The sequence below is a fragment of the Pan troglodytes genome, chromosome 16, assembly GCF_028858775.2.
Source record: "Pan troglodytes isolate AG18354 chromosome 16, NHGRI_mPanTro3-v2.0_pri, whole genome shotgun sequence".
NCBI lineage: Eukaryota > Metazoa > Chordata > Mammalia > Primates > Hominidae > Pan > Pan troglodytes.
The window spans coordinates 57,825,390-58,279,584 of NC_072414.2; the positions used below are offsets into that span (position 1 = coordinate 57,825,390).

At 47.7% G+C, this 454,195-nt stretch overlaps 2 protein-coding genes, 2 long non-coding RNA genes and 2 other non-coding genes across 28 annotated transcripts; 4 read left to right on the plus strand and 2 right to left on the minus strand.

Moving 5' to 3' along the window:
• The first annotated feature begins 245 nt into the window (after positions 1-245).
• On the plus strand, positions 246-24,207 carry LOC134808547 (uncharacterized). Its single transcript, XR_010151755.1, has 3 exons — positions 246-324; positions 15,471-15,564; positions 24,128-24,207. It is a non-coding gene; the product is annotated as an uncharacterized LOC134808547 (long non-coding RNA).
• Positions 8,413-8,517, plus strand: LOC112205642 (U6 spliceosomal RNA). Its single transcript, XR_002939744.1, has one exon. It is a non-coding gene; the product is annotated as a U6 spliceosomal RNA (small nuclear RNA).
• A 9,810-nt stretch (positions 24,208-34,017) lies between the features above and the next one.
• TRNAQ-CUG (transfer RNA glutamine (anticodon CUG)) lies at positions 34,018-34,089 on the minus strand. Its single transcript has one exon. It is a non-coding gene; the product is annotated as a tRNA-Gln (tRNA).
• Positions 34,090-34,187: 98 nt separating this feature from the next.
• RAB11A (RAB11A, member RAS oncogene family) lies at positions 34,188-54,429 on the plus strand. The gene is made up of 5 exons (XM_510490.6): positions 34,188-34,581; positions 42,261-42,456; positions 42,691-42,884; positions 44,590-44,670; positions 52,678-54,429. Exons 1-5 carry the CDS (start codon positions 34,542-34,544, stop codon positions 52,815-52,817), a joined length of 651 nt encoding a protein of 216 aa, XP_510490.2. The 5' UTR covers positions 34,188-34,541; the 3' UTR covers positions 52,818-54,429.
• A 5,858-nt stretch (positions 54,430-60,287) lies between these two features.
• MEGF11 (multiple EGF like domains 11) lies at positions 60,288-430,932 on the minus strand. 23 transcript variants are annotated; one of them, XM_063795186.1, is made up of 27 exons: positions 430,696-430,932; positions 305,223-305,328; positions 300,812-300,913; positions 296,008-296,108; positions 259,167-259,259; positions 147,279-147,525; positions 145,800-145,920; positions 135,518-135,654; positions 129,865-130,077; positions 122,517-122,691; positions 95,821-95,941; positions 94,722-94,885; positions 93,427-93,529; positions 87,797-87,943; positions 87,311-87,445; positions 82,929-83,057; positions 81,793-81,921; positions 81,115-81,243; positions 80,437-80,565; positions 78,704-78,940; positions 77,051-77,169; positions 74,887-75,036; positions 74,711-74,777; positions 74,005-74,106; positions 71,058-71,114; positions 63,717-63,923; positions 60,288-63,086 (listed from the first exon to the last, which is right to left on the minus strand). In XM_063795186.1, the coding sequence occupies exons 2-27, from the start codon at positions 305,318-305,320 to the stop codon at positions 62,926-62,928; spliced, it is 3,573 nt and encodes a 1,190-aa protein (XP_063651256.1). In that variant the 5' UTR covers positions 305,321-305,328; positions 430,696-430,932; the 3' UTR covers positions 60,288-62,925. The 23 variants fall into 23 exon arrangements, 18 of the variants coding, with proteins under 18 accessions (XP_063651256.1, XP_054523675.1, XP_054523676.1 ...); XM_054667700.2 differs by lacking the exon at positions 74,887-75,036 and having other exon boundaries at positions 430,696-430,841; XM_063795187.1 differs by lacking the exons at positions 60,288-63,086; positions 74,887-75,036 and adding an exon at positions 71,597-71,642 and having other exon boundaries at positions 63,716-63,923; positions 430,696-430,778.
• LOC107968642 (uncharacterized) lies at positions 285,595-286,736 on the plus strand. Its single transcript, XR_001710016.3, has 2 exons — positions 285,595-285,702; positions 286,478-286,736. It is a non-coding gene; the product is annotated as an uncharacterized LOC107968642 (long non-coding RNA).
• Positions 430,933-454,195: the final 23,263 nt, after the last annotated feature.

Below are 454,195 nucleotides of genomic sequence, written 5' to 3' on the forward strand. Positions count from 1 at the left end.
CCCGCCTTGGCCTCCCAAAGTGCTGGGATTATAGGTGTGAGCACCCTCACCCGGCCAAGACACTGGTATTTTAAAAGATAACAGAGAAACATAGGAGACCAGAGATTAGTGTTGGAGTTCTGGGGTCAGATCCCAGCTCTTCTATATATATTTGTTATTAGCTTGTAAAGAAGACACTTAAGCCCTCTGTACTACTTTTCATGCAACTGTAACTGGGGCTTAATAATGTTTACCTTATGGTATTGTTATGATAGGTATGGTGGATGGAAGCTTGGATGGGAGGAAGGAGTCATTGACAAGTGTACTCTATCAACAAAACTGGCCGTAAGTATCTGGAAGAGGCAGAGGCCCAGGAGATGTGTACCTTTTCACAAACCAGGCAACCCTGGATTACCAATTGTGTTGCCAAATTGTTGCAGTTGCATTAAGATGTCACATTCATAGCTCTTTTTACTTTTTCAATGTTTTCATTGGAATCTTTCACTTTTATTCTGAGAAACAGATGTTAAAAGAAAAACTGTAGCCAAATTAAATTTAAAAGAGTTTAATTGAGCAAAGAACAATTTGTGAATCGGGCAGCCTCCTGAGCCAGAGTATGCTCAGAGACTCCAGCGCAGCCACATGGTGGAAGATTTATGGACAGAAAAAGGAAAATGACAAACAGAAAAAAGAAGTGAGGAGCAGAAACAGCTGGATGGGTTACAGTTCGGTGTTTGCCTTATTTGAACACGTTTGAAAAGTTGGCCATCCTTGACTGGCCAAAACTCAATGATTGACACAAAAGTAGACTACAGCCTGTATACAGCTCCATTTAGGTTATAGTTCATGATGTACAGAGAAACCTTTAGGCTGAACTTAAGATATGTAAGGAGGCAGCTTTATGCTAAACTTGATTTAACACTGGTAAGGCAAAGGCTATCAGTTGGATTTTCCAGATGAGAACACAGGCCAGGCACAGTGGTTTACGCCTGTAATCCCAGCACTTTGGGAAGCCAAGGTGGGAGAATCACTTCAGGCCAGGAGTTTGAGACTAGCCTGGGGAGCATGGTAAAACCCTGTCTCTACTAAAAATACAAAAATTAGCCAGGCATGGTGGCACACACCTGTAATCTCAGCTACTCGGGAGGCTCAGGCAGGAGAATAACTTGAACTCGGGAGATGGAGGTTGCAGTGAGCCAAGGTCATGCCGCTGCACTCCAGCCTGGGCGACAGAGTAAGACTCCATCTCAGAAAAAAAAAAAAATTGCATAACAAAACCTTCTTTCTGGAAGACAGCAACTGCAGTCTTTACCACCAGAGAATCTCATGTATGGCTTCCACATGGCTGTGAATAAATGATTTTGTCCTGCAATCTCCTCCTTTGTCTGGCTGAGTTTATAAAGTGCTTGCTACTCAGGCATCAAGAGTATTTCAGCAGACCTCTGCACATCCATTTGCTTATACTTTCATCCTATAATTATTTAATTACCTTCTTTTAGTGCCTATAAATAAGAGCTCTGTCATCTGAGAAAAGCCCAGGAAAAATAGAAGGACCATAGAATTTATTTTATTTTATTTTATTTATTTATTTTTTTGAGACTGAGTTTTGCTCTTGTCGCCCAGGCTGGAGTGCAACGGCACGATCTCGATTCACTGCAAACTCTGCCACTGGGGTTCCAGCAATTCTCCTGCCTCAGCCTCCAGAGTAGCTGGGACTATAGGCATGCACCACTACATCTGGTTAATTTTGTATTTTGAGTTAACTTCAGGTGATTTCGCCTGCCTCGGCCTCCCAAAGTACTGGGATTACAGGTGTGAGCCACTGCACCTGGCCAGAAGGGCCGTAGAATTGAAATTCAGGTGGGAAAACCACTTTCCCATCTTGGCATGCACAACAATGCCCCCTGTTGACTGAGGCATGCCAGCTTAAAAACAACAACAAAAACAAAGAGTAAGAAAAAAACCAAAATAAAACAGTCCTCCCCACAATAACAACCAGCTTTATTGAGGTATAATTGTTGTACAATAAATTGTCCTACTTAAAGGGTACAATTTGATGAGTTTTAAGATGAGCATATGCTGGTGAAACCACCGCAGTCAAGATAATGAACGTTTCTATCCCAGACAGCTTTTCCATTTCAGGGCAAACAGGGTGAGCACCTAGTTCAATACTATGTGGTAAAAGCTATACCCTCCTTTTAAAAATAATAGCACCGGCCCCTGCAGGGCCTTATTTATTTATTTATTTATTTATTTTGTAGAGATAAGGTCTCCCTACGTTGCCCAGGCTGGTCTCAAAACTCCTAGGCTCAAGTGATCTTCCCGCCTTGGCCTCCCAAAGTGCTGGGATTACTGGTGTGAGCCACCACACCCGGCTAAGGGCCCTCTTTATTTCAGTGTCTGTTCTCATTGGAAAGAGAGCCCTCCATTTGATCTGTATGTGGCCTTTCCTCCTCTCGTCCAGTTACAAGGCTTGTCATTCTGTTGAAGGCTAACTTCTGTGGTGCTTTGGTTCTTATCCTCTTCCACCTTTCTAGAGATTCCTTGTTAGGGAGCAGTCTCTCTCTCTGCTGAATCATTCACTTATCTACTAGCTCCTTTTCAATAGTAAAAACAAACACAAACAAAACAAACAAACAAAATTAGTACCTCTTTCTGCCTCCCCCTTCCTCCCTTTAGGCACCCCTTGCTGTACCTCATGCCTTCTTTTCTCGGCCAGACTTCCAGAAATTGTCCAAACTCACTCTCTCTCTCTCCACTTCCTCACTTCCCTCACTCTCTTAAAGCCACCCCCACCACCACCACCACACAGATACTATTCTTGACTAGGTCACTCACTACTTCCCTGTTGCTCAGTCCACTGGACCCAACTCAGTCCTTATCATACTCAGACACTGTTGACCACTCTGTCCTTTAAAAAATAGCCTTGTTTTTACAAAAGCAATTGATGCTTTACAAAAAAAAAAAAAAAAAAAGGCAAACAATAAATGAAAGAATTAGGAGGCTCCTCCATGGTTCACTTGGTCTCACTGCTGCAAACAGGGCCAGTACTGCAAGAACTCTCAGCAGCCAGACAGCCACCCAGTGCAGCTGCCCAATTCACAGAGCAGCCCCAGAAAGTCCCAGAAATTAGTCACTGTAGCCTTCTAATTTGGGGAAATTTTCTTTTTTTTCCTCTTTTTTTTTTTTTTTTTGAGACTAAGTCTCACTCTGTTGCCCAAGCTGGAGTGCAGTGGTGCGATCTCAGCTCACTGCAACCTCCACCTCCCGGGTTTAAGCGATTCTCCTGCCTCAGCCTCCCAAGTAGCTGGGACTACAGGTACATGCCACCATGCCCAGCTAATTTTTTTGTATTTTTAGTAGAGACGGGGTTTCACTATGTTGGCCAGGCTGGTCTTGAACTCCTGACCTTGTGATCAGCCTGCCTCAGTCTCCCAAAGTGTTGGGATTACAGGCGTGAGCCACCGCACCCAGCTGGGAAATTTTCATACTTGCTCTTTCATAGACATTATGGAAGCTTTGCAAATTTTTTTTGTTGTTGTTGTTTTTTTTTGAGATGGAGTCTCGCTCTGTGGCCTAGGCTGGAGTGCAGTGCCACGATCTCGGCTCACTGCAACCTCCGCCTCCTGGGTTCAAGCGATTCTCCTGTCTCAGCCTCCTGAGTAGCTGGGATTACAGGCACGCACCACCAAGCCTGGGTAATTTTTGTTTTTGTTTTTTGTTTTTGAGACAGAGTTTTGCTCTTGTTGCCCAGGCTGGAGTGCAGTGGTGCAACTTCGGCTCACTGCAATCTCCGCCTCCCAGTTTCAAGCGATTCTCCTGCCTTAGCCTCCCAAGTAGCTGGGATTACAGGCATGCGCCACCAAGCCTAGCTAATTTTGTATTTTTAGTAGAGACAGGGTTACTCCACGTTGGTCAGGGTGGTCTCGAACTCCCAACCTCAGGTGATCCTCCCGCCTCAGCCTCCCAAAGTGCTAGGATTACAGAGGTGAGCCACATGCTTGGCCTTGTATTTTTAGTAGAGATGGGGTTTCACCATGTTGGTCAGGCTGGTCTCGAACTCCTGACCTCATGATCTGCCCGCCTCAGGCTCCCAAAGTGCTGGGATTACAGGCATGAGCCACCGCACCCAGCTGGACAAATTTTATATAAATAAGTACATACATACATGATCGGATGCAGTGGCTCACACCTGTAATCCCAGCACTTTGGGAGGCCAACGCAGGTGGATCACCTGAGGTTGGGAGTTCGAGACTAGTCTGACCAATATGGTGAAACCCCATCTCCACTAAAAATACAAAAATTAGCCGGATGTGGTGGCGCGTGCCTGTAATCCCAACTACTTGGGAGGCTGAGACAGGAGAACTGCTTGAACCTGGGAGGCAGAGGTTGCAGTGAGCTGAGATTGCGCCACTGCACTCCAGCCTGGACCACAGAGCAAGATTTCATCTCAAAAAAAAAAAAAAAAAGGAAGGAATGCCATCATCCCAAACCAGGTGTTCTGGGAATGGGGTTGGCAGATTAACAAACAAACAAACAAACAAACGTACATACATACATAAACAGAGAAGGGCCTATATTCAGTAACTCTTCAATTCTGGTCCTAAAAGTGGCTTTCAATCCTGCCCTAGAGATGACACAATCCTGGATCTACGTAACTAGCCCATGTTGGTCACTTTGAGCAGGAAGCCAGTCAGGGCATGGCTTTCCTGATAGCTACCAGTCATGTTCCCCTCCTTAAAGCTTATCTTTAAGAGAATGACAGGAACGAAGCACACAGACATATGGGATCTTGGGAGGCTGACCAAGTCATTTTAAAGGCTTATGCATTTTTAGACACATACAGAAAAATGGGTTTCTCATGACCAGTGATTTTACCCAACATAAGAAGGAAATAAAAGTCACCGCCAAAATCCCACCGCCCATAGCATCCATACCAATTTTGGTGAATATCCTTTAGACATCTTTATGCAGTATATATACCTAGAGGTATATGAATATAGTTTCACATATGTGAGATGATAATTTATATATTATTCTGTAATTGCTACATTTACTGAGAATATGCAATGGGTAGATTTCCAAGTCAATAACCATAGACTAACACCACGATTGTTAATGATCAACAGCTATTTGTAATATTTACAAACCATGATTTATGCAACCTTTCTCCTGTTGTTGGCCATTTCGGTTGTTTGCATTGTTTAATATTGTAAACTACACGTGAAAAACATCCTGTGTTCTGCTTTTGTGCAATTTTCTCCTCCGGGTAATTTCTAGAAGTGGACAAGTTCAATACAATGGTGTGTCCATTTTATGATACAGTTACCTGACTGTCTTCTGGAAATTTTACTCCTACCAACACTGGATTTAAGGACATGTTTGCCCCACTGTCAACAACATTGAGTTTTATCGATTTCTGATTTTAGATATGGGTCTTGTAGTCTGATTCTGTTTTTGGACTAATTTAAATATATTTCTTTCAATAACAGTTTATTTCATTCACATAATTTTAATTATTAGATGTGACTTTCATTCTGTCTTTCTGTTTTGTTTTCTATTGTTATGCTTGCTTGGCATATATTGTTTTCCGTCTTTCAGTAAAGTATATGTTCTTCAGATTTTTTTTTCTTCCGGTAATTTTGAGAGGATTTTACCTGCTTTAAAAAAGTTCTAGGCCGGGCGTGGTGGCTCTCGCCTATAATCTCAGCACTTCGGGAGGCCAAGCTGGGTAGATCACTTTGAGGTCAGGAGTTCGAGACCAGCCTGGCCAACATGGTGAAACCCCGTCTCTACTAAAAATACAAAAAATTAGCCGGGCATGGTGGCATGTGGCTGTAATCCCAGCTACTTGAGAGGCTGAGGCATAAGAATTGCTTGAACCCTGGGAGGCGGAGGTTGCAGTGAGCCAAGATCATGCCACTGTACTCCAGCCTGGGTGACAGAGTGAGACTGTGTCTCAAAACATAAAAAAAAAGATTTTTTAAAGTTCTGTAAGTGGACATTTGTGCCTTTCATATATACTTAGTTTTGTTTTTCTCAAACAATGCAATATTTGCTCCATTCTAATAATAATAATAGCTAACATTAACTGTATGTTTACTGTGTCCTCGTAATAACCCTATGAGGTGGATGAAAATATGTTTTCCTTCCTTCCTACAACTTGCTCATATCTCTAGGCTTGGGTCATCTAATCTGAGTGCTTCGTGTACTTCTCAACTTCCTTTGGCTGAGCGCAAGAAGATGAGGTGGGAGGATCCCGGAGCCCAGGAGTTTGAGTCCAGCCTGGGCATCAGAGTGAGACCTTGTCTCTAAAAAAAATAAAGAAAAATTCCTTTCTGCAGGGCATGATGGCTCATGCTTGTAATCCCAGCAGTCTGGGAGGCAGCACTCAGGAGGCAGCCATGAGAATCGCTTGAATCTGGGAAGCAGACGTTGCAGTGAGCCGAGATTGTGCCACTGCAGTCCAGCCTGGGCGACAGACCGAGACTCCTTCTCAAAAAAAAAAAACTGCAAAAAATTAGCTGGCACGTTGATGTGTGCCTGTGGTTCCAGCTACCTGAGAGGCTGAGGTGGGCGGATCACTGGAGCCCAGGAAGTTGAGGCTACATTGAGCCGAGATTGCGCCACTGTACTCCAGCCTGGGTGATAAAGTAAAACCCTGCCTCAAAAAAAGGCAAAAAGAAAAAGAAAGGAAAATCCCTTTGGAAAGAAAAATCATACCCTGCTGGGGTCTGAGCTCAAGTAGCTCTCCCTTGCACTACTGAGCAGCCATGATTATTTCTGTTTAGAATTATTCAATGTCCCTCCCTCACTTCCACCCCCATAATCAGTGACATCCCAAATACACTGTTTTTTAAATCAATCCAGGCTACTGTGCTATAGACTGCACTTTCACATGGATAATTCCATTCAGTCCTCATGGCAATCCTGTTAAAATGTCTCTAATCCCCCACATTAGTGACAAGAAAACTGAGTAAAAGAGCTTGTGTGATTTGTCTTTGTGCTCAATACTTGGTGGGTGTTCTTAGCTACTGTCCTTTGACTGATTGCCACATTTTATTTACTTGTTTGTTTGTTTGTCTGTTTGTTTGTTTGTTTGTTTTTGAGACGGAGTCTTGCTCTGTCACCCTGGCTGGAGTGCAGTGTCATGATCTCGGCTGACTGCAACCTCTGCCTCCTGGGTTCAAGCGATTCTCCTGCCTCAGCCTCCCAAGTAGCTGGGACTACAGGTGCATGCCACCACACCCGACTAATTTTTGTATTTTTTAGTAGAGGTGGGGTTTCACCATGTTGACCAGGCTGGTCTTGACTCCTGACCTCAGGTGATCCACCTGGCTTGGCCTCCCAGAGTGCTGAGATTACAGGCGTGAGCCACCGCACTCAGCCTACTTGTTTATTTAGTTATTTATTTGAGACAGGGTCTCACTCTGTTGCCCAGGCTGGAGTGCAATGGTACAGTCACAGTTCATTGCAGCCTCAACCTCCCAGGCACAAGTGATCCTCCCACATCACCCTCTTAAATAGCTGGGACTGCAGGGATGCACTACCACACCTGGCTAATTTTTTAATTTTCTGTAGAGCTCAGGTCTCCCTATGTTTCCCAGGCTGATCTCAAACTCCTGGCCTCAAAGGATCCTCTTGCCTCATCCTCCCAAAGTGCTGGGATTACAGGCATGACCAACTGCATCTGGCCCACATTAAAAAAAGTAGGATAAAGCAATAAAGACCAGGACAATCTAAAACATCAAATAACATTCTTCAGGCTTTTGCCAAAGAATATACTTTTTTTTCTTTTTTTTTTTTTTTGAGGTGGAGTCTTGCTCTGTTGCCCAAGCTGGAGTGCAGTGGCACGATCTTGGCTCACTGCAACCTCTGCCTCCCTGGTTCAAGTGATTCTTCTGCCTCAGCCTCCGGAGCAGCTGGGATTACAGGTTCGTATCACCACACCCAGCTAATTTTTGTATTTTTAGTAGGGACGGGGTTTCACCATGTTGGCCGGGCTAGTCTCGAACTCCTGACCTCAGGTGATCTGCCCACCTCAGCCTCCCAAAGTGCTGGAATTACAGGCATAAGCCACCACGCCTGGCCCAGAATACACTTTTAATTGGATGCTATTTAGCACTTGTCTCCTTGTTGAAAGAATTTATATTTATGAAATATTGCTTAAAGTAACTTTTTGCATCATAGGATGATTTTACAACTGTGTGCATCTGTCAGGATATTTTCTTCTCTTTTTTTTATTTTAATTCCTAAGATATCATCAGCTAGTGATACTTTCTTTAAGCTATTAGCAGATTTGCCAATATGTTTACTAGCTCCTTTGCTCACAGTTGCACTCGGCTCCCACTTTTTTCTTCAGAGTTCAATTTCTTTCTTTCTGAACATATCCTTGAATAGCTCTTTCAGCAAGAATCTGTAAAAAGCAAACTCGGGCTAACTTTGGCAGCACGTATACTAAAATTAGAACAATACAAAAGATTAGCGTGGTCCCTGTGCAAGGATGACACACAAATTCATGATGCAAAAAATTCCCTTTTAAAAAATAAAATAAACTCAATTTTTTTTTTTTTTTTTTTTTTTTCAGATAGGGTCTCACTTTGTCACACAGGGCACAGACTGGAGTGCAGTGTTGTGAGCACAGCTCACTGCAGCCTCCACCTTTTGGGCTTAAGCCATCCTCCTGCCTCAGCTCCCAAATAGGTGAGATTACAAAAGCATGCTACCATGCCTGGCTGATTTTTTGTATTTTTTTGTAGAGACAGGGTTTTGCCACATTGCCCAGGCTGGTCTCAAACTCCTGAGCTCAAATGACCCACCCACCTTGGCCTCCCAAAGTGCTTAATCTTTGTTATGTCTGGAAATGTCTTGAGTGAGAGTGTAAAAGTGTTTGATTCTGTTACTGTTCCTCAGCACTTGGGAGGTGATAGTCCATAGTCTGGCATCTACTGTTGCTCATGAGAAGTCTGCTATAAGTCTAATAATAGTCATGCCTTTGTAAGATAAGCTTTATCATCTCTGGTAATTTTAAGATTTTTCTCTTTGACTTTGATGTTCTATAATTCTACTTCAATGTGTTTAGGTGAGATGTACTGTTATTTTCGTTGGCTAGGAGACTTCAGTTTGAAAAATCAAATATTTAACATTTCCCTCATTATTTCTCCAAATATTTCCTCTTCTTTATTTTCTTTATTTGTAACTTCTATTGGATATATGTGGGGTCTTCTCATTTTATTCTCTACATCTCTGTTTTTTTAAAAGTTTCCTTATCTTGTTACCTGTTTTGCTGCATTTTGGATGATTTTTTAAAATCCAGTTTCCAATTCATTAATTTCGCTTTAGCAATGTCTAATATACTATGTAATTTGTCTGTTAAGTGCTTTTCACAATGATGATAATGATGATGATGATGATGATGATGATGATTTTTGAGACGGAATCGTGCTCTGTTGCCCAGGCTGGAGTGCCGTGGCACAATCTCAGCTCACTGTGACCTCCGCCTCCCAGTTTTAAGTGATTCTCGTGCCTCAGCCTCCCAAGTAGCTAGGATTACAGGTGCCTGCCACCACACCTGGCTAATTTTTGTATTTTTAGTAGAGACAGAGTTTTGCCATGTTGGCCAGGCTGGTCTGGAACTCCTGACCTCAAGTGATCCGCCCACCTTGGCCTCCCAAAGGGCTGGCATTACAAGTGTAAGCCACTGCGCCTGGCCCACAATTATTATATTTTTTTACTTCTGAAATTGCTAATTGGTTCTTTGACCACATTGGTACTTTTAAATATAGTGCCCTGTTTATGCCCTAAGGTATCCATTCCTTAAACACTTTAGAGAAACTTCTTTAAAAATCTCTGTAGATTGTTCTATTATTTTGAGTTTTCAGGGTATATATTTTCTTGTCTGTTGTTTCTGCCTCTCCCTCTTATAGTCTCTCTCAGTGACATCTCCTTTTGTGATTTGTAATTTTTCACTTTGAGCATCTATGCAGCAGGATTGTTTCCGAAGGAGTTATGTGTGCCATTTGAAGATGTTTCTAATAGGTCAGTTTCACAATTTGCTATTTCCAAGGCCCTGCAGATGTCACTAACTATGGAAGAATTTTGTTTTGTTTTGTTCTTAGTGTTGTTGTTGTTGTTTTTGAGATAGATCGAGGGGCATGATCTCAGCTCACTGCAACCTCCTTCTCCCAGGGTCAAGTGATTCTCCTGCCTCAACCCCCTAACCCCGGTGGCTGGGATTACAGGTGTGTGCCACCACGCCCGGCTATATGGAAGAGTTTTGGGGTTTTTTTTGTTTTTTTCTTAAGAGGAAGTTTCGCTCTTGTTGCCCAAGCTGGAGTGCAGTGGCGCGATCTCTGCTTACCGCAACCTCTACCTCCCGGGTTCAAGTGATTCTCCTGCCTCAGCATCCTGAGTAGCTGGGATTACAGGCATGCACCACCATGCCTGGCTGATTTTGTATTTTTAGTAGAGACGGGGTTTCTCCATGTTGATCAGGCTGGTCTCAAACTGCCGACCTCGGTGATCCGCCTGCCTTGGCCTCCCAAAGTGCTGGGATTACAGGCATAAGCCACCACGCCTGGCTGGAAGAATTTTTATGTGAAATTTTGAGCTCAAGATTTCTGCATCAGATGCAGAAAATTTTCGGGTGTGTGTGTGTGCATGCATGTGCATGTGTGAGTGTGCAGTGCCTGCCTAAGGACATGAATAAATTAGTTCTTTATTTCCTTTGGCATTACGTAGGCACAGAATTAGTAGAATGGTGTTCATGGTTTTAAAATCTGTCTCATTTTTCTCAAAGCTCTTTCAGCTCAGTTTTTCAATTTTGTTTCAAAGTAGTAAAAATTGAGCTCCTGCTTTCATTCCTTTATGTCGTAAAAAGCAGGATTTGTTGTTTTAAATGAAATCAACAGTTCAATACTTGAGTACTTTTTCATGCTTTCTCTGTTAGCTGTTTCTGTTTTCTCCTCTGGGATGAAAGGCAGTGAGGCTTGAAGAATAGACTTGTTGTCTATAATTTAGACTTGATTGGAATGCACTGTGAATTATCCTTATGAAAACATAATGATTCACTGCTTGTTGGGAAATTGGAAACTATTGATCTATGTTCTGCCTCAGGAGATACTGCTTCTCTTTGCAAAGGGTGCATTATAGGGTTTAGTTTGGGTTTGCATTCTCTGTCAACAGGCAGACTATTGCCTACTTTTAAATCTAGGATGCAAAGAAGTCTTCGTTAGCTCTGGCAGGTGAAGTTTTGATATAGAACTATATATATTCCCACATCTTTCCCTCAAATGTTAGCCCATTAGACCAAACTTTCCAGAAAATGACAGATTTATTTGTTCAAGACATGCACTGTCCAATAAGGACGTCACTAACCACATTTCACCTTGTTCACATGTCACCCTTGTGGTCACTTGGAATTGAGATGCACTGTAAGTGCAAAATACACACTGAATATAAAAAAGATGTAAAATATATCCTTAATAATTGTTATATGGATTACATGTTGATTTTATATATATATATATATATATATATTTTTTTTTTGAGATGGAGTCTTGCTCTGTCACCAAGGCTGGAGTATAGCGGTGCAATCTCAGCTCACCGCAACCTCCGCCTCCCGGGTTCCAGGAATTCTGCCTCAGCCTCCCGAGTAGCTGGGATTACAGGCATGCGCCACCATGCCCAGCAAATTTTTTTGTATTTTTAGTAGAGACAGGGTTTCACCATATTGGCCCGGCTGGTCTCAAACTCCTGACCTTGTGATCCACCTGCCTTAACCTTCCAAAGTGCTGGGATTACAGGTATGAGCCACTGCACCTGGCCTGATAATATTTTTGATATATGGCCAGGCACGGTGGCTTTTGGAGGCTGAGGCAGGTGGATCACCTGATGTCAGGAGTTCAAGACCAGCCTGAGCAACATGGTGAAACCCCATCTCTACTTCAAATACAAGAAAATTAGCCGGGCTTGATGGCACATTCCTGTAATCCCAGCTACTTGGGAGGCTGAGGCAGGAGAATCGTTTGAACCTGGGAGGCGGAGGTTGCAGTGAACCGAGATCGCGCCATTGCACTCCAGCCTGGGCAACAAGAGTGAAACTCTGTCTCAAAAAAAAAAAAAATTAGATATATATTAAGTTGAATTAACTATATTGTTTGTCTCACCTGTTTTTTTTCTTTTTTTGAGACAGAGTTTTGCTCTATCGCCCAGGCTGGAATGCAGTGGTGCGATCTCAGCTCACTGCAACCTCTGCCTCCAGGTTTAAGCGATTTGCTTGCCTCGGCTACCTGAGTAGCTGGGATTACAGGGATGCACTACCACGCCCAGCTAATTTTTGTATTTTTAGTAGAGACGGGGTTTCGCCATGTTGGCCTCTGCATGCTGGTCTTGAAATCCTGGCCTCAAGTGATCTGCCTGCTTCAGCCTCCCAAAGTGCTGGGATTACAGGTGTGAGGCACTGCACCTGGCCAATTTCACCTGTTTCTTTTTCCTTTAAAAAATAATGTGGCTTTAACTGGCAGCTCTGGTGTAATTAAAACAACAACAACAACAACAACAAAAACAGCAGCTACAAGAAAATTTAAAATTACTTATGTGGCCTATATTATGTTTCTGTTGGACAGTGCTGCTATAGAGTGTCCTACAAACAAGGAAACCCATAAATTCTCTAATAAGAACTTCTTTCTGTCTGTCATTCTTTTCCTGTACTCCCACTCACCATTTTTTTTTTTTTACAATGTCATGATTTTTGGTATAAGTTAATGCTCTATTACTGCAATCCAGGCAAATGTACAGGGGATAGCATCTCACCTGAGTGAAGTCCAAAGGTCAGCATATAGATGAACATTGAATATAATAAAAATTGCCTTTGGAAATCTTTTAGGAAGGCCTCAAGCTGTCCCAATCTTTTAACTCTCACCCAGTTTTTCCCCTAGCATTAGGACAGATCACTGTTTTTTCAGGTACTATTAATAGTTGGAGAAGTACTTGTTTGTGTTTGGTACAGTATTATAGCAAAATACAAATCTTAAATTCAGAATCCCCCTCAGCCTGGAGAGATGCCCGACTATGAGAAGCGGAAGGTTCCTGTGGGTGCCTGAGGTTTACACTTCTTGTTCACTTGGGGTGTACATTCACTGAGTGCCAGAGAGGAGGGCCTTGCCTGCTCTGTTTATTTCTCTCTCTTACCTCCAATCAATTTTTCTCTATTTCCCTAATTTTGTGTTTGGTAAGTTCCAGTAGTTGTATTTACATACCTTAGTATGTAAAGATCTCTCTCTTCCCCAGATTCTGTAGATATATGATTTGAAAGGTATAATTAAAGGCCAAAAGTGAAATTGCAAAGCTAATGTGAATGTACTTAATGCCACTGAACTGTACACTTAAACATGGTTAAAATGGTAAAGTTATGTTATATACATACTGCTGGGCACGGTGGTTCATGCCTATAATCCCAGCACTTTGGGAGGCTAAGTCAGGTGGATGGCTTGAGCCCAGGAGTTTGAGACCAACCTGGGCAACATGGCAAAACCTCATCTTTACAAAAAAAATATATATAAAAAAATTAGCTGGGTGTAGTGGTGTGCACCTGTAGTCCCAGCTGCTCAGGAGGCTGAGATGGTAGGATGGCTTGAGCCTGAGAGATCAAGGCTGCAGTGAGCCGTGATTGTGCCCCTGCACTCCAGCCCACACAACAGAGTGAGATCCTGTCTCAAAACAAACAACCAAACCCAAAAGTTATGTTGTATATTTTTTACCACAAATTTTAAAAGCCATAATGAAGCATAATTACATCTTGTGGGGAGAGAATGTGGGACTTTGACATGAGACAGAATTGGTGACTGGAAATGTCACAGATTGAGTTCACTCTTTCCAGACTGTGGATGGGGTCATCCCTGCAGCCCTTCTTCTAGCATGTCTCCTTCAGCTTCCTATTCATTCTGAGGGCTGTTCAATATCCCTCTGACTAAGGCCCCCTTTTTGGGCTGAACTTAGCCAGTTCTTTTTGTTTGCAACCAAAATAGCCCTAACTGATGCACTAGGGTTCAGATCCTGGCTCTACCACATTTAAGCATTTGCTTTTGTGTACATCTTTCTGAATCTTGGTTTTCTCATCTGCAAATTTGCCATCATAATATCTTCCTTACAGGGTAGAGCCAGGGTAAAAGATAGTATACGTGCCTAGAATTGTAACTCATAGTCCAATGGGGTTAGAAAACCAACAAGGGCAGTCTCTGGTCCCCTAGTTTACACTGGTGAGTTATTCCACCAGAATGTCAAATGCCTTATGTGGGAAATATGGGAATAACGAGGATTTCGTGTTTGTCAAATTTCTATTTGCTGCTGCACTTCAACACTGTCTCCTCTATACCGATCTTCCCTCAGGGGTTGAGGGGTAACACCATTCATGACACTACAGCATGAAATAATGAGATGAGGGAAGGAGACAAGAATCTATCTCTCTGAAAATGTCTGATCAATGAATAATCAGATGGAAAATGTAAAAAATAAAATTTGTCCAAGGGGGTTTATAGTGAAGTCTTTTAAAATAGCTGACGTTGGCCAGGCGTGGTGGCTCACGCCTGTCATCCCAGCACTTTGGGGGGCCGAGATGGGTGGATCATGAAGTCAAGGGTTCGAGACTAACCTGGCCTACATGATGAAACCCTGTCTCTACTAAAAATACAAAAATTAGCTGGGCGTAGAGGCACACTCCTGTAATCCTAGCTACTCAGGAAGCTGAGGCAGGAGGATTGGTTGCAGTGAGCTGAGATCATGCCACTGTAACTCCAGCCTGGGGGGACAGAGCGAGACTCCATCTCAGAAAAAAAAAAAAAATTAATTAATTAATTAAATTAAATTAAATAGCTGACACTGGAGAGAATGGCTAATAACTGCTTTAGGATTTAGTTCTATTAAATAATTTTTGGTTTTTTTTTTGAGACAGAGACTTACTCTGCTGCCCAGGCCCAGGCTGGAGTGCAATGGCATGATCTCAGCTCACTGCAACCTCCGTCTCCCGGGTTCAAGCGATTCTTTGTGCCTCAGCCTCCCAAGTAGCTGGGATTACAGGCATGTGCCACCACATTTGGCTAATTCTTGTATTTTTGGTAGAGACAGGGTTTCACCATGTTGGCCAAGCTGGTCTCGAACCCCTGACCTCAAGTGATCTGTCCACCTCAGCCTCCCAAAGTGCTGGGATTACAGGCGTGAGCCACCGCGCCTGGCCTTAAATTTGTTTTGATGATTACTTCAGTCCATGTTACATTGTTGTGTATATGATAACGCATGGAATTGTAATGGGATTCTACTGCACTTTACCACACAAAGCAGGATGGGGATAAAAATGAAAAGACTCAGTAACAAAGCTCTCCAGATGTTGTAGCTTTTATACACTCTTCCTTTGCCCCCCAAATCAACCCTTACTGCCAATATCAGAATACTTAAAAGTGTTTTCGTTGAATTATTTATGTCTTTGTCTTCCTTAGGCTACAAGTGCAAAAAGCTGAATGAAAAATGGAAAGGTTACTGCTGAAATATTTACAGATGGAAGGATATGATGTCTAGAATTTGTTTCAAACAGTGAGTATGTGGGTGGGGCAAGTAGCTGGTGATGTAGATGGAATAAGACTGGTCACAGGTTAATGTTTTAAGGTGCTAGGTACTAGTAGATGGGGTTCATTATTTTATTCTGTCTATTTTGCATATGTTTAAAATTTGTCACAATACTTTTTAAAATTGGATAATTACACTACTTAAAATATGCATGTGTGAAGCAAAGACTGAAAGAGAACAAGAAAAATAAAGTTATGTTGGGTTTAGAGTAGCTGAATTATAGGTGAATTACTTTTTAAAACTTTAATATTATTCTAATTTTATCTTTCAATAAATAAAAATCCGAAGGAAAAACACACACAAAAACTCTTTGAATGTAAGGACCAGTGGCATGCTGGAGGTGGCTTGTTATCAGCTTGAGAGAACTGATTGTTAAATTTTCAGGAATTTTGCATCCTGGCTAATGTTATGTGGGCAGCTTGAAATTGACCATGGTAGGAGTATTTATACCTGAAAATTAGCAAACACTACAAATCAGTATTCCCAAAAGCCAGTTGTTAAACATTTGCCATTTGTGGGCTGTATTGTAAAGACTGCATTGTATACTTTTCTACCCCAAATTATCTAAAGGTCCTGAAGTCAATGGGCAGGTACTTACTAATTTATTTTACACATATTTAATGAGGTTCTACCATGGGCAAGAAATCGTGCTAGGCACTTTGGGGAATACAAAGAATTATCTAAGAAAGGAGGATATCCTAAACTTCGTGTGAGAACATGCATGTAAAAAATTATAATACAGGCTGGGCACGGTGGCTCACGCCTGTAATCCCAGCACTTTGGGAGGTTGAAGTAGGTGGATCACCTGAGGTCAGGAGTTTGAGACCAGCCTGGCCAACATGGCGAAACCCCAACTCTACCAAAAATACAAAAATTAGCCAGGAGTGGTGGTGGACGCCTGTAATCCCAGCTACTCGGGAGGCTGAGGTAGGAGAATTGCTTGAACCCGGGAGGTGGAGGTTGCAGTGAGCCAAGATCATGCCACTGCACTCTAGCCTGGGCAACAGAGCAAGACTCTGTCTAAAAAAAAAAAAAAATACAATACAAATATGGCAATATAGGGGTGCTGAGGCAGGAGGACTGCTTGAGGCCAGGAGTTCCAGACCAGCCTGGGAACATAGTGAGACTCCCTGACTCTATTTTTTTTTCTTTGAGACAGGGTCTTCCTGAGTCACCCAGGCTGGAGTGCAGTGGCGCAATCTTGGGTCACTGCAGCCTTGACCTCCCGGGCTCAAGCAATCCTCCCACATCATCCTCCCAAGTAGCTGGGACTACAAGTGTGCCATCACGCCTGGCTCATTTTTGTATGCTTTGTAGAGATGGGGTTTCACCATGTTGCCCAGGCTGGAATCGAACTCTTAGATTCGAACCATCTGCCCACCTCAGCCTCCCAAAATGTTGGCATTACAGGTGTGAGCCACCTCACCCAGCCTGCCCTGACTCTATTAAGAAAAAAGAAAACTTGCCATTCAGCTACAAGGAATGTAGCTGGTTGACAGCCTCCAGCTGCTAGTGACTTTAGGATCCACCTCAGCTTTCTAAAAAACACTGAATTGTCATGCCAGGTGTGTTGGTATATGCCTGTAATCCCAGCTACTCAGGAGGCTAAGGTGGGAGGATTTTTTAGTAAGTGAATTGTATCTCAATAAAACTGTTATTAACAAAAGGAAGGAGGTTGGGCATGGTGGCTCACGCCTGTAATCCCAGCACTTTGGGAGGCTGAGGCGGGCAGATCAGTTGAGGCCAGGAGTTCGAGACCAGCTTAGGCAACATAGGGAGACCCCATCTCTACAAAACATTTAAAAATTAGCCAGGTGTGGTGGTACACACCTGTAGTCCCAGCTGCTTGGGAGACTGAGGCAGGAGGATTGTTTGAGCCCAAGATGTGGAGGTTGCAGTGAGCGGAAATCGTGCCATTGCACTCCAGCCTGGCTGACAGAGGGAGACACTGTCTCAAGAAAAAAAAAAAAAAAAAGAAGAAGGAAACAGGACAAAGATGAAAGATGTCAAGATGTCAGCCACTAGTTCTATTTTTAAATTTTAAAAAATGTTTTTCTGGAAGGCCTAGCTAATGCAATAAGACAATAAAAATAACTTTTGAAAGAGAGTTAAAAACATCATTATTTGGAGGCTATTTGATCTACTGAGAAAATATCAAGAAAGAAAATAATATTAGTTCAGTAGAGTGGCTAAGTGGGTATATACTATACATATGTGTGTGTATGTCTTAGTCTTTTTGTGCTGCTATAACAAAATATTGCGAACTGGGTGATTTATAAATAATAGAAATTTCTGTCTCACAGTTCTGAAGGCTGGGAAGTTCAAGATCAAGGGGCAGGTTTGATGTCTGGTGAGGGCTGCTTTCTCTCCTTTTAAGATGGCGCCTTGTTGCTGTGTCCTCCAGAGGGGACAAATGCTTTATCCTCACATGGTGGAAGATGAGAGGGCAGAAAAGCAGCAAACTCTCTCTGAGTGAAGCCTCTTTTATAAAGACATTAATCCATTCATGAGGAGCCCTTATGACTTAATCACCTCCACAAAAGCTTCACCTTTCCGTTCCACCACAATGGGGATTAAGTTTCCACATGAATTTTGGAAACACATGTTCAAACCACAGCAATATGTTTATAAACAGACACACACACACACACCCCACCCCTCCACATGCCAGTTAGAAAAATACTTGATTCACAGTAATAGCAACAGCTGTGAAATACCTCCAATAAAACTTAATCTAAAATGTGTAAGACCTTTACAGAAAAAACAAAAATTCTGCTAAAATAAATAAAATAAAACTTGAATAATAGACATATATATTTATGGAAGGGAAAACTCGATATATAAATCAACTCAAAAATAAATCACTTCTTCACATATTAATCTAAGATTGCAATGGAATTCAAAACAAAATCCCAATAGATATTTTAAAATTTGTCAAATTGTTTCTAAAGTTCATCTGAAAACACAGATGTGAGAGAAGCCTAGAAAAATTTGAAAGAAAGAAAAGAATTATGAGAAGCACTGGCATGCGGGTAGAAAAAAATTAATGGAACAAAATGGAAAGTCCAAAAGCTAATCCATGTACTATGGAGTCTTAGAGTGGGAAATGAAGATATAAAAATGGCATTTCAAAACAATGGGATGGGCCAGGCATGGTGGCTCATGCCTGTAATCCCAGCACTTTGAGAGGCCAAGGCGGGCAGATCACCTGAGGTCAGGAATTCAAGACCATCTTGGCCAACATGGTGAAACCCTGTCTCTACTAAAATTACAAAAATCAGCTGAATGTGGGAGTGCACACCTGTAATCCCAGCTACTCGGGAGGTTGAGGCAGGAGAATAGCTTGAACCCGGGCAGCAGAGGCTGTCCAGCCTGGGTGATGGAGGGAGACTCAGTCTCAAAAACAAAACAAAACAAAAAACAATGGGATGGATTATTAAATAAATGATGTTGGGGCAATTGGATATTCATATAAGAAAAACGAATGCTAAAATAAATAAAACTTATATATGGAAAAGATTCCATTTAAAAAGTTAAAATACAGCCAGTCACTGTAGCTCACACCTGCAATCCCAGCATTTTGGGAGGCCAAGGCAGGTGAATCACCTCAGGTCAGGAGTCTGAGGCCAGCCTAACCAACATGGAGAAACCCAGTCTCTACTAAAAATACAAAATTAGCCAGGCATGGTGGCGCATGCCTGTAATCCCAGCTACTCAGGAAGCTGAGGCAGGAGAATTGCTTGAACCTGGGAGGCTGAGGTTGTGGTGAGCCGAGATCGCGCCATTGAACTCCAGCCTGGGCAACAAAAGTGAAACTCCGTCTCTAAAAAAAAAAAAAAAAAAAAGTTAAAATACAAAGAATGAACTGAAGAAAATATTTGCAACATGTATGATTGACTAGGATTTAATATCCTTAATTCTATAAAGAGCTTTTATGACTCAATAGGCAAACAATAAATATCCTGATAGACAAACAAAGGATTGAACAGGCAATTCACACACACACAAAGGAAATGGCCATTAAACATTTAAAACTTCTCAACTTCACTTGCAAAAGAATACTGCTAATTATAATAAAAGATGTAATTTTTATACATTAGCAAAGGTGAAATTGATGGACAGGATAATATTCCATATTTTAAAGAATATAGAGAATCAGTGGCCAGGTGCCATGGCTCACACCTATAATCCCAGCACTTTGGGAGGCTGAGGCAGGTGGCTCACTGGAGGTTAGGAGTTAGAGACCAGCCTGGCCAACATGGTGAAACCTTGTCTCTGCTAACAATACAAAAATTAGCTGGGCGTGATGACATGTACCTGTAATCCCAGTTACTCAGGAGGCTGAGACAGGAGGTTGCAGTGAGCCAAGATCGAGCCACTGCATTCCACTCCCCCCCACCCCCAAAAAAAAGATAATCAGGAACTCTCAAGCATTACTAGGAATAAAAATTGGTACCACCATCAGGAAGGCATTTCTTCTAGAAATATATTCAAAGGAAATGTTTAGAAGGATGCTCACTACAACATCTTTATAGTATCAAAACATTGAGAAGATCCTAAATGTTTATCAATAATAGGTTGGCTAAATAAACTTTCGTTCATCCATATAACAGAGGTATATAAGAGTTTAAACTAGATCTGTATTTCTTACTATTGAAAGATTCAGAGAAAAAATGAGATTGCTCAACAGTGTATATTTCACTTATGTAAGAATTAAATACACATCTTCATATATTGTATATTAAAGATTCTGCAGGTTGAAGAGTCTGAAAGACTATATGCCAAAATGTTAATGCTACTTGAGGAAAGAAGGGGAAGGTATCACTTGTATTTTCAGTTGCAAGCAATAGAAAATTAGAGTCAAATGGACTAAAATAATAAGGGGAATATATTGGCCAAGTAGTCAAATGCCTAAAGGCAGAGTGGGCTTTGGTGATGGGTTGACATAGGTGTTCAACGTGTGGTTCAGCTTTTTTTCCATCTTGCCCTTTGCCTTCAAGGTAAAAGCCTCTTTTTTTTTTTTTTAGACGGAGTTTCCCTCTTGTTGCCCAGGCTGGTGTGCAATGGTGCGACCTTGGCTCACCGCAACCTCCGCCTCCTGAGTTCAAACAATTCTGCCTCAGCCTCCTGAGTAGCTGGGATTACAGGCATGTGCCACCACGCTCAGCTAATTTTGTATTTTTAGTAGAGATGGGGTTTCTCCATGTTGGTCAGGCTGGTCTCGAACTCCTGCGTCAGGTGATCCATCCACCTCGGCCTCCCAAAGTTGCTGGGATTACAGGAGTGAGCCACCATGCCTGGCGGTAAAAGCCTCTTAAAGACATTATATTGAGTGAAATAAGTTAGACATAAAAGTGTAAATACCCTATGATTCCCCTTAGATGAGATACCTAGGGTAATCAAACTCATAGAGACAGAAAGTAGAATGGTGGCTGCCAGGGCATTGCATAATGGGTATAGAGTTTCAGTTTTGCAAGATGAAGAGAGTTCTGGGGCCGAGCGAGGTGGCTTATGCCTGTAATCACAGCACTTTGGGAGGCCGAGGCAGGAGGATCACTTGAGGTCAGTAGTTCGAGACCAGTCTAGGCAACATGGTGAAACCCCATCTCTACTAAAAATACAAAAATTAGCTGGGGGTGGTGGCGGGTGCCTGTAGTCCCAGCTACTCGGGGGGCTGAGGCAGGAGAATCGCTGGAACCGGGGAGGTGAAGGTTGCAGTGAGCCAAGATCGTGCCACTGCACTCCAGCCTGGGCAAGAAAGCAAGACTCAGTCTCAAACAAAAAAAAAAAAAAAGAAAGAAAATAGTTCTGGGTATATTTGTTGCATAACAATGTGAATGTACGCTGTACAACGTAAAAATGGTTGAGATGGTACGTTTTATGTGTGTTTTATCACATTTTTAAAGAAAATTACATTGCCTAAAAAGGTATAATAAAAGCCTCATCCTAAGGCTAGCTCCCCCTGGTGGTGGGAGAGTTGCAGCACATTGAGGCGAGGCTACAGGTGTCACTAAGGTGCTGGGTGTCTCCCTTCACCCATCATGCAGCCGACCCAGGCTTCTCTCTGGTTGGACCACAATAGTATGTTTCTGGATCATGCACTCTGCTGGCATCACATTCTAGGGCTCTCTTTGGAAATTTGGGAAGAAACTTTTTTTTTTTTTTTTTTGAGACAGAGTTTCACTCTTGTCACCCATGCTGGAGTGCAGTGGCGCCATCTTGGCTCAATGCAACCTCTGCCTCGTCCCCCGAGTAGCTGGGATGACAGGCACGCACCACCATGCCTAGCTAGTTTTTGTATTTTTAGTAGAGACGGGGTTTCACCATGTTGGCCAGGCTAGTCTCGAACTCCTGACCTCCAGTGATCCGCCCGCCTCGGCCTCCCAAAGTGCTGGAATTGTAGGCGTGAGCACTGCACCTAGCCTTGGGGAGAAATTTTGGCTGTCACAATAATTGGTCATTTAGAGAATGTGGGCCAGGGGCATTAGATTTCTGATAATGTATGGGTAAATACATTACAGAATTTTCCCACATTCCACACAACTTTTAATGCCCTGCTCGACATTAATGTAGATTTTTAAAAAGTTGTGTGTAATAATTTGAGCCTAGCCTCTCATTCCATTTTATATATAAATATAAACTATTTTTGCATGGTTTTAATATAAACAGAATATCCAGATATGAGGCTAATGAGTAAATTGACAGAAAATAGTACTTAGCTACATTTGGAACTTTACCAAAAGTTGTTCACTGTTTCAGAAAATCATGTCTTCAACAACCAACACTTGTGGTATTTGAGTCACTGATTTAGCCCTGCATATTGCAATTCACACTGCATAATGCAATTCACACTGCATATTTTAACATCTCTGAAATCAGGATGTATCCTACAATCAATGACGTCTACAAAATACACTAGTGAATATTAGTCTGCATTTGAAGCTGTTGCATTGATTTCTTGCTTGGATTCTTATAACAACCTCCCAACTGGTCTCCCTGCTTCCATCCTTCTCCTCCTACAATGTTTTCAACAGAGCAGCCAGATTTTTTCTTTTAAAATGTAGGTCAGATCATGTCACTCCTCTGCTCAAAACCTTCTCATGTTTCACCAGTTTACTCAGAGTACAAGCCTTACAGTGGCCCATGAGGCCCTTCAAGATCTGGCTTCTTTACTTCTCTGACCCATCTCCTACTTCTGCTTTTATTTATAGTACCTGCTCTAATCCACCTCCCTGGTCCGTTTACAGACCACGCACTTGCTAGACAAGCTTCTGCCTTAGGGTCTTCACATTAGCTATTCCACCTGCCTGCGTATTTTTCCCCTAGATAATTGGTGTGATTCATTCCCTCACCTCCTTTAAATCTTTGCTCAAATGTACCTTCTAGTGAGGCTGCCTTGACTACTCTATTTTGAACTGCAAGTCACTACCCACCTCTCTACTGCTCTGAACTCTTATTTCCTTTTACCCTGTTCTACTTTAAAAAAGTCATAACAGGGCCGGGCCTGGTGGCTCAGGCCTGTAATCCCAGCACTTTGGGAGGCTGAGGTTGGCGGATCACCTGAGGTCAGGAGTTCAAGACCAGCCTGGCCAACAAGGTGAAACCCCATCTCTACAAAAACACAAAAATTAGCCGGGCATGGTGGCACGCACCTGTAATCCCAGCTACACGGGAGGCTGAGGAGGGAGAATCACTTGAACTGGGGAGGTGGAGGTTCCAGTGAGCCGAGATAGCACCATTGCACACTGTACTCCAGCCTGGGTGACAGAGCAAGACTCCACCTCAAAAAAAAAAAAAAAAAAAAAAGATCATAACAGTTGTCATCTTCTAATGTAATACATAACTTACTTATGTATTATGTTGATTGTGGTCTATAACCACACCACCCTGCTAGAATGTTTCCTCCATGAGGCAAGGATTTCTTTTTCTTTCTTTTCTTCCTTCCTTAATTTCCTTCCTTCCTTCCTTCTTTCTTTTCTCTCTCTTCTCTCCCTCTTTCTCTCTCTTCTCTCCCTTTTTCTCTTTCTTTCTCTCTCTAACCCTCCCCCTGCTTTCTTTTTTTGTTTTTTTTTTGACATGGTCTCACTCTGTGGCGCAGCTGGAGTGCAGTGGTGTGAACTTGCTCATTGCAACCTTTGCCCCCCAGGCTCAAGCGATCCTCCTACCTCAGCCACCCGAGTAGCTGGGGCCACAGGGATGCACCACGATGCCCGGCTATTTTTTTGTATTTTTAGTAGGGCCAGAGTCTCGCCATGTTGCCCAGGCTGGTCTCGAACTCCTGAGCTCAAGCGATCCACCCACCTTGGCCTCTCAAAGTGCTGAGATTACAGGCATGAGCCACTGTGCCCAGTCTAAGGCAAGGATTTCTGTCTGTATCCCTAGTAAACAGTGCCCAGCACATAGTAGGTACTCAATAAACATTGTTACATAAATGGTGATTCTGTTAGGTGCAAGTATCTAATTACTTCATTTTGTCTTCTATTACACTTGTGCTCAAGCATTTACTTTTTTTTTTTTTTTTTTTTTGTAGAGACGAGGTCTTACTACCATAGCCCAGGCTGGGCTCAACTGATCCTCCTGCCTCAGCCTCCCAAAGTGCTGGGATTACAGGTGTGAGCCACCACGCCCGCCATCAAGCATTTACTTATTGAAACACATATCATTTTATAATGCATTATTTTCTTATTTATCCTTTATACTTATAGCATTATATTGATTTTTAAAGTGTGTGCACTCACCTGTGCAGCACTCAAAAGGTTCTCTAAAATGATGGTTGACATCTTTCTTCAACTCTGGTGTTTTCCTATGTAACTTTTTCTAAGTGTAATATGTACTCAACAACTAAAATAGGATGTATGATATGTACATGCCTGCACGGGCATACAAAGACACACATACACATATATAAAATAAAACACTAAAATATCAGCAAGCTTGACTCCCAACTTAAAATTATGTGTGCAGGAAGGTATATCATAAGATCTATTGGTGTCAGGATGGTAAAGACAGTGTTATGAAACGTTTGTTACAATATCAGGGTTTGGATGTTAGGATTGAGAACCTCAGGGTTAGATAATTCCAGAAGCCACTCCTGGAGCTGTGGGTAGGGATAATCCCACCCAAACTGCCTGGCTGTTTTCTGGATGGAAGGGGTGGGGTGGTGCTGGGGAGGAAACCACAATGTTGGCAGCCAGGAGGAAACAAAGTTCACTTTCCAAGTTTACTGTACTTCTATATTGTTTGTGTTATTTGACTATTTTACAATGACTGTTCATTCCTTTTGTAACAAGCAAGACCAGTAAAGCTTTTTTTATTTTAAAATCTCCTATAAAATATAGAAAACAGATAAACAAAATAATAAAAATCACCTGTAATCCTATTCTGCAGAAATAACCACTGCTAACATTTTATTTTTATAACCTTTTGTTTTCAGGCATGTGTGGACTTACATAGATATTTCAATGATGGCTCTGAATAATAGGAATCATGCAGTTGGAGGTGTCATTTGTTAAGATTATTCTGGCAGCCACCAGCATGTTGGATTGAAGTGGGAGAAAACTGAGGATAGGGTTAGGTTGTAACCAAACAGTGGAGAAGGAAATCACACCAGAGTGGTGGCTATGGGAATGGAAAGAAACATACCAAGAGATATTGTAAAGAAAGGAACCATGGGCTGGGCACAGTGGCTCATGCCTGTAATCCCAGCACTTTGGGAGGCCAAGGCAGGTGGATCACAAGGTCAGGAGATCGAGACCATCCTGGCTAACACAGTGAAACCCCCGTCTTTACTAAAAATACAAAAAATTAGCTGGGCGGTGTGGCACGCGCCTGTAATCCCAGCAACTCGGGAGGCTGAGGCAGGAGAATTACTTGAACCCGGGTGGCGGAGGTTGCTGTGAGCCGAGATCGTGCCACTGCACTCCAGCCTGGGTGACAGAACAAGACTCCATCTCAAAAAAAAAAAAAAAAAAAAAAAAGGGAAAGGAACCATGTAGGTGACTTAGTGGTTAGTGTGTGTGAGAGTAGTGATAATGATTTTTGGCATCTGAGTATTCCAATCTTGCATTCAAGAATATCAAAGATGAGGGAGGACTTTCTGTTTTTGTGCTCTCCTTTTTCTTTCTTGATCTTGCTCTCTCTTTCCAGAAAACAATACAGATCACCTGTTTAAAATGTGAAATTTGATGAGTTTTGAGACATGTATACACCTGTGAAACCATTAGCACAATAAAGATAATGAACATATCCATTATCCCTGCAAGTGTCAGCTGGGCTCAGTGGCTCACACCTGTAATCCCAGCACTTTGGGAGGCTGAGGCGGGCAGATCGCTTGAGCCCAGGAGTTTGAGACAAGCCTGAGCAATAGAGGGAGACCCCTGTCTCTACAAACATTACAAAAAAATTATCTGGGTGGGGTGGTATGTGCCTGCAGTCCCAGATACTTAGGAGGCTGGTGTGGGGAGGATCACTTGAGACTGGGAGGTCAAGGCTGCATTGAACTGTGATCTTGCCGCTGACTCCAGCCTGGGCAACAAACCCAGACCCTGTCTCCAAAAAGTCTTCATACCTTGTAATCCTTCCTGTCTTTCTCTACTCTGTCCCCAGACAACTACCAATCTGCTTTCTGCTTTCTGTCACCATAAGTCAGTTTGCATTCTGTAGACTTTATATAAATGAAATAATACAATATGTACTCTTTTTTCCCCCTCTGGCTTCTTTCACTCAGCATGATTATTTTCAGATTCATTCACATTGTTATGTTTATCAGTAGTTGATTCTTTTTTGTTGATGAATAATAGTCTATTGTGTGGATTTACCAAAATTTGCTTCCCCATTCACCTGTTTATGGACATTTGGGCTTTCAGTTTTTTCTATTGCAAATAAGACTGCTATCCGAGAATCGCTTGAACACAGGAGGCAGAGGCTTCGGTGAGCTGAGATTGTACCACTGCACTCCAGCCTGGGTGACCGAATGATACTCTGTCTCAAAAAAAAATTTTTTTTAAAAGTCTGCTATGAACATTTGCATACAGCTTTTTGTGTGGGTATATACTTTCATTTCTTTTGGGTAAATACCTAGGGGTGGATCGATGAAGTTGCACAGTAATTATTCCCCTGTTCTAAGCCTTGGCTCCACATCTAGAAGTGTCATCTTTGTATCTTTATCTTTTTTATTTCTTTTTTTTTTTTGAGAAGGAGTCTCACTCTGTTGCCCAGGCTGGAGTGCCCTGGCGCAATCTTGGCTCACTGCAACCTCCGCTGCTCGGGTTCAAGTGATTCTCCTGCCTCAGCCTCCCGAGTACCTAGGATTACAGGTGCCCACCACCATGCCTGCTAATTGTTGTATTTTTAGTAGAGACGGGGTTTACCCATGTTGACCAGGCTGGTCTTGAACTCCTGACCTCAGGTGATCCTCCCACCTTGGCCTCCCAAATTGTTGGGATTACAGGTGTGAGCCACCACACCTAGCCTAAGAAGTATCAGCTTTATCTTCTTTTTGCTCACCTGACAATTTAGTATTGTGGTATTTTTGTTTTTACATTACCAAAAGGTCTAGTATTTTCTAAATAAATGATTGAGAAACAAAAATGAGACTCTACTAGTTTTTTTCTCCTCCTTTGAGTGAGCGTAGTTCTTATCCACATGGGAGAATGCAGGAACTTGATGGAGTCCCACAGAGCCAAGGCCAGTTCACTCCTCTAGGAGGCAGTAGTAAACACACAGCCGTATACAGAGGCACATGGTGGGGGTGTGGGGAAAGGGGAGGAGTTGGCAATCAGTAGCTAAAGAAATGACTCTGTGGTGGGATTTCAGAGGCCAATGGAGGTGTCTTTTCTGGGCTGGGTGTGGTCAAGGGTGAACAAGCTGATTTTGGTCTTGAAAGCCAGCCAGTCCACAGGAATTCTGGGAGACTGTCAGGAAAGAGGCAAACAGCCCCCAGAGAGACAGGGATCTTGTGAAGACTAAGGACCTCACAGGAGCCTGTCCCAGTCTTGCACCACTATCAGCCCCTTCATCCTAACCTTCTGTTTTTTGTCTTTATTATGATAAAATCTGAGATTTAAGTTCCTTTTAGTTTTCTTTGTGGTAAAATACACATAACAAAATTTACCATTTTAGCCATTTAAGTGTATAATTCAGTGACATTAGGTACATTTGCAATGCTGTGCAACCATCACCACTACCTCTTTTCTTTTCTTTTGAGATGATCTCGCTCTGTCACCCAGGCTAGAGTGCAGTGGTGCGATCTTGGCTGACTGCAACCTCTGCCTCCTGTGTTCAAGCAATTCTTGTGCCTCAGCCACCTGAGTAGCTGGGATCACAGGCATGCGCCATCACATCAGCTAATTTTTGTATTTTTAGTAGCGATGGGGTTTTGCCATGTTGGCCAGGGGTCTCGAACTCCAGACCTCAAGCAATCCTCCTGCTTTGGCCTCCCAATGTGCTGGGATCTCAGGCTTAAGCCACCACACCTGGCCTAGTACATTTCTTTATTTGTAAATATGTATATTTTATCACTTTTTTCTTTAAGACTAGCTGATACTTTAGTTACTACAAACAAATAATCAGGCCAGGCGTGGTGGCTCATGCCTGTAATCCCAGCACTTTGGGAGGGTGAGACAGGTGGATCACCAGAGGTCAAGAGGTCGAGACCAGCCTGGTCAACATGACGAAACCCTGTCTCTACTAAAAATACAAAAATTAGCTGGGCGTGGTAGCATGTGCCTGTAATTCCAGCTACTCGGGAGGCTGAGGCAGGAGAATCGCTTGAACCTGAGAGGCAGAGGTTGCAGTGAGCCAAGATCGCACCACTGCACTCCAGCCTGGGTGACAGAGCAAGACTGTCTCAAACAAACAAACAAAAACCCAGCTAATCAAAGCTGAGAATTTTCCTGATCATGTGTACAATTTGTCACCTCATAATATACTATATATAATATGGTATTATATAGATTCTGATATATATAATATGGTGTTATATAGATTCTGATATATATAATATGGTGTTATATAGATTCTGATATATATAATATGGTGTTATATAGATTCTGATATATATAATATGGTGTTATATAGATTCTGATATATATAATATGGTGTTATATAGATTCTGATATATATAATATGGTGTTATATAGATTCTGATATATATAATATGGTGTTATATAGATTCTGATATATATAATATGGTGTTATATAGATTCTGATATATATAATATGGTGTTATATAGATTCTGATATATATAATATGGTGTTATATAGATTCTGATATATATAATATGGTGTTATATAGATTCTGATATATATAATATGGTGTTATATAGATTCTGATATATATAATATGGTGTTATATAGATTCTGATATATATAATATGGTGTTATATAGATTCTGATATATATAATATGGTGTTACATAGATTCTGATATATATAATATGGTGTTACATAGATTCTGATATATATAATATGGTGTTATATAGATTCTGATATATATAATATGGTGTTATATAGATTCTGATATATATAATATGGTGTTATATAGATTCTGATATATATAATATGGTGTTATATAGATTCTGATATATATAATATGGTGTTATATAGATTCTGATATATATAATATGGTGTTATATAGATTCTTATATATATAATATGGTGTTATATAGATTCTTATATATATAATATGGTGTTATATAGATTCTAATATATATAATATGGTATCTATAGATTCTAATATATATAATATGGTATATATAGATTCTAATATATAATATGGTATTATATAGATTCTAATATATATAATATGGTATTATATAGATTCTAATATATATAATATGGTATTATATAGATTCTAATATATATAATATGGTATTATATAGATTCTAATATATATAATATGGTATATCGATTCTAATATATAATATGGTATTATATAGATTCTAATATATATAATATGGTATTATAGATTCTAATATATATTCCATATAATAGAAAAGATAAAAAAGACAAAAGACAAATTTCACCTCTTTTTAAATTTTTTACTTATTTTTATTTTATTGGAGGCAGGGTCTCGCTCTGTTGCCCAGGCTGGAGTGCAGTCATGCAATCACAGCTCACTGCAGCCTTGACTTCCCTGGGCTCAGGCTATTCTCCTACCTCAGCCTCCCAAGCAGCTGAGACTACAGGTGAACGCCACCATACTTGGCTATTTTTTCTTATTTTTAGTAGAGATGGGATTTTGCCATGTTGCCCAGGCAGGTCTCAAACTCCTGAGCTTAGGCAATCTGCCTGCCTTGGCCTCCCAAATTGCTGGGATTACAGACAGGAGCCACCATGCTGGGCCAAATTTCACTTCATAAGGTTTGTCAACTTTTCTCTCTCAAAAACATTTTTGTTTTTTTTTTGGAGACAGGGTCTTGCTCTGTTGCCCAGGTTGGAGTGTGATGGTATGATGATGGCTCATTGTAACCTTGAACTCCTCGGCTCAAGTGATCCTCCCACCTCAGCCTCCTGAGTAGCTGGGACTATAGGTACATAGGTGCCATCATGTCTGGCTAATTTCTCCATTTTTTGTAGAGATGGGGGGGTCTCGCTAGGTTGCCTAGGCTGGTCTTGAACTCCTGGCATCAAGTGATACTCCTACCTTGGCCTCCCAGGCACAAGCCACCATGCCCCATCTAAAAATTGTATTGTGAAATAAACCCAATACTATTACAAAAGTGCATAAAACTGGTATGTAGAGTTTAACACACAGTTATAAAGGGAACAACCCTGTAAAAATCCTTTGAGTTAAGAAATAGAACACTGAGGCCGGGCGCGGTGGCTCACGCCTGTAATCTCAGCACTTTGGGAGGCTGAGGTGGGTGGATCACTTGAGGTCAGGAGTTTGAGATCAGCCTGGCCAACATGGTGAAACCCTGTCTCTACAAAAATACAAAAATTAGCCAGGTGTGGTGGTGCATGTCTGTAATGCCAGCTACTCAGAAGGCTGAGGCAGGATAATCACTTGAACCTGGCAGGCAGAGGTTGCAGTGAGCCGAGTTAGTACCACTGCACTCCAGCCTGGGCGATAAAGAGAGACTCCATCTTGAAAAAAATAAGAAAAAAGAAAGAAATAGAACAGTGATAGGTTTATTTAACAAATGGAAGCCACTATGGAAGCTTTTTGTGTCAGGCCGGTGGCCCCCAGGCTCTGCTTTATGGGATACTGACGGGAGGAACGTCTGTCCCTGGGCATTCTTCCTGAGACCTAGGGAGTGAGTTCGCTTTCTTCAAATGAGCTAGGACAGGGAGGTGAGGATCATGGCACCCTGCCCCTTTCCCATCATAGGCTCTGGCCTCGCATCTGGCTAATTCTTACAATAATAACTCATGGTTCTCAACTTTGGTAACTATTAACATTTTGGGCCAGATAATTCTTTTTGATGGGAGTGCTATCCTGTGTGTTGTAGAACGTTTAGCAGTATCCCTGGTCTCTACTAGATACCAGTAGCACCCCCAAGTAGTGACACTAAAAATGTCTCCAGATATTATCAAATGTCTCTGGGGACCAAATTGACCCGTTGAAAATCATTGCATTTGGCCAGGTGCAGTGGCTTATTCCTGTAATCTCAGCACTTTTGGAGGCTGAGGTGGGAGGATCGCTTGAGCTCAGGAGTTCAAGACCAGCCTGGGCAAAGATGGCAAAACCCCATCTCTACAAATAATACAAAAATTAGCCAGGTGCGATGGCGCACACCTGTAGTCCCAGCTGCTTGGGAGGTGGAGGTGGAGGTGGGAGAATTGCTTGAGCCCAGCATATGGAGGTTGCCGTGAGCTGACATCGCACTACTGCACTCCAGCCTGGGTGACGCAGCAAGACCCTGACTCAAAAAAAAAAAAAAAAAAAAAAAAAAGAGAGAAAAGAAAATCAATGCATTCATAAATATTTATTATGTGCCATGCATGATATTAACAGCTATACATTGTTACTTAATTCCTTCTTCCTGTTTGTCCCCATTTTGCAGGTAAGAAACTGGGATTCAGCAGGATTAAATTATTGAAATTGACACAGCTTTAGTGAATGGCTGAGCTGAAGTATAAACACAGACTTATCAGTCCTCACTTTGTTTTTAACAAACATGTAAAGTCACCTCCCCAGATGTGGAGGGTGAGATATATTTCAGGTCTTGCTTCTCCCCCATAGTCTAAGGCTAGGCATTTCTAAATTTATAATTCCAGGCTTTTTACTAGAGAGTTCCTTTTGATTTTCTTACCAACTGTACTAGTCAGGGTTCTCTAGAGGAACAGAACTAATAGGATAGACACATATATAAAGGGCAATTTATTAAGTAGTATTAAGTCGCACGATCACAAGGTCCTACAATAGGCCTTCTGCAAGCTGAGAGGCAAGGAAGCCAGTGCGAGTCTCAAAGCTGAAGAACTTGCAGTCCAATGTTCGAGGGCAGGAAACACCCAGCACGGGAGAAAGATGTAGGCTGGGAGGCTAAGCCAGTTTAGCCTTTTCATATTTTTCTGCCTGCTTTATATTCACTGGCAGCTGATTAGATGGTGCCCACCCGGATTAAGGGTGGGTCTGCCTTTCCCAGCCCATTGACTCAACTGTTTCTCCTTTGGGAACACCCTCACAGACACAACAAGGATCAATACTTTGGATCCTTCAATTCAATCAAGCTGACACTCAGTATTAACCAACACACCATTTTTATTAGTCATGCTTGAGACTAAATTAAACATTATTGTTCTTTTTTTTTTTTTGAGAAGGAGTCTTACTCTGTCACCAGGCTGGAGTGCAGTGGCGCAATCTCGGCTCTCTGCAACCTCCATCTCCTTGGTTCAAGCAATTCTCCTGCCTCAGCCTCCTGAGTAGCTGGGATTACAGGACCTTAGATAAACTTACTATCACTTTATAGCAGTAGAGAAAGCACTGAAATTGGCACTGTATTTGTTTTCTATTGCTTCTATAACAAATTACCACAAACTTGGTGAAATAAAACAACACAAATTTATTGCTTAAAGTTCTGTAGGTCACAGGTCTGACAAGTGTCTCATTGGGCTAAAATCAAGTTGTCAGCAGGGCTGTGTTCCTTCTGGGGGCCTTATGGAAGAATCTGTTTCCATGCCTTTCCCAGCTTCTAGAAGCCTCCAGATTCCTAGGCTCCTGGGCCCCTTCCTCCATCTTCAAAGCCAGCAAGGGCAGATTGAGGTCTTTTCAAGTCACATCACTCTGACCTCTTCTGCCTCCATTTTCCACTTTTTTTTTTTTTTGAGAACGAGTCTCTCTCTGTTGCCCAGGCTGGAGTGCAGTGGCGTGGTATCAGCTCATTGCAACCTCCGCTTCCCGGGTTCCAGCGATTCTCATGCCTAAGCCTCCAGAGTAGCTGGGACTACAGGCACCCACCACCACGCCAGACTAATTTTTTGTATTTTAGTAGCGACAGGGTTTCACCTTGTTGGCCAGGCTGGTCTTGAACTCTTGACCTCAGGTGATCCACCCACCTTGGCCTCCCAAAGTGCTGGAATTAAGGCCTGAGCCACCGTGCCCAGCCCATTTTCCACTTCTAAGGACCTTATGACAACACTGGGCCCACCCAACTAATCCAGGATAATATCCCTAATTTAATGTCAGCTGATAAGCAACCTTAATTTCATCTGTAACCTCAATTCCCCTTTGCCATGTAACCTAACCTATTCAGTCTCCAGGAATTGGGAAGTGGACATCATTGGCAGGGGGCATTATTCTGCCTGTTATAGGCATACTTGCCCACAAGTCTAAATCGAGAGTTTGCATATAGGAGGTAGGAGGTGTGACAATAATTGGATAAAGGCTTTTCTGGAATAACAACATTCTCTTCAAATACAGGGAGGCCCTGTGACATGATATCTGGCAAATCACTTGAGTCTTAGTATCCAAATTTCCGCTAAAATGGAAATTACCATCCTTTGCTTGGCATGTTAAATGAAATACTTATGTAAACGGACTTAGATTAGAGGCCTACAAATAGGACTCAAGTTCTTGATGAATCTTGATGAGGAGGGTGGGCGAAGTACTCTAAATGAAAATGAGATAGATTGCGAGATTTCCGGAGAGGAGTGAGTGACAAGCGCCTACCCGTGCATGAAGCTGGAGGTAGAAAATTCCAGCAAAAGGAATTTTAAAGTTTCACTGAAGCTTTTGAATCAAGGTTTGAGAGCCCAGGGTGAAAAAAAGGCAGTGAAGAAGCTCATTAAGACAACCCCCCGCCAGGTAGCAGATAGCACCTGAAATGCAGTGGGAAATTTGTGAGGTCTTCATAGGCAAGGATTAAATTTTACATCTCATCTTAAGATGTGTCATAGTTGTTCAATTACTTAGTGACCAAAAAAGTGAATTAAAGATGTCAAGATAAAAACAAAAAAACAAACAAAAAAAAACCAATACAGGTTCCACCGAGATTTGAACTCGGATCGCTGGATTCAGAGTCCAGAGTGCTAACCATTACACCATGGAACCGCCACGCGTGTGTAGCTGCCTTCGGCTCTCTAATCCTCAGAGAACCCCGCCCCCATCCACAAACCCACCACTCACAGGCGGTCCCGCCCGGTTCCAGCGAGCCGCTTCCGGCACGGTAGCTCGAGAAATGAGCAAGCGGCCACTAAGACTGTGGTAGCTAGGAGTTCCAGGACTCAGTTTCCCCTTTGAGCCTCCTTTAGCGACTAAAGCTTGAAGCCCCACGCATCTCGACTCTCGCGCACACCGCCCTTGTTGGGCTCAGGGGCGGGGCGCCGCCCCCGGAAGTACTTCCCCTTAAAGGCTGGGGCCTGCCGGAAGTGGCGCAGCGGCAGGGAGGGGCTCTTCACCCAGTCCGGCAGTTGAAGCTCGGCGCTCGGGTTACCCCTGCAGCGACGCCCCCTGGTCCCACAGATACCACTGCTGCTCCCGCCCTTTCGCTCCTCGGCCGCGCAATGGGCACCCGCGACGACGAGTACGACTACCTCTTTAAAGGTGAGGCCATGGGCTCTCGCACTCTACACAGTCCTCGTTCGGGGACCCGGGCCACTCCCGGTGGACCCTCGTGCCGGCCACCCCTGCACTGATATAGGCCTCCCTCGGCCCTTCCTTTTTGTGCGGTTCCGTCTCCTACCCAGCTCAGCCCCTTCTCCCCCGCTCAGACAGGGGTGCCCATCACATGCCGCTCTCTGAGCGACCTCTCCATAGGCCTTCGCTGGCCTCAGAGCCCCTCCCTGCGTGTCCTTCCCCTGGCGGACTGCCTTCTCCCACATCGTCGAATTCCTTTCCCCGGGTTCTACGGCCCCGCCGCTCCTCCCACCATCTCTCTTTTCGGGTGTAGCGCCCCCTCCCCCTCGGCGTACACCCTTCCCAGCTCGCGTCCTCTCCCGAAGCCCCTCTGACGGGTTCTTCGCTTCCCTCTTGGCCTTGCCTTCGGTGCAGACTCCCATCACAGGTCTTTTTCTTATCTGCCCTCTTTCCCCCCTCGAGCGAGCGTCTCTTCTGTATCTCCCCTCCACTTGGACGGCCGCCCCTCTAAGCTTCTCCCATCCCGGGTCCAGGACCCCGTAAAATCTGAGCGGGCCAAGGGCCCCCGCCCCCACCCTCCGCCCCGCGGTTCTCGCGGTCCTTAACCTTCTCTGACCGCTCCCTCTCCCACTCCCCATTTGGCAACTCTCTCTACCTTCCCTCCCCAAATCGTGTTTAGAGCTCCCTTGTCTCCGTTGCGACCCGGGTGGTGGGAGGGAGGGTAAGAGGGATCGCCCATCACCCACTCGCGCACTTGTCGCAGTGACCCGGCAGGCTGACATTACTTCCCACCTAGCCTTTTCTTTTCTTGCCCTCCCTACTCAGTGGCACCCAACCCGGGATAACTCTTTACTCGGTTCGCGAGATGAGGTTGCGGATGGGTGGTGGCTGTTATCCTTGCCAGACCTGAAGGCCTGGTTCCTGAGCAGGAAAGGTTGTGCGCTGCACAAATACTAGCTTGCTTTATCTCTATGGACTGGTTGCTTCCTGCTGCAACGCTGGGAGGATCCAACAGGAAGGGAAGAGCCCTAGTTAGCCACATACCTTTCCCAAAAGGTTGGGGGTGGGAGGAAGTTGTGTGCTCTTTTGGTTACATTAAATATTTATTATAAGATACGGAAACATGTAGTGCCCTTGGACAGAACATATTGGAGGGTCAGGGTTGGTTAGAAAGAATTGCTTATTGGTTGAGTCCGGAAGGAATCCAGTTTTTTTTTTAATCAACGAAGATAAAGGGTACGTTTTTCAATGAGAAGAGAGTACAGTAGATGCTTTTTTTGTTCAGCGAATGCACTCTCACTCTGATGCTCTTTCTCTGCTCCTGAATTGGGAAGGTAGCCATCAGTAGTGTGCCGAACAAAGATCATTACCACTGAGGAAGAAGCCATTGCTATTAAAGCTTTACTGTGGAGGGTGGAGTTTCAAGAGTGTTAAGCATGGTGACTGTTTCTGTCTTTGCCATTGGGTGCTAAGAATGATTGACTAAACCAAGCAGGAAAGATTTCTTTGCTTTCCCAATACTTTGCAAATCTTGTTATACTAAGTAGTCTGCTGTTATACTCTTATCATCTCTTACTCCTCTGACTCAGAATATTCTACTGTATAGGGTGAATACTTTTGGTATCCACCCTCCCCCTCCATACTGGAAAGTACTTTCAGGGTACTTAGTTCATTTTACAAATACAAAACTGAGGCCTGGATTACAAAAAGTATATGACAGCATACCTTTTGCCGAAGGTATCTGAGATGATGTGAAACTATTTGAATCTCTTGAGACTTTGGGGTTAAAGGTTAGGTTTGTGTTTTGAAATATGGTATAATGGTAGTGTGCTTTTATAAAGGTTGTCTTTGAAGTAATTAATTCAGAACAAGATAGACCGTCAGGGTATTTCTCCTGTTTGGTTTGAACTTGAATGTTGGTTATACAAGGTCCTTTTATTTTTTAACAAAGAATATTAAATATTCTGAATTGGCCTAAAGTATTTTAACTTTTTGATTAGACCATCCTTCTAGCAACAATTGAGAGCACTGAGCTTTGGAATCACGTAGACCTCGGTTTAGATCCTGACTCAGGTCTTATATTTACTTTATGACCTTGGAAAAGTTAACTTTTCTGAGTCTCAGTTCTCTACTTTATAAAAAGGAAAATACCCACCTCTTAAGATTGTGAGAATTAAATGAGACTGTTCGTAAAATTTTAACCATGAGGACTCAATAAATGGTAATAATGTGAAAGAAGTTACTGTGGTTTTGTCAGGTTTTTTTTTTTTTTTTTTTGGAGACAGGGTCTCGCTCTGTCCCCCAGGCTGGAGTGCAGTGGCACAATCAAGGCTCACGGCAGTCTCGGCCTCCTCAGGCTCAGGCCTCAGCCTCCCTAGCTACTCTCTAGCTCCTAGGAGTAGCTGAGACTACAGGAGCGCGCCACCACGCCCGGCTAGTTTTTTGTTTTTTTGTTTTTTTTTTGTAAAGACAGGGTTTTGCCATGTTGCCCAGGCTGGTCTCGCACTCCTGGACTTAAGCAATTCACCTTCCTTAGCCTCCCCAAGTGCTGGGATTATAGGTGTGAGCCACTGTGCCTGGCCTTTGTCAGTTTTTTGAACCTTAAATGTAGGTTCAACTACAAGAGCATTTAAATATTATTAAAGAAACATAAAACTAGGAACTTCGAATGCATTTTATGTTTCCATGGGTTATGGTTTCATTTTGTTGTGCATTTTGCTGTTTAAGATAGGGTGTTAAAAATTCTGCTAAGGAGGATTTCTACTTTTTTTTTTTTTTTTTTGAGATGGTATTTCGCTCTTGTTGCCCAGGCTGGAGTGCAATGACGCGATCTCGGCTCATTGCAACCTCTGCCTCCTGGGTTCAAGCGATTCTCCTGCCTCAGTCTCCCGAGTAGCTGGGATTACAGGCATGGACCACCACACCCGGCTAATTTTGTATTTCTAGTAGAGACGGGGTTTCTCCATGTTGGTCAGGCTGGTCTCGAACTCCTGACCTCAGGTGATCCGCCCGCCTGGGCCTCCCAAAGTGCTGGGATTACTGGTGTGAGCCACCGTGCCTGGCCAGATTTCTACTTTTTTAAAGCTCTTACAGGATATGAGTCACTTTTTCTTTTTCTTTTTTAACTTCAATGCTGATTATTTAGCCAATTTCTTATTTATACAAGTATCCTACTTTAAAGTGAAGCAAGAATGATTTTATTTCAAAATGGCTTTATTGTACAGAGATTTATTCACTGAGATGGACTGCAGCTGTTTCTACTTAGAAGGTTTACCTAGCAAATGCAATAGTTGAGGGAATTGAAGTTAGTTTGTAACTAACCAGTTCAAAATAAAGGGATATTTTGATTAATAGGGGATGGAGTGGTCTAAATAGGAATGTAATGTGGGGCGAGCAGGACAATTATTCTAAATTATGTGTTTGTTCTTGAACAGTAACCTTTATTTAAGCCCAATAGTGAGACTTTTGGTGGGAGGGAATTAGTTTTATTTAAAGTTGACTTTTTATTTTTAAAACTTTAATTCCATAAGTATTTACAAACAATGTGGTTAAGGCCCTGTGGGACATAAGTAAGCATCAATCATGATTTCTATTTACAAATATTGTGTGGTAGACACCAATCCACAGTTAGATTTTCTGAAAATATCTAGATACATAGTCTATTGCTTAAGACATTTTGTTTTCAATCACATTGGAGGTCAGTAGTAATTAACCATCAGCTGATTGTCAGTAGAAATTATCATAGGAACTTTGCTGTCTTGCATCTTGGTAGTAGTTTTTCTTTCACAAGTTTTGGTTGAGCAACTCAGATTCTGCTGAATCTGGAAAAACTTGTCTAGACTTGAGCCTTATTGTATGCATTATATCTATATCTATATCTATATATATTTTGAGGCAGGGTCTCCCTCTGTTGCCCAGGCTGGAGTGCCATGGCACAGTCATAGCCCACTGCAGCCTCAAATTCCTGTGCTCAAGAAATCCTCCTGCCTCAGCCTCCCAAGTAGCTGCAACTACAAATGTGCTCCACCATGCCTGGCTATTTTTTTTTTTAAGACTATCCCACTTACAGAAATAAAATTTTCTTTTTTGTAGAGATAGGGTCTCCCTACGTTGCCCAGGCTGGTCTCAAACTCCTGGGCTGAAGGGATCCTCCCACCTTGGCCTCTCAGAGTGCTGAGATTACAGGTATGAGCCACTGTGTCCTGCCTTGAACGCATTGTATATTAAAAACTTCTGAGGAGGTTGGACTATGAATATAGTTGAAAGAATAGAAATGTCTCCAAATTTATGAAAACTAGAATGAAAATTACCAGTTATTCTCTCACGTGGTAACTTTTAGGGTTGAGGTACTGTCTTTGATGAATTATATTTTAGTCCAGTAAATTAGTTTGCAAGAGAAAGTATAAAACTAAATGTGGTTGAAGAGGCAGAAATTTTCAATGGATAATTAATATGTATATTCTGCTTTTATGCATTTAGCAGCTTGATATTCAGTATTAGGTATTTGCGATGATAGTCAAATACAGCAGATGTCTAGTTGATAACTTTTTTTTTTTTTTTTTTTTTTTTGAGATGGAGTTTCACTCTTGTTGCCCAGGCTGGAGTGCAATGGCGCGATTTCAGCTTACTGCAACCTCCGCCTCCCGCTTCAAGCAATTCTCCTGCTTCGGCCTCCTGAGTAGCTGGGACTACGGGCATGCGCCACCACACCTGGCTAATTTTGTGTTTTTAGTAGAGATGAGGTTTCTCCATGTTGGTCAGGCTGGTCTCAAACTCCCGACCTCAGGTGATCCACCCTCCTTGGCCTTCCAAAGTGCTGGGATTACAGGTGTGAGCCACCACGCCCGGCCTAGTTGAGATAACTTTTTAAAACATTCATGAATTTTGAGTTATTTTCAGATTAGAGTGCTTTTTTTTATAGTGTTAACATTAATTGGTTACCTTAAGAGAAAAGTTCCCTTGCTATCTTTATGATGGTATAAGGAGTTGAGATTGGTGAGATAATGAACATAATCATTAATTAAAAGTGGAGGTCAAAAGGGAGGAAACCAAAACTTGAAAGTGCTGGAGTTGGCCGGGCATGGTGGCTCATACCTGTAATCCCAGTACTTTGGGAGGCCAAAGCGAGTGGATCTTTTGAGCCCCGGAGTTTGAGACCCAGCCTGGGCAACATGGCAAAACCCCATCTCTACAGAAAATACAAAAAATTAGCTGAGCGTGTTGGCATGTGCCTGTAGTTCCAGCTACTAGGGAGGCTGAGGTGGGAGGATCCTCTGAGCCTGGGAGGTCTAGGCTGCAGTGGGCTCTGCTTGTGCCGTGGCACTCCAGCGTGGGCGACAGTGAGACCCTGTCTCAAAAAAAGAAAGAAAGAAAGAAAGTGCTGGAAGTTTTTTTTTTGAGACAAGTTCTGGCTCTACTCCCCCGGCTAGAGTACAGTGGTGCACAGTCCAGGCTCACCACAACCTCTGCCTCCCAGGCTCAAGCCATTTGCCCACCTCAGCCTCCTGAGTAGTTGGGACTACAGGCATGCACCACCGTGCCTGTCTAATTTTTTTGTTTGTATTTATTCATGTATTTTTTGCGTATTTTTTTGTATTTAAAATTTTTTTTTTTTGTATAAGTGATTCAAAGGCCATTTCCTTAGCAAACATCCAGCCTTTTGTACTAAGAGGCAACAGTGAATGTATCCTATTAATAATAGACTATTAACTGAAACTGAGATTTGACTTCATATCCAGAATGGTGGACCTTGGAAACTAGTATATCAACTAACCATCCTATAAAATTGAAAGTGCATTGCTTTTGTACATCACTTTAATAACTTTGACATTTTCTTCTGATATCAAATAAAAGCATGTAAGTGTTTGCCACAGCATCTTTGACACCCTCTAGTTTGACTCTCTAGTTAGAAATAACCATTCTTTGTGCTGCATTGGATTCACTGCCTCCTGAATGATTTCTTGCTGAATCAGCTGACTGAGAAAGCCAGAAAGATATGCATTTGATAATGTACTCTGTCCAAGACTGTCCAGAGGCCAGCTTATATCCACTCCTGTGGCAAGGAGGGAATGTATAATGGACTCTCTTTGCCCTCTGACCAGAATGCAGTGAGCTCTCAGTTTTTACCGTTCTTTCCACTCGTACCACCAAATCCCAGTCTCTTTAGTAAGGAATGGTCTTACTCCTTGGCCTTATTTTTGTATGTTTGATTTTCTAGTCCTGATGTCTAAATCAATTAGCTAGTTTAGATAAGAAGAAGTCTTAGTAGTCAAAAGTAGGAACGAATGTAATGTTTCCTGAAATGCTGATACCAATTTTTACAAAGGAAAAAATATCTAGCTCAGATTCTATAAACGTGTGAACTCATTTTGAACTTTAAATTCAGATAGAAAATGTCTTAAAACAACTTAACTGCCTGTTTCTCCATTGTTTTTGAAATTCTTAAGCGTAATACCACTTTGAGTGAAAAAGAATCTCCATGTATCTAGTTAGTAAATAAACTGCTGCCTATAGAAATCACAGGAAGCAAATTCATCTAATCAAGACCTATTTTCAAAAAAATCATGGAGTCATAAGTGAAAGTATATGCCCTCCTTGCTTTGTTGTATTTTATTTTATTTATTTTTTTTAAGACAGAGTCTCAGTGTGTCGCCCAGGCTGGAGTGCAGTGACACAATCTCGGCCCACTGCAACCTCTGCTTCCCGGGTTCAAGCTATTCTCATGCCTTAGGCCCACAAGTAGTTGGGATTACATGCGCCCACCACCACACCTGGCTAATTTTTGTATTTTTATAGAGATGGGGTTTTCACCATGTTGGCCAGGCTAGTCTCGAACTCTTGGCGTCAAGCAATCTGCCCACCTTGGCCTTCCAAAATGCTGGGATTACAGGTGTGAGCCACCACACCCGGCACTTGCTTTGGTTTTGACTCGCAGTATGTCAGAATTATTAGTTTCCTAGTACCCCCTGTTTATCTTTAGTGGCTTGGGTTTTTTTGGCAGAGGGGTCTCTAACTTTGAACCAATCTGATAAATGCAACTATTAAAGGTTATTTTAGTTTCTGTGATCTGTATGGTGATGTTTATAAACCCTATGCCTCATATGTTAAATGTTTTTCATTTTGCCTAGGTCTCAGTCCTGAGGTCACACCCAGTCTTCGATGAAACGAAGTATATTCATTTTGTCCTTCCCTACCCACTAACAGCCTTTGTTGTTTTCATTTCTGATACATTACATTTTAATATCATAAATTATTCATTTAGTTTAGGATTTATCTTTGAAGTTGTTATCTTCTAAAGTAGTAAGATTGGCATAGCATTGATGGTAATTAATGCCTGTCATCAATGCCAAGGGCATCTGTGATTAAAACTGCATGTTTAAGACAGGGTACCGTATCTGTGCTAAGCAGATGATAGGTGGAAGTCATGCAGGTAGAAACAGGTTGAAAAGAATAAATCGGTTTTATTGATTGGTAACTGGTCAAGAACATGCTGTTCAACCCCCTACCCCCATTCCTTTTAAAAAGTCATATACCTTATTTTTCTTGCTTTATTTACTCTGAAGCCAAACTTCATTCTGTTGAAAGCATAGTGGTGTTCTGAATATGTTTGCCTCATTCATCTGACATTAAATTCTTTGTCTTTCCAGTTGTCCTTATTGGAGATTCTGGTGTTGGAAAGAGTAATCTCCTGTCTCGATTTACTCGAAATGAGTTTAATCTGGAAAGCAAGAGCACCATTGGAGTAGAGTTTGCAACAAGAAGCATCCAGGTTGATGGAAAAACAATAAAGGCACAGATATGGGACACAGCAGGGCAAGAGCGATACCGAGCTATAACATCAGCGTAAGTCTCATGGTTTTTAAGTTCTGTGAAATGGGTTGCCATCGAGTGAATTAGCTGACTTTTGGTATTGGAAAAAGAACTGTTGTTTTTTTCTTTTAAGAATTCTAGTATTAGGAATCCTTAGAAATTTATTTATAAGTATGTTTTTAAAACTCATGATCCATATTTTGAGTTCTTCCTGGTGTTTGCTTCCATCTTGTGGTTTTCTGATACTAAATATGTTTCTGTTTTCAGATATTATCGTGGAGCTGTAGGTGCCTTATTGGTTTATGACATTGCTAAACATCTCACATATGAAAATGTAGAGCGATGGCTGAAAGAACTGAGAGATCATGCTGATAGTAACATTGTTATCATGCTTGTGGGCAATAAGAGTGATCTACGTCATCTCAGGGCAGTTCCTACAGATGAAGCAAGAGCTTTTGCAGGTTAGTGATAGGAATTCCATGGTATTTCTTACCATTATGTCTTGTGGTTTTGATACCTTCCAATGAGAGTAATAGGTTATAATAGTTTCAGAAAGGTAAACATGAATGCTTAGCAAGAATTGTTTTGAAAGTTTGTGATGACTGTATAGCTTTTTTGCTTTGAGTCATTAAAACACGAATATTTTGCTGCCAAAAAATGAATATAAACATTGTATATTCTGTCTCTTTTTCTATTATGTTTCTGTGTTTACAAAGGCTGCTGTACGTGAGCTCTATGTGAGTGAAAGGCAGAGGCTCAGGGAGTGTCAGGGACCAACAGGGATGCAGCTGCTTAGGAGCTATAACTTTTTGGCTTCATAAAGAATTCACATGTCTCTTGCCCCTGTTCTGGTAGGGACAGCATGCCAGAAGACAACATTGTGCATTGTGGCTAGTGAAAGTCTTGCGGCCGGGCGTGGTGGCTCATGCCTGTAATCCCAGCACTTTGGGAGGCTGAGGCGAGTGGATCATGAGGTCAGGAGATTGAGACCATCTTGGCTAACATGGTGAAACCCCGTCTCTACTAAAAATACAAAAAAGCCGGGCGCGGTGGCGGGCGCCTGTAGTCCCAGCTACTCGGGAGGCTGAGGCAGGAGAATGGCGTGAACCCGGGAGCAGAGCTTGCAGTGAGCCGAGATAGCGCCACTGCAGTCCGGCCTGGGCGAAAGAGTGAGACTCCACAAAACAAACAAAAAAAGAGAGAAAGTCTTGCCTTTGCACTAATGCTTATGCTATGAATAACTTTCTGTAACAGTTTTTTAAATTTCCCATGCAAGAATAGCTTTATTGTAAATAATATGGCTACAACATACTGAATACTATAGCCAATGCAGTTGATGGAGAGGATAGCAAGAGATGGAAATAACTGGGCACTTGATACATTTTTACCACATTTTAAGTGGTGTCATTCATTACTAGTGAGTAGTACTTAGATGTAACAAGTATTTATTTTAATTAAGGAGCCAATTGACAATTTCTCACTTTTTTTTTTTTTTTTTTTTTTTTGGGAGCCAGGATCTCACTCTGTCACCCATTCTGGAGTGGAGTGGCACAGTCAAGGCTCACTGCATCCTCGACCTCCTGGGCTCAAGTGATCTTCCACCTCAGCCTCCTAAGTAGCTGGGACTGCTGGTGTGTGCCACCACGCTCAGCTAATTTTTTGTATTTTTTATATAGAGAGAGCAAAACCTCTCTCCAGTGTTTTGCCATGTTGCCCAGGCTGGTCTTGAACTCCTGGGCTCAAGCAATCTGCCTGCCTTGGCCTGCCAAAGTCCTGGGATTACAGGAGTGAGCCACCATGCCCAGCTCTCTTGCTATTATTTTTAATCTATTAAAGTGTAAATATTAAAGTGTAAGTAGGGTCGGGCATGGTGGCTCATGCCTGTAATCTCAGCATTTTGGGAGATGGAGGCAGGAGAAACTCTTGAGGCCAGGAGTTCAAGACCAGGCTGGGCAACATAGTGAGACCTGCATCTCTACTTATATAAAGAAGTAAATAAAGTAAGTAAATAAATAAAGTGTAAACAGAATGGTGCCCTTACTGTCCCAGAAGTTGAGGAGGTCTTAAGTTTTAAAAAGTTCTGTTATTTTTCCTTTTGAGGGCTTGAGTATATCCTATTCCTTGTTTTAAAACTTAACAAGACTGAACTTTTGTGTCTCCCCTCAGAAAAGAATGGTTTGTCATTCATTGAGACTTCGGCCCTAGACTCTACAAATGTAGAAGCTGCTTTTCAGACAATTTTAACAGGTAAGACTTGTATTTTCAGATTACACCAGTAGGACTAGAAGTTTTTGGAAGGTAATTTAAACAAACTAATCAGTAACTAAACTATATATCAGCCGAGAGTGACTATCATTTGAGAGCTACTCTAGCAAAAGCTGTTTAGAGTGCAAAATTAACTACAACCCTTGCTCACTGAGCTTCAGTTGTCCTAATTCATCTGATTTATAGTGGGAAAAATACTTTGAAAATAATTCATTCACTTCCATTATTACTTCAGTCCAGGTATTCCATTCTTCATGGTCACAAAGTAATGTTTAAATGTACTTTTATAAGGTAAATATTGAGATCCCAGCTATAGAAAGATATAAATGCCCTTTTTAAAATTTAGTAAAGGCAAAGCTAGGGAAAAAACATTTTTAAAAATTATAGCGACAAAATAAAATTCTCCCATGATACAGAAGAAGGGTATCACTTGCGTATTCTATATTGTATCATGGGAGATAATTGGTAGATAAAATCAGCCAATGATTGCATATAGAAAAGTTTTAAAAAGTAGTTGGAAAGAGATGGAGTTCATGCTGTTTTGGAATGTGAATGACCAGGTCAGCCTCTGAGATAAGAAGTGTTCATTCATATTTATCCTGAAACTATTAGAATAACCAGATTTATTAGTAAGATTAGTCTTAATCTTCTAATGAGTACTTTGATGGGTTGTTTTTAAATACTTTTAAATTGTATGTTACTTTTAAGAACTCATGATTTAAAATGGGGTCTTAATATATAATATAGTTTTACGTGGCATTGTTCTAAAAAGCCTATACAGAGATATGATTGAGTTTCCAATTATAATGTAACAAGTTTTGATTTATTGTTTGTATGCAGCCCCTGTATTAGAGATTAACAGATTTTAACTTTAACATGTTATCTTCTTTTACTGTAAAAATGTAAGCGTAAAGTCAAGGAGTTAAGATTTGGAAGCCTGACTTGGGTTCTAGTCCTGGCTCCTCCACTTACTATTAGTTGTACAATCTTAGGCAAGTTACCTAACCCTTTTAGGCCTTAATTTCTCCATCTATAAAATTCATATATATTTTGAGGAGTTTTGTTATTTCTTTTTTGAGAGAAGGCTTATATTTATAAAATCTTGTGATAGGATTTGACTTGACTTTTGTGTCCTAAAGGTTTTTTGTCTCAGTAACCCTTAGCAAAGAATGGTCTGTCACTGCCCTAGACTTCAAAAATGAGTACCTGTAAAGTACCCATTTTGAATACTGTAAATTACTTATCTATCCCTGGTATATAGAGAACAGTTGGCAAATTAGTAACTGAACGGCAATTAAGGCATGAGAAAATTGGAGATTTATGTACCTATTTTATTATAATTGTTTTCTGTTATCAGAAGAATAGTGCTGGGGTTGGATAAGCAGTCTTTGGAACACAGTAGCTTTCCTTTAGAATGTTCTCTGTCAAAGTTTCACTGCAGATTGTTTTAAGCAAGCAAGATTTGATTAAATATGTAGTATGTCTGCAAGTCCTTGTTTACTTTATAGCCATTTGTGTACATTTTATTAAGTCAACATGTAGAGTACTAGATTGAGACCCAGGAGTTCTAGGGCATTACATTTTTATCACTTTGCTTCTACTCCCCGTTTAACTAAAGTCACTGAACCTCCCTGCTCCTCAGAGTCATAGTCTTAAAACATGTGAATTAAATTACCTTAAAGATGTGTGAGCATTTTAAGGCCTCAGAAAGTCTCATCTGAAAAAACTTTTTAGACAGTCCTCATTGTTGGAATATTTTTTATGTTCCATCAAATCTCCTCTGCTGTAATTCTGGCCCATTTATTCTGATATTAAGTGAAGATGAGCCCAAGTCTTCCATCTGCAGTTAACTATTTTATGCATCATTTTGTAACATTGAGCTTCTGATCCACTCAAACATGAACTAGTCGGTACTTAAAATTGAGCCCTTTTGTCTTTAAAGATGAGAGCTGGGCATGTTGATGCACGCCTGTAATCCCAGCATTTTGGGAGGCTGAGGCAGGCGGATCGCTTGAGCTCAAACATCCTAACACCTGTAGAACAACACAGATGTCTGCTGCCACATGCAGTGATCTCAAAAGTTCAAGACCAGCCTGGGCAACATGGTAAAACCCTGTCTCTCAAAAAAAAAAAAAAAAAAAAAAAAAAACCACAAAAAAATTAGCCAGGCATGGTAGTGTGTGCGCCTGTAGTCCCAGCTGAGGTGGGAGGATTGCTTGAGCCTGGGAGGTTTAGGCTGCAATGAGCTGAGATCATGCCACTGCACTCCAGCCTTGGGGGCAGAGTGAGATCCTGTCTCAAAAAGAAAAAAAAAGATGAACATATAGTTGCTTTTCTTAAAATTCACTCTAGATTGAACTTTTGTTACAGCTTAATTGTTGCTTGAAAGCAAAGAAGACTTTAGTTTCACTTGCTACCACTTTTCCTTTCTATATTCACTGTTTCCTCAGCTTCCTGCATAAATCTCACTGTTGGTCTGTAGGATCAGAGATCACTGCATGTGGCAGCAGACATCTGTGTTGTTCTGCAGGTGTTAGGATGTTTGTTCTAAACTTTCTTCCTCCTGTATGCCAGTGGAAGTGTGAATGCATAGAGAAAACAGTAAAGAGGACAGACTCTTTATTGCACTTGATTTCTACCTTAAATGTTAACAGTCTTAAGGGAGTATTTACGTTGTGTTTTGATATTGCTGAAAGAAAAAATAGCTTTAAAATTTCTAAAAATTGAGATGGAGCCCAGTCTGGTCTTGAATTCCTGAGCTCAAGCCATCTGCTTGCCTTGGCCTCCCAAAGTGCTGGGATTATAGGCATGAGCCACCATGCCTGGCCAAAAGTTTTAAGTTGTAAAATTATATATCAGAAAATTTACATTGTTACTTCAGAGTTAATTGTGTTGTTGGTTTCAGAATAGACCCATGGCATTCTTGACACCCATGAATTTGAAAGTGACTCCATGAATTTGAAAGTGACTCCATGAGATGATTTTGCTGATGGTATTTTTTTTAGAGGTAGTTTACTAGTATGAGAGTGAGACTGGTAGATTGCTCTGCCTCTGAATTTCAGTGCAGCTTTGTCTTTTCTCAGGTTCACTAAAGGATGTTTTTAATACATACCTTTTACTTTTTTATTTTAACTTTGCATTTTGACAATTTCAAATTTAAAGAGGTTGAAATAATAGTAAAAAGAATTTGCAAATATCCTTCACCCATATTCCTCAGATGTTAATATTTTACCACATCTGCTTTGTCCTTTTCTTTCTCTTCGCTCTAAATATATACATATTTTTTCAGCACCATGTGAGATTAAGTGGCAGACATGATGACCCTCATCCTTGAGTACTTTTCAGTGTATATTTTGTAAAAACAAGGATATTCTCTTTTATAGCCACAGTATAATTATCAAAATCAGAGAGTTAGATAATAGTGCCACATCAGTGTTTAATTACAGACCTTATTCAGATTTTGCCAGTTGTTCCAATAATACCCTTATTAGCCAAAGAAAGTCCAAGATCAGGTCATGCGTTTCATTCAGCAGTCATATCTCTTTAGTCTCCTCTAATCTCGAACAGTTCCTCAATCTTTTGTTTATTGACCTTGACATTTTTGAAGGGTACAGTCCAGTTATTTTGTTGTGTACCTCATTTTGGGCTTTTCTGATTTCTTTCCTCATGATTAAACTCAAGTTATACACTTTTGGCAGGAACACCACCGAAGTGTTCTCAGTGCATCATATCAGCAGGTTTGTGATAATTGGATGTCCTATTAATTACTAGTGATGTTAACTTTGACCACTTGGTTAAGGTGATGTCTGCTAGGTTTCTCCATGTAATTAATATGTCCAGGATATCTTTTTAGCATGAAGACTAAATTCTTTTTTTTTTCCCCTGAGTCTTGCTCTGTCAGGCAAGACTCTGCCTCCTAGGTTCAAGCAATTCTCGTGTCTCAGCCTCCCGGGTAGCTGGGATCATAGGCCTGAGCCACCATGCTCTCTAATTTTGTATTTTAAGTAGAGATGGGTTTTACCATGTTGGCCAGGCTGGTCTCTAACTCCTGGCCTCACGTGATTCGCCTGGCCTCCTAAAGTGCTGAGATGACAGGTGTGAGCCACCGCCCCTGGCCTTATTCTGCTTTTGGTATGTCAGAAAATTTCCATAAAAAAAAAAGTTAGAGATGTATTAACTGAATTACTACATTTTCCAAAATTAAGAACTAATTTCTCAGAAGTTGAAAAACAGTAAGCTGTAGTCAACTGAATATGTAAACTAACAAAAACAGACAGCAAGTGTATCTTTTCTTAGATTCTTTTGTGGGGGAAGGGGAGTGGCTAAAATTTATGTCTGAGAAGGTTGACAGTGGTTCAAATGTGAAGAGGCATTAAGGAAAGACAACTAGGATTCAATAAAGACAGGCTACTAAAATTAAAATTAAAAAAAAAAGGATATGGAATCTTTATTTAGATTTTGTTTCAATGAAAAAGGATGGGATGAGAGGGTGCCAAGGCTAAAGAAAAGGATTTACCCTTCAGCCATTCAATCAGATGAGTGGCTAAGGAATAAAGATAATTAACTTGCATCTTTAAGCTTTCCCTCTAGTCTCAAACTGGGAGGCTCTTCTTTTTCAAGTGTAAATTATGTGTGTAAATTAAGATGAAATATGTAACCCACTGTAAGTTTTAACTTCTTTATAAATTGTTTTGAAGATTAAATTAGGGGAACCAAAACAAAGAAAAGTTCTTACATAAAAAACAAATATATGTAAAACTGGAAGAGAGGGAAAGGCAGACTTCTCAAAGAACATAGAGAAGTAAATAATTAAAGAGATCTCATTACAAAGCAAGAAATTTGAGCAGTGTTGGTGTGTACAAGTACAGCATACTGTTTTTTAGAAATAGATTACTGCTGCACTTACTCCAGTTACCAAAAAGGATGTCTGCTAATAAAAATGCCACCAAAGCAATAAAGAGTGATTGGCTTTAAGAGGTTCCACAAGTAATTTACATACTTAAGTCTCTTGTGGCTGGGTGTGTCATTAAAAAAAAAAAAAACCAAACCAAAAACCTGATAAGAAAGTAGGAAGCAGGTAACTTCTAGCTGTCTGATTAGAGAAGGTTATTTCATTGGGAGTTTTGTGGGGGTGGGGGGGTAGGAACTTGCTAAACTAGATCTATTTCCTTCTTTCAAAGGCATGTTCTCCTTTAGAACCAAATGAATATACCAATTCCTATGCAGTTGCCCCCACCGTTTTTTTTTTTTTTTTTTTTTTTTGGAGACAGGGTCTCACACTGTCCCCAGGCTGGAGTGCAGTGGTGCAGTCTCAACCTCACTGCTCACTGAGTGAGACTCTGTCTCAAAAAAAATAGGCATTCTCCTACATAATCACAATATCATATGTCGTATCCAAGAAATTTAACATTTATACAGTTTTTTTTTTTTTTTTTTGAGACAGTGTGCTCTGTTGCCCAGGCTGGAGTGCAGTGGTGCTATCTCACTGCAACCTCCCCTCCCGGGACAAGCGATTCTCCTGCCTCAGCTTCCCAAGTAGCTGAGACTACAGGCGGGTGCCACCCCACCTGGCTAATTTTTTTTTGTATTTTTAGTAGAGATGGGGTTTCACCATGTTTGCCAAGATGGTCTTGATCTCCTGACCTCGTGATCCGCCCGCCTTGGACTCCTAAAGTGCTGGGGTTACAGGCGTGAGCCACCTCGCTTGGCCCATTTATACAGTTTTTAATGTGCAATCCATATTCATATTTCTTCAGTATACTAATAATGTCCTTTGTAGATTTGTTTTTTAATTAAAAAATTCAAGATCCATTTAAAGATCACATGTATAGGAGCCAAGGGAAGTGTCCCTATTGCCCTCTGAAGGTTTGCTGAAAGCTATCTGATATAGCTTTGGACCTTTCACGAGGTCCAAACGATAGGTAGAGGTTAGGAAGAAAAAGAATCCTGCTTTATCATTTTTATATCATTTAGATTTCTCTTGTAGGAGATCTAAATAGAAACCTCTGAAAGTTTGCTGGAAAATCAACTCACAAAAGGCATTTTAATTGGAGAAAAGGCATACGAAATTTATTAACATGTACACTGTACACTGGTTTTCTCTGGGGAGAACCAGAGAGATGACCCACCTCCCAGTGGCATTCAGAGGCTTATGCCATTCTGGCAAAACAGGTTATGGGAAGGAGGAGAAAAGGAATTCTGTTGAGGGGATTACTGGGGAGGATGAATGGATCAGTGGACAGAAATTAATTGGTACATTATCTCGTGAAAGAGTCTGTTTAAGTGTGGTTACATTCTTGGTCTTACAGGGAGGGGAAGAAAAAACAGTTGTCCCTTTTGGTGGGTCTGGATCTCAGGCAGATGAAGGAACTTCAGCTTCATCCTGTGCCAGGGAGAGAGGATGAGGGGGAGAAGGTCAGAGAGACCTTGAGGCTTCTTTAGTTCAGCATATCAAAACGCCATTTTGGAGTATGGGTTTCTGAGCCTTAACAGATGGAATTGTTTTGTATCTGGGATGTTGAATAGAGTAGCCACAGGTTACTATTGAGCACTTGAAATGTGGCTAGTTAGATGAGGAATTGGATTTTAAATTTTATTTAATTAAAATAGATGGCTACTCTCTTGGATAGCACAAATTTAGAACATTTATCCCCATCTCAGTCTGGATTTATCTCATTATTTCCTCATGATTAAATTAGTTTTAAATATTTTTGTCAGGAATACATGGTGTCCTTTATAGGAATACATTGTGTCTTTCCTAGTACATCGTATTAGGAGGCTAATTGTGTTAATTTGACACATTTTTAGAATTATCTTGCTTTTTGAGAGTAGTGTTTTTGGAGGGACAACTGGGAGAGTAAACAAAAATAAGGTACATTCTCTGTTCTTAAGGACTTTATAATCTAGTCAGAGGGAACAACTTTTAGGCAGTGCAGTATAAGACCAAACGTGTTACATACGGATACTTATTGTGGAGGAATTTAGTGACATTCATGCGGTTATTTATTTATCACAACACATGTTATATGTTGCAGTACAGCAGTAAGACAGACACAGTTTTGATCCTTACAGAGTTTAACACTTAGTAAAAGAGGCAGACACTAAATTATTTTTGATAAGTGTCATGAAATAAAAATAGAGTTTACATATAACATCTTAAGTTGCCTATTTTGTATCATTCTTTAATTACAATTTAAGTTTTGTTCAGGAGGTCACTGATAAACACATTATCTTTTTTTCCCTTCCAAGAATCGTTTGGGATTTTAGCATGTTTGTTAAGATGTACTCTGCCGAATGCGTCTGATAGTGCAAATTTATTTATTTTTTGTGTGGTACAATGTCATTGTGTGTAGGCAATTTTTGTTTGTTTGTTTGTTTTTTGGGGTAAAGGTAGACTGAAAATACTCTTATGGTTTACTTTGAATCTAAGTCCATAAACAATGTAATGCTATTGGCTTACCTCTTTTTTTTTTTTTTTTTTGAGACCGAGTCTTGCTCTGTTGTCTAGGCTGGAGTGCAGTGGCACGATCTCATCTCATGACAACCTCCGCCTCCCAGGTTCAAGTGATTCTCCTGCCTCAGCCTCCCGAGTAGCTGGGATTACAGGCACCCACCATCATGCCTGGCTAATTTTTGTATTTTTGTAGAGACAGGGTTTCACCATGTTGGTCAGGCTGGTCTTGAACTCCTGACCTCAGGTGATCTGCCTGGCCTGGTTTACCTCTTTAAACAAAGATTTATTTGACTGGTGAACCTTTCCCTCTGACATGGAAAAACCTTTGTTTCTTTTCTTACCCAAAGGGCAATTGTTAAAATAAAGGGTTGAATCTAATCAGTGGCTGTTTGAAAATAAAACTTTAAATTTATGTATTCTCTGTTCAGTTTCCTTAGGGACTTTGATGCAAATATATCTCCTACCTTTATGTATCTTTTATCCTAACTATGATAGGTTTATTCACACTAAGTATTGTGGTTTCTTTTTTCCTTCAGAGATTTACCGCATTGTTTCTCAGAAGCAAATGTCAGACAGACGCGAAAATGACATGTCTCCAAGCAACAATGTGGTTCCTATTCATGTTCCACCAACCACTGAAAACAAGCCAAAGGTGCAGTGCTGTCAGAACATCTAAGGCATTTCTCTTCTCCCCTAGAAGCCTGTGTATAGTCCATTTCCCAGGTCTGAGATTTAAATATATTTGTAATTCTTGTGTCACTTTTGTGTTTTATTACTTCATACTTATGAATTTTTCCATGTCCTAAGTCTTTTGATTTTAGCTTTATAAAATCATCCACTTGTCCTGAATGACTGCAGCTTTTTTTCATGCTATGGCTTCACTAGCCTTAGTTTAATAAACTGAATGTTTGGATTCCTCAATTATTGTTTACTTTTCATCATGGAAGCCTGTCACTGTATGTAGGACATAATAGAACTTGATCACTTGAAGCTCAGACCTATTGGTCTTGATCAAATCAAACTAAGAAGACCTTAGAAATAAGCTACCATTTTGCCACAGAGCAGCTTATAGGTAATACACTCTTCTCTCAGTACAGTGTACATTTCCACAAATCTAAGAATTGCCCTATAAACATAGCAGGATTTTGAGAGCTTGAAAATTTTCCATTATTCTGGACATGAATTTCTAAAATGCCTTAATAGGTTTATGTAGTTGAGTAAATTTTGTTTTTTAATTTTTGTAAGCATCAAAGTTGATTAGAGAGGGGGGCACTTTTTCTGGAGAATTCTCTTAGTAAACACAAAAGATTGTTACGGTTTCATTAGTAGTATGGTTGTGGGGCCATAAGTTAAACAGTGCTGCCTGGTAGGCTGGGAACTGAAGAGACTTGTGGTATTCCATCTCGGGTGCCTCTGTTGCAATGATCAGGCAGCCCAAAAGATTTAAATGATCTATAATAATTTCCAAGCGGTAGATTATGTGTCATTTTATTGCTCAGGCAATAATTGGTTTAATGCTGGTAGTGTCAAATTTTGAAGTGTTAATTTTGTCTTAGAACCTTCCAGTAAGTGAAATACAACCTAGTTTTATCACCATATCCACCAGCAGGCATGGATAATTATTTTAACAATGCTAATATTTGAGTTTTGCAGTATATTATGGAATATAGTCCAGTTAAATCTTTGGTTTCAGTATGTCTGAAGAGTACAGTGAGAGGTTAATTTCTGCTCAAGTGGTACCACTTAAAGGCATGTATTCTTTTAGTATGTAAAATGAAATAGTACCTTGAGTTTAAATAGAATGCATTTAGCATTGTAGAGATCTGAAATAGTTTTCTTCCACTACATTGTTGAAATCAATGAAGCAATTAGTTTCTCATTCAGAAATGTGCACACTAATATTTAGTTTTGCTTTCTCGTGGATAATATTAAGCACTTACTCTGCAGTTTCCTGGAAGTTGTGTCAACTGCAGTGATACTATTCAGGATGGTGGGAAATCCCCAAAAATATGTATGTGTGGGCTTGCTTAGATTACTATATTTCATAGTTAATCTTTTGTCTCTTGCGGTGCTCATGATGTGTGGGGCACACGGAAGGCATTGCTGTAGTCAGTCATTTTGGTTTTCTTCTATAGCCATTTTATTATTTTAGTGTATTGGTTATGAAGATAATATTATCTATTTGTAAATTGCTACTTTGTATTTTATGCATGCTCTGTAATTTGATTTTTTTTTAGTTATTGATTTGGATTATATTCACATTCTAATAAACAGTTATAGGGGGATTATTTCTTATGCTGTCAGATTACATTTTTCCTTTGAGTGCTTTGGGTGCAGCCGTGGAATCCTGATGTAAAAGCATAGGTTCTTGCATTACTGAGTAAACATTGAATTGGGAGCATCAGTGTGTGAATTCAGCTTTGATTTTAGACCTGCAGTTCAATTATGCTTTCCTTGGAAAAAGTATGTCCAAAAACATTAGGAAAGTAGTGTGTATTTTCATATATAACAGTGTCACCAGACCCAGGAAAAGAAACCATCTCTATTTTATTGAAAGTTGGTGGTAGATTTTTTACAAAGTAAGGAGAAAAGAGAAAAACTAAATAGTGAATTGAAAATGAATAAAGTAAACTTAGAATTTTTACCCAAGTGTAGACTTAAATGTTGCTTTGAGTATGGCTGGATCTTGGGAGAATTCCAGGAAATATTAGGTATTAGAAAATGACTTTGATTGCATTTCAGCAGGTGTCTTTATTCTGAGTAGTATCTTAGGAGACAAACTGTCTCAAGCAAGAAACAGTAAATTTTTAAATATTATGACAGTTCAGGGCTTAAGGCAGTTTAGAAGTATTTTGCTACTTGACCTTGATTTTCAGTTATTTTAACTTTGAATTTTTTTTTTTTTTTTTTTTGAGACGGAGTCTTGGTCTGTTGCCCAGGCTGGAGTACAATGGCACCATCTCAGCTCACTGCAAGCTCCACCTCCAGGGTTCATGCCATTCTCCTGCCTCAGCCTCCCGAGTAGCTGGGATTACAGGCGCCAGCCACCACGACTGGCTAATTTTTTGTATTTTTAGTAGAGATGGGGTTTCACCATGTTAGCCAGGGTGGTCTCGATCTCCTGACCTGGTGATACACCCGCCTCGGCCTCCCAAAGTGCTGGGATTAAAGGCGTGAGCCACCGTGCCTGGCCTTGAATTTTTTTTTAACCTGTTATGTCGTCTCCTGAATAGTTAGCCATGGTGCCTTGATTTAATCTTATGTCATTGTTCTCAAATGCCATGATTTCTCTTTAATAGTAGTTGTCATTATGTAAGGGTAAGTTATTGCCCATTGCATTGAATATGTTAAATTGTAATTATAAGAAGAGGTGCCAGCTAGTGACCTTACATCAGTGATCTTTTAAGTTCTGAAGGGTTCTGCAGAAAAGTTAGACTTCTTGAGTTTGGGTTGCCCATCAGAGCTGGTCACATTTCTTTGATCATTGAGAAAATGAATATCTTAATTTTTGTCTTTGCTGACTTGTATTTATAAAATACAAATGCTTTTAGTGGGTTGAGCTGTTGTGATAATCTCTTCCATCTACCTTAGAGAAGAAGCTGTACTATTTAGACAGTTTTGGCCAACACTAGAAGCAAAAGAATTCAAAGGCTGGGTGGATATTTAAGAACTTATTCTAACCTGTCAGGTTTCAATTTGTGGGGCTTGGTTTAACAGAGGAAAAAAAAAATAAATTGATTTTCTGATGTCTCACAAATATCACATACCTGGAAAAAAATTAAAACAAAAAATGAATTTTGTAAAAGATTATGTATGACTTCCATTTGCTCTGTAAAAAAATGAACAAAGATTGTGAAAGGATCCTCTTCCACCACATCATTTAATGGGTTAGCGGAACAGATAGGGAGCTATGACACTAGCACCAAAGAGAGATTTTTCTTCTGGTTGGGTGGTGCTGGTGCCACGCCCCTTTCTGGGATTTGACAGGTCTTTCCCACTCACCTATACAATATGCCAAATAAACTGGAGTTGTCATTCTAATGTTTTAAAGAATGATTGGGTTCCCCCAAACTGTAGGAGGTCGATGGTAACAATAAAGTGATACAAAATGCTAATGTCATTATAATTTATGTAAGGGAGACCATTAGGCTGAGAATCAATATGATTGAGGTTATCTATTCTCCTGAAAAGTGAATTGGAGAATAAAGAAAGAATATTTGAAAGGATGTTGTGTACTAGGCAATATACTAGCATGTATTAGAAAATACGGTAAACTGTGGGTTAGAAGAGTGAAAGTAGCTGGTATGATAGAGCACTGGACTGAGTAACGAAGAGATTCTAGTCATGGCTCTTGCGGTCGTTTCATTTTTGAGCCTCACATTCTTCCAATTAATGAGGGTACCAGATTAAATAAATTCTGGGGATTCATCCCAATTCGAACTCTGTAATTCTCTGAATGAACTCTCTCTTCAATTAAAGCCAAATTATTAACATTTTAACTCAAGTTTAAATTTAATAGAGAAGTCAAAATGAGGTATACACTTTGTGGAATGTTTTTGGTCTTATCACAATAACCTGATTAAAATGGTGCCTTTATTTCCATGTTTACTCCTTTAAATAAGATGAAAGCTTTCAGAACATTTATTTGCAAAATGACTGTCAATATCAACAATATGCATCAAAGTACCATATATGCTAAGGGAGAGGAGCACTTGATGGGCTGCTATGTTAACTGTAAATTGAGAACTGCTTGTTTTATGGCTTTTGCTGTTAAAAAAAAACTGCTGGCTTTTAATATGTACTTTAAAATATACTCATGTCTGGGAGAGAACTTTTAAAAACATTTTGTGTTTAATTTTTAAAAAATTATTTCTTTAATAGGAATCTACAAGAAGGTAGATCAGTCCACAGGCTAGCTATCCAGTAGAACCAGTGATTAAATCCAAGTGTACAGGTTTATGTGTGCATGTACATGATATACATGGTATTTGGGGGTTGTTGATCTAGTGATCTAATTATTAATAGTGAAAACATTATTTAAATTCAATTCTTTGACATTTATTAATTATAGGATAGTTCCTGACACGGGTGTGAGCACAAAATGTTATGTATATTGGCTAACTATGTTACCAGTACCAGTGGTGGTAGTGAGAATTAGCAGCCAACAGGATTCCTTTACTATGTTTGAGTCAGTGGAACTTAACCTTGCTCCAAACCACAAAATCTCAGACCTTTTTAACTCTCATCCCAATGAATAATGTACTGTTTTTAGCACCTGTCCCCCTGTTGACAACCTCTAATCTCTCAGCATACCATTTTCTCAGGTATTTCTAGGGAAGTGGTACCGTTCCTTGTCATATCTTTTAAGAAGTTGCTGACCATTGTACTAGCCTCTGTGCCAGTCTTTCATCATATGGGCCGAAGAATACTGTAGAAGAAGATCATGCCTGAGACGGGACAGTCTGGGAAGCCCCAAGAAGCAACACTTTCCATAGGCTATCTTTGATGTGAAACCAATTCTGGAGGAGGCAGTTGGGGTCCTCAGTTACTAGTTTTGGTTTACATTAGAGTGGATGCCTAAATAACAGGACTGTACTTTGTACAGTCCCCATGCTTTCTCTTACCCAAGGATCTGGAGGGCCATCTGCTAGGCTGGACAGTGGCTTGGGAAGCAGAAGGTGGAATGAGGAGGGAATCTGACAACTGAAGCTAAAGACCAGAGCTTCCACTTTCTGTGGGTTTGGATTAGAGCATTGTTTAGTCTTTCTAGCTTTGCAAGCCCAGGGAAGAAAATACATAATCAGCACCCCACTAATCACCAGGGCTCTCCATTTATCTCTCCCCTTTGGTAATCACTACATTGTAAGATCCACAAGGGCAGGGAACATGCTTTTTTCATACAGGTTGAGCATCCCTAATCCAAAAATTCAAAAATGCTCTAAAATTGGAAACGTGAGCACTAACATGATGTCACAAATGGAAAATTTCACACCTGACCTCAGGTGACAAGTCACAGTCAAAACGCAGGCACGCCACACAGTTTATTCAGTGTTCCCGCAGAGGTGTACAGTAACTTTTCAATCAAAACAGCATCGTAGGTGGAGACTGAAAGCCAGCTGTTGGTGGTGGTTAACTGCTGGTACAGATACTCTGGTGATGCTACTGTGCTGCTTAGTTACCCTGAACACATTCTTTTTCACTGTATTAATGATACATCATATTTTTTAAATACTAGTGTGAATGTGTGAATAAGTGTAAGAAAATGAATTGCTTATTGGTAGCATAGAAATTCACAGTCACGAATGATGGTGTTGCAAACCACCACAGATTGTCCACATGGGTGGCTGAGACAGTGACACCTTTGCTTTCTGATGGTTCCATACACACAAACTTTATTTCATGCACAAAATTATTAAAAATATTGTATAAAATTACCTTTAGGCTATGTGTACAAGGTATATATGAAATGTAAAATGAATTGCATGTTTAAACTTGGGTCCCATCCCAAAGATAGCTCATTATGTATATGCAGATATTCCAAAATTTGAAAAAATCCTGAATTTGAAACACTTCTGGTCCCAAGCATTTTGGATACTCAATCTGTATTTACATTCATAGTATCTATCTCCCCCTCCCCTTGACAATTGCATGTCAGGACAATTAGGGAGGGCCATCTAAAAAGAGTGAGAGGGCTAGTCTTAGGGTTCATTCTGGTGTAGCCTGGGGAGCTATGAGAATTACTATTTAAATTTTAAAGTTTTTTATTAAAAATTATACAGAATTATATATTACAATTATATAAATATATACTTATATATAATTATTATACAAAAGTATAAAAGTACAGTGAACCCCCCTATGTATCCATCTCTTCATAGAAAGAGTTTCCATCTCCTGTTGCTGCATATTGATTAAATGGGCCTCTTCCTTCTTCCCTCTGGTTAAATGAATGGCTAATGTGTCATTCTTGAGTGCACAACTTGCAGCAATTGGCCATTAGTTATCATTCATAGTATTGATTAATATTCTGAGACTTGTAATGCATAATCTTACACTACTGTCAGTAAATATCTTTTTTAGTCTTAAAAGTCTTTGATTATGTTTTGTCTTTAACTGAGATGTCAACTCATAGCTCTTGAGAACTACCTATTAGTAATTTCTTCTGAATGGGTCTTCAGAATGTGAGGGTTATGTACATATGAGGATTATATACAAACCTTTGGAACTATGAAGGAGGAATTTTAAACTTATTTGAATGAACTCAGTAAGCCATATTTTAGCATCTGTATTTTATTACAAAATTAATCCTGTTGCTTCTTTACCAGTTTGATCACAAGTTTATGTCTTTAAAGTTTATAAAATAGATATACCCATAGTAACTATACTAGATGATAACTTCTACTAGTGGAAAGCTATTCATTGCGTTATAGAAATGAAGTGGCCCTTACACTGGCCCTTATTCATTCCATTTAAATACCTTTGTGCCTGTGGAGCTGAGCACAAACTGTAATAGTTGTCTTTGAGTCCAAATGTTTGTGAAAGCTGAGAAACCCTCTAATTTTAGTATACTGAATGTATATGAGATTTTTTTTTTTTTTTTTTTTTGAGACGGAGTCTCGCTCTGTCACCCAGGCTGGAGTGCAGTGGTGCGATCTCGGCTCACTGCAAGCTCCACCTCCCAGGTTCACGCCATTCTCCTGCCTCAGCCTCCTGAGTAGCTGGGACTACAGGTGCCCGCCACCAGGCCCGGCTAATTTTTTGTTTGTTTTTTTAGTAGAGACGGGGTTTCACTATGTTAGCCAGGATGGTCTCGATCTCCTGACCTCGTGATCTGCCCGCCTCGGCCTCCCAAAGTGCTGGGTTTACAGGTGTGAGCCACCGCGCCCGGCCCCGAGATTTTTAAATAAGTTTTGAACATGAATAAAAATATGGTGCTCACATTTATTACTTTAAAGAAAGAGACTCCTCTATCAAAAATTTGATACAAGTTTTTCACTTATTTTCAAACATCTACTAGAATAATTTTCATTCTTCCAGGTGTTTAAAGTGCCCAAGCAGGATGTAGGTTAGTTCTACCCTTAAACTTAAGGTGTAGATTATAAGCACGTTTTCCATTTGCAACACAACAGTAGGCATTCTTGTTAAATTAGTTTGAGAAATTTGTTTTATTTTGTACAAGGTACAATCCCTCTGCACAGTGAACATATATTACAAATCTGTGATTTAAAAAAGTATTGCCATTTCATAGTCTCATTAATACCTCTCTGTACAATAATGGTTTTTCTTTCATTCATTTTAATTGTACACATATTAATTTTTTGAAAATTTAGTTTCTGAAAAATAATTGAACAGATCTTTCAAAGTCACCCATAAAATGCACAGTATACATGTTTAGGCTGACCATGAACCTATTCGTGATGGTGTTAGACAGAAGTTTCTAACAGTTGCTTTGTAAGATTGAAATGTCTTTTACTGATAACTGTTCGATAGGGGAAGGCAGCTATTGTCACCATAATCACACCCTCTGCCTTTCCCTTCTCCTCTGTATTGCCTGGTTTGACTTGTATTACATTTCCTTAAAAAGTCATGGAATGCTAGAGCTGAAGGGTTAGTAGAGCTGTCTTCCCACTCTCTGCTTCTCCCCTTTTTATGCATAGAAAAAAAGGGAGCCCAGAGAGGGCAACTAACTTGACCAGAGTAACACTGAAATCTCTTGATTCAGTGCCTAGCCATTCCACCTCTTGCTGAATACCTTTGCCCAGAGGATAGTTGACAAAAGGGGCGAAACTTCAAACTTGAGTGATGCTGCTTGTTTGCAGTTTGCCAGGCAGCAGTTATTGTACATGCAGGATATGGGAAGAAGAGAAAACCTGGGATTGAGTTGAAGTTTCTCCTTGCTGATCTGACATCTTCATGCTGCTCATCCTTGCTTCACAAACACTTGCTGCCCTGAAATACTGAGGTAAGCTGCTTACCTATATTTCTTTCTACATATGTATGAGAAATATTTACTTGGGTCTCCAAAGTAATTTTCTAATATTTATATTTTAATAAGGCTTTTTTGGAAAGTAAATTTACTATTGCTAATCAGTTGCTCCCATGCACACATGCAACATTCATGTAAGTATTACATATTTTCCTCTAACAGTAAAATCTGCTTATGCCTTGAGTGATGTGGGAAGGGGAGATGTACTCATTTATTTATTTTTTTGCTTTTTCTGATTATTGCCCAAAGTATTGTGTTCCAATGGCAGGCTTCCAATTTCTATCAAGGGTTTCAGAACTCTCATACTTCCTGTAGCAGTATTCCAGCTTCGCAGTCATTTAGTTCCTCTTCTGTGTATCTTTTTGGAAGTGTTTTTTACTGGCTGGACTGTACCAGTGAATAGAGTGGTACAGGAGTAGCCGTTAGCTTCCTAGGTTTGCCCTTTTTGTTTTTAATTCTTGTGAGAAGGTTCTCTTTAGGGCTTGGGAGTTGATTTCCTTTCATTTGGACTTATCTGAGCCTCAGTTTATCTGTGTTCATAGTGGAAGGTATAGACACATCTGAATACTGGGATCTGGAGCATTAGCTCATTGTAATGCATATTGGGCTAGCTCAGTAAGTAGTAGTTTTAAGACAGAAGGTGGAAGGACTTCATATCCTCATGCTGTTTACAGTAACATTTTTACATCACATTACAGCAACTGGTTACAGTCCATTCTTTTTTGGATCATTTAGTTCCATCAAAAAGCATAATGTACTTTAAGCAGTGTAAACTTGCTGTATCCACATTTGTCCAATTTCCTGTATACTTTTAGGTTTCATACTACGTCAATCTCAAGATTTATGAAGAACTTGAAAGCAAGTACTCTTTTGAGTCAAGGGATGCTGACCAAATAAAATGAGGAGGCCAACTAGCCGTCTTTTACTTAATCCTGACCAGTCTATGACTGCTTGCTTAAAGGATCATCTTAGAGCTCTGTTTTACATGGAATGATTCAGGTGTTGGATGGACTAAGTAGATATGACAAAGCCAGGACTAACTTGTAATGTCCTTGAACTTTGAATTGGCAAAATTTGATAAAGCTGCCCTAGGAATCTTATTGTAGACTGAAAGAGACACTGCTGCACTTTGGAAACGTGTGTGTGCGTCTCTGTGTGTTTAAACCTATCACTTAGGGGGCAGAAGAAAGTAAAGTCTTGTTTTTTAAAATAGAAGTTGTCAGCATTAGACTATATAGATTCTGTAATCTTGGCTGTTGTAATTTGATGGACCAGACAGATATGTACAGACATTTTAAGACTGTTCTGTTTAAGAACAGTTCATGTCTGTGTACTAATTGTCTTCGGTAATAAAACAGATGTTGATGGTAACAGCAACCAAGAGTACATATACGTTTCAGGTGCTTTAAAGTAATCCTCTTCCCTCCCCAGTCTCCTTTTTGTCCTAGGAAGGTTTGTTAAACCTACATGTTTTTAAAATATCACGTTTCAGATAAATATATATATATATCAGCTATATTTAGCTGATGTTGATGAGTAGCTGTATCTTAAAATGTTTTAAAAATCATATAATCCCGGGCATTTGGGGCTGAGTGGGTGATAGGATTTGCCTTTGAGAACACAATTCCTTGAACAATTATCCCAGTCCCACCTGGACGCTCTTCTTTAGTTCCAGGTGAACGTAATAACTAACATGCAGCTGGAGCCAGTCTGTACCATTACTTCAAGTCAAGGGACTGTCTTCTTTCAGAGTCAGAATATTCAGTAGAGCACACTGCAAGAGAGAAGCTTATCCCTCTTAAGATTGCTTGTCCTGGGATGGCCCATTGGCAGGGCTCTGTCTTACTGGGAGGAGGTCATAATGACCAGGAATATGGCTGTTCCTAGGTAGGTCGTATGCATTCTGGATATAGCTGGAGTTATGACCGCAACCTTCTTGGACCACACTGACTGTGGGCTCTAAGAAATATAGTGAAAAATGAGTTCAGAGAACAGATTAGCTTTGGTTGCCTTGTTGGAGAGGAAGAGAGTTCTACTTAACTTGGGGAAAGGAGCCAGGGATTTATAAATTTATGACAAATACATGAGGGTTAGGACTGAGGCTTGCTCAGGAGATGGAAAACTAAGTGAATGTGCTGTCAACATCCAAGCCTCTCGTCAACACCAAAGGATTTAAAATATCCTAGAGGTAGGACTCTTACCAGTGAGCCCAGGGACATAAACTGGGAGAAGGTAGAAGGTGATTTAGAGACTTGTTGATGTCTCTGATTGCTTTCTTTTTTAAAATGAGATTTGTATCAACAATCAGTTGTGTGTGTGTGCGTGCACGTGCATGTGCCCATTTCCCACCCCCAGTATTTGTTTCATATTAGTCCTGGTGTTTTTTAAAGCAGAGTTGGTACAATAATTTGACTTCCTGCATTAGCTAGGAGGGTAGTCCTAGAAAAGACAGTTCACCTTAGAGATGCCTTTAAAAGCAACAAAAGAAGGATGTGTGGTCAAGGTGGGGTGAGTGGAGAGGGCTTGCTTTTACTTCAAATGCTGCACTATTGCCCTGATTTCACTAAGTTACTTATTTGAGACACCTACCAACTTCATATATATTTTTATTAGATGTCGACAAGGATGGCACATCTGTGTACGGAGACCCCATGTGCACAGGCGACTTCATTTCTACATAGCTGCTTTCTGGAAGCTTGCAGGTGAGGATGGGTGGGTCCTTAATTGTGGCGTAAGGGTTTTCACTGCTATTCAAGGAACAAGTACTAGAACTGCACACGGATTCTTTCATGTAATCTGCAAGGCAAGAGACATTTCTTAGGACAAGCAAGAATACAAGTCTTCATGTTAATATCAGAAGCAGACTGCAGTTGAGTTTATGTGCCTTCAGGATCCTAGGGCTGGAAAAGCCAGGATAATCCAAGATTTATTTACTTATTAAATGTGCTGAGAAGTGCTCTCCCAGGTAGGCAGAGTTCTTTTTCCAAAGAAACTTATGTTTTTGGAGGATAGGAACATTTTTGTTTTTAGTAGTTGGGTATTAATTCAAGATATGCATAATATGCTTTGACATGTATTTAATTTTTGTAAATTCCTGCAAGGGTTGCTGATAGTTGCATTTTATGAGATGAAGGCTCAGAGATATGAAGTGACTTAGCTAAAGTCACACAGCTAGTGAATGGCAGTGCCAAGACTTGAATCCATGCCTTCGGACTCCTTGGCCTGTGCATTTTCTGTGATGATATTCTTGTGAATTCTTCTTTTTTGAGATGTTGCCTAGGCTGGTCTCAAACTCCTGGGCTTAAGTGATTCTCCCGCCTCAGCCTCCTGAGTAGCTGGTATTATCGGTACGTGCCACCACACCTGACTTGAATTGTTTTCAATGACTGAGAAGCTTAGGTTCAGAAGAAGTAGGCATGCATGTTTTAGCACAGATGTCAGCAATTTGACAGCCTATAAGTGGCAGACTCTTAGCAGTATCCCTGCCCTCCAGGAGCTCATCAGAATAGGGTAGACTGAAGTGTAATTGAGGTGTAAAAAGCACGTCAGTCTTAAGCTAGCCTTTGGAAAGTTCCTGTTTTCTAGCAAGCCTGTATCGTGTTCTTGGGTTGCTTACCCCCCTGTTCTTGTCAATGCTAACTGAAACCTATTTCAGCAGTATCTTTCTGATACTAGAGCTCATGCTTCCTTTCCTGCCACCTCTCAGTTGTATAGTTGTACCATCCCCAAGACTTCAGAGTACAAAAGGATGCAGGCTGGTTTCCAAATATGAAATGAGGTACTGTAGCTTCACTGGAGGAAGATGGGTTCTTTAGTGACTGGGAGTTACGGAAGGAAAGGGGATTCCCTCTTTCAGCCTCTGTACCATTCTCCGTTTGGGGAAGATCACTGCCTCCTGCAGATAGTCCCAGGCAAGGCAGGATTTGCCTGGAAAGAGCAGTAAACTCTAATCTAGCAGCTCTGACCTTCTTCTGTGAGGCTCTGCTAGACAAGGGATCTAGACACAAGCACTGAGCTGCTTGAGTTGATAGAAGTGATCTAAAAGGCGTCTCAGCACTAAATTTCTGTGAAAGGTAGCAGATGGTGAAATTCTTGGATGATCTGTCACTAGAACTACCACAGTTTACATTTTGGGCTGCTATTTATGCTGTCTCCAATTTGTGAGAGTAATGAAAATGGTAAAAAGTGAAAGTGATAATGTAACTCAATGGATGACTTAGATGTACCTTGGGACCCTGAAAGCAGAACACTCCATATGGCTGAAGTAGCTAGATGTGTGCCACCACAAGTAGTCTTATCTCCCATAAAAGGCAACTGGTTGGAAGAGGATTTACTTTTCTGTTAAAGTAGATGTCCATTCTGTTGATGTTTGTTTTAGCAGATAGTATTTCCTCAATCTTGTACAAAAATATGTTCACCCATTAGTTCCTTCAAGTGTTCACACTACACTCTGTGGTATAGGTAGAGCAATAATTATCTCTCTCCTTCTCTCATTGCTTATTGAGGAAGTCATTGCTTATGAGATTTAGAGTGGAAATTGACTTCCTCAGGATCACACTGCTTATCAGTAGCAGAGCAAACTCTGTAGAACCAGGCTCAGCATTTTCCATCACAATTTAGCCCAGAAGTAGAGAGGGATGTTGGCTTTAGTCACGTCTTAAGATTGTGGCCTCTTTAGCATATGACTCTAGAGAGAAGGAGAAAACATGCTTGCAAGACACTGAACGATCTCAGCTAGCACCAGCAAGGCCTAAAGGGAGGCCAGATAGGCCCGGATGCTGGTTGACTTTTATTTCAAATGCTGCACTACTGCCCTGATTTCACTAAGTTACTTATTTGAGACACCTACCAACTTCATATATATTTTTATTAGATGTCGACAAGGATGGCACGTCTGTGTATGGAGACCCCATGTGCACAGGCGACTTCATTTCTACATAGCTGCTTGAACCCTTGACTGTGACCTGCCCAAGCCACATAAATTTGCCCCTTAGAGGGTACTTAGTTTTTTAGTACAAGGAAGTGGTGGTAAGTCCAAGAACCCCAGCATGGCCCATCTGTCCCACTTTGGGTTCTCTGAACTCACCAGCCAAGGAGTAAGGCAATAAGGCACGGAGCTTCTGGTTTGGAAGCTGAGGACTAGTAGTATTTAAAAAAAAGGCTATTGCAGCTGCCTCAAGTGCATATTTTCTAACGTGATGAATAACCACTTTATGTAGCAATTATAGTCTTCATTCCAATTAGGTCATTTGAAACTTGTTACATAATGAATAGGGCTGGGCAGAAAGGACTATTACTACTTCAGAATGAGGAATCTGAAGCTCAGAAAATTTGCTAGTATAATTCCTAATGTTAGTAAGTAGTTGAACCCCTATCGTCTCTTAGTTGATACCAATCAAGATGTTTTCCCTCACTACATGTCTTGTTATCCAGTGCTCCTGTCCTTATCTCTAAAGGCAAACTGTATCTGCAGCAGCTCCACCTTACTCTGAACTCACCAGTCAAGGAGTAAGGCAGTAAGGCACAGAGCTTCTGGTTTGGAAGCTGAGGACTAGTAGTATTTAAAGAAAAGCTATTGCAGCTGCCTCAACTGCATATGTTCTAACATGTGAGGAATAACCACTTTATGTAGCACGTATAGTCTTCATTCCAATTAGGTCATTTGAAACTTGTTACATCGTGAATAGGGCTGGGCAGAAAGGACTGTTTTTTCTACTTTAGAATGAGGAATCTGAAGCTCAGAAAATTTGCTAATATAATTCCTAATGTTAGTAAATAGGTTATTCAGGACTCAACCCCTGTCTTCTCTTGATACCAATCAAGATGTTTTCCCTCACTACATGTCTTGTTATCCAGGGCTCCTGTCCATATCTCTAAAGGCAAACTGTATCTGCAGCAGCTCCACCTTACCCTTAACAAGGAATGTCTTTCATCTATGGGGCTAAGCCCAGCTGAGAGAAAAAGGCTAAGCTCTTAAGTTTTTTGTGGATATCCCATGACTGAGTTAGGGCAGTAGGAGAGCCTTGAAGTTCAATGCCTAAAAGAACCTCGGCCAGTTGATAGTGCCTCTTCTCATTTTCACCAGAAAAGTCGGGGCTACTTTAAAGTTTTGAGGAATCAATTGTTGGCTCTGGAGCAGGGGATGATCCTAAATGGATAAAAGAGAAGTTGATGTTTGTGGGGAGGGGCTAAGCTCAGGGGGAAGTATCTTCCATACAGGGGCAGAGGATGGAGCAGTGCATGTGTGTGTTGGCTGGGTGGTGAGAAAAGGGTGTTGAATTATGGACTCATCCGTACCCCATCTCTACTGGGACTGGAGAATGGGGAAGGGCTGGGCAAGCTGGAAACTCCACCTCAGGAAGCCACGTTGTTCTCCAGCTGAGTCATCCACCTGCCTGCAAGAGGGGAGGGCAGGGTTGAGTGGAAGAATAACCAGCTGCTCTTAGATACTTCCTCATCCTTTCATAGCCCCACCCCTGTCCCAGTCCCAGCCCTTCAGGGCATTTTGCAAAGAAAGAGGAAGCATCAACCCAGGCTACCCAAGCTCTGGGAGTCACTCCTCCAAGGCTTGTCATTTGCATCAGGATTGGCGGCTTGGTCCTGTAATGCCCTGGCATTTGGTCTCATCTGGTTCCTGCCTCCCCACATAGTCATACACTATCAGAGACAGAGGGGGCTTCTGAGATGAACTAAACATTTTCATTTTATAAAGGGAGCATCAAATCTAGAGAGAGGCAGTGATTTTCCAGGGCCACCTTGTGTGTGGGATCTGAGCCCACCTTGGCTTCTAGGTGCATGCTAACCTCCACTAAGGCCCAATTTAACTGTCAGGGAAAAACCCAGGCACCGAATATCCATCTCTTGCTTCTTGGCTTGCTACTATTAATAGAAGGCCACACTGCCTCTTCTCTTCCTGGGCCATAAATTAGCATCCTTCTCTTGATTGAGAGATAGGAGGAGGAGGTCTTGGGGTCAGAACACTGGCTTTAAAAAGTAATCTTCAGGATGTCATTGGGCTCCTAACTACCTAAGAGCCCAAGTTTATGCAAAGACAGACTTGGAAGTTAGATGGGAACGAGCACACAGGCGGGGAAAGTGGCAGCAACAGTGGGCTCAAGGATTCCAGCATCATAAAGGCGATGGAGAATAGCAATTTGAAATGGCTGACAAGGAATTGAACACGAGGCAGTTTGTTGCGGAATCACTGTGCTGGGGGGAGAAGGGGAAATAGAAGGGTGTTGAGCAGTGTAAGTGGTCTCCCTTAACCTCTGGGATGACAGTGAGTGGAGTTCTTCAGTAAGTAACAGGGGAAAGGGCAGGCATTGACTAAGGCTTTTGGAATGTCAGAGCTTGAAGGGGCCTTAGAGATGCTGCTAGTACAGCCCCATCGTTTTATAGTGGAAGAAACCAAGACCCAGAAAACAGTGCTGTGACCTGGTCAGCACCATACAGCAAGAACTAGGACTACAACCTACATTCCTTAACTCCTAGGCTAGGACTTTTTCCCACTGAGTTCAGAGAACACTGAGACTCTTAATTCTTAGTAGTTCTGATTTGGTTTGGCCCAGTAGTTTTAGGAACTAGTTTCATTTGTGCTACAGACTAGCTTATTAAGTGTTTATTTCGGGGGGGCGTTAGCCAATTAGTGGGATTTATTCCATGTTTTGGTAAGTATTGTTATAAAGTTCTGAACTGTGACATTATATTTTCCTCTTTTTCAGTTCTCTTATTCTGATGTATTGGTCCCCAACACCTGCTGGTACATTTGCTTACATAGCTCTCTTTTCTTTTTAAAGGATGATTGTAGCCAGAGTGGTAAAATAAGATCTGGCTGGCTGCCTGCTGAGCCCTCTCCTGCACTCAGAGGTCAGATGTATGATTCTACACAATAGTAATGAAATGTATGCTGAGGCAGAGAGACTGCTTTCCTGAGCTTTGTTTTACATGTATGATTGCGAATCTGAAAGTAACCACCCTAATCAATGTACAGGACAACACAGTGCATAGGAAAGTTGTGTGTTCAGTTATTGGGGTTTCTGGTCCTGAGTTTATTCATGCTTGAGTCATGCGTGGTCTTCAGCTAGAAAGGCCCTTAGAGATCTTTCTGCCCAATCCTTATACCTTTTTGAGCAAGAAACTGAGGTGCCAGGTCATAGTCACGAAATAGAACTGTTCTTTGTTTTCAGCCTTACCTACTGTTCCTCATTTGGATGGTTTAAGTCAAAACGCACAGAAAATTGCCAAGGGAGTAATGTCTGTTGGCTGGCTGTGGATGACCTTTTGTCCTCAGACAGTTCTCTTGGGCTGTGTATATCCTAACAAAGGCCGATAGTGACTCAGCCTTATCGCTGTCTTGTTCAGAATGCAGTACTTACCACCACCCCCTACCCTGAGCTCACCCCACATCTAATCATCTCCCCAAAAGGACTGTAGACGACTAGCTGTTCTTGGTTAGGGAATGGTTGTGTCCTGGTGTATGTAAAACTAGGTCTGAAAGACTAGAACAGTAATCAGGGACATCTGGGTCAGTCTAGACCAGTGTTTGGGGAATAAGCTGCATAAGGATACCCTGAGGGTGCTCTTCACACATGCAGATTCCAGGGCCCCACTCTAGATCTGCATCAGAGTTTTGAGGAGATGGGGTGTGAACATCTGTATTTTTAATAAGCTTTCCAGGTGATTCTGGTACACCGTTAGATTTAGGATATGCATTGGGACCTTTGCTGTCATATCTGTTTGGCTTAAGCGCTTTTTTTTGAGACAGAGTCTTGTTCTGTTGGCCAGGCTGGAGTGCAGTGGCACGATCTGGGTTCACTGCAACCTTTGCCTCCCGGCTTCAAGCAATTCTTGTGCCTCAGCCTCCCAAGTAGCTGGGATTACAGGTGTGTGCCACCATGTCCGGCTAATTTTTGTATGTTTAGTAGAGATAGGGTTTTGCCATGTTGGCCAGGCTGGTCTTGAACTCCTGACCTTAAGTGATCCACCTGCCTCGGCCTCTCAAAGTGCTGAGATCACAGGTATGAGCCACTGTGCCTGGCCTTAAGCTGTTTTAAATAGACCTCCTAGACAAAAGAATAGCCCCATTACATTAGTACCACCTTTACAGTATGCAAAAACACTTCCCGTCGGTGATTTTATTGGTTACTCATGATAACCTTGTTTGTTAGACAGTAGGACAGGCATTAGACAATAGGACAGGCAAAATTATCCCAACCTTGCAGATGAGGAAACTGAGCCTTGGAAAGCTCACAGTCCAGTCTAAGGTCACAGTTAATGAGCAACAGAGTGGCAAGTGACAGAGTTCCAAAGCCCCCTATTTCACACATTCCGGCATTTAAACCTAGGGCAGGACCTGACCTTTCATCTTTGGCTTCACCTGTAGACTTCCTAGAGGGATGGTCCAACTTGCAGTTCCCATGTGTTAGGGATTTGTCTTGGCTTCTCTGCTCTTGGAGGCAGAGATCTCTTGAGGTTGGAGTGCCATACAATATTAACACTGCGTATCATTTTCATTCCTTGTGCCCCCAGAAAGCCAGCAGGTGCAGGGTGGCATTCCTTGCTAGTGCAACGACAGGAGGCCTCTGGGGCAGGTAGATCAACTTTATTTCAGATTTTATAATCAATTTAACTCGTACTAATTGGTTGGATAATGACGCTTTACATTTCCGAAGACATTTAGTTGGCATCTATAAAAAACCCACAAGCATTTGCTAAGCAGGTGCAACTGAAATCGAAAGATGAATTCATTATTATTATGATTGCTCCTCCTGGGCACAGCTACCCAACAGCCCCAGGCCCTGTGGTCTTTTAACCTTCTGTGGGGGGCAGGCACACACAGTTTCTCTCAAGTGGAATTCCTGGCCATTTCAGATCTGCACTCTTTATCTTGCTAAGCCCTCTGTAATAAGACAGCAGGATTGGATACTCTACCTTTGAAGCCTTTGTCCATAATGTATGTGTTCTGACGTCTATCCATTCCACAAGCACCTGTGTAAAAATAACATGTAAGGAAAGAAAATATGGGGGTGAGGTTTACTTAGACTGCTTGTGTTCTTCTTTTTTTTCTTGCTTTTCCCCCCCTTCTCCCCTACCCAGAAAATAAATAGTTGTCTATTGCTAGAAAATGATTCTGGGGGTTTAATCTACCTGAAATTGTTTTGATAAATGATTCTGGGTTTAATCCATCTGAAATTGTTTTGATTATAGGAATTCTTAAAAGGCTCATAAGCTACAGCGACCCCCGGCATATTCAGCACTCCTTCCCTTTAACCTTCACCCTAGGGGAGTGTCTTTCAGGAAGTAATAAAAGGCTGTTCTGATGCCATTCCCTGCAGGTGAAACTCCAGGCTCCAAGGGTATAGGATAAGGAATGAAGCAGAACCAGTTCTTGGCTTGAGGGAAAGTTGTATGACATTACAAATCACAGTTCTGTTGGAATTTGGCATGGGTTTGAAGACAGTATTTATCACCTCTCAGCTCTGGTCCTGTCTGTCCTCTCCTGGATCCAAGGCTTATCTGAGGGTAGCCAGAGAGAAAGAGAGGGAGACAGGTGGCTGAGGTTCTTGATTAGTCATCTTTGTAGGATGTACAGACATTCCCTCCCATAGCCAGTTCTCTTAGTTACTCATTTTTTGGGGTGTGCCATTTGCACATAATGTAGAATTGTTTTTGAAAAGTATTACCAGTGTTTTCAGCCCCAAGGATTTCTTTCTACCTTTCGGCTGTCAGTTTTTTCCTAGGCTCCAACAATGCATGATGGCCCTGAGCCTCAGCCAGAGGCTTCAGGGACTAAGCTTGGGTTCTTTGCTGCTGGTGATCCCAGAAAAGAAATTGTTTGGCATTTCTAGGTTGGGACAGTAATGACTCTGGCTCAAAGTCAGAGCAATTTTTTCTTCTAGCTTTTAACTGAGGACACAGCACCAAGCAAGGCCTGCAGCAAGTACTTACTAAAATACAGTTTGACTCTACTTGACTCTTCCCAGTTTCTGACACTGAAGACCATCCTGTTGCTATCGCTCCTCTACGTAGAGTTCCCATGTTGAATTTGAAAGCGTCTACTCCTATCTGCCTACGTTCCACATATTACTGAGAGATATGGCAGAACCAGGCCCAAGTTTTTCTTTCAAGTTTGCTATTTTTCTTTTTTTCTTTTTTTTGAGATGGAGTCTCGCTGTGTCACCCAGGCTGGAGTGCAGTGGCGCAATCTCTGTTCACTACAACCTCCACCTTCCAGGTTCAATCGATTCTCCTGTCTCAACCTCCTGAGTAGCTGGGACTACAGGCATGCACCACCACTCCCAGCTAATTTTTTTGTATTTTTAACAGATGGGGTTTTACCATGTTGGCCACGCTGGTCTTGAACTCCTGACCTCACGTGATCCGCCTGCCTCAGCCTCCCAAAGTGCTGGGATTACAGACGTGAGCCACCATACCCGGCCTCAAATTTGCTGTTTTTTCTGAGAGGCTTATAGGTACCTGTGTCCTTCAGAATCATGCCTGCAACTGCTTATATGCTGGCATTAGTTCAGCACTTTATGCCAGACAAGGGCTTCCTTTGCCCTTCCTGAGGGAAGCTGGCTAGGGTATTAACTTTTCCTTTTTACAGAACAGGGAACAGGCCCAAAGAGCAACAGTGGCTTGTCCAAAACCACACTAGCAAGTGAGAAGCTGAGTTACAGTTAGAGCCCAGATCTCTCCAAGTATTCTCTCTCACTGGACACCAGCCTGCCCGGGTGTAAGACAAATGCCAGCGCATGGTGCTCTGGCTACGCTAGTTGAAGAGCGAGATCTGTAAAGCAGGGAGAAATCTGGCCTAGTTCAGAGGATACTCCCTTGTAGAAAGAGATACAGGGTGGTGGTGGTGGGGCTGTGTGTGTGTGTATATGCTGGAATGGGAGAGATTGTAGTTGGTGGGGTTATTAAATGCCCTAGATACTGTCCAGGGGACCCACAGCTAATAACACAGCCTCCTGAGTATAGGCCCAGGGTCCATGCAGCCCATGCCTGCTCAGTGGGCAGATGAATTCAGAACATTCACCCTTCCTGGTATTACTGGACCCAGGGACCTGCAGGGATTGGTAGAGCAGCTCAGTTTCCTTAGAGTTCTAGAAGCCACCTAGAGCCTGAGGTCAGGCCTAGAGTTGTCTGGTATACCAAGGCCCTGCCCCAGGGTGCCCCAGAGGAGCCACATTGTAGGGAGGGCACATTCTCTGTTCATTCATTGCACTTATTCCCATGATACCTTCTGTAACTCCTACCCACATGTTCCCATAATCAGGGCTAACTTTCCAAGTCTCTCGTGTGTGTGTCTCCCAAGCCACCAGGTTTCAGCCCAGGCTGTACTCAGTACATGAGTACAGGTGATGTTGGTTGATACATCCTGCCCCAGCCTCTCCAGATCCCTGTTTGACAACCCTACCCTATGATTTGAGAAAGCTTGGCTTGGGCCACTGGGGTTTCTGGAGTCTCTGGGAGACATTGGACTTTATTGGCCAGAGAGCTAACTCCCTGTTATCCACTCCAGCAGGGCCCAGAGAACCCCAAAGATGTCGCCATCCCCAAGTCATTTTTGAAAGGTGTAGGATTGTATTTTGTGGCCTGTAGGGAGGGCAGTTTTGTTGTATCTTCTCCACCCTAAATAGCCCGTTTGTTCACATCCACCGTTCACTATGGGAACAGAATGGGTGATGGGGAAGATCCAGACAGGTTTCCATCTTTAGATAGGGGATTGAGCTGGTAGACATGTTGGGAGGGAAGAGGGCTTAAAAGGGAGAGTTCTGGGACCACAGGGTGGGGGTCAAGGTGCAGGGATGGGGATTAGGGCAGGTGCTGGGTCTGGTCTGGCATGAGGGGGTGGAGGGTAGGGCTGGGGTCTGACCTGGTGAGTGTGGCTCAGCGGGGCGGCTGAGGTGTCTAAGTTCAATGTAGAAGTCCTCGGGCGGGTACCTGGCCTCCAGGGCACTGATCTGGAAATGGGAGTCTAGTGAGAGGAATGACAGGGAGGAGCCATTATTCCCAGGGCCCTGGTATGGCAGGGGAAGGGGGTAGGAAGTACACAAGTGGGCCAGGGTCAGGGTGAGGCAGGCTGGGAGGACTTGGGGGCCTCTGTGTATAGCATCCAGAGGGGCCAGGGCCAGCGGGGCCAGGGGCTCTGTTAGAGCCAAGGTCATCTGCCTTGTTTCCCCTCTCCTTCCCTCCCTCCCTCCCTCTGCAGGAATTAGTGCTTCTCCACCAGGGAGGAGGCAGGGGGAAGAAGCCCTTGAAAGGAGCACCTTGGTAGGGCCTGGGTCAAGCAGAGGTTCCTATCCAGATGGTGAGTGTGTCTTTTGCTTCCATCTGGAATCCCTACACCCTGGCCCTGGTTTTCTCCCTTATGGTCCCTGGGTCATAGCAGGGACTTAGCCCTAATATAGTAATGGAAAGGGATTCTTGGGCTTCATCTGCTTGTGAGAGCCAAAATTTCTCCCTGGGGGAAACCATGTTCAGAACTCATAACCCTGTCCCTTCAAGCTGGGTGCCTCTCAATATGGAAGAAGAATAGGGTGGGACATGATGGTGGGGACCAGACTCAAACCACTACTGACCTAACACGTTCACATAGCTGTAGGGGGTCCAGCCTGCCGTGTCTCTGTCAAGGGACTTGTTACTGAGCTGTTTGGAGAGTAGGAGAGCCAGTTAATATCTAGTGCCCCAGGTACCCCTCCCCAGTCTTCACTTTGCGTAGCTTCAGTGCACGCACCCTGTAATAATCCTGACCCACCTGGGTCCTAGGCCGTTGAGAGAAAGGGCGAGCTAGGTGTTCCATGACAGGCCACCATGGTGTGGTTGATGCCAGTGGGAATAGAACATACCCCACCCCAGCTGTTGTAGGGTTCCCAGGCCTCCTGGGGTAGCTTGAGCCAAGCTGGCCCTGACAGAGGAAGCAGATTAGCTGGGGGGTGGGGCTGAGCTTTAGGAGAGGGGCCTCTGGTGATGTCTCAGCTGCAACATGAGGCCATCTCCAGCACAGAGGGAAGTCTTGAGGCTGCCTGCAATATCACTGTCACCTCTGCCACCTGATCCTGATTGGGGCTGAATGTGAGATTTTCCTTTTCCTGCGACCAAAGGAAAGCTTCAGAACAGAGTGTTTTGAGGCTTATATTGTAGTCCTTCCATTCTCTGCATTTTCACAGCTGCCCTTCATATGAGGCAAGGATGGTTATCCTCATCTCACAGATGGCGACCTGAGTCCTGACTTGTGTGCCTTGCTCATGTACGCACACGAGTCAGTGACAAAGCTGTGTCTGGAACTCAGGTCTCAGTTCCCAGTGCCATGTCCTTTCCATGTCATCACAGCTGCCTGCCTCTGCTGCAGATGCCCTATCTGTTAGACTGGTTAACCACAGAGAGCCACTCTGGGCCCCTGGGCTGAGGTGACCCAGAGGGTCACCAAGTTGGCTACTCTGCAGTAATTCCAGCCCCTTACCAAAAGAGGGTGGAGGCTGAGAGTGGCCTTGGGGTGTTGGCTTGATAGTGGTTGCCCTTGAGGCTGTATAGTATCTATATTACTATTGCTGGACCAGGTCTGTAGGCTGATGGTCATTCTCCATGGGACAGACAGGGAAGAAAGGACTCCTAGATCTCTAGGGCATAGCCGTGGACTGTGAAAGCCATGCTTTTGTCCCTGAATGGATATTATGGGAAGCTAGGAGTCCTGAGATTCCCACTCCCACCATGGCCCCGCTCCCCACTGTTTTGTGTCTATGGGCACAGGCACAGGTGGGTGTCCAGAGGTATGCAGCATGAGCCTCTCAGACCTGTCCTTGGGGGCTGTTCTTCCTCACTTCTTGTTTCCCACTCTGCCTGGTATGGGTCCGGGCACATTAAGGGAGCTCCCTATGTATTATCTACACATAGGTGCTGAGACATCCTTGCCCAAGGGCCTGTGACTATAAGAGGACATCTTGCCAACAGCCAGGGTTATGCTGGAAGCTGTCAGGGAAGGTCCTGTCCAGAAGGGTGCACACCTGCCATGAAGACCTACAGAACTCAGTGTCCACAGAACATTGGCTATGGCTGAAGTTTGGGTTCCACATCCCTTGTTGATTCAGACTGCAACAAACGGTTATGAGTGGGTACTGATGAAATGGATAGGTTCAGATAAAAGAAACATTGTTAGGTGGTTATCTGAATAACAGTAGTTACTCTATAATATGCCACTTGCACACATTGTGTTGGTAGCGTACTGCAGTGATTTGTGGTAGGTGGTCTAGTTGTTGTTGTTGTTGTTTTTTGAGGTGGAGTCTTGCTCTGTCGTCAGGCTGGAGTGCAGTGGCGTGATCTCAGCTCACGGCAGCCTCCACCTCCTGGGTTCAAGCGATCCTCCTGCCTCAGCCTCGCAAGTAGCTGGGACTACAGGCATATGCCACCACGCCCAGCTAATTTTTTGTATTTTTAGTAGAGATGGGGTTTCACCATCTTGGCCAGAATGGTCTCAATATCTCGACCTTGTGATCCGCCTGCCTCGGCCTCCCAAAGTGCTGGGATTACAGGCGTGAGCCACTGTGCCCAGCCTACAAGGTGGTCTAGTGTTTTGATTATGTGTTGACATGTGGCAGAAGTGTCTACATGATCATAGGTGATAAAGCTAATACATGATTACATGACTTGGTACCAGTTGGTTACACACAGGGTACAGGAGTATATGTTATACTGAGTGATGCTGTGGGTTGGTTACACGGCACTCCACATAACATGCTGGCTCCATTACATGCCTCACAGAGTGTTTACGTGTACCACGGATTGCAAGGTTGCTTTTAATGTATTGGTGGTCAGTTCTACATGGACCCTCCATGTGGCGGGGGGCGTGCAGTTCCTTCCTGGGCAGAGGTGAGGGTTAAATGAGAGGGCAGTGAGTGGGGGCTGGGGAATCAGGGGCCCGGTACCTTAGTGGGGCTGTTCCTGTCCAGAGTGCTGGCCTGGCTGGTGGCAGGCCCCCCACATGCCAGTGCGTGGTAGCTGGAATTGGAAAAGCAGTGGGCATGGCTGCTACTTTGAGACAAATCTGGGAAGAGAACAAGGTGCCACATACCATCATACCCCTGCCCCTGGCATGAGATACCCCCAGTACTAATGCTTGCGCTGGGAGCCTTGAGAGAGCCCTGCAAAGACAAACAGGCAAGTACCCCATCCCCCAAGCTTCCTGGCATCCACTACTCCTACTGAAATCTGGAGAGCCTGATTTGCTCCTTCCCTCGCTGGTCCTCCCTGCAGCATGCAGAATGCAGGATAGGCTCACCTGTGCCAAGGGGAGGCACTATCAACTGGAGCCTGGATGGGGCATGTTTGCTTTGATAGCCTTACATGTCCCTGAGTCCCTATTTAGGGCTGGACTCACCTGCTTCCTTCTAGGGTCACATCCTGGTAATGAGATCATAAAGAGAACCTCACTTCTGACTCTGCTCTTCCCTCCTAAGGATTCCAGAACCTCTCCATAGGGCTAGGGAATACCAGAGGAATGGCATAGGAAACCCTAGCCAGCCTTCTCAGTATAGTCATAGAAGAAAATCCCCAAATCTGTGTGTGGGATGTCTGCTTTGGCTGTAGTGTGGCATGTAGACCAGGAGCTCCTTGAAGGCATGGTGTGCACTGGCCTGCCTCTGTCTATCCTGCAGTGCCTAGCATGAAGCTGGACATACAGAAGGCAACACTTAGCAGGAATGGGCTGAAGTGATCTGGGTTTTCTAAGCACAAGATGCAGGAGGCTGCAGATGAGCCAAGAGCCACGTGCCATGGAGCTACCTGGAGAGAGCTGTCACCTTGTGCTCACCCAGAGAGGCTCAGCCTCACATAGCCCAGGACTATAGGGCAATTTCAGAGCATTTTGGCCTCTACTGTTTAGCCAATATGAAGCAAAAAACCTTTCGAATTTCCAAGGCAGCAGTCCAGGGTTCAGGGGAAAGGAAGGATATCGCCCAGCAGCCCCATCTTGACCCCACTCAGACTCCCAAATAAAATGCCTATTGGAGCAGTTAACCACATTCATGGATGCACTGGGCTCTGGCACACTTGGCAGAGGGACATTGTCCAAACTTTCAGACCTCCCAAGTCAGGTACTATCCCCTTCCGCTGTACTAATAGGACCCTCCTAACTGGGAACTGGGAAGGAGGGTTGTCCTGAGGCGTTCACCAGGGAAACAGAAATGGATGAGCTCTGGGCACTGGGCTCCAAGGTCTAGCCTCCTGAGGTGGTACAGGCATCAGGTTGGGGAGACGGTCCTCTGGAGAGCTTAGGAAAGTGACTGGTTAGTGTGGGTGCTCCTGAGGCCGAAGGCTGGTGAGAAGGATAGGGAAGCTCTGGGAAAATGGCAGGAGGCTTCCAACCACAGCTGCTCAGAGCTAGGGACTCAGGAAACAATTTTCCCTTGGAACCCCAGGTATCTTTTCTAGGTAGGCTCCTGCTCCCCATCCCCACTGTCACTCTAGGGGAGACTGAGCTTCCACATTCAGCCACAGCAGCCAACCCTACAGGCACAACCATTCCTGGGGTATGTGTGTGTGGAGGGGAAGAGGAGGGAGGCCAGGAGCATGGCCCTTACCTGAGAGGGAGTAGTCGGTGCTGGTCATCCTCATGGCAGGTGTGTAGGAGACACGGGGAGCCAGGTCTCGGCCTTTCTCTTTCTGCCGCCGCCGATGCCAGGCAAATAGGCCCAGCAGCACCACAATGAGGAATAACAGGAGCATGATGCCTGTGACAGCACCCACCGAGTGCCGCTCTGCACCCAGTGCTGGGCTGATCTTGGTGTAGGGATTCAGCTCCTCCATCATGAGGGCAGCTGCGGGCAGAGGGAGGGCCTGAGCCTGGGGCTGGCCTTCTTGCGCTTCAGGTCTCCTGGGCCTGGGTTCAGATGCGTGTAACCCCTCTAATGTTAGGAGATCTGGTTCTGGCTTTGGCCCGATTCCTGAGTCCCTAAGTGACTACTCCCAGCCCTCACTGTGCCTTCATCCCTAAAGGGGATGGAGTCTCAGGGTCATGACAAGGAGCAATTGTGACTGTGGATGTGAAACAATAAATATTATTTTACTCTGTTCCAAAAATGAGTTAACAGATATTAATTCATTTACTCTTCAGCCCTGTGAAGGGATTAGTATTTTCCTTTCACAGATGAAAAAACCAATTTATCAAAAGGTTAGGTAATGTGCCCAAGATTACATAACCTATAATTGGCAGAGTCAGGAAAAATTGAACACAGCTCCTCTCCCTGCTTCCTAATTGTGTGGCTCAGAGTCCCTGGTTTGCTCATTTGTAACATGGGGACAATAACCCCACCCTCCCCAGTCGTGAGCACCAAGTGATAGACTGGCAAGGAAAGCTCTTAAGTACTGTGCTATTATTTCCAGGATTACTGCCCGCAGGACCCCTCTTGGTTATATATGTGAGGGCTGCCCCCACCCTCCATGCTGATGCTTAGTCTAGGAGGCTGTCCTGCCAGGCCCACAGTGTCTAGACTTCTCCTTGACTGTTGGCTGCTGGCTGAACTGAGCTGGCCAACATCACTAGGGAGGTAAATGTGCTGCAATATCGTTCTCAGTGATTTATCCTCAGAATGCAACGGAAATCTGTCTTTTGGCTCCTTTTCTGTAATGTGAATAATTGAGAGCCCATTTTCATCCCCCATCTAGAACCAACATGTTTGCAGCACATTATAAAGGCTTTTATATAACAAAGCCAGCATTTATTGGAGTGTTCACTTATGGGCCAGGCACCCCGCTGAGTCTCTTACTCATACTGTCTCAACGTGATTCTCACAACTGGACCCTGGGACTCCATCCCCTTTAGGCCCTATGAGGTGTCATCCGACTGTAGTGCTAGAACCAAGGTCGAGCCCCTTTGGGCTCCTCGGCCTTCAGAGTAACCTTGTGTCATGGGGGAAGATGATTAATCTACTCTTCCCACTTTGCATGTGGAGTAACAGGCCTAGCAAAATCAAATAACCTACCCAAGGACACCTAGCGGGTAAGGCAGAACTAGAACTTGGCAGATAGTCTAACTTGGTCTGGTGGCCTTTCCATAGTACTAGCTTGTGGCTACCCTTGCTTGGCTCATGGGAAACTTGCCAAGGGTGAGCCTAGGGAGGCTGTGACTGAAAGACTGCCTGCTCCTTATGCCTCTTCAGCACTTGGAGCCTCTGCAGCCCACCCTATTCCTGCTGCCCTCACAAATGTGAATAAAGGGAAGTATCATCAAATCCAGCTGTTCGAGTTGGAATCTCCCTAGAGCTGCCATGGGGCCCTTTCCACAGACCCCGGGGCTCTGCCACGTGTGTATTACCTTGGTCACACCTGATTCCTTTGAAGCCAGGGCTGCAGTAACAGGTGCCGGTGACATGGTCACAGGTGGAGTTGTTCATGCACTCACATAGCTGCTGACACCCATAGCCAAAGGTTCCTGGGGCACATCCTGTGTGGCACAAAGAGTTAGGGTAGAGGACCCACTCACTCTCCACCCCTTCCCTTCCATGTTTAGACAGCCATGGCAATAAGCCTGTTTTGCCTCCCACTGAGTGAAGCCTATTCCCTTAGCTCCTGTTGAGGAGCATTTATAGCACTGAGTGGGGGACACAGGGACAGAGGAGGAGCGAGCAGGGCCCACTCACCCCTACTTCCTCCTCATGCAACACATTTAAGCAGTATCTTCCACCTGCCATGCCCTAATCTGAGTGCCATAGGGACTTTAAAGAATAATAATAAAAAATCCTGCCTCCCACTATTCTCTCATTACCTGCTATGACCTCTGCCCTAAATGCCCCCCACCAACTGAAGGGAGAAATTCTTCAAACAATAATGTAGGCATGACCTTCCTCAGCATTTTTCCTTGGAAGTTGTCCCCAAAGTCAAGGGACCAAGGGGTACAGAGCCCTGAGTGAGTGGACCTTGAAGTGGGAGGCATCCTCTGCAGGAGGCTGGGGCCCAGCAGCATCACCCAGGATCAGGGGTCAGGGCAGCTTACTCTGCTCACAGTGTTGCCCGGTGAAGCCTGTGCGGCAGGTGCACTTGCCACTGATGTGGTCACAGCTGGCGCCATTCTGACACTGGCATACGCGCCCACAGTCCTTCCCAAAAAATGCTGCTGGGCAGCCTAGAGAAACAGGATTTCCAGTCACGAGAGTTGCTGCTGGGTGGGGACAAGGGGGGCAGCAGGAACCAGACCTGTCTTCTGTCTCTTTTTTTGCTGAGCATGGGATGAAGACTAGTGAGACCCTGCACCAGAGTTGTCTCCCTGCTCAGGATCTTCATGCTGAAGTGGTAGGGGCAAGGTGATCGTTGCCTTTCCAAGACAGAGGGGCCTTGGAACCACAGGTCAGGCTAGGGTCTACTTCCTGTGTGGACACAGGCTGCTCCTCCCCACTCGGCCCCACTGTCCAAGGAAGTTCTGGTCTTGGTGATTGCTGGGGTACCTTGCAGCCCTGACCTTCCAGGACTTTGGGCTTGTCAATCCCCTGAATCCAGTCAGGTCTGGAGCTGCCCCTGCAGAGCTCCTCAGTTCTCATGGGGCAGGAGTCAGGTACCACCAGTCCTGGGGCTGCCTGCCTTCCTCCCTCCCTGCTGGTCTGGACAATGCCCACAGTGGCCAGTAGGCCGCAGCATGGTATTCTAAGTGGCTGGGAGGCCAGGAGGTGGGGCTTACGCTGTGTGCAGAAGAGTCCAGTCCAGCCAGGGGTGCAGTGGCAGGCCCCGTCCTCGGCGCTGCAGCTCGCCCCGTTGTGGCAGCTGCATGCGTGGAAGCAGGCGGGGCCCCAGAACCCGGGTGGGCAAGCTGGGATGTCGGTGAAATGCAGAGGGTGAGGGGAAGGCAGAGAGGGGCAGACGGAGAGGGAGAAGAAGGGGGAGTACATGTCAGAGCCAAGATGCCAAGATGGACCTGGCTGACATTTCCTGGCTTTCAGGGGCTTCATGCACTGTTCCCAGAATTCCTGCACTTACTTCTTGGCTTAGTTACCCAGGATTCCCATTAAGCCCAGATTCTCTGCCCACTCTCCAAGTCTTTGATGACTGACTCAGCAGGACTCTGAGGGCCCCCGAGCCTCCCCTCTCAGGGGACTGATTTGGAGCATGCGGGTAAACACTGTGGTTTACCGTGTATGTACTGTGTGTGTTTCCCCATGAGAATGGGGACTTTCCTAGGGCAGGAGCTCTCCTCTCAGTTGGTGAGCTCCTGATGATGGAGCCTGTCTCCTCATCAGAATGGAAATTCCCTCAGCCATCTAACTAGGACCTCCCCAAGGGTACTGGCTAGGTCTCACCCATCAGACAAGGAGCTCCACAGGGTCTCTGTCCTTAGTTTGGGGGCTTCTGGAAAGGGGCTGTTCCCTTCACATCAGATTGGTGCACTTTACATGAACAGCCTCAAGGACATCATTCACATGGGCCACCCAGAGGGCACTGCACCCTCCTGAGGTGGCTGCCCAGGCCTCATCTCACTTCCCTACTCCCAAACTCGAGCATGCTGTTGCACCACCTCTTCTCCATCCAAACTCGGGCTGCTCCTTGCGCAGGTGCTAATGGAGTGTTAAGTCTCAGAATTCATAGCATTAATGGTACTATCAACAATATCAGTACCTTTGATACCAGCAGTTAATACCAATGATCAATCCTAATAATCCATCATGTTAGCTATAGAGCTAAATGGGGCTCATTCCTACATGCAGAAGGAAATTTCATCCCTGGAAGTGAAGGCACCAGGACAGAGAGGTTTTGGGCAACAAAGGGAGAATTTTTGGGCCTGACCCCAGGTAGGGGCATTCCCAGGTGGCAGCAGCTTACCCTGTGAGCAGTCCTTGCCAATCCATCCAGGAAAGCACTGGCAGGAGCCATCGATAGGGCTGCAGGTCCCGTTGTTGGCACAGGAGCAGAGCTGGGCACAGTCCTGCCCAAAGTATCCTCCAGCACACACTGTGGGCACAGGGCAGCCTGGCACCCATCCTCCCACCTGTGTTCCTCTGACCTCCACCCACAGCCTCATCCCTAGAAGTTCCCAAGCCACAGCCATGATCACCCAGGGGTCATGGATCTGGATGGAGACCACGCCCGCCTTGGTACCCTCGTCACCCTTCTCCATTTGCACATAAATGAGTTGCCCCTCTCATGCCTACAGCTGCATTCTTCAGAAGGCTCTATTATGATTGCCTTTAAGAACAGCCTGAGGCCCATGGAGGTAGAATCACCTGACTTAGGTCTCACAGATGAGAAGTGGGAGGCTGAGCACTGTACTTCTGGACTCACAGTCCAGTGCTCCCTGTACTGTTCCACAGCCTTCTGCTTTCTATTACCACTTTCACCAACATCACGGATTCCACAACCACGAGGGTAGAGAATATGTACAGCTGGACAGAGAGGGACAAATGCCATGTGGCAGGCCTGCCTGCGGTTTGACTGTTAAAGGACCAGCCCTGAATGTCTGTCCCTGCCTGCCTCTTTCCTCTGACCTGTTGCTCAAGCCTCTCAGCTCAACATCTTCCTCAGGAAAGCCCTCCTGAGTTCACAAGGCCCTCTCCACCACTGGTATTTCCAATTTGAGTCACTTGGAGGATTTTGGTCACAGACCTTCCTGGAGGAGTCACTGCTTGGTCCCTGGAGGAAGAGCTGGTTTCCTCAGTCAGGCTGCAAAGCTCTTTTAGGACTAGGTTTGAGTATTCATTGAGTATTTAACCTTTTGTTTCCCTGTGCAATTCATCCCCCACCTGCTTCCTACAGCTTGAGCTCTCTAAAGCACAGCTTTCTTCATGGCACTCCTATGTCCTGCTTAGAGAGCCTCAGTGGATTCCCCATCGCCACAAAATAAAGTCGATCCTGGAGAGCAGCACAGAGAATGATGGGAAGGTGTTGATTCTTGAAGATATATGACTTCCCCAGGGCCCAGGTCTCTCACATCTTGGGCTGAAACCCTCTGCTTTATACCACACTGCCTCATATTGGTAGTTCTTCCCCAGCCAGACGGTGGGCCGCTAGTGGCTAGGATCTGAATCTACTCAGTGCCTCTCCTGGACGTGATTGGTAGTTGAGACAAATAATACAGGCAATGGTGGACCAGACTCTCCAGTCCAAAGCCTTGGATTTAGGTCTAAGTTTTCTTTATGTATTCAACAAACATACACATGACACTTAAATGCACCAGACACTGTTCAATATGCTTCACAAATACAGGCATACCTCAGAGATGTGGGTTTGGTTCCAGACCACTGCAAGTGAACATTGCAATAAAGCAAGTCACACAAATGTTTTGGTTTCCCAGAGCATACAAAAGTTATGTTTACATTATACTGTAGTCTATTAAGTGTGCAATAGCCTTATGTCTAAAAAACAATGTACATGCCTTGATTAAAAAACACTTTATTGCAAAAAAAAATGCTGACACAGACACGAAGTGTACACGTGGTGTTGGAAACATGGCACCGACAGGGCTTGCTTAAGGCAGAGTTGCCACAAACCTTTGGTTTTTTTTGTTTTGAGACAGAGTCTCGCTACGTTGCCCAGGCCGGAGTGCAGTGGTGCAATCTCGGCTTACTGCAACCTTTTCCTCCCAGGTTCAAGCAATTCTCCTGCCTTAGCCTCCCCAGATAGGCACGCGCCACCATGTCCGGCTAATTTTTGTATTTTTAGTAGAAACAGGGTTTCACCATGTTGGCCAGGCTGGTCTCGAACTCCTGACCTCAAGCCTTGGCCTCCCAAAGTGCTGGGATTACAGATGTGAACCACTGCACCCGGCCAAACTTTTAATTTAAAAAAAACAAAACAAAACAAAACAAAAAACAACAAACAAAATGCAGTTTCTGTGAAGCACAATAAAACAAGGTATGCCTGTATTTAGTTCACTTACTCTTGGAATACTATTATATAGTCTCATTATTATGCCTTATCATTAACTCTGCTTTGTAGATGAGAAACTGAGGCAGGTTAAGTAACTTGCCCAAGGTCACACAACTAGGAAGTTGTACTGCTTGCTGGCTAAGTGCCTTTGAGCAAACTCTCTGTTTCCTCATCTTTGAGGTGGGAATGGGAACCCTCACCGACTGTCCTAGGACCATGGTTAGTAGCTGTGGCAGGCTGGCTGATTTGGGGCCCCATGCTTCCCCTGGCAGAAACCTTAGCTCCCTTCCAGGAAGTTCCAGTGCCAAGAGGGTGACATGCATCTCACCTGTTTGCAGCTCAGGCTCCAGCTTTTTGAAAAGCAGGCTGCCCAGCCTCTTCTTTCCTACCTCTGGGAGGTGCTTGATTTGGGGAACCCATCCCCAAGTCCTGGCCCTCTGTGGGGAGTAGGGTGCCAGAGCTGCTCCCCCTACCCTACCCCCAAAATGAACTCTGAGCTTCTCTAACAAGAGTCTTATCTTTGAAGTCTTTCTCACATACATGAGGCCAACAAATTTACCCACAGAACTGCTAATACGATCAATCTAATCCATTAATTGGTCGACTTCTTAGCTGAATCAAGAGTAAGGCAAAGAGAGGGGCAGTGGACAGAAGGGGGGCTGGTGAAAAGAAAACATCTGGTTATATTTAATCTATGTTTAATGATTCTGCATAAGCAGTGTCTGTAATTTGTAACTTGCTGGAAAGCCAGTCATTAGAAGGTGTCAGTTCAATTTTTTACAAGGTTTGAGACTTAACCAGGGCAGTTGCCATTAATAGCAAACTCTATTAGAGCTATATGTGGGAAATACTCATTAGGCCAGTGGGCGATAAATCAGACAACGCAGCATCTGAGAGTTACTCCTCGGGCTGCATGGGTTCTGATTTAGACCTAGACTATCTGTATTGATGGCCCAGTCTCCTGTGTTTAATAAGTAAACCTTGACATGTCAGGTTATGATTAAACCATCCTAGGAGGGCTGCAAGTAAATGAAACTGTCACATATGTTTCTCTGGGGCTCAAACTTCTCATGACCTCAAAGCATCATGTAGTAAACTTTCTATTCATACATATTAACAGCCCACACACTTGCAAAAATAGCCCAGCTCAGCAGTGATTATTCATCAAAAGAATGGGTTCCCCTGGGAGGTAGTGAGCTCTCAGTCAACAGAAGTATTTAAGCAGAGTCCAGATGAGATTTCTTGCATAGATGACCTTGAAGTTGCTTTTAGCCCTAAGTTTAACTTATCCTAAGCTCCCTTCTCTCCTTTCAGGTTAGAATGCAAGTTCTGTAACCTTGTGTTCAAACCTGTTCTGAAGGCCCCAGCATACCTTCTGAGCCCCATTTCCCACCCCCAGCTACCATATCCATCAGCTGTTCCCTGTAGCATGCCCATGTCTCTGTGCTTTGCCCAAGCTGCTTCCTCTACACAGAATGCTTTTCTTCCTTTTCCACCTTTCAAGCTAAGGCCCAGCTGAAGTCCTGCATGGTCCATGGAGCCTTCCCCCAAATCCACACTGTCTTGTCCTAAGAAAGCCAGGGATGGCAATAGGCAATGATGTGTGGAGGCAGCTCCTACCTTCTCACTGGTTGTTCAATATTTGGGAATTTTGTGAATGATGTTAAACCATTGGTACCTTAAAATCAGCCGTGGTAGGAATATTTATATTTTAAAAATCTGCAGATGTTACAGATCAGGGTTTTTCCCCCACAAAGAGCTGGTAGGGCGGAACACCAATGCAAATAAGCTTTATATCTCTTTTCAACTCCTGCTGAGTGGTAGCAGTTCTTGGAGTCGGTATTGTGAAGGATTCTGAGGTCAAGTCAGGAAAGCATATGGGGAGGGATTAGGGATGGTGGCCTGAATATGACGGGGAGAAGGGCTTGGAAGTTGCCATCTCCAGCCAGAGCCAGCTCCTCTGCACTCCCACAGCATTCTCTGCCTTTACCCTTGGCACTCGGCACAGACCACATGGTGCCACTTCTGATGCAGATCTCTGTGCTTGTTTCACTTTTCATCCCTTCAGCATGCATGTCGGAATCAGAATTTGTTTCTGCCACTTGCTAGCTGCGAAATCACAGACAAATCATTTCACTTCTGTGAGCCTGTTAACTGTGTTAGGGCCTTTGTCTCATGCCATGTGGGGCTCAATTCTCATAAAGGCAGCCCAAGTCCTGAAGAGGGAAGGAGCTACCTCCACAGCGTATGATGAAAATCCCCAAGCCCTTCCTTCCCTGCCACTTTCCTCCCAGAACCTCTCACCTCCCCACCCAGTACCTTCCCACTGGAGACAGTACCTTGGTTGCAGAGAGCTCCAGAGAATCCTGGGAGGCACTCACAGATGCCGCTGATGTGGTGGCAGGGCCCGCTGCTGTGCACGCAGAGGGGGCATGGCTGGGCGCAGCCGTGGCCATAGAACCCAGGGGGGCAGACTGAGGGTGAAGGGAAGATGGTGGTCAGCAGCCCAAGAGACCCCAGCCAGCCTAGCTACCCTTCCTGTTCCACACTTCTCAGAAACAATGGGGAGACCTGCATCCTTCCCACATCTTGGAGGGCGCATCCCTTTCTGCAGAGAAGAGCTGTGGTGTGGCCCTGTTTCCATTGAGTAGCTGGGCTGGGCCCCAAACCTGGGGACAGAACTGCAGAGAGAGAGACTAGAGGGAAGGACGAGATGGGGGCTGATTCAAGAGCCCAGCCTCTCTCAGGCCATGGCTAGTTCCAACTGGAGAGGGCTAGGGAGGATGAGCCCTCTGAGCTCTTCGGGGTCAGGGGATTAGCCTTACTTCTCTGGCATAAGGGTCCTCGGAAGCCAGGGGCACACTCGCAGCTCCCATCCTCTGGGGAGCAGGAGCCTCCATTCTCACAGCTGCAGGAGACAGAGCAGTTGGGGCCCCAGCGGCCAGGTGGACACGTGCTGTCACAGTGGATGCCTGTGGGCCAGAGGCAGACTCAGGTCAGTGGTAAGAGAGGTGAGGGTGAAGGGAAGAATGGAGGGAAGGGGGACAGTGCAGTATGAAGAGGTGGAGGCAAGCATAGTGCAGCCAGGAATGTAGAGGAGAAACCCGGCTGAGGCTTGGCTGGTCATGGAGGATTTTCAGGAAGAAGTGATGTCCAGAGTTCTAAAAGTCGAGGAGGAATTGACCAAGCAAATGAAATTATATGTACAAAGAGCAGGAGGCAGGAGAAAGAATCATGTCTTGAAAGAAATTACAAATAGCAAGTGTGGCTGAACCACAAAGTGCAAAATGGGGTACGGCAAGAGATGAGATTGTGGGAGTAAGAAGGGACCAGATCACAAGGGCCTCTTCTGTATGGCATCCAAGAACAGGACCGGGAGAAACCAACTATGGGCAAGTAAGTGCCAGCTGGGAGTGAGCCATATGCCCATGTGTGTTAGCCCAGGAGCCACTGGTGCTGCTGGGTCCCTGCCAACCCACCCAGGGAGGGGCTCAGAGAGTAGGTAGGATCTTTTCAGATTCTTCTGACCAGACTCCTCAGCGCAGTATGTGTATCATTCATGCACACATACAGTAGAAACCAGTGCTTTGCAAAAATTACATTTACTGTCACTATGTATGTTGGACTCTGATGTTTTCTCTGTACTATGATGTATTCGATTTCAGCTTTTAAAATGCTAGTTGTAACCCAACAATTTGATTTAATGACCCTCAGTTTGACAGAGGCTTATGGGGGAATGGATGGAATTTCTCAATAAGAAAAAGGAACAAAGTCTATAATAGTCTTTTTGGGCTCAGGTAGAGGAAATGTTTGTTAGGTTCCCTACAGCCTGAAGGTGAAGAAGGAATTTTAAAAGGCCTGAGGCTGGATGCCCCAGCTCTGGGGTAGGTTTTCTTCCCAGGCAGAAAGGCTTCCAGTCTGACATGCATTAGGGAAATGGAACATGTGATCCCAGGAGATTGGCTTGGCTTCAGCAGGTGAATATCAGAGGCTCAGAGACGGGCAGAATTAGCTGAAAAATCATGTCTGCCTTGTTATAAGGACAGTGATTGTGGGAAAGAGAAAGAAAGGAGAAAGACACTCATGCCCAGTGAACAGAGCCAGCCCTAGCAGCAGCAGGAGAGCAGTGGGACCAATTTAGAGGCAGACTGGAATTGTACAAGCCCACCTGGGCTGGCGAGGAGAGGGGAGGGAGGGTGGAACCACCGGAGAGGGGAGAGGGAGGGGGATGCAACAGGCTTTACTCATCCTCCTGTTCCTCAGTCTAGCCCAGCATCTGTGCTCCCTCCCTGTAATGTCTCAGTTTTGCAGCAGGGTAGAGGCTTCAGATGCCACTCTCTGGGAAATGGTTGCGGGTGGGTAGGTGGGGTGTGGGGAGGGGGGGCAAGTGGTTTCCTCCCCAGGGAATGGGATCTGGCAGCCATATTTGCCATATTTTACCCATTGACAGGGGTCTCTCCCAGTGGTGGTTCAGGTGCCCAAGAGGTGAACCCTGGACAGGCATCATAGATTGACTAGAGGGAGCTTGGGAAAGTGGAAACCATAAAACTGTTCAAGGTTTTGGATCCATCTTCAAGTTTCTCCTTTTCCTGGGCATAACAAAAGCTGTGATCTGCCATAAGGCTTTTTTTTTTTTTTTTTTTTTTTTTGGAGACAGAGTCTCACTCTATCACCCAGGTGGGAGTGCAGTGGTGTGATCTTGGCTCATGGCAACCTCTGCATCCCGGGTTCAAGCAATTCTGCTTCAGCCTTCCGAGTAGCTGGGATTACAGGTATGAGCCACCACCACAGCTGGCTAACTTTTGTATTTTTAGTAGAGACGGGGTTCCTCCATGTTGGCCAGGCTGGTCTTAAACTCCTGGTCTCAAGTGATCCGCCCGCCTCAGCCTCCCAAAGTGCTGGGATTACAGTCGTGAGCCACTGTGCTGGCCTAGGATTTCTTTTGCCTATGGTTGTTGGAAACCCAGGATTCAGACCACAGGCCTAGGGACAAAGCTTTTCCTTGCACTGAGGTGGAGCTTTGCTGTCCACAGGGCCTCCAATTCCACTGCACACCAGGCACTCTTTGCCAGCTGACCAAGGCACATGTGTCACACGTAGACAGTGCTCTCTCCTAAAACTATAGGTATTACTGTGTTCATAAAACACAGTGTATGTGAAAGCACCACTGAATTCGTGGCAGCTGGTTGCTATTGTGTTTATCCCAGCCAGTGGCTATTAAAAGTATAGCTACTCTCATTGTGGAATCCTTAGTGTTTTCATGTCAAAAGGGGTCCTCATTTATGGAGATTGAGAACCATGAGTGTACCATGTTTATTCTCAGACTGAAGGTGGCTGCAAAGTCCCACTGGGTTCTAGGACTTGGCAGTTATTATATTCTGGGCCTGTTTCTGTGGGAGTGGGGCTGTTTGTGGTTCTTATATGTCCCAAGACCTTCTTGGAGCTTAAGACATGGGATCTAAGTGGAAAGAAGGGTCAAGGATTTCCCCATATGGAGTGCCCAGTTCCAGAAGCAACTTACTGATAGGATCAAAGGGGCTGGCCTTGGCCTTGTGGGAGGCTCCCAGCTGTAGTTTCTGAAGAAGCAGCTTCAGTTACCTTCCTGGGCCCCAGTTTTCACTACAGTTGGATAGGGATAGTCCCCCTCAGAGGTCCTTTCCTTTCTTACTCTAGGGAATCCCCTTGCTTTATTTTTCAGGACTCCTCCCCACCCCCACATCTAAATTGGTGGGTAAACCTAGGCTAGGAATCCATACATGTTGATCTCTAGTTCATGCAATGAAGCCAGTAGCCACTCAGCAGCCCATATCCTTCAGGGTCCGTTTAGGGCCCTCCTTCTCCAGGAAGCCTTCTTGGATGTCTGCCCAGGGAGACAAGCATCTCTTTGATAATCAGCAGCATACAGCTTTGTCTCTACCTGTTACTTGAAAGCTTCATACACAAGACCTGTCTCCCCTGCCAGCAATTTGAAGACAGGTACCATGGCTTACTGCCACTTCTGACTTTGCTTACCTAGGTGCTCCTTATGGACAGGATGCCATCTTGGTCATTTTTGCATCTTTGGTGCCCAACACAGTGTTTGGCACACAGTAGGTACTCAGAAACTGTTGCTTTTTACCATTTACTGCTGAGTCTGGCATGGTGCTGGGCACAAGGTAGCTGCCAATATAAAGGCTTGGTAATTGCTTGAGTCAATAAATGCTAGTTGATTGAATAAATGGTTCCCCCTTAAGATACAATCCTGAGTCTTTCATCCTATTGGCCCTAATGTCCTGAGACCCCAGACAACTCCTTTTCCTTATCTGTGGCATGAGAAGGTTGGTGGAGATAATCTTTAAAGCCTCCCCCACTTTAAGGGGAAAAATCATGAATGGTTATAGGCCAACTTCCAGTTTATTTCAGTAAACATTTAATAAGCACATATTATGTGCAGGGCAAGATGAATAAGACAAAATGCCAATTGTCAGTAAGCCTATGGCTTATGAGGGTTAAGGGGAGACACGTGCACAGCTCAGGGCAGCCCCAAACCTGTGCCGAGCCAAGGAATGAGCAGTGTGCCAGGGACTGGGAAGTTAGGCACAGATTTTTCTTGAGGCAGAGGTGAGTGGGGAGGGCTCAGTGGGAGGCCCATCTCTGTCTCTCATTGGCCGGCCCATCTCTGTCTCTCATTGGCCCCCTTCTGCATGACAAACCTCAGGACATCAATCACTTCTTTGAAAAGACTTCAGGACCACATTTGGGGAAATTAGGTTTAGAACAGCAGAGGCCTTGCTGAAAGGTTGTTCACCAAAGACAGAATTTTTAAGCACTAGATGTCATTAAAATCTTAATTGGCTCACTCAAAATTAAGGCAATGAAAAGTTAAAGTTGATTTCCACTTGGCTCCTGCTGAGATTCTAGGGTGCCAGTGACCAGGGTTGAGCCTTATTCTTTACTGACGGGCAGGAGCCAGCAGGGCAGGGGAAGCCAGGCTGGAGATACTGCAGAGGAAGCAATGTCCCTGGCTCTTGGCTGCTTAGAAACTTTCTGGTTATGAACACAGGCTGTGCAGCAACCTGGTGTTAATTATTTATCTGAGAACCTATACTGCCAGAAATGACTATATTTCTTTCTCTTTGCTGCTCATCACCTTGGGACTGGCTAGTAGGTTCACTTCTGAAATGCTTATTAAGCACTTTCCGTATTCATGGCCTGCTTTTACTGAGCACTTACTATGTGCCAGGCACTGTTAGCACTTTATAGGTAGTAACTCATTTAAGCTTCAAAACAACCCTGTAGTTGCAAGGATAATTATCTGTATTTTATGGGTGGAGAGTTCAGGCCCTGAGAGGTTAAATGACTTGCCCAAGGTCATAAACCCCAGCAGTCTTGCTCCAGAGCTGGGTTCTTAACTACCGTGTTATCCATATCTCAGTGTGTGGCAGGCAGTGGATACAATGGTGAATAAGGCAGATGCCTCCATATAGCTGATGGCCACATTAGGGAGGCAGATAATAAACAGTTACCACAGTTGTCATTGAACTCTGATTTAAGTACCACAATAGGAAAAGTGTAGGGTAGAAGAATTAATAAAGGGAATGCTTTTGTCTTGGTCAGGTTGGGGTGGGTATTGTAGCAGGGGAAGTGCCTTCCCAGAGGAAGAAAGCTTTTACATTGAAATATGGTAGACAAGGAGTTATCAGGTGAAAAGGGGAAGGAATGATCCAGGCAGAGGGAATGGCATGTGCAAAGGCCTGGAGTCAGGAAGGTGGTTGGCTTCCTGAAGAAGTAGACTGCGGCCCTGGTGGCTGGAAGGTAGTGAGCCACAAAGTGAACAGAGTGAGGTGGAGTCAGGCAGAGCCAGATCCCGTGGGCCCTGGGCCATGGTAAGGATTTAAAATTTTATGTAAGAGTCGTGGGAAGCCACTGAGGCATTCTGAACAGGGACTGAAATGGCAGATCTGGGTTTGAAAAGTTGACTCTGGCCACCAGGTGCAGAATGAATGCAGCTGGGCAAGAGCGGAGGCCAAGGCAGTGCCAGCTGCAGGATGGTACCCAGCAGACCGTGTGGTGGCAGTGGGATAGAGAGAAGTAGATGGATTCACCTTGTATTTAGGAGGCAGGCTGAGAGGATAGATATAAGGAACAGGATTCTGAGACTGGACTAAGGAGAAAGGCCCTTGTCCCCTTCTCCATCATATTCTCTAGATTGAGCACTTACACCCACCATATGTCAGCTTTTGACCTACTGGAGTGACTCCAGCGCCTTGGACAGAGCTTATACCTAATAGATGTTCAATAAATACTTACTTGAATTAAATGGAATGGAGAACTGGAACCCAGAGCAGATAAAGGGAAAGATGCATACTCAGGGATCAAGAAGAGAGGTATTGAAGAAGAAAACGGTCAAGAGAAGTAGAATACCAAGAACCCAGTTTCACAGTACCTGGGTGGTGGCACAGCAAGGGAAGGTTACCTGTCCATCCAGCCAGGCAGCAGCAGTGGCCTGTGACGGGGTCACATCCATCAGCATGGCTGCAGTCACAGTGTTCACTGCAGTTCAGCCCAAATGTGCCATCCTGTGGAGAAGACAGGGAGAGAAAAATGATCAGACCCAAACTTCCAGAGGTTTGTGTACTTCTATGGATCTTGTCTTTAATTTTTACTTTTGGAGGGTCCAGTGAGATCTACTGGATCTTGATGACAAAACTGAGCCAGAACCCCACAGAGATGCAGGGAGACTGGGGCTGGGGCACAGTGGGGACACGTTTTGTAAGTGGGGATAACACAGCCATGAAGACACTCTGAAGAATTATTTGGCTGCATTAACAGGAGTATGAGGTTGAGAGGGAGGTGATACTCCTGCTCTACTTCTCAGTGGTCAAGCTCAAAGGCCTGTAATGATCATTAACTAAAATTGTAAATGAAAGTGCACTTTGCAAATTGTAACACATTGATCACCTGTGAGGAATGACTATGATTTATTCTTTGTTGCCGGGGAAGAAGGTAGTCACCAATTCTTATATGCTCATTAGGTATCAAGAGCCTCATATACTTAATTTTTCTTAATCCTCACAGCAATTCCATGATATGATTCCATTATATTCCCACTTTAAAGATGAGAAACAAGGTTAGAGAGGTGAAGTAACATGCTCAAGGTGAGAAAGGATGTGACAAAGCCAAGATTTGAACCCAGGATTGCAGGACTCCAAATTGCTCATTAAGGACTGCATTGCTCATCCAGCAATATCATATCAGTGGGTTTAACTTATTTGTATCTCAGACCTATAAGATCCAGTGATTAAGTCTGGGTGGTTATTATTGAACAGTGCTTGCTTTAGTCACCACACACTCTGATCATAAAAGTACAGACTGTTGGAACCAGAAGGAAGCTTAGACATTATCTACCAACGAATGGCAACTCTCATGGATTAGTAAGGGCTGTCTTGTAGCACTGGGTTGTGAAGGAATCTGAAGCTGCATTTGAGCTCAAGTGCCAGAGTCAATAATGTTTACCAAGAGCAGCACAGGAAAAGTGATGCCATGTCACCACATCTGCCAAGTATTTGCCATTTTATAGATGAGAGGGATGAGGGCCAAAGTAGTAAAATAGCCACAGAGAGGTTAGGACTAGGACTGTGACCTAAATCCAAGTGTCCCATCACCTAGCTTAGTGCTGTTCTCTGTGCACTCTTGTGGACGAACTAACACCAGGGAAAGGGCGTGAAGGGATGCTGAGCCCAACCTGTCCCTCCCCACCCTGGCACTCACCGGGCAAGGCAGCTCACAGGTGTCTCCCAGCCAGCCAGGAGTGCAGGAGCAGGAGCCGTCTATGGGGCTGCAGGCTGCCCCATTGGCACAGGTGCAGCTCTCGTTGCAGTTCAGGCCCCATGTCCCACTGGGACATGGCAGGGTGCAGTCCAGGCCCTGCCACCCTGAGGGGAGGGAAAGGGACTGTCACTTCTCCATCCAGGCCCAGTGTGTCTTTTTGCCCACTCCCCCCAGCTCTGCACACAGCATTCCACCCAAACCACTGCTTTCCTGAGGGCTGGGTTAGAACACACATTCCACACAGAGTTCAGAAATACAACAGAGCTGTTAGGAGAGCTGGGGCTAGAACCCAGGTCTCCTGCCTCCGGGTGCTCATTGTTTGTGCTGCAGGCAGATGATCCTACCTGGAACAGGCACCAGCTCAGATGGGGAGTGCTGTCTCTGCCCAGGGTGGAGTCTGGCAGCTTATCTCAGGACCCTCTGTTTGAGGGACGGCTGATTCTCCATTCTTAGGCTGGTCACTGGCCTCTTTGCCTATCACACCATTTCTCCCCTTCCCTGTTCATGGTGGGGGCTGACCCCTGCAGGCTGCACATCCCAGGCTCCCCCTCAGCTGGCTCCCAGCCAGGCTGCCTGTAGGAGACCTGCCCACAGACTGGAGAGCGGGAGCAGGAGAGACAGGTGTGTCCTCTCCCTCTTTCTCTGCCTGGGGCCTCAGGTGGTGGCGCAGCCCCTCTCTCCACGTCCCAGCTCTTACCAGGTGGCCCTCACTCCCAGGCTCTGGGAACTCTTTCTTTTGTCCCTCCAACCCTAAGAGTGATAGCAGCTTCTCCCACAGGTGTTAATGTGTCTCGGTTGCACACTTTCCCTGTGTGCTGTTTAGCTCTTCAAACAACATTGCAATGAATCCCCTCATTACATTCCTGCTATTGAAATTCCTGGCATGGGTTTTCTTGCCTGGAACCCAACCAATATAGGCTCCCTGACCTTGCATGTGGGTGGGGTTGGGGCAGCCCCACCTGAGACCCCTCAGCTGGCAGCACCACCTGGGGAATGTGCTCATATGTCAGGGATGGGCTTGGGAGAGAGGGCACATTACCTTCCTTGCAGGTACAGGAGCCATCTACTGGGGAGCAGGTGCCACCATTGTTACAGCTACAGATGGACGAGCAGTTGGGGCCATAGGTCCCTGCTGCACAGGAAACGGCACAGACCTCTCCCTGGAAAGGGAGGGGGTGAATTTTGGATCAAAGGTTGCTCCACGTTGGATGGCTGTGGTAGGCAGGATAATGACCCCTGCTGCCCCCAACATGTCCATGTCCTAATCCCTGGGATCTGTGAATATGTTACCTTACATGGCAAAAAGGGACTTTGCAGGTGTGATTAAGGACCTGGAGATGGAGAGAATGTCAGGGGTTCAGGGGTTATCCAGGTGGGCTCAATATAATCATGAGTCCTTAAGAGTAAAAGATGACCAAAGAAGGTAGGTCAGAGAGATACACCATGAGGAGCCCTCCACCTGCTTGTGCTGACTTTGAAGATGGAGGAAGGAGCCACGAGCTGAGGAATGCAGTGGCCTCTAGAATCTGGGATCAACAGCTCTTTTACAGCTACCAAGAAAATGAGGGCCTCAATCCTGCAATCAGAGGAACTGAATTCTGTCCACACTGTGAGCGAGCAGGAAATAGACCCTCTCCTAACTTCCAGGAAGAAACATGGCCTGCTGGCACCTTGGCTTCAGCCTCGTGAAACCCATGCCAGACTTCTGACATTCAGGACTGTCAGATAATAAATTTATGCTGTTTGAAGCCACTAAATTGTGATTTTTTACAGCAGCAATGGAAAACTAATATAATCCTTCTCAGTTATTGGAGGGGTCAGGCCTCCAGACCACAATACCAGGGACCTTGACTCCAAAGTCTGTATTAGGTCGAAGAAGCACCAAGTCTAACCCGTTGTCTCCCAATCTTATTTCTCACCCATAACCCCATGACACGAGTAGTAATATCCTATCCGCATTTGCCTGAGCCTCAGAGAAGTTAAATGTAAATGATAGCTAATGCATATTGAGTCCTTTCTCAATATCATGTGCCATACACACTATCTCATTTAATTGTCACAGCACTCATAGGAGATAGAAGCTACTGCCTCAGCATTATTCTCACCTAACAGATAACTGCATGGAGAAGTTACTTAACTCTGCCAAGTTCACAGAACTAAACCTAGTTGCTCCTTGCTGGAACCCAGGCTGGCTGCTTAACCATTACATTACCAGGATCCTAAACTGGCTACCCTGGAAAACATTCTGAGATAGAGATTAGTGAGCTCTTGAGAATAATCCCGATAAGGGATAAGGGAGGCAGTCGAGGCTGAGGAAAAGTTGAACCAAGGCACAGTTAGAGTAACTTCTGCTGATCTGGCAGGAAGCTCTGAAGCTGAGATGACCCCTGGAGTTGTCCCACACGGGGGTAAAGGGAGGGAGATCCTTTATGCCTCCATCAATCGCTGGCCATCCACTGGGATGGGGGAAGGGGCCATGACTCCTCAGGTGAGTTGGCTAACTTGGAGGGCGATGTCTATAGAGGGCCTCACCTGCGAGCCACTAACTTTCTGGCAGCTGGGGAAGAATGAGTGCTTCTGTCACGAGGGGTGAATCTGGGCGTCCACTCTACCGGTAAGTGGGTACGCTGTTAGCTCCACTAAACAATTTGGACGAGGGGCAAGTTACAGGGTAGGGAGACCAGGAATGGAGGCTTCAGAGGCCTTGAGGGGTGGGAGCATTTAATCAGAGAAGAGTGGGGTAAAGGGGATCCAGATGGGAAGAGGGTTGTGGACAAGAGTGCAGAGGAGTATGAGCTGGGAATGTGCTAGGGGTGGCTGAAGGGAGGAGTGAAGGAGATAGGTAAAAGTGGGGCTGGGAGTCTAGAATGCCAGGGGAGGGAGTTCGGGCTTTCTTCCCTGAGTCCCCCAGGACATGCTTCCCCACTTAGGAACCTACTGTGGGGCTGTCTGTGCCGGAGCAAGTGATCACTGGATGTTGAATTCCCACCTCCAGCCCCTAGGGAGTGTCTCCAGCCAGCGTCTCAGGCCTTACACCTAAGCTTTCCGTGGGAATCCTGATAATAAATTTGTCTGGGCTGGGAGACCAGAGCTTGCCTGGGCCCCACTAACTGTGTGACACCAGATATGTACTGCCCGTCTCTGAGTCTCAGTTCACACATCTCTGAAATGACAGGCTTGGCATAAAGGAGCTCCCTTCTCAACTCTAAGGGTCTAGGCATCTGGCTTCACTCCTGTGTGGGCCACAGAGAGAACCGAGGGTGTGGGTCTTTGCCACGGAGAGGCTCCTCTCTAGCCCTTTTCTGCTTCTGTCTCGCCCTTGGGGGCAGGGAGTGTGGAGTCCTTCCCCGAAGGCCCCACGGTTCCTGCTCTTTCCCCCACCAGTCCCCAGCAGGCCTGACCAGCTGGAGTCTGTCAGCTTTCCCATTACCCAGAAAACTCCAATTTCTCCAAGATGATAAATAGCACATAAGAATCTGACCTCTGAGGGCCTTGGCCTGGGTGCAGACTGCGGGCACAGCGTATGCCTTTCTCTTCATGAATCTGCTATCAGAAGGGGTTTCTCTCCCAGCGTCCTCATTAGTGTCCCAAACCCTGATCTCCCTGCAAGACCTTAGGTTGCCTGTGAGCCCTGTTGCAGGTCTGTTGATGGGGCTCAGAGAGGCCTCCTGCCCTGGCCGTGATCCATGGGACAGGATGCAAGAAGCCAAGCTCGACACATCTGCTCCCCACAATGCTGTGTCAGTTTCCTCCCAGAGAAGCCTATGCCTGGTCTTTGCGACAGTACTGGGAGGCCACTGGGCTGAGATGGCTTTCTGCTTCCCAGAGAAGAAAAGGGAGACTCAGAGAGGGGCAGTGGCTTATCCAGGACCCCTGGTGTGTTAGTGCCAAGGTTAAGGAGAAAGAACCAGATCTTCCATCCTGAAAGGCAGCAGGGGTGAGGGATCAGAGGGTGAACTCTGGTACCATCCTGCTTCCACAGCTCATTCACCGTGTGACCATAGGCAATTTACTACATCCCCTGAGCCTCAGTTCCCACATCTGTTAAATGGGAATTAAAATGTCCTCTTCTCATAGGATTAAGAGGATTAAATTAGTTATTGTTTGTGTAGCAGTTAGAATAGTGCCTGATGGGTAGAAAGCACTATACAAGCTATTAGTGCAAAGATATAGCATCTCTTAGGGAAAGAATACCTTGTTTACCTTTTTATCACCTTCTCTGGGCTGGCTCCCTGTTCCCCCTCACAGCTGACACAGGCTGGAACTTTTATCACCACACACTACAGGTATGGTCTTGGAGGACGGAGTGACCACTCCCTGAGGGCCACTGTTCCAAACACTTTGCATTTGTCAGTTCCTCTGATATTGTGAAATATAAGGTCTTCATCCAGTTTCCTGTCAAGCAACTCCTGGAATCCTTAGAATCTCCAAAGTGAGGTTTTTTTTTGTTTTTGTTTTTTTGTTTGTTTGTTTGTTTTTGAGTCGGAGTTTCGCTCTTGTTGCCCAGGCTGGAGTGCAGTGGCACGATCTTGGCTCACTGCAACCTCCACCTCCCAGGTTCAAGCGATTCTCCTGCCTCAGCCTCCTGGTAGCTGGGATTACAGGCACGTGCCACCACACCCAGATAATTTTTGTATTTTTAGTAGAGATGGGGTTTCTCCATGTTGGTCAGGCTGGTCTCGAACTCCCGACCTCAGGTGATCCACCCACCTCGGCCTCCCAAAGTGCTGGGATTACAGGTGTGAGCCACCGCACCTGGCCAAAAGTGAGGTCGTTTTGTATGCTAATGACTGATGGCTGCTTCAGGATGGGGGCTGGTCACCAGAAAGACCAAGGCAGGATTAGAAAGTTGGGACTTACAGCCCCACCCGCCGAAGGGGGAAGGTATAAGGAAGAGGGGCTAAAGTTTAAGTTAATCACCAAAGGCCAGCAATGTAATCAATGATTCCCATGTAACGAAGTCTCCATAAAAACCCTAAAGGACAGGGTTTGGAAAGCTTCTGGAGATAGCTGAACATATGGAGGTTCCGGGAAGATTGTGCACCTGGAGAGGGCATGGAAGCTCCATACCCCTTCCCACATGTCTTTCACTCTGCATCTTTTCATCCATATCCTTTGTAATATCCTTTATAATAAACTGGTAAATGTGTTTCCCTGAATTCTGTGAACCTCTCAAGCAAGTTAATTGAACCCAGGGAGGGAGTTGCAGGAACCCCGATTTATAGCCCATCAGTTAGAAGCACAGGCAAGGCTGGGCGTGATGGCTCAGGCCTGTAATCCCAGCGCTTTGGGAGGTTGAGGCAGGCGGATCACGATGTCAGGAGATTGAGACCATCCTGGCCAACATGGTGAAACCCTGTCTCTACTAAAATACAAAAAAATTAGCTGGGCGTGGTGGTGCACACCTGTAGTCCCAGCTACTTGGGAGGCTGAGGCAGGGGAATCGCTTGAACCCGGGAGGTGGAGATTGCAGTGAGCCGAGGTCACACCACTGCACTCCAGCCTGGGCGACAGAGCGAGACTCCGTCTCAAGAAAAAAAAAAAAAAAAAAAGAAAAAAGAAACACAGGCAAAACAGCCTGGAGCTTTTGACTGGCATCTGAAGGCAGGAGGGTGAGCAGTCTTGGGGCCTGAGCCCTCCACCTGTGGGATCTGACGCTATCTCCAGATAGATAGTGTCAGAATTGAATTGGAGGGCACCCAGCTGATGTCTGCTGCAGAATTGATTGATTGCTTGCTGCTGGGGAGAAATCCCCACACATCTGATCACAGAAGTCTTCTGTGTTGATTGTTGTTGAGTGGGAGAAGAGAAGAAACTCTTTGTGTTTTTTTTCCAGTCAGCTCCTAATAGCAAAAAGTCCAAATGGGGAATCAGACAGTTTCTAAAGTGCACAGCTCTGCCCTGAAGGAGTGTAACCTTGGCACAGCTAACTTCGAGCACTCTGCTCTTCCACCTCACTGTCCCGGCCCCCTGGCCTCAGTACCAATGCATACCGGGTTCTAACACCTCAACAAGCACAAGTATTACACTAACTGTTAAAGTTTTTTTGTCAAATTCCCTAACTTCTAGCCTCTGATCTGAGGGTGAGGCCTGGTGTATAATTGACTGGCCAGTCTCCGGTGATTGATGTTCATAGCAAGCCAATCACGAGCCTATCTCAGATTAGACTATCAGCTCTGCCCCCCCCCCCCCCCGGCATATCCCCTGGCCCAAGGTGTAGTGATACCTTTTTGATTTGTGGGACCACTAACAAACAAGCCTTAATCATTACGGTCTGTGTGGGACCCAAGTCTACATGGGTCGGCATTGATGTCCACACGTGCTCAGGCAGTCAGTGTATACATCTGTGTGTTTCTGTGGGTGTTTGCCTTGGGTATGTCTGTGTACATTTTCTCCTGGGTGTCTTCCCTGACACTCCTCTCCAGCCCACCAGCCCTGCCCTGGTGGGAATTGGGTGCATACATAGCAACCTTCATCCTAGCACTGGATGGTTGTGGTTGGCTCAGTGCCTTCCTCCACCTCAGGCCTGTGAGCTCCGTGGGGATGGATCTGATTGCATTCATGTCTAGATTCTCAGAGCTTGGGCCCCTGCTGGTACATAATGGATCCTCGATAAATGTTTAATTGAAATGAGATGTTTGTGTGTACATGCTGGCTTCTACTGTGGACAGGAGCAGAAGGACTTGGCACTTTCCATATGCTTTCTCTTGTATGCCAGGCAATTCAGCAAATGTTTGCTGAGTAAGGGCCAACTCTGAGCTAGCCATGTTGCAGGCTCCAAGGGCACAGAAGAGACTGGGACCCAGTCTCTGGCCTTGGGCAACTCCCAGGCAGTACCCACACAGGTATACTCATGCCTACATCCAGGTATGTTTCTTTGTCCACTTATTTACTCTCTGCCTCTCCCAGAGAGACTAGAAGCTTCATGAGAAGAGGGGCCTTACCTGTCTGGGTTCCCCAGTACCTGGCACAGAGTATGGGAATTTTGTAAATAGTGTGTGAGTGAGGGGCCCTGGTAGGCTGGGTTCTGTGGTTCTCATCACACACAGGCAACAGAATATTGTCTAGTCTAAGGATGGGCCCCATGCTAACACACTTGACTCTGAGCCTCCATGGGGCTCTTGTGAGAAAGGAAAGCCAGGAGATCCTGGTCTATGCTTCCATGCCTCACCCCATCGCCCCCTGCCCAACTCTATCTACCAGAGAGTGAGAAGCACAGGCAAAAATTACCCAGTTGGCCTCTAGAGTATCCACTCTGGGAGACGACCTTCTGAGCTGAACAGACATTCGAGATGATCAAATCCACTATGAGCCAAAGTGGGCCCGCAAGGCAGAGCTGGGACTTGCAGGCCACTGCTCCCAGGGAACTGGCTGCAAGTGTTGTGCTGTCTACACCTGCCTCCTCCTGCCTAGAGCCTGACCCAAACCAGCCCTCAGTTCATGTCAGTTGATCTTGTCACACACTGGAGAAAAGGCCAGGATGAGAGCCAGGGTTGTGAGCTGGGGAGTTTGCATTTGGCATGTCATGTGCTTTGCTTAGCCTAGCAACTCTGCCTACTCCCCCAGCCAGGCCTGTCCCCTAAGGTCCTTTATTGAGGTTGTTCCCCTAAAATCACCATCCGGAATTCCTGCTAGAAGTAGTCTATCTTCTCTTCCGATAGATTCATGTTAATGCAAGATAATGTACAGGCCTTGGTTTCTTTATCAATCATCTGAGGCTATTGAAACCAGTCTCCCCAACTTCTCACCACTAAGGACCCTTGTTAGTATTCTCTGCCTACAAAGCCCTCTCTATTTGAAAGACACTGCAGTCACTCTGGGCTGCTGTCCAAGGCCAGTCATATATTGGACAAATACAATTTGGCCAGTGACCACATGCCATGTGACTCTAGTGGCAGCCTCTTGTCCACCAATCATGATCTAGATATTCGTATGATGTCACCTATGACCAATCAGAGCTTCTGATCAGCACACACTAACCAGGGATATCACATAGAGTTAATTTAATTCTAATTAAAAGCAAAAGAAAAACCTTGGTGTTTCAGTTAACTTCATCACAGGTAATACAGGATTTCCTGTAGGTTTTGTGAAATGTACCAAACTGCTCTTGGCAACCTGCTGCAGCCTTTGCAAGTGTCCAGCTGGGAACCACTGGCTATGTCATCTCTAAGGGCCCTTTAGCTCTGACTCTGAGCATCTTCTTGCCTGGACTGGGGGTCTTAACCCAAAGGTGTGAGGAATGGTAGGAAGGAGGGCCAAAGATGGGGAGCCCTCTTGGGCCTCTAAGAATCCCACCAGCTGTGGCCCACCTGCTCTGCTAATGCATGGCCTCGGCCTGGTCACACACCTGTCCTAATGGTGGGTAGATAGCCCATAATGCTAGAGCTGAAAGGGACACTGGGAATCACCTGGTCCAGCTGCCTTGTTTTATAGGTGAGTAGACTGAGGCCAAAAAAGGGAAAGTGACTTGCCCAAGATCACACAGCCAATGCAAGGTGAACATTCATTTGGAACTCAGATCTCCTAGCTCCCATTTGGGTCACAGGATGCTAACAGGCCAAATGTGGGAATTCTGGGTTGGCCTGTGCCATCCCTGTTGATATGGAAAGTGCACTTGCCACCTAAGCACAGAGCAAGACATCCAGAGGACATGGCCCTGATCTTGAGGGAGTACCACCCACCAAGGCCTAGATGCTCTGACCCTTTCTTAGCACCTGGAAGTTGATGCTTGGGTGTCTTTCTATCTTCATCTATCCCCATCTCCCCAGTCCACACCACCTACAGGGCAGGTCCCCATGCTTCTGCTGGGGATGCCTGCCAGTCCTGTTCAGCATCTTTTTTCTGTGAATGCAGAATGAATGTGAACCCTTCCTCCCATCCAAAGGCCTGTTAATTATAGATGCAGTATTGGCTATTAACATCTTGAACTTGATTTGAAAGCACTACTAACAAACCCTCGACGCTGGTCCCACTAAAGATGCAAATCGCTCCTCTACCTTCCACCTGCCTCCATGCATAACGTGATGGCACAGGCCCAGACCCCGGTGGGTAATGAGTTATATGTTCTATTAAATTTGTTTCAAATATTGTTTATTGAATTTTCTCCCCTGCAAAATGCTGCTTTGTAGTTTGGCCCTGTTTGGGAAAATTAATCAACAGCTGAGCTTCTCATGTTGATCATCTGTTTTCCTTGCAATGGACAGGAGGTTAATGAGTATTTTTTGGACTAATTGGAGGAGGATGGAAAGTGGTTGACCCTCCCTCACACAAAAGAGGGAGGCAATTGTGTGAGTTTGTCTTCTAGTCCCCTTAAATATGCTCTGTGGGTAGGAGGCAGTGTAAATGGAGTGGAACTGAGTTCTCTAGATACAGGCCAAGGTGGCATGAGCCTGCCAGCCTGTGGGAGCTCAGCAGAGATCACTCTGGGACCAGCAACCAAGGAAGTTGGCTTGGCTCAGCTATCCTTTTGTTGGAGGAGTAGGTAGGGTAGGATGACTCAAGGCAAGAATGGGTCCTGGACCTGGGGACAGAGTACATAGGTTCAAGTGAGGCAAAAGCACTAGCCCAAGGTGACTTCCTCATTCATTCATTCAATCTGTGTTTCTTGAGCATCTATGACAAGCAAGGCACTGTGATAGGCCCTGGGTCTTGCTAACCATTACACTAGACTAGATGAGACCTAAGGTCCCTTTCATCTCCCAATTTTTTTTTTTTTTTTTTTTTTGAGACAGAGTCTCGCTCTGTCGCCCAGGCTGGAGTGCAATGTTGCAATCTCAGCTCACCGTAACCTCCACCTCCCGGGTTCAAGTGATTCTCCTGCCTCAGCCTCCTGAGTAGCTGGCATTACAGGCGCATGCCACCACACCTGGCTAATTTTTGTATTTTTAGTAGAGACGGGGTTTCACCATGTTGGTCAGGCTGGTCTCGAACTCTTGACCTCATGATCCACCTGCCTCAGCCTCTCAAAGTGCTGGGATTACTGGCGTGAGCCACCGCGCCCAGCCCTCACTCTTTAACTCTCCCCCAGCCCTCCCACTTCCAGGGCAGGTTTCCCTGTTACTGCTCCTTTGTGTCACTTACCACAGTTGTAATGAAATAATCATTTAAAAAATTCAGCTCTCATTTACTTGATTGCAAGTTCCATGAGGATAAGGATTGAGTCATTTGTGTTCAGTACACATGGGTTGAATTATTCAGACATTCAGGAAATGTTTCTTAAGTGCCAGTATGTGTCAGACACTGTGCGAGGTCAGGGGATACACAGGGAGTGGAATAGAGCTTGTCAGTAATGTTTAGTGACTAGACGGGGTGGGGCATAAAATGAGGCTGTGGCATGAAAGGGGCACAGGCTAGTCCCGCCCTACTTCCATGGGTTCTGCAGGCAGCCTGTAGTGGCTCTGGTTGCTTCTGTTCATCACCCCAGCCATTCCTGGAGTTCCGGAGCTACTAATGGGGACTGCTTTTGGTGTCCAATGCCGCATCCATGCCAGCAGCACACAAGAGTTGCATGCTTTACTGTTTACAAAGCCCCTTGCCAAGCAAGTGCCTGCTCCTTGTCAAGCAGAATGCCAGCCCTGGGCTGCTGCACTCTCCTGCCCACCCTTGTCAGTCACACCCCACTCCCAACTCTAAGCGCTAGGACAGTGGGACTCCCAAGTGGGGAGCCTCATTTGTAATTTCCTAGGGAGAAAGAGTGACACGTGGCCCACAAGGCAAACAGAATAGCTTGTCCAAATGCCAGCCACAGCAGCCTCTCCAACGCAGAGCAAACCTCGCTGGACCTAATTAGTGCGTCACTGATAAAGCAGCAACTGACAGCAGGTGCATGTTGGGGAAAAGAAAGTCTGCATAAGGTATGAGGAACAGAGAGCCACAGGGATGAGAAAGAGAGAGACTTGGAGGCCACTTGTCATATCCATCCCTGACCCTGCCTTCCTATGCTGAGGGAGAAATGTCCACAGCCTGTGGGGCTGAGTCATTCTGTCTGGCTCCCATGCAGGTGGAAGGAGGAGAAAGGTTAGGACTGGAAGCCCCTGTAATATTCACTCTCACTTATGTCTATCAAAAATGAATAGGCTGCCAGTGATCTGAGGTTACTCTGTGCAGTTGTGTAGGATGTGCACTGCACAAATCTAGAGGTTTTATTCAAATGACAGTCATTATAGATTTGTGTATATATTACATCAGTTTTCTGGCAGATGTCAGTAGAATGTCTGGAGAAAGGGGTAACTTATTCTAATTTGCACAAATATGTGATATGGCTCTGACATCTCAAGGGGCCTCTTTGGAGGAGCACAGACACCTTCCAACAGTTCCCAAACAGACACCAAAACATTTCAGAGAGATCTGGCTGGGTGCAGTGACTCATGCCTGTAATCCCAGCACTTTGGGAGGCTGAGGCAGGTGGACTGCTTGAGGTCAGGAGTTTGAGACCAGACTGGCTAACATGGTGAAAACCTGTTTCTACTAAAAATACAAAAATTAGTTGGGCGTCGTGGCAGGCACCTGTAATCCCAGCTACTTGGGAGGCTGAGGCACAAGAATAGCCTAAACTTGGGAGGCTGAGGCACGAGAACAGCTTAAACCCGGGAGGCGGAGATTGCAGTGAACCAAAATTGCTCCACTGCACTCCAGCTTGGGTGACAAAGCGAGACTCCATCTCAAAAAAAAAATTCAGACCCAAGAGGCAGTCCATGTGGCCAAGAAAAGGTGTTTTAGATCAAGTTGAGGCCGTGCCACTTACTGGCTGAGTCATCCAGGGTGCTCCTAGGGACTCAACTGCAGTTCTTGTGGAGCAGTTTCTTTTCTCCTCTGTATTGATGTTCTTGTGCTACCTGTAGCCCCTTCTCCTTTTCTAACCATTCTCTTTCCTGAGATTCTGTACCGAGTTTAGAGAAGGCATTACTGGCTAATATGGACTTATTGAGCAAACTCATGAGAGGTATTTGTACTTTACTAGGAGACCCAAAATCTAAAATCTCTGGAGATGTTTGCACAGTGTATGCATGATGGCCAGCCCCAGGAGGGAGTGGGGAGCAGGACCCTGGTCCTCACCACTGACCACACCCCTTCACCCCTCCAGACAGGGCTGGCCCTGTGGCTTAGGGCAGATCCACACATCCCTAGTGCTGATGACAGGAGAAAGGAAACTCCATATTTTTCACGCCCCCCCCCCCCCCCCCTTGGTGACAGGCTTGTGCCAGGCACTTTTTTTTCCCTCTTATCTCCTTTTGTTCTATAACAGCCCTGCAGGGAGAGAATTCCCTTCCTAGAGAGAGAAATATCCTAGAGAGGGTTTGCAAACCAAGGCCGGAGAGGTCGATTTGCCCCAGGTCACAGCATGGGAAAGGGAAGGGGCAACTGATTCCAAAGCCCAAGTTCTCTCCCCTAGACCAGGCTGCCTTGACTGCACACAGGTTGGAAATGATGGGGACTCAAATGTCCTGAGCCCATGCAACGTGCCAGGCTTGCTACCAGGTGCCTGTGATGTGTAATTTCATAATCTCCTGTCCTACCCATTTGTTGTTAAATGTGTGTTGACAATGAAGGCAGAAATGGCTTATGGGGGCTTATGGTGGGAACTCTTAGGGGGCATTTGTATCTTATGTTGTTAGGAAGCTCCTGAAGTACAAAAGGTTTCAAGACTTTAGGGTATAAAGCTAAGATGGCGGAATAACAGGCAGTGGGAGTGAGTTAGTATTTAATAATGTATATCCTTTGAATGAGAGAAAGCTGGTTTGATGATGATGATGATGATGACTATGGTGGTGGTGGTGGTGGTGCTGCTGCTGCTGCTGCTGCTGCTGACCTCGGATGCTATCAGCATCCCACATCCAGGCAGGTCTCTGCCCTTATTTAGAAGGAAGGAGCTTCCTGCTGCAGCTTTGATTCCCCGTGCCTGGCCTCATCTCTCCCTGCTTCCCTGGGGCTGAGCCCTGTCCAGAGCTCTGTGGTTCCTGAGGGGCTGGGGGTGAGGATGGTTATGGCCACAGGGATTCAGAGCATCTCTTACAGGTCTGCTGGGACCTGCTCCCTCTGAGAACAGAATGAAGCTTCCCTGCAAATCCTGGGCCTCAGTCTTCAGGGGTTTCTGGGCAATCATTGACAGCATATGACCCTAATCAATCTATGTTAGGTTTCATGATATCCATAGTGCTAAAAACAAAACAAAACAAAAACAAAAAAACAACTTGGCTTTTTTCTTTTCTTTTTTTAAACACGGAGTTTTGCTCTTTTGCCCAGGCTGGAGTAAAGTGGCACAATCTCGGCTCACTGCAACCACCGCCTCCCGGGTTCAAGCGATTCTCCTGCCTCAGCCTCCCGAGTAGCTGGCAGGCACATGCCACCAGGCCTGGCTAACTTACTAAAAGTAGAGACGGGGTTTCACCATGTTGGCCAGGCTGGTCTCAAACTCTTGATCTCAGGCGATCCACCTGCCTTGGCCTCCCAAAGTGCTGGGATTACAGGCATGAGCCACCACGTTCCACCCAAACCTTGTCATTATTAAGTGCCAAAAAAATTGCCTCTAAACTTCTGGGAAAACCTATGTTGGGTGTTGGGGGAGGTCTTTCTGGGCATTTAGAGGAGTATGTATGTGGACCATGGAGGCAGGGAGGGGCACAGGCTGGCAACTTCTCCACGTGCATGTTCTGCAGGCTGTTTTTGGTGAGCTTGTGTATGTGTGCTAGCGGTGGTATATATTCCTGATGTATTTCATGTGATTAACACATGTGGGCCCTATGTGTGTCAGAGGTACTAGATGTACATGTGCTCTGCATGTATGGAGAGCAGGTTAGGGATAGGATTTGGGCCTGCTGTCCCAGTGTCCTGGTTTGCATGGTAACTTAGAGGGTCACCCCCTACGTGATCCATGTAGTATGTGAGTTTGGTATGCGTGTGTGATATGTATTGGTGGTGTGACAGCTGTGGGGCAAGCTTAGCATCTGCATGTCAGACATCTGGGCTGATCCTGGCCATGGAGCCCCAACGGTGATTTGATCATAGTGGCTTTGAGCATGGTACGGGTCAAAGTCAGGGAGGGGTGGCTTGGATCTATAGGGTATACATGCATGTGTACCGTAAAAGAGCCCAGCTCCCTAGGTGAGGGCTGTATAGTGTGGACTTGGGGCAGTGGCCTGCAGAGCCAGAGTCTGACAATAGTGATGGTGACAATGTCCCAGCTGGGAGCCAGACTGTGGGGGACAGAGGGTCTTGCAGAGGCTAATAAGGAAAACTAGGGTCCAAGTAAAATGCGGTGCATTCACATTTTAGGGGATGCTTCTAAACTACCTGTGCATTTATTCAACACATATTTACTGACACTCTGTGCAGGGGACTGTGCCGGGCTTGGATAGGCTGGGGGTTAGGAGGTGGCAGGGTGGGGAATAGAGTAGGCACACAGAGATGAACTGGACAGACCCTTGGAGCTTTCTGTTTAGTAGATGGGAGAAAAACATCCACAATGTGCCACCAGAGTGGGTATGTCAGTGTCCTATGGAAAGGCTCTGTCCCATAGGGAAGACAGCAAGAAGGCTTTATAAGGAGGTGGCAACTGAATGGAGACTGGAGGGTGCACCGGCAGGATTTGGCTGAGGGGGATGGAGAGCAAGGGTATTCGAGGGAAGGGGCAGACTGAACAAAGGCGTGGCACTGGGGCCACACGTGGGTTGGGGGGCTGCAGGGTAAGGCAGTTTGGATTTGCTGGAGTTCAGGGGTTAGGGAAGGGTGATGAGAGGCAGTAGCAGGAGCCTGGAGGTCAGGCTGGGCCCAGCCAGGATGGCCTTGAGCGACAGGTGTGAACTTTGCCTGGGAGATAAAAGAGGGCCCCCTAGAGCAGGTGAGTGACTCAGTGTTCCAGCCTGTTTTAGAAAGGTGCCTGGGCCCTTCCTCTCTGGCTGAGAGTCTAGACTCTGGTAAATCCAATTGCTTATTGATTGTGGAATCATTATAAAAACAATTATAGACTGAATGCAAAGACAGCCCAGAATTTAACACTGGAGAGGCTTTTACTAGAGAACAAAAAAGGAGTTGGGGTGGGGACGGCTGCCTCTACTGTCCAGTGTCCTCTGGTCCATCCGCATCCCCAACTCTCCAACTCATATAAACTCTCAGGTTTTTTTTTTTTTTTTTTTTTTTTTTTTGAGATGGAGTCTCACTCTGTCACCCAGGCTGGAGTGCAGTGGTGCCATCTCAGCTCACTGCCACCTCCATCTCCCGGGTTCAAGTGATTCTCCTGCCTCAGCCTCCCGAGTAGCTGGGATTACAGGCGCACACCATGCCTAGCTAATTTTTGTATTTTTAGTAGAGGTGGGGTTTCACCACATTGGCTAGGCTGGTCTCGAACTTGTGACCTCAAGTGATCTGCCGTCCTCGGCCTCCTAAACTGCTGGGATTGCAGGCGTGAGCCACCATGCCCAGCCCCTTGGGTTTTTAAAGCTAGTTTCCTCTAGATTTTTCTGGCCCTAGAGGTTTCTCAGTCAAGTTCTCACAGAGTGCCTCACCACACAGAACACGGGCCTGGAATGTGCCCTCCATGAAGGCACCCAAGCCCAGGAAGGGGCAAGTTTGATGGGAGCTCAGGGCAGACTTCCCTGCAGGGCAGACCTGGTGTGGGGCTGCAGGCCTGAGGGAGGAGAGGGGAGCAGAGCTACTGAGGCAGATGGGGTGGGAGGGGGCACCCTGGGGAGCAGTGAGGGCCTGAGGAGGGGCTCAGCCCTGAGCTGGGGAGGGCTGAGATGCCCCAGAGACTATGTAACCTTGCCACACCAGTTTATTTATTTGTAAAATGTCGGTGGCGCCATCACAGCCCTCAGAGGGCAGTGAGAGCACATGAGATGGTGTTTATGAGTGTTTTGTATTGGAGAACAGTGATACGGATGGACAGCGTGGTGACTGGGCACTCCATTCCTGCCACCACCTGGGGAACGGACACCTCCCCTGAGCTGCCTGACAGGTGCCTGATTCCCCCATCATTTGTTAGCCATTTCCAAATTCAGCTCTCCTGGCTCCATCACCCCCAAGGCCACAGTTAAGGTTTCATCCTGTTGGGGGCAGTGAGGATCACTCTGGGTTTACCCGCAGCTCACACGCAGGGGCAGGCGGGTGTGTCAAGCTCATGGACTCTGCAACCTGACTTTTGGGTTCAGGTCTTGGCCCTGGGGCTTTTTGGACCTTGTGCAAGGTGTTAACCTCTCTGTGTCTTAGTTTCCCTATCTGCAAAATGGGAATTACAATAGTATCTTCTTCCAAGGGTAGTGGTGAAGATGAAATAAGTTAATATACGTAATGTTCTTAGAACAGTGCCTGGCCCAGGGTAAGTGCTATAGATGCTTTCAGCGTTTTATTATTACATATGACCCAACAGGAACTAGGCCCACTGCAGGTGCAAGAAGAGGCTATGATTTACCTACTCTGTGCCAAACACTTTTGTAGAGCTTGCCCTGTCTCATGCTCACAACCGTCCTACAAGAAACATCCACATGTGAGGCGAGCAAAGGGTGAACCTGCCCTAAGCCACCCAGGAGGTGAATGGCAAGGCTGAGATGCAAACTCAGGTTTCCCTGACTCAAAGTCCATGCTCTCCCCACTCTGCCAAGCAGCCTCCAGTGAAGACATTTGGGGAGGATGGGATCCAGCATCTACTGAGCACCTACTACATGCTCTATCACCCAGGCTGGAGTACAGTGGCATGATCTCGGCTCACTGCAAGATTCAAGCTATTCTCGTGCCTCAGCCTCCCAAGTAGCTGGGACTACTGGCACCCACCACCATGCCCGGCTAATTTTTGTATTTTTAGTAGAGATGGGGTTTCACCATGTTGGCCAGGCTGCTCTCGAACTCCTGAGCTCAGGTGATCCACCCACTTCGGCCTCCCAAAGTGCTGGGATTACAGGTGTGAGCCACTGCACCCAGCCTGCATGCTGGTTCTTATTCTGTGACATCACCATCTCCCGACACAGAGAATGGAGGTCAAATACAGTACTGTTTTGTCACACCCCTGCTCGAGACGGCAGTGGCTCCCTCTTGCCTGCTGACTTAAGCACAAGACCCCACCTTGGCATGCAGGGCCCACCTGCTCTGCTCCCACTCTTTTCCTTCCACTCCCTACACCCTCCTCGACACCTGTGCCTCATGGCCAGGGAGCCCCTGACTGGCTTCCCTGGGCCTGTCTCAGGGAATTCTATCTCCCTTCTCAGAACTTTTAGGAGAAGCAAGAATATTAATTTTTTAGTGTTTTTGGGAGATAACTTTTAAATAGATTTTTTGTTGTTGTTTTTTCTGTTTTTTGCATTTACCCCCATTGTTAGTTTTCTTATTAGCCCCACCTTGAAATAATTTATTCATGACCTTTTTTTTGCAATATCCTTCATTTTCCAGACATAATCACATCTTCTGGCAGGAATCCCTTCCCCTCCTGGGGTTGATAATTACTCTTGCAGATGGAATTATCGGCACTAATGACTAAGGGAGAGGTGGCTGGGAGGGGCTGGGCTAGGGGGCTGGGGAGCTGGGGCACTGAAGCTTGAGCGCAGGGCTAGCAGGAGCTTTCTTTGTTCCAGGCCTGCAGATTTTGTGGGGGGACTAGAGCCTGTGGGCTCTTCTGCACAATGAGGGTGCAAACGCTGACCCCCTGTCTCCTGGGGCTGGTGTAAAGCTCCAATGAAACAAGCTGTTGGGAAGGATGGGTAGAATCCCAGAGTGCAAAGTGGGGATGCTACAGCCCCACCCTACAGGGTTGTTGTGAGGATTAAACACAATGTACATAGAACAGAGTGCCTAGCCTAGGGCCCACTGCAAAATATGAGCCATCATCACCCCCATTTGGTTGTCTACTTTCTCCAGACCTTTCAGGGAGGCTTCTCTGATTTGTGGCCCTATCCCTACCCTCTAGAATTGGTGAGGTCAGACCCAGGCCCTGGGTTCTGGCTAGGACTGGGAGCCAGCAGAAGCCCCATCTATGCTGAAGACTTGGACAAAAAGAAAACCGGGTATACTTAAAGCATAGATGCCGCAGATCTGCTCCAGTAGCTTCTTTTGCTGCACAGAGATTGCTGTGGCCACTAGGCCTGAGACAAAGCCCCAGCCCAGACCCCAGTAATGAGGGTACTGATAATAAGGACATCAGGAACATGACAGCAAGAGGGTGGTCTGAGATGGCAAATGTTTATTTTTTAGAGTAGAAGAGTCAGCAGTTTTCCCTAATAAGCTGTACAGTGGGGTCCCAGAGGGGGAAGGCTGGCCTCATCTTAGTGACATAAAACCAATTTTCCCTACTTTGCTCTGTGAATTAATTGACAACATGACTTAACCCCCTGGTGACTCCCTTTGTGCCCCCACCGACCTGCCACCCCCACCATCCCTCCCTGCCCAGGGAAACATCAGTACGTGTCTGCTGTGGGTACAGGAAGCTCATGAGATGGAGGTAAAGGTGGAAAGAACAGTAGGCTGGGAGTCATGTCACCTGTATTCCATCCCAGCTCTGTTACAATATGCTGTGTGACCTGAGGGAAGTTCACTTTCCCTTTCTGACCTTGTTTTTTTTTGCTGTGCACTGTGGAAGCCCTGAGCATTCTTCCAGCTCCACCATTATGAAGCTGTTTTACAGTGTTACACCTGTTTTACAGCGTTACACCCTGCATCTCGCTCAGTGCGCCCACCGACCCTGAAGGGCTGGCATTATTAATCCATCTCACCAATGAGAAACGGGCTCTAAGAGGCTGTGTTTCCTAAGGTCACACAGCTGCTGAGTGACAGATGTGGGATTCCAACCCAGGACTGTCTGATTCCAAAGTCCATGTCCTTTTGCTTGCAGTGTGTCTTCTCTCCACAACCACATAATAAACCTTGACAAACATTTACTGAACATTCGCTACGTGCCAGGCTTTGTTCTAAATATTTTATCTAATTCAATCCTCAGAATAACACTACAGCATAGTGCCATTAATTATCCTGTTTTATTGATGAAAAAATGAGGCTTGAGAAGCTTAAGTAACTCCAACAAGACCACATAGGAGGTGATAACAGAGCTAGGACTTGGGTACTGGAGTGTGTGTGTGTGTCTTATTTTTGGATGATCATTTCTGCTATTTTGCAGTGTTTGTACTCCTCTGTTCGCACAGGCATGGCAGCTAGAGGATGAATTCCTCATTCCCGGTGCTGCATTCAGGAAAATCTTTTACTACAGTAATTGGGAAATGAGTCAATAGTGGGAGGTGAGGGGATGAGAAGCTGGTTTTCTGTTCTTAGGGCTAACAGCCTGTAGATCTCAGCTTGATGAAGAATGAAACAATTAGAAAAGAAAATGCACACACATGATATCCATGTCACCTGGCTGTCATTTTCAGTCTGCATTCTCTACTGGTCACACTTCTCTCACTCCCTAGTTCCAGCTTAGGAGCCACCCAAGAGGTGGACACGCACTCTGCCCAGCTGGGGGAGGCCGGGGGAGCGTAACGTCTTTAAAGGACATTGGAAACCTTGGAGGGAAATTCAATCACTGCTCCACTGATCTGAATTTTCATAACTCTTGCGCCCCGCTCCCACCTTCCCTGGTCAGAACAGCTGAGGTTTCTGTATGACCTACCAGTGGCACAGAGAAAAGTGAGAAAAATGCGGAAACAAATTTGTTCATTTGGGTGATGGAGTGCCTGCTCCCCTCGCCAGCATGCAGGGTTCAATAATGGCAGACAGGGCTTCAAAAAATTGCAGCATAAATAGATGAGCCCTTTAAGGTAATAGAAATGCTGTCATCCTGGGGAGAAATATGGGCCCCGAATCCTATGGGAGGGGACACTGGAGCCCCTCTCCTCTGCTTCCCGCATTCCCGTCTCCATCACAGTGGAGCTGAAAGGGAGCATCTGGGCTGAGGAATGGCCAGAGGGCCCCTTATCTTCCAGACACACAGGATCCATGCGGGAGGAGGCAGCCGGAAGGGGGTCTGAGAAATCAAGTTTTTGCAGCCCTGGCAGTGACCTCACAGACAGTTCACTGCAGGCACCAAGGTGGCAGTAATTAGTCCTACAGCAGTGGAGGAGGCTCCATCAGTCTGGCCGCCTAGGTGAGGCCTTAATTAAGGAAAGGAAGGCTAGTCAGCAGAGGAGCATGGTGGAGCCGAGAAATCAGCCTTCTTCCCCCGTGTGAGCAGGAAGTCTATTCTCGGTTCTGTGGCTGCTCTTGGGAACCCAGGAGCCCTTGGCAACCCTGCTGTTCCCAGCCAAGGGAAATATTCAACTAACTGCTTCCTTTCTCTCACCCCCATTTCCACCTCTACCCCCAAACAGGGCACTCAGGCCAGGACCAGTCATCCTCTTCAAGTGAGAGACCCCTTGGTGTAAATAACAACAGCAGCAGCAGTAGTGGCATCGTCATCATCATCAACGGCGATAATAGCTAATGCTTGTTGAAAGATTACTAATATGCTAGACATTCTAAGCACTTTATATTTGCTAATTAATTTAGTCAGCCCAATAATCCTACAAGGCTATGTTATTATTCCTTTAGATAAGAAACTAGAGGCAGGCTGGGTATAGTGGCTCACGCCTGGAAATCCAACATTTTGGGAGGCCAAGATGGGCAGATCATGAGAGGCCAGGAATCGAGACCAGCCTGGGCAACATGGCAAAACCCCATCTCTACAAAAAAATCAGCTGGGCATGATGGCGTGCACCTGTAGACCCAGCTACTTGGGAGGTTGAGGTGGGAGGATCGCCTGAGCCCAGAGAGGTCAAGGCTGCACAGTAAGCCAAGATCGCACCACTGCATTCCAGCCTGGGCAATAGAGTGAGGCTTAGACACACAGACACACACACACACACACACACACAAAAGGAAATAAAAGAAACTAGGGGCACAGAGAGGTACAATATCTTGCCCAATGTCACACAGCTAATATGCAGCAAAGCTGGTATTCGAAGGCAGAGAATTTGGCACCAGAGTCTCTGCAAACCACTACACAAAATTTCATAAGGCAGAAGCTCATGCCACTGCTCAAAGAATCTGGAGATGGTGTCAGGGGTCAGCTGCTCCAGTCCCACTGTAGCTATCTGTTTACATAAATTTCAGAGAAGCCAACAGGTAGAGTCAAGTCCCAGCCCTACTGGCAAGGCCTCTTGGGAAATGCCATGAATGTCCTTACTGTAAAGCTCAGGAATGTTCCAGAAACTTCTGCTTTAAGGGCATTGGGTCTACCAGGGATTTCATTCATTTCAGGGAGTTTGCTGAGCAAGATATTTGTGTGGTAGGCATTGTAGGCTTGTTAGGAGGTCCAGGGTTAGAGGGAAACATGTTGTTGTCCTTAGGGAGATAGAACCTGAGTATGAGCCACACACAGTGGAAACAAAGGGATGGAATGGTTAATTCCGAAGAGAGGAGTATTCAGGGAAGGCTTCATGGAAGAGGCAGCCTTTGATTTCCTGAAAGGCTGAGAAGGATTTTCATAGATGCGATAGGGACTATGGGAAGGGCATTCTAGGAAGAAAGAGAGGTTTGAGAAAAAGCATAGAGGCCCCAAAGAACATATAGTAGTGCCCCCTTATCCTTGGTTTCACTTTCTATAGTGTCAGTTACCTGAGGTCAACTGTGGCTTTAAAGTAGGTTTGTGGCTGGGCACAGTGGCTCAAGCCTGTAATCCCAGCACTTTGTGAGGCCGAGGCGGGCAGATTACATGAGGTCAGGAGTTCAAGACCAGCCTGGCCAACATGGTGAAACCCCGTCTCCACTAAAAATACAAAAATTAGCTGGATGTGTTGGCACATGCCTGTAATCCCAGCTACTCAGGAGGCTGAGGCAAGAGAATTGCTTGAACCCGGGAGGTGGAGGTTGCAGTAAGCTGAGATCACGCCACTGCATTTCAGCCTAGGCAACAGAGCAAGAGTCCATCTCAAAACAAACAAACAAAAAACAAAAAAACCCCAACAAAGTAGGCTTGTACAATACAAGAAGATATTTTAAGCCTAAGATGAGAGGATTGCTTGGGGCCAGGAGTTCCAGACCAGCCTGGGCAACATAGTGAGACTCCATCTCTACAAATTTTTTTTTTTAAATAGCTGGGCATGGTGGCACATGCCTGTATTCTCAGCTGCTCAGGAGTCTGATGCAGGAGGATCACTTGAGCCCAGGAGTTTGAGGTTACAGTGAGCTATGATTGTGCCATTACACTACAGCCTGGGCAATAGAACGAGGCCCTATCTCTAAAAAAAATTTTTTTTTAAAGATATTTTGAGAGGCCACATTCACATAAATTTTATAGCATATTATTATAATTGTTCTATTATTAGTTATTACTGTTAATCTCTTATTGTGTAGTACATACAGAATTCAGTACTGCCCACAGTTTCAGGCACTGGAGGTCTTAGAATGTATCCCTCATGGATAACGGGGACTACTGTACTGTGTGTGGGGAGGAAATGAGTTATGTGTGCTGCAGATTGTGGCAGGACTTAGTGGGAGATGAGATTAGGGCAGACTAGGTTCGAGGGCATATTACAAAGGCCTGGGATTTGAGGTTTATTTGGTGGGCAGTGGGGAGCCACAGAGAGGGGTGATGTGATGCCAACCTGCAAGTGGATGGACAGCTCCACTTAGTCCCCTCATCCACAATTCAGCTAATTCCCTAGCTCAGCGGGGTGTGAAGAAAGGTCCTCACCTCCTGGATAGGATCATCCTCACAAAGACAGGTATTTCAGGACTCTGCTGGCCTGACCACTGTGTCATATGACCCCTCACTCTGCCTTCTCCCATCCCTGTTCACCCTGGTGTTCTGTCTGGGCGCGGACCCTGGATTCTAAGAAGGCACAGAGTAGCCTTGAATCCCCGGCTCATGAGGCTGTCCAAGGTGCTGAAACGATGCCGTTTCCACTTGTAAGCACTCCCACTGGAATGACTAGCTCCCACACCACTGTTGCCGATGGGCAGGGAATTTCATTCCCATTTTATAGATGAGAAATAGAAACCCAGAAAGTTAGCAGAGCTAAAGCTACAAACTCATTTCTTGTTTTCTGGTCCAGGGCTCTTTGCCCCCACTGGGCAGCCACAGTGCAATTTACCAATGCATACCCCAAGTGATTCTATCACTGCTGCCAAGCAAACATGTAAAATGCCCAGGCTCTCTTCCCACCCCCATCTCTATCTCCATTTCCCCAAATGTTGAGAGGCTTGTCCACTCGTACAGTACCCCCTGAGACCGACCATTCAGGGTGACCCACAGGTGCTTGGGTGGACCTGCCTAGAACAGCAGTTGTGCACGTTCATGGCTCTGATCCATCAGGTATCCGTGGGTACAGCTCATCCCAACACCCTCCTACTGGTATCACGGGCATGGGGGAAGCAACGTTCCCCCACTACTCTCATAGCTTACCAGTAATTGCTGCCATTTCACCAAGTGTCTGTTGTATTTCAGGCACTGGCTTTGAACTTTTCATATAATGTTCCTAATTCTCATAAGCAAAGTCTTGTTTTAGCAGATGAGGAAGTTCCATGTCAGGCAGGATAAGTGGCTTGCCAGTAGTCAGTGTGGGGATTGGAGAGCTAGGATTTGAACTTAGATTTGTCTGGTTCCATGGTCACCCTTCAATCAAAGCTCATCAACTAATATGAGAGTTCAGTGTCTCCCACCACCGCTGGCTTTGTGATCCCAGGCAAGTCGCTAATCCTGTTTGAACTCCAGCTCCTCATCTGCAAATTGAGGAAAGTGAAAGTGCATCTCCATGGGCCCTTGTGAGGCATAAGTCAGATGAAGCATGCAGCCAGGATTCAGTGAGTGTTCACTGCTAGTGTGAATGTGCTTATTACTAGAACACAGGTTCCTGGATGGGGGTCTGGTTAGTCTTTCCACATCCCCACCTGCCCCCTAAGTCCTAGCAGAGGAAACATCCAGTATTTCACATTTCAGTGAACAGGATTCCACTTCCAATGTCCTGGGAAGGAAGTGGAAGTCTGTGAAGGCCAATCCAGAGCCCCAAGCAGGACCTGCTTCTGCCCCATGTCCCTGTGCTCTCGGGGGTGGAGACCACGTGACTAGGGCAGGCATGCCACTGAGCTCACAGGTGTGGTTCTGCACTACTTCATCAGCACTCCTCACGTTTATGCTGAGCCCGAGACCATTCTCAGCCCCTAGAGTCTACTTTCGTAAAGCTGTCCCAATATCCTCCCTAAAGACCCCAGGCAGGGAGAGCTGGGGTGGGAGGGGACAGCTGAGGATGCGGTTTCACATCCACTGTCATGGGGGATACTCACATCCAATAGCAGGCAAAACTGATTTACTCCTCCCATCGTTCAGATAGGGAAATGGAGGCCCAGCAAGGTAAAGTGACATGTCCAAGATTACTGAGCCTAGAATGAAGGTCTCCAAACACCCAGAAAAGGGCTCCTTTAATTAGTCCTTAACTGACTACCTATCCTAAAATCATTCAAGGATAAAGGCGCGTACATACATTCACAAACCAAGCAACCAACAAAGGCATTGCTAATTATTACTGACTGCGGGACATCTTGAGGCGAGTCTCTGCTGAGTCTGCTCTGCTGATTGCCCCTACTTTGACCAGAACTGGCTAATTGTGGGAAGTTGCATTCACTCAGAAGCTGGAGTGAGGACAAGAGTAATGGCTTCCCCCTCAGGGCTTGATGCATACAGGAGTGAGTCATGCTGGTTGAGAACAATGAACTGTTCTGTAATCACCTCCTGCAGCCCCTGCCCAACATCCAACAGAGCCCCAGAGGAGCCTTTCCAGGAATAACGAGGCTGGGTGGGAGGAGATGGATGGGAATTTGCTGGGTCTCACCAGGGCAGCTTGACTCACAATCTGTATTAGCCCTGAGCCCCAGGCAGGGGGCATTCCACAGTGAGATGACTCTGGCATGCACCTGTGCCCCAAAGTTCAAGGACAGGAAGTCATTTGCATCTCAGGTGCAAGGAAGAGAGGCAGTGGCCTGGCCTCCAGACTGTTGGAGCACTGGGGACAGTGAGCAAACAGATGCTAGTCTCCCAGGCCTTTCTGGGGCCCCAGTTTTCCCTTGTTCTGAGGAGAATTGAGTAGGCAGGCAACTGGGGATAAAGAAGGGGGTACAGGGAGGAAAGACCCCCAGCAGACACACAGACAATGTATATGACCAGACCGTAAAACCCTCAATGAGCTTCCCACTCCTACGTATGTACATACCTTCTTGCTCCTACTTTCCCCCTTTTCCCCAGAACAGTGTTTCCTGACTTGATCCATGGAGTCCATACAGTGGACCATCTTAGAAGTTAATAGGTTCTTCTCTCTCCCTGTATACACCCCATCCACAGATGCCCAAAGTCCTACAGCTATGCTAGAAGCCAAGCTGGGACAGGGGTCACCCATGAGCAGTGTGGTGCAGTCACCTGACCACTTGGCTACGTGAGATTTTTTAATCCCAAACAATTATTCTCTCCTACCCAAATTCAAAACCCAGGGCACCTCCATTTTACTGTGGAAATTACAACAAAAAATTTACACCAACAAAGGTAAATTAAGAGAAAACCAGACTTCCTTCTCTTTCAAAGATGCCAAAGAGTTCATTTTTACCCAGTTTTATCTGCACTGGGGAGGAAGAAGGGGGATTGTAACTGTTTTTTTTTTTTTTTTTTTTAATCTTAGTGTAATCTTAGTAATGTGTTTTTACTTAAACAAATATATTTAGGCCAGAAGTGGTGGCTCATGCCTGTAATCTCAGCACTTTGGGAGGCCAAGGTAGGTGGATCACTTGAGGCCAGGAGTTCAAGATCAGTGTGGCCAACATGGCAAAACCCTGTCTCTACTAAAAATACAAAAATTAGCTAGGCGTGGTGGCACATGCCTGTAATCCCAGCTACTTGGGAGGCTGAGGCACGAGAATTGCTTGAACCCAGGAGGCGGAGGTTGCAATGAGCCGAGATTTTCCACGTACTCCAGTCTGGGCAACAAAGTGAGACTCTTTAAAAAAAAAAAATATATATATATATATACACACACACACACACACACACACACACAATACTTATATATAAATAAAAATATATATATAACATGTAATCAATATAACAAAATTATTGAGATATTTTATATTCACCTTTTCATACTAAGTCTTGGAAATCCAATGTGTATTTTCCACTTCACATCTCAATTCAGAACTAGCCACATTTCAATTTGAATAGTGTTTTGTTCTGGGCCTTGCTCTGCAGACCAGGGGCAACCTGGCTTTAAAAGACATTGTCACCAAGCAAACCCTCGCTTGATCTACAAGAATTCCCTGTGGATCAGTGGATCTCCGTCTTAGCAGCACACTGGCCTCAGCCAGACCATGCCTAGACCAAATACATCAGAATCTCTGGGAGTGGGGCCCAGGCATTGATGTTTATAAAGCTTTCCTAGTGATTTCACTGTGCAGCCCAAGTTGAGACCCATGGCTACATATCAGCGTCCTACTCAAAGTGAGGACCACTGACCAGCATTATTGGTATCACTTGGGAGCTTGTTAGAAATGCAGAACCTCAGGCCCCATCCCAGACCGACTGAATCAGAACCTGCAAGTGAACAAGGACCACAGGTGCCTAGAAAATTTACTACTGCCTGAGAAGCCTGCTAGAATGCACTCTATATATCCCATCTTGACACCTGATAGCAACCTTGCGAGGCAGGTGTTCTGTTTCACGGGTGAGGAAACAGAAGTGAAGAGAGGTTGAATCACTGGTCCAAGGTCACACAATTGGTGAGTAGGATAGCCAGGGTGCAACCTAGGTCTGGTTCCAAAGGCCACACTCTTTCAACTGCACAATTGTACCACTTCCTACAGCACAATTAAACATGGCCATAGAGAACCCCTGAGTGTTTGGCTCCTTGAGCCTGCTGGGCATGCCCTGCCTTTGAACAGGATTCCACTTCCAATGTCAAGTTCCCCAGAAACAAATCTCATAAAGACCAGCATAATTCATGAGAAAATACAAATTGTAAACAAACATAGGGAAGATGTTCACTCTCCCTCGTAATCAGAGAAATGCAAATTAGAACAACATTGAGGAACCATTTTCTACCTACATAATTAGCAAAAATTAAGAAAATGTTAGCAAAGTTATTCTGAAATAGGTACATTCATACACTATTGGTGGCAGTGTAGATTTATAGAACACTTGAGGAAAGTAATATGGCAACATCCATCAAGAGCCGTAAATATATTATGCCCACTGACCCTGGGAATTCACCCTAAGGAAATAATTCAAGGGTGCGGTGGGGGAATGCTATTTGTATGAAGATGCTCACTGCAACATTCACTGTTAACACTGGAAACAATATTCAGCAGTAAGAGAATGGCTGAATAAACGGGGGGTACTTCTGCTCCTGCAGTGTTATGCAGCCATTTAAAATGATAATTAAGAAGCCTAAGCAGCAACATAGCAATGTGGGTGAAAGAAAGCAGAATGCAAAACTGTCCCTGTACATTGTGGTTTTTCTGATGTAAAAATATTGTGTGCATAAGGATATGGACAGGGAGGAGCTGGGCACAAAGGAAGGCAACCTTCAGAGTTGGGGGTGATGGAAAGACCCCCTCCTCCTATTATTTTTAGTATTACAAACCCTGGCCCTTTGAGAACAGCTTCAGGGGCTCTCCCCTCATGAAGTCTATCTCTGAGGCGGACACAAGGAGGCAGCTGGGTGCAGGGCCACATTCCTGATTGCACCAGGAGGTGAGGGGAACTGGCCCCGTGGAGGTCAGGAAGGCCACGGGAGGCCCCTCCCGTCTTACCATGAAGCCCGGAGCACAAGTGCAGCCCCCAGTGATGCTGTGGCAGTCGGCGCCATTCTGACAGGTGCAAGGCAGCTGGCAGCCATCGCCATAGTAGCCAACAGGGCAGGATTCATTGCAGTGGTGACCAGACCAGCCTGGCTGGCAGGTACAAGCTCCAGTTACTGGGTGGCAGCTGCACAGATGAGAGAAGGGTGAGAAGACAGCTTGTTCTGGGAAGCAGCCATGTCCCCGCCCTCTGTCTACCCCAAGCCTGGCTTGCCTAGGGTAGCGGGATCAAAGGACCTCTGGGATTAAATTGCTCAATGCCTTTTCTGTTTATCAGAAGATGCCAAGGCCACATGGTCTCATTAGCACCCAGAAGCTGAGGCTCAGGGTGATTATATAACTACCCTGAAGTCAACAGCAAGGAGAAGAGCAGGATTAGAACACAGGTCTTCTGACTCCCACACAAGTCTTCTTTATAATTCAGACACATGGAAACCAAAATGGAGAGTGGCCTTTTAGTCCCTTGGCTTATAGACTATGCAGTCCAAGGCTTCATCCATCCCTCACCTAAGGTGAATGCCTAGTGTGGGAACAGGACAAGAAGGTAGCAATGATACCCCAGTGGCTCTCCACATTGTAGGTGTTCAATGAATGTTGGGCTGAGTGAAAACAAGACTTTGGGCCAGATGTGGCCTCCTCTCTCTGGCAATGTCTGCCCTGGAGAGAGCAACCCCAACCTACGCTTTGCCAGGCTCTTTAACAGTGAGCAAGCTCTTCTCCATCTCCTGTTTAGGCTAGAGAAAGGACCATTCGGCTAGAGGCAGGGGATCCCTGGCATGACCTCCAGAGAGTAGGGCAACCTCTAGCTGGCAGCCATCTGATCCAATAGCCAATGTCTATTCATGATCAGCGGGATGCCAGTTGTAACCATGTGCTGTTCAGAACTTCTGCGGGAGCATAATTGACCTATGGCCCCAGTGCTGAGTTTGAAATCCAGAGGCCACATTTCCCCTGCGCCACTTCTAGCTGGAACACAGCAGGGATACTAAGGTGGGCACACTCTTGGGAGATCTGGGACTCCTCTGATGGTTACCTTGGCTTTAAGATACCCCATCCTGGCAAACTTTCTTAGAACCGTGCTGTGGGTTAAGACTCTTTCTCCCAACTTTCCTTCCTTCCTTACATGTGATCTGTCAGCTCTCCCAGCCTCCTCAGCTTCCTCCCCACTTTCCCTCACAGATGCTTCCCCTAGTAAACCTCTTGCTCTTGGTATCTGCTTCTGGAGCAGCTCAAACTAACATACCAAAGAAGTGCTGGGTGGTAGAGACAAGCCTTTTAGATTCCTTGTGGCACTGGCCTGCCTGCTCTGGAGCCCAGCTCTGGGGATAAGGTCAAGAGAAGCATGCCCTGGGCTGGCAGGGAGAACCTGGGGCAAGTCTTGGTTCTGCTAACTTCCATGGGGCCTTGGCGCCTTGCCCCGCTGGACCATTGATGGATCCCCAACACCTGGCTCATATTCACTGCCCTGGTGAATATTTGGAAATGAATACAGCTTCCTCTAAATATAATTATCTTCCATTGATTCTTTATTCTTTTCTACTGATTTATCATCTGTCTTCTCCACTAGGTTGCAGCTCCATGGGGGAGAGCCGTTTGTCTTGTTCCCTTCTCAGGGCCCAACAGAGTCCCTGGCACACTGGAGGTGCTTAATATATATTTAGAAAATTAATTAACGAGCAAACTAATTGTGTGAAGCCTAGCCAAGCTGTTTCTCTTCTAGGGACCCTGGTTTTCTCACAGAAAATGAGGGGGTGGACAGGAACAGGCAATTCCTGAATAATACTTGCAAGTAGCTAGTAATCATTTCAGAAAAGTGTTTAGTCTCATTAATCAAGTCTAAACAACAATTGGACACCACTTTTCCTCCATCAAAACAGTGCAGATGCTTTAAAATGCTGGTAAAGGTTTCAAAACAATCTGAGGCTACATATCAGGAGACTTACTTTTAAGTCTTTAATACTTTAATACTTTTATTCAGACTCTGGTCTCATAATTCCATTTCTAAGACTCTATCCTAAGGAAATAATCATAGTTGTGGAGAAAGATTTATGCACAGAGATGTTCCCTGAAGCATTATTTATAACAGTGGAAAATGGAAGCAATTTAAATAATAATAAATAATATGTGACTAGGCTATTGAGGCACCAGGCACGTTATATATATATTTCTAATCGTCAAATAAGCCTGTGAATTAGGTATTTGAGCCTGTATTTCACAGATGGCATTTAGAGGTTATGTGACTTGCCCAAGGTCACATAGCTAAGACAGTGAGTGGCAAAGCTGTGATTTAAACCCAGGTCTGTCTGGCCACATTTTGTCCACTGCCTCATGCCACCTCTCACCACAGGGTATTGGTTAAATGAATTATGACATCCATATGAAGGAATGCTAAGAGATGTATTCAGTTGTTTCTCAAAATGTTTAATGATATAAGGTTAAGTGAAATAATCACTTTGTATACAAAGCCATTTCTATCAATGCTGCATCTGTTGGCTAAATCAAATCTTTCAAATATGAAAATATATCAAATCTAAAATATGAAAACGATATAGACATCAACAGATTTACCCCAAAATGGCTTTTGTGCTATCTCTGGATTGAGAAACTGAGTGATGCTAAGTTTTTTCTTTAAATGTATTCCCTAACTTACCAAAACTGAGCATCTATTTTATTTATAAACAGATGTAAAGCAATAAAAATTGTAAATATCTAACAAAGAAGAATGGGTGTAAAGGATGAGTGTTCAAAGACTTTCTGACCTTTACAGTTTGAGAAAAATTCCTCTCTGAGCCCCAAGGCACTGGAAGGGGAGACAGCGACCTGCATGGGTATCGTGGGGAAGGCGTGCCTCTTGGTGGCCCTGACGCTCTGCTAGATGGTTTTGGAGCACTCTTCTCTTTAGGTTGCATCTTTCCAAGAGCTTCCTTTGAGGTTTAGGGTTAGCGTAGAGAGACTGGCTCAGTCACGGTTGTGGAGACTGACATGCTTGAACCTAGGAATGACCTGGCAGGTCTTGGCTACAGCCATCAGCTCTGCTGAGCACTGGATATTCTAAAAGGTCTCAGGCACCTTTCTGCCTCTTCCATCAATAGATGCTTCTGCTGTCTCTGCCTAGCAAATGGTCAAGCTGGAGCTCATCCATTACACGCTCTTACTTTGGTGAGGGCACCACCTTGTGAAAAGCACACTCCACACACAACGAGCTAGCAAATGCTGACCTAAGTACTCTGTGCATTTCCTGCTTTTGATCTCTGCTGCCATCACTTTGGCTGCTCAGGGATATGTTAGGCACTAATTTTACTCTCTACTCTGAGAACCAGAAGGCTCAAAACCAAATCTAAAATCATTCCTTTTTTTTTTTCATATCCCTACAATTCTACTAGAAATGGGATATCTACTTTCTTAATTTGATTACTCTACTCATCTTATAGAAACTCCAAAAGTCCCTTTGAAAAGAGGATGGAGAGTGACAGCTGACTGATCATGATGGAGAGCTGTGATTGCCATGCTTGGAACCTTTGTCCCTCAGCAGAGTGACTTGCACAGCCCCTCTCCCAGGCATCCCTTCTTCCTGGTGGTGGTCCCCATTCTCTTGAGTCACATGGCAGGCCAGGGAGTGCTGTTTTTGGCTCAGGCAGAAGTTACAGTCACTTGTGTTTAGCCTGGTTCCGTTCTCTCTGGTTTTTTCTTTTCTCCCATTTCCCCCAGACATAGATTAATCACAAGTTAATAGGAACCAAAAGCTGAACAATACAGGAATCCTTCCAGAGTGGATTTTTCTGCCTTTCTTTCAGCTGCTATGAGATTTCTATCAATGCTGCATCTGTTGGCTAAATCAAATCTTTCAAAGGTAATACACGATCATGGCTGCTGGAATTAGTCTATGACAACCCAATTGTGGAGGGGACATTTAAGATCCCTGACACACAGGTGCTTTCTCTCTCAAGGTTATTCCTGTATAAAGGAGGATGGTTTCTTTGTGTGTGCTACAAATAATTGATAAAGGGAATGAAGAGTTGGAGAATCTCACCAGCCACTTCTTCCTTCCCAGGGCATGGATTCAATCTCTGTGCAGCAGCCTTGCCGGAAGGGCACAGACCAGAGAGAGGCTGGAGCTGGGTGGCTAGGGCTTTCTTTGGCTGGGGGCTGGGATTACTTTTTCTGCCTAGGAAAGATGCTCAAGACCTTGCACACTGTTGTGGTGGGGGCTTTGTTGTAAGTTCTGCAGAAGGCAGGGAGCTTTGAGGCTAGGCTTCTAGGGATCCCACGTTCCTTCTCTCAGGGAGTTGGGTGGAAGCTTCACTTTCAAAGACCACAGGAAAACATTTCCCCCACTGGGTTGATGAAAGGTGATGGACAGATTGGGAAACTTATGCATAGAGAGGAGAAGGACGTATATCTTATGTGCATATATCAAGTGCCCTTATTACGGATACTTGCTTAGACAGAGATAGGTTTGAGGGCAGGACTCAGAAGTCCCAATCCCCACTCAGTACCTGAACTTTAACTGTCTTAAGATTAGAAGTCACAGAGTCATTCCTTTGCTTTTCTTGAATCTCAAGAGAAGACTCTATAATGGGCCAAAAAAGGCTCATGGGAAGAGAGGGGCTGCCCTCCATCCACATAGAGGAAGAGAGCTGTTTTCTGGTGTCCATAAGAACAATCAAGTGCAGCACGAGAGAGTTCATTTAGCCCAGAGGCTCTCAACCTCTGGGAATTTTTCCTGCCCCACCCCACCCTGGGACATCCGGCAATGTCTGGAAACATTTCTGATTGTCAGAACTTGGGCAGGGGAAGAAGGGTGCTACTGGCATCTAGTGGGTAGAGGCCAGGGATGCTGCTCAACATTCTACAAAGCACAGGACAGCCCTCTACAACAAAGAATTACCCAGCCCAAAATGTTCATGGTGGCAAGGTTGAGAAACCCTAACTTCAACTGAACAAAAACTTTGTGCCAGGGGCTCAGTCACTGGGCCAGTGTACCAAGAGAAAGGGAGAAATATGTTTTTTTAAAAAATAGGGTTGACTTCAGCTAATGGGTAGAACCTCCTAGAGGGATGGGCTGTTTAAGATGAGTTCAGGGACTCCTTTTACTGAAGGCCTATTCTGTGCAGGCACCGTGCAATGCTGAGGCTAGAGGCCACAGGGATGGACAAGCCAGGCTGCTGGTGCCCTCAAGGAGGTGGTGATGCAGACTCAGAGGAGACCAGGCTGGGGAGTAGACTGGTGGGCACGCTCAGAGCCCCCACTCTGAAGAACTGCTACTCCCTCCCAGTCCCTGAAACATGATACGTTTTAAAGACAGTAAAGCAAATAATCATCAATATTGGATGGGCTGAGATTAGCGGGAGAGAAGAGGGGGAGTCCTTTCAGATTAATAATGCATCGAGGACTCCTTCAGAGGAAGGATGAATTATACAGGGCATGGTTGCCCAGGCACAGGAGGAAAACAGTAACCCTTTAATTTGGGGCTTGGTTAGATTTCTGCGGCAGGAGCTCCCTGCATTGGACCCCGGCATCAGCCTTGCTTCCTGTCTTGGAGAGGGTCCTCCCTCAGCTTCCCAGCAGGAGCGACAGATTCTGGAATCTTAATATTTAGACACATGTAACAGTCTGAGCCAGCTGCCCAGTCCCCTGACCAGCCATATGAGATTTCTGTAATTAGCGCCTTGGAGCTCTTACTCTGCTCCCCAAACCCAGCCCAGATGCCACCTCTTCTAGGAAGCCTTCCCTGACCAGCATCACATAGTCCTGGGTCACAGTTACTTGGGCACATGTTGGGACCCAGCAGGGCCAGCCACATATATTTCATCAGTTCTAAGATGTACTTCTCCTCTACATTTTCACATCTCTGATATTGGGTAATTCATATCTCTGATATTGGCTATACAATCAATGGTATGTCATGGTTCAGTTGATAGAATTTTCCTAGTAGTAACCCAAATAAAGCTATGCCTCACTACTGGTATTGTCTTGTATTTGAAGAAATACGGCAGAAGGTGCTCAGGGTTTCCTCCTCATAGCCCAGCCCTGCAGGCACTCAGTGTTTGTTGAATGAATGACCGAGTGAATGAATGCTCAGGTCATGGACAGGCCAGCTCCACTGGCTCTAGCACCCTCTCTGGACAGTCTCTTTCCCGGGCCTTCCACCTCTGCCTCACACCACCCCAGCTGCTCCACTCCAGGGAGGGAGGACCTTTTAGTTTAACTCATAACACTTGCCGAGATGCCTCTGCTTGCAGTGAACGAGGCTCCAGAGTGATTTGTGAAAGATCAAAGCCTGGAAACGAAGAAGGGCCCAGGCTAAGTCCTGGCCGTCCCAGCGACAGGGCTGCAAAGCAGAGGGATTCTCTGTCTGCCCTGCAAACAGCAGCAGCACCCATGCCCAGGGTGGCCGGTCTTCCCTGGGCTGTCCGTAGGCCTGAGGGAGAAGGGATGCTCCCCTGACCTTCATCACCCAGATAAGAGGCAGCCATGATAAAGGGCTGTGGGGGTGTTCATCCGGGGCTGACAGTCTCAATTGTTACCTGGGGCAGTGCCAGCTGGTGCGTGAAGCGGGCAGGGAGGGGAGCTGGAAGCAGTAGCCCAGAACAGCTCTGCCTTCACAGGTTCAGGCTCCTTTGGAAGTGGGGGGTGGAGGGACAACTTCTGCCCAGATGTCCCCAAGCCACAAACGACACAGAGTGCTGGGGGAGGGGCTGGCCCCAAGTTCAGGCCCTGATAAAGGGCTGCCCCTGTTGTTCCTGCTCCTCTAGCCTTGCCAGGGTCTGTTGGGACAACCCTCCTTAGGCCCTGGATGGCCCTAGTGATTTTTAAGGTCCCTTCTAGTCCTGACCTTCTGCAGCTCAAGCCTCTACTTCTGCCCTAGTGGCCGTGTCTCTGGTTGGATGCCACGCAAGTGGAGGGGAAATATTCTCCAGGACAATGTGCTCAGAGCTTGTGGCACCCGAGCCCTGCCATCCTAGCCCCCAGGGTCATGCAGCTGTGCTCCACCCCACCTCCTTGTTCTCTCCTTGCTCCCATGTGTGGAGTCTCAGACAGGCACATTTGGAAATGCAGGTAGCCAGGTGTGGTGGACAGAGGTGAGTGATCTGGCTCTAGTCCTGACTGTGGCTATGTGGCCTTGGCTTCCCCTTCTTTTCATCAAAGTGGTTCTCAGGGCTCAGTGCTGAGGTCCTAGCCCTTTCCCCCACCTTCCTGGATGTCCATGCTAGAGGTGGGGGGCCACATCCTAGCAAGCCTCCTCTCTACCTGAGCACCCCCCGCCCTTGTCCCGGGCTCGCCCATTCCCAGCTCCTACCTGATGGTGTTGTCAGTGTCACAGGGGCAGGGCAGGGTGCAGCCTGGGCCATGCAGGCCCTCCGGGCACAGTCGCTCCTGGCAGCGTGGGCCCTTGTAGCCAGGCTCACACTCGCAGGCACCCGTGGTGGGTGAACACTGCCCCCCATTGTGGCAGTCACAGCGCTGTGAGCACTGGAAGCCGAAGGACCCGAAGGGGCACTCTTCTTGGCACCTGTGGGAGAGCAGAGTGGGGCTGAGGCTGTGGGCCAGGATCCCTCACCTGTGCTTCAAGATCCTCCAGGATGTGGTCCTCCTGGCCATCTGGCCCAGGCCTGGTGTGCTCCACCCTGCTCACAGCCTCCTCCCCTTTTCTCTCTCCTCCTCCAGGAAGTAGTCCATGGTTTAGTTCGCCCCAGTCATTTCTGCCTTTCATGCCAGGTCTGCTCAGTCCCCCCAGCAATGAGTTTGTACCACCATATTTTATTGATTCCAAGCCTAATAATTTTTAAAAATTAAAGTTGTGGTGAAATATACAGGTTATGGTTTAAATGTTTCTCTCAAAATTCTCATTGAAACTTAACACCCAATGCAATGGTATTAGGAGGTGTGGCCTTTGGGAGGTGATTAGGGTATGAATGGATTAGTGCTTTCATAAAAGGGGCTGGAGGGAGGCAGTGAGGTCCCTTTCTTTCTTTCTTTTTTTTTTTTTTTTTTTTTTGGCTCTTCTATTCTTTTCGCCCTCTGAGGATGCAGGCTTCAAGGCACCATTTTGGAAGCAGAGATTGGGGCCCTCATCAGACACCAAACCTGTCAGCCCCTTGATCTTGAACTTCTCAGCCTCCAGAACTGTGAGAATCAATGTCCATTGTTTATAAATTACTCAGTCTCGGGTATTTTGTTATAGCAGCATGAGCAGACTAAGGCAGTACACCCCATAGAATTGACTATTTTAACCACGTACAGTTCAGTGGCATTAAGCACATTCGCACTGTTGTGCCACATCACCACCACCCATCTCCAGAATGTTTCCGTCTTCCCAAACTGAAACTCCGCACCCATTAAACAAAAAACTGTTTAGGTAGGTTTAAAAACACCTTGCTTTTTTTGTTTGTTTGAGATGGAGTCTCACTCTGTTGCCCAGGCTGGAATGGCATGATCTTGCTGCAACCTCCGCCTCCCAGGTTCAAGCTATTCTCCTGCCTCAGCCTCCCGAGTAGCTGGGACTACAGGGGTGCACTGCCACGCCCAACTAATTTTTGTATTTTTACTAGAGACGGGGTTTCACCATGTTGTCCAGGATGGTCTCAATCTCTTGACCTCATGATCCACCTGCCTCGGTCTCCCAAAGTGCTGGGATTACAGGCATGAGCCACCTTGTTTTTAAAAGATATTTTTATATCTCTGAAATTAGATAAGTCTTGTAATTGGTGACATGTCATAGTTTAATTGCCAGTGTTTTTCATTCTTTGCAGCATATGAAACAGTGATGCATCTTACAATCAGTGGCACCTTAGATTTGATGAAATGGGGTGATTTTGTTTCTATACAGTATCTCTGGTTTTTGAGCCTTTGGGCCAGATGTACAGTCTCTCTTGTCCTACTGGGAGACATATCTCCTCCCTGACTGCAGATTTTCCCTCGAGTAGAGGAAGTGTCTTCCTGCATTGGACTATAGAATAGAATGCCCTGTGACAAGGCTATTTTCCCTTCCTTGGAAGAAGGTCCCCTCAAGGTAGGGGCTGAGTCTCTCCCATCAGCCTGTGAGCCCCTAAGGAGGAAGCCTGGGACCACCTTTGTGTCCTGTGTGTGTCTGGGCTAGTACTTGGAGCTCCCAACATAAGGATAATTATTCAACTTCATTTAACTCACAGCCATGGGTGTGGCTCCTCCGTGGGCGAGTGTGACCCCCACTGCTGACCACCTGGTTTCCTGAATGTGCCTCAGCACCCCTTACCCCCACCCTGGGCTCTTTCCCAGAGGATGCAGACTTATTGTCACAGCAACTAGATCCGGATAAGTCAAGGGTTAAACTGGGGGAATAGGGGTAAAAGAGGGGGACGACTTCTGGCATCCCAAAGACAAATGGAAATGGCCTCTGGGGTTCTGGGATATCTTTGTTCCAGCACTGATTCAACAGTACGGATGGATAATGGAGAACTAACCTAAAGCTCTGACATCCTCTTCTTTTTCGTAAAATGGGACGATACTCACTAAACCTCATCGGGTTCTGTAAGAATTAAATGGGATAATGTGTGTAAACATTTAGAAAGGCGCCCAGACCATAATTGGGGCTCAATTAGAAAAGTTAGTTATTTTCACTAGTACTCATGTTAATATTGTTTTCAACAGTTCTTATAACAGAGCCCATCTGACCTTCTGGCCTTAAATTCAGGCATGAAAAAGCCCAAAGGGAAAAATTCTAAAATGTTAATAGTAGAGTAGATTTAAGGAGTTAGTGTTTTAATTATCATATGTTTCCATTTTCCAGGTTTTCTGTATATCTTCTACAGTAATCAGAGGGGAAAAGCAATTTAAAAAAAAATACAGCTCTAACTTCTTTATTATGTATTTTGGAGGATCGTGGGGGTGGAAGTATTCTACAGACAGGGCAGGGAGATTCTGTGTCTGGGTGACTCAGTTGTCTATGGTGAGGGGGTGACTCAGTTGTCTATGGTGAGGGTGAGTGGTCAGACCCTCGTGGATGTGGCAGGGCCAGCTAGCAAGTGTGTGGGGGATGACAGCAGCCAGTGTGTGGGGCACCAGCCTTGGCAACTTGAGACTGGGGTGTCCTTGTCTCTGTTCTGTGCCTTTGCTGCCCTGTGCCCTTGCTGCTCTGTGCCCACAGTGACAAGGAGAAGAGGACAGTGACTGGGGTCTGGCCTTGAGTGCTTCCTTCCCAAGAAGATGCCACTAGCTCTCCCCTCTCAGAGCCACTGTAGCAAAGGAGTGATCTGGCAGAATAGTGGGGCAGCAGGGATCATGATGACAACACCCCTGGGCACCGTATACTGAGGGGCTTCCAGCTGCTCAGGCCCCAGAGCCTGTCCCCAGCCCCTGGAGCAGCACATATTCTCATCACCCTCACTTTGGAGTTAAGGAGGCTGCCATGAGACAAGTGAGGCAACTGCTCCAAGCTCACGCAGCCTGCATGTGGCTAAGATGACCCCAGATTGTCTTTCTGCAAATCTTGTCATATTTCAGCCAATCTGAGGCCTCATGAAGGGAAAGAGAGCAGAAAAGAGAGGGAAGAAGAGGCAAGAAAGAAGGTGATGTCCGGAGAAGGAATGGAAAGTAGAAGACAGAAGGAGGAGAAGTAGAATGGGGGAAGGGAAGGAGAGAAACTGAGGCAGAAGGGGAGGAAAAAGAGCAGCTGAAGACCCAAATAATCACTATCTGAGTTGCCAGCCCCTGTTCAGCCTGCAAATGGATTTCTCCAGAAGTCACTGTGCTTTGCTGGCCTCGAATGTCTCAAATGTCGGGCGAAAAAACTCTAACCAGATACCTCCTGATACCTGTTCCTTTTCAAACATTCCTGCTCCCTCCTGCTTAGCAGGACTCGACAGAGCCCTGAACCCTAAGCTCCTCTGAAGGGCAATTCCCTAGCCCACTATATTTTTGGGGTGCCTGGATCTACAGCCCCAGAAAAACAATCTGGAAATATTGACAACCTAATTCATTTACATAATCAGCCTCTTTTTTTTTCCCTACTCACAATTTAAACAACTTATTTATTTAGAGATCAAGCAATGATGGCTAATGAATTTTACACAAAGCATGCTAATAATGGGGCCTGCGGAACAGAAGGATAATCACAGCAGGAATTAGTTTTCTACTTAAACATCCTTCCTTTGCACCATATCAATCTAATGTGTCCAATATTGCCATTAACAACCAGATACATTGCTCAATTAAATTACAAAATGAGCTGCAAAGCCCTCGTTACATTTCGTGTTTAATTTGCACTGGTTTCTGCCTATCCGGGGAGGCCTGCATTATTACACCCACTCAACTTTAATATGCTCATGATGATTTGGGGTGGGTTAATGCAGCTGTCACCTACGAAATTAATGGAGGCAATTTTACAAAATATTAAACACCAGGCAGCCCGTTTAGGTGAGAAGCCCAAATGCTGCCTGGCCTCCTATTGAACCCTCCTGTGGTTGATTGGCAAAGCTTGCTGGAGGGCCCCTTGGCTTTAGGGGTTCCTCTCTGCCCAGGATCATGGACCAGGCTCCAACAAGCAGAGAGATTTTGGATTCTTTCTCTGTTTGGCACATCTTGACAGGGAAAATCGACAGCACCAATGAGCTAGGGTCTACTGGTATGGAGTCCAGCCGGCTAGAGCCCTGGGCCTGCTCATTTCCAACAACAAGCGGGCAGTTTGCACTCTCATGAGAAAGTGGACTGAAAAAGGAGTCCTGTGCTGGCTTGAGGATCTTCCTGATTCCAGTCCATACTGGCTCATCCTGAGCATTTCCTTATTTGGGGAGATGGTGAGGGTGGGAACATGCACTCAATGTTTCAGCCCTCTCTCCCACGGGTCAGGGAGGGACGGATCCCCAGATGCCACACCCCACATTCTATGCTGGGGAACAGTGTTGATGAACACTGGCTCACAAAGAGATCAGATCTGGCTTAAAAGACTTCCAGCTGGAGGTAAATAAGCCCAAGGCTAATGGACAATCTCTTTTCTGGACATCACTAAGGATTTGGGGCTGATTCTAGTGAGAGCTGGAGGAGCCCCGATTATGTCTATTAGAAATGGAGGGATTCATTGGTTAACTCAGCCTCCATCCCGGCTTCCTGATGTCACCCAGGCATGGAATGATGAAAAATGTTTCCTCATTTTGTCTGAGAAGAGTATAAAGTCCAGGAGCCAGAAATGAAACATGGATCCCCACAGAACCAGGCATGGGGTGTGGGGGCTGCCTCTGTACGGCCCTTCTCTGCTTGAGAGATCCATGTGGTCAAGAGTGAGAGGGAGGAGACTTGGCCCGGGTTCTGTGGGTTTCAAATATCTTTTTCCAGCTTCCAATCTACTCACCATCACACACACCGGTTGCTGTTTCTCCCTTTTCCTCTGCACCTGCCCTGTCATCATGGCCTCCTTCTTCCCGCTGTGGCACATGTGCACATATGGCAATTCCCCAGTTCTGTGTTTTTTTGATTATCCACTCTGCAAGGCTGGTTTCATTCCAGGACATTGGCACCCTCCTTCAGTCTGCTCTTAAGCCACAGGCCTTCAGAGGATGCAAACTGATGCCAGTATCCTTTTGGTGGAACCCACATTAGGACTAAAAATCCCCTTCCAGAAGAAATCATGCAAAACGTATGAAGTGATTTTGTACTCTCAGCTTCCTTGGATTATCTGTGCCATTGCCTCCCTCTATGAGTGCAGAGAGTAGAGAGTGGGGGCAGGTGCTCACCACCTTCCCCCAGGTGAGCCCATTTAAATTCAGAGCTTGGGCCACTAGGCTAGAGAAGAGGGTGTCTCTGCAGGCCGAGGGTGAGGAGGGATCAGGTGCCAACCCTCCCTGGCAGGAGAGCTCAGAGTGCTTTCTGAGAAAGGAACTGGAAGGCTGGCAGAGAGAGGGCTATGAGCTGTTCTCTGCAAGTCTCCTATGAATATGAGTAAAATGGACAGCAAAGATAACAGTTAACACTATCCTTACCTGTCCCCCATGTATCCAGCTGTACAGTGGCACTGTCCAGTCACGTGGTCACACTGCCCTCCATGGTGGCAAGGACAATCCTGGCTGCAGTTCTGGCCAAATGTCCCTGGTGGGCAGGGCTGGGCACACACTGCTCCCTAAAAGAAAGGTGGGAAGACATGCATGGTGGTGCTCCAGAAATGCCAAACTTTCCTGGGAATGGCACACCTGCTGTGGCTCCAGGGACCACCCAACTTCCCAGAAGAAGTTCAGACAGCTGGACACCAGGGCTCCAAAGCCCTCCTCTTAGAGATGGGAGATGGGAGACTGAGGCCAACTTGCTCATCCAGTTATTCAGCACAATTTAGGAACTGCCTATTGTATACGAGGTGCTGTGTGAGACACTAGGGGTGATTCGATTTGATTCCTGTCCTCCTAGTCTACCACAGAAAGAGCCAAAAAAACCGCTAAGTACAAGGCACTAAGTACTCTCACATGGGTACACAGTAAAGTGCTGAGAAGACATAAGGAAGGAGGCTGAGTAAACATGCTGGTATGGAGACATGCACTTTGCTCAGCTTCTTTCTCAAACCCAGCTGACATGAGAGTCAAAGGGGTACAGGTATAAACCCACAAAGAAAATAGGAATAGGAGACAAAGGATGTCACACACTGGAAGATGGAAAAGCAGGTGGAGGAGTGATAACTGCTTTGGTTTCTGCTTCCTGGGCAATGTTAAGTGCCTGCAAAGGGAGCGTCACGATGCTGGATGATGAAATCCTTTGTAACCTCAAAAAGCTCAGGAATCAGAGACACTGGGACCCTCCGAAGGTGAAGGTGCAGGTATGATCAAAACAGGACTGTTTCAAAGTTTATAAAATAGGGAATTAGACCCCCAATCTCTGCCCCCACCTTGAATAGCAGCCAGGTGAATTGTCCAAGTCTTTCAGAGAGGTTGGTGTCACAGGCTGTGGACAAGGGACACAGGCACAGATGAAGGTGGGGGTGGAACTCTCCTGCTGCTCTCTTCCCTGCTGCGCTCCTAAAGGCTGACTGCCGGACTGAACTCCCTGTGGCAGGAGGTTGGAGGGTTCCTTTCTAGGGACACTGAGGAGCTCAAGAGAAATGACCTAAAGATACTGATAGTTGAGGGTCCCATCAGTCAACACGCCTGACATCTCCCTCCACCCCCAGATGTCCATTTAGCTTTTCTGGGGCTCACTGTAAAACATGAACAGATGGCCAAGGATCACCAGATATTTGAAATAGGCCCTCACATGAAAGAGAAACACTGAAATAAACAAATAGGCAACAGGAACACAGAGGAAATAGGAACCATGCCTGGAGCAAGGAAAACCTAAAAAAAGAGAAGGAAAAAAGCCTCTATCATAATTAAAATGAACATGCTCATGTAGCTATAAGAAAACATTGCACCTATGAAAGAACAGAGTGCTATAAAATAGGATATCCAGAGAATAGGAAAGAGGTCTTGAAAATTAAAAATAAAATGGTGGAAATTAAAATGTTGCAATAGAAGAGCCAAAAGATAAAGTTGAGGAAATTTATAAAGTATACCAGAGAGAGAGAGACAAAGATAGAGAGATGAGATTAAAAATAATAGAGAAAATATAGAGGACCAATTCAGGTGGTCTGACATCTAATTAACAGGAGTCCCAGACAGTAGAACAGAGAAAATAGAGGTGAGTAAATTGATGGAAAATATAATAAAATTTCCCAGAATGGAAGGATGGAGAACCTGGGTTTCTGAACTGAAAAGGCCTACAAAGTCTTTAGCAAAAATATAAAACAAGACCCACATCAAGGCATGTTATCGTAAACTTTTATATCTCTATGGATAAAGAAATGATGTTAACAGATTTTAGAAAGAGGAAAACAGGCTAGGTATGGTGGTTCATGCCTATAATTCTAGCACTTTGGGAGGCTGAGGCGGGAGGATCTCTTGAGCCCAGGAGTTGGAGACCAGTCTAGGCAACAAAGCAAGATCTCATCTCTACAAAAACAAATAAAAATGAAAATACAAAGAGGAAAACAAACATACAAAAATCAGGAATTAAAAGGGTTTAGACTTCTTAACTAGAAGCCAGAAGACAACGGAGCAATGCCTTAAAAATCCAGAGGAAAAAAATCATTTCCAACTTAGAATTCTACACCCAACTAAACTAACACTCAAGTAGGGGACTCAGTAAAGACATTTTCAGATTTGAACAGCCTCAAAAAGTTAACCTTCCATAAACACTTTCTCAGAAAGCTATTGTAGGATTTGTTTTCCATCAAAAAGAATTACTCAAGAAAGCCGGGCACGGTGGCTCACGCCTGTAATCCCAGCATTTTGGGAGGCTGAGGTGGGTGGATCACCTGAGGTTCCAGACCAGCCTGACCAACATAGAGAAACCCTGTCTCTAATAAAAATACAAAATTAACTGCGCGTGGTGGCACATGCCTGTAATCCCAGCTACTGGGGAGGCTGAGGCAGGAGAATCGCTTGAACCTGGGAGGTGGAGGTTGCAGTGAGCCAAGATCACACGACTGCACTCCAGCCTGGGCAACAAGAGCAAAACTCTGTCTCAAAAAAAAAAAAAAAAAAAAAAAAAGAATTACCGAAGAAAAAGAAAGGCATGAATTCCAGGAACTAGGGACTGCAACAGAAGACAGAGGTAAAAGGAATCCCAGGATAGCAGTGAAAGGAAGCCCCAGAGGACAGCTATGCTGCAGGCCTGGAGAGCAAAGAGTTAGAGTTCAGACTGGAACAGAAGACACAGGCTTCTAAGAAACTTGCCTCAAAAACAAAACAAAAGCAAAAACTGGAGAGACTTCTAATGGGTCTGACCTTATTGAGAGGAGTTTGAGAGCTCTGTTAGAGAGTTTTAAGGATAAATTAGTAACAATACACATGTATATTAACATAAATATTAAAAAATAATTTAACCGAACTGGACATGGTGGCACCTGTCTATAGTCCCTGCTACTCAGGAGGCTGAGGCAGGAGGATCACTTGAGCCCAGGAGTTCAAGGCTGCAGTGAGCTATGATTGTGCCTGTGAATAGCCACTGCCCTCCAGCCTGGGTGACACAGCCAAATCCTGTGTCTTAAAACTTTTTTAAATGATTTAACCACAAATTGTAATATAACTCCACTGGGAGGGTGGGAGAGGGGTTGCGTGTTTGTATGTGTGTGTATGACAGAGCTGAATCTTATTCTATGGCAGAAAGTCAATGGATTCAATGACTGTCTAAAATGGAAAAGTCAAGAAACGGCTATAAAGCATGTTATGTAGAAAAATGGAGGGAAATGCCAGAAGAAATACCTAAAAGATTTGAAAGTGTTGCCTTTAGGGAGCAGGATTTGCAAATGGAGCAGGGGACTCCCCTGCCCCCCAGTATTAGCCTTGTGGTATTATATAACTTAAAATTACATGCATGAGTCTTAGGTTTTTAACAGATCTGAGCCTGCTCTTGTCTCCTGCTGCCCTTCCAGCCCTGCGCATACCCGACAGTCATTTCTCTTATGGAGATCAAGGATGTTCCTCCAATTAATTAATCAATTAGTTCAACACACAATTATTAAGCACCAATAATCACCAACCCTGCAGAAGCTAGTTTATTCAGGAAAATTGTGCCAGACCAGAGTCATCTTTCAAGATCATCCAGTTTACTTGTAATGAGTTAAACAGGAGGCCATTCAGCTCAGACTCTCCTCCACTCACAAGTCAGAAGTAGGGGGGCTAAGAGGAGGGGCTGAGGCGGGGAGGGAGGAGTGAAGGGCAGAAGCAGCCGAGGACAGTGAGAGAATGCGTGTGTGTGAGAAAAGGGGAGAGAAGAGTCACTCAGGCCAGGTGCGGTGGCTCATGCCTGCAATCTCAGCACTTTGGGACGTCAAGGCAGGTGAATCATTTGAGGTCAGGAGTTCAAGACCAGCCTGGCCAGTGAGGTGAAACTCCATCTCTAGTAAAAAATACAAAAATTAGGCGTGATGGCAGGTGCCTGTAATCCCAGCTACTCGGGAGGCTGAGGCAGGACAATCACTTGAACCTGGGAGGCGGAGGTTGCAGTGAGCCAAGATTGTGCCACTGCACTCCAGCCTGGGCAACACAGTGAGACTCCATCTCAAAAGAAAAGAAAAAAAGAAAAGTCAGAGTAGGGGTCCTTCTTCCTCCTGGAGGTGTGGGGGTACTCCAGGCATGGCGGGGGCCTCTCTCAGTGCACATTATAAGTTCTAGGTATTCAAGAGGGAGGAGAAGTCTTTCTGGCTTCTATCTGACTCAGTCTTCTACAGTCCTGGGCTGGATAAGGACACTCTTGGAAAAACTTTTTTTTTTTTTTGAGATGGAGTTTCGCTCTTGTTGCCTGGGCTGGAGTGCAATGATGTGGTCTCGGCTCATGGCAACCTCCACCTCCTGAGTTCAAGCGATTATCCCGTCTCAGCCTCCTGAGTAGCTGGAATTACAGGTGCCCGCCACCACGCCCAGCTAATTTTTGGTATTTTTAGTAGAGATGGGGTTTCACCATGTTGGCCAGGCTGGTCTTGAACTCCTGACCTCAGGTGGTCTGCCTGCCTCAGCCTCCCAAAGTGCTGAGATTACAGGCATGAGCCACTATGCCCAGCCAAAAAAACTTTTTTTTTTTTCCTAAGAGGTGGGGTCTCACTCTGTCATCCAGGCTGAAGTGCAGTGGTGCCATCCCAGCTCACTGTAACCTTGAACCTCTGGGCTCAAGTGATCCTCCCGCCTCAGCCTTCTGAGGAGCTGGGACTGCAGGCTCATGCCACCACATCTGGCCAGGTTCCTGTCCTTTTTAGTGCTTCTCAGACACAACCAGTGCTCTCTGAGGTCAATAGAGAAGTCTGGTACGTAGAATGCATCCTTCCGGCATTCCCTAGGGAAATCAAGCATCCTTGAGACTTTTTAGTGAAGTGGGTGAGCACCTCTTTCAGCCCCTGCTCAGGATTCCCAAACTGCAGGCATCCAAGCCCGCCGAATCTCTAGTCCTCTTCCCTGGTTTGAGCTCATGGGGCCTGAGAGAATTTGATATCTTGGAGGTCCTGTTGCCTGGTCTGGTGGGAAGAGCACTGGGTTCAAAGTCATGATTTGGGCTCAGATCCCAGCTCTGCCTCCTCCCAGATAGGTGAGCTAGGATAAGTCAGGTGATCATTCTGAGCGTTAATTTTCTCATCTATAAAATGGGAGTAGTAACTCCTAGTCTTCCAGGTGGTTATAAAGACGAAGTGAGATTAGAGATGTGAAGGAACCTAGTACAGTGCCTTAAACAGGGGGCACTTAATTAATAGTAATTGAACCAAGTTGACACCTGATGAGGTGGCACATGGTGGGAGCCCCATATATCCTGAGACTGAGAAGAGTAGAAGAGAACTGTAGGAGTCATCACCCACTGCTGGCTGGAAGAACAGCCTTTTGGGGAGAGGCAGGGGGAGAGAGCAGCCAGAGAAGTCAGCTTAGGAGAGGGCTATGGCCTGTGGTTTCTCTCCTGCTGCAATGAGCTGAAGTGTACCCCTTCAACATTTCTTTTTTTTCTTTTTTTTTTTTTTTGAGATGGAGTCTCGCTCTGTTGCCCAGGCTGGAGTGCAATGATGTGATCTCAGCTCACTGCAACCTCCACCTCCCAGGCTCAAGCAATTCTCCTGCCTCAGCCTCCTGAATAGCTGGGATTACAAGCATGTGCCACCACACCCAGCTAATTTTTGTTTTTAGTAGAGACTGGGTTTCATCATGTTGGCCAGGCTGGTCTTGAACTCCTGACCTCAGGTGATCCACCCGCCTCAGCCTCCCAAAGTACTGGGATTACAGGCATGAGCCACCGCGCCCGGCCAACATTCCTATGCTGAAGTTTTAACCTCCAGTACCTCAGAATGTGACTGTATTTGGAAACAGGACCTTTACATAGGTAATCAAGTTAAGATGAGGTCATATGGGGGGGCTCTCATCCAACATGACTCATGTCCTTACAAGAAGAGGAGACTAAGACAGACCCAGAAAAAAGACGACATAGAGACGCAGGGAGAAGATGGCCATCTACAAGCCAAGGAAAGAGGCTCAGAAGGAACCAACCCTGCCGACACCTTGATCTTGGACTTTCAGCCTTCAGAACTGTGAGAATCAGTTTCTGTTGTTCAAGCCGCCTAGTCTGTGGCACTTTGTTATGGCAGCCTCAACAGATTCATGTACTTGCCCTGTGGTCAGTTGAGTGTGTATCTCCAATTGTAGTGGGATCTTGGACTGCTGTGGCATCTAGAAGGTTGTACATGGGGTAAGGTGATATTTTCTGTTCCTCTCAGAACTGGTTAGACCAAATGGCTTTGTCAAAATCTGGACAACAGTCGCACTTTAAGAGGATCTTGGCAGCCAGGTCCAGTGGCTCATGCCTGTACTCCCAGCAATTTGGGAGGCCCGTAATCCCAGCACTTTGGGAGGGCAGATCACAAGGTCAGGAGATCGAGACCGTCCTGTCTAACACGGTGAAACCCCGTCTCTACTGAAAATACAAAAAGTTAGCCGGGCATGATGGCGGGTGCCTGTAGTCCCAGCTACTTGGGAGGCTGAGGCAGGAGAATGGCATGAACCTGGGAGGCGGAGCTTGCAGTGAGCCGAGATCGTGCCACTGCACTCCAGCCTGGGCAAGAGTGAGACTCCGTCTCAAAAAAAAAAAAAAAAAAAAAAGAGGATCTTGGCTAAGTGGAACATAAAAAGAGAAGGGGCCAAGATGGTGAAAGGACTTAAGGCCATGCCAGCTCTCCTGGAGGGGAGGCAACTCAGCCTCATCAAGCATCTGAAGGCATTTCTAATGATCAGTGATGCTCCAGGGTGGCATGGACACCCTCAATGGACAGTGAGCTGTGGTTGGTGTGGGTGCTGTGAAGGTGATCCAGGCCACAGGCCGGGAAGTGGGGCTCCATGAATCTTCCTTCTCAAACCTGAGCATCTGTGATGCTAGGCCTCGGCCCCAAAACCTCTCTCTCTCTCTTTTTTTTTTTTTTTTTTTGAGATGGAGTCTTGCTCTGTCACCCAGGTTGGAGTGCAATGGCGCAATCTTGGCTCACTGCAACCTCTACCTCCTGGTTTCAAGCAATTCTCCTGCCTCAGCCTCCGAATAGCTGGGATTACAGGTGCCCACCACCATGTCTGGCTGATTTTTTGTATTTTTAGTGGAGATAGGGTTTCACCATGCAAAACCTCTCTTTGGCCCTCTAGGATAACTGGTCCTATTTCCCAGCTCCTCAGCCTCCTCTCTTCCAGTCTTTTCTTTGTGTGTGTGTGTGTGTGTGTATGCATGTAGGCACACACACACTGCATCCAGTCCCCAACATAAGACTGTGAACTCCTAAGGGTGGGGGATGTCAATCCTATTTCCTCCTGCCTCTCTGTCTCTAGTGCCCACTCACATGAAACTACTCAGACTTGGTTTCTCTGCTTTGAAAGGTCTCAGAGCCCAGAAAAAGAGGAGAAACAATTCCCCAGGCTCTTTGCAAAGACCCCTCCTGAAACAGGCTTCATGTTGGGCTAGCGGAATATCCTGTGGGCATGCTTAGGGCCTGGTGGCCAGGAATCTCTGAGGAGGGGCCTGGAGGGCCAGAGTTCCTAGCAGCTCCTCTCTCCAGTTCCACACAATGGCCTGGGTCTTTGGGGAGGTGCATGGTGTGAATAAGCAATCTCTGTATCCCTGAGTTGGAAAATGTGTGGTTGAAGTCACATAGGGCCATCGGGAAGTCAGGCAACAGAAGATGCTAAAGTGGGAAGCCTTCTCCCCAGTATCCATTCCTTGGTCCCAGCTCTCCCTGGGAGGAGCCTCAGGCATGAATGCAACTTCATTATACAGTGACTCTGCATGCACAAGGGGTATTAATAATTCATACAAATCTGCAAGTTAAATGCTATGTCAAAAATAGAAATTCAATTGTCTACAATAAAATTAAAAACATAAAGTCCTCAAATCCAAAGGCTTCTATCGACAGTTTCCTGTCATCTGGAAAAACAAACCTCTTGCTGTGCTGGGGAGAAATACAATCCCTCCATGTGTTTGCTTCTCACCTTCCCCCTGTTCAACCACCCGAGCCTCAGCAGTGTCTCCAGAGAGGGCTTTACAGGCAAAGGGATGCTGTGTGCTTGTTCTCCCCACCACATCCTGATCCAACCTTTCTGCTGCAGCTGGGCCTCTGAGGACCCAGCCTGCTGGGTGGATTTCTGAAAGCTGGTTGGAGATGAGAGGGTCTTTCCAGAGACTGGTTCAGGGTGGAAGAAAAGGTGGTGGCGGTCCCTTTTTCTTCCTCAGAGGAGACAGACAGATGGACAGACAGACAGCAAGGGCTGGGAGTCAGAAGACTTGGATTCTAGCTCCACCTCACTCCTAACCACCAGTGTGGACTTGAACAGGTCCCTTACCCTCTCTGAGCCTCAGCTTCTTCATCTGAGAAAGGAAGGTATTGACAGACCAGTGGGATTCAAATCTCTTAAAGCTGGGAAACCCTGTTTTTATGTGAAATCTTACCTAGAGCACCTCAATATAGAAACTAGATTAAAATGGAGAGGTGGGGGTGGGGTGGGCACCAGAGTCCTAATGATTAGGCTCCTGCCCCCACTCTCCCTCAAGAAACCCTAGGGTTCTGTGAAACACAGAAGGAAGTCCTATGGTCTGGATCAGTTCTTTCCAAATGCAGACCTGCAGACAGGACTGGCTGCCTCAGAACCATCTGGGGAGCTTATTAAAAATAGAGATCCCCCAGTCCCAGGAGGTCACAGATGCAGCCTGGGAATCTGTATTTTAACCCCCCACCACCCCCTTGTCAGCTCTGGGGTGCAGTCAGGTTTGGATACTGTGGGACCAAGTGGTCCCCAAGGTCCTTTCCTGCCCTAAAAAAATTCTGTCAAGACTGTGCCTGCATCGATGGGCCCTGCAGGTGTCCTCCCATCTGTCCCTGTGACCTCTGCATTCGCAGCCTCCTAAAATATCCTGCTTCTGCTCAGCAGCCCTTTCCTCTCCGGCTTTGCAAAGCCTCAGGCCCCAGGGGAGGTGGTGGACTGTGTCGCTGAGCTTCCCCTGAAATGGAGCGTGTTACTGGAGAGTCAGAGGCAGGGACGCAGCCCAGGAAGGTCAGCTTCAGCTGACTCACTGCCTCTAAGGGCTTGGTCTGCGAGGCAGGCACTGACAGGCAGGGTGTGTTGGCTAAAAGGAGGCTTGTGGAGGGTCTGTGGCACCCAGGGATAGAAATCAAGCCATCATAGAGGGCTTCAGAGTTTGCAAAAGACTTTGGACATGCACAGCCTCACATGAGCCAGCCTCCAACCATGGCAGCTGGGCAGGGCAGGGCTCACTGTTGTTATATCAGTTTTGTACTTGGGGGAAGGGGAGTAATTGAGGCTTTTTTCAGGGTCAACATTGGCTTTGAGACCTGAATTTAGGCCCATGAGGTTACAAATCTTACCCTCCTTTCCCACAGTGGTTTTTCCCAGACATGAGACCTGGGCTGCTTCAGGCTACATCAGAATCACCTACAGTACCTGTTAAAATACAGATTCTGGGGCCCACAGAATCAGAATGTGTGTGTATGTGCAAGTGCAGGGGGCGAAGTTAGATAAATTCAGGTCATCCATACCCGCTGTTTCTCCTCCTTTCCCAGCCTTTTCTGCCACCTCTGGCCCAGGGCCCATGGCAGCTCATGTGGGTGCTCACGCCCAAAGACAAAGCTAATCTTACAAGAAGAATTCAATTTCTTTGCACACGAGAGACCACAGGCTCAGAGAGGTGAGTAACTTGCTTCAGGCCACACAGCACTTAGAGATGGCAGACCTGGGATTCAAAGCTGTGTCCATGGCACCACTGGCAGCGTTTAGTGATGCCCTATGGTGATAAATAGGAGGGAGGGTATTCAGAGTGGGAGAAGAATTCAGCTTTTTTTTTTTTTTTTTTTTTTTTTTTTTGTGAGACAGAGTCTCACTCTGTCGCCCAGGCTGGAGTGCAGCAAATTGATCTTGGCTGTGACCTCTGCCCCCTGGTTCAAGTTATTCTTGTGCCTCAGCCTCCCGAGTAGCTGGGATTACAGACGTATGACACAATGCCTGGCTAATTTTTGTATTTTTAGTAGAGATGGGGTTTCACCATGTTGGCCAGGCTGGTCTCAAACTCCTGACCTCAAGTGATCTGCGGGCCTCGGCCTCCCAAAGTGCTGGGATTACAGTCACGAGTACCATGCCCGGCTAGTTTAGCCTTTTAAGGTATGTGTGAGTGATGAAGGCTCAGCCCTCCAGTGCCCCACCCAGATCCTTTGGGCCCACTTACCGTCCAGCCTGGGGGGCAGGCACACTCGCCAGTGATGTGGTGGCAGGTGCCCCCATTCTGACAGGGGCAGCGCAGCTCACAGTGAGCTCCATGGCTCCCAGGAGGGCACAGCTCCTCGCAGCTGCATGGAGAAGCAGAGGTGTTAGACACAGCAGCATTCAGATCAGGTGGCAGGGCCCCAGTGCTCCAGGGTTCCCTAGGAATTCCTCCGCAGTTAATGGATCTGTATTAGGCACAGCGTCGGCTGAACTGCAGTCCTGCTCCCTGCCAGGAGGGGGAAGCAAGGCTCAGACTGAATACATTGGAATGTAGGGTGCTTGGGCCAATACTTGTGGGATGACTTAAGTGTTCTTAGTGTAAAGAAGAGTATTCTGGGGAGGAGGCTGAGGAAGGCTTCCCAAGGAGGAAGGCATTTTACTTGGGCCTTAAAGGTGAAGTTAATTTAACCAGGAGAATGGAAGGAAGGGCATGCCAGGCCAAAGTCATTGCATTAATGAAGGCACTGAGAAGTGCTCATGGTTCCCATCTTTAAGAATCCACCTAGATTCAGAGAGGGGAAGAATCTGGAGCACGTTCCTTCCAGGCTCAGGAAGGCTCCCAGCTCCCATGACAGGCTCATTTGCAGGGACTGGGCGCTGTTGAAGGGTGGGGCAGGATTTGCATGGGGTCTTGGTCTTGGGCCTTCATCCAATGGCCCTGGCCTCTAGCTCACTAGGACTTGGGAGCTGGCCAGACATCGGGGTAGGGAACACCCTCAATCAACAACGTCTCTGTGGTCAGAGTCCTTGGCCACCCCTCAGGATCTAGGCTGTTGGAGAGGCCACAGAGCCTGCTACAGGGTTGGGAGGAGAACTTCAATCTTGCCTCTGAGGGGGTCTCAGCTAAGCAGTCTTGTAGGTCTCCTGTCAATACTACTCTCTGGGGAACTGGAATGAGGGGCTGTTTGGTGTCTGGGGAGAGAAAGTAGGGGAGAGGAACAGGCGGAGTAATCCTCCCAAATCTGTACATGGTATCTGCCTAGGACCCTCGCCTCTCTCTGTCCCAAATGCCCTAGAAGGGAAGGCCCCAGGTGAGCAGCATCATTTGGGTAAGGTCAGAAGAGACTTTCAAGATAAGGGCTGTCTCTGCCAGGAAGGGCCTCCTGGGAGGGTTTTAGGGAGTGCCCACTCGGGCAGTCTCAGGAAGGACCAGTCAACGCGGTCCTGGAAGGAAGGAATCTGAGACCTGCGTGGGTGAGGCCTGGGCATTTAGACTCACAGGAGATTTCACAGCCAAGACTATCCCTCCTGGTCCCACCACCCAGCCCACCCACAAGGAGCCCAGGGCTGGGCGTGCAGCTGCGGTGAGGGCAGCCACTCCAGGCCCCGCCCCAGCCCCTCCACCTCCTCTACCCTCCTGACCCAGGCACCCTCCAAGTCCCGCCCCTCCAGGTCCCGCCCTTTCAGGTCCCGCCCCTCCAGGTCCTGCCGCATGACTCACTAGACGCCGGTGTAGCCAGGTGCGCAGAGGCACTCGCCGGTGCGGGGGTCGCAGCTGGCACCGTGTCGGCACTGGCACGGCAGCTGGCATCCCTTGCCGTGGGTGCCAGGCGCGCAGAGCTCCTCGCAGCGCCATCCACGGAAGCCGGCGGCGCACACGCAGGCGCCTGTGATGGGGTTACACAGGGCGCCGTTCTGGCACTGGCACCGGTTGCTGCAGTGGGGCCCCCAGTGGTCGCTGTCGCAGCCTGCAAGAGACGGGACAGTCAGGGATCAGGAGCCCCGAAGGCTCTCCTTGGGGCAGGGGCCAGGAACCGATGCCCATGCGGCCTTCCCATCTTTGCAGCGCTCCTCCCTGGACAGGTGGCAGCAAGGGGTGCCTGGGTGGAAGCTTTGGTGCCTCATAACCTGCATCAGTTCTTCCACCAAGCCATGCAAATAGTCACACAGGCTAAGAAGGGCAGAGCGTTTGTTTCCTCAAGGCAGCTTCAGAACCCATCTCCTGGTCCGGCCATTCTCTTCCAACCAAATGGCTGCCCTAAGCCCCCCTCTCCTGTATTGAAATTCCGGAGCCACAAGCTGTTTACATCCCTCTTTGCTAAGCTCTTGGTTGGCTGCCTGTTTCTGCTCCTTTCTGCCGGGCCCTTTCTTTTCCCATCTGCCACCCCTCTTCTCTGTGACCCTACCCCTCTTCTTGGGACCTGCGGGACCCAGCCCATTCCAGCTCCCATTTCTCTATCTTTCCTGCCCGCTTCTCCCTCTTCCCCACACGCATTGGTTTTCTCACCATTTGCATTTCACTCACTCTCTGGGAATATTTCCTCTAACTCCCTGCCCCTCCCCTGGCTCCATCTCCCTGTCACCCTTTTCATCTCTTCCTCATGCTTCTTCCTTTCAGTAATGCTTACGCCCCCTGGTTGCTTCAGCTTCAGTTCAGTTTCATTACTTTCCAAGCAGCCAGCTTCAGAAGGAGCAGGAAAAAGAAAGGCTTCCCTGGGAAGTAACAGGCAGCCTTCCAGATCTTTACATGTAATTAAATGTTTCAAAGAGAGATAGCTGAGCCAGTGTTGCAGAAATTCACACTCTACGGCTATGGAAAGGGGCTGAATAGCAGAGCCCCAGAGAGGTCACCAAGCCTGCTGCCACCTCCCACTCTGACCCTCACCTGATGCATATGGGACACACAATAACAAGATGTCCTCAGTTATAGCCTCATTCGCTCGAATTCTGGGGTGAAAGTAGGGTGTGGAGTTCAGGCATGGACAGGCACACATAATGTTCTGGGAGAAGTTGGATGGAAAGAATGATTGCTCCCAGCTAAGGAGACCAGGCAAGGCTTCTTAAAACAGAAGCCATCTCAAGTGGGCTGTAAAGGATGTCTCACTTGTCTGCCTAATAGGGTGAGCAACCATCTTGCTTTCAGCACTGAAAGTTCCACATTCTGGGAAATCCTTCAGTCCTGGACAAACTGGAGTGGCCGGTCACCGAGATTATCTGTTGCTGTTTGTGCTCCAGGTTTCTAGGGTTTAGACACTCAGAGAGGAAAGGGGGCAGGTGAGTGGGACTGGGAAGGTGTCACTGGGGTAGACTCAATATAAGCAAAGATACAGAGGCGTTCAAGTGTTGGGCGTGTACAAGGGTACAAGGTTCCAGTGTGGCCAGTAAGTGCATGTGGTCTTTGGGGGCTGAAGGTTGGTGGAAGGATCAGCCCCACCAGTCCCCGACATGTCCCTCCTACCTGCTGACCAAGGTCAAGTGGTCAATGTCATGGAGTCTGCCTATCATCCAGTAGCAGACAGAATCACCAAGGCCTGGAACTCCCATTACCCTATCTTGGTTCATCCCTTCTTCATCTGTGCCCCAAGTATTCACACACACACAAACTGAGCTGCCAAGTTATGAGTGAGTCTCACCCTATATTTTCCACCTGCTATTACAGTGAGTAAAGAAAAAATTAAATCCATTTATAGCTACAGCCTCCACTCACATTGAAAAAGGCTCACAGAAGGCTGGACACCGTGGCCCATACCTGTAATCCTAGCACTTTGGGAGGCCAAGGTGGGTGGATTGCTTGAGCTCAAGAGTTCAAGACCAGCCTGGGCAACACGGTGAAACCCCATCTCTACTAAAATACAAAAAATTAGACTGGCGTGGCAGCATGTGCCTGTAGTCCCAGCTACTTGGGAGGCTGAGTCAGGAGAATTGCTTGAACCCGGGAGGCAGAGGTTGCAGTGAGCTGAGATTGCACCACTGCACTCTAGCCTGGGCGATAGAGCAAGACTCCATGTCAAAAAAAAAAAAAAAAAAAAAGGCTCACAGGACAGAGAGTGACTGAGTATCCAGCAGTCCAGCACCTCCTACCTCATCCTCTCTTTGGGACACACACTCAGTGAGCAGAAGGACTAGCAGAATTATCTATGGTAACTTTCTCTTTTAGTTGCCAAGCACATGTAGTTGAATTCACATAGCTTATTGTCCATATGTTGTGACTCTATTATGATAATGACAACCACATTTTACTTATTTATTTATTTATTTATTTTGAGACAGAGTCTCGCTCTGTTAGGCAGGATGGAGTACAGTGGTGTGATCTCGGCTCACTGCAACCTCTGTCTCCCAGGTTCAAGCAATTCTCCTGCCTCAGCCTCCCGAGTAGCTGGGATTACAGGTGTATGCCACCACGCCTGGCTAATTTTTGTATTTTTAGTAGAGATGGGGTTTCACCATGTTGGCCGGGTTGGTCTCAAACTCTTGACCTCAGGTGATCCACCTGCCTCAGTCTCCCAAAGTGCTGGGATTACAAGCGTGAGCCACCATGCCCGGCCAGACAGCCACATTTTAAAAGCTCCCTGTGTGCCAGGCACCATCCTAGAAGTGCTACGTACATGACTGAAATTTAATCCTCACAACAACCATGTAAGTTAGGTTTTCTTATTTTCCCATTTGACGGAGAATATACGGTCAGAGAAGTTAAGTGATTACCTGAGGTTACAGCAAGAGCAAGCCCAGGTCTCCTGGTTCTAGCTCTCCCCACTGCAGGTCTTTGGGACACTTTCTGGAGGATGAGTCCAAGGAGTGAAGTTTAGAGGTGGCCTTGGGGACAAGGTGGCAGCCACGAAGCACAGATCAGGGATACCACAGAGACTAGCCACTTCTTCTCTGTTCGTCACTGTGAACCACCCCAGGATCCAGCACAAGGAATTTCCTTCGTTTGTTGGAGCTGCAGTTACTGCCCTGAGACCTTGGTTCTGTATGAAACTGTTGGAGCCAAAAGGCAGTTTGTTCTCGGTGCATCGCAGGGCATACAGTTATGCTTTGCTTATCAAACAACCTCTGTTCTTTCTGGCACAGCCAAAACCCAGTAGGAAGCAAAACTAGCCGCCTGATAAGGAAGCCAGAATATTGTCATAAAGTCCACATGGTAACACTTGGGTGTTTTCATTCTTCTGCTTGTCCATTCAAAAACATTTACCAAGGACCTGCTACTGCCAGAAAGCACCCTGCCCTATTGGGGTGCACAGTCTAGTAGGGGCAGAAATGCTGGAGCAGCATTCATGGTACCCTACGAAAGTGCTCTAATAAGGGCAGCTCAGGGGATTATAGAAGGACATGTAAACACAATTCTATTAAGCCTGGCACTCTGCTTTCTCACAACACAGACTGGCATGTGAGTGTGTGTGTATATGCACATGTGTATGTTTGTGTCTGCATTTATTTATTTATTTTTTTTGAGACAGAGTTTTGTTCTTGTTGCCCAGGCTGGAGTGCAGTGACACGATGTCAGCTCACTGCAACCTCCACTTCCTGGGTTCAAGCGATTCTCCTGCCTCAGCCTCCCGAGTAGCTGGGATCACAGGCACCCACCACCATGCCCAGCTAATTTTTCGTACTTTTAGTAGAGACAGGGTTTCACCATGTTGGCCAGGCTGGTCTCGAACTCCTGATCTCAGGTAATCTACCTGCCTCAGCCTCCCAAAGTGCTGAGATTATAGGCGTGAGCCACTGCACCTGGCCAATGTCTGCATGTTTTATGGGGCTCCTAAAAAGTATGTGAGCAAGAGCTCTGTGTCATAGTAAGAAACTATGGAAATAGGAAACACTTATAGATGAAAAAAAGCAAAGCAACTTGCAGCCATTAATATAGGGGCAAATAGCCTCTCATATCCAAATTGACAGGAAGAAGTGACATTCAATTTAGAATATTCTGATTAAGGAAGCAGAGAAGTGTGTAATTCATTCCAGAGAAATTTCCCACCAGAGTGATTAAACAAAAAAAACAATGTTAGGGTTCACAGGGATAAGCTTCAGTTATCTAGAAAATTCACTTAAAACACCTCATTCTCCAGCAATGACAGAGAAATGAGGCAGAGCTGCAGCGAGTCAATTATCAACTCTGCTGAAGGTGACTAAAAACTACCGTCATTATAATTACAAGAAGACTTTGCATTCTTTCACAGAGAATTGCAAACTCTTACCAATTTGGCCTTGGAATGTCACCCCTCACACATTTCTTTTTTTCTGTCCCAGGCTTTCCTTCCTAATTATATTGGGCTTTGGCTGATGTTTCCTTTTTTTTTTTTTTTTTTTTTTGAGACAGAGTCTCAACTCTGTTGCCTAGACTGGAGTGCAGTGGTGCAAACTCGGCTCACTGCAACCTCTGTCTCCTGGGTTCAAACAATTCTTGTGCTTCAGCCTCCCGAGTAGCTGGGATTACTGGCTGATTTTTTAAGTGGCTAGATTGTCTCTGGGCAGCTACTGAGGGCTGAAGGGCACCTGGAAGTGTGTGGCCTGGCTTGTTCTGTTCCTCGAGGCTGGGCAACTCACCCCCTTCCCCTGCTGACTGCTTCAGACTTTGGGGTCCAGGCTTAGTGTGCCCCTGGGTCCCCAAGAGGGCAAATGGCTTCACCACCATCTTCTTCACCGACAGGCTTTTAAATTTGTAACTACAGTTGATCAGGCAGTTACTAATGCCAAGTTATGAGATAAAGGTGCAAAGTGAATTTTCTCATTTAATTCTCACAACAACCCATAATAATAGCACTTGCTGCAGATGGACATGGTATGCTGGCAGCCAGCCTGGGCTTAAACAGCCACCCTTGAAAATCCACAAAGAGGTGAGAGCGGAGACTGATTTTCCACAAGTGCCTTATTCAGGGACTGGTTTATGTGCGAATGGTGGGCGTAGGTCCTAGGTTTTCCATGACTGGCCCTATTTCCCAAAATTTTATTCTCTTAAGATTATCTATTGTTTACTCAGATTTTTTTTCTATTGTGGTAAAAGATATATAGCATACAAATTTCCATTTTAATCATTTTTAAGTGTGTAATTCAGTGGCATTAATTACATTCACAGTGTTGCACCAACTATCAGCACTATTTCCAAACTTTTCCATCACCCCAAATAGAAAAACTCTGTAGCCATTAAGCAGTAACTCCCTAGTTCCTCCCCTACCATACTGGTAACCTTTAAGTTTCTTTCTTTCTATTTTATTATTCTTATTTTTTTGACAGAGTCTTACTCTGTCACCCAGGCTGGAGTGCAGTGGTGCGATCTTGGCTCACTGCAACCTCCACCTCCTGGGTTCAAAGGATTCTCCTGCCTCAGCCTCCTGAGTAGCTGGGATTATAGGCATGCGCCACCATGCCTGGCTAATTTTTGTATTTTTAGTAGAGATGGGGTTTCACTGTGTTAGCCAGGATGGTTTCGATCTCCTGACCTCGTGATCTGCCCGCCTTGGCCTCCCAAAGTGTTGGGATTACAGGCATGAGCCACAGTACCCGGTCTTTTTTTTTTTTTTTTGATGGAGTCTCGCTCTGTCCCCCAGGCTGGAGTGCAGTGGTGCGATATCTGCTCACTGCAACTTCTGTGTCCCAGGTTCAAGTGATTCTCCTGCCTCAGCCACCTGAGTAGCTGGGACTACAGGCGTGCATCATTACACTCAGCTAATTTTCCTATTTTTTTGTAGGGATGGGATTTCACCATGTTGGCCAGGCTGGTCTTGAACTCCTGGGCTCATCGATCTACCTGCCTCGGCCTCCCAAAGTGCTGGGATTACAGACATGAGCCACTGCACCTGCCCTCTGTCTTTATGAATTTGCCTGTTTAGATATTTCTAGATTCTAAATGGAATCATACAATATCAGTCTTTTGTATCTGGCTTATTTCACTTTGCATAACATTTTCAAGGTTCATCCATGTTGTAGCCTGTATCAGGACTTCATTCCTTTTTATGACAGAATAATATTCAATTGTATGGACAGACTACATTTTGTTTATGCATTCGTCTGTTGATGACACTGAGTTGTTCCACCTTTTGGTTATTGTCTACAAGACAACAGTGAACACTGGGATATAAGTATCTTTTAGAGTCCCTGAAGACAATTCATTAAAGGGACACAACTAAATATATTTTGATGCCGTTATGGACTGTACTAGGAATAATAAATAATGCGGCCGACCATTACTTTTCTGCCTTCACTACTGTATAGGAAGGTTTAGGTGCCTGTGCCCAGTCTGCTGCATTAGCCCTGCAGTCTCTCTGGGCTGGAGGAAGACAGGAGCTAAGGTGTGTCCTTGGTTTGTGATTGCCCTTTACTTTCCCCGCATCCACCATCTGGTCCCACCCTGCAGCCAGCTCAGCGGGGCACAAGAAGAGCTGTCAGCAGTGCTGTTGAAGGTCACTGGCCAGCCCTTCTCCCAGCTACCAAAGAACCCCCTCCCAGCTGCTTGTAGGATTCACTTCTTCAGACAGTGGTTCTTGGCCTGGCTGCAGATCAGCATCACTGGGGCAGTTTTAAGAAACACTCTTGCTTGGGCTCTACCCATGGCCATTCCAAATGAATTGGTCTAGGGTGGTAGGGCCCAAGCATAGGTCCCTTGAAAAGCTCCCCAGGTGAGAACTCTTTTTTCCCATGATCTCTGTTCTCACTGGTCCTCTCAGGGAGATGTGCAGGAGGATGCTGGGCTGGAGGTGGGGTGGGAGAGAAGGTTAGTCCTTCCCATTCCATAGACAGGAATCCTGAGACCCAGCAAGGAGGAGGAGTCGGCCTCTGAATTGAAGGTCAAGGGATGGAAACGAACCTGGAAGCCACTGCCCCTGAGCTGCCCCAGCTTGTACTAAGGACTGGGCCAAGGCCCCCACCTCCCTTCTCCTCTCCAGCAATGGGAAGGCCTGATGCAGTCACAGCCCCTCCCAGAAAGGTCTGTGGCCCCCAATCTCCCACCCCACCCGCAGAAGCAGCAGTAAGAGCTGACAGGTCACGGGATTGCTCCTGAGTTTACAAAGCAGTAGGCAGGGAGGCAGAGATGGAGCAGCAGCCGCCGGAAACCATTCCAGCTGATAAATAAAGTGACTTCCCAGTGAGTGAGGCCATTTGTCAACTGACTTGCCCCAGTAAAAGCAAAGTCAAGTTCTCCGAGGCTGAGCCCCTTGCTCTTTCCAGGCCTAAGCTGCAATTCTGAGGGAGCACTGAAGGATGGGTCAGAGCCAATGCTGGGTACTCCTGGGCAGCCTCCTCCCCTCTTTGGGCCTCTGTTTTTACATCTGTAAAACAGGTTTGGATCAGTGGTTCTTGCCTGGAGTAGGTCACCCTCCCCAAGACAGCATCTGGAAATGGGAGGGGGGAATTTAGCTTGTCACAAATAATCCCAGGGACAATTGTACACAATTTAGAACTGTATCCTGGCTGTGTGCAATGGCTCGTACCTGTAATCCCAAAACTTTGGGAGGCCGAGGAAGGAGGATCACTGAGATTAGACACTTGAGACCAGCCTGGACAACACAGTGAGACCCTGTCTCTACCAAAAGCTAAAATTATCTACCAAAAGCTAAAATTATCCAGCTGTGGTGGTGCACACCTGTAGTCCCAGCTACTTGGGAGGCTGAGGTAAGAGGATCACTTGAGCCCAGGAGGTCGAGGCTGCAGTGAGCTATGACTGTACCACTGCTCTCCAGCTGTGCAACAGAGACTCTGTCTCTAAAAATAAGATAAATAAAATACAAATAAAAAATGCCAAAGATGTCCCCATTAAGAAATACTGGGCCAGATGCGGTGGCTCACACCTGTAATCCCAACACTTTGAAAGACTGAGGCAGGAGGATAGCTTGAGTCCAGGAGTTCAAGACCAGCCTGGGCAACGTGGCAAAACCCCATCTCTACTAAAATTATAAAAATTAGCTTGGTGTGGTGGCATGTGCCTGTAGTCCCAACTACTCAGGAGGCTGAGGTGGGAGAATTGCTTGGGCCTGAGAGGTCGGGCTGCAGTGAGCTGTGATGGCGCCACTGTACTCCCGCCTTGGTAACATGGTGAGACCCTGTCCAAAAGCAAGCAAACAAGCAAGCAAGGGAAGAAAGGAAAGAAAGAAAGAAAGAAAAGAAAAGAAAAAAAAGAAAAGAAAGAAAGAGAAAGGAAAAGAGAAGAAAAAAGAAGGAAGGGAAAGGGAAGGGAAGGGAAGAAAGGAAGAAAGAAAGAAAGAAAGAAAAACAAACAAACACTGGTAGGTAAATGCTGGAGACTCTTCAAGTCCCAATGCTGTGTGATTCTCTGCCCTGTTGCCAAATGTCCCCACTTGAGAAACAGGCCAGAGGACGCAGTGATAGGAGGTGTGTTTGTATGAAAAAGAAAAATTGGAGGTGGTTACCCGAGCTCTGAGCTGAGCTATCACTCAGTTTCCTATCTTTCTGCCACTTAGATTGTTGGAATTAAATATTAATAGACCAAGGTAGATTAAAACCCAAATCTCCTGACACAGTCCCTAAGCCTAGAAGATGCTGACAGCACAGGATTATAATGATGTATCATTAGCTCTTAGTGATCTATTTATTACACTTGTTACTCAGTGTTACTTAACCACACTGTCTATACCTCCCTTAAACCTCTTACCTCCCTTGATGACCTCCAAGGGGAGGCTGGGATTCACAGAGGCTGTGGCTCCATATCCCACCCATCTCCTAGGGTAGCAGGGATGGAGGAGTGAGCACACGCACGTGGGGAAAACCCTAACCCTGAGAGCTTACCAGGGACCAGCTGCATTCTCCCATGGGTTGTTTCCTCTAATTTTCTTACTAATCCTGTGCCAGTTATTCATACCCTGCCTCATTCCAAAGAGGATCTGAGTTAAACCATGTGAGATGTGATTATGATTCCATTTTCCAATGAGAAAACTGAGGTTCAGAGACATTAAATAACTAAATCAGGGCTTCTCAACCTCCGCACATTTTGGGCCAGAAAATTCTTTGCTATGGGGAACCATCCTGTGCATTGCAGGGCATTTAGTGGCATCCCTGGCCTCTACCCACGAGATGCCAGTAGTACCTCCCCAACACACATACACACAATTGTGGCAATCAAAAATGCCTCCAGATATTGACAAACATCCCCTGGCAGTGGGTAACATCACCTGATTGTGAAAGGTGAAGTTGAGAGTCATATATTGGCTTTCTTTACTGCTAGGCTTTCTTTAAAGTCATCTTGTGTACACTCCACATTTTACAGGTCAGGAAACTGGGCCAGAGAAGCTGAATGACTTGCCCGTGAACACACAGCTAACAAACTGGAGAGCTGCATTTGAAACTAGCTGACTGTATCCATCTGGGGCTCTTTGCCTCCCATCACACCAGCTATTACGAGATGAGAGGCTCAATGTCAAACAATTATCAAGCACCTATCATGTTAGGGGCTCAGAAGCCTGCAGTCAGTTTGAGAAACAGACAAGCAAATGGGAAACTGTCAGAACACGGGGTGATGAGAGGAGCTCTGGGCAAGCTGCCTGCTAAAACTGGGGAGGGTGCTCCACTGTCAGGCTAGAGACAAGGAGGCCCGGGAGCGGGCAGTGTCTCGGGCAGCAGGGCAGGAGGGGGAACAAAGGCCATGGGTACATTCAATGCCCTGAGCAAAGGCAGTTGCTCCAGCTCATTACCTTCCTCATCTCTATTGCCATAGCTTCCACCACAGCTCCAGGCAGCCAGGTCCATTTCAACCAGGAGTGTCACCATCAACATTTCAGGAGTGAGTGGGGAGATTCAGGAGCAGTTTTATCAGAGCCGGGCATCTCTCTGCAGATGGCTGAATCGAAACCAACACTGAGCCCCTGCTTCAAATATCACTGCACCTGCTTGGCACTGCACCATTAGGACCCCGTTCCTCCAGGGCTGCAGGAATCCCTATTAAAATGCAAACAACCCCGTTTGTGCCTCTGTGTGTGGGGGGGGTTAGTCATATCCTGAGGCACTATCAGCCATTAATATCTCAGTTATCTCTTAATATCCAAGTGGCAATTAGCAGATCTGGAAGCCAGATTCAGCAGGGTATGTGTATGTTTATTAACCTGCTTTAGGAGAGAGGAGGTGGGAAGATGGGAAAGTCAAATTTATCAACTTCAGGGACTTTATCAGGGACTTTATCGGGGACTTTTTTTTTTTTTTTTAAATCAGCAACTGCTCTGGATGTAGAATGCCACAGTATTGTGTGGACAGATAATGGGAAGGAACAGTAAGTGTGAGAGACTTTGCAGGTGTGATCTTGTTCAATTTAAGCCACAACTGCTCAGGATAGCTATAGTTATCCCCCTTCACAGAGGAAGGAACCAAGGGCAGGTGTGGCTAGGTGGCTTGCCCACAACCTCACAGCGAGGGTGATCTCTGGCCTGTTTCTGAGATGAGGACATTTAGGACCCAGGAGGCACCGCAGAGCTGGAACATTGGAGTTCTTTTATACTTTGTTCAGAAGAAGGTATTGACACCCAGAAAGCCAGATCACCCATGAGAGGCAGGAGAGGAGCAAGACTCCCGGAACTCCTGCCAGGTCTCCAGACGGTGCTGATCACAGAGGCTGATGCCACCTACCTGCGCTCCCAGCAGGAGCACCCCGCACTGTCCTCCCTGCTGTTCTAGAGTCCAAGTCAGAACTCATGCACCACCCCCAACCTCTGTCCTGTGGCATTTATCCCAGCAGATAAATGTACCTCAGTGACCCCAGCACTTTCACCTTATACCATACAGCAATGAGGTCTATGAGGCTCGGGGTGAGAGGCAAACTGCAGTGGGCTGTCCCACAGGGACCCAGGGACCCAGAAAGCTATCTGTCCTTAGCTCTGCTCAAAGCCCTCCCTTCCACCCACAGGCTTTTAATGAAGGCCCAGCTCCCAGCGGCCCAGCTCCTTCTGATCTGTTTGCATCACTGCCTTTGAAGCTTCCCAGCCCCAAAGACCATTTATCTCCACAATTTGCCTGGAAAGCCTCATAAATCATGTCTGTGCACAAAGGAATTACCTCTTTGGAAGAGCCTTTCAAAGGCAGCTGGCAGAGACACCGGGCTAGGCTTGTTGGTCCTGCACCCTCCCCGACGTGGCCCCCTCACTTCCCTTTTGGGGTCCCTGAGCAAGTCTCAGGCTGTGTGGGGGCGGGTAGGGGAGGGAGAGGGTAGGGATCAAGGGGAATTTGGTGATGCTTTCCCAGCCATGTAGGCTCTGAGGGAAATGAATTCACAGTCGGAGTGGGCAATGGCACTGGAAGTTGTGGGGTCCAAGCCCATTTCCTCTGAGGAGTGAACTCCAGACATGACCATTTCCCCATCATTCCCCTTCCCACCATGAGGTCTGGTCTGGAGGAGGGAGCCTCTCTCTATCTCTGTCACGGGCTGTGGGCAAGGCACCACCCTTCCAGACCTCAGTGTCCCCCTTGGCAAAAAACAGGATCAGGCCAGATGACTGTGTGCCAAGCTGTGCCCATGGAGTTCAGAGGAGTTCTCTGCCTGGAGCGGGGTTGGGCTGTGACAGGCGCCCCGGACCTCCCATTTCCAGGGCTCCAGAGCTGCTGTGTTTTCGACCTGGATCCTCACACAGGGACAAAGCACTAAGCAGCTAAAAGCAGGGAGGGTGTGCAAAAACCTAATTTCTGCCGTTAAACGTCTGTGTTTAATTCCTCTCACACTCAGAAAGTTCTTCCCTAGGTCTCACTGAGGAAGTTCTCACTGGAAGTTCTTTCTTCTCCATCACCCACTCACTGAGCAGCCACTTCAGGGCCTGGCACCGAGAAGGATGCTTGTGGGGAGGCAGTCAGACTAGTACTGTTCCTAAGGGACTTTCTGCCTGGTACTGTGGGCCACACCCCCACTAAGAATAAGCAGGAAACAGAGACAGGAGCAGTGGAAGTGGAGGCTGTGCAGAGGCCCGGCTCCCTGGTGGGCCCACGGAGCATTTTGGAATGAAGGCCTGCCTCACCTGTTGCCCTATTCATGCTGGAGCTGGGGGCCTTTTTCACCGGATGGGAAAGAGGAGTGAGAGAGGAGTTGTGTTGAAACGACTCCAGCAGCTTATCTGTGGGTTCACAGGCACCAGGGAGAGGTGAAGCAAGTTAGGGTGATTTGGACCTGGGCAGCCGAGAGTCAGCCAGAAGGGGGCCGTGGGCCAGGGGCAGGAGGGACCTGGGATCTGCCCTCTGGGCTGCTCATCCTGGGAGTTGATGCTGCACCCCAAAGGCCTGGCAGGAGGCTGTTCCCACCAGCAGGTTCACTGGCTCTGCTGATCGTCCAGCAGCATTCACACCACCACTGTTCCAGCCAAAGGAATTCACAGTTGTGCCACCTTTCATTTTGGCAAAGGCAACATCTGGAGCCAACTGGTGCTCCTGGTGCTTGGAGTTGCTTTGGCCTAGGTCTACTAAGAACTGATTGGATGTAGGGTCCAGACTGGGTGGGGCTTAAGTGCAGCAGCTAGAGGTCACATGAGATGCTGAAGGCTGGGCTTGCTAGAGGTCAAAGTGCATTGGGAGCTTGGGTGTGGTGGTGAAGGGGTTAATCTACCCAGGATGGCCTTGTGTAATAAGTGGGATTTGATTTGGGATCTTGAAGGAGGAACGGGATTCTGATGGGTGGGAACACAAGGGAAGACAGTCTGAGTGGAGGGGCCAGTAAGAGCACAGGGAGGGGGCGCGCAGGGCTGGCAGGGCAGCCTGGAAAGGTGGGTACACAGCCTGGGTAGGCTGCAGAGGGCCTGGAAAGGCTAGACCACTGCTTCCCAAACTCTCCATGGGGAAAGACCAAGTGTCTTGTTTTGTTTGTTTTCTAATCCATCATATGGTCCTCACTGAGCATGACTCCTGTGATGTTCATACCACCTGGGACTCATCATGAACATCTGACAACACCCAAGTTTGTCTATACTCTGCTCAATGAGAGGAACCCTCCAACCATGTGCGTGGCTATGACAGCAATGTCAAAATTACTATAAAGGTTGCTAAACATTTACTCTCAATTTCTTACTTATTTCATCATTGGCCAGTAACAGCCCCTAGACTGCATGTCTAGAGAGCACACTCTGAAGAGCACTGGGCTAGGCGCAGGTCAGAGGAGAGCTGAAGAGCCCATCAAGACAGGTTTGCAGGTGGTTTTACTCCAGCTAGGCAAGATTCCTGTCCTTTCTGTGTCCTTCAGGAAGTCCTGCAGATTCCCAGAGGCTGCTGTGCTACTTAAGGGACGAGGCACTTGGGGATGATAAATATAACCAAGGATGATATTCAAATGACTTCCTTACTGGCAGAGCAGGGTGCCCACCAGCTGCCTGGTGGGTTGGCGCCTGCTGGCTGTATTCAGGACGTCCAGGGCAGTGGCAGCAAACACACAATGAGCCCTACTATATGTGAAGCACTGTCTGAGTGCTTTACAAGTAGTATCTTACTGCACCCTTCCATCATCTCCATTTATAGATGAGCAAACTGAGGCACAGAGAGGTAAGGGACCTGCCTAAGGAGAGCATCCAGATGTCACCAGAGTCCTGGGGAAGCCTCCACCCTCCCTGCCTCTCACCCCATCTGGGAGCTGTGGACACTGGGGTCCTAGTCCAGGTCCCTCTGCTGACTTTCGGGGTGGCCTTAGGGAAGACACATCCCCTCTCTGGCGTTTAGTTTTTCCATTGTAAAATAAAGACACTAGCACTGGATGCTCCTTGACATGCCTTCCATCTCTCAGAGTCACCTGGGGAAATCCGTAGGGCAGGGATGAGAAGAGCACGTCCAAAGGGGGAAAGCAAACTGTGGGGTGCAAATGAGTGCTGGGCACCTCTGCTCACAGCTGCCATTGAATGATAGGCAGAAATAGAATTTCCAAACCAATACAGCAAATGAGCATTTGCCTCACTTTATATAGCCCTTCTTCCAAGTTCTTGTGCAATGAACTTGCCCTTTAAATACTGTGGGAAACTTGCTATTTGAAATAGCCCTGTTTATCTCTAGCACACTTTTTTTTTTTTTTTTGTCTCAGATGGAGTCTCACTCTGTCGCCCAGGCTGGAGTGCAGTGGTGCGATCTTGACTCATTTGCAACCTCTGCCTCCCGGGTTCAAGTGATTCTCCTACTTCAGCCTCCTGAGTAGCTGGGATTACAGGCGTGAGCCATCACACCCAGCTAATTTTTGTATTTTTCGTAGAGACAGGGTTTCATCATGCTGACCAGGCTGGTCTCAAACTCCTAACCTCCAGTGATCTGCCCACCTCAGCCTCCCAGAGTGCTGGGATTACAGGCGTGAGGCACCATCTAGCATACTTTTGAGCTTCCACAGCACCTCTATGCTGACCAGAGCAAACACTGGCATTCCCACTGGTCAGATGGATAGCCTGGGGCCCAGAGAAGTAAAGCAGCTTGCCCAAGGCCACTGGTCTGGTGAGTTGGAGAGTTGAGACCCCAGGTCCACCCAGCATTCTCCATGGTGCCACTTCCCCAGTGGAGTCACTTCACATGGGCCCCACCTATCGGTGGGAAGCATGTTGCTTTGGGATTGGGGACTTCCTCAACTCTGTCTTGCTATTTATGTTATTTGTGTCATGGTCCATTTGTCCCCAGGCAGGGGAGGGACTTTGAGAGGAGCTCCCAGCTGGGTCTGCCAGTCAGAGGACACTCTATCCATCACTGCTGGACAATGACCCCTGGTTTCCCTGGAGAGAGGAGGACTGAGAGTGAGTGACAAATGGTATTCCTGTCTATTGAGAGTTATTATCAAAGGATGGGACTGGATGCTCCTGGGATCTGCCAGGATGAAGCCAAGGAACGACACTTCTGCTGCAGCAGTAGGAGGTCAGCTTGGCGGGTCATTTGTTCATTCACTCAACAAGACTTGATTGCTATGTGCCAGGCACTGGGGATTGAGTGGGGAATAAAAGCACCATGGTCCTGTCCTGGAACTCACAGCCCAGCAGCAAAGTGAGACAGTAAGAAAAGCAAGGCCTTTATTCCTCTGCTCAAACACTACATCCTTAGAGTCTTCTTGGATTACCCTTTCCAAGCTCTCTCCCCCATCCTCCGGCTTTATTTTTTTCTTTAAAGCGCTTATTCTATCTAATACGATGTAACCACTATATTGCCTATTTTCATCCTTTTGTTTACTGTCTGGGATTCTTACTAGAATGTCAGCTCCATGAGGGCAGGGGCTCTGTTTTATTCACTGTTATATCCCCAGCGCCTCGAACAGTGTCTGGCATATAGTAGATGCTCAATAAATATTTGCTGAATGAGTGAATAAATTAACAAGTAAGTATATAATTATAAGTTGCAGTAAGGGTATGGAGGTGTAAACAAGAGCTTGATAGAAAACAATGAAAGGGACTTCCTTTCAATTGGGAGGCCAGAGAGGTCGCTCTGAGAAGGTGACCCGGACACTGAGAACCGAAGAATGAGAAGGAGATGGCCATGGGAAGGGCAGGAGGTAAGAAGTGCTTTCTAGGAAGAAGAAAGGGCCCGGGCAGATGTCCCGGGGTGGGGAAAGGCTTGGTAGAGTCAAGGCATGGGCAGGGGTGGGGGGCACTGTGAGGGAAAGGTGGCTCTAGGTGAGGTAGAGAAGGCAGGTGATGTGTGGCCACAGCAGGGAGCTGGGATTTTAAGAGCAATGGGAAGCACTTTAAGTGCTCCATCATGAATTCATGAAAGCAGTAAAGCAGGACTTCCCTGTGGCAGGACTTGCAACCCTGGTCTAAGAGGGAGACAGTCCCTCTCTGCAGCTCATCATCATCCCTGGTAGGCCAGTGCCTGCTCGCTTAGAATGAGAGAGAGAAAGAGAGAATGAGTCTTTCCACTCCTCAGATTTGTTCATGACACTGCCCAGTGCCGGTGAGATGCACTCCCCTGCCAGGTAAGAAAGACACAGCCAGGGAGGAGCCAGGTGAGGGCAGGAGGAGCAGTTGGGGCAGCTCAGTGCATCCAGGAGATTCAGAAAATGTGCTGACAGCTGTACACAAACCGAGACTTCTTAAATTACAGCGCCCCTCTTTAGGAGCAGCGAAGGCCTCACTAAATATAGTTCCCCTCATTGTTATTTATGTCTCTGGGTGCCAAGCAATGATTCCTGAAATCTTTCTTACCCATCACTAAAAGCGGGTGCTGCATTTGCCAGAAGTTGGAGACGTAAGAGGGCAGGTCACGGTGGTGGTGGGTCCCCGCATGCAGCTGAGAGTTATGGCAGGCGGTTCGGGGGTGTGGGGAGGACCAAAGCCATTCTGGGAGCTGATGGCCTCGTCAGTCACCCAGCAAGGAACACAGCCAGCACTTGAGCAAATGGTGTGAGGTTAATGACCCTTAGGATTTCTCATGACCTCAGGCGTGGCCCGCAGCAGCAGGAGGCTTCATTAAGCAGGACATCCACATTTTCTGCTGCTGGAACATCCTGGGAGCTCTTAGGGGCTTGGGACTTTGGAGGGAATCTAATGACCTTCACTTGGTAGAAGTGGCCCAGGCCTCAGCACCCCCTCATTCTGTCTAGCAGGGCCCAGCCTCTTCCAAAGGACAACGCTTGTCCTCCATGTGGGTGTCACTTCTTTTTTTTTTTTTTAAGACAGGGTCTCGTTCTGTTGCCTAGGCTGGCACACAGTGGCACAGACACAGCTCACTGTAGCCTAGGCCTCCTGGGCTCATGTGATCCTCCTGAGTAGCTGGGACTACAGGCACATACCACCATGACCGGCTATTTTTTTTTAATTGTAGAGATGGGGTCTCCCTACGTTGCTGAGGCTGGTCTCAAACTCCTGAGCTCAAGCCATTATCTGGCCATGGCCTCCCAAAGTGCTGGGATTACAGGGGTAAGCCACTGCACCTGCCCGGTATCACTTCCTTAAAGACCCTGAAGACTCTACCTGAGGGGGGCTTCTCCATCCTCTAAAAGCCCCCTTAGCCTTAATTAGGCTCAGATTAATGCTTCCTCCTTAGAGAAGCTTCAAGAACCTTCCTGCTTCCTCCACCTCATGTGCCCACTGCTTTTTGCATTGGGTTAAGGTGGATACTGACCCATCAGGCCCCTGAGCTTTGGAATCACACAAACCTGGGTTCAAATCCCACCTCTGCCTCTTACCACCCATATGACCTGAGGAAGCATTCACTCCTCGGGTCTCAGTTTCTTCATCTCTCCTATAAAATGGGGCTCTTGTGTGCCTGATAGGGTTGCCATCAGGATATGATACAAAAGTACCTTATTCAATGCCTGGCAAGAAGGAGGTGCTCGGTACTACATTTCAACAAAACATTCAAGAAAATGTGGAGATAAATGAATGAATAAAGTCAATGATCAAGGCATCATGCTATGTGCAAGTAAATTAATTAGGTAGCAGAATTACTGTCAGGATTGACGGTAGGTCATTATCATCATCCACTGGCTGTAAACTCCTTCAGGGGAGGCACTTGGTTTGGGCTTCCCCAGAAGCAGACCCTGAGGTGGCTCCAGGAAGCCAGGTAAGGGAAAGGGGCAGTGCACAGGGAAGGGAAGGGAGATGAAGTACAAGTGCTGCTTAACCCACCGGACCTCTGGGAGACTATGAAGGCCACCGCCTCAGTTATCCCAGTCAAGGGCACGGAAGCCAGGGCATTTATCCATCAGCCTCTCTATCCTGTCCTTGGTGAAGGGCAGCTTAGGTGTTGGGTGCTCCCCACTAGCTCTGTGTGTCCTTCTGTGGTGGAGTGACAGGTGCTTGCTGGGGGCAGCCTCTGGTGTGTAAAGGTGAGCACTGAGGGGTCTAGGGAATCAAGAGCATCTGCAGCTGGACATGGTGGCCCACACCACTTTGGGAGGCTGAGACAGGAGGATGGCTTGAGGCCAAGAGTTCAAGGCCGGCTTGGGCAACATAGTGAGACCCTGTCTCTACAAAAAAATTTTTAAATATTAGCTGGACATGGTGGTACACACCTCTAGTGCCAGTTACTTGGGAGACCGATGTGAAAGGATTGCTTCAGTCCAGGAGTTCCAGGCTGCAGTGAGCTATAATTGCACCACTGCAGTCCAGCCTGGGTGACAGAGAGAGAACTGTCTCTTTGAAAAAAAAAGCAAAAGCACCAGCTGCAGGGCCCAAGTCTGTTTTGTTCCCCACTGTATACACAATTCCTGACATAACATGCTGTCTGATGTGTATCAGGGGTTGATATTAATATTTGTTGATTCAGTGAATAATTCATCAGCAAACTCCATACAGGAAATGGTTAGAGAAGCTAGGGATAACAAAATGACATGGTCCTCAGGTCTTCACAACCTAGAGTGGAGAGACGGAGACACTATTCCACAAGAAAAAAGACAATGGATAAATCACACTAAAAGTGGAGAAGCGAAAGGCCCCAGGAAGAGGTGAAGGCACTTGAGGTAGGAAGAGGAGGATAGCCTCAGGGCTGGGAAAGCTTTAGGAGGAGATGAGACTTGGTGGGGCCTGGAGGGAGAGTGGGCTTAAAGGATGGGGTGGGGCTTGGGAGAACAGCATGGGCAAAAGGCTGGAGGCAGAAATGGCATCACAGGTGTGTTGGGAAACACTTGGGCAGGATACTCTGGTTGGAGAGTCTCTAGGTTCTCTAACCTGTCTGGTTCAGAGTTGACATGTGGGGACAGAAATTTGGCCTCAGAGGATGTCTAGAGTTAGGATTGGGAGCAGCCGCCAGCAGTGTGTGCCAGTAAGTGCATGTTGGAGAGGCTCCCTGCTGCTCTCAGATGCTGCTGGGAAGGCTGGAGTCCCCCCACACATCCACACGCCCCCACGAAAGTTTCTCTGTGTCTATTCTATGCAGTGCACAACCTGAACATCTGTACCTCGTGGCTCTGTCTGGCTGGTATAAGGAAGGGAGGAGAGAGGAATAAGAGGCACTTAGAAACTGAGGAAAAATAGACACTTCCCCATGCTGGAAGGATTGGGAGCCCCTCAGGTCTCCAGCCTCTGTACTCCAGAGCCGGGTAGAGGATGCTGTCACAGCCAAGCATTGGGTTCCCTGGAAGCTGAAATACTAAAATGGTGGTCGTCACTCTGCTGCTCAGCCCCACCCTGAGAGGACAGGAGGCTGAGAAGCAGCTTCCCTGGTGTCTCCCCTCTCTCTCTGTCTCTATTTCCATCTCGGCCGCCTCACTCTCATTTTCACCTCCTTTACTCTGCCCCACCTTTCTTTCTCTCTCATCTCCCCTCTCAATGGCTGGGTCCTGAAGAGGTGGAGGTGGGAGGACTAGGTGAGGCTGTCCCAGACTGACATGCCGGGAGATGTAGGGGGGTAGCTGGGAGGCCGTTTGAACTGGATGTTTGAACCAAAGGGGGTCCCAGTGGGCCTCCCCGAAGTGTGGGGTTTTCTTTTCTTTTCCTTTTAAAACATTTCACTTTCAAAGGAAGCCAGGCCCTAAGTGAAAGGAGCAGAATAAACTCAGGTGCACAATCAAAAGGCCTTTGAGCCTGGCTGAGAGCTCTGCGGTCCTCTCCTCTTCTGGGTCAGGGCTGGCAGGGGGATGGGGGACCTTTCAGTGCCTAATTGGCAGCTAATTGAATACTGGGGGTGGGAAATGGAATCCCCTCCCCTCACACCACAACCCCAAGCAAGTTGTTGGGGATTGGGTGAGCACAGATCTTTTCGACTCAGTGTAAAAGTGGATCTGTTACAGGTTTTCTTGCCTGCATCTTGGTGGTAGGGAGACAGGCTTCTGTTGCTTAATGAGCTCATGGCTCAAGCTGTCTCCAGCTGCAGAGCTCGCAGAGGATTTCAAGGCAAAGTTAACTGTAGTTAGTTCTAGCTGGCTACCCGTCATCACTCAGGCTCGAGAGAGAGAACAATCTTATTAAAATGAGCAAACAGGAGGTAGGCTCCTCAGCAGAGCTCTCTAGGGGTGAGGACGGGGGTGGAGTCTGGTCACTCACAAAGCCCAGGAGAGCCCCAGACAAGTTTTTGCCTCATGGTTTAAAGTGGACCAAGGAGAACTTGGAAATCACTACTGTGGGGGCCTGGCCTGGGCCTGAGCTTGGGTCTGGGCATTAAGGTACAGGAATTCAGAGCATGAGCTGTGGACGCCAATGGACCTGGGTCAAGTCCTGCTTCTGCAGGTGACCTTAGGCAAGTTACTAAAACTTTCTGTGCCTCAGTTTCTCCCATCTGTAGAATGCAAATGATAATAGCATTGACATGGTAGGGTAGTTGCAGTAATTGAATGTTTTTACACAGTGCAAGCACATGATAAATGCACAATAAATTGTAGCAATTATGATTATGAAGGACCAGGACTGAGCAGGCTGTTTGCAGACCTCAGAGTCAAGAGTCCCATAGGTGACTCAGAGAGGTTGAGGAGGAGGATGTCAGTATAAAGTATTAGAACTGCAGAACCTGAGCAATCAGCTAGTCCAGTTCTCCCTTTCTGGGGTGAAGAAGCAGAGGTTTAGAAAGGGAAAGATTTTTTCAAGGTCACAGGATGAACCAGGGCTGAGCCTAGAATAGTTCTCTTAAGTCTAGGGCTGTTTCTTTCTTTTCTTTCTTTCTTTTTTTTTTTTTTTTTGAGATAGATAGAGTCTAGCTCTGTCACCCAGGCTGGAGTCATGCAGTGGTGCAGTCTCAATTCACTGCAATCTCTGCCTCCCGGGTTCAAGCGATTCTCCTGCCTCAGCCTTCTGAGTGGCTGGCATTACAGGTGCGCACCACCACGGCTGGCTAATTTTTGTATTTTTAGTGGAGACAGCGTTTCACCATATTGGCCAGGCTGGTCTCAAACTCCTGATGTCAAGTGATCTGCCTGCCTTGGCCTCCCAAAGTGCTGGGATTACAGTCGTGAGTCACCACGCCTGGCCCAGGGCTGTTTCTATCAGAGCATCTGAGCTGAACCACAGTCCTAGACATCCCCATGTGCTTGTCTTTTCCCTGCCATGTGCCAGTGAGTTATGGAGGTTTTCCTTATTTGTCATGTTTTTCGTAGGTCTCATGAAAGCAAATTTTCTATCCTTAGGGGTGGCTGAATGGAGGGTGGGGAGGAGAAGATGGCCTGGGATAAGCCAATGAAGCCTGAGAGTTGCCTTATCTGCCAAGCAACCCAACAGCACCAGGAGAAAGAGCAGCCATGGTGGCCACAGACTGTTGTAACAGTCTCCCAAACCAGCACCCCACTTCGAGTCTCCTCCCTCACCCCACCTCTGCCCACCCCAGAATGGTCTTTCCAAATGACTAATCTGGTGAGGTCACTGCCCTGCCAAGAGCCTCTCCATGGCTTCTTTGTAAATCAAGGTTCAAGTCCAGGTGCATGATGGCCTGGCATTCAAAGCCCTCAGTGCTCAGGCCCAGCCTTCCCACTGCCCAGTCCCTCCATTCACCCCTTCATGCCCAGGTTCCTGGAAGCCCCTGCCTTCCTGTGCCTTAAACTTCACCAAAGCTACTCCTCCTGCTCCTGCACCCGCAGTCCTGCTCCACTCCGTCCCATGCTAGACCTCCGACAAGGCAAGTCCATTTGATTTCCCTTATTATTCAGTTATCTTGGCCATGACTCAAATTTCTCATATGGAAAAGGGGGTAGGCTGAGGAACTTTTCCAGTGGTGATTTCTCTGATATTTCCACTTGCAAAAGGGTGACTCAATATCTTGGAGCTGAGGGAGAGAGCTAAAAAGTCAGAGAAACAACCCAAACACCTGTAAAACGGACATACCAATCCATGTCCCGCCCCACATTGAAAGCTGGAATGAAAGTAAAGATAATAGCTGTAAAAGTGCTTAGGATCACCCCTGAGCTCTTAAGTCCTCCCCCAGACCTTGTTTTCCTCATTTGTTACATAAGGGGATTGAAAAAGGAGGTCTCTAGGAACTCTTCTGTCTCTGACATAACTTTCTGGATGAAGGGTCTTAACAACCATACAGATGACCCCTGGGGAGAAAGAGAGGGAGGATAATTCAACCAGGGAGGGGCACAGAGAGGGGGGGCTTCAAGTATTTTTGTAATATTTTCTTTTCTTAAAAAGAATCTGGGGCAAATATAGTGAATATTAATATTTGTTGTCTGAGTAGTGGGTGTTTTTCATGTTATTTTCTCTATTTTCCTGCATGTCACAAATATTTAATAATTTTAAAAAGAATTTGGTGGACCTCTTCTCAACAGCCACCATTCCCTGACTTCCTGCACTTACGGAGATGCTGTCTCTAAGTGCAAACTATGGATCAACAGAAAGGACTGAATTTGGGGGTGGTAAGAGCCCCACTGCAAAAGGTATTCAAGCAGAGGCCAGATAGGCACTCAATATTGTGGGAGTGAATTCTACAGTGGGTGAAGGTTGGACTCTGTGACCTGAGAGGACCTTTCCAATTCTCAAGCCTTACAACACCCAGGGCTAGCGTATTTCTGCAGGCAATGGGACCCGGTGTGCTGTCCTTGGTGCTGAATTCCACCCCAATGAAATTTTTAACACAGACCTTGGAAACTAGAATAATAATCTTGTTACTATAAGACACAAATTAAGCCAGGCATGGTGGCACATGCCTGTAGCCCCAGCTACTTGGGAGGCTGAAGCAGGTGGATCGCTTGAGCCCAGGAGTTCGAGGTTGCAGTGTGCTATGATCATGCCTGTGAATAGCCTCTGCTCTCCATCTGGGGCAACATAGCGAGACTCCATCTCTTAAAAAAGAAAAAAAGATACAAATTAATGGTTTAATTTCCAGGATATCCTGGTGATCGAAATGACAGGAGGGGATTCTGGCATTTGTTCTCCTGAAACTTCTTCTCCCACCTCCACTTTCTGCTAGTCGGTGCTTGTTCTTTCACAGCCTTAAACTGAAAAATACAGAACTGGGAGCCAGAAGCTCAGAATTGAGTTCAGGTTTAGTCACTGAAAGCCTTTGTGACCCAGAGCAAATCCCTTCACAACAGTGAGTCTCTGATTCTTCATCTGCCAAGTGCAGATCATTTTACCAGGTGATAGAATGCTTAAAAACATGCTTGTGAAAACACTTAAGTGCAATACTATAATTAGAAATTGGCAATACTCTTATGATTCGTGCTCCAGTAAGTATGCAGTGGAATGATCTCTCAAGGTGGGAAGCAAAAAAGGCAGGAGTGTGGAGGCTTGAGTTAAGCTGGAAGAATCCTTGAGAAAGTTTTAAGAAAAATGGTCCAGTTGGCTTCCCTGTGGGTAAACAAAAACCTTCTCAGATGGTGGCTGGTGACATTTGCAAGCATCACGGACTTTCAGAGTGGAGGTGGGCAGTGACATATCTTAAGTGGGAAGGATGATGTCACAGCGTTCATACTCATTGAGCTGAGGGACAGTGTCATCGTGTCCAGGAAATGGGGTCCACCAGGGATGGTATAAAGTGCTAGCAGGCTGAGTGTCAGAACCCACACTCTAGCCCTGGCTCAGCCACTAACATGTACACGCAGTGAAGAGTAGCCGGGCTCAAGTGCAACTTACCCACTGACTAGCTGTGGAAAGTCATTTCACTTCTCCAACCCTCAGTTTTCTCTAGGGGGAAGTGAGTTTACTAAAATCGATCCACCGAAATGGCTGTAAGAGTAAAACGGAATCAGATGACAAAGGGCTTGTTAACCAGAGGCGCTGTACGATGTTTGGTATTTAATCTTTCTAAGCCTCGGTATTCATCATCTGCAAAATGGAGACAATAAGACCTGACCTCATAGAGAGGTAAATGGGATAAAGATAAGATGAGTCACACATACACCCTATTTGTTGTTGCTGTGAGGGAAGAGGAGAGGCAGGCTGGGACTGGGGAGAGATGGGAATCAGGAGCCCGGGGCTCTGGCTGCTGTTCTAACACAGGGTCTCTAGAATGAAGAATGGGACTCAGTCCCTGCCAGCTCTAATGTTTTATGCACCTAGGCACCAGGCTTCTCCCTGAGTTCCCTGAGCCTGCAGAGCTAAAGCAGTGCTGGCCTAGAGCCCTCTGAGGGGGATGAGGAGAAGCCAAACCATTCCATTTTCATTTAATCTCTGCTTGGCAGGGCCAAGCATCAAGGTCTGGAGAGTAAACAAACTTTCTCCTTCCCCCATTCTCCACGTGTGGCTGAGCTCTAAGGGCATGACTTATACATGGTGGGCCCAGGGATTCCAGACAGAGACTCTAGGGCCGTGAATTCCAAATCCTGCTGTTGTGTTGAGCTCCCTGCTCTGGCCTGGCTCTCTCTCTGCTGCTGGCATCCTTGACAGGAAAATTAATTGCTGCTGTCATTCTGCTTTTTGTTCCAGTCTATATCCCAGGAATAAGAGATCCGAATGACATTAAATAACCTGTATATAAAAGCCCTTTCTAAAGAGCAGAGCAGTGAACATGGAGAGGTGGGCTTTACGGCTGGGAGACAGCCAAGGGCAGCTCCCTGCTGGCAGCCCCTCCAGTCTCCAAGAAAGGGAAGCGTGCACATGTGGACACATAATGGGAGGGAGACCTTCATGCTTTCCCTTGGAAGCAGAGGAAATTGAGCCCACTGATCCAATATTGCAAACAAACACAAGCCCGCTCCCTCTCCCTCACCCAGGGGCTTACCTCACCACATTCTTTCTATTAGCCTGGTTCGAATTCTTCCCCTCTTGGCTCAGTGGCTAACAGCAAGGCTAATTCAGGTTCAGATTCAGCGGCTGCACGCTGTTGACCTGCCTGGGGCTGAGGGTCCACCGTGTCGGCACTGAGTGTGCTAACTTAGGAAGACTCATAGGTCAGCACACGTGAGTCACCAGGCACTTTGGCTAGCCCTGGCTACCACCTTATGTTGACGGCAGCGTTTACACGCATCACTAGCAGCATGAGGCTTATGCAATGTTTAGCCTTAAGCAACAGCCAAGCCCATACTTGGGACAAACTCAGGAAAATAAAGTCACACATTTATACCACGTAGCATATTCCAGAGGCAAGTGAAATGGCTCCCCCTCAATCCAAATATTTTGATTCCCTGCTAGGTTCTCCTTGTCAGGGAAAAGTTGAATAATTTCCCTGTGCGCATGCTAGGGTAAACATCAAACAAAAGAAATGATGGCCCAGGCTGGGTGTGGTGGCTCACGCCTGTAATCCTAGTACCCTGGGAGGCTGAGGTGGGTGGATCACTTGAGACTAGGAGTTCAAGACCAGCCTAGGAAACATGGGAAAACCTTATCTTTACAAAAAATACAAAAATTAGCCAAGCATGGTGGTACGTGCTGGTGGTCCCAGCTACTACTCCAGAAGCTGAGGAGAAAGGATGGCTTGAGTCTGGAGGCAGAAGCTGCAGTGAGCTGAGATTGTGCCACTGCACTCCAGCCTGGGCAACAGAGGTGGACCCTGTCTCAAGAAAAGAAAAGAAAAGAAGGCACAGAGGGCACATTCTCATTACCCCTTCACCCAGTCAGTGACTATTTACTGAGCATCTACTAAGTGCCTAGCACTTATTTAGGCACTGTGCTGCTAGGGGGCAGGGGTGGGCAAGGGTTGGGTATTGGAAAGAAGCATCAATATAAACACAGATCAAGCACAGTCCCTGGCTGCATGGAGCTGTGGCATGGTTGTCAGGGTTTCAGGCCCTCTCTGCAGCACCTCCTGCCTCTTCCAAGGAGGATGTATGGGACAGTGAAGTGTCCACTATGCAGACCAAGAGCCCAGGGGAAACACAGGGTCATCAACTCAGAGGCTGTTGAGGTAACAGGAACCACACACTTCACTGTGGCCTGTGGTTTTCAACAATGTTTTTTAAAATCAGGGAACCCTGTCTTCTAGTGAAACCATAGAAAGAACCACAAATACAAGACATACAAAGGTAGAGATGTTGTAGTTGAAGCAGAGATAGGAGTCAGGAAGGGGTCCCTGAGTCCTACCCTCTTGGCCCTTCCTTCAACCCTTTTTCTAAGCACAAGGGGAAAACCATCAATTTTCCCAGCGTCACTTGAGCACTGTGCTAAGTCATTAACGATGAAACACACAGGCACGTGCACACACACACACACACACACACAAAACTACAGCCTAGTCTAACTCCCTTCTTTTAAAGATGAGGACGCTTCTGCCCCTCAGGAGGGACAGTGACTTGCCCACCGTAAAAGAGTTATAGGGCATGGTGGTTCATGCCTATAATCCCAGTACTTTGGGAGGCAAAAGTGGGAGGATTGCTTGAGCCCAAGAGTTCCAGACCAGCCTTGGCAATATAGTGAGGCCCTATCTCTACAAAAATTTTTAAAACTAGCCAGGCATGGTGGCATGTGCCTGTGGTCCTGGCTACTCAGGAGGCTGAGGTGGGAGGACTGTCTGAGCCCAGGAGTTCAAGATTGAAGTGAACCATGATTGTGCCCCCGTGCTCCAGCTTGGACAACAGAACAAGACTCTGTCTCTTAGAAAAAAAAAAAAAATAGTTAAAGGGGCTATAAACTAGTTGCCTGGAATACCAGGCCAGGGCTCCTTCTTCTATACCATTCTGCCTCTATCTTACAACAGCTCCTCTTCTAGGACCCACAAAATAGCAAAACCTAAATTTCTGTTCCAGCCTGCCTGCCAGGTGAGCTGGAGGCTGCTGAAAAGGACAGCAATGTAACCAGAAGTTCATAAAAGCTTTTCACTCTTACATTCTAGGAGGAAATCCCTGGTTCGTTGGAGTCTGTCTACTTATGGTCTTAATTACTTGCATGTACAAGATCTTGCAATCTGTGCCTGGGGACTCTTTGAATTGCAGATTAATATTCAACTAGCTGGAACGATCTTCAGAAGGAGGCTTGTGGTAATTAAGTTGGTTAGAGAACACGTTAACCTAAGTTGTTTTTTGTTTTTTTTTTTTTTTTAATAGCACATGAGTGCTATAAATTACCAGTAGAGGAAAGACCAGTCCCTTAACAGTACTTCTTGGGAGTCATGGGGGGTGGGGAGGGTGCAGGGGAATGCATGTCATTCTGGGAAGAGGAAGTGTCCTTGGGGATGCTTCCTAGTGGCTGGGAGGCTCTGTTAGGCTGACTCACATCTATGACTCAAGACTTTATTTTCCCCAAGACCCAGTGACCCCTTCCTGGGAGGATAGGTGTCTTAGGGTGAGTTGTAGGGGTGGGTATTTCAAAAGCAGAGGCTGGGGCCACTGAGCAGAATCTAGAAAGTGAAAATTCTGGGTCACATATGGTTTTCTTTTTTTTTTTTGAGACAGAGTCTCGCTCTGTTGCCCAGGCTGGAGTGCAGTGGCGTGAGCTCGGTTCACTGCAAGCTCCCCCTCCCGGGTTCACGCCATTCTCCTGCCTCAGCCTCCCGAGTAGCTGGGACTACAGACGCGTGCCACCGTGCCTGGCTAATTTTTTTTGAATTTTTAGTAGAGGCGGGGTTTCATCGTGTTAGCCAGGATGGTCTCGATCTCCTCACTTCGTGATCCACCCGCCTCGGCCTCGCAAAGTGCTGGGATTACAGGCGTGAGCCACCGTGCCCGGCCCACATATGGTTTCTAAAGAAAAGGTGGGTAGGGGGAAGAAGGCTTGAATGACTTTGTCCAAAGCTGTAGGTATTTGAGAAAATAATTTTTAGTACCAGTGCAGAATAATCTTCATATTTTGGATGAGGTGCTCTTAGTGTGGTGTTGTATATGACAAACCGGCATAATCCAATAGAGAATGGGTGTCCAGTGTTTTGGCTTCCCAGGGCCACATTGGAAGAATTGTCTTGGGCCACACATAAAACACACTAATAACAGCTGATTAGCTAAAAAAAAAAAAAAAGTGCAAAAAAACTCATAATTTCTTTGTTTTTTTTTTGAGACAGTCTCACTCTATTACCCAGGCTGGAATGCAGTAGTATGATCTCGGCTCACTGCAACCTCTGCCTCCTGGATTCAAGCAATTCTCATGCCTCAGCCTCCTGAGTAGCTGGGATTACAGATGTGCACCACCATGCCATGCTAATTTTTGTATTTTTAGTAAAGATGGGGTTTCACCATGCTGGCCAGGCTGGTCTCGAACTCCTGGCCTCAAGTGATCTACCCGCCTTGGCCTGCCAAAGTGCTGGGATTACAGGCATGACTCACTGCACCCAGCAAAATCTCATAATGTTTTAAGAAGACATATGAATTTGTGTTGGGCCACATTCAAAGCCATCCTGGGCTGCATGTGGCCCATGGACTGCAGGTTGGACAGCTCTATTGAATAGAGTGCAGGGTTTGTCACAAGTGATTTGCTACTAATGTAGTACCAGGCTGGCGAATAATTTATTTCTCATACTAAATAACAGAGTGTCAATGTTGGACGTGCATGATAACTTCCCTCTCTATCACTTGCATGTCTAGATGTTTTATTAAATGGGAAAGAAAACATGGGGTTCCACCACTAGGAGCCACTGAGATTACCTGTAACCCACAGCCAACTTAACTGGGCTCCAGTCCATGTGGGCAGCATGTGGAATGAGGATTGAGAAAACCACTTTCAAGCATGGTCAGAAAGTCCACTCTTGACAAGTGGGAAGCCATTGGGTGTGGCAGTGGGGAGAGGGGCACAGGTGCTGGGAGGGAATTGCCCAGCTAGAGCACTGGGGACCATGGAGACTCTCTATGTGGCAGCCACACTCATTGGTACAATACAGGGTGTGTGTAAAGGGGGTCTGGCAGGAGCAGTCACAGGTGGTGACCGTCCCAGAGCTGGTATAGAAATGCCAGGTGGGGCAGGAGCTGCTCTGACCCTCCAAGGGCTTTAGTCTCGGCACTCAATTGAGGACAGATGTTCTCAGGGATTGTTGTGCCCACATGTGGCCACCGTAAGATTTCAGAGGATCCTGAGGGAGCAGTGAGGAGGGAGGGGACTGAGAAGGAAGGTGGTATGGGAGTGGGAGGCAGGTCAAAAGAGTTCTGGCCAGGGAACCAGCAGGCCTGGCTCCCTTCCTGGGTAAGCCATTGCCCAGCTATGGGACTTGGACTAAATCACTTCTTCCCTTCAGACCTCAGTGTCTTCATCTATAAAAATGACACTAGGACAAGAAAAAGCGAGATGCGGAAAGCTGTGTGTGGCCACCCACTTGTGAACATCAAGAAGTCAGAGGCAGAACAACCTCGGACTTGAGAGCCCTCATCTTCCCACACCCCAACTTCAGCAAGCCTCCAGTGACCCCAGACAAGTCACTCGGGCAAGTCGCGTAACTCCTCTGAGTGTTCTCTTCCCCATCTGAAGAGGATCCTAATAGCACCTGCTTCGGAGGGTTGTCATGAGGATCAGAAAAAACGATGCATGTAGCGCCCACAGTGCAAGCAGTGAGAATGGACCCCCAGGGAATTTAGCTATTATTATTATTATTATTATTATTATTATTAAACAACTTAAATGGCCAACAATGGGGAACTGGTTAGGCAGATTATGGTATATCCAGAGAATACTATGCAGCCATTCAAAAAGATAATTTTGTGCAAATAAAGGAACAGTTATGCCATGATGTTGAGAGAAAAAAGAACACAATAGCACATAAATTATGTATATATTATGGTAAGATGATGTATGCATGTGCATAAAGAAAGCAAAATAGGGCTGGGTGAGGTGGCTGTAATCCCAATGCTGTGGGAGGCCAAGGTGGATCACTTGAGCCCAGAAGTTTGAAACCAGCCTGGGCAACATAGTGAGACCCCATCTCTTAAAAAAAAAAAAAAATTAGCCAGGCGTGGTGGCACGTACCTGTAGTCCCAGCTACTTGGGAGGCTAAGGAGGATTGCTTGAACCCAGGAATTTGAGACCAACCTGGGCAACATCGTGAAACCTAATCTCTACCAAAAACATTATAAATACAAAAAGAAGAAAGCAAAATAATGAGCAGAAATATATTTTCTCCTAAAATCCTTACTGTTTTTCATTAAAAAATGTAAGTATTGGGTGAAATGCTTCTTGAGGGCCTCCAGCTCGGGCATTTGGAGGCCCAGGGCTCTCCGCTCCCTAGTTAGTGGCAGGTGCTGGAGCTAGGCTCTTGCGGTGTGGGGGAGTCTGGGACTCATGTGGGATGACAGACCCCAAAGCTAGAGCCAATGGGATGTCTTCAAGCGCCTGCCCATGCAATGTCAAAGCAGCCCAACTGACTCCTCCTTTGCTTAATTTGTGTCAATCGATTTCCTATTTTTAATTAATAATTCTAATTATGATGCAGCAAATTTACCCAACGGCAACGACTGAATTAATCAGGGTCTATTGATTGGGCCTGTAGAGTTATCCCACAGTTTCTGACATTATCGATTTCCTGTTGGGAACAAATAAGAAAACACAAGGAGGGCAGATGCAGCTGTCATCTCTGTGGTGCCCACAAGCCCTAAACTGGGCCCTGAAGCACCTGCCCTCTGCTCCCTGCCTGCCAAAAGCCACAGCCATCAAGGCCACCAGGCAGCAGCGCTTCCCCTAGGAGCCCTGGGGAGGCCATCCCAGACTTTGCCAGCTTTCTCTAGGAAGCAGGGCCAATGATGATGATGGGCCAGCCCCCGCCCAGGGGTTCTGCAGTAAGGGCCAGCCAGCTGGACCGGGCTTAGTTTGGAACTCTGCTGCTGTATCAGTGGGTGGAGATTAACTTCCATCTCATTGTCCTTTTTGTAGTAAGAACCTTGGAGATTCTCCTCTTTCGCCTTGTCATTTTACAGATACGGAAAGCAAGGCCCACAGAGGAGTGGGTCTTGACCAAGATAGCTCATGAGTCATTGCCCAGGTGGGGCTGGAACTCAAGTCTTTGTCCTCCATGCCCTTTCCCATCCACATGGAAGCTGAGCTGGAGGAGACTAGAGGGCAGCGGCAGAGTTCATCTTGTTCTCTGGCCTCCATCGTCAGTCAGGGAAGCGTAGCGGTACCCAAGTGGCCTTGGTGAGCCAGCCCTGTCTGCTCTTAGCCTCACCCTCCCACTCAGGCTCTGTGCTTGCTTTGCCATTATCCTCTGTCTGGGCCTTGAGAATTCAGGCCTCCCACCCCCACCCCAGGTCTCCAGGCCCCACAACTGCTCTTGATATTAACATGGCAACTTATGTTGCACACCTGCAATCCTGAGTCCTTGGGGATACAGAAGGAGCCCCCATTTCGTGAGTGACTTCTCTGTGCTGGGCACCTGACATGCACATTCTAATCTAATCTCCACAACTCACTGAGGAACAGATGTAGGAGGAATCTGAGGCTCAGAGAGATCAATTAACTTGCCATATCCACACAGTGAATTGAGGGCAAAGATTTGAAGCTGGGCTGTCTTACTCCAACACCCATCATGATTCTTTTGAAGGAGAAAGAAAAGAAGGACACCCAAGGGCCGTATAATAGTGGGGACTGTATAGGAAGCATATAGTCTCATGACAATGCAGAGGGGACACCACATCAGTAAAGAGAAGAGTGAGACTTTGCACCTGGCAAAGGTGGGAAAGTATAGGGAATGAATAAGAGTAGTTCCAGTTGGATACAGGCTGACTTAGGCAAGTCAAGGCAAAGAGAGACTGAGGCTGGAGGAGCAGTTAGGGGCCAGATCATAGAGGTCTTATCAATTTAAACAGGAGAATCTGAACTTCCTTTCTGGGGCCAAGAAAGTGACTGCAAGCTTTGAGCAGAGGAGGGCCATGGTTGGGGTGGTGGTTCTGGGACTGTGATCTGATTACAATGGGTTTGAGTGAGGAGAGGCCAGAGGAAACACAGAGGCCATTAGAAGTTAGGCGGTGGTCCAGGCACAAGCCAAGGAGACCTGGAACAAAGGCAGTAGTGATGGGGATCGTGAAGAGAGAAACATAAAAAGTTGAGTAGGGTTGATAGCACCTGCAAGAGAGTGACTGTGGGGACTCCTAGACTTTGCCTTGTCTGTCACTGGATTAGGGCCCACACGAATCCAGTATGATCTAATTTTAACTTGATTACATCTGCAAATACCGTATTTCCAAATAAGGTCACATTCACAGGCTCCAGATGGACATTCATTTTCAGAGACACTATTTGATCCAGTATACAGGAGAATAATATATCTGCCCCTTAGGGTGGCTCCTTCCTAGGGCTAAACAAGATTTGGTTATGTCAAACAATGACCTGGCTTCCATTGTTCCTCTTCCAGGCACTGAGTTTGCTCCAGAATTTCCAGCCAGAAAGCCTCAGAAAGACCACTTGTAAAAACAAATCTGGGAGGGAGAGTGATAGGCACGAAAAACCGCTTTGAGATTCCCAGGGCACCCCAGGAGGAGAGTGCTCATCATTCAACAAATGTCCTGGGGAGGCAACTCCAGGGACAAAGAGCACCCTACTCCCACCCCACCCCACCATTCCCCAACATGGAGATGCCACTTTCTGTGAGAGGCAAGAAAATTAAACAGCTGAGAACTCTCCACTTTCATCATCATGGGCTTCCTGTTACCATCACTGCACCTGTAGCAACTTGTAGCCAGTGACAAGGGATGAATTATGAGGTCAGACAGCCCTCCCCAGAGAAAATAACCACATAGAGATGTACGCTTCACAGTTGCACTTCCCTTGGAAGCTTCCTGTTGCCAGCTGTAACCTAGTCAGGGATGTGCTTGTACGCGCTCAACAACCAGCTCTAGAGGAAAAAAAAAGTCCGATTTGTAGCATTTGCCAATTTCCATGGTGTAAATCGTCCCACCATGATTGCTTTCAAGTTTATCAACATGACGTAACAAAACATGAAGTTGCAAAGAGATGTGCACACTTGACTCTCATGAGCTAGTGCAAGACAGCACCACAACAGCACTGCACACAGTTATCTGTGGACCAGGGAGCCACACGGAGGGGTCTACATACCCAAGTCCCCTCTCCCCTCACCAGCCATTGCTCTTTTGGATTAGTCATCTCTGCAGTGGCCAACTGGAATGAGCTTAGAGGTTTCAGAGCCCACTGTAGGAGGGTGAGGGTCATCTGGGCAGCTCTGATGATGCAAAAGTTGCTCTCGGCTAGATCTGAATCCAGATTCTGCCACTTACTAACTGCATAACCCAGATACACCATCTAACCTCTTGTTGAATGTTAATCATTCATTTAATCGTTCATTCAACAGTTTTTGACCATTCACTGTGATAGGGTTATGGGGAAATAAAGATGAAAGATAAAACAGTCCCTGGGTCAAGAAACTCATAATCTGGTGAAGAAAGTCATAAAAGTTATAGTATCATGGGGGTAGGTGTAGTTTCCTCATCATGAAAAAGGGGGTAAGGAGTCTACTCCCAGAAAACTGAATGAGAACACACATAGCAAGCTCCCAACACAGTATCTAGAACAGAGTAGGGGTTCAGCAAATGTTCCTGGGAATCTAGAAAAGCAGACCTGTGGTGAGTAATTAGATTAATTTATTCATCCAATAGACAGCGTACACCTGCCCTGGGAAGGAGTGCTGGGAACTGCAAGGTGGCCACCAGGCCACAGCCTGAGAGGACGATGAGAAGATTCCACCTTTCCCAGCCCTGAATCTCTGCTCATCCACTGATGATCTTCTTTTCCCTGTGCTACTGTGTGGGTGGGGTTGGGTGGGGTTCAGTGGGGTGGTGGGAGTTGGTGGGGGGGCTCTGGTAGATTCGTCAGAGCCCACCTACTTGGGGTGGGTGGGTAGGCATTGGGATGGATGTCTTGGTGAGAGGAGAGAGACCCTTCCGCATTCCTAGGTATCAAATCATAGAATGGGAGAGGGCAAAGAATTAGCTATTTATAGAATTATCTTTTCCTTCTATTTAACTAATTTAAAAAAAACCCACTCAGCTTCAGTAATCATCACTATATGGCCAATCTTGTTTCAACTATATCATGCTCCCGTTTCCCTCCTCCATCCTGTGGTTTATTTTCTTTCAGTGATCAATTAGGATCATTTATAGAAGAGGATCAGTTATTTGCCACCAGGTTTGCAAAATAACCCTCCTCTTGAGTACTTTTCCTGCAATATTTGTACACTGCCATCAGAGAGCAGCAGCCTGCCTCATTTACATGGTTCAACGAATTTTATGTGAGATCAGAATCACAACCCCGAGTTTTCTAATGACCGCAAAAACAATTTGTCATTCTACTCTAAAAGAAAAACAAAGACTCTGCTTTCCATCCATTCAGTTTTTTTTTTTTTTTTTTTTTTGGAAGCAAGGAGTTAAAATTTAAACACAGTGTCTCCTCTTAGCAACACCCTTGACAACCTGCAACACCGACAAATTGTCTTTAATCCAAACTGCCTTCTTTTACAAAGCTTCCAGCTACAAATCCAAGCTGACAACTGAATATCACCTTCAAAACGACAAGTTTAAGTGAGTTATTATTTGTAAAGGCCTTAGAAGAGTGTCTAGCACATAGTAAGTGCTATACAAGTATTTGAGGTTTACTTTTATTCACTTAATTTTTTATAAATATAAATTCATTCAAATGCCGTGGGAATTAGCAATGAATGAATCTTCTTTATGCTGGTGTACTTGTCTGCTCCCTGTGAATGGGGAAAGGGATGCCTATAGAGACAGGAAGTTTTCCCAAAGGTGGCCTAACTTGGGCAGGGACTAATTTCCCTTCTCCTCTGATACCTCCATGAGGGGAGATTCTGAAGCTCTCTCTGGTTCACCCATGGTCATCTGACTCAGAGCAGAGCCAAAGCTCCTAATTTCAGGGATGTTGGACAGGGGTTATTTTTTGTTCCTGTCCTTCCCAAGTTAAGTCATGAAGAGCTGCTGGAGAAGCACAGCCCGGGTGAGTGCGATCCATTAAATTATCATAAGCAGTATGGGACGGAGGAGGGGGAAGCCACACAGGCCAGGCCCATGATTACTGTAATGGAGCTGTCATCTGCAGACAGACAGCAGCCTATCAGGCCTGGCAGAGATGGTCAGGATGACAGGCAGCCTGGGAGCCACCTCAGGGAACTGCTGGTGCCCCTGGGTCCTCAGGATACTGCTAATGATGGTGACAATAGGGACTGCTGTTAACTGAGCACCTTCTGTGGGCCAAGCACATTTCATCCTTTAGCATCTAAACGGATACGACTGTGCCCACTTTTCAGAAGGAAAAACTGACTGAGCGCCAGATGACTTACTCAAGCTTATACAGGTTGTGAAGTGAAGAACCTGGATGGGGCCAGGTCTGTCTAGCCACCATGTTCCCTCCCATAGCTGGTTTTTCTTACCATCAGCACCCGGAATCCTCCGGCCCTGCTGGTCTGACCCGTCCTTCCTCCCCTCCCAGGATGCCTCCCCCAGGAGGTCCTTGCTTGCTCCCTGGTGTCTGAGGGTCACACCCTTCTCCTCAGTACCCACAGGCTCGGCTCCACTTGCTAGAGGGGTCTGAGGAGCCGAAGCCCAGAGGCTATTTGCTGATGTCTTTGCTCCAGGCACAGAATGACCGTTGGTCTTGGGTCCAGAGAGAGGTTTCCCAAAGGGAGCACTGTGGCCTAAGAGTGAGTGAGCAGGAGTGCTGGGAGAACCTGATTTGTCAGGCGGCCTGCAGAGCACAGAAGGACTGGGGTGCTGATCTAGGGGCTGCCAGGAAGACAGAGAGATGAGAGGCAGGCCCTCAAGGACAAGAGAGGGTTTCAGGGAAGGAGCCGCTTGCAGGGCAGGCAAAGAGCCTGATTGTCACACTTCAGGGAAGGAGCCGGGTGGGCTTGAAGCCAGAAACAGTCAAGTGGTGAATGTGAGAGGAAGCGGGGAGGAAGGGCACTGGGGCGCCAACATGTGTGTGATGGGGCAGTGCCCACCCCGGCACGGTCCCTCCAGCCTCAGGAAAAGGAAGGGCAGTCCACAGGATGAGGCTGGCTGGGCACAGAGCCGGGGAGTCTCCCTTGGGTGCCTGACTGTCTCAGGGTCCATGGAGCCCCCAGCACAGTTCAGAGTCTGCCCCTCCCATCTCATTCCAGTCACTAAGCAGGGCACGGACCAGCCAGCCAGTGGCCCTGCCCATTTGGGAAAGTCCTTCCGCCTTGCCCAGCTGTGCTCTTCAGGAGAAGTGACACCTGTGGCTGGGCTCCTTCCTCTAGGCTCTCCCCTCCAACTCCTCCCTGTGAAATAAGAGAGTGGGGCTACAGGCAGTACAGGGTGGCCTGGACTCAGCCCCGCTGTGGTTTCTGTGCAGTGCATGAAGAGTAGGGTGAACCCCAGATGCCCACTCTAGGGCAGGGAGTGGGGACAGAAGACCCTGGCTGTATCTGCTGAGTCAGCCAGCAGCCCACGACCGTGAATGACTGTGTGGGAGAGGGTGTGCATGTGCAAGCTGGTGAGCGCATGTGTGAGTGTGTGTGAGCGGGTGCCTGCCTATGTGTGGGTGAGGGTGTCCGCGTGTGCAAGTGTGCACCTGTGCATGAGACTGTGTGTGAGTGTGTGTGGGGTTGTGGAATGGTGCTGAGTGTGAGGTTAGGAAGAAAAAGAGACCTTCACAGACACAGCCAAAGAGATACTGAGACCAAAAGAAACATTTGGAGAGAGACTGACCCTGGAGAGAGGCCAGAGGCCGGGAAGCCAGAATGAGATGTGTAGAGCGGGAGAGAAGAGAAAGAAACCAAGAACGCTAAGGTGAGGAGGAGAAACGCAGAAAGAAGAGAGATTTGGCAGAGGGCAGAGTCATCTGCCCTGCACCCCAGATGGGGACCTCTTAGATGGCTTCGGAAGGTCCATCTGACAGTGAGGCCCATCACCACGACTCCAGGCCTGTGGGACTCTCCCTGGCTCCACAGGTCAGGCTTGGTCCCTCATAAGTGGCAAGGGGCAGGGAGGCCAAGAAAGAGGGGAGGGTGCAGCGAGTGTGGATGATTTTGGTGACAGGGCCTGTGCGTGGGAGCCAGGAGCTTGACCTCCTGACCCTTCCCTTCTGGGCCCTCAGTCCTCCCAGAGGCCGCAGACAGCACTCCCCTTGCCAAGCACCAATCCTGACATGGCATCCTTCTGCTGCTGAACGAAGTCTAATTTACTTGGGGAAAAAAACCGTCTGTGGCCCCCAAATCAAATCACTCAGGGAGGGAATGGGGTTGAAAGGAACCAGGGGAAATAAATGTATTCAGCAAGTGTATTTTTATTCCAATAAAACTTGATTCAATAACCCCCATGAATATTTCATTTGCAAGAGGCTGGCCCCTCCTGCGGCTGCCTTGGTCTTAGGCCAATTTTGCCCTCCCTCCCCTGGGGGCAGCACAGGCCTCTACTCCAGGAACCCAGCAGCTCTGAGGGAGGCTAGGGAACGGCAGGCCCCTTCCAGCCCCGCAGCCAGCAGCAGACCAGCTCCTCCAGGGGGCCTGGCGCTGTTTCCGGAATGCTGCTGAGAGCTTCGGATGGAGAATTGGGTTGGAATACTGCTTGCTGGGTGACCTCGGGTATGCGACCTCACTCGCTGAGCCTCTGTTTCTTCTCCTCATCTTACGACATTCTTATGAGGATCAATAAAGACAATATGAAAAACCTCACATGCATCACTTATACCATCCTTCCCACGGACTTAGAGCCAGGGTGTGGGTTACCTAGGAGCTTTTATCCCTCCAGCAAGCCTACCAGCTTCTGGCTCTGGGCTTGTAAGCTATTTCCACCGCTACCCATTTCCTTCAATCCTTTACCTGCCCATTCCAAGACAGCCCATGGCCACTCCGGTAAGCACACGGAGGTGGGGTTGTGATGGAGCTAAACCGGGGAGGGGATAACGGGCAGCTGTTGTTTTGTCAGCATAAAGCCACCGCCCCTCCCCAGCTCGGGTCCTGTAGGTGGTCCTGTAGGAGGCTGATTCTACCCTTGTACAGCACAGGGCCCAGGCCCCTAGGATTAGATCATTCAATTTCCTGGTCTCAGCGATTGGTTCTGGAATGTGCATGTGACCCAATCTGGCCAATGGGATTCAATCCTGGGACTCTAACAGGAACATTGGGTAAGTAGGTGTTCTCTTCCATTTGGGCTGTTAGGCTGGGAGACTGTGGTCCTGGAGCTGCTGGTGTCTATCTCTGCTATTACTTGGGAAGAGAAGACTTCAGAACAAAGCCAACACAAAGGAAAACCGAAGCAAGGTGCAGACAGATTGCTGACAACATCATCTGAGCCCCTGGTGTGGCTGGGCCTGAAGCAACACCCACCTCTGTTCTTTCCAGTTACAAGAGGCAACAAATCCCCATTTCTGCCTAAACCTTAGGTTGAGTTTCTGTCTTTTGCAATAAAAAGTATTGTTTAATGGTATCTGAAGCCTGTCTTTCCAATTCACTAATGAAAGCTTTCTTCCTTCCCAGGGAAATGTCTGGGGGAAAGACTGGCATTAGGTTGAAAGAAATGGTGAGACTTCCTGCTGGCTGGTCCCAATTCCCTCACTCCTGGAGATATCTTTAAGAATTACAGTGCCGGCCGGGCGCGGTGGCTCACGCCTGTAATCCCAGCACTTTGGGAGGCCGAGGTAGGCGGATCACGAAGTCAGGAGAGCGAGACCATCCTGGCTAACACAGTGAAACCCCGTCTCTGCTAAAAATACAAAAAATTAGCCAGGTGAGGTGGTAGGCGCCTGTAGTCCCAGCTACTCAGGAGGCTGAGGCAGGAGAATGGCGTGAACCCAGGAGGCGGAGCTGGCAGTGAGCCGAGATCGCGCCACTGCACTCCAGCCTGGGTGACAGAGCGAAACTCCATCTCAAAATAATAATAATAATAATAATAATAATAATAATAATAATTCCAGTGGCATCAGATGTAGTGATGTTGGGTCTCCACACCGTCCAGGAGGACACTGGTCCTGAGAAATTCCCAACCTCTCTTGGGGAGGTGATGCAGGGGCCTGCAGGGACAATGCTTGGGGAGCCCACCCCTACCTTGTCTGGTGCTCCTGCTCCTTGATATTGTCATAAGTCAATCAATCAATCAACAAAAGGTAGAGGAAGGTTGGGCTCAGGGTCAGGAAGCCATGGGCAGGCCAAATGTTCCTCTCAGCCTCCGTTTCCCTGTCAGCAAGATGAGAGGGTTGGACAATGTGAATTCAAACCCAGCCCTAGTATCTTTTATATGTATGAGTCTTTATTCTGTTTTAGACACTTGGAATAAAAAGAAATCTCTTAACCCTACAATCTCTTTGGGAATAGAAGCCATACATATATAAACAAAATAAAACAAACCAAAAAAATCAACAATGCTGTCCTGAAGGTGAAGTCTGAAATAGAGGAGAATTGGCCAGGGTGGCCTGCAAGCTCCTTCCTGGCTCTGAAAATCTGTGAGAAGGAAAAAGGCTGTGTCCCAGGGAGACGGAAATTCAGCAGCCAGTGCCCGGGGCTCAAGCCCAAATGCTTTTCTGCAGGAGGCTCTGGGACTGGCAGAGTTTCCCAGATACCCCTGCCCTTCCATGCTGGTTTGGCAAAGTGTGGAACTAAGACCCAGTTGGGCTGGTGTGAGTTGGACATCTCAGGACGGGGAGGGGAGCCGAGAGAGCAGGGGGAACATTGGCACTTGTGGGAATTTCCTCCTGCTCTCTGTTCACTATTCCATTTGCAAGAGTTTGCAAATTTCAAAGTGGTTTCTGGCAAGAGAGCAAAATGTCTCTCCAGAGTCTGAGGATGACTTGCGGCTAGAGCTGGGGGACAGGGCAGTCCAGGGAAGGGCGGGCACAGGGAGGAACAAGCCATGTGACGCCTCTTGGGTCAGGCGGGATTAAGGGCATGGGGGTGATGAGGAGGCTCTGTCTAGCCAGGCAGGTGGTGGGTCTGGAGGCTCCACAAGGTCCAGGAATAAGGATATAAAGACCCATGCAGCGAGAACAGAGGGCCACCCTGGTCCTGGGTCATGGATGGCTGAGCTCAGGGCTCCTTCCTGCAGACAGAGCCTGCATGTGGTGGTAGCCAGGACAGGTGTGGGCCCTCAGGTCTGCTGGCGATTCCATCAGATGTACTCTCTCAGCTCCATGTAAGGTAATGCAATACATTTCCTGCAAAAAAGTGCCCAGTGTGGCCTCTGGGCCTACCTGCAGTGCTGATGGTCATGCCCAATGGTCTCAGGCAGCTGTGCTTTGACCACATTGTTAGGTGTCAGACGTTTTTAAGAATCTGATGAAAATGTGGACTGTTTCTACCAAAATGTGCATGCATGCAGGCACACACACGTATGACTTTGTACATAATTTCAAGGAGTTCATGGTCGTACTGTGGCCCAGTGCCTGCACTCCAGGTTAAGCATTCTGTTTGGGCCCAGCACAGTGGCTTACACCTATAATCCCAGTAGTTTGGGATGCTGAGGCAGATGAGTCACTTGAGGCCAGTAGTTTGGGACCAGCCTGGGAAGTATAGTGAGATACTATCTCCACAAAAAATTTTTAAAAAAATTAGCTGAGGCATGGTGGCGCATGCCTGTACTTCTAGCTACTCAGGAGGCTGAGGTGGGAGCATCACTTGAGCCTGGGGTTGGGGGTGGAGGGTGGGGGTCAAGCTTGTAGTGAATTGTGTTTGCACCACTGCACTCTAGCCTGGGCAACAGAGCAAGACCCTGTCTCAAAAAAAATTGGTTGGGGGCAGTGGCTCATGACTGTAATCCTAGCACTTTGGGAGGCTGACGGGGGGGTGGATTGCTTGAGGTCAGGAGTTTGAGACCAGCCTGACCAACATGGTGAAACCCCATCTCTACTAAAAATACAAAAATTAGCCGGGTATGGTGGTGGGTACCTGTAATCCCACAGGCTGAGGGAGAATTGGTTGAACCTGGAAGGCAGAGATTGCAGTGAGCTGAGATTATCCCACTGCATTCCAGCCTGGGTGACAAAGTGAGACTCCGTCTCAAAAACAACAACAACAACAACAACAACAACAAAAAACTTGTTTGAAGCTCTAGGTCCCTTGGGCTCAGAGAAAAGCCCAGATGGAGATTCCACTCTTTCACCGTCCTCTGGAGAGAGGCCAGTAGCAGCTGCTTCTTGCTCTGAATTCCAGGGTGCAGCAAACTGCCCATCAGCTCAGGGCCTGGGGCTGGAGCCTGCCTGGAAGAAGCACAGCTATATCCATGAGAGCCTCTAAACATGGCCCTGCAGGGTAACCCAGTCTGCAGGAGGCCCAGCTGGGGCTAGAGACTGTAACCATGTGCCCAGGCCACATGCAGACCCAGTGAAAAGGCAGATGAATGGGTGGTCAGGTGTGAGGACGTCAGCCAAGGCTCCCTGCCAGGGAACACAAGGCATCTGTGTGGCTTTATAAGGCACTTTATGAATCCCTCTTAGCTGGCCTTTTTGAATGGAGACTCTTCTCAAAGACTCACAGCCCCAGATGCAAAAAGGCTCCTCTGTCTCTGCTCGTTGCAGAGTCTGCACAGACCCAAGTGGGGTCGGCGTGCCCATGAGTGTGTGCAGAAGAAAAGCCACTGAATCAATGGGCTGGATTACAGACCCTGCTGCCGTGGGCAGATAATTGCAGTGAAGCACCAGTTGCTCAAACCAAATGTCCTTACCCTGCACTGTCAGAGAGTGCCAATCACAGGGGATTAAAACCAGCTGGGGCACAGCCCTGCCGAGAAAGACTTGAGGCTAGACTGGCAGTCAAGGGTGGGGTTGGGGATGGTGAGGGTCGGTCTGGAGGCTGCAGGGGGAGGGGTGCATACAGGGTTGCCAGTGGCGGGCTGAGGATGGGGACAGCTAGGGCTGGGACCAGGGCAGGAGAAGTTGGGACAGAGGGGATGGAGGTCACCAGCAGAAACCAGGTGGGTGGGCTGAGCAGTGGGAAAGAACTGCAGGCTCAGGGTGGGGCTGGTTCGTTCCTGGGGAACCCAGAGCAGAGTGAGGAACCAGACTTTGGATCTTGCTGACCCAGCAGTCTCTGTACTCCTGGTACCCAAACCAAAAGCTGGAAGAATTTTAAAAGCCACAAAGGCCTCCATTTAGAGTTCAGGTACTTTGGGGAACATGGCTGCCCAGAACAAGTCCCTCCATGGGGGCAGCCCCACCAGCTCCAGAATTCTGAACCTGCAGTCAGCCCTGGGGCGCCCGGGGCTGCGCCCACACATTCTCTCAGCTGACCTTCACACAAGCCTGGGAGGTGGGGATGTTACCTTTGGGATCTCACAGTGGAGGACACTGAGGCTTGGAAAGAAATGACTTTCCCAAAGTCACACAGCTGGCCAGAGGCACTTCCATGAGCCTCCTCATCTGGGAAACAGGTGTGCTAATATCTGCTTCAAAGAAGTAGTAATAACACATTGACTGTGTGTCAGGCACTTTGTTAGGCCCTTTACATGCATTATGTTGTGGCATCATTTCCAAAATGCTGTCAGGCTGGTGGTGTTGCCCCATTTTGCAGATGTGAAAACTGGCTCAGAGAGGTGAAGTAAATCACCCAAGGTCACTATATAAGTGACCAAGCCAGGACTGAACCCCTGGTAGCTCTGGCTTCAGAGCTTGTGAAAATCAAAGGAGAAGGGGCTCTGTAACGGGCTTTGTGGGTGGTAATTTTCAGGGATGGGGCCGGGACGGGGGCACTGTGGGGGCAGGGAGAGGAAGAAGCAGGATCTCAGCCCCTCCCAGCTCAGCTAAGAGAGGCCAGAGGCGAAGTGGGTCCTGCTGAAAGTGGACTGGGCACCTATTTGGGTGGAGTGGGGGCTGTGGTGTGTGTTGGTTGGGGGAGTGTGACCCGCCCCTCCCTGGCTTTGAGCCTCCCCCACCCCTGCTAATGGCCGTCAGGGGAAATCATCTGCAGGAGATCAAAGCTGGCCCGGAGTGAGCCCCTCACTGGATAATGAAGATGAATTCCGGCCAGGTCTGCCCAGAAAGAACGTTAACTAAATGAAGATGACAGTGCAGTGACTGTGGAGTTTGTATCAGAGCCAAATTGAACTCTCTCTTCCAGCAAGTCTATGCAAAACCTGGGCCAGTGCCCAAGAGATGGGGAGAACACACCCGCATTCTCCTCTCCTTGCCCCCTCCTTGAAGTCCCCTGCTGCTGGCAGCCACCCAAGGGAGGGGCTGGTCCCAGGCTGATTCCTGAGTTGGGGGGCTCCTCGTGGTCCACTCCTGCTTGGCTTATTGAAACTCATGCTGGGCCCCTCAGTCAGCCTGAGGCAGGGAGGAGGGAGGAGGGAGAGGGGCTGGGCTGGAGAAAGCTCCAAAGGGAGGGACTTGAGGCGAGCAGGTCCACTACCTCTTCTAGATCTTTACCCTGAGGACAAGGGTAGCACGGTGGAGTCGGACTTGTGCTCAAGTCCTAGGTCTTAAAAGCCTAAGTGACCTTGAGCTAAAACCTAAAATCTCCAAGCCTCAATTTCTTAACCTATAATATGGGAATGATGATGAAACCTGCCACCCAGATCCACTCCTGTTAATGCTTTGTGAGTCCTTAGGAACGGACCATACCTCCTTTGGCCTGCAGGCCTCTCGGGACATTCCCCTGTCTCTTAATTTGTTCAGCCCCCCGCCGAGGCTGAGTCTGGGCTTGCAGATTTACACTTCTGTGAACTTCTAATCCAGACCCCAGGACCTGCTTCCCAAGCTCTGGGGTCCAGCATCTCAACCCCACAATGATGGGGGAATTCCTGGCCCACCTATTTCCTGAAGATGATAATTAGCAATGCCTCCCAACTGCACAGCACAGAAAACTTAAAAGGAGAAAAGGGCAGGGCAGGCAGGAGAGAAAGGCCTGACCAGCGTCGGTTAGAACATCCCGGACTAGTGGCTCCTCACCTTAGCCCCACATTAGAATCACCTGGGGAACTTTAAAAATGTCAATGCCAAGGCCCCGTTCCAGATTGTGATTCAGATCTCCGGGGATGGAGCCCTGACAGGGGATTTCCCCCAATCCCCAAAGCTCCCCAGGTGATTCTAATGTGCAGCCAGCATGCAGAAGCTGTCTAGAGACAAGGCTTTTTCAACTTTAATGTGCATGAGAATCACCTGGGAGGTCTTGTTAAAATGCAAATTCTGATTCAGGAGGTGTGGCGAGGAGCCTGAGCTTCTGTGTTGCTAACAAGCTCAAGGTGGTGCTGATGCTGCAGGACCGGGGACCACACTTTGAGTAGCACTGCTTGATGAAGGGACCACGGCTTTATCATCTTTGTTCATTGCCAGCCTTCCGGCTTCTCAGGAAACACTTGTGGAATGGATGCACCCCTAATTGAGACAGTGCAGGATGTGGAGCCTGATGACCTGTATTTGAAGCCTAGCATTATTATTATTTTTTGAGATGGAGTCTCGCTTTGTCACCAGGCTGGAGTGCAGTGGCGCGATCTTGGCTCACTGCAACCTCAGCCTCCCTGCTTCAAGGGATTCTCCTGCCTCAGCCTCCCGAGTAGCTGGGATTACAGGCGCATGCCACCACACCCAGCTAATTTTTTTTTGTATTTTTAGTAGAGACGGGGTTTCACCATGTTGGCCAGGATGGTCTCGATCTCCTGACCTCATGATCCACCCGCCTCGGCCTCTTAAAATGCTGGGATTACAGGCATAAGCCACCACACCCGGCCGAAGCCTAGCATTATTGCTCTAGCTATGTGGATTTAGGCAAGGTACTTATCAACTGTGGCCTCACATCTGCATCTGTAAAACAGGTATGCTCTCACTGCCCCAGGAGCCTTATAGGATCAGTGGGAGAATAAAATGGTGTTATTTATATGAAATGTAAATTGAAAATATCCCTTTTTTCTTCTTTTACCTGGAAGGACACATATCCCACCTGCAGTGATGTCTTGGTGCCTGTGATCCGCCTGATTATCTCTGGTAGCCCTCATGCACCAGCACTCCCAGTCCTGAAATCCAGTGGGCACTGGACACGCTAGCTGTGGAGACCCTTCTGGGCCTCCCCAGCAAGCTCCAGGGCCCTGGCCAGGCCAGCAAGCTCACTCAGAAACAAGCACACTTCCAGATTGATCAGCACACAAAGACTCAGAAGACACAGGTGCAAATCCCGACTTTACCCCTTCCAGCCACAGGCTGAGTCCACACTAGGGTTCCCAGTAGCTCTTGTAAACAACTTATCACCCTCTTCTGAGGCAGCACTGGGCTGTTATGCCGGAGTACCAGTGACCACGTCAAGCTGAACCCACTGGCAGTCACCGTCCCTCACAGACAGGGGCCTAAGATAAGGCAGGGCCACCTGAAACTCATTCTGCTCCATCACTGTGCACCATAACATTTGCTGAGATAATGGGTGCCCCATGCATTCTTCCCATTCACAATGGCCAAGCCCCAGCTTTCCCCTCTGCCCCACTGCAGGTCCACTTCCTGTTCCATCACCCCCTATCTCTGGGCTACGACCCAGGCAGTGCCTCAGAACCACCCTGAGAGTCTGGAGCTTCAGATCCTGGGCCCCTCCCTTGATGATTCAGATTGCACAAATCTTGGGTGGGGGTGGCAAGAATCTACCTTTTCTTTTTCAGCTCCCAGTGGTTCTGATGCATGATCAGGGCTGAGAGTCACTGCCCTCTATGCCCTCCTCTCCTGTTGGCCTGATGTCCCCTGGAGAGCATTGGGCTTAGGATCAGAAACCCCAGGCTAGCGTTCTTAAGCTCTGCACATTAAGCTGTGACCAAATGTGAGTTATTTAACAGACTTGGGCCTCAGCTTCCTCATCTGCAAAATGGGGACAGTGAAGACAACTGTCTTGGAGGAATATTCAGGGTCAAAAAAGATCAAGAGGGAAACCCTCTGCAAAGAGGGATGTATCACACAGATGCAAGGTGCTCTGACAACTGTGATGTCAGCACACCCACCAGCCTCCTCCCAGAGTCCCCTGTCTCAGCTCCCTTTTACTGGGTGCAGTAAGATGTCTCTGTACCCAGTCTTACTGTACCCAGTCTCCTCTTCCTGGTGATCAGTTGTGTCCCTGTCTGTTCTGGACTGCAAGCTTGAGGACTGGGACCTTGTCTTATCTCTGCAGCCCCTGCAGCACCCAGCACAGACCCTACCACATAGTATCCAATAAAGGTCTTTCATAACACAGAAAATGTCTGTCCTTGTTAGAAAGCCAGTAAATGCAGATTAACACAACAGGGAGGTCCTATTTTACACTTCCTAGATTAGCAATTTAGGGAAACAAATAACATGCACTGCTGACAATGTTATACAGAAACTGGTACACACATTACTGATAATGTTGAAAACAGGAATGATCAAATGATCATTTTGGAAAGCAATATGGCAATCTACATCAAGGGTCATAAAATGCTCATTCACTTTGACCCAGTAATCCCACTTGTAATACTGTATCCAATGGAAATCATTCAAAAGAATAACAATTATTTATATGCATGAAGATATTCATTGCAACATTACAATGGCCCCAAATGGAAAACAACCTAAATGGTCAAACAATAGGGGAATTGTTAAGTAAATTATGGTATATAAACCCAACGCACTATTATGTAGCCATTTAAAATATTTATGAAAACTATGTTATGTGGAAAAAATGCTTATGGTAAAATGTGAAATAAAAAAGTTAGAATGTAAAATTATATGTGCATTATAACTATATAATCAAAATGCTGACAAGGATCAGAAGGGACTATGCAAAACGAAATTAATTACTGTGTTAAGGTGGAAGGACTAGAGGTGATTTATTTTTGTTTTTAAACATTTCCTGTAATTTTGTTGTAATGCCATTTTCACAATGCCAAAGTTAGATAGCCAAATAATAAATGTTTGTCAAATGACTACAAGGAGAGAGAGGAGGGGAGAAGGGTGATGTTTGGGGGTCTCCAAATCCATCCCTGTCTCTATCCCAGAGTATCTTGAGAGAGATGCTCAAATGAACAGTTGGATTCTGGATGGAGCTTAGCCTTAGAGAAGTGTGGCCAGGCAAACAGAATTGCCTTGTTTTTTTTTTTTTTGGTGCCCTCAAATGATTCTGGGTGCTTTTGGGGAGAGGTTGGATTTTCTCAGAAGCCCATGCTACCCTGTGGTGTTCTGATGGGGGCTGAGCCAGGGAGGGGTGCAGAGGATGTTCAAGTTCAAGGGCCTGGTGGCATTCGAGGTCTTCTCTGCTGGAGCCTTGCCCGCAGGAGGTAGGCTGAGCCTGGGTGAGGAATGAGAAGTCTTCCTCTTTACACTCACCTTTCCTGACCTCTAAGCCTTTGGAAACTATACATCCTGTGTGCCTGAGACAGTCCCAGTTTTCACCTGCTGGCCTGGCATAATTATTAATAGCACTCTTCAGTCTCAAAAGTGTCCCATTTGGGACATGGTCACATTACTGAAACCTCTTTACAGCAGGAAAAGAGGAGAGGAAAGCTGCTCTGTGACTGATGAACAGTGGTGTGATGGTGGGGTCTTTCCCCTGAGGGGCGCAGACCCAGAGATGTCAAGAATTGTTCTAGGTGGGCCCTGGGCCACCTGCCCCCTACTCAAGACTTCCATGAGTTACCTCTGTCCTGGGAGCTGAGTGGGGACCTCTGTGCCTTCCTCTCCCCCTCCCAGGCCTTCCTCTTTGCACATTTCTCCACCAACATCAACGCCCCTCCTGGGGCTTCCGGCTTCCACTGCCTATGACTCTTCCCCTCCTGCGCTCCTCTAGGCTGAGCTGTCCCTTTCCCTCCTCTGGACCTCTCCCTCCTGGTAACAGATATTTTCAGTTTTAATCAAGTATTCCTCCCTGTCTCCCCAGCACCAGCTTATCCTCTGCTAAGCCAGTCTAACTCCTTTTTCTATTCCTGGGGACATTTTTCATCCATCCTTTCTCCAACAATTGTTATCTCAGCGCTAAGCGGGATCATAATTCTGCCCAATGTCATGGGAATTCTCAGCAATCTTGCTTCTGACAGTGACAAAGTCCTTCAGGCTCAAACACCTGAGCACACACAGAGAGATTCAGACACGACTTCTTGTGCACACAGGCCACACGTCTGCAACTCATATGCTATGTACCTGCCGCATGCAAAATGGCAGGTATTCACATGACATATCCAGCCCATACCACATTTCCACATCACACCCAGTGCATATATATCAGAAACCTCACATGTAATACCCACCCTTCATGGACCCATGCTATGTCAATACACATGACATATCCCATACATGTTGTATACATGCCTCAGACCACACATCCATTACCTCACTCACACACACAGTCCTCAACCTTTTTAATCTTTTTTGATATGGAGTCTTGCTCTGTTGCCAGGTTGCAGTGCAGTGGCATGATCTTGGCTCACTGCAATCTCCACCTCTCGAGTTCAAGCAATTCTCCTGCCTCAGCCTCCGGAGTAGCTGGGACCACAGGCATTCACCACCACGCCCAGCTAATTTTTGTATTTTTAGTAGAGATGGGGTTTCACCATGTTGGCCAGACTGGTCTCGAACTCCTGACCTCAGGTGATCTGCCTGTCTCGGCCTCCCAAAGTGCTGAGATTACAGGTGTGAGCCACTGTGCCCCGCCACCCCTCAACTTTACATACAGGCTTTGGAGCCCCTGCAGTGTCAAGATCCTGCTCAGGAAAAAATGCTCAATTCCTACCACAGAGGCCACATCCCCCGCCAAGCTGCACAAGGACTTCAGCAAGGAACATCCATTACTGCTAACGAGCATTACATGCCTAATTAATTCCCAGGCTTGGTCTGAGGATTCAACCTGGGGCCTGATTTCCATTCAGGGAAAATAAAAGGGAAATGTAAGAGGGCTCATATGCTGTTTAGTAGGATTTAGGTCCTGCCTGCACTTGCCCATTCTGTACCCAAACCCAAACCACTGGGATTATCAGCCTGATAGGATAAAGCGAATACCTTGTCCAAGCAGAGGGAAGTGGGGTTTCCTTTCTGACCACCTTTCTGAAGCATCAGGACCAAATTCTCAAAGTTAGGATGTCTTAGAAGCCTCTTTTGATGGGGTCTGTCTTCTACCCAAGTAAAGGTCCCTTCACTTTTTCCATGAAGCACAGCCCATCCTAGGTACCCACTAATTAACATCTGATATGCCCCAGTGCGTGTTCCTCGATGTTGGGTAGATTTGCTCATTGGCGCACAGTCAGGACCTTCTATACCCAGTCTGGTTTCCCTCTGTGAGATAGGGCATAGAATATGCAAGGATGTTGTCTTGGGAGGGGAGGGCCTGGGTGAAGGGTTAGCAAAGTTGAGGTCTTCCTGGCAAATGTCACTTTGAGATCACTACACTCTCTCCCATGGAGGCCGGGCTGGGGTTCTACCTCAATCCAGCACCAGATCAGAGGCGGAGCACAGGATAACCATTTCCCATTCCAAGTGAAGTACTGTCCTCACATTCAGGAATTTACGTGGGGGGATGGAGGGGTGAAGACATCCATAAGGCAGTGAGGAAGAGTGGTGGAGAGGCTGAGTTTGGGCAGAAGGCCGATCTGAACTTAAATCCACATTCTGCCACCAATTCAGTGTGTGATCTTGAGCAACTACTTATCTTCTCTGGGCCTCTGCTTCCAAATGTGTAAAACGAGATTATGACAGTACTTCCTGCTCTGGTCTGAATGTGTCTCCCAAAAGTTCGTGTGTTGGAAAATTAATCCCTCTGCCCTCATGAACAGATTAATGTTGTTATTACAGGAATGGGTTCATTATCTTGGGAGTGGCTTCGTTATGAAAGTACTGGTCTGTGGCCTGTTAGGAACCAGGCCACATGGCAGGAGGTGAGCAGCAGGTGAGTGAGCATTACTGCCTGAGCTCTGCCTCCTGTCAGATCAGTGGTGGCATTAGATTCTCATAGGAGCACACACCCTATTGTGAACTGTGCCTGCAAGGGATCTAGGTTGCAAGCTCCTTATGACAATCTAATGCCTGATGATCTGACATGGAACAGTTCCATCCTGAAACCATCCCCTTCATGGAAAAATTGTCCTCCATGAAACCGGTCCCTGGATCCAAAAAGGCTGGGGATTGCTGCTTTACCACATGCCTATGCCATGCTCTTGAACTTCCCAGCCTCCATAACCATGAGCTAAATAAACCTCTATTTTAAATAAATTACCCAGTCTGTGGTATTCAGTTATAGCAATAGAAAACAGACTGTGACAGAAAATTGATACTGAAAATGGGATTATTGTTACAGCAGATACCTGAAAATGTGGAAGGGTTTGGGGACTGGGTAATGGGTAGAAGCAGGAACAGTTTTGAAGTGAATGCTGGAAAAAGTCTGCATTGTGAACAGAGCATTAAGGGTGATCCTGGTGAAAACTCACAAGAAGAGAAGACTGGAGAAAGTCTGGAACTTTTTAGAGATTAAATGGTTGTGACCAGAATGTTGATAGAAATATGCTTAGCAAAGGCCACTCTGACAAAGTCATAGATGGAACTAAGAAACAAGGTATTGGAAACTGGAGCAAAGGCCATCCTTGTTATAAAGTAGCAAAGAACTTGGCTGAACTATGCTTGTGCTTGAGAAGATTGTGGAAGGCAGAATTTAAGAGTGATGAGCCAGGATATCTGGTGGGAGAAATATCTAAGCTGCAAAGCACGCAGCCTGCTGCATGCCTGCTTTTAACTGATTACAGTAAAGTAAGATAGGAAAGACAGGATTTAAAGACAGAATTTATGATTAAAAAGGAAGCCGAGGTGGGCAGATCATGAGGTCAGGAGATCGAGACCATCCTGGCTGACACGGTGAAACCCCATCTCTACTAAAAATACAAAAGATTAGCCAGGTGTGGTGGCAGGTGCCTGTAGTGCCAGCTACTTGGGAGGCTGAGGCAGGAGAATGGCGTGAACCTGGGAGGCAGAGCTTGCAGTGAGCTGAGATGGCACCACTGCACTCCAGCCTGGGTGACAGAGTGAGACTCCATCAAAAAAAAAAAAAAAAAAAAAAAAAAGCAGAGAAGAAATATCTGGAAAATTTGCAGCCTAGTCATGCAAAGAGGGAAAAGGTAGGTTTTGGAAATGGCACCTAGGTGTGGCCAAGAGATTGTTTGCTGAAGAGATTACCATACATAGAAGACACCAAGACAATAGGGAGAAAGACCCTGAAGAACATTTCAGAGATCTCTGAGGCTGCTCCTCCCATAACAGGCCCCGAGCTCTAGGAGGGCAGAATGGTTTTGGGGGGAGGGCCCCAGGGTGCCCTCCACAGGCTCCATGCCCAGAGCCAACTAGGGTCTCTGCTCCCTGAATTCCAGCACAGCATAGTGCTCCTTGGCTGACCCAGTCACAGCTCAAGCAGGCCCAGGTGCAGCTTTGGCCATCACTCTGGAGGGAACAGGCAGTAAGCCTTGGTGGTGTCCATGTGGTACTGACTCTGCAGGTATGCAGAGTGTGTGCACTGTGGGGTCATGGTGGCCTCCATCTAGATTTCAAAGGATGTAGCAGATGGTCTGGGTACCCAGGCGTAGGCTGATCCCAGCAAGGCTATGGGGATGGGGCTGTCTGAGGCCTTGGGGGCCCAACCCCCACACCAGTGTGTCCAGACTGCAAGACATGGAGTCAAAGGAAATTATTCTCCAGCTTTAAGACCAAATGTAATTTTCCCTGTTGGTTTTGGATTTATTTATTTTTATTTTTTGTGAGACGGAGTCTCGCTCTGTTGCCCAGACTAGAGTGCAGCGCCATGATCTTGGCTTACTGCAACTTCTGCCTCCTGGGTTCAAGCAATTCTTTGCCTCAGCCTCCCCAGTAGCTGGGATTACAGGCGCCACCACCACACCCAGCTAATTTTTTGTATTTTTAGTAGAGACAGGGTTTTACCATTTTGGCCAGGCTGGTCTTGAACTCCTGACCTTGTGATCCACCCGCCTCGGCCTCCCAAAGTGCTGGGATTACAGGCATGGGCCACCATGCCCAGCCTGGATTTACTTGTTATTCCTTTCTTCTTGCTAATTCCTCCCTTTTGGAATGGAAGTGTCTGTCCTATGCCTGTCCCACCATTGCATTTTGGAAGTAGATAACTTGATTTCACAATCTCACAGCTGGAGGGAATTTACCTCAAGACGAAATGTGCCTTGAGTCTCACCCATATCTGATTCAGATGAGACTTTGGACTTCTGAGTTGGTGTTGGAACAGTTAAGACTTTGTGGCTATTGGGATAGAATGAATATATTTTACATGTCAGAAGACATGAATTTTGGGGGTTGGGGTGGAATGCTGGTTTTTTGTTTTTGTTTTTGTTTTTGAGACAGGGTCTCACTCTGTCACCCAGGCTGGAGTGCAGTGGTGTGATCTTGGCTCAGTGCAACCTCCATCTCCCAGGCTGAATTGATCCTCCCCCCTAAGCCTCCTGAGTAGCTGGGACTACAGGGACATGCCACCATGCCTGGCTAATTTTTGTATTTTTTGTAGAGATGGGGTTTCACCATGTTGCCCAGGATGGTCTCGAAATCCTGAACTCAAGCTATCCTTGCACCTCAGCCTCCCAAAGTGCTTGGATTACAGGCATGAGCCACTGTGTCCAGGCAAATGCTATGATTTGAATGTGTTCCCCAAAAGTTTATGTGTTGGAAACTTAACCCCTCTGCCCTCATGAATGGATTAATGAGTGTTCTGCCCTCATGATGAATTAATGGATTAATGAAGGCTCTGTCCTCATGAATGAATTCATGTCACTATTACAGGAGTGGGTTCATTATCGCAGGAGTGGCTTTGTTGTAAAAGTGAGCTCTCTCTGGCTCTCTTGCCCTCTTGTCATGTGATGCCCTCTGCCATGTTATGACACAGCAAGAAGGCCCTCACCAGATGCCAGTGTCATGCTCTTGTACTTCCCAGCCTTCAGAACCATGAGCTAAATAAAATCCTTTTATTTATTAATTACCCGGTCTGTGGCATTCTGTTATAGCAACAGAAAATGGATTAAGACAATACCTCAGGGGGTTGTTGTGTAGTTTAAATGAGCTGAGGAACCCAGAGTATGCAGCAAAGTACTGGACACAGAGTAAGAACTTCATAAGTAGTATTATGGTAGTTGTTTTATTAGTAGTATATTATTTCTTCTAATATTACTGCTACTACAATCACCATGACTACTACTACTACTGCTGCTGCTGCCACTCTAATGGTCCTGTTGTGCTTAAACTCCTCAGTGTTGCAATAACTGCACAATGTGGCCTCACCTTGTACATTCAACCTTTATTTCCCCAAAGTGATTTTGCTTGACATGGGCTGATACCCCACACACATTCCCATCTCCGTGCCTTTGCTCATGAGGTCCCTGGCCTGGGAGGCCCTTCTTCCCCCTTTACCTAGCCAAATTCTACCTCTCCTTCAAAGCTGAAGCTTTTATCCAGCTTCCACCATGAACCACACCCTCCAAAGGCAAATATTGAGGTCCTTCCTTATGCATTTCTATGGTGTTTATGATGACGATGAAATGTTTTAAAGACACAAAAAGTAATGAAACAAACACCCATGTACCCACTACTTAGATTAAAAAGGAGAAGACAAATTGTCAGTACAACCGAAGTCTCCTGTGTTCACTTCCTGAATGTGCTTCTCTTTTTCTTCTTAGAGGTAACCAGCATCCTGGATGTGACGTTTATCACTGCCATGAGTATCTTTCTGTTTTTAACACACATATATATCCACTATCAATATATATTATAGTTTTGCATGTTTTTAAGCTTCACATCTATGGGTGAATCTGTGGCTGATGGCTTGTGTCCTCTGAGCCACAGCCCCTCAGCCCACCTGCTTTCAGCACAGCTGTGGTGACAGCTCAGAGCACCCCGCCAGTGGCCCCACTTCAGTGCAGTGTCCTTTCTGCTTTCCTGCCTTGGGCTTTCTCCTGAGTTCCAGGAGGCTGATCAGCCTGTGCAGGCACAGCCAGAGGGGCCAGGAGCTGGCATCCCTGGGGACAACCTTCAACCAACGGGAACAGGAATCAGTGATAACCACCCCAGGTCTGTCCTTCAGAGGCCATTTCTCAAGTCCACGCTGCATGATTCTTCGGAGGGACTCCAGCTGCCCACAGCAGTGACCTACTCAGTCATGCACCCTTTACTGGCTTTCCTCTTCTCTATCCTTTCTCCCTGCTCCCTCATTCTCCCTCCCAAAGAAGCTCCCTGCACACTGGTTCTGCCTTTGGGAACCCAAGCTAAGGCAGTATTGCTTTTGCTCTCTGCATTGCTTTGCAGAATTATCCATGTTGCTCCATATTACTCTATTCATTCATTTTCACGGCCGCACAGCATTCCACAGAACTGAATATATATCCCCTTTCCGGGTGATGGACATTTGTGTTGCCTCCAATGTTTTGCTATCACACACAGTGCTGCACTGAGCATTCCCATCCAGGTTTTCTGACAGCTTCAGTGTTTCCTATTGGCTTTTTGACACCGAGTCACACCTGCCTTGACCGTCATTTCATCTTTGGAGTCCATGTCTTCCTAACTAAAGGCAAGCCTTGGAAAGTAGAGGAAGAAAAGGGGCGGGGAGGCAAATTAATTCACCAAATAAATTGAACAGAGAGCTGGGAGCCTTAAACATAAGCTGAATTCAGTTTGGTACCCAGCTTGGCATCACCATCCACTCCCAAAGGACCACTCATTCATTCATGTAGGAAGTATTTATGCGCCGGGCACATTAACTGGGATAACAAGCGTCTATCAACTTCCCCTTCCCCTTCCCCTCTCTAATTCCTTCTTGCATTTTTTCTTTCTTCCCTGCTTCCCTGGGGATCCTCCCAGGCCTCAGGGACTCTTGCAGAAAGGGAAGTGCAGAGGCAAAGGCCCTGTCCCTGGCTGGGCTGCTATCCTTGCCAGCAATAACCTACGCTGTCTCTTAGAACAACATGCTGAAAATGACATTTCATGGCCTGTTACCCTGCATGCAGATGGCCTGCGAGTGGCAGCTCCGAGTGCTTGTTGCTGGTCAGGCCTCAGTGATGCTGGGAGGGTGATGGGGAAACAGTCCTCGCAGCATCCAGCCCTCCCATTACACCCCACCTGCTCTGGGAAGGCATCCCTGACTCTCCCAGGCACCAAATCCTGTAGGATTTAGCATTTCCGTCTCATACTTACCATGAGTCAATGAACCAATAAGCATTTACTAAACATCTACTACAGTTGGGATAACTAAACCCACTATCTGCCAAAATGAGCCTGTCAGTTTTCGTATCTGAGCTCTACTGCTTTCTTAGTGGATGGCTTCAGGCAGGTGACTTAATCTTTCTATGCCTCAGTTTCCTTAGCTGTAGATAAGAATGGTCCCTGCTTCATAGGGTTGCCATGAGGGCAAAAGCAGTAATCATGTGTAGGTCCTGGCACGTAGAGAAGCACCTGGCACGTAGTAAGTGCTCTTTGAGGGTGAGCTCTTATAACGTGGAAATTCTCCTGGTCCCATCATAGGGTGGGGTGAGGGCAAGTGGGTGGAGAAATGCAAGAAGCTCTGAAACTCAATTGGGGCAGCTCTCTTCCATCAGAACAGGTCTCTCCCACCATCCTGGCAGCCCTCGGCAGGCAGGAGTTTATTTCCCTTATTAGACTAGATTTTCCCTAGGAAAGTCATCTTCCTCCTCAGATTAGAGGCTCTCCAGCAGTAGGAACAATGTCCTCACCAGTCTGGCTGCTGCCCACTGTGTCTAGCCCGGGGTTCCCCACTGCCACTTCTTCTCTGGAAGAGGAGGTGATCGGGACAAGCACAGGAGGCACCCTCAACCCTGACATCCCCATGGCCACATGATACCTGGAGGTTTGAATAATTAACAGGAAATGTAAAAACAACTGCTTGAAACACTCAAAAAATTCTTTTTATTATCAGCTAATGGTAGCACTTACCAAAGCGGTTTTATATGTAATAAAATTTCTTTATTGTTTCAGGCTTGGCTTAGAGAGGCAGAAAAGGAGACAAGCCCAGAACCAGGGAGAGCAAAGAGAAGAGTAATTAACAAGATGAATAATGGAAACTTCCTAGGAGCACCAGGAATGATAAATTGAGGTGCATACCTGGCTTCTCTTCAAAGACGGGGTGACGAGAAAAGCAGAATTTCTGAGCCCAGGTTTGGGGAGATGTTGATACTTTGGTATGGAGGAAAGAGCAGGGCTCAGGGGAGAGCTGGATTCTTCTCCTGGTTTTGCTATTTGACCATGGGCATGTCACTTCCCTGCCTGCCTCTGAGCCTCCATTTTCTCCTTTATAAAATCGAGGGATGGTTAAGGGAGCAATGCCCTAAAGTCCCCTCAGTGGCTAAGGCTTTGCATCTTTGTGATGTTAGAATCTGTTTTTCACTATTTCCTCTCCTTTCACACCAGGGATAATAAGATTATAGTTTTTTTGCGGCACTTTAATTTAACGAGGCTGTTCAAGCACATCCCATAAAAACATGGGCGGTGTGCCAGGAGAACAGTAATGTCTCCATTTTACAGATGAAAAAACTGAGGCCCAGGCAAGCTAAGTCCCCATTGCTTCAGTTACAACTACTAGCAGCCCAAGGTCACACCTATTATGAAACAGATACCAGGCTGAACCCCGGTTCTGCCTCTGAGTCCTGTGTTCTTCCCACCTTATAATGCAGTTTCCTAGGGCAGATGATGAGAAATTGAGCCAAGTTCACAAATCCAATCACCTGGGTCTCACTGGCATCTGTGCCGAGCAGCACCTGGATCCAAAGCAGGAGGGGAAAAAAGAAGTGGGCATTCCAGGGAAGGCTTAGTTTAACCCTTGGGCACCTGTAGGGCTTAACGGTTCACTCAGGGCACATACTCCTGCCAGTGCAGTCTAGGGAATGGTTCTCAAATTACAGTCCCCAGACCAGCAGCACCAGCAGGACTGTCTCCTGTGAACTTGCTGGAAATGCAGTCTTGGGCTCCACCTCAGCCCTACCGAAGGAGAAATGAATGATAAATGGGTCCATTTTCTACAGGGTAATGAGGTGACTACCTATGCGATAGAATTTGAGGGATGCCAGGGATGGGATGCATCACTCCACTGAAAAACATCGCCCTTGAGCAGACATGAAGAGACAGAGGAACTTCCATTCCACAGCGAAGAGGCCAGCAAGGATAAATGCTCCCAGGAATGGAACTGCAGTGACCCCACCCACTCCCAGAGGTGGCGGGAGAGGCTTTGCTCAGAGCAGGTCCTGACAGCTGAGGAGGAGGGGAGTTCAGCGATTCTTGATCTCAGCCTAACTTCAGCCTGGGGACCACGTCTCCTGCCTATGGGAAGAGGGAAGAGTGGATACGTGCATTTGCTCTCTAATGTGCTGAGCACTGAGTTAGACCTTTTACTGTTATCATTTCATTTGGTTCTCACAGATAGGCATTCTCCCTACTTTACAGACAGAGAAACAGACACAGTGAGTTGAGTAGACTGCCCAGCGTAACTCAGGTTACGTTAAGTGGCTGCACCAGGGTTTAAGTTTCAACCTAGGTCTCGATTTCACCCCTCCCACCCCTGCTTTCTCCACCGGACTACATCCTCTAGGAAGCCTGGACTGTCTCAAAGCCCGGCACCTCCAGACAGAGCAGAGGTGAGCCATCTGGCTGAGGGTTCTGAGCCGGGTCAGGCGGCGATGGGGTGACGGTTCTGAGCCGGGTCTGGTGGTGATGGGGTGATGGTTCTGAGCCAGGTCAGGTGATGATGGGGTGACGGTTCTGAGCCGGGTCAGGTGGCGGTGGGGTAACAGTCAGCCTTCTCTCATCCCTACCTCGTAGCAAGTGTCAGTTACAGTGTCCGAACTGCTGGTCTTTCAATGATGTTCGCTGGGGTTTAAGAGATGAAAATGCCTCATGTGGTATCAGAGGGCTTACTGTCCAAAAAGGAAGACAAATGTAACCCAGTCGAAACAGTTGCCAATGGCAGACAGTAAGTGGCTAGACACCAAAGTGAGTGGTTTAACAATTCAGAGAGGGGAAAGAGAGCTGAGTGTGACCTGGAGCAGCTCAGGAGGGCTTCCTGGGTGAGGTGGCAGGTTACAGGTTAGATCTTTGGCCCTCAGATTCAGCACCTGTGGTGGTGGTGGCTGCAGAAAGTGAGGCACTTCAGACTGGCTCTTCGTCAGCACACTAAAACAATTCCAGATGTTTCACTAATGCATCCCCGGCCTCTTTCTCACATAATAATCATCTTTTAATGACACACACTAATGCAGATTGGGTACACCGGGAAGTATATTTCACAGCGATACGTTCTCTGTCCTTCATGTAGGGCCCCCTCCAAGTCCTACAAGGTGAGGAAGCTGTCTACAGTGGTGGTGGGAGGAAGGTTCATGCCAAGGGCTGATTATGTGGGCACAGAGGTGGCAGTGCTAAATGGGGAGGGTGAAGCCAGTGGATGAGGAGAGGAGTGGAGGGCATTCCAGGGCCTGTCCCTCATCTGGCTGTCGGAGCACTCACATCACGACTGTCATCACTCACTTCCATGGTTGAAACCTCTAGTAGAATGAAGCTCCAGGGAACAGGAACACCATGCATGGTTATGCATGTTGTGCACTGCTCAAGGTACCTGGCCAAGGGGAAAATGGGGCTGAAATCTAGTCCTCAACTGCCCTACTATAGATTCGTATCCACTCAGAGGAAGGGACTTTTTTTTTTTTTTTTCCCCCCGGTTTTCACAAAGAGACCACTTAGGCTGACAATAGCCCTGCCCGAGACCATGCCTGTTTGGTCCTGGCTATATCTCTCTCAGTACATGTTTGGTGCATAAATACATGAATGAAAATAAATAAATGAATGAACATAAGCAAGAATCCATGAATGACTGCATGGCAAAAAGAACTCTTTGAGATGGGCAGGTTTGTTGTTCCCAATTGGTAAATAAGAAGCTGACTTTTGAAAATTGGGGCAGGAACTGTGGCTTGTACTTTTCTTGACAATTTCCACACCTTACAGTTCTTCCTGTCTTAGCTGGATACAGCTCTGGGCACGGAACAGGTCTTTGGTAAGTTGATTGACTGGGCAAGAGATAAACTGTGTTTATTAAGGCCCACAGACTGCTGGGCAGAAAATGCAAGCTCTCTGCCTTAGGCTCACTACAGAACAAGATGAAGAACTTCTCTGGACCCCAGATTTCCTGTCTGCAGAGTGGGGATACCCACAACCCCTACCTCACAGGGTTTCCACGACAGTGAATGGAACTGTGCATGAGAAAGGGCTCTGTGCTCCACAACAACTGCCCCCATGCAAGGAGGGTCGCCTTGCGCTGAACATTGCATTAGGTGCCTCCGATGCAGTGTTCAAAGGTTGGCAAACTGTGGCCTGTGGGTCAAACCCTGCCTGCCATTTGTTTTTGTAAATAAGGCTTTATGAATCACAGCAGGCCATTGCTTTGTATGCTACCTGTGTCTGCTTTTGCTCTCCAATAGCAGAGTGGAATCGTTGCGACAGAAACCTTGTATGTGGTTTGCAAAACCTAAAATATTTACTATCTGGTCCTTTACAGAAAAAGTTTGCCAATCCCTGTATTAACTCATTTAAGCCTTCTAACTACCCTCTGAGTTTAGGGCTCATAATATCATCACTCCCATTTTACAGATGAGAAAACAGATGAGACACAGAGTAGCTAAGTTACTTGCTCAAGGTCATACAGCAAGGAAATGGCAGAGTTGGGATCTAAACCAGGGTCAGCCTGAGTCCATGCTCTTAAAAAACCAAATCATCCTGCCTCTCTTGACCCTTAAGCAGCTTTTCTGATCATAAGGGTTCATGTACAAGATCCTAGACCCCAAGGACAAGGAGGGCTCTAGCTCAACAACTTAGAGCCAATTAGAAGGAGGTATTTGCTCATGTAGCAGAGACAGAATGCACAGATTTCTTCCCCCACCCCCCCTTTTTTTTCCCTGAGACAGAGCCTCACTCCGTCACCCAGGCTGGAGTGCAGTGGTGTGATCTCAGCTCACTGCAAACTTCGCCTCCCAGGTTCAAGCGATTTTCATGTCTCAGCCTCCCAAGTAGCTGGGATTATTGACGCGCACCACCACACCTGGCTAATTTTTGTATTTTTAGTAGAGACGGGGTTTCACCACGTTGGCCAGGCTAGTCTCGAACTCCTGGCCTCAAGTGATCCACCCACTTCGGCCTCCCAAAGTGCTGGGATTACAGGCATGAGCCACCACACCCGGCCAAGAATGCACAGATTTCATTACCCAGGGGACGTCAGAGCTGTGAATGGAGGCCAAGAAAGGTTCAGATAAATTTCTGGGGACAGATATTTTTCCAGGGGGCTCAGAGCACTGCGGGGGGAATATATCAGTTTTCCAGCCCTGCTGTAAAAATCCACCACAAACTGGGTGGCTTAAAACACAGACATTTATCAACTCACAGTTCCAGAGGTAGAAGTTCTGAAATCCCAAGTCCTGGCAGGGACACACTCCCCCTGAAACCTGTTAGGGCAGTCCCTCCTCGCCCCTCCCAGCTTCTGGTTTGCTGGCATCCTTGGCCTTCCTTGCTGGCTGCTGCATAACTGCAGGCTCCGCTTTGGCCACCTCATGGGATCCCCCATTTGTGTGTCTTTACACGGCCTAGGACTGCAGGGCATACTGCATCAGGTGCCCAGCCTCCTCCAGCATGACCTCATCTTAATTTAACTGATGACATCTGCAATGACCCTACTTCCAAATAAGGTCACATTCAGGCACTGGGGGGTTAGGACTTCAATATGCTTTTTTAGAGGGGACATAATTCAGCCTGTAACAGGGAATGTCTCAAAACTCTGAGGGGCTGTCTCAATCCTTCCGAATCAGGGACCCAGCCAGAGACAGAAGAGAGTCCTTCAGGCAAACAAGGCGGGCTGGGGCCGTGGCTGTTTCTATGGTAAATATTCTCTTCTAGAGCTTTCCTTGTCTTCACAGATTGAGAGCTCTTTGAGGCTGGGTCTGAGTCTTATTCCCTCTGACTCCAGCAGGTGCAAGCACATAGTAGGTATTCAACAGTGGTTGGCAACCCAATGGTCATGTCTAAGTGTCCCTCAGTGCCACTGTCAGAAATGTAGCAGGGCCACAGGGCTGACCAGCTCTGTGGGTCCTCTTGGGCTGAAATCAGATGCAAAGAACAGGGCCTTGCCAGGCCAGCTGGGATGCTGGGGGCGTCCTGGGGGACTGAACTGGCCCCATCTGCTCTCCTGGCAGGACTTCTGAGGGATGTCTGGGCAGAAGCCACGCTAATACCACACTGCGTGGCCCAGCGGCCCTTCGCCTGTGTGTTTGCACAGCGAATGTAATTATGCCCGCGGGATGTTGACACAAAAGAAGCCATATTTGAGAAGGCTTTATCAGCATCCAGAGTCCCAGATGACCACAACAGAAAGGTTTTCACACACTGCAATCTAAGGAATGTCCTACCCAGAAGAACTGGCCCTGCTGAGAAGCCAGACTCTTTAGAAGCTGTATTGGGGCAGTGACAGGCATCAGGAACCTACTAATGTCCCCACACGGGCCTCTGTCATTTATTCACTCAACAGACACACCCAGTTTCTAGTGAACTGAGCACTGGGGAATTGAAGATGAAAAAGACCCAATACCAGCCCCAGAGCGGGAAGGATGAACAGAAGTAAGCAACCACATAAATGCTGAAGTATTTACAGATCAACTAACACGATGCCTGGGCAAGGGGGAAAGGGAGTGGGGTAATCATGACATGGGAGTCATTATATTATTCTTTTGCTTTTATATATATTTGAAATATTCCTCACTAAGGCTTTTAAGAAACAAAAACTGAAAAGATGCAAGGGGTGCTTGGTGTAGTGGGTGGTGGATGGAGGAAAGTTTTGAGAACACTTCCCACAGGAGGCAGTGATCTGGGTCTAATCTGAGAAAGGAGAGGAAACCTCGACCCTTGGGGAGCTTGTACAAAGCAATGAACACCTCCATTATGGCAAGGTGATGTGGAAGGAAGATAGTTGCTAGCATCACCCAGACCTGGGTTCGAATCCCATCCATAAATTAGGGAAAATAATACATACCTTATAGAGTAGTTGTTGGTACTAAGGAAGGTAATAGGAGAGAAGGGGCAATGCAGTAGACACTGAATTGTGATCATTTCATCCAACCCTCCACTCATTAATCCATCCATCACCTGCTCATTACCACACTGTGTTCTCTCTGTGCTCCAGTCCACATTGTGAACTTCTTCAAGGCAGAAAGGGAGAATGTACATCTTTCTATCTCTGATGCCACACACAGGGCCAGCACCCCAGGAGGTGCCCATAATTCTCAAGAGTAAACAGGTGATGAGATGTCCTCTTACTTCTGCATTAGGGGGTCACTTTTCTTAAAAATTGAACTGGTGTGCTGGCTCATGCTTGTAATCTCAGTATTTTGGGAGACTGAGAATTGCTTGAGTCCAGAAGTTTGAGACCAGCCTGGGCAAGGTAGCAAGACCTCGTATCACTAAAAATAATAATAATAATAATAAATAGCCAGGTGTGGTGGCAGGTGCCTGTAGTCCCAGTTACCTGAGAGGCTGAGGCAGGAGAATTGCTTGAGCCCAGGAGTTGGAGGCTGCAGTGAGCTATGATCACATCACTGCACTGTAGCCTGGATTACAACGAGACCTTATCTCAAAAAAAAAAAAAAAAATAGAAATTGAACTGGAATATGAGGAGAATGGAGAGGTGATGTCTTAACCATAAGGCTTGTGTCAACAGAATGAGGAGCTGGGAGAAAGTCTTAGCAGTGCCCTGCAGCGGGACAGACTGGATTATGAAGCTCAAACAGTGCAAGATGGAAAAGTATATTAAGTCAGGATAGTCTGGGTCCTGCTGCTATAATAAACATCCCCCAAATCTAAAAGCCTTAAAATAACAAAAATGTATATATCGCTCACACAAAATCTATTGTGGGTCCAGGCAGCTTCCCAAGGCAGTTGGCCTTCATGAGCGATTCAGCAATCCAGGTATTTCTGTTTTGTAGCTCTACTATCTCTACCTGAGGCTTCCAGTTTGCCATGGCAGGACAGAGCCTCCCATACCTCCCTGCTCTCCTGCGGATGCCTAGAGCCCTGTGGCTGTAGAACCCAGCAGGGCTTTTGTCCAAGGGTCCTGAGCCACAGGCTTGGCAGGAGAGAGGGGAGGGATGGGGAGTCTGCTGCTGCCTGCCTGCCTGTCCACTTAAGGCACTTTCTGAGGGCTCGCCTGCCCATCCCATGCCCTGAACTGCCCTGGGCAGTAGTTGCTCTGATTCAGGACCCCTTGGCTCAGCATCTCAGCTTTATATCAATGCCCACCCATCAGCCCATGTGCTCTACTCCATTTCCCCTTGTAGCCAGGCAGGTCTGGAAGACTAGTCCAGGCCAGCAGGCTGTGAATGGAGTGACATGTGTCACCTCCAAATGAAACACATAAGAGTGGGTGTGATTCTGACATATACCCTAACTCCCTCAGTCTCTAACAACTGCAGTGCTTTATGTGGGCAGGGCGCTTTACAGTTTGCAGAGTGGTTTACAGTTGGCAGGGCACTTTCTTCACCCTTATTTCATTTGAGCCTTCCTACAACCCTGTGCCATAAAGATGACTGTATCCTGGCTAGGCACGGTGGCTCACGACTGTAATCCCAGCACTTTGGGAGGTCGAGGTGGGTGGATCACTTGAGGTCAGGAGTTCAAGACCAGCCTGGCCAACATGGTGAAATCCTGTCTCTACTAAAAATACAAAAATTAGCATGGTGTGGTGGTATGCACCTGTAATCCCAGCTACTCGGGAGGCTGAGGCAGGCGAATTGCCTGAACCTGGGAGGCGGAGGTTGCAGCGAGCCGAGATCATACCACTGCATTCCAGCCTGGGCAACAGAGTGAGACTCTGTCTCAAAAAAAGATTACTGTATCTTCATTTTGCAGCTGTGGCAACTGAGGCTCCGAAAGGTGAAGGGACCTGCTCCAGGTCACATGGCAACTAAGTGGCAGGAAGCTGACTCCTCACGCTTCCTTGCCTTATTTTCTTCTTTCTCTTCCCCCTAGCTTACTACCTCCCCCTGCAGCCCTTAACGTACACCCAGGATCCCAAATCGCCATCTAGACTATCCAAACTTCCCAAATATCCCACATAGCCTTTAAGAGTTCTTAACCTAACGGAGGAAGCACACCCCAGACTCCAGAAATGTAGGTACCCAGGCTGCATGCAGTGTGGGCACCTCACAGGACGTGGTGGTCAGGCTTTCTTTAGAGCTCAGCTGAAGCTGAAGGGACGGCAGAGCTGGGCGGATGGTCAGACTTTGGGGACAGGCACTGCCGAGCATCCTGCAGATTCTCTGCAGCTGCTGCAGGCTCAGGGCCTCAGCTCTTGGCTAAGACTACTCACGCAGGCTTAGGCTGAGTGCTGGGGCCAAGGGGGCTTCCTTGTTTGCTTTGTTCTTAAAGGATTTGCCCATTTGTAGCAGACACCGTGCCCACTTCTAAAGAGAGAGCCCAGAGCAGCGATGAGGAGAGATGCAGCCCCTGAGCCTCAATACCCAGCCAAGCCGGACTTTGCCAACACACAGTAGGCTTTGCTGGCCTCTGTATCTTTGCCTAAGCTGTCCCTTATCATATTTTTCCCTTCCCTCTGCCCAAGGCTCACCTGTGTACAATCTGCCAGTTCCCCTCCTCACTCCACTCCCCAGCATCACTGTGAGGAATGGGGACAACAAGGGCAGGGAGGTCCCCAGGTTCCCCCTGCAGGTGACACACTGGTCTTTCAGGAAGTGATATTGTCAGTGAATGTACAAAATCAATACATGTAGATTTCAGCGCATCCCATGAAGTTCACCTCTCAGCAGATTCTGAAAAGCTGGGTCGAAAGGGAGCCACATCAGGTGTTGTGCTGACCTCTGCCTTTTAAAGGAGGACTTAGGAGGCGAACACCCTCCCCACAGATGAGGGATTCAGTGAGGTCCTCTCCAAATGCCTGCTGTGTAGAACAGGCATTTAAAAAGCTGCTGGGCAGTTGTCAATAGCATGGCATAGTGAAAAGAGCTTTTTTTGTTGTTGTATGTTGTTCAACAAACAGAAGTGGGATTCAATCCCAGCTTTGGCGTTTCCTAGCTGTGTGACCTGGGGCCAGTTACTGAACATCTCTAAACCTCGATTTCTTCTACCACTTCCTAGCTAGGCAAGTTACATGTCTTCTCTGAGCCATGGTTTCCTCATCTACAAGATGGGACTGACTCTACCCTCCTCATGAGCTTGTATTGAGGATCAAATGAAATATGAGCACACACCTACAGCACTGGGAATAATAAACACGAACTCCCTAGTCTTTATGATGGCCATGAATAACCTGTTCCATCCCATAAAGAATAACACCTGGTGTCTAGAATAGACACCTTCTTCAGGTCCTTTTATGTCCTCACTGTTTTTAATCCCTTTTTCCCTGGCCCACAAACTCCATCCAAACCACCAGTGAAGCTGCTTGAAAAGGTGAGAACAAAAGGGGCTGACAGCAGGCATGAGGCCCAGTGGGCCTGGGGGAGTCTGGGCCGAGCGGCTCTTGCAACATGCCAGCCAGGCTGCCTGCTCTACAGGGACGTCCCCCGGGACTGGGGCTGAGAGATGGCTCCTTGGCCTACATGCCCTCCCATGGGGCAGAAGTGTGGTCTGAAGTAGAAGGTGTCACACTGGGCCTCGGGTGGAGGGGAGGCCTGAGGGGACATTGTTATCTCCATGGGCCCTGGGAGGAGTGTTTTTTTTTTTCTTTTTTGACAGAGCCTCTACCCAGGCTGGAGGGCAATGGTGTGATCTCAGCTCACTGCAACCTCTGCCTCCTGGGTTCAAGTGATTCTCCTGCCTCAGCCTCCCTAGAAGCTGGGACTACAGGCATGTGCCACCACGCCCAGCTAATTTTTGTATTTTTAGTAGAGACAGGGTTTCACCATGTTGACCAGGCTGATCTTGAATTCCTGACCCCAAGTGATCTGCCCGCCTTGGCCTCCCAAAGTGCTGGGATTACAGGCATGAGGCACCGCGCCCAGCCAGGAGGAGGGTTTATTTTACTAACTGCTCATGGAGAAGGCTCACAGGAGCAGGGGTTAGAGGACCCAAGGAAGAGCTCTGTGTCTCTCTAAGCCACCCAATCCTGCACTATGTCACCAAGGGGGTGACCCCGCAGGCACCCTTCTCTGGGAGGTTCAAAGGAAAGCAGAAACAGCCATTGGCATGGATTTCAACAAGGGACAGATGGCTTCTCTCTGCAGCCCAGGGGCTCTGTGGGCTCAGCAGCCATGTGAGCAAGTCTGCTTCTGAACCCAGCCACCCTGACTCCCTGCCCACAAAACACCTCCCCCACAGCTCACTGATGACCAAGGGCAGCAACACACACAGAGACATCTTGTGGGCTGGTCTGCAGACGCCAAGTGCCTGGCCTATGCTGGCTGGTAGACTGAACCTCCTGCCCACCTTGCCACACTGGTGGGTGGCAAAAAGGGAGGGAAAGGCCTGGCCCTCCAAGGGTCCCAGATGGGCAAGTGAGTCCACAGGGGGCTAACTTGACCCACAAGTGACATTGTTAAGTTCTAGGCAGCAGAATTGACAGATAAAATCCTAACGCTATCCCCTTGTAGAAATTTCTGGGGCCCTGTGCTGAGCACTCCACAGGCATTACCCTCTCCAGACCTCAAGGCAGCCTTGGGAGGGGCACGCTTTCTACATTCTCATTTTACAGTTGGGGAAACTGAGGTTAAATGACCTTTAGCCCAGCTCTCTCTCCTCTCAGAAGAGACCACCAGGGGTTTGTCCTATAATGAGAAGAAGGGCTGCAGAAGAGAGCTGGGGCCAGAGTGGGCATTCTGGGGGAGGCAGCCACAGTGCCCAAATTGCATCCCTCAGCCCCGCAAAGTCACAGCATAAGCTGGAGTCACCCCTGCCTTTGGAACTGGTTAAGTGTTGGCTCCCAGATGGGCTATTATTTCCTGGACTGACTGCAAACCAGGCGAGGATCCACTCATTCTCAGGAGGGTGGGATCTATTCCCTATTATCTTCCTCATGACAGAAAGCCTGTATTCTAGGTTCCAACTCTGGGTTTTAAATTGCATCGTTCCTGGGGCTCCTGGGTCAGGAAAAGGGTTGGGGTAGGGGGAGAGGTGACAAAGGAGAAAGGCTGGTGTGTTCATAGTTCTAATTTACTGATAGCAATTAGCTTCCTAAAACGGCTGACCTTTCAACCTTCTGCCTGCCTTCACTGGGGGAACTATTGACATTTAGAATCTATCTGCAGGCCAAGTGCCACAGTGAGGGAAGCAATGTTTTTTTAATGGAGACTTGCGCCTGTGGAAGCGTTTTCCCCACCCCATGCCATTTGCATACTTTACAGGGTATAGGTCGAGCTGCACGTTAACGGGTTTGCTGGCTTTCTGGAAAAGTGAGTGCCAGTGATTATGCGAATTATTACATATGTGGTTTCCAGATGCATCTGTTTTTGCATCCTTACACCCTCTCTCTGCTCTGGAAGAAGAGGCAGAAAGAGTGGCAACTGGGATGGGGCCCAGAGCTTCACTCCCTCAGGATCTAAGCGGGTAAAAGGGTCCTTTTCCCCACCTGCCTTCTGGCCAAGAACCCACCCTTCTCCCAGAGCCGATGGCGACTTCCAATAGTCACAGTGTCTAGCCCAGCCAGGGCCTCTCTGTCTCTGTAATCTATTCATCCACTCATTTATTCATTTATTCATCCAAGCAACTAATATTTATCAAGGGCTTCTTATGGGCTGGGCACTATTCTAGGTACTGAGGATACAGTCAACAATCAGACAAATCTAGTCTCTGCCCTCATGGAACCTACATTCCATGTTGAAAATTTTTAAAAATATAATTGAGACAGGGTCTCACTGTGTTGCCCAGGCTAAACTACAGTGGTGTGATCATAGCTCACTGCAGCCTTGAACTCCAGGGCTCAAGCGATCCTCCTGTCTCAACCTCCCGAGTAGCTGGAACTACAGGTGCACATCAGCACACCTGACTAGAGCCCCTACATTCTGGTGGAAAAGACAGAGGATAAACAAAAGAACTAAATGCAATACGTGGAATATTGACTGTCCAATGTGGGAGAGCAATATGTAGGGAAAGGGGAAGAAGGGGCTGGGGTAGAGACCTACACTTTTAACACAGTGTCAGGAAAAGCCTCAGCCGGGACACATTTGAGCAAAGACCTGAAGCGAGCAGTGAGCCATGTGGAGGCAGAGGAAACAGCCAGTGCAAAGGCCCTGAGGTTCCTGAGAGACCTGCCACGTGCAAGGGGCAGGAGGGAGGTCGGGGGGCTAGCAATGAGTGAGAGAGGTGGGTAAGGATCACACGGGGCCTTAGACTCCCACATGGGGCTTTGGCTCTTACCCTGAGTGTGATGGGAGCCATCGGAGGCCTGGCATGACCTGACCAATGTTTTAAAAGGCCCACTCTGACAGCTGCATGGAGAGTAGCTATTGGGGTTAGAGAGAATAGATGGAGAGCAGTTAGGAGGCTCTGGCTGTAATCCAGGAAGAAGGTCATTGCAGCTCCTGGGGAGTCCACACATCTTCCCAGCCAGGGCCCACCCTGACCATCAGAAGGGTCACACATAATCCCATATGTGCCAGGGATCAGCCAAGCACTCACCCTGGGATTGCCGGGCCATTTCAGAGGCTGGCACTGCCCTCTGGGGGTTTAAAGCCTATCTTGCGGCAAGAAGATGCCTGAGTTAAAAGATAATTAGCCTTACCTGGCAGCATTTACAGAGAGCTCTTCCCAAGGGAATGATTGAGGGCCTCCAGTTCAGAGGAGCATGGCTTAGGCATTTTTCTGTGACAGATATGAGCCCCAAAGGACAATCATTACAATGAACACTATGCCTCATAGCACTTGACCATACAAAGTGCTTTCACCTCCATTATTTCATGGGAGTCTCACAACAACCCACAAGTTAGGTATTATTATTTTATTATTGTTAGTATTATTCCCTTTTTGCAGATGAAGAAACTGAGGCCTCAGCTGGGGGAGCAGAGAGGAAGTACAGGGAGTCAAGACTGGGAGATGAGTGTGGGCGGGAAGAAGGGTGGACCCTGGAGAGTCCTGGGTCTCATTGCTTCCATTTTCCATGCCAGACAAGCCCATTCAGACTAAAGAGGCTGGGATGGGAAGCAGGAAAAAAGCCAAGACTTTCAGGAAGTAGACTCTGAGACCTGGTCTACCCCAGACCTACCAGGTCAAACACCCCCTTTTCCCACAGAGAAGTCTGTCTCAACTCCATCCAGGGAAGAAAAAGCACAGAGGGAAGACAAGAGTTGACTTATCCCAAGTCAGCTCTCTCTCAAAGCCTTCCCCCTGCCCATTCCACCAGATAAGAGAGTTCCGCCCAGCCACTTCAGATTTGCCATGCCCCAGAATTGTTAAATGAAGGTGCTGGTGGCAGCCATCCCATCTGCAGGGGCTGGAGCCTTGGGGCATGCTCGGTGGCTCCTTGGCTCTGTGTAGTTTCTGCTCTCACAGCTGACCAGGGCTTAGAACTCAGAGGGGAGGGAGGGAGGAAATGACTGGGAAGGGCTCGCTGGTCGATTTCGGCATCTCTGGCACCTGTTCGTTCAGGTGCTCATTTAGACTCCAGAGAAAGCGAGTGCTGTGCAGTCTCGTGGAACTTCCTTGGGAACTTGAGCCCACATTTATAATAGATTTATAAGAACAGTGTAGACATGTTTGCTGTTTTTTCACCCCCTCCTAAGTGATGCCATTATGGCGGCCATAACTCTTATTTACTCCATCAGCAGGCTGCTGGCAACGGCACAAAAATAGATTTGGAGAATTTATCTCATACATGCATCATGAGGAGGCAACAGAGGCGCACAGGTGAGATTTATGTGGGTAGGGGTGAGCATCCATCATCCCCACTTTCCCATTAACGCTGCTCCTCAAAGAGAGGCATTAGCCTTCTTAATCAGAGCAAAGTAATTGTTTAAACTTCCTCCCTGCAACGGGCTCATCACTCCTCATTGCTCTCCAGGTGGGGCTGTGCTGGGGGTGGGGGGCACGGTGTTTGCTTTCAGAGAACAGCAGGATGGATGGTAAATGATGATGGTGAGATGATGGCCCAGCCGTCCTTGTTACTTCCCCTGTTACTCTGGTATGGGCCACAGTCAAGGAGCTCCACAGAAGGGATGCCTGGGTGTTTGGGAAGAGGTCTGTTTGTTTTGTGACTTGAAAGAGCTCTCAAAAGCACATAGAGGTTCTTGTCTCCAAATTCACCAGCCTCAATCCTGATCCACATTCTGGGCTGCGCTGTGACTCCATTTCAACTTGAAACGACTTTTCCCCTGTCTATTCCAGGCCTGCCTGTTCTTCAAAGCCCAGATCAAATCATGCCTCCTTCTCGATGCTTTCCCCAACTGCTAGCAGAGATGGCTAGGAGAAGCTACTCTAAGCCGAGAGAAAGATGATAATGGGCCAACTCCCGAAACTACCATCATCCAGGCCTCCCCTCAGTGGCTGTGAGGCTGCACTAGGAGGCTTCTAGGAACCTTCTGAGCCCTCCCATCTTTGAACAACTAAACCATGTTAGAAGGTTCTCAACTCTGGCTACGTATTGAAATTCCCAGGGAGCTTTTAAAAAATACCAAAGCTTAGCCCCACCCTTGACCGAAGAAATTAGAATCTCTGGCGAATTGGGCATCAGTATTTTTTTAATGCCCAGGTGCTTCTAACATGCAGCCAGAGTGGGAAGAATCAACTTAGGATCTTGTTGACCCAGTTTATAATGACTATGGTAAATGCCAAATGGATGGATGCATGGGTTGATGGGCAGATGAATGGACAAGTGGACAGGTACATGGATGGATAGATGGATGGATGCATGAGTGGCAGGGTGGATGGGTAGGTTGGCGGGTGGATGGGTAGGTTGGCGGGTGAATGGGTGGGTGGGCCAGTGAATGTGTGGATGATAAATGGATACTTCCTTGTAATTGTTCACTAGTTTCACTGGATTAACTTTGCCTTCTCATTGACCGTGAGCTTCCTTAAGGCAAGGATTTTTCATATCCTTTGTGTTTTCCACAACGCTTAGCATAGAGCCAGATATAAGTATGCGAAGGAGTACTAACATCCTTGCCTGTTAAAAACACTAGACGAGGAGATGGGGACTTAAATATTACATCTTCATTGATTGCGACTTTAGTTCAATTAACCTGCTTTAGATTTCTCATGCTGTTAGTAACAACATGGCAGGGTCAAGTGGCTCAGATAATTTTGAAATGTAGTATACATAGGGGAATGGGGTTATTGTTATTATCATTATCATTATTTAGTTCCCCAACCCAACAGCAGTTTTCCCAATCTCCCTTACATTGCTGGTAATCAGCAGCCATCCTGCCTTCCGTGATGTTTTAGTTGCCACCCTCAGGGCCCAGACCCCTGCTCATGGAGACATGGCCCAGACACTCTGGGAACCCTTGAAACCTAACACTAATCCTCTCCATTCCCAGCCAGGGCCAGGACTCAGCTCCCCCTCCCCTGGCACCAATGTTTTTTTGTTTGTTTGTTTGTTTGTTTTTTGAGACAAGGTCTCTGTTGCTCAGGCTGGAGTGCAGTGGTGTGATCATGGTTCACAGCAGCCTCAACCTCCCTGGGCTCAGGTGATCCTCCTACCTTAGCCTCCCAAATAGCTGGGACTACAGGCATGTGCCACCATGCCTGGCTAATTTTTGTAGAGTCAGGGTTTTGCCATGTTGCCCAGGCTGTTGGTCTTGAACTCCTGAGCTCAAGCAATCTGCCCAGCTCAGCCTCCCAAAGTGCTGGGATTATAGATGTGAGCCACCATGCCCGGCCTCCCTGACCCCTTTGATCTCCACTGGAGGCCTTAGCCTTTCTTTTACCAGTTCTCCCCTCCTGGCTGGCATCCTTGCCCTCTTGGGTCCCCAGTTCCCAGCTCTGCTCAGTTCCCTGAAGCCTTCCTGGCAGGGCCGCCTGGCCCAGCCCCTGTCTCCTAAGTGCCTGCCTGGTTGCGTTGATGCAGCAGCTCCTAGCCAGCTGCTCTCCACTGGACGGCAGTCCACCCTGCACTCTAGCCAACCATGTGAAACACAAAAGCGATCAGGTCCCCTCTTGGTTTAAAATTCTCTGCAGGCTCCTCCATGAGGGCCTCTCACAGCCTGATCCTAACAGGTCCCTCCAGGGTCAACTCCAGCCCCTCACCTCCACCTGCCCCACAGACTCTCCAACATTCCCAGACTACCTGGGCCCTTTCCCAACTCCTGGCCTTTGAATGTGCTGCTCCCACTGCCTAGAATGTCCCTTTCCCACTCTGGCTTCTTCACTTGGCAAACTCTAACTCGATCTTTAAAAATCGCCTCCAGGGGTGTCTGGATGAAGATTTCCTCCATTGGCCTGGGCAGAGTGAGCAGCCTGGAAAATGGAGTGAGCACACATGTTGAACACTTGGGCTGCAGAGGTGTTCTTTTAAAAGTATCACAAGAAAGGCCAGATAATGGAATTAGGGCCTCACTCTACTATACAAAGTCTTCATTTTAAACACACAGTCATTGAGAGGTGCTCTTAAATAGGGAACTACCTTGGGAAATTTGATGCAGTCCTCAAACTTGAGGAACAGGGAGGGTTATGAGGGTGGTAAACGGAAGATTAAAGGTGGAAAGGAAGGAAAGAGAGGGAGGGATAATAAAGAGAAGAGAAAAGGATGAAATACAAAAGGGAAGAAGGGAATAGTCCAGAAAGTATAAGTCTACATCTCGAGATTATAAAAGAGGCTATTCTCTAGAAGCCGGCTGTAAATTAGATGCTATTATTGGTGTAGACATGGAATCTGGAAAAGTGAGTACAGACTTAGAATCTGGGTGACTGGGTAGCCATCCCTCCTGTATTGAACCACACAAGAAAGACTAACCAAGTTAGCTCTTGATAAAATACACCCACAATTCCACCGGCAAGTGCTCACTGCCCTTAGACAAGATTCGTGGTCAAACTGTACCGGTTTAGCTCTGATAAGGCTGCACACTACTGAACCTTTAGATTATTTTACGAGATGTAATGCATAAATACTCTGGACCATTGGCACTAAGGATTCAGTAAAACTATCGAGATTCGTAGGCCCAGGATAAAGCTCATATAAAGTTCGTGTTCTTTAGCTAATGCAGCTTTCAATTATGCTCACCCATTTTACACTGTAAAAGATGTAATGTTAATCAAACATTTAATTTGCAAGTGTTTTTCTTCGTAAATGTCATGTACAAGGAGATATTCAGACGTGATCCACAACATAATTGCACGAGGGTGCCTCGTTCGGTAGCGTGTGTTTGTGCTGGTGTGTCAGAATCGGGGGGACAGAAACAGCCTCTTTGGTTCTATGTATTTCTTTTCTCATTTCAGAGCATAGAGCGTTTGGAAAACAAACCAGCTGCTATTTATAATGTTTGGTAACATTCGGGACTCAACACAGTTTTCACGTAAAGATCTTGCCTGTGACACAAGCTCTGTGATTCAAGAACCAAGTAAATGGAAGGGACCAACTTGTTGTTCAGTTACTAGTTATTAAATCACAATGGTGGGAAGCCTCACGCGGCTGCACTGCTTAGGTTTTACATACAGAACAACCTCAACATGATTCGGGAGGCTCTGCAGTTGAGGGGTGGTGGTAGTTTCCATCTCTCTCGTAGAGACTGGCCAGGATAAAAAAGAAGCCCCGAATTCCAGAGTCAGGAGAATGGGCTTTCTGACCATTAGTATGACACTGGAAGGAAGGCTTCGGGAAAGCATGGAGGCAAATGGCTCTGGTAGGGTGATCCAGGCCCTTAGTAATTGAAATATGGTCCTAAACCAGCAGCAGCAGCACCAAATGTGAGCGTGTTAGAAATGCAGAGTGTCAGGCTCCACATTTCACCCCCTTCCCCAGCTACTATTGGGAATCTGTACTTTAACGAGGCTCCCAGGTGACTGATAGGTGCATTCCAGTGGGAGAAGTGCTGGTCTAGTTAATGCCTTACCCAATCCTTCCAATCACTGGAAGCATCTGACCCATTTGATTTCTTGCTGTTCTGGGCCTGGAGAGAAGAGGGAGGGGCTGTAGAGGGGGCAGGGTGTGGGGTGGTAAAAAGGAGCAGGACTTAACCTTCTGAGCCTCATTTTACCCTTGTAAAACAGGAGATCAAAATAGCAGCCCCAGTCAGCATTGTTGTGAGGATTATAAACAAGATAATGTAGATATAGTGCTCAGCCCTGCACCTGATACAGTAGGTACTTAATAGCTATTGATTCCCTACCCACATGAGCCCGACATGTGGACAGTCATGCAAGCAAGAACCTTAGCCTGCCCCCGATCTTCAGCATTGGGCCTACAACTCGTAATTCAGGCAAGGACATCTTCGTCTTTTGAGAAGAAAGGAAACAAAAGCCAGAGAAGAATGCATACCACCTCTCAGTGGTATGAGGCTATAAGCACCAATAACATAGAAAGGTAAGCTCAACAATGAGACCTCACCTACCCAGAAGGGGATAGAGTGAAGAACTAGTCTAGCCCTTAGGATGCTGGAGCTCAAGACTCGACTCAGCCAGGAACTCGCTGTGTGACCTTGGGCCTCAGTTTCCCCCACTGGGAAACTGACAGCGTGGGATTCATCACCTCTAAGGTCCCCCCTCACCCTGTCATTCTCTGATTTTGCTTAGGGATGCCAGGAGCAGCTTTCACCAAGCTGTATGCGGACTTTTCTCACTGGGAAAATTAATTCAGTCCTCAATGTTGCAGTCTATAAATTACTGGCCAATCTGTTTCAGAAATATTAAAGGAGCATTTATAAATTGCCCCTTCCATTCAATGCTGCGAAATAAAGACCTTGGGCCCTTCAGATGTTTATCTTACTTAAAACCACAGCAGGAATCAATCTCCCCCAGCCTTCATGGGAGAGAACATCATTTCAGGGGGTGGTGGGGAGGATGTGTCAGGCTGACTCTCCCCTCCGATTCTCCCAACTCCCTGCTCCTGAGAATTCACTTTCCAAAATTCAAACTGGAGGCTTTCGGTGAAGCAAAATGAGGGTAGGGAGTCGGGGAGGTTGGCTGGTGGCAGGCAGCTTGGGCTGGGAAGATTCCCCTGAGCAGCTCTTGAAGGGCAGAGGGCAGTGGTGCTGGCTCAGAGACCCTAAGATCAGGGCTGAAGAAGTTAAGCTGTCTTTTGTAGTAATTGATTTTGACAGCGTAACAAGTTAATTCGTCACTGTTTTGCAACTTCCTTGAGAATGCATTGGTAAGCAGCATCCCGTAGGATACCCTGTAATCACTTGTAAACTCAAATTAGGTCTCCCAGTTAAATATTGTTGATATCAGGTAGAGCTGGGCTGCTACAATGACTACAAAAGTGCTGATTTCACCTTTTCTATTACGTCAAGGACATGTTCTGGCTAAAAGTGATGCAAGCAGATGAAGGCTGTTATAGGCACCTAATTAGGGTCATCACACTAACTGGAAATACCTTTATAGGAGGGGTGGAAAGGTGGACCAGGTCCCCTACCCTTTAAATACACACTTATTCTCCTATTATTATGATTATGTTTAGGCTTACTGACATTTCATCATAAAAAAGGAAACAAACTAGGATTCAAAAGATCTGTTCAGGGCCCAGCTCTTAAGTAGAATTAATACCTGAACGAAAACCCCCTTTCAGCAGAGTCTTCTCAATACTTTATTATAATAGTTTATCAGGAACAGTTATTTTAATGCCAGGCCATAAAGATGAAATCAAGCGGTAGCTTTATTTCCCAGGAGTTAACTATTAATTGCCGCACAAAAAGAATTTAGAAATGACATGGGGAACAAATATTCCAGCTTCCTGCAAAGTGAAAAGAATTCTTTAATATTAGCATCTCCACAATAGGGTGCACACTGAGGCTTAATTAAAATGCACAATTGTTCTCTGATGTTTTTTATTCTTGGTGGTTTCAATGAGATGGGCTCACAGATGGAAGCCGGGGCCATATCCCTGCAAGATGGGCTGACAGCTCTTGATAAAGCACCACCTCTCAGCCATATAACAGGGCAACGGCAGTAAATGGATAATATCAGAATACAGGCTGTGCGGAAGGCAAAGGCAACTTTACCTAAGAGCCTTAAAATGTTTTAACTACCATTTCCATCAAGCCTGGAAGTTTGAAATGCGGCACTAACACACTTCTTCAAGAAGCTGTTTTCTTTCCACCCCCAGAACTAATAAATCCAAAAGGCCTACTTAGGCTAAGACAAGCCAGGAGCTGAGGAGGCAGTTTCAGGAGCTGTTGATAACATCTCTCCAAGGGGTTGAGGGACAGCTTTGGGCTGGGCCCCGGAGCACCCCAATACAGTCAGGCAGAGACAGATCTGGGGAACAGGTTTCAGGGCTGAGGCATCCCGGTTACGTACTTCCCCCAGATTCCCCCTCCACAGCTCTAGAGGCTCTGAGGAAGGGATAAAGTTGCCTCTGGGTGCCTCAGTCATTCTCTCTCTGTAGGGAGGCATCAGGGGTCACTTCATGCTATCCTCCCTCTTCGGGGTGGCCCTATTCCAGTGCATCCTGCTCCCTACCAGGAAGGAGGAGGAGGAGGTGGTGATGCCTCCTTTGATGACATGCAATGCTGTTATTTAGCTGATACACTTTGAGATGTCTGTCCCAGTCATGAAAATCCTGAAATATCTCCATATTAGCTGATAAAGAACCATTTCCCCAAGCCCTGTAGTGCCCTGAGTCTCCCCATTACCCCAGACCACCTCAGCCCCTTCACTGGGACCTCCCCATCCAGGACTCCCAACCACTCGGCAATTAAAGGGTTGATCCTTCCCCTGCTAGGAGTCTGGGGGTGAGTAGGTCAGGGCCCCGTCATCAAACCCCAGTGACTGTTGAATATTTGGAACATCCCCCCTGGTTACCCTGGAGGAGCCTGCTCCAGATTTGGCTCCATTTAGAAACCATTGCTCTAACCTTAACTCACATGGAGGACCAATGGGAGGGTGTGGCTTGGTGGCACAGCCGGGGAGAACCCAGCCCAGAGCTGTTCCCTCCCCCGCGCCATCCTCACCACGAGGAAGTTCTCCACTAGCTCTAACCTAAGTCTTTGTTGCACTTTCTCTGGCTCAGTCCTGCCAGCCTCATTAGAGCCCCGCTACCCCTTCTCCCAGCCCGTAGCATTCCTGCAGAAGAGGAAAGGCGCCCTGCTCAGCAGGTCCTCATTCGGCTAATTGGGTTTTAATGGTCCTAGGCAGAGGAACAGGGGCTCATCGGCTGCCATATTTGCCCCACAGTCCAAGTGGGGATGTCAGGAAAAGTGGGGTGTGTGGCTTAATGAGCAACACCTGCAGCCCTCATTACCCATGTGCTTTTGACTCAGCGAAACTCCCAGCCCTCCCGCCCCTGCCCAGTCCCAGAGACCCCCCACAGCGCTAGCCAACCAGTTGTCCCAGGTTCTTAAATTCAGAGAAATATGAACTGTGCTGGCTGAGGAGTGGAGAGGGTGAGCAGAGGGAGAGATCCAGTGATCCCCATTTGTCAGGGCCAGGAGAGGCCCAGAACGTCCCAGAACCCCAGGGACTCCCCTGCCCACTCTACCTACGGTAGAACTGCTCCTTCTAGAAGAAGCCCGGCTCCCAGGCAGGGAGCTAACATGCTGATTTATTTACCTAATTATAGTAAAACAAACAAGCTGGAAACTAAGGCAAATCTGCTATCTTGCTCGAAAAACAACCACACCTCCCAGGCCAGGGTTCCTGGGAAGGTTGGGCAGCACAGAAGGACAGGGAAGTGTCTGAGGGGGAACCTGGGAAGGGACAGGTCAGGCAGTGGGTGGGGGAGCATTAGGATTGTGGGATGAGGGCAGGCGGGGAACCAAGGGACAAGAGAGACAGAGGGATGGACAGCAGAGGGATGAAGGATGGGGGAACAAAGAGATGAGGGACTAGGAGATGGGGCCCGGGACAGGAGATACTGCGAAAGGGGAGTGGGGTTGAGGGCTAAGGAGTCAGAGGGATGGGGATGGAGGGGGAAAGAGAAGGCAGGGAGGTGGAGGACAGAGAGACAGAGACATGGCAAAAGCTGCCCCAGAAGTGGTGGCAGAAGGAAGAGATGGAGCAAGCACCAAAGCCTCAGGTCAGGAAATCCAAATCCAATAAAATCCCAAACTCCTTTCCATGCCCTTGAGACCCCCAAGCCAAACACAGTCTCTCCCCTTGCAGAACTAGCTCAGTACCCAGCTACTGCTGCTCTAAGCTGCTGCCCACCATTGAATGACACTGCACGCTCCATCCAGCCTCCACGCCTTTGCGCAGAAGCCTCCGAGGGATGTAGCCTTCTCCTCTCTGCAGTACCTGTTGGAACTGTCTTCCTCCTTCATCCATGTCAAAGGCCACATCCTCTGTGAAGTGTACCCTCCAGGCAAATGACCCTCTGTCCTCTGGGACCCCCCAAGGCACTTGGCCCCCCCCATGGCTTCAGCCTTGGATGTTGGTTAACCTAGTGTGTCTGTCCCTCCCTCTAGACTGTGAGCTCCTGAGGAGAGACCACATCTGCTCATCCCAGTGTCCTCCCAGCACCTACAGCACTAAGTGAGCAGGAAAGATCTGTGCAGTTGAACTGATTGTGGACAGAGATCTAGGAATATGAGAGGAAAACTGACAACAGATGTGAGGATACGACAGTCTAAAGGGACGGAAACAGAGACCCTCATGAGGCCTAGCCTCTGTGGCTTGAAGCAGTCTGGGCAAACCCACCTGCTGTGCCCAGGACCCATGGCGTTGGCTCCTAGCCCTCCTGAGGAAGCCTAGGGCTGGAATGGGGACTGGAGGGGCAGGGATTCCCCAGCTAGGGCCAGGGTAGCAGTGAAGATGGGGAGCCCAGTTAGGAGGAGGAGCTGGTTACAGAGACCTGGGCCTCAGGAAGGATTAAAACAATGTGACTCCCAGGCGCCTCACTGAAACGTGGTGACTGAAGGCTGTCACCTCAAAACCTGGGGACCTTTTGGATCAGGGCCAAGGGGTAAGTCCCGACTCTGATCAGAGGACCAGGGAGAGTGGAGCTGCCCCACCCTGACTTCACAGAGCAGGGGCTGAGGCCCAGGGAGTGCAGGCAGTCCAGGGAGTTACTGCAGGCCGTCCCAGGCATTCTGGCCAGGGCAGTTTTCCCACCTCACTGTCCCCTTCTCCTAACATGGGGCTGGAAAGGCTTGACCCCCACACGTCAGCCTCAGCCGCCTTTACTTGTTCACTTCCATTTCTCTTGAGTGTGGGGCATGGCTCCAGGCATGGGGAGATGCTGGAGGAGGCAAGAGGAGGCCCCACAGCTGGCTGACAGCTACAGCAGAGACAGAAGGCAAACTCATGACCTACTCAATAAGATGATCACAGATTGTCATCAACGTCTAGCTGGTGAGTAGGGGCACAGTGCATGGGGTAGGGGGTGCTAGAACCTCTTTTTTTGAGCCTTTTTTTTTTTTTTGAGGCAGGGTCTTGCTCTGTCACCCAGGCTGGAGTGCAGTGGTACAATCATAGCTCACTGTGGCCTCAAATTTCTGGGCTCAAAAAATCCTCCCGCTTTGGCCTCCCAAGTAACTGGGACTACGGGCATTAGCCCAGCACACCCAGCTAATTTTTTAATTGTTTTGTAGAAACAGGGTCTCCCTATGTGGCCCAGGTTGATAATCAAACTCCTGGGCTCAAGTGATCCTCCTGCTTCAGCTTAAGTAGCTGGTACTATAGATGCACACCACCACACTTGGCTAATTTAAAATTTTTTTGTAGAAACAGTCTTGCCCAGGCTGGTCTTGAACTTCTAGGCTCAAGTGATGCTCCTGCCTTGGCCTCCCAAAAGTGCTGGGATTACAGGTGTGAGCCACTGAGCTGGCTTGCAGCCTCTTTTTGGTCAGGTGATCTGGGAAGGACTCTCTGGGAAGGTGACATCTGATATATGAGCAATCAAATGTCACCTCTGCAAAGAGCAGGAGGAAGCTCTTTCCAGGCAGGGAGAGCAACAAGCAAAGGCCCACAGGCTAGGGTGGCCCCCATGTTTGTCCCCTCCCATCTTGAGTATGGGCTGAACTTATAACTTGTTTCTAACTAATAGAATATGGCAAAGATGATGGGCTGTCCCATGTTAGGATATGAGGAAAGCTTTATTTTGCTAGCATGCACTAGAAAGACTTTTGTCCCTTACTAGCTAGAAGTTGCCACGTTGTAAAAGGCCAGTGGAGATGGCCACATGGCAGAGAACTGTGGGCAGCCTCTAGGAGTTGAGTGTAGCTCCTGAATGACAGCCTGCAGGAGGATGGGGCCCCAGTCTTATGGCTACAGTGAGATAAATTCTGCCAACAACCAGAGGGACCTTGGAAACAAATCTTCCCCGGTCAATCCTCTGATGAGACTGCAGCCCACTGACACCTTGGTTGTAACCTTGTGAGACACTGAGCAGAGGAGCCAGTTAAGCTGTGCCCAAACTCCTGACCCACAGAAATTATTAGATAATAAATGTGGGTATTTTATGCTACTAAATATGTGGGAGTTCTTTCTACAGCAATAGAAAGCTAATAAGGTGACATAGTGAGCTTTGTAGATATTTGGGGGAAGACAATAATTGCAGGTAGAAGACACAGCCAGTGCCAAAGGCCCTAAGGCAGGAAAGGAACCCTATGGAGGTCAGCATAGCTGGAGCAGGTGTGCAAGGGAGCAATTATAGGAGATGAGGTTGAGTGGCATGATTGAGTGACATGGAAGATTGTTTTTATTTGTGAAAGTGATAGACATTTTTGTTAAACCATCCCTTTAAATTATGGAAAAGAGTGTTTTCAGATGTGAGTTTTAAAAATACGATCTACAAAAGCATCTAGGTCAGGTATGTGTATTCTGAGGAGCTAAGATGTCACTGAACCATAGAGTGTTAAAATGGCATATTTTCACTGCTGTGAAATTTCTTTTATTCAAATGCTAACAAGTTACATAATTTCAAACAAATGGCTTTGCACCTAGACAAATTGATACTTTTATTTGAAAACACTCCAGGACAGGCTTGAAGCTTTAAATATCATTTCTAAGTGGCCCCTGGAGGCTTTTGAGCAGAAGAGGGATGTGATCTGACTCATGTTTTAGAGTTCACACTGGTTGCTGGGTAGAGAATGAGATGGATGGGGCAAGGTCAGATGCAGGGAGCCCAGATGAGAGGCAGTTACACTAGTCTTGGTGAGCAATGAGAGAACTTGCCAGGGGTCCCTCCCAACTAATCAGCCCTAGCTCCATTTCTGATGGGCCCCTGGGGCGGCCTGGAAAGGCTGGGGAAGTGATACAGCCTGGCCTTCATTCTTGGGCAGCAGAAATTCCAGGCCATAGTTCCAGCCCCAAACCATGCTGCAGGAGCACCTACTGAGTGTGTGCACGGCCTCTCCCCACAAGTCTTCATTGTAAGTCTTTCTGCCTGGGTACAAGGGCCCCAAGTGGGGCTTAGGAGAGACAGACCCCAAACTATTTTCAGGGAGCCTTTCTTGATTAACCCCCGAAATTGGAGTATTTCTTAGCCTGCAAGCTCTCTACACTTGGGAGTTCTCCATTAAATTTGCATCAGTCAGATTAAAATCTGTGGAGGAAAGGGATAAAGGGAAGAAAACAAATATTTGTTAAGAACCCACTCTTTGTCAGACATTGCTGGGAGCATGTACTTCTTAAGTGAAGCTTGTGATTGGGTATGACTATCCTCACTTTTTTCTAATGAGGAAACAATCTCAGAAAAGTCACATTATAGGTTCGAGGTTGCACAGAAACTGTCAACTCTGCAGGTGGGATGTGAACCCAGTCTGTCTAACTCCAAAGCCCATGTTCAGAACCTATCACCACACCTGCCACCTAGCACGTTGATGAAACGCCATAGCAACAAAACAAAATACTGGCCGGGCACAGTGGCTCACATCTGTAATCCCAGCACTTGGAGGCTAAGGAAGGCAGATCACTTGAGGCCAGGAGTTTGAGATCAGATTGGCCAACATGGCAAAACCCCATCTCTACTAAAAACACAGAAAATGAGCTGGGTGTGGTGGCGCACGTGTGTAATCCCAGTTACTCTGTAGGCTGAGGCAGGAGAATCACTTGAACCCAGGAGGTGGAGGTTACAGTGAGCCGAGATTGCACCACTGCACTCCAGCCTGGGCAACAGAGCAAGACTCTGTTTGAAAAAAAGGAGGAAAGAAAACACTGTATCAAACAACTTCAAATCCCATTAAATAACACATTTTCCCCGGGTAATACTCACTACAACAGAATTTCAGGACAATTAATGAATTAGGGCCATCTCTTGGAAGGGTAGGGGTTTGTGAGATGATTTTTTCTTTTCTTTTTGAGATGGAGTTTCACTCTTGTTGCCCAGGCTGGAGTGCAATGGTGTGATCTCAGCTCACTGCAGCCGCCAACTCCCGGATTCAAGCGATTTTCCTGCCTCAGCCTCCCAAGTAGCTAGGATTACAGGCATGTGCCACCATCCCGGCTAATTTTGTATTTTTTTTCTTTTTTTTTAGTAGAGACGGGGTTTCTCCATGTTGGTCAGGCTGGTCTTGACCTCCCAACCTCAGGTGATCCACCAGCCTTGGCCTCTCAAAGTGCTGGGATTACAGGCATGAGCCACCACTCCCGGCCTTGTGAGATGATTTTTATATGGTTTTTTAAGTGCTATTATTCCATCATCTTATAGACAGGGTCTAGATTCCTCCATCAGGCTGGGAGCACTGTGAGTCAGAGCCTGGAGCTCCCACCCCAACCTGGGAGTATCTGGAAGGCACCAGGTCTCCTTCTAAGCCCTCTTCCTCCTGGTCCATGCAGTGCCATGCCAATAAGCCCTGATTCACTGGCCCTTGTGTCCATAGAGACCCAGCAGGTTTTAAAAGCACAGTCACAGCTCAGAGGCAAGAGGGGAAGCAAATGCTGCCATGGGTGGGGCAGGAGGGGGATGCACCCATTGTCAGAGCACACGTCCCTAACATCCCACCAGAGCACCTAATATTCTTTGGCAGTTATCAGAAATAGGATGGAAAAATGAAACTTTGCAGCATACACAATAAGCTAGGAAATGATGGAACATAAACCAGGAGTCTATTTATTCTATGATGGTGAAAAAAAAAAAAAGGTCCAGTTTATCTCCAGGAGCAAAATAAAAAACAAAGGGGAAAATGGCAAGTGTCAACTCCTGGTAAACCTCCCGTGGCCAAGTTAGATGGGATGCCACCCCCTGCACTTTTGTGTCCTTTGCTCTGCATGTCTGGATCTGAGGGTCCACTGCACTGGGGTCTGCACTGGTTGGGGGATGGGCTAACTCACTTCCAAGTAGCGTTTCCCTTGTGGAGACTCAGACCAGCTCCCTTAAAAGACACAGCCCACAGCCCACAGGTCCTTGGGCAGGTGGGGGTGGGTACTGAGTGCTCTTGAAGTCCCACTGCTCAGCAAACATTTCCTGGGTCCGAGAGGACACTGCCGAGTGTGGCTTAATGGCCTCCTGCGGCTCTTTGCATTATTGATTGCAATACCTGCTTAGACGCTTGAAAATGAGATTTTTTTCCCCCTATTGATTTTCCTGTCTTTTCCACTTGGCAAACATCAAGATCTCCCCTGACTTTTCACTGTGGAGGGTATTTAAGGAGGGCCCGGCGAGGTGGGGGGGCAGTGGGGTTTCCCTCACCTTCCAGGGAACTTGGACAGTGTCCACCCAGGTCTCCTGGCACAGAGGGGCTGGGGCCTGGGGTGAGGGCTGTGCCTTGGTGGTGGGAGGACAGTTTGTCCTTGTGTTCTTGCAGAGGCACCCCAAGTTAACAGGATTTGAGACCTGAAAAAGCCATTTCATCCATCTCCCGGTTCATATGGCTCTGAACAGGGACCCAAACGGACAGCAAATTTGAAGGAAAGGCACTGGATAGCTCTGTGGGTTTGGCATCCCTAAGAACTTGCCAAATGCTGGAAGAGGAAGCCTGACACGTGAGGCTTCTGCCAGCTCAGGAACAAGATCATGAGCAGGGTGCCAGGACATTTCCCTGAGGGCAGCAGCAGGGGAGGCAAGAGGAGGCCGAGAGACGCCAGGGGCTCAGGGTCAGGGGATCATGGCTCTTAGGGTCCCAGCACAAACACCAGAGCCCCCCAGTTGGTTGCTGACCTCCCTCCCCACCACCTCCCCACTGTTGGCATGCTGGGATCCATCTAAGGCAGTGTTTCTCTAGAACTGCTGGAAGCCCAGGGGGAGTCTATAGGAATTTTAAATTTTTATGTGGCTATTTCAATGATAATTTTAAAAACAACAAACATCAGCATGTTGTGCAAAACCCAGAAGACCACATTATAACCGAGCACCAAGCTGTCCTCCCTGGCTGCCCGCCCTGGGTCCAAGTGGCCTGCGTCCAAGTGGAGACCCTGCTCACTACAGGTCTGTCTGAAATGCACCTGCTGCACTGTGGTCACACCAAGCTCCACGGCCGCGAGACCCTGCCATCTCCTTGCCACACCCCTAGTGGGGCTGGGAAGTCTCTGGATGCCAGCCAGAGGGCTGAGCCTGCCTCCTTAATGCACCTCCCTGATCAGCCCACCGGGCTGAGGCTTGGATTCATCCCAAAAATCAAGCCCCACAAAAACAAACCATTGTGTTTCAATTTTGCTGCAGGGAGGGTGGGGTCAGATGATGCTCTGTGGCCCCAGCAATCAGGAGAGATAGAGACCCCCAGAAAGGAGAGGCACCATCTGCCTGTCACTCACAATTGATTCCAGTTCTCCTCCGTGTGAGGGTGGAGCATGGTCACAGGGGGAGCTAATCTGCCTGCGCCCAGCTGCAGCACCTTGCTATCTCTCTGGGCTTCGGTTTTCTCATCTGTAAAATGGGGATCATATTCATCCCTAACTCACAGGTTTGATGTGAGGATTCAATGAGTTAATACAGATAAAGTGCTTAGAACGGTGTCTGGTGCATCACAAGCGCAGGATGAATGAAAGCTATTACTTACACAATGAACTAGATGGATTTATGAAGCTTTGCCCAGGTCTAATGTTTGATGACACCTCAGATCCAGTCTCGGGCCTAATGTTTGACTAAATCCCTGTACGTTGCTACTGCAGTTATTATTACCCACACAGTGGCCACCAACAGTAATGATGCCTAGTACCTCAGTAAAATGCATTCCTATCCACTGTCTACATCTGTCACCTTATTAGAGCCTCAGGACAGCCCTGAAAAATGAACATTACTGTTTCCACTTTACAGATGGAGAAAATGAGGCCCACAGCAATTACAGGACTTGCTGGAGGTCTTAAAGCTGTTTTTGGATCATAAAAGGGACCAGAATCCAGCTCTCCTGCTGCAGCCCCACGTTCTTTCCCTGCAGCATCCTACCTGTGGCAGGTGGGATCCTTTACCTTTGGCCAACCAGACCTACAACACCTGAGCCCTGGGAAGCTCTTTTTCTGCTCACTGAGGCTCCCACTGTAGGGAGGAATGACATCAAATAGCCTTTTATGGCTCCCATAACTACGCTAACAAATGTCTTGCTAGCAGCAGTGGCTGGAAGCAGATTAATGTCTCTGTGGCCCTAACCCTTCTCCAGCCCCCTTTGCCTGTCAGGTCATTACTGGCTGGTTTATAGTCATGAGGCCCTTTTCCAGTTCACTAAATGGTTTGCATGATAAAGAGACAGCAGGGCTAAGCATTCCAAGCTCCTTTCCTCTGGTGTTGCTGGCAAGGACTTAACGCCTTGCTTCAGGGCAGTTAGGAGCATGGGTTCTGGAGTAAAAATGCCGATGCCACCACTTATAGCTGTGTGGTCTGAAGCCAAATGCTTCACTTTGCTGAGCCTCAGTTTTCTCATCAGTAAAATGGGAGTAATAATAGTTTTTAAGGGTTGTTGAGGATCAAGTAAGCTAGTTCATGGAAAAATAAAAACCCCTGGTATTAATATATAGTTAGCAGTCAGCCCATATTAACTCTTATTATCATTATTCTTATAAACTGTGAGCCCCAATAGGGCAGGGATCCTGTCCTGTGCACTGCCTGGTGCATAGTAGGTACCTGATAAATAAATGTTTTATGAGCAAATGAAGAATGGGAATTTGGAGCTGGATATAGATACAGGGTTTCTCTGTAGTGGCACTACTGACGTTTGAAGTGGGATAATCTTTGTGTGGGCTGTCCTGCACACTGTAGGATGTTTAGCAGCAACCCTGGCTACTACCCACCCACATACCAATAGTGCTTTTTCTCCACAACTGTGACAACCAAAAATATCTCCAGACATTGCCAAATGTCCCCTGGCATTAAAAACCATTGATCTAGTGAAATCTAGTACCTAATTTGAAAAACGAGAAAGTTGAGGCCCAGAGAAAGTAAGTGACTGGCCTGAAATCACAAAGCAAGTTAGTGGCAGAGCTGGGATTCAACCCCAGGGATCCCAATTCTAAGCCAGTGCTCTTTCCACCTGGCCCTTGTCTTTCATGGCCCACTGTCCAAGCCTCTTCCATCAGGCCATTGTCATGGGTTCCAGAATGGAAGAGGCTGGTTGCTGCTGCTCTGTTCTTCAGATGACTGATTCAGGGGAGGTCATCCTGAAATGAGGGTGCTGGTCATGGGGGAGAGTGGGTAGCCAGCTGTGCAAAGTCCCCTACCCTAGTGACAATGCATGAGGCACAACAAACTCTGTGGTAATGAGGCACAATGCACGGGTAAAAAACAGTGTCTGCCTGCTCTTGGGTGCCCCTCACTCACAAATTCACTCATCAAACATGGGCTCCTACTACAAGCCAGGGACACAGTGGTGAGACACCAGGGAGTGGCAGTGTGCTTGGTCACTGGGTGCTCCTGGGTCAGACAGTCTGGACTGAGTCCTGCATCTCATGGCTCTTTACCCTCTCTCAGCCTCAGCTTCTGCATCTGCAAAATGGGAATGATAATGGTATCTAGTAGGATGGTGCAAAAGTAATTGCAGTTTTGCCATTAAAAGTATTGCAAAAAAGTACTTAGAGACCACAAGGGCAAATATCCCTTACCGTCCAAGTCTGTTTGGTCCTGAGCTCAGAAAGAAGGAAGGAAGTTGTCACAGTGAGTGATTAATCCGAAACTTTATATGTGATGCTTTTCTCTTTCTGAATTTGAATTACCAAGGCTTTGGATGGGCAGGTGCCCATACCTGCCGTGAAGTAAGGAATAGGAATTTGCCATGAGGATTAAATGAGTAAACCAGCATGGACCGAATACTTTGTCAAGGCACCGTCTAAGTGCTTTACATGTAACACCTTATCTAACCCAGACAGAACCCCTGTAAAGAAGGTACTGTTAGCTCCATTTTATAAAAGGAGAGATTGAGGTAAAGAAGGTCATATTACTTGCCCAAGGTCCCACAGTCGGGACCATGGTGATGCTGGGATAGGACCATCCTGCCTCCAGAACCTGTGCTCTTAACTGCCACAGAGTCAGCACTTAGCCCAGACTGCTACTGCTTCTATTATTATAGTATCATCCTAGGTGATGGAAAGGTTTGGCCATCCTGTCTTTAAGGCATTTAATATTTTCCATAGAAAAACACTGGGATGAAAAATGCTACTGTTCTAAAGTAGAAATTGGCAAAGTTTTTCTATAAAGGGCCAGATAATAAATATTTTCTGTCTTTTGAGCAAGACAGTCCCTGTCACCACTACTCAACTCTGCTGTTACAGTGAGAAAGCAGTCACAGGCAATCCAGAAATGAATGGGGATGGCTGTGTTCCAATAAAACTTTATTTATAAAAGCAGGCAATGGAATAGATTTGGCCCATGGACCATAGCTTGCTGACCACCGCTCTAAGTAAACTGGTTTAATTAGGGAGTGGCCTAGGCTCCTCTTTCCCTTTTCTCCAGCCCAAAGGAAATGACCTCAGCAGTCTGGGGAGGACAATCAGGAAAAGACTGGAGTGAAAGTCACTCTGTCTGGGCTCTGGGGCGGTAGTCTGCTCACCCACAGGGTTGGCCCTGAGGTTGCCCCACAGGCAAGGAGGACTGGGGAAGCCCAGCTTTAATCTTCGGAGATGTCAGTTTTAGAAACAGTCTGGGAGCTGAGAAAACTGTGTCAGGCTCAGCTGCCCCTTCAATCAGAGCTTGAAGTGAGCAGCCAGAGAGGTGGGCTCTGGAAATTTCCAAGGCACACCTGACCTGGGCGTTACCTGCCCCACTTTAACATATCTCCAACCAAAGGCCAACTGCCCAAGCCTGTCCTGGCTAGGTGGCAGGTGTCCATGTGACAACTAGGACAACTAGGTGGCAGGAAAGGATTAAGCATTAAGCCTTACGGGATCACCAATGAGCAAGCAAAAATGATATTCAACAATTGTTGGTTGAAGGGTCTGTAACCCTGTATTCTACAAGAGGCTGGCTCTGGTGGTGGTGGGGGGTATCTTTGTAAAACACCATTTACCAAATCTGCAGAGCTAGATAGGTAATGCTGGGCTAAGGTGAACGTCATCTTACGCAGGTATACTCTTTCAAATTAATCTCCCTCCCCACCCCGCAGCAGCAGGGAGGCCTTGACTATATCACCTCTCAGTCTCCTCATCTGTGGAATGGGAATAACTTGCAAGGCTGTCAAGGAAGTGGGGGGATTAAGTGAGGCCAATGTCTGTGAACACCCAGCCCAGAGTCCACCACATAGTAAGTGCTTCATAGTATTCATATCTTTCCCTAGACTTTAGTGTAGTCAAGCAGTTGTAGAAACCAAAGTTCATAGGAACATATTAAAGGGAAAAACATGGAATTGAGGAGAAAACTATGTATTAATCTCCCCACCCCTCAAGAACTAGAAGATGGCTCTGATTCATTTCAGCTGTGGCATATCTTGGTGGCACTTAGAGACTGTGTTGTCCCATATTCTTCATTCTATTCCACGCCTGTTCTGTGCCAAGCATTGTATGGGCATAAAGAAGGAGATAAAAGCTCCATCCAAGGTCCACCTTATAGAACTGTCCTCTCCCTCCCCGCCCTCACCTCCTGCCCCGTATACAGGTATAGGATAACACCTACCTGTTCAGGCCCTGATGACTATGCCTGTCTCTCTCTCCTAGACTCTACGTTCCTTGAGGGGAAGAGCTGACATTGTCTCTGCAGTGCCTAGCCTGGAGTCTGCCCTCCAAGAGTCTCCACCGTGGGGTGCCGTGCCAGCCTCTGAGGTCATCAGCCAATCAGCTTCCAAGGTGCATGGGAAGCCACTGTATTTCTTGGTTGTTCTCTGCAACCCTTGGCTGTGACCCATGTCAAGAGAAGTTTAGAGCTGAGAGCAAATGTGGAGAAGGTGGCCCTGCTAATCTTTATTTGCTAAGCAAATTGTATTGACTTATGAAAGAGAATCGCTCGTTTCAATGGCAGACCGGCCTGTGTGGCGTGTGTTCTCCCCAGAAAGGCCCTGCAGCTGCATCGGGGATCTGTCATTTCTCATGATCTGTACCATCCAGGGCTCGGGTTCCCAGTTGGGGCTGTGACCTGGAGCCAGGAGACATGCAGTGCACAAAAGAGGGGAAACCTCAGTGATTTCCTTTGGCAGCAGCAACAATAAGGAAAAAAATCCATGCCACTCATCTGCTGCCAATTATTAAAAGAAAGCTGGTTCCAACTCCGCATTCCTCCCTGCCCATAGTTCTTTTGCTAATGGGGCAATATGTGTCATCTGCATTTCTCCAAGAAACAACTCCGTTCACTCCGGTAATTAATAGGACACACGTGCCCACCCAGCATCAGCATCTGACGGAATAAATGAGCACCACTGGGACCCAGGCACTGCTCACAGAGCCCACAGCTCCTGCCAGAGGACTCCCTTCCGGTGCTCTGCTCTCCAGGAGCTCTTCCCTGCTCATCCAGGCAGGAAGGGGCCTGTGCCTTCTCTGAGCTTTCAGCAAGATGCCTTCGCATCCCCAGCCGCCCTGCCCTATAGTTCCTTGCATGGCACATGATCACACCCACTAGATAGAAGGCATTGTGTGAGCAGGAACATGCTCATCCATTTGTAAATCCTCTGCAGAGCCTGGCAATTGTCCCCTGAGTGTAAAACAAATTTTCTTCTGCTGAGTCAAAAACAGACCAAGAATGAGGGCTGACGAACACAAAGCTCCCCTAGTTTTTGGCCTGGTGGCTCCTCCTTGCATTCAAGTCTTGGCTCAAATCTTCCCACGAGCTCCCATGAGGGCCTTCCCTGACCACCCCACCTCACACACTTTAACCCGTCATGCCCTTTTATTTTCTTCTTAGCATTTATCACCAATTGAAATTACCAGGTTTATTTATATTCTTGTTAATTGTGTTTCTGTTACTGAAGGGTAATATCCATGAAAGCATGCACCTTCTCTGTCCTGTTTACTGCTGAATCCCCAGCATCTAAAACAGGTACGCAGTAGGCAACTGATACAGATTTATTAAATAAGTGACATGTATTCCTGAGTGAGCGAATGAATGAATGTAATCAGTGCTACAAGTCCACTTTACCTGAGCCTTCTCCCTGCTGGCTTTTGGAAAACCTTGGGAAGCTGGTCTCCTCTGAGCTCCTCCCTAGGCAGCCTTTTCTAGCTTTGCAGAGCTTGGACAACTATCATCCATAGGCCCTCATGCAAGCTGTAGGGTCAAGGCCCAGGAAGGTTGCCTGGCTCGCTCCAGCAGTGGCACTAGAACCTCATCTTCCTGACTTGCTGTTGCCCCACTGTCTGCAAGGCCCCGGTCTCTGCCTTGCCCTATGGGCCCTTTGATTTAAGGTGGCAACTTTTGCAAGGGAACAGCAGAACCTTAATAAGAAATCGGCCAGGGCTGATGGATGGCAGATAGTTGGCACCAGCCCCAAGGTCAGAAGAAGTTATTTTAAACTATTCAGATTTACTAGGAAGGGAATGAGTCAGAGGAGGATTTAGGGGCTGGCCTCCCAGCAAGACATGTGGCCATGTCCCCAAGCAATCTAAGACAGACACTTCCTGTGCAGTGCACCCCCACCTCCGCCTCGCCAGCCTGAGATGAATGGCGAGGCCTCTGGTGTGAGGTGGCGAGGCCTCTGGTGTGAGGAATTTACTGGGAGCTGGTCAAATAAATCGGAAGTCTGGGATCTGAGCAGAATCACACCCCCCTTCTTCCCTGCTGGAGCCCTTGCTGAGGATGGGCGGTGGAAGTGGCTGTCCCTGAGAGGCTGTGCCCCTCCTTGTGGGCAGGCTGTCTCCCATCTCCCACAACTTCCGGGAACCCAGCACTCCTAAGCTTCTGTGATGAATTAGACCCACCTCTTCACTCCATTTATCTTATCTCCTCCTGGGCACTGCCATCCAGGGAGCATTTCACCATCTTAGCTGCAGTGCTTCAGCGTACAGTCCTGAGCTGCTTCGTCGTCTCTTCTTTCCCATCTCCTTTCCAGGATCTAACAGATCACTCTATCCATTTTTCAATGCCCATCATGGTCCTCACCTCCTCCAAGGAGCCTTTCCTGGTTCCCCAGGGAGACACAGGGTGAACTTGGGCTCCTCTTTGTGGCATGAATGTTTACCTGCTTTTTATGGCAGAGTTGGGTGGGCAGCCTATTCCCTTGCTGAGCTCCAAATTTTCACTGGTAATATCTCCCCTTCCTTGCTGCCCAACCCACACCTCACACCTGGTATTGTCAGACCCATAGTGGGTGCTCAATAAATATTTGTTGAACTACATTAAGTGAACACCTGAGTTTAGGACAAGCCAACACGTTTTCCCCCACATGAGCTTGGGTGCTGGACAGGTGGACAAAGAGGTGTCAAAGACCTTTTTCTTTTGCATATGGACTGTTTCATGTATTCTGTAAAGTTTAAATAAAATTAAAACAACCATAGTGTATCCATCAAACAGATCTTAACATCCTCCAGTCTTGCTACAGATGTTTTCATTTTAGATGAAAAACATTACCCGGTTGAAATTCCTTGGGTATCCCTCCCTAGCCCATCTTCTTCTTCCCCAGGGGTAACCTGAGCCTGACTTTGGTTTGGTGTGGATCCTTTCTATGTCTGTATTTGTATTTTTATTACATATGAATGGACCGATAAATAACATATTCATTATTTTGCATGCTTTTACACTTCTATAAATGATACCATATGGTATGTATGAAGCCCTCTGCAACTTGCTTTTTTCACTCAATATGATATATTTGAGATTTATCCAAGTAGACAGGTATAGCGCTAGTTCATTCATTTTAACTGCTGTGGAGACTCCATTGTATGAGTATATTACAATGTATCCACTTCCCTCTTGAGGGACCTGTAGCTTTTCACCATTATGAACAATAATGCAGGCTTGTGCCTGTTGGAGAGGCTCTCTGGAGCCGAGTTTTTCAAACTGCAGTTGTAACCCAGAGGAGAGTCATAAAATCAATATAATGGGCCATGATCACCATTTTTAAAAGTTAAATAGAAGAGATTTTAAAATATCGGTGTGTGAAAACGTATGTGCTGGGACATGACATGAAATGAATTTGTGAATCTAGGTTGTGGTAGAAAAAGATTTGAGATGCATGGCATTCTGAGGTTGGTATTATCTCCAGCTTTATTTAAAGTTACCAAACTGCTCCCTAACATGGTACTGGCAATTCACTCTCTCACCAGTATCATATGAGAGTATCCATCTCCCTGTGTCCTTATTAACACTTGGTATTATCAGGAATTGATTTTCCTCAATCTGTTGGGGGTCATAGGCATCTTAGTTTTAATTTGCATATCTTTGATTCCTAGTGAGGTCAGCATCTTTCCATACACTTATTATCCGTCAAAATATGCATGCTAAGTACATGTTTATGTTCTTCACTAGTGTTTGAATTGGGTTTCATCTTATTGATTTGTAGGATTAAAAAATATATTCTGGATATTAATCCTTATAGATTGCAGGTATTGCAAATATCTTCTCCCAACCTACAGCTTGCCATTTTACTTTGTTTAGGGTGTCAAAAGGCCTTTGCTAGCTCTGACATCCTGATTCACAATGAAGCAAAAGGGAACCCATGTTAGAGAGGCCCTCTAGAGCAAGGTCTTTCTGTATCCCCTGAATATATCGGGCCCCTAATAAATGTTTGGTGACTGTAACATACTCACTAGAGAATTCTATCAGATTAGGCCAGCACAGATCTGGGCTTACAGCAAGGGCTCTATGGAGACTTAATGACATGGTTTTGCTATGCTATGAGAAAAGTTCCAATGTCCAGCAGAGAAATCAGAAGCAGGATCTTTTCATTGCAAAAAGAGCACTGGCTTTATGGAAGGATTTCCTACAGGATGCCTGTAAAGTATGAGTTGATGTAACTCAGAATTCAACTCATGTCCAGTGTTCCAGACAGCAGACTGGGATCTCCAACAGGTGGCCCCAAGCCTCTCGACTCTCACCATTCCTGTGAGCTTACAGCAGCACAGTGATCCTTCATATTTTAAAGATGGGCCAAGAAAAAGTAAATGTCTTGCCCCAGATCACATTGAAGACAGGGGACAGAGTGAAGCCAGATCTCACAGCCACTGATGGCTCGGAGAAAAGGTCGGGACCCCGAACAGTGGGTGTTTCGAAGCAAGCAGATCCCTGAGCTCTCAAATATAAGAGAATGAGCTAAGCCACCTTGGGAAGGAGCCCATTACCTAGCTCAAGGCTATGTTTAAGTCCAAATAGCTGCGTATGTATCCAAGAAATAAAGGGAATGAGATGAAGGGCAAAAATGATATTTGGCAGGACCTCTGAAGAGGAAGAGGAACAAGAGCTTCTGTAACTCAAAGGTCACTTGCCTGGGCTGAGAGGTCCTTAGGGCAGGGACAAGGGCAGGATCTTATTCATCTCCATATGCCCAGAACCTAGCACAGTGTCTGGCACATGGAAAGGGCTTAAGAAATGTCTGCTGAATGAGTGGATGAATGAATAAACAGATGGATGTATGCATAGATGGACAGATGGATGGAAGAATACAGAGATAGATGGATGAATGGACAGAGTGATGGACAGATGGATGGACTGATACATAGTTGGACAAGGGGATGAATGGTTGGACTGACAGACAGGATGGATGGATGGATGGATGGATGGATGGATGGATGGATGTTCCTCATCTGGAAGAGGGATTGGTCTCAAAAGAACTTCTCAAGCAGGCAGCCAAACTTGATAACCCTGTTATGTTACTAAAGATCTTTGTAAAAAAAAAAAAATACCAAGTGGCATAACTATGAGAAATAACTGCTTCTAATTGGGCTGAATTATTCTGGCCATATAGTAGACATATTTTTATAACTTTATTAATTATTCAATTTGAGGCCATTTACCCAGCCTGCCAGAATGGGCTTTCCTTATTAGAGGGTGACAGAGTCTCCAGTTCTGCCGCTGCCTCTGTTGCTGTGGCACTATTGAACAGTGACTGCCTGCTTTGGGGCAGCACCAGCATCTGAGGACTGGATGTGGAGGGCATGGCTGCTCCTGAGAGGCAGGCTGAGAGTCAGAGATGTCAGGAGACAGTAAGGCTGTACCAGGATATCTCCCTGGCTGCACCAGGAAAAGCAGAGGGAGGTCAGGCCAGGACTTGTCCAACCTGGCCTCTGTGGGTCATCTTCTGCCCAGACCCATTCACCAACTCTTAATCACAGCAATCTCCCCCCATCCAATCTGTTTCCTTCCAATGCCAAGGTAGCCCGCCGTATGTTCTTCAGTAGCCTCCAGTCAGGGATGGAGGAAGTAGAGCATTGCCCAGCTACCCAGAGGGACTGGCCGGGGCTCCAAGGGCAGATCAAAGCCTTCAGCATCCTCTCTCTTCCCATACCTAGGCCCAGAGCTGGTCACATGCTACTTAGGAGAAGAAAGAGTTAAAGGGTTGCCCACCAGGAAACACTGCAGAGTGAGTAGATGAAAAATAAGCCTTCAGGGGCTCCCCATGCCCACAGAATAATGCCAGAGCCCCTTGGGCTATTGGTGTGAGAACACCATGCCACCTGCCCTGGCCCACCAGTCCAGCCTGGCTCCCACTCCTCTGGGTGCCTCTGCTTCAACCACACTGACCTGCTCAGCACTGGCACCTTTGCTATGTGGGTGGGCCTGCCTGGAGCACCCTCTCTTTCCATATCTGATGACTAAAACCTCACATCTCATCTGTCTTTGAGCTCTGCTTCTACCATATTTTTAGCATCTTTCCGATCTCTCCACTGGATATGATCTCTGCTTCCTCTGAAGGACCAATTTGACTCCTGGCCTCATATTGCAATTCTTGGGGCACGTGTCTGGCCCCCTACTCCCCATAGGTGGGAAGCATTGGAAGATCACGTGATATGGCTTTGAATTCTCTCAAGCATCCAACCCAGAGCCCCATAATCTTCCCTAGTCCCACCTCCACCTCCAGAAGGAATGAAAGACGTGATAAAACAGGAGAGCAAGTCCACCAGATTCCATGTAACACTGCTTAGTACCTTCCATGTGCCGGGCAGCATGAGGGGCTCCAGGTCATAGAGACAAGAAAGACGTGGGTCCTGCATGAAGAGGCCTCAGGGGATATGGGTGAGAGGGAGACAAACACAATCAAACCATAACTGCCTAGGGTGGCAAGGACCGCATGGCCATGTACAGAGTCGAGGCCCCTGGGAATCAGGGAACCTTCACAGCAGGGGGGCATCTGTGCTGGGCTTTGGCAGCAAAAGAGCAATGGGTCAGTGGATGAAAGAGGGCAAGGGTGGGAATGATGGGAGGGAGATGAGGCTGAAAGCCAGGCAGGTGCCACATCCAGGGGGGCCAGGAAGGCCGGGCCAAGGAGATGAGCACTTCCCGGCAGGCGATAGAGAGCAGGGACACAGGTGTGGCCCAGTTGGTGTTTCAGCAGCCTCCCCACCTCGCAAGTGTGGGAGGGGTTGGGGAGGGAAGGCAGAGGGCATCAACCAGAGTTTCAAGGGTGGTCTCCAGGGACAGACTGCCTGAGTTCAAATCATGCTGCTGCTGCTTATGAGTACCCTTGGGCCAGGTACTGAACCTCTCAGAGCCCATTTCCTCCTCTGAAAGATGGGGATGAGAATAATAAACTACTTTCTCTAGGACAGTGTGTAGGGGAAGTACTGGATGAGTTAGGAGAGATGCTGAAGCAAGAGCAAAGCCCAGCCTCCTTCCCTGTCAGCCTCAAGTGCCACCTCCTCCACAGCCCTGCATCGTGGCGGAAACACGCCTGAGTGGAGAGCTCACACTTGCCGTAGCCGAGTGACCTTGGAGGATGACTGGACTTCCCGGGCCTCGGCTCTCTAACCCCACCTTATGGGGCTGCGTCAGGATGAAAGGAGGTCTGCAGTGGCCCGCAGGTGGGCAGGGGCTGACTGGCGCTGACCTTCTTGGGGGCAGGGCTCCCCCATCACCAGGCCCCTCTCTGCCCAGGATGAGATGCACCTTCTCCCTCTCCTTCCCCTCAGAGTTCTAGGGACATCCTGCAGGCTGGTGGAAGCAGGTGGGTGCAGTTCGTGAGTCCCCTCCTGGAGACCCTGCCTGCAGGCTGCCCCTGGAAGTGCAGGTCCTTTTCACGCCTGTGTGGGGCTGGGGAGGGGTATCCGCCCAGTTGCCAGCACGTGCGACAACGCCAGCTGGGCTCCCGCCACTCTATTCTGCTTTTGTCACATTCAAGGTGGGATCTCCACTGCCCGCCTCTTGCCAGTTCTCGAGACTCCCTGTGTGTCATTTATTTATTAATTTTGTTATCAGGGAGCAGATGGCAGGAACTGAGTTGGGCAGAATGTACCTCCCTCCCCACTTACAACACTCCCGAGTACACAGTTCACTCGCAGACCTCAGGCTATCCCGTTTCTGGCTTTCTCAGGTCCAAAAATTCAGGAGGAGCCACACGTGCCAGGGCCCTGCCTCACCCCCACCTCCTGCTCAGATGTGACTGGCCCCAAATCTTCCCTGGTCTGAGGGGCAGTGGGCAGTGGGGAAGGGGTGAGACTCTGGGAGACTGCCCTTTCTCAAGAATGGGGAGAGCAGTGGCCCCACACCGCCCCCTGCCCCATGGCCTGCCTGCCTTCCTGCCTGTGAATTTTCTTGGGGGGACAGATGAGGATTTGTCTGGGATTTTCTTGGGGGGACAGATGAGGACCCTCAGAAGGTCTCCCCTCCTTTCCTGGTGGGCATCTGTTGTGCTGAACCCCTAACAACTCTAGTGGGGATGGCACCAGGTTCAAGAGGCCAAAGAAGAGACCCAGAAACAGCAAAAGAGACATGGGGTTTTACTGGGGACTTATATGCAGAGGAGAGCCCAGCAGTGGCGGGCTGGGCAGAAGAACCACAACTGCTTGTAAAAGGCATGCAGTTGCTATAGCATTTCCACTCAGCACCCTAACAACCTCCACCTGGGAACCTTCATTCACACACCCCCCCAGCCCCTCCGCCAAAACTCAGGGCTTAATCCCCTGTACAGCCAGTGTTCCACCAGACAGGCCGACGGCTCAGATATTCCTCATAGACAAGGAACGAATCTCCAGGTTGGCCACTCTCAGATTCCCTAGCTCAGAACACACATTCAGGTGCGTTTGCCATACAGGGTCATTCTTGGGGTGCACTTAGGTGATCACTCTCAGGTGCGTTTACCTGGCAGCAGCATCACAGGAACATGAGTGGGTGGAGGGTAGAGATGGGGTGGGAAGGACCAGCTGCCTTTGGGCTGGTGTTCTGGGGTCTCCATGGGCTGCCCCTTCCCAGCCTGATCCTCATCCTGACAAAGGTCTGGGCTCCCACAAGGGCGGGGCTCCCCAGCACCTGCTTCCTCTCCTTTCCCATTTTTCCTGGGAGGCACTGTGGAAGAAACGGAGCATGGGAGAGAGGAGACTCACATCTCCGCTGGCTTCCAGAGTGTCACCAAGGCTGGAACATCTCAAAGAGAAGGAGACAGAGGCTGGGGGATGTGACAGCCAAGGGCGGAGAGATGGACATCAAGGCCGGCAGACCCAGGTTCTTGCTGTTCCTCCCCTGCGGCCCACAGCCCCCCAGGACTCAGGGGCTGGGCAGTCTCTTACCTGTCTCATGGTCTCTTTCAGGCTTGAGCACAGGCTCCTCACAATTGAGTCTGTCCTCACACTTCTGACCCCATGACCTCGTGGAAAGCCTCAGACAGACCCAGCCCTGACAGTCACCAGATGCGGGACCCCAGGCCATTATGTAACCTCTCTGTGCCTCAGATTCTCTTTCTAAAAGGGGGACCACAGCACACACCTGGCTCCTGCCTTCCACTGCCCTCCCACGATGGCCTCGCCATCCAGGTCCCCCTCCCATAAAAGCAGAGCCTTTCCTCTCCTGCCTCCTCCTCCTCCCTCCTCTCTGTGCTGGTGGTTCTGGCTTCTGCTCAAAGTTCTTGGAAGATGGAGGCTAGGCTCTCCTCATCTCTGAGCCCCCCATTTGGTCCTGAACCCTGGGCACTGTTGGCCTTTGAGAAGCGCTCAGTAAATGTGCACTAAGGGGAAGTCAAGGATGGAGAATACTGAGTCGATGAGGCCAGTGGTCCTGGCTACTGAATTCCTTTTTGTTCAAAATTAGAATTCCAGGGTGAATAGCAGCTCCTCTTACTCATAAACCTTGAAAAAGCATTTGCTGCTACGTACACAGCTCCCTTCTGTCCCCGTCACGGTGACTGCGCCCCAGTGTGTGGGGCTAACACAGAGCCCACCGTCCCGGGGAGGCCCACAGGCACACCAGATGCCGGCAGAAGGTGGCCCAGGCGGGTCTGCGAGGGGCCGCGGGCTTGGCAGAGCTGCACGCGAGGAACAGTGAGTGTAATTGCTTTGTGGTGATTCATCTGAAGTTGCTTTAACCTTGACAGCCGGCTCGATGCAGTGAAAAAACAACTCGAGAGAGAGCTGAGGCCTCCTGGCTGGCACAGCACCCTCTGCACACCCACTGCACGCATGAGCTATACCTGGCAGCATAGGGCTCAGCAGGAGCTCCCACCTGGAGGGGGCGAGGATGTGATCACAAGGCCGCCCCATCCCCCTCATGCCCCGCCTCCCTACCTCCCCATCCTCTCCAGGTCTGGGAATGAAGAGAGAATCAGGGTGGCCATGAGCGGGGTGGAAGGAAGGGGAGACATCCTCCATCAGGGGGCAGCGGGGAGGTCACCAGGGCCTCGGATTAGGTGAGCCAGTCCTGGACTTTGACTCCTTAGAAATAAAACATCATGAGCTGTCACAGTGGAAATAGCCCTGCTTACCTTCCCACTTTCTTTTTTCTTTCTTGAGATAGAGTCTCACTCTGTCATCCAGGCTGAAGTGCAGTGGCACGATCTCGGCTCACTGCAACCTCCGCCTCCCGGGTTCAAGCAATTCTCCTGCCTTAGCCTCCCAAGTAGCTGGGATTACAGGTGCCCGCCACCATGCCCAGCTAATTTCTGTATTTTTAGTAGAGACGGGGTTTCACCATGTTGGCCAGGCTGGTCTCGAACTCCTGACCTCAAGTGATCCACCTGCCTCAGCCTTCCAAAGTGCTGGGATTACAGGTATGAGCAACTGCGCCTAGCCGTTCCCACTTTAAAGATGAGAAAACTGAGGCCCACAGAAAGGAAAGGACCAGGGTCCCCCAGGGAAGACCTGGAACAAAGCCAGCTTTCCTGTATGTTAAGGCACAGGACTTCTGCTATGAACTGAATGTTCAAGTCCCCCCTAAATTCATGTTGAAACCCTAATCCCCAATGTAGTGCTGTGTGGAGGTGGGACCTGTGTCGAGTCTGTGGGAGGTAATCAGTCCCCTTAGAGGGCACTGATCTAAAGAAGAGACATGAGGGACACAACCCCCTTCTCCACTCTGGAAGACACCATGAGAAGGCAGGCCCTCGCCAGAAACAGAGTCAGCCAGAACCTTGGTCTTGGACCTCCGAGCCTCCAGAACTGTGAGAAACTCTTTTCCGTGGAAGCCATCCAGTCTTGTTACAGCAGCCTGAACTAGCTAAGGCAACTCCCACCCCTTCAGGGGCAGCATGGAACTTAGGGAAGAACACAAGTTCTGGGTTCTGATCCCAGATCTGCTGCTTGATAGTTGGGTGAATATCAGAAGTGACTCCACCTCCCTGAGCTTTGATTTCTTCGTTTGTGAATAGAATAACACATACGTCCTCCCCAGGCTGCTGGGCAGATGAAATGGGACAGTTGGCCAGGCGTGGTGGCTCACGCCTGTAATTGCAACACTTGGGAGGCCTAGCAGGGGCAGATCACCCGAGGTGAGGAGTTCGAGACCAGCCTGGCCAACAGGGTAAAACCCCATCTCTACTAAAAAAAAAAAAAAAAAAAAAAAAAAAAAATTATATATATAAATTAGCCAGGTGTGGTGGTGTGTACCTGTAGTCCCAGCTACTGGGGAGGCTGAAGAAGAACTGCTTGAACCCAGGAGGCAGAGGTTGCAGTGAGCCAAGATCGTGCCACTGTATTCTGTATTCCAGCAAGATGGAGCAAGACTCTGTCTCAAAAAAAAAAAAAAAAAAAAAAAAAAGGGCGGTGCGGAGGGACTGTTTACGTGAAGCATTTGCACACAGCGGGAGCACAAATCACCATCACCTTCCTCCTCCAAATCGTGGCCCCTCATCATGCTTCTTTCTTCCCACCTCCCTCCACCTCTCACATTCATTCTCCTTACTCCCTTGCTGGGAGGAGCCCTAAAGTTTTGGCAGTGGCCCTTCCCAGCTGACACATGTGGTGGGCCACACACACCCCCATCTGGCCCTGCCTATCTCCTTTTGGGACCCCTCACCTGTCCCAGGCCAGGGACAGGGACCCAGGCCCCCATCCTATACCTCTGCTTTGCCCCCTATGTCCTGGGCTACCAGGCTGTGGTGTTGCCATTTTCATGAGAGTGTGTCCAGGGGCGCCTGAGACAGAGACACTCCCTGATGTACTTTCCAAATCAGGCAGTTGGTTGGGTTGACATCCCTGGAAATCCCCAATCCCAGTGCTGGCCTGACCTGTAGTCATAGGTTTTGGGGCTATACCACCAGGCCTCCCCAGGAGCACAATCATTTCTGGTATGAAGGTCGAGATCATCTTTTTGGTTTTTCAATAAATGCCAATTGTACATTTCATTCTATTATAAATCTGTATTTGTTTCAACTTAAGGAAATGTTTAAACTATCAGGTAACTAATGTGCCATTTACGTGGTAAAAAATTTAAACTTTGTAGCTTCAAGAGTCTCTAGCAAAAGTCTTTTCAATAAATAGTATTGGGGAAACTGGATATGCTCATGCAAAAAAATGAAATGGAACCTTTATAAAAAATTCACTCAAAACGGATCAAAGACCTAAATGTAGGAGCATACCTATAAAACTCAGAAGAAACCACAGGGGTAAAGCGTCATGACATTGAATTTGGCAATGATTTCTTGCATATTACACTAAAAGCACAGGCAATGAAAGAAAAAATAGTTAAATTGGACTTCATAAAAAAAAAAACTTTTATATATCAAAAGACATGATCAATAGGCTGAGGTGGGAGCACTGCTTGAGGCCAGGAGTTTGAGAACAGCCTGGGCAACATAGTGAGATCCTGTATTTATGAAAAAAATTTAAAAAGTTAGCCCAGCACGGCGACACATGCCTGTAGTCCCAGCTACTCAGGAGCCTGAAGCCACAGGATTGCTTGAGCCTGGGAGATCAAGGCTGAAGTGAGCTATGATTGTGCCACTGCCCTCCAGTCGGGTGACAAAGTGAGTTCTTATCTCTAAAAAATAAAAATAATTTTTAAAAATGACACTATCAACAGAGTAAAAAGGGAACTCAGAGAATAGGAGAAAATATCTGCAAATCACATATGGTCACGTGTTGCTTAACCATAGGGATATGCTCTGAGAAATGCACCGGTAGGTGACTTTGTTGTTGTGCAAACATCATAGAGTGTACTTGCACAAACCTAGATGGTATAGCCTACCACACACCTAGGCTACACCATCTAGGTTTGACTACCATCGTATATGCGGTCAGTCACCAACACAAACATCATTATGTGGTGCATGACGGTATCTAATAAGTGGTTAATATCCAGAATATATAAAGAACGCCTATAACTCAACACAAAACAATCTGATTAAAAAAATGGGCAAAGGGTTAGGGGATCATGGCAGATGGGAGGCAGGACTAGATTGCAGCCCCGGACAATGCGGCGGCTTGCAGTGTGAATTTTAGCTCCAGATCAACTGCAAGAACAAGCCAGCAATCCCGAGAGGAACCACAGACCCTCTGAAGGAAGCAGACTGCTCCTGCAGGACCCAGGAGACACCCCAAATACTGTGAGTGCCCCAAGTGTGGAAGTGGGAAAGGGAGACCCTCCTCTCCCGAACACACCCCCGCACTGGAGAGGCTGAAGTCTGTTTGTGGGAGAAGTTTCTGACTTTACCAGGAGCTGAATCAAGTTAGAGAGCCGAGTAAAATACAGGGGTAGAGGAAGCAGCAGAAAGGCTTAGGGGTCCCCAGACAGCCCATTCCTGCCTGGCACCACAGGGATCCATCAGGAGGGTGGCCAGAGGAGCAGGAGGTAAAACTCCACAGAGAGAAGGAATTCTCTAGCAGAAGTTTGTAACAACTTGAACGGGGCGAGAAGCCTCTTGGCCATAACTTGGGGGAGGGCACGAATCTGGTGTGGAGACCTCACAAGCAAGGGAAGAACTAAAGCCCATTTCTTTTGCAGCTGGAAGGCAGATAGCCTTGGGCAAGTTTTCAAGCCCATTTTGCCCTACACCTGGAAACAGACTCCAGGCTGTTGCGGGAAGGTGGGTGGCGGGGGAAGGGGGGACGGGGTGCAGCACGGTGGGAGTAAGGCTGGCCCTTTGATTTGCATGGGAGCTGGGTGAGGCCTCTGACTGCTGGCTTTCCCCCACTTCCCTGACAACCTGCACAACTCAGCAGAGGCAGCCATAATCCTCCTAGGTACACAACTCCATTAACCTGGGAACCTCGCCCCCATCCCCCACAGTAGCCGCAGCGAGATCTGCCCAAGAAGAGTCTGAGCTCAGACATGCCTGTGCCCACCCCCAGCTGATGGTCCTTCCCTATCCATCCTGGTAGCAGAAGACAAAGGGCATATAATTTTGGGAGTTCTACAGCCCCACCCACTACCGGTCCCTCTCCACATTACTATAGCTGATGCTTTCTGGAAAGCGCCACCTCCTGGCAAGAGGCCAACCAGCACAAAAAAAGAGCATTAAACCACCAAAGCTAAGGACCCTCATGGAGTCCACTGCACCCTCTGCCACCTCCACCAGAACAGGCACTGGTATCCACGGCTGAGAGACCATAGACAGTTTACATCACAGGACTCTGTGCAGACAACCCCCAGTACCAACCCGGAGCTGGGTAGACTTACCGGGTAGCTAGACCCAGATGAGAGACAACAGTCACTGCAATTTGGCTTACAGGAAGCCACATCCATAGGAAAAGAGGGAGAGTACTACATCAAGGGAACACCCCATGGGACAAAAGAATCTGAACAACAGCCTTCAGCCCTAGACCTTCCCTCTGACAGAGCCTACCCAAATGAGAAGGAACCAGAAAACCAACCCTGGTAATATGACAAAATAAGGCTCTTCAACACCCCCAAAAAATCACACTAGTTCACCAGCAATGGATCCAAACCAAGAAGAAATCCCTGATTTACCTGAAAAAGAATTCAGGAGGTTATTAAGCTAATCAGGGAGGGACCAGAGAAAGGTGAAGCCCAATGCAAGGAAATCCAAAAAATGATACAAGAAGTGAAGGGAGAAATAGTCAAGGAAATAAAGAAAGAAAACACAATAAAAAATTCAGGAAACTTTGAGCACACTTTTAGAAATGCAAAATGCTCTGGAAAGTCTCAGCAGAATTGGACAAGTAGAAGAAAGAAATTCAGAGCTCGAAGACAAGATCTTTGAATTAACCCAATCCAACAAAGACAAAAAAAAAGAAAATATGAACAAAGCCTCCAAGAAGTCTGGGATTATATTAAAAGATCAGACCTAAGAATAATCAGTGTTCCTGAGGAAGAAGAGAATTCTAAAAGCCTGGAAAATATATTTGGGGGAATTATCAACAAAAACTTCCCTGGCCTTGTGAGAGACCTAGACATCCAAGTAAAAGAAGCACAAAGAACACCTGGGAAAGTCATCACAAAAAGATCTTCACCTGGGCAAATTGTCATCAGGTTTTCCAAAGTTAAGACTAAGGAAAGAATCTTAAGGGCTGTGAGACAGAAGCACCAGGTAACCTATAAAGGAAAACCTATCAGATTAATGGCAGATTTCTCCGCAGAAACCCTATAAGCTAGAAGGGATTGGGGACCCATCTTCAGCCTCCTCAGACAAAACAATTATCAGTCAAGAATTTTGTATCCAGCAAAACTAAGCATCTTATGTGAAGGAAAGATACGGTCGTTTTCAGACAAACAAATGCTGAGAGAATTCGCCATTACCAAGCCACCACTACAAGAACTGCTAAAAGGAGCTCTAAATCTTAAAACAAATCCTGGAAACATATCAAAACAGAATCTCTTTAAAGTATAAATCACACAGGACCTATAAAACAAAAATACAAGTTAAAAAGCAAAAACAAAAACAAAATCAAAGTACACAGGCAATAAAGAACAGGATGAATGCAACAGTACCTCACATTTCAATACTAACATTGAATGTAATTGGCCTAAATGCTCCACTTAAAAAATACAGAACTGCAGAATGGACAAGAACTCACCAACCATCTGTTGCCTTCAGGAGACTCATCTAACACCTAAGGACTCACATAAACTTAAAGGGGTGGGAAAAGGCATTTCATGCAACTGGACACCAAAAGCAAGCAGGGGTAGCCATTCTTATATTACACAAAACAAACTTTAAAGCAACAGCAGTTAAGAGAGACAAAGAGGGATATTATACAATGGTAAAAGGCCTTGTCCAACAGGAAAATATCACAATCCTAAACATATATGCACCTAACACTGGAGCTCCCAAATTTATAAAACAATTACTAATAGACATAAGAAATGAGATAGACGGCAACACAATAATAGTGGGGGACTTCAATACTCCACTGACAGCACTAGACAGGTCATCAAGACAGAAAGTCAACAAAAAAACCATGGATTTAAACTACTTCCCAGAACAAATGGACTTAACAGGTATATACAGAACATTTCATCCAACGACCACAGAATACACATTCTATTCAACAGCACATGGAACTTTCTCCAAGAGAGACCATATGATAGGCCATAAAATGAGCCTCAATTAATTTAAGAAAATTGAAATTACATCAAGCACTCTCTCAGACCACAGTGGAATAAAACTGGAAATCAACTCCAAAAGGAACCTTCAAAACCATGTAAATACATGGACATTAAATAACCTGCTCCTGAATGAGCATTGGGTCAAAAATGAAATCAAGATGGAAATTAAAAAATTCTTCGAATGACAATAATGACACAACCTATCAAAACCTCTGGGATACAGCAAAGGCGGTGCTAAGAGGAAAGTTCATAGCCCTAAAAGCCTTCATCAAAAAGTCTGAAAGAACACAAATAGATAACCTAAGGTCACACCTCAAGGAACTAGAGAAATAAGAACAAACCAAATCCAAAACCAGCAGAAGAAAGGAAATAGCCAAGATCAGAGCATAACTAAATGAAATTGAGGCAACAACAACAACAATACAAACAATAAATGAAACAAAAAGCTGGTTCTTTGAAAAGATAAATAAAATTGATAGACCATTAGCCAGATTAACCAAGAAAAGAAGAGAGAAAATCCAAATAACCTCACAAAGAAACGCAACAGGAGATATTACAACTGACGCCACAGAAATACAAAAGAATATTGAAGGCTACTATGAACCCACCTTTATGCACATAAACTGCAAAACCTAGAAGCGACAGATAAATTCCTGGAAAATTACAACCCTTCCAGTTTAAATCAGGAAGAATTAGATACCCCGAACAGACAAATAACAAGCAGTGACATTGAAATGATAATTTAAAAATTACCAACAAAAAAAAGTCCAGGAGCAGACAGAGTCACAGCTGAATTCTACTAGACACTCAAAGAAGAATTGGTACCAATCCTTTTGACACTGTTCCACAAGATAAAGAAGGAACTCTTCCTAATTCATTCTAAAGCCAGCATCACCCTAATACCAAAACCAGGAAAGGACATAACCAAATGAGGGGGCTGGGCGCAATGGCTCACGCCTGTAATCCCAGCACTTTGGGAGGCTGAGTGGATCCCTTCAGGTCAGGAGTTCAAGGTCAGCTTGGCCAACATGGTGAAACCCCGTCTCTACTAAAAATAGAAAAATTAGCTGGGCATGGTGGCATGCACCTGCAATCCCAGCTACTACTCAGAAGGCTGAAGCAGGAGAATCACTTGAACCTGGGAGGCGGAGGGTGCAGTGAACCGAGATTGCACCACTGCACCCCAGCCTGGGCGACAGAGCAAGACTTCATTCTCAAAAAAAAAAAAAAGGAAATTCCGACACATGCTATGGCACAGATGAACCTTGAGGACATTATGCTAAGTGAAATAAGCCAGTCAGAAAGGGACAAATACTGTATGATTCCAATTATATGAAGCACAGAGTAGTCAAATTCATAGAGACAGAAAGCAGATTGTTGGTTGCCAAGGGCCAGGGAAGGGGGCAATGGGGAGTTAGTGTTCAGTGAGGACAGAGTTTCAGTTGGGGAAGATGAAAAAGTTCTGAAGATGGATGATGGTGATGTTTGCACAACAATGTGAGTGTACTAATGTTACCAAATTGCACATTTAAAAGTGTTAAAATGAGTAATTTTATGTTATGTATCTTTTACCAGGACTTTTTAAAGAAAGAATTTGTAGCCAACACTTAGTTTGAGAAGCACTGACCTTAAGGGTCCCGAGCTAGTTTAGGAGCGTAGGCATATTTCTGAGCTGCTTAACATTCTATTTTAATCTGCAGATAGCTTAAAGCCAAGTCGGCCTGGGGTCCCACACACCATTCAAGATAAGAACACGCTGGACTTGGCAGAAGCTACAGCTGGTGATGGGCCAGCTTGGTTCCAGCTGCCTTCATCACTCAGGCCTCTCTGTAGTCCTGCCTTGTGCCCAGCGTCTGGGGAGTAGGGGAGCAATTCTGCAAAACAGCAGGACAGTGTGTACCGGGCTTTGACTTATCCTGCACTTTGTCCTAAGTGCGTGGATAAGACCAGTTTGGTGGAATACATGATAATGTGGAAAATAATGGGAAACGGAGGAGCAGCCTTCTCCCTCATCTCTACCGCAGGCCTTCTGGAGGGCAGGCTCAGGCCCAAAACCAAAATGCCATTCTGTAGCCTGGAACCCAAAATGCAAAGCACCCTGGGACGGGAGGCAGAGAAATGGGACCCAGGAAATACAATAATTAAATCATACAATGAAAGCTTAAATTTCCAAGTTAATTCTTGGGCATCATTTATAAAAGTTAACAGGGCATATTTAATTTAGGAATTGGCTCACGTCCTTCTCCGTACAGCTGAAATCTCATAAATGAAGTATACTGGATCATTGCCCAGTGCGGAAATAAAAGTTATGAATAATGTTTCTATCTCAATCATTGTCAGTGCTTTAATATTCCTAATTACTTTAAAAAGCTAGATATTCAATATAGGAAAACTTTCTTCCTTTTTATCTCCACTTGTGAGATTAGTGCAATTTAATAAGAGTCAGTCTGTCGTCTTTATTCAGTATAAACTGACATTTCATTCTTTTACTCTTCATTATTATATGGGATGGAGGTTTATGACCAGGCATGCAGCCACTCCATTTCCCCATAGTGGTCCGTCTAACAGCCCAGAATTATCCGATAGTTGGTGTGTCAGCCCTCCAGGCAAATCAGCATCATCTCTCTTCCTTTATGGAGCAGAAAGAAATTAGTCCAGGCCTTAAAAAATTTCAGCCAGGGGCTTATAAGTCAGTAAAAGAATGAGAAGTCCCCACCCGACCCCGGTACTACATTTATCCCCTTCACTGCTGTCAAAGTCATAAATCCATTGGCAGCCACAAAGGGCAGGGCAGGGCAGGGTAGGGGCAGGGAGTTGGATGATGGATCTTCAAAACCCTCCCTGCCACTTCCAGGAATTTATCCTAAGAAGAAATTGGGACAAGTGGGCAAAGACATACGCATAAGAAGAATCACTGCAGCATTTTTACACAGGGCCACAATCCAAAAATCCCTAAAAAGTCCAAAACATGTTTTAAAAAATTCAGCACCAAAATCCATTTAGAGGCAAAATCTGCATGAAACCGATTTGAGGTTATATATTGCCTTTATGTCACTAGATGTGATCAGTCATATGTCACTTCAGAAATATCACTGTTTCACCCAGGGTGCTGCCCAGACCCCCATGGGGGCATATGTCACACACAACATACTCACCATATGATTTCTAAACTCTGAAAAATTCTAAATTCTGAAGCCAACAGGCCCCACGGATCTTGGAAAAAGGATGGTGGGCCTATGACGGTGAAGAATCAGAAACAACCTCAATGTCCATCAACAAGGGACTAGTTAAATGCATGTGGTAATCCATAGAATGAAATTCTGTAAGGCCATTACAAATCTAGAGGAGATTCACATTTATTAACAAGAAAATGAGTGCATGACATAAAGTTAAATTTAAACAGCAAGTTATAGACTAGCTCATATATTTGATCTAAATAATAAAAGTTATATCCAGATCTAGCCCAATGTGCAAATGTATAGAGGAATGGCAGGAAGGATAAGCACCCAAATGCCAGCAGTGGTTATCTCTGGGGTGGAGAGTTAACCTTTTTTGTCTAACTTTTGCTACAGTTTGATTTTTCTTTTTAACATGAACAGGTATAACTTAAGAACCAGAGAGAAAAAAACAAACAAGAATGATGCTTTCAATTAAACAAAACCAAAGCTTCTCTGAAAGGGTGTCACACATATAGACCCCACTCAGTGATCTCCAGAGACCACACTGAAGAGGGACCAAGATACTTGTCTCCACAGATTTGGGCCCACAAAGACCCTAAGGCACTGCAGAGAGCACACTGGCAGATAGACCCCCAAATAGCATGTAGCAAGCAGGCTCAAATTACTTGAGGAAAGCTGGTAACAATTTGCGTCCCATGGCCGACTCCTCTATCTCCACAGCAATATCTCAGGGCCACATCTTTTAAGCAGAGCTCACTTTTCCCTATGAACAACCATGTTTTCTCATGACAGATCAATTTCAACCTTGGACTATATTAACAGAGGTTGAGCATCCAGATGGAGGTAGAGTTATAAGTTACAATTGTATAAATAATTAAGAGTTCAGGTTCAGGACATAGGTTTTTGCTTGGGTGATAGTCCCAGACTTATCATCGACTGTGTCTGCTGGAAGTTCTTTAACCTCTCTCTGCTTCAACTTGCTCCTTTGTAAAATGGGGATAAATAACAATTCCCATACTATAAGTTTGTTGTGAAAATTAAACAAGTAGATAAGTAAATAAAGCACTCAGTGCATAGTAAAATTCAATATATAGTAGCTATCTCCACTATCATTTTTCCATACTGGTCACACCAAGCTTGCAGTTGTGTGGCCAGATCTAGGAGTGAGCATTTAAGAGGAATAAAGGCCACAGCCAACGGAGAGAAACCAGATGGGAAAGGTAGTCCCGATGACATCAGGTGAGAAGCAAGGGAGCTTGGAGAAGAAACACTTGGGGAAGAAAATGATCACTATCTTCTAATACCTGACCCATTGGAGGGTCTCTGGTTTCTTCTGTGCAGCCTCAATGGCTATTATCAACTGCTCTGAGATGATCATTTCTATACACACAGACTGTGGTCTTATCCAATGAGGTCCTTGGAAGAAATTCCAGGGACAAGGAGCATCATGGTCATCCATCACCCTGCCCTGGACTTTATTATGAGCAAGAACCAATCAGTAGAAGCTAAAAGGTAGATTTCCACTGCAGAGAAGGGAAAACTTTCCAACAATGAGAATGGGCTTCCGAAAGAGGTAGTGAGCTCCTTGTCAGTGGAGGTATTCAAGCAAAGGTTGGAAAGCTCTTAGCAGAGCATCTAAACATTCAGTGCTCTGAATGACACTGAAGGTGAGAATCTATGAATTGCTTTAATTCAATGCTGCTGTCCCTCAAACAGGGTTGGAACCCCTTTTAGAACTTCCCATGGGTTCAATAGCACATGCCTTTGAGTAGATCCAAAAGTCATGGCTCTTCAACCCATGAGGGTGGATTTAATTGAGAGGAAAGAGCTTTTGGGTTGCTTAGCACCAAGTCTGGTGACTGAATGGGAGGAGTTAAATCAGACAGCCTAGTTCTGTGCTGTAAAGTAACAAGTCTGTTTCCCTGCTTGCTTGGTAAATTCACTCTGGGGGCAAGTCATACTCTAAACTGCCTAGTCCTGTTCATCAAATGCCACCTTTGTTCCATCTCTTTCATTAGGCCAGAAACCCTGAAAAGACACAGACCATGTCTAAAAAACCCTCCAGGGCCCTCCCCACGGCCCAGCACAGACCCGAGCATAGAGCGAGCACTAAACACAGTTGCACTCACTGGTGGTTTCTATATACTCAGGGCCCCGGGGGACCCAGGCTGTATTTCAACCTCCAATAGGCTGCCTTCAGCATTATAATCCAGCAGCAGCAGGCAGACCCATCCCAGCAAGGCTGACCTAATCCAAGTCAGATATTCCTTCCTCAAAGATTCCTTGTAAGCCAAGTTACGCAAAACAAAACACAGATAAGGGCGGGGGAAGCCCAGACATTTTACCCAGTGTGTTTTGCAGCTCAAGTCCACAGAAAGACTGGTTGGACATCTTCCTTTATTTAGCTCACCTGTGCCTCGGTTTACCTTTCATTGTCTGGCCCTGTTTCCCAGTCATGGCTCACTCAAAGCAGTAGGACAAGTGGAAGGAGGAGGCCACTGTGGTCACTGGAGGTCCTAACACATGAGGGGGTTTCTTGGATACCTCAAACAGATCATGGACTCCCTGAGCCATGATAATCACCCAGGCTCAAAACAGAGCCACATACTGGCTTTGGCCAGAATATTCTCATGCACTGCATAGACAGACAGGCTCCAGTCAAGGCCTTTGGGAAAACAAACAAAAAAACATAACTAGATGTTTCCACTGCAGCAGAGAGAGGGGAAAAGGACAACAGCACTACACTGGGCCAACATGGACCCAACATTCTCCTAAGTTTTCATGACTATGGTAGTCAGGTATGGGATGGGGAACATGGAGGTGGCTCCCCAAGATGGGCGAATAATCGGGCTTAGATCCCTAGTGGAGCCGCTTGGCTATGTTATCCACTCAGGTCACCATAAAGAGACTCTACTCCAACTCAAAGCAGGAGGAAATTTGGGCTTCAACCTTAGTCAAGTCCTCTTTGAAAATCAAACAAGACCATGATATTAACCAACCCTTGACTGCATAATGTGCCAAGTCATCTGCAAATATTTGGGGGCAATAAACCAGAGGGGAAGGAGGATTCATCTTCATCTGGGTTCTTGGCAGAGAATTCCCTGAACAGCTGCCAGGTATGCCTTACCCTCTTGGTGGCCAGCCCCACAGTCGAGACAATGCACCATGCCACTGTGAGTCACTGGGCCAGCCTGGAGAGCATCCACCTCACCCCAGGCTTAGTAGGAAGGCTTCCCTGGAGAAGGTGAACCATCCACCCACAAAAATGTAGGAACACAAGGACCTGCCTCTGTGAGTGTCCTGTTCTAATTTTGGGGACACAGAGACATCCCAAATGTCCACCAGTCTCACAAATCACTTCCCCTGAGCCTCTGTGGGCACCCACAAAACTGAACTTTTGGACCAGTGAACCTGGGGACCAGGGCTAGACGACAGCGACCTCCTCAGTGTGTACTCCTGGGCACTGTGTCAATTTCACATCAACCATCAAAGACCATATCTAGAGGTGTTCCATCAAAAGTCAGAGTTGTCCAGATGATCCCACAATTCCCTACACATACAACACACAATGCCCTCACAGGCCCCCATAAATCACCATCCCTCAAGTGCCACCATGTTTTAACTGCAGGTATACCTCCTCCCTGATGTTCACACAGGCTCAGGTAGCCCACCCCAAGTCGCCCCAGCACAACACAAAAATGTAGCACGCACACACCACAACCCACTCCCCTACCAAGTCAGAGCTAGGGGGCCTCCTGACCCCCAAACCCCAGACTCACCGCTGGAGCAGTCGGGCCCTCCCCAGCCAGGCTCGCAGTGGCAGGTGTCCGGGGAAACGCAGCGGCCGTGCACACACTCCTCTGTACACAGGGCTGAGGGGACATGGGGAGAGAGAGGAAGAACCAGAACAAACAGTGAAAACCAACCATCTGGTCAAGGAGCATAATCCATTTTGTCACAACTCCCTGGTGCCCAGGGATGCTTAGAACGCATGACTGGCTTGGGGGGAAAATCAAGCTACACCTGACCTGGGTTATTTAATTAACTCCAGAATGGATCCTACAAGAGTACATTTCATCCCAGCTCATTTCTTAAAATGAAACCCAAGCTGGAGAAGCGGTAACTTCGTTGGCTTTTCGAGAACATTTCCTGCAACGTTTAACAACAGAGACCGCCGCAAACCTCAGCTCCTAAATCCACACCCCTGCTCTCTTTCCCCATCTGCTTAGGAAATGATCTGTCCCTTGTATCTTCTGCTTTCCCTAGTATCCTTCTGAAAAGGCCCCAAAATGTATCAGCCTGCCTGAAAAGAAGGTCCCTTCTCACTTTTCCCCCCACCTTTCTGCCCTCCTCCCCAAATGTCCCTATTTTGGGGCTCTCAAATATCAGCAAATCTGCAAAGTACACACATGCAGAGGAAAAAAGCAACAGCTAATTATAAGAAAGTAATTAAGAGAGACATCCACGATGATGATAATTGTAATTAGAAAGTGCCTGGCAATTTCTTATCACGCAGTTGAATGCTGCAGCCTCCTGAGGTGGGAGGTTACAGCGGCAGGCAGTTTCCCTCAACCACTCTGGTGCCGAGGCTTATTGACAGCAGTTTGAGGAAGGGAAATTATTTTTCTCTTTCTTTGACAGAATCTACATTTCCTCAAGGTCATCTTTTGCTCCTGAAAGATCTGCCCCACCATCTAAGCCATCAGTGAAGGATTACAGAAAGCCCCCATGTGCCACCTCCACCAAGTCTGAAAGCTCAGGGAATCAGCAGTTACCATCAACCCTGTCAATTCCTTAGACCAGATATAGATGGTTTTTTGTTTTGTTTTGTTTTTCCCGAAAGCAAGAGACTTCTCTCTGCCCAGTACTGGCCTGGGCTAGGGGAGCAGATGGTCCCCCTTTGATGGCCTCCCACCCACTGCCTGGCCTAAATGCCCACTGGGAAGATGCTGTTGGGTTAAACAACAAGGCTCATTTTATGGCTGGTGTGGTCCTCTGGCCCCTCCTAAGCACAGAAACTGACCCCGAAGCTGCTGCCTTAGCTTTGCCCAGGCCACAGGCAAGGTAGACCCCAGAAGAGCCATTTCACATGCCCCACTGGTCAGTGGTCTGGAGTCAGCCTGTCCACTGCAAGCCTGGGTTGTGGTGTGTCTGGAGATCCCTAGCACCTGGGTCCTTCTGATTGCTACAGGTAGCCTTCGGGGAGGGTTGTGGTGCTTCCCCAGTGCTGGAGCCCCGCTCGCTTGCAGCTCTGAGAAGCGGCTAACCCAGTGCTGGAGAACCCAGTGGGCCTTGACCCCGGGGAACAGCTCCACTTAGAACCACAATGTGCTGCTCACGCGGCAGCTAGCAAGACTGTCAGTCCTGCTGCCCGGGCTCCTCCTGTTCTCACTGGACTTTCCAAACAAGCTCAAATGGGTCAGTGCCCCCAGGACACACCAGTGTCCATCCTCTGGCTCCCCATGGGATGCCAGCCCCTCAGCCCAGCCAGCTCCCAGCCCTGGCCTCAGCTGCTCCCTCTCCCTCATCCCCACCCCCACAGGCTGAGGTCCCTGCATGCTCCACAGCTGGGCTCATCCGTGTTACAGCTTGTCACATTAGCTCACTAACACCGCCAACTGTTTTCTGACTGCAGAGAGCAGGACCTTGATCCCTGGGGTCTCTGCCGAGGGCGGTGAAATCAAGCAGTGACTTGCGAACCTGCCGAGTATCAGGGCTCAAAGAGACTTAAGAGAAAATCATGTCCTGGCCCATTGTTTTATACCTGGAGAAGCTGAGGCCTGAGCGTTCATGGCCCCTTGGGCAGTGTGTGGCCTCTCAGCCAGGGAGGAAGGAGCTTGGGGTGGCTCCTGGAGCCAGAGGCCTCTGAAGGTGGAGAGAGCCTAAGGCTGTGGGGACTTCACATTTTGCCCAGGCTGGATAGCCTCCCCCGCCCACATGGCTCAGGCGCTGGCGGTGGGGCCATTCCAGAGGGAACAGCAGAGGGGTGCTGTGACAGGCCCACAAGAAGGTCAGTGGTGACCAGAGACAGAGGGTGGAGGAGCTGCTTCAACATGCTCAGCACCACACAGGTTAGGGATAGGGTGGAGGGCAGGTAATTTGAGAAGGAAGGCCACCCAATGACCAGCCTGCCCCCTGCTCCCGATCCTAGAGACCCAGCCCATCCGCCTACCGCCTGTGCCTTCTCCAAGCTGGGGGGGAACAGCCTTCCGGTGCTCTGAGCAAGCTCCACACTGCACTGCCTTTTCCCTTGGTCACTTCCCAAAGCCCCAGAGACCAGCAGGACAGTCTGCAGAACACCGCCCCCACGCTGCAGACACAGACCTCAACTCAGTCCTGTATCCAGCCCCTAGACCCTGGTAAGGACTCTGCTAAGGCAGCAGCTTCGGGGTCAGCTTCTGTGCTACTCATGGAGGATGGTCATCCCACAGTCCCTTAGCTTGACCCCAGGGATGCAGGTGCATCTCCCTCCTTTCCTCATCGTCCTGGTATTTTGCCTGCACTATTTGCTTGTCAAAACCTCAATCCATTCATATTTCATAAGTGTTGTTTGAAGCATGAAATATTGATAGCAAATACCCGAGGCTCAGGCTGCCGTATTTGGCAATTGGGCCACCGCGTGTTTGGACACCTGGTGGGGAGGGGCTGGGGGTGCTGCGGGGAGAGTCTCCTAGGGAGGATGGAGGTGGCCATCCCTGGCGCTGGGGCGGCTGACTCCTATGCCAGCAGCTGGCAGCCCGTCTCCAGAGGCCTGGGGTTACTCAGCTGCTGCTCCTAGAGCGTGTGGGTGCCCTAAGCTCTTTCAGACCACAGACCTCCATGCCAGTGACTGCCTGGGAGAGGTTGGGTTAGGGTGCTGCCACCCTGGCCTCCTTCTTGGAAACTTACAACTCTAAACAGAGTGTTTTGTCAAGTCCCTCTTCACACTGCTGCACATCCATCTGCTGTCGTGGACAGGGCAGCTGGTTGGGCTCTGACAGCACCAGCCGTGTGAAGGGGCCAGCCACTCACCCTCTCCTGGCCCCACCAAGAAATATGAACTGCACTCTCACCACCCTGCTTCAGTCCTGCTTCTGACCTCCCAGTGTGCTAGAAGCCTTCTAGCGAGACTCCATCTCAAAAAACTACAAAAAAACAATGCCATCTGTTTCTTGGTTGGGACTCTAACTGGTCCAGGAGCCAAGCCGAGGTTTGCACCCACACGTGTGATGCCAAAAGCCTGCTCGCACAGGGTAAGATGAGTAAGATCCAGCAGCAGATCTGTCACTGACTTGCTGTGAGAACTTAGCTCATCTCCCTCCCTCCTCAGGGTCTGTTTGTCTGTCTGTGAAATGAAAGGGTTGGATGACAGGATCTAAAGGTTCCCTCCAGCTCTGGGAGTAAAAGCTCCATGATAGCAACTGCCAACTTCTTTGGCTGACTGATTCAAGCTAAGTTTGAGAGGAATTTGTTCCACAAATGCAGGCATAGAGCTTCGCCCGGGAACAAACGTGTTCAGAGGTACAGATGGAAGGCCAGGGCATCAGTCCTGGGGCAGCAGGTGAGCTTGCATAAGCAGGCCGGGACCCAGGACAGCGATCTTGGCACCAAGCAAAGGTGTGTGTGCGTCAGACTTGGGGTCTCCTCTGCAATCAAGCTGCTCAGATAACACTTGCCCTTCCCTAACCAAAGGTGGCCCCATCTGCTGTCCCCAGCTCATGGAAGCCCTCTGAATCAATTCTCCCTTCTATTGGGCCTCCACCCAAGATGACCCACAAGTCCCTGAGGTGCCTGTGGTCATATATTTTGCCTGGAAGTTTGCAAATGGTCTTACTAGTTAATGGAACTATAAAAATTACTTACATGAAAGGGTCAGAATAAATAAAGACAACTTCCACGCCCCCTGGCCAACTAGCCTGACATTCAGCTAAGATCCAAGAAGGCTGGGAGGTCAGGGAAAGGATGGTAGCCTCCCAGAATCCTCCAGCATATCACCTCCAGAGCCACCCCCGAACCCAGTCTCCCCAGTGCTCCAAGGCACATTGATCAGTCTGCCATTAGCATTCTTGGCAAGAGGCCTCAGATCAGGCTGTCATTGGATTCAGCTTGGAAATAAAATGACCTACATCCACGTGGACCCAAGTGCCAATTCTGAGGTGACATGCTTAGCATGAGTGATTCTGCCATGCCCAAGGTCACACGGCATGTGTGTACGTATTAGTGTGTGTCTGTGTCTGTAGTGGGGCTCGGGGAGTCACCAAGGGGAATTCTAAAACACTTCATCAGATGTGTACCACTCGTTCTTTACAGTTCCCAGCCCTCAGTCCCCTCCATAGCCAGGAAGAATAAAAATGGCTGGTCCTTTCCTCAGCCCATCTAGAGTTGGCTTTTAATTGCTGTGGCCACATTGGGCTCCCATATATGAAGAGACAATTATTGTTTTAACAAGCAGCACTTCCCCAGCAAGGCTGATAAGGTAGAAGGACATTAACGGCCAAACACTCTCCTGGGTTGCAGGACTGGGGCCTGCAGGGTGTGACCCCCACCCAACCTGGCCAAGAGCCACTCCCCATCCCTCCCACTCCTCCTTTTTTTTTTTTTTTTTTTTTTTTGATATGGAGTCTTGCTCTGGTGCAATCTCGGCTCACTGCAACCTCTGCCTCCCAGGTTCAAGTGATTCTCCTGCCTCAGCCTCCCGAGTAGCTGGGATTACAGGCACACGCCACCAAGCCCGGCTAATCTTTTTGTATTTTTAGTAGAGACGGGGTTTCACCATGTTGGCCAGGCTGGTCTCGAACTCCTGACTTCAAGCGATCTGCCCACCTCAGCCTCCCAAAGTGCCGGGATTATAGGTGTGAGCCACCGCCCAGCCTGCCACTCTCCTTTAATTTGGTGGTGCCCTTGCTGATTTGTATTCCAAGGCAGCAATGCATTAAAAGCCAAGGCCCCTGCTCTGCCACTCATTAGCTGCATGTCCTTGAGCAACCTCTCTGGTCCTGTTTCCCCTTCTGTAGAATGGCTGTTGACTTGGTTATTGCACAGAGTAAATGAGTTAACTCATGCAAAGCACCAAGTACCAGGGGTTAGTTATAACTGTTGCTTTCTTTTTAAAATGTTGCTGTTGTTATTAATATTCCTCTTCCCAGGACTGGGCTGGGGAGCTGGGGTACCATGGCCCCTGAGCACGCTCAGGCTCATTTCCAGCTCAGAGGATGATAGAATGGCCTGCGTTAGGCAGGGAGGGGGTGGGGAGGAAGGAGCCCTGGTAAAACTAGAGGGGCTGGGACTGGGAGTGGGGAAGGAGACACAGTCCAGAGTCAACTCACTGGTGAATGATCATCTACCAGGGCAGCACCGGGCATAGCCCTTTCCGTGTCTGGTCCTCAGAGAAGAGGAGCGTGGAATGAAAGGAGGCCCCACTCCCACCTTCAGGTGCTTTGTCTCATGAAGCCCCAATGGTTGCGCTTTGGGGGGGAAGTGTGAGCTTGTACCCCAAGGTCCCCCTGCCCCCGCGCACCCTCTGCCCATTCATGCAGTACCATGTACATGTGCATTCACTCTACCACTGTTTACCGGGCACCTCCTGTGGGCTGGGCTCTGTGGGCAGGGGTTAGAGAGAGGAGTCCAAAATACAGAGAGGGCCAGGCCTTGCCCTGCCTCCTGGTCTTCTGGGCGGTGAATCCTCCCCCTACCTGCTCCTGACCCTTCCCCTAAAGAGCAGGGGCCTGGAGTGCCGCAGGGAGAATTCTGTCTCTCCGGCACCCCATAGAGAGCTGTCCAAAGAGGGACAAGGGCCGCACTCCAATTCCCACAGGCCAGGGTGGAAGGTCAGAGAACAGACCGGGAGCCAGGCTGTCGGGACTCAGGCTTGGATTCTGCTACTTCCCGGTTGCAAGCCGTGGGTTACTCAGGCAAGTTATTTAACCTCCCTCAGTTTTTTTCACCTATGAAACATGGACAATGGTCCCTTACCTCATACATTCATTGCAAGACTAAATCATTAACACTTGTAAACTGCTGAGAACAATGCCTGGCACATGGGAACCTCACTATGTTTTTCAAAGTCATTCATTCCTCTGAGCAGTCACTCACTCCAAAAGCATTTGTTAAGCACCTGCTATGTGCCAGATGCTGTGCTGGGAATACCACAAGCAAATAAGTCACAGTTCCTTCTTTCGTGGTACCAACAACCTGATGGCAGGAAAGGGAGACGGCACCTGAATGAGTGAGTGAGCCACTGGATGGGTGGGTGGGTGGGTGGGTGAGTGGGTGAGTGAGCGAGCGTGTGGGTGGGTGGGTGAGTGAGTGGGTAGGTAGGTGAGCAAGCGTGCGAGCCAGTGAGTGAGTGGGTGAACAGGCGGGTGAGTGAGCCAGTGAGTGGGTGGGTGGGTGGATGGGCACGTGGGTGGGTGGGTGGGTGAGCGGGTGAGCAGGCGGGTGAGTGAGCCAGTGAGTGGGTGAGCCGGCGAGCAAGGGCACTGGAACATTACTGGTGCTGAAATCATAGCCAGTTCAGAGTGCAGGATGGGCCCTGAGAGAGTAGACACTTCTTCCACATGTCAGGGACAGGGGAAGACGTAGGAAGAGCTTCACAGAGAAAGTGACACTTGTCTGTGTGACTCCTTCAGCCTCCTTCATCAGGCCCTCACTTCTCCAGCCTGCCGCTCCCTGACGGCTGCCCTCTCATCTTTGGCACTGGAACTTCAGGTTGTGAATGAGCCCCTGCCCTCCCCACACTGGGCCTTCAAACAGCCTGGAACTCCACCTACAACCTGCATCTCCAGCTCTCCCACTACTTACTTGTGTACATTTCACATAAACTTGGATGTCACTTCCTCCAGGAAGCTTCCCCTGACTGCACTGCCCACCCCCTCCCCACAGGCTGGATGAGGTCCTCTCACTGCTCCCACAGTATCTGGTTTGCCCCATAGGCCACAGCACTGACTTCTGTCTACTACTTGTCTGTCTTCCATACCTCCATGAAGGCAAGGAATGGGCCATGTCCCAGCACCTAGCATGATGCCCAGCACATGGCAGGTGTTCAATAAATATTAATACACGCTGAACAAATGAGTATCTGAATCTGCAGAGGCTCCCTCTCCTCTCATCAGGGCTCTAATTGTACTAACTTGAGCCATGCCCATCTGGCTGAAGGTGAATACATAATTAAGCTATAAGACCAGGGCAATGCTGAGCCCCAAATCCCTAGATGGCAAAATGCTCTTTAGAAAAATTCCAGTGACACTGCATCAAAGCCTAGGCTCTGGCCTCCCCAGTCTGAAGCCCTGGGGGCCCTCTGTCATCAAATGCCAGTGTCAGATTACAAACTCCCCTGAGGACCTCCCTTGCAATGCTACTAATCACCCCAGGGTATTAGCCTGCCTCACCTCAACATGGCTTAACTGTTAATAATTGTTTATCAATTAAAATTGTCAACTTGTCAGAACATTCCCATTGGGTTTCCACATAAAGCAATCACATCCAGCCACTGGGCCTGATAAAAGCTCCAGCATTGCAGTCAATTCCCTTAATCGATGCTTCGGGCCCCAGATCTGCTCGTGGCCGGCTCCTGGTACCCCAGCCTTCCTTGCTTTGCAAAGGATTTTCTTGGCCGAGCTGTTCGAACCACCAATGCTGTATCCCTGCAAGGAGCAACAGCTTTTCAACTTGTTAATGATATTGGAGCATACGGCCTGAGTCAGCAACCCCCCGCACACCACCCAAGAAAATCTTTTTCTGGGTCTTTTTTCCCCATTTGACAGATGCCAGGCTTTCTCCAGAAAGACACATTCCAACTGATTGATTTTTTTCTTTGGGAAATTGATCCTTACCACCTACGAGGAAAGCAAAACATGAGGCTTCTCAAGCATTTTTTTAATGCTCTGATTTAAAAACTCATCCCCTGCTTCTGCCTTGCAACTTGCCTTCCCCAAAGGAGCTGCCTCTTCTCAAGGAGACATATGACAGAGTCCCGAAGGAGATGGCACTGGGAGGATGGACAGAAGGACGGATGGTGCCCACCGCCTGCCCTCCATCAGGGAGGCTCCAGGCAGAGGGAAGTAGTTAGGCACCCGGGATTCAGGTTGGACAGACCTGGGTTTGAGTCCCAGTTCTACTGAGCCAGCTATGTGACCTTGAGTCAATTAAAATTACCTAACATCACAAAGCCTTGTGTTCTCCATCTATAAAGTTGGACTAATCACATTACCCAAATAGATGATAGTGAGGGAGAAATAAGATAACACCTGTGAAGTGTCTGGCAGAGTGGGCTCCCAGCAAGGGCCCCAGAAATCCCAACTCTTCCTGTCATCATTGGCTTTAGAGAAGGCAGCACACTTGTGAGACTCAAGCATGCTGAACCCAGGGACTTCAGCAGACTCAAAACCAAGCATCTAGGGACAGAAGAGGCCAAGTAATAACACAGTCCCTGCTTCCACCACCCCATCCAGTGCTTGCAGACCCTCTCCCTCATCTCATGCCAAACCTCTCCCGAGATGCTTCTGCTAACAGCAAACACAGGCATTCTGTTCCTGCCTAACTCCATTGCATTCGTGTCCTCAAGTGAAAATGGCTCTCTCCAACTCCTGGGCCTTTGTACATGCTGTTCTCCCCATCCGCCATCCCACCCCTCTTCCCGCCTCCTCACCTGGCTAACTCATCTCTCAGGTGTCACTTTCAATGTTCCCTACTTTAGGAAGCTGTCCCTGGCTACCCTCCATAGGTTAGATGTTCCTGACTCGTGCTCCCCTAACATCTCCCCTACCCCATCATAGGGTCACATGTCACTGTTTTTGTTTGATTGTCTTCAACACTGGCTCAGGAGCCTCTGAAAAGGGGATGCTGTTTCTCTTACCATCATCTCCTCAGCACCCAGCTCGGTAGCGGCACACAGCAGAAGCTTAATAATCATTTGCTGAATGTGTCAATGGGCGAATCAATGAAGCCCCTTTCAATTATAAGCAGCTCTGATTACTACAAGCTCTTCGCTTCACTGAGCTGAAATCTGCCTCCTTGAACTTCCACGTATTGGCAGCAAGTCTGCCCTTTCCTGCTCCCCAGACACATTTTATTTTGATTCCATGTGACAAGCCTTCAGGGGATTTTTCTCTATTAGGATCTGATAGAAGTTAGAGATAGAGTGACAGGAACCCACGGCTTCTAAGCAGGATGTGGCAGGGACAGTGCCCACCTGTGAAGAAGTGTTCTCCCTTCAAAGTTAGCCTTTTGTCCTGGGGACTGCAGCAAGGCTGCTGCCACCATCCTGCTTCACGAAGCCCACCCTGTTTAGGAAAGCTGTCACTGCCGCATCCCCAGCAGTGAGCAGCCTGTGGTCCCACTGATTTTAAATCTTATTCTGGTGAGAAGCTAAATCAGGAGCTACTCAGCACCACTGATTTATCACTTTAATAAACCTAACACAAAGCGGATGTGAGAGGCCACTGTCAGTCACCCCTCCCATCCTGCCCCCACCTTCCCTCCCAGCGCCTTTGCCCAGCCTGCAGGCCCCCTAACTTCCCTTGCAATCTCAGGGAGTTTGTGCTTTTATGAATTGGTCCTTATCAAAACCACATCCTTTTCATGATGTCGGCTGTATTTGTTTCTCACTGAGTTGTGTTTACGAATTCCCTGCCTCTCCAGGAACTCGCACTTCTTCTTTGAAAAGACTCTTTAACACCCCTGGCCTGAGAGTCTACAGTCCTCCGCCCGTCCATGCCCCAGCTCTGTGGCTAACTCCTCATGTGGACGGGTCACACTGTTGGCCAGAACAGTGCAGGAGGGGGCAGGAGGAGACAAACTCCCAGAGTCCTTTTGCAGCCTCACATTCTTTGAGCTGGGAATGTTCAGTTCTCCCCTAACCAGAGCTTCGAGAAGTTGATTTCCATTCCCCCCAATCCAAACTACGCCCAGGGTCAAGCCCAAAGAGTTTCCTTACATGTCCAATAACTCTACTTGAGCATTTAATGTCTTCCCCTTATTTTTAAATAACTTTATTTTTAAAATCACCTATTACACTGCTTCTAAGCCAGGATTCAAACCCAGGACTGTGCAGCCCCAAAGCCCGCGCTCCCCCCAACTCTCACATGCAGCCTCTCTAGCAAACCCAAGCCTGTGGGGCAGGTGGATACAGAAGCGATGCTGGCCCACAGGCTGGGTGAGCAGGGAAGGCTTCCTAGCAGAGGAGGAAACCCCCAAGTGCAGTGGCATGAAGCACTTCATTGGGCAGATTGAGGTTGTGGAAACAGAACCCTGATCAGCTCTCTCCTCTGAACTCCAATGGTCAAATTAGGGTCACCAAGGCAAAGGACATGTCATCCTCTTAGCCCGTGAGACTTAGGGTAAAGGGAGCAGACATTCCATCCTGTCCCTCCCTGGCTCACCCTGCAGGATGTCCCTGCCCATCACCCCCTTCCCACTCTCTATCCCTCATCCGGCCCTGCAGCTATACAGAGAAACAGCTTTGCCTACCCTGGGGGCCCCTGACTTCCCTTGCAGTCCCAGGGAGTTCGCGCTTTCATGAATTAGTTGAGGTGAGGATGGGCAGGTGCTCTGTTCTCTCCTGAGCGTTTCACCCAGGGGTCTGACTCTGTGTCTTTGGGAAGAAGCACCACCTCAATATATCTGAACTTGAGAGAATGACAAATGTGTAAGGTCATTTACTGCAGGACTGTTTACAATAGCAAAAGCCTAGAAATAACCTAGCTTTCCATACTCAAGGGAAAGGGTAAATCATGGTACAGCCACACAATGGAATAGTATGCAGCCACAAAAAGGAATCAGAAAGCTCTTCGGGTACTGAAAAGTGTACAATACTAGAGCTAAAGTGAAAAAAAGTACAGAGCAGAATTTAGAATATGTTACCATCTGTGTAAGAATGTTGAAGTATAGGGGAAGAATATATGCGTATATTTCCTTATCTATGCATAAAATATCTCCAGAAAGATGTCCCAAAACTGGTACTATGGATTTCCTCCAGGAAGGGGGATCTGGAAGAAAGTTTATACTGCACTGCCTTTTATAACTGTTAAAGTTTGAGCCAGGAGAATGTGTTACCTGTGCAGAAAATAAATACCATTAAAACTACAAAAAATAAGGCACATTTTCCTGAAGGCCTCTGCTAACACAGAAAAGCATCCTCTGGGAGAAGAAACATGCTAGCATCCATAAACTTATTAGTCTCAAGTGAGCATAACTGTTACTAAGGCAGAGCCCTGACGGATGGGGAGTTGGGATTGATCGGGAAGGTTTGTTCCGATCAAGGGGCCAAACCTTGGCCACTTCCAGAAGGTCAGTTCTGCTGCTGAGTTGGAGCCTGAGGTGTCACCTCCCCAGCAATGACCTGGCCTCTGTCACACCTTGCTTAGCCCAGCTCAGGACAACAGCAGGTCCCTTGAGGCTGGCAGAGCAGGGGCGGTGGCAGCTGCAGCAAGGTCCCAGCAGCTGCTGGTCTCAGCACAACACGGTGAGCCCCCATAAAGCATAATTGCATAGAGCCCCAAGATGGTGTTTACTCCTGTAGCACACTCAGAGCAATATTGATTTCTTCAAATAAGATCCCTGTTTTCCCTTACTCCAATTTTCATCAACCTAATCTTGCAAGATGCCTTCTCCCTTCCTTTTCCCATTTTTTCCCTTCTCTTCCACTACTCTTGTTTCCTCTTTCACTTTCCCTTTCTCCCCTTTCTTCTTAATTCACAGCCCTGCTCTAAGCACCTCCCCTGGGCCAGGGCCAGGGCCAGGCACAGAAGCCACAAAGCTGGCCCCCTCCTCCCTCCCTTCTTCCTTTTCTCCTCTCCTCTCTTCCTCCCTCCCTTCCTTTCTTCCTGTCAGTGATGGTTCTTCATCCAAGTCTACTCACTCTGGCCCTTGGGGGGATTGGGGCAAAGGGAGGGAGAAAGAGACGGGGGCAGAGGCTGCAGGATGTGCCAGCTGGCCCTGTCATCTCAAGTAGAGCCCCCCATGGGAGATGAGAGTCAGAAGGATGCAGGGAAGGCAGCTGATGGGCCCCCCGACTGGCCCAGCATCAGCTCTTGAGAAGCCACTGCAGCCCAGCAGAGAGCAAGGTGCCAACACCACGAGCATCTTTGGGTCCCCGGACCCCTTCATCTCTCCACCCACAGTGGAGCAAATTCCCTTCTGGAATGGCAGGCTATCCTCCCTACTGCTGCCCATCCATGTTCCCACCTTTCTTCCAGGTGCAGCCCACGCCCTTGCTCTCAACACATCCTGCCCAGTACCACAGCTGGTCATGCAGCTGCCACCCTCCTTTGTATCATAGTTCTGGTGACATCTGGCTCCTCACTAGTCTCAAATTCCTTAAAGGGGGAAACCAGGCCTTCTTTATTTGTGCCTCACTCTCTTCCCCCAACCTTGACCTATCATCTAGCACAGTTACATGGGGAAGACACTTGGCAGGTATTTGCAGAAAGGAAGAAGAAAAGGGATGGAGGGAAGGAAGGAAGGAAGGAAGAAAAGGACGGAGGGACAGAGAGGGAGAGGAAGGAAGGAAGGGAGGGAGGGAGGAAATAAAGGCAAAACAGATTTCTACCTCTGAATTTTCAGAGCATATAATAGTTGCTATTCATCTGGTGCTTTTTAATTTCTAAAGCACACTTATGTTTATCATTTAATTTGCTTTCCCAACTCCTCTAAGAAGTAGGCAAGACAGCTGTGTTATTGTCTCCACTTTAGAGATGAGAACAGTGAGGTTCAAAGACATGAAAGACTTGACCAAGGTCATCCATGCCAGATCTGGTCCAGAGCCCAGAGCTCCTGGCTCCATGCCCCTGGCACTTGGCATAGCCTCTCTCATTACCTGTAGCATACTCTGGGCCTGACTCCTAGAGCAGCTGGCATGATTAATTGCCTCCTGGCATGTGGGGGACTCATCTACTGGCCTGGGCTATCAGCCACTGAAGGGCAGAGACCCCTCTTTGCCGTTCCTCCCAGTCCACAGGCACAGCCCAGAACCTGGCATTGCATAGTGGCTGGTGGACCCTTACTGGTCACTAAGAACCTTAACCCCCGCCAGGCCCTGCAATAGGGAACAATGGTGGGATGGGGGCCGGGGAGCCTGGACTTCATACCCTGCCCGAGATGAGCAAGCCCACAGTGCTGCTGGCTCCTCTGGTGCCTGAGAACACACATGTCTAGAAATTAGAAAGCCTGAGAGGCGGGACACTTATTTTTTTCCTGGGGGCAGAACAGTAGAGGAAAGGTGACAAGGAATTCAGCCCTTAAACACATAACTAATGTTGCTTCTTCCACCCCTGCCCCAGAGCACCTACAGAGGGCATGAATGCCACACACTCAACAAAACATTTTACCAAAGCAACAAAAACAATATCAGGCCCACAGTAGCAGCATGTGGGTTGCCATGGAGTCTGACAAATCCTCGGACTCCAACAGTCAGGGCTGCAGCCCGCGTGCTTCCACGGCTCTCTACACACCACGTGCAAACACACCCCAAGGCCAACGTGCCACATTCTTCCAGGGCCAGAACTAGGGCCTCCCAGATGGCAAGATCACCCAACCCGGAGTCGGGAGATCAGGCGGTGTGACCCAGGTGAACTTCACTTCTCAGAGCTCCAATTTTCTCATCTGGAAAATGAGTGATGAAGCTTCCTTGTGCCGCAGATAGCATGACATATATGTGTGCAAGTGCTTTGCAGAGAATACAGAGTGTGATAGGAGAGTCGAGTGGCTAGACTGTGGACTCTAGAGCTGGGGTTCCTGTGTTCAAATTCCAACTCCAGCACTTAGAGCTAGGCAACCAGCTAGTTACTAGGGCAACTCACCCACTGCTGGATAAGACGTTTCCCCACGTGTGTGAGAACAAGCAGCTGACAGGCACCATGGGAAAAGGCGACTCTGGCCTTGGCAAAGAGAGGAGAAAGGGTGGAAGATAACCCGAGGGCATGGCTCAGGCACCAGGGCAACCTTCTACCTGCCCACACTTCACATTTCACAAAGCCCCCTCTTTCCCATGATCTCACTTGCTTTTCTGCTCCCATCCCCACTTGCAGTCCAAGAGTCAGAATGATTTGTCAGACATGAACAGATGAGAATCCTAAGCAGCTCAGAGGATGAAGGTGAGTTGCCCAAGGTCACATAAAGGCAGTGTCACAGCCAGAAGCCAGTACAGCAAAGCCCGCTTTGGCCAGGCACTGTGCAAGGCCAGGGGGTACCAGAACGTGCCACAGTCTTAGCTCTGGGAAAGTCACATCTAGAGAGGGAGTCAGGAGTCAGTGAAGCACCATCCCAAAGCACGAGTCCTATTCCCACAAGCCAAGGGTGTGAGCCCCAAGGGAGTGAACACACAGTGCAACAGCCACCAGGACACAGCCCGATGGTCTGGCAGTCCCAGGGCCAAGTGTTGGTATCTGCAGCCACAATGGTACCTGCACATCCCTGAGCCCCTGCTCCAGGCTCCTGCCTGCTTTGGCTCCAGTCCAGCTGGTGATGCTGCGGCCACAGGTTCTTACTCTAGTTGGAGCCCCCAGGGGATCTGGCTGTGTCCACTTCTTCCATTCCATCCCTGCCATCTCCTCCTCCAGCCCCCTGGCCACCAGCATCTTCTAGTTGTTTAGCAGCAAAAAACTCTTTTCCTTCTCAAGGTCTTCACCCATTCAATTTCCCCTGCCAGGAGTTCCCTCCCCATCCCCAGGCTTTACTTCTGAATCCTTCAGGTCTCAGCTCCATAATCCTTCCCTGATCCCCCCAGCTTCCCATCTAAAGGAGGTCTCCCTGGTGTATTAGCTCTCAGCACCCCATGTTCTTTTCCTCCATGCCATCCATTGAAAATGTCAATTTATTTGGGGATGGCTGTTAACAGCCTCTCTCACTAGGCTGTCGGTATCATGGAGACAGACACCTCATCTCTTTTATTCACCCCCAGCATACACCTCTCAGCCCAACAATGAGCTCAGTGCACAGTAAGCACTCTATACTTACTGCCCAGATAAAAAATAAGTGAAGATGTTATTTGGCCATTTGAGTGGGTTTGCTGAGGATGGATGACCCTCTTGTCTGAAAGGATGCAGTAATTACTGTCATAGGGATACCACCAAAATAAACACCTTTCTTTTCCAGTCTCTCTGCCTCCTTGGGATTAAATACAAGTAATATCTCATACTTGTGTGTAACAAAGTAAAAATCTGACTCCTGTTAGATCCCACACTTTACCTTTGTTAGGTAGTAGGGAAGTGCTGTTATCCTTGGGATGATGCCCAGGGAAGGGAAGTGATTAGCCCAGCTTCACACAGACATTAACAGAAGTATGGAGAACAAAGCGGGGCTGTCACCTTCTGCCCTGATCAAGCCAGACCTGCAGCCCTTTTTACATTTAAGAGGGAGAGCCTGGGAATAATGACTTGCTGGGCTGTGAGCTCCCTGAGTGAAGGGTCATGTCTGTTTTATAAATTTCTGTCTTGTCAGCACCTAGCCAAGAGCCTGGCACATAAGAAAGAGGTGCTTGAAAATCCATTGTGAAATCAACAAATGATGCCCGTCCTGGAAAAGAAAATATTGGTTGGGGTGGGGGCAGGGAGAAGGGAGACAGGTTTGTAAACATCTGAAAAGTTACTATGTGAAAGAGAGAAATCATTTCTGGGACCAAAATAAATACCTTTCTTTTACTAAGAACAGTCCAAACCCACATGGGCTCCCTTAGGAGACAGTGAGTTCCCTGTCAACCAAGGTAATCAAACTGAGCCTGGACAAGCATCTCTGTGGCAGTGACAGCAGCAGGGCCTCCACGTTGCACAACCTGTGAGGCCCGTTTACATCCAAGAGTGGAAATGGTGGCCCAGAGGCTGGGGTAGAAATTAGCATCCGAAGAGCTGTGCCCAGGTTCAGAGACCTGCAGGGCCCCACCTAACTCTGAGAATGTGTGATTCTCTGGTCTGGGTGCAGAGAAGGACCAGGATTCACCCCCATGTCTCCTGATTTGCAGCCCGGTCCCATGGACATGAAGCCTGGGGTTATGGATCAGAAAGTCTCAGGACTCAGCTTTGAGCCTCAGCTACTCCATTCGACTTCTGGCCTTTGTTCTCCCAGTGACTTTGCTTGGGGTCAGAAAACGGAACCTCCACCCATAAATCCACCCCAATGCTCACCGTCCCCTTGGGACATCTTTCCTTTCCTCCTCCATCTGGGCACAATCTCACTCACACATCCCCAAGTCTAGCCTGAGGTGCTGGGGCAGCTGTCTCCCTGAGAGCCATCTCCCAGGTGCCCCTACCTTCCCCCCGCACATGGGAGTCCTTGTGCAGAGAGAACAAGGTGCAGCTGGAAGGGGCTCAGCTGGGCCCAGAGACAAAGGAGAAGAGGGAGGTGGCTGCCTGGGAACTGGATGCCAATTCCCAGCTGCCTCTGAAGGTCATTGATGTAGCTGCCTCCCAGCCTTCCCTCTCACTGGGTCCAATAAGAGGACTCTCAAATGGTCTCCACCCAAAGAAAAGAGAAATTCATGAAGCAGCAGCAAGCGGGGGTGGCAGAGGGGAAGTCAAGCAGGAAAGTGATTCTGATCTCCAGCCAGCTCGGCTTTAGTGGCCAGGGGCCATCGTCACACGACACCAGCACAAAAGGCTCAATGGGCTTGGATCCACTAGCTTGTGCCCAGGGCCGTCTCTAGGGAGGGGAACCAAAAGAAAGTGACACCCAAAGACTGAATCAGCCTTTCTGCTGCCAGAGGTTAACGAGCAAGGCTCCCTGCCTTTCTGGGGAGGTGCTATTTTGATTTCCCCAAAGCCCCTTCCTGGTAGACACTGAAATGGTCAACAAACCCTACTAACTCTTGTTAGCCCCACAAGGACATAGAGACATTCAGACTCAAACCCTGCCTTGGGGACCTTCAGGACAACTTCACCAAGGAGGCACAGGGTGTGAGCAGGTGACATGACATAATGCCACACAGAGCCCAGCAGGTGACTAGCAGGGGCACCCTGAGTTTCCTCTGGGCTTCTGGAGAGACCTTGGTTTCTTCTGGTGGGGGAGACGGTGGCCTTTAGGCTGTGCCTCATCCCCACAAGCCAGGGAGCAAGGGGCAAGGCCGGAGCCACAGGCTGCACTCCTCCCTCCTGGGACACCCTGGTGCTGGGCTTGGGCAATCCACCCAAGGCCAACCTGCTCAGATCAGCTGTGATGTCTGGATTGTGAAGACTCTAGTTGGGATGTCCTGGTAACAGAAGGTGTGGGGTGATTGGAATGGGGGACACAGTTGGCTTCAGATCGTTTTTTGTTGTTTTGTTTTGTTTTGTTTTTGTTTCTTTGTGCTGGAGTCTCACTCTGTCACCCAGGCTGGAGTGCAGTGGCATGATCTCGGCTCACTACAACCTCCACCTCCTGGGTTCAAGCAATTCTCCTGTCTCAGCCTCCTGAGTAGCTGGGATTACAGGCGCCCTGCCACCACACACACCGGCTAATTTTTGTAATTTTTAATAGAGACAGGGTTTTGCCATGTTGGCCAGGCTGGTCTTGATCTCCTGACCTCAGGTGATCCGCCTGCCTCGGCCTCCTGAAGTGCTGGGATTATAGGCTTGAGCCACCACGCCCAGCTCAGATCAAGTTTTAAAGGTGGAAGGGCACCAGTACTTCATCTATCTGTGTCAATCTCTCTCCATCCGAAGGAGCATGGAGAGAAATGTCACCTCCCCAGGGGACAAAACTACATTTTAGCAGGAGCCTTCTGGAGACCAGGAAATCACCCAGTGGCATCTCCCTAATGGGAAAATCTCTGGCTTGTCAGTGGGAGAGATATTGAGAGGTCCTGAGACATAGCAATTTGTACAATGCCTTTTTCCTCAAAAGCATACCCTCTGCTAACACCTCATTCAGAGATCTGCCTCCTTCCAGGTCTGGCACAGTTTCTAGGAGAGAGGCTTGGCTTTGGAGTCAAGCAGACCTAAGCTTGAATCCTATCTCTTTGGGTTCCCAGTTCAGTGACCTCTGGCTAGTCACCTGACTTCTCTGTGCTTCTGCTTCCTCCTATCTGAACTAGGAATAACAGGCCCCACTGCGAAGCACTTCTGTAAGAATGGAGGACGAAAAGGCTGGGCACAGTGGCTGATGCCTGCAATCCCAGCACTTTGGGAGCCTGAGGCGGGCAGGTCACCTGAGGTCAGAGGTTGGAGACCAGCCTGGCCAATATGGTGAAACCCCATCTCTACTAAAAATACAAAAACTAGCTGGGCATGATGACACGTGCCTGTAATCCTAGCTACTCAGGAGGCTGAGGCAGGAGAATCGCTTGAACCTGGGAGGCAGAGACTGCAGTGAGCCGAGATCGTGCCATTACACTCCAGCCTGGGTGACAGAACGAGATTCTGTCTCAAAAAAAAAAAAAAAAAAAGGGACTGGAGGAAGAGCACCCCTTGTGGGGCCTGGCGCTCCATGGACCCCACTACGTGACTCTCCTCTCTGTGCCCCTGGATATGCAGCACTTGCTCTGGGAGGCCACCAATAACCACAGGAAAAGAGTTTTATTACTGGGATGAAGACACGCTGGAATATACCCATCATTCCAACCAGCTGGGGAGGCAGGGAAGGGAGAGGACCATTTGGGGAAAAGGATATTAACGGTTCCAGCCAACAGAAGTCCCTCATCACCTTTAATTCTCCCAGAGGAAGCCTGTCCAGGTTGTTATCTTCTGTGGGAAGGAAAAGTGGCTCTGGCCCTTTTAACCTAACACGGATCATAGAGCAGAGAAAATATAACAGCCCCAAACCACTAAGCACTCTTCAACTAGATTTTCCCAGCCCTGCCAGAGGCAAACGGAGGCTGCAGCTAAAGGAATGACATGTATATTTTATGGAGGAAGTGGAAGGCCCACCTGTCAGGCAAAGGCAGTGGGGATCCTCAGGGAGCTGGCAGGGCATCTGCCCACGTGACCTCAGAGGCAGGCCCTGCCCAGGGCAGACAGGCTCAAGAGGTGGCCGCCAAGTCAGGGTTTCTGAGGATGGATAGCCATGCAGTGGGCCAGCACTCAGAGCATGGGGACATTTCATCTCTCCATCATCGACCCACTTGACTGCTGTGCTGGTAAGTTGTTGCAACATATGCATGAAAACTGCAAGTCTCGTAATTCACCCAGATGGTGGAAGTTCCCAAATTGTTCCTTCTCAAGAGACAGCTGTTCCACCGCTGGGCCATATGGCTCCCTTTGCTCCATACTCTGCTCTGGGAAATAAACCATTTGCCATGAGCAACTGCGCAGATCTTAGAACCATCTCTTGTTCTTAGCAGGTAATGAAGACCTCCAACAGAGGCGTCCACATTGTACCATGCATGGTTTGTACACATGTCAGAAGCTGTGTTTTAAAACTCCATTAAGGTAAATACAGGAAGCTGGTGGGCGAGGCATGCCGGCTTTGCTTCCTACTCAGGGGTAATGTCTACCATCACAGATTCAGAAAAGGAAGATGCCCAGAAAGTCAGCTAGCCGTTTCTCTGCTTGCAGCAGGGCTAGCCCTCACCACACCCAGACAAGCCCCAGAATGCTGGGCTGGAAGTGACCTTGAGAAAAATGCTATTTACCCTCTGACAGAGGCTTGCTTCATTCCAGACACATGGAGACAGACAAATCTCACACATATATTTCACCATTTGAGCTGTAAGGTTATTAATCACTAAGACCTGGGCTTTAGAACCATACTGACCTCCTCAGCGGAAAGTCAAGAACACTGGCTGCCAGAGACCATTCTTGTCACAGGTAGGCTGGCCCTTCGGACCCCTCTCTGTGGTTCTGAATAATTGTTTCTCTCTGGGACACCTGTAGGCTGACCCCCAGGACCTTGATGATGCGGATCTAAAATTTCCATCTTTGCTGTCTAGGTGGAAGTGGTACGATCTGTGCATGTCCTAGAGCAAGCAGAGCCATGACTAGGCTTCTCCATTCATCAAGCTGAGTTCCTGCACCTCATTTCCATGATGAAGACTAGGAGCTTGGCAATATTTATTTGCTGTTCTCTCTAAACATTTTAAACATTTTCTTTTTTTTTTTTTTTTTTTGAGACAGGGTCTCACTCTGTCGCCCAGGCTGGAGCAGCCATCACAGCTCACTGTAACCTCCAACTCCTGGGCTCAAGCAATCCTCCTGCCTCAGCCTCCCAAGTAGCTGGAACTATAGGCATGCACCACCACAATTAGCTAATTAAAAAAATTTTTTTTTGTAGAAACAGGGTCTTTCTCATATCAGATCCCAAGTTGCCTAACCTGGCCTCAAACTCCTGGCCTCAAGCAATCCTCCTACCTCAGCCTTCCAAAATGCTAGAATTACAGGCATGAGCCACCACACCCAGCCTAAACATTTTCTTTAGGTAGTCAGGGAGGGGTCTTGTCCACCTCCCAACTCTATGCTTATACACCCAGGGTTCCTTCCCAGAACTGAAAACTTGTTTCCTTTGGCCCTTGGCCTAGCGGTACAGCTTTCTCTGCGTTATCATGCTGTACTGGATAATAAGAGCTGACACTCAGCACTTACTGTGTGCCATACACTGTTCCAAACACCTTACATGAATTTATTCACCTAATCTTCCCAAGCCTTTTCACAAGTGGAAAGCACTGTTATTATCCTCTTTACACAAATGAGGAAACTGAGGCACAGAGGGAATTAACAATAGGGTTCCCCAGACCAAGTTCCATCCCAGCAGCAAATGAGAACTAGAATAGAAACTGAGTGGGACAGATGGCTGAATAGGGGATGAGGTGACCGCACACAGTGGGGGTCAGACTGGCAGCTGCAGCCATATCCCATCAGCTAAAATCTGTCCCTCCTCAACCTCCAGAGATGCCAGACACAGAAGCTTCCAGTGCAGCCTTGGAGCAGCTAAGTCTGCAGGCTACTGGCTATAACGGAATGGTTATTATGAGCGTGAAAATGACACCAGATGCCTGGGTTTGACTCCCCAGTTCTAGTGCTTCATTCCTGTGTGACCTTGGGCAAGTTACATAACCTCTCTGTGTCTCCATTTTCTCATCTATTAACTGAGAATGTTAATAGTACCTACTTCATAGGATTGTGAGGATTAAATGAGTTAGTAATGAGGCCTAGCATATAGTTTGTGCTATGTAAGTGTTAGCTATGTTGATGACAATGGAGGGGGAGGAAGAGGGAAAGAGTAAGAGGAGGATGGGAGAGGAGAAGGCAAAGGAGGAACAAGAGGAAGAGGAGAAGAATATTGTTATTTCTACTGCCAGCCAGTCAAGGTGGGGGTGGTCAGGGGCTGGTGAGGACAAAGCCCCATCATATTCTCTTGTGGCACAGGGGCTACTACTCCTATTTTGTAGATGAGGAAAGGGAAACTCAGAAAGTAGAACAGCACATCGAAGTCTTTAGTTAGTTAAAGTGCAAGGCAGGGCTGCAACCCACGGTCCTTAAGCCTAAGCTAGAGCTTAGACACTTTACAGCACAGACCCCCAGCCAGACGTAGGGGCCCATTCTTTTAAACTTAAGGTCCTGGTGGATTTCACAGCCGCAGCTTTTTCTGCATCAGTGCCCTGGAAACCCAGCTCCACTGCTTCCTAGCTGTGGGTCCTTCGGCAGGTGATTTCACTCCTCTGAGTCTCAGCTGAACACATGTAGAGAGTGAAATGCATTACTGCAAAGTCACTGTAAGGATAAAATGAGATAACATGTGTGAAGGCCTGACACCAAAAATGGGAGCCCCTCCTTTGTCCCTCCCTCCCTTTGTGAAGGCAAATGTCCTCCAGGAAGGTCTTCATCTAGAATGTGCTCCACATGGGGCTGATGGGTCCCAACAAGCTTCGCTATCTTGTCTGGAGTTACAGCTTTCACAGTCTGGTCACTGTTAGCTCACCTTTCCCCTCTGCCCACCCCAGCCAAGCAGTTAAGTCTTTAGAAGAAACTGTGAAGGCCTGTGACAGCCTGTTTGGGGATGCAGTCTAGGAAGAAATGGCCCTGCCCTGGGAAAGCTTAGGAACCTCTTACCCTCTTACCATAGTTACCGTGAAACTATGTACGTCCACCATCTAGAAACAAGCCAAATGGCATTTCCAAGGATGTTTCATGATTCTTTTCTAATCACTTTGCCTCTCTTAAGTTCTTTCTGCAATTCATTAAGAATGGCAATTGCATTTTTCCATTTTAAACTTTTCCTTTGGTCTTGGGTCTCATTAACTTTGCCCATTGGCTTCAAAATGAGAAAAACCTCTGCTCTACAGTCACCACAATTTGAACTCATTTCATAGAAATTCAGAGCTGATAGGTCTTCTTACATTACAGATAAGAAGCTAAGACCCAAGGGAGGTGGAATCCTGCATCCATTCACACAGCAAGATGATGGCCGAGCAGGTGAATTCCATCTCTGAAAGCCAGGTCAGGGCGCACATCTAACAGCATCATGGGGGTTTCAAGCCTGAAGCGGGTGGCTCCCTGCTAGAGGCAAAACGCGAGTCCTCTCAACTTGGGTTCAGTGGCCTCCTCCTCCTCCTTGGAGCCAGAAGCCAGAGTTGGGGAGGCATCTCAGACAACAAATGCTGCTTAGTGCCCGGGTACTGCAGAAACCTCTCCAACCAAAACTGTCCCATCAGGCACCAGATGGCATTTGACTTTGGGGCTGAAGACCTCAGCTAGATTCAAATCTGGCAACCCACAGAGAATGTAGCCCCAAACCCGGATCTTGCCTCAGGAGTTTCCATGCAGAGATGCAATTAAAAAATGGGGAGCAAAGGAGAAGCATGTGCTCTGATTAGGAAAAACAAGGGCGGCCACTCCTACAAAGCCACAGGGCTTGTCCTAGCGCTTGCACCTGCTCCTTGATTCTAGGGTCCAGATAGGAGGAGGCCCAAATAAAGGAAAGGAAAAAGCAAGAGGAGGAGGAAGAGAGAGACAGAAAAGGGAGAAGGAAGCCCTGCCTGGCCTCCCTTCTGCAAGGCCGGGCCCTGCCATGGTCCCCTCCCCAGCATTAATCCTCTAGTAGTGCTTTATATAAGTCCATTGTGCAAGAAGATTAAAAGGGACAGGCAGAACAAAGCATTGGTCTCCCTAACAAAGGCCCCTCCACTTAGTAAATTAGGAGCTCTTTCTACCTGACACACTTTTAAAGGGAAATCTTCAATTACTATGTGCTGGCGGGGCAGGGCAACAAAAGGTTTGTCTGGTGACTTTATTCTCAAAGCCCCGAGCAGGCACTGAAATGGTTTTATGTAATAGAGATACTAATCTAGTCCATATAATTTTGAGAATCCTTTATGGAGGACTGAAGGGTGTTTGAGCCCTGCGGCTGTTTCAAAGAGAATTTCTGCAGCTTATGCATTTACCTTGCCAAAAGTTTAGCTGAGCAAACAGAGTCCTCTAAATCACACTTGCTGTTGATTTACTATCAGGCCTCCGCAGTTTGTTTGGTGGATGAAGCCTTGTGGATCAACAGAGGCCAAGGCTATAGTCCCTGCACCTGGCCACACCAAAGGGCTAGGGGCTGCCTTTAAGTTGCCGCCACTCTGGCTCCCAGATTTGGGAGTTTTCCTCTCTTTCCAGCCAATGCAGGGTAAAGGCAACCAGAGGGGCAGTTCTCTGGCCAGGGGAGGGAGGAGGCCTCCCTGGCTTCTGCCCTTGGTTCCAGGTCTGCGTCCATTGTGGGAATGAGATTGATGGTGTCATTTGGCTCCCCTTCCCCACCCCATCAGGAGCAAAGAAGCGATTCTGGCTCCCTTGGTGACAATTCAGCACCACTGCTGCTTAAAAAGGGAAAGGAGAAAGGAGATGGGAAACGATGATGGGGAAGGTGACTCTCAGGAGAATCTAGGGAGAAGTGAAGGCACAGCCTCTTCGAACATGCCAGCGTGCAGTTATGCACTTGGTACATAGGTTACTGGGGGCTTTTTCATGGGCAGACATGTAATATACACATACAGCAAGTAATACATGCAGAACATACATGTGCACACATGTGTAGGGGAGCATTTTACACACAGCAAAACCCAGCTCTCAATATACATGTGTGTATGCAATAATAAACGCCATCACTTCCATAGCACCTTCCACATGCCTGGCACCATTCTGAGCTCTTTACATACCGTCACTTACTTAATCTTCCCAATGAGGCCACAAGGAAGGTACTATTGCTACCCTTGTTTACAGGTGAGTAAACTGAGGCACAGAGAAGCTGAGTAATTTGCCCAGAGTCACACAGGCAGTAGGCAGCAGTCTGGCTCTAGGGTCTATGCTGTTAACCTTGATATCAGCTGGTATAACATGCCTGCACAGACATCCCTCACGTGGATTGGGAGCAGCCTCCACACATGCAGACTCACAATCCCATATGCACCACATGGACACACAGCCAGACATCAGAGCAGATATGCCCCTTCCTCAGAGGTCCAGACACATCACATCTGCAGCATCAAATGAGGGATTCCAGTTCAACTAAGACTAGGGTAAAAGACACTGAATGGTAAAATATTAAAATATTCCTCTTCTCATTGGTAAATTGTTGCTTACCCTTCCAAGACCCCCACCTTCCTATCATCCAGCAACTACAGGGTTAACAGCTAGCCACACAGGGGACCTCCAGGACCTATTCCATTCTAACTTCGTGATAGGGGTGCCAAGCCTGTAGTTCAATGTTTATATTCCTACCCCCCAGGTATAGACAGGGAGGGGATGGTGGGATGTGTGCCTGCAACGAGGGACCCTGCTCCTAGGCTCTCCACTGGGCTTGGCCACTGTCAGGTCAGCACAGCGTAGGGAGTGTCCAGCTCCCCAGCCAGTCCCCACCCCGCCTACTTGATGGACAGCTGAGCAAGGCTCTCGAAAGACAGGTCTCCAAAGACATTGAAGTAGCTACTGGGAGGCAGTGGGAGGCTCTGAGCTTGCATTGTCACCCTCACTGGGGCCACTCAGCAGCCCTCACTGAAGAGCAAGCATTAGAGGAGATTTGGGGACCGGCATGCCCATTGTCCACAAAAGCCCATTAGTGGCCAGGAGGGAGGAAGGCGCTCAGCAAACCAGGAGGCACTGCATGAGGAGCTCCGTCCCTCCCACGTCCTTCCAGTCACTGCTGCCCTACATCCTGGAAGCTCAGTTTCTAACCCAGAGGTGGCCTCCTGGGTTCTGAGACAGTAAGCTCAGTCCCCACAGAGCCCCAGAGCAGAGTTCCCAGACTCTTCACACACATGGGACATGGGTACAGATACCAGAACTCTGGGAGAAGCTTTGGGAACCTGAGGTCCTGGAGGGGAGGATAAAAGAAGGGAGGGCCCTGAGCAGCCCTCAGACCAGGGCCCTGTCTGAAGCAGGCCACCCTCCACTCTGGACTCTCAGGACCCTGCCCAGAGACTACTCCTTTGGGTATCCCTTGAGTGTCCCCTGGAAAAGCCAGCCCACTCATCCTTGTCGTCAACCAGCCTGCACGTTCCAGCACTGGGCACTACAGATACAGAGGGGTCCCACATTCTGGGCCCTCAGGAGCTCATGGCCAGTGAGAGAAACAATAAACACATTGACAATGGGACCTGGAGTGAAAGGGGCTGCAATCAAGACAGGGCCGGGGCTGGGTAGGGAGGTGTCGAGTGGGGCTCCCAGAGAATGTTAGGCTCCACACTGAGTTTTCAAGGACCAGTATGCAAAAACTGCAAGAGCAGGATGGGGGTTCAAGGAGGCGAGGGCAGCCTGCATGAAGCCCCAGGGAATGAGAGAATGTGGAGAACTCAGGCAGCTGGGCGGGATGCAGAGGCTCAGCAGTCAGGTAACGGGACCTTGAGGAGCAAGACAGAGAATCACGAGTCTCATGTGAAGGACCCTGGGGAACGCACCTGGAGTGGGCAGCCCTGGACGGAGAGGAAGAAAATGCCAGAAACCACAGCAGTGGGGCAAGGCAGGAATAGAGCGGATTGAAGGTGCCTCCAATTTTCCAAGGCTATTTTCTGAGCCCCTACTATGTGCCTGGCACATCATGACCCACTGTAGACTCTACAGTGATCTGTGTTGAGTGTATAGTTCCATTGAGGAGACAGAAATTTTAAAAATGTATATTCTATGCCAGGTAGTGATAGTGCAAAGAAAAAAACAAAACAAAACAAAACAGGCTAAGAGGGTATAGAAAGATGTCAGGGAGGAGGCCGCCACTGCAGATGGGGCGGTCACGGAAGCCTCTCTGAAACACAGTATTTGACTGAATGAAATGAGGGACGGGCCATCTGGTGCCATGTGGCTATCTGGGGAAGAGCATTCCGGGCAGAGGGAACAGGAACTGCCAAGGCTTCCTGTGTGCAGGAGGAGCCAGGAGGCCAGCGTGGGAAGCACAGAGTCAGCTGGGGCCAGGCTATGTGGGGCTTGCAGCATCAAGCAGCTAACGCCCAACAAGGACCAGACATGCAAGGTATGAATTCAGAAGATCAAAAGGGGGCCATTGGCAAGTTCCCGTAGAGAAACTGGCGCTTAGACTGGGCACAGGGTAGCCACTTTATGGGCTTCAGCTGGCCCAGGAAAACCCAGGAAGAGAGCTTACATAAATGCCTGACTGCTTCTGACACAACCAAAGGCTTCCCTTCAGAGGCCGCCCGGTGCAGATGGCAGAGGCTTAATTACAGCCACAGCTGGTGATTAAGAAGCGATGCCTCAATCCTCCCACGGCTGTATCAGCACGAGGGGCCCTGCTGGCACTCACTGAGGGTGGAGGAAAGTCCTGCCAGGGAAAGCTAGAGCTTGGCCAGCAAAACCCAGCCGCCAGACCCCAGGTCTTCATCCCCTTGACCAAGTCCTTGAACACAGCCGTCCATGGCTCACCCATCCCCGCACACCCCCCATAACTTGCCTTTCACCACCTTCACTGGTGGTCCATGCTGCTGCCCCCAGAGCAACCACTCCCTGATACCACCTCACGGCATCGCTTGCTACTTAAACCCCTTGATGACCTCATGAGATTGTCCGGGCAGTGTCCTGACCCCTCTGCTGTCTCCTACGTCTCACCTTTGCTCATGCTGCCCCTCTGCCAGAGGAGGCCCTCCCTCACAGAAGTAAACCAAGAACAATAGCTAAGTTTTACTGAGCTCTTCACATGCCAGGCCCTCTACTAAATGCTTTATTTGTAGCAACTCATTGAATCTTCACAATAGCCCGAAGAGGTAGTTACCCAATGGGACTCTATTTTACAGATGAGAAAGCCGAGGTATGGAGAGGCAAAACAACGTGCTCGGGGGCACACAGCTAGCAGAGGAAGTGAGTGGAGTCACTCTCCGGCCGGCTGAGGTCTGAAGCTCCGTCTTACCCACTGCCCATCTCTTGTTCTCCTGGTGAATTCCTACTCATCTTTCAGACTCAGCTCAAAACTCACCTCCCTGAAGGGGTCTTCCTTGACCCCTTTTCCTACCATCCCTAGATAAAGCCAGTTGCCTCTCCCTAAGAGGTCTCTCAGTATTTGTGGTATGAGTCTATTTCACTCACTCACTCAATTCAGTGGTTAATCAGTATTCAGGGCTGGACACCGTGCCTGGCCCTGGGGAAAGCCTTGCAGAGACTTGATCCCTCTGCCTCAGGAACTCACTTCAGAGTGGGAGAGATGGACAGGCACAGCAGCTTCACAACCAGCAGGAGAAGGGTGCAGAGGGGCCCAGGGGTGGCAGGGCCAAGGGAGAGACAGGATGGTGGGTACAGAGTACTTGTACCAACCACCGTGTGGCTCCCAAACAGGCAGAGTTCCAGGGTGGAACAGGAGGAATCCAAAATAGGCATTAACAGAAGGGGGAATCCAGACAGACCACCAGGCATTGTGGGTGCCCAGACCATGAATTCTCTCTTTCAACAATTATTTATTGAGGGCCTGACAAGCACTAACAAGTGGACAAGGACAAATCTTTGGTAGTTACGTTTCTCATTGCAAATGAATTAATTGGTATCAGGGTTAAGCATCCGTATTTATGAGTTTGGTCAGTGTGAATCATCACCTGGGTCTCAGCTACTCTGAACATTCTAAATCAATGTTCTAAGCCCACAGACTGGGGACCAGACCACGGTGGCTGCATTAACTTTGACCTCTCAGTGGGGCTCTGTCGGGGGTGGACGGGCAGCCATGCCTTCCTTGCCTCCCTATTTAAACTGTGCTTATCCTTCTGTGATGGCATCTCTCCCGCTAGACCATGTGCTTCTTATTCATCTCTGCATCCCCAGGACCTAGTAGTACCTGCAAGGCATAGATATCTAATAATAATAAATGGTGATGGATGGATGTTGTTCTTCTAGGCAGCAAAGCTCAGCACCAGGTGTTGGTGACCCAAGAGAGTGGTGTCAACACTGTTTCTGGTGATGGCAGCAGGCAAGACTCCTTGGGGAGCCTCTTAGAGGTTTAGCAGGGAGTTTTTACCTAGCAGCTAGGGAGAGGCTGAGTTTCAGACAGGCCCCACCATGCTGCTTACACATATGCCCTTTCCTCCACCCCCCATGCCCTCTTGGCACCTTGATCCTGGCGCCTGTTAGGACCCACCTTAGCAAAAATTTGAGCTCAAACCAGTATAGCTTCAGTCCCCTCCTCCCCCTCCAAACCTCCTCCCCTGCCCTCTTGACTGACCCCACTTCTCTCTTCTGGCCACAGCTTTCTCCTACTCAGAGAAAACCCACTACAGGAGGGGAAAGTACAGGATTTGAAGTTGCACCCATCTGAAATCTGGGCCTGCCACTTATCCATGTGGACAAGTCACTTAGCCTCTCTGAGCTTCAGTTTTCTGTCCTGTAAAAGGGCAGTAACAATAATGCTCACTTCTCCAGTCTACTGAGCAGATGATATACTGCAGGTGAAAGCGCCGGCTAAACCACCAGACATTACACAATTGTCATTATTATGGTTGAAAGTTAGCAATCACTCCAAGAAGGCACTGAATTAAATGTCACAGGGGTTGGTTATAAAGCCCCCATTCCACTTCTCTCTGTAAAACAGAGTCAGTTCCAGTGATATGGAGAAAGTGCTAATGCAGCTCCTCATGCTACAAAAGTGCTCCCAAAATACAGTAAAAATATGTTTAAATGCATAGCTGAGCTCTAAGGAGAGCACAGTAAATTTCTAAGTGTTGGGGAAAGGGGGAGTTTATAGGAGAGCAGAATGTGAGATGCTGAAGCCAAGGTAGCTCAGGGAACATTAGACTTGGCTACAGCCACCACCCACCACCCCCCACCCCCAGCGCAGGCTGGGAGCCAGGGACTTCACACCCACTCAAGGGCAGACTTGGCCTTGGAAGTCGCCAGCTCCATGTAGGGGGGATTTGAACATGCTACCCACCAACCTAGAGATAAACAAGGTATTCTGGATGGAGAAAAAGAGTCTCCCACAAGAAACAAAAAGCCAGGATAGGGGAACAGGCAGTGACTGCTGAATGGGTATGGGGTCTCCTTTAGGGGTGATTAGATAGAGGTGATATTTGCACATCGTGAATATACTAAATGCCACTGAATTGCACACTTTAAAATGATTTTATGGTATGTAAAATTCACATCAATTAAGAGAAAAAACACCCCAAGCCTTTACCAAACACAGCATAAAATCCCAAATCAGGCTACCAAAGTAAAGGGTGATCTTGAACCGGAGGAAACCATTAGAGTGCCCAACAAGAAAATGTAAAACTCATGTGTAGGGCCCCTGAACAATTTGGGGCATAAGGGAGGGAAGAAAGGGCTAAATTAATAGTAAAAAAAAAAAAAAAAAAAAAAAGTACAACCTGTACAAGGAAACAATCTGCCATAATGGAGAATCAGCAGGCTCCATGAACAGGAGAATTGATACTCTAGGAACTTGAGCTAATAGAACTAATCGCTCGAGATAAAACTATCTGAAAGACACTATAAAAGAAATATGTTTAAAATAATTAAAGCAATAAAAGAAGGAATGGAATTCATAATGAAAGAATAGGACACGACAGAAAAAGCACAGCATATCCGAAAAAGAACCAATGGCACTCCTAGAAATGAAACCGAAACTGAAATTAAGACCACACCAGACAGGTTCATTAGCAGAACCACAGCATCTAATAAATGGATCTAAGGAAAATGTCCAAGGTGCAGCATGGAGAGATAAAGAGACTGAAAATGAGAACTTAGGAGAGACAGAAGATGGAATACGAGGATCCAACATATTGGAGCTCCAACAGGAGAAATTAAGAGAATGGAAGAAAGGAGATTTTTGAAGAGGTGTGGCTGGCAATTTTCCAGAATCGATGAAGGACATGAATCCTTAGCTCAAAGATGATATATACCTCTGAGAAGCAAACAGTATAAAACAAACAAATAAAAACCCCCAAAAACTCCACACCCAGACACATCCTAGGGAAACTGCAGGGCAGTGCAAGACAAAGTCCAGAACACAATGGAACACCACTTCCCAAACTGTTGGAAGAAAATGACTGAAAGCCTAGAATGTCACAGGCAGCTTAACTATCATTCAAGAGCAAAGGCAAAATCAAAGCATAAGACAAATAAAGCATAGGAGCATTGGTAACTCATAGACCTTCCCTGAAAGAACTAAAGAACTTTCAAGAAGAATGAGGCTGAACCTAGGAGAGTGATGCAAGAGATGATGAGCAAAGGAATTATGAAACATAGGAATTCAATTTAAATTTAAACAATAATTGTGCAAAGCAACAGCAATAATGAAACAGGAGTACCTAATTTGGCAGAGTTCATGTGTCGAATTTACTGAATTAAATCTTACACTGCCTGACCCCCTGCCCAACCCCCGACCAGAATCCTCTCCCCTCAACCAGAGTCCACCCGTGAGGCCAGTCTCCCAGACCCTCAGCTGCTGGCTCCCTCGGACACCGTGTGTAGACCACCTCCTAGGGTTGGCACAGTCCCTTTCCCTGGGGACAACCTATGCTCCCCAAGCCAGCTGGGCCCATCAGCTGAATACGTGCCTGGAGTTTCTTGTGGATCCCTCCACTTCTGGATTTCCTGAAAACCATACTGCAGAGGGTGGCCTCTGGCATTCCAAGCCACCACTGAAAGGGCCAGAAGATTTCACCTGGAAGCTTGAGGGAGTTCATTTGCCGGGGGGAAACTATGTCGACCAAAAGGAAACAGGAGACGGGGAATTGGGCAGATAGACTCCCCCTCCTTGCCCGCTGCAGTGAGGCATGCTTTCTCCCTGCTGCCGCCCGCAGCAGAAGCCCTGAGTACTTAGGGGATGCACCTGCTGGGCCAACAGATTCGCAAACTGAGTCAGTAAAGAAACCCTTGGCTCACACCTGTAATCCCAGCACTTCGGGAGGCCGAGGCGGGTGGATCACGAGGTCAGGAGATCGAGACCACAGTGAAACCCCGTCTCTCTAAAAATACAAAAAATTAGCCAGGTGCGGTGTCGGGCGCCTGTAGTCCCAGCTACTCTGGAGGCTGAGGCAGGAGAATGGTGTGAACCTGGGAGGCGGAGCTTGCAGTGAGCCGAGATTGCACCACTGCACTCCAGCCTGGGCGACAGAGCGAAACTCCTTCTCAAAAAAAAAAAAAAAGAAAGAAAGAAAAAGAAACCGTTGCCTAGTGGTTCTCAAGTGTAGTTCCCATCCATCAGGATCACCTGGGAACTTGTTAGAAATGCAAATTCTTGGGCCCCACCTCAAATCTTCTGAATCAGAGACTCTGGGACTGGGGCCCAGCAGTCTGTGGTATAACAAAGTCCCCCAGGTGATTCTGGTTCGGCAGCTCACGTTTGAGAACCGCTGGAGTCAAGCACACAGAACCTGTCTCACATTGTTATTAAGTGCTTACCAAAGATACATTTGAATGAGTTGTGGTTTGTGAGCAACATGGCCATCTGTGTGGGACTTGTGATAGTAACTAATACTGCTCACTAAATGTTTCTGACCCTCTCTGCCTTCAAGACTAACTAGAGCCCTCTTCTCTCTGCCACAGCAACTAGCAACATTCCAGAGAGTTGCTGCTCCATCAGCCTAGGACCTGGGGTGAGGCTGACAAGGAGCAGGCCTTAGCTAGCCCACGGCGGACACCTAATATGAAGAAGAAATTAAACTTCACTGTTACAAGCCACTGGGATTTGGACGTTGTCTGTTACCGCAGCAAAACTCAGTATGCTCATAACTCAGTCCTGTATCATCTGGTTTGATACAAGACTAATATTTTCAAAGAACAGAGCTTCCCAAAGTGCCTCAAACTCTACTACATATGTGAAAGTCTGCTTCTGCAAGACATAAAACTAGCTCCATCTGCAGAGGCAAAAATGCCTCTGTCCTGAAAGAAGGAAGAAAGGGAAGCTTGGAGGGAGGGAGGAAGGCAGGCAGGCACTTCTGCCTAGTGATCTCTAGGAAATATTTCATACCTGGTGACCAAAGTGGGCCAGGACTCCGCTGTAGCTGTAGATAATGGAAGCGGAAAGAGGTATGAGTTGGGCAGGGGTGGGTGGGAAGCTCTGGTATGGATGGTTTCAGGAGGGCTCCCAGATGAGAATGGCAGTTCAAAGGCAGACGAAATTGTACAGAGAGGAGAAAAACAGTGCCCCCCTGCATCTGTATTGAGCTCTGTGTTTTCCAGGACACTCTGGGTCCCTGTTCCATCTCTTCCTCCTTCCACACACAGGGATGGTCCGTCCTATGTCACCGCTGCTCCACAGAGGCAAAGGACTGGCCCAAGATTGCAGAGCAAGTTGGTGGCTGAGTCAGCCAAGGCTTTCACGCCCGGGCCTGCTCCTTGTCAGCCTGCAAGAAACAAGGTTCCCAGAAGGTGACTCTGAAGGGAAGATGACATCCTCCCGCCCTGCTCAGGGCACAGGTGATGTTCTTGTGCAGGATCCAGAGAACTCTTGGCATCCGATGGGTTCTCACCAGGTTCTGGTGAAGTTGGAGGTTCTCTGGCCTCTGAGCGATCGGGAGAGACAAGTCGCGGGGCAGGGCTGCAGGCACCAGCCCCTGAATGCTCCCAGGCTCACAAGCCTCCCATCTGTCCCCCAGTGCCCTGGCGTCATTCTTCACCCTCTCACTACCATTTCTCCCTCTCACAAGCTCCCTCACCCTGGGGTCTCCATTCTCTCATGGGCAAGTGCCAAAGCCCATGTGGGGCCAGTTGGTGCCCCGTACCTTTCCTCCCATCACAATAAACAAGAACAGGAGGATGCTGGTAACAGCTGACACCAGCCTCTTCAGATTTCCTATGTTAAAGTCTCAAGCTGCAGCACCTGAGACATGCCCTTATTTGGAGATAGGGTCTTAAAAGGCAATCAAGGGTCTTAAACAGCTGACACCAGCCTCTTCAGATTTCCTATGTTAAAGTCTCAAGCCGCAGCACCTGAGACACGCCCTTATTTGGAGATAGGGTCTTAAAAGGTAATCAAGTTAAAAATGAGGTCATTAGAGTGAGCTCTAATCCACTATGACGTCTGTGCTCATAACAAGGAAATGTGAAGCCACAGGAAGAACACCATGTGACGATCAGAGTCCTGCTGTTGCAGCCAGGAAACTACCAGAAGCAAGGAGAGAGGCTGGAACAGACCCTTCGCCCAGCCCCGGGAGGAAGCAGCCCTGCCAACACCTGGATCTCAGACTTCTGAGCCCCAGAACTGTGAGACGATAAACCGCTGCCGGTGAAGCCGCCCAGCCTGTGGTACTTTGTAATAGCCACCCTAGACAATTGACACACCCAACCCAGCCACCTGCACCTCCCGCTGCAGCCCAGGTCTGCCCTCTGGGGTCTGGCCAGCCTCCTCACCGCCCACCTCCATGCCTTTGCTGATGGGGTTCCCTCTCCCACCCACCCCTGACGGCGTCATTGCAACCCTCAAGATGGAGCTCAAGGCCCCGTGAAGCAGGTGGCAGCATTCTCTCCTGCCGCGCTTGACTGTCTCTGTCTAGCCTTTTTCACATCCAGTCTCTGGGCTGTTATGGAATGATTTTACTGAGTGTTAGTCCCGCCTTCCCATCATGAAAGTAGATTCCACAAGGGCAGGGGCTATTTGTATTTCTAACTCTTCTCTTCTATCTCGTAGCACAGCACTGTGGGTGGGCTATAGTAGGTGCTTAATAAATACTGGCTTGAAACACCTTTCTAGTACACCCTGTAGCATACTCTAAGTCCCCTCCTTTGACTAGGCTGGAAACTCCTTGAAGGCAGCAACTATCCATCATCTGTATCTATGCCCCTGCATCTTGCGTAGCAAGAAGTAACAAATACATGCTGCATGGGTAACATGAACATGTGGTAACGTTACCATGCAACAAGGACCCTGTAAGGGTTTCAGGGGATCCATGAACCCAATGAACCCATGAACTCAATGCAAAGGACTTTGTGTGTTGGTATGTTTATATAGGTACTATGCGTTTTCCCAGGGACAGTGTCCATGGGCCTCTTTGAGCAACTAAAAGCCAGGACTCAAACAATATGGAGCACCAATGCCACGGAGGAGGGAACTGACATTTACTCAACCCCCACTCTGTGCCTGGTGAGTGCAGGTGTTACTGCTGCCATTTTACATGAATGAAAACTGAGGTTCAGAGAGGTAAAGCCTTGCCTAGGTTCGTGAAGAGACAAGCAGCCTGCCCAAGCCATCCAAGTGCAGAGACTCTGGAGCCAGAGAGCCTGGATTCAAATCCAAGTTCTGCCACTTTCCAGATGTGTGATCTTGGGCAAATTACAGAAGCTCTATGACTCAGTTTCCCCATCTGTCAAATGAGAGAAATAAGGATACCTTCCTCATAGGGCTGTTGGGAGCAGTAGATGGATCAGCGTATGTAAAGTGATCAGAATGGTGCCTGGCATGTGGCAGGTGCTGGGAAGATGATGAAGATAAAGAGGAAGAAGCTGGCAGTGGCAGAGCAAGGATCAAACCCAGACCCCTGTGATTCTGTGTCATTACTACCAGCACCTAGGGTGCCACACATCCCATCTCCCTGCCAGAACTCTCCTGTCCCCTCCTAGAAGTCTTTCATCCTGAAAGTGGCTTTTTGAGCTTGATTTCCTGGTGGACCGTCCTAGGGTCACCTGGCCAGAAGGTAGTATCCAGTGGTTACATAAGGAGTAAGTCGGAAGGTATAAACTGCCCTTGCCAGTCAGCAAGACTGGGCCTCCTGTGCAATCAGGACGCTTAGCACTTCTGCCCTGCTCTTCATTTTCCAAGAGCTTTGCCACCGTTCACTAATGGAAATTAGAAAGGAAATGTGCTCGTCCATTCCTGGATCTCTGCGCTGACGTCCAAACTCCCTTCATAATTTCCCTGAGTCCATCACTGGGCCCTGAGCTTGGGCGGGCCGCTTACATCTGTCTCTGAGGCTTTGTGAGTCCCGTGTCCTGCCCCTGGTCTGATTTCGCACTACTCCATACAGACAGAGCAGCAGCAGGAAAGCCTTAGTACTGATCTCACATCTACACCTGGGTCTCGGTTACCCCATCCCAGGTGAGGTACTGACCAAGGCCTCATCCTAGCTCAGTCCTCTGCCCTGCCCCTGAGGAACGGCCTTTTAGGTGAACTGCTTTGTATCTTTCCTACAAAACCATCACTACCGAACCCATTGGAGGGTACATTTTTCATTCATTCTTGTAATGCAATTAGAATTGAGTTTCTCCAGCATTGGGGGAGATGTAACAACAGTAGGAGAAAATTGTCATTTTATTCCCAACATCAACACACCCACTCTGCCCAAATTTTCCCTCTGGTGCGAACTCTCTCTACCCACTCGAATGGCAAAGAGAATACTAACAAGGAAAATTGCTCTCCAAATGAAGAGGCAGAAGCTTTGGGGGTGGAATCTCTTCTCAGTCATTAAACGAGGGCCTCCCAGCTCCTCTGACACTCTCCTACAGTAGAGGGAACCTTCTAAGGCCCGCTGGAAAGTCCACTGGCCCCATGTCACTGGGTCGGAGGTGACTGGGGAAAGAGTCCCTTAGAACCCAACAGGGACCCTACGATCATCCTCCCAGAGAGATTAAGTGACTTTCCCAAAGCCCCATAGCTAGGAAGCCCATATCTACAGGCTCCTGCTCCGGGGTGCCTCCACTGCACCACACTGCTCTTCTCCCAGAGGGCCTGCAGCTGCCGGCAACTCAGCTCTTGTCTTTCTTAGGGGACACTAAGGCCTGCATTTTCTGAGCTGCTCTAAGCAAATAGGAAAAGAGTCAATGTTTGTCTTTCATGCACCCACCTCTTCTCCAATGTCCCCCAAATCCTTTTTGGAAATCCTCCCAGCTCCCGGAACCACTTCCTCATGGTCCATCTCATCTTTGCCCCCATCCTTTTCTTACTGTGGTTTTGACATCCAACAACTCAGCCTCCCTTCCTCCCTTTCCCATTTCCACCCATCCAACTGTCCATCTACATACCCATCCATCTCTCCTTCCATCCAGCAAAGCTGTCTTGAGCACCTGCACATCTTAACCCTGTGCCAGGCACCCAGCACTTCTTCTCCCTTGCTTCTCAGAGTGCCCACTCCAGAAGGAGCCACTTCTCCCCTATCCCCCATCAAGGCCTTGAACTCACGCACTTCCATCCACCCTGTAAGGAGGTTGATCTGATGGCCCAACCCTTGCTACTGTATTTGCACCAAACTCATTATTCCTTCTGAGCACTGGCAGCAGGCAGGGACTTCTGGAGCCATCTGGCTGAGGACTGCTGCCTAGGGGCCGTGGATATCAGCCCCACCTCCCCTCCCCTCCTTTTGCCTCTCCTCCCTTCCCCACTGAGGGCAGAACAGCAGCAGCCCCTACATACGTATGCAGAAGTCTCCGTTCTCATAGTAGCCAGGGCAGCACTGGGACCTCCGCCGGTACATGGTCCGGAGGCCTCTCCGATACGCCGTCTTATAACTGATCCTAAGGCACAAGGGAGAAAGCCACTTGAAAGTATTGAAAATCAATCACTCCCATTTAGAATGATATTTGTGTTAAGCTATATTGAGGATGCCATTCAATAATTACTTTAAAATGCATGGCGACTTCAAATATGAAGGAACACAATAAAAAAATCAATAGTGGGATTTGGGCTGTTGTGATGCAGAATGTATTACTAACATGGCACTTACTAAACCTGCTGACTTTTCCCCAGTCGCTTCTAAATAGAAGGGCTGCAGAAGATACTTTCTGGAGTGACATCGTGGAGGGCAACCATGAACTTCTCCTTAGTTCCTTAAAACACCCAGATTCTGGGCTTGAAGAGCCCACGGGGTGACCTGGATAGGAGTCAGGCCCTGAGGGTTTCTGTGCCCGCCCCGTCCCACCCCTCTAACAAGCCAGACTGCTCACAGCCCCCTGAGTATTGGTCCCCCCACTTGAAGAACTGAGGCAGAGTCAGCAAAAGGACCCTTTGAGTCCAACTCAGTCCCGGAGAGTAGATTAATCTCCCCCACACCAAAAATAACACCTCCGGGAGAGGAGCCTCGCATACCATCCCTGGGAAGGCCCTGAACTGACCCTTCACCCTGCAAAGGAAGAAGCTGAGGCCCATGGAGCTGCAGCACTGGGAGTCAGACACGTGAGTTCCAGACCTTATGCTGACACAAGTGTTAAACCTTAGCCCTATGCCAGAGGGACTATGATCAACATTTCATTCCATTCCCTGGGGCAGGCACCATTACTATCCCCCTTTATTTTATTTCTTTCTCTTTTAAGCTTTTATTCTATTTTTTTATGTTCCCCTCAACTCCCCACCCTTTGTTTTATGAATAAGAAAACGAAAATTAGTGAAGTTAGTGACCAGCACAGCTAATCAGGGTCAGAGCCAGGATTCAAACCTAGCTCACTCCAATTTCAAAGCTGCTAGGCTTAACCTACTGCCCTCTACCAGGTTTCACAGGGTAGATTCTGGCCTTACAGATGGCCACAGTGAAGGAGTAAGTAAAAAGAAATACTGAGTCCTTAGAAGGAAATCAAAATGGGGTATTCATAGGCAAAGCCCCTTCTTCACATGGAGAGTCAAAGTGGAAGAGATTTGAAGTGGCCACTAGAGACTAGAGAGAGGAAGTGACCTGCCCAAGGTCATGGAGTGGAACTTGGACCCAACCCCAAGTCCTTGGGCCTTGAAGCCAGACCTCTTTCCACTTTTCCATCAGCACCCAAGGGGAGCTTGCCCTGTGGACTCTTCCTCAGCAGCACAGCAGCAGGGTCTGGTCATCAGAGACGCCTATAGGCTGCGTTCCATGGAGGGCCAGGCCAGCTTGGGAAGAGAGTCCTGTAATACAGGCTGGGACAACCCTCCCACACCTTAAAGCCCTCACTTCATAACAAATGACAGTGCAGAACTCTGGGGAAATCTGTAATATTTGGGAATGTCGTAAGCTAAGGTCATTCAACTTTGTCAAAAACCCATAATGGAAGGAAAGCTGGCCTCAAAGTAAAGCTACTTCCCCAGCACAGAAGACAGCTCCCGGCAGTTTCAGGGGTTGTATAAGCCTCTCAGGTAAAGAATGACTCAGAATCGACTCAGAGGTCATCCAGCCTGTTCTCCCCAGCAAACAGGATTATCCCCAAGCCCCGCAATGGGGGGTGGTCTGGGCATCATTAACGCCCCTCAGGAGAGAGTTGCCACCCATTGTTTCTAGCTCACCCATCTTTGTTTGTCCCTGTGCAGGTTGGAAAGCAAGAGAGGGAAGCAAGGCCAGGTGCCAGGCTGCTCTCAGGGGAAGGATGCTGGGTTAAAACATGCCATTCCACACCAAAGCTGACGGAGGGTGCAAGCTGTTAGCATGCACACTCTAGGTCATCAGGAAAGCTGCAAGGCAACTTAATAATTTAGCAAAATAATTCATGTTCTAGGAATACAGCCTATTTTAATAAGCGGCCACCACCTCAGTGGTGATGGATGGCAGCCCTAGCCTCCAAGTACCCAAAAGGGCCACACCCCTGAGCAAACTTGGCTCTCACACTGGGCCTGCCAGGGCTTTGGGAGGAGCAGCACTACTATTTCTGCCTCTGTCTTTGACCAGGGCCGCAAGCAGCCAACTCTGGCAAAATTGGTGGGGTGAAAGAGAGCATTTAGTCCCACCTCCTCATTCCACAGTCAAATGCTAGAGGAAGGGGATGCAGTAATAGCTGAGTTGCTCCTATTGGACCACCTTTCTGCAAATAGCAACTATAAAATCTAGGGGGAAATATACAAAACAACTACCTGAAGGCACTTGAGGGAGGACAAAAGCAGGCCGATACTGGAGGCAAGTGGACATTTGAGAGAAGGGAATGGTGCTGGGCAAGTTAGCACAACAATACTCCGGGCAACTAAAATTCAGATAGAAAACACACAACCTTGCTCGTTTGAAGAACCACAGGACAAGTCCAGGGTGGACCCAGCAGGTAGCAGGTGAAAGGGGAAACCTTAAAAGGTGAGAGTCACAAAAAGGGAGCCCCAACATTTTTGTAAAATCCCTGCCCAAGTGTCTGGCCACCGATTTATCCTTACGGAGGACATATTCCAAGCAGCCTAGCTAATGCTAAAAATATTAAACTTTCAGAGTTTGGAATTTGTGTTTAGCCAAGTAACCAGGCCGCTAAAGAAATAAACAAACAACAACAAATTAATATTCTCTGGAGGAACATAACAGAATCCGGTCTCCCCATGTCATTCATAATGCTTACAATATAATCCAAGATTACTAGGCATATAAAGAAACACACTGGCCAGGCATGGTGGCTCACGCCTGTAATCCCAGCACTTTGGGAAGCTGAGGCGAACAGATCACCAGGTCAGGAGTTCGAGACCAGCCTGGCCAATATGGCGAAACCCCATTTCTACTAAAAATACAAAAATTAGAAGGGTGTGGTGGCGGGTGCCTGTAATCCCAGCTACTCAGGAGGCTGAGGCAGGAGAATTGCTTGAACCAGGAAGGCAGAGATTGCAGTGAACTGAGATCGTGCCACTGCACTCCAGCCTCGGCAACAGAGTGGGATTCTGTCAAAAAAAAACTACCCATGCAGAAAAAAAAGCCAATCAGTGAAGACCAACCCTGAGATGACCCAGATGTTGGAATTAGCAGGCAAGGATTTTAAAGCAGCAAGCATAGCTCTGCTCAATGTCTCACAGCCAGTTAGTAGCAAAACCTCAAAGAAAACCAGGACTTCCGCTTCTCAGCACAGAATGAGTTTTCTCATCTACGTTGCCGCCCAGCATGATTCCTGAATTATCCTCAAAGAGGAACTGGGCTCATAGGAGAAAGCAAAGGAGAAATCTGGAATCAACAGATATTCAGCAACTAGGAAAATGGCCCACCCTGGGGTCTCTCCCTTACTACCTTATTTACCCTTCAACAGCTAGTCTCTCACCCTTCAAATAGTGTCGCTTCACATGTGGCTAATATCTCACACTTTCCTCCATTTTCCCCTGTATTTTTCAAAGTAATTTTCACATTCCTGACCTCCGTGGACACTGCAGGGTAGGTGGAACAAGGATTATTAAGGTTTTTTTGTTTTGTTTTGTTTTGTTTTGTTTTTTTGAGAGAGAGTCTTGCTCTGTCGCCCAGGCTGGAGTGCAGTGGCATGATCTCGGCTCACTGCAAGCTCCACCTGAATGGCGGAGTTCATGCCATTCTCTTGCCTCAGCCTCCCTAGTAGCTGGGACTACAGGCGCCCGCCACCACGCCCGGCTAATTTTTTGTATTTTTAGTAGAGACGGAGTTTCACCGTGTTAGCCAGGATGATCTCATTCTCCTGACCTTGTGATACGCCCACCTCGGCCTCCCAAAGTGCTGGGATTACCGGCGTGAGCCACCGCACCTGGCCAGATTATTAAGTTTGATGAGTACACTGGGAATCCCAAAATAAAGTGTCTTTCCCAGGGTCATCCCTTAAAGCATGTTGTTTCTTCCTTCCTCTTGCCTTTCCCTGAGTGACATGATAACATATAACCTGCAGGAGGGCTGCAGACAAGGGTACAAGACTGCCATGTGCAGTTGTTCATGTTGAGCACTGCTAAGGAAAGCCTGGCCAAGGTGCCGAGAGGTTGCTGAATTCTAGCCTGCACTCTGTTCTTCAAGCCAGATGCCCTGATATGGGGCTACATCTGCTCAGGGCAGGGGGCTGTCTTAGGTTGGGTTTTCCCCCAAAGGCAGACCCTAAGAAAAGGATTCAAGAACAAGTAGTTTATTTTGGAGGCAATCCTAGGAAGTACCGGTAGGAGGATGGAAAAGTGAGACAGGGAAGTAAAGGCAGCCAATCTATGGTATATTATTGAGCAGGTTACTTCTACGGGCAACTGGGGTTCCATCACTGGAGACTTCTAGGATACATGTAGAACATGGCTAAGAGATGTTCCTGCCATCCCAAGTGTGAGGAAGTTGGGGTAGTTATCCACCATCTCCCCATCCCTGGTTGAGGGATGCCCTCAAGAGCATTAACTCTCCAGCACTGCTGGCCTGTCCTACCCGCAAGCTCTTTTGGCCAGAAAGAAGCCATCAGCAGAGCATCTTGGGTGTTCAGAGTGGAGGAGCGTGACAACGTCTGCTCCAGCGGCCTTTTTCTAACTTGCACAGAGGCAAGCCCTGAGAGCCCAGTGCCTTTTCCCTGCCCCATCATCTGAGAGAGGTACTCACCGGTGCCTGGTGCACTTGAACCAGTTGAGGATGTCTGTACATCGTGTGTAATAGATCTGATCGAAGGGGTGTGCATACGATTCCTGGACAGTCACAGCATAGCTGAGAACCAGATGGGAGATGGGAGCCATGATTAGCACTTGGGAAGCTGAGCTGATATTCCGCAGGGCATCTGAGCCCACAGCCCTGAGGAGCCAAGCTCCACAGCCAAGTGTCCGGAGGCTCTGACCTCCCCCCTCCCAACTATCCTCCCCCTGCCCTGAATGCCCTCATATTCCAGCCTCCCCGACCCCAGGTTGGCCCCAGGACATATTTACTGACCTTTGGCCCAGATCATTTTCTAAAATTCGAGTTCATTTGTTCATTTAACAGAGAATGAATAAAGAAGCGGGGGGTAGTTTTATTCTGTGTGGCTCTGGAAGGCAGAGCCAACAAGTTTTAAAATATGTGATTGTTCATATCTTTATGGTTTTCAAAAAACATGCTTGGAAGCTGGTCTTTGCAGCAACTCTATGAAGTAAGTGGCCCCATTTTATAGAGGAAGAAACTATGGTTCAGAGAAAAGTGACTTGCCCAGCTCACACTGCAGTATCAATAGGTGCTAACACTTACTGAGCACCCTGTGTCAAGTGTTTTAATACGTTTCATTCCTCACAATCTTAGGCAGGTGGAATTGTTCTCACTTTACAGACCAGGAAACTGAGCATCAGGGGGCATAAGTGGCTTCCACAAGCTCCCCCAGTTACCTTCTACTCTATTCTGCCTCTAGTATAGCTGGGGGTACATGGAGGATATGTCCCTGATAGAAGTGGTTTTTGTCATCCTGCCCGTTAGCTGTAAACCTGGACCAGCAGGTGGAAGCCACAGGGAAGCAGATCTCAGCTTAACCAAAATAAGCCTTTCTACCTGCTGGCCCCTGGCAGGGGTTGCATGAAGTGTCATTCAAGCCAGGATGCTGAAGTGAGGACTCATGTTTCCTAAGCAGGCTGGAGAGAGGACCTCAGCTGAGATCTAAGGAATTAATTTCTATGTAGGCTGGTATTATTCAGTGTTTTTCCCAGAAGGCTCACTGACCTGGGCCAGATGGCCGGGTCCGGGCTGTAAAGCACGTCTGCCTTGCCTGAGGAAACTGCATTGGTTACCTTGCAAGGGGGCTGGGCAGGCCAGCTCCCCAAGTGGGTCCACAGTAGGCTCTCTGATGCCTGAAAGGTCAAAGGTCTGGCATCCAGAAGGAGGAGGCCAAAAGCAGTCAACAATGCTCAGAGGCCTGGGTGGTGGGAAATTCTGTTTCTCTGAAGCACTGGGGATGTAAGGAGGGCTCTCGGTGTGCCCCCACCAGCTGGCACACCTGAGATATGCCTCAGAGGCACACATCTAGGAAAAAAACAGCCCAAACCCTGTTTTATCTCCAGGCTTGGGGAAACTGAGGCAACTCGACCCTCACTCCAGCCACCCAGAGTCCTCTTCCAACTCTGGGATCGCATGAATCTTTGCTCCAGCACATCTCCTGAATACCTCACTTACAGCAAGAGGATGAATGGGGAGCGTGCACGGGCCCTGGAATCCAAACACGGAGGCAGTAGGAGGGGCAAGTTTGAAGCCTGTTGCCTGTTAGCAGCATGCCCTTAGATGTGTTGTTTGACTCATATAAGCTTCTGTTTCCTCACCTGTAAGTCTAACCAGGCTGTGTGGTTATTGTGAGGATTAAAGGAGGGCAGTAATATTCTCTATCTCTCAGGGCAGTGGGAAAATAAAACAAGATACACTATACATGTAACAAGCTTAAACAGTAAGTGTTTAATAGATGTTGACAGGCAATGATTCACTTCCCGTGCTAGGCACTGAAGGATCCTTCCTCCCTGACCAAGGTGGGGAGAGAGGGAGCAAGACCAGCACACAGAATGGATTCCCCACCTTTGTTAAGCACTTTGGGGTCCAGCCTCCCTTTTCAGCCCTAACATAGACCTTGGATGCCCAGAGAGAAGCCCAGCAGAGGGCTGGAGGGGGCAGTCACAGGGCAGGGACCAGGCTCTGCAGGATGCCCTGGGCTGAACGAGTCTGGCAACCAGGCCTCGTACCAACTCCAAGTTCTCTGACCCGAAGTGTGTACCCCTGGTTTCATGGCTGGGTGGCTTAACACTGCTCATTTGCCAACATGCTAATGAGGGGCCAGATTAATCTTGGAGAGCCAGGCTTTACTAGCCGGGAGAGGTCTTTACACTGGGTTTTATGGTGGAGGGGCATAATTAATGAGGAGCCGCCAGAAGCACTAATCCAGCTGAGAAATTCTCCCTAAGCGGTCTCCAGGGACCGGGGTGTGTTTCTGGAACAACACAGGCTAGATCCATCCACATATAACTTAACAATGGAGCTCAGCTGGAAAGACTGAGAAGAAGAAAGCACCTGGTGTCACCAGGCATCGCCCACAAGCCTTCCCCCTTGGGGCCGGAGAAGCCCAGAGAGTCCCCAGACCTCATTCCAGCTGTTAGGTTTCACTCCTTGTCTTCCCATCCAGGCTGTAACCTTGGCTGATAGCCTAAGAAGCCTGAAATGCCAGCTCAGTTCAGCTCAGTTCAGAATATTTTCACATTCCAAATGTATTCATGTTGGGCAGGTGTACAAAATTAGTGAGTACAAATGGGGCTCAGACAGAGAGAGAAGTCAGAGAGGGCCCTCCCAGTGGGGGACGCTCCCTGGAAGAGAGGGACTCCGGATAGAGCCACTAGGGCAGGCAGAGGTGAGCAGCTGCAAAGGAGGCACTCAAGGGGCTGTGAGGCAGCAGAGACAGTAGCAGGAAGCAGCTGTGTCTTAACAGGACCAGAGGGATGAAAGGGGTCCTCTGAGGCTGGAGTCCAAAACCCACAGAATAACACGGGGCTCTTCCCGATACCTCTCTGACCCACTGGGAAATAAAGGTTTAAATTCACCAAAGCCAGAACGGGCAAGGGGCCTGAGTAACCTCAGAATCACGTAGAAAGCTTATGAAAAATGCAATATTGAATCAGCATCTCCGGGATAGGCCCCAGGAGACTTTTTCGTATGCATCTCCCGTGAGTCTGATGTGCACTAAGGTCCATGATAACCAGTTCCTGGAAAGCCACAGTTGTCAACAAGAAAAGACAGTAACTGACGCTTATGGCCCTCAAAGCACTTTTGTGAAACGGCTGCCCTTGATCCTCCAATGAGCCTGTGAGGCAAGGATAATGATTCTCCCCACTTTACAGAGGTGGAAGTAGGCTCAGAGCCGTTCAGAGACTTCCCCAGAGTCACACAGCTTAGAGGTGGAAAAATCCAGATTGGAATGAACTGAGGTCTTCTCATCACGGATCTTGTTTTCTTCCCACTTCACCAAAAAGGGACACACCACAGTACTGCCTTTTGCTCCATCCTCAACTTTGTTGGGACACCACACACAGGATCTGGTCTCCAGGGATCACACAAGTGCAGGCACTGTCCCTCTGCCTCCCAGCTGATCCTTCCTGACCCACAAGTGTCCAGGCTACCCCAGAGCCAGGTCCCGCCTGGCTGAAGTGCCTTTCCCTGCCCTAGGGCTGCGCTATCCACCCTCATGGGCATGAAGCACGGACCCCCGCTCCGAGTCCCCCGCCTTTCTTCTTCTACCATTCACTTCTCCCATAGGGCCCTCATCTTAATTTTATTCATTTGATTTATTAACATGTAAGTGGCAAAGTCATCCTGGTCAGCATGGCCAATCAATTCCGGGGTTTAATTCGGTTTTTTCCTGATTGCGTCTCTGGTCACTGTCTTTCTGCTCACCAAAATCAATACTTTAACCTTGTGCTTCAAAGTCAGGCCGTCTGCAGGGACCCGGCCCATTCCCCCAGGACCTAGTGCCGCAGCTGGAATGCAGCCCGCTCTTCCGCTGCAGCTTTGGCCACCCTTCCCCGGCAACACCCTGCCCCCACCAGACTGGAAGTAGTAGGACCCCCTCACCCGTCCTCCTCAGGGCAGGCTGCTGGGGCCACACATCCAAGCTGCCATGTGGCTGCCAGTCCTGGGAGACCAGGAAAGGCATCACAGCATCAGAGAGCATGCCACCTGGGACCAAAGTCCGCATCCCCCTACTTACTGCACCCCATCTGGCTGTGGACAGGGACTGAGCCCCTCTGGGTCTCTACTTTCTCATCTGTGCAATGGCTGGGAAGTGCTAGTGCAGGGAGGGGTAGGACAGTGCATCGTAACTGAAGTTAATGTGAGTTGCCTCCACCCTGACCTTCCGGACAGAATCTACACATCTCTGTCCTGTCTCTCAGCATCTGGGCCATCTCCCCAGCCAGGCTGCAGACCCTTAGAGGGCAGCTCCTGGATCTCCTGACTGCCTCTGTCCCCTACTGCCATGCCCAGGGCGATCCCCCAGAGAGTGCCTGGCCATCTGAGGCCCACACCTTACCTCTCCCAGTGGCTGCACACGTTGGGGTCCTCGGGGTTCAGGGCAAGGGTGGCTTGCAGGAAGGAGAAGGCAATGAGCCCCGTCAGGGAGAGCACCATCCCGGGCCCTGCACAGGAGAACAAAGGAGGCTGCGTCTGTGATCAGACCATGTTCCTGGCAACTACTTAGTTTCCCATCGTCGTGGGTAATGAGCATTTGATATTTCACATTGCAGGCTTTGACTAACACTGTAACAGTTCACTGGTTCTGAGTAACAGGAGAGTGGGAAGCCTGAGTCAGGAAAAAGTCCAAATTCTAGGCCAGGGGTTCTGAATGTTTTTTGACTCAGGGACTGCTCTGAGAATCCAGTGAAAGGTATAGATGTTCTCTCCAGGAAAATGCCCACAAGTGCGAAATCGGCTATAATTGCAGGGTGTCCTCAGGCCCCCGGGCCCATCCTTGGACCCAGGGACCCCAGATCTGGACTGCTTTAAAGGGAATGCCCTCCCCATTCCCTTATCCCTCATCATTGACATTCTTTGCCCATCTACTTCCTTTCCCTACTCCCTCCTGCCAAGGAGAAAGAGAAAAAAGATGTCTGGTGTGGACCTGGGGGGAAATGAGCCAAGAAAACCCTGAGCTCTGGGCCCACAAGCCATGGAAGACTGGATCTTGCTTCTTCTGTCTCCTATGGGGTATCAGCTACTTCTGCCCAGAGTGATGCAGTCATCACATGCCATTCCCACTGAGGGATGCCAGGCCTAGACCACCTGGTAAGGGACCGTAAGGAATCAATTTGCAGGCTTTGATCCAGGCCCCTGAAGTGACAGCCTATGGCAGGTATGTGCCTACGTGGGATGCCAAATCCCTTGCTTCACTAAATTGGGGTCCCCAACAAGGGGGTCCTCACAGAGGGCAGACAACCTTTCCAGTGGGAGTGGCTGAAGTGCCTCCTGAGGTTCCTTCCTGTCCTGGCACTCCAGGACTCTGTGGTCCTCCTGCCTCAGAGAACTTCCAGTCCAAGGGTTGCAACCTGGTGGGTCGCTGACCTTGAGGGGTGCAGAGGAGCTGGAAATCATACGCACCCAAACATCATCTGTAGGCTGAATGAACGCTGCGACTCAGAAAGACAGAACTATTTTTCATGTGTACATGGATGCTATCACGATTTATTTAAAAGCTTTACTGAATTCAGAGTAGCTTTTCTTCTTAATCAGCAACACTAAAAATTACAACTTCTAATAACTGGGGGTGGGGGTGTCATAGAAAATATTTTGACATTGGAAAGGGGTCACAGGCTTGAAATGGTTAGGGATCTATCCCGCTGGCCCTGGGTTCGCAGATGAGGAAGCGCTCAACCTACTTAGGAGAACAGATAAAAGCTGGCATGTATTTTGCACACACCCCCATTTGTACCCTCAGGGAAGCTAAATGGAGTGCCTTTCTTCTGAAAGGTTAAACACTCTCCTTCGCTCCACAATAATTTCCTTGTTAAACTCTTTCTCAGCAGCTCCTTCAAAGATAAACAAATTGTCACCAATTCTGTATAACCGTGGGGGTCTAAATTAATGATTAATGAGGTGTTTCTGTTTGAGATCTGGAAATCATCTGACTAAAATGCAGATTTAGCCAGATTTCAAATGAATGCATTCTGAAAATCAGAAAGAGGGGAGCGATTCTGGTGTTTCTGCTCAATGTGCAGAGTCCAGGAGTATGCAAAGCACAGCTGCTCAGAGCTCCCCACCCAATCCCCCCAGCCCACTCCTCCATCCCCAGAGACCCAATGAGCACCTCAGAAGGCTCCACACAAACTGGAGTCTGTGCAATGCCAGGGCTGCAGAGGAGCTCAGCGATCATTTCAATCCATTCTCCTCTGGGAGATTCAACCTAGAGCGGAGAAAGAGCCTGGCCGGGACATGGCATTGAGCTATGCGGAGATTCAAAAGTGGAACAAGCATCTTCTTCCAAGTGGGGTTTGGGCTAATCAGGCATCAAATAAAGAAATAAACAATGGGACACAGAGTTCCAGAAGGCATGGAGTCTGAATGCCAGCTGTAGGGGATGTCTTGCCTTGTCTTGATTCTCTCTGTGGCCCTGACTCATTACTTGGGCCACTCCTATAATCTCCAGCATTCTCCCGAGAGAACCTCCTGACAGCATCTTCAAACTTATTACACCAAGAGTATCAAAAGATGAGGCCACCTGGACAGGAGAAGATTGTTCCTCTGGTCCCTTTTGACCCATGTGATGGGAGAGAGAGGTAACTTGGATCATTGCTGTAATTTGTGAGATTTTAAAACCCTCATGAAAAGAAAGAGAGAGAGGGAAAGGAAAGGAAAGAAAGAAGAAAAGGAAAAAAAGAAAAGAAAGAAAGAGAAAGGAAGGAAGGAAGGAAAAGGAAAGGAAAGGAAGGGAGAGGGGAAGAAGGAAAGAAAAAGAAAGAAAGAGGGAGGAAGGAAGGAAGGAAGGAAGGAAGGAAGGAAGGAAGGAAGGAAGGAAGGAAGGAAGGAAATTCTCCTTGTCTCCGATACTTCACTCAGGCGCAGTGAAGAAAGAAGCCATCACCACATGGGGGCAACTCATCCCCATTAACTTTAATGGGACTTTCCCAGGATCTCTCTGAGGACAGATCCCAAAGACATATGCTTATGAGATGACTGAGGGAAAATCAATCGTGCTGCAGTGATTATTAGGCCGACTCCATTTGGAGTGACAGAGGTTAACATATTGGGCACCATCTGATTTAGGGCATTAATAATTAAATAAGAAAATGCCCCTGGTTTCACTTCAGGGGAAGAGTCCATGTAAATAGATCTGCTGGTTCTCTTCCCTCTGGTTCAGCTCTCTACATATTAGGGAGCAGAGGAAGTTGCAGAGGTGGAAAATTTTCTTTCCTTATCGGGCACCATGGCTGCTTTACAAACCCTGATGGACTGGGCAGGGCGGATAAAGGGAAGAGAAAGTGCCCAGGAGGCGTACCTCTCACACCTGCAGACAGGGTGTTGTCAGCCCATATGGCCACCCACGGGCCATGGCCCAAACTGAGCACTCTTGGTGCACCACCTGCCCGGGCCTGGGCCGTGCTGTGGAGGACACAAAGAAATAAGATGCCATCAGCTGCAGTGCACTTGAGGACGCTCAAAGCAGCAAGTGATTAAGTCCCAGTGGCGGAGCTATGAAAGCCTTTGTGGAGTGGGTGGGACTTGGACTGGATGGCGTATGCAAAGGTGGAGGCTAGAGAAAGGGCATTTCTGGGTCAGGTCCAGCCCAAGCAGTGTGTGGAGGCAGGAATGTGCAGGAACTTTGGAGGAACCAGACAGTGGAGAGCTTGCACTGCAGTACAGTGGTGGGCAGCATGGGCACTTCTGGAGGGCATTCTCTACAGCTGGGTTCTGTGGAATGCTAGTCCCATGAGACATTGATAGAAATCTCTCAGACAAAGGTATCCAAGGGTGAATAAGCTCAGGAAATGCTGCTCGCTATGTCCTCATCCTAAATATTCAGTCTAAGCATTTTAGCATAGCTTAGACTCTGAGAAGACCCAAAATAAAGAGACCATTTGACTTTTTGTTTCACCCAATATTTCCCATGGAACTCTTCCCAGTGACACAGCTCTAAGAGCAGTGTTCCTGATGATAGCGGCTTAGGAAACTCTGCTCCCCACCCTCAACACCAAGTCTGAAGAAAGGCCTGGTGCATGTCAAGCTGTGTCCTGAGAGTCTGCATGCACTTGTCTATTCTAACACTCAAGGGCCTCTTATGCCTGGCACCTGGTGTTAAAGGAAAATGCCGCCAGGTTGCTTAAGGGACACTGGCATCATAGCAAAGGATCCCTCCTCCTGTCCAGGGCTTCTGCTCCGGCCTGGATTGGCTTTGCTGGCTGAGCAGATCTTAGAGATGGCAGCATCCTCTGGAGGCCCCTGCCTCTGCCTAGGACCCTGCCATCACTAGCACCAGCACCTGTGGAGGCCAGTCTCTCTCTCTCTGGTGGCAGCACACACCTGGCCAGACATTAGTTGCTCACATTATCCAAGATGCATAAATTGGGGCAGAAGGCAGACACACAGATGGCCTCTGCCCTGGGATCAGCTGTTACAGCCTTAAGGTCCATCTGAGCAAAAATCCTACCCCACCTGCTTCACTTCCACCACTGGCTTCATCCTCCTGACTGTGCCTAAATCTTGGACGCTGGAGCCTGGAGCCTGGCCCACGTGCCTGCAGCCTGCTCTCTGTCAATCCCAGTCCATCTTCCCGTGATCCTTTGCTTCTCAACATATTTGCACTGGCGGCAGGAGTGGCAGCAGTCAGACACTATTTTGTGGGCCCAGGGAAGTTTCCACTTCCACAACAATGGGGATCTATTATAGTGGCTGTTTAGAATGCTGTGCTGAGGAAGAGGGGCTGAGTGGGAAAGCATGCCAGGATTGATTAGTAATGTCTGTCTTGAACTCTGGGGAGGGACAACACAGGTGCCATGTACCGTGCCTATATTGCTGAACAGGTGTTACCACTTTGGAAATTTCTCCCCTCCTATATTTACCACTTAGATATGGCCTTGGCTCTTCCTTCTGGACCCTAGGACCTAAGGATTATTTCCTTCCCCTTGTACCATGCCACTAGAACATATACTTCATGAGGGCAGGGGTTTCCATCTCTTGTGTTCACAGCTATGTCCCCAGCCCCAAGAGCATTGCCTGCACATACAGCAGCTCAAGACATCTTTGTCAACTGATTACTGACTCTGCAGCCAACCTCCACCCCAACCTCTCAACCATCCCAAGCCTCAGGATCAGCCACATTGCTTGTGTCTGGCCCGAGAGAGGACACCAAAGACCCATCCCAACAGCAGGTCACACTGCACAAGGCATTCCATGTTGTGTTAACATTGCATTTGCAGAGACACCAATCTGGTGGCATCAGATACTGTACAGTGGGCACCCAGGACATCCTGAGAGCAATTCAAAGACTCCTGCCTGGACCACCCCATCAGCACCAGCGCATGTCTGCTCCCCACACCAGTACAAGGCAGGCATTGAAGCACAGGCAGTAGCTCAAGCTGCAGTTGGGGACTGGGTGTTCCAGACGCCTCATGAAAAGGCGCTTTCAGGTCTGGGAAGCAGCAGAAGCAAACCCCAAACTGGAGCTGATAAAGCAAACGCCTCACATTTCTCCCGGCATGTGGGTGGAGAGAGAGCTTTCTATCTTCTAATTATAGAAGATACACACACACTTCTCTACTTTTTTCTGAATAAAACAAAAAGCCAAGTTTGCACACAATGGGGCAAATGCCAAGGTTATCGCCCCGTCTAGTGGCCTTCCCCTTCCTCTGCCCTGGCTCTCTCAGCTGGCTCCCAGTCCCCAGCCCTCTCTATTTACTGGCCTTGCTAGGGCCTGATTAGTGCGAGATGAAAAGAGGAGTTGGATCAGCCCTCATAATTAAGAAGCTTCGTCCTTTGCCTTGATGAAGCCTCCTGCCCTGCAGCAATCCCACCAGGGGTTGGGTTTATGTTGAATGCTTTCTAATCTTCCTGTACTTAAAAAAAAAAAAAAAAAGTTTTAAAAATAAATCCACAGCTCTTAATCTCCTAAAGAGTGATTTCCTGACTGCAGGAGCACAGCAAAAATTCTCAGCGCCAATGTGGAGTTTCTGCCAGGTGCCTGCCCCCTGGGATAAATCAGCGGGGATTGGAGTCACCTCCTGAGACAAGTTAAATGTCCCCCTCCAAGTCCCTGCTCCACCACCCTGATAAATTCTGCTTTCTCCTTGCCTGGGAAGCCTCGGGCTGCAAATCCTGAAAATGGTACCATGAGGGTTGCAGCCACCATTAATCAGGGTCAAGAGACTGTCCTGTCCCCTGCACTCTCAAGCCCAGCAGAGAGCAAGTGGCCCTGACATCAGTCAGGCCTAGAGAGAAATCACAGCCTACCCTGGATCACAGCAGTAGAAACCGCCAAACTAATAAAGCACCAGCCTCCCTCCCACAACAGGCACAGCCTCTGAATTCTGGGCCCTCAAACCGCCTCCTGCCCGCCCCAACTCCCAAGCAGGCAGCATCTGCACCCCCAGCCTCCAGCCCCTCGAAGATGAAAGGAGAAAACTTATCTATGTTCTTAGGCCATTCCATTTCTCACAAAGCAATTATCTCCATCTTTCCATTTCTTTGCAAATCAGGACACATTCAGCTGGCCTGACCAACCCGGACGCCTGCCTGGCCCCTCCCCACCCGCAATCTGCCCACTCCTGGCCTTCTCAGCCACCCTCTCCCACCTCCTCCCAGGGCTATGGAGTTCTCATAACTGTAGGTGTCCCTCATGCCCTGCATTAAATCATGGTGACATCCACAAAACCTCTGAAGACAAGTCAGCCTCCCAGGGCCCTTCAGCTCCATGGGGATTTGTCCCCATTCCTGCCCCCTTAAAGAAAACATTCCTTAAACAACAAGGTGCAGCTACAGGGGCCCAGGGGGGAGGAGGGCGCTGAGGGAGGGAGCCCTCGAGAATCCCTGGAAGGCCAAGCCTCTCACGGGAGCTGAGCTGTGAGGATGATGGGCTGGACAGCAAGCCACATGGTGTCAGAACTGGCACCGAGACAAACCTGGGAGCAGAAAGAGTCCAACACCTCATCCTCTAGGAGGGGAAACTGTTCCCTGAAAGGGAGGTGACTTGCCCAAAGACACACGAAAACTTGGTTGCAGTCTTCATGTGAAGGGAATGGTGGAGTCCACCTGACTTGGGTTCGAAACCTACCCTTGCCTTCCTGGCTGTATAACCCAGTAGAGTCATTTACCTGCTCCAGGGCTCAGTGTTTCATGTCTTGCACATTAGGGAAGACCAACTTCAAGGGCTGTTAAGATAGTAAATGAGAATGCAGGTAACGTGGTTGGCCCAAGGTCTGGCACATAGATGGTACCCAATGAAATATTAGTTTCCTTCCCATCCACATCATTCACCTCAAAGACTCTTCTAACTCTGTACTTTTAGAATTTCTAAGGAACTGGAAGAAAAAAACAGACAATGACAGAAAAATACTCTGCTGGAGAATCTAGGCATGGCTGTATGTTTTGGGAGACCCCTGGATCAGTCTTAACTGTACAATTATCAAGGCAGATCTCATCTTTCATCCATCCCCTCAGCAAACATTATTGAATGCTCATCAGTCACTGTGACACAGAGAAGACTCAGGCGGGGCCCTGCCCCAAGCCCCTGAACACTTGCTTGAGGGGAGGTGGGAATGGCTAGGAGAGGGTAGTAGACCCAGGATGTGGCTTAATTCAAAGCACCGAGGCCCCTCCCTGCAGGAAGAGGCCTCTCCCTGCAGGAAGCCTCGGGCCAGTGTGATGGGAAATCAGAGGCCTTTGCAGGGATTGATGCTAATGTCCCAGCAGATCCCCTGTGTGTTGAGTCTGGCCCATCTCCATTCTAGATGCCTCTGGATCCACTCTTGATCAGGGCTGCCTCTGAAGGGTGAGAACCTTTCACAAGCTCATCCAGTCTCCCAACTCCATCCTGTCGGGGCTCAGAGAGCCATACTTCCCCTGCCCTTGGGTCTTTCCTATTGAATTCAAAGTCAGTACCAGTTCCCCTCTGCCTCCTAAGTCACTACCTTGCTGTGTGACCCAGGAAAGTTTGCTTAACCTCTCTGAGTTTCACTCTGCTGGTGCACAGGGCTGGAGTCAGACTACATCATCTCTTGGGCCCTTCCAACTCTGTAAGCTTACCTATGAAGTATCGCCCTTCCCTGCCCTTCCCCTCCTCATCTTCTCCTCCCTCCTCACCCCTGCACTTCAGGTTTGCGCCATCTCCCAGCTGCAGGGAGATAATGCAGAGGAGGCAGCAGAATTGGATTCTAGTCTTTGATCCTGGAAAACTCATTTAACTGCCCTGAGCTTCCTTTTCCTCTTTTACAAATAGGAAGGGTGAGAGAACAACAGTTTCTTGTGAGGATTAAACAGGTAATGCAGGTGGTGCCCTGAAAACTGCAGCCCAGTGGTGAAACGCGGAGATCAGTATTGTTGTCATGGTTGGGATCCTTAGTTGCTTCCCGCCTCTCTGTCCAATCTTCGGCACCCTTTGAAGATGGGTCTCTTTCGTGTGCTCCATTCCAGCCAAGAGCCCACACTAGGACAGGATCTCTCCCGCCACACCTCAGGGACCACGTCTCCCCAGTCAATAGACCCCCTGAGTCTGGAGATAAACAGAAGAGCCTGGCTGTCAGCCCACAGACATGGGCATCAGACAAGGGTAGCCTCTCCAGGTTTCCTTAGAGAACCTTCCCGACCGACCTAGGCCAGGGGATTCTGAAGCCAGAAACCAATTGTCTCAAAGTTTGAAGTGCCCTACACATGTTCTAAAAAAGGTTGTCAATATAGATAAACATGTTTTAACATATATCTTTAACCCAGCATTCCGTTTCTGCAATTTCATGTTTAAAAACTGGCCGGGGCCAAAGACAGGTTCAAGAACGTTTGTTGCATTCTCTCTTGATAAAGAGATATTTGAGCCAGGCACAGTGGCTCAGGCCTGTAATCCCAGCACTTTGGGAGGCCAAGGCAGGCAGATCACTTGAGGTTAGGAGTTCGAGACCAGCCTGTGCAACATAATGAGATCCCGTCTCTACAAACAATACGGGAAAAAAAAATAGCCAGGCATGGTGGTCTATGCATGTAGTCCTAGCTACTAGGGAGGTTGAGGTGGGAGGATCACTTGAGCCCAGGAGGTTGAGGCTGCAGTGAGACGTGAGCATCCTCTCCAGCCTGGGTGACAGCCAGACTCTGTCTCCAAAAAAAAAGAGAGAAAGAGAGATGCTTGCCACAGCACTGAAGCAACCTAAATGCCCATGAATGGGGCCTTTGCTAAATAAATTCCACCATGTCTATATAACAAACTATTATGCAATCATTAAAAATATTGATGTGGAAAAGTATGGAAGCCCATACACCAGAGCATTAATAATATTGGTCATCTTTTGGGGAAGGGATGGAAGATTTGTGCTTTCTAAGTCAAACATTTTTGTTACATTAGTATTTCTTACAAAGAGCATTATCATCACTATAGTCAGAAAAGCAAAGATATTTTAAGATTATTATGTGTAAATTCACCGACATGGGAAGATGACCCTAAAGTCTTATTATGTGAAAAACGCAGGTTACAAAGCAGCATGAACATTATGATCACATTTATATAAACTGTGTGTGCACGGGCATGCGGTGTGCGTGTGCCAACAGTGAGGGAGGAAGGACAGGAAGATGCTCGGAGTATGTCAAAAACATTAACAAAGATGTCTGGATGATGATATTTTGGGTGACTTTCTTTCTTTTTTTTTTTTTTTGAGACAGCATCTCTGTCATCCAGGCTGGAGTGCGGTGGCACGGTCACAGCTCACTGCAGCTTTGACCTCCCTGGGCTTAAGAGAGCCTCCCACCTCTGCCTTCCTAGTAGCTGGGACCACAGGCTCACACTACGACACCTGGCTTTTTTTTTTCTCTTAGAGACGAGGTCTCACTGTTGCCCAGACTGGTCTGGAACTCCTGGACTCAAGTGATCCTCCAGCCTCAGCCTCCCAAAGTGCTGGGATTACAGGCATGAGCCACTCTGCCTAACCAACTTACTTTCTTCTCTATATATTTTCAGTATGAGCAGGTCTCAATTTTCAGATTTCAAAAACCAGCCAGGCACGGTGATGCATGCCTGCAGTCCCAGCTACTCAAGAGGCTGAGGCAAGAGGATGTTTTAAGCCTCGGAGTTTGAGGCTACAGTGAGCTATGATTGTGTCACTGGGTGAGATCCAACCTGCGTGAGATGGCAAGATCCCATCTTTAAAAAATTTTTTAACCACAATAAAGCCACCTTCATTTTGAAAACAAAAAAGGGAGGGCCCTACAGGCAACTCCTCCACAGCTTACCCTCCTCCAGGCCCAGATTCTCCCCCTCTGCTCCTTGGGGCACATTTTCCCAAAGAGCAGGGGTTCACAGAGGACTTGAGCCCTAAACCTGCTACCCCTAGGGACACAGGCCACTTAGGGGAGCCTCCCAGCCAGCCCTTGAAGCCATCTGGCTGCGGCGAGACTGCTATCACAATGGTGTGGCATGTGTCCACGCTGTGATGGTATACTCATGCTATGATGAAAAACATTATGCCGTTTCAAAGACCCAAAATGATCTCACGACACAGAAAAATAGATGGATAAAGCACGATTTTGTCAGCTGTATTCAGAATAATAAATGAGTCAGGTATTCAGATTTTTAAAGCAATTTATTGAGGCTCTTTGTCCATGACACTGATAACTTCTGGCTTGCAGCCCGGTCGGGTCACGGCCGGCACTTCACCTCCCTCCTCTGCTCTCACACTGGCTCTGCTCCTCCCTGGAACAGCAAGCACAGGGAGCCCTGGAATCTCAGGAGGTTTCTGAGTCCTAATCCCAGCTCTGCCTCTTACCAACTGCATGGCCTGAGGATGGTCATTTAACCTCCCGGGCTCCCAGCTTCCTCTTCTGCAAAATGGGGTTAGTAATAAACCTGACTCCCAAGGTTGAGATGCCAAAGAGACACAGGTTATGAGAAGGGCCTGTGAACAGCATAGCCCCAGGGAAAATATCAGCATGGCTGGGTTTGGCATTGTCCTCTCTGATGGGGCGTATGGGATGCAGTACAGATACTACTGGGGGTGCACAGGGGGAATGAGTATATTAGGGTCCTGGGCCTGATAAGGACTGCCTCCCGGGGGTAGGGCAAGTCTGCCAGAAGGGAAGAAAGGAACTGAAGGTGAATTTCAGTAAGTTTGCAATTTGGCCCAGCCCAGGCCCTGCTGACTTGCAGTCTAAGCTAGTGATGATTCCAAGTCTGGACCAGAGGCCAATTTGGCTGCATTTCTGGCCTAGGCTGTGTCTGACAACCATCTCACAGCCACATGCATTTGCAATCAAACAATTCCTCTGAACTCTAATTTCCTGGAGGAGCAAGAAGCTCACCCACCTTCCAGAACTTGAGCACGCTATATGCCCTCCCAAAGGAAAGACCCACTAAAAAACAGTACTGTGGCCGATCAAAATCTGTCCCTCATCTCCCCAGGTTTAATTTGGAAAATGGTACAGAAGTCCCAGAGTCACTGTGTGCCTGGCCTGATTAGTCGTTGTTTATTTCAGTGTTTTCCAGGAAATTGTTCATTAAGGATAAAAGCACCTGCTTACTGTAAGAGAGCATTACACAAAGACTCTGTCATGGGAGCCTGGGAAGAGCATTAATTAATGAAGTGAAACTGAACAAACATGCTATAAATTAAAGGTCTGAAAAGAAATGCCCTGGCATTTAGTGGATTATGAAAGAAGGATGAAATGAAACATCATATTTTTAGACCACAGTGGGGTAAAAAAAAAAAAAAAAATGGGAGGGAGAAAATTACAAAAGGTGGCCGAGCTAACGATCTATTTCTGGAGCAACTGAAGCCTGTGCTTCCATTAAGAGAATTATCAATCAATTCTGTTTTGTCTGGGGGCATATACGCAGTGTGTGTGCTAAATTAAAAAGCTTAACATGTCAGCGTAGTTTCTTCTGAGGGTTCCGTGGAAGAATGCCGACCAAGGCATTTAGGCTTCAGAGAGGCAAGGCAGGTTATGAGGAGGAAGTCAGGGGGACTTGAGCCATGTCACTAAGTCAGGCCCAGCAGGGCACAGGCCACCCTGAGCACCAGTGTCAAGAGAAAATGTAGCCAAACCCCAATTAACTGGAGCCTTCAGTTAATTGAAAGGTGGCCAAAACAGCCGATCACACTCCCCGGTGCCAGTCAGGCTCAGTCCTCACCGGCGCATTTCAACCAAAGCCAGTGCGGTTTTTTCTTCCCCTCTCCTGAAAAGCAGCTTTTAGGGCTAGCTTCTGATAACTTATTCAGCTTAATTTCCCTCCCTTCATACCCACTCCTGAACAAGGACAGGCCTTTAGGAACAATGATCCTGAAGTCACACAAAATCCTGATAAATCCAGAGAAATTTGATCCTATTCATCATACTCCACTTCCCTGGGCAGGAAAGGAAAAGGGCACAATTGCAAAAGCGTTTTGGTAACAGGTGTTGAAACTACAGAAAGGTTTTTTCTGCATACCTTCCAACTCAGTAGGAAATTCAGAAATGTGAACCACCCATTCCTTATTCCTGGAGGCAAAATGGAGGCAGGGGCAGGTTTCCCGCCTGACTCCAGCTTCTCTCAGTTGCTTTCTGTTCCCTCCCCAGGCAGGCCTGGGCCCATGAGGTACTAACCCTCAATACACCGAATCACCCTATGTAGAAGGCAGGACGCTTGCACCAAGTCCAAACCATGCTTCCCCAATGTTCTAATTCTGTGGTGTGCCCACAAATTTCTAAATTTGCTGTAATACATACAGGGACTCAATAGGGTAGGAAGAACGGGAGGCAAGCCAGAAGCTTGCTAAGCCATGGGAGGTCTCTGACACAGGTATGTTTGGCTGTGCAAAGAGGGAAAGAGGAGAAAGAAAAAGGAATAGGGGTGGGGAGTGAGGCCGGTGGGAGGCCAGCCTGGCAGGCTTGGGAGAGCAGGCATCTGTGGGCCTGGGTGTGCACAGCTGGCAGGAAGCGGGCCTGGAAGTCTGAGCTCAGCCGGGTATTGGGTACTAATGCCATATTCGGGGACTTGCGAGCCCTTACTAAGAATACTCTGTGAATATTCCCTGTTGGATTAGAACCTAGACGTAGACTCGGTTGAACACTGAGTGTGCTGTTCACTCATCAGCCACTGTGCACCTTACTGAGCACCAGGGCAAAGGAAAAATGGATGGTTCCCAAGACCTTGTACTGTGCCAGGTGCCAGCCTTGGTACATGGCCAGTTTCAGTCCTTCCAGTGACTCCATCAAGTAGGCATTATGATCTCCTCTTGCGGGTGGTGAAATGCAGGCTCACGTGGATGACCTAGACACAAATTCAGGACTACCGGCTTGTCCAATGCCAAGCTTCTGGGATGTCTCCGTCCTACAGACTCAGGGGTGTGTGTGTGTGTGTGTGTGTGAGAGAGAGAGAGAGAGAGAGAGAGAGAGACAGGGATAGGCTCATCTCTTTGGATCAGAGCTTCCTCCATGCTCACGAGATTGGAGCAGCGGAGGGGAGGATGTTAATGCTATTGTGAGAAAAGAGAAGATGACTGGCTTGGAACTCAGAAGACAAGCTTGGGCTGGCTGTGTGACCTTGGGTAGGAGCCTGCCTGCTTGGTGCTTCATTGTCCTCTGTTAGCTGAGAGGAAGCCTCTGTCAGCCAGGGTTTCTCCCACCTGAACCACAGCACCCAGAAGAGGATTAATGGACAATTTTCTCAGTTCTCCCAAGGATGGTACATCCTAGATGCACAAGAGAAAAGTCAATCTGCTACATGCAGTGGTCACATTAGGGCATGAGGGCAGGATTCTCTCCTGAACCTGGCTGAGAAGGAACTAGGTGGCCCTGAAGGTCCCTTTGGCTCTGACCTCAGGAGATGGGCTGCAGATGAGGATGCCAGACCTCCTGAACCATGTTAGGTCACAATATCCCGTGTGTATTTCCCTCCTGTCATCCCTTGGCCTAACATCATCTTTAAATGAGCCGATTGTGCCTCAGCTGTGCTTTGAGGAATCTAGGGAGAGACTGGGGATAGGCCTCAAAAGAGGATAAGCCCTACTCCTCACTCCCCACCCTTAGGGCAAGCATTGTGTGTGTTGGGTCGGTGGGGGGATCAGCGGCAATAACTGGCAAGAGATCTGAATAGGAAAGGTGAGCTTGCGGATCAAGAATTAAGCACATGATCCCCCTGCGCCTCCCCTACCTTAGAGGATGTGGAGTTTATTACACAACAGGCCAGTTCCCCAGCAAGGCAAAACAGTGGTTTGTACCCCAGGTATAAGCAATGCCCCATCCTATTCTGGGCTCCATCCAGAAAATACTCTAACAGCTTAAAAAGTGAGAGCACTCCTAGACCTCCTTAATTTTAGGCTTTGCTCATGGAGCCCCCGCGATGGGAACTGGGAAGGGACAGCAAGTTGTGGAATTCTGCTACCACTTCTGCACGGCTCTCAAGAAACAGCAGTAGCCGTGGCAACATCTTTGCATCAAAAAGGACATATCTAGACAGAACAGGTGCCCGCCAGACTCTGGACCATTCCACAAAGTGGAGATGAGGATAAAATCACCCCGAGGGAGGAAGGCAGAGGAGACATTTATTTCAAGCCAATTTCACCCACTGTGGAGCAATCACTAAAGCCAAATGGTAGAGCTGTGCATATATATGTCTCAGTGAGTAAGTGTGGGAAGAGTGAGTGAGCCGGCATGACCGCCAGCCTGGCGCAGCTGCCACAGGGAGGCCCTGTGAGGGGACAGCATCTGCTGATGAGACTGTCTGAGTCTGAGGACGGCCTGAGCTGAGCCCCCAGCCAAGGGCCAGGAGAAACAGGCCAGGGACAAAAAAGCACAGAAGTGGGTCTCTTGCCCCAGGTGTGCCAATAATCAGCTGTGTGACCCCAAATGAGTCACTGCACCTCTCTGGGCTGTTCTTTGATGAGGAGGAGCTAGAATCACTTCTCAAGCAGGTGGTCTCGCTTGAGAAGAGGACATGGGCCTGAAGGCCTGAGTTTGAGTTTTCCAGCAGCACCCACCAGCCACGGGACTAACAGAAGAACCTTAACAGCTTCTCTAGGCCTTAGCTTCCCCATTTATAAAAGGAGGTTGACTGACAGTCCTGCAGTTTGAAAGCCAAATCAGGATCCTAGTTCAGGTCTCTTGCAGCTCTGGAAAGTTCTACGGTGATTCCAAGCAAGAGCAGACATGAGCAGGGAGGGGTGCGTCCTAGTGCTCTCAGCACCTGCCACAGTGCGGATATCAATAAACATTCGATAACTAATCTATGATTGGATCAATGAATCAGTGAACAAGTTCCTGCATTTGCGAGAGGGAACTGAAGACGGTGGTGGTGGGAAGAGACTTGCCCAAGGTCACACAGGTGATCTTAGCAGAGCTAACCCCAAATCCAGCACTCAGCCCACTCCACCACGCTCCCAAGAAAGGGAAAGGAGGCCCTGAGCAGCACCTCCGGTGGGGGCTAGGCCAGGCCGAGGCAGCCTGCGGACAGCGGATGAGATTCCCCTTGGAGCATGCTGGATTAGGCCCCGGAATCCACCAGCCCCTCAGTCTACTCCATGTCCAGCCCATTCACCAAGCCCCTGTCCCGTGGGGTGCTTCTCGGGTGCAGACAGAAGGGCTGGCTGCCCAGCAGCTGGCCAGGCTCTCTCCCTGGCACCTCCTTCAGGCTTTCTTACAGGTATTTACTTTCCTCCTACAAAGATGTGCACAGAGGAGGCAACTAACGACAGAGGCAGAGCAAGGTGCCTCAGGAAAGCTTCCGGAAGTTGACTTTCTTCTCTCCAGGGACCTCTGCTGGGAAGTCACAGCCTGATGCTATTCTGTTCTCTCCACCTGCTTTCCTGGGCCCTCAGAAACTGTTTTCACCAGCCCTGTCTCCCCAGGACGCAGGGGACTTCGGCAGAGACCACTCCTTACCTTCTAGTGAGCTTTTAACAAAGCACACCCTCATTCACCGTGTCCTTTGATCCCAGAAGAGCCTGTTACAGATGAGGACCCCGAGGTGGGACTCAGGAGGGTAGGGAGTTTCAGTGGCAGAGTGGGGACCAGGAGGGGACAGAGGGGGCAAGAGGCACCTCAGCCTTTCCTCCGGGTCCTCCTCTGTCCAGGAGGAGCTACAAAGGCAGAAATCAAAGCTCCCCCATCAGAGAGCTCAGGGCAGAGGCTCCAGGTGGGGATATAGGGAGGGGGAGACACTCCTTCTGGAGGGAACATCTCGTTCCTGCTCCCAGCACACACGGACACTAAGCCACTATGCCCACCCTGGCTGCGCATTAGAATGGCCTGAGGAACATTTTTCAACTCTCAATGCTGTGACCTCATTCCCAGCCAACGAGGTGGGAGGGGTCAACTAGGTGTGGGTGGAGCTTGGGCATCGGTGTTGTCTAAAAGCTCCCCCAGGTGATTCCAATGAGCAGCCAAGATGGAGAACCACCCACCAGGAGCTCCCTGAGAGCAAGGGCATCAACAGGAAAGCCCACCAAGGGGATGACCTTGTTCTTTCTTCGTCTCTTTCTCCCTTCCCACCCCACAGCACAGGTACCCAGCATGGGTACCCCCTTCCTGCCAATATCCTAGTTCTTCCCTGGAATCACAAGTGTCCCCCAACCCATCACAGTGTCAGTGGGTGGCAGAAATATAGGTCCTCTAAGCCATTAGTGAAGTTGCCTGTTACATCCAAAAGGCCAGCTAGGCCTGGGTGAAAGGGAAAGGCAACATCACTCTAACAGGAATGCCCACTGACCCCTCCCCTTAGCAGCTATACAGCAACAGGCACAGGGCAGAGAGGTTCATAGCTCCCCCAGCCACCCCGGGGCTGGTACAAGTGCCCTGGGCACCAACCACCACCACCTGAGCCCAACCATAGACTGTCAATGAACAAACCTTTACCTGCACCTCTGCAGGCAGGTGCCGTAGCATCCATGGCAGATCCTATTTGTAGAGACAACCCTGTTCATCCTTCTCTCTCCCTATCTATCTCCTCAGCCATTATGTACTGAGTGCCTCTGATATGCCAGGCACTGAAGATACAACAGTGAATGAAGTAGACACTGTTTCTCCCCATAGAGCTTATCCACTGTAAGCCCCATTATACAGATTAGGGGAATGAGGCTCAAAGAGGAGTGATGGCAGAGCAGGCGCCGATCCAGAATTCCCGGACAGCCCTGCTGTAGAATACCTGCCCAAGTCCTTCTCTCCAGTCCCACAGTGAAAAGCAGCCAGACCCTCCTGCAAGGATAGGAGAGCAGAACTCACTTAGCAGAGGCCTGAGCTGAGAGCAGGCCCAAGCCCCAGAGCCTCGAGGTCTCCACATCTGAGAGTGTCTGTTCTCTGTCCCTCTCCCTCTTCTAATGATAACTCTGTGAGCTGCAATGAAATTCACCTTAATAAGCACTCATTAGAAATATGCTAATGGGGAGGAAGCTGATATCATATGCCCTAAAACCCAAAGGGAAAAGGAGGTAAAAAAAAAAATTCAATATTGGGTTTTGTCTCATTTCAAAGCCACTTACAAAGTGGCCATAAATCTTCTGTGATACATGACATAACGAGGAGCTGCCAGCAGCTCGGACATTAATAATTAGCTATAGCCAGGTGCTGAACTGGATGCATTTGGCTTTGGAGTTCTTACTACAGGGAGAGAGAGGGAAGGTGCATAGACTAGGACCTGGGTGCCATCCCCAGCCTCACACCTGCACATCTAGAAGGGTAGGGGGCTGGGCCGAAGCTTGTGGCTGTGAGAGGCTACAATATGTGCCAGAAAGGCAAGGCTCAAATAACGGAGATGGGGATGAGCACACACACTTTGCTGGGTCCCTGGCAGGACCATGTGAGGGAGGCATCTGGCTCCGTGTTGTGGTTAAGGAAATGTGCTGGAGTCAGAGCTGGTCTGAACCACAAACCAGCTCTGCTAATTACTAGCTGAGTGACTCCGGACAAATGACTTAATCCTGCGGGGGATCTGTTTCCTCACCTGCAAATGGAGATAGCAATTGTACCCATTGTGAAAATTAAATGAGATAATTACACACGGTATCTGGAACATTGTAAAAACTCACCAAATGTAGCTGCTATTACCGTTGGGCGCACAGTAAACGTAAAAACTCACCAAATGTAGCTGCTATTACCGTTGGGCGCACAGTAAACAGAAGCTACTCTTTACACTGCTGCTTCCTTCAGTTTCCTTAAACCTCACTTCATAGCCACCCAGAAAAGCCCCTGGGTGTTGTGTCATATCCTTTTTGGGTTTTTAATTTGCTGGGTGATTTTGGGAAATTGACTTAACTTCTCTGATCCTTCACTGCCCGTTCTACAAAGTGAGGGCGATAATTCCTGCTCTGATCTACCTCTAGGGTGGTTGTAAAGATCAAAAAGATAACACAAGTGAAAGTGCTTTGAAATGTATACTAAATGATACATGTTCAGGGAATTATCCTCATTCACCTCCAGCGGGAAGGCTGTTCTAGATGCCATGGTTTGCCTCCCCTCTCCCGGCTGCAAGGGACTCTCTCTCCCGAGACCTCACAGGAAGAGTCTACATTTCTTCTAGACAACAGTGTCAGCAGACTACAACTTTTAATTCCTACAGATGTCTAACTGAAGTTCCCAGGAGAGATGGAGATAAACCAAAGGCCACCGTTTGGATGGGATGGCCTCATCATCTGGAACGAGTTGTTTTTCATTCCCAATAAGACACGGATTGGTGCATGCCTTCCCGTGGCTCTGCCACGTGTGACTCACCACGCACGCCGACACCTCCCACAGAGGCCTCTATCCTGATCAGTGTGGGGACCCCGCTGAGCCCAGGCTTGGATGTTGGATCCGTGTCAAGTTGTCATGAAGTGTCTAAGGACTCTCTCTCAATTCTGTCCCGATCTCACTGTGGACAGCGGCCTGTGCGCTGGCATCAGTCCACGGAGGCACACGCCGAGTAGCTGGAAGGCAGTGGGGGCAGAGGGACAAAACGGGGTCCTCCGCCTGGGTCCTGCGTTGTCTGCATTGTTGGTGAAGGTAGGCACCTTCTCAGGGGGGCGTCTTATTGCCTCACCCTTGTGCCTGCTCTTTGCCCATCTCCTCTGCCTTTGTTTTACCTTACTGCTTCCTACAGGTTCCCATAATGCCCCCACTTGCTCACTCAGTCCCACTCCTGAAGCCCTTCTCTCCAAGGCAGGCATAATATGGACACCATTCCTCACTGGGAATTGGGGATAAACGGTAGCCCAATTGTAGCCGCTAGGTCCCTGGATTGTCTCCTGAGTCTCTTCTGCTGCCACTGACACCCAAAAGTGAGCCTCAGGCATGTCACATGCTCCAAAGCCCCAGTCTAACTGTTGTTGTCACTAAACCACCACCTCCCACAGAAGCCCAGTCCATATCAATCTGGCTCCCACCCTAGTCCCTCCTCCTAAATTCTGACTCATGACCCCTCCCCAGATGGCACCTTACATGGTTGCGCAGCCCAGGGCCCTTGCCAGCCTCCTCCCAGGGAGTAAAGCCATGCCCTTCATCCAGTCATTCACTCAAGACAGAAGTACCTACTAAGTGCCAGGCGTCAGGCAAGGCCCTGCACATGTAACATGTCAAGTCATATTCTAACAGGAAAGAGAATAACATTACCAGGAAACCACAGACCCTGTGGTTTGGTCTCCTCCCTTTGGAGACCTAGACTTCAAGGCCATTGCCATGGTTGCTGGGAGGGAACACTGGCCAGAGGAAGGGGCACACATGCTGAGACCTGAAGGAGGCAGATGTGCTAACCAGGTAGGGCAACAGTGCTCTGGGCAGAGTGGGTGCCAAGGCCTGGAGGTGAGAAAGAGCAGGTGCACCGAGGCAGCAGAAGTGGCTCTTTCTAGCTGGAACAGAGTTTGAGGAAGCAGGTGGTGCCTTCTGAGCTGGAGGGGGGCTCAGCCCCAGAACACAACACACCTTGTGAGCCAGAACTGTTCTGAGATAAATGGGCAGCCATTAAAAGGTTTTAAGCAAGGGACCAATCTGGCCAGAGTTGTGTTTTCAAAAGGTCCTTTTCTGATTAAAAATAATTTTTAAGTGGAAAAATGTGAATGCTCATTAATAGGGGAATAATGTTTTAATGATGGACATTCACACCATGGACGATTTGGAGCCATTAGGAAGAATGCATGGGAGCAATATTGGCTGACTTGGAGGGACTGCCAGGAGGTACCGGAGAGGGGGAAAAGGCCGAAGCCATCTAGTACAGTCCTGTATTTACGAAGCCAATAATTGCCTATAAATGTGTACATGCATGCATGTGTGTGTCTGTATATGGCTCTTAGTTATATGATACAAAGGATACATGACAAAATGTTGGCAGGGACTCCCTGAGTGGGCAGGGGGTAATGATGTGATGTAGGGAAAAGAAAGGAGAGAGGCAAACTAGGAAAAAAAAAAAGCATTTAAAAGATTGAACTGAAAAATGAGCTTGAGACAATCCCACTTAGGTGACATTATTTATGCAGAGACCTTCAGGTCTTATCTGCCCTGTTCTCTGGCCAGTGCCCCTTCCCAGGCTCCTTTGGCAATGGCCCCAGAATATCAAAAGCAGTTAGGAGAAAGAAAAGTCAGCACTCTCCCACTGGCTGAGATGAAGAAAGAGGGATCAGACAGGATGGGGCTGGGGCAGGAAGAACGACAGGAGGCTGCCACAGTGGGCCTGGGGCCCCAGGTCCCTCTGTGGTCAAATGTCCTGACACTCCAGCCAACCCCACATCCACCTCAGAGGCTGAGTAGCAATTGGGTTGCACAGGCTCTTTGGTCACTGTGTCCTTGCCCACCTCTCGCCTGCCCAGCCAGTGCCCCCTCTCTATCAGCCTGGGCAGTCTCTCCACATCTGTCCTGGCCCAGCTGTTGACAAGCACAGGGTTGAGGGTGGAGAGGGAGTGGGTAGGTCTGGTGCGGGGTCCCTGGTCATCTTCTCTTCCCACTGGAGTTCTGAGGTCTGATGTTCCTGTTAGAGCAGAGGCTGCTTAAGGCAGGAACCGTCTGTCCCGCCACTTCACTCCCCTAGGGTCCCCCAAATGGCTGATTCCTGGACATGGCTCTGCCATTGAATAGTAAGAGGACTTTTGACAAGCCAACCACCTCACCATTTGGGGCCTCAGTCTCCAGAGCTGTAAGGAGATGCTGAAAAGACCAGACAAGAGGAGGCAGGGCAGACACCCAGGACGGAATGGAGTCAAGGGTCTGCGCCCGGCAGGAGCACCTCCAGCCTCCTGCTCGCCCTTTGCCCCTGGCTCCCACTCAATGATCCTTTCTGGCCCCTCATCTTCCTTTCCTGCACAACCACGGCCACAGGCCCAGGCGCCCTGGAGATCTAGTGACAGGGAGCCTCTACTGGAAGAATCATAAACTCTCCAGATACGTTCCAAAAGCCACCTAGAGGAAAAGTCCTCTGTGGCATGGCGGGTCATAACCCCAGACAGTCTAGATGGGCTTGGTTTCTGATTCTGCCTTCCTTGTGGCCTTGACCATCACTTGATCTCTCCAACCCTTGGTTTCCACCTGCAAAGTGGGAATGTTAACAGAACCTACTTCAAGGGGTTCTTATGAGAACTGAATGAATGAATGTAGGTAATCAGCCTAGCCTGGGGAAGAGGTGTTTCTAACTACTATTGGTGGTGGTGTCCATGGATCTCTTCAGCCTATTTTTCCACTCTCACACCCCCCTCCACCTCCCCAGCAGTTACCTTCCTGAGCTCTGAGCTGGACAGACCTCACTCTTCCCCCATCTCCATCAGCATCACGCAGAATACAACCCACTGGGGTTCAGACAAAACATACTGAGTGAGAAGCTGACTGTCATGCAGTTACAAAGGTTAATTGCAGGATTCAACAAAAAGAGGGAGGGAGCCTGGCCCACTCATAAATACAGCCGATTAAGAAACAAGCATCATTTAGTAATTATGCCACTGATAGAAATACACCATCCACTTAGCAGTTTTAGAGCCCAGTGGGGAGGTTCACCTGAGACACTCCTGATGATGGCCACACCAGGGCTTCCCAGCCCCACCGGACCTCACTGGAGCATCACTCAGCACTGGGCTCTTCAGAAGCAGCAAGTGGCCTTGGGCCTAGAAGAACGCCCATCCCATTGCTCCCTGGAAGCAGTGCCTGCTGGACCCCTCGAGCTGTCCGTTAACAGCATCTGGCTAATTAAAGCGAGATGCTACATTTCACTCCTTGACTGAGTCAGAGCTGTGGCGGGAGCCTGGGAGAAGCAGCCCCCACATCCCAGCCGGCTCCCCCTTTCATGTGGCTCTGGGGAGACAAAGCTTCTCTGATCCCTTTGAAAGCTGTGGTCCCACCAGCCCCCGAGCAGGGAGCCAGGCCACCCAGGGGAGAACGGCAGTTCAAAGCCAGCCTGGCGGGCATGGTGGGGTCCAGTTGGGATCAGGAATAATTAGGGCATTCCAGACCATAAGAATCAATAACGCAATTAACAAATATTGTGCTATTCCTCAGAATCTTGCTAGGAATTATGCTGTCTTTGATCATACAATGTTCCCTGACTGTTAATGACATGTAATATTAATTACCAGAGAAAGGGAACTACTCAGAATGAAGACTTCCTTGGAGAATAATTAATATTCTTTGAGGAGTCGCAGGGCCTGGGAGGGGGGCTTTTTCCCCCAATTGTGATGACATTAACTGCAGTAAGCCCACCCTCCCTGTCCATGGGCAAGCAGGCCTATCCCTTAAGGAAAGGGTGTCTTACACATAGTAGGCATGTTAGAAAGACTTATTAGTGGAAGGAAGGAAGGAAGAAAGGAAGGGGTTCACCTGGGAATCTGTTAGAATTTTAGCATATGAGGGCAACAACAGTCTTTGAATCATTATCTAGTCCAACCACCTCTTTTTTCAAATGGGGAAATTGAGGTCTAAAGAGAGGAAAGATCACACCACTGCACTCCAGCCTGGGCAATACAGCAATGCCCTGTCTTGAGAGAGAGAGAGAGAGAGAGAAAAGAATTTTCCAAGGCCACACCCCTTGTCAGTGACTAAGGGTGAAAACTCAGGTGTCAGACAATCATCCCATCCCCTTGCCACCAGGATCACCCTGCTGAGCTCTCTAGAAGGTGAGAAGGATTCAAGGGGCAAGGAAGGAATGTCAAGGGACAAGGGCTGGGGAGGTCCCCTTTTTGCCTCTAAATGCATTCAGAATATTTCAGGAGTGTCCCACCTCCCACCTTTGACCTACTTGGAATTCCCTGAGTAGGAGAGGAGTGTCCTGACCAGCTGAGACACCCCCTAACCCTAACCCTAAAACACAGGCTGCATGCGGGAAGCCACAAAGCCCTGACCAAAGTCCCCAGAAATGTCTCCTGCCCCTCAGGCTCCTCCCTAGACCAGAAGGGAGGACAGAGCAAAGAGAGGACCAACACAACCTTCTTCCTTGGCACCCACAAACGATCCCTGCCTTCTCCCTGAGCCACGTGGGGCTGAGCCACCTCGGGGGGAATTTAGACAGTGCACCCAAGGGAAGGTGGGGATGAGGGAGAGAACCCTGAGTGTGGGGTTGGGACACTGGCTCCAAGTTCCACTCTGCCACCAGTCACGGACAGATCCCTCCCCATCTCTGGGCCTGGGTTTCTTAATCTGTCAAGGAAGCTCACCACACCAGACAATCCCTACATCTCCTTCCAGGCTGATATCCCTAGATTCTGAAATGATAGGAGAAATCCCAGCCTCCTGATCTTCTAAGGAGTCCTCAGTTTCCCTTCCTGCTTCCTAGAGCAAAGACTTCTCCCAGGAAGAACAGGTCATTAGCTCTGGTTGACTCTTGTTTCCAGCAGACAAGAGCTCCCAGTAGCTGTGGGAGGGTCATCCCCAGGGAGCCCCAGACCCACTTCCCCCTTCTTCCTGGGAGCCAGAAACAAGCTCCCAGCTCCATTCACAGCAAGACAGACCGCTGACCCTGGGAGGGTAGGATAAGAAGGGGAGCAGGGCTGGCTGCCTCCCCACCCCGCTGCTGCCCAGATGCTCTTCATCAGTGCCTGGCTCCCAGCCTGAAAGCAATCATAGGCATTGAGTGGCACAATGGCCTGCCATGGGGCGGGGGGCAGGGTGTGCAGGCAGATGCAGCAGCACCGCCCTTCACCCCTCCCACCTGCCCAGCTCCAGGTTCCAAGGCCCCAGCCTCGGCGCCTCTCCTCCTACTTCCTGGGTTTTCATTCCAGGAGCTCTAGCACCACCTTGCCCACCTGCTCTTCCAGCTCTCAGCCCCTCATGGGCACTGCCAGCTTCTCCAGGAAACATGGGCCTGTCACCAGGGATGGAGAGGTAGTGTCTCGGTATCCCCACTTATGAATATGAACCCACCTTGGTCTCAAGTCTCACCTTTCCCTCAATGCATCCCTAGTGCCCTCAGAGGGTAGGAAGGGCAAGAAAGAGGGTCCCTGGTTTTCAGAGACAAAGATAAAGGGTATGAGCAGCTCATGAAGGAACTGGGCATGGATCCCAGACTCCCCCCTCCTCCTCACCCTTCCTCTCACTGATTCGGGACTTTGCGGTGTAAGTCACCTCTCAGCATCACCTTCTAGGCAGATAAACAGAAATTATTCTGCAACTCGCTTATCCAGAAGCATGGGCTGACCCTTGATATCTGACCCCTGATATCTGAAAGGCCTTGCCAGGGGTCCTGTGGGTAGGACAGGGTTTGTCCCCTGAAACCTCCACCCCTTGGCCCAGTGGGGGTGTGACCATGCTTCTCTCTGTACCATTATGTGGATGAGATCTCTGTGGAGAGAAGCACTGGTCTGAAACCTCCACTTCCTTGACAGGAGAATGCAGAGCAAGGGGCACATGAGACTCTCCCCCTGCTGTCCTCCCACTGTGGCCTGTGGATGCACACGGCCGGATGGCAGTGGGTGGCCAGCACGCTTCCTGAGGCCAGCCTGCCCAATTGGCAGTGGTGACCCAGAGCCCAGGACATGGCCCCAGGACCGGGCATGGGAGGGTATCCAGGCTGAAGGAGGCTGCCCCTCCCCACCGAAGCCACCGCTTGCTCACATGCAGCCCTCCTGGGCCTTGTGTGTACTGCCATGCCGGTCCCGCCTTGACAGCCCTCTCCCCTGCTCTCTGCTCCTTCCCTTCTCCTCCAGGACCCTGCTCCAACACCTCCAGCCCCACCTTCTGTCCCCCAATGGAGAGCCTTTAATGGACACACCATCCTTCCACACTCAGTCCTTTTTGCTTCCCACCCAGTCTCTAAACTTCTCACAAAGGGCCCTGGTTTCTGTGGCTCCCACACTCCCCACAGCACTAACAGAGCTCACTTGGAGCCAAACAGGTGATCAATAAAAGCTCTTTAGTGGATGGGCTGGTCCCATCTCAAGGCAAGCTCTCCATGGCTTACCCAACGCCCATGAAAGAAAGCAGTTCTGGGCCAGGCGCGGTGGCTCACACCTGTAATCCCGGCACTTTGGGAGGCTGAGGTGAGAGGATCACAAGGTCAGGAGATCAAGACCATCCTGGCCAACATGGTGAAGTCTCGTCTCTACTAAAAATACAAAAATTAGCCGGGCATGGTGGCAGGCACCTATAGTCCCAGCTACTCGGGAGGCTGAGAGAGGAGAATCGCTTGAACCAGGGAGGCAGAGGTTGCAGTGAGCCGAGATCATGCCACTGCACTCCAGCCTGGGCAACAAAGCGAGACTCCATCTCAAAAAAAAAAAAAAGAAAAAGAAAAAGAAAGAAAAGAAAGAAAGCAGATCTGACTCATGATGTGATCCAAAGAAGCACTTCCTGCTCCCTTTGGCCCTCATACCTGACACCCAGGTGCGCCCAGACACAGAGAAGTCACTTCTTAGCAGGAGGCACCCAGAGCATGGCAAGTGATAGGGTCTGTGGCTTTAGAATCAGGAACCTGGGTCCAGCTTTGGGTCTGTCTTCCCACTCTACTCCCCAGGCACTCTGCTGCTTCTCTGAGCCTCAGTCATCTTACATGGCAGGGAGGCAGACAGGGTCACACGGGCTCGTGCATATTAAGCACCTGGGCAACAGTGGGCCCTCCCCAAATGCAGCTCCCCTCATCCCCCCACTGGCTGGCTCTGGGTTCCAATCTGGGCCCTGGTGACGGGTATCAACAGCTGCAGGGGGGCACTGCACAGCTCCCTGAGCATGGCCACCCTTGCAGCTGGGCTGCCACTAGCCCCTCAGTGGTCTGCTTCTCCAAAGACAGGCAAAAACAAACAAAAAAAACCCTTCTCTGACACCCGCCAATGAGCAGCTTTGCGTGAGACAGGCAGCCCAGCAGTGCCAGCAGGTGTGGCTGGAGTAAATGATAGTGTAACCCTTGCTACCCGAAACAACAACATCATAACTGTCAGAGCAATTTTCCACATCAGTAGTTTAACACCTGAACTGTTGCTTCACTCCTTTCTCCCTCCCCACCCTCGCGCTCGCTCGCCCACACTCCATTCTGCTGTACTGAAGTCGGCCCAGCTCTCAGCCATCTCTTCTGGGATCTGCAGCAAAGAGTACTTGCCCCGCAAGAGCCAAGGGGCTGCGAAATTAATCAGCACATGGGCTCTTCGGAGCAGAGAGGGAAGGAAAAACCCGGGGGCTCAAATACCCAATCCAGCATCTGTCAACATCTGGGTTATAAATAATCCAGGGATTTAACAGTGATTCCAACATTAGATGCCTTCAACACACCATCATAAAGATGCAGTTATTAACTTTTATTTACTGGGATTGTATTTATTTTCCTAGAATGAAAGGCAAAGTGCTGGAGGGACGTGCAAGACAGAGACACTTCTAAAATGCCGTCTGTCTGTTGGAGACCTGCCAGAGAAAGACGCACACACCTGGGTGGTAGTCAAAATCTTTAACAACTAGGGGGGCAAAGGAACCAACCAGCCACCCCTGTTGGGCCAGGAGGTAACCTTTTCAGTTGATGAACCTTGGTGGGGTCTCACTGGGGGAAGGGAAGGGCCCAGGTGGCAGGGAGGCAGCTATGTTCCAACCAATATTCAAGTGTTTCAATATTTGCACAACCTTCACACATGCGCCTTCCTACCCTGGTTTCTCTAGCAGGTTTTCCCCAAGGAACCATCAAGCTCTCTGAGAGCCAACAAGATTCCCTTCAGGGGAAACTGAAGGCCAAATTAGAATCACAGAGTCAGGATGTCAGAGTTGGAAGGGATCATATTCAGATGCTGTTGGCCAAGTCTTCAGTTGACAAATGTGGAAACTGAGGCTGCTCAAGGTCACTGTGTGATTTATGAGCAGGTCCTGAATGAGACCCTGGCCCCTGACTTCCTGGTCAGTTCTCGCTGTCCTGGCTCTGTGCCTCAGTGTTGCAAGGTCACCCCCTGTGCAGTAATCAGGTGGGTTGGGAGACACACATGGTGATGCCCCCCCACCCCCCGCTATGGGGTAAGGGCTCAGAGGCAAGACAGGAGGGAGAGCCCTCGGCTGTAGAATTTGCCTCAGAGTGAGGGCGGGGAGAGTGGGGCAGGCAAGAGGCTGGGTGAACCCTAAGAGACCGGGTTCTTTGAGCCTGGGAAGAAAACACACCCCAAATTTAGGATGTGGTGCAAACAGAGGTGAAGGGGTCAGGTAGGCACTCCCTTGCTGACTTCCTCCAGTCTCCTGGCCTTAAATAGCTTCTATTATACAGGGACCACTCCCAAACTTATCATTCAGGTTGGGCTTTGTCCAGAGCTCCAGACTCATGTTTCCAGCGTCCTACTCAATCTCTCCATGTGGAAGTCTATTAGAAACCTCGACTTAACATGACCAAAACCTGATCTCCCCCATAAGCCTGTCCCTCTTTCAACCTCTCCAATTTCAGTGACTTGGGCCAAGAAACTTAGCCTTGATTTTTCTCTTTATCTCACCTCCCTCATCCCAACCCTCAGGAAATTCTGTCAGCTCAACCTTGAAGATGGAGCCCAAGTCTGTGTTCTTCTTCCCCACTCCACTGTTTGCAGCCCGCTCCTGGCCACGTCAGCTCTCACCTGGATTAGAGTAATCGCTTACTCATGGGTCTTGTTTCCACCCTTACCCCTGAGTCTGTGCTCACTTTCACAGTGAGCACAGCTTTTCCAGGCATGTGGTGGGAGCGGGTGATGGTCCTCAAGTGGCACAGACCCACCGACCCATCAGCCTGGGATTTGCTGCTTCCCATCTGGGACCCTGTGGGGAAGCTGCTGAGTTGGTCTTCAGGGAAGGAAGTATGGATGAATCAAAGGGTCTTGATGGCCACACCTGCACTTGGGGACATATCTGATCACCTCAGCCAATGTGGCCTGGAGTCCCAAAGTCTCCAGGTTGGAAGGAGGGTCAGAGGCCCCTGAACCAACTTCCTGCCCAGCACATGGGTCCTCTCACAGCAGCCTGGAAGTGAATGTCCAGGCATGGCCCAGACGCCTGCACTGCTGGGATCTCCCCTACCCCTGGCTGGTTCTGATAGCTCCCACCACCTTTCCACACCTTGGTTCTACTGTACTCCATGGAGTGTTCATGATTAAACATCAGTCCCCCTTCTCACCAGCATGACCTCCACAGAGAGCTCCAAATTTCAAAATTCAAGCCACCAGCACCTGGTGGGTCATCGGTCCCACTTGACCCCTCCAGGCAGCCTCGCCTTGCACGTCCCAGGCCTGTTCTTAAAGACAGCCACAGCTGGGGATCCAGTGGTGGCCCTGTGCTCGGCCACCACTCCCTGTGTCAGGACACGGCAGAGCCCGGCCCCCGAGAGGAGGGAGAAGATGCTGCTCCCTGAGTCAAGACTCCTGCCAGCCCCTCGGTTTGGAGCCTTCTTTCCTCTGTGGCTGTGCACCCTGTCCGTGCCCCCTTCCAGTTCCTTCTGCCTTCGTTAACCAGGGCTAGACACTAAAGCAGGCAATTCAAGTCCTCCCTAGTCTGGTGAACTCACAGCTGCACCATCTCTGGGTGGACCTATACCACCTCTGGGTGGTGTCTAAGATGAGAGGACTTTATCATCACAGTCCAATTTCCTCTGTACTGACAGAACAGAGCAACGCAAGAGGAAATGAACTGCCCCAGGTCACAGAGCCAGGCAGAACCCCCTAAACCCCAACCTGTCCCTTCCCACAGGCCTTGGAACCCTGAGTCAGGTGCCTCCAATATGAGCAGCCACCCACCAAAGCTCTCTCTTCTTCACTGACCATGCTTTGTGGGGAAGCCCAGACTCAACCAGACCACCACTCCTCCTAAACCCTTGAGGCTTATGACTCTCCAGCTGTGGAAATGGGACAAACGCCTTACAGGTTTTAGAGGAGAATAAATGGGACCAGAGACATGCCAGCAGCTAACAGCTCCTGGATCAGAACATATGTGGTATTGACAACCCCACGTGGACAACAGTACCTAGGCCATGTCTAGTGACATCTCCACGGGCAAACGCAGCCAGCCTCCCTCCTCACTCCCGAGGGAGCCATTCCACCCATGCTCTGCTTTCCTGATCACAGCTAGCAGGGTGCTATTCATCCTTTGATAAGAAAACAAATCAGCTCTGTTCTAATTAGTCAAACTGAGCAAGGGAGTGCAAGGTCCTGACCTGCCATCATCCCACACACCCCATGTCACGGCAGCTACAAGATCCCACCCCTGGATCACAACAGTCCCATTGCTGATCACACAGGAATCAAATCTCGGGGTGGAGAGAAGGGCACCTACTATGTGCAAGGCTTTGTGCCAGGTATTCTCTTTAGCCCCACAGTAGCCCTGGGTCCAGAATCTCCTGCCATCTTCGTCCCTGTCTCCTGCACTAATGTCATTAAGAGGGGACATTGTTAGAAGCATTTAAGCAGGACTCCCAGCCCCCTAGCACCTGTCCTGCAGACGCCTGACAGAGGAAGATAAATATATTTATAATATGAAGCAAAGGGAATAACAAAGAGTGTATATAGTTGTCTATGACAAAGCTGACAAGCCAAAGCCAGCAGCTTTAATCAGTTCCCAGCTGAGCCCAGGAAATCTACAGGAGCACAGCTCTGACCTTTTGGGCCGATTTCTAAAGGGAAGGTTAAAGTTTTGTTGCAAAGTATTTTTTTTTTAATTTTAAATGAAAGAGGGGTGTAAGGTTGAATATACGTGCCAACCTCTGAGGTGGTAATAGGAACACAGGCACAGGATTTTATTTTAAATTAATCCATGAATGTACCTCCCGCTGTTGCCCCTTGAAATGTTTTGTTCTCCGGGTAAGACATAGCTTTTCCCATTTGTCGGATGAAATGTTCACTTGCGTGAATGACTTGCAAATGGGCTGAAAATGTATGTGGCTGCAGATTCCCAGATTCATTTTTGATAATAAAAAAAAATTGCTGGAAAAGGGACTAAATGTTTAAAATCATTTTCACCCTTCTAGCCAGAAGCACTGCTGGGGACACCTGCAAATCCTGAGCTGGCATCACCCACAGGAATTCCTCTTCCTGTGTGCAGAGTGGACAGTCAGGAGCTTCGTGTGGAAAGCTAATGCAGTTTGGTTTAACAGTAGTCAACCATTTAAAAATTCTCCTATTCAAAAGGAAGCCTTCGCCAGATCACAACCCCCTCTTCCCATCAGATGGAACCGTGTGGACTCAGCCTCAGCACAACTTCCTCAGAGGCTGCCTGCTCTGCCCCTTGGGCTGGGAACAGTGCTGGTGGTGCCAGGTCCCGGAAACGCCTGCTTGCCTTAGGCACAGACAGCCCTGTGCACCCCTCCGGGGCCCCAAACCTGGCTGCACATCAGAATCATCTGGGGTTGCATGGAGGATCCAGGGTTCCTGGGCCCCCACTCAGCCCCACTGATGGGAATCTCCAAGCATGGGGCCCAGGAAGCAGGATTTTTGAAAGCTTCTCCAGAATCCTAATGAGTAGCCAGGCTAGGGAAGCATAGGCTTCAACAGTCCCAGCATGGTAAACAGCAGAAAAATCACTGGCTCTCAAATATCTCCTTCACCTTTGGGTACCTGAAGCCTCCCCCTTCCAAGGCCTGTTTCCATAGCATCCACATGAACCCACATTTTAAAACAGGCCAGACAACCAGCATCCAGTCTCCGCTTAATATCTCAAAGTCCTCCATGCAGTAGCTTCTAAACTCTGTGTCTTTAGACGAGCTGAAATTGCACCTCTTTTAAAATGTCCTTACTCTTAAAGGGACAACATTTTAAGCTGTTGTTTACACCTATGTCTCAATGAGGTTCTAATTTTTGCTTTGAGAGTTGATCTTCCTCCAGACCTTCCACGTTCCTGAACTTAGCTTGAGTAATAATGATTCTAAGTCTGTCAGGTTCACAGGATGTTTTCACGACCATGATCTCATTTGATTTCAAACAATTGTCTCACAGTTATTGCTGCCTCCACTTTCTAGATGAGAAAACTGAGGCTCAGGGAGTTTAAGAAATTTGCTTGAAGTCCCTGCAGTAGAACTCACACAATGCCCAGAGGGCCTTGTCTTCCACTTGATGGCCAGCGTCTGGCTGCGGTGGCACCCACTGTGCCCATCTTGAAATATTTTCCTTCCCCTCCTCTACTGCAGACCTGTATCCAGGAGCCACAGAGGTCAGGGAAAGACCAAGAACCTCCAGAAATGAATGACCCATTCCTAGTCCTGGGGTCTAGGGCTGTTTAAGATGCTTGGAATCCAACGTTTTATACATTGGAGAGAAAATCCTTTGAGGCTTTTCAGCACCCTGACTTGGCCCACAATAGTGGTCACTCTAGGCACACCCTCTGCATAACCCAGACCACCATTCCCAGCCACAGAAGGACACTCAGTGACCTACACCGTGTGGGAGGATGGGAAAGGCAAGATTCAGGCATGAGCATTGGGGCTAGAGGGGCCACGATGGCACTTACTTCAGACCATGAGGATAGACCTGGGGCCTGGAGACATGATCTTGGTGCAGTGGTACCTTCTGGGGACCTTTTGGGGAACGGGGATGCTGAGGAGCTGGGAGAGAGCCCTGGTGGGAAGGATGGCCAGGACCTCACACCTGGGCTGGATTCTCGAAGGGTTAATTGAGGGAGACCAGTGAGGCCCTAGAAGAGGGTGCAGCGGTCACCACAATCCACATGAGCTCTCTGTGGACAAGGCGAGTTGGAGTAACCATGATTCTTCTAGATTAGGAAAATGCAGGAAACAGCATAAGAGATCTTCTGAAAGGTTTTGATATCTCTTATGATGTGGTCACTCCCTCTCCCCATTTTTCTTTGCTAATGGAACTCCAATTTGTCCACGTGATAGATGGAGACCCTTTCACCCCAGGAGCCAGCACCAGCCTCAAAGGCTGAGTTAAGATTGGAAAGCACATCCTCCTTGGGTAGCCATGGTGTAAGGATGGGCACATGTTCCTATTCTGGGAGGGAGAAGTAGGCTAGAAAGGGCTTTGTTTCCTAAACAAAAGGACAAAGCCTCCCGAGGAAAAGCCCTCTCTCTCTCTCTCTCTCTCTCTCTCTCACCACTTTCTGCCTAGAACGTGGATGTGATGCCTAAGGGTGCAGCAGCCACCTTGAGATCATGAGGTAACAAGCCAACATGCAAAGAACAGGAGAGTCAAAGGAGATAAAAGGCCTAGTGCCCCAGTGACACTGTGGAACCACTTCACCAGCATCAGACACTCAACCTCCAGATATCTTGCCATGTGAGAAATAAATACTCCCATTGGTTTAAAATACTCTAGTTGGTGGGTTTTACTTTTCCTGACTTGCAGCTGAACTCTGTGCTGATATCACATCCATGAGGGTAAGGTAGAGTATAATTTCTAATGTCATTCATTCATGCATTCAATAAGCATTTATTGAGTGCCTATTATATGCCAGGCACTGCTCTAGGCCCTAAGGGGACACACACACACACACACACACACACACCCTTGCCCTAGGAATTTATTCCTGCCCTTCTGCTCTATTCTACTAGGGAGGAAGAGGTGATTAAGAACATAAATAAGTAAATGATGTATCTGTTATGTGGTGATAAGTGCTAAGGTGAAAAATAAAGCTGGGAAGGGAATCCAGTATGCCAGAGCTAGAAGCAGGATGGCAGCTTAAACAGAGTGGCCTGGAGGACCTTGCTGAGAAGCTGAAATCTGAGCCCAAGTAGGTGAGGGAGAAGCCATGCAGGGATCAGGGGAGGAGTGCCCAGGTGCAGGGAAGAGAAGTCTAGGTGTGCCCACGAGGACAGCAAAGCCACCCTGGAGGCAGGCCCGTGGCTCGTGACATGAGGTCACAGCCTTAGCCCTCAGCCCTAGGTTCTTCAACTTTTTCTCAAAGACTGGGACAAACACCTAAAGTAGAAGCTCACAAGATCCTTGAATACGTGAAGTCAGATGGGATCAGATGAGGATCTCAGAAAATCTTGACAGGCCGGAGCAATGTACTGAGTGGGAGGAGGTGAAACATAATAGCGATGAATGTAAGGGGCTGTGCTTCTCATCCAAGGGATCAACAGCACAGCAAAGACAGGCAGCCACACGGGTGAAGAAAGAAGCTCAGGAGTACCCTCTGGCAGGAAACCAGCAGAAGGATGTGTTCACTTGAGAAGCTGGTCACATAATCTCCACTTTTTTTTAGACAGGGTCTTGCTCTGTCACCCAGGCTGGAGTGCAGTGGTGTGATCTCAGCTCACTGCAGCCTCAACCTCCCAGGTTCAAGAGATCCTCCCACCTCAGCCCCTTAAGTGGCTGGGACTACAGGCGTGTACCACCATGCCTGGCTAAATTTTTGTTTGTTTGTTTTTTGTGGAGACAGGATTTCACCATGTTGTCCAGGCTGGTCTCAAACTCCTGAGCTCAGGCAATCTGCCCTCCTTGGCCTCCCAAAGTGCTGGGGGATTACAGTCATGAGCCACTGCACCCACCCACCACCAACTTCTTAGTGAATATGATTTAAGTGAGGATGAGCACTCAGAGGGACAAACACTGATTCTTGTGCTTCTAGGCACTCAGTGAGCACCTACTATGTGCCAACCATCGTTCTGGGAAAACAGAAGTGCCCTCACGGAGCAGCAAGCCAGCAGTTACACCACCAGTGGCTTTCAAGTCTTTGAAAACAACCCACAATAAAAAGTATGCTTTGCATCATGACCCACTACCCACAAATACATGTGTGCGTATACACGCGGAACTGAAACAAAAGCTCCACAAAGCAATATTTACCTCTACTACAGAGGAGCCAATCTAATATTTTCTATTTTTCTGAGATGAGTTGAGGCCCACGGAATTGATCCTATGACACACTTGCTGCCAGCAACATGAAAAACAGTGAACCATGCGTGATAAGTGCCACCATATGGGACAAACAAGTGCTGGGGAGCAAAGACGGGATCAGGGCCAACCACCCTGAGAAGTAAGGTTCAGGCTGAGCCCAGAAGAGGAGCTTGGGGACAATCAGGCAATTTTTAAAAAGAGAGTGGCCCGATGGCAGTGATGGTCATGAAACAACGTGAATGTGCTTACTGCCACCAAACTGCACACTTAAAAATGGCTCCAATGTTAAATTTTATGTGATGTATATTTTACCACAATATAAACATTAGTCTGACTTGTAGAAAGAGAGAGAATGGCCCACAATTTAAATGCCTTTAAATAGGGTAGTTTTGTGTTGCTTCAGGAATATTATGCAGCACTGTAAAATAAGAAACTTCCCACAACAAAAATGACGTTATGCCAAGCACAAGATGCTAGAGACAAAATAGTGCTTACTGTATGATTCCATTGGGAGAAGTTCAAGAACAGGCAAAAGTAATCTGTGGTGATAGAAAAACAAAACAAAACAAAACAAAAAAACCAAGTTACCTCTGGGAGGGGAGAGGGCATTGATGCCAAAGGCACGAAGTAGCCTTCTAGGATGATAAAAATGTCCTGTATCTTGGTCTGGGTGGGGCCACACAGGCGTATCTATCTGTAAAGATTCCTCCAGCTGGACACTTAACACTTGTGCACTTTACTGCTTATCAGTTGTACCTCAACAGGAAAGGAAAAGTAAGAAAATATTTTTTCGAGGAAAAGAAATGAGAGAAAAAAAAAAGAAATCTAATTGAATTACTTCTCAGGTGGAGGTTAAGTTCAAAAGTCATCTCGAAAGGGTAACATTGCATATAGTCAAAATCACCCTGGCAAATCTCCTAAATCACCCACAGAGATTTGTATATGTAGGTATATTCGATCCTGTAACATACTGCTCATATACCCTGAAGTTTGAAAGCCACAAGATTCAACCAAAGCCTAGAACAAAGAGAACATGGAGACCCAGATGCTGAGGCCTGCAACCCCCAACGTCTACAGTTACTGCCACACCCATGTTGGGAAACAGAGGGCAGAGGGGGAATCTGGATCTCCTGTCCACCCATCCGGGCTCGCTCCATCCTGCTTTAATATTCAGCCACCACAATATGTTTTGTTCTATAGAACTGATTTGTGAGAATTAAATGAGCTGGGTTCTGAAGCTAGCAGAGAAGTTGCACATAACCATTACTCTATCTTTAGGCTCCTTCTATTTGGCTCCAAGGAGAATAAACAAGATGGAAACCCTAGGAAGGCCGATTTCAGCTTGGGAGAAGAAAGGGCTTGTGAACTGAAGTGGAGGAGCGCTCCAGTGATGGACTGGGCGGGTAGATAGTGAGTTCTCCATCAGCAGAGGGAAGGCACAGGCTGAAAATCTGTCACACCAGGTGACCTTTATAGGCCCTTTCCCGCCTGGAAGTTCTGAGCTGGCCAGCTGTCCTGGCTCCCCATCCTGGGCATGTCCCCTCAGCTCACAGCTGCCTTGACAATGAGATGTGGAGCTGGCTAGAGGAAACTGCCAGAAACTCCAGGTGGCTGTCCTAACAGAGGATTGTTCTGCCACCCCTGAGGATTTACAGCCTCCCTCCTGAGTTATGGGAAGGCGGGCGGAGCCTATAAAAAGATCCGTCCTGGCTGTGCAGTGCACGGGGCATCAATCAGTGGCAGCCTGGCCACTGGAGCAGAGTGAAGATCGGTCCGCTGGGCCTCACCTATAAATCCTCCCCGCATGCACACGAGGCACAGATGCGTCATATTCGAGAAGAGCTTGTGCCACCGTTTTAATTCCAGCGATGTGGGTGGAGGGCAAGAGAGAATGAGGAAGAAGCAGGCCTAAATGTAGCTGTCCTCTGAACTCACCTCTCACCCAAGCCGCCAAACCTCCCTCCTTCCAGTCCCATCCCTAAGCAAATGGTGTTGAGTGGGCAGATGAGAAAAGGTTGTCTACCTGGGGGCAGGGTTGTTGGATTTGCAGGGGTGGGGTGGGGTGGAGGTCCATTGTGGCCTGAACGAAGCTAAACCAGAGGTGGAGCCACCACACATGTTTCTGGAGGCTGGAAGTGCACCCCTTTCCTCCATCTTCTATTAGTGGCAGAGAGGTCTGATGGCAGAAGTTCAATGGATGGACAGAGAAGGGCCAGGCTGCCCTGGACTCAGAATTGTTGCACTGCACAGCTTGGAGTGCTTTTCACCTCATCACTGTGCCAATGGAGTTGTGCAGTACACAACCTGGATCGCTGCACGTGAGGGGCCTGCTGGATCTACATCACAGGTCTTTCTTCTTGAGAACAGTGTAGTGGAGAGAATATTAAACCAAGAGTTAGGAGACCTGGGCCCAAGTTCTAGCTTCATCCCTGACTTGCCATGGACCCTGGGCAAGTGCATTACTTCTCTGAGCTTTATTTTCCTCACCTGTAAAATGGGGACAATAATCCTGTCCCACTGGACCTTTCTCACCAGGTCTGGCATGTCTCCTGTGGGCCTCGTGGAGTTTTGGACAGAGGACAGCTTCTTCTACATATGTCCCCTCCAGGATCCACTCAGACCCCAATCCCAATTCTTGGCCAGCCTTTAAAAATTACCATGCTACCTTTCTGGAGGCCACTCCCTTCTGGGACAGAACCTACTAGAGCTGACAGGATTTATAGCCATGCATAAGGTGCCCCATAATTTCTGAACTAAAAAGCAGTACATTTGTCTGACAACCAGAGAACATTTGAAATTGGAACTGTCCCAGAAACCCAGGGCCATCTGTTTGCCAGTTCCAGGCAGGTGACTGCAGCTACTAACAGCTGTCCCCACCAGGGAGGTGGCTCAGGGGCAGGAGGTACAACTGAGCACAGGCAAACTTCAGTGGCAGGACTGCCGGCAACTGGCTGGGAGACTCCCGGACAGCAGGTTGCCCTGTCTGAGCACAGCCGGGCTCATCTCTCAAACTAGGGCAACCCCTAAGACCAACCCCTCACAGCACATTAGAAACAGTATTTTCCAAAAGTTCACAATTTTTCAGGAATCTGGGCTTAGCTGCTGAGGGAAATAAACCAGAAGTGAGGTGGGATGGCACAGGGGCCTGGACTCGGCATCTGGCAGGCACGGGTTTGAATCCTGCTTCCACCACCCCAAAATCCCATGACCCTGGGCAAACTATAAACCTCCCCAAGCATCAGGTCTGTCATCTGGGAAATGGAGGTGAAGCCACGGACTCGCAGGGTTGGTGCAGAGTGGAGAGAGTACACATGAAGTCCCTGATATACAGCAGGTGTCCACAGGGCAGCTGACCTTGTCAAACAGCTTCAGACCATTTTACTCAGGAGAGTAGGGGCTCTGGGGAACTAGTCACCACCACCAGCACAGAAGAGAGAAAGGAACATCTTTTTTAAAAACTCTCTCGGTCCTTCTCTTTCCCCCTTCCTCTCTCATTACCTCTGCCCTGCCCCAACTCTCGCCCCAAGTCTTCTGGCCCCTCCTGATCCCTGGGGAGCCCCTTTTGGGCCTCGCCTCCCTCTGCCCTCTCAGTCTCTTCTTCTCTCCTCTATTTCCTACCTTTTTTCCTCTCCCTCATTTCTCCTGTCTCCCAGGCATGTGGGGGACTTATAAGGAAAAGGCAGGAAGAATGGCTCCAAGCTCCCTTCAGAGGCCCCCATGACAGGAAAGGAAGTGAAGACCAAAGACAGGGTCTCCCTCCGTCCCCTGTCCCAGTCCTGCCAGGCCAGAGACACCTTGCCCAGGCTCAGCTCTGCTCAGGAATGGAGGTGGACTTCTGCACCCAGGACAGACCGTGCCCACAGCAAAACTGCTCCAGGTGCCAGGTAGCCCTGCCAGGCAGGGTGGCTGAGCTCTGAAAAGCAGGAGGAGGAAGTCACAAAGCCCCTCCAGCTATACACATATCCCCCACTCCCTGGGTGATCTCATCCATCTCTGGGCTTTAAATGTCATCAGACGGTGCCCATAGTTACATCAGCAGGGCCCTCGCCCCTGAGCTCCAGATCCATATCGCCAGCTGCCTACTTGACATCTTCCCTGGGACGGCTGGTAGCTTCTCAAACTAAACAGGAACAAAATAGAACTCTGTGCCCCCTTGCTCTCCCCGCCCAGGGTTTGCCGCCATGGGGAGCTCACCACCATTCATACTGCTACTGGAGTCACACTGATTCCTCTCTCTTTCCCACATCCCCACATCTAGTCCATCAGCAAATCCTGCTGGCTCTGCCTCCAACATGCGTCCAGAATCCCATCACTGCTCAGACTCTGATCCATGCACCAGCATCTGTCACCCCAGGAGCACCCCCACTGGCCTCCTGCTTCCCCTCTTCCAGTCTACCCTCTACTCAGCAGCCAGGGAGAGCTTTAAAGATATAAATCAGATCACACTGCTCCACTGCTTAATACCTCCATTCACAACCGGGATAAACCCAAACTCCTCACTAGGCCCAAAGGCCCTTCATGATCTGGTTCGTGTCCTCCCTGGCTGCATCTCCTTGTTCCCTTTGCTCCAGCCTGATGGTCCTCCTGTCTGTTCCTCCAGCTAGCTCGTTCCCAGCTCATGGCCTCTGATGTACTTCCTTTCTGCTTGGAAAGCTCTCTTCCCAGATCCGCCTCTGGCTGGCTCCGCCTTGTCATTCAAGTCATCGTCTCTGAAATGCTCTCTCTGACCCTGTCTACACTCACTTTGGCATCCCAGGCCCTGGCACGCCACCTGGCACACAGCAATCCTGGATAAATAAATATCTTCTAAATAAAAGTACAAGTGAATAAAGGTTTCGATTCTTACAGCTACAGGGTGGAGAACACAGCAGAGTCAGGCCAAACTGCCCCTCAGGATGTGCCTTTCAGGTTCCCTGCTCCTATCCTTCCTCCCCTGGACACACTCAGCTTGGTCGTGGCCCTTGAGGTCATAGTTGATGCAGAGTTCCAAGGGGCATCCTCTCTCCTCACCTGAACGCTGACTTACAGCCCTGCCTTTCATAGACACATGGCTCCAGTGGGCAGAGCCACCATGGAGCTGGGCATCTTGATAAAGGCAAACAGCCCCAGGGTGATGGACCATGGCTCCCACCCTGGGGGTAAAGAAAGAAAGTGCCCAAGCCCAGGGCCAGCCGGGGCAGAAGAGGTTGTGCCCCAAGACAACCCAGAGGGAGACTCCATCCTACTCTCATGACGTTTCAGAAACCCTTGGTCCACATGCCCTTCTGCTGCTTCATTTTTATACAGCTAAAGAAGGCCCATGGATGGCTGGGCACGGTGGCTCACACCTGTAATCCCAGCACTTTGGGAGGCCGAGGCGGGCGGATCACCTGAGGTTGGGAGTTTGAGACCAGCCTGACCAACATGGAGAAACTCCGTCTCTACTAAAAATACAAAAACAATTAGCCAGGCATGGTGGCGCCGGCCTGTAATCCCAGCTACTGGGGAGGCTGAGGCAGGAGAATCGCTTGAACCCGGGAGGCAGAGATTGCAGTGAGCCGAGATTGCGCCATTGCACTCCAGCCTGGGCAATGAGAGAGAAATTCCATCTCAAACAAACAAAACAAACAAACAAACAAAAAAGAAGGCCCATGGATAGAGAGAAGAAATGTGAAATCTGTCTGAGGTTACATAGCTAGGAACTGGAGCTGAAATCTCCATCTACAGCCCTAACTTCCAGGCAGGTCAAACTGCACTCATCTGCTCAAAACATGGGTAAGTTTTAACCATGCTAGTGCCTCTCAGACTTTGTGAGGCCGGGGGGAAGGGGCAGCAGCTCTGAAGAGGCCATCACTGGCCTGGCCTCAGGGGATGTAGCCTTTCCCCCCTGAACCCCTGCTGGGCAGGCAGCATTCTGCAGCAGCCTCCAAGATGGGCCTCCTGCATTCCCCTAGGCCAGGCTCCTCCCAGCAGCCAGAGGGAGCTTCAGAAAACCCACATCTGATCCTATCAACCCTTGCTTATACGCGATTCCTCCTATCAAACCAAAATGCTCACGGTGCATTCCAGTCCCGCCAGCTCCTACCTGATGGAGCAACCTCACCTCCAGCTCGTCTTCCCCTTGCTCACCACATTCCAGCCACGGTGGCCTTCTCAGCCTTCAACTCCCCATGTGGCCTTTGCACATGCACTTCCCTCTGCCTGGAATGTTTTTGCCTTAACTCCCTTGTCTTGGTAACTGCTGCCTCTCCTTCAGACTTCATCAAATGGTAATTCCTCTGATGCCCTCCAGCTCCTGCCCAACTATCAGGCCTGCCCGCTGGACACTGTGTGACCCTCTCCTCTGCAGAACACCCACAGTTGTGTGTGGTTGTGAGATCAGTGATGATCCACTCCTGCATCATCCAGCATGATGGCCACTGGCCACATATGGTTACTGAGCACTTGATGTAAGTTACTGAGCACTTACAGCTCAGTGACTTACAGATGGGGCAGAGGGATAATACCTGGGGAGGGAAGCCACCAGTCCAAACTGAGATGTGCTGTTTCAAATATCTCATTAATTTCATATATAGGCCACATGTTGAAGGAATAATCTGATACCATTTTGGATATAACAGGTTAAAGAAGATACATTATTAAAATAAGGCTGGGTTCGGTGGCTTATGCCTGCAATCCCAGCACTTTGGGAGGCCCAGGTGGGTGGATCACCTGAGGTCAGGAGTTCAACATGGTGACCTGAGATCAGCCTGGCCAACATAGTGAAATCTCATCTCTACTAAAAATACAAAATTTAGCTGGGCGTGGTGGCGCATGCCTGTAATCCCAGCTACTTGGGAGGCTGAGGCAGGAGAATTGCTTGAACCCAGGAGGTGGAGGTTGCAGTGAGCCAGGATCGTGCCCCATTGCACTCCAGCCTGGGTGACAGAGTGAGACTCCAAATCAAAAAATAAAATAAAAAATAAAATAAAATAAAATAAAAGTCACCTGTTTCTTTTTACTTTTTTAAAGTGGCTGCTGGAAGATTTAAAATTCCACATGTGCTCGCATGTGGGGCTAGCACTTTGTTTCTGTTAGACTGCACTATCTGGTCGATGCTGCCTCCATCACCCCAGGCAGCTTCTGTTCAGCACCATGTGGTCTCACGGAGGTGCACAGACCGCAGCGTCCTGCCTGACGGAGCCACTCAATACACATTCGCTGAAGGATTAAACGCCAGGCTGCCCAGTCTGATTTCAGAAGGGAAAATGATGCAAATGAGCCACCTGATCTCCCTGGCTTCAGCCCCCAGCCTCCGACCCTCCACCGTCTGCCCAACAAAAGCCCAGGCCCAGATGTCTAGACTCGAGAGGCTTGGCCGGGACCAGCAGAGCCAAATGTGCAGGGAAGGGACGGTCCTGACACTCAGTGAGGGAGAACAGAGTCAGTTTCTCTCTCTCTCTCTCTCTGAAATATCATTTCTCATGGTTTGGAATGAAACCCATTATTCCCAATTAACCTGCGGTGAACCCGCGTACTTGCTGGCTTGCCCATAATTATTCATCCATAGTAATAGCTAAAGTAAATTCTGGCTGTCTCAGCGAGCACTGACATCTCCTTTGGGAAAACTTTCAAAGATGCCACGTCCTTGGTTCCTTATCTAAAGCTTCCCTGCCCCATTTTGTTTCATTTTCTTTTTTGCAGCTAATCCTTGTGAAGAAGGCATCGTAGACCAGGATAGCTCCTTCTTGACCCCGGGTGGTTGAGTGAGACGGCCAGCGCTGCTGGGTTCCTTCCTACCCGCAGGCGGAGCAGGAGCACCGCGGCAGCCGGACCATCCCGGCAGGTCACATACACACAGTTTGTACAACTGGCCAGTCCTTCTCCAAGCTCCCTTCACCCTGCCATCCCAGGAACTGGGCCCCATGAGTCCACAGAAACTGCATAAAGTGTCCTTCTGCACAATTTATTTTGGGGTGTCAGATGTAACTTACTAAGAGACCGTCTGCCAAAAAAAAAAAAAAAAAAAATCCAGAAGGAAACCTAACTTGTCATTTTAAATTAAGTGTAGCTCCTTTTGTTCATCTTTCTACCAAAAAGACTGCACTAAAGACAGAGTAACCTCTTCTCTATAATCACAATAATAATAGCAACAGGAGGAAGGCCTGAGTCAGAACCTGGGTGCGTGTTAGGAGAGATGGGGCAGATGGAGAGCACCTGTGGAGGCCAGGGTGGTGAGCTGTGCCTCCTTCCTGACACCGCTCAGCCTGCCAGGGGTGTTTCCAGAGAGGAGAGCTCTTCTGGATATTTTGCGTTTTGCAGAAGTGATTGGCTAAGCAGGTGGTGGGTAGGGTGGGGGAATTGTGTGCAAGACAATCATAGCATGCTCTATTTGGGGCCATTTCTTTCTCCCATGAAGACAGCAGAGTCTCTTACAGGGAAGTCTACAGGGTGGACAATCTGAGCTGAATCCACTCAGTAGCTGCGATGGGTTCAGGCCCAGCTTCCTGGCCTATCAGGGCATGCCATGTGACCTCTCTGGGCTTCAGCGTCCTGTCTGTAAAATGGAGATCAAATCCTTCTTGCCAAGTGAGTTGAGTAAGATAATCTTTTGAAAGGAACCAGTAGTTTGTGATGTTCTATACAGATGTAAGAGGTTCTTATTATTGTCGTCATCCCTCATAGAATGGGAGGGGGGCCTTTGAAGTGGACACTGTGATGCCCTTTCCCCCATTTGCTGTGAGGTGGGCTGCTGAAGACCCCCACTCCCCATCCCCACCTCCCTCCCCACAAGCACGGCCCTCAGCTGACTGCAGCCCCTGTCCAGGAGGTGGTCAATTCCCCTTCCTGACAGCTCACAGGCAGTAACTGCCTAATGCCAGAGGCTGGCTCACTCCCCACCAGGGCACCACTCGGAGGTCCAGCTCAGGCTCCAAAGCCCTGCCCCGGGGGACCACCAAGGGTGGACTTGATGGATGTGACGCCATGTCCTCGCTCAGCTCCTTCCTCTTCCCACCCTGCCTCCCTCCCTCCCTTTCAGGTTTCTTTCTGAAAAGCACCCCAGGAAGTCACAGGTCCTGGAGCCTTGTCTCAAGCTCTGCTTGAAGAAGCTGCTGAACAGGACTCCTGCATGGTGAAGGCCGCCGTTGCTGCTGTGGCTCTTGTTGGAGTCATGGTGACCACAGCACCAATGCAGGATGCCATGTCCTGCCAGGGGAAGGAGAACACCAATGTTTCTGCCAGACCTGCAGGCCAGGGCAGGTATCTGCTCAACCACGGGGGCGGTCAAAAAGACAGAGAAGCGGGGAAGCTGGGACTGGGAGGAGAGCTAGGGTCCCACCAGTGGTGCCGGGGCAAGGCCCTTGCCTCTAGGATTCTGGTCCTGCTCCTGTGAATGCTGGAGCAGACGCAGGATGATGAAAACGCCCCTTGCTGCAAGTACTCCAAGATTCCAAGGACAGAGAGGACTGCTGGTCCTTCACCCTACATGGGGCTGGGGACATGGGTGGGGGTCCCTGAAGAAGGGAATGGAGAGGTGGGAGGAGGAGGGACACCTGCATTCTGGGTCACCCTGTGCACGTCTCCAGACGCTCTCTCTAGCTTGTCTCTTTTTCTAACCTTGTCTCTTTTTCTAAAACCACATGGGGACTCCTCCCACCTGTCTGCTCCCCCAAAGCCGATCTGGAAGAACCCCCACGCAATGCTCCCTCCTGTCTGAGAGGGTCCCCCCAGCCCTGCAGACTCACTACCATGCGCATTTTCCTCCAGTTCCCCCACCCCCAGCGCCCACCCTCTCCCCGCTTCACCCTTTGTCAACAGCTCTTTTCACAAGGTCGTCATTACCCACTAATTGTCCAAAATTTCATTCCCTCATCTTTCTTGGTTAAGGATTGATTTAAGGAATGAGTTCAATATCCCCGCCGTCTCCAAGTGCTTATTAATTCCCGGCGCCTCCAGCTCCCTGCGCAGAGCCTGGCTCACCTCACACCACTTCACCCCACACTGATTGGTAAAGCCCCAGCTTTTAGGCCTGCAGGATGGCAGGCCTAATGTGCACTAATCTATCATTACTTCACACGGCTGGCAGAGTGACGGATGGTGGCGGTGGATGGCTCAGTGAGGGAGATGGTCCTCCGCCTCCTCCAGGACTAGGCTGGAGTCAGAAGTTTGTTCGGCAGGAGAATGACCACCACCTTTAACAGGGCAGGCAGGGGAGGCACTGTCTTGCAAGAGTGGAGACCCAAGACATCAGCAGGAATCAAAAAATGTATCCTCTCACCCTGCCTCCCTCCAGGAGCTGGAAGGCTACCTAGTCCATTGCCTCGTGGGCTGGGTATTGTCCACTCACCCCTCACATTCACGGCCCTGCCTGCTCCGTGGCCTGGTGGGCAGAGCTGTGTGGACAGCATCAATGGGGAGCCTTGCCCTCTGCTTCTACTTGCATTCAGCCAATGAGGAGCAGCAGCAGATCAGAGGGAGGGGCGTGAGGCTGGGTGTTTACTAGACTGGGCTTTCCCCACAGGGCTACCACAGGCTGCCTGTGTCATGAAGATCACAGCTCCCATCAGGTGATCTCCTCTCTCTCCTAATGCTCCCTTCCCTCACCCCTTCAGGTCTGAGGCCCCAGCAGTCCCACTATCACCCACTCCAGGGGCTGCACCACCCTGTGTTTCCCCCATACTCTGCCACACCTTTGTAAAAGTCCCTTTATTCAGCTCCCATCAAATTACCCAGCTTTACTGTGCCATCTGTCTCCTGCTGGAACCCTATGGGAACCCTGACCAATACCTCTCATTTTACCAATGAGGAAACAGGCTCAGACAGGACTGCAGCTTGCCCTAGGTCACATGCAGTCACAGCAGGGCTGGCTCCAAAACTCAAGTCTTTTGACTCTGTCTAATGAGACTTCACCAGCCTGACTTTTCTGCGTCCCTTTTACATCCCTCCTGACCACAGTATGCATCTCTTTGTATATGGGCTACCCTGGGAGGGGAGTGTTCAAGGTGCTATCAGGGCTCAAAGAACCTGTGCCTGCCCAGAGACAGCAGTGTTGATGCACCTCAAACGCCCTCCTCCACAGCACGTTCCAGATGTTGGGGGCATCCGTCTTTCAGTGGCTCTGTAGCCTGGAGCACCTTTTCTTATGGTCTTTGTATTTGTCCCCTCAGGCAACAGTGCACCTATTGAAAATGCCAAACCCTAGACCGTCTCTACCACAAGCAAACCCCAACCAAACCAATAGATCTGGGGTCCAAGGTTCCACCCAAAGCCTCTCTTTTTCACATAAGTCCTTCATGACAGAAGGCAATTTTTTTTTTTAATTTTTATTTTTTTTGAGATGGAGTCTCACTCTTGTGGCCCAGGCTGGAGTGCAGTGGTGTGACCTTGGCTCACTGCAACCTCCTCCTCCCGGGTTTAAGCGATTCTCCTGCCTCAGCCTCCCGAGTAGCTGGGATTACAGGTGCCCACCACCATGCCCTGCTAAATTTTTGTATTTTTAGTAGAGATGGGGTTTCACCATGTTGGCCAGGCTGGTCTCAAACTCCTGACCTCAGGTGATCCACTTGCCTTGGTCTCCCAAAGTGTGGCATTACAGGTGTGAACCACCACACCCAGCCAACAGAAGGTGATTATTTAGTCAATAAACTTCTACTGGAGTTTCTCCTATAGCTGTGAACTGCCTCCCTCCACCATTACCCCTCCCCTCCCCAGGAAGGAGACCAGTGAGGTCGACAGGGACAACTCCGAGCCCTGCGAGCTGTTCACGAAGGGTCCAACTCACCCTCTACCATCACAGGAGTCATTCACTGCAGGGAAAAGGCCCTGACCACCTGCTTCCTGCAGAGACCACCCTTGGACAGTTTGCCACAAATCAACAGCCCATCCTGGCAGCTCAAGTCAATATTCTCTTGGATGGTCAAGTGCCTCTGCTCCAGAACAGTCCTCAGAGGGGCCGACCCTGCCTTCCTCTATAGCCTGAGACATGCTCCCATATGTCCTCTGTCTCCTGAGGCAGAATCCTCTCCCTGTGTTTCAAGGCACCTGGTGATGGGTTGTCTGCTCACCACTTTGTGGTCCACACTTGACACTTCATTCTGGCTTGGTGTCAATTATTTCACAGGGATTGAGAACCCACGAAAACTGCCAAGTCCATATATACTTGGCCCAAGCCTAAAAGTCATCAGCAAATCCTATTTCCATGGTCATCTTGAGATGGAATAGGCTATCACCCAGAAAGCCTCCCCAAAGGGAAGGATGAGGCCAGAGATCAGAAAGGGGCTGCAGAGAGATGGAGGTGGGGCTGTTCTGTTATAAACCTCTGGTAACAGCCCTATCTCCATCCCTCCCAAGAGGGGAATTAAGCATGTACCCGAGACTTAATCAAGAGAAACTCACCCCAGTGAATTGAGGCATGGTGTAGGGGAAACCTCTGGGCTGGGGATCAGGAGACCTGGATCCTCTCTCAACCCTGCCGCTTAGCCCTTCTTGCCTCCTGGCCTCTCCTGTAACATGTGGGGTTGGTTGGATCAGATGAGCTTTAGTGCTGTAAGTGATATAACTCTGCATTTTTCCAGGGAGAAGGAGAAGCAGTGGCCTTTAATCCTGGTACTGCATTCTAGATGACCCCAACCCCATAATGCCCCTCCTGAAATAGAGCCACAGGGAAGAAGCCCAGCCCAGCCCCACCTGTGGGGCTATCTCAGCTGTTGGAAGAAGCTGCTCTGAGGAACTGACATAGATCATTCCAAAAGGAGTCAAAACCCCCAATCCCTTTAATTTGTAGATACCTTTGGGTGGTATGGTCATTTCAACAATATTAATTCTTCCAACCCATGAGCATGAGATGTCTTTCTTTTTTGTATGTGTCCTCTTCAATTTCTTTCATCAGTGTTTTATAGTCTTCATTGTAGAGAACTTTAATTTCCTTATTAAATTTGCTCCTAAGTATTTTTTTGTAGCAATTGTAAATGAGATTGCTTTCTTGATTTCTTTTTCAGCTAGTTTGTAATTGGTGTATAGAAATGCTACTGAGTTTTGTGTGTTGATTTTGTATCCTGCCAATTTACTGAATTTTTTTATCAGGTCTAAGAGATTTTTGGTGAAGTCTTTAGGTTCTTCTATATATAAGATCACATTGTCTACAAAGAGTGACAATTTTACTTCCTGTTTTCCAATTTGGATGCCTTTTATTTCTTTCTCTTGCCTATCTCTAGCTAGGATTTCTAGTACTATGTTAAATAAGAATGGTGAAAGCAAGCTACAGATCCAATGCAATCTCTATCAAAATACCAATGACAGTCTTCACAGAAATAGAAAAAACAACCCGAAAATGCGTATGGAGCCACAAAAGACCCTGAAGAGCCAAAACAATCCTGAGCAAAAAGACAAAGCTGGGGGCACCACACTGCCTGACTTCAAAATGGACTGCAAAGCTATAGTAACCAAAAAAGCATGATATTGGTATAAAAACAGACATATAAGCTAATAAAACAGGTTAGAGAACCCAGAAATAAATCCATGTATTTGCAGCCAACTGATTTTCAACAAAGGGGCCAAGAACATACAATGGGGAAAGGACATTGTCTTCAATAAATGGTACTAGGGAAACTAGATATCCATTTGCAGAAGAATGAAACTAGAGCCCTATCTCTCATCATATAGAAAAATCAACTCAAAATCTATTAAAGACTTACATGTAAGACCCATTACTATAAAACTACTAGAAGAAAACATAGGGGAAATACTTCAGCGTATTGATCTAGGTGAAGATTTTATGGGGAAGACTTCAAAAGCACAGACAACAAAAACAAAAATAGACGAATGGGACTATATCAAACTAAAAAGTTCTACACAACAATGGAATCAACAGAGTGAAGACACAATCTATAAAATTGAAGAAAACATTTGCAAAATATTCATGGGACAAGGGACTAATATCCAGAATATATAAGGCACTCAACAACAACAACAACAAAAACACATAATCCCATTAAAAACTGGGCAAACGATCTGAACAGACATTTCTCTAAAGAAGATACACAAATGACCAATAAACATATATAAAAATGTTCAACATCACTAATCACCAGGGATTTGCAAATCAAAACCACAATGAGATGTCATCTCACCCCAGTTAAAATGGTTATTATAAAAAAATAACAAATGCTGGTGAGGATGCAGAGAAAAAGGAACTCTTACAAGCTGTGGGTGGGAATGTAAATGATGACAGCCATTACGGAAAACAGTATGGAGGTTTCTCAAAAAACTAAAAATAGCACTACCATAGGATCCACCAGTCCCACTGCTGGGTATTTATCCAAAGGAAAGGAAATCAGTATGTTGAAGAAATACCTGCACTCCCATGTCTATTGCAGCACTGTTCACAATAGCCAAGATATGGAGGGTAGGGAGGCTGGGGTGGAGGGGGGATAAAGGAGATGTCTGCCAGGCATACCCTCTTTCATACAGTAGCCTTATGTAGCTATTTAGATCTAAATTAATCAAAATAAATAAAATTTAAAACTCAGAGCCTCAGTCACACCAGTGACTCAGCCACATCTCAAGAACTCAACGGGCACACATGGCTAGTGGCTACTGCAATGGCCAGTGTTGACAGAAAACATTTCCATCACTGCAGAGGACCCTTTGGACAGTTCTGGTCTAGAAGCTAAACTTTGTTTTTGGAAAGCGCTTCATCTTGCATTGCTGATTTTTTCTTGCTGCTGAGCCAGCCCGTTTACTCCAGTCCTCTGCTCTGGGGAGGTTCCCAGATGGTTTTAGGATGAAGCTGGGCCAGATGACCACAGGATAGGGGTTCTGTCTGCCTGAGAGATGGCCTTGGGTGTTTCAGCCACCTACCAGATCCTGACAGGAACAGTCAAGCTAACAATCATCTGGCACCTGAGAGAAGTTCCCCACAGATCTTAAGCTTCAAGCAATGACAAAGTTCACAGGCCATGCCTAGGCCAGCCCACTCCCTCCCTTACCATTTGATCTAACCCCTGGTAACTCCCACCTTTCAAGGATACTACACCTTGGGTGGGCGCAGAGGAGAAAGAGTCAGAGAACATTTTAGGGGCTCCAGGATTTGGGAGATTTCTGCAGACATGACCAAAGGGAGCTCAGAAAACCCCAGAGGTCCCTTTGGGGTCCTCATCTTCCCCCAGATTATTCATATATATGGCTGGGAAAATCCCCACAAGGAATTAAAAGCCAAGAAAATAACTTTGCTCTGATAGCGTAGATGCATGGCAGGGATGGGGTGGGGTAGTGGGAACCAGACAGCTAAATAGGTTATCGAGAAATTACAAGAGGCTTTAAAAAGTAGAAAACTTACCATAAGTCAGGCCTATAACGTATAGACAATAATTATTTTCCACTGAATTTTTTGTGTTTAATTTTGTGGTGACTATCTCCTTTTACATCATGTATTCAGCAATCACTCTTCTCCTTGCTTAATATGCACAGTAATCTTTCTCCTCCGATGTCACATATTCAATAATTCCTCTCCTCTGGTTCCAGGGGGTGGGATGAGGGGAACGGCACATTTTAAATTAGTAACAGCTGTTTTTGTTTTTTTTTAACTTTACCTCCACCAAAGCACTGTAAGTATCGTGAGCTCCAAAAAGCAACTCAGAGCACAGCACCCTGTCTGCCCCCTTCCCCAATTCCATTGCCTTTTTCTTCTTTTTTTTTTTTTTTCTTTGAGACAGGGTCTCACTTTGTCACCCAGACTGAAGTGCAGCGGCGGAATCACAGCTCACTGCAGCCTCAACCTCCTGGGTTCAAACGATCTTCCTTCCTCAGCCCCTAGTGTAGCTGGGACTACAGATGCATGACACCAGGCCCAGATAATTTTTGTACTTTTAGTAGAGACGGGGTTTCGCCATGTTGCCCAGGCTGGTCTGGAACACCTGAGCTTAAGCGATCTGCCTGCCTTGGCCTACCAAAGTGCTGGGATTACAGGTGTGAGCCACCATGCCCGGCCCTTCTTTTTCACTGATTGACTGATTGATTCAGGGTCTCACTCTATTGCCCAGGCTAGAGTGCAGTGGCACTATCACATCTCACTGCAGCCTCTACATCCCCACCGCCACTCTGCTCAAGCAATCCTACCTCAGTCTCCCAAATAGCTGGGACTACAGGCTAACCATGCGCTGCTAATTTTTAATTTTTTGTAGACGAGGGAATCTCACGATGTTTCCCTGGCTGGTCTTGAACTCCTGGGCTCAAGCGATCTGCCTTCCTCGGCTTCCCAAAGTGCTATGATTACAAGCGTGAGCCACTGCACCTGGCTCTTCACTGCCCTTTTGAGGGCTTTTCTCTGGTCTGCCTCAGGAACCAAACAGGCCAGAGAAGGGAGCGCTGGGCAGTTGTCCAGCTCCATCCCAGTTAACACAGGACATGAGGCCTCTAAATGAAAACTTGCTCTTCCTATTAATACCTGTTTGCAGTGGTGTACCCTGGTCTGTTTAGGTCACGGCCAGCTCTGTTTGTTGCTGTCCATGAGGTTTTAGCACCTGAATTCCCCAGATATTGTTTGGTTCTTCCCCTGAATGTGGCATGCACAGCAGTCAGGAGAGCAAATCCGGGACCTAGGTAAGACAAGCAGGTGCCTAGGGCAGCATTTAAGGAAGCCCGCACTCTCAGATGCTGACCCTGCATTTGCAGACCCTGAGAGTGAGTGCCTCCTTAAATGTTTCAGCCCCAGGTATTCAGCTTGCCTCACCCTGGTCCTGGGTCCCAGCCCTTCAGAGGGACCAACCCCTTGCCTGTCTGAAAGTCAGAAGCAAAAGAGAGAGAAGGAGAGTGGGGGTGGGGGATAGACACAATACCAAGAAGAAGCGATTCGGAAAAAAGGTCATTAAAATGCTTCAACGGACTCCAAACTCTGAGAGTTGTTTTATTTTTTTTTAAGACAGAGAGGAACTTAGCAGGAAATCAATCAACACACATGCTGAAAACTTATTCCATGACAAAAAAGAAACAAAAACCCCATAAATTCCTGTAGCCTCCGGGTAGCCAGTGTCTACTGCTGCTAATTAATTTTCCAGTACTTTCACTCTCCGGATATCTCAAAACAGGGTCAATCTGTCAGCCCCGGGAAGCATCACAGCCCCAGCTCTAGGAGGTTGGTGACTCTGTTTTGTTTTGGTTTGTTTTTGAGATGAAGTCTGTCTCTGTCATCCAGGCTGGAGTGCAGTGACATAATCTCAGCTCACCGCAACCTCTGCCTCCCAGGTTCTAGAGAGTCTCCCTTCTCAGCCTCCTGAGCAGCTGGGACTACTGGTACACGCCCCCACACCCAGCTAATTTTTGTATTTTTAGTAGAGATGGGGTTTCACCATGTTGGCCAGGCTGGCCTTGAACTCCTGACTTCAGGTGATCCACCTGCCTCAGCCTCCCAAAGTGCTGGGATTATAGGCATGAGCCATTCCACCCAGCTGGAGGTTGGTGATTCTGGAACTTCTACCACACATGGGAGGAGGGGAGCAGAAGAGCCCAAAGCAACTCGCAGACCTTCAGGAACAGGCTCTCCGCCTGTGAAGCTCTGAATCTCCATTCACCCTGCAGTGCACCACGTCCCTGAGCCTGCTCAGGCCAAGAGGAACAGCATGCGAGAATGTAGAGAGTGCAACCAGGAAAAACCTACCTCCCTGTCTCAGTTTCCCCAAATGCAAAATAAGGAGATTGTACTCAACCCGGTTTCAGGTTCCCAAACCCATGTTACCCCACCCAGAATTAAAGCCATGTGGATACTTATCTAATCTATGAACTCCTTGAAGACAAGAATTGTCTTATCTCTGCAAGCCTGCCCCTGCCACCTCCCCCCACCCCCACCAACACACAGTGCCTAACACCCTCCGACACACAAACGGTGCCTAACAGAGGACTGCTGGATTGCTCTGTCTCCTACTCTCCTGGTCCTGGCCTGTCCTCACCATCAGAACCAGGCAAGGGTTTACCAAGCCCTCGATAGCTGGGAGACCTATGATCCAGAAACCTTGCTCCCAAGAGTCCCTTCTTCCTGCCAACTCTATAAGCTCATTGGTATCTCCCAAAGGAACAAAAAAGGAGAGAGATCTGACTCTGTAAAGTTCTCCACAGTTGAAAAATTCAAATTACAACTCCAAATAGCCTGAGACTGACAGTCATCTTCTGCACTCTGAGCCCCAGAGGAACAAGCAAGCCACTGGTAGCCAGGGCCGTGCCCTGACCCCACTCTTCAGAGAGAATGTGAAGGAGCTAGAACATTCCCCAGGACTCCAGAGCAGATGGGCAAGCAGTGAGGTTCCAGGCAGCTGCACCCCTAGGACCTGAGGTTTGGTCACCTTCCTGGGTGCCTTTCTTGAGAAGGTGACCGGATGAACCAAAGACCCTCCACGTCCCTTCTCAGGGAACCTCAATGCCACACACAACCCCTCCCCATAACCCATCCTGAGCCAGCCCCATAGAGCCAAATGGTGATGCTGTTTTCCTTCACAGAGACCCAGGAGCCCTCGCCTCACAGGCAGAAGGACACAGTCTCATCCCCCTCCTGACAGTGGCTTGTAGTTTCCTTTTTTATTCATTTTTTTTTTTTTCTGTTTCCTTAAACAGCATGTGCCTAGAATGAATACCAGGCTCTCTCTGGCAGAAAAAAAGGAGCATGAAGGAGAAATGTGAGAGCGGTAATCCATTGTAACACTTTAGGGGAAACTGCAAGCGATTTCCATTCTATTGATCCTCCCTGGGCATCAAAGCCACACTGAGTTTATTTGGAAAATTAAATTCTGGAGCATGTAGCATGAGGGGGCTCTAGTTAAGTTGTCTACCTCTACGGCCACAATTTAATTACATTCTCACTCTGCCTCTCCATTTAAATACAGCAAAGGAACTGGGCTGCCTGGTCCAGGCCCCTAATCGGCCCTGGCTGTGACCCTGTGCCCACAGCAGAAGAGCCTTTTGCATCTCAATTGCCCTCAGCTGACCACTCACCAGCTCCTCGGCTGCGCTCATTTACATCTTATGCGATTTTTAACAGAATATATTCATTAAAATGTAAATGTTTGCTAAAGTAACCTAATTTTAAGCATTTGCTCCTTTTCCAAAGGGAAGATTTTTATCTTAACAAAAATCTGTTATTATTAGAAACAAAGTAACATATTACTTAGGCAAAAATTAGATACAATGTGTTATCCATTTGGGGAAGAAACTAAGAATCACTGTCTGATTGGTGTGGCCTGTTGTTATCAGACTTTGAAGATTCACAGAATTTGTGTTGTTCTTGAGACAGGGTCTCACTCTGTCGCCCAGGGTCTGGAGTGCAGTGGCACAATCACGGCTCACACGGCTCACTGCAGCCTCAACCTCCCAGGCTCAGGTTTTTGTTTTTGTTTTTTTTCAGAATTTGGAGGTTCACAGAACAGTAAGATTTATGCACATTTGCATGCACGCACGCATGCATGCACACACATTCACACTTTAGTGAGCCTGGCAGAAATTTGCCAGCTTTTTATTTAGCCACATAAGGACTTTGCGGTCATCTTCTATTCTCCTCTACTATAACTTCTACTATCACTTCTACTATCATCCCAATTTCCTGAATACCAGGGATGTAGGATGCCAATCTTAGAAAGAATAGTCCTTAATAGTGAATATGTTTAGCTTCATGAAGAACTCACCATACTGTTCTCATTTTCCTAATCTCATCTGTGGAAACTTAGCTACAGTCTAGCACAGGTCTACAGACCACCCTTGGGAACCACAGGCATAGACTAATTTTTCTTAATTAAATTTTTATTTAGGGCCAATGCTGGGGGAGGGGCGCTGTGTCTCTGCCGCTTATCAGCCCTGGTAATTGAGAGCAAAGTTCTTTTCACAGTAGTCCAGAGGAACTGACCTCCCATCCTGTGAGTTCCATGAATACTAATCTGTTTGCTCCTAAATGAGGAAGGGCTCCACTGAAGTTCTCCTAGAGGAATGTCCCCTTGGGCAACCAGCCAGACCTTCTGCCCAAGCCCCACCAAACCAGCACAGAGCCTGGCATTTGGTAGAGTCTCATTAACAGTTGCTGAATCCCTCTGAAAAGTCATTGGGCGGCCCCCTCCCTCACAGTGGAACTCCTCCCATATTTCCCAGCCTCCTCCTCTGCAAGGCACCCCCTCTAAGGACAACAGCAGGTGGAATAGGGAAGGAGATAGACATGCCTTTTGATGATCTCGGGACCAACGGCAAATAGAGTCTGCCAGTCCTCATACCCCTCCACGGGCCTGCTCCCCATCCTCTCACAAGCCCTGAGATTCCTTTGAAGGAAGTAACTTTTCCTGCCACTTGTAGGTGCCACAGGTAAGCAGGAATGGCAGATAGAACCACGGTGTGTGGGTGTTTGATCCTCGGGGCCCACACCAGAGGGAACATCAGCAGAATTTGACAAGCTGACCAGCTGTCCCAAGAATAGAACTGTCATTAAGCCAACAGGGAAATCATTACCTGATCTATAAATGATCACACAGGAGTAAGAACTGTCACTTCCTTCTGAGGAGTTTGCAGAATCGGGATTTTAAACAGACCTGCAAACTGGTGCAACACTGAGCTCCCTGGAGCAGCTGGTGTATTATTCACAGGGAGAAAAAAAAATCAGAAGTTAAAGCACTTCAGGAGCTCAAGGGACAAGAGAAGGTCTCAGGGACTCTGACTATCAAAGGATTTCAGACCATCCCTGGTGTCAGCTACAAACTTAACTCAAAGGAGAACATAACTATTCAGATCCTCTGCCTGACAGTTTGCAGGCCTGCAAGTCTCCATGGTCTTTCCACTTGCAAAATAAGCGATGGGAGTTAGGGCTGCAGGCAACATGGGTCATTTAGTCTAAGACACTTCTTTTACTAAGACACAGACTCAGGTTCCACCCACGGGGATGAAGCCGTTTACGGTGGAGAGAAGCTGGAAACATCTTTAGGTGTCCCTCACCCATGAAGAGTAGCAGGCAGTGGAAACACACTATGGAGAACTCACCATCAGTAAAGAGCCGCATATCGGATGTATGCAGAGCAATATGGGTGGTCACAATAACGCGATGTTGAGTGAGAAAAGCTGAAATGGAAGATTTGTAGCACAATAAAATGTATGTTAATTTAAAACACACACACAGAATGACACGACATATTTTACAATGATACACTACTTGCATATTTTAGAACATATTCCAAACACTTCAGAGTGGGTGTCTGCGGGAGTGAGGAGAGGGGAAGGAGAAGATACACACTGTGGCTGGGCGTGGGGGCTCACGCCTGTAATCCCAGCACTTTGGGAGGCTGAGATGGGAGGATCGCCCATGGTCAGGAGTTCGAGACCAACCTGGCCAACATGGTGAAACACTGTCTCCAGTAAAAATACAAAAATTAGCCAAGAATGGTGGCTCACGGCTGTAGTCCCAGCTATTCGGGAGGCTGAGGCAAAAGAATCGCTTGAACCCAGGAGGTGGAGGTTGCAGTGAGCCGAGATTGTGCCACTGCACTCCAGCCTGGGCAACAGAGCAAGATTCCATCCTGCCACCAATACCCCGTGCCACCCACACCCCCCTGCCAAAAAAAGAAAAAAGAAAACGGATGCCACGAAGCAAAAGAAAGGCCAAACAAAAGCTGTTCATGACAATGAGTTATTAACTAAGTGTAACTGACTCAACTCCCTCCACCTGAAGTCCACAGACAAGGAAAGAATGTGAGTCCAGAGAGCTTAGGACAGGGCTTCTCAGACACCTGGGGATCGGGGATCCTGCGAAAATGCAGATTCTGAGTCAGGAGGGCTGGGCAGTGGGGATGGGGCTGAGGGTGTGCCCTTCCAACAAGCTCCCAGCTGATGCAGATGCCGCGGGGTCCCATGGACCTCACCTTGCGCTGCAAGGTCTCAAGAGACTTAACCAAGATATAAATTGAGCAGCAAAGTCCAAATAAGATTCTATATGCAGTGTGGATGAATCTCAAAATAATTATGCTGCATGAAAGAAGACAGGCAAAAAAAGAGTACATATTCATAAACTATGCTTCCATTTATATAAACTTCTAGAAAATGCATACTAATATATAAAAATGAAAGGCAGATCAGTGGGTGCCTGGACATCGGGCTGGGGGACAGATGAATTAACAAAGAAAACTCTTGGGGGTGATGGATATGTTCACTATCTTTATTATGGCGATGGTTTCCTTGGTGTATACATATGTCAAAACTCATCAAATTGTAATGCTTCAAATATGTGCAGTTTAATATGCATCAATTATACCTCCACAAAACTGAAAACAAAAAAAGAATCTAGGTGGCCTTCCTCCCCACGCATCCCACACTGAAGATGCCTGTTTCCACTTCAAGCTGAGCTGAGCAGCTTTTCAGCTAGCCTGTGGTCTCCAGGGCTGGAACCCATCCCCCTCCCTCTTCCACAGCTCCCACCATCTCACCTGGGCCGCCCTAAGAATCCGTGCCCCGATTTCACCTTCACCCTCCATTCCCCATCCATTCTCCACAAAGCAGTCAGAGTGATCTCTTTAAATTACAGATCTGACCACATCACTGCTACCTCACACCTCCTCACTCTCCCCACAACCCCAAACCACCCCCCCATCGCTACCTGCCCACCCCCTACCTTAAAATCCTTCAAGATGGAAGGGTATAAAGACCAAAAGGTGCACCCTGCCCTGGGTGCCTCCCACCTACTCCCCCTCAACCCCTCTTTCCACCCCTCTCCTCTCACTCTCCACCCCTGCCTCACTGACTTTCTAGGAGTTCTCCCAAAGCACCATGTTTCCGTCTGCTCAGGATCTCTGTCTGTAACTCCCACCCCCAACCCCCTTCTCTTGCCTGGTGAACTCCTACACATCCCCCATCCCAGCCCAGCTCTCCTTCCCTCAGGACTCTCCCTGCCTGCTTCCCAGTTCACCCAAACCAAGGCAGGCTCCTTTGCTTTACGTGTTCCTAGAGCCGTATTCCTTTCCTTCCAAGCACTCACTCCATCTGCATGCATCTGTCCCATGCAGCCCGCCACACAAGTGTTTCATTCCTGCTTGTCTCTCACACTGCATAGTACTCCCCAGGAAGGGCACCGGGTCTGTTCTGCAGCCAACACAGCGCCTGGCACCCAGGATGTACCCCATACATACTCGTTTCTTGAAAGAATGCTTAGCAAATCCTCCAAAGGGGCCATGGTCATCCCTTAGCAATGACATCTCTAGAATGTGGGGACAGCAGCTCATTTACAACCCCTGCTCCCTGCACCCTCCTCCCACCCTGCACTGCCCCGCCAGCCCCTGCTGCCTCAAGTTCTGCAGAGAAGACCCACAACCCGCCCCTGTTCCAGCAGGAACTCCTGCCTCCCTCATGTCTACCCTAATCCTTACCATTCCTCTCAAAGCCACTTTGCATAAAGTAAATAGCACATTTGCTTTTGTGGGGTTTTTTTTCTTTTTTTTCTTTCCACAATTTCAACACTGCTGTGTTTGGATATAATCATTTCCTTTCTGGGCTTGGATCCCAAACTCTGGCAGTGCCTTAAGGGTAGGAAGATAAGTGTCAGAGGACAATCTGGATTTAGACAAAAATCCCCTCCAGTAGGGCACACGCACTGGCCTGAGCATGTGAGTCCACCAAACCTCTGGACTTGCTCCCCAGACCCTGTCAAAGACTCAGGAGATGGAGGAGGTCACCCCAAAGTGTGGGGAGGTGGTAGGGGAGGTGTCAGGCAGCAGAGACATCAGGATGGCAAAGGTCAGGGGGCAGTGGGTCAGATGCCCAGCCAGCAGCCAGGCACCAGGTAGACCAGAACACCAGAAGCAGAGCCAGGAAGCAGGCTTGGTCTTTGTCAGAACTTCAGAGCCCTGGGCAGTCCTAGGAATTAAAGAGGCAGGGCCAGGCAGGGGCTCAAAAGGTCAAGCACACAGCCAGGCACACAGTTCAGAGGGTCTGGAGCTCCAAGCTGCTAGTTGCCTTCACTCCTGCCCTTCTCTGTGCCATAGCATTTGCTCATCATTTCCCTGCCTGAGTCCTACTGAGGACCACTTCAGCAGCTACTGGGGAGAGGTGGGGGCAGCCCCAGGACCTTCCTTCATAGGGTTCAGCTTCACCTAGACAGATGAGGACATGGAAAGGAATGGATGCCCATGAGCCCCAGACCCAGGTTGACCACTCCCCATAATTTTCAGGCTTCTCTATCACTTTAGATGTCACTGGAGAAGAGGAGGAATTTAACAGCATAGACCCTCTGGGAAGCAGAGAGGGTGACTCATGGTGAGCTTCCCCTGGGGTCTGGAGTGTGGCCCAGGAGGCTAGAGTTTTTGGAAGAAGAGCAGTTTTTGGAGCTGGGCAGCCAGCAGTAGTCTGTCTGCCCCGGGACTGGCCAGCAGCCTCTGGGCCCTCTCTGGGGTGCCGGGACCTCAAGCCTTAAAGGAATCCCTTCTCTGCCCCCAAGCCATTGGAATTTGCCCTGTGGGGAAGGAGCTGGCATCATTCTCTGAGGGCTTAGAGCTCACCCAAGACAGTTTCCAGAAAGGAGACTGTAGGACAGGAAACAGGCCAGCTGCACATATTAGGAGATCATCCTCAAGCAAAGGCACCTGACAGATGTCTAGCTATGGGAGCACTCCCTGTCTCCATCTCTCGAGCCCCGGGCTGTGTCCATCACCGAGTGGTCCTGATCCAGCTAAGTCAATCACCCCTGCTGAGCCTCCACCCACTCACCCCGTGGACAGGGAATCAAATGCAGAGGCAAATGCCGTTTGTGTTAACGACAAAATCTAACTGAGAGATGGTCTAGACAGGTTTTCTCTCTGTCCTGTTTGGCCATGAAAACAGACATGATGATCCTCATTTACAAAAGGGGAAACTAGGATTCAGAAAAGTCAAGAAACTTGCCCAGGGTCACAGAGCTACTGATGGCTGAGCCAGGCCTTAAACTAGAGGCAGCACCGGCTTTGAAGTGAATCCTATCTACAATTTTGTCTTAGCTCTGCTGCCTACCAGCTGTGTGTGGCCTCAGGTGCATTATTTAACCTCTCTGAACCCCAGCTTCCTCTCTTAACAAATGTGTTAATTATGATCTATCTCTCAAAATGCAAGGAAGGATGAACTAAGATGAAATATACGAGAGTGATGGTACATGGAAAGCAGTTAATGTTTGTTCCTTCTTTCCAATTCCAAATCTTAAAACATATTGTTTTGGGATAATTCCAACGTGGAGGTTACAAAGGACTTTCCTGGGGAAAGGGAAGCATTTCTCAAGAGATTGGAATCTAGGAACACGCCTGGCCAAGCACTTCTCTGTCTTCACTGATGCCAGCTCCTTTGTTCCCATCCCTCTCTCTGTGAAAGGACAGAAAGAGCAGGCCTTCCCAGATACCTGCCATGTTCTTCCACACACAGGGGAGCCCAGCTCCCTGTCCACTGGGGCACCCACCTGCTCTCTGTGGCTCAGTGGCTGAGCCCAGGCCTGCCTCTGAGGGTGGAAGTCCTGTTGACAACCCTGAGACTGGCCACAGCTAGAGCGTCGCAACCAGGAACCACCAGGAGAGAGGCTGCCCCTCACACCCCCACCTCTCATTCCAGCAGGAAGGCTCTGGGTGGAGTTGGTGGCATTACGGCAGTCTTGTGTACTCACACGCAGAGCACGGTCTCTCCTACCTGGGACTCATTTCCCCTCATCCACAACCCTCGGAGGGGAGGAGCAATGGAACAGAGAGAAAAATGCCAAAAGATTGGCCAGGGTCCTGGGGCTTGATCTCAACAGCCCAGAGCTCAAGCTTCAGTCCATTTCCATGTACGATTCCAGCATCCTTAACGAAGAGTCCCACGTGCTTCCTGAGGATCCGCCAGCCGGCATCATACCTATGGCTTCCCTATATCAATGTGAACTCCATGATTTTGATAACTGAACTGTGGTTATGGAAGAGAATGCCCTTGCTTTTAGGAAATACACATTGAAATGTTGAGGGATAAAGGGGCATCTCGTCTGCAACTATCAAGCAGTTCAAGTATACACGCATGCACACACTTCCAACCTTAGCACTACTGACGTTTTGGGCTGGATAATTCTGTGCTGGGGGGAGCCGGAGGACTGTCCTGTGCACTGTAGGACATCGAGCAGCATCCCTGGCCTCTATGCACTAATGTAGTAACACCCCCCCATGCCCCATCCTTACCCCAGGCATTTGAAACAACACAATTGTCCAGAGATTGTCAAATGTCTCCTGGGGGACAAAAATTGCTTCTTGTTGAGAACCACTGGGGATCTATATATATATGAGAGAGAGAAGGGTAAAGAATATAAATTCTTGGTACTGTTTTTATCTTTCCTGTAACTTTCCTGTAAGTCTGAAATGATTTCCAAATAAAAATTGTTTAAAAAAAATAAAATTGTATGAACACTTATAACATGAAAAGAAAGAAAGGAAGAAAAAAAAAACCTTGCCAGGTTACAGCCCTCTCTATGTCTGCCCCAAGGCCCTGACTCCCTTTGCTCACAGATCAGGGATCCCACAGTGGAGGGCATTTAACCACGGGTCAGACCCTGCTAGACCTTCCCGCACACACGCTCATGGAAGCCCCATACTGGCTTGGTTCTGGCTTCCCCTCTCTGCAGATGGGGACCCCAGGGCCCAGAGGGAGGATCCACCTTGCCTGAGGCCCTGCAGCTGGGAGCACCAGTAGATACCAGTACCTGAACCCAGTATGCAGACTCCTGGCCTTCTCCTCCCCTCCACCTACTGGCCCTTGTCTACCCAGTGAGCCTAGACAGCCATCTGGTGTTTTCCCTAGCCTCCATCAAGCACCCCACAGAGCACCAGGTACCAAGCACTGAGTGGACACCCTTGCAGAAAGAAAATCGAAAGTTAACCACATGTGCAATTTTTTTTCTTTATCCTGTTTTCCTAAAGGGGGTTGCAGGGCTGGGCAAAGTTGCCTTTCAGATGCTTCCAGTCAGCAGATTTTGCCTCCTACCTTCGCCTTACAATCTGTGATGATTCTGAGTGAAGCTGGCTAGTTGCCATTTGAAGCAAATTGGTTATCCAGGAAAAAGCAAAAGAAAAAACTTTAAACAAACAAATAATACAAGGAAAGCCATGGGGGAGGAGGGATGGGGAGAGAAGGAAAGTAAATTGCACAAATGCAAATTAGAATTATTTAAAAATTAAAAGTTACTTTAAATTATTTAACCTAATTACCACCCCATTCTCCCAGGGAGACAGTCACTTGTGTTCTGCGGAGCACAGAGGATTAAGCAGAATCCTCTGGCACTAGGGAGGGGAGGCCAAGGAATCCAAGCTTCAAAACCCCTCAGCATGCTGGGGTGGGGTGGAGGCTGAGGGGAGGGGGACAGATGCCAGTGGGAAGGGGACATGTAATAAACATAATGAATGTGGGTATCACACTTCATGCTTTACAGAGCACCTGCTCATTTTCTTTAATCCTCATGACTGCCGGAGGGGCCTGCGTTGTTATCCCCATTGCACACATGGGGAAGCTGAGGTTGAGGCCCAAGGTCACACAGGTGATAAGCAGTAAACACAGGCCTGAAGCCCTGCAACCCTGGGGCCTGCAGGAGCCCTCTCAGGTCTGCTGGGCTAATCCCCAGGAAGGACAATGAGAGGGGGCACAGGAGAGGGCACCACTGGAGTCTCATCCTGCCTCTGCTGCTTCCCTGCTGAATGATCTTGGGAAAGAAACCTCACCTCTCTGAGCCTCAGTTTCCTCATGGAAAAGATGGAGATGCTACTTGAGAGGCTTGCGGGGGACAAGATATCTAAAGCCCCTGGCACTTAGTAGGTGCTCAAATAATGGGGCCTTAGAGTTCCAATGAGCAACAGGGGAAAGATGAGGGGCATTAAATCCCTACACGAAAGCAATCGTATTCTTCTCAGGAGGCTGAAATGAGAGGATCACTTGAGCCCAGGAGTCAAGGCTGCAGTGAGCTATGATTGTACCACTGCACTCCAGCCTGGGTGATGGAGCTAGAGCTTGTCTCCAAAAAACAAATTGTATAAAGCCCAGTGACCTGTCAAGCCAGTAGTTCTCAAATGGGCTGCATACTGGAATCATCAGGACACTTTCAGAACTCCTGAAGCTCATATGGGCCCCCAGAGCAATCAAATCTGGATCTCAGCATGTCTAAGCTCTCTGGGTGATTCCAATGTGCAGCCACAGTTAAGGACTTCTGCGCTAATCTGTCTCCATTAGGATACAACACAATGGCATGGATTATTCTGCAGTTGGAAGGATTTAGGGTAGACACTAAATGGGGCTTTTCTTTTCTGTAAATTGCTTTGTAGAGGTGGGGGTCTTGCTATGTTGCCCGGGCTGGTCTCAAACTCCTGGCCTCAAGCGATCCTCCCACCTCAGCCTCCTGAGTCACTAGGACCGCAGGTGTGAGCTTTTCTAGAAGCCAGGTCCAAGGAAAGATGTAGAGTGTCTATGGGAATTGGTAAGAGCAGAACTGAGCCCTTTGTGACCAAGGAAGGAAACAGGAGGAGGGGGCAGGGGCCTTCCAGAGGTCCTCCTCAGACACACTTGAGACTAAACCAAGCAAGGTCCCTCCCTGGTAGGTAGAAAGGGAAAGGAGTGGAGGAAGAGGGTTTGTAGGTGGCCAAGAGATAGCACCCCTCAAAATGCCTGACCTGTCTGAGATCCTTGCCCACCTGAGACCTCCAGAGGTGACCTGACAGCCTTCACCCCACTGAATCTCGGGACACACATGCCCTCCCTGGCGCCTCCATTCACCCCCCACAGCACACTAAGATTCACAATACACTCCATGCTGTGTCAGGCCCTGGGCACTACCCAGGGCTTCAATTTCCTTTTTATTAGTCCAGGAAGGGCCTAATTTGCATGTCATTTGCATAAATTTGCTTGTTTCAGTTCAAAAAAGACCCCAACTCCAAGCAGGTGAGATAAAATAAATTGGCTTATTTATTGTCCCTCCTGCTGCAATTGTATTCCAACCTAACATCAGGCTTCACGGAGTGTTCACAGGGGAGACTTTATTACAACACCGCAGCCTGGAGAGAAACTGCTGGAGGTGAGGACACAGCCCGGCTGGACTTCCAGGGATGGAAGAAAAGCAAGTTTCTCCCCCCACATCAGGCCAGACTTAAGTTGGAAGGCTGCCTCTGAAGAAGGAACACAGTGGATTCACTATTTTAACTATATCCCTCCCCCCGCCAAAAAAAATAAACAGCAAAAATCCTACTTTGCTATCCCATCCTGCAATGGGGACCACGGTGAAGTCTGAGCCCGGGCTGGAGGGAGGGCCGCTTTCTGGGCTGGCCATTTAATTGATTATCGACACATTCTCAAGGCCAAAGCACAAAGGATTCGGCTGACTTTTAAGGTCCCTCCTGACTAAGCTTCTATACAGGGGTTTCAATGCATGCTCTGCATCACATAGTTGGGTGGAAAAATCCATTATCTTAACAGCTGGCACCAGGATGCCTCTGGGGGAAGAAAATCTTTGATATATTGTCTGGGGGACCTGGACCCTGAGGGTCGGGGTTGGGGGGCTGTTAAGTCTGGCAACCACAGACGGAGCAGCACTGAGGCAGTACCAATGCAGGGCACTCATCTGCCTTCCCCCTAGGGGAGAGGAAGGCAAGATGTGGTGGGGCACAGGAGCGATGAGGGGTGACCAGTGAGAGTACCTGGTATCACAGCGGCCTCAGAGCAAGCCATCAACCCGGTTCAGATGCCCCCTTGAGGAGGGCATGGGAATGACACTGTCTTATCTTGATTTCAAAGGCCTGGGGGACCCCAGTGGATGCCTGGGTTATAATCTTAATAAAAAGACCTACTAGGTGGGACCCGGTGGCTTACGCCTGTAATCCCAGCACTTTGGGAGGCCGAGGTGGGTGGATCACAAGGTCAAGAGATCGAGACCATCCTGGCCAACATGGTGAAACCCCGTATCTACTAAAAATACAAAAAAAAATTAGCTGGGCATGGTGGCACGCGCCTGTAATCCCAGCTACTCAGGAGGCTGAGACAGGAGAATTGTTTGAACCCAGGAGGCGGAGGCTGCAGTGAGCCAAGATCACGCCACTGCACTCCAACCTGGGCGACACAGCAAGACTCCGTCTCAAAAATAAATAAATAAATAAATAAATAAATAAATAAATAAATAAACCTACTAAATAAATGGTAGTTCAACAAATATCGAGGGCTTACTCTGAACAAGGCATTATGCTGAAATCGTCATAATGGCCAGGTGCAGTGGCTCACACCTGTAATCTCAGCACTTTGAGAGGCCGAGGCGGGGAGATCACTTGAGGCCAGGAATTGGAGACCAGTCTGGCCAACATGGTGAAACCCTGTCTCTACTAAAAATACAAAAAATTAGCCAGGTATGATGTTGTGCACCTATAATCCCAGCTACTTGGGAGGCTGAAGCACGAGACTCCTTTGAACTGAGGAGATGGAGGTTGCAGTGAGCCAAGATCATGCCACTGCACTCCAGCCTGGGCGACAGAGAAAGACTCCATCTCAAAAATAAAATAAAATAAAATCTTCATAATGAGCCTAGGATATAGGTTTTATAATGACCCCAATTTACCAATGAGGAAAACTGAGGTTCAGAAAGGCTACATAATTTGCCCAAGGTCACAGAACTAGAAGGTAACAGAGCCAGGATTTGTCCCTTAACCACCACTATATACAATACTAGGCAGGCTTCTCAGCCGTCCCATAAAGGCAGGAAGAGCAACATTATTGGAGATGAGGAGCCAGCATTTCTGTGAATCTGATTCACCTAAAATCATCAGCTAATAGGTAGGATCTTCTGATTCCTGGCATGGCGCCCTTTGCACTATATCATTTTGCCTCCGTCTGCGATGTCACCAACATCAAATGATTCTATAATTTGGTACTACCTATTCATTGGCAACATGGCACCTGGCAGCGGTGTGATGGAGAGGAATAGGTCAGCACCAAGGCAGCACCAAGGACATTCCCAAACATCCCAATCTTCCCTAAATTGGGAAATATTCACTGGAATGAACCAAACAATCCCTGGATCGATATAAATCCTTAAATCCATTTCTGTTTTCAGATTAGTACCATGTGTTAACAAACTGTCAGTATACAAAGGCAGAACCCATGCCGAATATACCATTTTAACATTTTGTGAAGACTCCTAGGTACTTCTAGTTATGGAAAAAAATCCTGTTCTTTGACTCCAAACCCATTATGAGTCTACATGTTGTGCTCACATCCTCCCTCTAGATGTCTGGGCTCAGACTGAAGCTGACTCATTTGTGTTCATATAGCTGCTCAGTGACTGCCTGGACCCTTTCAAAAGCTTTCGACTTCATTCATTGATTCATGCAACAGAAATCTGTTCAGCACCTACTAAGTGCCAGACACTGTGTTAAGCACAAGAGGTACAAGGTTAAGTAAAGTAGGTGCAGACCCTAAACTCATGGAGCTTACAGTCCTCTAGGAGAGCAATATAATAGAATAATTAGATAAGTATATAAGTACTAACTATAATACATTTACAGTTAACTCATGAACTTCAAGGGTCCACTTACCCACAGATTTTTTTTTCCCACCAAATATAGATCAAAAATACAGTATTTGTGGGATGTGAAACCAAGGACATGGAGGGCTGACTTTGTATACGTGGGTTCTGCAGGTTCAATTACAGAACTTGAGTTTGTGTGGAATTTGGTATACGAGGGAGTCTGGAACAGTATATGTCCCACATATACCAAGGGAAGGCCGTATATTAGTTTGCTCAGGCCGCCGAGCAAACTAATATACAGCCATATATTATATTATATTATTCTATTATAAATATATTGCTTTCCTGGAGGACTGTAAGCTCCATGAGTTTAGGGTCTGCACCTACTTTGCTTAATGTAATAAATACCACAGAACAAGTAGCTCAAACAGAAATTTATTTCCTCAGTGTGAAGAGTCTTTAAAGAACTAAAAGTAGATCTACCATTTGATCCAGCAATCCCATTACTACATATCTATCCAGAGGAAAAGAAGTCATTATACAAAAAAAGATACTTGCACATGCATGTTTACAGCAGTACAATTCGCAATTGCAAAAATATGGAACCAGCTCAAATGCCCATCAATCAATGAGTGGATAAAGAAAATGTGGTATATATACCATGGACTACTCAGCCACAAAAAGGAATGAAATAATGGCATTTGCAGCAACCTGGATGGAACCGGAGACCATTATTCTAAGGGAAGCAACTCAGGAATGGAAAACCCAACATCATATGTTCTTACTTATAAATGGGAGCTAAGCTGTGAGGACACAAAGGCATAAGAATGATACAATGAGCCGGGCATGGTGGCTCATGCCTGTAATCCTAGCACTTTGGGAGGCCGAGGCGGGTGGATCACCTGAGGTCAGGAGTTCAAGACCAGCCTGGCCAACATGGTAAAACCCCATCTCTACTAAAAATATGAAATTATCCGGGTGTGGTGGCACACGCCTGTAGTCCCAGATAGTCAAGAGGCTGAGACAGGAGAATCGCTTGAACCCAGGAGGCAGAGGCTGCCATGAGCCAAGATGGCACCACTGCACTCCAGCCTGGGTGAGACAGAGCAAGACTCTGTCTCAAAAAACAAACAAACAAACAAAAAGAATGATACAATGGACTTTGGGGACTCAGGGAAGAAGGGGGGAGGGGTAGGGGGAGGGATAAAAGACAACATATTGGGTACAGTGTACACTGCTTGGGTGACGGGTGCACCCAAATCTCAGAAATCACCACTAAAGAACTTATCCATGTAACCAAACACGACTTGTTCCCCCAAAAACCTATGAAATTAAAAATAACTAACATAAAAATTAAAAATTAATGTAGTTTCTAAAAAAAATAACAAACATAATGCAAAGACAAGTTTTGAACCCCGTTTGTACATTTGGGCTTGTCGTCACTTGCTGCTCTTGACAACCAGGCTATGCCTGGGTTAGCCTGCTAGATCCTAAGTGGCACGTGGTCTAGTTATGTCCATTGTCCTTGAAAAAAAAACAAAAGAAAGAAATGTATGTCCTCACAGTTCTGGAGGCTAGAAGTCCAAGATCGGGGTGCCTATGGGACTGGTTTCATTCTGAGGCCTCTCTCCTTGGCTTGTAGATCCCATCTTCTCTCTATGTCTGTGTCTTAATCTCTTCTCATGATGATGCCAGTCATATTGGATTTAGAGCCCACCCATATGAACTAATCTTATACTACTTACCTTTTTAAAGGCCTTATCTCCAAATATAATCACATGCTGAGGTATTGGGGGTTAGGACTTCAACATCTGAAGTTTTGAGCGACACCGTCAGTCCACAACAACATTCTAAGACATAAAAGTTCAGGGATATACAACAGTAAGAGCAGATAACAGGGACTCTCGGGGGTCACTGAAGGTCTCCCTAAGGAAGTCACATCGGGGTTGTGTCCTAGCCTGGGTTCCCCCACAAGCAAACCTAAGACAAAGGTATGTGTGCAGGTTGTTTATTTGGGAAGTGATCCCACAGGGCAAGAGAGAGGTTCAGGAAGAGAGGAACAGAGAAGAAGGGAGAGCAAATACAGCTATAGGCCAGTGCTGCAGGCAACTGGGCTCCATCTTACTTGGACTCCTAAGGAGGGTTCCAAAAGGTCCATCCGAGAAATGAGACGGGGAAGCATTTATCCATCACTGCTGTCCCCACTGGCTAGGGACAGCCACACTGCTGGTGTTAACCCCTGAACTTCTACACTAGCATGTGGGTTCCCTCAGAGGTCTCTCACCTGTGTCAGAAAAGCCCCAGGACAGGAAGCAAGACGTATGTGGAATGAGCCGCGGTGGGGCCCTATCAGGTTGCATCTGTGCAAAGCTGGTCAAAGCCTGTGTGGAACTGGTCACCACAGCAGGGGCTGGAGTAAGACGTGGTGGGGAGAGGATGTGAAGTGAGGCTCAAGCGGTGTCCATACAAGCTGTGAACTGCAGGATGAGTAGGAGTTAACCAGAGCGGGCTAAGTGGCAGGAAGAGCTTTCCAAGCTGAGGAAACAGTGTGTGCAAAGGCCCTGAGGCAGGAGGGCACACAGAGCACTCAGAGCACTAAATGAAGGTCAGTATGGCTGGAACCGGGGGAGAACCAGTGCTGGGAGATGAGGCTGCGAAAGCAGGCAGGTGGTACATGGTGCAGGCCCATATTCAGGATTTGGGGTCAGGCGCGGTGGCTCACGCCTGTAATCCCAGCACTTCAGGAGGCTGAGGCGAGTGAATCACCTGAGGTCAGGAGTTTGAGTCCAGCCTGGCCAACATGCAAAAACCCCGTCTTTACTAAAAATACAAAAATTAGCCGGGCATGGTGTCGGGTGCCTGTAATCCCAGCTACTCGAGAGGCTGAGGCAGGAGAATCACTTGAACCCAGGAGGTAGAGGTTGCAGCGAGCTGAGATTATGCCACTGCACTCTTGCCTGGCAACAGAGTGAGACTCTGTCTCAGAAAAAAAAAGTTGGCAGTGGTGAGGCGGGATTTGGGACATTATCCTAAGTGTGATGAGAGCTACTGAAAGTTTTAAGCAGGGGTAGGAAGAGATCTGTAGCAGATTTCTGTTTAGAAAGGTCACTCTACCTATTTAGGTGCAGACAGGTTTAGAGTGGGAAGAACGGCTCTTTAGTGACTTCTCTGAAGTGTGGCATTCACTCCATCTCCTTTCAACCAGGAATTAAGGTGACTAAGACCAGAAACTATTGCCTGTGGCAACTGTAGGTGTATCATGGCTCAAAGTGGTTTCCCAGAAAGGAAATGGTTAAGGGGGAATGTGGGGGGATCCTGGGAAAGAAACATGACTGGTCAAATCCCCTAGTAAACATGCTAAAGACAGATGACAGACCTCTAAAAATAAACCAATGGTGTTTGCTAACAGTAAGTCCTTATCTGTAGAATGCTTTAAGGCAGATGTACCCCGTTTATATGAGTGTCTAGGATTGCTTATGGTAAATAAATATGGAAATCTACACATTTACAGAGCATGGATCCCTTTTGTCACATAAACTATGTAACTATCTGAGTATATGCTGGAGATTTTTCAAAACTAAAATAGCTTTCTTCTGTGTAAGTAATAGAGCCACATACAGTTCTTAGACACTTCATATGTAAATCTGGGCAGAGTAAGTTCTGATGTGAGGAAAAAAGGCTTGGTGAGATGTGTAGTGGTCCCAGACCTCTGTCTGTCTCATTTGTGCTTCCTGATTACTTATGTCCTTGAAATTATTAGTAAATCTTAATATTGGGCAAGATCTCTGATTCATCAGAGTCTGATGCGATAATCCCAGGCTCTGTAATGTCTCGGTAGGACAGTATGTTCACTCTCATCTCCAGGTTCATTCCATGCACATTTTCCCTGCCTTTGGGGCCACTGCTCTCATGGAGCTGAAGTTTTTTGTTGTTTTTGTTTTTTGTTTTTTTGAGATGAGTCTCGCTCTGTCGCCCAGGCTGGAGTGTAGTGGTGCGATCTCAACTCACTACAACCTCTGCCTCCCGGGTTCAAGCCATTCTCCTGCCTCAGTCTCCTGAGTAGCTGGGACTACAGGCACATGCCACCATGCCCGGCTAATTTTTTGTATTTTTAGTAGATACGGGGTTTCACCATGTTGGCCAGGATGGTCTCAATCTCCTGACCTCGTGATCCGCCCGCCTCAACCTCCCAAAGTGCTGGGATTACAGGCGTGAGCCACTGCACCTAGCCAGATGTTTTTAGGTTCCAACTACATCTATACCGCCTCCAAAATGTCTTTGTCCTTCATTGTGTCCTAACAGGTAGCTTACATCCCAGCAGGAGTTCAACATTTCTTCCAATAAGGACCTCTTTAACGAATTCTCCTGAGCCACCCCCCGCCTTAACAAGGCCTCCAGGTTTCAAGAAATTTTGCCCACAGAACAAGTTATATTTATCAAGAAATAATTGAAAGCTGGGCACGCTGGTGCACGCCTGTAATCCCAGCTACTTGGAAGGCCGCAGTGGGAGGATCGCTAGAGCTCAGGAGTTCAAGACCAGCCTGGGCACTACAGTGAGACCCCATCTCAATAAATAAATACATAAATAAATAATTAAAACAGTTTTTCCAATTTTAATCAAAGGCATTCATAACTACCAGTCAAGAGCTCTGATCAGCGTGAAGACTACCTACCATGTGAACTTGACAGTCTCAAATAAAAGCAGAGAAAAATGGTCCCTTAACATAGACAAACGTTCAACAGAGGCAGGGAGATTCTTTTGGAAATTCTGGGTACACTTCTTAAAGGGACCCTGGGTTGGAAACCACTGCTATGAATCTATTTCTTTATACTCAGACACTTTGTCCCTCATCTACCATTTCTCTGATCACGCACAAACCTCTTCAGGTTCCCCCATAGCTGGTTTGTTTCCTACCTTGGTACTTCACCACCCACGTGATCTCAACGTCATCAGCAAGCCTGAAGCTCATTCATCAAAGTCACTTTCTTTTTTGTTTTTAGTTTTTTGTTTTTTTTGAGACGGAGTCTCACTCTGTCGCCCAGGCTGGAGTGCAGTGGCGCAATCTCAGCTCACTGTAACCTCTGTCTCCTGGGTTCAAGTGATTCTCCTGCCTCAGCCTCCCTAGTAGCTGGGACTACAGGCATGCACCACCACACCTGGCTAATTTTTTTGTTTTTGATAGAGACGGGGTTTCATCATGTTGCCCAGGCTGGTCTCAAACTCCTGACCTCAAATGATCCACTCACCTCGCCTCCGAAAGTGCTGGATTACTGGTGTGAGCCACCGAGCCCAGCCTCCTTTTGTTTCTAGAGACCGTGTCTCACTATGTGGCCCAGGCTGCTCTCAAACTCCTGGGCTCAAGCCATCCGCCTGCCATGGCCTTCCAAAGTGTTGGGATTACAGGCATGAGCCACCATGCCCAGCCTGAATGCTGACTTTCAAATCACTTGTAAAAAAGTTAAATAATCATCTCTGGAGTAAGCCACTGGGTGTGACTCTGAATTCACCCACAAGCCCTTTCTCTCCCTCTGGAGGTCCTCCTAATTGCACTGGGGCCCTACAACCTCTTCCTGGCCTGGCTCAGCCCCCCAACTCTTGATAGCAGGTGTTCTCCAAAGGGGCAAAGGGGTCTGTGGCATGCAAGGGGAAAAAAACATATCTCCTGTCTGAATTATTTTCTCTAAATGGAGAAAAATAATTTTATTAATTATTTAGTGTTCATTGATAAGTAGTACATATATACTTCATTCATAAATTGACGTATATTAGAGTTCAAAACTTCTTTTATAAAGAGCAGTGGATAATCCAAAAAATGTAGATGCCATTGCTGAAAATCTCCCTATTCCCCACCCTCCTCTCCTCCCAGTTCTAGTGCCCTGGGTGTTTTTCTAGCCTCCACGTCCGTCAAGTCTCCACTCCGCTGCTATTTGCTGTCAATCTCTGGCTTGCTCTCCTGCCTTGATGTTTCAGAGACTCCAGTAAACTGACTGGCCATCAACTGGGCCAGGACCCTGCTCCCCAAGCCAGCCCAGAGGCTCCCACTGCCAGAACCAGTTCCTGGGCCCACAGCCAAGACCAAAGCCCCAGATCTCTACTTATGTGAGTAATTGTGTAGTTAAGGCACACCAACACTACCAAAAAAATTTAAAAATTCTCTGGGCATAGTGGTGTGTTCCTGTGGTCCCAGCTACTCGGGAGGCTGAGGCAGGAGGATTGGTTTGGCCCAGGAGATGGAGGCTGCAGTGAGCCATGATTGCACCACTGCACTTCAGCCTGGGCAACAGAATCAGACCCTATCTTAAAAGCAAAAAACAAACAAACAAAAAAAGGTATGCTAACAATGTAAAAAAAGTCCCTTGAAATATTACATAATACAGTCCAAACTAGAAACAATCTAAATATCTACCAGTAGGGGTTTGGCAAAAATAAAATAAAATAAAATAAAATATGGTATATCTACAAGATGATCTATCAGCAGCCAATTACAACCTTCTAATAACATTAGGAAATTCTCAAGTTATAAGATGAAATGCAAAAGCAGATCTATATACAAATCTGTATACGGTATAACCTCAACTATGAATACGTCAATATTCACAGAAAACAAGCCTAGAAGGAAACATACCAAAATGTTGCCAGAAGCTTTCTTTGCCTTTGCCTCCTTCAATAGTTCAACAATTCTCCAGTGAGGCTCCTTATGTGTGTGGCACTGAGCTAGGCCCTGCTTTACGGAATCACAGCTGATTTTGGTTTTCTACTTTATACGTTTCTGGGTTTTTGTAGTTTTCTGTAAAGAACAAGTTTTACTTTTACATTTACACAAAAAAAAACAGAAACAAACAGTGGTTTTCTTATGAGAGCTTGTACCGTAAACCCAAAGACTTTTGAAATCTGAATTGTATGTATTGATTCCTGCTTGCTTACATTTTTTCACTCCTTGTAAGACTCTCTAGGGGATAATCAGGTATGGTTTCTTCGAGAGAAATGATTATACTTTTCCTAGGTAGTTATTTTCTCTAGTAATTCAGGGGTCTTACCTCATGATCAGTTATCCTCATCCCTCCCCCCGCCTTAGTTCCAGGGAGGTGACAGGAAGGACAGAGCCTAGGCTACCCAACAAGGAGGCTGTGACAACAGCAGCCACCTCCATCTCCACTGGAAGAGTCAAAAGAGATTATACGTCTACATGAAGGAGTGAAGTTAAACTTAAGGCAGAACCTTCCTATTATTAGCATGGCTGTTAAACCACAAACTGAGGTGATTCCTGACTCCAGCGGGGTGCAGAAGTGGGCCGGGTATGAGCAAGCTCACTCTGAGGTAGGGGTTGGTGAATCGCCTCTGAGGTTCCTTCCAGCCCTAAAGCCCAGCATGCATCATGGAGTCTTGGGTGAGGTCAGGTTGTCCCTAGAGATTATTGCCACTGAGATCCAAAGTACCCCTCAGCCCTCCCCACTGCCAAACAGAAGTATTCAGACACAAGCCCAAGGCCAGATGGCTGGGCTGCCCCTGCATGTACACCCCATTCAGAAGGTAGGGTGGCGAGTAGAGTCAGGACCACATGGCCTCCATGTGACTCAGGATCATAAGGAAAGGGTCTCCAAAGGACCAGCCCTGGTGTGTGATGACAGACCAAGACCAGAAGCCCTGACCGCTTGGGTAATTAGGTCCCGTAACTCCGCAGACCCCACTGAGGTCCCCGCTTCTCCCTCATCCCACCACAAGCCCAGCTCACCTATCCCTCTCGCCCTCTTCTTCCTCCAGGCCTCAGCCTCAGGAGTACAGCCCCTCCTCCACTGTTATCTTTCCCTGCTCCTTCCTCCTCCTGCAGAATGTGGGGCTGGAGAGGCTGTTTCGAGGCTGCAGAGGAAGCCCCCACCCGTAGTTGCTCTCAGAAGTTTGTTGGGGTAGGGAGGGATTGACACAGGGTAGGAGACACCAGGGGGAAGAAAGGGTAGGATGAGGCACACGGCACCCAGGGGTGCTGAGGCCAAGCAGCACTGGACAGGGGTGATGCTCACAGGATAAAGGGGTGATGGAGGAGCTGTGAAACCACAGCTAGAAAGGAAAGTGTAACAAAAGAACCACTGCCGCTCTGCAATGATGGCACCTCTCCCTGCCGACACCCTGACATGTGGCCTGCCGTTAAAAACCTGCCTCCAGGCCAGGTACGGTGGCTCATGCCTGTAATACCAGCACTTTGGGAGGCCGAGGCAGGTGGATCACAAAGTCAGGAGTTTGAGACCAGCCTGGCCAATATGGTGAAACCCTGTCTACTAAAAAATACCAAAAAAAAAAAAAAAAAATTAACCAGGCATGTTGGTGCGAGCCTGTAGTCCCAGCTACTCAGGAGGCTGAGGCAGAAGAATCACTTGAACCCAGGAGGCAGAGGCTGTAGTTAGCCAAGATTGTGCCACTGCACTCCAGTCTGGGCGACAGAGCAAGACTCCATCTCAAAAAAAAAAAAAAAAAAAAAAAATCCTGCCTCCAGACCTAGCTCTTGATCCCGGTGGGGTGGGGTGGCTTTCTCCAGTGTCCCAGGAGAGCAGAATTCTAGGAAAGAGGAATGGCAGATGGGGGGCTGAAGCCATGGTAAGTGCTGAGACCCCCAATGTACATTCACGCGTGCATGCACACACACACACAAGTGATACACACACACACTCATCACGCATGCACCAATACCTTACCTGTGCACACCCACCATATATGTAGACAAATATGTGCATATACAACCCCAAATGCGTACACACACCACACATGCAGCCACCAGCCATTAGAGTAATCAATGCCCAGTGCCTGCTTGGCAGCCCATTTGAACCCCTGTGTTTTCACAATGAAATATTTAATGGCAGTAGAGAGCAATCACACCCGTGGTGAGCGGGCATGACGGCCCTCCATGCTAAGGTTGGGCTCCCTTCTCCTTGGTAACAGCCACTCAGGCGGAATGAGGAGTGGGCAGCACTCCAGCCCCTCTGGAGGGAAGGAGCATGCTGCAGCTGGCCTGGCAGTCTGCTCTTCAGTCTCCGTGACCCCTAGGGGCGGCCCTGGCCCCAGCACACCTGTCTCTGGCCTCCCCAACATCCTGCTCACCCTCCTTTCCCTCAGTATCTCTGAGCAACAGCACCCTGATCCCCAACTGTCCAACCAACACAGAATGTCGAGGAAGTCCTTCCCTTTCTGGAAACTTCCTTTGGGCCTCTGGCTGGATTTCCTTCAGGACTGGTCAGTTTCTTTCAGGACTGCCAGTCAGGACTCTGCTCCCCTCTCCAGAAGCTCTGGCGCCCACCGGCAGGTAAGTAGCCTCTCAGAGGGCGAGGGTCTGGCCCATTTGGCACCGAGGCAGCATGTAGAAAGCAGGTATGAACCATGTCAGGAAAAGACGCCACTTATTTCAGCCGTGCTGACCTGGTCTTTCCACCCTCCAGGGCCTGAAGGAACTGGCTAGAGGCATCCGGCTGTAAGACGGGTGCTATTCTCCCACCCCCAGCCTACACTCTCTTAGCTACAGAAAGCTCTACACAGAACAGCTACCTCATCCTCAGTTCACCGTCCGAGGAGAGGAGTTTCCAGATCCTGGACTCACGAAAGTCAGCCCCAGTACTCACATACCTCAGCCCCCTGCCCCTGTGCCCACCCCAGCAATCCCAAAGCACCTCTGCCATCCCAGCTGCCTGAGCCTGCGCACTCAGCCACCCCCAAGTGGGGTAGGAGCTGAGACCTTCATGGAGGTCGGAGAGCATCGGGCCACTGATTCCAAGGGCCCGCCTCACATGCAGGCCACCATGTGGTATTTACGGGCATGATAAATTCTTTGCAGTGGAAGGGAAAAGTCACTTTGAATTGCACCCACCACTCTGGCTTCTCAAGAAACAGCATGAGTCAATTTTTGTTCTTTCATTTGGAACTGGCAACTGAGGCCTTCTAGTCAGACTCTGGGGTCCCAGGGCAGAAGCTGGTGTACAAAGTCTAAGTTGTCCTAAATCTAAACTCTGAGTATGTGAGGGTGACCTCTCAGGCCCTCTCCTGCACCACAGCTTACCTGCTTACAAGAAAGACAGGATCCCAAGGAGAACTCTGACCAGAGGTCCCCAGAGAGAAACTGAGTCAGAGAGTCCCAGCTTTGACCCCCTAAGCACCTTTGCTCCTTTCTACCCTCTCCACCAAAATCAGCCAAAACAAAACTCTTCAAAGGTCAGAAACCAACCCAGGTTAAACAAGACAAAGGGACCAAACAACCAATGCAATAATGAATGGCTATAAGAGACATTTGGGTGACAATAGAGAAAATTTTAATATGGATTAGATACTAGAAGATATTAGAAAATTATTAATTTTGTCAGTTGCAATAATGTTCTTGTGATTATTGTGATTATGTAGGAAAATGCGGGGATTTTTGGAGATGTATGTTGACATAGGAGTGAATATCTTGATATAACTTATTTTAAAATGTTTCTGTGGGCCAGGTGTGGTGGTTCACGCCTGTAATCCAGCACTTTGAGAGGCCAAGATGGGAGGATCACTTGAGCCCAGGAGTTTGAGACTAGCCTGGGCAACACAGTAAGATCTCATCTCTATTAAAGGGGGGGGGGGGGAAAGGTTCTACAAAAAAGATAATAGTCAGATGCTGTGGCTCACACCTGTAATTACAGCACTTTGGGAGGCTGAGACAGGCAGATCGCTTGAGCCCAGGAGTTTGAAACCAACCTGGGCAACATGGTGAAACCCCGTCTCTACAAAAAGCACAAAAATTAGCCACATGTTGGGGCACACACCTGTAGTCCCAGCTACTCAGGAGACTGAGGTGAAAGGATCACTTGAGTCCAGGGTGGGACAGAGGTTTCAGTGGGCTGAGATTGTGCCACTGCACTCTGGCCTGGATGACAGAACAAGACCCTGTCTCAAAAAAAAAAAAAAGAAAAAGAAAAAAAAGAAGAAGCAGTTATAAACCACGTTTCCAGGCCTTGTGATACCAGTAGCAAACCTAGATTTTAGCTGCTGAGTGACCTGTGGTAGAAAAGGCATGTGCACTGGGTTCAAGGCCAGTACAGGCCCGCCTACCTGCCTGAACCTACTCTCTCTGAGCCTCAGGTTATTCGTACCTGTAAAGAGGGAATAATGAAACCATCCTTACCAAGTCATGAGAACTCAATAAACTTGCACATGCAGAAGCACACAGCACCCAGGGGCCTCCATCAACATTCATTCTTGTCCTCTTCTGCATTTCCCTACTTGGGAAGACCACCGGTCTAGCAAGAGACAATGAGACTCAAAATTTAAGGAAGGATTTCCACTTCCAGAGAGATAAAGTAAGCATATTTTTCCCCATTCCTTCTGCTAAGCACAACTAAAACCCCTGGACATTACATGTAAAACAAACATAAGAAGACTGTGAAAGGTAGAGGGAAGAAGCCAAAGCAACTAGGAACTTTAAGCCCCAAGGAACAACATGGTGGTGTGTTCCTTGGGTTGAATTTTTTTTTTTTTTTTTTTTTTTTTTTGCTCCATATATCCCTGATTTGGAGCTAAAGACACTAGGAACCCAGAAATGCCAATAGGAGCATACACAAAAAACACCAACAAAATCCTGCTCTCTCTTGCCAGAGGACTAAGAAAGGGGCAGCTTAGCAAGACAAGAAACTTTTAGATAATAGCCACTCAGTCAGACACAGTGGCTCATGCCTGGAGTTCCAGCTGTTTGGGAGGCTGAGGCAGGAGGATCACTTGAGGCTAGGAGTTTGCGATCAGCCTGGGCAATATAGCAAGACCCTGTCTCTATAAAAAATTTAAAAACTTAGCCGGGCATGGTAGCACGTACCTGGATAGTCCAAGATACTTGGGAGGCTGAGGTGGGAGGATCACACAAACCCAGGAATTTGAGGTTACAATGAGCTATAATTGCACCACTGCAATTCAGCCTGGGAGACAGAACGAGATCCTGTCTTGGGGGTGGTGGGGATAACAGCCATTCAACTCCAGCCAAACACCAACTGTGGGCCCACAAGCAAAGGCCAAGAGGGAAGCCCAGACTTCTGTCTTCTCAAGGTTGTACAAGGCACCTCAACACACTCGCTGGTGGTATCAGAGAAGACCAAGAAAGGAGCTGAAACTTTCACCTTCTCCAGCTAGTAACAAACTGCCCCCTGCAGTGTCAGTGGAGACCATGTGGTGAGGTGGAACTCCTACCCCTGCTCAGCTGGCACAAGTAGGTGCCCTCACTCTTTGGTGTCAACAGAGGACAAGTGGGGAATCTAGATTTCTACATCTACCTGTCAGTAACAAAGCAGCCCCACCTCCTTCCCCTGCCAGAGTTGTCAGACAAAGTCAATTGACACAGAGGTTTAATTAAGATATAGAGTCTCATATTATAACATGAAAATGTCCAGGTTTCAATACAAAATCACTCACCATACCAAAAACCAGGAGAATATCAAATTGGATGAAAAAGAACAATCAATAAATGTCAACTCCAAAATGACAGAGATGTTAAAAATTATCTGACAAAGATTTCAAAGCAACCATTACAAAATGTTTCTTTGAGCACTTATGAACATGCTTGAAACAAATGAACAAAACAAAAAATCTCAGCAAAGAAATGCAAGGCATAAAGGACAAAATGGAAAAACATAACTGAAATAAAAATCTCAGTGGATGGACTCAGCAGCTGAATAGAGGGGCAGAGAAAAGCAGCAGTGAACTGGAAAACAAAACAACAGAAATTGCCCATTCTGAATAACAGGGAGAAAACAGACTTGAAAAAAATGCAGCTTCAGGGGCTTATGGGACTATAACAAAATATATAACATCTGTGTCATCAGAAGGAGAGGAGCAAGAGGAAAAAGAAGAAGAAAAAGAAAGCAGGGCTAAAAGAGTACTTAAAGAAATAATGAGAGAAAACTCCATCAATTTGGCAAGAGACACTCACCTACAGATTCAGAAGCAAACCCCTAACAAGATAAACTCAAGGAAATCCATTCTAAGATGCATGATTATTACACTTCTGAAAATTAAAGATGAAGAAAAAAAATTGAAAGCAGCCAGAAGTTATTTTTTTAAAAAGAACTAAACAGATATTCTGGAGTTCAAAAAGTACAATAACCAGAATAAAAAACTCACTAGAGGCCAGGCGTGGTGGCTCACACCTGTAATCCCAGCACTTTGGAGGCCAAGGTGGGTGGATCACGAGGTCAGGAGTTCAAGACAAGCCTGGGCAACATAGTGAAATGCCGTCTCTACTAAAAGTACAAAAAAAAATTAGCCAGGCATGGTAGCGCATGCCTGTAGTCCCAGCTACTCAGGAGGCTGAGGCAGGAGAATCGCTTGAATCCGGGAAGTGGAGGTTGCAGTGAGCTGAGATCGTGTCACTGCACTCCAGCTTGGGCAACAGAGAGAGACTTAAAAATTAAAAAATTCAAAAAATTTAAAACTCACTAGAAGAGCTCAGCAGCAGCTTTGAACAGCCAGAAGAAAGAATCAGTAAACCTGAAGATAGCTCAAGTGAAATTATCTAGTCGGAATAGAAAAGAATGAAGAAAAATGACAGAGCCTCAGAAAGCCATAATACGCCATGAAGCATGTCAATACACACATAATGGGAGTCCCAAAAGGAGAGTAGAGGAAAGGCAGAAAAAATATAGAGAGAAATAATAGCTGAAAACTTCCCAAATTTAATGCAAAACATTAATTTACACATCCAAGAAGCTGAACAAATTCCAAGTAGGATAATCACAAAGAGATCCACACCTAGACACATCATAATCAAACTGATAAAAGATAAAGACCAACACAGACTCTTGAAAGCAGCAAAAGAGAAGCAATTCGTCCTGTACAATGAAACTCAATGAGATTATCAGCTGTTTTCTCATCAAATCCACAGAAGCCAGAAGACAGTAAGATGTATGTCTTCAAAATGTTGAAAGTAGAAGATAGTCAACCTAGAATTCTATAACCAGCAAAACTACTATACAAAAATGAATAAACTAAGACATTCTGGATAAACAAAAACTGACAGAACTCATTACTAGCAAGTCTTCCCTACAAGAACTACTAAAGGAAGTCTTTCAGGCTGAAATAAAAGAACATTAGATAAGTAACTTGAATCCACGTAAAAAATAAAGAACGTCACTAAATGTAACTACATAGGTAATTATAAAAGACTGTATAAACCTATTTTTGTTGTAACTTTTTTTACCTATATGATCTAAAAGACAATGCCAAAAGCAATAATTACAAATACTGTTGATGGGCACAGAATGTATGATGTAATTCGTATGACAATTACTGGCATAAAGGAGAAGGAGAGGCCAGGAATGGTGGCTCACGCCTGTAGTCCCAGCACTTTGGGAGGCCAAGGCGGGTGGATCATCTGAGGTCAGGAGTTCAAGACCAGCCTGGGCAACATGGCAAAACCCTGTCTCTACTAAAAAAATACAAAAATTAGCCAGGTGTGGTAGTATACACTGTAGTCCCAGCTACTGGGGAGGCTGAGGCAGAAGAATTGCTTGAACCTGGGAGGTGGAGGTTGCAGTGATCTGAGATCACACCATTGCCCTCCAGCCCAGGCAACAGAGTGAGACTGTGCCTCAGAAAAAAAAAAAAGAAGAAGCAGCAGAGACTGGAACTATATAGGAACAAAGTTTTTGTATACTATTGAAGTTAAGCTGTATTAAATCTATCCAGAGGAAATATTTAACACAATTATATTATACATGGGGAAGTCTAAAGGGATATAAAGAGAGATAAAGTTTCTATACTTCATTCAAATTGGTAAAATGACAACATGAGAAAACTGATAAGTTTTGTGTATATAATGAAATACCTAGAGCAACCATTTAAAAGGCTATGCAAAGATATACTCAAAAACACTATAGATAAATCAAGATGGAATTTTAAAATATTAAATAATCCCCAAGAAGACCAGAAAAAGAGGGAAAAGAAAAACAGAAAACAAAAATAAAATGATAAATGAAAAATGTATCAATAATTACATCAAATGTAAATGTTCTAAATACACTAATTAAAAGAGAAATTGAAAAATAAATCAGAGTTGAGGGACAGGAGAGGATGAGATTGGCAAAGTGGATTTAAAAACATGTCCCAGCTGGGAGTGGCAGCTCATGCCTGTAATCTCAGCACTTTGGGAGGCTGAGGCAGGCAGATCACCTGAGGTCAGGAGTTTGAGACCAGCCTGGCCAACATGGCGAAACCCCGTCTCTACTAAAAATACAAAAATTAGCCAGGCGTGGTGGTGGACACCTGTAATCCCAGCTACTCAGGAGGCTGAGGCAGGAGAATCGCTTGAACCTGGAAGGTGTGCAGTGAACCAATATCATGCCATTGCGCTCCAGCCTGGGCAACAAGAGTGAAACTCCATCTCAAAAAAGTAAAAAATAAAAAATAAAAAATAAAAACATGTCCCAGCTAGAGTAGCTAAAAAACAAAACAAAACAATGACCAAATGCTGACAAGGACATAAAGAAACTGTATCACTCATACATTGCTGCTCGGAATATAAAAGGCTACAGCTACTCTGGAAAATAGTTTGGCAGTTTCTTTAAAAACTAAACATGCAGGCCGGGCACGGTGTTCACGCCTGTAATCCCAGCACTTTGGGAGGCTGAGGCGGGTGGATCACAAGGTCAGGAGATCGAGACCATCCTGGCTAACACGGTGAAACCCCATCGCTACTAAAAATACAAAAAATTAGCCAGGCGTGGTGGCGGGCGCCTGCAGTCCCAGCCACTCGGGAGGCTCAGGCAGGAGAATGGCGTGAACCCAGGAGGCAGAGCTTGCAGTGAGCCAAGATCGCGCCACTGCACTCCAGCCTGGGCGACGGAGCAAGACTCCATCTTAAAAACAAAAAAAACAAAAAAAACTAAACACGCAAGTACCATATGAGCAATTACGCTCCTCAGCATTCATCCCAGAGAAATGAAGACTTGTGTTCACACAAAAGCCTATACAAGAATGTTGATAGTAGCTTTATTTGTAACAGCCAAAAACTAGAAATAACCTGGATGCCCTTCAAAGAGTGAATAGTTAAACTATGGTACAATCATACCATAAAATACTATTCAACAATAAAAGGAACAAACCATGGATAAATCAACAACCTGGATAAATCTCCAGAGAATTATGCTAAGTGAAAAATGCCATTCATAAAGGTTACATACTATAGGACTCCATTTATATAACATTCTTGAAATGAGAATATAATAGAAATGGAAATAAGATTAGTGGTTGCCTGGGGTTTAGGAAGGGGTAAGGGTGGGAGGGAAGTGAGTGAAGCTATAAAAGAACAACAGGAGAGATCCTTGTGGTGACAGAAATGCTTTTTTTTTTTCCCCTCTCTTCTCATTGCTGTCACTCAGGCTGGAATGCGTGGTGCAAACATAATTGCAGCCCCCATCTCCTGGGCTCAAGTGATCCTCCCACCTCAGCCTTCCAAGTAGCTAGGATTACAGATGTGTACCACCACACCTGGCTAATTTTTTACTTTTAATTTTTAGTAGAGATGAGGTCTCTCTATGTTGCCCAGGCTGGTCTCAAACTTCTGAGTTCAAGCGATCCTTCTGCCTCAGCCTCCCAAAGTGTTGGGGTTACAGGTGTGAGCTACTGCACCAGGCCTGGAAATGTTCTATATTTTGACTACATTCATGTCAATATCCTGGTTATGACACTGTACTGTGGTTTTGCAAGATGTGACCATTGGAGGAAACTGAGTAAAGGGTATAATTTCTTCAACTGCATGTGAATCTACAAATATCTCGAAACAGGAACTTAACTCAAACAAATGTAAAGAGGCGCTCACTCTCAGGGTGTCCAATGGCAGGGTCAGCACCTGAGAGTGAGTGCTTCCTTAAGTGTTGACCCTAAGTGCCCTGCCTGTCTCACTCTAGTCCCAGCCTTGCCTGGGAATGACAGCTTCTTAGGCCCACTTATCAGGATTCTAGAACCAGAGGAACAAAGTTTGATCGCTAAGGGGAGCAGGGGTGGGAATCATCTCGATGCTCCACCACCAACCACCCCAGGCCAAGTATCTTGCAATGTGAAAGCTCGGCTGTATGAAGGATTCTGGGTAAGGAAGCATGGGTGGAATGATCCCCTGCACTCAAAGGAAAACCGACTGCATTCTGCAGAGACAGGATTTTAAAGGGGAGAGGGACTTTCAAGATCATCTGGGGAAACCGAGGCCCAGGAAGAGGGGCTACCCTCCCAAGGCTAGATTCCTCCCTGGAATTCTTACCGCAGCATGTCCTCCTCTCAGGAGCAGGAGGCACATTAGAATGAAAGGCAAACATGGCAACATCTCTGCCTTCTAGGTAATTCCCAGCAATGAATATCGCCAGGGCCACTGGTTCCAGGAAGAGCTGGACTTGAGCCCTCAGGACAAGGGGAAGAAGCAAGTCGCAGATGGCAAGAAAAAACTAGCAGTCAAGGATGAATTTAGAGTACGGTGTCAGCCCTGCCGCACATTCCTACTTCTAGCCTGCTCTGGACCAGCTGCCCTCCTAGGCAACCAGCTGCCTACACTCCAGAGGTAAGAAGAGAGGGGCTTTGGCCCTCCCAAAGACCACTCCAAGGTGCACCTCACCAGAAACCTCCAGGCACCTCCTCTCCCACTGCCACCTCCATTCCCCTGGAGGTATCACATACATATTAACTTGTTTTCTTTGCATTTTTTCCCTCTAAGACAAGCCTCTGCCATTGGCCATAAGAAAGAAAATCATCCAGCCGGGCTTGGTGGCTCACGCCTGTAATCTCAGCACTTTGGGAGGCCAAGGTGGGCGGATCACAAAGTCAGGAGATCGAGACCATCTTGGCTAACACGGTGAAACCCCGTCTCTACTAAAAATACAAAAAAATTAGCTGAGCGTGGTGGCAGGCACCTGTAGTCCCAGCTACTCAGGAGGCTGAGGCAGGAGAATGGCGTGAACCCGGGAGGGGGAGCTTGCAGTGAGCCAAGATGGCACCACTGCACTCCAGCCTGGGTGACAGAGTGAGACTCAGTCTCAAAAAAAAAAAAAAGAAAATCATCCAATGTGAGCTGCACTCAAGGAAGCCGAGGGTCTCTCAGCCAGTCACCGTTCCCTCCCCAGGAGGGGTGCTCCCAGGCAGAGGTGGGAAGCCAGCCCAGTCACACAGCTCAATGCCTCATTCTGATTGGTCGGTGCTATGATGTGCTAATTGTCAAATATTTTGACTATGACCCTGAGTAAGACACTCTCCTGACCCACATGGTACACAAGGAAGTCTCATGAAAGTGGTAGCCCTCACCCTCTCCTGGGTATATTCAAAATGCTACGCTAAGGCTCATTTCATGTTCCCTTCTCTACATAACTACCCCTGTCAGAGAAGTCACAGAAGAATATACTGACTCATTACCCTAAGGACCCAAATCACTCATACAGACCACAGCACAGACCTAATGAAACAAAATCAAAACTCTCAAGACTCAAAGAGACCACCAGAATTTCTCTCAAAAGCATTTAGCTGAGCAGAGTTGCTCTCAGCTCCAGTTCTCGTTGGGCTCCTGCGACCCTTCTGCTCGTGGCAGGGCAGGACTGTGGGAATCCACAAGCAATGTGAAAACACTCAGGACTTTGCAATGGTGGGAAGACATCACCATGACAAGTCCTGAAGGGCAAAGAGAAGAGAGAAGCAGAAGGGTCGCAGGAGCCCTGCGAGAACTGGAGCTGAGAGCAAGAGGGACTGTGAGGATGCAGCCACTGCGAGGGCCCAGGCAGGGGGAGACACCCCAACCTCCCTCTCCTCCCGCCCGCCAGTCTCCCGCAGGGCCTCCCATTGGCCAAACCCAACCCAAAGACAGAAAGCAAGGGAGCCCACACAAGAGCAAGCCTCTCCAGGGCAGAGGGCAGGGCAAGGAAGGGGAACAAGGGACCGGTGTCAGGGAGCGAGTGGCAATCAGAGGCCCAAACGGATGGAGGACCCCTCTCACACACAGCCACTTACACACCACGGCCGAACCCCAGGCCCAGCACACAGAGGTGGGACTTGGCACCCACCTATCATCTCTCCGCCCTCTGGATTGTATTCTCCCATCCCCATCAGCACAAGCTGGGTGCATCGTGGGGGGACTGGCTGCAAAAGGGAAGCTAGGGTGCCCTCCCTGGCCCTACCCTAGGCCTCTAAGAAAGAGAGAAGATAAAGGAGGCTTCTCCTCCTAGCATGACCAAACCCTCAGCCTGCAGAGCCCTAGAGCCAGGCTGGGCTGGCCCCTCACTCTGCCAGGATCCCAGTAGTGAAGGTAATTACATTTATTTTCCTCCTCTTGGCACAGAGCCCCCCAGTAACACAAGAATGCGCTTCCTTCCACCCCCACTGCCAACTCTTTGCCTGGCCTCCATCCGCACACGCGGCATCCCCATGTCAGGGCCCATCCCCGGAGGCTTGCTGGCAGATGTCCTGAGGTGGCAGCCAGCACAGAGTCCCCACTGCCAGGGACTTCCTGCCAGGGACTCCCCCCAGCCATACAGGAGCACCAGCAGTTGGGACTCAAGTTGAAGGCTCCAGCAGTTTACCTTAAACCACGGAACACAGAAGGTATCCAAAGGGAGAAACAGCTGCAGGTTCCAGACAGTGGAGGCAGGGAGGACCAAGCTGTGTGAATGGGGTGAGCCCCTCATGCCCCGCCCAGGCTTCCAGTCCTGTAGATCTGCGAGGGAGGGCCAAGAAGCTGTTTGGTGATATCGGGAAATTGTGGACAAAGGACGGGCAGAAAGGAGAGGCCGCAGGAGATGAGGCCTGCAAATCCCTGCACTGGGGAAGTGCTGGTGAGCCACAGCTAACTGAGACCTGAAATCAAAAATCAAATCTGCCACCTCATCCTCTCCTGCTCTCTCTGGCCCCTCCTCGTGAATAAAATAAATGAAATCAGCCAACTAGATACTTCAGATCATAGCTCATTAAAGCTGAAAAGGATGCCAGAGATGAGGCCAACCCTTCAATTTATGGATGAAGAGACCCAGAGAGGGGAAGCAGTGTGTCCCCGTTCACACAGAAAGATGGTGGCAGCATCAAGGCTAGCACTCCTCAAGTGTCCAAATACTGAGCGCCTACTATGTGCCAGGGATTCTTCCAGACGGTAAGGACACAGCAGTGAACAACACAGACAAAATTTCTGCCCTCGTGGAGTTGGCAATCTCCAGCTCAGCCCAACAGAACTTTTTGTCTGATAGTGATATAGGCACTCCTGCTTTGTGCTGATTAGTGTTTGCATGATATATCTCCTTTTCCATCTAGAAACTTTTTTTTTTTTTTTTTTTTTTGTGGAGAAGGGGGTCTCGCCATGTCGCCCAGGCTGGTCTTGAACTCCTGGCTTCAAACAATCCTCCTGGTCAGCATCCCAAAGCACTGAGATTACAGGTGCAAGCCACCACACCCAGCCTTAAATTGTTTATTTATTTTTAATTAATTTTAATTTAAATAACCACGTGGCTAGTAGCTACAACATTAGACAGTGCCATTTCAGAGGATTCAGCTCAGCAAGCTCTCTCCACCCTGCCAGGAGCTAAGCTGAGAAGTGCCTCCACCCAGGGCAACACTGCCAATGACTATCCCCTGGAACTTTCAGAGGCCCCAAGATGGCTCCCCAACCAGAGAAACCCACCCCTTGGTAAGGATATGGCCGCCAACCCTTCTCCTCTCCCTGAGACCTCAGAAGCAGTTAGATATGCCCAAAATGAGCCGGCCACTTTTTTTTTTTTTTTTGAGATGGAGTCTCACTCTTGTTGCCCAGGCTGGAGTGCAGTGGCACAATCTCGGCTCACTGCAACCTCTGCCTCCCGGGTTCAAGTGATTCTCTTGCCTCAGCCTCCCGAGTAGCTGGGATTACAGGTGCCCACCACCACGCCCGGCTAATTTTGTGCTTTTAGTAGAGACAGGGTTTCACCATGTTGGCCAGGCTGGTCTCAAACTCCTGACCTCAGGTGGTCTGCGCCTCAGCCTCCCAAAGTACTGGGATTACAGGGATTACACTGTGCCTGGCCAGAGCAGGCCACTTCTGAGGACAAAATTCGTCCCTGTCCTTGCTATAGGTGGTTTCTTGCTCCCAGCCTGACCCCTCCCAGTTCTGGTCCTCATGCTGCAGGGGAAATGACTCTCGCGATGTGATCTGGGAGGTCTCGGGCAGGGGGCAAGCCCTTGCTTTTCTGGCTGAGGCCTGTACAGCAGCAGCTGGAATGACACAGCAGAAGAAGAAGGGGCAGGCCTCTGGGAGGAGAGAAGTGGTGGTTTGATTAATTGAGATTACTTATAGGTAAAGCCAGCCAGGTAGGATCCATTGCTGCCAAGGACTGTTCAGGCAGAGACACCTCCTCTCTCCTGGGAGCTCCCACACACCCTCCTTCTCACTGCATCATCTTGTGTGTGTTTATTTGCCATCTCACCCCAAGACCAGCCTCTCCTCAAAGGAACTCAGGACACTGTGGGCACCCTTGCCACTCACAGGGTACAGGCTGCCCCTTCCTCCTGCACTAACACTGCACTCAAGGCCCAGCTCAGAGCTGGAGAGAAATGAGTGTGTGTGGAAAGAAGACGGGGGTAAGAGGAGAGGAGGGAAGAATAGGGGAGGGGAGGGGTGCAGAGAAGGAAAAAGAAAAGGATTGCTACCCTAGGTCAGCAATGGTCCTGCATGGCAAGGGCTGAGGAGCAGGAGGGAGGCAGAAGCACATGGAATGCACAGGGAAAGAGTCTTGATGTTCTCTTTACCATTAACCTCTCATCTGGAGCTCTAATGCCTCCTCCCACACACTCATACGTGCTCTCTGCAGCCCTCTGTATTAAGACCACAAAGCTTAATCTGAGTTCTAGTCTCAGTGCGTTTTCACTTTTTATCTGCTGGGCTCTTGACACTATCCCAGCATCTTTACCTTCCCTCAGCCATCGCTTTGTATCTTCGCATTGGTCTCTTAGACCTGAGCTTAGAAGGCAGTAGAGCTGTGAGCCCAGTGCAAGGAGTGGGAAAAAGAGGAGAAAGAACAGAGAATGGAAATGCCCCCAGAGGGACCACCTGAGCCCTGGGAACCTCCACATTGCACAGAGCACACCTCCACTTTAATTTACACATCTTATTTCATTTTCTTACCAAATAAACTGTCACAATAATACAGGAGCTGATTCAATTCAAGCAGAGCTGCATAGATCACATCAGAAAATGACTGATAGTCTTGATGCAGAAATTGCATTTATCATACAGACAAATAAAGTGTGAAGACATACACTCAGGATCAAGGTTTTGTCTGTACCAGAGTGTACAATTGACCTGGACCTCCCCACCCCCAAAAATGAGGCATCAGCACAGGTTCGAGACAAGATTGAAATGGGGAACAGGAGGGTCAACAGAGTTGGGGGCCAGGAAGACCAGTGGGTTGGGATAAACAGTTCAGTGAATGTTGGGAGGACATGCTCTCCAGACACCAGGCCACAGTCTCCACCTCCACTGGCAGGAGGGAATGAGGGAGAGAGGACTGCACCCTGAGAGGAACTAGGAATGGCTCCACATTGGAAATTCATGGCAAATTGCTCCTATAATTTACTGGTCTGGCTGGAGAAATGCATCTTTGAACTTCAGTGAGAGACTTTGAAAATCATTCTCAACCGAGGCTCTCCAACCCGTCTGAGATGAATTAAAGGGAATTATGCACATAAACCCCACAGATCAAGGGGACACCCACTCTCCTTCAACTGCCTGCAAGGTGATTAGACAGAGTTCATAGCAGAACAGGCGCTCAGGCTGGAAAAATAAAATAAAATAAAATAAATTTGAAATGCAGAGATTGATGGCTTCTGTCACAAAGTCTCTCCAAAGCCACAGGCTGTAAATTGAAATTCCCATTGATGCTGAGGCAAAGGTGATAGCTCAATGGCAGCTGTTGGCCTGGAGGAGTCTTTGGGGGAAGGATTCCAGATCCTTCTTGAAATTATGCACTGTCCAAGCTTGGGGGACTGCAGCCATCATGTAGGGGGATCCACATCCCAGGGAAGTGGCTGTGGTTCTTAAGGATGCCCTATCATTGCCCTAAGGAGACATTGAGGCACAGAACCGCAGAAGGATCAGGTCACATACGAACTCCCTTCAGCCAGAGATCTTCCTAATCTGGGCCCTGGGACTCTCACAGCAGCACTGTGCCCAGTACCCTGCACACAGCTGGTACTCAGCCATGTTTGTGGAAGACAAGAAGCTTCCTGCCTTCCAGGGCCCTGCTAAGCAACCCACCCCAACCTCCACCTTCTGTGGCATAGCACAGGTCCCAGGCAAACCAAAGAAGGGAGGCAGCAGAGAGGCAAGTCCTAGTGCTGCCCAGACCCTGGTCCAACCTGGAAGCAGCTGACAGTCAGAAGTACAGAAATCTGGGCTAGATTTTCTAACCCAGAAATGGACGTATCTCAGGCTGGAGTATTTAGGGAGAAAGGAGGAGGAGGGATATGTTGAAGGCTACAGTATGCTGCCCAGAACCCCCTTCAGGACTGAGGCACTCATTCCCAAGTCACTCTCTAGAATTATCCTCAGCCACAGAGAGCCACTTGGCTCAAGGATACACCCCAAACCTCCAATGCCTGGTTAGTTGGCTAAAGAGAAGGTGCTTTCAAAGGCTTGGCCCTCTTGCCTCAAGGCAGGACAATTCTGCAGGGCCATCTCCAGAGCACCCCATGGGACTGACCGAGGCCTTTGTTGCTACCACATTGCAGCCCAACTTCTCTTTCTGCTCCTTTTGCTTCCTTCACTTCCTCCAGGTGTTGACACCAAGGGCACTCCCTAAAAATCTTGCTGCATGAGATCTCCACCTCAGAGTCTATTTCTCAGGGAACCCCACCTAAGTCAGGGGGCATGTCTAGAACAAGACAGACAATCATGAGCTATCCACAGAAGGCACCTCAGAGACCAGCTGGTCCGACTCTCTCCTTTCACAGATAAGGAGCCTGAGGCCCAGAGAGGGAAAGTGGCTAAGAGAGAGGGTCCACCTGCGCAGGGACAGCCTCCAGCTCCCTCTCACACAGACTAGGCTTAGCAGGAAGACGAGTGTGGAGATGGGCCCCTTTGGATGTGGTGTTTGACCAACATGTGCTCACAAAAGGACAGCTATGCAGCTGAGGCTTGTGGTAAGAACTGACTACCCACTCCTCCCAGGTACAGAACTTGTTATTTGATGTTAAAAAGACCCTCTGTATCCCCACTAAAGTGTGGGACTGTCTTTGTAGAGGTGGCCAACATGCAAATATGTGTTCACATCTTCCAGGGCAGAAGTACCTGGCCAGGGGATTAAGGCACAGGAAAGGGAATTTTCATGGCCAAGATGGAGACAAGCCTGATGTTGTGGGTACCACAGAATTTGGAGTGACATGAGACCCCTTGTTTCATCTAATCCTTCATGTCAGACCCAAGGGGACCCACAGAAGGGAAGAGATTTGCCTCTGTCCACACAGCCAGTCCCTGGCAGAGCTGCTTCTAGAACTCGGGCCTCCTGACTCCACACGTTCCCAGGAACCATCCAGAAAGCTGAGGCCCCAAGCATCCCTCCCCAGAGAGAGGCTTGGGCCTCAGCTGAGTAATGGAGAAGGGTCAGGTCCCTGTCCCTATTCACCCCACAGCTTCTCTGTTATTTTGTGGGAAATTCGGTGCCCTGAAGCCAATAACTTGCTGGGTGATCTCTCGGCAGCTCTTGGCACATCTCCCCAGCATCCTTCTCAGAAAAGGGCACAAGCACTGCCATTTTACAAGATTTATTGGGAGCCTCTTTCTTTCAATGAAGGAAAGAGATACTTTTATTGGTTTCGGCTGGGTTGTTACAGTCGACAATCACCTATATGTCCCCAAAATTTAAAAATGGGGGAAAAATCACCCAGCATTTACATCAATGTGGTTCATCTCTAGAGGGAGACACATTAAAGAAAGGAACAAAATGAAAGCTAACTGATGAGTTGCCATTTTAAGACACTTGGTTCAATTAAGCTAAAAGCCTGTTCCCAGGGCCACAGCGATGATCCCCAAACGCTGCCAACACACCCGCATGCCAGGGCAGGGCTCATGGGGCCTGCAACCAGGGCTCCCCAACAAGAGTCATCATGCTCTAAAAGCTAAGGAAGAGACCCCTGCAATCTGCCCCCAAACTTGATTTTCCCATTTAGGACCCACTCCTCAGATCCAAGCTTGATCCCTATGGCACCTAGCCAATCAAACCCTCCCTGCTCCAAGGAGTTTCATGTGGAGATGGAGGCACTGGAGCGGGGATGAAGGTTTTACTGCCAAAATGTGGAACTTTCGTTTTTGATTGTTTGCTTGCCTGTCCACTTGCTTCACAAAAGGTGGCCCCCTGGGAACTGATTAAAACAAAACAAAACAAAAAAGGTGGCCCCTAGTGGGAAGCCAGGGCCTGTTTTGGCACTAAGTAGCCTCAGTTTTCTCATCTTTAAAATAGAATGTACTTGGACCATGAAAACCCGGATGTTAGCCCCCATCTGTTGATGGCTTGCAGTGTGACTTCAAACCAGTCCCTCAGCTTCCCTGGGTTTCAGCTTCCTCAGCAGTAAAATCAGTCTGAAGTGCCTGTTTACCACACCACACTGAAGCTTAAAAACATTGGAAGAGAAAAGATAGCCTTTCCAATAAATGGTATCAGAACAACTGGATATCCACAGGCAAAAAAAAACAAAAAAACAAAAAAAAACCTTAACCTAAACCTTATCTACATATAGATAGAGATAGAGACATAGACATGTCTATAGGGAGAGATGTAATGTTTATATATTTAAATTCAAAATGGACGGTCTTAAATGTAACATGTAAAACCTTCTAGAAGAAAACATAGAAGAATATCTCTTAGGGCAAAGAGTTCTTAGACATGACACCAAAAGTGCAATCCATAAAAGAAAGAATCAATAAATCAGAGCTCATGAAAATTAAGTGGTCTGCAAAAGACACTGTGAAGAGAATGAAAAGACACTCTACAGAGCGGGAGAAAATATCTGCACATCACATAGCCAACAAAGGACTTATATCCAGCTGCAGAAAGAACTCTCTAAACTCTACAGGAAGAAGTCGAAAAGTCAATTTTAAAAATGAGTGAAACACTTGAACTGACACTTCACCAAAGAGGACATACAGATGGCAAATAAGCACATGAAAAAAATGCTCAACATCATCAGCCATTAGGGAAATGCAAATTAAAACCTCAATGAGATCTCATGCAGAACCTCATATCAGCATAGCTAAAGTACAAACACCACCACACCCAATGCTGGCAAGGTTGTGGAGAAACTGGATCACTCATACATTGCTGATGGGAATTTGAAATGGTATAGCCACTCTGGAAAACATTTTGGCAGTTTCTTAAAAAATTAAATGTGCTTGGCAAGTGGCACTGGTGTTCAAAAACAAAACAAAAAAAAACGTATCTACCATACAACCCAGCAATTGCACTCTTGAGCATTTATCCCAGAGATAATCTCATGTTCACATAAAAATCTATATGAGAAAGTTTATAGCAGCCTTATTTATAATAGCCCCAACCTGGAAATAGCCCAGATGTCCTCCAATGGGTGAATGGTTAAACAAGCTGTGGTACATCCATACCGCATATATTAAGTTGAATAGTGTTCCCCAAAAATTCATGCTCACCCAGAACCTCAGAATGTGACTTTATTTGGAAATAGGGTCTTTGCAGATATCATTAGTTAAAATAAGGTCATACTGGATTAGGGTGGGCCCTAAATCCAATGACTGGTGTCCTTATGAGAAGGCCACGTGAAGACCATGTGCCAACAGAGGTAGAGACTGGAGCAGTGCATCTACAAGCAGCACAAAGGCCTGGGGAGAAGCAAGGAGGGATTTTTTCCCTAGAACCTCCAGTACCTTGATTTCACACTTCTAACCTCTAGAACTGTGGGAAAACAAATTTCTGTCGTTTTAAGACCCCCTCACCCCCCGCCATGTGGTACTTTGTTACGGCAGCCCTAGAAAACGAATACACCATGGAATACTACTTAGCAATAAAAATTAATGAATTGATGGCACAACAATCTAGGGAATTACACTGAGTGAAAAAAAGCCAGTCTCGAAAGATTACTGTATGATCCCATTTATATGACATTCTCAAAATGACAAAATTAGAGTGATGGAGAACAAATCTGTGGTTGCCAGGGGAGGAGGAAAGGAAGGGTATGACCATAAAGGAGGAGCACAAGGAGGTTTCGTTGGGTTTTTTTTTTTTTTCTTTGTTTTGAGACAGGGTCTCACTCTGTCACCCAGGCTGGAGTGCAGTGGCGTGATCTCGGCTCACTGCAGCCTTGACCTCCCAGGATCAAGCCATCCTTTCACCTCAGCCTCCAGAGTAGCTGGGACTACAGGTGTGTGCCACCGTGCCTGGCTAATTTTTTAATTTTTATAGAGACAGGGTCTCACTGTGTTGCCCAGGATGGTCTCGAACTTCTGGGCTCAAGTGATCCTCCTGCTTCGGCCTCCCAAACTGCTGGGGTTACAGGCATGTGCTACCATGCCCAGCCACAGGCGTCGCTAAGAGTTTTAAATCAGCAGTTCTGATTGTGGTAGTGGTTACATAAATTAATGCATATGACAAAATTCAGAGGAATATACACTTCCCCCAAAAAGTGAGTGCATGTAAAAACTGGGGAAATGGAAGTAAGGGCTGCAGTTTAGTAAGTGGTATTAATGTCAATTTCCTGGTTTTGGTCATCATCAGGGTGAAAGCTGGGTGAAGGGTACCCAAGAACTCTCTACTATTTTTGCAACTTCTATGTGAGTCTAAAATTATTTCAAATTTAAAAAAAAAATTTTTTTTTAATCCACAGGGATGGTGCTGGCCTGAGTCCCACGGCAGGGTAACAGCCTGCAGGGACCATCCCCCAGGCCTCCCAACTGCATTCAGTACTTCTGTCTTCCTCTCTGCAACTCTCCTTGGGAGAGGGCTGCCTGGGTCACGGGCTCGCAGCCGCTCCAGCACGCCTGCCTCCCTCCCACACTCCTGAATCCTGCCCATGCTTCCGGCCCCAGCTCAGTCCTGCTTCTTCTCCCTTGAAAGCTTTCCAGATTATTCTAGCCTGCAAGCATCCCTCCTTCCACTGACAGCTGCTTCTACCCTCCATTGCCCTTGGTATCTACAGACCTCACATAATTTCACAACCGTCAGAGGACCTCGTTCACCCTTTCCAGTCAGACCACCGGCTCCTAAGGACTCAGACCATACCACCCTCCCCACAGCCCTGGCACGGCTGAGCACTTAGAAGGCAGAGAGAAGTAGGGAGGGAGGGGGGACAGACCTCTCTTTATTTGAGCATATGTCTCTCCAAATTCTGTCCATATTTTGTCTGATTTGTGGGGTACTCCCTTATCTTTTTCCAAACTTCATGGGATTTAACATTTTTCCCTAAAGAACAATCTAACAAGATCTCTCTTCCTACTATAATTTTGCCTAACAACCCCCTGAAAATTAAACTTTGGGGTAAAATTCCACTTTTAAGTTGAGACTTGCTCCCTTTGTGACTAACTGAGATGCCAGGATCAAACCAAGTCTTCAATCCCATTACATAAAGCCACATAAAAGCTGCCCCGGCTAACAGCACTTTCCTGATTTCCTCAAGCTGGCCGGCAATAAGTATTCCTAATTGTGCTTGTTAAAAAGTGGATTTATGAATCCCAATTAGGCCGCTTGCACTTACGTGGCAGCAGTTTTCGATACCACCAAACCTCCCTTCTTCCCAAGATGAAATTATTTTTGGTGGGTGACAGGGTAATTGCTAAAACATAAAAGGACCCACCCGGTACCGCAGCAGCAGCTTCAGCAATTCTGTTAGGAGGCCTTGAGGACAGGCAGGGTTTTGATGGCAAATTTAAACCCAAGTTGAGCGTCCCCAACTCTGTGACCCTCAGCACACAGGTATATCTCCTGGCTCTTTCTCCTTGGACCCAGTACCAACCTCCAGATGCCCTGCCTCGCCATTCATCCTGCTCCTGATTTCCCAGCTGCTCCCCAACTATACTGTGGGCCTTCTCCAGAGCAAATTCTTCCACTCAAAAGGCCTTTCCTCAAACCTACTCTCCCCCAATCTTCCTTCCTTGAAGCCTGGTCAGATGCAATCAGCAGCAGCCACCCACAGCCTCTTGCACCTATTGCTGTTCAAGCATTTACTATATCTCTCTGACTCCTTGTGTTTGCCTCCTACACAATTGTGTTTGTCTTGTGTTCGTCTCCTGCACAATTAAGGAGCTATAAGCTTCCCAAGGGCAAGGAGCGGGTCTCATTCATCCTGGCTTCCCCAGTGCCTGGTTTGTAGTAGGCTGGCTCATTCGCTCATTCATTCATCTTCTTAGAACCTAAGTTTAAAATGAGCAAAGGATCTGAATAGACACTTCTCCAAAGAAGGTATATAAGTGACCAATATGCACATGAAAAGAGCTCAACACCACGAATCCTCAGGGAAATGCAAATAAAAACCACTTTGAGATAACTTCTTCAAACCCACTAGGATGGTTACGATCAAAAACTCAGATAATAACAAATGCTGATGAGGATGTGGAGAAATTAAAACCCTCATACACTGCTGGTGGGAATGTAAAATGGTGTAGCCACTTTGAAAAACAGTCGTGCAGTTTCTCAAATGTTAAACATAGAGTTACCATATAACCCAGCAATTCCACTCCTAGGCATGTACCCAACATAAAAGAAAATACATGTCCCTGCAAAAACTTGTGTACATGAATTTCATAGCAGTATTATTCATAATAGCCAGGAAGCAGAAACAAACCAAATCTCTAACAACCAATGAATGGATAAATAAAACGTGCTATATCCACAAAGTGAAATATATTTGGCAATAAAAAGGAATGAAGTACTAACTAGTTCATGCTACAACATGGATGGACCTTGAAAACATGCTAAGTGAAAGAAATCAGTCACAAAAGACCACATATTGTGTGATTCCATTTATATGAATTGTCCAAAACCGGCAAGTCCATGGAGACAAAAGTAGATAAGTGCTTGCCAGGGGCTGGGGGAGGGGAAATGGGGAGTGACTGATAAGGGATATAGGGTTACTTTTTTGGGGTAATTGTGGGATTATACTACAAAATTGACTGTGGTGATGGTTGCATAACTCTGTGCATACATCAAAAACCATTGGATTGTACACTTTAAAATAGTGAATTGCGAGATGGGCGGATCACTTGAGGCCAGGAGTTTGAGACCAGCCTGGCCAACATGGTAAAACCCCACCTCTCCTAAAAATACCAAAATTAGCCAGGCGTGGTGGCACATGCCTGTAATCCCAGCTACTCGGGAGGCTGAGGCAGGAGAATCGCTTGAACCTGGGAGGCAGAGGCTGCAGTGAGCTGAGATGGTGCCATTGCACTCCAGCCTGGGCAACAGAGCAAGGCTCAGTCTCAAAAAAATAAAATAAAAATGAAATAAAATAAAAAATAAACTGGTGAATTTATGGTATGTGGATTATATTTCAATAAAGCTGCTACAAATCTTTTTCTTGTTTCAGTCATTTAGGCACTCACTATGTGTGGAGGGTGTGGGTTCATGAAGGACTGAGCCCCAGTGGCCCGAACTCCTGTACATCCCCCTCCTTGGGGTGGCTGAGTGTTGGGTATTCTTCCACTACTACAACCTCCCTCAAGAGGTCAGCCCCCTGCTTGGCCCAGGAAGGACAGTACAGGTGACGGGCCTCTTTTTTCAATCAGTCATGATGGGGGAAATTGAATCAACAACAGGACACTTTGCTATTTCAAGACATAATATAATGTAGTGGTTAACTGCAGTCTCCAGAACCAGACCACTTAGCATCAATCCCAGCTCTGCCTATTACCAGCTCGGTGACCTTGGACAAGTTCCTTCACCTCTCTGAGCCTTGGTTTTCTCGTCTGTAAACTGAGAGGATAATAACATTATCTACCTCATAGGGCTGATGTGTGTGTGGATAAAAGGAATTAATGCATATAAAGTATCTGGCCGAGCACAGTGGCTCATGTCTGTAATCCTGGGACTTTGGGAGGCCAAGGCAGGTGGATCACTTGAGGCCAGGAGTTCGAGACCAGCCTGGCCAACATGGCGAAACCCCAACTCTACTAAAAAACAAAGAAACAAAAAAACTAGCCGGGCATGGTGGCGCATGCCTGTAATCCCAACTACTTGGGAGGCTGAGGCAAGAGAATCACTTGAACCCGGGAGGCGGAGTTTGCAGTGAGCCAAGATGGCGCCACTGTACTCCAGCCTGGGCAACAGAGTGAGACTCTGTCTCAAAAATATATATATATATTTATTATATATATTTAATATATATTATATATTATTACTTATTATATATTATATATATTTATATATAAAGTATATATTTATATATAATATATAAAGTATATATATTTTATATATACATTTTATATATATCATATATGTATATCTCATATATATAAAAAAATAAAGTACCAGTCATAGCATAAGTGCTATCCAAGGATTAGCTGTAATATTTCCCTAGGTGGGGGAGTGAATCTCATTAATTGGTTTAGTGACAGGCAAGGCTTACAAAATGCATATTCATCTCAATCAGCACCCCCAAGCACTCATTTCTCCTTGAGCTGCGCAGTTCTTTCCCCAACCTTCTCTCCCCTTAGCCCAAGCACGCCAGCCCCTCTCCTCCTGGGAGGAAGGGTCTTGCTGGAGAATACAGGCACAGGAAAGAATACGGCGTGTGTGGTCTGGCCATTCCCGAGACCCTGAGACAAGGAGGCAGTGTGCAGCAAGGCCCAGGCTGGGCAAAGCAGCCAGCCAGAAGGGCCCGGCCCTGCCATCTGCTCTCCCAGCCAAGGTGAGTGGCCTGGCATGGATTCACACTTGGTCACGGCCCAGCACCTCTACCAAGTGCCCATTAGGGAGCAGAGCCAAGGCTCAAACCTGCAGGAGCCATTTCCCATCCTGGGGAAGAGGCAGCAGCCCTGCCTGAAAAAGAGGCCTCTTCAGCATGCTTGCCCACCACCCACACTCCATTTTGCCTGAGTGGCAATAAAAACCAGCTCTCTGCCCAGAAAGGCAATGGCTGAGGATGCTGTTCTCCGTAGGTAATATGGCCTTCAAGAGCCCTAGTGAGGAGCGGGGAGACCAGCGCTCAGTGGGTGGTGCCACCCTCTACCTTACCAGGCTCCTTAACTGGGTCTGGAAAATTCAAATGCTTCCTAATGATGCCTTTGGAGGCAGGAACCTAGTGGGCTTAACCCATCTGGTCACATCTGGCAGACACACTCACACACCAGCGTTATGTTTACAAGCACACATTCACATATGGTCCTGCATACTTGAGCACACACATGCACATATAAACAGCTTACATACATATACAATCATAGACACATGCACACAACCCCATGTACTCACACACACACGCACACTATCATAAACACACTTACATGAATACATATATGCTCACATGAAGGCATATGTTTACAAGCACACACTCGCATAAGATCACACACTGAGGCATGCACACAGCACGTAACAGCTTACATACATACACAGGCACATGCAAACATGCTCATATGCACACATTCACTCCCACCCACTGTCATGTCCACACCCACAGTCACATGAACACACATACATACAGCAGCCCCTTATCCACAGTTTTGCTTTCTGCAGTTTCAGTTACCAACCACAGACCAAAAATGTTAAATGGCAAATTCAAGAAATAAACAGTTCATGAGTTTTGACTTGCATGCAATTCTGAGTAGTGTGATGAAATGTCGTGCCCTCTTACTCCCTCCAGCCCGGGACATGAATCATGCCTTTGTCCAGTGTAGCCACGCTGTAGACGCCCCCTGCCCATTGGTCACTTAGTGGCCATCTTGGCTATCAGATCGACTGTCGGTGGTATCTCAGTGCTTGTGTTCAAGTGACCCTTATTTTACTTTTTTTTTTTTTTTTGAGACAGAGTCTCACTCTGTCACCCAGGGTGGAGTGCAGTGACATGATCTCAGCTCACTGCAACCTCCACCTCCCCATTTCAAGTGATTCTCCTGCTTCAGCCTCCCAAGTAGCTGGAATTACAGGCGTGTGCCACCACGCCTGGCTAATTTTTGTATTTTTAGGAGAAACAAGGTTTCACCATGTTGGCCAGTCTGGTCTCGAACTCCTGACCTCAAGGGATTCACCCACCTCGGCCTCCCAAAGTGCTGGGATTACAGGCATGAGCCACCGCACCCAGTCCCTTAATTTACTTAATAATGGCCCCAAAGCGCAACAGTAATGATGCTGCTATATTGTTATAATTGGTCTATTTCATTATCAGTTATTGTTAATCTCTTACTATACCTAATTTACAAATTAAACTTTATTATAGGTATGTATGTACAGGAAAAAACATAGTCTATATAGGGGTCAGTACTGTCCACAGCATCCACTGGGGGGGGGCTTGGAACATGTCCTCCGAGAATAAGGGGTGACTGCTGTATACTCACACCCTCACATGGGCACACAAACACACGTGTGTTCACACACATCCTCTCACGCATGCACACTCACACACATACCCAGAGGCAGCCCTCCAGCCTGCCGGGGCTTCAGGCTCTGCTGGGAGGACAGGTTGCCAGAAGCCAGCAGTCAAGTCACAAGATGGTCTTCTCGTTTGCCAGGCTCTTTTCCTCCTTCGGAAAATCACAACCCAGGCAGGATTTCCAGGGAGGTGGTGTGAGGCGTGGAAGCAGGTCCGCGGACGCCTCTGAAAAGCCTTGTTCTGGAAGACATCTCTGAGGATTTCTACAGCCCATGGGGAGGACAGTAACACTGACAGCATGGGAATATCTTTTATTAGGTCAATAGAAAATACGCTGGGGTTCTGCGGTTCGTGGAGGACGCCTTCCTCCATTACCTCACTGAGTCCCTGCTGTGCTCCTTACTGATGGGATCATCCTGAGCCTCAGTTTCCTCCTGGAGCTGCTGTGAGGATTAAACAGGATAACGCGTGGGAATTGCTGAACCCAGTGCCTGCCACGTAGTAAGCCCCAGTAAATTAGACCTTTTATCCTCAGCATTATTATTAATATTGGATATTAATAGTAATAAATCCCATAGCAATCCTCTGAGGTATTATTTTCCCCATTTCATACAAATGAAAACAGAAGTCCAGCACTTTAAATGTTTTGTATCCAAGATCACACGGCCAAGTGGGAGAACTGAACTCGGGCCTTCCTTCTAATGCTAGGAATTCTTTCCACTTCTCTATGCCCACCACCCACCCGCATACCTGCTTCTCCTGGGGCAGGACCCCCATTGAGCTTCTCCCAGCTTCTTAGCATCTCCTGCAGAGAGGGCAGGAAGGGAGAGGAGAGGAGAAGGAGAAGACAGCACCTTTCTTCCCTAGTTCAAGCCATGGAAGCGCCGGGCTTCTGCTGTTTGGGACATGCCCTGAAATGGCTGTTATCTTATATTTCTTGGTCCCCATTCCACCAGTGGTCCCCAGGGAAGGGCCACCCCAGCCCACTTAGACAGTAGATTCTTTTATGCTTCAGATACCATCTTCTAAGACTAGCTGGGCCCAGCCAGCCTCTGGGTGCTCCAGCCTCCCCGTCAGACTCCACCACCTCCCCACTCCAATGACACGTGCCAGGGCATCTTGGGTGAGGCCACAGAACCCCCCAAGCCCAAGAGCTAGTCCAGGTTCCTATTCCTGCCCTGGGCCCTAAGTCACCTTGTGACTATGGGCAGGTCACTTCCTCTCCCTGGGCCTCGGTGTGCTCTCTGCCAAATGAGGGGGTGGAAAGGTCCTTTAAGTTTTAACCTTCTCTGGGGCTGGAAAGCTGCAGAGAATCTCAAAATCCAAGGCAGGCTAGTGGGGAAGATCCTTCGAGACCAGGGGAGCTTAGTAAATCATATCACAGCAGGAAGGCTCTTCAGAAAACACCACACACAGCGAGCGTTCAAGTAGGAGAGTCAATAAAGTGACGGAGCCCTGCCCAGGGGCTTACGAAGCCTTGTCCCCACCACCAAGACTACGGAGCCAGCCCTCCACAGACAGCCAGACCTGCTCTTCCTCCTCCACTAGGTTTCCTTTTAGAAGGAAGGCTTCTACTTGTGACAGGCTATGGAGCCCCAGAGAAAGAGGCAGCTGGGGAGAGGGGGTGCCCATGCACTCACACATGCACACAGACACAGAGGAGCCACACACAGCAGGACAGAAAGCCAGGCCAAGAGGCCTGCAGGGCATGAGCTCTTGGGCCCCAGAAATAACAGCCCCTACCCCAGAGAGAGGACGGCTCCCCATTATCAGACCAGCATCCCCACACGACAGAACCATCTCCTACCGCAAGCCAGCAGAGGGGTTGGTACTCATCACCTTATCACACTGTTGCCAGTGCTGGATGGTTTCCACGTGTTTCTCCAGAGCTTCTCTCCATGCTTCCCTCTGCTCCAGGCCCAGGAGGCTGACAAGCATGGGCTTTATGAGAGGAGGCCCCCTTGATCTCTGGCTTCCAGTTGGGTTGGGCAGTGGGGCACGCCACAGGATGTCCCAGAGCTGGAGGAGACTGAGCTGGGTCACTGTGATTTGGCTGCCTCCATCCCAGGAGGCCCCGCTCCTGTCACAGGCAGCCCTCTCTACACAGTTCCCTCTCCAAGTCCCTGCAGACCTGGGGGTGGTAACTGCTCCCCACTGGTGCTAGCATCAGGGTGCTGCACTACCCTTTGCTGATTTTCCTGCACTCTGCCCTCCCCTTTGTAAACAGTCCCTTTATTAAGCACTCATCAAATTGCCCGGCTTGTGTTCACCACTTGTCACCTGCCAGGATCCTGATATATCACTCAAGAAAAAATGTTCTTAGTCAAATAATGATGACAAACCCATCATGACCAGAAACAACAAAGTCAAGCAGAAACAAATTTTGGGTTAACTAGCCTTGCAGCCTCTGAGCACAACCAAGCTCTCTGTGGTATGCTTCCCCAGCCCCAATGCCCACCAGGGCCAGAGCAGGACTGTCCACAAGCCCCAGGCTCCCGGTGGGCCATGGCAACCTGGATATGCACGTGTCCCAGCCGAATGGGGAGGCCACCACTCAGCTCCCTCAACTGTTGCCAGGCAGAAATGTGGGCCTGGAGTTGCAGATCTTCTCCAGGAAACTGGAAATACATTTTTTAATGTAAAATCTTCTCTTGGCTCACATGTTTTCAAAGCAAAATTCAAGCCAAACTTATCAGTAGCCAAGAGAGAGCTGTTTGTTCCCCTACAAGTTACAATCTGGGACTGAAATTCCATCTCCTACATAGACAATTCAGTAGGATGACAGCTTTGGTGGCCCTTCCGAGGCTGCACACTCTGAATCTCTGAGTCTCTCTCTGCTCTGGGGAAGGAAGAGGAATGGCAAGGCTCCCACAGGGAGGAAGGGCCCTTGGCAAAGCCCAGACAACAGAGAGAGCTGGGTAGCGGGGAGCAGCTGGGTGGAGGCCCCAGGACAAGGACACAGAGCTGGCCAAGATGGGAAACTGGAATTTAGGTGATTAAAATGAGGGGACCCCATTGGGCAATGGGGCTGGCCTCAGAAAGGTTGGGGTTACTCTGGATCTATTTGTTTGGTCTCAAGCTCTGTTTGTTTTGAGGCTGCAACAAATTCTGTCTGAAAGTGGCAGTGGTGCGAACTTCCTGTCCTGTTGGGAAGTGCTGGCAGCAACTTTACCTCCTACAAGAGAGGGAGATTCATGTCATTCACAAAGGTCCAGAATCTGTCCTCCTTAGAACCACTGCATCACTAGGGTTTAGGTGGCTGTGTCCCGGAAAGGGCATCTCATCCCTCCAGCTGCCTCCGAGCCCAGGCAAGCTCACAAACTAGCTGGTTAGAGGGGAATCTCTCCAGTGAAGGAAAGCCTCTGGCTACATACTCCCTGCCTCCTGCTTCTCTCCTTCCCTGAATTACTCTAGAATTGCCTGCTCCCTTGTCTGGCAGCTGCCCACATTCCACCAGGAACTGTGAGGCTGTTTTTCAAACCTTCTGTCTTACCTCCCCCACTAGATTGTAAGCCCTCTGGCAGCAGGGCTGGTTTATAAACGTATTTCCCCTCAGGGCTCAGCCCAGCTTCTTACAAATGGAGGTCTATAATATCCACATTACTGGGCATTTTTGGTGATGTGACTAGAGACAGTAATAAGAAATTATAAGCATACTAATAATGATGACAGATGCCTTACATCTGTGCAGCACTTTGAACTTTAGGAATAAGAATAATAAAGTTAATAATAATAATGATAGATGTCTTACATTTGTATAGCACTTTGAAGTTTGCAAGGCACTTTCATAGACTTAATTTCACCTCATCTTCAAAACCATTCTTATAAAAGGGGGGAGATGAAACAAGATAGGCAAAATGCAAGTAATTGCTGAAGCAGGTGATACGGACGTGGGAGTGCACTATACTGTTCTCTCTACCTGGGGTCTCCAAAATTTTTCATTGTAAAGAGTTTTTAAAAACCCACTCTAGTATGTAAGTGATGGAAGAGGCATTATTCTCACCCATATGTTCTAAAGCAGAAGAAATGGAAACCCAGAGAGGGGACTTGGCTCGTCCAAATCACTCAGTCTGTGTGGACCCACAGAACCAGAGAGGCAGCGTTCCCATTCCTGGCCAAGTGGGCTCCTTCCTACAGCAGCCTTGCCCAAAGTGGGTCCCACAACACCACTTCCTTAGGATGTTAAAAGCGTTCTATAGAGAATAAGATCCCATGGTTAAATAAGTTTAGAAAATACTGGGTTAAAGAAAGCAATCATGTCCATTTCCTGCAGACTTTTTGGAACCTTTATAGAACATTCTGCAGAACCGGTGTTCCACAGAACACAGGCTGGGAAATGCAGGCTGCAACAGACCTGCAGGTAAAGAGGAGCCCTACTCCACACCCCAACCCCCACCATCCCCCAAGGCAGGACTTTCCAGAAACCGGAACCCTGGCCAAGTGAAGTCTGCATGAAGGAATGTGCTGCAGATGAACCCCGCTGAGGGCTGACAGAAGTAGGACACATAATCTGCCCAGGGAGAGGGGACGGTTATAGGGTGTGATACGGACTCTAGATAACGGCGGGGTCAGAACGGAAGTTGTCAAAGATGCCAAGAAGGCACATGAGGCCCTTCCTGGGCCCTGCCCTCCAGGCTCCCAAATTACATCAGGGCTCCACAAAGTTTCATTCTGGAGAAGGGAGAGGAGCTGTTTTTCCTACACAGGCTGCCCCTGAGCACTCTACAGAAACAGATGCTCCAACCGTCTCCTGAGTCATGAACTGAGCTGCTGATTCAAACTCCCGCCCCTCCCTTCCTTGCTAATCCTCATCCCTGGACCCTTTTGTGCTCACACCAGCTTCTCTGGCAGCTTCACAGGCGCTTTGGGCAGCTATAGTGATGCTTAATCACTAATGAAGCATAGGTTTTTCCAGCTTCCTCTCCACCCTTCTCCCCCTCAGTAGTGACGACTTGGGTCATGGAAGAGCAAGTAAGAGAAAAATACAATTTGCTTTGTGGAAGCTCGGAATACATGCGTTTATCATCCTCAAATAACAACTAACCCTCACCAAGCCCTTACCGTGTGCTAGGCCTTGTGCTGCGTGTTCACCCACTTCCAATCCCCCCAACAACCCTACAAGTTAGGTTCTATTTCAAGCCCATTTTACAGATGGTCAAACTGAGGTACACAGAAGCAAAGGATTTGCCCCACATTACTGAGATGATGGTGGTAGAGCTGAGCCTTGAACCCAGGCAGGAGGAGTCCACAGGTGCTGCTCAGAACCCCTCCACCAAGCTGCCCTCGGCAGGCAGCCTAGGCCAGGAGCCTGCAGAGCTGAACATCCTCCAGAGGCAGGTCTCAAGAGTCAAAGGTGGCCCTGAGACAGCCAGCCTGAATGCACCAAGACCTACAGGCTGTAGAGACCTTCTCTGGCAACACTAGCAACTTCCCAGACCCATAGCTTAACAACTTCCCATTATCTTCTCTCCCCACTCCCAGTCCTGGCCACCAGCCCTTAGGAGGCTTTTACCTACAGCTGGACCGGCCCCAGTCAAGGCAGACAGTAGGATCTGGAATCAGCTGTGCTGCGAGAGACTCAGCATTCCAAGTCCCCGGGGAGCTCTGGACAGCCTTGTGCCATCTGAGTTCTACCCTTCTCTTTGCCCCTGGCCTGTTGGCTTCCTCTAAAATCCTAGCTCTCTCCTCTAAAATCCTAGCTCTCTCCTGCCTCATTTCCCAGCTGGCACTCCAGAACCTTAGGGTCTGAACCCTGGCCTTCATTTTCTGCTTCATCATACCACCCCCAGGAGAACAGACCCTGCTCCTTATACCTCCAGTCTCTGATTAGGATCATGCGCCAAATGAAATGAGTGCCTACGAGGGAAAAGGAAAGGCAAGGAGTTTTATCGAGGCCTACCGTGTGCCAGGCCCTGTGCCAGCCAAGTGCCATACTTACCTGCCTTATTTACTTAACTCACCCAACAACATTATAAGATGAGTAAAAGTATCACCATTTTACAGATGAGGAAACAGAGGCTCAGAGAGGTTAACTAGTTTCACCAATGTCACACTACTAGGTGAGTGGAGGACCCTAGTCTGATATGAAAGCCCAGGTTACGAACGAGGATGCCATAGGGCTATGACAATAACAACATCACCTCAGTTTCCTAGTGTTAACAAAAGGCAGGTGTGACCCTAGAGAGATAACACCGTGTCCATTTTACACAGCACTGTTACCCAAACAGGTTAAGCAGCGTGCTCAAATCACTGGGCTGTTCATAATACCAGCACCTAGCATAGAGCATACTATGTGCCAGGCATCCTGCTAAGCACTTAGCATACATGTCACATTTCATTCTCACAATGCTATAAGAAAATCCTATTATTATTATTTTGTTTGTTTGAAACAGAGTGTAGCTTTGTCGCCCAGGCTGGAGTGCAAGAGCATGATCTCAGCTCACTGCAACCTCCGCCTCCCAGGTTCAAACGATTCTCCTGCCTCAGCCTCCTAAGTAGCTGGGATTACAGGTGCCCACCACCACACCCGGCTAATTTTTGTATTTTTAGTAGAGACAGGATTTCACTATGTTGGTCAGGCTGGTCTCAAACTCCTGACCTCAAGTGATCCGCCCGCCTCGGTGTCCCATAGTGCTGGGATGACAGGCATGAGCCACTGCACCTGGCCAGAAAGTACTATTATGATTATTCGCACTTTACAGATGGGGAAACTAAGGCTTAGCAAGCTAAAACAAACTACCCAAAGTCACCACAGCAAATGCCTGTCCAGCAGCCACGCCCTTTCCCCATTCCCTGAGTGCCCCACTTCTGTCTAGGTGCCCACTTCTCTCCAACATGACTCAGGGAAGCATGACCCAGTGAATCTTCCTTACTCTGACCCAATCATGGTAGTCCCTTTCATCATGCTAGTGACCGGTTTAGGAAGGAGCATGTGACCCAGTTCTGGCCAGTAAGATATGAGGAATGCCTGCCAAAGGTCTTCTGGGGAGAGTGTCCTTGCTCTTAAAAAGAGATGTCCATTAAGAGAGACAGGCAGTCCTTTGTTCCACTGGACATTGTCATTTCTTTTTTTTTTTCTTTCTCTTTTTCTTTTTTCTTTTTTTTTTTTTTTTTTTGAGATGGTGTTTTGCTCTGTCACCCAGGCTGGATCTCAGCTCACTGCAACCTCCACCTACCGGGTTCAAGTGATTCTCCTGCCTCAGCCTCCGGCTAATTTCTGTATTTTTAGTAGGGACGGGGTTTCGCCGTGCTGGCCAGGCTGGTCTCGAACTCCTGACCTCAAGTGATCCATCCATCTTGGCCTCCCAAAGTGCTGGGATTACAGGCACGAGCCACTGCACCCGGCCAGACATTGTCATTTCTGAACGTAAGACTGGAACTACTGCAGCCATGTCACCACCATGAGGCGCTATTGCGAGGATGTGCTAAACACCGAGAGGAACAGCCAGAGAGGCGGAAAGGACCTAGATTCTTATTATTTAAGCCTCTGATGTCATGCTTTTCTGTTACTTGCAGCTTAACTGATATAGCCAAAGAGAATGTCAACTTCAGTCCTCTGGCTATAGACTCAAAACTAGACCATTTGAGTCCAAGCCCACAGCATGTATCTATACACAACGCTGAAGAGTGGGTATCAGGCTGTCAAACTAGACAGACCCAGGCATGGTTCTGCCCCCTTGACCTTGGGCCCACCTGGTTTACTCCTACATGGAAGACACAGGCCAGGGCCCAGGCCCAGGCCCACCACCCAACCCTGAATATGATCCCTGAAGGACAAGGATCCCAGCCGGGTCCCTACAATGGAATGCAGATGTCCTACAATGGAGGGAAGATTCTGGAGCCAGCCTCTGCCCCTTGGGAACCAAGTCTCATTTCATTCTCCATTTCCACTGCCTTCCTCTGCTGCCGCCCCATAAATCTCCAGTTTATTAATCCTTTACATGAAGCAGTCGGTTCAGGATCCTGATTTACTCCCTGTTCATAAAACGCTGAGAAATTAAAGATGAAAATTACCCAGAAGGACACCGAGCCTCCAGTGGGGAGTCCCAGAGCAATCCCTGGCCCTGAACCAGGTCCTCTCTGCCCTTCCCACCTTCGGAACTCAGGGTCTGGTGATGTCATTTCACTGTCCTCATCCCACAGGAAGTAAGGGGCTCTTTCCTATGCTTCCACACCCTCCACGCCTACTCTGCACAAAGCAGGAGAGGGGGCACCACGCTTTCCCTGAAAACCCATTTCAGAGTCTCCTATTTTTTGAAGATCTTCCTCTTCTTAAATCCCTTGTGTTACACATGGCGGAGGGTGGGGAAGGTGCAGAGAATCAAGTTAGGGACAAAAATTAGGGAGCTGATTAAAGCAATTCAAAGGTCAAAATATAGCAGGGCAAGGTGGCTTATGCCTGTAATCCCAGCAATTTGGGAGGCTGAGGGAGGAGGATTGCTTGAGTCCAGAAGTTTGAGACCAGCCTGGGCAATGTAGGGAGACCTCATCTCTATAAAAAATTTTAAAATTAGCTGGGTATGGTGGCATGCACCTTTATTCCCGGCTACTTGGGAGGCTGAGATGAGGGGACTGCTTGAGCCTGGGAGGTTGAGGCTGCAGTGAGCCATGATGGTATCACTACACTCCAGCCTGGGCAACAAAATAAGACTCTGTCTCAAAGAAAAAAAAAAGGTCAAAAGCTGTAACAAATCCAGAGACATGGCCAAGAGGGAGAATAGAAACTGACTACCTACCCAGGGGTCTCAACTACCCAGGATCATCCTCGTTTCTCAAGCCTCTGAGCAACACCACTATACCCCAATACCTGCCAAAACCCTCCAGGCACTCAGAGCAGTGATGTTCTCTAAACTCTAGAAGAGCCTGGGTCCTCCTACAGGATCCTGGAAGCGTCTCAAGACTGCCCGAGCTCCCACATCTCACAGTCCACCCCAAAATTGCCTGCCAAATCCCACCTCTTCCCCACAGGTCAAGGAGAGCCTCAGGCAGGTATCAAGTCTCCATATCAAGGACAAGGACTATCCCGGTTCAGTGTGACAACAAATCTTTAACCCTACTACATGCCAGGGACAGCACTGGGTACTGGCTCCCTGTTTGACCAAGTCCCTCCTCCTGAGGCTCTCACTACAGTGTTGAGTGTATTAGACTATAATAAGCACAGAGAGTCAGAACAGAAAGACAAGTCACTCAGCCCACCAGAGGGAGGGGAGTTCAGGGAAGGCTTCCTGGAGGAGATGGTGTCTGGGTTGAATTGTGGAGGATGAGTAAGAGTCAGCCACACGAGGAAGGTAGGAAGGGCTTTGCAGTCAGAAAACAACATTTGCAAAGACACAGAGGTGTGACACAGCACTGTGTGTTCTGGAGGAGGGAGGACCAGAAGCGGCTTGGTGCTACCCAAGCATCAAGTGCAAGGTGGATTATAGAGGATGGGGTGAGGCTGCTGGGCCTTGACTCTGTGCTAATGAGTTTTGACTTCATCCCGAGGGCAATGGGAAACTGTTAAAGGGTTTCCAACAGGTAGGGACATGGTCCAGTTTGCACTTTAGAAAGATCCTTCTGCCTGCCACAGGGAACATGGACTGGGGAGGGAAAAGACATCACAGGCAAAAGGGAGAGAAGGCCCAAGCCAAGGCAAAGGACTCCTGAGCAAGAAGCAGCTCTTCAGTCTGGGGGCACAGGCTGGGTCTGCCCTCAATACCATTCAATACCACCAATGCCATGGATAAAGTCTGGACGGGACAAGGAAGAATGAGAGGGCGTCCTGAGAATTCCGTGGGGGTGTGGAAATGGCTGTGCTGGAGGGAAGAACAGCAGCTCGAACCCTAGTCCTCTGGCCCAGGAAGGGTCCCCAGTGAGCCTCCGTGCCCCCTGGCTGTGGTGGTTGTTTGCAGGCAGCTTCCTGTCCCCACCTCCTGCCCCTGCTCAGCATCCAGCTCCTCTGCCGGTCCTGGTTTGGGGAGGACACAACCCAGTTCATTTCCTCCACATCAGAACAAAGGGGCAGAGGAGCTGAGCCAAGATGGGCGGCCCGCTGTAACACCCCGAGAAGAACAAGACTGCTGTCCCCGCCATCTCAATCTTGATATTCACCTCAATCATTCTCAGGCCCCTCCGTGTGCCCGGCATGGGTCACATGCCACTCCCTCACCCAGCACCTCCTTCCCTTGTCCACTGGCAGCACCATCCAGGCACCCCTGGCTGTTGGAATCCTGGTGCCTGCATGCTAACACCATCACACCTCGTCACACTAGTTATGTGTCTGTCCATTTCCACCAGACACAGCGCCTCATCCAGGGACCACGTTATCTTCATTCCCAAGTCCAGCGCTCTCGTGATTCACAGGAGGGCCTGGGTGAAGCCTGGATGAAGAAACTCCCAGATGGACTCTGAAGTGTGGTTTCTTCTCATGGTGTCTTATCGGCCAGAGAAGGTGTGTGCCTGATGACAGTGGGGTCCCACACCCTGTCTCCTTCCAACTCACTCCCCCCAACAAAAGACCACCTAGCTGCCAAAACAATACCCTTAAAATTGATGGTCTCACCATTTCACCTCCAAATAAGGACGTCAGCAGCATGTTTTAGTGCCTAACATCTGCTGTTATCTCTAATTCTCAAATACTCCTGCAGAGTAGTGACAATGGCTGCCGTTTTAAGGGGTAAGAAATGCCAAGCCCACCTTCCAGGTCCACCATCCTGTGGGGAAGCCTAAGATTATGACTTTGGGCAAGTGGGGCTGCCTCTCTGGCCTCTGTTTCCCCATCCATAGAGTGGAATAACAACAGGACCTCCTTCCTGGAGTAGTTTGGGAGAATTGAATGAGTAATCCTTGAAGACACTGGCACGTGGCCATCTCCCGCCAGGCTCAATGCTGTCTGGAGGGCAGTCTGCCACACAGCAGGCACTTCCTGCCTCCACCGCCCCTTCCCATGGATGGCCAGGAGAGGACCACTCCTGAATGATAAGTGAACCAATAAATCAATCTTTTATCTAGGTGGGAATAAATATAACAGGAAGCTTTTGAGGTTGGTATCTTCTGTGGCATTAGATGTATTTTAATATCATTAATTATGTATTAAGTGTTTGAAAGGAAAAGACAGCAATATCCTATAGGATGTATTTGCATGGTAATAGAGGATTGATTCGATGCAATATCTATACTGAAGATACTGGGATTCAGGTCCTGGGGCTTCGCAGTGGCGGTAAATCACAGCCACAAAAATCTCTGCAATAGTAAATAATAGTATCCGAATTGCTGGAGGGACTCTCAGCGCCTGCTGATGAGAACTGGGCTGCCACCCAGCCAGGAGGGTGTGAATAGGGCCAGCCCTGCATCCCCACTGCTAGGAGCCCAGTTTTCTGGGTGGGAAACCCCCTCCCCAACCCACCCTGAGCTGATCTAGGCCAGAAACGCCTGCCCACCCCAGTCCACAGATGCCCCAGAGAAAGGCTGGAAGCTGCTTCCTAAACCTGGAGTTTGCTAAAGGCTTTTCTGCGATTCCCTCAGGGACTCAGATGCTCGAGTAAAAAGAAAATGCATGTGTTGCTTCTCAAACTGCAGGTTGTGTGCCCCTTTCAATGAGGAGACAGGGAAGGTTGGAGGAGATCCCCACATGCACTCTTGGGGAGATGAAGGCCACCAAAATCCCTGTAGTCTAGAGCCCAGAAGCCCCGCCTGGAGGCAGTAGAGATGGACTCCTACCTCAGCAGTGGTGACAATAGTGTTTCACTGTGTGCCAGGCCAGGTTTAAACCCACTGCATGGATTAACTCATTTAACCCTCACAGCAGCCCCTGAGATAGGTTCTATCATAACCCTGACTGTACAGGTGAGAAAACTGAGGCAAGGGTGTCTCCCCTAGATATTAGCATGTCTCACACCCTCCCCTCCTCCAGGTATAACTTAAAGGCCACCTTTTTATTGCAGACCTTCCCTAACACTCTTTTTTAAACTGCAACCCCACCCCCACCCATCACTGCCTCTTCACCTGTCCTGCTTTCCGCCACATCGCTTGTCACCTTCAAATAAACCATCTACTAACTTACTTGCTTAGAATCCGGCTTCCTCCACGAGAATGGAAGCTCCACAAGGGAAGGATTTGTGTCTGTTTGTCTTGCATTGCTCACTGCTGTATGCCCAACAGCAAGAACAGTCTGCCACACAGCAGGTGCTCACTAAACATTCAGTGAATGAGTAGAAGTTGAGTCACTTGCCCAAGGTCACCTGCTTTTAAATGGCAGAGCTGGGGTTCGAACCCAGGCACTCTGGTCTCTGACCCAGTTCAGAATGATCTCACCTTACTCGGGAAGGACATTCTCCTCTCTGATTAAGACCTCTACAGCTGTCATGGGGGACTCAGCCTCCTCACTGCTGAATGAAACTCCATAGGCAATGGTGAGCTAGGAGCATTTTCTGTTCCCTGAACTGAGTTAGGAATGCCAGGTCTTCTGGTAACAACCCCCATCTGAATCTTTGTGGACAAAGACATGTAGGCCTGAGCAAGGACCCTCTCCAAATAACTCATGTCATTACTGAACACTGAGCAGTCTCTCACCTGCTCAAGAACCACTGATGACTCCCCACTGCCTACAGGGGAAGGCCCAGACTCCAGCACCTGGCCCCAGTTGTGAATTGATTCATTGATTAATGATGGCTGAATCAGACCCTACATATGCGCTTTCCCAGATTTGCTTGGCCCCACCTGCCTCCCAGACCATCACCTACTTTCTGGGTGGAGAGCTAGGCCACCACTGCCAGTGGTCTCATCTAACATCACTGGCTGCCCCAGCCTCCCCCAGGGTGAGGGCCAGGCTCTGGCACAGCCTGCACTGCACACTCCTCAGAAGCCAGAGCAGCTCCCGTACCAGGGTCCACCCACTGGTCATGTGGAGCACTGGATGCTGTCATGACTTCTGGGCCCAGGTGAGGCACCATGCCACAGGGCATGGGATTGGGCTTCTCCAGAGGCTTCCCAACAGAGTCAGGTGATATGACCCGGAGGTGCAAGGGAGTTAATGCTCCATGGGGAAAACCCGAACCAATGAAACACCAAAGAGCTAGCAGATAAACTCTATCCCTTGTACCTGCAACAAACTGTTCTGAGTCACAGTGGCTCCACTCAGCCTAACAGGAGCCATCCCTCATGACTAAGCAACCAGCTTTCTTTTCTCCCGAAGTGGCGGCTGGCATTTGCTTTTCCTCCCTCCTTGCCTCACTTTCCTTTTTCCTCTCCCTCTCCCTGCCCTGAGCTCCACCCCAGCCCCCTAGTAAAGCACCAGCACGAAGACTTCCCTCAAGCTCTGTTTTCTGGGGAACCCAAAATCTGCTCTGCTGTGGAAGGGCCTGGGTGTCCAGCAGGGCCTTGCTCAGAGGAAAGACACATGAGAGAAGATGAATGACTTGACTTTGAGAAGATGAGATCTTGCCAACCCTGGAACCAGGGGAGAGTGGGGGCTGAATTTTCGGAGACACAGACAAGGATGCTCCTGCTTCCCCAGCTGCCTTTGCAACACTTCCCCTTGTGGGAAGGCAAAAACAGCCAAGGTCCCCTAGAGCTGGACTTACAGAAAGGCCACGAAGGGACCCAGGCCTGTTGCCTGTCACGCGTCTGAGGTGCTTCCGGTGAACAATTTATACGAAGCGATAAAGACCACACCCTGGAACCTCTGTTTTCTAATACGCCCATGGGGACTGGAAAGTCAGACATTCACTGAGTCTTTGTCTTTGCTACATTCCAGGCACTAAGCTAAGCCTTTTACCTGCCTTGTTCATTTGAGTTTCACAACCCTATGTATTATTAATCTTAAGTACTATTATCACTCTCCTCTTACAGATGAGAAGCAGGGTGCTCAGACAGGTTAGGTAGCTGGTCAGAAACCATGCAGCTAGTGCATGGCAGAGCCAGGACTCAAATCCACATTGAAAGAGGAGATGTCTTGCATGGGGTGACCCATAAGGAAGATACTTTTTGGGTACAGCCGTCCTGGGGAAGCTTTTTGGGTACGGCCCTCCTGGGGAAGCTTTTTGGGTACAGCCCTCCTGGGGAAGCTTTTTGGATTTGTGTCTTCCATGGCATCAGAAATATTATTAAGTATGTATTAGATGTTTGAAAGGAAAAGACATCTTTGACTCCTTTGTTTCCTATAAGGTCAGCCCAGCCCCGTGGCCCCTCCCCAGCCAAAGATGGGTATAGAGACGTTGAAACATCCATGGTGGTCCTTCCCTAACAGGAGTAAGTCATGGGGACTGGGCAAGCAGGCAATAGGCACAAGTTGGACTGTGTTATTCCCTGCCCTCTTGGGATCTGGGCCGAATCAACTACCCCTGGGTGAGAAAATCTCCCCCGCAGCTGCTCCTCCTCCCAGGGCCCAGGGTCTCTACCCACTGAACCAGGCCCGCTGAGTGGAAGACTGTCACAGTGTCCCCCAAGCTGGAGGCCCAGGGAGGGGCAGTGGACCAGGAGGAGGGGCTGACGGAACAGCAGAGGCTTCTGGGGCTTCTATCCTGCCCTACCCTCCCGGTTCTGGGAGAGTGGTCTGGACCAGAAAGAATAAAACACAGAAAAATTCTTAATATAATGACCTTCAAGAAGAGCAACTACCTTTTACCTTGAAAACTGCAGAACTGAAAGCACAGTCTGTATAGACAATGCAAATGATATGCAAACACGAATGCAAATGGACCAGGGGCCCTGCCACCTCGGAAGCATTCTTAGGCCCCATGTGCCTCCAGTGGGAGGCAGAGGAAAACGGACAGAGGGCAATTAGGAAGGGCTCCAGGAACTGCAGGACGCTTTTTTGCGGGGAGGAGGACACCATAGGGACCTTAGAGGGGACCCAGGTCCAGGGCTCCTGTGCACTGTGAAGCTTCCTGAATCCCTGGAGATCTCTAGGCATACCAGCCCTGCAATACACACACACACAGAGCAGTCATGCCGTCATGGAAACACTGACACACAGAGACACAGCTGCTCACAGGCACAAAGCACGCTACTCAACCCAACACGCAAAGACACAAGCACAAAGACATACACAGACGTCCTCACATCCCTATCTACACCACCACACTCAGAAATACACACATGGATAACAGCAGCACATACACAGACAACACAGAGAAACACACCAATCTAGACACAAGTGGAAACACAAACACAAATACAAACATAGCCATACTGACAACTGCAGCCAGTCAAATAAATCTATCTGGAAAAGAAAGAAATTTAGATGTCCTGAATGCCTTTGTGTGAGGCATGGTGCAGAACATTAAATCTTCATTTAGTCTTCACAAAGCAGCACTAACAAGTAGGGGCAAGCCGGACATAGTGACTCACATCTATAATCTCAACACTTTGGGAGGCCAAAGCAGGAGGATCACTTGAGCCCAGGAGTTTGAGACCAGCCTGGGCAACACAGGGAGACCCCATCTCTACAAAAAAAAATAAAAAATTATCCTGGCATGCCAGTGCGCACCTGTGTTCCCAGCTACTTGGGAGGTTGAGGCCAAAGGATTGCTTGAGCCTGGGATGTCGAGGTTGCAGTGAGCCATAATTGTGCCACTGCACTCCAGCCTAAGCAGCAGAGTGAGACTCTGTCTAAAAAAAAGAAAGAAAGAAAGAAAAAGAAGAAAAAAAAGAAGAAAGAAGGACAGATGGAAATAAAGAGAGAGGGAGGGAGATAGGGAGGGAGGGAGGGAAGGGAGGGAGGGAGGGAGAAGTGGTTGGTTATCTCAGTATTACCCCAATATTTACTGACAAGGAAAAGGAGGTCCAAAGATGAGCTGATATGCTCATGCCTATCCAATAAGCAGTAGGAAAGGGCAAGCAAGAGACCCAACTCTTGATGATACCACAATGCTGCACCATTCCCCTCTGCCCTCTTCCCCATACAAGTGGGACACAGAAGTTACTGTCAACTCCCTCTTCCACCTCGAGGTCCTCTCCCACCTGGCTTCCTTGGAGATACTTCAGCCCTTCTCTCTCCTGCCCTATCACGCTTTCAGCCAGAGGGTACTCTGCAAGACAACCTCACATTAATTCTGGCCTGCGCATAATCTAATTTGGAAATCTACTGAGAGAGGAAGGAAATCATTTATTTCAATGGAAATGGGACACAAGGCTGAATTTTCTGTTGCCACTTGTCTCTGGGTGAATGATCATAAGAGAAGAATGACTCTTTCCCCCAAAGTATACAAACTTTAAGCACTGCCCTGCCTACCCTCTTCTACATACACACACATACTCAAAAAGAAATGTGCTTTTCAGAGCAAAGAATGAACAAGTGTTCTCACTTCCTGCCATTAACTCACCGTGGCACTCTGGGCAAGGCACCTACCCTCCGGATCTCGGTTTCCCCATTTGCCCCTGAGAGGCCGGAGAAGCTGATTCCTGAGGCTGCTGCCCTGCCCCACCCTGCATGCTCCCTGACAGTACAAGGGTCCCAGGTTGACGGTTGCCCATGGTGTTTCCCAGAAATGTCCCCTGGCGTTGAGGACTCCCTGCTAATGCTGGGATCAGAGAGGGGCTAAGGCCTGGGCCCTGGCCAGGGAGGCAGGACAAGGTCAGCCCAGCCCCAGGGTGAGGACTCACCCGTCATCCCTGGACCTCCAACCTGCCAACCTGAGACACTCTCCATCCATTTGGTAACTTGAACTTCCAGGGGTGCAGAAGGGAGGCCAGCTGGGAGCGGGGCAATCTTAAAATATAACAGGGCCACGATCACTGGAAGTGAGCTGGAAGAGTTGTGAGATGCCAAATTGTTGGTTTTGAGTGTATTTTAGGGCCTCAGACTCCCTTTCCAAATTAATATTCATGGAGACTGGCATGCCATTTATTTGCATATGTAAATTGTTGCTCATCCTCTGCAGGAGGAGAAAGAGTTTTGGGGTGTTTTTATTTATTGTATTTATTTTAAGCTTGGATGATAAACCAGGCAAGTCAGGCAGGGGAAGGACAGGTTCCAAGGACAGGAGTGGGTTTTAAATAATTTTTGCTCTGAGAAAAGATAGGCCCTAGATACACAGGGGTAAGTCACCTCTACCGACCTGCAGAATCAATTCCAGAACAGTCCTTCCAACGTCATACCATGAAGCCCCTACCTCAGGAAGCATGGCCGCCTCATGTGGTCCACATGGCCTCTGGAAAACCAAGCCTGTTGTTGTCACTCAGGGTTACTAACCATTGGGAGGTAGGCATCAAGTCGGGCATTCAAGTTGGGCCAAGCCACTTGAACTCTTTAACATCCTGTTCTGAGGAAAATAACCTGCTCTACAAAGTTGTTGTAAGACACAGTCTAGAAAATACATGCGCCTGAGAAGTGCCTGCTCAACCGCGAGGCCCTAACAATGGTGGTCCTTGCTATGGTCTCACACCTCATCTCTCCCGCAGTAAACATCACCCACTCCTCCCAGACACCCCCAAAGAAGGCTCTATGTCCCGCCCACTGTCATCCAAGGCCTTCTGGAGACCTGAGGCCCATTAGTAAGTTCTCTCCTGCTCATCACTGGCTCTACCCCTCTTTTCTGCACCAAGTAACACATCTTATCTGTTCCACCAGAAAGCTCAGAGTCCACTGCTAGAATCTAGAGGTTCCTGAATTATTCCAAAGTCCTGGGGATGCAGCAAAGCAGTGGGGCACAGTGGGACACAAGGAAAAAGAGACTGGGAGAACAGGCACGCAAAGGTCGGGAGAACTTCAGGAAGATGTATGCAATAGAAAACATAGAGGAAAGAAGATGACCCTGTTCCTCACTCCTCTCCTGCTGGCTGAGGGAGCACAGGAGCCACCCAACTCTCTCAGAGCCACGCTTTCCTCATCTGCAGGATAACACCAAGAATCCCGACTTCACAGGGTGGTTACCAGGCTCAGTTAAAATCTTTCCTAAAAATCACCTAAAGTAGTAGCCAGCACAGCAGGAATTCATTAAATTTAGTCCCTTTCCCCAGTTGAGGTTAAGAAAAAAGGGTGAAGATTAACTGATTTCTCAGGTAAATAATCTATTCCTATGATTTATTAATTCAATAAATACTGAAGTGCTGTGTGCTTGCTGGCCACGACCCTGGGTATAAAGACAGATACACCCACCCCCACCACCTTGGGTCCCAGGGGTCTTATATCCAACTGGGAAGACAATAAATACACCAATAAAATGTTATCAATGACAACAGCAGCATATTAAGTACCAAATTTGTGGTGTGGGCAATAATTGCTACAGAAGTTCATGGGAAGGAAAGATCAATGCTTGGATATCACTGTGGGCTCCAGTAGTGAGGGGAGGTCACCTGAGGATGCAGGACTAACACTGGTCTTAAAGGAAAGGGTGATTTGGATTAAACACAGGGAAAGACAGAACTTGAAGCTGAGTCAGCCATAATGGTGACTCCTAGCAGTGAACAGGTAGGGACTGGGGAGGCAGGATGCAGGCAGATTGTTGAGACTTTCAACTGTCTATTTGAGGAATTTGGGCTTCATCTGGTAGGTGCTACGGAAAAAAAATGTAAGATAATGAGTTGATTAAAACAATGTTTTAGGCCAGGCACAGTGGCGCACTCCTGTAATCCCAGCACTTTGGGAGGGCAAGGTGGGAGGACTGCTTGAAGCCAGGAGTTTGAGACCTGCCTGGGTAATATAGCAAGACCCATCTCTGTAAAAAAAGAAAAAAAAAATTAGCCAGGCATGGTGGCATACACCTGTGGTCCCAGCTACCCTGGAGGCTGAGGCGGGAAGATAGCTTGAGCCCAGGTGTTCAAGATGGAAGTGAGCTATGATTGCACTACTGCACACCAGCCTGGGCAACAGTGTGACCCTGTCTCCAAAAACAAACCAAAACCAATGCTTCAGTATGATATGAAGGGGAAAGAGATGAGAGGCTGGAAAATGGCTCCCAGAGCAACATATGGGATTTGCAGCCATGGATTCTGGACTCATTGCAGAGACTCTACCCCTCAGTAGAATTTATAAAAACTATCCCATTTACAGAGCCCCCATAGACTACTCCCAAAGACACATGTCCCCACATACACCTATGCACTATGCTCTGAGGATGGCAGAGTAGGATGCAGTGCCATCACCCGGCATGAGATAGAGAGGACCTGAGCAAAGAGGATTTCTCATGTCAGAAGGGAGAGAACATATACAAGAAACATCATAAAAACAAAAGGCAGCCAGGCATGGTGGCTCACTCCTGTAATCCCAGCACTTTGGGAGGCCGAGGGGGGGTGGATCACCTGAAGTCAGGAGTTCGAGACCAGGCCAACACAGTGAGACCCTTTCTCTACTAAAAATACAAAAATGAGCCAGGCATGGTGGTGCATGCCTGTAATCCCAGCTACTCAGAAGGCTGAGCCACAAGAATTGCTTGAACCCGAGAGGGAGAGGTTGCAATGAGCAGAAATCACGCCATTGCTCTCCAGCCTGAGTGACAAGAGCAAGCCTCCATCTCAAAAATAATTAATTAATTTTTTTTTTTTAAAAAGCAAGTCGATGCTTGAGTATTGCAAGCAGAGTGTATGGAATGGGGGCAGGGGTACCTGCTCAGGTTTTGAGCCCAAACATCTGGGAAGGTGGTTTCGCCAGCAACAAAAGTGAAGAAACCAGAAGGGGAGATGACTTGAGAGGTGAGGAAACATTAGATTTCAGTTTAGGCATATAGGTTTCATGATGGCGGCCAGGCATCCAAATACTGCTTTTAATAATAATAATATCTGCCCAGTGCAGTGGCTCACGCCTGTAATCTCAGCACTGTGGGAGGCTGAGGTGGGTGGATTGCTTGAGCCCAGGAGTTCAGGACACTAGCCTGGGCAATATGGCAAAACCCCATCTCCACCAAAAAAAAATAAAAATAATTAGCTGGGCATGGTGGCAACACCTGTAGTCCCAGCCACTTGGGAGGCTTAGGTGGGAGAATCGTTTGACCCAAGCAGGTCAAGGCTGCAGTGAGCTAAGATTGCACCACTGCACTCCAGCCTGGGCAACAGGAGTACGATTCTATCTCAAAACTAATAATAATAATAATATCTAATCAGGAGATGAAACGTGGCTTGAGACATGGAGATTGATGCGTGATCCAGGACTGGAAACCAGGAATCCAGGGCTGGCGAGGGAGTCACTGCGGCCTCCCTCCCAGAATCATGCTAGTCAGTACTGATCGTATTTGGACTGACTATCAAAGCCACTGTGATTGTAGAGATAAGATTTTTATCTTGGCCAAATGGTCCCATTTTACCACTGAGAAAAAAGCAAGAGGAAGCAAGTTGGGCAGAAAGATTTTATAACTTATCCATACTTAAGTGCTGGAGTTTCAGTATGAGCCACGAACCACCTCCTCCAGGAAGCCTTCCCTAGCTACTATGGCTCCTATTGATGTTATGCTCCTCCTATAATGGTGGGTCTGCAAGTCATGATTATTTATTCTCTAGTTCTGTTCTCCATTTGATATTCTTGATGGTCTAGTCCTCACATGTCCCCTGCATTAGATGATTATAAATTCTTTGATTCAGAGATCAATTTACAAATAATCTTCTACTCTCTTGTACTAATCAAGTATAATTATGGTGCTAATTCAGATTTATCTTCCCAATAGATCCCCATCCTAGGTTCAGTAAACTGAGGCACAGGAGGTGAAAAACAGGGCTTAAAACCCATGTCTTGAGCTCTATGGCAGCCACTGTTAGTTACTCCTTTCACCCTTCCAAAAGAATCCTAATTTTGATCCTCTCTGAGGCCTAATACACAAATCAAGGTTGTTCTAGGCCAAGCCAGGTGCTGTGGTGCACATCTGTGGTCCCATCTACTCAGGAGGCTGAAACAGGAGGATCACTTGAGCCCAAGAGTTTGAGGCTGCAGTGAGCTATGATAGCAGCACTGCACTCCAGCCTGGGCAACAGAAGGAGAGCCCTTTAAAAAAAAGATGGTTCAGCCGGGCGCAGTGGCTCACGCCTGTAATCCCAGCATTTTGGGAGGCCGAGGCTGGCAGATCACCTGAGGTTGGGAGTTTGAGACCAGCCTAACCAACATGGAGAAACCCCACCTCTACTAAAAATACAAAATTAGCCAGGCATGGTGGCGCGTGCCTGTAATCCAGCCACTCGGGAGGCTGAGGCGAGATGGCACCAGCCTGGGCAACAAAAGTGAAACTCCGTCTCCAAAAAAAAAAAAAAAAGATTGTTCTAGGTCAATTACAATGACTTCCTTCTCTTGCCTGTGGTGGTTGACTTAGGCGTGACACATGATTCACAATTCTAGCCAATAAGACAAAAGGGAAAGTCTGCTGAGGGGCTTCTGGGTAAGACTCCCTCCTGCCTTTTCTGCCTCTGCTCATGATTGTGAGGATATAACACCTGGAACTGTTGCCACCATCTTGTGATCTTGGGAACAGGAAAGATGAAAAGCATCCGGATCTTTCATGATGCTGTTGAACAAACTGAAAGAACCAACTATAGGGCAGACATAGCCCAGACCTCCTGTTAGGGGAGATACTAAATTCCTTATTCTTTCAGCCAGTTGAATTCAGCTTCTCTGTCACTTGCAGCCTTCATTCCCACTCCAATCAAGGGCTTTTGTCACAATGGATACCTGAGCTAACCATTATAAAAGATATATAACTAGTAAAGTCCTGGCCCCTGCCCTCATTGTGCCTTTCCCAAGGTTGGGCATTCAATAAGTATTCAATCTATATTTGATTAATTGATCTTCCCCTTGCTCACCAGGTACAGGGGATATTTTCCCTGAAGGCATCTTTCTTCCCTTTACTAAGCCTCACTGATTATCTTTAAGTTTCAGCCTCACATTTTGACTGTGGTCTCAACATTACTGACCAGGTCCTTCTCCATGGTCTCCTCCCACCTCTGAGGATCAAACTAAAAGCAAGGTACTCACACTTGGCCCAGAGAGACCATCAGCGAAACTCCTCATTCCTAAATATTTGTTCTTTGAAATGTCTTTTTCAATTAGATCTCACCCAAATGTTTGAGAGTCAGGCTGAATTCCAACTTCCTGCTCCAGAACAGACATGTTAAGCCTGCATAATTACTGCAGCCAGCTTTATTTGCTATAAAAACATGGATTTTTGCTCCCTCTCAACTATAAAATAATCGATAAATAGAATCCAGATGAAAAATGCTGGCATTTAGGAGAACAACTCTTTTATGGTTCTTTTCTTTTGGGTCTAATTAACACATTGGGGATAAAGTGTGCTGTTACATTTACCAGGCCAGCTAAGTTGAAACACAAACTCTCCTCTTCCTGCTGAGATACAGCTTCATATCAGAAATACAGGAAGACAGACAGACAGAGTTTCAAAACATTTTGAGATGCTCAACAAACAGACCTGTGAACCTGTGGTGTGGACTTCCTTCAGCACCTCTCTGTTCACACTGGCTGTTCAGTTGTTTCCCCCCACTCCCAATTCCTTAAGAACACACTGCATAGTTACTGTCAAATGAAACACAGTCCCATTAGCAGGAGAAGCAATCTCTCTTTCAGTCTTTTAATGAAGAAGGCATGTTTTTTTGGACAATGACCACCCAGGCCATGGAAGTTTCATGAGGGGCTCTCGGAGTGGATGACACCTTTTCAGTTATAACACTGCTATAATAAACCCCCACAGAGCCACCGGGCATGGAGTCTACATCCAATACACGACACCTATTTATTCCCTAATTATATTGCAATATATTCTCTCTGTGTATGTGCTGATGAAGATAAAATATTCTTTTAATTCTATGGCCTCTTGGAGGGGGAGGGGGAGGGGATGTACATAGCAAGTCTTATGAGTTCCTAGAGCTAAATCACAGCCTTTGTTCCAGGCTTCCCCATCTTATAATCTCAAAAAATCATTCACTTTCCCTTGTTCTACCACATTGATTCTCAAAGTGTCCAAGTGTGGTCTCCAGAACTAGAGAATCAGCATCACCAAGGAACTTGTTTAAAAATGCAAATTGCTGGACCTACTCCAGACCCATTGAATCAGAAACTTGGGAGTGTGGCCCAGTAACCTGTGTTTTCACAAGCCCTCCACACTGAAATCTGAGAATCACTAGTCTGCAAGGAAGAAATGCTTTACTAGGAAGAAAAGAGCAGCATTTTACATTGAATCCTGTATCAGGGAACACCTGGATTCTATACGGGCTGGGCCCCTCTTACTGCACAGCTGTCCCAATCTACAGATTCAGGGCTCCATTTACTCATCTGTACAATGGGGCTCCAGAGCACACCAAACAGCTGTGGATGCTGGAATTTAAGAGGGACATGGTTACCTGGCACCAGTCTCTATGGATACCTAGCAAGATCATAGTTGCCAGCACTCACCAGCTCCCTTCCTGGCAGGAGCTCTGCACAGCAGTTCTCCAATGCTGCATCTAAGGTCACCACTGCAGCTGCCTTTGGGTTACCCCTGGCAACCAGGAGCTGGGGTCATGGAAGCCCACAGAATCTCCAAATCTCACAGCCAACAGCGTCAAATCTTTCACCTTGGAGCCTTGAACCACTAGAGGGGAGGTTCAGAATTCTCTATTATATTGTCCCATTTCAGGACTTCTTCAGACATTGTTGTGTATTTGCCTCTGTTCTACGACTAGACTTTAAGCCTATGGAGGAGAGAGCCTAGAATGTCAGCATCACAAGGTATGGGACTCTTCCTGTCTGATTCATTGCTGTATCCCAAGGGCCTAGTCCAGTGCCTGGCACAAAGAAGGAGCTCAATAACTATTTGCTGACTACGTGTTCCTGCCTTTCATAAGTTCGGAACACTGAAGCAGCTAGAAGTTATGGTTGGGAAGAGGCAAAAGGGCTGGGTGCGGTGGCTCAGCCTGTAATCCCAGCACTTTGGGAGGCCAAGGCAGGCAGATCACTTGAGGTCAGGAGTTTGAGACCAGCCTAGCCAACATGGCAAATCCCCATCTCTACTAAAAATACAAAAATTAGCCTGGCATGGTGGCCCACACCTGTAGTCCCAGCTACTTGGGAGGCTGAGGCGGGAGAATCACTTGAACCCAGAAGGCGGAGGTTGCCGTGAGCCAAGATCATGCCACTGTACTCCAGCCTGAGTGAGAAAGTGAGACTCCGTCTCAAAAAAAAAAGAATGAAAAAAAAAGAGAGAAGGGGCAAAATAATGAGAATGATTGAAACCCCTGGGAATGATGAGAAAGGAGAAAAGAAGCAAACGCCAGAATACTGCCCATCTGACCCCACCACCCTTGGCTCATGGGGAACTGACTTGCCAGCCAATTGCTCACCCTAAGTCTAGGCCTAGAAGACCCCTGGGGCCAGGTTCTGAGCTTGAGCTCTGAGCAACTGGCTCTTCTAGCTTGCCTAGTGATTCTCACACAAAGGCCCAGTGCTCATTGGCCCTGACAGTGCTGTGCTTTGACCAGCCGCTTAACCAGCTTTCCTGCCTCCTTCTTAGGACTCAAGCCCTGTATCCTGACAACCCTCCTTCCCCAACTGGAAACCTACCCGAGGATCAGCTCCTAATCTTGCCTTCTCCAGGGACTATCCCTAATCCAGCCCCTCCCGAAGTGATTTCACCTGAGAATGCCTACATGCACTCACTTCCTTGACTACAAAACAATGGCTCCTCTTTCCCTATGGGTTGCACCTGATGGGGCTGAGCCCTGTGTGTGGGCTCCATTTACCCCCAGAGCTCGGTGCAGGGACAGAACAGGTATGCAACAAACTGTCACATGAGTAATTTATCCTGGGAGATGCTCCCAGCACAGCACCTAACCCGAAAATCCAGAGACAGGTCCTCTGCCTCTAACCTCACACACACCCAGCCCTCGAGCCTGTCAAGGATGTGCAGTGGCCTAACTGGGAACACTTGCCCTGTGCGAAGAAAGCAGTAAAGTTAGTGTGGAATACTAGAAAAGGCCCTGACCCAGAAGTCAGGAGACTTGGTTTATCTACTCTTCCTCCCGTATAGCAGCTCTAAGCAAGTCCTTTCACTTCTCTGGACCTCAGTTTGCTGATCTGTGAGTGGGAGGAAGTGGCGAGATTGCAGTCCTAGACCTCGAATTTCTAGCGGCTTAAACAAAATGTGAGCAACGGAGAGAGCTGGTGCATGGTGTGCACCAGGAAAATCCGCCGGAGGAGCAGAGGATGCTCAACGTCTGCTCAACGCCCTCGGGGCACCCCGCCCAGTCTGCAGGGAGTGACGGCAGAGGGACCCTCTCCGGAAAGCCTCGAGCTTTTGGTACCTCTAAACCCCCTAAACCTCTCAAGATAATCTCCCGACAGCACTCCAACAAAGAGCTGCTGGGCCGGGGCTCCGCTGGCTCCGAGAAGCCGCAGAGGTCGGCGAATCCGGCCCCTCCGACTCCGGGAACGAGTGGGACTGAGCCCCCGGCAGGCTCCGATTGCCCCAGCCGGCCGCCGCGAGCCGCACCCCCCGCCCCCCACCCCCCACCGGCCGGGGTTTTAACCTTTGTTTCCCCGGCAGAGCGCCGGAGGGGCGCTGGTGCCGGGGCGCGAGGACCCCAGCCCAAGGGAGCCGAGATGGCCAGGAGCCCAAACCATCCCAAAGGCCTCCTCCAACCCGCCGCAGGCCCTGTTTTCTCGGCTCTTGGAGGGATGGAGAGTGGGCGATCCTGAAGCGGAGCCACTTTGAAATATTTTTCCGGAGAACATGACCACCCGGTAGACAGTCACATTGGCCTCGCAGCGCGGGCTGCGGGGCACCGATCCCGAGACGCGGCTGCCGCGGGATGGAGCCCGCGAGTCCAGGTCCGGGAGAAGCCGCCCGGGCTCGGGGGCTCTGGGCACCGCCACGCCGAGGCTCGGCGCTCCCGGGCTCAGGACAGGTGACGGCTGCATCCCACTCAGGGACCTTGACGCCCTCGAGGAACGATTCTGCGTATTTTTAAGTAGTATTTTTTCTAACAAATTAGGAAAATAAACCAAGTCCAGGAGGAAGGCGGCTGCGCTCGGCAGCTCCAAGGAGCCACAACCACCACCCATTTCCCCACCTCCAACACTACCGCCCACGGCTGGGCGAGAAGTTGGGAACTTCGGGACCACGCTCCAGGCGCGCGCAGAGAGTGACTTGCTTCTCCTTTAACTTTGGGAGCCAGGGTCGCAGTCTAGGGCAGGAGGATCGTCCTGGGAGCCAACCAACAAGGCCGTCCAGGTCCTGGACTTCCCGGAATAGAGTAACGGCTATGAGATGGGAAAGAAATGGGATACACGTTCCGCCTCGCTTCTCCCAAAAGCAAAAGCGTGCATGGCACTTGCTGGGGCTTGGCGGCCGCGGGGCGCATCGCCGGCCGCCGCCGAAAACCTGCTGCGTCCCCACAGGCTCTGCTTCCCGACCCCGGCGGGGAAGGCGCCGGTGCAGTGAGTGCAGCCGGTGCAGTGAGTGCAGCCGGCGCACCCGGGGCGGCTTGAGAGCGGAGTCCCCAGACTCAAGGGGGCGGACGGGCGCCCTCCCCGGGACACCCGCGCCGCGCCACTGCTCTCGGGTCTTCCCCCGCACGTGGAGGCGCCGCGGACGCTGCATCCCGACTGCGGCCGGAGGGCTGCGGCTGCCCACATTGAGGCGCCCTACATCCTGCCGGACCCCCTGGCGCTCCTGCAAGCCCCGGCATCCACCTACTCCCGGAGCCAAACTCGGCTTCGGCAGCCGGGACCCGGGCAGGGCGGCCGGGGTCCGCGGAGCTGGTGGAAAGTTAGTCGCGGGGCTGCAAAGTCCCCTCCCCAGGGCCGGAACCCCCACCCCCGCGTCCCCTGGTGCCCCCGGCGTCCGAGACTCCGCGTCCTCGCGGTCCCCACTCAGCCACCTACCTGCTCCCGCGGCCGGCCCAGGGATCGGCCGGCCAGTCGCGCGGTCCTGTCCTCCGGAGCCCGAGCCTGGCCAGAGCGCCAGGCAGGAGCAGGGGGCCGCGAGCAGCCGGGAGCCGGGCGGCGGGCAGCGGGCACCGGGAGCGACTGAGCGAGCGAGCGAGCGGGCGGCTGGAGCCGCGGCGGCTGCTGCGGAGCCAGCCCCCACCCGCTTCGTCCCTCGGCCCCTCCCTCTCCTTCCCTCCCAGCCTTCCTCCTCCCGGCTCGCAGCTCCCTCCCTCCGCTCTCCCGCACACCCCCCTCATTTTTTTCCTCTTTCTCTCTGTTTGGTCCTTTCAGATCCTGCTGTTACGCGCGCGCTCGTTCGTTCTTTTTCCTGTCTTCAGTCTCTCTCTTCAGCTTGCCTTTGGATTCTCCTTTTTCTCCCATTCATCCTTTTCCAGCATCTCACCTCCCTCCTCCCCACTTTCGTTCTTTTGGTCATTTTTCTTGCTCCCTCTTTTCTCTATTTTCTATTTTCTCCTCCTGCTAACCTTCTCGCGCGTCTACTCCCCTTTCTCTTCCCTACTCCCCCTTTCCCTCCTGGGGGAGTGGAGCGGCCTGCGCGCCTCCTCCTCTATGATCTCGATGGGAGATCCCGGGGATGGGAGTGGGGGTCTGGGGGTTAAAGGGAGCCAGGGGCACCCCCAGGCCGTGCTCCTAACAGGCCGAAGGCCGAGAGGGAGGGGCAGGGCCGGAGACAGGGACTCAAGACAGGGGCTCGAGAAACGTCCCGGCCGGGAAAAGGGCAAGAAAAGCAAAGAACTCAAAATGTTAAAACCCAAGTCGGGCTGAGCCGTGCCTGGTGAGATGAGGAAACTGAGACCCAAAGAGAAGAGGGCAATGAACTTGCCTTGCCGAGGTCTACTCCAGGCAAGGTCGAGACCCCCACCGCTCCTCGCAGCCTAGGACTGGGCTCCTGCGCTGATGCGGGAAGTGCGAGGGCGCCTGAGGCCGGTCAGCTCGTTCCCGTCCCTTTGCCTGCCTCTGCTCCCAAGTCCCGGGGGCCATGGGGAGGAAGCCTTCCTCCTCTCCTACAGCACCTGGGGCCGCCTGGCTGCCCCACGACACTCCTAGTGAGGCCAAGCCAGACAGGGGTAAAGACCTGGCTCTTAAGAGTGGTGCAGGGAACCCCCTTTCCTCCACCTCCTACCCCTTTCCAGGAAATGTGGGCTGACTCCTGCTTACACGGGATAGGAGTGGCGGCAGGGTACTTTGCTCGTGGGGTTTGCCCTCTTTTGTCCTTGAACTAAAACTGGAGCGGAAAGGCCCAGGGTTGGAAAGGTGGTTATACACACCTGGGGAGATGAATTTTTGCGAATAAAGTAGGCCTAATGCCTGAGACTGGGAGCTGTGTGTCCGTCCGTGTGTCTGAGCACCTAGCCCACCCGGGCCATTCTGGGTGTGATGGAGCAAGTCCCTCCCCTAGAAGCTTTTCCTGGCACTTCCTCGTTTCAGCCCAGTGGAGTCGGGAGGAGAGACGTGGGGTCTCCGTTCCCATGGAGTCCACGCTGCGGCCCGACACCACCAGGATTCTCATAGTTCCACCCCTAATTTCTGGGGCCAGAAATTTCTGTGGTACACAACCAGAAGCAGAAACAGAAGTACAACCAGAAGCAGAACCTCTGCTCAGCCCCTGGGTAAAAATCTACTTTGGGGTGCTAGCAAAACTCTGCACAAATATTCTATTCATTCCTCGCTTTGGGATATCAAATTAAGTCAATAAAGCCTGGCCTGGGCCTCTGTGGTTCACACCACAAAGCCAGAAGAAGCATCTGCTCAAGGCTGAGACTCGGGTGGGGCACGTGGAGTGCTCACCCTCAGAGTCTGCAACTGAGGGTGAGCGCCTCCTTAAATTCTCCCCTCAGAGCCTCCCTGCCTCACCCTAGTCCGACTGCAGGCAAATCTGAGGGCTGCTGTTCACCAGCTGTCTGGCCTTGGTCCATGGCCGCCCCGATGCTGGCATTATTTCCCCATCTGACCATGAAGAGGCTGAATTCGATGTTCTCTAAGATTTTCTCCAGCTCTGAGGTGCCACAGTTTGTGGGTATCATAGATGCCAAATTTGTATGCCTGCTCCACCACTTACTAACTGTGACACTGGGCAGTCACTTAACCTGTTTCCCTATCAGTAAAATGGGAATGATGATAGTACTGTGAGCTGTGTGGGGATTAAACCACATAATGCACCGAAGCACAATTCCTGACACAGAGTAGCACTTGACTACTGTGAGCAATTAATACTGCACAAGGTAGGGTTTGGCATATCTTTCCTTCATCTTCACATTCCCATTTTCATTATGAGTTGTGATCCCCACCATGCCCCACAACCCTCCCTCTATGTGGTAGCCATCCACTTATAAGTCTCAGACTTCAGTTCTGATAGGTTTGGGAAGGTAGACAGGTCTTCCCATCTCATTCCATCTCGATGACCAATAAATAGGAAGCAACTCCCGCTCCCTCCTCTTATACACTCACACCTGCCAGGCTTGAATTGTGTGTCTGAGGATTGCTGGCCCCCTCCACGCTGGGCTGGGGATTGCCTGGTTTTCTGCTACACTCTAAAAAGCCATACCAATCTATAGAGCTGCACCTTCCATACCCAGATGGCAAGGCTCCAAGGACACATGTCCCAACAGAGCCAGAAACACTTTTAGCAAGCAGCTCTGAGGTTGGCTGGGGGTCACATTAGAGCCCATGGTCCATCATTCATTTGTCAGTCTCTGAGTGCCTACTTACAGGAGGCGCCACTCTGCACAGCCCACTGCCATATCCACCTTCAACTAGCTGCAACAAGTTCATTTTGGAAGCTATGCCATCTAAAGCCGGGCTACTCACTGAAGGGCATATTTGAGATAAAAATCCACTATTCTGTGCTTTAAACCCTGCTATCAAAAAGTTTGCATACCTGGTTGATGCTGCCAGAAAAAAAAAAAAAAGCAAGCTTATACTCTGGAGTCGGAAGACAGTGGAAAAAAAAAAAAAAAGAAAAGAAAAGGAGCAGAAGCAGAGTAGGGAACCTGGAAGAGGAAGCCTGACTTCAAATCCTTGGCTCTGTCACATGTTAGCTATATGACCACAAGCAAGTGCAATTGCACCCTCTACACACTTTGGCCTGGACAGGGGTGAAAAGTAAGGAAGCCAAAACTCCAGCACCTAAGGTGAGAGGATCTCGTCCTCTTAGAAATAAATTATCCGAAGGCTAGGACACTGGAGAGAGGATCCAAGGCTCAGACCACAATGGTCTTTCCTTCAATCAAGTGTGCAGGCAGGGAATTCTCTTTGTTTTCCTTCTCTCTCCCTCCATTCCTTGAGGGGAGATCGCCTTTCCCTCTCTATCTTCCTGCAGAACTCTGACTCAAAGCCCCAAGCAGGAATACCCACAAAGCAAACCCAGGGATGACTGGAATTTGTTGAATGAATGAACGATTTCGGAACTTGTGGGGTCTTTTACAACCGCAAGTGGAACACAATATGTCAGAGTGCTTGGGAGGGCGGAATGTCTCCCTCCCCACCAGACTCTAACATATTTGGGGTCAATACCACGTCTTATTTACCTTCATATCTGATACAAAGCCCAGCATAGGGCCTTGCCTTGCTAAAAGAATAAGTAAAATATCTACAATTTATTAATAAGACACACACATGTTATCATTTAAACTTCGTGACAATTCTGTATAGTAGGCATTATTATTTCCCGTTTACAGAGGAAAGACTGAGGGCCAAAAAAAAGTAATTTGCCCTAGGCCACACAGCCAGTAAATGACAGAACCTGAATTTGAACTCAAGCTTGTTCTAAGCTCTTTTCTCGATGCTGTAGCGTCTTGCACTATGGGACTGGGACTTGGGTAAGGCAACCTAGGGAGGCATTCACTCTCAGGAGCTGAATGCACATACACAAACCTGAAAGTAACCTTCGAAAAATGCCCTCAAAGAATTATAGAGAATTTTGGGATCCCTGTGGTCCTAGCCATCAATGAGGTGCAGAGAAGAAACCATTGCTCAACTGCATTACATCCACTGATAGAACATACACTGATACAATATACGCCAGACCCATCTGCAAATATACCCACACACAACAATCCTGCCCGATACACAAATTACTGGGAGATGACAACCCAACACACCTACACACACACCAACACACCCCAAACATCCCCTGCACACACAAATATAACACAATTCCTGCACTCTTAAAAATGGGCGGGAGGCAGAGGATCAGAATAAGACGCAGTGGCATGACTCTTTTCACAAGCTTTTTATGAACCCACAACCACCAATCGAAGTCTTGATTAACTTGGTTGTATTTATTAAATCGTGTTCAATATTTAATAACTTTGAATATGGATTGAATATTTAATGAGATTGGTGGAGATCTATTTGTGTATAAACGTCAGAAGTGCCAATTGCTTTGAATTGAGAATTGAGTCTGTGACTCATTCTCAGTAGCTGGTACTGGAGAGCTCTCCATTCTACATTTTCATGGATTTATTTAAATTATAGGTTATCATCATGACATTATTACACCATTACTTATTATGATGCTCCACTATTATAACATTATTAGGCTGTCCCAGAAAATGTGGCATTTAGATACTGAATTTCCTTGCATCCAGTAAAACCTGGATTGGGGTCTCTTGGTCTCCTTCCTCCATGTTTACTAGGAAAAGGGGCCAAATATGACACTGTGAAATGCATGCTGTCTTAAGCCCTCAATCCTCCCACAGGCACAAGATGATCTGGAAGCAATTTCTGTGTTATACTTTGTCCAAGACTAATTTGTCCAAAAGAAGAAACTCTACTTTGTGGACTGAAGACAAGCAACATGAATTTCTGAAACTTCTTTTACAGAAATATGAGAATCGGATGCATAATGCAATTTTCAGAGGCATCATGGGGATTCGTGAAAGTCCTTGGAAGATTTGAGATTCAGGAACTCAATGAATAAATTTAACTATCCATAAGTGTGGATTTTACACTAGGTACAGTTATATATTAATGATGTTCTCTGGCTAATAAGTAATTACAAAATGTAGTTTGTTAGGGGTCAAAGTGAAATCATTGGAAATAGCCCTTGTGCCACAGCAGGCTGTTGCCTGGCAGGATATAAACTGCTTACTCACAAGAGAGACCAAATGCATTCTCCATCAAATAACTCTCATCACTGACATACCTTTGTCATGTTCTGATTTGCTCTGATTTGGGGTCCAAAGCAAATGTAAATAAATGCTACCAAAAGAAGAATAATTATAACACCACCATTAGGTGGAGAGTAGCCTTCTGACTGAAATCAATGTAATCATACTTCTTGGATACTGTTTTATATATATGTAAATATATATATTTATATATATTTATACACACAGGGTGTGTGTGTGTGTGTGTGTGTGTGTGTGTGTGTGTGTATACATATATATATACAGGGTCTCACTCTGTTGCCAAGGCTGGAATGCAGTGGTGTAATCATGGCTCAATGCAGCCTCAAACTCCTGGGCTCAAGTAATGCCTCTGCCTCAGCCTCCTCAGTAGCTGAAACCACAGGTGTGGCTACCATGCCTGGCTAATTTTTTTTTTTTTTTTTTTTTTTTTGGTAGAAACAGGGTCTCACAATGTTGCCCAGGCTGGTCTCAAACTTCTGGCCTCAAGCAATTCTCCCACCTCAGCCTCCCAAAGTGCTAGGATTAAAGGCCTGAGCCACTGTGCTCAGCCACTGTTTTCATTTTATTTGCAACAAATGATTAGAAAAATTTGCACCTCTAAACACTTTTCTTTCTTCTCCTCACCTTCAATACTCGACCAACTTTTAAATTAAATTCTACCTGATACCACACCAGTTTATTTGCCCATTCTGAATCCCCCATAGTGTTCTGGGCTTCCTGATTTTTTTTTTTTTTTTTTTTGAGACAGAGTTCGCTCTGTTGCCCTGGCTGGAGTGCAATGGCACGATCTCGGCTCACCGCAACATCTGCCTCCCGAGTTCAAGAGATTCTCCTGCCTCAGCCTCCCAAGTAGCTGGAATTACAGGCATGCACCACCACGCCCAGCTAATTTCGTATTTTTAGTAGAGACAAGGTTTCTCCATGTTAGTCAAGCTGGTCTCAAACTCCTGACCTCAGGTGATCCACCTGCCCTGGCCTCCCAAAATGCTGGGATTACAGGCATGAGCCACCGTGCCTAGCTGTGCTTCATGATCTTATTTATGCTGTTCTCAGAGCCTTAATGACTTTCCCATCCTCTTTTAAGCTTGGCAAACTCATCTTACCCTTTAAAATTCTGCTCATCACTAAGGCCTTCCTTGGTGCCTTTACCCTACCTGTTTACCTACCCTGATTGGCACTTTTCTCACTGTAGTTTGATTATATGTTTACAGGTCTACCTGCTCACATTGTATGGTGAATACCATAGTCATTTCAGTATCTCCAGTGTCTTACATAGTGCCTGGTCTAATGGTGGGCGGATGCATGGATGAATGAATGGATGATGGATGGATGGACGGACTTGGAAATAAAAACATACGGGTTTTATTATACCTGCGGCTCTTTATCCTTTGACTTGGGTTGAGCAGGGTGTTGGAGTAGGAGCCATCTTATTTTCCAGGAAGCTCATAATGCCATTCATTCTTAGACTCAAGTCAAAGCTCAAAGGGATTAGCTACTCCTTTGTTTTACAGACAAAGTCATCCCCCGCATGGTTTCCTAATAACACATGTTTTCATTCAACAAACATTTATGAAGTTCTTACTATGTGCCAGGCTCCCTGCTCACTGCCTTGACTCACAACCCAAATCACTAAATCAACCCAGGTGGATTTCTAGTAGCAGGCAGCATCTAGGAACAACTTCTTCTCTCCAGCACTGTCGGCAGGTTCCTCGCAGAAACCAACAGACTTTGGGGGAAGCAGAAGAATCTCCTCCTCGAGAGGGGGTCTGGAACTCTGGCTGAGTGGTAGCTTGACTTGGCAAATTCTTAGCTTTATATAAGCACCTCAAATCCTTTGTGGAAGTAGGTAGGGTATCAACACAATTCTCACACATTAAGCAAAATGTCCTCCTCTTCTTCAGCTTCCTCTGCTACCACTCCCTTCTCTACATTTGTCCTCCAGCAATGCTGAAAGAGGCTTGTGGGCCCTGTGCCCACTAGAACACAAGCTCCATGAGGAAGGGACTTTGCTTTGTTTGCCATTATACATCCAGCATCTAGAACTACACCTGGATATAATAGGCCATCAGTGAGTATTGGATAAGTTAATGAATGATATGTCATGTTTTTCTCTTTGCTAGTGATGTCTTCTGTGCTTGGGACGACCTGTTTCTTCACACTAACTCTTACTCATCCAGCAAGACAAAGTCAGGCATATTCTCTCCTAGATAATCCTCCCTGAAGCCCCCGGGTTGGACCATACACCCTTCCTCTGGGTTTCCTGGCACCATGTGCACAGGCCTGTCTTTGCACTAACCACAACGTACTGCATTTATCTGTTATGTGTCTGCTCCCCATTCCAGACTTTGAGCATCATGAAGACAGGAACCATATGCTATTCATCGTCATACCCTCAGCTCCTTGGCAAGGTATCTGGAACACAGAGAGCACTCTATAAAGATTTGTCAAGCTGTACTGAACAACCCCAAGCGGATGCAGATTGGGTCACACCAAATGTGATTGCTGATTCATGTGGTCATTTGGCAAATATTGATTGAGTGCCTATGATGTGCCAAGCACTATTCTTAGCCAACGCTAAGCCAAATACACAAAAATAATGATAAAGTGAGTGCTTGTCAATTAGATACAACCCAGATATTTTACCAGGCTAGTTAATTGGTGTGTTGAGTCAATATGAAGACTGTTTTAAACTTCAGCTTTTGCTATAATATTATTTAAGCCTAGACAGGAAATTCAGGGTTCCAATAACTCAATGCTCTCTCTTTCCTGGGCTTCAGTGTCCACACCTACATGATGGACATATACTGTAGTCTCCCATGAGATATTTTGACATATGTTTATACAGGATCCTCTGAAATTCCTTGCACATTTTTAAATCTTAACAATTTGCCTAGAAACACTTTACAAATTGCATTAAGTATTTCAAGGCTTAGAAAACACTATTGCACAAAATGCCTTTGTATTTAAGATCTCATGATAAAGTCCATGTATTTATCTCATGATAAATAAAGTCCAATCAGCTTTCGATTCAGTTGAAATTCAATGTGCCTTTAAAAGCCATGTATTGATTTATTTGATCATACCCATGACCTATGTTACATTTAAGAAACTTTTATTGAGCCCTTTTATTGTATCATGCATTGTAGTAGGCACTAAAGAAAACAAAGATTAATAAAATGTGATCTTGACCTTTAAAGAGCTCCAAGTTTGTTGGGGGAGCCTGAAACACAGCTGACCTACTGTAACATGTGAGATTGAGAGATGTTGCAACCCAGGTATACACAACATGCTATGACAGCATAGAAGACCAACACATTCATTTTGTCTGCAAAGGTATCAGGGAATGTTTGATAAAAGTGGTGACACCTGAGCCAAGCCTAAATAAATGAGTAGAATTTGGCACAGTGAAAAGAAAGTACTAGAGAGAGGGGAGTGACATGGCACAGTGATAGGAGGCACATGGCACACTCGAGGGATACGTGCCATGGGCAGCTAGAGCAAAATGTAACTGCCAGGAAAGAGAGAGGAAAAGGTTGGAAAGGTGAGCTGGACTCTGATGGAGGAAGATATTGATTGATAACAAGGTGGAATTTTATTCTGGAGATAATGGAGAATATTATTAAAGCTTAAAAGTTTTTAAATTGGCCGGGCACTGCGGCTCACACCTGTAATCCCAGCACTTTGAGGGGCCAAGGCAGGTGGATCATGAGGTCAAGAGATCGAGACCATCCTGGCCAACATGGTGAAATCCCGTCTCTACTAAAAATACAAAAAATTAGCCAGGCGTGGTGGTGGGCACCTGTAGTCCCAGCTACTCGGGAGGCTGAGGCAGGAGAATCACTTGAACCTAGGAAGCAGAGGTTGCAGTGAGCCGAGATCGCGCCACTGCACTCCAGCCTGGCAATAGAACAAGACTCCATCTCAAAAAAAAAAAAAAAAGAAAAAGTTTTTAAATTATATGATGCCTTTTTGCATCTATTATATAAAAAGACACACATTATAATACTCTGTCACACACACAAAAATGAATAAACACCAATACTATCTGATATGGTTTGGCTGTGTCCCTGCCCAAATCTCATCTTGAATTCTCACATGTTGTGGGAGGGACCCAGTGGGAGGTAACTGAATCATGGGGGCAGGTCTTTCCAATGCTGTTCTCCTGATAGTGAATAAGTCTCATGAGATCTAATGGCTTTATAAAGCAGAGCTTCCCTGCACAAGCTCTCTCTCTTTGCCTGCTGCCATCCATGTAAGACAAGACTTGCTACTCCTTGACTTCTGCCATGATTGTGAGGCCTCCCCAGCCATGTGGATCTGTAAGTCCAATTAAACCCCTTTCTTTTGTAAATTGCCCAGTCTTGGGTATGTCTTTATCAGCAGCATGAAACCAGACTAATACACTATTTGTCTTTTATGAAATGAAATATCTACTCTGTACCAGGCAGGTGCCTTGCTAAGATAGGAATTGTTGCATTTTATCTTCACGAAAACCCTGAGATGTGTCATGATGCCCATTTTACAGATGAGGTAATGGAGGCTAAGAGTAGTTAAATCTCTCAGCTACTCTGTAGTGGACCTGGAACTTGAAATGTGTCTGACTCCAAAGTCCGTGATCTTAACTTTTAGGCTATGGCAGCAGCTTGTACAAACAATAAACAGATTCACGAATTAGAGGTTTACATAAAATTATTTTTAGCCTCAGGACATATCAAAAGCCTTAAAATGTTTACACTCTTAAACCCAGTAATGACAATTCTGAGAACAAATCTTACAGAAATAATTGGAAATTCACCCAGATTCATGTATAAAGATGATTATTGCAATGCTATTTATAACAGAGAAAAGTTGAAAGCAACCTAAGTACCCAACATTAGGAAAGGGTCCCTTATAAAATGGTGTATTATTTAATCATTAAAATTTTGATTGCATGGGATAGAATTATATAATCTCAATCTGTAAAGAAAAAATGCACAGTAAAAAAAATGAAAAAGAAACATTTCACAATGTAATTAGCAGTGGCCTCTGGGAGAAGTTAGAGGTGATTTTTTTCTCCTATGCATTCCAAATTTTCTATGCTTGAACACCTCATTCTTGAAATCAGGAAAAGATATAGTCAAAAAAAATCCATTCTGTGTCTTGATTACAGTCATGTCAGCTGGGTCAGCCTGGATTGTCAGCAGGATGAGAAATGTAACAGCAAAATCACCTCCCTGGCCCTTGATCCTACGATGTCTGGAGATCAAAATATTGACCAAGCTGGCACCCTGTCAGTGACACCCAAGGGTCCAAACTCAAATCATTTCACTTATTCATAGTCGCTCATGTATTCAAAGAAAGCAAAATAATTCATCTTACTTTATTTTCTTTATACTGAAAAGTTGCAGAACTTCATTTTAAAATCAGAAATATACATTGCAATTTTCTTGCAATTTGTTAAATTAACACATTTGTTAAATATTATGTTTGTTCTTAGCATGACTGTTAATTATTCAGGGGAGGTGGAGGGATGGAAAACAAAGAACAAATCCAGAACTTTGGGGCCCAACCTGGGACACCGACTGTCTGGTTAAGTGCTGAAACTCACTGTCAGACTGTGGGGCTTTCTCCGAGGAATTAGAGTTAGGCTAATAACCCAATTTGGAATAATTTAAAGCTCTTTTTAGGGAAGTTTTTGACTCAATTGGGCTCATTATGCATAGGTTTAATGCGTAACAATTTGTTCTTGAAAGCTAACATTATTGTTGGCAATAAAGATAGGAAGTGGAAATAAGCTTCCAATGTGTAAAGCAGATTTATTTCTTGTTTCATATGGACTTGTTCCGGGTCTCTGTGTGAATCACACTGTGCTCCCTGCAATAAGATGCTGTCCATGCAGTTGGTTATGATAAATGGCCTGTAATTGTGAATCTGATATTGGTTTTCAATATTGAATTTATCATTCTGTCCTCTTAACAGCTATTAAATACTTTTAAGAATTTATCCATTTGCCTGATCCACCTGTGATTTTTCAATATGTAAAATTTATTGGTTTCCTAGTTTTTTGGGATTTTAACGGCCGACAGCATCATTAATAACGCTGAGTAATGGAGCTGACCTCTTTCAAACCTCGTTCCCTTCCACTACTCCAGAACATCAAAATTGAATCAAAATGGATGTGATGTGGGAACCCAGAAAGAAAACGGCGGCGGTGGGGTGCCTGACTCGAAATGCGGCTGGTGCAGGCCAAGCCACACACTGTCTGCTTCGACTCTTCACCTCCAATCCCCGGGCAGAGGGAGCCAGGCCTGGGCTGCCTGGGCCTTCCCAGCCTCCGCCTCCTCCTCCCATTGGATGAGCCAGCTCAGCAGCCTTCCTCGCCTTCAGCTGCCTCAGTTTCTTCAGTATTGGGTGATTGATGGAAATAATAATGCCGCTTGCCTGGCTCCCTCACGGACAGCGCTTTGTGAATTAATGAAAGCGCACAGACTGTACACGCAGAAAGCCCCCTCCCAGACAGCTGCATCGCTGCCCTGGAATTCTCATGAGCTTGACAGGGAGGGATCCTTGCCCTTCACCGTGAGGACAGTGCAACCAGAGGCTGAAACAAATTAGGCCCTGTGGCCTGGCGCCGTGGCTCACTCCTGTAATCCTAACTCTTCGGGAGGCCTATGCAGGAGAATCGCTTGAGGACCAGACTGGGCAACACAGTGAAACCCCTTCTCTACTAAAGATACAAAAATTAGCCCAGCGTTATGCTGCAGTGCCTGTGGCCCCACCTACTTGGGAGGCTGAGGTGGGAGGATCACCTGAGCCTGGAAGGTGGAGACTGCAGTGTGCGGTGATCACACCACTGCACTCCACCGTGGGTGACAGAGCCAGACCCCGTCTCAAAAAAAAAAAAAAAAAAAAAAAAATCAGGCTGTGTGGAATAACAGCAGAGTAGGACTTCCCCTGACCCCTGGTTCCGTATGTTAGGACCACCCATGTATGTTGCCCCTTGAACTGCAAGAAGCTAGCTCAGGGTCAGAGCATTGGGTTATGCCTTTGCTGGTTTTTTGTTTTTGTTTTTGTTTTGTTTTGTTTTTTGAGACAGAGTCTTGCTCTGTCACCCAGGCTGGAGTGCAGTGGGGAAATCTTGGTTCTCTGTAACCTCAAACTCCTGGGCTCAAGCAATCCTCTGGCCTCACTCAGCCTTGCAAGAAGCTGGGACTACAGGTGTGTGTCACCATACCAGCCTAATTTTTTTATTTTTTGTTGCCCAGGCTGGTCTTGAACTCCTGGCCTCAAGCAATCCTCCCATCTCAGCCTCCCAAAGAGTGAGAATTACAAGTTTGAGCCACGGTGACTGGCCTTTTGTTTTTCTTAAACCCAGCCTACAAGGCTACATCTCATGGCTCCTGTAGTACTCACTGTGTTAATGGGACACAGGCACACAGACCTGCAGAACTGAGTTCTCAAGGTCAGAGAACATGTTGACCACCAGCCACGGGGGTTCCCTCAGCTGGAGGCCCAGAAGGGCATGAAGCCAGAGCTGTGCACACATGCAGAAGGACAAAGAGCCTCAGGGCAGGTGGGGAGTGGGCAGAAGCTTCCCTGAGGGGAGATCTAGCTGAGTTTCCTGGTCACCCTTCTCAGGGTGACTCCATGATAAGCGGCCCCCTGCTGCCTCCAACCTATGGATAATTGAAAATTAGGCCGGGCGTGGTGGCTCACGCCTGTAATCCCAGCACTTTGGGAGGCCGAGGCGGGCAGATCATCTGACGTCAGGAGTTGAGACCAGCCTGGTCAACATGGTGAAACCCCGTCTCTACTAAAAAATACAAAAAAATTAGCCAGGTGTGGTGGCAGGCGCCTGTAATACCAACCACTCGGGAGGCTGAGGCATAAGAATCGCTTGAACCCGGGAGGCGGAGGTTGCAGTAAGCCGAGATCGCACCATTGCACTCCAGCCTGGGGGACAAGAGTGAGACTTCATCTCAAAAAAAGAAAAAAAGAAAAAAAGAAAATTAACCACCTCCCCTGAAGCCTAATTTCATATTCTTGGGGCAGCATAACTGACTTCCAGTCCAACGGAAATCTATTTCCTTGGAAGTTTTGTCTATTCAAGGATTATGGGCTAAGTTCAAATCTATCAGAAAAAAAAACAAAACAGGAGCTGTCAATAGAGTCACTGACAGGTGAAAAATTTCCAAAGGGCTCCTGAGACAAGAGGAGACGTGATTTCTACCAAAAGCCACAGGGCCACCTGGTTCCAGACCTAGTCTAGGAGGCAATAACAGATAAGGCGCTCAGTTCAGACCAAAAGCCAAGTCCCCAAGCTCCCTCTGCAATGCTCCTTCTGCAGCGCTCCTTCTGCCCTACCATGACACGATTTACAAACTGCTAGAAAGGAAGATATGCCTTCCCCAAATCCCAGACATTTCAGAACCTTCTGTAGACTCAGCTTTTACTACCAAGGTCTCTCGTATACTTTTTGTGTCAATGGCTAACAGCAAAAGGTAATTTTAATCTGACAAATGTTTATTGAGTACCTATGAGTGCCTATGTGCTTGGTGAACTGGGTGAACTGCTATGGAGACACACACACAAAAACAAATAAAATACATTCTCTGCCATCAGGCAGGCCTGATAATGGCACTGCACTTAACAATCAATTATGAAACATTTACTGCACGCCTGGCACTGTGCTGGATGCTGCAAAGGACACAAGGAAAAGAATCATGCTCAGTCGCTTCCCAAGGAGCTTACCTTATTGGAGAGAAAAGATCTTCATATACCAACCATGACGACTCATAATGAAATGTTTAGATATGTGGTGGAGGCAGTGAGTACAAAAGAATTGGAAAGGATCAGTGTAGGCTCCAAATAATCAAGGTAAACCTTATGGAGTTGGAGGTAATGGAAAAGGATCATGAGAGAAGGATGGGTGGGGACAGTGAGGATAGGACAGACGTGTGTGTGTGTGTGTGTGTGTGTGTGTGTGTGTTGTCAGGAATTATTATCTTTATCATTCAGCCTTCAAATATCTGCCCACCCTTTCAGGTACTCGCTCACACATATCCTACAAAAGAAAGGGTCAACAAACATTAATGGAGAACCTGCCTCATGCCAGGAGGCATTTTGCACTTAGATCCATTACCATATGCACCCTTCCCAACCACCACCCTGCCAAGTAGACATCATGTCCCTCTTTTATAGAAGAGGACCCCAGAGTTCAAAGGGTATGTCATTTGCCCAAGACTGCTTCACCAGCAATTGGCCAAGCTGGGACTCAAACCAAGGTCTTGGCCTCCAATGCTCATATTTTTTACCATTGAATCACATGGACTCTAGGAAGAAGTGGCAGTACCCCAAGAACACAATGCTGGACCAGAATCTAAAAGGAAAAGGAGGAGGAAGGGAAATGGCATATAATGACTGTCAGGCCAGGTGCTATGGTGGGCAAGAAAGAGCAACCAGTAGACCATTCACCTTTGGAGACAGCCACTACTGCATTCCCTTGGGACATTTCCTGGAGCTGCCATCCCAACTTTGACTTCCCACCATGATGGCTGCTACTTTTGGCAAGACACCAGTCCTCTAGAGGATATAGGGCTCTCTCCTGCAGGAGCTGGAGTCCTCACTGAGGCTTATTATCCTTCATCCAGAGCAAGGCAAGCTTAGTTAGGTTTGGTGCCCAGACCTGGGCCATCTCAGAGCTATGTTATCTTCCAAAGTATGGGAGGGAAAAACCCTCACTGAATCAGAAAATACATCTTTTCAGTACTTAAATGGGTCCTGTTTTAAGCCAAAATCAGTGTAATTAAATAAGAAAATAAGACCAAGTATACCCCCCACTGTCATTAATTATGAGCAAGAGGAGACAGAAGAAAGTCTGGTATAGTTTATTTAAAAGGTACAATCCTGAAGTGAGACAAAAAAAAAAAAAAAAGAAGAAAAGAGAGAAAGAATAATTAAAATGAAGGTATCATTATTGTTTCTTTAAAGGATCTCGTTGGACAGAGGGGTCTGATTGACAGACAAGACACATGAGGTTCTCAGAGTGACTGTTCTGAAGATGAATATGCAGGAAGCCCTGGCCTCTAGGACCTCTTGCCTACCTCCCACAGCCTTTCTAAGCAACCGGGAGAGTAGGAAAAACACCGAGGGGCAGAGTCTGCTGGACAAGGACCCTGCCCCTGGGCATGTTAATATCAATCATAAGAAATGCTTAAGTCTCTGAAGCTCTCTTGGCATACAGGGGGTGAAGCTACTACATTTCTATTATCATCGTTATGGCTGCTATTATTAACATTTATCCAGTACCAACATTTTACTTAGCACAGCACAAAGTGTAAAGGAAGATGCAGCATCTGCTTTGAAAATAAACATCTAGGCTCCCCCACAGATTTGTGCCCCAGCAGAGGAACCAGCCTTTGGCCACTCAGGGACACTCCACAGCCCCACCTCCACCTCCACCTCCAACACTATGTCTCCATTTTCCTTGGGCTACTATGTCAGGTCTTCTGGAATCTGTTCAGTGTTCCAAGGCCCTGGCTGGGTTGCATGGCCCTCTGTGGCCAAAGTCAGGGTTCAAAGAACCAGGTAGAGAGCAGAAACAGACATGAACAACCAGGACTCTGAGACAGAGCTAGAGCAGGCAGGGTGCATGGCGAAAGAAAGCACCGTGCTTTCTCACGACTCACGCGTGAGTCAAACTAAATGCTTCACTTAATGTCACCACTCTACTGCTCCAGTCGCCTTGTTTTTCTTATCACCTCATCATGCAACCTCACACTTTACGAATCCTCTCATACACTTTAAAACTCAAGACCCACACCATAGTAAATTTTATCTGTACAAGTCTTTGGAACACGAAAGCATTGACAAGTGTCCATGGCCATCTAAGAAATGTACAAATATTATATATACACATCAGTTCCTCAAGCAAAAGTCCTACTTCCCACTGCCAAATGTTATCTTTTACAGCAGCTCTGCAAGATGAGTGAAGGCGTATATTTCACCAGAGTGAGCCACTTTTTATAGAGTGGGGGAGAAAAAAGAAGCCCAAACGCTTTTATTGCTTTCTAACCAACAGGATTTCTGGATGCAAATGAATGAATCACCTCTGTGACGATTGGCTGCCTGAGTTTCCTTGTCACACTTGGAGCAGGCTCGGTGGATGTGACTTGTATCCTCATGAGTCCAAGGCAAGATAAAGGACTGACATTGCTACCAGTGAGTTATGAGATTTGTCTTTATCAGTGAAAATAAGGTCATAACGCAGCCCAGCCATCACCTATTATATGTGGCTTCCATCTACTTTTCTGTATAATGTGATCCACTGTGCAAGGTGATTTGGAGAAGCCCAGTGAATAAATTAGTCATTTTTAAAAGCTGCGTTAAGTCTTTAAGGCCACCAGGGTAGCTTTTAATGCATTGCTGCCATTCTTCAATAGACACTGGTCTTCTTTTGACCTGCATTTTGATGACAGTCTGGTGAAAAAAGTAGCTGGGAAGATTCTCCTAAGCATATTTAAAATTAAAGGCTGGACGCGGTGGCTCACACCTGTAATCCCAGCACTTTGGGAGGCGGAAGCAGGCAGATCACTTGAAGCCAGACCAGCTGGCCAACATGGTGAAACTTCATCTCGACTAAAAATACAAAAATTAGCTGGGTGCAGTGGAGCACACCTGTAATCCCAGCTACTCAGGAGGCTGTGACAGGAGAACTGATTGAACCCGGGAAGCAGAGGTTGCAGTGAGCTCAGATCACACCACTGCACTCCAGCCTGGGTGACACAGCGAGACCCTGTCTCAAAAAAAATCAAAATAAAATAAAATTAGAGAAAAAAAGTAATATGGTGACCCACAGCTGGATCCCAATTAGAAAGCTAACCAATCATGGGATTGAGTTCCTGGCAGCTATTTCTTAAGAGAATGCATAACAAAATCATTCATTCATCCCTCACCTGTTAATTGTGATTTAAAAAATAATAAGATCGGCTGGGCACGGTGGCTCACACCTGTAATCCCAGCACTTTGGGAGGCCTAGGTGGGCAGATCACTTGAGGTCAGGAGTTCAAGACCAGCCTGGCCAACATGGTGAAACCCCGTCTCCACTAAAAATACAAAAATTAGTTGGGCATGGTGGCGCATGCCTGTAGTTACAGCTACTTTGGAGGCTGAGGCAGGAGAATTGCTTGAACCCGGGAGGCGGAGGTTGCAATGATCTGAGATCACCCCACTGCACTCCAGCAAGGGTGACAGCGAGAGTCTGTCTCAAAAAATAATAGGAAGAAGAAGAAGAAGAGGAGGAGGACGAGAAGGAGGAAGAGGAAGAGGAAGAAGAAGAAGAAGAGGAAGAAGAAGAAGAAGAGGAAGAAGAAAATTCAGCATTAGCTTAGTTTATGGAGTGATTTCTCCGTGTGAGGCACTGTGTGGACCTCTGAAGTCTCAGTTCTTCCAAAAGCTTGAGAGGGGTCAACATGCTTTACATTATGGAAGTTCTTTAAGAGGAGAAGAATGATGAGGAAATTCATAGGTGTTTTCTGAAACACTGCACAAGTTGACATTAAATCTCATGAAAAATGATGCTTTTGATGTGCAGGATTTAAAAAGATAAAAATAAAAGATTCTGAAAGTGGTTTCTCTTCCACACAGCCTTTGGTCTGGAATTTGCACATTTGGTTTTCCTGTAGCTACTTCTGCAAAAACGAGCGCACCTACTCACTGTCACAACACAGTAGGCTAAATTTTCTCAACAAATATATTCTTTGTTCTCTTCCACAGTAACAACAAAGCTTTGAGAGTCAGCAGAGGGCAAGGGAAATACAGAAAGAACACAGACACAGGGCTTGATCTTCAAGGAGTTCAAATACGATTCACTGAATAAATAATTACTGAGCATCTACTATATGTAACTGCTCTACTCAGCTAACCGTTCTTTTCAGACACAAGCAAATTCATGGGGAAAAACAACTGAGAGCCTTTTCCCCCCCCCAATATACAAAGAATCTAACCCATTCATTCATTCAACATGTGTTTATTGAAAACCTAATACAGTATGTGCCAGGCATTGTTCCAAGCCCTTGGGGGAAAGTAAACAGAATAAAGTTCCTGCCCTCATGGATCTTACACCCAATGTGGGATTCAGACAATAAACAAACACATACATAACATATGCATATCTTACACATAATATACATTTATAATGAGAAGCACATAATAATAATATAATATAATAATAATATAATATAATATAATTCTGGATCCCAACTGCCTCGGTTCAAACCCCACCTTTGTCAATTACTAGCTGTTGAACTTTAGAGAACTTATTTAACGTTTGATGTCTATTTTTCTTATCTGTAAAATGGGGATAATAATAATAATACCTAATCCACAGAGCTGCTGTTAAGATAGTTATGTCAGGTCAGGCGTGGTGGCTCATGCCTGTAATCCCAGCACTTTGGCAGGCTGAGGCGGGTGGGATCACTTGAGGACAGGAGTTCGAAACCAGCCTGGCCAACATGGTGAAGTCCCATCCCTACTAAAACTACAAAATTTAGCTGGGCGTGGTGGCACACACCTGTAATCCCAGCTACTTGAGAGGCTGAGGCAGGAGAATCACTTGAACCTGGAAGGTGGAGGTTGCAGTGAGCCGAGATCGCGCCATTGCACTCCAGTGTGGGTGACAGAGCGAGACTCCATCTCAAATAAAAAAGAAAAAAAAAGATAATTATGTCAATATATGTAAAGTGTCTAGAACCAAAGCAGGCACATAGTTAGTACTATTATGTGTGTGTGTGATTAATATAAATTCTCCACTTATCAGGTAGAGATAAGGGAATGAATTAAAAATAAAGGGGCCTGGCACAGTGGCTCACACTTATTATCCCAGGACTTTGGGAGGCTGAGGTGGGAGGATCGTTTGAGTCCAGGGACTCGAGACCAGCCTGCACAACATAGGAAGACCCCATCTCTACCAAAAAAAAAAAACCTAACCAGGTGTGGCACTACTTGGGAGGCTGGGATGGGAGGATTTCTTGAGGCCAGGAGGTCGAGGCTGCACTCCATGATTGTGCCACTGCACTCCAGCCCAGGGCAACAGCACAAGACCCTGTATCCAAAAAAATTAAAATAAATTTAAAAACAAAGAGGGACATAGAGGGGCCAGGTGCAGTGGCTCACGCCTGTAATCCCAGCACTTTGGGAGGCCAAGGTGGGCAGATCACAAGGTCAGGAGTTTGAGACCAGCCTGGCCAATATGGGGAAACCCCGTCTCTAATAAAAATACAAAAATTAGCCAGGCATGGTGGTGCACCCCTGTAGTCCCAGCTACTCAGGAGGCTGAGGCAGGAGAATCTCTTGAACCTGGGAGGCACAAGTTGCAGTGAGCCGAGATCGCGCCACTGTACTCCAGCCTGGGCGACAGAGCAAGACTCTGTCTCAAAAAAATAAAAATAAAAATAAAAGAAGGACATAGAGATGATAGGGGGTGCTATTTAGATTGAGTGGTTAGGGAAGGCCTCTCTGAAGGAGACGACATTTGAGCAGAGGCCTGAATGAAGTGAGGGCACAAGTCATGTTAATAACCAGAGAAAAGCATTTTTGGCAAAGGGAATAACAAGTGCAAAATCGTTGAGGCAGGGTCATGCTTGGGGTGACAAGGAACAGCAAGATGCTAAAAATGGCTCAAGCAGAGGGAGGGGGAAGAATGGCAGGAAATGAAATTGATGAGGTAGCTATGGGCCTGGTTATATGAGGCCTCGCAGGCCATAAGAAGGGATCTTGGATGTTGTTCTAAGAGGAATGAAAAATCAGTGGAGTGTTTTGAGCAAGGGAGTGACAAAAAAATGCATGTTTTAAAGTCTTCTGCATACGCTGGTTCCTTAAAAAATTGAAAATAGAATTACAGTATAATCCAGCAATTTTACTTCTAAGTATATACCTAAGAAAATTGAAAGCTGAGTCTTGAAGAGATATGTGTATACCCATGTTCTCAACAGCATTACTCACAATAGCCAAAAGGTGGAAACCACCCAAGTGTCAATCAACAGATGCATGAATAAACAAAATGTGGTCTATCCATACAATGGAATATTATTTATTTATTTATTTTTATTTACTTATTTATTTATTTTTTTTGAGACGAAGTCTCGCCCTGTTGCCCAGGCTGGAGTGCAATGGCGTGATCTCGGCTCACTGCAAGCTCCGCCTCCCGGGCTCACGCCATTCTCCTGCCTCAGCCTCCCAAGTAGCTGGGACTAGCCACCATGCCCGGCTAATTTTTTGCATTTTTAGTAGAGATGGGGTTCACCGTGTTAGCCAGGATGGTCTCGATCTCCTGACCTCATGATCCACCCGCCTCGGCCTCCCGAAGTCCTGGGATAACTGGCGTGAGCCACCACACCCGGCCTGGAATATTATTTAGTCTTAAAGAGGAAGAAAACTGCTGGGCGTGGTGGCTCACGCCTGTAATCCCAGCACTTTGGGAGGCAGAGGCAGGCGGATCACTTGAGGTCAGGAGTTCAAGACCAGCCTGGCCAACATGGCGAAACCCCATCTCTACTAAAAATAACAAAATATTAGCCCGGCTTAGTGGTGCGCACCTGTAGTCCTAGGTACTTGGGAGGCTGAGGCATGAGAATCACTTGAACCCGGGAGGCGGAGGTTGCAGTGAGCCAAGATCGTGCCACTGTACTCCAGCCTGGGCAATAGAGTGAGACTCTGTCTCAAAAACGAAAAACAAAAAGGAAGAAAATTCTGACACATGCTATAGCATGGGTAAACCTTGAGGACATTATGCTAAATGAAATAAGCCAGTCACAAAAAGACAAATACTGTATAATTCCACTTATGTGAGGAATTTAAGAGTTAAGTTCATAGAAACAGAAAGTAGAATGGTGGTTGCTGGGCCTGGAGAGAGGGGAAAATGGGGAGTTATTGTTTAACAGATAGAGAGTTTCAGATTTGCAAGATGAAAAGCGTTCTGGAGATTGGTTGCACAATAATGTGAATATACTTAACAATACTGAACTATACACTTAAAAATGGTTAAGGTGGCTGGGTGCAGTGGCTCATGTCTGTAATCCCAACACTTTGGGAGGCCGAGGTGGGCAGATCACCTGAGGTCAGGAGGTCGAGACCAGCCTGGCAGACGTGGCAAAACCCTGTCTCTACTAAAAATACAAAAATTAGCCAGGCGTGGTGGCACATGCCTATAATCCAGCTTACAGCTTTGGGAGGGTGAGGTTGCAGTGAGCCAAGATTATGCCACTGCACTCCAGGCTGGACCACAGAGCAAGACTCCATTTCAAAAAAAATAAAAAACAAAACCAAAAAAAAGGTTAAGGTGAAGCCAGGCACAGTGGTGCACACCTTTAGTCCCAGCTACTTGGGAGGTTGAGGCAGGAGCATCACTTGAGCCCAGGAGTTTGAGGCTATAGTGTGCTATAATTGCACTTGTTGAGAGCCACTGCGCTCCAGCCTAGACAACACAGTAAGACCCTGTCTCTAAGAAAAGAAAAGAAAAAAGGTTAAGGTGGTGAATTTTATGTTATGAGTATTTTACCACAATTTTTTTAAATCTTCTGGAAAATAGATTGGTGACAAGTGTGGAATTAGGGAGACCCCTTAGATGTTTTAGTTATCTATTGCTATGTAAAAAACTAACCCAAAACTAAGTGTCTTAAAACAACCACCATTTTATTATCTCTTATTATTCTACAGGTCAGGAGGGCTCAGCTAGGTGGTTCTTCTGCTCCACCAGGGGACAGTAAAAAGTTGTGGGGGCAGTAAAAAGTTGGGCTTAGCTGGGACTCTCTCACTCCATGCAGTCTGAGGCCTCTTCCTCTTCATGTGGTCTCTTCACTTAGAATCTCTGGCAGAGATACTAGTACCTAGACTTCATACAGGTAGCTCAGGGGTCTCAGAAGTATAAAATCCTTCTCAATACTTAGGTCAGAAACACACAGCATCACATCCTCCACATTCTATGGGCTAAAATGAGTCACAGGTGAGCTGAGATGTCCATGTTGTACAAGCAGTCCTTGAGGACTGCTTCATTGAGGACCATCTTTGTAGTCCAGCCATACAGGAGACCACTGCAGCAATCCAGGTGACAAAGAACGAAGGATTAGAGCAGGATAATAGCAGCGAAGGTGATAAGAAATGGTTGATTTGAAATACATTTTAAAGATAGAATCTGTAAGATTTGCTGATGGGTCAGATATGAAGAGGAAAAAAGGAGTCAAGGATGAGTCTAAGTTTTGGGCCAAAGCCACTGAATGAGTGGTGGTCTCAGGCATTAATCAGGCAGCAAAGCATCACCAAAAGCTGCAGACTTGGAGCCTTGGAATCAAGTCCTTCCTCTTTTGTTTAATTACCATATTGCCCTAGTAACCCCATCTCTCTGGAGTTCTCCTTCCTGATCTGAAAGATGAGGATGATAATACCTGCTCACCCTGTCCTGTAAGGCCATCACAGGATCAGATGATATCTTGAATGTAACTACAATTGTCTTGAGTTTGTTACACATGCAGTGGCCACGAAAAACCACCACCTTGAAATTACAAAATCCAGTTCCAGTCCCAGGTCTGTCTTAGATTTGCTGAAGGAACTTGGGCAAGTCATTGAACCTTGCCTTGACTGTCCCTTAGCTGTAAAATCAGACAGCCCATTATATCTGTCCTGCCTTGCCAAAGAAATTTTTGTGAAAATTAATCACAAAAACATGAAACACATCTTTGAAAAGGCATAAAATGGCAAGTAAAAGGTATTATTATTGCATCACTAATTACAGACCTAATATCTAGGCTCGGGGAAAATAAAATCCTTGGAGTCTATAAAATCCACCCATTCTCATTTGACCCAGGGGTTCCAGGCTTGGCTTAAGGAACAGCCAAGGGAGAATACCATTCAGAGGTGCTGTAAAATACAACACATAATTGCAAGTCAATCATACACATGGCATGAGGGTTGGTGAGTTATTCATCATAATGGAATACAGATAACAAGCTTATATTTGTAGCACTTTGACTCTAAGGGAATTTGTTTTGTTGCTTGATTTTTTAATGCACTGGAAAACCAAGGGGTGAAAGTAGCAGGTCATGTCACAGAAGCAAAGAAACCACAGGAACTGAGGGAATAAAGGCCCAAATAAACAGCTCTCTTCAAAAGTGAGTGTGTGGGCTAGGCACAGTGGTGCACACCTGTAATCCCAGCACTTTCGGAGGCTGAGGCGGGTGGATTGCTTGAGCCCACGAGTTTGAGACCAGCCTGGGTAACATGGTGAAACCCTGTCTCTAGAAAAAACACAAAATTAGCCGGGCGCAGTGGCT

Excerpts from the sequence above, each read along its gene's own strand:
- RAB11A (XM_510490.6), top strand. The coding sequence starts at position 34,542 with ATGGGCACCCGCGACGACGAGTACGACTACCTCTTTAAAG. Across the intron at positions 34,582-42,260 it reads GTACGACTACCTCTTTAAAG|TTGTCCTTATTGGAGATTCT; the intron begins GTGAGGCCATGG and ends TTGTCTTTCCAG. Across the intron at positions 42,885-44,589 it reads TGAAGCAAGAGCTTTTGCAG|AAAAGAATGGTTTGTCATTC; the intron begins GTTAGTGATAGG and ends GTCTCCCCTCAG.
- MEGF11 (XM_063795186.1), bottom strand. The coding sequence starts at position 305,320 with ATGGTGCTCTCCCTGACGGGGCTCATTGCCTTCTCCTTCCTGCAAGCC. Across the intron at positions 93,530-94,721 it reads CCTGTGAGCTGCCTTGCCCG|GATGGCACATTTGGGCTGAA; the intron begins GTGAGTGCCAGG and ends TCTTCTCCACAG. Across the intron at positions 78,941-80,436 it reads AGGAATCAGGTGTGACCAAG|CTGCCCTCATGATGGAGGAG; the intron begins GTAATACACACG and ends CTCTGCCCGCAG.